Source organism: Halichoerus grypus, chromosome 3 (assembly GCF_964656455.1).
Source record: "Halichoerus grypus chromosome 3, mHalGry1.hap1.1, whole genome shotgun sequence".
Classification (NCBI taxonomy): domain Eukaryota; kingdom Metazoa; phylum Chordata; class Mammalia; order Carnivora; family Phocidae; genus Halichoerus; species Halichoerus grypus.
The window spans coordinates 110,973,374-111,520,298 of NC_135714.1; the positions used below are offsets into that span (position 1 = coordinate 110,973,374).

At 35.4% G+C, this 546,925-nt stretch overlaps 1 long non-coding RNA gene and 1 pseudogene across 2 annotated transcripts; one reads left to right on the top strand and one right to left on the bottom strand.

The window, feature by feature from the left end:
* Positions 1-116,386: 116,386 nt before the first annotated feature.
* On the top strand, positions 116,387-116,482 carry LOC118544281 (U6 spliceosomal RNA; annotated as a pseudogene).
* Positions 116,483-183,870: 67,388 nt separating this feature from the next.
* LOC118544266 (uncharacterized) lies at positions 183,871-467,076 on the bottom strand. 2 transcript variants are annotated; one of them, XR_013446169.1, is made up of 8 exons: positions 466,942-467,076; positions 462,883-463,000; positions 214,185-214,282; positions 210,025-210,218; positions 197,673-197,865; positions 190,080-190,195; positions 184,656-184,825; positions 183,871-184,138 (listed from the first exon to the last, which is right to left on the bottom strand). It is a non-coding gene; the product is annotated as an uncharacterized LOC118544266 (long non-coding RNA). The 2 variants fall into 2 exon arrangements; XR_013446168.1 differs by lacking the exon at positions 190,080-190,195.
* Positions 467,077-546,925: the final 79,849 nt, after the last annotated feature.

Below are 546,925 nucleotides of genomic sequence, written 5' to 3' on the forward strand. Positions count from 1 at the left end.
TATTTATCTTTGCAGGATATAGAAGACAGCAAATAAAATGACTTTTTCACAACTTCTTTATTCTGTTGTTTTTCGGCTCTTCACTCTTTCTTCAAAAGTGTATCATCTGCCTGGTAAAAGTGTATGTGCATTTTGATTCTCACTATTTTTTTCTGAAATAAAATTTTTGTACAATATCCCTGGGTTTTTAAAATCTATATTTCTATTATGGATTTTTGTTGTAATTGTGAAATAGATTAAGAAAGCAAATCATTTATCCAAGGTTTATTTTTCCACTCAAGTTATGACAAAACAAACTGATTGTGCAATGTTTCAAAATTTAGTTATTGATGAGAGTAGAAATAGTCTTTAAATCTGTTGCTGTTTTACCATGTAGAAGGCATTATCCTAAGTACTTTATATCTACTATTTCTTTTTAGCCTCACAGCAAACCCTAGAAGAGGTGTCATTATTATTTTAATTTTACAGAGGAAGAAACTGTTTCAGAGATCTAATTGTTTAATATATAAAGTGACTAATCAATAATAGGTTAACATTCGATTATCACAAAGCAATCCAGAATTTGTGATAATGTTTATGCCTGTTGGGCACCCTTGTGACTCATAAACATTGAAGACTTTTACCTTCCTTCAAAGTCTGCCATATGATAAAAGTCTGATGACTACTTATCCCAAGCCCAGAAAATGAGACAAATTTTAGTACCATAGTAAATACACACTGATCCAGACTTATCTCTGTAACTCTTACATTTTGACCAAAAATGGCTATCTCTTCTGAAGAAATGGCATTATCTTAACCACGTAAAGTTCACGCAACCAAAGGTCTGTTGAAATACTGATGACAGCGGCGCCTGGGTGGTTCAGTCGTTAAGCGTCTGCCTTCGGCTCAGGTCATGATCCCAGAGTCCTGGGATCGAGTCCCACATCGGGCTCCCTGCTCGGCAGGAAGCCTGCTTCTCCTCTCCCACTCCCCCTGCTTGTGTTGCCTCTCTCACTGTGTCTCTCTCTGTCAAAAAAATAAATCTTTAAAAAAAAAGAAATACTGATGACAGGACCAAATAACATACTGTTATTTTCTTCCAACACTTTGTATCCTGTAAACTTTGGAATAGTCACACAAACTAGGAAGAGCACACACATGCACGCATGCATGCACGCACGCCCACACTTTGTATAATATGAGGACACCAAGGCTCTGAGAGAACAGGTCGCTCAATTCTAAAGTCTAAGTCCTTGGCTCATTGTTTTATGTACACATACATTTTCCATTTGGGACCTTATACAGCAACCATAGCCTTTTGTGCTAGATATATCTAAGAAGTTATCTTGCTAACATTTTTCATTTTATAGAGGTACTAATATCCATTAAAATAATGTGACTTGCTCAAAATTTGGATTTTTTTTTTCTTTTATTTTGCTGTCAACTTTCTGTGTGATCTCTTGCAAATCACTTCTGTTCTCCAAGTTGCATTTTATGTTCTGTTCAAAAAGGGGTTGGTTATGAACTTTCTGGTCTCTTTCAATGTCACCGTGTAGAGTACAGTACATTGCAAGGCTGGTCACATCGGAGCCAAAGCCAGAACCCATCGTATGGCTCCATTCTTATTGTTCGTCACTGGTGTTCTTCCTTTGAATTTGTGTACATGCAGCCCTGAGATAGGCTGGCTCATCCCAGTTCTAGGTGAACACAGAATTTATGTGCCATGTCTCCGTATTCACAGAGTGTGGGAGGAGAAGGGACGGTTCTGTAAAATCCCTGCACTTTGAAGTCCAACTTTTTAACACTTCGATGGGGGAGAACCTCAGATTAATATGTTATCCACAAACTGAAATGTTAGCACATTATTTAGTGTGGTTCTTAATGGTAGTATTTAATTAAAACAGAATTGCAGAAGAGTAATCAGCATTTAACTGTTCCTAAAATGCGCGCTTTGCTTTGAATATGAATTGAGTCCCTTTGTCCTCTTTATAAAAACCAATTCATAAAATGAACATTCACCTTCCAATTGGCACTTTGTTATGGTTTATTTGTGGCACACCCACATATAGAAGATCATTCTCTTTTTATGTTCACGTGCCACTCTCACGTGCCACTCTCTTGCTGACTAGCCAACAAAGTACAGGTGTGATGCACAGCGAGAGTTTCTTAGTCAAATGAAGAAGGTTCTAGAGACAAATCTCAATTGAGTAACCTTGAACAAGTCTCTGTTTATCTAATTATGGGGCTCTTCTGAGGTTTATTTTATTTTATTTTTTAAAGATTGTATTTATTTATTTGACAGAGAGAGAGAGAGTGAGTGCGCCCAGTTAGTCAGAGCAGTAGGCAGGCTGAGAGGGAGAAGCAGACTCCCCGCTGAGCAGAGAGCCCAAGGACGAGGATACGATGCTGGACTCCATCCCTGCACCCTGGGATCATGATCTGAGCCGAAGGCAGACGCTTAACGACTGAGCCACCCAGGCGCCCCCCCTCCTGAGGTTTAAATGAAACTACACACACACACACACACACACACACACACACACACACTACCTTGCATATGGAATATAGTAAGCACTCAGTAAATGTTAGCTATGGCTTTCCTTATGAAAGACTAACATAAAGACTAGATTATTTCTGTCAGTGCTTCCATAACTGAGGCGAATATATTAGACCTTGTTACTGATCGGGATATTTTGCAATTAACACAAATCAACATATCCTGCAAATGAAATACAAACCTAAAAATTCTATTTGGGCAATTAAACACATTCAATAAAGGACATAAGCATTAGATAGTAAGCCTATCAGAAATCAGAGTGACAGAGTTCTAGAGTTACTATTTGGTTATTTCACAGATCATTCATATTTTTATGAATGAAGTTAACACTAAAAAATATGCAACAAAAATTCTTTGGCACCACTGTTTTCCAACCATTTCAACACCAAGGTCCACCTTCCTTAGTGGACCTGACCCTCAGTATATTGGTCAAAACGTTTCCTACGTGAGGACCACAAATCCGTATCTTGGATAAGTGTGAGATTTACATTAATTTAGAAGTAGCAAAAAAACTTACTATGTTCAGACACTTCAGTGATTTCTTAGAACTATTTCTTAAAACCTTTGTGCCACTAAAGTTTTATAACTTTTCTTATGTTTGTATATTGCTGTAGAGTGTATAGAAATGTTTACATGAATTATACTTATAATCCTGCAGACAGCACTTTGTTATACTCTTTTAAAATCTGATGTAACAACATTATTTAAGAGACCTGGAGTGATTCAGTCAGATCTTGCTAGTGAATGCTAGAACAAAGCCTAAATACTTTCTGGCTTCAAATTCTTTGCTCGTTTTATCCACATCTTACTGCCTTGTAAAAGGATCTAGAATGTAAATGGGATGCCCGGCAGCCACTTAGGAGTTGAGGATGTTTATAAGACAAAAACAGGGGCTTTGATTTATGACTCAGTTCTTGGATAGTTCTTTATTAGAATTTTAAGTGATCGCTATTCTATTGTCAGATAACATATACCACGAGAACTCTTAGTTCGGTTAGCCAGATGGTACAGCCAGAAGACGGAGGGGAGACCCAAGTAGATTAAGATGGAGCTGGAGGCAGGCATATGATTAGAATGCAAAGCCTCAGTTCTCCATCCATGCTTCTGATGCTGGCTTACTCTCTCCAAATGTTTTACACAGTTGCCAAAAAATCTGCATAAAAATAATATTCATTTGTGCTTGCAGCATTCATTAGTTACCCTGAATTTTCTCTGAATATCAAATACATGCCTAAGTGAGATGAGATATAAAAGCAGCAGGCAATGCTATCCAATTACCCAAGGAATATTGCCAGTTCTCAGCATAGCAGCCGAATGGCTGAACCTCAAGGCCCCTATACATGTGTCTCTAATTGCTTAGATTTTGGAGTTTGGGTTGGTCATCAGCTCTAACGAACCTAAAAAACTGCTTAAAACAACACTTGGCTTTTTAAAATCCTATATGTGTTTCGTGCTTTGAACATAGATCTTATGCATCTTAGTCCGAACGTCTCCATCCTAACAATCCTTCCTTGGCTTGTCCTGTGATCCCCTATGTACGACCTCATATTTAATCACTCACACACATTCCTTCTTCTTATACTTCCATATCCTCTTTCCTTCTCTCTGTAATTCTAGCCAACTTACATTTAATCCTTAATTGACAGCATGCCTCAACATATTTTTCATTGTTTACTGATTCATTTATTCAACTGAGCTACATGGTGTCAGTGAACTGACTACGAGATGACACATATAATGCTGGCAGACAGGCATGGGAAAAATCGAGGGAATATGGGCGGGGATTCTAGATTGTTCAGTTGAGGAGATCTATGTTCCCCAATCAATATTTTTGCCCTTGGATTTATCCATAGTGACACTATCCAGAGCTGTATATTTCCATCTGTGATGATAATTGTGATTTTGAGTTTTTATTTGTATTATAAACCTATCCCAGCTGGGTTTTCTTGTGTGGCTTCATTCTGGTTGGCAAAAACGAGATCTATTTAATATTATAAGCATATCGCAGCTTAAAAAGCACTTTTGCATTCTACCCTAGGGCAGGTGGTTTCATTTACATTTTAAAAATAAGGAATAGGAGGTTATTGATTATAACTTGCCATGCAGTGCAAGCCAATTTCATTTGAGTCTACATACTGCAAATCTCAGCCTTTCCTCAACAGGTAGTCTAATGTTACTAAGAAAATAGCTTTCAAAATTATTGCCATTCAGCTTCACTTCCAGCAATACACTCCTTCACTCAGCCTCTTTTCTGGGCTACTTCCAAGTGCCAGGCTCTGTGCTGGCTACTGAGAGTGTGTAGGCGTTTTAGATGCCCCTGCAGCCAGTAACAACGTAGTTTATAGTCTAATAGTGATTAGTGCCATTTTCCGAGTGGCCTAGTTCTTCTGGGTATGTATCAGAATCTCACTTGCTGTCTCCCTGGCTTTGTCTGGTGCACGTGACCAGTCCTGTCTGAGAAGTTGTAAACACTAGTGTCTTCTCGGGCTGTTTTTGTCTTTGTGAGATTAGTCAGTTTCTTCTTCTTCCCTGCTACTGAAAACAGCAATGCTCCAGGTAGAGGCTATTCCATTAGCTTGGCTCAGAGGGTGAGGACAATGACAACATAAAGAAGAGCCCACAGCTGATACATGACGGGAATCTGGTGTGAGAAGAGATGATTTTGTTTTTTAAGTTATTGAAGTATGGTGGAGTGTTGCTTACTGCTGAATAACTTCAGTTGTCCTGATTGACACAGAAAGAAGCTTTCAAATTGAATTGCAAACTTTATTTGAAAGTTCCTCATTATATATATATTATATATATATATGCATATATATAATACATATATGCACACACACATCCTCCTTCGTATGCTTTTGCACTCATTTGTACCACCTAACACCACTAATAAATTCCAAAGTAAAATCTATATCGTGAAATCACTGACAAAGGTGAGCAAGAATATTTTAATTTGCTCCCCATCCTCTAAAAGTTAGATCCATTCTCCAAATAATTCATAAAATAAATTGCTATAAATAAAATACATATTATTAGTTATTAAGATATCAAACATGTAAAATATACTTCAAATCAATTAGTAGGGAAAAAAAGACAAGGTATGAGGAAATTTTTGGGATAAATGACTAACATGTAATGAAGTAGACTGTGGAAGCTTATTCTCTCTCACCATGTAAGAGGGCAAAAAAAAACCCCATTTTCTTAAAATATTCTTTCTATTTCTTTCTAAATATTTTCTTTCTATTTCTTTTCTTTTTTAAAAAAGATTTTATTTATTTGTGAGAGAGAGAGTGGTTATGAGTGGGGAGAAGGGCAGAGGGAAAGAAAGAATCTGAAGCAGGCTCTGCGCCCAGCGAGGAATCCCACATGGGGCTCCATCTCAGGCCCCTGAGATCATGACCTGAGCCAAAATCAAGAGTCAGATGCTCAACCAACTGAGCCACCCACGTGCCCTGAAAACTGTTTTTCAATGTCTCCCTCTTGCTTCACCTCTCCTGCAATCTTACTGCTAATAAAAATGGACAACTGCTAGAAATTTACACTTCCTCTTCAATGGGGACAAGGCGTGGGTGTGACCAGAAGACTAAAGGAAGGAATTGGGAATATCAATTAGAAAGCAAAGGTAAATAGATGAATCTTTGAACTACATCTAAGATATTGATACTGGTGCTTGAGTCCTACTAAAATTCTGAGTCACAATAGACCTGGACTATAATATCTAGACCCATCTAGACGTTTTAAAGTTGGAGGATCCTTTCATTTTCATTACTGAGAAAATTTGCTAGTTGCAAAAGTAAGTGTATGTTCTTGGAGCTATTGCAAAAAAGGCTAATGCAAATGATGATGAATGGAGAGACTAGTATCTATGTCTGTCAGGTCCCTGCTAGGTACTGGGTATGTACTATTTCGTTTAAGTCTCAAAGTTGTCATGAAAATTGATACTATTCCTTCCGTTGTTTGACATCCCTCAGCTACAAAATAGAAGACCACAATTCCACGTCACTTACGTCTGACTACAAAAGCTATCTTCTTTCCACTAGGAGGGCCCTAATAACAATGATTTGTTATCAAAATAGCATATCTGTCATTTAACTACTGAGAACTGAACTTCTCTTTGAATGCAACATTTCTAGGTTTTTTTTTTTAAGATTTAAGAATATTAGAAATTTACAAAAGTTTTCTGTGTTCACAATATATATATTTTAAAACTAAAGTATATGATAAAATAACTGAGCTAATATCAGCAGTAGTCTTCAGTAGGTGTTTTAAATCACCAAGCGGATGAGTGGTAATGTGCACTTGTCAGCCAAGCTATAAATGATTGTGTGCTCTTTCTAAACTCCATAAATTCAAAAGAGAAACTTGTATAGAGTCCCTTTTTCACAAAACATCCACCCTGCCTTTGCATAAAAGGAAGAGACTCTAGGGAAACTTACACATTAATATCCATATTAGTAAGGGAAATAAAAGTGATTTGGCTAGCAGCATACGAACTTGGGGACATCTGAAAGATTCATAGCTCTGCCCTGTCAACTGAAAAGCATCCAGCTCATTTTCCTTCATGCTGTGAGTGAGAGTAACCACGGTGGAGGCTATTCCTGGAACTGTCACTAAATCACTTGTCCCACGGTGTAACCAAGTGATGGGGCAAGATGTCATACCTCAAAATGAAATTAAAATAAAACAGGATCAAAATATAAATAAAAGAAGGGAACCCTTTTATCTATGGTGAAATTTGAAGTGGTTGAGTTTTATCCCCAGACAGCTTTTAAATCAACTTGGTGAGCTCTAATTTATTAGTACCAGAAATCATATTTGGCTTAAGTTTTCAATACCTTGATTCAATCCGTACCAGAGTTTTCTGTGCTCATGCTGTGGAGTTGTAGGCTGGAACAGTAAGTGACAAGTGAATGAGGCCTCCCTCCCTCTCTTTTTCCTTCCTGAGTTGCATTGCTCTTAACCCAATGAAACGAATTACAATAGTGAAACAAAAAGTACCCAATTTTCCGTTCAACCTATTTTCTTAGTTTCTTTTAAGTCTGTGTTTGATCGTAATAATATTTTTTAAAAGACATGTAGAAATTTATTTAAATAATTAAATCAGGAGCTTTTCCCTTTCCATGAAACACAGCTCCTTGAAACGAGGTATTCTAGTCACTTCTCACAATGTGTTTTCTAATGTCACTAATTCCCCTTCACTGTAATGGGATTTTGTGTCATTGACATTCTCATGAGATTTTTATAATATAAATCCATAGACATGATGTTACAATGTCAAACGAAATAAGCTGGCAAGTCTATGGAGATATATGTCAATGATGCAAATATTTCTAACCCGCAGAGGTAGCAATATGTCAAGATGATGGCAAATAATGCCAGGGGATTTCTGGGGATACTATTTTCTGGAGCAAAAACTGTGCAAAAAAGACTGTCAATGCAGTTTCTGTAGAGACAATGATCTGATTATCAAGGCTATAATAACAGAAATATTGCTAGTGCTTGTGATCATCGGAATTATTTTTTTCTATATTTGGGGAATTGATATTTTTATATGTCCCACTGCAAAGCACTGAAGAGCTTCTTGTATCATAAAAAGAAAACTTCTGGTCTTGTGACACAATAAACCAAGAGGAAGGGAGACTGTCTCGGGATTTTCACCTCAAGAAGGCATACACCTTTTTACTCTGGGCCTACTCTGAATCCTGAATCTGATTATTAACTATTAAAGTAATCATTAGTACCCCTGTCTCCCCTGCTTTTTTTTTTCTTTTTAAGAGTGGTTTAACTTTGGCAAAATCTCAGTCTGACAGAGATGTGTTCATAAAACTTCTAAATATGATTTTTAAAAATGAGGCATGACCTTAATCAGAAAAATGGAGAAAAGGGGGGAAAAAAAGAAAAGAAGTCATCCATTTAATTCTTTAAGTGTATTCAAGATAATGCCACAAGGAGAGTAATTTGACCTTACTGGGTAAAGCAATTTATTATGAATTAAGATATTTTTGGTGCCACTCATTTAAGCTTCTGCACATGGATAGAGTCCAAAATAAAATATTGAAATCCATGATTTTGAATTATGTGAGCTATTCCATCATTACCTCTGAAGCAGCAGACATGAGGAGTAATTTCTGGCGCTGGAGGTATTGGAGTGATAGTAAAGTGGGTGAGAGCGTGTGTCCAGGAACCCCACTTGAAGAAAGACTCAAAATAATATCATAGCCCCTCAGGAGGAAGAGGAGCTTATATACACAAACACATGCATCAAACCTTTCAAAGAGCTCAGAGTACTCTCAAGCATGCCGTTTTATCTTCTTTTATCATAATATTCTAGTGATAGAGATAAGGGCAAGGATTGTTCTATTTTTGCAGGGAATGGACATAAGCTCTAGTCACTAGTTCTTTCTGATAATGCATCTAAGGAGCAGCACGTAGAATATAGTTACTTCTGTCTAAAATATCCCAAGTTTTACTTATTTCAGGGTAGGTCAAAAGTGCATAAAATGAGACTACTTTTCCATAATATCCTATTTCTTTCTTAATACTATATTTCTCCCCATATCAAATCAGATTTGATTCCAATTTTTTAATGACCCTGCTTAGTTTTTCTCTTATAAAATTCTATTCCTAGAGGACTGACATTACTAACATCATGACTTACTAGAAAGTTACCATAATCAACAGTGTGGCATTGGCAAAAGAATGAACAAATTGATCAATGGAACAGAATAAAGAGCCCAGACATAGTGCACATAAATATAGTCAATTGATATTTGACAAAGGAGCAAAGACAATGAAATGGAGTGAAGTTCGTCTTTATAACAAATGGTGCTAGAACAATTAGACATCCACATGCAAAAAAATGAATGTAGACACAGAACTTATACCTTCACAAAAATTAACTCAAAATGGATCACAGACCTAAATGTAAAATGCTAAACTATAAACTCATAGAAGGTATCATAGGAGAAAATCTAGATGACTGGGTATGATAATGGCTTTTTAGATATAATACCAAAGGCACAATTGATAAAATAATTGATAACCTGGATTCATTAAAATAAAAACTTCTGCTCTGTAAGTGAAAATGCCAAGATAATGAGAAAATAAGCCACAGATTGGGAGACAATATTTGTAAAATACACATCTAACAAAGGACTGTTATCTAAAAATAAATAAATTCTTAAAATTCAACAATAAGAACACAACCCGATTAAAAAATGGGCAAACGACCTTAACAGATACCTCACCAAAGATATACAGATGGCAAATAACCACATGGAAAATGTGTCCCACACCATCTGTCATCAAAGAAATGCAAATTAAAATAAGAATGCAATACCGCTGCATGCTTATCAGAAGGGCCCAAACCCAAAACACCGACAACACCAAACGCTGGTGCGATGTGGAGCAACAGGAACTCTCATTCAGTGCTGGAGAGAATACAAAATGGTACTACCACTTTAGAAAGCAGTTTGGTAGTTTCTTATAAAACTAAACATACTGTTATCATCCTATCCAGCTGTCATTCTTTGTATTAATTAGTCAAGATTCTCCAGAGAAACAGAGCCGATAGAAGATAGATAGGTGTAGAAAGATATATATATATATAGATATATAAGAGGAGATTTTGTTGGAGAATTGGCTAACCTGATTATGGAGGCTGTAAAGAGCCAATATCTATAGTCTGCAAGCTAGAGAAACAGGAAAGCTGGTGGTATAATTCAGTCCAAGTCCAAAGGCTTGAGAATGGGGAGGCTGACAGCATAAATCCTGGTCTGAGTCCAAAGGCCTGAGAACCAGAGGCTCTGATATCTGAAGGCAGGAGAAGATGGGTTTTTCAGCTCAAGCATAGAGAATTTGCTTTTCCTCCAACTTTTTGTTCTATTCAGATGCTTGAGGGATGGAATGATGCCCACCCACACTGGTGGAGGAAATCTTTACTCCGTCTACAGATTCAAATGCTAATCTCCTCCAGAAATACCTTCACAGACATACCCAGGAATAATGTTTTACCAGATATCTGAGCATCCCTTAGTCCAGTCAGATTGACACATAAAATTAAACATCATACATTCCTTGGTATTCGCCTAAAGGAGTTGAAAGCCTATGCCCACAGAAAAACCTACACACGGATGCCTATAGCAACCTTATTCCATAATTGCCAAAATTTGGAAGCAACCAAGCTATCCTTCCATTGGGTGAATGGATAAACTGTGGTACATCCAGACAATGGAATATTATTCAGTGCTAAAGAGAAACGAGCTATCAAGCCATGAAAAGACATAGAGGAAATTTAAACACATATTACTAAATGAAAGAATCCAATCTGAGAAGTTTACATACTGTACAATTCCAACTATATGACATTCTGGAAAAGATAACACTAAGGAGACAGTTAAGAGATCAGTGGTTGTCAGGGGTTAGGGGAGAGGGAGCGATGAATAGGTGGAGCACACAAGATTTTTAGGGCAACAAAACTATTCCATATGATACTAAAATGATGCATCCATGTCATTATACATGTGTCCAAACCCATAGAATATACCACAGCTAGAGTGAATGTGAATATAAACTATGAGCTTTGGGTAATACTGATGTATTGATGTAGGTTTATCAGTTGTAACAAATGTACCACTCTAGTGGAGAGTGTTGATATTGGGGGAGGTTATGCATGTTTGGAGGTAAGGGGTAAGTGGGGAATCTGTACCTTCTGCTCAATTTTGCTCTGAACCCAAACGTGCTCTAAAAAGTAGTCTATTATTAAAAAAATTCCACTTTAGGCAATTGGTCTGCTGTAAACAGCTTAGATTTATTTTTTATTCAGTACTAACTGTGTTCTGGTAATTTTATTTATGTCTTTATTTTTTAATTAATTAATTTTTTTAGAGAGGGAGAAAGAGGTGGAGGGAATGGGTGGAGGAACAGGGAGAAAGAGAATCTTAAGCGGGCTCAATGCCCAGCACAGAGCCCGACGCAGGGCTCCATCTCATGACCCTGAGATCATGACCTGAGCTGAAATCAAGAGTTGGACGCTTAACTGACTGAGCTGCCCAGGAACCCCTATAATGTCTTTAAAATGAGGTTATAAACTCTGTTTTATAGATATGAAATATAAGACTTGGAGATGATTAAAAAAATTGCTGAAGTCAAGCAGGCATAATTAAGAATGTTCAAGGTGTAAATCAAGTATATGCTGGGTTCCAAAGCCTGTGCCCTTTGAAGAGGCTCCTTGTTCAATCTATCCATCCATCCATCCATCCATCTAGTAAGCAACCTTTTTAGTGAGGGAAAGTTTGATTCAATCTGCCATTATTAATTACACTTTGTTAAGAGAATGAAAAAAATAATTCCTGGGCAGCTTGTCTTCTTTTTACCCCTCAGGAAACTTTTCCATATATTTTGAGCAGAGATTAAGAACAATAGGAGTGGTGATACCTTCCATAGAATTTTTATATTTAACAGTTAACCCATATATACATGTTAATGAAAGTGGATTGTTAGGCCTAGCATACAATATCATTTCTATTCTACCTCATTTTTTCCTTAAGTTTTTGTTGTCTTGAGTAAGAGGGTTAGCCCGGACATTATGTATTTGAGAATGGAATTTTTTTCTAATAAAAATATATTAAACTCTACTATATCGACAATTCACCTTAATGTAGAATCAGTTGATTCATTGTTTAGAATAAAATTTAACATGTGCTATTACATGACAAAGAGGATTTCTCAAACTAAAGCCATGAGTAATTTTAAGAAAAAAGATCACTCATCAAAATAATTTTGCCCTGTGCTAATCTACTTTTTATTTTCCATAAATCCAAGTTAACAGGGTAGTAGTATTCAAAGTAGATAGACGATTTTAAGATTTACATAGAAATATTTTTGCTAAAATGGTAGATGCTGCAACCACTCTCATTTTATGGGATGATCTTCTATAGGATTTTATGAGAGTTTATCAGAAATAAAAAGCACATATGAATGTAGAGTGTATGTAAGGATTCTGTTTGCAAGGATTTAGTAAAATTTTATAGTCTTGTTTGGTTTACACAAAGTCTAAACAAAGCTAAAGACACTGCTCCACGACTCCATTTGAAATTTTGAAATTGACTTTATCTGTTAGGGGCTTTATTCAAGATTTCAAATGCCAAAAATCTATCAAATAACTACACATGATTTCTTTTATATCTGATAAAACATATTATTTGCTGATTTGAATGGTATGGCTCTATGAGGTAATATTACTTTGTAGCTACTGCAAAGTGTTAGACATGTCATTTCTTGAAGTGCCACTTTTTTATGAATCTGTCTTAAAACTTGGGAGGAAAATCAGTAACCGTCTCCTCACCCATTCATTTCTCATTAACACCAGTAGTTATCTAAAATTATAATCTTTATAACAATCATTGTCAGCAAATCCCCCAGATCAATCCTCCCACTTTGCTTTGGTTCCCTGGTGTCTCAGTAGCTGCCTCTCCTTTCCAGAAAGCTTCCTGCTGTTGTTTCCAGCGCTCTTACAGGGCTGGTCTTCAGACTCACCTTCTCCAACTTGCCTGTTCCCCTTTACAGAGGAAATGAATTTTGCTATAGCCCATTCCAAGAAAGAAGACCAATGCAAAATGAAAATATAGACCACTTAGAAATTACTGATAATTTCACAAAGGTGGCCCAAGTGCTGGGCCCTTCTAAGCATGGGGCCTGTGGAATGACAGGGTCAGGTTCCCGTGAAACTGGCCGCTGGTTTTTAGGCCCCAGAATGTCCCTTCTTGTTCGGCACATCTTTACCCTGAATATATCTTTCGTTGCCACACTCTGATTCTCTTTTTTATTTCCCCATAGCGTAGCCTTAGAGGCTTGAAACTTCAGAGAAACTTACATATAGGAAGATAAAAAGAGCAAATATTGTGGAATTTTTCTTAGAATAATTATTCTAAAAAAAAAGCATCATACAAGACACTATTGGTATTAAATCTTATTTGATAATTAAAGTAGTATAAGAATTCTACTATCAAATATTTTATCATGACTTAGTTTTGTTGCTTCAATGTATCATTAATTACTTAAAGTATGTATCTTTTCAAGGTCAGTTACATGCATGTGAAAACTAATTCATTTGACAACAATGTTTATGAATGCGATGGCAGCAGTTCCAGAAACAATGTTTTAAAAATCAGAATGCTAAAATATTAATCCTTGTTATCACCACTAAAAGGGTAGCTCCCTTGCAGGGATGTGGTACCTTTCTCAGTACTGGTTTTTAGCTGCCCCTCCTCTGTGTGATCTGTACCCTCTGAGAACCGTCCTCTTCACTATCGTCTTTCTATCCTGGTTTTGCTTTTCCTGTTTCGGAGGTAACAATAATTACTCTGAAAACCTATTAGAAGTTCAGAAGGTACCAAATCATCTGCTTTGTTTCCAGCCATGAGATAAATAGCATTTGCTTTTTCCTGCTGACTCTGTGGATGATGCAATGACTTCTAGTTTACTGGCTCTGTCAAAGGGGCACTTCAAATAGTGACAATTACTAATTTCTTTCCAGTCAGAAAGGAAGGTTTGGTGACGAGTATGGTGGATGGAAGGATGTTTCTGAACATTTTCCCCAGAGAAAAGTTGTATACTTAGCTGCTCATTCATTTGTGCTCAGGCCCAATCCTGGGCTTACCAGAGTTGAAGGCTCTGCGTGTAAATAAATCTAGTGATTCTTCACCCCATCTTTTATGCAGGGAGAATGGTAACAGCAACTTATACTAGCACTGACAAAAACAATTTATTCTGTGTTTCCACTTTAAAAGAGTTTTAGATCTCACTTCTCCATTCAGAATTCTCAGTTCTTGCCAATGATTATCTCATCTTTAACAAAAAGGGACCTGATCAAAACAATCTAATGCTTCAGCTAACAGACAAAAGACTAAGAAATATCTAGAAGAGTAAGATATCAGTATTTAGTGTAGAATGATGTGTTTGAGGTCTATAGAAATTTAGTTCTATAATGATTTATTGAATGTTACAATGTACTTAATAAATAGCCATATTGCATTTGACAGATAAATATAGACATAAAATATTAATTTTGGCTCATGATACTTCATCATTCTATCATTAATATCACTTATTCTTGTACTCAGTTTTTGTAATACTAATTTTCTCATAGAATGTCAACTCAATGGGAGATCAGCAGCCTTCTATTTATAACAAGTAATACAGTATATCCTATTATACATTATCAATTATAATTATCCATGGCAAATTGTGCTTATTATGATTTCTATTGGTTATGTTTTCATGAGTGCTGTGGCTATTTTCTTATTTCAGAGTAACTTATATGCCTTCCACACAGAATCAAACAACACATTTGAAAAAATTCATTAAATATATATGAATGCTTTAATATAGTGAAAATCTGTATGTAAAGGATGATAAATTTAAAAGTATGTAAACATCAAAAAAGCTTGTAAATATCAGAGTGAAGAGCAATGGCTACATAGCAAACAACAAAGATTAGTTAATTACTCCATTTGAACCTAATTTTGAACTTTCCAACTAAAATCTATCTAGAACACTTGATTATGGAATAAAGCAAATATTTTTATGGCCGGTTTTTCTTAGTTTATTTTTTATGGGATATGTATAGGATAAGTTTGGAGCCCAACGAATATATACATGTAAAGACAGCTATGAAAAATTTTAAATAAAAATGTTTTATCTACATTTAATTTGATGGATATATTATTATATTTGAGTACCTTACTAGTAACCAAACTTGCATGAGTATATTATTAGTAGCCCAACTAAGCATCAAGATAATTTTATTGGATGATTTTACAACCCCTTATGTCTGATTAAATTGTTGTGGAAAACTAACCTCTGTGCTACTGAGCTGGAGTACAACATGCAGACAGAGTTTGGAGATAAAGAGGAACGATAGTTTTATTACTTTGCCAGGCAAAGGAGGCTCTAGCAGACTAATGCCTTCAAAACTGTAGACCCACTGGGGTAAAAGCTTGAGGGGTTTTATAGGAAAATACAAGATCTGTGTGGTTTCTATAAGAATATGGTACCTGCGGCCAGCCGTATTGGTTAGGTCTTCAAGGTGGTCTCATGACTAATGCGAGCACCAGTCATCCGAGTCTCATTACTAAGTATACATTGAGATCAGGGAGATGTCAACATCAATACCAAGTTCCTGGAACAAAGGATTCTGCAGAAAAACAAGTGAAGAGGAGAGGGGGGCTTCAAGACTGAGGAAGAGAAAAATTTGTTCAGATTAAAGTCAAGCCTTGCTGAAGCATTAGTGTGTCCATCTTAATTTTCATCCATCTTTATATGTCTATAAAGATTTCAAATGACATCGCTGAAAATGTATTTGCTGAAATTTAAATCATCCTGATGAAATAGGTCATCTTAAGAAATACCACTATTTCCCATAGGTTTGAGAAGTTTTATTGTGTTTTATTTTTTGGTGGGAACACCTTAATATTTAAAACCCTTTTATCTTAGTAAAACTTTTTATACATGATATGCTTTATAATTAATTTGAAATGCTTTTGATGATTCAGAGAATTGTGTAACATTCTTAAATGACAATGATTATTCTACTTTAAACAATTTAACAAATCATTGTTCTTATCCTTAAAGGAAACCACATGGTATGAGATGTTGCTAAGAAAAATTAAATTGAAGTTCTCCAATGTACAACTTACATTTAAAAATGGAATAAAGATTGGCTTTATAGTCATAATTTATTGAATAGGCCTATAAATAACATTAGGAAAAATCCAGTTACTTACAAAAATTATTTCTTCACATTAACTGCTCTTATATTTATATTTTGAATGATGCAACTAAGAGGTGCTAAGAAATATACTTATAACAGACCATCAGGATAAAATAGGGACAATGTAGTTTAATCACTTTATTTATTTATTTTTTGAAATGTGTTTAATGGAAAGGATGAATAATGGCCTTGCTTCAAAATTAAATTCTATTGCCTTGAGTGAAAGATTTGAGTATTAGCATAACATTCTATTTATGTGAGTAATGCTGTAGTTTTGTCATTTTTTACATTACAGTGTAGGGAATGTAGTGATTTATTGTTGCATTTTTAAAGGGCAATGCTATACTGAAACCAAAGTCTGAAAGAAGCTAAAAATCATATTTGTCAAAAACTCAAGCCTTGACGTAGTTTATGATCACTGACTATTTGCCCTATTTATAGGGCTGTATTTAAAAGTAAACTAATCTAGCAAGATCAAATATGATTGATGTTTTCTTATTTATTATTTTTCAACGTTTCATTTTTTGGTTTTATGATGGTTATAAGATACAAGATGTATGAAGTTATATGGAAGTTAAAGAATGCATAACACTTTCTACTTTCATTACACTCCTTTTGAAGAGAATTATTTTCTGAATATTCAGCTTGGGTCCTATCAGCATCTACTATAATCAGAGTAATTTTAAAAATATCAAATGAATTATGAATATCCTCTTCAGCTATGCAAGTGAAATATAAAATGGTTGCATGAGGATTTGAGTGCTATGGTCTCGTATATAAGATAATTATATACCAATGTGAAAAACATTCCTGCTTATAAATTCTGAGGGCGTGAGAACTTGAAACTTTTGCAAGATTATAGGAAACAAGATCTAACTGACAACTTCTTATTTAGCCAAGCATCTGGAAACAGGGAGTGAACCTATACATCACTGTTCAAAGCTTAAAGAGTACAAACATATTTATATGTCTACATTAAAACTCATTTCTTAATTCAATCTCCTAGACTCATAGAATGCCAGAATAATAGCTATATTTGCTCTGGTTTTTAAACAACTATTTATCAGTAAATTTTAATCCTGACTGAAAGTTATCATTTTTTATATAACTACAAACAAATTACACTTTGATATTCCATACATCATGATGCAATTATCCAAGTATAGGCAGAGCAAGAAGATACAGTAAGTAACTTGAGTGTTTAAGCCTTAGGTGAGAAGGCAGAAGAACCACCCACTAAAAGGGCCGTAGCATGCAAATGAATCCGAGCATAACCTGTGGGATTAACGTGGATGAGAATGTTTGATTTATCTCATCCACTTGGGCTGATTGGACTGACTATAGTAAGCTGCACTTACTGGAGTTGCCTTTCAGTGGAATCTTTATTCCATCACTTGGATTGAGAATGAGTTAGCCCGGTGATGGGTATTAAGGAGGGCTCGTACTGAATGGAGCACTGGGTGTTATATACAAACAATGAATCATGGAACACTACATCAAAAACTAATGATGTACTGTATGGTGACTAACATAGCATAATAATAATAATAATAATAATAATAATAATAAAAGAATGAAAGCAAGCTGAGAGATACTTCCCAATTTGATAGATATTTTAGATATTATACTCTACCTTGGAAAAAAATGATTTTGTGTATATTGTGGGAAAATTCAAGTGGTTAGTCTTTCTAGACTTCAAGATACAATAGGACTAAGAATGAAAAATATTGAATTAGTGAAGCTCAATCTATAATTACCATTTACACCAGGCAAGGAAAATATTTTATTGCCACTGACCTGAATAACAGGGTGGGATGGAAAGAAGGAAGCCTATTTATTTGAGACACCAAGTGAAAACTATGAAACACAAAGGGAAAAGGCAGTTTCATTGAGAATAAAATATTCATGTTGATAACTTACATAAAACAAAAGATGGAGTGTTTTCTGCAGGGAAATTACTTTCTTTGATGAGCTCTATTTATGCATGATGGAGTTTTAAATTTTTGAAAACCCCCTTGGTTATTTTTTCTCCCTTTCAATTCTTGTGGTTTTAATTTCAGACATAAACAGATGTAAAATTTTCTTGCTAAAAGCTCCTTACTCTGTTTAAAGTCGAATTTATGACAGAGAGAAAAGAACCCAGAATGCTTTCTTACAATGACAGTGATTAGGAAATCAATATTTAAGGCATCAGTCTCATGAATTGCACGGTGAGCAGTGGCTCCATTCATTTTGAAACTACTCTATGATAAAATATATCTTCATTTACTTTGCTCATTTTTAACATTGTTTTGTTTGAAGCATATTCTTGAGGGATGCTGAGTATTATACCTGCTAACTAGCAGCTTGAGTTTGGAAGCAATTTCATTTGAGTGAAATCCACTATATGATAACTTGTTTGAGTGGCTTGCAAGCTACATGTTAAGGTTCAGATATTTACTTCTTGAGGATAGAAAACTATTGGCTTTCCTTGGTAATTTAACGTGGGAGGCATTTTAGAGGTTTCACTGGCAAGTCAGGATTTGAATCTTACGTGTTGCCTTTCACCCTAATCAAAAGAGAAGGGAAAATAGAATATACCTCCTCTAGAGACGTGGGTTCCTGTGGTAGAACATCAGATAGATGGGAAAATAAATGTGTTGGTCTTTGTATGTAACCTTATTTGTGCCTCACAGAGTCACCACTGCAATCTGACACTATTTGAAGACGTAGGCTCGTAGCAGCCTCACAGAGGGCTGGGACAAGAATGGGCAAGAGAATGAATGTTTACAAGTTGATGTACATCAGCAAAGGGTTTATGGTGCCTGCTTGCATGAAATTGCCTGATCCATTAAGAGCAAATCTTTAGGGAAATGTACTTAGTAAAATAACCATAAATAAAGCTCTGTGGAATTACCTAGTGTGGTCAATAGATACCTACACTGGCAGACTGTCTGCTATTAGGATGGAGGGACTTTGAATTTGCTGCCTAAATCGAAAGAGTTTGTAAATCTCTCTGAGTGATTCCGTTCTGCACTCCTGGACAGCAGGAGTCTAGCTCACAGGGTCAGGACTATGTTTTCACACCTTTATGATCCAACAAAATCTAGTGATTGCAACATGTTTTAGAAACTCAGAAAATGCTAAACAACAACAAAAAATGACTACACATATGCTTACAATTATTTAACAACAACAAAAAATGACTACACATATGCTTACAAATAATTGTAAGCATATACATACAACATAAACAGACATACACACTCACATTTTTGAACCCTCATACAGAGTTGGACAGTTGAAAGCATGTGGATTCATAGAAGAATAATGTTTAAGAAATCAGTTTTGGGGATGTCTCTGCCTCTAAATCTGAGAAAATGGTTTTGCCAAACTGGAATACATTTGACAAATATTTATTAGTCCCTGGAGATTCAGAGACAAATGTGACCTGAGAAGTTCACAATTAGCTGATGGAGACATAGAAATCAATCAATATTTTTGTAGCTTAAAATAATAAGTATAAGGTAAGTACAATTTGTTATACAAGTTTACTTGACTCAGTCTAAGAAGCAAGGGGAAGGTTTTAGAGATGGTGATGTGGAGTTTAATTCTGAAGAGTAAGTGAGTGCAAGGCTGTGATGGGGTGTAAGGATACAGGGTGAACAAGACATGGGAATACGTGAAAACCTGAACGTTAAAGAGGGCATACAAACGACGGGGCCATATTCCCGCCAGAAGGCAGCTGGATGGGTGGAGAGAGCACTGATTGGAACCAGAGCTCCACTAACTAACTAGGTCCTGGCTCTGTGATCTTTGCAATCACTTAACTTGGAAGTTTCATTTCTTAATCAGTAAAATGTGTTTAATAATCCATTGCCTTTGAGGGATGTTCTGAAGATATGTTTTGCACACGGTACATACGGAGAGGGATTCAATAAAAAGTATTTAAAGAGGTTACAATTATCAACAATGACTGGAACTAGAGGTTCCCAATCTTGGCTGCATATTGGAATAGCTTAGGGAACTTTATAAAGTGCTGACACTTGCATCTCACCCCCAGAGATTCTGATTTAAGAGGACATGGCATAGTCTGGATGTGGGACTAAAGAAGAATACAGGAAAATCTGAAAAATAATAAGAATCAGTAACCACAGTGGAAATAATTGAGAAAATATGGTCTTTTCCAGAGAAGGCTATGTTAGAGTCTACTAACATGCTAAAGACTAGATGTTTTTCACTCCACAGAACAGAAAGATTGCCACCGTTAGGTGTGGTTAAAGAAGTATTTCTGGGCTTCACATGCTCCAAAGTAGTTGACTAGTGGGGAGTTAACCAGCAAAGACTGAATTTCTGCAATCTGGAAACCTCTTCTAACACAAAGTGCATTGATTCTATGCTTTGTATTATGGTGGAATAAGTTCTAAGTTTTAATGCCTTAGAATAGCATAGAACAAGCACGGAAGGAGTGGTAAGGGAATCTAATAGACAGGAGACAGATTCTTAGAGCTTTTTAAAGTACTACAGTTTAGTCTATCTAATTAATATGCATCTCGAAAGAGACTGAAGCCCCGCTTTGAAGATGTGAAATACAGCAAAAGCAATTCTGCCTAAGACTTTAACCATAGGTTTGATGACTGGCAACAATATTTTTAACTATGTTAGGAGGAAAAGAAATAGGCAGAATTGCAGTGAAAAGAATTTTAAATATGTACTAGAGAAAGCAAGGAGCTTGGTTTGAATCTTAAAAACAATTTACTCCTTTTTTTTCTGGCCTCTCACAAATAAGCCCTGATATACCCTGATTACCAGTGAAGAGATTGCATGGCAGAATCATATTCTCTAATACTGAACATCAAAGAAAAACCAAAAGAAGCAAAATTCCTTTTAATAGACTCAGATTTCTAAGGTCTAGAATTTATTTTTTGCATGAAGAACAACTATACAGATATTTTGATTATGTAAATAAAATACAATATGCTACACTATTGTGATTATTATCTGGGACCTCCAGAAAAATGAATTATTTTACCCATGTATTGTTTTTCCCATAAAAATTCTTCAGGCTAATTGGAAAATAATTAACTACATTTATTTTCTCCCTGTGAAACTCTTTTGATATTGCAGAAATATTTCCTTATGAAATGTATAATTGCTGAAATATTTCCACCTAAAATCATTCTAGTTACTTTGTGCCATTCTTGAGAAAGAAATACTTGAAATCCTATCATTATCAATAGAAATTTTATTAAAGATCTTCTTTAATTCATTGCCATGCTAAGCAACACCTATGAAGTATTTTAGGAATAGAAATTAAGGATCAGACTATAATTAGAGCATTTAAAGATAATCATGGGTGATATGTATCCATTTTTGTGCTTCTTCACACACTCACATACTTGCAAACTTATCTGTGTGTGCTATTTTTAATTTTGTACTCAACACTTACACAAGATTCCATTTACAGTCTGACATTTGCTTCAACCACTCAAATGGACTGTTTTACTATTGTTATTGTTCAACACGCCAACTACCTTCATGTAAATGAATCCAGTGATCACTGTTCAGTCACCATCTTACTTGACTTCTCCTCAGCATTCGCTGCAGTTATTAGTCCTTTCTTGAGATGTGCTCTTTGTCAATGTCCACCCATCAAAGACCACCATAATATGCCTGAGGATGAACAACTTGGGCTTTTGGATACTTGCTGGGAGAAGGGAAATCGCATATCACTGGGAACTGTGGGGCATCTTAATAAGAGCGTGCTAGGAGGTTCTTGTTATAGGTTGTGTTAGGTGATTTTTGGAGAAGAATTCAAGGAAGTGAATCTGTTTTGGACTGGATACGTTTAGGAAGCAATGGGATTCTATGGCTGAATATCGTAATAATTTTTATTTAGCAGATAGAACAGAGTGAGGCTCAAGCTATAATTAGTGAAGAAGCAGAAGTCATTCATGTTAGTTGGGAGCAGGGAAGTTTGGAAATCTTGGTAGTTTTCATAGTGTTCTTAGTTTTGTCTGTGTTCAGACATGGTGACAGAGTGCTCTTGTTTTTGTCTCATTCTATCACAGTTACATAGTAATCTTGTCTCACACTAGAGTTTCATGAAATTGTTCCTGGTCAGCCGGGAACACCATGACTCACCTCTGTACCAGGCCAGTTCCCAGCTGACAGCTGTTAGTGCTGCTTTTTCTTTCTTAGTATCATGGTTCCATATTCTCTTTGTTTTTTTTCTACCTCTGCCTGCTCCCTTTCAGTCTTTCCAACAGTGTCCTCTCCCATTTATGATTTTTAACTCTTGGGATTTCCCAGGCCTTATTTCTGAAGCATCTTTTATATTCTCCTATACTTCTTTTCTTAGGCAATTTCACTTATTTTTATGATTTTAATTACTATCTGATTTTTTTCAATCTGGACTATTCTTTGCTTAAAAGATGAGTTGGAAAGCTACAACTCATAGTCTGTTTTTGCCCAGGATATAAGATGGTTTTTATATGTTTAAATAATTGGAAAAAATCCAAAGAAAATAATATCTCATGACACATGAAGTTTATATAAAACTCAAGTTACCATGTTCATAGAAAAAGTTTTATTGGAATTCAGGCACATTTATTTGTTCAGGTATTTTCTTTTTTTTTTTTTTTTTTTAAGATTTTATTTATTTATTTGACAGAGAGAGACACAGCCAGAGAGGGAATACAAGCAGGGGGAGTGGGAGAGGGAGAAGCAGGCTTCCCGCTGAGCAGGGAGCCCGATGCGGGGCTCGATCCCAGGACCTGGAATCATGACCTGAGCCGAAGGCAGACGCTTAACGACTGAGCCACCCAGGCGCCCCTGTTCAGGTATTTTCTATGGTTACTTTCTTGATGCGAGAGCAGTGCCGAGTAGTTGCAACAAAGACCACATGGCCCCGGAAGCCAAAAGTATTTACTAGCTAGACCTTTATAGAAAGAGTTTGCCAATCTCTGCTCTAAAATCATATATTCAACTAATATTTGACATTTTCACTTGAATGGTTTAGTCATCTTAAAATACTTAAAACATGGGGTGCCTGGGGAGCTCAGTCGGTTAAGCATCTGCCTTCAGCTCAGGTCATGATCCCAGGGTGCTGGGATCGAACCCCATGTCTGGCTCCCTGCTGAGTGGGGAGTCTGCTTCTCCCTCTCCCTCTGCCCCTCCCCCTGCTCATGGTCTCTCTCTCTCTCTCTCAAATAAATAAATAAAATCTTTAAAAATAATTAAAGTATTTAAAACAGAAGTTTTACACATATCCACTCCATACCATAAATTTATCCCTTTCTTATTCCTGTCCATCTTAATATCGGAAGTCACTGCCTACAATGTTACTCAAACCAAAAACCACACTTCATCTTTAATTCTTACCTTTCCTCTATCCCAAATTTCTAATCCTTCTAGAAAACCCATTGTTTTTACTTCCTAGTTGTATCTCAAATAGGTCAGTCAGTCTTCATTTCTTCTGCCACCATTTTATATCATACCACCACCATCTTGTGTCTCATCTACTCAAATAGACGCCTTATTGGTTTCCCACTTATGGGATTCTAAGTCCTGAACCTATGATATTTTCTATCATTAATCTGGTCTGTTTTCTTCATAACAATTACCATAATTTTTATGTGACTATTTGGGTTTAAATTCTATATATTTATTTATCATCTATCTAAGCACTAAGCTCTTACAAGGTAAATTCATGCCTTTTTTGCCCAGCAGTGGATATAAACACTTTGAAGAATGACTAGTATGGAGTAGAAAGTTAATAAGTACTTTTTTTTAAACCAGTGACTGACCTGCTTAAAGACCACAAAGGCAGATGTACAATTAGCTTCCCCCTATACATACATGCATGCAGTCCATTTCTAAAGAAAACATATGTATAAAGTGATGCATATTCAATTGCTAATGCAGGACTTTAAATTGGAACAATATCTACAGGAAAAGCGATTTTCTCTGAGGGAAAAAAAGATGATATTGATTTCATCTTGATTTTAAGAATTAGATCTTGGTCAGCTTTTGTTGTTGCTGGTGGTGGTGGTAGTGGTGGTTTTGATGGTTACCTTTTTTCCTAGCAAACGAAACAAAACCAGCAATTCGCTTACATGTTTCTGGTGACCCAAGAGCTATCTCAAAGTGCACTAGTCATTTACTTGATAATTTGTTGTTAAGTATCAGTGTACTTTTTTTTAAATATATATACAGGAAAGAACTATCTACTTATTTTTATGTGGATTTTAAATAGGAACTTAGAAACTCTTCCGAAATAAACACTGAGATAAGAACATATACGAACTGTATATAAACACTGTTTTTGTGTGTTCAACAATAAGGAGAAACTGCTGAATGGTGGAATTAGGTTTTAGGTAGACCCAACATGGTGAAATCGTCATAGGAAGTGCTGAAGGTCACTTGAGAACAGATTTTGTAAAGTTGTAGGGAAAGAGGCCAGACTGCAGAGCCTTACAGATAAATTACCTGACAAGAAAAGAAAGCAGTGAGTTGGCAGCAAAGGAGAGAACAAAAATGGGGTGGTAGACAGATGGAGAATCAAATACACTAGGAGAGAAGAGGGAAAGTTCTCCGTGTTTGAAGGCAGAAGAAAAGAGTCACTAACATGGAAAAAATTGAATTTGGCAGAGGGAAGAAAATATAAGAACTGTACCACTCAGAAGCTCAAGTGTCTTCCCAAGTTTTGAATAATAATTTGGATTTCAAAAATATTTTACATAATTTATATCATATGACCCTCACAAAAACGGTATAAGTCTAAGTCAAGCGAGACAGGTGGTTCTATTCCCATTTCACAGATTAGGAAACAGAAGCTCAATTCTCAGGGTCATGCGGAGGGTAAGTAACATAAGGAGGAACAGAAGTGTTCTCACTTCTACATTTTTATACTTTCCACTATACCATGTTGACAGTGTTGTGTTAATCTTTAAACAGGAGGAGATCAAAATCTGCTGTGAGGAAAAAAAACATTTAAGGCAATGATCCAAAAGAAGTAGTCTCTTTTCCCACCCACTCACTTAAACTATTATCACATTTAAATGAATTTTAGTAAGCCAGGAGTGTAGGAAGAGATGACTGTCATGAAGGAGCATGGGGAGCATTTATTTATTTTTAAATTACTGGACACCCATCACTTACCGGGTATTGGAGATGTGATGGTGAGTAAAAATAGCCATAGTCCAGCCTTAATGAAGCATATTCTCCAGTGGAAAAGATGGGCTTTTAATCAAGTAACAAAAATAAATATTTGAGCACAAACCCAAATAAGAAGGCAAAGAACAGTGCTCTGAGAGAACTTTACATGGGGCTTCATTGAACCTATAAGGAAGGGAGATGCTTGCTTAATGAGAAGATGACAATTGATCTAAACTCTAAAGGAGGAAGAGGAGTGAAATATCTGAGGGGCAGTGGTAAACGAGCCTTTTAGGAAAGCTCTTACATATGAGGATCCAGTATGACCAGAAAAATTTTAGTTTGCCAATGTTCGTGTGCCCTGAATTATAACCAACATAGTAGAATTCTCTCTTCATTTTAAATGATTGTGTAATGGCACTGAGCCACGTAATTCCAATTCACCATTTTTCTCAAGTGATGACTTAAAAATAGAGGACAAAATGATTGCTATAAAATATTAATTTCAGGGAGCATATATATATATATATATATTCTTGCAAAGGTCTCAAATAGTGTTTTGCACATGATAAGAAGTCATGAAATAATGATTAGCTAATTCTTTCAACATATGTTTATTGAAAACCTATCAAGTATAATGTATACAAACACCTGGCTGGGTGCCATTGTAAGCTTTTTATCTTTTAATATTTGACTAAAGAATGGCCAGGGCATGCTTTAAATGAATTCTTCTTGCCTTGGAAAAAGCCATTGCCATATGTGTTTGATGTACTTATAATCTCTAGGTTTATTCTGTCTTTTCTGCCTTAGCCTCAGGTAGGGCAGGATTCTTGCAGTGTTGTAGTGATAAAAATGTTCTGTATCTGTGCTGTCCCCAATGAAAGTCATTAGCTACCTGTGGCTATTGAGCATTTGGAATGTGGTTGGTACAACTGAAAATTGAATCTTTTATTTTATTTAATTTTAATTAATTTTAATTTAGTTGCAACTGTACTGGATAGTGATACTTAAGAGGGATTTTGACTTTGAGTTTCCACTGTAACACTTCTGATACATATGACATGAACTTAATATTTCTTATTATCTGTGGCCAGGATATAATTGAAAGAGATATTTTCTTGGTATAAGGAAGAACTTAAGATAAAAAAGGACTCAGTTCACTTGGAGAATAACAATTGAACTTGCTTATATCAAAAAATCCTCCAAAGCAGGTAGATAGAATTGCACAGAAAGTGATTTTTTTCAAGGAACCAAAGGGTTAAACAATTTTCTTTATGTTTACCAGTTGAGCAACATCCACTGACAAAGAAACAGAAACCCTGAAAATAAGCAAAATAAAATTACTTTTATAATAAACATTCAGAAAAATCTAGTGGCCAGATAAAGAAGACAGATGGGAGATTAATCTGTGGTCAGCCAACTCATTTTTTTTTCATCATATCCAATTTTTAGAGTTTCAATGAGACATCCTTTCTCTCTAAAATATTTATATTTCAATGTGAATGCATACAATTGAATGTGTTCATTCAAAAGGTAGAAAAAGAGTGTTTAGAGTGAAAAGTATACTTCTCTTCCATGTTTGTACCATAGACATCTAGTGCTACTGCTTAGAGATTGTGCTTACTATCAATTTTCTCTCTCTTTGTTTTTTTGCAAAATTCAGAGATATTTACTCCTTCAACATGTTTACTGAGTGCCTATTATATAGCAGGCATTGTTCTAGGCCTGTTTTATTTCATTGAAAATAAGAAAACACAATAAAAACTTCCTTAAAGAAATTACTTTGGAAGGGAAGAAAATAGGCAATAAACAAAATAAATAAGGAAAACACATGGTATGTTAAATAGTGGTAAAAAGTCCATTTTTTAAAAGGACTTTAAAAGAGGTGAAGGCATTGAAGAAGAAAAGGAAATGAGTGTCTCAGTGGGAGAAGTTTACATTTTAAATAGGGTGAGCAGAGAAGAACTTTCAGAATTTTATTTTCGTCAAAGACTTGGAGAAGATAAAGGAGTAAGACATGTCTAGGCAGAGAACTGCAAGAGCAAAGGCCGTAAGGTAGGAGGTTGTGCAGCATCTTCCATGAAATCATCTTTGCTTTTTGTGGCTGAAACAGGGATCACGAGGCAGAGGCTTTGGATGTCAAGTAATTAATACACCAATCTATTGATGAATCATATTTATAATATCCTATATATTGTGTATTTTTCCCCATCAGATATATTATTAGTCTCTAAGTTAGAAATAGGGCTCTATCTCCCTAGTACCCATTATCTCTATTAACTGCACATTATCTTTAAATAAAATAATTATGTATTAGTTAGGGTCTAATTATTTCTCTTATGGAATATATTATATAATACTTACAAAAAGAGCTATGCTGGTTTCTTCCCAAAGTTCTTCTCAAAGGCCAAGATCATGTTGAAATACAAGAATCCATCCTCTAGGTGAGGATGTAAGACAGACTGTTTTGTACTGAATACAGTTCCATAAAGATTTATCAAAATGTGCATTGACTTGATTATAATGACATTATTGCCAGTTATTATTTTTATAGCAAAAAATAAAAGACTTAAGGAAGAAAACATTACACTAATTTTGTGTATTAATGAGGACATCAAAGTCTAGAGAGAGCTAAAATGATTTTCCCAAAACTCATATGTTACAACTAGCATTATTGCGTTCATAATATGTGATAGCCATTGTGCAAACTACTTTACAGGCCCTGTGTAATTATAATCCACCCACCAACTCTGAGAGGGAGCCATTATTACTCTTCTCCTAATGCGGGAACTTAGAGAAATAAATAACTTCAAAGTCACATGGCTGGCGAGTGGTGCAGCTGGAATCGTCTTGATCTTTGTACCTCAGAAAGAACCCACACTGGTAACTCTTTGCCACACTGCTAGAGATACAGGCAGGAATGCCCTACTGGAAACATGAGAGGCAGAGAAGGACCCTGGGAAGAGAGCATTTTAGTAAGACATTGGATTGAACTTCATCTCCACATAAGAGGTTAATATTTTGGGGCAAGCTATGTAACTTATTAAATCTGTTTCCAGTTCTGAAAATTGAGGAACCAAATCACAGCTCCATATTTGCTTATCATGACCTTGGCTTTATCCATTGTGAGTAATGTAATTTGTGAGTATATTCTCACAGAGCAAATTAAAGAAGCTATTCAGTTGAGATGAAAACCTTTATATGGCTAAAAGAACATATATCATTATAGACGGTCCCTGACTACAATGGTCATACTTAAAATGGTATGACTTACTCACTGTGGGTAGGGAAGCTTTTCAAGTTATTTTTACATTATTAGTAATGAATTTGCAATAAGCATCCAATCTCCCATACCGAGACCCCTAGTGATCAATTGAATACATTTACTGGCTCACCAGCTGAGATTACAGGGTGTAATCTGTGGCTAGGGATCAGAGATTTCTCTGTATAAATTTAATTTACCCTTATGGGGATCAAAAGCTCATTAATACCCCATTCTTTCCAACAGAGCTAAAAGCTTGAAGCAATTAGTATTTGAAAAATATTTTCTTGCATTATTTTTTTTCAATAAGAATTCTCTGGTAGGTATTAATATGCTGTATTTCAAAATTAGAAATGCATGGACTATGTCTTTTGTATTTTGTACTTGTTGTTTTGGATTACTATTCTCTAACAAGTATTTACACAGCTACTTAAACAATAACAACAACCAAAAAGTAGTGTCTAGGTACTCATTTCATTAATATGAATTGACTAATAACTTTAAGAGATCTAGATTATTCCTGCACGGAAGAAGAGAGAAAACATTTTTAATCATTAATACAAAAGAGTTTGCCACTTTTCAGTAGGGAAGACATTGTGTACTAGCTGCTTGAGCCTGAAGGCTGTTGTTTAGTTACACAGATGTATTAGAAATAGAGCTCCTGGCAATGTTTAGCATGACTAGTGAATGAATAAGTGCAGTTTTTTATATACTTCATTTAAGACACTACACTATCCTTATCAATTATTATATGCAAGTAAAATGTAAGTCTGTGTGATTATATAGTTTCTTTTATATCCAACCATTATTCATAAAGAAAATATTCGTGAACAGAAAGAGATGATAAATGTTGGTGGAAAACCATCAAATGTTTTTGTTTTGTTTTAAAATGCTGACATAGTTTGAAACTATGATATATTACTAAGTCTCTGTATTATAATAACATGTTGACAAATGATACTATGAATGGATAATCTGTAATATTACAAATCACAGATTAGGGAGAATTTTGTATAATAAGTTAGCTTCATTCTTTTATCAATATCTTTCCTTGGTAGTACATCTCGTGCTTAGAAGAATGTATTAACTCTTTCAGTCCATTAACGCAACTTTAAAGATTTCGAGTGATATTGAAAAATATAGTAAATAGGATTAGAGTGTCTCTAAGAGAGAATGTCTCTCTAAATGCCTCAGTACATACAAATATTCTTAACACTAGTAAAATGGTTCTGAAGAAGAGATGAATTTGTAATTGAAGCTATTAAGGAGTAAAACTTTTCAGCTGCTTTTGATGCTCCTTTTTCTTTATGGTGGAGATTGTAAAATATGTCTTAGGAAAAAAAAAACATATAAACTTTAGTCATCAGTTTTTTTTTGTGAGAATTTTTCCTAACTTTATTAATATATAATTAACAAGTGAAATTATGTTAAAGTGTATTACATGATGATTTGATATACTTACATATAGTGAAAGGATTCTCCCTCACTATAATGAGTTAATTAACACCATCATCAGCTCACATGTTTACTTTTTTCAAATTTCAGTTGTACAGTGTGTTATTAACTATAGTCACCACGCTATACATTAGATCCTCAGACTTTATTCATTTTATAGCTGAAAGTTTGTACCCTTTTAACAACCTCTCCCTGTTTAATCCACACTCCAGCCCCTGACAACCGCTTTTTCCTTTCTATGCTTATGAGTGTTATTTAAAACAAAAATTCGACATATATGAAGAATTTGTCTTTCTTTGCCTGGATTATATCACTTAGCACAATGCCTTCCAGTTTTGTCTATGTTGCGAATGACAGGATTTCCTTCTTTTTTAAGGCTGAAAATTATGCCAATGTGTGTGTGTGTGTGTGTGTGTGAGTGTATGTGTGTGTGTGTGTGTATATTATAAAGAAATGAATAAAGAAATTATAAAGAAAATGGATAAGGAAAATATTATATATATTTATATATAAAATATATATTCATTCATCCATTGGCAGACACTTAGTTTCCATACCTTGGATATTATGAATAATGCTGTTATGAATATGAGAATACAGAAATCTCTTTGAGGGCACCTGGGTGACTCAATCGTTAGGTCTGCATTAGGCTCAGGTCATGATCCCAGGTCCTAGGATGGATCACCACGTTGGGCTCCCTGCTCGGTGGGGAGCCTGCTTCTCCCTCTCCCTCTGCTGCTCCCTCTCCCTCTGCTGCTCCCCCTCCCTCTGCTGCTCCCCCTGCTTGTGCTTGTTCTCTCTCAATCTGTCCATCTGTCTGTCAAATAAATTAAAAAATCTTAAAAAAAAACCTCTTTGAGGTCATAATTTCATTTCCTTCAGATATACATCCAGAAATGGGATTACTGGATCATATTGTAGTTCTATTTTAATTTCTTGAGGAACCTCCATACTGTTTCCCGTAGTGGCTGCACCAGGGTACCTTCCACCAATAGGGTACAAATCCTCACCAGCATTCGTTATCTCTCATTTTTATGATTACAGACATCCTAACAGGTGTGCAGCGATATCTCATTGTGGTTTTGATTTGCACTTCTCTGATGATTCGTGATGTGGACCACCTTTTCATGTACTTGTTGGTATGTCTTCTTTGGAAAAATGTCTATTTAGGTCTATTGCTCATTTTTAATTGGATCATTTGGGGTTTTTTTCTGTTGAATTGTGTGAGTTCCTTGTATACTTCAGATAATAGCCCTATATCATTATGTGATTTGCAAATATTTTCTCCCATTCCATTTTATTTTGTCTTTCTATTTTGTGGTTATTTCCTTTGCTGTGCAGAAGCTTTTTAGTTTGGTGTAATCCCACTTGTTTATTTTTGCTTTTGTTCTCTTTCCCTATGATGTTGAAAATCCAAAAAATCATTGCCAAGACCAATGTCAAGGAACTTACTCTTTATGTTTTCTCCCAGAGTTTTACAGTTTCAGATCTCAGGATCATGAGTTCAAGCCCTCCATTGGGCTCCACACTGGGGAGCCTACTTTTTTTTTTTTTTTTAAAGATTTTATTTATTTATTTGACAGAGAGAGACACAGCGAGAGAGGGAACACAAGCAGGGGGAGTGGGAGAGGGAGAAGCAGGCTTCCCGCTGAGCAGGTAGCCCGATGCGGGGCTTGATCCCAGGACCCTGGGATCATGACCTGAGCCAAAGGCAGATGCTTAACGACTGAGCCACCCAGGCGCCCCCTGGGGAGCCTACTTAATAATAAAAAAATATAAGGCAGGTATAGCCATACTAATATCAGACAAAAGAGACTTCAAGCCCAAAGGGTAGGTAACAATAGACAAAGAAGATCATTATATAATAAGAAAGGGGTCAGCATATGAAAAGAATATATAACAATCATAAATATATATGCTCCTGATATATGCATACCAAAGTATACTAAGCAAATAACAAATCTTAAGGGAGAAATGGACAAAAATACAATAATTATAAGCTACTTCAGTACCTCACTATCAGCAATGATCATCCAGACAGATAATCAACAAGGAATCATTAGAATTGAGCCACACTTTAGAACAAATGGACTTAACAGACATATACAGAACTCATTCCAACCAAAATCAGCAGAATACATGCTCTTCTATAGTGCACATGCAACATTCTCCAGGATAGATCATGATAGGCCACAAAACAAATCATCACAAATTTAAGAAGATTGAAATCATACCAACTGTCTTCCCCGTTCACATGGTATGAAATTAGAAATCAACAAAAGAAGGGGCTCCTGGGTGGCTCAGTCAGTTAAGCATCTGCCTTTGGCTTAGGTCATGATCCCAGAGTCCCAGGATCGAGCCCCGTATTGGGCTCCCTGATAAGCGGGGAGTCTGCTTCTGCCTCTCCTGTTACCCCAGCTTGTGCCCTTTTCTCTCTCTTTGTCAAATAAATAAATAAAATCTTTTAAAAAATCAACAGAAGGAAAATAAGGATATCTACAAGTATGTGGAAACTAAACAACACACTTCTATACAACCATTGGATCAAAAAAGAAATAGAAAACTATCTCAAAACATGAAAAAATGCAACCTATCAAATATTGCAGGACACAGCAAAAGCAGTTCTGAGTGAAAAGTTTATACACATAAATGCGTATATTAAGAAATTAGAAAGATTACAAATAAACAGCCTAACCTTACACCTCAAACAACTAGAAAGGGTCCAAAGTTAGCAGGAGGAAGGAAATAATAAAGATCAGAATGGAAATAAATGAAATGGAGACCAGACAAAAAATAGAAAGGATCAATGGAACTAAGAGCTGGTTCTTTGAAGAGATAAGCAAAATTGACAAACATTTAGCTAGATTAACTAAAAAAAAGAGAGAGAAGACTCAAATAAATAAAGTTAGAAATGAAAGAGGAGATGATTGATACTATAAAAATACACAGAATCATAAAAGACTACTATGAACAAGTATGGGCCAACAAATTGCATAAGCTAGAAGAAATGGATACATCTCTAGAAGCACACAACCTACCAAGACTGAATCAGAAAGATATAGAAAACTGAACCAATAATGAGTAAAGAGATTGAAACACTAATCAAAAAAATCCCAACACAGAAAATTCCAGGACCAGACAGCTCACTGGAGAATTCTATCAAACATTTAAAGAAGAAATCCTCCTCAAGCTCTTCCAAAATTTTGAGGAGCAGGGAACACTTCCCAACTCATTCTAAGGAGTCAGCATTACTTTGATGCCAAAACCAGGTAAGGGTACCAAAAAAAAAAAAGAAAGAAAGAAAAAAAAAAGAAAGAAAACTATAGCCCAATATATATACAAAAATTCTCAACAAATATTAGCAAATCAATTAAAGGGATTATATAATGTGACCAAGTGTGATTTATCCCTGGGATGCAAGGATAAAATATATGCAAATCAATACATGTAATATGTCACATCAATGAAAGATAAAAATCACATGATCATTTCAATAGATGCAGAAAAAGCATTTGACATATACAACACGTTTTCATGATAAAACTCCTAAACCTATTTGGTGTAAAAAAGCATACCTCAACACAATAAAGGCCATAAATGATAAGCCCACACTAATATGGAGAAAAATGGCAAATGTTTCTGTTAAGATTAGGTATACAACAAGGGTGTCCAGTCTCATCATTCCTATTCAATATAGTTCTAAAAGTCCTAGCTAGAGCAATTAATCAAGATAAAGAAATAAAAGACATCCAAATTGGAAAGGAAGAATTAAATTGTTACTTTTGCTGATGATATGACTTTATATAAAGAGAACCTTAAATAGTCAATCAAAAAACTGTTGGAATTAATCAATGATTTAAGTAAACCGGCAGGATACAATGTCAACATACAGAAATCAATTGCATTCTTTCACACTAATGTTGAAGCATCTGCAAAAGAAATAAAGAAAACCATCCTACTCACAATAGCAACAAAAACAATGATATATTTAGGAATAATTTAAACAAGGAAGTGAAAGATCTATACAATGAAAACTACAAGACTCTGCTGAAAGAAATTAAGAAGACACAAACAAATGGAAAGACATTCCATTTTTATGGATCAGAAGAATTAATAATGTTAAAATGTCCATACTACCCAAAGTCATCAGAGAGTCAGTGCAATCCTCATCAAAATACCAAAGGCATTCCTCATAGAAATAGAAGAAACAATCCTAAAATTGTGTAAAACCGCAAAAAAGACCCTGAATAGCAGAAACAATCCTGAGAAAAAAGAACAAAGCTGGAGGTATCATGAGTCCAAATTTCAAAGTACACTATAAGCCATAGTAAGAAAAATTATTATACTGGCACAGTAATAGACACACTGACCAATAGAACAGAATAAAGAGCCCATAATTAAATCCTGGTATACATAGTAAACTAATATTTATCATTTATTTATTTATTTACTATTATTATTTATTAACAGGGAGTCAAGAATACCCAATGGGAAAGGATAGAGTTCCAACAAATGGTGCTGGAAAACCAGGGAAGCACATGCAGAACAATGGACCAAAGACTTAAACATAAGATCTGATATCATAAAATCCTAAAAGAAAATGTACGGAAGAAGCTCATCAATATCGGTCTTGGCAAAGATTCTTTGAACATGACACCAAAAGCACAAACAAAAGCCCAAATCAACAAATGGGACTACATAAAACTCAAAAGCTTCTGCACAGCAAAAGAAACAATTAACAAAATGAAAAGTCAAAAACAGAATGGGAAAAAATGTTTGCAAATCATATATTGGGTAGGGGATTAATATCCAAAATATATAAATAATTCAGTCAACTTAATACCAACAACAAGAAAAACAATATGATTAAAAAATGGGCAGAAGAATCAAATAGATATTTTTCCAAAAAGGACATCAAAATAGTCAGCAGATACATGAAAAGATGTTCAACATCACTCACTCATCATCAGGTAAATGCAAATCAAAATCACAATGAGTTATCACCTCAGACCTGTTAGAATGACTATCATCAAGAATATAAGAGACAACAGGTGCTGGCAAATTTGTGGTGAAAAAGAAACCCTTATACATTGTTGCTGGAAATGTAAATTAGCCCAATCACTAGGGAAAACAATATGGAGTTTCTTTAAAAAATTAAAAATAGATCCAGCAATTCCACTTTGGGGTATATACCCAAAGGAAATGAAAACAGGATTTTCACAAAATATTTGCACAATTATGTTTAACATAACATTATTCACAACCACAATATATGGAAACAACCCAAATGTTCACCAATGGATATGGAAGGTTAAAAAAGATATGATGCATATACACAATGGACTATTATTTAGTCATGAGAAAGGAAGATATCCTTCCATTTGTGATAACATCGATGGCCCTTGAGCACATTATGCTAAGTAAGATACATTAGACAGAGAAAGGCAAGTACTATGTAATATCACTTACATGTGGAGTCTGAACAAAATAAACCTGTAAAATACTGGGTAATATGGTGGTTACCGGGGGATGGGGCTGATGAGGGGGATAAGAGTGATAGTGTTTAAGGGTATACAAACTCATAACAAGTAGTAAAAAAACCATAGAGATCTAATACATGGTATAATGAATATAGGCAATAATGTACTATAGTTAAGTAAGGTGCTAGATGTCACTACATTGGCAATCATATTACAATATATAAATGTGTCAAAGTAATACTCTATACATCTTAAATTTATACAATGTTACTTGTAAAATTTATTACATAAAAAAGGAAAAAAATGGTGATGTTGAATCCAAAGGAAGAATTTAGAGATCTGCCGACTCTTGAATATCTGAAAGAGAGATAAAGGACAAGTGATTACAAAGCCATATTGACATTTTAGATGAGATTATAATCCGTAAATCTGTACATGTTTTTTCCCCAAGATTTAAGTTAATGGGATAAAAAATAGGGTGTAATGAGAATGTGTAGCTCAAAAAAGATATGAAGCCACAGGAATCTATAAAGCATTTAATATGCCTACCCTTTTTTCCTTAGGGTATTTATTCTAATTCTGTTTTTACAATGATATAATAGTAAGTGCATTTATTATTATTCTCTCAATTATTATGAGGCTTAAAAATAACCATATGAACTCTGCAATTTAAAAAAATTCTCAGCCATTTGGATACATAGTTTTTATGCAAGTTGGTGGGATCTTCTACCTGCAGTTGATAAATAAAATGCTATTATAGTTTCTGGTTAGAGGCTAGGAATTTTTACTGTCTGGAAAATGAAATTAGAAGAAATGAAATACATTTATATAGTATAGAAACAAGGATACCAGTTGATCTGTGAAATGTGAAGTTTCTGATGCAATCATGAAGAAAAGGACATTTAGGAAGGAAAATGTTATCTACCTTTTAGTGCCCTTTTAACTTTGGTCACAGTGTCACTGTGGTCATGACTCCTGAGTAGTAAGATTATTTTTTCCATTTTGATAAAAATGTGGAGCCAGACTTAAATTAGTATGAAACCAGAGGCATCCTAAAATTAATATTTCCTTACTTCATATTTCATAGATAAAAGGATTCTTTGATTTGATCAAAAGGCTACAAAAATGACTGTTTTCCCTAAGTTTTATTCACATATAAAGTTTAATTTCAGTGGGCCCTGCTTTTGTACTAAAGATGGTCTTTCTTACTGACCATAAGTCAATCTAACTTTAACTGTTATAAAATATTAAATCAATTTTAATTAATCTACCTTAAGGATATAACATGAAATATTTCTTTTCACATTGTTAACATATTTATCACAGCAAGCTTCATGTATCTATATATAATGGACTTAGATCTTGTTTCCAATATTGAGTTATGGAGTTCTGAACAGCAAAACATTTCAACATAATATCCCCTCCTCACTAGTGATTTGGGCAGCAGCAGCTTTGGGTTCAGTTAAGGATATTTGGTGATTCTCTTGGAGATTTCACTAATTTTTCCATCAAAGCCTTTTTGATGCCCAAATCACTGGTTATATAATTTTGCTGTCTGCTTCCTTAAGATATTTAAACATGTACTTTACTGATTCAGAGGAAATTGATAGATCCCAATAGAGTGGGCAGTCAATGAAAAGCATCTTCCTTTGGCTCCTTAAAAAAATCTTATAGAGATGTTTTGCTCCTTTTCTGACTCACTTTCTGGTAAGATGATGCACTCCAAACAGTTCTAAGTCTGTCTCTGCCCATTATGGGGAAGATTGGCCACTGGTTAGGTAAATGGTTTCTCTCATCTAGTGTCATAGATTTTTGAACCTATATGAGGTCAGTGGGGAAATAATATAACCTAGTGATTAATACGTATCACTTTGATGTCAAACAGATTTCTTCAAATCCAGGATTTGCCAGAAACTACTCAGGTAAATTTGGGGCAAAATATTATATTTTGTGAACATCAGTTTTGTCATTTGTAAATGGGGATGGTAGTACTTATGCATGTAGTTTTGAGGTTTACGTGACATAGTGGAAATAAAATGCTTAACCTAGGTCACAGAAGGCATTTACTAAGTAATAACTATTTAAATTATTACATAACTAGATATATGTTTTATATAGTATTATAAAAATTATATATTACTACTGATTTATGAAAATATAGGTCTGACAGTTTGATCATGGATAAAGCCTCCTCTATTTCTCACTATGATAATTTTAATCTTCTAAGGCCAATGCATGGTATATCTGAGGACAAAAGTATAGTAAAGGCTATTATGATTAGGTCAGTTGGCTATTTTGATTCTACTTCCATAGCACTTTAATGCTGACCCTGGGAATCTTCGTAGCAGTTTTTTTTAAAAAGGAAAAAGAAAAGGCAGATAATGTGCTGACATCTTCAGGTTCATATTACTGGTTGAGGTCTATAGCTGAGGACTGTCTTTGTGCCAGGAAAGGCTGCAGGCCCTAACATCACACTCAGTGTTTCATGAATGAAGTCAACATTGAAGATAATCACTTGAAATTAAAATCCTTTCAAAAATGTAATAGTAAAGCATGACCTACCATTGTGATATTATTGAGCACTTACAATGTGTATTTTCATATATAATATCTCAATTAATTTAACTACTAAAGACTGCTATGTGATCTTTTACCCAGTATGAGATGAGGTAACAAGAAACCATCAGAAATTAATAAATTTAATCCAAAATTGGACACACAAATGAATAGTACAGCTGGAATTCCTCCAAGTGTAATATTTCAAGTCATATGCATTAAAAATTAACATAACTCAGCTTAAAATATGAATTAGTTATGATTCATTTAATATGAAAAAAAATATTTGTAGTCAGTTCATTACTATTAGAGAGTAGAATCAAATAATTGGACCTTAGCAATAAACGGTATTTTGGGGGAAAGGCATAATCTGTCAAATCTCTTTTCTTTTTTTCCTTCTTGTGATTTATTTTAAAGCAATTAAATCAATAAGATTTTAAGATGTTTATCAGATTTTTAAAAGAAGTCTCAAGTCTTAAGAAATAGCAAGGCCTTAGAAATTATAAAATATATTATTAAATATAAATCCATTGTAATTAGTAGTCTGAGAAAATTATGGCTATCCTAGATGAGTGATTAAATTTTCTTGGCATTAAATAGTTTACTTAGAGGGTTATGGTCCAAGAGACAAAACTTTAATTTCAATTCTTCCACCAACTTCAACTTGGTGACTTTGCAAATTTTTATCACTGCTGTCCCCGCTTCTCTATTGATAAAATGTTAATAATAATGTCCTGTCTCGCCAAGAGAATAAGTTAGTAAAATACAGTACAAATTCTTTTGAAATTTAAGATTATAAAAAGTAAAGTTTGGGTCTTAATATGGTCTAAAGCTGCTGAATTTCAAATTTCATGAAAATTTTTTATTGAAAAACTATTGTGGATAATGGAAAGTATTTCACTGAAGCAGTAACATTTTCAAATTCAGTGATTGTATTAAAAGACTTAGCATTTTGTAACTACAGTTTCTTGTTCAGTAAAAGAATAGCCATTTTTCCTTTATATTTTAGCACTCTGAAAAAGCACTACTTACAAGTTGAATTTTTTTAAGGCTAAAGAAAAAATCCTAATGGAAAAGTAAAGTCTCAACTTCTTGGCCTGAAACCATGCAACACTGTTTTTCAGATGGGAAAAGAGAAAGAGTGAAAAATGTGATGAACCCTTAATACTATAAGCTCTTCTAACTGAGATGTGGTGGTAATTGCTTTTTATTTTTTTTTTTTGTAACATCTCCTGAAAATGGTAATGCTTTCAAGTGAGGATCAAAGAGAATGACCTACATAAGAAATAGATTGCAAGTGTAGTTACATTTTTCATCCTTTGTAATATGCTTCTTGCATCCATACTTCTAATAAGAAACACAGCATAATGCTCATCATTTTTTAAAATGAGTTGTCACTAAGGTCAGATGGGGTACTTGGAAAAAAGAAAAAAATAGGATTTGCACCAAGTTGTTAATGCCAACTGATGGATCAGTAGATGGATCATTCCTCACATACCACCCTTATACATTTGAAGGAAATAAGACCAAAAATTCAGAAATATATATATATATACACATATATATATTTCTGTAATTTGTATATGTATATATTATCTATTTCTGAATTTTGTTTATGTATATATTATATATTTCATATATTATGTATTGTGTATAAATCTTTCTGAGTTTTATATGTATACATATACATGAACATATATAAAATGTATTAAATATATATGTATATGTATACACATAAAATATATTTCTGTGTGTATATATATGCACACACACATATATCATCTATTTCTGGTGCAATGTATCTGCGTGTGTGTGTGTATGAGTGTGTATCATCAGAAATAGGCAATTCATCTTTTTCCTACCCAAAATATTCATTATAAACAAAGGGTTTAATATAAGGAGAGGTAATAAAATGATACTGTTTTTAAGCTTGTAAACTCATTTAATTCACAAAATTTTGTCATTGTTTTTCTAGCCCTAAACTTGGCCAATCAAGGTTACTGGGAATTTCTCACAAGAAAAGATAGCTCTTGTCAACCTATCACAAGGCCAAAGTTATGTCATTAGTTCACTAATATACAAATTCGCCCCAGAGAAGTAGTACCCTAAGTTATTATTAGCTAACCTAATGCATCAGATATTTGAAATGACTAAAGTTGTCAGAGGAGACCAGAGTACTATGGAAAGTTTCAGTACCTAGGTATTGATAGAGAAGCAACCGGTGGAACCAGGAAAAAGGCAAACTAATTCACGAGTGTTCCTCCAAACTGTCCTTTTTAATTCTCCTCTCACCAATAAATTAAAAATAACTGGCACTTTAATAATGTTCCTTAAAAAATGATTGTGGTCATTCTCGGAAACCATTTTTAAGTGTCCCTAACAGCAGAAGAAAGTGAAAGAAAAAATCTATTTAGTAATGGCCCAGGCGAAGTGAGTACATTGAAAATACTCACGTTTGTTTTGATTGAAAATGACTCCTATCCTATAAAGATACCAAAGTGGTATTCCACCGTTACAGCATCAACCTTCCTTCAAAAGGTGAAATTAATTTCTGCATAGAGTCTAGGTGCAGCCTCCCAGAGCCATTTCAGGGAGGCCAGAATGAGCTGGTGGACATCTGCCAACATGCATTTAAACAGTTCTGGGACAAGCATAAGGGGCTATAGGAACCCAAAAGGAAACAGAAATAGGTTAGTCAATATATCCGCAATAAAAGAAAATGCTTCAAAAAAGGGATAGCTGCATTTTATTTTATGTAACAGATTTATCTATTCCGTAGAGAGTTTGATATACATTTCCTGAATATCTGTTTATTGAATCTTATTTGCCTTATAATCATGATAAAATTTGATATGTATTTCTATTAAAAATATTGTTTCCAATAAATCAACCTTGGACAACAAACCACTTAAATAACTTAATGAAATGCCTATCTGACAAAATAGTGTTCAAATAAAACACTTCATGTATAAAATATTGAAAAAAAAATTTTCAATTAAAATTAGTCTTAAATTTTAAAGGGGAACTGCCCACCTCACAGAATAGAATCGAATTCTGAATTGAAACCCTATAGCTTCTGTTAAAACATCTTCCTAAAATTCTACTACCCCAAATTCTGTTCAGGTTTGCATCTTAGTGAAAGTGATTGATTGATTGATTTGTTTGTTTGAAAGTGATACATTTATTTATTTTTTTTAAAGATTTATTTATTTATTTTGGAGAAAGAGGTGGGGAGGAGGGGCAGTGGGAGAGGAAAAAGGAGAGAAGCAGACTCCCCGCTAAGGACAGAGCCTGATATGGGTTGGATCTCACCACCCTGAGACCATGACTTGAGATGAAATCAAGGAGTCCAATGCTCAACCCACTGAGCCACCCAGGCGCCCCCAAAAGTGATACTTATAGAAGTGAATGAATGAATTCAGACTAAATTCACAAATGATAAAAACATACCATATGTCCAAATTGCAAATGCTCAAGCAAATGCGCTTCATGTTTACAAAAAAATAACGTGAAAATTCTGCATTCAGATGATACATAGTGCAAAAGTTCCTTGGTTCATTTATTCAACTTAAAAAAAGAAAAAATTAAAACTAATAGAAAAAAATTACACAAAATAAATGGCTTACAATAAATTAAAATAAACAGGTGCTCAGTAACATGGATTGATTTAGCTATTAATTTTTTAATGCTTTAATATTCATGAATTTTATATTATGAACACTCTAAAGAATTTCTATTTGTACTTCATGGTATTTATTAATATTTACTTTAACTAAAATACTATGAGACGCTTTCTATGATAAAAACTGTCAAATATAATTCAAACAAGTATTAGAATTTCTAAGTATACTTTTTATACACATAGGATATATATTTTTTTAATCTGGAGGTTCTTTTATTTGAAGGATCTTTAGTCTGTATCTGAAATAAATTATAATTTTAAAATTGAGGTAAGTGTACAGGTTTGCTGTTTTGATTTTTGATGCTTCATGTTTTCATTTTAGTAGACAGTGGGAATATTTTCTACGTACCATGTTTGCCAGGAAAAAACACCACATTCTCCATGCAGATACTAAAATTTTGGCTAAGGAGCTAGAAATCTGTAAATTTGTGAGCAAAAGTAGAACAAGAAATATCCATGAAGTTAAATAACTTTCTTCAGAAAAGACTGTACAGATAAAGAAATTACCTTTGAGAACTAGGTTCAGGATCTGGAGAAAGATCATGTGTTTGGTGATTCATACTTTTTCCTTCAGGAGATAGCTCTGAGAAGAGGGATCTCAGTATCTTATTTTGGACATAACAGGTATTTTTACATGCACAGAAATGGAGGTCCTATGTTTTCACAAGCATAGATAACTTATTTGCTTTTTGGATTGTGTGTCTGGATTCTAGACCAGAATGTCAGGGCTACAATAGATCTTAGATATTGTACAGGTTAATCTCTTCATTGTACAGAGATTAAACCTACTCTCAGAGTGATATGGCTACATCCAAATGGCTCTGATTTGTACAGGATACAACCCACAAACAAAGGATGCATTCTAGGGAATCCATATTCAGATAAAACATTTAAAAATGTCTTTACTCCTCTGTTGTTCCTTTGGAAACCTTATCGTGACCCTAAAAATTTAATATGGTTTTAATTCCAAATTTCATCTCTCCTCACCCATTCTTCCACCTAGACAATGTTCACAACTGAAATGGTTGTGAATGATGATTGATATGGAATACTTAGCAAGCTCCTTTAAGTTAGGGGACTATAACAAAGGCTGTTGTAATAAAAGCAAGAGGTTTATGTGGCCAACGGAGCTCTTTATTTAATATAATCTCATAATTCAAAATATGTTTAACTGTTATTTGATGTAACACAAGAGCTCAAGAATAAAAATCTTGTCTATTATTTGTTCTTCAGTTTTAGGCCCATAAAATTCCCTAAATGAAGAAATTCTCCTTCTACCAAGCTCACATGACTGCATGTGATATTAGTGACTTAGAATATTCAAGTTCGCCTTTTTTTAGCACATAGATATCAGCAGTCTCCTTATCAGTGAGAGTTCATAGTTTACTTTACAAAAGTCATGTGTACATATATATTTATCTTAGGCATGTAGGTATATGCTTTATTCTGTGGCCAGACCTGGAGTCTGAGAAAGGCTGCTCTTTCTTCATGACCTCCAAGACCGAATTTAAGGTACTTGTTCATGGGGTGCCAAGTGGCTCTGTCGGTTAAGCGTCTGCCTTCGGCTCAGGTCATGATCCCAGAGTCCTGGGATCGAGCCCCACATCGAGCTCCCTGCTCGGCGGGAGGCCTGCTTCTTCCTCTCCCGCTCCCCCTGCTTGTGTTGTCTCTCTCTCTGTCAAATAAATAAATAAAATCTTTTTTTTTTTTAAAAGGTACTTGTTCATAAACAGGAAATATTTTATCAAATATGTTTCAGCTTACTTCTTTTTTTATTTTTAAGTTTGAGTGGTTATTTATTTGCTTTATTTAAGAAGGCCCAGGATCTAGCGAAAAGAAAATACTCATAACATTTCTAATATTCTCTTCATTTAACTCATTTTTTTATGTCCCAAATCTGAATATCCAGACTCACCACCGTTTAGGATAAGCCAGTTACTCCAACTTGCTCACTGACACCAGGAAATGGTTGAGTAGAAGGAAAGGCCTGGGTGTGCTGCCCGGCAGTCCCTCAGTCAGTCAAGAGCCTTGTAACTCAAGGGTGTGAGGGAGAACATTTCAGCATCCATGCTGACAGATAGAAATAATGCCTAAAAGCTCACATTGTTGTCCAGAACATGGTTACATAGTACATTTTGTAAAATTTTATTTATATTCAATTGCGTATTATATGTGCACATGTAATCTTTTTCATTATTTATATATAAAATATATATTTTATAAATACAATTTCATTATTAATTTATCATTATTAAGTTGTCATATTTATATTTGAGAATACTATATTGGGATTTAAAAAGGGAAACTGTCTAATTTGTTTTCTATTTTTTCCTTTCTTTACATGTGTGTCGTACTATATAAATTAATAATCATTTAGTGTTAATATTAATCTAATGTAGTTAGTAATTTAGGTACATGCATTTAACTTTTGTGTCATGATGATCAAAGCAAGAAGCACTTTAATATGTAATATGAAGATAGGAGACAAAGTAACAGATATTATATTTCTGATCCATCACCATGCATAATAGGAAAGCCCGGGTGAAATATAACAAGCCTTTAGTGTCTGCTCCTTCCTTTGATTTTTAATTTAAAGAAATACAATCTAAAATAAGAATAAGTCACCAAATACCAGAGTCATTCTTTTCCCTGAAAAATTATATAGTCTAGGTAATCATTCATAACCTAGATTCTTAAGGAACATTGACAATCTATAATACATGCATTTTAAATATTTTGGTTTCTTTTATCCCATTGTTTTAAAAAAGATATCAATGTAAGACAACCAATTGTTTTTTTTTCTTATTCTTTTCCATGTTAGCTTTGCTCAGCCTTTCAGATCATTTTTTTCATGATTCAATCCTACTTTAACTTCTGTTATTTTTTAAGATAGCAATATATTAAAGCATACTTCTTTTATTTTCTTTTGAAATATTTTTATAGGCTAATTATAGGGGAGTGTGTATGTACCTGTGTTTGTGTATAAACACACACATCCATGGTTAATAGAAATGGGGAGAACAATAAAGATCATTTTGATTATCTTTCTAATTTGATATATAAAGAAAGTAAACCTCAGAGAGACAGAATGAATTGTACATGTTTTTAAAGCACTGTTAGATGTATAATTAGAATGCCAGTTTCCAAATGTCCCCTTTCCTAGCAAACAATTGTGAAGAATCCAAAGGCACCTAATTGAAATACCTGTCAGTCGACCACAATGAATGGAATTATGCCAGGGACTTTCAAGAACCCTCCTGAGTATTAGAAAATGGTCAGCATACTGGCTCTCCATTGAATTATTCTGATGTTTTTTGTGTTGGGTAGCCTAAAAAAAAAAATCAGAATTTTTTTTAAAGGTTCATCATTAAGCCTCTAATACTGCAGCACCTTGTAAAATGCATCCAAGTGCTAAACCCCCATCCATTAATCTGAGGTCCTGTAGGCACTTAACTCAAAGTTGTAGAGATCATGCCTAATAGCCTACTTGTATGCTCAGCTGATGCACTATAGATTATAGGAGTTCTGTGGGTAGTTCTCTAGGAATGTTATGTCTGGCTGTCTTTTATCTGAATTTATTATGTCTAGCAGTACTGTGCGGAAGTCCATAAAGTAGTAGATAACTATTACACTTCTGAAATATAAATGTCTCATGGGGTATCCACCAGCTGGATTTTTTCCAGATCTTATTTTGACACAAAATGGCTTCAATTGCTTGGTTCTGGCCTCTGAGTTGTGACTGTCTTGGCAGCCTAGAAAGTATTGCAATTTGGTGAACAACCATGTACGTGGGAAGTTTTAAATGGTATTGAATTAAAACAGGATTAATATTAGTATAAAGGCAGTTGAAGGGAGTGGGGCTATAAAGGTCCTTCAGATTTTTCACTTTAACAGCCTATTTTCAAGGATGGCAAGCCAACCTGATAAACTTGTCTCTAAACTAAAACCTGGAGAGTTATTACTGGTGTCAGACTGGAAACGACATTTCCTGGCTGCCTCTGAAAATATCAACCTGATCTCTTTAATGGTAAAAGGGTCTAGTGCAGAGTTGGTAGGTCTTAGAAGTTTAAAAAAAAATTAGTAGATATAGTTTGCTGATAAAATTCTGATGTTTAGAGCAAAAAATAGGAGTGTTTCCTCATTTATTACAAAATAACAATAAATGCATGTACATAAGAGTATTGTAGAATGAGGGGTCACATATTTTTATGTCTTTAATGTGCATAGGTATACTGGTGGGTTTGTATATATGTATATTATGTATTTAATATTAATAGATCTAAATTAAAATAATATTAAAATGATTCCAAGAATCAGTGATATACTTTTTGACAAGTCTCTGACATAAACCTTCTGTTAACCTAAAATTGAGAACATAAATATCCTGAGACAGAATGACTATAAATAGGGGACAGTTCAAGATGGCAGTGTAGGAAGATCTTGTACTCACCTCCTCCCATGAACATGACAAATCTACAGCTACAAATGAAATAAATTCCTTAAAAATGACCTGAAAGCTAACTGAATAGCAACTTCACAACAAAGGATAAAAGGGCCACGCTGCGATGGATAGGAGAAGCAGACACATGTCTCACCAAAAACCCCACACCCTGCACAATGACCCACAACTGGGAGGGATTTTGCAAATACAGAGTTTCTCCCTGATGAACAAGGAGTTTATGCCCCCCATCAGGCACCTCACCCCCTGGGACCTGTACCAGAGGGACGAGCCACCCAGACTTCTGGTTTGGAAAAGCAACAGGGCTTATGTCTAGGAGACCCATACCTTTAGGAAATGGACAGTCTGCTCTTAAAGGCCTGGTGTGCAGATTCCCTTGCATGGGACCCAGCACCAAAAGGAGCAGTTTGAAAAATGCCTAGACCATATGTGAAGAAGATTTATTTGTTAATCTTAAAGCATTTGCTGAAGGGGCAGGACCCTGTTGGGACTCTCTCTGGGAATGAAGGCACCGGCAGGCATCACTGTGTTCTCCCTCTACCTTACCAGTACCATTGCTGAAGGGCTCCATTTTCCACTCTCCCTGTAACCTGCTAGTGCCAGCTCCTGGCTGATTGTTCTGAGCTCTTGTCCAGTCCCAGGAGACAGGCTCTCTCATGCTGACTTTATGTCTAGAAACCATGGCCACTGTGTCTGGTCAATGAACAAAAAGCAACACCCTAGGCAGAGCTTCATGTTGCTACTTCCTGGCTAACTTTCAGGGCGAGTGGCAACATCTGTCCACAACTGGGCTCTGGGGGCTCCCATGGTTGCCCCTCTCTGAGATGCTGTCCACACAAAGGCAGCTCTGGCAAAAGTCTGTTTGTTGCTCATGTTGTGTGGCCCCTCTAAGATGTGACGCCACTTCTCCCCAGACCCACTTCTCCTGAGGCTGCTTTACTAGAAACGTCTCTCCCCCCTCTCACTGCCTCCTGCTTACTACCTCTGTCGGCAGTCTTTCAGTTCTGCCCAACTCCATGTGCATTTTCTGCTGGCTCCTTCTGTCCCTAACTTTATTGCCCACCAATGGAGGATCAACTGGGTCCCTGTGTGGTGAGGGCCATCCTGACTGGGAAGCACTCAAATTACCCTAGAGGCTGCTGGACAGGCTATAGAGCTGTATATTGGTGTCTCTGCATCATGCCTGGTACCCCAGTTCAGTCAGCTAAAACCACCACCACCACCACCACCAAAAAACCCCTGTGCTGCCCTTGTGGCCCCATCAGAGCCGGACAGCCAAGTGCCCCATCCCCAAGCCACCTTCACGACCCCACAAAAGCCACTGGTCATATGGAGCTCACACAAGAGACGCCTCTTGAATGCCTGGCCCTGGTGGCCGGGGAGGATGGCGCTCTGGGACCCATGGGACTGAAACAATTGGAGAGACAATTCTTGGCAGGCTACCACCCCTGGAGCACTGCACAGACAGCAGACTGAAATGTACCCTCAGTACTGTGAAAGAGGCCTATCTATTTATCCTAGAGTTTTAGCCCAAGGGGCACTCTTCAGGATTACCATACATCCAGAGACTGCAGAAGTGATCTCAAGGAATGTAGGCCAGGGGACCCCATCTTTGGGCTTTCCCTTGGCCTTACTATAGCTCAGTGGTATCTCCCATAAAGGAGCACATACACTTGTCTGGGGCTCTGATTTTTACCACTGTCACCAAGGGGACACCTCCAGATCACCTGGACTGAAGACCAGCAGGATTTACAATTATAGTCCCCTAGGACTGTATATATTTGAATAACTTAAAAGCTGGTGCCTAAGGTTCCAGCTTCCAGGCAGCCTGAAACTAGAAGCTGACTAAAATCTCTCCCTTTGGAACATTCACAGGACTTGGCACTCCCTCAAAAACTGATCCCTGTTAATAATAAAGTAGGCTACTTAGAAAATGACATAGGTTCAAGAGACAACCAAGAGCTAGGGCAGGATCAAATGGTAAGTTTTATGTCCTACACAAGGCCACTTGTTCAGGAAGGGGAGAGGTAGCTATTTCACCTCATATACAGAAACAAACACAGGAAGTCAAGCAAAATGAGGAGACAGAGGAATATGTTCCAAACAAAAGAGCAACATAAAACACCAGGAAAAAAATTAATGAAATGGAGATAAGAAATTTACCTGAGAAAGTAATGGTCGTAAAGATGCTCACCAAACTTAGGAGAAGAATGGATGAACACAGCAATAATTTTGATAAAGAGATAAAAATAAAGAAAGTACCAAACAGAAGTCACAGAGCTAAAGAATATAAAATGAACTAAAAAAAAAAAAGAAGAAAAAATGAGGGGCTCAACAGCAGACTGGATGAAGCAGAAGAAAGGATCAGTGATCTCACAGGGCAGTAGAACTCACCTAAATAGCAACAAAAAGAAAAGAAATAATTTAAAAAACTGAAGAAAACAAAAACACTAATTTATAAAGATATATGTACTTTTATGTTTATTGCAGCATTGTTTACAATAGCTAAGATAGGGAAACTTAAGTGTACAATTGATAGATGAATGGATAAAGAAGATGGGCATCTTCTGGATTCTAATGGAATATCACTCAGCCATAAAAAAAAGAATGAAATCTTGCCATTTGTGACAACATGGATGGCCCTCGAAGGCCAAGTGAAACAAAGAGAATGCCAAATACCACATGATTTCACTTATATGAGGGATCTAAAAAACAAAACAAATGAACAAACAAAAGTCATAGTAAACAGATTGGTGGTTGTCAGAGGGGAGGGAGGTGAGGGGGTGGGTAAAACAGAGGAAGGGGTTTAAAAAGGTAGAAACTTCCAGTTATAAAACAAGTCAGACATGGCGTAATGTACAGCTTGGTGACCATAGTCATTAACACTGTATTGCAAATTTGAAAGGAGTTAGAAGAAAGTAAATCTTAAAAGTTCCCATCACATGGGAAAAATTTTTTTTGTAACTGTATGGTGACAGATTGTAACTAGACATATGATCATTTTGCAACATATACAAAGGTCTAATCATTATGTTGTACCCCTGCAACTAATATAATTTTGTCAATTATAGTATGTCAATTATACTTTAATTTTAAAAAAGAAGATAATATATTCAGTGGATTTCACAACGAAGTCTCATGAAACTTAGGCTAAATATATTTTCTGAAGTTGCTTCTTTCACAATCAGGTCCTTGCAATCCTGTGCAGCAATGATTGTTGGAAAATTCTTTATGTTCAGTTGAAATTGTATTCTTAGTCCTGCCTTACCCCAGGAGTAGCACAAAATGGCTTTGATTGTCCCTTACCACCATTTTGTAATTGCTCTTTTTCAAGTTTGATATCTACTGGTTCTTCCAATAAAGGTGAGTAGGAGGGAAAAAATTGAAACTTGAAGTTATCTGAGAGCTAATACCTGACTCAGTGAACATCTAGTTTGGAATTCTGAGTTTAAACTCAGGAGGAAGTCACTAAACTTTAAAATGACCACGTTATCTTAGTAAACAGATCCTATTTAAAACTGCCACTCTGTTGCACATTAACATTGTGTTCTTGCTTGGACTATTTAACTGCAGCCTCTGCTTCCTTATCTGTGAAATGGAATTTCTCATTATTCATGACAGATACTCTGTGAGGTCAAATTAAATAATGAATGTAAATTTTTAGCAGAGAAGCTTACAAAATATAAGCCTGATATAAGTTAACAGTGAACTATGATTTTTATTCTGAAACAATTGTGTAAATTCCTGTGAATACAGTTATGGATAAAATTCCATGAAAAATATAAACTTTGCTACTGGTTAATTCTACTTTTTTTTAGACAAGTTTGATATTTTCCATTGAGATTATACATAAGCCACACTGAAATTACTTTTGTTTATTTTAATTTTAATTTAATTTAATTTTTTTAAAGGTTTATTCATTTATCTTAGAGAGAGAGAGAGAGAGAGCGCGAGTGCATGTGTGAGTGGGGGGAAGGGCAGAAGAAATCTCCAAGCCGACTTCCTGCTGAGCGCAGAGCCTGAGGGGCTCAATCTCATGACACATGAGATCATGACCTGAGAGGAAACCAAGAGCTGGATGCTCAACTGCCTGAGCCACCCATGCGCCCCCAAGTTACTTTCATTTTTTAAAAAATATTTAATTGAAAGAAATTGTATTTAGGTTGTTAGGTGAAAAACCAAGGAAATGCATATAGGAATGCCTTTGTTAATTCAGAGGACCTTCAAATAGACTGAGGAATTTGTTAATCAATACCGATTCATATACTGGTTACAGTCTTGCTGTGTACTCTATCTGGAGCCATAGGAGGTAAGTATTGATTTTACTAAAGCGCAGAGAACTCTGTTACTCATTATTACACACCTATTATGTGTGAAGTGAGATTTCAACTAACTTTAGGACCCATGCATTCCAATTGCTGTGGCTGCGTTAGAAAGCACCCCAAAATGTTAGTAGCTTAAAAAAAACAGTCCCATTTATTTTGCTTATGAGTCTGCAGCTTGGACGTGTCTTGGCAGACATAGCTTGCCTCAGCTCTACATGGAGTCCAGAGTCAGCTGGGGCAGCTTGAAGATTAGGTTAACTCAGAGTCAGCTGGGACAGCTGGAAGCAACTGAAGGCTCCCTTACTTTATATAAAAAGGCAGGGGTGTAAGTCTGTTCCCATTGCCTCCAGGGAGCCAGCTCTGCAATATGGCTTATGTTCCAGAGCTCTCCCTCCGAAAATCAGGCCATGGGTGGACCGCAGTTGAGAATACATCCTTGCTTGTTCCCTTCTCCTTCCCTAGCTGACTTCACTTCCTTACAGGTTTCTGCAAACAAGCACCTCCTCAGTTAGTCACATGCTCCTGAACCCGTGACTTCAGCTCTCCCCTGGTAAACCCAAGCTGAGACATAGGGTGAAAGTGCATGTGAAGAGAGCATGAAAAAAATCTCTTCTTTGAATAAACAAAGCAACAGACAATTTTTCTCATTGGTAGCCTTTTGGAGATACTATATTGACCCTTCTCTAATATTAATTAATTTGGTCTGGAGATATAGTTCTTGGGACTTTCCAAATATCCATTAGAGCCTACTCTTCACAATGTTGGACACTGCTTTTGTTGAAATTTGTGTACAAAAAATCCCAGTACCTGACTATTTCTTGCACAACTCAACTGTGTAAATTAGTTGAGTTTTATTCTAGACTCCCTTTTCATACATGAAGCAGAGGACACGCTTTTTTTTTTTTTTAAGATTCATTTACTTATTTGAGAGAGAGAGAGAGAAAAAGCATGCGAGCAGGGGGAGGGGCAGAGGGAGAGAGAGAAAGAATCCTCAAGCAGACTCCTAGCTGAGTGTAGAGCCCCATGCGGGGCTCGATCCCAGGACCCTGAGATCATGACCTGAGCTGAAATCAGGAGTCAGACGCTTAACCCACTGAACCACCCAGGTGCCCCCAGAGGACACATTTTAAAGAGAAACTCCCTTACCTGGCTCAGCATCATCAACAATTGTAAGAAGATATTCACACTAAGCATAGATTTAGACAGCTTTCTATGGACTCTGTGCCTTCACTTTCAAAGTCAAAGCTAAATATATTATTTGCAAATATCTTCTCCCATTTGGTAGGTTGTGTTTTTGTTTTGTTGATGGTTTCCTTTGCTGTCCAAAAGCCTTTTATTTTGATGGAGTGGAATCTAAACAACAACAACAAATGAATAAACAAACAAAAAACAGAATCAGACCTATAAATACAGGGAACAAACTGATGGTTGTCAGAGGGGAGGAGGTAGGGGTTTGGCAAAGTTGGTGAAGGGGATAAGAAGATACAGGCTTCCAGTTATGGAATAAATAAGTCATGGTGATAAAAGACAGCATAAGGAATACAGTCAATGATACTGTAATAGTATTGGGACAGAGGGTAACTACACTTGTGGTGTACATAACGGAGTGTATAAACTTGTTGAATTACTATGTTGTACACCTGAAACTAATGTAAGATTGTGCGTCAACTATACTCAAATTAAAAAAATATATATATATAGTAGAGGCTAAATTTACATTATTGTACAATATCAAATAATACTGGATGATTCAAATGGACCTTTCAACAAGAAGTTAAGAATTTAAAAAGTTAAGTTTTCTAAATGTGCAAGAGGTACATTCTCTGCATTTATAGAATTTAGAAATTATTTCTCAGAAAGAACAGGCAAGAAGAAAAGTTGAGACCCAGCATAGATGGATATAAAAGCATATAATTCCACTTATGTTTTACTATGGGAAAAATTTTAAGTAGATTAATCCCTTCAAAGGTCTCCTAACCCTTCACTCCTTTTATGCTCTACCTCATTCTCTCACTTACATTTATGAGGGCCAGGAAACCAGTCACTCCTCCAACCCCCAGGTGCTGTTGCACACCCTCACAGGAAAAAAACCCTAAGAAGGCACCGGCCCACTAAATCCCCTGTTTGTAACCCAGCAATATTATTTCAACTATGCCAATTGTTAGGAACAAAAGCATTTTGTGTAAAATGTATTTTAAACCTCACTTTTCTTAAGAGAGTGAGAGTAAAGAAGAAAGCTGATGATTAATGACATCCATAAAAACTGAATGACAGTATTTTAATCTTCCAGGTTATACTCATATCCTGAAGCAATAATTCCTTAACTCACAAAATGAATTTCATCAATGACATTATTTTAAACCTCCCAGTTACATTTGCACTTTGAAAGAATATTTTCTTTTTTTTTAAATTTTTTTATTGTTATGTTAATCCCCATACATTACATCATTAGTTTTAGATGTAGTGTTCCATGATTCATTGTTTGTGCATAACACCCAGTGCTCCATGCAGAACGTGCCCTCCTCAATACCCATCACCAGGCTAACCCATCCTCCCACCCCCCTCCCCTCTAGAACCCTCAGTTTGTTTTTCAGAGTCCATCGTCTCTCATGGTTCTTCTCCCCCTCCAATTTCCCCCCCCTTCATTCTTCCCCTCCTGCTACATTCTTCTTCTTTTTTTTTTCTTTCTTAACATCTATTGCATTATTTGTTTCAGAGGTACAGATCTGAGATTCAACAGTCTTGCACAATTCACAGCGCTTACCAGAACACATACCCTCCCCAGTGTCCATCACCCAGTCACCCCATCCCTCCCACCCCACCCCCCACTCCGGCAACCCTCAGTTTGTTTCCTGAGATTAAGAATTCCTCATATCAGTGAGGTCATATGATACATGTCTTTCTCTGTTTGACTTATTTCGCTCAGCATAATACCCTCCAGTTCCATCCACGTCGTTGCAAATGGCAAGATCTCATTCCTTTTGATGGCTGCATAATATTCCATTGTATATATATACCACATCTTCTTTATCCATTCATCTGTTGATGGACATCTTGGCTTTTTCCACAGTTTGGCTATTGTGGACATTGCTGCTATAAACATCGGGGTACACGTACCCTTTCGGGTCCCTACTTTTGTATCTTTGGGGTAAATACCCAGGAGTGCAATTGCTGGATCATATGGTAGCTCTATTTTCAACTTTTTGAGGAACCTCCATACTGTTTTCCAGAGTGGCTGCACCAGCTTGCATTCCCACCAACAGTGTAGGAGGGTTCCCCTTTCTCCGCATCCCTGCCAACACCTGTCATTTCCTGACTTGTTAATTTTAGCCATTCTGACTGGTGTGAGGTGGTATCTCATTGAGGTTTTGATTTGGATTTCCCTGATGCCGAGCGATATTGAACACTTTTTCATGTGTCTGTTGGCCGTTTGGATGTCTTCTTTGGAAAAATGTCTGTTCATGTCTTCTGCCCATTTCTTGATTGGATTCTTTGTTCTTTTGGTGTTGAGTTTGATGAGTTCTTTATAGATTTTGGATACTAGCCCTTTATCTGATATGTCATTTGCAAATATCTTCTCCCATTCTGTCAGTTGTCTTTTGGTTTTGTTGACTGTTTCCTTTGCTTTGCAAAAGCTTTTTATCTTGATGAAGTCCCAATAGTTCATTTTTGCCCTTGCTTCCCTTGCCTTTGGTGATGTTTCTAGGAAGAAGTTGCTGCGGCTGAGGTCAAAGAGGTTGCTGCCTGTGTTCTCCTTTAGGATTTTGATGGACTCCTGTCTCACATTGAGGTCTTTCAACCATTTGGAGTCTATTTTTGTGTGTGGTGTAAGGAAGTGGTCCAGTTTCATTCTTCTGCATGTGGCTGTCCAATTTTCCCAACACCATTTGTTGAAGAGACTGTCTTTTTTCCATTGGACATTCTTTCCTGCTTTGTCAAAGATTAGTTGACCATAGAGTTGAGGGTCCATTTCTGGGCTCTCTATTCTGTTCCATTGATCTATGTGTCTGTTTTTGTGCCAGTACCATACTGTCTTGATGATGACAGCTTTGTAGTAGAGCTGGAAGTCCGGAATTGTGATGCCGCCAGCTTTGCTTTTCTTTTTTCAACATTCCTCTGGCTATGCGGGGTCTTTTCTTGTTCCATACAAATTTTAGGATTATTTGTTCCATTTCTTTGAAAAAAGTGGATGGTATTTTGATGGGGATTGCATTGAATGTGTAGATTGCTCTAGGTAGCATTGACATCTTCACAATATTTGTTCTTCCAATCCATGAACATGGAACGTTTTTCCATTTCTTTGTGTCTTCCTCAATTTCTTTCATGAGTATTTTATAGTTTTCTGAGTACAGATCCTTTGCCTCTTTGGTTAGATTTATTCCTAGGTATCTTATGGTTTTGGGTGCAATTGTAAATGGGATCGACTCCTTAATTTCTCTTTCTTCTGACTTGTTGTTGGTGTATAGGAATGCCACTGACTTCTGTGCATTGATTTTATATCCTGCCATTTTACTGAATTCCTGTATGAGTTCTAGCAGTTTTGGGGTGGAGTCTTTGGGATTTTCCACATAAAGTATCATATCATCTGCAAAGAGTGAGAGTTTGACTTCTTCTTTGCCGATTTGGATGCCTTTTATTTCTTTTTGTTGTCTGATTGCTGTGGCTAGGACTTCCAATACTATGTTGAATAGCAGTGGTGATAGTGGACATCCCTGCCGCATTCCTGACCTTAGGGGGAAAGCTCTCAGTTTTTCCCCATTGAGAATGATATTCACTGTAGGTTTTTCATAGATGGCTTTTATGATATTGAGGTACGTACCCTCTATCCCTATACTCTGAAGAGTTTTGATCAAGAAAGGATGCTGTACTTTGTCAAATGCTTTTTCTGCATCTATTGAGAGGATCATATGATTCTTGTTCTTTCTTTTGTTAATGTATTGTATCACGTTGATTGATTTGCGGATGTTGAACCAACCTTGCAGCCCAGGGATAAATCCGACTTGGTCGTGGTGAATAATCCTTTTAATGTACTGTTGGATCCTATTGGCTAGTATTTTGGTGAGAATTTTTGCATCCATGTTCATCAGGGATATTGGTCTGTAATTCTCCTTTTTGATGGGGTCTTTGTCTGGTTTTGGGATCAAGGTAATGCTGGCCTCATAAAATGAGTTTGGAAGTTTTCCTTCCATTTCTATTTTTTGGAACAGTTTCAGAAAGATAGGTATTAATTCTTCTTGAAATGTTTGGTAGAATTCCCCTGGGAAGCCATCTGGCCCTGGGCTTTTGTGTTTTGGGAGATTTTGGATGACTGCTTCTATTTCCGTAGTGGTTATAGGTCTGTTCAGGCTTTCTATTTCTTCCTGGTTCAGTTTTGGTAGTTGATACATCTCTAGGAATGCATCCATTCCTTCCAGGTTATCTAATTTGCTGGCATAGAGTTGCTCATAATATGTTCTTATAATTGTTTGTATTTCTTTGGTGTTGGTTGTGATCTCTCCTCTTTCATTCATGATTTTGTTGATTTGGGTCATTTCTCTTTTCTTTTTGATAAGTCTGGCCAGGGGTTTATCAATCTTGTTAATTCTTTCAAAGAACCAGCTCCTAGTTTCGTTGATCTGTTCTACTGTTCTTTTGGTTTCTATTTCATTGATTTCTGCTCTGATCTTTATTATTTCTCTTCTCCTGCTGGGTTTAGGCTTTATTTGCTGTTCTTTCTCCAGCTCCTTTAGGTGTAGGGTTAGGTTGTGTACTTGAGACCTTTCTTGTTTCTTGAGAAAGGCTTGTATTGCTATATACTTTCCTCTTAGGACTGCCTTTGCTGTATCCCAAAGATTTTGAATAGTTGTGTTTTCATTTTCATTGGTTTCCATGAATTTTTTAAATTCTTCTTTAATTTCCTGGTTGACCCATTCATTCTTCAGTAGGATGCTCTTTAGCCTCCATGTATTTGAGTTCTTTCCGACTTTCCTCTTGTGATTGAGTTCTAGTTTCAAAGCATTGTGGTCTGAAAATATGCAGGGAATGATCCCAATCTTTTGGTACTGGTTGAGACCTGATTTATGACCTAGGATGTGATCTATTCTGGAGAATGTTCCATGGGCACTAGAGAAGAATGTGTATTCCGTTGCTTTGGGATGGAATGTTCTGAATATGTCTGTGAAGTCCATTTGGTCCAGTGTGTCATTTAAAGTCTTTATTTCCTTGTTGATCTTTTGCTTAGACGATCTGTCCATTTCAGTGAGGGGGTGTTAAAATCCCCACTATTATTGTATTGTTGTCGATGTGTTTCTTTGCTTTTGTTATGAATTGCCTTATATAATTGGCTGCTCCCATGTTAGGGGCATAGATATTTACAATTGTTAGATCTTCTTGTTGGATAGACCCTTTAAGTAGGATATAGTGTCCTTCCTCATCTCTTATTACAGTCTTTGGTTTAAAATCTAATTTGTCTGATATAAGGATTGCCACCCCAGCTTTCTTTTGGTGTCCATTAGCATGGTAAATGGTTTTCCACCCCCTCACTTTAAATCTGGGGGTGTCTTTGGGTCTAAAATGAGTCTCTTGCAGACAGCATATCGATGGGTCTTGTTTTTTAATCCAATCTGATAGCCTGTGTCTTTTGATTGGGGCATTTAGCCCATTTACATTCAGGGTAACTATTGAAAGATAGGAATTTAGTGCCATTGTATTGCCTGTAAAGTGACTGTTACTGTATATTGTTTGTGTTCCTTTCTGGTCTATGTTGCTTTTAGGCTCTCTCTTTGCTTAGAGGACCCCTTTCAATATTTGTTGTAGGGCTGGTTTCGTGTTTGCAAATTCCTTTAGTTTTTGTTTGTCCTGGAAGCTTTTTATCTCTCTTTCAATTTTCAATGACAGCCTAGCTGGATATAGTATTCTTGGCTGCATATTTTTCTCATTTAGTGCTCTGAATATGTCCTGCCAGTCCTTTCTGGCCTGCCAGGTCTCTGTGGATAAGTCTGTTGCCAATCTAATGTTTCTACCATTGTAGGTTACATATCTCTTCTCCCGAGCTGCTCTCAGGATTTTCTCTTTGTCTCTGAGACTCATAAGTTTTACTATTAGATGTCGGGGTGTTGACCTATTTTTCTTGATTTTGAGAGGGGTTCTCTGTGCTTCCTGGATTTTGATGCCTGTTTCCTTCCCCAAATTAGGGAAGTTCTCTGCTATAATTTGCTCCATTATACCTTCTGCCCCTCTCTCTCTTTCTTCTTCTTCTGGGATCCCAATTATTCTAATGTTGTTTCATCTTATGGTATCGTTTATCTCTTGAATTCTGCCCTCGTGATCCAGTAGTTGTTTATCTCTCTTTTTCTCAGCTTCTTTATTTTCCATCATTTGGTCTTCTATCTCACTGATTCTTTCTTCTGCCTCATTTATCCTAGCAGTTAGCGCCCCCATATTTGATTGCACCTCATTAATAGCCTTTTTGATTTCTACTTGGTTAGATTTTAGTTCTTTTACCTCTCCAGAAAGGGTTTCTCTAATAACTTCCATGCTTTTTTCAAGCCCAGCTAGTATCTTTAAAGTGATGATTCTGAACTCTAGATCTGACATTGTACTAATGTCCGTATTGAGTAGGTCCCTGGCAGTCGGTACTACCTCTTGTTCTTTTTGTTGAGGTGATTTTTTCCTGAAAGAATATTTTCTTAACCTATAAAGTGGACTAAGTCAGGAATTTCAGGGATTTTATGCAATAGTCCCTACTTTAAAAAAAAAAAACAAAGCTAAGTTTTCTGGGAAAATATGGCATGGATGTCACAGAAGTGTGAAACTATTTTACTGCTTAAAATGAGCATAATAAGCAAAAATAAGTGAGCATAGGAAAAATTAAACCTATTAACCTGAGAAATAAAGAGGAGAATCGATTTAATGTTAACACTATAGTTTGGGAACTGAAGTTTTGGCAATTAGTGAAAGGCCTCTTATTCACTGCTTCAAAAAATAATCTAGTGAATGGACAAGATTCCAGTAATTAGAAATAAAAGCACTAGGGGTGGGATAGGGAAACCAGATAAAAAGATACAGCGTGTTTCTCTGGCCCCGCAGAGGGATGGGATTTGCTCCACAGCAAATCTGAAGCAATTTGTCAATTCTGGAGATGATTTTGAGTGTCACAACTAGGAGTGGGGACATCAGTTGCATTTCGTGTGGAGAGACCAGGGATGCTGTTAAACATCCTACAACGCACAGAACAGTCCTCCGCAACTCACTTACCTGGCCCAATATATCAAAAGTGCCAACATTGAGAAACCTGTTCTCAGCTAAGGCCTCTCTCTCCCACCAATGGCAAATTATAACCAAGGAAAATTATTATATTGAGAAAAATGTCATTAATGTTTGCCTTCTGTTTTTGTTTTGTTAATTTAGCCACATACCAAAGTAGATCCTGAACTGTGGGGCATTTGTTTATGGGATCTTTTTTTTTTCTTTTCAAAAACAGACATCAGTTGCATGCTATATTTGGCCCATTTCTGTACCTATTCATCATGGCATTGCTGTGTTCCAGTGGGGGATGGCTGGCCCCATCCTTTCTATTCCAGGGAAAACTTTCCTGGGCAGCCAGTGGTATAGCAATCCTAGCCTCAGGGTGGCTCCTTGGAGTGGCTGTGTGGCTGCACAAGATACTCTCCTCCCAGGTTAGCTTTGCCTCCAGGCTTTTCATTATTGTTTCTATCTCCTATCAGGTAGAGTGTGTACATTTTTTTAGGGATCCCCCTGAAGAGTAATACTGGAGGGCAATTTCCCTTGTTTATTTTCCTAAATTCTTATTAATGGTGGTCTTGGTAGGCCCAGAAAATTTTGAATAGCTATAAGCAATTAGTGGTCAATTTGAGCAGAGAAACTCCCATGCAGAGAGCAGTTAGATTTCCCTATATGATCAGCTATATTTTTTCCTAAGAATTGTCTTTGCTATAACATCCAAGAGCTATGACTGTTGACTGTAGGCGGGCAGTGTTGCAATTGTTGGAAAGCCCGCTCCCACAAAGGATTTATATAAAACTTGCAGTTGGTGTTGTGAGAAGGCTAGGCTAGTGAAGAATTCCTATGATGGTTGTAGTCCCTGTATTTTTTAGACATGCCTTGGCCAGGTGATATTATGTTGTATACATTGTCTTCCTTACATATATTGATAAGTGCCCAGGGAGGAGGACCCTGGTAAGATGCCTTTGGCCCCTTGGTTAATGCAATGTCTTTCCATCCAAATAAATGATGCTTATACTGGAGGGGAAGAGAAATCATTATAATTAGTAGGAAAAGAGGTCAATACTTGTACAGGTGTATATTGTTGCCTGGGTTTATATTTATAATCATCCCAGGGATGAGGAAAAGCTATAATTTTGTCTCTATAATCCTATAGGGTTTGTTGGCATTGACACTGGATTATAGAGTTTTTAATTTGATTGCACCAATCATGAACATCCTAGTTCTAATACTAGGTGCATATTATCTCTGGGCAGTATCTTTTAATGATACTCAATAGGTAGTGGCCCATTGCTCTATTTGTTTGATGACACTAATTAATAGTAGTGGGTTATGTATGATTTGAAGTAAAATATTAACTCGTACAGTTTAGAAAGCGTTTAGGAGTCGTGCATGGCAACTTAAAGTCTGGCTTTTTAGGAATAGCTGTTGCTAGTAGTGGTAGACATAGGAGGAAGAGTACTACTCTTAGTGCTGATGTATGTCATTATGTTGGTAGGATTAATCAACACAACTAGCCAACATCATGGCTCCTGTTATCCCCAGTATGACCCATGTTGTGTATCTCCATGTGGTGTACATGTACTGTGTTGTTTTTAGACATTCCTTGTCAACATTAGGATCCAAATTACCAAGATAAGAGTGATCCACCAATGGACATGTAGTAAACACCAGTGAGGATGAGAACTTCTCAGATAAGGAAGAAGCACAGCAACAGTGTAGAGGTGAACGTCAGAGGTCATCTGTGGCCAGCAGTAGAGAATCTGATTGTCCCCTAGGTATTGCTAAAATACTTTCAGGGGTGATTAGTTCCACTTCTTGGGTGTTGGGAGCAGGTCCAGACTTGTTCCACAATACTTTCGTTGAGCAGAGCACATGGGCAGCAGATGAAGATGCTTCTCTCTCTAGGTAGTGGTGAGTGGCCTGTTTGGTTTATGTTGGATGATGAGGGAATGAAGGCTGGCAATGGTCCCATCATCAGTGGTTCACAACATGTCCTTATTAGGACAAAGGGGAAAGTGGCTAGGCTCTGGATTTTTGGTAAAAGTAAAGGGAAAGATGAAAGTACTAGGTGGTTGTTCCTTTGCTATGGCTACAATGCCAAGGTTCTTGTGTCTATGAAGACTGGTAATTGGATATGACTGGTGAGGGTATAAACACCAAAAGAGGTTGCAGTATCTCCATTGTTAGTCTCTTCTGTTATTGTTATTTAAATATGGTGTAGTTATGCCATGGTATGTGTGTGTGTGTGGGTGTGGGTGCTTAACATAATTAGAATTATGAGCAGTATTTTTGACCATTTGGGAGACCATTGCCTCCCCGGATACCTCAATTGCCCTTGTTTTAAGAGCTCATTGTGTCTTTCTATGACACCTACTACTGCAGTGTGAGGTTGAGTTAGAAGGACAGATTAGAACCAGAAACCAAATATTCCTACTAAATGTTGTAAGAGGTTGGACAACTAGGAGTGTGTCTTTTACTTGATTAGGACTAGTTTGCCCTTCTGAATTAAAAATGTACCCCCATGGGGGTCCCGGGTGGCTCAGTCAGTTGAGAGCCAGACTCTTGATTTTGGCTCAGGTCATGATCTCAGGGTCATGGGATGAAGCCTGGCATGGGGCTCCATGCTGGCCGTGGAGCCTGCTTGAGATTCTCTCTCTCCCCCTCTCTCTTCCCCTCCCCTATTCTCACTCTAAAAAAAATGTATTTTCCAAATTTAACAGACTAAGAGGTTCTTCTATCTTATTCAGGATAGTTGTCCACTTCCTCTTAGTAAGGTGTTTATTCACAATTGTGATGGATGGTGAGACAGACTCTTTTTTTTTTTTTAATTTTTTTATTGTTATGTTAATCCCCATACATTACATCATTAGTTTTAGATATAGTGTTCCATGATTCATTGTTTGTGCATAACACCCAGTGCTCCATGCAGAACGTGCCCTCCTCAACACCCATCACCAGGCTAACCCATCCTCCCACCCCCCTCCCCTCTAGAACCCTCAGTTTGTTTTTCAGAGTCCATCGTCTCTCATGGTTCTTTTCCTCCTCCGATTTCCCCCCCTTCATTCTTCCCCTCCTGCTACATTCTTCTTCTTCTTCTTTTTTTTTTAAACATATAATGTATTATTTGTTTTAGAGGTACAGATCTGTGATTCAACAGTCTTACACAATTCACAGCGCTCACCATAGCACATACCCTCCCCAATGTCCATCACCCAGCCACCCCATCCCTCCCATCCCCCACCACTCTAGCAACCCTCAGTTTGTTTCCTGAGATTAAGAATTCCTCATATCAATGAGGTCATATGACACATGTCTTTCTCTGACTGACTTACTTCACTCAGCATAATACCCTCCAGTTCCATCCACGTCGTTGCAAATGGCAAGATTTCGTTTTTTTTTCATTCTCCCTTAAGGAGAATGTGAAACATTTTAGAAAAGGTCTCTTAAAAAGAAATGTTTTTAGACAAGAGTAGTTTATTGCAAATATTTTGTTCATTACTGCTCAGTTCCTCTTTAGCAGCATTTCCCCCCCCCCCGAGCCTTATGTTAAATACTGTCTATTTCTCTATTTCTATTTTCTATATGTTTTAAGTAAAATTATTCTTTTTGGGCTTTCTGAAATACTTTCAGCAGTAAATCCCAAATCAAATGAATGGATGTCAGAATTAATCATCACGTTTAGAGGCACAAGAGAACAATCAATAAGATTGTATGAAATAGGGGCGCCTGGGTGGCTCAGTCGTTAAGCGTCTGCCTTCGGCTCAGGTCATGATCCCAGGGTCCTGGGATCGAGCCCCGCATCGGGCTCCCTGCTCTGCGGGAAGCCTGTTTCTCCCTCTCCCACTCCCCCTGCTTGTGTTCCTTCTCTCGCTGTGTCTCTCTCTGTCAAATAAATAAATAAAATCTTAAAAAAAAAAAAAAAAAAAGATTGTATGGAATAATCAGAAAATTATATAAAACTTTTGTTTAAAATAATTTAAAGTAATCATTACCTTGCCCAGTAGATCTAGTTGTTTAAGAAGAACAACATAAATAGTGACAGACTCTCTCCTCAACCAAACTTTAATCAGGCTCCTCTGAGCCTCTTCTTGATGAGGGCTCTACCTTGGTTTCCGTTCTCACTGTGGCTGCACAGCCCAAGTTTTAGCAAAAATCCTGTTAAATGAATTTAGCAGGAATCCCCCTACCATTGATTTCTCCTTTTAGTAACGTTCCATACACTAACCCCCTCCCTGCTCCTTGGCTGTAAATCTCTATTTATCCTTGCTGTATTAGGAATGGAGCCCAGTTCTATAATGAAGTCTCTTTTCCCCTATTGCAACAGTTTCCAAATAAAGTCTGGTTTTACCACTAACTACTGTCCAGCTTTAGTTTTCTTTAAAAGTACACTTTAGTAATATACACAAGAATACATTGAAACTTGAGACAAAATGCTAAAAGAATAGGAAATAAAAGTAGAGAATTTTTTTTTTTAATGGAATTAGGTAGCTTCTCTCATGGGGAAAATAAAAACAAAACAAACAAACAAAAAAACAGGACAAAATAGTTATGGAAAAGCCAGAACAGTGGGGTGCAAGCTGCAACATCCTCCAGAAAACCTCGCCTTATTAAGCTAATTGGTTTCTGTTTGCTTCCTCTCTGGCCCCAGGTGCTTTCTGCTCTGCTCTGTAGGCAGTCCCAGTTTCTCCAGGAGGGTGTGAGTGTATTACTGGGCATGCAGTAAATATTCAGTAAAAGCTAACTTCCTAACTGCCTGGAGCTAAATAGACTTGCACAAAGCTATAGAATTGCCAAATAGGGAGTACAGCCAGGTGGACCACCAACTCCTTGTTCCAGCCTTGGAGATCTTTCATTGACTATACCATGTGAGAGTGGACTATCTGAATTAACAAAAGGGAATGAGGAATGTCCTATTTCATATTAAGAGCATTAAAAACAAACATCTTTCCCAGGGCTTTTTGCATATATTTATACCAGGATATGCACTATCTCCATTATGCAAACACAATTTTGATAATTACTATTTTTAATAATAACAAAGAATGGATGAATACATATTTTATTATCATTTATAAACTCGCTATTTTGAAAATTGAGCATTATGTTAAACTTCATGACTTAAAAAATAGTGTTGTTTTAGAGAATTCATTGGTACACTCAAAAAATAATCTCCATAGAATTAGTTTGTGAGCAGGATTATGTAAAATCTAATTTCTGATGTGACAAATAAAAATATGTGAGTATTTGCAATCTTTGTTGTTATACATAGGCTCCAGGGCATAGAATCAACATTATACAAAAGTGTGATTTGTGAGAATGAGAGTTACAAATAAAAATTTTAACTTTATCTGGAGTATCTTCCTATCTATCGATTTTTTCCACCTTCTTAGGAACATGTGTAGCAACTTTAACTGGAGTTATACTATTAAGTGACCAAAAGCTCATTTTATGCGCCTAGGCAATAGTATCTTTACTCTCTGTGAAAACACATTCTTCAATCATGAATGTCTTGCATTCTTACTTTTTATTTTTATTGTGGCTGAGATTAAAAAATAATTTATGATTGAAATTTTTATGCAATGGATTTTTAGGTCGCCTAGATACCTTACTTGATATTCCAAAAATGTTATTCTATATTTTAGTACTGTAAACACCATCTAGATAGAAGTCTTCTTAGAATAGAAACAGATTGTTTGACATTTGGTTGTTCTTTATTTCGATAAAAGTGATGCATAGAAAAAAAGTTTATCTTTAAAAAAAAATTTTGGCAAGTGAGCTTAGAAAAAAAAAAATTGGTTTTGCTCAAGGGTTTGGCCAGGCTTTAGTATTAGACAAAAAAAAAAAAAAAGGACTGGGATTGATAATGGAAATAGCAAGCGGTTACTTTCTTCATTTCACCAGTGCTTATAAAAAGATCAGTTTTCACACCAATACTTACTGAACAAAAATTAATAATTTCACACACTCTTTTTACTACAGGAAGGAATGACAAGATCCCAGTGTTTCTGAAAGTAGGGTCTTAATGGCTCTGTACTATTTAATAATAAGATAGCAAATAGATTTCTGTGCAGGTTCAATTTTTGGGTATGTCAAAGAAACTAGAGCTAACAGCTAAATAAATAAATCATGTTCAATACCTTGGTTGAGTTTAACAAAATTTATTTAGCTGATTGAAAAGATTGCTGGGGACATTGTAGGTAAGGTTTCTAAATGTAATTGGGAGTGTCAAAAAGAATCATAACAAAATGTACAACTGTGCAGATTTCTGCTTTGCACCAGACATTCCTAATGCATGGTATAGTTACACAAAAAAAGGCTTCAGTGTCAGTTATGGAATTGTATGATAGAGAAAAATTCATTTTTCTTTCCTTTATGATAACACATTTTAATGGCTCTAGCTATATGAAAGAATTTTTACTATAAAGGCCATGAATTATATGAACCATGCATGAGAATTGAGTGGAAAAAAGTAATTTTCAGTATGTTAATGTCATGCTGTATTGCTTGGAACAGAGCAGTCCAATAGAAATATAACGTAAGTCCTACATTCAATGGAAAATTTTCTAGCATCCACATATAAAAGAGTAAAGAGAAACAAGTGAAATTAATTAAGATAATATATTTTATCTAACCCCAAATGTCCAAGATGTTACATCTCTTTAGCATGTGGTCAATATAAAAATTATTGAGATATTTTACATTTTTTCTATACTTGCAAATCCGGTGTCGATTTTATATGTATGGCACATTTCAATTTAGACTAGCCACATTTCAAACACATATTGGACAGTACAGGCTTAGACAAAAATACCTACATTACTTCATTTCATTTCAGTACTATAATTGTCCTCATAAATTTATATGCATCTATCATCAGATTAAATAGTGATTAAAAGTAAAAATTTAGTCACGTGGCTGGGATATTTCTTTGTAAAACTTAAATATTGACTCACAAAAATTAACAGTTTTCTAATCAAAATGCTTTATTTGTTTATAATGGTGAGAACGAAAAGTTATAGCCTTCAAATATCATTTTTATATTAATGGATTGTCCTAATATTATAAACGCATATATCAGGTGTCTTAATATTTCTTTAATGTATAAAATGGATATACACTCAAACCATTTCATGGGAGATATGCTTATAATTGAAATTTCATGTATCTTCTCTATTTTCAAAAGATTGAAGGATTCATACTCTCACGAGCACTAAAAAACTAATTTACCTGGCCATCTCTGTCACGGTATCTTATCTTACTGAATGACACTCTAATTCCTCACCTAGTCTGTTACCACTCATCATGAGATAATAAGCTGACCCTTCTCTGAATGGGTAGCCTGAGCCAGAGATAACACTGAATATTTGTTGGTGAGAAAAGTGGATAATAGGTATGTTTAAGAGATGGGCAATACCTGGACAGGGACAAAGTAATTGTGGGTGGCCCATGAGGGCAATACTGCTGGCTCAGACAGGCTATGAAGGGAAGATGGAGAATCAAATCACAAGAACAACTTACTCATATCACCTTAAAAAGCACTAATCAACTGGTCTGGCTTAAAGAAATAGTCCGAAACACTAGTCACTCTTGTTACAAGTAAAGGAAATTTGAGCTGGTTGATAGCAAATATTCCATCTCATAGATAAGGTCCATAGTCAAATTTTTTTTTTTAAGTTTTATTTTATTATTTATTTGAGAGAGAGAGAAAGAGCTCTGTCCAGCAGGAGGGGCAGAGGGAGAGAGAATCTCAAGCAGACTCTGTGCTGAGTGCAGAGCCCGCTGCAGGGCTGGATCTCGTGACTCTGAGATCACCACCTAGGGGGAAACAAAGAGTTGGATGCTTAACCTACTGATCCATCTAGGCACGCCCATAGTCAAATTTATTAAGTTAATTCAACTGATTAGCGATAGTTAAGTTCTTAAATCTAACAGTTCAAAATCACCATAAACCCGTTGTCTTTTTATTTCATATCAACATGTTCATTTTGTCCCAACAGTGTAGATATATCTACTGCTAATCATTTTAATTGCCATTTTAAGTTTTAAATGTCATAATAATGGACCACATTATTTGAAAATTTTAAGCCTTCTATTCTTTCAAGGTTCATTAAACACAAACACTTCAAGTCATAGTCATAATACACAGGTCAAGAATTGGTACCCTCATTTTGAAAGTGGTAATTATTCTTCTCTGTTCTGTATTGCCAGTGCAGAATGGAAGGAGAGCTAGTGTTAGCCCTTGAAAAATAAGTATGATGACTTGAAAAAGTAATAGATAATACTCTATCTAAAGAAGAAAAATTTATGGTAACATTAAAATGTACATTGAAGGAATATAAACACTAACTCATCCATTTTAAGTCAGGAATTACAATTACTTAAATTAAAATATAAAATACAAATTAAATGCAATTCTATTATGAAACAACACTGTGCTTTTTTTCACAAATTTAATAGTATCTTTGATACACATTTTTAACAAGTTGCGTGTACCAAAACTCCCATGTAAATAAATAATAAAAATCAACTAATAGCTATGGTCACTAGATTAATGGTATATGCATAAAAGACTAATTTATCTGCCCCATAATTTAAAAACTGCAGCTTTGCTTCTAAAGCAAACGAACTAAAACCCTTCGAATGGTTGTCTTAACTACATTGTAGTGTTTTAACCTTGTGTTTATATAACGTTCCCAATTTCAGCAGGATCCTTGGACCCCTGTGAGTCTTCCCAGTAAAGGGGCCCAGAGGCTCACAGTATGAAATGACACAGGGACATGCCGAAAACATTGATCTTGAAGAGACACTTGAAATCATCTAATATTGACCCTTTATGTTATGGATAAAGAATATCTGGTGATTGTGTTTGCTAAATAAGTTTACACTCACAGGTTCTACATTCACATTTTTTATTAAAGGAGAATTCTAGATTTCCTTTGCCTCCTCTTATCAAGGTATGTGTTTTTGGTGGCCAAAGTCTACCTCTCCTCTAGGAATAGGAGCTAACTGGCTTAAGTCATCTTCCTGGCCAGAGTGATGGAACCAGGCAGAAGCATGATTTGTGACAGCATGAGCCAGGGTCAGGATTACTGTCGAACTTACTGTTGAGGGGAAAAGCCCTCTCTTTTTCCACTAAGCTTACAATTATGAAGATCTGGGATCTGAAGTTCATGTGGTCATCTTTCAAATATGCAAGGGGACAGCCAGTTTAAGAAGCAAGATAACACCGAGTTGTTGTAACCACTAGTTATCAAGTTATCATTTGTCCAACCACTGCTCCATGAAGAGCTGCTGATCCTGCTGTCCCTGAGGCCAATCCTATATCTGGACTTTTTAATTGGGGAAGAAAATTAATTCTTTTTTTTTTACTAATACAGTTCTGATTTGGTTTTTCATTACTTCCAATTGCAAGAATCTTAGTTGATTAAAGATATTAAAAATGACAAATCTTATCAAGGTCTCAAAATGGCCCACAATAAAAATGTGTAGTGGACATTAGTGCAGGGACCAGAGTCTTGTCTACTGGCTTTCAGTTTATTGTTCTTGTATCCATAAAATGTTGTATTCCTTAATTATCTAAGATGATTCTGGAGAGTGGAACGTTGGCTATGTGAGGAGTCTCATCATGGCATCTGGGTGCCGAGATTTAGTTTGTTTATTGACAGTAACTTCACTGAATGGTAAAAACATCTATGTCACTCCCTAATGATATACAAAGTGTGGTTTTTGGATCTTCTGAAATAAAAATACAGAATATGAGGAAAGCAATAACAAACTAAGCAACAAAGACAAATAATAAGTTCAAAAAGTGTAAGAGATTTTATCAGAATTCAAACTATTCCCTTTCCATCTGTGAGGTACCCTTTCCCTGTAGCTCCTCTCTGCAACAATATTCTACTGCCCTGCTCTGCAAAGCTTAGTGGTGGTCATGTGACCTGAGCTGACCAGTGAGACGTGAGCGGAAGTTACGTAGGCCAATGCGCTCGTAATGTTTATGGACAGCTTGACTAGGCTACGGTACTCGAGAATTCAAACACAGATTTGGTGTTCCTGTGAAGGGATTTTGTAGCTATGATTAACTGCTACAATCAGTTGACTTTCTGGACAGGAGATTATCCTGGATAATCTGAATGGCATAAACCAATCAGATAAAAGGCCTTAAAAACGGAACTGGGGTTTCACTAAAAAAGAAATTTTGCTGGTAGACTGCAGTGCCAGCTCTTGAAAGAAATTCCAGGTTTTCCTGCCTACCCCTCTTGATAGTCTCCCCTCTAACCCCTACAGGTTTCAGATTTGCCAAACCAGTGCAATAAATCTCTGTGCCTCTCTCCTGCTGATTCTGTTTCTCCGGAGAAACCTTGACTGTCGCAGCTTCAGGCAGAAGTTTTAAGGACCAGCAGCAAGTGGTGCTCATCTCTCTTTTCTGTCTCTCACAAGTTTCAACAAGTTTGCAAAATAAAAACAAGAGCCAGCCAACCAACAAAACAGCATGAGGCAGAGACTCAGAGATTCAAGTAACCTGCAACTGATACCTATGGTGTATAGTATTAGAAAAAATATATATTTTAATCTTCGCAAGCTACTGAGATCTTGAGGTTGCTTCTTATAACATCATATTTTAGCTTATGCGGCCTGACTCAGGAAATGAGGTAGAATATGTACAAAACTCAACTCCTTGGGGCGCCTGGGTGGCTCAGATGGTTAAGGGTCTGCCTCAGCTCGGGTCATGATCTCCAGGTCCTGGGATGGAGTCCTGCTGCATGGGGCTCCCTGCTCAGCAACAAGTCTGCTTCTCCCTCTTGCGCTCTCTCTCCTCTCTCAAATGAATAAATAAAATCTTAAAAAACAAAACTGAATTCCTCTATCTTCTCTGAAAAATCTTTTACACTTACAGTCTGTTTTACATCAGTTAGCGTTGATGTGGAGTCTGCCTCCTGGACAAAACCCTATGTGTGATCTTTCAGACCCCATGATAGATAGTTTACAGAGGCTTGACCTGGCCAGACTAATGGGGGAGAAGTGCCCTAGGCAGCCCATTCTTGGGGCATTGCCAGTGCACTGAAGTATCTGAAGGGACTTGCAGTCAAGGGCTCAGCCTCCACCCCCATGCCCCCCAAGCCCCCCACCCGACCATGGCCCATGCTCTTACACATATTCCTAGCTCAGAGGGTCCTCAGTGTGTGTCCCTGCCAACACCTCCTTAGTGGGAGGAGGGGAGAAAACCTTCAAGGTATTTTTCCCCACTCTGACTCAATACTTAGTACTTTTCCACTCCTGGTCCTACCCCCTCTCTTTCCCAGGCCCTGGGTTCCATAGAATGACAAGAGCCTTTTGTTTGGGGCTCCTTTAGCAACAAAATGATCCCCAAGTGTGTGTGGATCGACTTTCCCCTCTCCAGGAGTCATTGTCCCTGAGAGAGTGAAACGTTGAGGAACAGCATCTACTGCCCTTTAACCTCTTGCTTATGTCCGTGCAGTCTTTAAAGGCTTGATGGTTACTTTCATTTTGGCTTCTTGTCTGAAGAGACTACTGGGACACCGGGTAGCTCACTGTCTCCAGCTCAGTACAACTGGTAACAGTCACAACTGCCTACAAAGGCCACGGAGTCATTTTTGACTCCTTTATTTTTCTCATTCTCACATCCAACCCACCAGGGAATAATATTGGAATATAGTCAAATGTGATTGTGATCATTTTCATCACTTCTGCTACTGTGCCCATGTGCCTCGGCAACATTATCTCTCACCTTCATTAGTATTAATACAATTGTAGCTCTAACATTTTCTTGATTCCTACTGTTGTCTAACCGCAGCTTATTCTCAAAACCATAACCATAGTGATCCTGTGAAAACATAAGTCAGATCATGCTACTTCTTAGATCAAACCCTGCAGTCGCTTCTTATGTCTCCAAGAGTAAGAGCTGACATCCTTACAATGATTAACAAAGTCCCCATGCTGTGTCCATCATCTCTCTGACCTTGTCTTTTATTTCGCCTTCCATTTTCCCTGCCAACTTCTCTTCTGCACCCATCTGCCAGATTAAATTCTGGCAGTTCTTTATTCCTTTTCTGGAAAGCCATACCACATTGCAGAATAATTTAATAAACCAATCACAAACAATGGCTTATAAGGCATAATCTATCACCTGTAATAGATCATGTTTAATTTTCACAGATGCTTTCATTGTCTAACTCAAAGGATATCTTGTGCAGCAATTTTAGTCAGTGATACAGGGCCAGATGGGGCATGTTATCAAGAACAAAAGCCTTTCTGGTCATGTATCTAGTCATAAGTCATAAGCAAATTATACATAAAAAGAGCTATGAATAAGCAAATATCATGGATAAGTTTTTTTTTCTTTCCTCAAATTATAGGAACATAGTTGACATTTTGGTTTACTTTGCAGTGAACCAGTTTACATAACCCAGGGGACATATAAATATATGAATGCCAGGGGAATGCGACCATGTATGGAGTCTATTTTGTATTATATTCATAATATATATGTACATATACACACCTATATGCACATATGTAGTAAGTTATAGAAAATAAAAGGAAGTATATACTCTTTTAATTATTAAGTGACAACGATTTGACAAATTTCAGAGAAGTTAATTTGGCCAGATAGAAAGATAGAGGAAACTAAGATGAAATTAACTCAATTTTCTACTTCCAATTTAAAGAGAAAATGTCATTACTTTTAATTTAATCACTCATGGTTTAAATTAGTATATTTTAAATTTTGGCAATTTGAAAAAATTACAATTTGTATTAAAATTGTAAGGAGCTGTACACTGACTTGGACATTCAGATTGGATCTTGTCTGCTCTATTATAATCCATAGTAAATGAAGAGATTAAAAATGCAGCCCAACATCTCTTTCAAGAATAAAGAAAAGAATTTAGTTTACCCAGACTCTTCACTTTGTCCCATATCTAAGTATTTATACAGATGTTAAACATTAGATTTTCCATTATGTTGATTGATTCCAGTCATCTTAAAAATATTCCTCTCCATAGATGTCAGCACAATGGGTTTTTAAAAAGCTCTCGTTCTGAATGATGATCATCAAGGGAAGGAATACGACATTTCTAGGAGAATTTTAGCATTTCTGTAAAATGTAAGATTCGCTCATGGTGGTGGAGAGAAATGTATAATAACATCAAACATATGAAATCCTTATAATGAGGTCTCGAACACTTGATCATAAGAAGAAAAAAAAAAAGCCTAAACAGAAATTCTTTCAGAGTATTTTATGTATTTAAAGAAAAAAAAAATGTTTCTCAGTGCTGTTGTAGTCCTCAAAACACAGTGAAGGTCACTGCTGTAGGAAATGTCTCTGCTGATTTAGATAAATGTGGCCTCATTCCAATATACTCTGTTTTTCTTTTTATCCAATTGAAAACCTACCACAGGTTTTTACTGTAGGCTGTCAGAGAGAACAGAAATATTTTACAAACCATAGTGGGCTTATTAAGTTGGCCCCAATTTTAGCCTTTAGGGCAGTTTACTTCATGATTTAAAATGCTTCCCCCCCCCCCTTCTTTATTATGGAACACACAATACAGATGTTGCTGTTTTGACAACTTAATGTTGATACTACCTCCCAATCCATGTGCTGGTGTTAGTATACCAACCTGAGCTTACAGACCACATTGTAGGAATGAAGGTAAATGTGGAGATGTGCTGTTGATGAGTAATTTACATTTAAAAATACCTAAAATAAATTGGCCTTTTAAAAATTTGATGATTCTAATATTTAATTTATGCCTATGCTGTCTGCTTGTCATAATAAAATAAATAAGGAAAAGTCAGACATGAAAATCATGTCATGAAAATACCTTTGGAACCTAAAAATCCCTTTTTGAGAGTTACACTAAACCAGACACTGTTAGATAAACTTAAAATATACTCAGATCTTTAATTTGTATAAGAATCCTATGTGTGAGGGATTATTATTGTTACCATTTGACAGACAGGAAAATTAGGTACGTTTCCCAAAGCCTTACATCTACTGAATATCAAAGGGGGGATTCAAACCTGGATACAGTGATTCCAGAGGCTAAGCTCTTAACTGCTGTATCATGATCAGTTTGGATAAGATGTAACTAAGGAGGTAAAATAAAATTAGTAATAGATGAAAGAAAGAGGTAAAGGACTAAAGAAGGATGCATTGATCAGTAAAAAGTAGATTAAAAATAAAATGTGCATATAGTAGAGAAAATGCAAAACAAATTTAAGAATAATAAAATAAGACAATTCATAATAAAAGAGTTAACATTTTATTTGAATTAAATCACACATATACAAAAGACTGTTAAGGGAGTGTGCATTCCTTAAATATATCTTGAGTGCTTTGCATGCCATAGGCACTGATACAAGCGCTGGAGACCCAGGGCAAATGGAGCAGCCCCAGGCCCCTCCCCCCATCGAGTTTATGTTTCCATGGTAATGGAGGGAGACAGATCATAAACACATTTGTAAGTGACACGAAGTGTATTAAGTAAGTGCTGTGGGAAGAAGTAAAGTGCAGGACAGGAGTGCTGGGGATCGCAGTGCTGGACAGTGCAGGCAAGTGGTACTTCAGGAAAGAACTGGAGAGGCCATTTGGATATCCGGGAGAAGAATATTCCAATCAGAAAGAACTGAGATGTAACTTTCCTGGGCCTGGAGTGTGTCTAAAGTCCTTCAAAGAAAGCAGAGACCATATGACTAAAGCAGCAGTATTAGTCTCCTGGGTGCTGTAACAAATGACCACCAATGTGGTAGCTTAAAATAACAGAAATTAACTCTCTCGCAGTCTGGAGGCTGGAATTCTGAAATAAAGGTGCTGGACCACACTCTGTCTGGAGACTCCAGGGGAGATTCTCTTCCCTGCTTTTTCCAGATTCCGGTGGCCACAGTTTGTGGCCAGATCTCTCCATTCTCTGTCTCTGTCTTCACATGGCCTTTTCACATTCAGATTTGCATTTATGGCCCTCGCAGATAATCCAGGATAAGCAGATCCTCCCATGACCCTTAATCACCTCTTTTACCCTATAAGATAAAATTCACAAGTTCCGATGATTTAAGGTGCATAACTTTTGGGAGGGGGACATTTTTCAGCCTACCACAAAGGTCAATTTGACTAAAAGCAGAATGAGTGAGGAGAGAGCAGGGGGATGGTGGGGAGGGAACAGAGGTTATAGATGACATGATTACATTGGCTTTTACTCTGAGTGAGACGAAGACACTGGACAACTTCGAGCGGATAATCGACATCATCCGACTTATATTTTTAAAGGAAAACTCTTGGTCCTGTGGTGAGAACAGATTGAGGGAGACAAAAATGGAAGCAGGTGACCAGTTTGAAGTTCTATTGCAATTATCTGGGTGACAGATGTATGCTGGAGTAGAGAGGGCTGGGGAGTGATGGAAGTAGTGAGAATGGTTCCATTCTAGATATGATTTGAAGGAGCTCTGACTTCTCAAGGACTCCAGCAATACTTTGAACCTGGAGCACCATTTTGCAGGAGGTCCCTGAGAGGATTGGTTCCTGGGGAAATATCCTCACCATGGAGAGCTGCAAGACCAGAGAGGCTTTGGTCTTTTCCTAATGGTACCAACAACATCTGACATCTTCCATCTAACAATGTCTGTGAAGCTCTTCAACTCAAACTTGGCAGCTGACTTCTCACTCGAGAATCTCTTAGTATGTACTCTCACATGTCTGGAGACTAAACTAGTAAATGAACATTTAGCATTGATTGAACCTAGGAGATCCAGGGTTCTGAGTCATTTGTGACAATTAAAAAAATAATAAAAAATTTTGTGATCATGAGAAATGATGTTGAAAAGAATTAATAAAATAAAATAAATGAATTAGCAATAAATACGGAGCATCATCCGAGCCTTTCTTTTGGCATAAAACACTGCCAGATCTGGGGGAAAAAAGTTCTGTAGAGCAAAGCTGTAAACTGGTGGCATGTTGGTGGAATTCAGCCCACAGGTTTGTCATGTTTACACAATAAAATGTTTGAATTTGTCAATATTTAAAAATGGGGCTTTTCCACATAAAAAATTAAAGTTCTCATGTATAAATCTGTATTTCCAGCTTGAGAAATGGAAAAATCAAGCCCGTGTTCCTACATAACACTATCCTGTTGGGATCTTGCATTAGTGCCCTCATTTAGAAAATCCCCAGAGTCTCTTCCCTCCCTCCTTCTTTTCCTTAATGAACTTATGGAGCTCTTTGCCCTCCTGTTCCAATCTGGCTGCTTACAAGACTTTCTCTGCACAGCTGCCATCATGGGATATCTCTTCTTTGTCATCCTGAGAATTTCACTCTCCTCTGTTATGAGCCTCATTTCTAGGATCCCAACATGTACTGTTTCCGAATTTATTCCTTCATTTGGTGGAGCATATTTGGAATAGTTAGAGAACCAACTAGAAAATTTAGAGGGAGCATAGGCTACCACCCTCACTTCTCACCCCAATTACAAGTGTGGAAATTTTACAAAACCACCTCAGTTTTGATAATTTGCTAGGAGGACTCACAAAATCACTGAAAGCTCTTTCACTCATGGCGATGATTTATTACAGGGAAAGAAACAGAGATTAGCCAAGGGAGGAAACACATGGGGGAGTCTGGGGAAGTACCAGAACTTCCTATCCTCTCCCTGTGGAGTCAGGACACATCAGTTTCCAGGCATCCACGTGTGACAATACATATGAAATATTGCCAACCAAGGAAGCTGCCCTGAGCTTTGGTGTTCTGCTTGTATTGGAGTTCCATTCCATTGGCATGATTGAGGGATTGACTGCAAACATAGTTGATCGCAGTCTCCAGGTTGATTGATATGTGACCCAAAATCCTCACCCTACACTGCATTATTTGTCTTCCCGGTATGGCCAGCCCTCACCCTCATTCACACTGTTAGACTTTCTGGCATGACCCAAGGTCAGCAGGTAAACACAGACATTCCTGTTAGGCATAAAATTCCAAGGACAAAAGCCAGACTATTCTCTGAGCAAGGCCAAATTCTCTACTATTCTACAGTACCTTCTTAAGAATGGTACTTGGAAGTAAAAAATATGTAGAAAATCATTGAAATGTACAATGATCGCTAATTTGGCAGGATAAAGAATTCTACCCTCTCCCTCCACCCAGTTCAAACCAACATACATTTTTTACTTAGAAGGCATTACTCCAGCTTTTAACTATGTTTTAAGAATTCTGATACTGTTCTGAGTCTTGATCAATTATAAATGACTTGCTTTTGCTCTCTGATGTGTTTAGAATCTCTTCTGTATCCTTAGTATTCTGACATTTCACAGTTATGAGCCTTAGAATGAGTCTTTTTTCATTCTTAAATTAAGATTTAGTTGGCCTTTTTAACTTGGAGCCTCATGTTCTTAAGGTTTGGAATGTTTATTTGTATTATTTCTGTGATACTTCTACCTTGTCATATTCCTTTTCCCCCCCTTTTTTGGGACTCTTATTATTCAGGAAATGAACTCGAGTTGGTTCAGTAATGTCAGCTTTTTTCTTTACGTTTTCATCTCTTTGTCTTTTATGCCCTTTTTAGGGGAAGGTTTTTCATTCAATTCTCCCTTAGAAAGTTTTGTGCTTTTTTTTAATTTAATTCTACTGTCACAGGTTTAATTCAAGAGTGTTTTGTTTTCTGAATGCTCCTTTTATAGCATCCTGGTTTTATTTTACTGGTACACTGTCTTCCCTTTGCATTTAAAGATATTAAATTTAGAATTTTGATGATTTTTTCCCCCTTGCTCTTTACATTATCCTTTAAGCTTTTTATGTTTTTGTTAGTTTGTTTTGGCTCTATGATATCTGTAAGTGGCTTTCCTCAAAGTCAGGATATTTCTTATAGTTTATTCATATTTGCTATCAGAGCATTAATATGGAAGATCTATATGAATATGTGGTGTTTGTTGACTGGCAGATCTCCCTACAAGTGTAATCAGAGGGGAATCTGGTTTTTTCATTAGGAAAACTAGTTTTTTATGGGACTTTGTTTTGGGCAGATGAGCTGCAAAAGGGTGGGAGTCCTTCAAACTCCTACTAGGATTAAAAGCCTGGTTTTTCTCATTTAGTTGGGGGGGGGGTCCCACAATTCACAATTTATTGAAAATAAATTTCAATATTTTCTGGATGAAATTATTTACCACCATTCTTAATGATACTGGGGCTCTCTAAGATTATAAACTGTGTGGTTCGATATTTCTAGGAAGTAAACTGCTAGTCTTTCACCAAAGTGGAAAGAGATTATTGTCTGTTTACTCATACTGGGTGGGGGAGCATCTGAGAATGTAATTGCCTGTCATATAAACTTTCCAACAATCTTTCCTATAACCAGTTCCATACAGACTTCCTACCTTGTGAGGTGTCTGATTTTTCCAAAAGTTGACTCTTTGCATTACTATGCAGGATGAGTCAGCCTGCTTTTGTTGCCCTACCCCATTGCAGGCTAGTTTCAGTTTTTCTCATGTAACTAGTCTAATTCTTTAGCAACTTTTCAGCTTACAAAATACAGTTGGCAGCTTTTATCTGCTATAGTATCCTATCTTGTTCTCTTTTCCCTTGGATTTGATCTAGTTTTTTAACCTCTTTGCTGCCATTTTAATGAGGTTTTAGAAGATTCTGGAGAAACACTTGTGTATTCAGTCTGCCCTGCAAGGCCAGAAGTCAAAATTGACTATTGACCAATGTGAGGAGCAAGCCCTAATTAAAATGTGACCAAAGTATAACTACTTCTGGGTTTATTCCTTCTACTCAAAGAGTTGATTAATAAATTACATTTCAGTTGCATACTGCAGGATCGCGTATGTAATATGGGATAATTCTTAAGTTATGGCAGATTTATTCTGTGTAATCTGGGGGTATTTATTTTAGAGGTACTTATACTCGTATATTTATTTTAGAGCCTTAAACACATATATCTCCTTATACATATCCACTTGCACATATACTCATCCAGTTGCTGTAACAAATCACACTTATTGAGTGTCTCCAAAAACTTGGATCTGGAACTACGGACTGGGAGTGCAGAGCTTAATAAAATATAATTTTACCCTCAAAGAGATCAAAATTTAGCAAAGTTCCTATGTGTGTAGAAATAATTTGGATGCTAGAAACTCAAGTATCAAACAAGCTTTACAGATCACAACACAGCAGACAATCAGCAAGTAAGCAATGAAAAGCTTTTATAAACTAAAATAATCCTCCTGTTCATAAATTAAAGCTTGAATGCTGTATTCATAGGAATATCTGTAACTCTAACATGGATTGTGTTTGTCCATATTATAGATTTAATTCTAACAAGTTAAGTATTTGATTTCCCAGAATGTATAATGTTTAAGGTAGCAAATAACAAATGGAATCTACAGCTCAGAGGGGAGGAAAAGGGCATGAGGCTGAAATGATGCCTGGCTCCTACATCAAGCGGTATCAGTGGAATTTAGAGGCCAGATGTAATCCTGGTTCTGCTGTTGACAAGGTAGCTTTGGACAAGTCACAGTAACTTTCTACATCTGTTTCTTTATTTGTGAACTAGGAAAATGATCCTGCTGACCTTCTACTAGAGTTCTTGAAAGGATTAAATAAAATAATATGTGTAAAATGCATGGAAGTTAATTACAACACAATTAATGTTCCGCATTTATCATCGTCATTATAGTACACCCGACTGGGATGATTCAGGGTAAATGAAAATGGATCAAACACACCCCTGAAGACTCTTTAATTCAACTCTTTAGTGTGGTACAGTATCCAGGAAGCATGGTCAGTCAGGGTTGAATCCACAAAACAAAAACTACTCTGAGTATTTAAAACATAGTACATTGTAGGCAAAGGTTGGTTTGATGCTCAACAGCAAAAGATATGTCCGAGCAACGCAGACAAAAGTCAACCACGGCAGAAAGCCCCATCCCTTCTTGGCGGGAAAGACACAAGGAGGAGACTCTGAGGTGCCGGAAATGGGGAGCTGCCCAGAGAGGTAACCTGAGCAGGACAGATGGACACATAATAGAAGAGAGAGAGAGAGAGACACTCTGGTTTCTCCCTTCTTCCACCATTCGGTCCTCACTGATCTCAGAACCTGGGAAAACCAGTGAACAGTTGTCCCACGCTACAGGGCAGAGCAGGGACTGGTCAGCCATGGAGATGTGGTCAAGGAAGCCCAAATGTTCACAACAGGATCCTGCGACTCACACTGATTAGAGGACCACTGAAGTCAGTGAGACATCAGGCTCAAATGCACCCACAAGATCAGTGCTTTAAACAATGATTTTTAAATTCTGCAGGAGTCCTGCCAACAGAAGTTTTCAGTATTCCCTTAGTTATAGAGAGCTAAGGACGTTTCTGCTGTGTGTGTGTGTGTGTGTGTGTGTACGTGTGTGTGGAGAGAGAGAGAGGGAGAGAGAAAGTGAGTACCCAGTCCCAGGCTGCATTAAGAGTCTCTTCTCCAGCTGCTACAGCTCAGCATACCCTTCTCTTTGCGTCCAAGACCTTGTACGGAACTTACTCTGTGTGTTTCTCTTCCTCTGCTTTCGCCTAGAACCAAGCTAGTATGGGAGAGTTATAATCATTTGTTTTTCATTCTATTACTATAGTGCCTGACGCAGTATCTGCCACATAGCAGACATTAAATAAATATTTGTTGAACTGAATTGAGACACTCAAAACAACCATACTCTCACTTCGACTTTTTGTTCAAAAGTTGTTGGAGAATAAAAAATGATACAGCAGCAGACTGCCAGTTCTTGGGGAGCAGGAAAAGCAACACTGTGTAACTAATTTGCTTCAATATTACTGGGTATTTTATTATTAATCCTAAATGGGAGATTTTGGAATGAGTTCCTACTTTGCCATGAAACCCTAAATGGATTTTTTTTCTTCTATTAAGATTAAATAGATCCATTGTTAGTTTAAATTTTGGTTTTGGGTGCCTTTTCCCTGGTTTTAAAACATATGTTGATTCCTCTATATGACAACACAAGAAAATTAGATTATCAATTAATACAATATCCCCTGTATTTGGAGAAATCATCTTGCAGGGGAAGGCAGCAGAGGTGGGCTCTGGGTGTGAGCATGTTCTGGCTGTCACATGTGTCACCGCACTGACTGCCAGCCTGGAGTCAATTGGTCTGAATGACTTTATTTTTTAAAATCATTTATTTATTTTTAAAATTTTATTTATTTATTTGACACAGAGAGAGAGACAGCAAGAGAGGGAACACAAGCAGGGGGAGTGGGAGTCTCTGCTCTGCTCTCAGTTTCCGATTTTTCTCTTCAAACAACTCACCATCCATAGTCAGCATGAAGGTAGAAGGCACAGTGGGGGCGTTGACTTTCAGGTCCTTTTACCTTTTACAACTATATTGCTGACTGTGCATTTTTAAAAAGGTCTTAAACTGGTAACTGGCAAAGTTATTTATAAAATAGTAAGACTTTGATGTTCTTATTTTCTTCCCTCTGAAGTGTGCAGTGGCAGTGAAAGATCGTGTAGACTGAATGACCTTCCCAAGGGTAACTTTTATTAGGAAGCAAATGAGTCTTGCCTTTCACAGATGTTTTTTCTAGGTTTTATACGTGCAGGTAACTCCAGAGACAAGCTTCCTGTAAGTAGAATTCCTTTGTGGCCACATACTCATAATTCTTGCAAAATGACATCAATGAAAGGTGGTTTAAAAGATCACCACCTCTTTGCTATGGAATAACTTTCTTTATTTAATTATATCAAATAAATATATAACACTCTGATTAGTAATTAATGACTAAAAGTATTTTATACTTACTGGTAACAGTAAAAATGTCTATTATATAGTTCTTCATGGGAAATTCGAGCTTTTAATTACCTTCAATGGAAACCAAACAAAGTTAACTGTATGATAGTGACCATAAAATGAAACAGCCATTTTTGAAATTTGAGAATGAACATTTATCAAAAAAAACAGGTGTTTCTGGAATCTTTGGGGGATATTTCCTTGTCCCTAATTTTTCCTGCATGTTGATTTTTTTTTTCTGGCTTTGGACTTCCAGACATCAGTTACTTTTCTTCCCGGGGGGACTGGCCCTGAAGTTCCTGACCTTCCTTTTCCTGTTTCATCCCTAGTGTAGACAAAAGTCCTCTGCTAATTCCTCTGAGACCAAGCTATAACTTTGACAATAATTTACTGAAGATTTGGAAATGATGGAAGTTTAATGCAATACATAAGAGCTTACATGCCATCTTCAGTGGGTTAACCTAAGAAGAAAGGGAACTCAAATGCAAGATACACCTACCCTGGGTATCAAACTGACATGTTTTTGTTGTTGTTGTTGTTGTCTGTTTGTTGTTGTTGTTTTAAGAAAAACTAACTTGCTAAGGAGATTAATTGAAAAACAGTTTGCCAGCTTGTTGCCTTTATTGGCTGCTTTAGCCTCTTGGAGACACCACCACCGTGGAGCTTTCCATTTCAACTGTAAGATCCGTAAGGCTTCATCCCTGCACTGAACACTTGCATTTCTTTTCTGCACTACTTAAAACAAAACAAACTTTCTCTAGAAACGTACTGATTTTATGTAAGAAACTGATCAAACTCAGGAACAGCAGATACTACTACCTTTACTAATTATTCCCATTGGCTTTTTTGATAGTAAATACTGCTTATATAGTCAAGTTTCTATTTTGCAGTGATTACCAGTTTTTCTGCCATTTGTTAAAATACTTTAAAATAATTTATGTAAACAGTGATTTTTTTCGCTTTGTCTATTTAGTCTAACAACTCAAAAGGAAATATAACAAGCATAATAAATTTACACTTGATTTGCAATTTATTGCTATTCTAGAGTTATAGACTCTTATTCCTAGGAATTCTATTTTTTAAAAAATTGAGCCTTAGTCATAAATATAAGAAGGGAAATTTACAATACAATAAAAAAATCATCATAATCCCTTATTTAAATATATCAAATTAAAAAAACCCAGAATACACATGCACATACATACAAATACGCAGTTTAAAATTTATCTGATATCTACTCAAATATATCTATGCTAATAGTGCTTGCCATTTGAATTTTTAAAAATAGGGTCAGTGTTTCCAGAACCTATACTATATTTATAAAAAATTGCTTTAGTGGTTTTTTATATAATGCATTCAGGGTTATTTCTAATAATTAATATTACTATTATAGGTATTCAAATTTTTAACATGTAAAAATAAAAATATCTACTTTAAAATAAATATAGGAATTTTATTATTGAATTTTAGTTTGGTAGCCATTCAGGAAAGAGTGGAAATTTTAAAAAGGAGTAATTGCAAAAAACATATTAAATAAGTTGGGTATGATTATACAAAATAAATTGAAAAAGAATTTAGCATTCTATCTGGACTACAATGCCAAAGAATACTATGTGAACATTTTATTTCAACTTAACTAAATGCATTTATATGATTACCGTCAAAGGTCATTTTAAGAAAAAAATTCTAGGTTCTCAATTCAGATTTCTAATCCCTTATGTCTTTCAGACAGTGCCATCAAATGACAAGGATCTGAAAGAAGGATATTTTAAAATTACCATTTGAATCCCTGACAATATTAGTTCCTGGGTTAGAAGTGCATCCTTGGGTATTGTTTAATAATAGCTGTGTTCATTTATCCAATATGTACCGAGTACCTACAATGCACACTGCATGCCAAAATCAATCCCACCCACGGTGTACTTGCTGACAAATGGCAAGGGTCATCAAAATGTTCTAAGATCTTGCCAAAATCCTAAGTTCATATTTGAGATGAAAATTAGTAGTGACTAGCTGGCTTCCAATGTGCTCTTGGGAAAGTAATTAAATACACAACTTCCTTTTGCATACATCCTGAGCACTCATCATAAAGTTGTGCATGTGGGTAGTAGCAGAAGTTTCATGTAAATCCAGGTAGAGTTGTCTGATCTTTTTTTTTTCTTTTTTAAGATTTATTTATTTATTTTAGAGAAAGAAGGAGAGGGACAGAAGATCTCAAGCATACTCCACGCTGAGGACAGAGCTCACTGTGGCGCTCGATCTCATCACCATGACATCATGACCTGAGCCAAAACCAAGAGTCGGATGCTTAACCGACTGTGCCACCCTGGCGCCCCTAGTTTTCCACTCTTTGAACTTTTCTCTATCCCTAGATCCCAAGTGAATTTCATATATTTTAGTTGGCCTATTCTTGACTGATTATTTAAGCATACTCTTCAAATTTAATATAGTTTTCATGCGATATGGTAAAAATAGTGATACACATTCAGAAACTTAATTCATTTGTAAATATTATATTATTATGAACCAGTATATTTATTCCAATACCTCTCCTGACTTTATTATATCAAGTTTTAATAGGATATCTTGCACATTTGATGTTTTATTTCATACTCTGACATTGTATGGTATTATAAAATATAATAAATATTAGCATTAAAATTTTATTATTTTTAAATGCACTTAATCAACATGTATATGTTTGTCTATATTTAGAACTATCTTTATCCGTATCTTAAATAATATTCCTTAAAAAATATTCAATTTTGGTATCATCTAACTTTTGTCCAAGATTCAATACCAAAATTGAAAAAATATAAAAATCTGCCTGATTCTTTAATATAGATCCTCATTGAGTGGTTATTAATAAAGTAAGGAGTAGTTACACAATATCAAAATATAAATATAATAACTATAGTGCAGCTCACTGATAGAATTTCAGGTAGCTTTTGTGTTTTCACTTTATAAAGGAGACCTGAAAAATTAACAATGTTATTTTTTAGCAGATGACTAGTTGTACAAACCATAAAAATGCAAAAATGGGGGCTCCTGGGTGGTTCAGTTGGTTAAGCGTCTGCCTTTGGCTTAGGTCATGGTCCCAGGGTCCTGGGATCCAGCCCTGTGTCAGGCTCCCTGCCCAGCAGGGAGTCAGCTTCTCCCTCTCTCTTTGCCCCTACCCCCCCCCCCATGCTCTCTCTCTCTCTCTTTCTCTGCTCCCTCTCTCTTATAAATAAATAAAACCTTTAAAAATGCAAAAATGATGATTATGGAAATGCAACTTTGGAAATACACACCCACTTAAAGTTTTATGCACATACACATATATGTGACTTTGTGCTATTTCACTGTATGAGAATCAAGAAAGAAAATCTAAAATTGTAGAGTGCAAGCATTCCTACCTGGAAAGCAAAGCAATCAGGAAAAAGTATCAAATGCTATGATATTGTCTGTGACACTAATTCTGCATTAACATTTCTTTTGTCCAGCAACTTATTTATTAAATGATAGAGACATCCAGTATATTTTCAAGTGTTCATGTGAGCATCCATGTCCATAGTTAACCTATGTTGTCAACAGTATTTTACAATATTAATTTTTTATTTTCCCAGAAGCCCCTGAGACTCATGGAAATTGAACACATTTTGCCAACAAATTTTCCTCAGATTAGGTTTTGTGTTTATATTCTCACTAAAGACCACAAATTGAACTTCATAGGACTAATGCCAAATAATTGGGCACAAACAGAAGTAGAAGAAAAACACCCTATACTCAGCACAATACTATTTTAGGACAGAGGATTCAGGGAAACTTTGAGTTCAGTTGAGATTGCAGGGAGGATTAAAATGGCAATAAGTGCATATAATTAACCAAGCTGGAATTTGTTCAGGATATCAAGGCCGAGTGCTCTTTTAATTATTCAGTTAATGGGCCTGTTCATGCCAAAATAGCCACCCTACACTGAGTCTGGCAGCCTGTTTCGTAGAAGTATGCCTGCCTTCATTTATGCACTCTGAAACCACACAGAAGTTAATTGCTTATCTAATGCCTCTGTATTCGTGCCAAGATTCCAGTTTCACTCATGAAGTTAGGTACACGAGTAGGTCATCCTTGGTATTTGGAAGATTACGTTACGGTAGATAAAATGGTTCTGCTTCATCGGAATGCTTTGTGTATACAGATTCCAGAACATGGAATCTTCATTTTTATGGACACGACTGACTTTAAACCTCAAATAAAAGCTACATCTTACCTAAAAGAGTCTTGAACAGATGGTGAACATTATTATTATTATTATTTTTAGTAATCCACCCACTGATGATGTCATAATAAAGTTAACTCTTCATAACTTTTCTCCCTCAGAAGATGATTTAGGTTATTTTATTAGTTGGTCATTCAGATGTTTCCACATATGCTTGGCCCCAGTTTCTAGTCAATTTGCTGAATTTTTCACATTTTATTTTTATGCCTTGATATCCTTTAACTAAGTGAAATTCTTCTACTTACCCAGATATCCACTCCTGAAAAAAAGATTTACATGAATTATGAAATGCTTCCACTTCTCTATAAGTCACTAATGCCCCCAAACATTAAAAAGACTCATATAAATTTTACTCAAGCCCTGCAGTACAAACAAATGTGTGTCGAGTATCGAGTCCTCCAGGGAATTATGGGAAGTATAGGGCAGTTTGTTTCAATTTCTCCTTATTATTACACTGGCTCTGAAGTGACTGATGCCGACAAGTGTTCCATTCTTCGCTTGTGTTTCTCCTTCCCTCCAGCACCGCCTCCTCTCTCTTTTCTACAGTCTGTCTCTAACTTCCACTACCGACTCAGGAAAGTATTTCTACATTTATTAAAACAAGTTTGCCTTCCTTAAAACATACCATAACCACAAAGTTATGTAACACAACTGGTAACACAAGTAGCAAAGTGAAAATCCGATTGGTTAATAGATTGCCTTCATAGAGGCTAAGGTATTTAATTCAGTTATGAGAGGTTTCTTTTGAAGATTAAAATACTTACTTCAGACCCCTTTCTTCCTTTAATTGACTTTAAGTGTGTTATAACTTATGGATATTTATACAGATAACAAAAAATAATGGAAATACGCTTTTTCATTTCTGGGTTTAACATTTTAAGAGGGTCGTTGATGAGTTTCAAAGTGTTCAAACTGACATGACAAACTTGGTGAGACTCTAAAAACAAAATTATATTAATAAAGTGCTTTCTTACATCTTTTTTTCTCTGAGATTAAAAAACAACAACAACACTGTTTTTACCTACTTTACCTCTCTTAGTGTTCAGAATGACCCTTTGAATGAGAGAAGGAATTTTAAACAGCTGAGAAAAATGACACTCAGATAATCTCACATGCATTAATAAATGGCAAAACCAGAACTTAATACCAGATTTGTCAAGCTAACAATTTCAAGATACTAACATTTTCAAGATACCATCATAATTCTGTAGGAGAATATACCAGTTTATTTTTATTTGCTTTGGGAAGCTAGCTAGAATCAGTTAGTCCCCAGTGTGAAGACAAATTTTGGGTCCATATACAAAACTATGAATTGAGGAGTTATGGTGACGATAAAATAAGAGAGAGAGTCAGGAATCCTGATTCTTACAAAAGTTTTCATAATAGCCCAAATCCACTGACATCAATACTTACCAAGTGAAATTCCTGAAGCAATTTTCCAGAATACATTAATGAATAGGTAAGGCGTACATAGAGAGGAATGAAACAAAACAACATAAAACATTTGATCAGGTACAATTAGCAGAAGAATTTTAATTCAGAAGCTGCCAAACTAAATTTTAAGAAAACTAATGGTTTTGCAGGTGTTTTGGACTCGCGAGGGAATGCTGCATTCCAACTCGTCCTCCCTCGTTGATTAGTGTTAGTCTCCTCTGAAGACCTGGGATATTAGCATAAATTTTTCTCTTGGCAAAAACATGGCCTTTCAGATGTAAGAAAACTAATACTACCATATTGTCCAAAACAAAATTTATTGCTGTACAAAACCATGAGAATGGGCTGGTAAAGGAAAAACAGTAAACTGTGGATTTTGCTCTAGCGCTTTGAAGCTTGCCACAATTCAACACATTTGTTTTCCAAATCTCCAAGGAAAATTTATTTTCTGGGAGGATCCTGTGTGCTTATTTATGGTTTTATACATACTTGGCACATGGTAGATGCCCAGAGCTGGGCAGACCCACACGTCAGAAGAATAGCTGCAAAATTTAATAAGTAGCTATGGGTTTTATTGGTCCTTATAGCTGACTGTAGTGCTGTATTTTCAGTTCTCTTTATCTTTTTGACTTTTTAATAGAACTAAGGAGACACGTGGCAGAGAACCAGTCTTCCTTCATGGCAAATCTTTGACAATGAAGATACTGATGTTAGAAAGGGGAGAATTAGGAGCATGTTTGGTGGACTATTGTCAATTATTATCAACTGGCCATAAGTAAACCAATCTTTTGAACTATTATACTCAGTAAAAAAGTTTGAGAACTTGGGAGAAAAGATGATAGGATGTCTAAATTCCTCAAATGTTTTTAACGAGGGCCACAAAATTAGTATCTCAAATTGCACTCATAAAGAGAATGGATTCTGTTTCAGTGTTAATCAAAAATCCTTCTCCACAAAAAAATCCTTACCTTCATTATATGAAGAACATACCCATGACAACGATGATGATTGTTTGGCTTATTCCAAAGCTAGTGTGTTGTTAAAACAATCAAGGGGACCAAATTTTAACCAAAGCATTGTTTAAATTAAATAATAAAAAGTAAATGGCAGTGCGGGGTTCAATTTTCAAATATGTACTTAGGAAAAATAAATAAATGATTTTTCCACTCAGAATATTTCTGTACCAGTTTTCTATTTACATTATTCATTTTTTGAGGACAGGGATGATTTCTTATTCATTGTCATATCTCTAGCCTCTACAAAATACTGAGAATGTTTGTTAAAAGCATTTTTTATTTCAGCTACAAAATGTACCATTGCCTTTACAATTTAAAAGTCAGAATTTCCTTATTTGTTAAATTATTGGTTTCAATCTAGTAGTAATTGCAGGAAATTAATTGAACCAACAGAAATTCCTACAAATTTACCAATTGCCATTCTCTAATATTAAAATCTGAATTTTCTTGACGGACATTTAAAAAAATTTGGGTTCAGAATATGAAAAATGAAGCTTTGTAAAAGCTAATTACATAATTTTCTTTTTTAGATACAAGTGCTAGTTACCAACCTGTTAAAAATTAAGTGCGTAAACACAAGCAGAGATATAAAAATATAGGACCTAGGTATCTATAGGGATATAAAAATCTGAAAAGTTTTAAAACTCCTTTAACACAACATCTTCCAACTTCAAATTTCTACCTTCTACATAATAACATAATACCCCACAGAAAGTCCAAACCTACAACCTTAAACAGTTTTTAACTTGGAGATAATGAAGAGGTTGTTGAGGATAGTGGTGTGCAGAAACTGTGAAATTATGAGACTTACCTGCATGATAACAACCTAGCCTGTTGCAGCTTCATGGGGGTCAGCAGAAGACAAGAGTCTAATGGGTCAGAACCAAAAGACATTTTTATTCACAACAGATCGGTTCCTTTTGCCTTACAAATTCCATGGGACAATCCAGAGGGGGGCCCGGTTGCATGTTGCATACACAGAGGGGTTGTGTCATAGCTGAGAAACCCTAAGCTAAAGAAGTCCTAATCTTTTAAATGTGACTACTAAGCAAACTTGCCAAACTTTGCCTGGAGGAAGACTACCTTTATTAAAAAATCTGCACTCTGCCCAGGTGGCCGGTACAGTATGTTCTGAGTCTTGTTCCTATACAGACATCCATGCAAAGGTAGTCTGGAACAGAAGACATGCAGAAATATGACAGCCCCATGGAGAGCTAGCTTCCAATAATGTGGTAGATATACATATCTGGATTTTATTATTTTTCCCAACACCACAAACACCTCCTTATTTGTTGGATCAAACAAGAAAGTGGGACCTTTAACTTGACTTCCATATCTTTTTCTCTGCACTCATCTACTCAACAATCCTGTTTATATGTCGAGTGTTTTTCAAGGCTGTTCACTTTTTTCTATTTCTGTTGTTATTATTTGAATTTAGTTCACCATGATCAGTAACTTGGTTTCTTGCAAGAGTCATTTTACAGGTTTGCCAAGCCCAAGTCCCGTTCAGCACTAATGCTTTCTTCAATAAATGCAGCCAGGATAATCTTTCTAAGATGCAAATCTGATGAGGTCACTCTTTTACAGAAAAGACTTAGAAGTTGCCCTTGCCTTCAGGAAACAATCCGTATTGCTTTAAGTATCTCACAATGTACTTAATTTATTTTTCTCTTCAATGTCTTCTCTGCCCCCGCCCCTCATAGTCAATGTTGCAGCTCTACTGAGGTACTTAACGTTCCAGGGCTACGCACCTCCCATTTTTCCTCCCTGGGATAAGCTACCTAGACCTTCATTCCTTTTGCAGGGCTGATTAATATCTGCTCTTTTCTCAAGATTCACCTTAGATGTTATTTCCTTCCAAAACCTATCTGGGCACTTCCCAGTTCAGATTATGCAACTCCATGCTTCCCCTTTAACATCTCTTATCACACAGTAATTAAATTGCTTATTAAACTTGTTTTTAATGTTTCATCAGGCAATAAATTCTATGGTGATAGATACCCAGGACCCACCCAAAGTGGCATATGGTACTCACTCATAAATGCTTATTGAATATATAAATGAATGAAAGAATGAATAAATGACTGAATGAATATCTAATGAGATGTTTACTTTGATGGGAGGTATTAGAAATAGAAATGTACTCCAGGAATGATGGGAACTTATCTGAATCAGTCCTATCGTTGGCTATTACTTTTAATTTCTTTTTTTTTCCTGTGATCTCCTACACATGACATTGTTTCGACCTTACTGGTATACACAATTATGTCACTTTGTAAAGAGAATTTTAAATGTCAGCCAACCCTGACTTCTTAGAATTTTATTCACTAAAAAGCAGTGGGAAAATACGACAGGTGGATATGTGTTGAGGATTAGAGTACACCGGGGACTGAAATGGAGCTACCAATCTCATTAGCTGTCTTCTGAGCTGCCGAATTCTACCTAGGTCCCAAGGTGAAAGGCTAATAATTAATTCAATTTACTATCTATTCTGTGGAAAGCTCCAAAGGTTAAGATTATGGAGGACCGATGAGGGCAATCTTTTATACTGTTTAAATTGCTATTTAAATTTGAATTAGATTCTAATGGTAACAGTTTGAAACTGACACCGTTTAATTCATTTATCACATTCCAAAACCAGCCTACCTGAACTCACTTTAAAGTATGTCTTAAATAAGCAGTCAGTCAGTGCACTTACTTGTCCATGTGTATTATTTGCTTGGAATTCAAATATGAACAGCAATTACTAGCCTTGTCAACTTTTTGTTCACTTTCTGTTATTTTAGCTTTCTCTGCTCTGGGATCCTCACCAGCCATGATATAAAATTTTCTTTTATTGATAACATAACTCATACTTCCCAGGACACAGCATTCTGGGGGTAGAATTAGATAACATAATACTAAAAAAAAAAAAACCCACTAACATTTATATAGTGTTTATGATTTACATATATATATGCACACATCCATATATGTGTATATACTGATTTAATCCCCTGAACAATCCTGCCAGATAGTTATTATTATCACTCATATTTTAGAGATGAATAAACTGAAGCCAAGAGAGCAATATTTTTCCAAGATTATACAACTAGCAAATGACAGAACTCCCTTTCAAAATCAGTCACAGGAAAATTTGCCTACATTCACCCATATTTACTTCATTGGGATTCTACCACTCCACAAATTCCTCCAAATCATTCTGGAAACTCTGAGGCAATCTGGCATTTGGCCCATGGACTGGAACTTGGATACTGTATGGCAGTTGCCATTTCTCCTCTGTGTTGGCCCTCTGGGGTTGCCTGTTGCTACGCCCCGGCTGTTCCTCAAAACCAGAAGGTGTGAGGGTACCTGTTCATCTATCATATCTGCCATAGCCAGCACCTGCCCAACACTGTCTTAAGTCCGCCATGGGCATCAGTACTACAACAAGGGCACTGGGAACCAAATGCAAGCAGAGTTTCTGCTGCAGCCAAAAGGTGCCCAGATTGATCCTCCTATCCAGGATCAACCACCTCCCATTTTTTGTTTTCACTCAAGATACTCTTGCAGGTCGATATCTGGGTTTAGCAAGAGCCCCCAAATGCAGAGATTAAGTACACGAGAAAAGATATTGGAATCTTGAATCTTTTATTCCTCTGACAAAAGTAAAATCATCTGAAAGAAAATATATTTAATCTCACATCTCATGATTAATATATAAAACGTTAATTTCAGTCGAATGTTCTGGATATAGTCTTAGTAATTGAATTCTCTTTTTTTATAGATAATCACAATGAGATGCTAATGATTAAGCTGAGTATTTTTCAAAACTTTATTTTTGCTCAGAACTAAGAATAGTTGGTAAGAACATTTTTGCTAAATAAATGACCATGTTATTTTTTTAGTTATTTTTTAGTAACATTTAGTTAACATTGAACACTATTTGAAAGAGTACAATGGCCTCATATTCCCCAAAGAGTAAACCAATATTTTCATTAATAAAAGATCTGATATGTCACATTATTATCTCTGGGTTGTTGAATCAAGTGAAGATTAGCCTCACCTGGCATGATCAATCCAAGGAAATAAACTCTATATGTTATTTTAGCTAAAAAGGTAAAATGAAATGTCAGTTATTAGGGAATTTCAGTACTTGGTTGATTTTTAATGCTCTGATACAGTAAATAACACTTGCACTGAACTTTCAGAATGGCAGTATTTTGCAGAACATAAATTAAATCTTTGTAATGGCTCTGAAAAGTTCAGTGATGATATCATTCCCAGGTCCGTGAACATGAGTGATTGTAGTAGTGAGATCATTTTTTTTTTGTTAATCTATTTTTCTCTTTTTAAAAGAAAATAATTCATATTTTGAATATCATATACATTATTATAGCTTACGTTGGATTGAGATTCTGAGAATCCATATAAACATATTTAAATATAATTCTTTTGAATTTTTTGCATCAACATATTTGAAATTCTTACATTATGTTAAAAATAAATATTAATACAAACATTTTAAGTATACATATAAATGTGAAGAACATTGAGTAATAAAGAAAATAATTAAGTGTAATGCACTCCCAACTTAATTTCTGATTCTCATTTCCTTTCATTGTATAAGTGAATGGTTTTAGAGATGTCACAAACTTTCCAAAAATTATTTGGCATACACCAATTTCAATACAAATTCATAAACTGCATTTTATTCTTATTCTTTCTTGAGGTGTAATTATATCTACATATAAAATCACTTTTACCTATTTGACCTTACACCCACAAAACTAAAACCAAAGTTATGAAGAAACTAGTGCAAAGACACTCTAATTTTCTATTCCTCTGGATCCCAGGAGATTTACGTAATGCTTTTGTGGCATGCAGTAAAAGTAGGTTTTTGTATCTGTTCTACTTTTCTTTCTTAACCTATTTATAATAAATTTTAAAAAAAGGTTTTGTTTTGTCACATAATCATTTTCTTTCATTCACTGCAAATATAGTAATCAATTTTCCCCACTTTAAAAAAAAATCACCATTATATATTGTAATCAGTGGTACGATTAGAGAGGCACAAACATTATTAGCAAGCATTCAAATGCTTGGACACTTCCTACAGTGTTAGATAATAGTGTATCATCTGTAAGTTATAAAAAATACAAGAACAAGCTTAAAAATGGATCTGGCTTAATTAATTGGTATTTATTTATTCATCAGTTTAAGAACTGTTTATTTATTTGAAATTTTAAGCAAATAGAAAATTCAAAATTCTACAATGCAGCCATGTGTCTTTTTCCTTCTTCCGGATCCCGTAGTTATCGACGTCTCCTCAGAGCACACTTCAGACAGAAGTACTATCATCCATCTTTTATCTTGGAATCAATGTTTAAAACGCACCTCATTATGACAATAGAAAATAGATATGAATTTCTTTACCTGACTTTGAGTTCTTTGAAAAGTATAATCTTTTGACATCTTAACAAGTCTTTTATGCTTATCACCTAGAATGACTGCTGTATGTACTTTGTTCAGCAGATGCATAAATAAAAGTTATATTGTACACTCATAGATTTCACAAGACACAGAGATCCTAGAGATCATCTAAAAAGAGCTAAGAATTTCCTTATCAAAGATAGGTGCAATCTAAGACTGTGCTATTTGTTGATAAAAGTCTTGATAGAGTCATCCCAGATATTTTAGTTTTGGTCTAGAACTCTCCTATGAAATTATAAGATGAACTTTTAACATACTTTCATCATTGTACATTCAGCTTTATGGAAGCTGAGCGATATTTCGGCATATTTACACACAAAATCATGCAACAATTACAACCTCATCAGTAACTCAACCTTTATTGGTTTTCTATTATTCAGTAAAGCGACAGAGATTCCTTCCCCACACCAAATTCCCTTCAGCGGTTTGCCATTTGCTGTGTTCTTGTGAGTCTTTTCAGAATGTGATATGGAATTGAAGCTCATTGTTTGCTCTGTTTAGTCCTCCTATCAGGGACAGATTTTCTTGACATATGTTTGGCACTTGGTGTATATTTTCTGTATGGTGTCTAATATGTATGGCTCTTCAATTGGAAAACTATCCTCTGTAACCCAGGTGGTATTGTACAGAATGATTTCGCCAGTATTGATTTAAGCATTTGACGGCTGCATTGGAGAGGGAAAGTCATTCAATTGTATCAAAGGGCTTTCAGTAAAAAGCAGTTGGTTAAGCTTGTACTAAATGACATTTTCAAAAGAGGTCTTGAGTAATAACCTTAAATTTAATTCTAAGGTTTCCTCTATTTATTGCATTTTGCCTTCTCATTTAGTTAAAACATTTTTAAAGAAAACAAAAAAAGGTTTTGCTATGGTGCTTGCTAAGCATTAAATTCACTAATATTTTTTTTTTTCTACTAACAAATTTTCTCAGCTGGCATGTGAGTTTGGTGGATATAATAGTAGTCAGTTTTCGCAGAGAAATAGCACAGCAGTCTGTTCTTGGGTTCCTATTTTGGGGACAGTTTAGAATAGTCACTTGCTACAATTTTCTTATGAAAAAAAAAAACTTTATATTCTGGAAGCCTGGCTCAGTTTTTTTTATTTAAAATTATTCACATTAGTTTGAAACCATTGTTTCAGCTATCATTTCTGTGGATTCTAAGGTAACCAAAATCTGGGAAGTTTTATATATTTTAACCAAAATCTGGGAAGTTTTATATATGTCACATTTAGACAGTTATTAAAACATGGCAAAACTTCTTCATTGCCCATTGTTGATTGACATTAATGGCCCTTGAATTGCCCTGGTTTGTCTTTTATTTTTTATTTAACTTACTACATTTTAACCTAATTTTACTTACTCTTTATGATTATTATTTACTGTCTAGCTTTCCCATTGAAGTGTGAGCACCTTGAAAGCAGGAATCCTTGTACATTTAATTCAGTCATATATATCAAATGCTTAGGACAATAGAAAGCACTCAGTAAGTAGTGTTGAACAGATGAATCTGTTCATTCATGCAAGTGTGAATAATCATGGATTCTTCTAAAGAACATCATTTATTAAGCAACAACTATATCAATATCTGTACACTATTTCTGAGGAAGAAACAACAATTAAAGATGCCCTTATTCTAGAAGTTTATTAAGATAAATACTAAATGAAAAAACATAAATAATTATAATATGGTTCAAGAAAAAAGTCAAGAGAGTTTCAATTCTTTCTGACAGAAGTGTCAGGAAAAGTTTTATGGTGAGGAACCCAAGTACAGCCCTGAGGTGAAGGCACAATTGTCAGATGTTTCCTCTAGAGCTTTCTTCATCACCAGTTTCTGTGCGAGGTTTAGTAATCCTCAGAGTCCTGGGGCCTCTTCTTAAGGGTAATGATCTTCCCAGTCTATTTCTGTATGGCCAGCATACAAGAACAATTATCATTTTACAACTTCCTTTCGGTTCACTTTTTATTAAAATAGACATGACATTTTACCTGTACATCATTGGATGTTTTAATATTGTGATGCTTACCAATGTGACTCTTCTCTCTTACTATTCACACTTCTAGATTTCTTGAGCATTTTTGTAAGATTTTGCTTAAAGGACTATATCTATTTCTAATTTATGTGTCTATATACTATATTTATTTATATATACATGTTTACACTTATATTTACATATTACATATGTATATTTACATTTATTAAAGTATATACTGTTTATGAAAATATATTATCTATTTATAAGATATATCACAGATTTATATAAATATGTCATATATATTTATAAAAGGGAGAGAGAAAGAGAAATGGAGAGGGAGAGAGAGAGAAATCAGGAGTCTACAATCTTGTCCTTTAAAAAGCACCTACTTGGGCGCCTGGGTGGCTCAGTTGGTTAAGCGACTGCCTTCGGCTCAGGTCATGATCCTGGAGTCCCGGGATCGAGTCCCACATCAGGCTCCCTGCTCAGCAGGGAGTCTGCTGCTCCCTCTGACCCTCCTCCCTCTCATGCTCTCTGTCTCTCATTGTCTCTCTCGCAAATAAATAAAATCTTAAAAAAAATAAATAAAAAAAAATAAAAAGCACCTACTTCTGGGGGTCGAAGAGCTATTCTCATGAAGAACAGTGTGCCAGGCCAACAAACATGGCACAGCTACGTAGGTAAATTGGGTAAATTGGACTACATGGAGAACTCTTTTTATCGATGTTAGAAATAAGCCAGAGCCCAGAACTGAATGGTTTGATTTAGGTTAGCTATTTCTCTAAGCTCACGACCTAAAATAACATGGGTTGTCTGGCTTCAGTAGGAAAGAAAGACTGTAAAACAAAGCACAAGAGACCCAGAAAGGCAGAGAGAGCCCCTTCATTCCCAGAGCTCTTGCCCAAGCATTCTTGCCTAGGCATCTCCTGAGCAGAAGTGCAGGCCAGCTGTCCCAGACATGGGAGGAAGAATGAGCAGAGGGAGTGAATATATGCCACAAAGACAGATAGATGATTGCGCTTTCATTAAGTAGCAATAGCCCCCGGTCCTGTTTATGTCTCAGAGAAGAGGAAGGTCAAACAGGAACCACCATCCCGTAAGTTTTGGACCCTAGTCTATGTCCTTGAACTTGATCGATAAGGGGCTGTTCTTCTCCTGGAAAATAAAATAAAGGAACCAGCAGAAGAGGATGACGAAGAAGGCTTGTTTCACTGGACCCTGTAACTGACGATACAAACTGAAAAAATATGAATATATAATAGAATTCCAACTTATGAGATAAAATACAGGGAAAAAGTTGATCTTAAATCTTCAAAGGGAAAAGCCTCAAAGGGAACAAATAGAGAATGAAAATTAAGTAGGAAAATGGGCGCCTGGGTGGCTCAGTTGGTTAAGCGACTGCCTTCGGCTCAGGTCATGATCCTGGAGTCCCTGGATCGAGTCCCGCATCGGGCTCCCTGCTCGGCAGGGAGTCTGCTTCTCCCTCTGACCCTCCCCCCTCTCATGTGCTTGCTCTCTCTCATTCTGTCTCTCTCAAATAAATAAATAAAAAATCTTTAAAAAAAAAAAGAAAGAAAGAAAATTAAGTAGCAAAATCCTTTGTTCAGTTTTTAGGCAACAAAAATTCCATTTATATTGTAAACAAACATAAAGATATTCTGTATCTTTTTCATGTTACAGAAATAAATTTTATAATAGGAAATAGTGTATCTTTGCACATTAACAGTGTATATGTTTTAGCTGATGTTGAAGAAAACAATTTCATTACTTCATGAGTCTGCTAATCTATAAACTTCCAGAATGAGTTTGGCTAAGTGCAGAGAAAAGTTAGGGCTTTAAAAATGCAGCAGGAGGAAAATGAGCACTGGAGGACCATTCTCTTTGACTAGCTTTTTCTTTCCTGCTCTTTCACCTGTTTCTTCTTTTTGCATTGGCTTTTTTTTGTTGTTGTTGCTCTAGGAATGACAAGATCTGAACATAGATTGTGACGCTCTATAGAGGAGATTCACAGACAACACATGTTAATGAAATTTCTCCAAATAACTGTGGCTTTAACCTGTATATGCTAACACAAATTAACAAAAACAAATGACTCATTACCTGTTACTTAATATTTTTTGGTCTTACATTTTTTTTTTAACATTGAGTGGGTTTTATCAGCTATTTTGTACAATGGGAAGCTTCATATTTCAAAAGATTTTGTCTACATATAGTTTGCACACATCATCTTCAGTATTTTATTCACTGTTAATAACTCAATTGTAATTGATCCATTTTTGATCTATTGCTTATATAAACTAAAAGATTGAAATATACAATTTGTTTTCTTAGTGAAGTGTACTAATTAATGTTTTATTTACTCGAAAATGTATGCATACTTTTAAAGTTACGTAATTTTATTATCAGAAATTGAATCATGGATATTGGGGATTAAGGTTCAGTTTTCCCTTATCTACTATATTGAGTGAGAAAAAACTTCAGAATATGTGCAGTAAAAATGTGTATTGTTTACCACTATTTAACAGTTTTGGTTACTTGTTCAGAGGCTTATTTTATCTTTGGTGTGCTAAAATAGTTTTTCCTTAAAATATACTTCAATTTCTAATGGAAGAGGAATCATTTTTGCACTGCCTTTCTGGATTTAGCTCTGAGATATGCAGATAAAGAGGTGTTACTTAGGGAAAGTATATTTTTAAGAAAGGAGAAGAAGGTATTGTTTAAAAATTGTATGTTTTATATGGTTATATGGATTCTGATTCATAGAGGAGTGTGATAGGTAGCCTCTAAGATGCCCCTACTAATCTCCACCTTCTGGTATTTATGGCCTTGGGTAATCTCTTCCCTTTGAGGAACTGCTTCTAACCAATAGAATACAGCAACACTAAAAGGATGTCATTTCCATAACTAGGCTACAAAACATTGTGATTTCTGTCTTGTTAGTTGAAATTCTTTATTGCCGTCTTGGTTTGAATGCTTTGAAGTAATGAGCTGCGTTTTGGAGAACCTCAGGTGACAAAAACCTGAGGCCCTCGGTCCAATAATTTGTGAGGAACTGTGTCCTGCCAACAACTATGTGAACTTGGAAGGCGATCTTTCCCTAGTCAAAACTTAAGATGACTATAGTTCAGGAACACTTTGCAGCCCCAGAATAAGAGATTCAAGTAAACCAAGCCTGGATTCCTGATTCACAAAAACTGTTGTTTTAAGCTATGAAGTTTTAGGGTAATTTGCTAGGCAATAATAGATAATACACTGAGATATAAATATGTTTCCTTATTTTGCCTGCAAGGTATATGAGATAACAGAATATTTCATTATGGCTTAGTTAAAATCATTTTTTAGAATCTATAATTAGTGGGAAGATAAACATGGGAGTTTGTGATGCTTAAGTACTACAATTCCATGCTTAGCATGTGTTTTATGCATGTGCTCACATTCTAATATAATTTGCATTATTTTAGATGCATCATTATATATGACAATTGAAGTGTGCATATTATTTTGGAATAATCTTATCTGTAGTTAGTAGAGGTTGTTTAATAGTGCATAATATTTGAAGAAACAGCTATTATAAATCTCATATTTTATAAACATTCTTAATTTCAAATTTCATATCATGTGGTTTAAAAAGGAATTCGCATGGATTAATGGCTAGCTTCCAAAATAAACCAAAGATCAATTTATTTTAAGGTAAAAAATCTTCCTCTCTTTAAGAATGTTTTGCTTAGTTCCAAAATAATTCACTCATATTCTGAAACAAATTTGAAGGCATTAAACCATTGTCATGACATGTGGTGAATCCTAACATGTGCTTATTGCTTTGCTGAAACACAAGAAAGAGCATATACAGCAATAATATTTAAAATGCGCAGCTTATGTTTGACTCTGGGTGACAAGCAAGTGACAATGATAGATCCAAATGCAATCCTGACTTAGAGCATCAATTAGGAAAATGGCAAAGGCCTTTCAGCATTATAAATTACTCTGTGAATGCCAGTAACAAAAGCTCTCACTGCCAGTAATTTTGCATGATTACAGTTTGGACAAAAGATAGCTGATGAGGGTGAAGCCTTATTATTTACGATGCTGAAACATATTTCTTACCAGATATATGACTTGAGCATGATCACAACAATTTCTATGACTCTAAAACACACCTATGTGAAACAAATTGCAGATTGAAGCCACATTTTGTTATGTCTTTAAATTACGTTTTTTTGAGATATTAATATCCAAGTTCTTAGCATTCACATAGCAGGTTCTTTTCTATGAAAAGACATATATGCATATCTTGATTATCAGTTACATCAGTTACTGACTATGACAAATGAATCGTTAGAAGATTAGCTGCCTCTTCAGAATGCCTTAGAATAATAGTACTATACTCTGTCAGCTTTAGATTTTCAGGAAAAAATGCAAAGCTTACATTTTACTTTGTGTGACAAACAAGTGGACGATCTCTTATGATAGAATTTGTAAAGTACTTTATGTTATCCTTAAAACATAGTACATTGCTGGACTCCCTGCTGCTCGTGGTGTGATATATTGTTTGCTGGTGCACGTGCAAATAGTATCAAGCATCTCCCAAATAATAATACTGTAAGTTCATCACTCTGACCTTTCCACCATTGGTTCTTGAGTCTCATCTTTAAAAATAGAAAACTTTAAGGATTAATGAAGATCTAATAGTTCTTTGTTTAGGTTCATAAAATTCAAAGTTAAAAATTACCTTAAAGTCTATGAACTTCAAGCCCTGTATTTTCCATCTAAGGAAACAAGAGCTCAGAAAAGTTAAGTGACTTCTTTGAGGTCAGTAAATTGGAAAATTCAAATAATGTCATGAAAAGTCAAGGTCTATTAGTAGAGCAAAATGTCTTCTTGAAAGACAGTTAACATTATAAATAATTGTTCTGTTCTCTCTACATACTTAGTATCCAGTTTAAAAAAAATGTAGAAACCCCTCTAGATATTTCAAGATATTTCAAACAGAAAGGGGTTTATCTCAGGGTATTGATTACAAAGACGTTAGAAAGTGCTGGAAGGGCCATGATGATGGAAGATACTGCTGAACACAGAAAATAACTGGCTTCTCCTTTCCTTCTGTGCTTCCAAACTCCCATTAATTGTGCATTAGGGAAAATTGAAGAAGACAGAAAGCAAGAGAGTCTCAGAAATGTGTTTTGCAGGCTTCAGCCCAAGAAGTATAAAAGGAATTATAAAATTGATTTTGGAGTGGATAGTCAACAGGAATGACATAGTTGGAAACAGGTACTTCTGATTCCTGTAAAATTAATACATGTTCTGTGTTCTCTGTCCTACGGTATTTCCAAAGAAATATCAACATTTTAATGATTTTTCTCAGTGGTCAAGTTACGAAAGAGAAAAGGAGACAGGTTAATTTTCAGTTCATATCCAAACAGAGAAATTATATTTACAGCCAAATGAAGCACACTTCAATATTCCTTTTACTTATGAATGCCACCAGAGCTCATCCCTTGCATAAACTGTGGACAGATGCTCAGCATCGAGAGAAATGGGGAGTTTTTTCTGTGTTATCAAGATTTGGCTGTGCCCCCATGTAGAGCTTCTCTTTTGTCTGTATACTGACCTTGAAACAGGTCTCAGATCTTTAGATTTCTACCAAATAGAATCTTCTCAACAAGGGATCAATTTAACAATAGTGTTTTAAGCAAAAATAAGAAAGACTAAGGAAAGGTCTCCTTCAAAATTTAAATTAGATATCTCTTTTAAGCTTTTCTTCTTACTGGGAAGCCTGAGTGGCTCAGTCGGTTAAGCAACCAACTCTTGATCTCGTGGGTCATACATGAGATGGATCTCCGTGCTCAGCGGGAAGTCTGCTTGAGATTCTCTCTCTCCTCTCCCTCTGCCGCCCCCCCCCACTTATTCTCTCTCTCCCTCTCTCTCTCTGTCTTTAAAAATAAATAAATAAATCTTAAGTTTTTCTTCTTACTGTTTAAGAAAAGGTCTGCCTCTTTTTGATACAGCCTCTAATATCTCTTTCCTATCTCTTTGGAGTAATTTAGATCTTACTTCAAGTCTTCAGAGTATATTCACTAGCAGACACACAGGCCAGCTTCTTCCAGAGGTATATGTTAGAGTTCAGGTTTCCTAGGAAGAAGAGTTTAAGAAGTAGATTTTTGTGTAGGAAGTTTACTGGAGAATGCGTTTGGGATCAACATTTGCAAGGAGTGAAAAAAGCAGGAGTAGCAAGAGGTAGAAGGTGAGCTCAGATGCATTCACAACAAAGGCTTCAGCCTGTTTCAAAAGGAACTCTGGACCTAGCACAGTCCTTCCTGAATTGGTATAAAGCTGCTGAGCCTTTATACCTCTCACATAGACCAGTCTTGGATGTGGCTGCCCCATGATGGGGGTGTGGCTTTGGATGAAGATTTCTTCAGCCAAGGGCAACCACCCTGAGGAGTTACTAAGCTATGAGCTGCCAGCCATTAACACTATCAGGGTCTGGGGAGAGTTCTAGGCTTGCACCCAGTGTCCACGGCTAGAAGGATGGTAGATTCTCCTATATGCTGTTTTTTTAAATGGGAGTTTTAACCATACTGTTCGGACTTTCATTGAGCAAATATTTTTACCTCTTGCAAAATCTACCTCAGTGTCTCTAAGATGATGCTAATGAGAAGACTCAAAACAACAATTCCTTTTGCCCCTGTCCAGACGTTCTGCCTCCCGGCCCTCTTTCTTCACTCCTTATTTTATGAACTGGGGCATAACTCATCATTGAGCTACCCCTTTGGAGGCCACATTACTTACCTCACTTCCCTTATTTAAATACTGATAAATTCCTTGTTCCTCCTTTTGGAGTGCTTTCTCAATCCCTTCATAGCAGGGTGCAGCTCTTCTGTGTCAGTGAAGGCTTCAAGGTTTTCCTTGGAACTTAAAGAATAACTCTTGATGGCTAGACTCAACAACATTAAAATGCAAAGTTGCCTCGGTGAGCTGGAGAAATTCACAGCCTTGTTTTCTTCCACAGGTCCCTCAAATAAGAAATAGGGTGTGCCCCTATGTGCCTGACTCAAAAAGAGAGATACAACATTGTCTCCAGAGTGCATTGCACCTCTGACTTCTGAAAGGGAGAAAAAGAGCTCATCTGCTGCCCTTCTCTGTGCTCCCTTTTCCACAACTCATGAAGCCAGGGTAATTCAGCATCCAGCACTTCTATTCTTAGTTATTCCCTCACTGGGAAATCAGGACAAAGATCCCCTCACAGTGAAATCTATCATAAGATGCTCATCTCCATGTTGGAAAAAACAGAGTGCTGGATATTTCTTTGACATATATTTTTTTTTGGAATCTCTCAGATGCCCCTGAAGCCTTTTATAGGTTTATTTATCAGTAGGTGTAACTTCCAGACATATTTGGGACAAAGTTTTTCACACCAAAAGTGAATCTGTGATCTTAGGCTTTGCATGACCCCAAGGTTGCTAGCATTCGAATTAGAGGTGGGGAAGCTGACTGCCCTGAGTTGATAGGCTCTTACTTGGGTAGAAAACCACCTCACTAGCTCTCTAATATGAAATGATATATCCAGTCCAAACTTTTCCACTCGGTTTTGCTGAGAGTAGCCAATGTCGCCTTCTACTTTTGAGCCTCCAAAATAGCTCTACTAACACTAAGAATGTGAGGGCTCAGTAGTCCTGACGTGGGAAAATCTAGGTTTCTCCAGAAAGACTTTGTTATGCATCAGTGTCGGAGAGGCTTGTGCAGCCTGCCCTCATTTTCCACATCCTGCCCTCATTTTGCCTATCATCGTTCTCCCTGTAAAAAATCTCCCCGGACTTAGCATATATGTGCAGGTCTTTTCTCCTTGACGCTGACGTCTGGTAGGAAACCTGACATACAACTTCCTACAACGGTCCTCATTACCGAAAACACATTCAAGTGCTGTCAGCCACAGTGACAGACACATTTGTGAATTTGAGAACATAGATAATCCTAATGATGATCCTTGAAAAAATGTGTCAAATGTCATTGCATCCCCCTCTGACACCTGTCACCTTTCTCACGCAGTGGCAAGTTCTCAGCACAACTTGGTCCTTCTCTCTAATCTCTGGCACATTTCCTTTTTTTACTTTTTTGATATAGCACATAGTTTCAATCATTGGCTCCACAATCTTAAAGGCTAACCACACAAGTCTGTTTTAGCAGATAAAGAAAGCATAGGTCTTAGAATCCACCAGTGCATAACTGCCTTTTGAGGAGAATACTCAAAATCTTCAGAAAATTTGAGTCTTTCAAAGCAGAGTCGAAGAGCAGTTTCCAGCCTGTGACTGTCAGAGCTTTGTGGCTATGACCAAGTTAGCTCACGGAATGTTCCGCAAACATCATGTCTTAAACGGTGCGCTCCCTTCAGCCCCCAAAGCAGGAATATGCCAATTCAGTTTCTTCCTTAACTTTCTTATGACATTGAAATCAAATATAATGGACCACTGTTCAAACCACACTCCCAGCTGAGATTTAAATGTATCCTCATCAGCTGTAGTGAGGCTGTTAAGTGCTGCATCTTCACTTGTGGATTTTAGTTGTGACCTTAAGTAGTCACCGAAAGGCAGCTGCTATTTTTGCCCTATTCTAACTCTGAAGCGCAACCACGATGTTCTTGGATTATCCCCAAATGCAAACTTCTTTCCAAGCCAGTTTGTGAGCTACATGGTTTCTACCAAAGTGTATCATAGAGAAAACTTAGGTAGTTTGCATTGAGCAGCACATAAGATTTAATTCCTAAACACACACACGCACACACACACTGGAAATCCGGCTTCTTTCTAAAAATTATATCAAGGGTTTCTAAAAGCAGAGACTTTCTCTACTTTCCATCAAATTGTCAACCACTAAAATCTCTCCTTTCTTATATAGAACAATTGAACTTAATCTCAAATTGACAATACTATGTCCTACTTACCGTTTTCTGCAGCTCTGGCTACACGGCCCCCAAGGAAGCTTATTAAAGTATTAGAGTATTATTAAATACCTATTGATTTACCTATTATTAAAGGAAGCTTATGAAATCTTCACCCAACACGAGTAGATATAATTCCAGGAGGTAGGATAGGAATTATCCTACTGGTAACAAGGAAAAGTAAAATTGTGTTTATAACATTATATCAAAAGTAAACAGCAACAGACTTTGTACAAACAGACATTCTTTGTTGTAAAGAGAGAAAATATCCTTTAGCAATAAAGTTAAGAGCAGTTTTTAAGAACAAACTTTAAGAAATTGCAGATTGAAGATGAAAAACCTTTAATATCTATATGTAGGAAGAACTGAAGGACTAAAATTAGGGAAATCTGGACCAGTCATCATATGTGACTAAAAAGAGACGACAGGAGGAGAAGCAGCAGGAGCAATTCGAAATAGAGACCACTCCCATCACAACATCCAGATAAACATTTTTGCAGTTTATTCCATTCAATTATGCTTTTTAATAACTGCAGAGCAATATAGACCTAGTTCTCATTTTATAAATGAGGATTCTCAACTTTTATTGCAGTTTTATAGATCCATGGATTTTTTTTTTTTTTTAGATTAGAATATAAACTAAATGGATACCACATGACTATTGTAGTCAAGATTTGGAGTCTAAAGTGAAAAAAACAACATATATATATATGTGGAGTAATTCCTGAACATGGCATATTTATATGCATGAGTATACTATGTGTTATACAAACAAAGGAAATGCTTTTCATGCTTAGGACTTTTCCCCCTCACCCCTCCTTTCCTCCTCCATCCTATTCGCTTATTCAAAATAACTTTATGAATTATTCAAGTGTAACTTGTTAACTGATCTCTATGAGCACATCAGGTTTACAAGTAGGAAAGTTTAAGAAAAAGACCACTATATATATATATATAGAGAGAGAGAGAGAGAGAAAGAAATGATGAAACAGCCACGGAAATTAGTAGTAACTTCAGAAAGTTTAGTAAATAATATTATTCAATTATAAGTCATTTGGCTATTGAAATAGGTTTCATACGTTAATTAATACTAAATTTCAGAGATCTTTGCTTTTATTTTATTACTCACTGTAATCCTAATTACTCTTACCTCAAAATGGTATTAAGAGATAAAAGTAATGGGTGTATGTTTAAAGCAGTGTCATGAGCAAAGGAGAAATATAGGGAATAGGTGTTAAAATTCATTTTAAATGCATATACAATTAGATTGAACAACCAGGAAGAATGTTTTGCTCAACTCTGTAAGACTATCAGTCTGTATTTTGTAAGAACTTGAAGTTATTTGCCTTTTTAGGAGGCAGTGAAAAATTGTTTCTTTTTATAAAACGACTTATCAAAATGGGATTTCTCTTTTTTAAAAATATGGACAGTTGGCAGTTTTAGTTTTTCTATTAATAATGAGGCAGTATAGTATATGTGATTCACTATTATAACCCCAATAACTTTAAATTTTATCTTGATTGCATTTCACATCTTTTTGCTTCTCAGTTCACATTTTTTTTTTGAATGCAGTTCTAGTGTGATCAATAGATATCTAAATTATATTCTTTAAAACCACTTTTTGGTACTATTTTATCGCATTGCCCATTGTGTCAGCTCTGTCTTCCATTTTTATCAATCAAAATGTGAAACTTGAAAAGTTGTTCATGATGTCAGATTACTAGGGCTCATAATAATGAAATGGAGTGTGGGTGGGTGTATAATATAGGGGTTATATGTGTATACAACCTGTATGTTTATATCTATCCATCCATTCACCCATTCATATTTATATATTTTATCTCAAGAAATTCATTCCTTAAAGATAACTTCTATGTATTAGGAAATGGATGTCATCTATGAGAATACATTTTCATATACTGTACTTCTATTTTAAGGAAACCTCATTTCTTTCTTTCTTTCTTTGTCCTTGCTTGAGTCTTGACAGTTCACAAACCATTTCTACTATGCTATCACAGATACTTTTCTAAAGCACAAAGTTTCCATGTGTCCCCTTTATGTCTTAAATCCTATGGGATAGAAATCCAAACTTTGTAGTGAATCCACAAAGGAGGGAATCTGCTGTTTTCATAGGATCAACATTAGTCCTCCCCTACTGGGTAACAGTGCTTTGATTTTTCTCTATGATTTGCCCCTTTTGTAAAGCAGTCTGTCTTGTTGGGATGCAAATCCTATGAGATATCAAATCAAATTTTATGTTGTATCCCCAAGGAGGGAATCTGGTGTTTTCACCAGACTAATATCAATCCCCACTTATCTAGTAACCAGTACCTCGATTTTTCTTTTGTAATTGTTTCTCCCACGATGCGTGCAACATCCTGGGGGGGGCGGGGGGGGGCAGACACTACGTTGGACATAAGACTCACACTTGTCAAACTGCTCTTTACTTTCTGGGCATTTACATTTTGAGAGAGAAATGAGTGGAACAGGGTTGGAGTGATTGAATCCAGATCTGGTCACTGCTCACTTCTGGTTAAATCCTCTTATCTTATCTTAAAATTTTCCTGAGGATTAGGTCTTTTATGTTGATTCTAAGAGATGTAGCAGATGGTTCCAATTAGCTTTGTTGTTGTTGCTTTTGCATAAATAAGAGAGTCCTTGCTATTGTTTATAATCAAAGGACCTCATTAATCCAGGGTTCATGATGAGCCCTTTGCCTTCCTCTTCTGCTCTCTTTCTAACCACTCAAGATAAGCTCTTTTTGTAGTTCTTACTCATCTCTGTGCCTTTTTATTGGCAAATCCATTTGCCTGGAATGTCTTTCCTGGCTCCTTTCTTCTTTATGAGCCTACTTATTCTTATCTTTTCCTCTCAGTTGTTTCCCTTGGGAAGCCGTTCTTATAGTTCTTAACTTCTCATATTAGAATAGGTTCTGTACATTCCAATTGCAAGCAACTTGTGCAGACTTTAATCATAACAATGATACTGTGGGTAATTGCTTACTTCTTCATCAGTCTCCTCCATCAGAAATAGTTGCTCCAGGGGAGGTTCTCTGCCTAAATCATTGTGCCTTCAGGACCCACCATATAATCTCCTTATGCAAAACATAAGAAAATGTTTGTTGAATACTTGATCTCTGGCTTATTAAAAAAACACAGAAAGTGCTAGATATTATAATTATTATATATTAGAAAGCTCAGATATGCATTTCCTCTAATCTTGGAGTTGTCCTTCACATGCCCATAAAAGTTTAACATTGACATGCCAATGAAAATCATGGGACGTTGGCCGATGCCCTGTGTTTGAAAATAGTAAATAAGCCTGGATATCTATCATAACTAGAGGGATCGTAGCGTTATTGTCTAATCCGTGACATTTTTTAAAAAGATTTTATTTATTTATTTGTTTATTTATTTATTTGAGAGAGAAAGAGAGAGCGAGAGAGCACAAGCTGGCGGAGGGGCAGAGGAAGAGGGAGAGGGAGAAGCAGATTCCCCACTGAGCAGAGAGCCTGATGTGGGGCTCGATCCCAGGACCCTGAGATCATGACCTGAGCAGAAGGTAGACACTTAACCGATTGAGCCACCCTGGCATCCTGACATTTTTTTTTTTTTTTGAGCATGCGCACAAGCCAGGGACAGGCAGAGGGAGAGGGAGAGAATCTTAAGCAGACTCCATGTTGAGCCCAAGCCTGACATGGGGCTCGATCTCACAACACTGAGATCATGACCTGAGCTGAAATCAAGAGTTAAGCAGATGCTTAACTGAGTTACCCAGGCACCCCCAAACTGTAACACTTTTGAAAGAGAAAGAAGACCTATTGTTCCAGGACAACTGTTATAAACTGGCACTGTTATGGCTAAATTAGAATACATGGTCATATTAGTTACAATTAACTGACTAGACAGTGAGAGATCCAGCAAGGTAAAAATTGCTATGATCACTGTTTTGATGGTTATGTATGCCCTGGAGCAGTATTTTTTTACCCAACATCTTCAGTCTGGTTATGAAATAGATATTTAACAGGCAAATAATAATTGTAATTGTAATTTTGTTTTATTTTGTTTTGTTTTTTTAGGCTAACATCTATATAAATTATCTGAAAGCCAGGAGGCAACCCTCCTTCCCACTACCTTTCCTTCAGGCCCAGTCTGCTAATGACAGATATTTTAATAGTGTTTCTTAGGGAGACTTTTGTTTATTTCGAAGACATTTAGAATATTAGTTTGTAGTATCTCTATGTTCAGGCTATTTTACTTCCTTGGAAATACAGAAAATTCTTGGACTTAGAAAAAGCATCTTTTAGTTTCAGTTGGCTTGCAGCCCCATTTTCAGTGAGCTGAATAAAAATTTTCCTAAAATCCAGCACTGCTCAATCTATTATTGATGTGCAAGTGAGGGGTCCTTCAGGTGAAGAGCCAAGGACTCATACTACCAAGTGCTCATGCAAAAATGCTTTAAGCATCCCTTGCCCCCCAGTCTCTTCTATTTCTTTCCATATTCTACATTCCTGCCCCAGTTTTGAATGAAGTCTGTGAAAAAAGACTTTTGACATTGACTTTACCTTTTGTCCAAATTCAGTGCTTAAAGAAACATGTCTGAGAGTATTCTGGTGAACTTTCCATTGACATTTAAAATCTGCTAGACACTACACTATTCCCAAGAGGAGTTCTGCCATTGGGGCTAAAATCTAATTTGTCTGTCACAAAATGTGGAATAAATTTGGAGATTAAAAAAGGAGAGATCTTTAACTCTCTGGTTAGCAATAATATTGTCTCCAAATAGCAATCATCCTTTCTCAGGCATATGCAATAGGGCCCTGGAGGAAATCCATGTAATCTTTGAAAGAAATAAATGTTACTAGTCCAATATTAGTCTTTCCTCTATTAGGAAAGAAATATAGAGTGCTATGAAGTTGGATAACAGAGTGGGTATATATGTCTTTGGAGGGCCAATGGAGCATAACAACAAGAACGTGAACCCTCTTAAGAATAGTTTCCATTCTTCTGGGGATGTCAGAGAGTCTGAAAAGCCTCAAGTATGTCCTTTGTGGAGAGGAAACTATGTTGACATAATCTTCTGCATGGTATGTGGTTCCTGGATACTGGAAGCAAAAAAACCCAGAACTACCAGAGGGCAGGCCCAGAAATGATACAAAGAAGAAACAGTGGCTTTATGTAGGAAGAGCTGAGAGTGGATATAGATACTCTGAACATTCAGCACATACCATGTTGGCCTGGGAAACCTGGATACTGAAAATCAAGGCACATAACCCCAAAGTTTTATATACAAGGTTGAGAAAAGTAATTTTGCTGCCATGGTTCTTATGCGTGCATAAGTTTTGAATTAACAGAATTTCCCAAGAATTCTGTGACTACCTCCTTCAATTTTAGTAGATGTGATATTGATATTTAAATATTGATCTTATTAAGTTTTTGTAATTTCTTGCCATGATGCCAGATTTTAAAAATAATAAATAAAATATATTTAAATGTTATATGATATCTTTTGTTTTTTCCAACGAAAACTTTCCCATACAGTAGAATGTCTCCAAGAAGTTTAAAATTCTGTGAAATCCTAATTTACTAAAATTTTCAGCATGCCCTCTCTGGCCATAAGAGAAAGTACTAGAAAGGAAGAACCATCTGCACTGCTATCTGCCTTTGCTACAATGAACAAATTAATACACTTTTGAGCATATCAGACACTCTCCATAAGTATTTGGTAAACTGAGCACAATTAAATGGAACGGAATAGGAAGCTGGAACAATATCTCAGTTTAAAAATAAGTTCATTCATATATTTCAACTATGCACAAATCCTAGGCACTTTGGTAAATGCCAAAATATAAGCCAAATATAAGACAGGATTTCCCCTAATAAAATTAGTTTCTCACTATATATTAGGGGAGGTAGCTATAAGAAAGGACGAATAACAACAATTTGCCAAATACAATTAAAAATACATCTAAGAGAAAAAGTTGTATAGAGGAATTCTGTGTTAGGGACAGATGAGGTCCAAAAACTCTTTACAAAGTATGCATTATGAAGAACTAATGATCAAGAATAGGGGAAGGGCATTTGGGATAGAAAGAATAATTTATTCAAAAACGAACGAGCAAAATGCCAATGTAAATTCCTGGAAGTATAATTAAATCATTACTGCAATGAGTCTAAAGATTATCCTCAAGGAGGGAGAAAGAAGCAGATCATGGAGAATCTTTAGAATCTTTTAGGCTGTGATAAGGACGGAGGCCATTCACAACGGAAAGCTATTACAATGTAGACTTCTTGAGGGCTGGCCAGGCTGTTTTCACTTTTTTAATCCCTAGAATCCAAACAGTGTGTGGTACATAGATGAGCTACAGATTTTTGTTTATTCATTTGCGTTATTTGTCCTCAGAAACTGAAGAAATGGACAGGTGGCTAGATCAAGTGCTTTTCCTGGAGTGATACTATTACTAGGTATGTATCTTAATTCAATCTATTTGACTGTAAAGTATAGTATATAGTATGAAGTTTTAAACCTGGGAATCTGGAAAACAGATAAAAAGCTTAAAAAAAGAGTCCTTGTGAGATGTAAGATGTGGATTAAGGTAACACCAATGAAGGGACCCAAAGAGCGTGGGTATGTGACATAGTAAACAAATAAAGAAATGATATTTGGTAATTTTTTCAAAATGAGGTCATAGGGAGAAAGGGAAGCAGAAAGTAATTCATATTTTCTGACCCAAATGACTTAAGAACATCACCATCTGAATTAGGGATTGCCAAAGAAAACTTTGGAGGCTCATGGAGAAAGGAAAGTTCAGTTTAGTTCATGTGTTGACATGAGTCATACATATGCTATATCTGAACTCAAAATCAAGTATTTATTTCATCCGTCTGAATAGAAATCAGAAATGGCAATTTATTCTGTTAGTGCCAGAAAAGCCCAACCTGTGTTTGAATGCACCAATATGCAAGTGGCAACATGGCCACTTTGAGTCCTTCTTACCATTTGTGATTTAACTTAGCAGCTTCATTTCTATTGGACTGGCTGTCTTTTTGCAGAGATAAGCTGGGTTTTCCCAAAATCGGCACATATACCTCATCGGGTCAAGAAATGTAGGCTCTGAACTCTTATAAATAAAATTTAATCAAACAGCCACTTTCCAAAGATGCTAGATTAGGTAAAATTAATTAATGTCTTGCACTAATTTCTGATTTGGGCATTTACTTTTTCATTCTGGACAGTTCCTCTCTGTGTTGCATCTCTGGGCTGAGAGCTGCTTTGTAATTTCAGTGAAGATACAAGCCTATAAACAACTTTAGAGTTCTTCTGCCAAGAGTTTGAAACCATTGTGAGAATTCAAGGACAGGATGAGGAAAGGACACAAAAGATTCAATAAAAGGATTAGAAGACAAAGTCTGGTAAAAAAATGTTAAGTACTCTGAACAGACAGAAGTAACTTCAGATAACTTGGAAATGCATTGCCAGGGAATCAGAAGTGTTATTCAGACAATACGAAAAAGCTCTGGCAGTTATTTTCCTTACTTTCACAAGGATTTGCTGGGATTCCCTTTTTTACTAACATTATAATCTCACATTAAAAACATTAGTCACACTTTACGGAGGCATTTATGGATAAAACATAGAGAAATTATTCTAATTTATGTAGACATTTATAGCTAAAAACAACAACAAAAAAAGCACTCACTTACTAAAGAAGCACAATGCAGAGCTGCATAACTTAAATTTGCATTATAATTTTCAATAAACATGAATTTTTGCATAGGAATAACTTTGAATCAGTAGCAATTATATTTTATTTTTGCATATTTGTATGAAAAATAGCATAATAAACTTAGATCTTAAAATTGCCACGAATAACAACTCAAGTTTGTGTGTTATACCAGAATAGTAATAATCATATCCGGGACAACAAAAAAACAAAATTTGAGATCTAGCAATAAACTTACTACAATGAGCCTGCGATGTTTAGGAGATAATACTTTTGAGATTCAGGGAGTCCCATTGTAGTCAAAGCGCTAAGTATCTGTAAAAATGATACCATTATCCTTCTTACCTCACACAAATCCACAGATCTGTATATATGATCAATAAAATGTACAATCATAAAAGGGAAGAAACTTCATCATAGATTTTGTCTTGCTATAGCATTTCTCTTATTTTTTTTCTTATAGCAATAGGAATTTTGTTTGCTTATTGTTTATCTGCAGTTCAGGCCCATTTGTATATCTGATGGACATTAAGGATACTTCCCCTTTGGAAAATGTTAATATTTGCTATATTTTGCTTAAGATTTAAAGAGATTATACGATCTCCTGAATCCTATCTAGAGAGCTCAGATCAAGAATTTTTTAAATTACAGATTTTCCTTTGTGGATTAGAATCCTCCCTCAGGAGCTTATTTCTCTTTTCTTAATCAGTTTTCAAATATCTCATTTAGAACAGTCTTTTTTACAGTCACATTGTTGATGTGTTTATCGAAGTGGGATTTGGAATTGCTCTATGTCCAATCTTGATGTTTTAGCTCCTATCATGTCATAGAATCTTCTGAAATAGAACTGTGTTTTGAAGATGACATAAGTGAAAATCTTCCACACAGTCAATGTGGACAAGTCTGAGAATTTAAGACTCTGGGAAGTCCTAATTATAGGGTGGTCTCCATAATTTGTGAGATTTACCTCCAGAACCTTGATCTGGTCTTCACAGTAAATAACAGGAAAAAATTCCTTCATGCTTCTAATTGGGGAAGAAAAAAGGAAGAATTCTGAAGTATAGCAGAGCATTCTGTTCCTCTTAACAAAGGCTGCCCTCAGGAGAAACCCCTTTAATCAGAGTCTAACATTCTGGGGTATTACCAGAGCCTAACTATCCTAGGGGAAAAGAAATACCCAAATCCAGCTCTAGACATCCTCTCCCACTTAAGCGGGGAGAAAAAACCTGAGAAAAACTTGTGAAGTTCATATTCCAGAGACATGGGGTCACTGAACCACTGAAACGCAGTCATTGACCTATATATGCTTTTCCTCCCTCCACACCTCACACCATATTTAAAAAGGCCTATTTCATCCAGTCCATCATATCCAGCTATCAAGAGAAAATTACAAGACCTGTCGAAAGGCAAAAACACCATTTGAAGAGACAAAGCTGGCATCAGAATCAGACATGGCAAGGGTGTTAGAATTATAAGACCAGGAATTTAAAATAAACTATGATTAATATGCTAAAGCTCTAACAGAGAAGGTAAAGAACAGGTGAACAATGTAAGAAAAGAGAGGGAAATCTAAAAAAGAACCAAAAAGATACACTAGAGATCAAAAACAGTGTATTTGAAATGAAGAAGGTCCTTGATAAGCTTCTTAGAACCCTTGCCATGGCTGAGGAAAACACATCTGAGCTAGAAGATACATTAGTACAAACCTCCAAAAATGAAAAGCAAAGAGAATAAAGACTGAGAAGAAAAACAGAACTGAATATCCAAGGACTGTGGTAAAACATGGCAAACGGGCCTTGCCTATGTGACTGACTTAAGGATCTTGAGGTGGGGAGATTATCCTGAGTTTATTTGGGAGGGCCCAATAAGAGGGAGGCAGAGGAATGAAAGTAAGAGGAGATGTGAGGATGGAAGCAGAGGTCTTGTGTGTGTGATGAGAGAGAGAGAGACAGAGAGATTGGAAGATGCTACACTATTGGCTTTGAAAGATAGAAGGAGGAAGGAGCCACTAACCTGCTAACCAAAGAATATAAGTAGTTTCTAGAAGCCAAAAAAAGGAGGGAAATGGATTCTTCCCTCAAAGCCTCCAGAAGGTACCATCCCTGCCAACACCTTGACATTAGCCCAGTGAGAATGATTTTGGACTCCAGATTGTAAGAGGAAATATTTGTGGTGTTTCGACTACCAAGTGTGTGGTAATTTGTTACAGCAGCAATAGGCCTCTAACACACTCCCTCAGCTTGTCACAGTGTGACCAGGGGCAGCGTGGTGGGGGGGAGGGGTGGTGGGGACAGGGTATATATATATATATATATATATATATGCGCATTTAGTGCAATTACAAGATGTTGTGAAAACAAAATAAAATAAACTACGAACAATGCTTGTGGCAGTGTGGAGTAGTATGAAACTAATTGCCTGCAAGATTAAGAAAAAGCCCAAAGAGTCAATGACATTGAAATTTATTCCTAAAGAGTGTCTCATAAATATGTGGTAAAGCATTCTGGGCAAATGAGATAGATTAATTAAAGGATGGGCTCATAAAAGCATCCAGAAGACATGAAAAAAAGTAAAAGTTACAAGAAATATTTTTTAAAAGTGTGTGTGTGTGTGTGTGTGTGTGTGTGTGTGTGATAGAAAGCAAAAGGGTGGGAGTGGTTGAATTGAAATCAGAGAGATTTCTAAGGACTTCAAATTATATGTAAGGAGATTGAACATTATTGCTCAGACAACAAAAAAAAAATCAGGTTTCTTAATTTACATTTATTTTTAACAAACTATCCTCTGGCCACAGTTTGAAATGATAATAATGAAAATTAATGTTCCATTGCCTTACTCTTTCCCTTCACTGAGTCCTGCTTCTTGAGGTCACTCACTTCTGCCCTTACGTTTTTCTTCCAATATTTTCCTTAATCATTCTGAATAACATATTTATGCTGCTGACTTATATTTTTCAGTATCAATTTTCATACCTTCAGAAAAAGGAATTTGAAGAGGAAGCTCTCTTTCATATACCCCTCCTCCTGTAATACTTTCACTATAATTAAGTTATAATTTCTTAAAATTAATAGTCACTTGGTGTTTACATTGTATGACTGTACATCTCCCTTCATAGATGAATCACTGCACTTCAATTACATATCCTTTCTTTTTTTTTTTTTTTTTCTGTCTCCATAGGCTCTCTACCTAACATTCAGCTTCATCCCAATTGGACAAAAATCTATAAAACTTCTCTTGTAAGGACAACACATCAGTTTCTCTCTCTCTCTCTCTTTTCTCCTGGGAGATATCCTACCTGAAGGCCTCTAACTTTCTGCTCCAATCTGGACTGGCTGAGCTTTTCATTGTAATACCTTTGTGACTTTATATTTTATCATATAAACTAGGACATCTTTGAGAGTGACAATGTTTTATTAAAGTTATATCAGAACAAGTGCAAACCCAAACTGTCTGGAACTAGCTAGATTCCCTCTGTGTCTTGCCTTTTTATTCTCCTGTTTCCTGTGTTACATCTTTTCCTTTTTGCTGGTATTTTCATTTGTTTTTATTTGGTTGTACTCCAGGGTCCTCTGAGAATAGTGCATGAGAAAGTACTTCATACTTCATATTGTGGTTTGCTTTCATATAAAATATTAGAAGTAGAAAATCATTTTCAATCAGAATTCTGAAGACATTTCTTTATGCTTCCTACATTTCAGTGTTGTTGGGGAGACGTCTGAGCCATACGGATACCCTAGTCTTTGGAGTAATCTATTTCTCTCTTTCAGGAAAATTTATGTATCTTTTGCCTCTGATATTGTCAAATATTATTGCATGTAAACTATATTTCTTCTTTCAGGAAACTTTAAGGGTTTTTTCTACTTATACATGGTACTCATGTATATCATTATGGTAAGGTTTGTTGTGGGTTTTTCTTTCTAAATTAATTATGTGAGGTGGGATCTTACAGTAACAAATACTGTACCGCTTACTGCACCCTTTGTATCATTCTGTTTTTTTCCAGCCATGCAAATTACCACATCCTGTTAGCTTTTGATCTACCAATATTTTGATTTGTTGCCATATATCAACATCTGGTTTTCAACTTTGTGCTATAACCACCATAGAGGTGGTTATACATTTTTTAATCTCACTTGATGTCGTTATAGGAGGTTTTGAGTGAGTAATAGAGCTTAACAATTGTGCTCAAGCCACCATTTTTTAAAAAATTTTTTTAAAGATTTTATTTATTCATTTGAGAGAGATAGAGAGAGCATAAGCAGGAGGAGAGGCAAAGGAGAGGGAGAATCAGACTCCCTGCTGGGCCAGGAGCTGGACATGGGGCTTGATCTCAAGACCTGGAGATCATGACCTGAGCTGAAGGCAGACACTTAACCATCTGAGCCACCCAGGTTCCCCTCAAGCCGCCATTTTAAATGAAAGCTATTATTATTATTATTTTAGAAAATTATCTTTGGGATACCATGAAGACAGATAAATTAGGGAAAGTTTAGACCTGGGAAAATTATTTTACTTGCACAGGAAGAAAGTGATGAGAACCTGTGATGGCAATAGTGATAAAGAATTGATTTAGAAATTGTTCCACTATAGTTGACAGGAAGGAGTTTAAGCTAATCCTAACTCTTCAGTAGAATGAAGGGTGTCAATCCTTGATGAGAAACTGATAATGGCTTTTTGAAGTTTCTACTTTATCTCTCTTCTACCTTTCCTTATTAATTAAGAAGATAATTCTACAGTACCCAAACATAATTGTATTTATATAGTTTGTGAAAATATAGGACAATTGGCATGACTGTCAATTCATTTGTTAATAAGATCCCTATAATATAAGGGATTCTAGAAAAGTTTGTGTATTCCTCAGTCTCAATTCTTCTCCTTTTTCTTAAATTAAAAAAACTTCTTGTGCTCAACATATACTAAAATTGGAACAACACAGAGAAGACTAGCCTGGCCCTGCACAAGGATGACACGCAAATTCCCGAAGTGTTCCATATTTTTGATCTAAGACCAAGGAAACACACAAGCGCTGTGAAGAGCAGCTCCAGGTCAAGAAGGAGGAAATCAAGACTCTGTCCAAGGAGGAAGAAACCAAGAAATAAAACTCCTTCTCTTTGGTCTGTATGTAGTGACCTCAGCAATAACACAGATCAGTTATTCAATAAAACAAATCTTTATCTGCCAAAATAAAATTCTTAAGGATTAACTATTTAAGAGTGCAAAAATTGAGAGATGTCCACTAAGTGATGTCAGTTTGCTTACTTAGAGAGTTTTGAAGAGATCTTGAAGAGATGTTAAATTCCTATTAATGTCCCAGTTGACTTGACTAGAGACCAGAGCTCTATCAGCCACATCCCCCATAGCTCACTCCCTCTCCCTCTTCCTCCATGTCACTTCTCTCTCCCCTTCACTTCTTTGTCTTCTTTGTGGCTTTTCTTTCTAAAACATTATGAACAGGTGGAATCATAAAGAGGTAAAAGAGAGATAAAATACATTTGTGTATGTAGGGAAGTTTTGACTTGACGGAATTTATTATGAAAAAATGGTACCCAAAACTTCAGCCCCTGTTCTGCAACTTCTAGTTATTCCCTGAGTTGGACTCTGGTTTTGACAAGTTGGTTACATTTCCCAGAACTCACTTTCCTTAAAGTCGTGGGTTTAGAGTTTACCTACATTTGAGAGGCAGAAGAGCTACAACAGCCATAAATCTCTAATGGTCTTTTAGGTAGGTTTATAAAAGACAGACAGAGAAATGCCCAGCATGGCAAAGCTTGTTTTGCTTTCCTCTGTTTTGCCTCCTGGTCTTCCTCCTGTCTGCTAGCCTCCCTGACTGACAGCCACCTCCGTGATGCCATCACACCCTTGGCTATGGGTCCATAGAGGGAGGTAGCCACACAGAGGAGACAGTTTTCTACAGACTTCCCTGCCAACTGTCCTTAATGGTCCATGCTTTGCTTCCTAGATTTCCCTTCCAGTTCTCACCTGTCTACATAGACTTTGAGAGGGCTGATTTTAACTTTTGTCATCTAACTCCCCCTCTAGACCTTTCCTTACCCACTTTTTCTCACAATTGTATAGTGCCTTGTTTCTATTATAAATCTTTATTTTGTATGAATCAAAATGGCTTTGCTTCTCTGATATTACACTGAAATACTACCTTCACCCAACTTCAGTTTTTAATTCTTTGAAATTATTAAAGTTTTAGCTGGGCATGTAATTGCCTGCTAAAGACTATATTTCTTCATAGCCTCGCTTACAACTGGACCCTGTAACTAAATTTTGCTATGGGCAAAGATGTATGCAATTTCTCTTTTATTTACTTAAAAAATTGACTTGGTCTCCACATCCTCTTTCTTCTGTCCAGTGAGATGGATTATGACGTATGGTGACCCAACTTTTACCATGTAAATGAGGGCCATTCTTACACCATGGCAGAGCAACAAAAAAAATGGACCCAGATCACTGAATGATCTGTGGGACCAACTTATCCTGCCCCCTGGATCTCTCATCTCTGGTGTGTTATGTGACCATTAATAAAATTGTATCTTATTTAAGCATATTAGGGATTCCCTTGGCAAAAGAAACACAGCCATACACTAAATATTACAGGCAATACCACAAAACCCTAGCGATTTTTTATGGCTTTTCTGTGGAGCTGTTCAAATATCCCCATGCTGTTACTTTTCCTCTACTAGCCCTTCTCCTATGAGTGCACAGGCATGTGGGGACACATGCACAGATACAGACAAACTTACACGTATGCCAGCTATAGAGAGACAGGCGTAAGGTCACAGACCAAGGCAGAGGTTATATTAGAACCAGGTAGGCATGAGCCAGACATTTAACCCTAAGGCTTTGGCTAGTGTTTCCTAATGAAAAAGCTATTTTGACCAAGAACTGTTAAGTTTCTCCAGGAAAGCTCATTCTGCACAGGGCTTCCTTGATCGTGCTGGAGTTAGGCTAGTATTATGATCAAAGTATTTTTTTTAAATAGTGTACTTTCAATAAACATGCATTCATTATTTAGTTTTTATAACCTTGGTTATGCACATCCTCATTGTTCATTTGTATTTGGTTTAAAGTTTCAAAGAGCCACCTATTTTCAAGGAAGAAAGAATGTCAATTCAAGTTTGAGTTAAGGCCAAGTTTCCCAAGTGACAAGCTTGCTGGCAGCAAATTTAGCAGCAGAGAGTACATCCTAGAGCAGGAGAGAGCCGCCACATCTATCTTTAGTATGAACGCCCAGTGGCTGTGCTGTCTCTACATAAAGTAGTAAGGAAACAAAAAATGAAAGATACAATCTTAAAAATAAAGAGCAAGGTAGTGCAGAAAACTGGGGTTTACATCAAACAAATATTTGGTCACATAGATGAGTTGAAGTAATATTCAAAAAGTCTAGGTTATTACAAATTGTGGCAAAAGCTGCAGAAGTCATAAAGCGCACCTGCTTAAACGTGGCGAAGCCACGTGTAATGTAGGATTGATGCTTGTGAAAAGACAAGAGAAAGATAAGATGTTGAAGTGAGTCCACAAAGCACGAGACACATATACTTCACATTAAATAGACTTGAAACGCTAGAATGCACCGAGTGGTTAAGATAATTAAAGGGGAGCAATGGAGATGTAAAGACGAAGGTGAATGCTCTTAATGAAAGCAGTGCAGCATTCATTCTCCCCGTCAAGGATGCAAAACAGTCTCTGTCCTGAGAGAAAAGACGCTTTGTGCCGAGCCTTCGCCCAGGGCTGCCTAGCAACAGGCTCTTCTAGGAGGGCAGTGCATAAGTTAATCTCTTTGGTAAGCATTTGTAGCTATTAATTTAATTAGCAAAGGCAGCGTAGCATGAATGATCCTAGTGCAATAGCAAAATATTAATGAAGATCTTGAAATTCTAACCTTGAATAGGCACTTTGGAGACTGTTCCCCAGTCATACTGGGCCAAAGGAAACTTATTTAAAAATAAAAGTATTGGAGAAAACTTTCTCCCTTGCAGTTAGGTTCTATGGGGTTTCAGGAAGAGACTGCAATTTAAATGTTCTTCTCTCTTTCTCGTTGCACAGAAACTTATTGTCTGGCTTTGAAAGTGAGACTGAATGAGGTTTTTCTAACTCTAAAATTCTATGAATCCCAGGTGCCTGTCCCCCAATATCCTAGTTTTAATTGTACTATTCCTTAGAAGACCCATGATTTTACCAACATAACTGTCTTCAAGGCAGTGTTGGATACCTCTCAAAGGCTGTTAATACTCCTCTCGTTAGCTGGCTAGAAGGGCAACTGTTCAGTGATAATAAGAAATGTTCTAGGGCTTTGACTCTGAGGCTGAGTGTTCTGTCCCCACAAGACTCCTGCCCAGACCTCTTCATTTCAGTTTAATAAAAGACAGTTGTGTTTCAGATGTTTCAGAAAGTCAAGTTCCAGTAAACGCAAATCACCTAGCATTTTATGTACTTTCTAACAACTTTTTCTTCTGGCAAATGCTTTAATGGGATACTGGATCTCGACCTTGCCAAAAAAAACAAAAACAAAAACAAAAACATTGTGTGGTAAAGCTTAAATGTTGTCTCAAGCTTCAACAAAGATACACTGGAAAAAAAAAAATTAAAACCTCCAAAATCCTTCTTTTGCTCCTCTTTTATTTTTTTCTAATTGAAGAGAGGAATTCAATAATATTCTAGTTTCTGCAAAGAAAACCAATAATCTGCTTATTTCTTCTTTGTCTACTACAAAGAATGAGGCCCTTCCATTTTATAAGAAGATCTGAAGTTAAAAAATTAGTTCTTTAGGATACTGGTGAACTGATTATGAACAGGGTCAAGGATGTTAAATGCCTGGAGAAAAATCTTAAGTCAAAAGGAAAGGGGAAAAAACCATTACAGTAGCAGAGATAGTTATTTAAAATCATAAAGTTGATGAATTACCTCTGAAAATAAAACTTTTCCATAGATAGGAAGGAAATAGGTATGTGTGTTTGTGTCTTTGTGTGTGTGTGTTCTAATTCCTAACTCTATGAATATGTTTCAATAGAATATACAGTTATAGGAATAGTTAGTTAATTGGAACTCACCTGGCTTCAATTCTTTACCTACCAACAATATATAAGAAAAGAAACAGAGGCATAGAGGCAAACAATTCAGTGTTTTTCAAGCACTTGGTTGGTCAAAAGAACAATCAAATGAATTGATTTTTTGAAATTGTGGATTCACAAAGTAAAATTCTTATCTAGACATGTATTTGACCACTTGATGTATTGTTTCTCAAAGTGTGTTCTTGGATCAGTAACATCAGTAACATGTGGGAATAGTTGAAATGCAAATTAATGGGCCCCTCTTCCTATCTAAGGAATCAGAAACTCTAGGGTTAGGCTTTAGTAATCTGTATTCTAAGAAGCTATCCTGGCAGTTTGGATGTACAGTGAAGTCGGAAGCACTGCTTTGATCTGTCGTGATATATACCATGAATCTCTCCAATAAGTTTCTTTACCCCAATATCCTGGTAACTATTATAAATATAATAATCTTGTTACTTCAGATAGGTTATACTTAAAACATTTTTAAAATCCTTATTTTATAAAATTATAAAATTCTTTTTTATTTTTCTATTAGTGGAATTTTTTTAAATTTACAAAATTCTCACATATTCATAAGAGAAAAAATATTTTTAAAAATAGCAGAAAAACTGACACTCAGAGATAACCCACAAACAGCATTTTATTAAAGAAATGTTCTAGATGCATCTCTATGTGTGTATAAACTTATTCATGTATAATCATAATCCACCGTGTTTTTGGGCAGAAGCTTTTATTAATTTTTTTTGCCAAAATATGAATTAGAAATTCTTTCAGTGAACTTTTGCTAGGCTATGTGTAAGCTAAAGAAATCTCAAAATCTCTGCAGCATATAATCATGAATACTCCTATATTTTTTCTTGATTTATATGAATGCTACAGGGTCTTTGTAGCTGGCTTGAGCCACATGAACCTTCTTATACCGGGACCCAGGCTGAAGGATCAGACCCTATCCCTAATGTTCTATTTTTATGGTCAGGAGCAGAGATATACACTGAATCCTACAACCCACAAAAAACTTTTGCTCGGAAGTTGTAGATGTCCCATTCAATCCCACTGCACTGACCAAAGCAAGTCCCAAGGCCATGGTGGGCAGTGCAGCCAGGAAGGACTCTGCCCTGTGGACAAGTGTGGAAGGCACAGAGCAAGAGCAGGGCTGTAACACCCTTAGAAGAAGGGGGTGGATTCATAGGGAAAAGAACACAATCTGCCACAGGCACTGGTCTCCTTTCTGATTTTTCCCCCAGAGTTAATGTCACTATTGTCTTTGTTCTCTGTATTTCAGTTATTATACAAATATTATTTCATTTTCTTCACAGCCCGAGTTTCCTTCCTTCAGAACTTTTGCTCAAGCTGGTTCCACTGACCAAATTTCTTTTTCCTCCTCTTCACCATCAAATCACTGCTCTTTTCTCAGAGAACTTCCCTATCCCAAGACCATGTCACATGCTCCAGTTACATGCTTTTATTTATTTTTCTTAAAGATTTTTACTTATTTATTTGACAGAGAGAGACACAAAGAGAGCTGGAACACAAGCAGGGGGAGTGGGAGAGGGAGAAGCAGGCTCTCCACTGAGCAGGGAGCCCGATGCGGGACTCGATCCCAAAACCCTGGGATCATGACCTGAGCTGAAGGCAGATGCTTAATGGACTAAACCACCCAGGCGTCCCCAGTTATAAGCTTTTAGACTTTACTTTCATTATTTAGCTGTTATAAAAGTCAATAGTGATAATAATTTCATAGTGATTATTGGCTTAATGTTTTACTCCAAAAGTGGTTTCAAAATTCCACAAAGACAGGGACATGCTGATTTTTCTCTCCATTGTATCTCTAAACAAGGTGTAAAAATAATAGTAACCCCATAAATATTCACCAGAAGGTTGAATAAATATTTTTATTTTTTATCTTTTGCAATATTTCTATTTCTTTTTTGTTATGATAATTTGGAAGATATACAACCTATTTATTTTATTCATTACTTTGTAACTTTAAATAAAACAGTTGAATCAATATTTATTAATTCATTAGTGTCATACTGAAGCAAACATTCTTATTCTTTATTTGAAAGATAAAAGAAGTTGTACTTTACACTTCCTCTTCCAATTATCTTTCCAGATTTTTGTTAGTCTATTTCATGATGTTTGTCTCAATCCAGTTTATTTTTATTCCATAGTATTTTATTCAGGAACTTTGAAATCTGCATTCTGTATTATATATGTAATTTCTAAAGAGTTTCAGGTTTAGTTTATTGTTTAGAGAAAATTAAAACTTGTTGTTTATCCTTTATAACCCTGTCCCCATCTTTATTTTGGGATATCTCTGGGTTAGTGCTGGGTTTCATTAATAAATAGGGTTTTGTGAGAAGGTTATATGTAGGATAGAACTCCTGAGTCCTCATATTTATGAGAATGTCTTTATGTTGATATTGTAAGTAACCTTTAACATCATTGGTGTGGAATAGAATGGAAGCATATTCTTTTTCACTCAAACTCTCTACACATTTATCCTGTTTTTTTTTTTTAATTTTTAAAAATCTGTCATTATTAGAATGCTTTATATCTTTAGGGCTAATATACAGGTCTTTATTTAAAATCCTAGGCTTCCATTTCTAATGCCTGACAGTTGCTATAGAGTAAATTCCCATGATTCGTATTTGACCCCAAACTTCCTTTCCATGTAATGTGAGTTATCAATTATTTATAATTGCTCTTAGAATAAAGACAAAAATCTTTAAGATGGCCTACTCATCATCTGATCCCAAACTGCTTCTTCTGCTCAAATTTGCCAAGAGCAAACATAAACATTTCCATCCCCAGTTGCTTAAACAAGAGGAGATATATTACTTTTAGCCAAAAAACTTCTCTAATAGAGATACTATTTTCATCAGGCCAAATCTATGGCCTTGGAAGTTCAATAAGGTTGAAATTCCCTGAACTAATAATGCCTCATCTCTCATTGCCACTCTTTCAACATTAGTCTGGGTATGACTGCCAGCGTTCAAGAAAGAAAGGGAATCAAAGTTTGTTGTTCCTGTTTTTGAGATGACATGTGAATCAAACCCTAGCCTCAGTGGCTCCAACCGATCTCTTTCATGCATTCATTTTATACTTTCTGTAAAACCAGAGGCTGACACTCAAAATGGTTCTTCTCTCTTCTTACCTATTGCGCACTCTGGGATACTGTTGAAATTACTTCAGTAACTGGCAAGAAAGCAAAAAACAGTGAAGCCATCTAGAGACCGGACTTCAGACAGCTTCAGGAAGCCTGGGGTTGGCTGCTAATGTTTCAGCATTAGTTAATGTCACCCTTGTCATGGGAACTAGTAGAAGAGCAGGAATTTGAGATGCCATGTATCATCCAAGTAGAGAGAGGCTAGAGACATGGAAATATAGTCTTTCTTCTTAACTTCTGCTAAAATTATATTCATGTCTTTCTATTTTAAAGCATATTTATTAATTTACAAATAATCCTTTACTTATTTTTCTATAGTAATTGACAAAAATCTAGTTTTGTGTTTACCATAGACCAGGAAAGAAGTTAATTTTTTCTATTTTCTTTAATCAGTAGACGTAGACTACCTTAAGCATCCCATTTTAACTTTAAATGTAGAAATAAACACTATTTTTCTGAATACAAAGGCACATAACTAAAGCAAAGGCCCAGGTAGATATGGTGTCTTTGATATTCAATAACATGAATGTCATATGGTGTGCATGTGTGTGTTTGTGTGTATGTGTGGGTGTGCATGTGTGTCATTAATGAAAATAGTTGCGCCAATTAAGTATCAAAAAACTTGACTCAAATGGCTAAAACAAGGCTATTTGTATCTCACATAACCCAAAGTCTGAAAGTAAAATAGTTCTAGGCTCTAGCTCCATTTATTTGCTATTCTCTCAACTCTTCCTTCATTGGTATGCAGATTTTTCTTCCTTTCTTCAGATGGTCTATTCTCATCATCATAAGATGACTATTAGCAGAAAACAAGGCAACGCACTTCCTTGTTCACTTCTAAGACAAGAGAGAGAAGACTCTGTCCCAGAGCCATAGAATATAAATTTTTTTCTGTTCAATATGACTGGTCCAACTTAGGTGAAGTGCTCACTCAGTAATAATCATCAGAAAATAATATGCATTGATTAGTATAAGCCAAGATTCTTTAACCAATGCCTGGCAAAAAAGCTGAGATGCCCATGATCAGCTTAAGCTAATACACACCCACATTCAGAGTTGGATGTGGGATCAGCTTCTCCTGAGAGTGGGTGGCTCCTGAAGAAAATTGGGATTTTAGGGGAGATTGGTCACTGTGAAGACAATACAATGTCTCCTCAAAAGAAAGTGTGTGTCTCATTTGGAGAGACTTCTGAGACCAACCATCTGAGAAGTAAATGTGTTTATTTTTCAATATCTTATAGAATACAGATGATTCCCGACGGAGCAATGGTTGGATGTAGGATTTTTCAACTTTACCATGGTGCAAAAGCAATACATAATCAATAGAAACTGCTTTAAATTTTGAATTTTGATCTTTTCCCGAGCTAGCAATATCCAGTAGGATACTCTCTTGAGATGCTGAGCAGAGGTAGCTAGCCACAGCTCCCGATCAGCCAAGCAACCATAAGGGTAAACAACTGATACACTGGCAATCATCCTATACCCATATAATCATTCTATTTCTCATTTTTAGTACAATAGTCAATAAATTCCATTAGGTATTTAACACTTTATTATAAAACAGGCTTTGTGTTAGGTGATATTGTCCAACTGTAGACTAATGTAAGTGTTCTGAGCACATTTAAGGTAGGCTAAGGTAAGTATGATGTTTGATAGGTTAGGGGCTTTAAATGCATTTTCAACTAATGGTATTTTCAACTTATGATAGGTTTATTGGGATGTAACTTATCATAAATCCAGGAAGGTCTATATAGAATGATGATTACAAACTCAGCCTTTGTAGTGGCATGATCCTGGATCCTACATATAAATCCATTGCTCAATTGAATGAGCTTGGCCAAGTTATTCTTCTGTAAAATAAGGAAGCATTAATACCACATAGAATGTTTTTCTTTCAGTGATTATTTAAAGGAGATAATTCATGGATTAGGCAATAAGTGCTGACTTTATTTTTACTATTAATTTTCCTTAAATTTCAGGAACATCATTTGAATAAATTGTTCCTTTATCACTTTCTATTAAATTTCCTAGAACACTCCTTTCATTTTAGGAAATATATTTTTTTACCTTCTATTTTATATTTAATTTTTTTATTTACTTTAGTCTCTTCTTGAGAGACTTAATAATCATTTTTATGTTATACTCATTCATATCTGCCATTTTGCTTCTAATCATTCATCTCTTTATCACTTTTATTTGCTTTTACTGTGATTTCCTTAACCTTAATCTACACATAACTGATTTAGTTTTGCGTATTATCAGGGTTTCACTCCTTGCTATTTTGAATATGTCTCTTGGTTGAGAAAAGGTAGTTTCTTCATTTCTTTCCTGACAACTTCTTTTAAATTTTCTTTTGTTGTCTTAGCATGTCAGCTTTGAAACTTCAGTTCATTAAATTAATGTTTCATTATTTCTTGACATTGCTAAGTAGCAACTACATTTGTTTTTGTATTTGGGGGGCAAACCTATTCCCAAAATGGGTGCTTCTGCATTTTGCCTAATAAGCCCCTATCCTTATTTATTTGTTTGTTTGTTTACTTATTATTCTATACTCTTGCATTAAATCGGGTTCATTTCTTCCTTGTTGCATATTTATCTTTGACTGGGGGTGGGGTAAGCTAGGTCTGCTGTGGCTCCTTAAAATAATAGAAATTAGTTATCTTTTACCTTGCTTTGCTGTCTGGTTTTTAAACCCTGCTCTTGAGTTGAGGGATTAGGAGCCGGATGCGTGTAGTTGTCATTCTTGTCTTCAGTCTGCACTGGGCACTACCCTACCTACTTTGATGAATATCTAATCTTGCTCAGCTTTTCCTATAATGCACATTTCAAACAGTCATTACAGTGTGAATTCCTCATGGAGAGATTTGTGTTTCAAGTGGTTCTCTTTTTAACTGTTTACTAATTTTTATTTTGTGTTTGTTTGCTGCTGCCATTTCACGGGACACCATTACACTCTGGAGATTGTTCCCTGTTCTGTTCTTCTGCCGAGACAAACTGGGCAAGGGTTGACTTTCAGTAGTTCTTCTCATCTGAGCCTTGGAAGGCTATTTATCGGTAGTAAAAATAAAGGATGGTTTGGGAACATTTAGAGTCTCTCTCCAGAGTGCACTCATTTCATTTATGCCCAATTTATTCAAGGTGTGATATATCAGTTAGGAATGTTCAGCAGGAAATAACAGTAACAAACAGCACCAGCACACTTTCTTTCCCTGATTAGTAGAATAGCGTTTCATGGCCAAACTTAAGAGGCAGTGAGATGGTAAGAGAATTAGTAGCCTTTCATCTTCTGTGCTGGAGCCCGGTGACAGAGAAAAACGTTGGGTCTGCCTGAGCTAAAGTACAGTGTCTACTACAGGGGCCCCTCTGATTTGTAAGTTACTTGAACTCCAAGTTATGAAGTCCGTGACCAAGCAAAAACAGATTGCTTAACATCTCCCGAATCTCTATAAATTTTATTCCAGACCATGTCCTCACTAATTCTGTCTCTTTGCCTAGAATATCCTTCAGAGCTTTTTCTACTTATGGAAATTGTACTCAACCTTGACGGTCCAGCCAACATGTCAACCCCTCCATGAACACTTGCTGATCTTACTCATTACTCTTGGTCAGTTTCTCTCTTCCTGCTTTGAGCTATTACTGCATTTTAAAAACTGTCTTTCAAAATGCTTTATTATCTGATATGTATTAAGATGATTTCTCCATGTTTATTATTATTCCCATGAGATTGTGAAATATGCAAAGTTGGTATTTTCTTTCTGTTTATCTCTCCCAAAACACATTGCGAAGTGCTTAGCACATAGTAAATGCTCATTTTTTGTTTGCTTATTCCAAAAAAAAGCACTCAATTGGATGCATCTTATTCAACCAGAAATATTTAAAACCACTTCTTTGGGGAAAAAAGTAAGGAATATAAGTATATATTATAGTTTGTAATGCTTCTCTGAACACTTAGGTTACATTTATTCATTTAGATACTTCTATTTATTTATTTATTTATTTATTTATTTTCTTTAAAAATATGAGTAAATGTCTATCTTTGCATAATTCAAGCACTTCAGTTACTGAAGAGACTCTTTAGGAGAGTGGATGATTTACAAGAGGAAACACAAATTTGATTCATCTTTTTTTGTTCAGTCTCAGGGTGACTGTGCTTTATCAGGTGGAGGGCCTATTGAACAAGGTTTCTTAGAGTTCTCCACTGACACAGAAGTCAGTGACATTATGTAGGGACTGTGTCTGCAGATGATAAACAATGCCAGCCTCCATGTTACCTTTATATGTCTTTTTGGAGCACAGACTAACCTTTAAAGCTATAAGTTACAATCTCCCACTGTCTACTGCGCTGCTAACAATAGGCTGGGTCCCCTGTGTTCAACTGAGCTACCCAAATTCTAAAGTTCAGAGGAGAGAGATTGGGATTCCTGCTTCATTGCTGCATTCTACCTTCCCTCTTTAAAATCTTGTATTTAGTTACATCTTGAAGTTTACATATTGCTGAACATTCAGCGCCCTGGTTAAGGTAAGCAAAATCCTTTAAAATCCTTTCCCAATCCCTTCTGATTAAATACTGCTCCACGACTCAGTCTAAGTGAGAGCAGTGGGGCCAGTAAAGCTGCTTCAGCTTAATTGTTGTCGGCATTCTTTTCCACTTGGGGCTTTGATGGGATGTTTCTCTTTGACGTTTTTTAGCAGTAAAACTGCTTGGAATTCCCATACACTTTGTAGGAATGTTTGCATTAGTTTGAGACTGGATTTCCTCCTAAATTAATTCCTAAAAAGGAAATAAGAATCAGTCATGAGAATACATGGTGAGGATCAGAGAACACTAGAAGCCATTTTTATATGTTTTAATTTCTAAACGTTACAGGATACTTCTGAGAATATATATATATCTCATATATATAAATCTATATATACATATGAATTTATATATTATAAGGTAATATACAAATATTATAATAAATTATAATATACTCATATTTACATATGTTTAAGTAGTTTAAAGATCTATAGAATGCATTTACATATGCATACTGGATAAGAGAATATTTCAATATTTGTATTGAAATTAGAGCTATAGTATCAAATATATAGGACCTAAGGTTTTAATTTTGTTTTGCTTTGTTTGTTTAAATGATTTGTTGGTTTGTATTCAGTAATATAAATTACTTCTTTATTTGACAGTTTTGTTTTTTTTTTAAAGATTTTATTTATTTATTTGACAGAGAGAGACACAGCGAGAGAGGGAACACAAGCAGGGGGAGTGGGAGAGGGAGAAGCAGGCTTCCTGCGGAGTAGGGAGCCAGATGCGGGGCTCGATCCCAGGACCCTGGGATCATGACCTGAGCCGAAGGCAGACGCTTAACGACTGAGCCACCCAGGCGCCCCTTTATTTGACAGTTTAATAAAAAAACATTTTCAACAAAATGGATAAAAGACTTCAGTCTCATGTGTGTGCACCTCACAAAAATAAGAAAATATTCTGGTAGCATGATCAAAATTAAAGAACATGTCTTTATACCAACTCAAATTTCTGTTCAGTTCAATCAGAAAATGCCAGAGGACCAGAACTTTCTGGATAATAGAGAATGCATCAAGGAGGGGGTCTTTAGTCTACTTAACTATGAATTGTACTCACTATGGAAGTACGTTAGAAAATGTAGCTCTATTTTTTTAACATTTTGCTGGCAATTCTCGTGCACTATACATGTGAATGCTTTTGAAAATTTTAGCACCTGTTCTATTTAAAGGTGTAGTTTAGCTCCTAAAATATCCTATTATCCATTAACAACATCACATCAGTAGCTGTATATAATTTTACTTACAAAAGTAATTCAAAATGTCTATTGAATTAAGGAGCACTTACATTGACAACTTCTAACTAGGAGGTTCTTTTATTTAGAATACTATACAAACTTGTTATTGTCTATTTTATTTTTCCTACAAATCCAATTACTTTAAAAAATACAATATTCACTCACTCTTAGTCCACATTTTCAGGTCTACTTAGAAAAATACCTCTTCAAAAGAGGTCAGTGACTTTCTGAAGTGTATTTTTAAAACAATTATTCATACGAATAAAAAGTATGACTTGTTATACCAGTCTGTGAAAAGACCATCAGGTATATTTCCTTTAAATACCCGTATTACTATGGTTCACTCCCATTCATCCGTCTCTAACTTCTTAAATACTTCTTAGCTATAAAGCACTTAAAAGTCCTCTGCTCACATGTTAACACTGTTACCAGAGCCTTTCCTAGAGTTCTTTCCTAGTACCAAACTCGGTTTTTTGGGGACTCAGCCATGCCCTTTCACCCTACAGCCTGAAGGTCTTCAATGTTTAGCAATAAATTTTTAAATCCTTTTTAGAAAACCTTCTCTGGGGTCCAAAGTCAGTTCCAAGAGCACTGGATGAGAACTACTTTTGGATTTTGCCACCTCAAAGAACCTAAAGTCCCTCTCACTGGGAATTTCCAGTGAGTAGAATTCCCAGGAGCTGGTAATTTTCAATGAAAAATGTGATGTAGTTTTTTGGTTTGGGTTTTTGTTTTTTTTGTTTTGTTTTGTGATAACATGCTGTTTAAGGAGTATCTAAAAATATTCATTTTGCAAAGATATCCTTAAAAATCAAAGGCAACTTATACTTTTTGAAGAAATAAGGTAGACAGATGCTTTTATTAAAGTTTTGACCTTGAGATTTATTCCTTCACAATATCAGACCAATCAGGAGAAGTCAATACTGGAAAATGTCATTAGAGCTACTAGAATGTATTCAAATACTGGTGTAATGTAGGTGCCTTACCTTCACAAAAGAAATGACTTATCCTAACACTTTAAATAATAATCTTTACATCTTTTATCTCTGGGTAATAATCCACAGACTTTAAAATTGCAAGTAATATGTAATGTAAGAAGTCTACATGACAAAGTCAAGGAGCTCAATTTCATTTAGCAGAAAGTAAACAGTCATATTTCTTTCAATGTGGAGAGTTAAACTGATAATACAAGTAAATATGATGGATTCCGTATCTTAAGGTCATTGGTAATCATGTGAAATACAACTATAAAGAAAAAGAGATATCTTGGTATTTTTGGGTTATGTTGATTTTGGAAGTTGTGGTTATATTTGTGCATTTCATATTCAACATATTGATTTAAATCAAAATCACACAGTTTAAAACCTGATTTATTTAGGCAAATTTACTCCATCTATAGAAAAAAAATGCTCTTTGGGGAATGAATTTTATTTTCAGTTAATTTCAAACTAACAGAAAAAATTTTAAGATTAGTTATACAACTCCTGTGTATCTTTCAACCATACATCCCAATTATTGTTTGCCACATTTACTTTAGCATTCTCTCTCCCTGTCTCTCTCTTGTTTTTCCCTCTATCTTTGTCTCCATGTCTCTCCTCCTTTTTTTTTTTTTATATCTCTAAAACTCTCTCTCAGCTATTTAGGGTATTGAGAGAAGAGCAAGACAGAGAGAGATTGTGAGATTTAGGAAGAAGAATAAAAACATTGCAAATACTTTAATGTGTGTTTAGTTAAGAATAAGGATATTTTCTTATATAATTATGGTGTAATTATCAATATTAGGAAATCAACATTCATATAACATTGTTATCTAGTGTATAAACCATATTTAGATTTCACCAATTATATCAGATTTTCATAGCAAATAATAATAATTATTATTATTCTAGTCCAGGAACATGGACTACATCTATTTGTCATGTTTCTGTAGTATCCTTTATTTTGAAACAGGTCAGTTATTAACAGAATGTCTTGAAATTTGGCTGTTTCTAATATTCCTCATGATTATGTTCAGGTTATTTTGTTTGGAAGAGCAATACCACAAAATAATGTCAAATCTTTCTTAGCATATCATATTAGCAAGCATATGGAATTAGTTTGTCCTAGTACTGGATATGATAATTTTGATCACTTAGGTAAGGTGGTTTCTACCAGGTTTGAAAAGCTCTTTCAAGACTGACTCATTTTAGTGCACAAATTTGATGTTTATATGTGCTTTGAAACAAGCTTTTTAATAACTCGTCTTTTAAAATCGCTTCTGGGGTGTCTGGTGGCTCAGTCGGTTAAGAGTCTGACTTGATTTCGGTTCAGGTCATGATCTCAGGGTCATGAGATTGAGCCCCATATCCAACTTGTGCTGGGCATGGAGCTTGCTTAAGATTCTCTCCCTCTCCCTTTGCTCTTCCCACTGTTCATGCTCTCTCACTCTCTCTCAAAAAATAAATAAATAAAATAAAAATAAAATGAAATAGCCTTAGTAATCACGTAAAACCAGATTAAAAATTAAGACTATAAAATCCCATAATTAGAATTTAAATAATAATAATTATAAGAAATATGAGTCTCATTCAACTATTTGTTAGGTAATCCAGCTTTTCAAAGTTGCAAGTTTTATTCTTGCATGTAGTGAGCAAACTAGTTATCTGCCATTCCAGGAACAATCTCATTTTATAGAACATATTGTTCACTGATTTGCCCGATGTCTATCTGGAAACCTTCATATTATAGCCATTATACAAATGACAAAAACTATAATCATGAATGTAACAATAAGCTTAATGTTTGCCTTTCACTTCATTTTAATAGAATTTATTTATTAGAACATTCTTAAGTTCACAGGAAAATTAAGCAGAATTTACAGAGATTTCCCATGGGACCCTTGCCCACACACATGCATAGCCTCCCCCTTATCAATAGCCCCTACCATATTGGTACATTTGTTACAATAGATGAACCTACATCAACAAATTATTATCACCGAGAGTTCATAGTTTAAATTAGTGTTCACTCTTGGTGTTGTATATTGTATGGGTTTGGACAAATATATAATGATATATATCCATCATTTTAGTATTATACGGTTATTTTACTACCCTAAAATCTTTTGTGCACTGTCTATTCATACCTTCCTTCTTCCCCTGGCAACCACTGATCTTTTTATTGTCTCCATAGTTTTGTCTTTTCTGGAATGCCATATAGTTGAAATCATACAGTATATAGCCTTTCTAGAGGGCTTCTTTCACTTGGTCATATGCATGTAAGTTTCCTCCCTGTCTTTTCATGGCTTAATAGCTCATTTCTTTTTCATGCTGAACGGTATTCCATTATATAAAGGTACCACGATTTATCTTTCACTTAACTGAGGGACTTCTTGGTTGCTCTGGAGTTTTGGCAATAATAACTAAAACTGCTATAAACAGCCATGTACAGATTTTGGTGTGGTAATATGTTTTCAAATATGTTAGAAAATACCAAGGAGCACGACTGCTGGATCATATGGTAAGAGTATGTGTATTTATCTAAGAAACTGCCAAACTGTCTTCGACAGTGGCTATACAATTTTGCATCACCATCAGCAATGACTTTGAATTCACATTGTTCCATATCCTCACCAGCATTTGGTGTTGTCACTGTTTCTGATTTTGGCCATTCTAATAGGTGTGCAGTGGTATCTTAATGTTTTAATTTTCATTTCCCTGACGATACATGATGTGGAGCATCATTTTGTGTGCTTATTTGCTTTTTGTATGTTTTCTGTGGTGATATGTTTGTCAAGGTTTTTGCTCCATTTCTTAACTGGGTTATTGATGTTCTTGTTGTTGGGTTTGAAGAGTTCTTTTGTATTTTAGATAACAATCCTTTATCTGATAAGTCTTTTGAAAATATATCCTCCCAGACTGTGGTTTATCTTTTTATTGTTTTGAGAGTGTCTTTCACAGAGCAGAAATTTTTCATTTTATTGAAGTCTATCTTAATTTTTCTTTCATAGGTTGTGCCTTAGGGTTTGAACAGGTTGAGGGGGACAAGCAAAGAAGAAAAGTTCTTGTTCAATGGTATTGTGGTAGTGGTCTAGTACTGGTGCTCCCAGATCTTCAAAAATATTTATAGCTCATTTATCAGTCATGGATATTTTCAATAGTTCTTTAGCTACACCATTCTAAAAATTCCCCATTAATGCCTTTATCATTTTAATCGTGATTATTTAAAAATTTCTATTTCTTCTAATGTCTGTGTCATATTTGAATCTGGTTCTATCTCTTGGCAGTGTTCTGTTTATCTTGATTTTTTATGCCTTTTAAGTTGTTTTGAAGACCAGACATCTAGTGTAAGATAGTATAGATGCAGATCAATAGCTTTAATGCCTAATTTGGAGTTTTCAATGGTTCCTGTTAAAAGTTGCTACAATGCTAGTGCCCCTAGCCCCCTGCCATTCACAAATGTTAACTGTTAATAGAGAAATATAGCATGATCCTAGATCTTGAATTACTTCTATAATTTTTCAAATGCAATATCCCTAGCAATAAAATAATCATCAAGTGAAAAGCAAGATCACATGAATAACCAAAAGAAGAAACAATATCCAATAAGACATCCCAAGAGGGACTCTAAACACTTGAATTACCAGACAGACTTAAACTGTATTTGCTCTGTTTACAGAAATAAAATATAATTGTGACAGATGGTTGGAAAAGAAAACCAGAATAAAAAGGGGAAGGACAAAACTCATTTTAAAAATAAGAAATACAATAATTCCCAAAAATATAGAATAAATAAATAACCCAAATTAAAACTTAATGGAATATACCAGTAGCAATTAGCACACCCAGCACCAAGATTTTGGTTTCTCCAGTAAAAGGCATGAAGGCACCAGGGAGATGTGACTGTTCTAGAACTGGAGCAGACAATATACAAGATGATCCTACAGCATCTTGTAGCGCCAGGAAATAAGGAGATAAAAAATAAGCAAACCCAATGGTGGGTATGTAAAAGGGACATGGGAGCCAACTGAAAGAGATACCAATGACCATTGCTGGAACAATTTGAACAACAAAAAATAAAAAAAGTATTTTATTAAAACCCAATGTGTAAGTAAATATCTGTGACCCCATATTAATATAAATACATGATTTAATGAATAAATAGGGAAGAAGAGATAAGTTTCCCCACGCAGAATTCTAAATAATTCATGGAGATATTGTGCCCTAAAGGAAGAGGAGAATCATTTCTCAGTCCTTCAGAATGGGTTACACATACTTATTCCAAAGAGAATAGTATGGGAAAGGGGTAAAAAGTGGAGAAACCTGACAAACACGAACTACTTCAGTGAGATGTCCAATATCAATAGTCACTGTCATAAATCATATTAACGGTATGTACCCTTGACATAATGTGATGAAAATGGTGCTTTACCCATGTGATATTCCTCACTAAGACCCACAACACCAGTCTAATCATGACGAATCCCAATCATCAGATAAATTGTGTAGGAGCTTGCTACCCTGAACAATAGTCCTAAAAACTGTCAAGATCACCAAAACAAGGAAAATCTGATAAAACTATCATAGTCAAGATTAACCTAAGGATATAAGATGATTAAATGTAACGTGGTTTCCTGCATAGTACCCTGGAACAGAAAAGGCCATTAGATACAACTAAGGAAATCTGTGGAGCGTCTGGGTGGCTCAGTACGGGTCCTGGGATCGAGCCCCATGTCGGGCTCCTGGCTCATTGGGGAGCCTCCTCCCCCTCTTCCCCCTGCTCATGCTCATTCTCTCTTTCTCAAATAAATAAATAAAATCTTAAAAAAAAAACCCTCAGGAAATCTGAGTAAACAGAAGACTTTAGTTATTATTAATGTATCAATATTGGTTTTTTATTATAACAAATGTACCATGTTAATATAAAATATTATTAAAAGGGGGAAGCTCTGTAAATATAAAACTATTCTAATAAATAAAGTCTATTATTTTTTTTCTAAAACTCATTAAATAGAGGAATTAACAAATTTAATGTGTTTGAAAAGAGAATAAATGAACTAGAAGGCAGAATTGAAGAAAACACCAGAGTAAAACATAGAGACAAAAGATTGAAAATACAGAGGAGAACACAGAGATGTCTGAACATAAATGGAATTAGATAACCCAGGAGAAAAGCAAAGAAAGGGAAAGGGAATAAAAGCAGTGAATGATGAGAAATGGTTAATGGGGCTCCTGGGTGGCTCAGTTGGTTGAGCATCTGACTCTTGATTTTGGCTCAGGTCATGATCTCAGGGTTGTGAGATCTAGACTGGTGGGCTCTGTGCTCAGGAAGGCTAGGGGTGTGGGGGTGGAGGGAGTCTGCTTGACATTCTTTCCCTCTGCCCCTCCTCCTGCTCACACACTCTCTCTCTCTAAAATAAATAAATAAATCTTTAAAAAATGGTTAAGAACTTTTTAAGACTGATATACAATATCAAAACACAGATTAAAAAAAAAATTACTGTTAACCCAAAGCAGTTTAAATATTTAAAAAAATTGCCCACAGAAAATCACACTAAAATTGCCGAAAAGCAAAAAGAAAATGAAAATATTAGTAGTACTCGGAAAGACAGAGATTAGGCATACTACTTGGAAAGGAGTGATAGATTAGAAAAGAAAACCAAAAGCAGACCTCTCAACAGAAGTAACAGAAACCATGGATAATGTATTGATATCTTCTATTTAAAAAAAATTAACTGCAAATGTAGAATTTTACATCTAATAAAAAGTATTCTTTTATGAATAAAAGCAAAATACAAGTATTTTTTACAACAAAAACTAAGAAAATTTGTACTAGCAAATCCACCTAAAGCAAATTTGAAGTGTATTTCTCAGGCAGAAGGAATGTGATTCCAGATGAAAAATTTAAGACAAATGAAATGAAAATAGCAAAAATTAAGGTAAGTAAAATGCATATTGACAGGAAGGTTGTCCCCATATTCTGAGCGCATTTTTAGTTATTTAAACTATTTAAATTTATAGCTGCACTTAGATAAGTGGGACATACTGATGTATTATCCTGTGATTTAACAAGAATAGCAATTAAGTGAAAGATAGGGTTCAGGTTATGGCCAAAAATATCAATGAATGTTTGACCTTTGTAAGTAAAGATGTAATAATTCTGCCAAGATTTTTGGTGTTTGATCATTGACAGGATTTAAGCTTTCACTCTTTCCTTCTCTGTAGCCACACAGCTGATATTTTAGATAAGGAAACTCCTGTGCACCTCTTAATCACTCTGAGCTGGCCAGAAGGTTCAGGTCCATAGCCCTAACCTGCATGTGTGGACCCCGCTCTAGCCCCAACTCCCGGACAGGTTCCTGCTCATTCTTTTTTTCAACTATTAATATAAATAATTTTAGTCTTTTAAAAAGATAATTTAATTATTAAAAAAATAATAATCTATTTAGTATAGGATCCTAGCTCCGTATATATGTGCACTGGTGTGCATATGCCGGCTCGATCAGTGTGATTATACCAAACAAAGTAGAGAATTGTTCAAGAATTTTAAACTGCTGGAATCAAACAGGTCAACAGTTACAGTTCTGAACAGTTCTGAAATTTAATGATTAACATAGTATAAATAGTATCATTAACTTTTAAAGTCAGACATTTGGTACCATAAGGAGTAGAAAGGCCAATAAAACAAATATAAGCCATAGAAATAGACCTCGTGTGTGTGTGTGTGTGTGTGTGTGTGTGTGTGTGTGTGTGTGTTCAAATGAGTATTTCAAATACCTTGGAAAAGTTTGAGTAATTGAGGGATGTCATTTCATACTAAAAAACAATACATATTATTAAATACAATTATGGAAACTTGAAAATCTCTTTGTTCTTTAAATATTCTACCAAGAGAAAAGCTGGGTGCCTGTCTCAGTTCCAACAATAGCTATACGGTGCTGGTAACTGCTTCATGTGCACCCATACGTGGGGAACTGTCAAAACCATCAACCCTGGAAAAATTTCACTCCTACTCATCCTATTATTCTGTTTAATCTTTTGTTTTAACTATTTTTCATTCTTATGAGAGTAATAAATGCACATAATTTAAAAAGTCAACTAGTACTACAAGGCTATAATAAAATATTAGAACTCATTCCTCACATATCCATTCTCAGTCTGACTTTCAAATGTTTTCACCTCTTTAAAGAAGTTTTGTTTATTTCCATATTTGAAAATTATATAATTTCCTGCTATTTTTTAAAGTGCCAACTTCAGACATTATGTCGTTTCATAAAATGTATAGAATTATCCTTTTTAATTGTTATTCTTGCTCCCTTCCTCCATCCTTCTAAATTAATGTTGAGAATTTTTATTAAATCAATATTCTGGCATCATGATAAGCTATGTAGAAATTGTGTTTACCATGATTGCATTTCCTTTCTGCTTTTCCTGTAGACGATAATTGCTTGAAAAAAATCACATATTTTTACATGCATCTATCACATAATTTCCTAAACTTAAAGCTGCTGCAGAGCTGTCATGCTGAGAATTCTCTTCACTCTATACTGGGCTTCTCTTTGCCATGACATATGGTGAACACACTATCTACTGGATCTCATGTCTTTTACTTTTTTTGTAATTTTCTTTATCGTACATGGGAAACATACATTCTAGTTGCCTCTTGAGATGAGCTGTAAGGTAGGTAAATTCTTCAAACATTTTCTGTCATTTTGGCAATTCCTCTCTTCTGTCCTCTTGCCTCACATTTTGTCAAGTTTCAGAACTTTTCGGTTGAAATTATTTCTCTCAGATTTTTGCTGGCTTTGTTTTTTTGTCTTCAAATTTCCAGTGTTAGAAAATACTAATGTCATTTACATACAAATTTCTTTTTATGTGACTTGTTTTATTCTTTTTTAACAGCTTTAGAATTTTTCACTATCCTTGGTATTCTAAAATTTTATTAAAATGTGCACTTTGTGGGCCTATTCAAATTCATTTTTTCTAGGTTTTGGTGAGTTACCTCATTCAAGTTCTAAAAATGTTTTTGACTGATTTCTTTGGTAATTTCCTCTTTTTTCATTTATTCTTTTATCTGGATTGTTATTCATTGTATATTGAACTTCTTAGATTAATCCTCTTAACATTTCCTTTTTATTAGACATCTCTTTTTCTTTTGATTCCATTTTCTGGGAGGTTTCCTCACCTTCGCCTTCTAATGTTTTTATCTTTCTTCTATTTGTTTTTATTTTGCTACAGTGTCTATTTTATTTCTGCAAATTCTTCTTCCTTGGCCCCACATTTTTAATGGCATCCTTTTTTATTTCAGAGGATGTAACGTCTACCTTGCGGTGGTAATAAACAAGTTAACTTCTTATTAGAGCCTCTACTTCAGACATTCTTCAATTATTCACCATCCACTTTTTTTTTTTTTAAGATTTTATTTATTTGACAGAGAGAGACACAGCGAGAGAGGGAACACAAGCAGGGGGAGTGGGAGAGGGAGAAAAAGGCCTCCCGCCGAGCAGGGAGCCCGATGCGGGGCTCGATCCCAGGACCCTGGGATCATGACCTGAGCTGAAGGCAGACGCTTAACGACTGAGCCACCCAGGCGCCCCTCACCATCCACTTTAAAAAAAAAAAATTAACAGGGGCACCTGGGTGGCTCAGTTGGTTACACAGTCGACTCTTGATTTTGGCTCAGGTCATGATCTCAGGGTCGTGAGATTAAGTCCGTGTCCGGCTCCTTGCTAGGGTGTGGAGCCTGCTTAAGATTCTTTTTCTCTCTCTGCCTCTGCCCCTCTCCCCCCACTTGCTCTCGCTCTCTCTCAAAAAAATAAAAAATATTAAAAAATTAAAATTTAAAAAAAAATTAAAAAGTTAACAGACTTTCTTCTTAAGAGCAATTTTCAGTTCACAGAAGAGCAGAGTAGAAAGTACAGAGAGTTTTCACATACTTCCTCCACCTCACACATGTTTTTGTATTATTAACATCTTACATTAGTATGGTACATTTGCTATAAATAATGAACCAATATTGACACATCACTACCAAGCAAAACCCATAGTTTAGATAGTATTACAGCAAATATCCATCTTTTTAGTATCATACAGAGTAGTTTCACTGTCCTAAAAATCCCCTGTGGTCCATCTATTCATCTCTTTTTCCCCCTAAAACCCCTGGCAACCACTGGTCTTTTAATTGCTCAATAGTCTTGCCCTTTCCAGAGTATCATATAAGTGGAATCATATGGTATATAGCCCTTTAAGATTAGCTCCTTTTGCTTAGAAATATGCATGTACATTTGCTCTGTGTTTTTTTGTGGCTTAGTCATTTATTTTGGGGGCCCGTTATATGTTACCACAGTTTATTTATCCATTCACCTATGGAAGGACATCTTGGTTGCTTCTAAGTTTTGGCAATTATTAATAAAGCTTCTGTAAACATTTGTATGCAGGTTTTTGTGTGGTCATAAATTTTCAACTAATTTTAGTAAATAATAAGGAATATGACGCTGGACTGTTTAGTAAGAGTCTGTTCAGTTTTCTAAAAAACTGTCAAACTATCTTCCAAAGTTGCAATACCATTTTTCATTCCTGTCAGCAATGAATGAGAGTTTCTGTTGCTTCGCATCCTCACCGGCATCTGATGCTGTCAGTATTCAGTATTTTAGTCATTCTAATAGCTGTATATCACTGCTTTTTAAGTTTGAATTCCCTAATGATACCTGATAGTAAATATCTTTTCACATGCTCAGTTGCCAACTGTATATCTTCTCTGGTAAGTTGTCTGTTCAAATCTTTTGCACACTTTTAGTTGAGTTATTTTTTTTTTTCTTATCATTGAGTTTTAAGAGATTTTTGTAGATTTTGGATAGCAGCCCTTTATCAGATATGTCTTTTGCAAATATTTTTTCTCAATCTATGGCTTGTCTTCTCATTCTCTTGACAGTTTCTTTTCCAGAGTAGCCATATCCACTTTTCATCGTCAAACTGTGTGGACCTCCTCCATTTTCTTTGATACTATGATACATATCTGTATAGCTATAGATATGTAGTATTCATTGCATATTTATGTATAGGTGTGTATATCTATGTGTATATATATATATAATTTTATTTATGCTACCTAATTTATTTATGTTTTATTTTTTATTAAAATATTTTATTTATTTTTTTCTTTAAGCAGGCTCCACAACCAATGTGGGACTCAAACTCACAACCTCAAGATCAAGAGTCACATGCACTACCAACTCAGCCAGCCAGGTGCCCCTATATTACTTTATTTAATCATTAATCCTGATAATCCAATCTAAAATTTTTCACCTTCTCCTCATCATTTCTCACAATATCATACTCTTTGCCCTATTTTCCTTATAACATTTATCACTGACTGACTCACTTTGTCTTTTCACTATTATCAACCCCATGAAAGCCAGAACTTTGCTTCTTTGCACATTTAAGAGTTCCTGCCACATTTTTTCACTCAATATATATTCGTTGGATTAGTAAATGTAGAGACAGAATTTTCCAAATGCACATATTGTATGTAATTTTACTTTTTCACTTTATTTGTTTGTTCTCTGAAATTGTGATGTGCCATTTCATAATCTAATATAAATATAAGGTAAATATTACCAATTATTAAAATGAAATTGGGTACCGATTTTATCACTAAATTGGACAGCCACATGCAGAAGAATGAAACTGGACCATTTTCTTAAACCATACACAAAAATAGACTCAAAATGGATGAAAGGCCTAAATGTGAGACAGGAATCCATCAAAATCCTAGAGAAGAACAGAGACAGCAACCTCTTTGACCTCGCCTGCAGCAACTTCTTCCTAGAAACATCGCCCAAGGCAAGGGAAGCAAGGGCAAAAATGAACTTTTGGGACTTCATCAAGATAAAAAACATCTGCACAGCAAAGGAAACAGTTGACAAAACCAAAACAACTGACAGAATGGGAGAAGCTATTTGCAAATGTCTTATCAGATAAAGGGCTAGTATCCAAAATCTGTAAAGAACTTATCAAACTCAACATCCAAAGAACAAAGAATCCAATCAAAAATGGGTAGAAGACATGAACAGACACTTCTCCAAAGAAGACATACAAATGGCCAACAGACACATGAAAAAATGCTCAACATCACTTGGCATCAGGGAAATACAAACCAAAATCACGATGAGATACCACCACACACCAGTCAGAATGGCTAACATTAACAAGTCAGGAAATGACAGATGTTGGCGAGGAAGGAGAGAAAGGGGAACCCTCTCACACTGTTGGTGGGAATGAAGCTGGTACAGCCATTCTGGAAAACAGTATGGTGATTCCTCAAAAAGTTGAAAGTAGAGCTACCCTAGGACCCAGCAATTGCACTACTGGGTATTTAACCCAAAGATATAAATGTAGTGACTGAAGGGGCACCTGCACCTCAATATCTATAGCAGCAATGTCCACGATAGCCAAACTATGGAAAGAGCCCAGATGTCCATCGACAGATGAATGGATAAAGAAGATGTGGTATATACATATATATATATGTATATATATAATGGAATATCACTCAGCCATCACAAAATGAAATCTTGCCATTTGCAATAACGTGGATGGAACTAGAGGGTATTATGCTAAGAGAAATAAGTCAATCAGAGAAAGACAATTATCATATAATTTCACTCATATGTGAAATTTAAGAAATAAAACCAAGGAGCATAGGGGAAGGAGGGAAAAATAAAACAAGATGAAATCAGAGAGGGAGACAAACCATAAGAGACTCTTAATCATAGGAAACAAACTGAGGGTTGCTGGAGGGGAGTGGGTTGGGGGATGGGATAACTCGGTGATGGACATTAAGGAGGGCATGGGATGTAATGAGCACTGGGTGTTATATAAGACTGATGAATCACTGAACTCTACCTCTGAAACTAATAATACAGTATATGTTAATTAATTGAATTTAAATTAAAAAAAAAGCAATTACTGTGGACATAAAACTGCTATAATGAAAAAAATAAATAAATAAAGATGCTTCTACTCAGAAAAAAATTACAAACACTAAACTTTTATTGAAAAAAATTATTTGCACTTACTCAAAAAACATATATGAAATAAAATACTGGTAAAGGGATTTATAATATAATCAAGCATATTACCTATCATTAAGAAGCTCATGGGTATAGACAAATAATAATGTATGTATATGAATATTGAGACTATAAGGCAAAAATTTGTATCAAAAGGAGTGATATATAAAGTGTAATGGCATTCAGAAGTAAAAGTCTTTATTCCGTATGTGATTTGTGCTTAAATTCCAATAAAATCTGTGCTTGCGAAACAAATATATTGCACTTCATAGTTCTCACTGTTCACTGTTTTAAATTTGAACACAAGGAAAAACACTAAGTGGTTACCTAGATTGACAGAATTAAAGTAACTTGAATTCTGAGTCTTTGCATTTATAATTACTATGCTAATACTTATTCTGAATCTAGTGTTCACCTTCAGGAATATTAACATCACTGTGCAAAAGCAGCCTTAACCATACTGAAGAGTTACAAGAGTGTTCTTGAAAATGAACACATTTAGCTGAGTCCAGAGTATTCTGGCTGTCTACATAACTGGGAATTATTCAAATTAACTTCTTTAATAGAATGTGCTGTTCATTACAGGATAAGTAAAAAGTGCTAATTTGAACTTACGTATATATGATTAAAACTCAACAATAATTTCAGCAACTGTTTAGAACTTAGACCAACAAAAGTTTTGGTTAACATTTTTTATGGAGGAGTATTTTCCTTCAGACATCATTTAGAATTGATTGAGTATAGTGATAATAAATAGCAGACAGGCTTTTTTTTTAGTTTATTACTGCTTAATAATTCCCTATAGATAATACACCCACCAGTCCTCCCCATCCCTTATCTCCCATTGCCTACATCCAAGGTAGACTGTTCCCATTGCCTGCCCTTAACCTGCCATTGCCATTGAATTTAGTGTCAGTAAAGAAGAGAGGAACAGGGCAAATCATGTAAATCTTTTGCAAACATTAAAATCTGGTAGGGAGAGGGCGCCTGGGTGGCTCAGTCGTTAAGCGTCTGCCTTCGGCTCAGGTCATGATCCCAAGGTCCTGGGATCGAGCCCCGCATCGGGCTCCCTGCTCTGCGGGAAGCCTGCTTCTCCCTCTCACACTCCCCTTGCTTGTGTTCCCTCTCTCACTGCCTCTCTCTGTCAAATAAATAAATAAAAATCTTTAAAAAAAAAAAAAAATCTGGTAGGGAGAATGGTCCTATTAAGGCATAAAGCACTGAAATATTTTCAAAAGGCATAGGGAGGTAATGAAAGCTTTTGCGCAGGGCAGTACATAGTTAAGTGGCTTTAAAAGATGTATATCAGAGGAATGTGTGGGCTTTTTACTAGATATGAAGATACTGGAGAAGGAAAGACTTGATGTGGAATCAGAGGCAATCAAAGTATGAGAGATGAATAGATATGAGGATATTAATATTAGGAATGGACAAAAACTAAGATATTGATAAAGAATGAATAGAAGATTATTAATTAAAGGGGGAAGAAGAGAGATATGGATTATACACAAATAAATAATGACATTTTATATAACATCACTTAATTTTTTAAATAGAGTTGCTTGATTAATTGATGGGGCAAATATGTTGAACTCTGAATCTGGACTTGAACGGGCCATTTGGCATTTCTCATGATAGATTTTTGAATAAGATGGAAAACTGAAGTACGGCCACTTCTGTGAACTACCTTTGGATATGAAGAGTAATTACTTACTAAAATAGAAGTGATAGTTTTCAAAAATAGTAGTATAAGAAAAATACTGGTATAATCAGACTCTATCTTGACTTCTAATAAGTTCTAAGAAAAGGTAGGCAGACTTCCATAATATGAAACTTGCAAAAAACCTAATACTTTCTGATGTAAACCCAAATATTGTTGTTGTGGAAAAAAAAGTACAGATACCTAGAGAATCAGGGGGTTCTGTCAATAAATTACCTAATAAGCTCACATAATTAAAATATATGGTATAGGGGCACCTAAGTGGCTCAGTCAATTAAGCGACCAACTCCTGATTTCAGCTCAGGTCATGATCTCAGGGTCGTGAGATCTAGCCCTGAATCAGGTTCCACACTGGCTGTGAAGTCTGCTTGGGATTCTCTCCCTCTCCCTGTGCCCCGACAGCCCCCCCAACACTTGAGCTCTCTCCCTCTCTCTCTAAAAATAAATAAAAAATAAAATATATGGTATTACAAAAATCAAACCTAGATGACTTGTAAGAAGAGTGACATCAATTCTGAAGTCCAAGATGAACTAAGGCTTAACAAAATGATCATATCAAAAATGGATATTTTGGCTTTTTCCCTTAACCTCACTCTGCCTAGTCTATAATCTTTGGGGTATGTGTTTGTTCAGTAACGATCTAATCTCTATGGCTGGGGAAAATTACTCTCTGCCAATGCACAAACACATCAATTAATGCTTATGACAGATTTTAATAACTCCAGGGAAGAGTAAAGTTGCATGTTATTGACATTATCATTAGTCATTCATAAATGGTTCAGCCAAGGGTGTCATTATCTACACCAATAGACCAGTGACCTGTAATCTTGTCCAAATCAAACATCATGTAACTCACTCCTCATAATACCATGCCCTTCTGTTTTTATCCCCATCCTGGCTATATAGTTGGCGTATTTTAGCTACTTCGTTTGTTCAATTACTTTCCATTCAATGTTCACATATGTGGATTTAATGTGTTTGGAAATTCCTTTATTTCTGTCTTTTAGTGTACTCACTTATTTATAATATCATGTGACTGTTAGATTTATTGCACACATATTTGATGCAAAATCTTGGTTCGGTACTTTGGAATATGCAGATGAATAATAATGGACCTCACCCTTAAGAAGATTTAAGTATATTTGAAATTAAAGGTAAGTACAGAGACTACCACAGGCAGACAGTAATAAAATCCATAAGAAAAGTATAGGTAGAATGATAATGGGAGTTCAGATGTAAAAGAGTCAATTTTTGAAATATTTAATATATGAGAATAAAAAGCCTATTTTACATTTTGACTTTCACCTAGAAGATTAAAAACAAATTGATGATTGCCTTTTTATCACTTTTAAGCTTTGACACATATACCTACATTTTAGGAGTTAGTATTTAAAAAGTACTGAGAAATATGTGACTACAATCAATAAACAGATTGTAAAAAATTTGTTTTGATGAAATGGAATCTTGATTTTTTTACCTTTTAGGAAATTATTCATAGTAAAAGAAACTTAATATGATTTATTTTGGAAACATATTTATTTATGATTTATTGATTTATACTTTAGTGATTTAGATCACTTTTATATACATTGGTAATGCATTTTAAAATTTCCAAAATTAGCAATTAACTCCTCATAGTGAACCCAGTGAATACTACTCCTCAATTTTCGTGTGATTTGTCTTTTAAATTTTAAATGTTAATTATTTTCTTCTTCAAATTCTTTCCTATATTGATTTCTATTTTCACACAGTTTTATTTCTCTCCCATTTAACATTTCTTAACTGCTATTTGCTTATAGCTATTGTTCTTATATTGCTATTCCTTATTGCTATATTGTCCTGGAATTTCTGTCTATTTATATTCTAAATATACAAATAGTACTGAGTTTCCCAACCTCAACACCCTATTCTTGCTCTCAACTCTCCTTGGACACTTGCACTGACTTTTGTATTTATAACTACTGATGCTGATGACTCTTAAATCTTATATCCAATATAGACTTTGCTTTTGAACTACAAATCTGTGTATCCAATTGTCTATTCAAATGTACCACAGGAATCTCAAGCTCAGTATGTCCAGAAAGAAAGCCACTTTTTACACTTTACAAATCTACTCCTCCCACAGAATTTCTCTACTAATGGCCCCACAATATTATCAATAGCCTAACCTAGAAAATAGGATTTAATCCAAAACATTATCTCCTGATTATCCACATTTACTTGCTCATCAATTTTGTTGATAATCATCTCCCACCTGTTCTTTAAATCAGTACTAACTTCTTTATCTCCAATGACACTACCTTTGCATTGTGATTCTTTTTCCTCTGGATAGTAACAAGTTCTATCCCTCACTTCTATTATAATCTGTGAACAATCTCAGTCTTTCTTTCATGGTGGTAACAAAATAATCTCCTGAGATTACAAATCTCATTATGTCACACTCATACTCATGCTTAGCCTAAAACCTTCAGGATTAAGACTAATTCTTTTTGCCTGGAATGCAGAGTCTCCCAGGATCTGAACGCAGGCATAATTTATGCTTTCTCATTCTTTATACTTTATGTCACATTTGTACTGAATTACAAGTGGGTAACTTGATGTACTGTTAAGATGCACTGAGCTTCTTCCGATCCATAAGCATGGAATGTTTTTCCAACTTTTTGAGTCTTCTTCAATTTCCTTCATGAGTGTTCTGTAGTTCCTAGAGTATAGAAGCTTTCCCTCTTTGCTTAGGTTTATTCTGAGGTATCTTATGATTTTTGTTGCTATTGTAAATGGAACCAATTCTCTAATTTCTCTTTCTATAGTTACATTGTTAGTGTATAAGAAAGCAACTGATTTCTGTGCATTGATTTTGTATCCTGCCACATTACTGAATTGTTGTATGAGTTCTAGTAATTTGGGGGTGGAGTCTTTTGGATTTTCCACATAAAGTATCACGTCATCTGTGAAGTGAGAGTGTTTGAGTTCTTCTTTGCCAATTTGAATACCTTTTATTTCTTTTTGTTGTCTGATTGCTGTTGCAATGTTGAACAATAGTGGTGAAAGTGGGCACCATTGTTGTGTTCCTAATCTTAAGGGAAAGGCTCTCAGCTTTTCCCCATTGAGGATGATATTTGCTGTGGATTTTTCATAGATGGATTTTATGAACTTGAGGAGTGTTCCCTCTATCCCTATACTCTGAAGAGTGTTAATCAGGAAAGGATGTTGTATTTTGTCAAATGCTTTTTCTGCATCAATTGAGAGGATCATATGAGTCTTCTCTCTCCTCTTATTAATGTGTTCTATCACATTGATTGATTTGCAAATGTTGAACCATGCTTGCATCCCGGGGATAAATCCCATTTGGTCATGGTGGATGATCCTTTTAATGTATTGTTGGATCCTATTAGCTAGGATTTTGTTGAGAATTTTGGAATCCATATTCATCAGGGATATTGGTCTGAAATTCTCCTTTTTGATGGCGTCTTTGCCTGGTTTGGGAATTAAGGTAATGCTGGCCTCATAGAATGAGTCTGGAAGCTTTTCTTCTGTTTCTATTTTTTGAAACAGCTTCAGGAGAAAAAGTATTATTTCTTCTGTGAATGTTTGGTAGAATTCTCCAGGGAATCCATCAGGCCCTGAACTCTTGTTTTTTGGGAGGTTTTGGATCACTGCTTCAATCCCGTTACTGGTTATTGGCCTATTCAGGTTGTCAATTTCTTCCTGTTTCAGTCTTGGGAGTTTATAGGTTTCCAGGAAGGCATCCATTTCATCCGGGTTACTCAATTTAGTAGCATATAGTTGTTGATAATAATTTCTTTTCTTTTTTTTTTTTAAAGATTTTATTTATTTATTTGAGAGAGAGGATGAGAGGAGAGAGAGAGCACATGAGAGGGGGGAGGGTCAGAGGGAGAAGCAGACTCCCTGCTGAACAGGGAGCCCGATGCGGGACTCGATCCCGGGACTCCAGGATCATGACCTGAGCCGAAGGCAGTCGCTTAACCAACTGAGCCACCCAGGCGCCCGATAATAATTTCTAATAATTGTTTCTATTTCCTTGGTGTTAGTCATGATCTCTCCCCTTTCATTCATAATTTTATTAATTTGGGTCCTTTCTCTTTTCTTTTGGATAAGTCTGGCCAGTGGTTTATTGATCTTATTAATTCTTTCAAAGAACCAGCTTCTAGTTTTGTTGATCTGATCAACTGTGTTTCTGGTTTCTAATTCATTGATCTCAGCTCTAATCTTAATTATTTCTCTTCTAATGCGTGGCTTAGGCATTGTTCGTTGCTTTTTCTCTAGTTCTTTAAGATGTAAAGTTAGTTGGTGAATTCGGGATTTTTCTATTTTTTTGAGCTACCCAGAGCAATCTATACCTTCAATGCCATCCCGATCAAAATTCCAATGACATTTTTCAAAGCACTGGAACAAACAATCCTAAAATTTGTATGGAATCACAAAAGACCCCAAATCACCAAGGAAATGTTGAAAAAGAAAAACAAAGCTGGGGGCATCATGTTGTCTGATTTCAAGCTATATTACAAAGCAGTGATCACCAAGACAGCGTGGTTCTGGCACAAAAACAGACATATAGACCAGTGGAACAGAATAGAGAGCCCAGATATGAAACCTCAACTCTATGATCAAATAATCTTCAACAAAGCAGGAAAAAATATGCAATGGAAAAAAGGCAGTCTCTTCAATAAATGGTGCTGGGAAAATTGGACAGCCACATGCAGAAGAACGAAACTCAACCATTCTCTAACACCATACACAAAGATAAACTCAAAATGGATGAAAGACCTCAATTGAGACAGGAATCCAACAAAATCCTAGAAGAGAACATAGGCAGTAACCTCTTCGACATTGGCCACAGCAACTTCTTTAAAGATGCATCTCCAGAGGCTAGTGAAACAAAAGCAAAAATGAACTTTTGGGACTTCATCAAGATAAAAAGCTTCTGCACAGCAAAGGAAACAGTCAAGAAAACAAAGAGGCAACCCACAGAATGGGAGAAGATATTTGCAAATGACACTACAGATAAAGGGCTGGTATCCAAGATCTATAAAGAACTTCTCAAACTCAACACCCAAAACACAAATAATCAAGTCTAAAAATGGGCAGAAGACATGAACAGACACTTCTCTGAAGAAGACATACAAATAGCTAACAGACACATGAAAAAATGTTCATCATCATTAGTCATCAGGGAAATTCAAATTGAAACCACATTGAGATACCACCTTACATGAGTTGGAATGGCAAAAATTGACAAGGCAAGAAATAACAAACGTTGGAGAGGTTGTGGAGAAAGGGGAACCCTCTTACACTGTTGGTGGGAATGCAAGTTGGTACAGCCACTTTGGAAAACAGTGTGGAGGTGGCTCAAAAAATTAAAAATAGAGCTACCCTTTGTCGCAGCATTGCACTACTGGGTATTTACCCCAAAGACTGTGATGTAGTGAAAAGAAAGGCCATATGCACCCCAATGTTCATAGAAGCAATGTCCACAATAGCTAAACTGTGGAAAGAGCCGAGATGCCCTTCAACAGATGAATGGATAAAGAAGATGTGGTCCATATATACAATGGAATATTACTCAGCCATCAGAAAGGATGAATACCCAACTTTTACATCAACATGGTTGGGACTGGAGGAGAATATACTAAGTGAAATAAGTCAAGCAGAGAAAGTCAATTATCATATGGTTTCACTTATTTGTGGAACATAGGAAATAGCATGGAGGACATTAGGAGATGGAAGGGAAAAATGAAGGGGGGGAAATCGGAGAGAGAGATGAACCATGTGAGACTATGTACTCTGAGAAACAAACTGAGGATTTTAGAGGGGAGGGGGGTGGGGGGATGGGTTAGCCCGGTGATGGGTATTAAGGAGGGCACGTACTGCATGGAGCACTGGGCAATATATGAAAACAATGAATCGTGGATCACTACATCCAAAACTAATGTTGTATTGTATGGTGACTAACATAACATAATAAAATTAAATTAAAAAAAAAATACACTGAGCTTCAACTTTTGCATGACACAGTACCATTTCTTCCTTACCAATCTGGCACACTCGTAATCATCATGGGAGAGCCTGTTCCCTGAAGTCATCTCCCTTATCTTTTCAGTCAGATTTCACTTCTTTCATTGCTCCCCTAATGCACAGACTGCATTCTATTTATATAGGGTTTTTACTGTCCTACTGTTAATAGAGGTTTTCCCAGCATTTGTATCCCAGAGCTTAGCGCTGTGTCTGGTGTACAGTAGGATCTCATTTATAGTTTCTTAAATATATGAATGATTAATTCTACTGAATCATTTTTTCTTAATAACATAAACTCATAAAACAATCTTTGAGATATAATCAAAACTAATGCAAATGGCTAAGTTGACAGAAGTAGTTAACTAAATAAAATTAGGATTCTCTCTAGAAAGGGGAAATGTGGGGAAGAGAATGGTGAAAAGGCAATCAACAGTATCTGCCACAATGGCATTGTTTTGGTGGCAATTTCTAAGAGATGTCAAATATTGAATATTTTGACATTGAAATTATGAGAAAAGTGGATCAACATATATTATATATATACATATGTGTGTATATGTGTATATTCATATAAGAAGATACATAATACACACCTATTGGGTGTTCCTATATTGTAATGTTATTATATCATATAAAAATGTTCTTTTTGTTCAAATTTATGCCAGCTGTTTCTCACTACTAGAGAAAATAGACTTCTAAATAAAGAGAATGTGGGGAGGAGGGAGGCAATAATATTCTGGTGGTGATTCAGTGGCTGAGCCAGCTGATGCTCAGCTATTCAGCAAGAGAACAACTCTTGAAGAGAGTTGTGAATTAGGCTGGCTGAAACTCAACAATTCCGGGGCAGTGTGTGTGGAGGAGCGGGGGGGATAAGCCAAGAGGAAGTAAAGGACCCAGCACTGTTAAAGACTTAATGAAACAGATGGCCCATTGTTTTGCAATGGAGCCACTACAATCAAGTCTGTTTTTAACCCATTTTAAAGACTTATGTATAGCTGTTTCAAAAAGTAGACTCTCATCCTAGAAAATCTACCAAGCAGTAACATTTTTGTCCCGAGCAGCTGAGTGATAGTGATGCACTAAACACCACTTAGGAGAATGAATTTGCAAGGGGCTTTGTGTTTGTTTATTTATTTATTTATTTATTTATTTAGTATGAGATACTTTAATTTCTATCTTGGATAAATTTTTTGATAAAAGAATAGAAGAGCAGAGTAGGAAAGTATAACATTAATTATTGCTCATCAATTTTAATGTTGGCAAAATTGAGATAACTACAAATTATGATATCCTTAATAACTGAGAATAAATAAGATTATTCAATGACACGCCATTTGATAACTCATTTATCATACAAAAACTAGCAAGAGTGTTTGGCTATACCAAATTCTGACTTCTACTCCATTCACATAGAAGAGATACAGCCCTCAGTTTGGATAAGAAAATCAGGCTGACATTTGCCTGCTACTATTAGAAATATACTGACATCTCATTATTTCTCTAGAATATTCTTGTTATATGTTTTTAACCTTTCTTATCACCTGCCCTAAGATTTTAATTGTTTTTAAGACAATTTTTATAATACTTAAATTATCTATTGTTGGATTATTGCTATTAAATCTGCTATTTATTTATTCATTCAGCCATTTTTTTTCTTTTCTGAAATGAGTGGTAGAGTCAAGCACTGACCTCTTCCTTTGCCATGAACACACATCACAAATTTTTCTCTGTTAATACAATCACATAAAATAGTTGATTGTCACCTTTAATTAAAAAGCACAGTGTCTTTAGGAAGTGAGGTACTGACATAGTGTTGATGATGGGATTGCTTCCCTATTCACTGTCCTCTATCTCTCTTCTTCCTACCCAGTGTTTTCTTGAAGGGGTCATCTATACTCATTATCTGTACTTTTGCAAGTGCCATTTTTTATTTTGAACTATCTTGATTTGTCTCATCCACTGTTTGAACTTGTCTTACTTAGTTCTTCAATTTATTTAATTGCCAAAAACAAATGTTTCTTTTCAGACCTCATCCTGCTGGAAATTTCTGTATTTCTCTTTATCCCTGGCTTTTTGTGTCTTTTCAATTGGAAAGTGTTGCGGCCCCATTTGAAGGGTCAGCCCCTCATCTTCCCTGAGTCAGCCCACTACCTCCAGTGCAGGGTATTTATCATCAGCTTCAGCTCTCCAGTCTTTGAGCTCCAGCCTTGCTTCTGTAGATCTATTTTTTTGTTTGTTTGGCTTGTTATTTTTTGTTTTGTTTTGTTTTCATTTTCTTTTGTCGTGTTTTATTTTGTTTTGTTTTGTTTCATATGAGGCCTAAGCAGTCATGCACCTACCAAGTTCCAGTTTTTGGAAATATTTTACCTGTCTGAGAGACTCAGATCTCTGCCCAGCTGCCCCTGGTTGGGAGCTGTTGGGATTTGCATCCTAAATTTAACTCTTGCCAGCCTTAACTTTAATCTTCAGAAGAATTCCTTTGGGGTGGTTTTTAAAATTCATGGATCCTTGTAAATTGGGAGTCTGAAAGTGATAAAACTGATAAATCTGCATTTTGACAAGTATCTTCAGGTGCTTGTGATTTGCCTATCTTGGAAGCTACCCAGAAAAGACACAAGTTAGTGATAAGACACTAACTAGGATGCTTTCTGAAACGATGGTGCTTGTGGTTGCTTGATATTGAGCACCACCTACCATCTTTATTTCTTGCTGTTATCCCTCCATTTGAAAGCATGTGCACTCTCATCTCAAAACATGCCTAAATCAAATTTGCTGCCCTTTTGCTACCTTTTTGTCTTGCTTTATTGCATCATGCACAGCATTTTGAGTTGGAGGTTTTCTGACTATATGTAGCTTGAACAATGAGGATATTTAGTAACCCTCATGTCAGAATGTTAAGGTATTAGAGTTAGATTAGTGGCTTAGTAATGTTATCAAGAACCCATGTTCATCCATCATTTTTTGTTATTTCATCATGAGTATGATGATATTCATCTTCAGGCTTGAGCCTTCAGAGGTACAAGATAGGAAGTTACATACAGTTAAAATGGCTGTCACAGCTTCGGGCATCATGTCTTCAAACAATTATGTCCACAGGCAGGAAAGAGAAGAGGAGCCTTTTCATCATATTCCTTTCACGTTTTATCTGGGAAAATTTTTTTCCCAAAACATCACAGTTGACTTCTTGGTATGCCTGCATGCCCAAAAGCATTCTATAAGCTCACCCCAATTTAATCAGTGCAGGGATATCAGGATCATTTTATACCAGAGACTATAGGAAGATCCCAGTCTCTCTGAACAAAATTATCCATGAATAAAAAATAACATTCTACTCATTTGTTTATTTTCCAATATTATCCAAAACCCTGGACTTTATACATTCAAATGTATACAGCAAAATTTTTAAAGGATCTTCTCAAAGGGAAAATGGGATTCACCTTATATTTGATATTGACAAATGATCGAGGTTGTTATATGTGTCATGTGTCATATGTCATGTATATTGGAAGTCTTTTTGAGTTGACATACTGGTCATACCTAAATACTTACTGATAAAACTCTTTACAGGCATATCTTGTTTTATTGAGCTTCACAGTTATTGTGTTTTTTACAAATTGGAAGTTTGTAGAAACCCTGCATCAAACAAGTCTGTTGACTTTATTTTTCCAACACCATTTGCTCCCTGCAAGTCTTTGTGTCACACTTTGGTAATTCTCACAACATTTCAAACTTTTTCATTATAATTGGATTTGTTTTGGTGATCTGTGATCAGTGATTATAACTCTTTGAAAGCTCGATGACGGTTAACATTTTTTAGCAATAAATATTTTTTAACCAAGGTAAGTACATTGTGTTTTTAAATGTCATACTATTGCATACTTAATAGACTACAGTATAATATAAACAAAACTTTTGTATACACTGGGAAACCAAAATATTCATTTGACTTGCTTTATTGTACTATTCGCTTCATTGCAGTGGTCTGGAACCAAACCACAATATCTCTGATATTGTTTGGCTGTACTTGTATGCATAACCAACCTTCTTCTCTAGTTCTTTTCCTACTGAGTCATATCTATTAATAATCTCACACATGTTGCCCATTTTCAAAGTGTTTTTTTAGTCCTCTTTGCCTCCTGGTTATTCATTCTCATCCTAGGAATTTCATTAAATTACAGTATTTAGGTTAAACTATGGGGAGGATTCCAAGATCTGTTACTCTAGCTTTGATCTTTCTTCCATATTTCCACTTACTGACAATACTAAACATATCCCCAGCTCAAATTTATCCAAAGAAGGACTATTGTTCTTTCCTGATGCTCTCACTTTAACTTGCTTCTTGTGCCTCCTCTAACTCCATGACAATGGTTCTTCAATCATTATTATTACCTAAAATAACATTTTTGGCAAACTCACTCTAGTGAGATTATACTTCCCTAGTTAATGTGGGTAAAGAAAAATGAAAAAGACATTATCTGGGCCATCAGTATTTCCAAGTCTCAAAAAGGAGATAAGCTATGCCTGAAATAATTATAATAATAGTTTTTTATTTAACTGAAGTTATGATAGATAGATGATAGATAGATGATAGATAGATAGATAGATAGTTCTTCTCTTTCTGTTGTATCCTGCATACACTGAACTGACAAATACTTTTGGCTTCATGTAAAAAAAAAAAAAATCTAGAAAAAAACATTTCTCAGGACCTCCACCACTACAACTAGGTAGAAACTACCATCACCTGTAACAAGGTGTTGTCACTAGTTCCTAACTAATCTGTTTTCCTCACACACACACACACACACGCACTTCTCCACAGCAACTAGAGTGATCCTTTGCTCAAAATCCAATGATCACCATTCTTTTTCAGGGTAAAAGCTTTACAGTGGCTTGAAGACCTTGCACGAACTTCACCTCTACTCTCTTCTCAAACTCAGCTCCTAAAAACTCAGGCTGATCCCTCTGCTCTAGCCGCACAGGTCATCTGGCATCAAAGCCTTCCCAGGGCTATTTTCCCTGTGTGGAATGCCCTTCCCTCAAGGCTTTCTTCCTCCATTCCTTTAGGTCTTTGTTGAAAAGATACCTTCATAAGACTTCTATAACCTTCATCTTCAAAATAAGGCAACCCATTTCCATTACCTTCTAATTGCTTTAACCACTTGTATTTTGTCCTTTGTACTTATTAACATCAGTGATATCTACCTATCATCTTTTTATCATCTATCTATCTATCATCGATCTATCTATCTATCTATCTATCATCTATCATCTATCTATCATCTATCAATCATCTATCATCTATCATCTATCTATCTAATGTCTCCCCATAAAGCATATAAAGAATGGAAGCTCCATGAGAGCAGGGCCTTTTTTTTTTTTCTATTTCTTTTGCTACCATATTTGCAGTGTGTAGTATAATGCCTAACATGTAAAAAGTGCTCAATAAATATTTATTGAGTAAATAAATGAATAAATAAATATATGGAATATACAAATAATTTTCAAAACTGGGTAAGGTAAATAAAATGGAGTAAAGGGAACTGATATTTTATGAATTCTTCATCAGGTACACATACTGTTTTTACATTGCATTACATGACATTATAAGCATATGCCAATCTTGACCATATGACAATATCAAATGTAAGGTAATTTCTATTTTCCCATTGAAATGACCCATTAAATAGTATTTGGCCAATTTGAATGTATAAATTCCATCATTGTGATAATATAGCATATATATAATATTTAATTTGTTCATTTTGTGTACATAGAGTAACAATGCATTAGTTTTAAATTATTACTTTTCTATTCTCATAATACATGAAATCATTTTATTCAAAAACTCATGCTACTCTTTGACATTAATTTCATCACCTAACACAGCCCCTATTTCTTATTCTTTCTTATTAAATTGTCAAGATGAATTCTGTGTGTGACGCAAACCATTGTAAATCAAAATCATAAGTTCCCATAGTACTGAAATTGGAGCAATGATTTTCCTTTAATATTTCTTTTCTTACAGATATAACTGTGATCTTCACAGTATAGCAACTTATTGTATAGTTTTCAAATAATTTTTTACAAGATTTTTGCCTTCTTTCTGCCTCTCTCTCTTTAATGATTATAATGTACACTTCCAATTATGAGAGCATGTACCCAGTAATGACTGCAAAATTTGTGTTGTCTATTGTTTTTGTTATTGTAGCTTGGCTCTTGTTTTACTAATTTGTCAAGTTACCTCTCTAAGTATCCTGATCTAAGGATGACTGCTTTGCCTAATGTATATGTCCCTTAAAAAAAAAAAAAAAAAGACACCCTGTAAAACAATTCTATAAAAGCCCACAATTAGGTGTTCTCTATTTTATAAGGGTTAAATTCCAGGAAAAAAAAAAAAAAACCCTCACATAATATTCGCACATATATAATAATTTATTTCACTCAATAAGTTCAGCATCTCTGATTGTGGTTCTATCATATGCTTGGTGTTTGCCCATAGATTACATCATATAGAAATAAAATAATGTTCCCAAGTCACAGTGAAGTAGACCAGAAATTCCTTCTCCATTTCAGGTTGTCTTTTGTCTCTGCCTTAACAAGACAACAGCATGCAGAATAGTTTGGAGAGGGAAAAGGCTAAAGAGAAGCAGGGAGACTAGCTGGGAAGATATTGGGACAGCCTAGCTTAGAAGGGACAAGAGTTTTAAGGCAAACCCTAAGGTATGAGCATAAGGGTATTTTATATCTGCAATTACCAGAGATGAACATTTATCTGCTGTCAAATTTGGTTTTGGAGAATATTGGAAAATAATGGTGATGAGATATTTGATGATTTAGTTTTGATCTGATGGGAAATGTGCAAGATTTTTTACTCTAATATTAACCTCATTTAAAATTGTTAAACGTACCTGTTATTTATCTCAGTCACATGAAATAATGTTAGGTAGAATTTTATATTAAAGTGTAATAAAAATGTGTATATCACTGGATTCTTTTTTGTTGTTCACACACTGGAATCATAGAACAAATTTTCATATAAATAATATTCTAAGATGTGTTTTTCTATCATCAGCAATGTAATAATATCTATAATCAGTTTATATCAAAAGCTCCTTTCATCCAAAGAACTCAAAGTTATCATGAACATTAATTACATTTACAAGTCTCTGAGGGTTAGATTCATTTATGTAAGCTTCTCTGATAGAATCACTTACAGATAATGGTGTTAAATAACAATATTCCTGCTAATCAGACCTTTTGAAGCATAAGATTAATAAATCTTAATAAAACAGGATGCTGATAGAGAATTTTATTTTATGTTGACACTTTTTCATTGTCCACACAGTCTTCATAAACATTCTCCAAATTACAATGAAATTCTCAAAAAACACATACCAAGGATCAGAGGCATATTTTCTCTGTAGCCAGTGAAGAGCTGAAGAGCAAGCTTTTGGGATCCTCACTTACACATCCACTTCGGTGGACCTGGGAGGTGTCCTAGAAATCTGTTTTTCTTTTTTTTTTTTTTTTTTTTTTTTTAAAGATTTTATTTATTTATTTGACAGAGAGAGAGACAGTGAGAGAAGGAACACAAGCAGGGGGAGTGGGAGAGGGAGAAGCAGGCTTCCCGCTGAGCAGGGAGCCTGATGTAGGGCTGGATCCCAGGACCCTGGGATCATGACCTGAGCCGAAGGCAGATGCTTAATGACTGAGCCACCCAGGCGCCCCAAGAAATCTGTTTTTCACAAGGTCATAGGCAAATCATACCAATGTCCATAGATGCATGTGAAGGATGAAACTCCTTTGATATAATGTCCTGACTGAATGAGTTTACATCTGTGGCCCTAGTTTGAAAAAAAAAACTTACATTCCTCACTTGTGTCATGAGAAATCATACATCCCAGTGAAAACTACCAAACAACAGTTTGTTCATTAGAGCAATTTCAGAACAGCACATAAGGAGGCAAAACAAGAGAAGAATGGGTTTCCAATATAGGTGGAAAATATTTACCTTCTTATAAAAATAGTTTTAAGCCCTCTATGTGCTATTGTTGACCTCTTTATTTAATTTTGGAGTAAAAGCAATACAAGGAAAATGTTGTGGAACTTTTTCCAACTAAAAATACATATCTGTTAGTTACTGATTTCCAACCTAATACAAACTTAATAAAAATGTTAGCAACAGGATGAACTAAAGAATCAAGGCCTATATGTTCCTTTGTAGGAGAAAAAAAAAATGAACAGTAGTAGATAAGTTATAATCCTGTGCAATATGGATATTGTATCTGTGAAATGGAGAAGAGAGTACTAGACTTTGTTGCCCTACCCACATGCTCTAGAGAGATCTTTCTCTTCCTAGTCAAAGGTGATTAGACCAGGGATGGGCATTTGATTCTAGCAGGAGATCCGGAATTGCATGAAATGTCTCAGATTAATTGAGAATTCAAAAAAGTCGGCATAGAGATTATAAACAACACATGATGGGCAAAGAAGAATTGGAAGAGTACTGTTCAGTAGAAATTTCTGGGATGATGTAAATGTGGCTATTGAAAATTGGAATGTGGTTAATGTGAGAAAGATGACTAAATTTTGTGTTTTATTAAATTTTTTAAAGATTTTATTCATTTATTTGAGGGGGGGAGAACAGAGGAAGAGAGAGAGGAAGAGGGAAAAAATCCCAAGCAGACTCTGTGCGGAGTGCCAAGCCTGACACAGGGCTCAACCTCAGGACACTGAGATTATGACCTGAGCCGAAATCAAGAGCCAGACGTTTAACTGACTGAGCTGCATAGGTGCCCCATGTATTTTATTAAATTCAATTAATATGAATTTAAATGTAGCTAGCTACATTTTTTAGGCAGCAAAGATCTGGAAGGTCATGGTAGCAGTCAGATTGTGTAGTTCTGATGGGCTAGGTGTACATTAAGTAAAGGGGGCCAGTCAAAAGGGAATACCACTGATATGAAAAAAAAAATGTTAGAGAAGAGAGAAATTATGTTGTTCTGGAGAGACAGAGTTTATAATCTTGATTTCTGATTTTTAATTCCAGTTTGCATGGAACCTAGTTCTTCACCCTATCATTTAGTTTGGTAAGAAATCTGTTCTATTTCTTTGTAAATCGCACTTATATTTTGAATTAATTCATGTAAATTACTTTCAAAAAAACTTGAGTTGGAGAAAGAATGGTAAAATGTCTCCAGAATGCCAGGGAAACCACAGAAACAATCCCAGTCCTGCATTCTTCACATGGTTCTGTGGAGTTTCGTGCTTCACTTCCAGTTTGAATTAGCAGGTAGAGCTTGAGTTTATATGTTGTATAGATCTCGGCTGGTAGTTCAGCTCAGTCTTTAAGTTCTGTGAATTTGGAAAAATGTTTCAATGTCTGCAAATATCACTTTATTATCTCTAAAACGGGATGAACAGTTAATGCTAATACCAACTTCACAGATATGTGAGTATTAGATACAATAATACATATGCAGAAATTGTGAAAGTGATTGGCACACAGTAGCTAGTTTTGTTCTTGCTCTCACCTGTTTGCCCATGTGCAGAGCCTGCCAGGCTAATCTGATAAGCCTGGCATGTTCAGATGAGACCACCGGTCACAATTCTTTTAACACGTATCGTCATCTTTGTGAGACAAAAAGGGAGGCAGTTAGGATATGATTTTTATTCAGACTGGAGAGAATAACTTAAAATTTGGAAGTTGTGCATAAAAATCTCCATATGGACTGTGTTTTGTTGCTTAATTAATAGTGAAAGACAAGACCACTGATACATTGAAAGAAGATGTTATAATTAAGTTTAAATTATTTGAAAGTTTCCACAGCAATCTCAAAAATATGTTTGTTTTTGATGCATTGATATCTCCTTACCTAAACTTTGGCGAAACTGAATAAATAAATTCATGAAAAAGAAATATCCATATAAAGAAACATATCTTCCTTGGGCAAGATACAATCTTTCTGAAAATGAAAAGAATCACATTAGAAATTATAATGTGTTACTTGCATTCCAATCTTAAGCATGTTTGAAACAACAACAAAAAATTCCAATTTCTCTAAAAATGTTCTCTAGGCTATCATTTGCATACAATTGCAATGTATATGTAATATGTACAGAAAATAAATGTTTGACTGTCAAGATGGGAAATGGAAATTCTAAAAATATCCCTGTTTATACATTGGTCATATTATCAATTAGATAAATGCAGTTTACATCTTTTAAGAGTTTTAGGTAAGTATCCTACAAAATCACAATCAGTTTTTTAACAACTGTAGCCCAGTGTGGCTGGGGCTGGATCTATCACTTTTCCTCAGGGCACTGTTACCTCATCTGGATATGGAACATTAGGTTAGGTGTTTTAATGTTTGTCTAATTTAATAGAAGCAATTTCTGTACTTATTTGTTAAATGCATTTTAATTTTTTTATATGCCCAGAGGCTAAACAAATCATACTTAAAAAGGCAACTGGACATTATTTTTAATTGATTTGAAAACATCACAGCTTATATTGCATATAGACTTGTGTCTAGGTCTAAAATAACAGAACTAAATGAAAAATACGTATCTATAGTCACCTGCACATCTTCCAGGCACTTCAAAATCCATGTGATCAAATGAGAATTGTTTTTTCTTCTAAAGTTCCCCTCCTCCCATTAGTATGCTTTAGCTAGATAATAAGATGTCATCACTTGTCCCCAGGATAGAAAGTAGGAATCATCAAATTCTTTCTTTACCTGTAACTTCTCTGCCTCTAATCCATAATCAAGTCTAGTATCTTCTCTTTTTAATGTCTGTCAACTTGTTTCTTCTTCTCCATTACCTCTGTTCTTCCTCTAGACTATATTTCACTTTGTATATTATAATTATAGCTTCAATCCATTCTCCACAGGCAGCCTAGAATGATTTTTATAAAACATGAATCCAGTGTTGTTACTGTTCAACCTACAAGCCAATCTAGTTCTGTTTCTACATACCATGGCTTCCCGACTCTTGCAATGGAACAAATGTTACCTTCCATGTCTGATCCAAACCTCTCTTCCACTGAGCTCTGGATCTCTTGCCATCTCTTGCCTCTCCCTTTTGTAAAACTGAATATTTTTTCTTGATTCCATATTCTTCTCTGAATGCTCCTCCATTTGTATTGTTTTCTCTACTGTAGAACATTCTTTTGAAATTTGCATATGACCTCATTGTCTCCACTTCTTCACGCATCACTCAATTTCTCTCTCTCTAACCAAGCAACTGAAATTGCTTTGGGTCAAGATCAAAAATTATTTTTGTGTTGCCCAGTCCAATGACACTTTTCTGATTATGTCCTATTTGACATCTCAGCAGCATTTTTCTTGCCTCACTTTCCAATCTTAGATTTTATTGTGATCAACCAGTCCTGATTTTTGCCTCACTTAACTGTTTCTTAATCTCTTTTCACAAGTTCCTTCCCCTAACATTTTTTTTATTTTTATTTTTTTAAGACTTTATTTATTTATTTGACACAGATAGAGAGACAGCTATAGAGGGAACACAAGCAGGGGGAGCAGGAGAGGGAGAAGCAGTCTCCTGGCTGAGCAGGGAGCTTGATGTGGGGCTCGATCCCAGGACCCTGGGACCATGACCTGAGCCGAAGGCAGATGCTTAACAACTGAGCCACGCAGGTGCCCCCCGCCCCCCAACATTTTAAATGCAGGCATATCCCAGCATAGCTCCTCATCCAGTACCATATTTTTATATATCATGTGGCCAAATTTAAATCTCTAGAACTAGCACTAACATTCCCATGAACATGAGATATATCCAAAATAGACAGATAAGGATCATTTTAAACCTACCATATTTGAAGTAGAATTTTGATTTGTCTCCTGTTTCTACAGTTTTTCCCATTACAGCAGATGATATCACTGATTAAACAACTGCACCCAAAACCCAGATGTTATTGTTGATTTTTCTTTCTCCATCTAGTACATCAACATATACCCCAGAATTATTCCTTTTCCTTCATTTCTACTTCATGACCCTTAAAATGGCAAGGAAAACACTGAAAAACTTGTATTTCATTAAAATTACAAATGCCTGTCCATTAATAAGAAAGAATAAGAACTAATAAGAAAAAGATGAGGCACAGTGTGGGAAATTTTGGCCACACATATAACTGACAAAGCACTCATCCATCAGATGTAAAGAACTACTGTCAAGGACATATAGAGAGTAGTATATAAAGATATCTTTATTGCTTTGTAGCCCAATTATAACAACATAATAGTCTGATAGAAAATAATTTTTACTGCTCACTTACTAGTACAAGACAATTTGCATTACTTCAATATCATTTAATCCTCATGAAGTTTCAGTTGAAGTAGATGTCACTGTTGTTTCATTTTTACAGATGGAAAGACTGAGTTTCAGAGAACATTAACAAATTAACCAAAATTACACAGCTTGGAGCTTGGTTTTGGGTTTGCAGTGGTCTAACCCTAGAACCCAAGGAGTTGGTAGGTCATGATACTGTTTTGTCCACTTTTAACTATTCTTAATTTGTATGATTCACAAAAGTGGGCTATCAGATTTCCTTTTCCTATTATTTTGTTCCTTTGAACTTCCATATTTTGGCAGAGTTATTAATCAACACTCCCAGTGACAAGATAACTAGCTCGATTTTGAAACTGATAACTGAATTTGATTTTAAAATTAATGTCAGCCTCTGGTTTTCTTCTGGATTGTATTTGGGAATATGATTTTTATTACACAGCTGACTCACATTTCCCATTAATGTTTGGATGTTTTCCATATTGGAATCTGGTGGGCTTTTGATTCAAATTTTCAATACATATCTAAATGTCTAGACTATCTGTGAGGACAAACTCAGGAAAATCATGTTATATTTTACATATATTAGAAACAAAATTCCCTAGGGATGATAGTGATTCCAGTTGACCTTCACTGTGAGGGAAATTAGATTAATGGAATAGATAGCCCTACCGTATTGGGAAAGAATAATGCTGAAAAGGAGAAATACTTTGGACAAAACGTAGATAATCTACAAATATATAAATGAAATGAAATGAACATATCCAGAGTGCCACCCATGTTACCTCCATGGCATGAACACACTCACAGAACCTCATAGAGCACTTCTCTCCCTCCCTGTTTCTATCTCAATGAATGGCATCACTCAATTGCCAATAACAAAAATGTGGACATCTCTGTAGATTCACTCCCACACTCAGGTGGTCACTAAGTACTCTACTCTCTACTTTTTTAGCATCTCTCATAAATGTTCTCTTTCACTATCCTACCTGTTATTTCCCCAAGTTCAGGGGAAACTAAACCCTTGCAATATTCCTAATTGATCTCCCTGATTACAGGATTCCTCTCTTTCAATTTCACTCACCAGAATCTAGCCTCACTGATTTATCTAAGATGCTTATCTGGGCAGAAAGAGTCAGAGATGATGAATATCAATAGGAAGGGGCAGGATAAGTTCTACTAAAGAAATGTTTCCTAGAATATAGGGAGGAAATGTACTCACATTTCAGAAATGTAAGACCTAAGCTCAGTTACCAATAATGAAGAAAATGGTCAGAATTTGAGGACTAGTGATTGAGGAGGGGGTTTAAAATTGCTCTTAATTTAAAAAAAAGAAGAGCACCTGGGTGGCTCAGTCGTAAAGTGTCTGCCTTCGGCTCAGGTCATGATCCCAGAGTCCTGGGATCGAGGCCCGCATCAGGCTCCCTGCTCAGCAGGAAGCCTGCTTCTCCCTCTCCCCCTGTTTGTGTTCCCTCTCTCGCTGTGTCTCTCTCTGTCAAATAAATAAATAAAATCTTTAAAAAAAAATTTAAAAAAAAGAAATAATTTTATGATACTACCAGATTAAAATAGAAAAAAATGTTCTCACATTGAGACATTCATAAGTTATATAATAGTTTCAGAATCAATAGCTAAGAATTATTTTGTTAAACTTACATCTTACTTATTAAGTATATTTCTCTTTAAATCTACTGCTGTTGGATTTTGGTCTTGATAACATTGCAAAGATTTTTAATAAAATTTTGCCTACTACATTTAAATACTTTACTTAACTCAGTTACCTCACAGATGATGTAATTTGTTATGGAAATTTGTGGTCATGCAAAACATGACTTTATAAACAACATATATTTCAGAAAATGACTTAGAATGCTTTACTTGGACATTAGTTTAATCTAACAATCTGGTGAATTTTTTTATAAAATCACTTAGAGGGTTTTTTTAATTAATAAAGTGTTACAATTGATAGAATTTTTAAATACAATAGTCTCTCTTTAAAGTTTTCTAACATTTTTAACTTAGAATAGACCCTCTTACCCTCTAACATAGGGTCATCCGTGCCTTGGCAATAACTTCTCCTAATTTTCAGAATGCATATACATGAAACAGACACTAAAGGCCACTTTATAGCATCTCTTCATACCTGAAAAGTAGTTGGCACAGTAAATGGTTTAAAAATTTTCAACAGAATGATTCAGTTCCCTAATATGTTGTTCTAGAATGGCTTTCAGGGTAGCTTGAATTTTTTTCCAGGCTGCCAATTTCATTCTCCCTACAGGCCCTCGGCTTTTCATCTCTGGAAATTTAGTTTTGTGGTTAAAGCATTTTTTCCTTTGAAGTAGATGTGGCTTCCAATGAATGCAATATGCCTCCTTTCACACCATGGTCCCATTCAGAGTATACACATCGGTTCTATCTCAGAAGGAACTTGAGGGACAGACTTGTGCTTTAGGGCATCATGTAAGTGTGTGCTGTATGTAATGTCAAGCACTTCAGCCTTCCATGTGATAAGCATCAGCCCTTTCTTAATTCTGCTGCATAGTCCCCAGTACATGCTGGTCAGAGCAAGGACAGCGTTCACTGGTCTCATTTCAAAGTGCTGCTCTCTTCCATTGACTATTTCCTCCTAAGACACCATCAGTATAATTTTTAAAAATATAGATTTTTAGCTTCAGTTCTTTTTATTTCTTTAACTTTAAAGAAATGGTTAATAAGTCTAATTCTCTCTCTTCCTCTCATACCCTTTCTAACATTTAACATTTCTCTGTCCTTCTGGCCTAATTTCTGGTTACTATTACCTGTGAATCTGGCTCTCTTTGGTTCCAGAGTCCACTGCACTTATGCATATGCGTGTAGCAGGACCAAAGTACTGGGCAAAGGACATCCCTCCCAGGAGAGCTTTCAACCAGTAGCTGGAAGAATTATTGGATAAATACCCTCAAAGAACAAAAATGTTTTCTCTGTCAGGTATAGTTTTCATCTCTACTTTGCTCTGTATATCTCTGAACCCTGTTTCTCTCTGCTGAATAGACTTCTCATTTTCCTAAGACTTCTCTTTCTCCCCATAAATATGTCCTTGATTTTATATAACCACTAAATTCCAGTGCTCTTCACATTCTAACTGGCTAACTGCCTCAGTCAGGGTGTCCCAATTACAGATTTTCAAGAAAATTCAATGTAATCAACTTGGCCTGTGAATTAACATTGGAGGTGCAGTATCTGCCCAGATCCAATCATCCCAAACCTGGCTGTTGTAGCCCTATAATATGATCACAGCAAATGGAATCTCTTTCTTTCAGTAGACTAAGGAAGTGATATTCTTAGAAACTGATTGGATCAAAAAGCAATAATTAGACTATCTAATATGCCCGTAAAAAATAATTTTGCATAAGGTATACTTTTTAAAGAATACCTAGGCTTTCCCCAATTAGCATCTGGATGCCACTGGAGGGCTGAGTCATCGGGTCTAAGCATCTGTATATACATGGTATGAATTTTGGTCCAAGATGTACAAGAAAGAACATTTTTCTTTATTATTCTTGGAGCACCCTCTTCAGCAAAAGCAAAGACACAAACAGTCTGCTGAAATCATAAAAAAGTTTAATCTCATTATTTCTAGTAATCCCCTAACAATTCTATATTCATGTTAACATCTCACCAGGGAGATATTCTTGTTCTCTTCCCATCATCTTTCCCCAGTTTTCTGCTGTTTCCATGCTATCCTTGGGGCACAAGAATCTTCTCCAAGGTTGAGAATCCCAATGGCTAAAATCTCATCTCCTTAGATGTGCAAAAATCCATTTCTTTTTAGGATTTGCTTCCTGTATAGGGAGTGTTGCTGTGCTTAAAACCTGTATCCAAACCACTCAAGAGCACGCAGAGCTGTTTACCTCCCATGGCTCAAGGATTTTCTTCCCGCTCACGTAAGAAATTCTTCCACATCGTCTCTATGCCTTTCTGCAAGCTACATCTTATGCAGTAAGCTTAGACTTTTGTAAAACTCAAGCCAGGAAGTCTTAGAGTCCATTCTGCTAATAGAGATGAGTGAGGTACCCCTCGTGGGCATAAAATTTAAGGGGACACCAAAAATCTCAGGAATGAAGATGAATATTTAATGGCATTTTAAAAATTAAAAAAAAAAAAAAAGGAAAAATTCAGGATAAACAAAGTTCCTAAATTTTAAATACAGACAGGAAGAGTATTACTGATTTTTCCTTTTGCCGCAGGTTCCAATATGGAGCAGAGTAGTCTTGCTGCTGTCCCTAAGTACTGAATATGCTATTTATTTACAGAGAGGAGAAAGGAAAGCAGGAGCTGCATATGTTAACTCTCAAAATATTATACAGCAAAATATGGAGGAGATGCTCTTTGGAGAATAATCTGTCAAGAACAGCAGCCTGAACTCACATATTTGGAACTTAATTTTCTTGAAATTCCATGTTAGGATGAATTACATGCTAAAATATTTGATACCAACTGTTGAAGCCTGGTGAGAAGCTTGAGACCTCACATTCTTTGGAAGAGACTATTCCTAGATGTCTTCATTTACAGTGCCACGAGTGGACTGGGGACACAGTGCCTTAGAGGTAGACTCCGTATACCTTTGGAAGCTAGAAAGATGTCCACTGTTCCCAACTCTGTTTGTGGTAGAAGGTGGGGGGGAACAAGCTGACCCATGGGCTTTTTTGCTGAGTAGTGACAGGTGATTCACCTCATGTACCTTTTGTACATACAGATTTTCTTCACCCATACAGCCCTTATGGTGTGTTACAATGTGAGCTAAAGATAGCCTCCTTCACAAAGGTCCAGAGCACTGAGCTGGCTCCCTCCCTCTCAAGCCTCAACAAAATTGTTCCAGCTTTCCAAAACCTATTTGGAATTGCCTTCTAGAAAAGTCATCAAACAAACTGACAGATAAACAAAGAACCGCTTCCCTGTCTTATACCCCATGAGGATGACTGAGTTTTCAATTTCTAAAAACAATTCAGTGCTGTTTACTTACTCTGCACTTTTTTTTTTTTTTCTGGAGTAAGTTTTTCTTTTCTTATCATTGAAGAACTGAAGGTAGCTAAAATAATCTAGTACCTTGCTATTCAAAATGTGGTTGTGAGACCAGAGGAATCAGTATTTCTATTAGAAATGTGGACTCTCAGGCCCCTACCCACTGCTAGTGAATCAGAATTTGCATTTAACAAGAGACCAAGTTCATTTGTATGCACATCAAAGTCTTAGAAATGCTGATACAATGCAGACTGCTTTTCTTTTTCTCCAGTTTATATTTATCTTGCTGTTTTGGTGCCCAATTCTTGCTTCCAGTTTCTTATTATTTACTCCACAGCTTTTCCTTGATTTTGTTCTAAGTGGAATATTTAAAAACAGATTTTCAGCATTTAAATTCTACAAAATACTATCTGTCCTCTCCACTATACTCTGCAAAATGCTTTGTAGATAATAGGACTAAATCGGAGCCATTTGTGTAACGGGTTACTCCAGAATTTGCAGACGTTGTGGCATCATGGATTTTTCTATGGATGTTGTAGTAGGGAAAGTTTTTTGTTACCCCTAGGGAAAGCTACTCTGCACATGGAGCACAAGCTAAGAATCTCCTACTGCATGGAAAGCGATGTGATGGAGCCAGCTTATAATGGTTTAAGAGAGCCGATTGTATGCATCTTTTTCCAGTGCCAGGTTCATTGACAGCCTTACGGTTGCTTGAAGTTACATTTGATGGAGGTATTTATAATTTATACCACAGAAATTGGCAAATGCTACAAATCAGGGTTTGGTTTTGGTTTTTTGTTCTTTGGGTTTTTTTTTCCTGTATTATATTGCTGGAATATAAACATCCCAAATTCTCCTAAGTAGTAAAAATAAACATTTTTCCTGTAACCGCAGTTTAGTTCACTCTTACTGATTTGTTTCCTTTATAATATTGCCTGGAATTAATCTACAAATGTGAGGGAAGATTACAGAATTATAATCTTAAACAATAGTACGTGGTAGATAAGTAGATGGTTAAAAAAAAAAGAAAAATGAGTCTTAGGCATGATAAGTAGATTGTCCAAAACAATATAATTAACAAATAGTGAAATGAGTAATGGCATATTTATCCTTATCTTTTATTTCTCTAAAACCTTTGCTGTTTTTCATGTAAGTCAGGATATGATTTGAGACAGGACCAGAAGGGCTTGGATGTCTGCTCATGCCAAGGAAAAATACTTGCCAGGACAAGTTTCTCAGCAATGAAAAGAAAATAAGAGCTAATGTTAAAAAGCGAATACCATGAGTCAGGTACTATTTTAAATATGCCATAGGTATTCATTCACTGAAGCCTCAGGAAAACCCAAAAACGTGAATACCTGCATGTTGTAAATGAGGTTGAGAAAACTTGACTAAGATCCAAGAAGCAGGATGTGGTTGATTTGGGATTTGAACCCTGATCATTCCACATCATTGCCTTCAGTAACAGATCCTTGGTTAGGGAGGCCACCAGGCTCAACCTTACATTGTTGTAATCAGTTTGGCCATACATTTTAGGAAAATGAGGTTTCAGATATGCTTCTCTTCATAAAGCTTCAGTAGCTTTTACTTGTAAAATGTGAATTTTCTTAAATTAATCTATTCTATATTAATATCAATCCATTATATATTAGTATTAAATTAATCTGTAATCTATTATATACATATATCTGTTATAATCTATTAGACTTCATCTTTTTTCCTATTTCAAAAACTGAAAGCTCTCCTAATCCATAGCTTGAATATTCTCTTGTCCATTTTTATGTCATACAAAAATGTCTTCTTAAATTTTTCTGAAAATTTTCTATTTGAAATAAAAGCATGCCATTACTCTCATAATTATTATTAATAATTTTAAAAGCTAAATTTTAATTTTATAGAGTCAATCTGCCTCCTTTTTTTTTTTTTTTCCAGTCAAGCCTTTATCCAGTAAAACATTTGTCTTGACAAATATAGAGACATTTCAATATCAGGCCATATGTAGCCAGAAATGTATTCTGATGAAAGAAAGGCAATATACATAAATTATCCCACAAGAAAACATTCCATTAACTATAGACAGCTGACCTTCATTGCATACAAAGTGATTTATAATATAGGCTGTTTTTGCAAAAGACATTCTAAGAGGCAACAGTTGTCTAGATCTTGGCAGTGGTTTGGAGTCATTTTGTAATTGAGCATTAGATTTATGAAGTCAATAACATCAACAATGTATTCTGATTTTATCTTAATTGGATGCAATTAGACCTAGGTGTGCTTTTCATAAAATTAAAGATCTGAAGCACGGCAATAGGAAAGACGCCAGTGTTCTTCACTTTGCTAGATGAAACAAATTGAGCTTTTATATGCTACTGGGATTTCTACATATTTATGGAGATAAATGCTAGGAGGTGGTACATATTCTCCTTGATTTTTCCTTCTCAGGATTTACAAGAAGAAAATATATATAACTTGAGAATTCAGTTTTCATTCATTTATCCAACAAATATATTTTAAGGATCACTAAGTTCCAGGCACTAGTCTATTCTTTAAGGATACCCTGGTGAACACTCATGGACTTTCTTAACATTTGGGGAAGATTGAAAATAAAAACATAGATTAATATATAGATAATATATACAGTATAGAATATTTTACATATAGTTTCTATATGTAGGTACTATATATACGTTATATATGTACGCACACTATATATTCTATCTACAGACCCTGCTTTGAGACCCCATGGTGAAGGCCTTTCGCAATAAAAAGGAAGTTCAACTGAAAAACGCTGGAAGGGGAATAGTCAAATTTCAGTTGAAGTTAGGAGATAGAATTAATGTGTTTGTGAAAAGGTAAATAGAATCGAGAAACTTGCTTATCAAGAAAGTTTCCATAAAGAACAATGAACACATCTGAAGTAAGGTTAACAACGGACTATTGGGTGAGGGACAAACAAGCAGAGAACACTTGGCAATTAAGAGTGCTATAGAGGTTAATGAGCCCTGGGTGATGTATGGAAGTTTTGAATCAGTACACTGTACACCTGAAATAATATTACACTGTGTGTTAATTAACTGGAATTTAAATAAAAACTTAGAACAAAAGAGAGTGCTATATAGGTTAAGAAAAATGACCGGAGAGATGGGGTTTGTAGGTGACTTAATATAATTCTCACAATAGCTCTATCAGACAAGCAATAGAATTTCTGTCTGTACATAACTTTCCTTGGGTAACATAGGGTCTGGGATTTGACCTTTGTTTATGTAATATGGGACACAGTAGAGCATAATTTTTAAGGAGTTGGCTTTAGATTCAGACTAAATTCTGGTTCCACCACTTAGTATAAAAATTTGATCAAGCTTCTTAATCTCTCTGTACCAGAGTTTCATGATCTGCGAAATGGGGCAATAACAACACTTAACTACAGGAAGCTGTTGTGAAGATCAAATTGGCAATTCATTTTATTTGCTGAGAAGAATGTCTGGAATGTCATAAGTGTCCAGTTGAATTTAGCTGCTGATCTTTTCCATTAATTATAATCTCTGCCCTACCTATGTCTTCTAGTCACATAGGAAAAGAATCCATGCCATGGGAAAAAACAAGTCATGCACCGCCATGAGAGAGGGGCTATTACAGCTGGTTCTGCCTGGATTGTTATCAGGCACATGTTCAGGAAGAGAGATTGCTGATACTTTGTGAGAGTCTAATTGGCCAGTTAGTGGTAGTCAGGTTTACTGATGACTGAGAGATGAACACCTTCTCTTGCATTTCCCCCTTCCACATTGTAGGAAGGGCAAGGCCAGGCCTGGACCTTTAGGGTAGAATAGCTATCTTTATCTCGTCTCTCTTTCTATATTCCTCTTGCATACAGCCTGGTGAATGGCTATTAGATCAGGTCATTTTGTTCACCACTCCCTCCCTACCTCTACCTTGTTAAGCTCTGTTTTGTTCACTTTTTTTCCATAGGCACTGAGACAGTGTGTTGAAATCATATGATCTAGATTTGGGCTCAAGCAGAGGTGGATGCCGTGTGGTTGGCTTGGGGCCACTTATTTCAACAGTGGCTAGTGGTGGAAATTTGACTCCCATTTTGATATTCCTGCCTGTGTGTTCAGAACACTCAGAAGCTCCGTGGAGATGGTGAGACACGGGCAGGGTCTTACCTGCCCCTCACAGGCTCCTGCTCACATCTGTATGTGTGACAGGTATCTCCCCACCATTGGCCGACCCTGTCAAATTTTATCTTTCTCTCTTTCAGAGTGCCTCAACTAAATAAGCAAATTACCACTGAGGGAGAAAAGTTTTCAAGAACATTTATGTGTGTGTTGGAACTTCAGTTGAACAGATTTCCAGCAAAATAATAAAGTTTTTAATAAACCACAGTTTTTTATTATTTATAATTCACTTATTTTTTATTTGAATATTATTTATTTACCATACAATATATATATTTTTAAAGTATGTAGCTACAGGTTTTTCTTTCTTTTTTTTTTTTTTTTAAAGCATCAGATTAGGGAAGCGTGGTTTGTCTCTAAGTTTCTCTTGACTTTCTTTTGTCTCCTCAAAGTTTAAAATACCCTTTTAATGCATCGTCGTCAGAAGCAGAACTATTATTATCATTAGCAATTACATTTAAGACAATCTTCAGTTCCCACTCTTTTCATTTGTAACACAAATTCTGCATGTACCCTCCAAATCACCACCCTTGAGAGAATCTTCTGTAGCTCTGTCTGCCTCAAAAATGTGCAGCTCGTTCCTCAGAACCACTTATGCTAACCAAACTATTAGCACCTGCTGAACCTCCTCTCCATCAGTCATCAATCATCAGCAATCAGGCAGCTACTTGATAATTAGTTGAGAGGGGGAAAAACACTTCAAAGAACTAAAAATATTTTCCACAGTGACTTTGTGAATAAAATAATTATTTTCCCTCTATTAATCCACTTACATATCTCTCAGGAAAATTTAAAAACGCTGTGCCCATGCATCAATACAATTCAATGTATCATATGCTTTTTTACTCATAGTTACTAGGAAAGCAATGGATAACAGATGCAGACAATTCCAAGGTATTACATATGTAATTTAATTTTTTTCTTTTTATACATATTGTCTTTATCACCTTTCCTGATAAAAGAAAAGCTTAAAAAACAAAATGAGGCACATAGGCAGAAAATAGCTAAAAGCTATTTGGTGCTCAGTGCCAAGCACTACATTAACATAGTTACATATATTAACTCACAGAATCCTCATGAATATCCTTTGTGGAAGGCACTATTTTTATCTCCACTTTACAGAGGAAATCGGAGACAGAGAGATTAAGTGACTTGCCCAAGATCATACAATTGATAAGAGGCATGGCTGAGATTCTAACCCAGACAACGTGGCTCCAGATCCCATAATCTTGACCACAGGGGACAGGTTAGATATAAAAATACATGAAATGATGGACACACACAGGCAAATCAGTGAGAAACATGATGTGCCTTTTTTTTTTTTTTGGTGAGTATCCACATAATTATAAGACTTATACATATTTTCGCAAAGAATCATATATGGAGATGACCTCTAACAATAAGATAATAATAACAACATGAAGGTAATAATATTAAATGTATTAATAGCTAATAATTATTGAATGTAACTCTGCTCAAGACACTACACAGTTCCTTACGCGTTTCATTTCCTGTGACAGGTTACTGGCCCCAACACAGAATCCAAAGCTACGTTCTTATCAATGCTCATTACTTACAGTAGTGGATAAACTAATTGCCTATAAGTTATCAATTTTCAAAAATTGCCAAAAACCAGATGAACTCTTTCCAGTATGCCTAGTTGAAATATTATTTCACAATCTTTTATTTTTTTGCTGGGACCTATATGTTTCTAATTTGAGAATTTGCCCACACAGAAGTGTATTTACAGAGTACCAAAAATGTGGAGAAGTCTTTGGTGTAAGAATCTTTATGCTTGATTTTTGTCTGCACTTCACTAACAATTTTAATTGCGAAATATATTTATACACATACAGATATATGAGTTTTGCACTTGACAACTGTAGAATCCAGTGCATCTACTGGATGATAATATATAGGTTTGTGTGATGTGTGAATTAGAAAAGATAATAATGAATATATACACTTTGTTGGTTCCTATGACATTAGAAAAGTTGAGCATGTACTTTAGCTCTCTACCCTAAGGTTTTAATAAACTTTACTTGCCCAGCAGCTGTGCAGGCTTGTCTAATGTGGCTATTTATTTCGGCAACCAGTATCTTTTACATAGAGATGCAAATGAAAAGGGAGCAGAAGCTTGAAAAGGGTAGAGATGCATCTCACATGCAAATGGCAGGCATTATTTTCTACTTTCCTGCACTATAGCTTAACTGCGTCATCATTCCATTCCTTGTAAATGAACACAGCCTTTGCTGTATTCATTTGTGACCAGTAATCATTTTTTATTTATAAACAAACACAAAGGTGCTAACACAATAAAGTAAAACATTGCTGTCAGAAAAAGAAAAGAGGAATGTACCGTACTGTAGCATGCTGATACTTTTTATCCTTTGAATCACCACTTATTTTTAGAACAAGAGACTTTAAAAATGAAAGGTCTTTAAATATTTAGGCTTGGAAGTCTTTCTAAGTAGGAACCATTTCCAAAAGTAGAATTTTAAAAGGGAAAATATTGATTATTTTTTGTTTTGTTTTCTGAGATAGGAATCATTTATTTTTTATCCTTAAATATGGGTGTCTGTAATTATACTGACCCATTTATTTTTTATCCTTAAATATGTGTGTCTGTAATTATACTGTAATTATATCTCTTTCTTGATATATTTACATGCAGAGTAGTTGCAAAATAAAATCTTAAGGCAGAGTTTAAGGGGAAAGAAAGGTCAAAAGAGAAAGGAAGAAAAATGCAGAAGGGGAGAAATAGCATGAAGTCTTATAAGTCTAACACTTATAATTCATTCATATATACATTATATGCATATATATATATCAAGTATATATATTTGGTAGCAACAAACATGGGGCGGGGAGTCTCCTTACATGTTGAAAAATGGCAACAGGGTCCACAAAACTTAATTCCGTACTTACTAAAAATGCTACCAGATTTGTTATAAAACTACTCAGATAAAGTAGTTTTATAACCGTGTCTTTGTAACTCAGATAAAGATCCAACAGGGTTAAGAAAGGAAGAAAAAATGAAAAAGTAACAAAAAAAATCAGGGGAAGCACAACCAACAATGTACAGAAAAGGAGAGCAAGAGAAACACCAAGACTGGGGTAGAAATAGAGAAATGGAGGCATTCCAAGAGATAGATCAACCCTGGGGAAACAGGGAGGGATAAAATGCTAGGGTTGAAAGCACATATGCCCTTGTGTCTGAGAAGTTCATCTCTCACTAAATGCATGCTGTTTTGTGATGTATTTATCTGAGCATCATTTTCAAATGTAATAATAATAATCTTGGTATCAATTATTTTAAAGGGTTATTGTGAGAACTAAATCATATAAATATGTGAAAGTGTCCAGTACAGAGAATATTTTAAAGATACATTACGCAGTTATTTCATGCTACTGATTCGTAGAAATGGAAAAATAACACCTAAAGCCGTATCTGGAGCAAAGACTCAGAGAGAGCAAAGAAACATGAAAAATGAAGACAAAAAAAAAAAAAGAAAAAAAAATCTGTGAATTAGACGTAAGTGTAAAGAGAAAAAGACACAAAGTTAATTTTAATTCCAGGGATTCAGTCTGGAAATCACAGAAAATCAGTATTATTTAATTTTATGGACGTCATCTCAGAAAGTGCAAATTATCCTGACAGGATTTTGGATATACACAGTTTTAATGTTTGTTAAAGTACTGACAGGCCAAGACCAAAGTCATTTTCATTTTATTCCCTTTAGTTAAAGGAAGTAAGTTCCTTCAGAATAAAAGAAAAGTCAGTTTGCAGGGATTTGCCAGTAAAAGTTCCTATCCTCACACCTGAGACCAGGAGTAGCTGAATAGTCAGAAAATTTATTTTTCTTCTTGTCGATAGAAAAATACTAACAATCTCTGCTCTGCAAATTAGAATGTATCGTTTGTTTCCCCAGAAAATGAAAATGATAATGTTTTCACAGAGAAGTCTTCAAGCCATTTCCACCAAAGGCCTTTAATTCGCTTTTCATTTGCACATTTATAAATTGACTTCTTCCCATTTTCTAATTTTTGTCTTACAAATTGGACTAACTTAAGCCGAGAGCCGAGTTGAGTTCAACATTCACAAGTTCTCCTCCCTCCATTAAAAAGTTTGAAGTTTAATCTTTTTTGAAATGTTTAATATTTTTTTACATTGATCACTAGTACATAATCTCCAAATTTTAGGTGAGAAACTATATAAATCACTAAACTAAAAATGAAAGAAAATTTTTAGCTAATGTCATGTACTGAATAGATGATGAGTAAACTTTCTTTGATGATATCTATTTAAGTATCATATAAATGTGGAAGCATAGGCATATGATCCACAAAAGATTGCATTTAAGTACATAAGTGAGCCTAGAGAACTTAAGAATTTATTTTATTGAAGAAAGGTGAAAATTTATTGAGAGGCATTTCAATTTAGTTACGAAGTTGTGAGTTAGACTTTTATCAGAATCCTTATTTCAGGTAGTATAAAGTGTTGGATGAAAGGGAGAGGTATTTACCAGAATTATTCTTGCAAATACTGCATGTATTAATTATCCAAACTGAATGACGGGGATAATTTATTTCATTTTTCTATTCAATATGCATGGTTTTCAAAAATGCCTGTTGCACTGGGGTTTCGGCAATAACCTCCAAACATTAATTATTTCCTAAAAGTTTCATTTTATTTACATGCAAGTTGGCCTCATGTAAACATTAAAAATAGTCCAACTCTTGTAACTAGTATCTGCATAATTCTTCCCTGGTTTTAAAATGTTTTCACATACATTTTTCATTTGCATATCTTAGCAAACCTATAAGTATTAATAATCCTTTCTGGGATAAAATGTTGTATCACAGTAACTTTAAGGGACTTTTGCAGAGATTAAGCTGAGGGGCAAGCCTTATTTTCAGTCATAATTTTGTTTTTTTATTTTTTATTTTTTTTCAGTCATGATTTTAAATCCTGTGTTATTTCCACTATACTATGCTGTTTGATATAGTGATTTAGATGATTAGATGATGGAGTCTGACACTTTACCATCTGGCTTCAAATCCTTCCATTATTTATGACCTGTTTAACACTGAGCAAGTTAATTAATCTCCCTGGGTCTTAGTTTCCTCATCTGTAACATAGAAATGATAATAGTAACATATTCCTACAGGGCTAGTTAAATGATAAGCAAGATCCATTGCACAATGAAAATGTGAGGCCCCATGTTCCACAAGCAGGAAAAAAAGTTATTGTTAAAGGTACTAAAGTATAATGCTTTTTTTCTTTTATAATCTATCTCTCTTGACTTGTCTGGATGTTTTTTATAACCTGTTTATTATCATTTTAAGTACAGAAAAATTAAAAATTTAAATTATTAGCACAAATTATATCACTCATCTTTATGGTATGCAAAGCCAGTTTATATACAAATTTGAGAACATTTAACCTGTGTATGGATGGAATCATTGATATTACACAATTTTTATCCCACAGCTTATACATGTATATGTATTTTGCTCTTACCCAAAGACTCCAAATACTGCACAAAACTAACTCACCTGTTTTTATTTTATTTCTTGAGAGGCACACATTCTACCAATACTCTCTAGCTATAGCTTACTGACGAGTAAGGAAGGACAAAAGGAAAAATGGTTTGCCCTATCTTTTTCTTCCTTCCTGTATCACTCTTTTAACATAAATGGTTGATTAATACAGGAAAGTGACATGATCATGTTTCTTGAAGTACCATTACTTTTTTTCTGGATTCAAAGTAAGTTTTGGTTCGAAGAGAATGCTTGGCCTCTCATCGCTATCAGCACCTCTGCTCAGTCCATGATAGATGTAACCTGCTAACCTTGCACTTGGTTTGAATCTCCCTGACTTCCCATGCCAGTGTGGGTCCACTGGAATTGTATACTCTTAGGACATCATGAATGCTATATGCAATAAGGTAGCAAAAAATGGGGCATGCATATTGCATGTACCTCTTCGGTTCTTGTGCATGCTTCAATGTCCCATCAGCCTTTACTAAACAGCACATGTTCATTGATAAAATTATTTAGAATATCAAAATGATGATGGCATATCATTACACCAAGTCCAGGCCCTTCTGAACGTGAACCCCTGTGGAACAGTATTGGTCATATGTCCATGAAGCTGGCCCTCTCTGCCTTGAAGAATTGTGGGAAGGACTTCATGAGTTAATACAGGCAGATTATCTAGAAGAGTTCTTCATTCTTAGTCAACGCTTACCAAATGTTAGCCTATTATATAGTAAGCAGAGGTAAAGTAAACAGAGGTAAGTTATTGCTCTATTATATTAAGGGTACCTAAATTAAGTTAATGAATTCATATTACCTAGAGGACCTCAGATGATATGGGTGACCCCAGATTGCACACAAAATAATGAATAATAAGCCTGTGTAAAACGTACAGGAGTCTCTGAATCAGGAGTCCATTCAGGGTTCAGCCACACACATTGGCAGCCCTTTAAGAGCGGCAGAGCCTCTTTTCAGAAACCATTCCAGATGACAGTGTTAAGAGTCTAGCATGGAGGTTGAAGCACATGCTTAGGAGTTAGACAAACCAATGTTCTTAACCTGTATAAACTTGATTACATCCTGTACAATCTTGGACGTCAGTTTCATGGGCTATAAAATGCTCATAATAATTAATGATGAGATTTGTTTGAGAATTAAGTCAGGTAATGTGTAAACCATTTATTCAGTTACTCATATTGTTGTTACTTTTATCATCATCATTATTATTATATTTAAAACCTGACAATTAGCATCTACACCATAAAATGCATTTTACTGGGAGATTGGAGAGGGCAATTAAAAATAAATACATACACATACAGGAATATAGATTTCTAATTTATTTTTATCTTTGGTTCAAGAAATTTGCTGGCTATAGAAAGACTGGCAATAAATGCGACTTTATTGCTTCCAAAATTCCTAAATCCTACATATTTCCTTTCTGAGCAGGGCTCCGTGTGCCCACAGGGTGCAGCCTTTGTCCCTGGAGCAGAGCCAATTCGGTGCCATTGTAATGGAAAGCTTTGTTCCGCTCTGAAGACTTCAGGAATGAGGGATAAAGGTAATTCATGCACCAGAGATTATATCAAGTTTTAGGAAAAGAACTTAAAAAAAAATAAAAACCGGATGTGTATCTCTTTTGGAATATATATCATCTTATCTAAATTCATTGATAATATTTTAACTATTTCTCCAAATAAGAGAGAAAGCAACATTAAAGTATTCAAATTATTTGATTTGTTTTTTGCTTATTCTCAAAACAACTCTTTGGAGAGTTTTGTGTACAATGCCATGTTCTCCTTTCTTTTTATTCACCAGTGATACATACTGTTTCTTTACTTTAGATCTGTATTTTAGTATTCTACTCAGGAAACTTCCATTTGATCTGATTTCTCTCCACCTTTCACTCAATCAAGTAATGTTCTCATTTTGAAATGCTAATGTTCAGCTTTATATAGCAGTTAGTTGAGAACCTGTGACAATTCCATTTAGCCTATGGTAAATATTTTAGTTTTTTTTTTTTTTTAAAGGTCCCTCACCTTACAGCTTAATAAACAGTCTCAGCTGATACAAAAACAAACACCAGTTTAAAATCCTTCTATTTCTTTTTATTTTGTGTTTTATATTGTTCATCAATATTCAGAGTCTTTTCCCCTAGATCTGAGCAACTCTTACATACAGTCATATTAGTATCCCCAAATAAGTGCCGACTAAATCAGTCAACTCATGAATAATTTTTTAAGCCCAAGATAGAGCTCTTCCTGCCCAGGGATGCCACTTCAGCAAACTAAAACTTACATAACTTTTGTGTCCCTTATAAATGCTCTGCTTGACTGACCATCCCTAAACACCAGGCCAACTCTGGGCTCTAGACTTTTTTTCTTGTTCCTTCTCACCCCAAACAAGTTTGACCATGTGACCCTAGCCCATCAGTTGTCTTCCATTTTCCTCTTCCTTATTCTTTTTTCTTCATCTTATAAAAGCTTTCTGCCTTTCACCCATTTTGCAGTTCTCCAGATGGAGACTGTTTGCTTCATGAAATGTCAAAGTTTGTTTGTAGCCCCTAAATTGTCTTCTGTAATCATTTTTAACAATGTTTATACTTACCAACTGATAAAATGTTTAGTTATAACTTTATGTGTAGTTATGTTTCTTCGGAGAAGTTAGAAATTTAGAGCACCCAAGTCTTGTGCTACACCTTGCTAGAATTTAAGCATTTTAATAGAAATGCAGGATCCATCATTCCGTTGGAACTTACTTCATTTGTTTATTCAAACCTTGTTTCTAGACATCTACTAGGTGTCAAGTAATTTACTAAACATTGTGTTTAGCAGTGAACAAATCTGAAATGTTTCTTTATAATGTTTATTTAGAATTGACTCATTTATTCTTTCTAATCACCCTTGGGTTATTTGAGTTAATTCATTATAAGCCCTTTTATTCAACATTAATCATATAAATCATGTAGAAATGTATACATAGATTTTATTTATTTATTTATTTTTTTGGTAATTCATTTTAACCAAGAATGCATTAAGGTCAAATCTCTGTCCCAAGACTAGTACTAAAACTGTACATTTGTGAAATCAGAGGCAAAAGAAAAAGGAAAAAACAACAACGACAACAACAACAAGAGCAAAGCAGCACAACAGTTCATTTAATTTAAATTTCTTATTCCTAATTGTGTCTATGGTTATTACATATATTGATATGGAAATATCCCTTCTTTTATGGCATGGTAGATTTGTATATGTATAAATTAAACCTATGGCTAGTCCATTAAGAAAAATAATTTTCCTTGAAATTCAAAGCAAATAGGCAGGATAATAGTTATCTCATTAAGAATGAAGTAAATAGCTCTGTAAGGTAGAAATGAGTTTGTAAATTGAATAATTAATCTCTATTTTACAGATATGTTTATGTCATTAGTGCCAAGGACATTGTTTTATTAGTGCCAAAGTTAAGGACAAATAAAGTATCTTAAGGTACTAACTCAAATTAATGTTCAAACCCTAATAGCTTAAGTCAGTTTTACTGATAAATATACTCACGCCAATATTCTCTTAAAATAATGATCATGAGGACACTAGGAGACCAGTCATATTTAATTAGGCATATGGTCTTGATGGCCTATTTGGGAATTTGAATACTGGCAGGTTTGGTTGGCACAAAAGATATGAGATAAAGCCAAGCCCTTTCCATACACATGAAAAGTGCCACATTCATGATTTCTACACCGACTGTCAGATATTACTGAGACGGAAAATAGAGCAAGGTTCAATGTTTTTCTCTCAAATTAAAAGAACATTAAGCCAAACAAAAGGTCTCATTATACCTTGAAACAACGTCATTAGAAAGATTTATGCAAAAGCACAAGATATTCTATTTCAAGTAAAAGGTTGACATATACGTCGTTGTGAAAATTTACCATGATGCATGCTAATATACTATTTTAGAAATTTAAACAACCACCTAAAACTCCTTTTCTCATAGAGATATACTATATTCCTATATTTCCATGATTGTAGGCACATCTTTCTGAAAAGGTTTACAGTGATAAGAATAAAAAGTAAAGAAGAACTTCACTCTAGAACCTGGTCATTACCCATATTATAAATTTCGAATTTACAAAACAAGTCATATGAGACAACTCCTTATACAATTTTTTTAAATTTTCACATTCCTCAAATGTTACTTTTCTATATTTTTCTCTTGCTTCAGTGACTTTGATCATATATATTATTATATCTATATGACCCAAATTTTTATTTTAAACCCATTGGCTCACTTCCCCTTAAAAATATCTTACACACTAGCAAACTGACCTCAGCATTACTCCTGGAAGACAGCCACACATTTGCCATTTGTACACTCCTCCTTAATTTCTGTTTCAGGTTCCATTTTTTTTAATTTTAAAGATTTAATTAATTAATTAATTAATTAATTTAGAGCATGTGCGCAAGCAGCGGGAGGGGCAGGAGGAGAGGGAGAATCTCAAGCCAACTCTGTGCTGAACGGGAAGCCAATGCAGGGCTCGATCTCACAATCCTGAGATCATGACCTGAACCAAAATCAAGAGTCAGAGGCTTAACCAACTGAGCCACCCAGGCGCCCCTCTTTTCGGTTCCATTTCAACAGGGTAGGAGGCATTGGAATATAATGGTCCTAGAGTGAGACTCCCTGAGTTTGAATCCCAGCTCTATTATTTACCAACTGTGTGGTGTGTCAGAATCAGTACCTTTGTCCATAGTTTATAGCGTGAGGTTTACAGCGAATAAGTGAGATAAGTAAATGACACAAAGCAGATCCTGGTGCACAGCAAACATACTAAATAAGTTTAGCAATTATTATTGTCTGTTGAGATCCTACTTACCCTTCAAGCTCTCAGGAACACTGCTTTCCAGCACCACCAACTTTATTGATCTTCCTGTGTCCGAAATAACATTCTACATTCAACCTTGTATCATTGTTATGTCTGTCCTAGTCTTTTCTCCTTAACAGACCATTACCTCCTAGGGGAGAGTTTTTACTTCTGTCTTTATAAAATTCTAAGGTATATTCACGTGAGCAATATATATGGTAACATGAAGAATTGAAAGGCCCATACGTGCAGTGTTAAGATGTTGAAACCTACAGTAGCATATAACCTACTATTATTGGCTATGGCACATGTATGTCATTATTCTCCTTCTTTGGTCCTATGGCAGAGAGGGCAAGTAGCTTGTTAATCGTTCCAAAGTAGTAACAAATTTACACAAGTTTGCAAGGTTTGCAAGGAAAGAAATACTTATAAAATGGAACCAGTGTAACCACTGCTATAGATGTTGCCAACTATTTCATGACCAGGGCTGCTCATGCCCATTACTGGTTCTCCTCCTTCTGGCCACAAGGTTGGATTTTACTTCTCACTATTTTGAATTTAAGCATTAACAGGCAACCTACTGTGGCCTGAAATGTGAGCAGATACAATGTCTCATATCCTGGTGGAAGTTTTAAAAGTCGCTATGTAGGGGCACCTGGGTGGCTCAGTCGGTTAAGCCTCTGACTCTTGATTTCAGCTCAGGTCATTATCTCAGGGTCATGAAATCAAGCCCTGCACGGGGCTCCAAACTCAGTGGCTTCTCTCTCTGCCTCTCCCTCTGCCCCTCCCCCCTCACACACACGCATTCTCCCTCTCTCTCTCTAAAGAAAATAAAAAGTGAAAGCCAATATGTAACTCTTCATGTACCTTCCACCATCTCCTGCCAGCAAGGAGGTATTCATTGAGAGAAGGTCAGCTTTATGCCAATTTACATGGACTTTGCTATTCCTTACAGAAAGTTGCCAATTCCTATCTCTGGTTGCTAAAATCTCAATATCCCTGGATTCAGAATGAAGTTATGGTTCCATTCCACTCACTCATCAGTTACCAGTGTGAGAGAGAGAGCAGATTGTTGCCTAAGGCTCACTGTTCTGAAATGCATACAGTACTCCCAGGGTGCCCACATCTGGCTATAGGGGTCTGGAGCTAAAAGGTTTTTCTGAGAGAATCCCCAAACAATCCTATAGGTCCAGTTGTAGTTTGGGTACCATGAACCTTGGTTATGTGATTGTGACTTGTGTTTATGTTCTTATACCAAATTTTGTCTTTTTGGCCTAAACTGTATTCTCCTGTATTTGTCTTATATCCCCTGGAGGACAAAAGCTATGATTTCCATTTTCTTCATAACTCCCTCAGAGTCAAGTATAAGATTCAGCATAAACTAAGAACTTAACAACTACTAACGATTGCCCAATTGGAATTACTGAATTGAAGGAAAATGATGTTTTTTTTTTTTTTTAAAGATTTTATTTATTTATTTATTTATTTGACAGAGAGAGACACAGTGAGAGAGGGAACACAAGCAGGGGGAGTGGGAGAGGGAGAAACAGGCTTCCCACCGAGCAGGGAGCCCGATGCGGGACTTGATCTCAGAACCCTGGGATCATGACCTGAGCTGAAGGCAGATGCTTAACGACTGAGCCACTCAGGTGTCCCGAAAATGATGGTTTTTAATGATCAATAGAAGGTACCATGTATCTAGTTTTAGGAAACAAAATGTTTATTGAAATGGCATGTAGATAAATTACCACCAGCATAAAACTGTTAGTGGAGTTCCCAACATGGTTTCTTTTTACTCTTAAAATGAAGTGAGGCTTTGCAAGTCCATTGTCTCAAAGGAAAAACTCTGTATTTCTCTGTTCAGATAAAGTCATTTAAAAAAAGCAGATCACTTTTGAAATGGTCTTTTAAATGTCTCCAGCCTATGACCAAAACAAGAATAAAAAGATATAATTCTCTCCATTTAAAAAGAAGAATGAAAGTTGAATGACTCGGGGTCAATAAACATGGAAAAAATACTTAGGCATTTGAAATGCTAGAATTTACTCTGATTTTATGAGTATAAACTAAAACATTTAAGAAATAATACAAACAAATAAATCACCAAGACAAAATGACATGTTATCATTAAAATGCAAAATATGGCAACAGTTTTATTATTATAAATTTAAGAAATAAGTTAAAATGTTATCTTCTTAAATAAACAAATTTTAAACAACTCTGAGTTCAGTAATTTGGAATATAATCCAAAGTGAATTTAGTTTCCATGTAAGGCTCAATACTCTTAATAAAAGACTTAAAATTAATAAATATAATAAGAGAAAATGAAACTTTCAGAAAAATGACTGAAACTTTGTGGACTAACAGAAATTAACAGTTTAATTCTCAGGGTAAAATGACTTAGTTGTATTCTGTTTCAACGTGGTGTTCTGGTCCAACCTGTTTGGCTCCCCCAAGGTGGTGCTGCTGTCCTTCTCCAATGGCTAATCTGTTGAATGGGATTATCTTCATGCTTGTTTTCTTCATGGAGTATCACCGGCAGTGCTGCATGGCCCAAATAATGCCATTATCATAACCATTAGGAGTAGACGTTTTTGAGTAAGTGCCACCTAAAACAAATTGTAGATCTACATATAATTGCTCTTGAATTTCCTTACCTCAGGAAATCTGTAAAGAATGGCCCATTACAAAATAAATTGTCACTTACATCAAATTTAAAGTTACCTACTACCTGAAAAATCCCTAAAGATCCCTAAAATCCTGATTTACAATGGAAATACATTTATTATGAATCAACATCTTATATCTGTATACTTCTTTTTTTAATTTTTTAAATTTTATTTTATTTTATTATGTTATGTTAGTCACCATACAATACATCATTGGTTTTTGATGTAGTGTTCCACGATTCATTGTTTTCTTATAACACCCAGTGCTCCATGCAGTATGTGCCCTCCTTAATACCCATACCAGGCTAACCCATCCACCCACCCCCCCTAGCCTCTAAAACCCTCAGTTTGTTTCTCAGAGTACATAGTCTCTCATCGTTCATCTCCCCCTCCGATTCCCCCCCCTTCATTTTTCCCTTCCTTCTCTTAATGTCCTCCATGCTATTCCTTATGTTACACAAATAAGTGAAACCATATGATAATTGACTTACTCTGCTTGACTTATTTCACTTAGCATAATCTCCTCCAGTCCCAACCATGTTGATGTAAAAGTTGGGTATTCATCCTTTCTGATGGCTGAGTAATATTCCATTGTATATATGGACCACATCTCCTTTAACCATTCATCTGTTGAAGGGCATCTCGGCTCTTTCCACAGTTTGGCTATTGCGGACATTGCTTCTATGAACATTGGGGTGCATATGGCCCTTCTTTTCACTACATCTGTGTCTTTGTGGTAAATACCCAGTAGTGCAATTGCTGCGACAAAGGGTAGCTCTATTTTTAATTATTTGAGGCACCTCCACACTGTTTTCCAAAGTGGCTGTAACAACTTGCATTCCCACCAACAGTGTAAGAGGGTTCCCCTTTCTCCACAACCTCTCCAACATTTGTTGTTTCTTGCTTTGTCAATTTTTGCCATTCTAACTGGGGTGAAGTGGTATCTCAATGTGGTTTTGATTTGGATTTCCCTGATGACTAATGATGATGAACATTTTTTCATGTGTCTGTTAGCCATTTGTATGTTTTCTTCAGAGAAGTGTCTGTTCATGTCTTCTGCCCATTTTTAGACTTGATTTTTTGTTTTTTGGGTGTTGAGTTTGAGAAGTTCTTTATAGATCTTGGATATCAGCCCTTTGTCTGTAGTGTCATTTGCAAATGTCTTCTCCCATTCTGTGGGTTGCCTCTTTGTGTTGTTGAAAGTTTCCTTTGCTGTGCAGAAGCTTTTTATTTTGATGAAGTCTCAAAAGTTCATTTTCACTTTTGTTTCTCTTGCCTTTGGAGATGTGTCTTGAAAGAAGTTGTGGCCTATGTTGAAGAGGTTACTGCCTATGTTCTCCTCTAGGACTTTGATGGATTCCTCTCTCACATTGAGGTCTTTCATCCACTTTGAGTTTATCTTTGTGTATGGTGTTAGAGAATGGTCAAGTTTCATTCTTCTGTATATAGCTGTCCAATTTTCCCAGCACCATTTATTGAAGAGAGTGTCTTTTTTCCATTGCATATTTTTTCCTGCTTTGTTGAAGATTATTTGACCATAGAGTTGAGGGTCCATATCTGGCCTCTCTATTCTGTTCCATTGGTCTATGTTTCTGTTTTTGTGCCAGTACCATGCTGTCTTGGTGATCACTGCTTTGTAATATAGCTTGAAATAGGGCAACGTGATGCCCCCAGCTTTGTTTTTCTTTTTCAACATTTCCTTGGTGATTCGAGGTCATTTATGATTCATACAAATTTTAGGGTTATTTGTTCCAGCACTTTGAAAAATGCCATTGGTATTTTGATAGGGAAGGTGTTAAAGGTATAGGATTGCTCTGGGCAGCATAGACATTTTAACAATGTTTATTATTCTGATCCATGAGTAGAGAATGTTTTTCCATCTTTTTGTGTCTTCTTCAATTTCTTTCATGAGTATTCTGTAGTTCCTGGAGTATTGATCCTTTACCTCTTTGGTTAGGTTTATTCCGAGGTATCTTATGGTTTTTGGTGCTATTGTAAATGGAATTGATTCTCTAATTTCTCTTTCTATAGTTACATTGTTAGTGTATAAGAAAGCAACTGATTTCTGTGCACTGATTTTGTATCCTGCCCCGTTACTGAATTGCTGTATGAGTTCTAGTAATTTGGGGGTGGAGTCTTTTGGGTTTTCCACATAAAGTATCATGTCATCTGCCAAGAAAGAGAGTTTGATTTCTTCTTTGCCAATTTGAATACCTTTTATTTCTTTTTGTTGTCTGATTGCTGTTGCTAGGACTTCTAGTACTATGTTGAACAATAGTGGCAAGAGTGGGCATCCTTGTCTTGTTCCTGATCTTAAGGGAAAGGCTCTCAGCTTTTCCACATTGAGAATGATATTTGCTGTGGGTTTTTCATAGATGGATTTTATGAAATTGAGCAATGTTCCCTCTATCCCTATACTCTAAAATGTGTTAATCAGGAAAGAATGCTGAATTTTGTCAAATGCTTTTTCTGCATCAATTGAGAGGATCATATTTTTCTTCTCTGTCTTCTTATTAATATGTTCTATCACATTGATTTGCAAATGTTGAACCACCCTTGCATCCCAGAGATAAATCCCACTTGGTCATGGTGGATAATCCTTTTAATGTACTGTTGGATCCTATTAGCTAGGATTTTGTTGAGAATTTTGGAATCCATATTCATCAGGGATATTGGTCTGAAATTCTCCTTTTTGATGGGGTCTTTGCCTGGTTTGGGGATTAAGGTAATGCTGGCCTCACAGAATGAGTCTGGAAGCTTATCTTCTGTTTCTATTTTTTGAAACAGCTTCAGGAGAAAAAGTATTATTTCTTCTGTGAATGTTTGGTAGAATTCCCCAGGGAATCCATCAGGCCCTGGACTCTTGTTTTTTGGGAGGTTTTGGATCACTGCTTCAATCTCATTACTGGTTATTGGCCTATTCAGGTTGTCAATTTCTTCCTGTTTCAGTCTCAGGAGATTATAGGTTTCCAGGAAGGCATCCATTTCATCCAGGGTGCTTAATTTATTTGCATATAGTTGTTGATAATAATTTCTAATAATTGTTTCTATTTCCTTGGTGTTAGTCGTGATCTCTCCCCTTCCATTCATAATTTTATTAATTTGGGTCCTTTCTCTTTTCTTTTGGATAAGTCTGGCCAGTGGTTTATTGATCTTATTAATTCTTTCAAAGAACCAGCTTCTAGTTTCGTTGATCTGCTCTACTGTATTTTTGGTTTCTAATTCATTGATCTCAGCTCTAATCTTAATTATTTCTCTTCTAATGCATGGCTTAGGCATCATTTGTGGGTTTTTTTCTCCAGTTCTTTAAGGTGTAAAGTTAGTTGGTGAATTCAGGATATTTCTATTTTTTGAGTGAGGTTTGGATGGCTATGTATTTCCCCCTTAGGGCCACCTTTGCAGTATCCCATAAATTTTGGACCGATGTGTTTTCAGTCTCATTGGTTTCCATGAATTGTTTAAGTTCTTCTTTGATTTCCTGGTTGACCCAAATATTCTTGAGCAGAGTGATCTTTAGCTTCCAAGTGTTTGAATGTCTTCCAAATTTTTTCTTGTGATTGAGTTCCAGTTTTAAAGCATTATGGTCTGAGAATATGCAGGTGATGATCTCAATCTTTTGGTATCGGTTGAGACCTGATTTGTAACCCAGCATGTGGTCAATTCTGGAGAAAGTTCCATGTGTGCTCGAGAAGAATGAGTATTCTGTTGTTTAGGGTGGAATGTTCTGTATATATCTATGAGATAACGTATTGTTATCAATATGACTATTTTGGTTAACAGTTGGCTTATGTAGATGGCTGCTCCCATGTTGGGGGCGTAGATATTTACAGTTGTTAGATCTTCTTGTTGGATAGACCCTTTAAGAATGATATAGTGTCCTTCTGTTGTCTCTAGACTACAGTCTTTAGTTTAAAATCTAATTTGCGTGATATAAGAATTGTTACCCCAGTTTTCTTTTGAGGTCCGTTGGCATGAAAGATGAATCTCCATCCCTTCACTTTCAGTCTGGATGTATCTCTAGGTTCAAAATGAGTCTCTTGTAGACAGCATATGGATGGGTCCTGTCTTTTTATCCAATCTGCAACCCTGTGCCGTTTTATGGGAGCATTTAGGCCATTCACATTGAGAGTGATTATTGAAATATATGATTTTATTTTCATCATGTTGCCTGTGAAGACATTGTTTTTATAGATTGTCCCTGTAAGTTGCTGTTGTATATCACTCTTGGGGTCTTTCTCCTTTTGTAGAACCCCCCTTTATATTTCTTGCAGGGCTGGCTTAGTGGTCACATATTCTTTCAGTTTTTGCCAGTCCTGGAAGCTCTATATCTCTCCATCCATTCTAAATGATAGCCTCGCTGGATAAAGTATTCTTGGCTGCATGTTCTTCTCATTTAATACCCTGAATATGTCTTGCCAGGCCTTTCTGGCTTGCCAGGTCTCTGGATAGGTCTGATGTTATTCTGATATTCCTTCCTCTGTACATAAGGAATCTTTTCTCCCTAACTGCCCTTAAGATGGTTTCCTTGCTTCTAAGATTTGGGAGTTTTACTATTACATGCTGGGGCATTGGTCTGTTCTCCTTGATCTTGGGAGGGATCCTCTTTGCCTCTAGGACATGATTGCTTGTTTCATTCCCCAGATTAGGGAAGTTCTCAGCTACAGATTGCTCAAATATGTCTTCTAGCCCTCTCTCTCTACCCCCTCAGGGATCCCAATAATTCTGACACTGGAACATTTCATGGTATCGCTTATTTCTCTGATTCAGTTTTCATAGATTTTAACCTGTTTGTTCCAGGCCTCCCCGTGTTCCTTCTTTTGTATCAGTTTGTCTTCTAGATCACTAATTCATTCTTCTGCCTTGTTTAACCTAGCTGTTTGAGTATCTAGATTAGATTGGACCTCACTGATAGCATTTTTAAGTTTTGCCAGATCAGCTCTCATTTCTGCCCTTAGAAATTCTATGTTGCCATTAATCGATTTCTCCATTCTAGCTATTGTCTTCATAACTGTTACCCTGAAGTCTGTTCCTGATATCTTGCTTATATCTATATCCATTTGTAAATCTGTGGCAGAAGTCACAGTCTCTGAGTCTTTCCTATTTTGGGGGTTCCTCCTCTTAGTCATTCTGTTGAGAGGTGGTTGAGAGAATGTATAGAGTTCAAATTATTGACCACAACTTAAGCAAGATGTACCTGTTTTATAGGGACCTTAGGGTTGTCAGCCTCTTGTTTTCCCAGCTGTCTTCTGGGGGAGGGGTCTGCTGTACTGTTACTCAGGCAACCCTGTTTGGGCAGAGTTGCTCTGCCCACTGTGGGGGTGGGGGATGGGATAATATGGGAGATGGGGATAATATCAACAAGCCAAAGAAGAAAATCGTATGATCATATCACTTGACACAGAAAAAGCATTTGAAAAATTCCCAACACATATTTTTAATAAACATCTGCAGCCAGTTAGAAGTAAAAGTGAATAATTCAACATGATAAAGATCATCTACAAAAAACTTAAAGTGAACTTCATACTTAATGGTGAAACCAAATATTTACTACCTAAGATTACAAACAAGGCAAGAATTTGCTCTCACTACTCTTATTCAACATAGTACTTGAAGTTCTAGCCACAGCAATACGTCAAGAAAAAAGAAAACAAGACATGCAGATGGATAGGAAGCAATAAAACTTCCTCTGCTTGCAGGTGACATGGATTGTCTACATAGAAAATCCCAAGGAATCTACAAAACATTACAATATAGTAAGTGAACTCACAGTATACAAGACCAACACACAAAACCCAATAACATTACTACATACTAGCAATGAATATACAGAAACCGAAAATAAAAATAAATACCACTTACAATGGCTTCAAAGAAAATGAAATTCTTAGGTATACATTTAACAAAAGATGTACTGACTCTGTATGATGAAAGTTAAAAATTAAAAAAAAAAAAAGAAAAGAAGATGAAAAAGAATACCACACCCAAGGATTAGAAGACTCTACATAGTAAAGATGTCAATTCTCCCCAAGATGATCTATTGGTTTAATGCAATTCTTATCAAAATCCCAGTAAGTATTTTTGTAGATATAAATAAGAACACTCTAAATTTATATGAAAAGGTATAGGTCTTTTTTTTTTCGAGAGAGAGAGTGCGAGTAGGGAGGGGCAGAGGAAGAAGGAGGGAGAGAATCTTAAGCAGGCTCCATGCTCAGCATGGAGCCTGACTCAGGGCTTGACTTAGGACTTGATCTCATGACTCAGAGATCATGACCTGAGCCAAAATTATTAATTAATAATTACTAATAATTTGAATATTAATAATTCAGACACTTAACTGACTGAGCCACCCAGGCACCCCTGAAAAGGTATAGGTCTTTGAATAACTAAAATAATCTTAACAAAGGAGAATAAATTGGAAGAATCTGACTTTAAATCTTACTGTATAGCTACAGTAATTAAAGCAGTGTGGAATGTTATTGGCTTAGTGTTAGAAACATAGATCAGTGAAATAGAACAAAGAACCCAGAAATAGATGAATAAACCCATATAAATATGTTCAACAAATTTTTGACAAAGGTGCAAAAGCAGTTAAAGGAGGAAGAATAGTCTTTTCAACAAATGATGCTGGAGCAATTGGCTCTCCATAGGAAAGAGAGGGGAAGAGAGAGGAAGAGAGAGAGAGAGAGAGAACTTAGACCTAAACCTGCACCTTGTATAAAAATTAACTTGAAATGGATTATAGTCTTAAATTTAAAATGTAGATGATAAAACTCTTTAAAAAGGAGAAAATCTCCTGGAACTATGGTTAGGCAAAGACTTTTTCTTAGACTTGACACCAAAATCACAATGTATAAAAGGAAAAAATGATAAATTTAATTTCATCAAAATTAAAAACTTATGCTCTGCAAAAGCCCATGTGAAGAGAAAGGAAATTCAAGGTATAAATCAGGAGAAAATATTTGCAAACCTCATATCCGACAAAAATCGAGTATCTAGAATATATAAAGAACTGTTAAAACTTAACAGAAAAATATCCAATTAGAAAATGGGTAAAAGAGCCACAGATATTTCACTGAATAGGATATACAGATGACAAGTAAGCACATGGAAAGACATTCAACATCATTAGACATGAGGAAAATGCAAATGAAGACCACAGTGTAATATCACTATATGCCTAGTGAATAGCTAAAATAATAAATATTGAGAATATTGAATGCTGGTGAGGATTTGGAGAAAGTTAATCACTCATGCATTGCTGGTAGGCATGTAAAATAAGAAATTCACTCTAGAAAATAGTTTGACATTTTTGTATAAAGCAAAACAGGCACAGCAGTTGTACTATTGGTCATTAATCCCAGAAAATGAAAACTCATATTCACTCGAAAACCTGTACATGAATGTTAACAACATTATTTGTAATATTTGTTTTATTTGTAATAGCCTAAAATGGGAATCAACCTGAATGTCTTTCAACAGGGAAATTTTTTAAAGATTTTTATTTATTTATTTGATAAAGCACAAGAAGGGGGAGCAGCAGAGGAAGAGGGAGAAGCAGGCTCCCCGAGGAGCAGGGAACCCCAGGGGGGGCTGAGATCAGGACCGTGAGATCATGACTTGAGCCAAAGGCAGATGCTTAACTGACTGAGCCACCCAGGGGCCCTCAACAGGTAAATGTTTAAATAAACTGTGGGACATACTCACCATGGAACATTACACAGCAATAAAAAGGAATCGGCTGCTGATTCATGTGACCACTTGTATGTATATTCAGGGAATTAGCTGAAGTGAAAAAGTTGACCCCGATAACATATACCATATGTTTCCATTTATATAACTGTTTTGAAATGACAAAATTTTATAAATAGAAGAATAGTGGTTATCAGGTATGAGGTAGGTGGGGGCAGAAGGAGACAGGTACAACATGAGGTATCCTGTAGTAATGGAGCTGCTCACTATCTTCACTGTGGTGAGACATGAGCAAGCACATGTGAAAAAACTGTATAGAACTAAATTCACACACACGCACGCACACAAAGTACGAGTAAAATGAGGAAATCTGAATAGAATTGTGGATTGTATCAATGTCAATATAATATTGGTGATATTCCACAATTACTACAAAATTTTACCATTAGATGAAACTGGGTAAATGTACACGGGATGTCTGTATTATTCTTATAACTGCATGTGAGTCTACAATGATCTCAACAAAATTTTTAATTAAAAAAATTAAATGCATATTGGGGAGGTAAAGCACTATATCATAAAAGTGTTTTGGAATTCAAGTATTTATTCTTTTTTTTTAAAGATTTTATTTATTTATTTGACAGAGAGAGAGACAGTGAGAGAGGGAACACAAGCCTCAGGAGTGGGAGAGGGAGAAGCAGGCCTCCCGCCGAGCTGGGAGCCCAATGAGGGGCTTGATCCCAGGACCCTGAGATCATGACCTGAGACAAAGGCAGATGCTTAATGACTGAGCCACCCAGGTGCCCCTCAAGTATTTATTCTTAATACACTCTTCTATAAAGTCTATTCCTAGAAGGTGAGAGAATATTTTATTTTGCTATAATTTACATAATTACATTAGAAATACTTAAAAATTTACTTCATTAAGAGTAATTTCTACAGTAAACTAAAGGTTATTATTTTTAATGATTTTCTGCATTCTATAGGTTCTCTGATACAGAATAACCCAAGATAGTTGTGGAATTTTATTTTTCTATTTTCAACAAGGAACATAGCATGTAAATTAGTGCAAAATGTTTTTATCAATGAAAAGATGTGAAGTAATTGACCTTTCATGAGAGAGAGAGAGAACATGATTTCATTATTTGATTTACCTTAATTCCTAATTTTGCCTCTTGCAAAATGTGGCTTAGGAATATAAGGCTATTTTATATAATCAGTATTTTTGAAATTTGTATCTAAAGCAATTAAGCCATTTACAACTAATAAGTACTGAAGGCTAGAGTATAATAGCCCTCAAAGTTTATCTCAGGAAAAATCCATAAAATGAATTTACTAATAATATATAGCATGAATACAACCACTTTATAAATTTATTCTACTGACAAGAACATACAGTACATCTATATATACCTATATAGATTTACATATTCTTGTTCCTTTGGAAAGTTATTTTGATTTTCAACCTAAATTCCCAGCTTCCAAGTAGAGTGTTTAAAAATAGATTTTGCCATCACTCCTTTACCCACTTCATTTATATGTTCATTTTTACCTGTTTAACCTTTGTACTTAATCAATTTTGTCTTTTTCTACTCATAGCTCCTAGTTTTTTCCCTAAGTGTGGTGACAAAATTTAAGTCTTCTTTTCTCTTTAAAGACTCAATTTCATTCACATAGCATACAGCTGAGTGATCAGAATATACTGAAACAGAAAAAAAAAGCCATTTGTTGCAAAATGCTGTGATTATGTGAGTATTTGTTCTGCCTATAAAGAGCTGCTTTGATAAACTCTTGTGCAAAGCTTTTGAACTTACATATTTTCTTCTGGAGTCCTGAATCAGCTTTGAGGAACTCTAAGCTAAAATGGAGATTTGAACAAAGTAGAATAGCTACATTAAAGCGGAACCAGTCCTGTATCATGAAAAGAAGAGTTGAAGGTACTGAGAATGTTTTACCTAATGGAGAGAAGGCATCACGGAGAGTGACCATACATCCCAGTTTCCCTGGGATAGTCCAGATTTATCTCTGTTATCCTAGCATGATTTTTAACACTACTCCTTTTACTCACAAAAGTGTCTCAGTTTTGGCAACAATTTTATGACAATCTTAACTGTGAGGTACAAAATAACTGCTTTTAGTTGTTTGAAAGATTGTCAGATGGAAAAGGCTTAAATCTAAATTTGCATGAACCAGGGACAGAAATAGTTCAATGATTAGAAGTTTTAAGAACCCACCTTTTTGAATCAGAATAAGAAGGATAGTATAAAATTTGGAAATAGCCTCTCTTCAAAAGAGGAAGAACTATTGTCACTGGAGGTATTTAATATAGAAGAATGACAACTTGGCAGGTTTTGTCAAGGGAATTCAAACATCAGATAAATAATTGGATTAAGGGATCTTTAAGTTTCTTTACAAATTTTATAGTCTCTAAATAATAAATAGAAGAAAAATAGGAAGAACACTATTTCTTGAGTGCTGCTATGTAACTCTTCCTTGTATTTTAATATTTAATTGTCCCCTTAAATTTATGAGAGACAGTATCATTATCCACTCCTTCACCTCATTTTAATGAAGAAACCAAAGTTCAGTGTGGTTAAGTAACTTGCCCAAAGTCACTATCAATTTTGCAGCAGTAATTATATTAAAATCCTGGCATTCTGGTTCCCAGAACTATGCTATTGACCATGTTAATCATCATTAATATGATCAAAATAATAACATAAATATTTATAATGTTAATATTCTGTTGAGTACTCACTGTATCCAGGTACTCTGGTAAACACTTTTCGTATCTTCTTCTTAGAAGAACCCAATGAAATATTGATCAGGACTCTCTTGCATGCAAGTGATGAAATCCAATTCAATCTGGCTTAAAATGCTAGGTGTGTTGATTACAACTGAAAGCCCAAAGATGATGCTGGCCTTGAAACTACTGGAATCAAGTGCTTCAAGAAGATTGGCAGATAACTCTTTCTTTCCTTATCTCTAGGTTCCATTTTACTCTATATTGGCATAATTCTTAGTCAGGCTTCCCCAGGTATGGCAGAAGAGCTCTGACAATTCTAGATTTATGTCATCTTCACAGGTAACAATATCAGGAAAGGACAGACTGCCCTGCTGTGGGTTAGCATTTACTCCTGGATAATCGCTATATACAGGTATGTAGTATAATCTGATTGGCTGGCCTAGTAGCATGAGTACCACTCAATGATGTTGAGGGAACAAAATTGACAAGTCCACCAGAATCCCATGAATGAATTCCTTAAAGGAAATATGTCATTATCAGAAAGGGAAGATATGCTGGATTGGACATCAAAAATATTACATATACATTCGATGAAAAAATAATTATTGTACCTATTGTATTGATCCTAAGTTATCTGCCCAATGCAATGATGAGTTTTGAACTCAGGATTTTGTAGATTTTGTTATTCCTATACCCACCTTTCAACCACTATGCAATGTTTATTAATAGCAAGGTAGAATTGTTGTTTAATATGTGTAAGTTCTACTTAAACTTTTTGCACAGGAATTCCTCTATTTTTCCTATTTTACCTTTACAGAGTTATTATATAAGTGGAAATAAAATACTGTATATTCAAATTGTATAAATTGATAATTCACTTGCCAAAATCTTTAGCTCTAAAAATGAGAGTATAGGGTCAGATTAGTTAGGCAACAAACAAACAAACAAACAAAAACACCCAACCCAAACCAAAACAACAACAACAAAGAACCCCAATGATGTCTGGAATACAAATTGGTTTAATTTTTAAGGATGGCAATGGTTATAATTAATCAAATTTTTGATCATTAATCAATGTTTATATGTCATGCAGATTTTATATGCCATGCAGATAAAAGCATACATTGTTCTCAAATTGCGCTCTTATTTGAGTTCTCTTGTTTGCTAGCATATTGAACAAATATCTTTTATATGATCTGTCTTATTTTGAGTAAACACAACAAATTGTTTTCATTTTTATCAAGCAAACAGTTGCCTTTCTGTTTCTAATCATTTTTGAAAGTCTTTGTAAATGATTCATTCTTCTTTTAATAAAATATAAACTAGAAAATTTGCTTGAAGTGTGGAGAGCTTCTGGAAATGAAATGCAAGTAAATCTCTTTCAAAGGGATTTAATTCCTTCTCTTTTTTAGAAATAAGAAATACTTGTCCTAATTCTAACTTTCTTCTATGAAGTCTAGTGAAGGGAAAATTAAGATTATAAACTTGAAGGCAGAAAGTGTTTCACATATACATATGTATATAATAATGTTGGATAGGGAGTTTTGAAATCAAAATCTCAAGAAAGAGACAATAAACACCATGGTTTAATTTCTAGAATGAACACTTGAGGGTGACAATAATCTTGTCTGATTGTCCTTGCTAGAAAGAAAACAATAAATTAAGTGAAAAACTTGAGCAGTAATAGTAAAAGTAAAACATCGACATAGTAAAATTAGAATTAAGAATTTAGAGGGGTGACTGAGTGGCTCAGTTGGTTAAGCATCTGACTCTTGATTTCGGCTCAGGTCATGAACTCAGGGTCATGAGATGGAGCCCCACAAGGGGCTCCATGCTCAGTGGGGAGTCTGCTTGAGTTTCTCTCCCTCTGCCACCCCCGGCTCAAGTGCACTTTCTCTCTCTCTCAATAAAAAAAAAAAAGAAAAGAATGAAGAATTTAGAGTAAATGTAAAGTTACACACTGTTCAACATACAATACCTATATTTGATTGACTTTCAAGTGACTTTCAGTGAAATTGTTGGGACTAACAGATCTATTGATCTTCTTTACGGATAAAATGTTTAGAGGTAGATATAGTTTGGGTAAATCTTTCTAGACTACTATGCACCTAAAAAAAGCTTCAAATGGAAAATCTTTCAAAACAAATAATTTGATTCAAAGACCACACACTTACAATCAAAGGCAGCCCTTTTTTTCTTAGAAATTAATTTCCTATTGATTTAGTATTTTTATAGACAAATCTCAGTTAAAAGCATGAGAAAAAAAAAAAAAACATTTTTCTGCCCCTCTGGAAATGTGTTCTAGCATTGTAGTATGTTTTTAAATATGCATTTTCTGTTTTTCATGCTTACCTCTATACAATGTGGTTACACCGGCGTGCCTGGGTGGCTCAGTTGGTTAAGCGTCTGCCTTTGGCTCGGGTCATGATTCCAGGGTCCTGGAATTGAGCCCCCGCATTGGACTCCCTGCTTAGCAGGGAGCCTGCTTCTCCTTCTCCAGCTCCCCCTGCTTGTGCTCTCTCTCTGTCTAATAAATAAATAAAATCTTAAAAAACAAAAGAACAATGTGGTTACACAAAATGTGTGGTTTACACAATCACCGCATGACACTCAGATTGCTTCTTCAATCCCCCTGATTTTGGAATTCTAGTTCACTTGTTACTCTAGTTTCAACAAAATGTAGAGGATCGTGGGTGCATTCAAAAACAAAATCTGTAGCAGTGGGGTTCAGTGACAGGCTGAAATCCTAAAAGATAACAGCAATATAAAAAAAATAAAGAAATAAGAAGTCAAGTGGTAAATAAAATTGAAGAGTTTGATGTTGTTTTATCCAGAAAAGTGAGAGTGCATAGTAATTCCCTGCAATATCCCTATTTGGGTTTCTATCAAATTCCTGACAACTTTGGTTCTAAGAGTTTGATTTGATTTATTCACTCCTATCTTCTCTGAAGTGTCTCAGTAAATGCTCTTGCCTTCTGTTTTCTTCTATATGGACATGTAGTTTACCAGAAGAAGCATCACTCTTCTTTGCCAAAGATAAAACCTCTACCTGTGCTCTTAAACCTATCATCAGCTGCTCCCACCTAAATATAGCACTTTATTTTCTATCAAGTGCTATTTTAATCTTGAGGTTTTTTTTTTTGAATGATTGTATCTTATCCAAAGATCTTTATCTTGTGTGATATCCATTAATGCATCCACATGATTTTTCCAAGTTAACAATAACACACTAGTTTTTTTCCTTGCACTTTGCACAAAACTATCAAACTTTCTTTTTCAAAGACAACATACGCAGGGGTATTCATTACTCCACCAAAATAGATCTGATATTTTGGTACCCACAATTCTCCATCTGTATGCCAGATGCTTGAAGCCACGTGGCACTGCACATATTTTAAACAAATAAATGTGAAATATACAAGATGGGTAAAGGGCAGTGTTAATGTTTTACACATGTGCCACCATTATTCACTACTATATTAATCTTCTCTGAGATTTTAAATATCATTTGAAAAAGGAATGCTGCAATCCTGGGGAATAGATACAGAAAATAAATCAACATATTTAACTGCTCAATACTAACCTCATACATAATAACATTGGGAGTCTTTTTAAAGGAAAATAATAAATACTTTAATTATATTGACATGAAACACAAAATGTAACAGGTCATTGAATTGTTGACACATTTTATAAGAAGAATTGACTTCTTGATCTCAATGAGGATATTTTTATTATTATTTTTTGGAATACATTATGTTAGATAAAAGAAAGATTTTGATAAATCAATTTCAAAATTTGTCATGAAAACAAAATCTTAGATCAAATGTATATATGTGTGGGTAGATGCAACTTAAAATCATTGTATCCATATCTCTTTGTATATCTATTTTCTTACTCTTAGTTCCATGTGCATGTTGAGATTTTATGTCCTCTGCTGATCTCTGATAATAAGCACAGTTGTAAGGATAAGTTGTTTATCCTGTTTATTTCTTGTATACCTTTACTGTTTTCTCAACTCATTTTCTCTTTGTTATATCAAAGTTCTACTATTTAAATATCTTCTTAAATGGTTTCCTGCCTATAGATTTCTTCCTTTCAGAGAATCCCCCATGGACACTTTATCATCCTAAAATATTACTATTTTTTCCTGCTCCCTGTTTCAATTAACCTTCAGTGGTTTCCTGTTTTCCAGAGATAAAGCTGAAACATTTTACCTAGCTCCCATATTACACCAGATTATGGACAACAAACTTTCCTAATCCTATTTCTCACCATGTCTTCAAATCACAGGCTACTTAATATGTTTAGAATTTCTCTTGTTCATTTTATTTTCAGCATCCCAAAGCATGGAAGACACACATATCTGTCTTCTCAGACAATACTAACCATCTCTGATGTTTATCAATACCCAATCAATGTTTATCAATATTTAAGTTTAAAATGATAAATTTAAAAATTGGAGATAAGTGTATTGGTTGTTCTTTCATTCTGCATGGAGAAGCTACATACACACACACAAGAAGGTGTTTGCACACACAAGCACATATGTATGAAAGAAATATACAGAAAACCTAGGGGTCTCCAGCTAGTATAGCAATCTATACATGTTACATTTTAAAAAACATTGGAAGTTTTCCTTAATAATTACATAATATCCATTCAGAGAAAAAAAGAGAATGTATGAAAATATAGAGAAACCAAAAAACTTGTGAAAGATTCTTTCCAAAATACCTAACCCTTTACAGCTATAATTCAGTAATTATGTGCTTTACAAGAAAATCTTTCAGTGTTCTTGAAAGTTATTTGTGTTCTTGAACTGATATTTAAATCCTCTCTTGTTCATTTTTCATGTACAAATCTGGTCTCCCCAAATAGATTGTTAGGTCCTTGAGGAAGGTGACTTTTTTTTTTAAGTTATTATGAACACTTAAAAAGTAACTCACAGAGCACCCTATATAGAGTAGGAACTCAATAAATGATTTTTTATTTGATAAAATTTGATATCTTTATTATTTTCTATGAAGGTTCAGTTACTAGTGTATATAGTTTATTGTTCTACCTTTTAATGTACTAGACATAGATGAAAACCTTATCTTACTTCTGCATGTCAGAATAGGAAATCTGTAAATTTATTTCTGTGAGTTTAGAAAATGTCCTGTGGATTACAGATTTATTAAAACCAGAAGCTCACTACACCAACCATCTTTTCTCACTAATATTGTGTATTTAGCTTAATTGTCAGGGCTAATAAAGGAATATTTTAATTTCAGTGAGGAACATAAGTAATATATATTCTCATGATACATAAATTTAAAAGTTTCCTTTTAACATCCTTCTGTCATGGCTGAGATGGAAAGCTCTGTAAGTTCTATAATATTCATTGTTCAATCCTCAGTGTCTGGTAAGGTGGTGCCTGGCTCATGGCAAGCACTCCAGCATTATTTGTTGAATGTATAAAATCAAATGAATCTGGTATCCTATCTACAGGATCCCAGGGCCAGAAAGTAAAGACAGTCTTTCTGCTTGCTCCTGCAGAAAAATATTGAAAAAGGGTAACTACAAGCCTTGCCCTTGTTGTATCTTTACTCCCCGGGGTCACTCGGGGCTATGAGAAAGTTTTATGAGGGAGAGCAGCTGGGAAGTCATGTCAGAAGCCACAGGGAACTATTGTAAGGTACACAGAGCTGTGTCTCTGTCCTTTCAGTGTTTGTTCAATAACAAACTTAAACACAATAGCAAACATAAACACAAAAAGCTCGGTAGGTAGCACAATGTATAGGTAACGAAATTTTTCTTGAGGAAAAGCACGTGCTGCAATCTCTCAGCAGGGGAAAATTAATTCCAATTCATTTGAATGTTGTTCTCCATACTATCTCTCTGAATCCCTACACTTCTCATAAAAGTATTAGAGTCCTCTCCTCCAGTACTAATCATTCCTCAAAGTTTCTAGAACTTTTGGTGAAATCATATAGAAAGTAAGGTTTCAAGTCATGCAGCAGATACCTAATGATAAATCTAAGCCACAGTTTCAACCCTGAAATATGTTATTTGATTTCAAGTGGCTTTACTTGTAATGTATCAAAATATGGATGATCTGTTTAATATTAACACCAGGCTACAGAAATAGGAAGCTAAATTGAAAAGCTAAAAAGCAGTTAGGCTAGCTCTAGGAACAACATAAGCAGAATTCTATCAATTCTATCTCTTAAAAACTATCATTCTAAAATGAAAGTATATGTTTTCCAAATCTTTCTTCCTACTCTTTCTGTACTTTCAACTTCCTAAACTCTAATTACTACTGAAAAAATCTTTTGTTGTTATCTATGGAATGATTTAGAAATGAATGTTATTTTGTTGTTATTACTGAGTCTGTACTTGTTATAAATATGACAAATTCTCATTATTTAATCGAAAAAGTCATAATTTAAATTACTCTTCACACATTTTAATGCTGTTCTACATTGTTCTTAATGAAGGTCGGGCCTGTGAGATAATATGCTATTATTGGCTGAATTCTAGTTATTTTGTATGCATTATACATTTGACAAGAATACAGCTTCAGAAGAAGTAATTCATTTACACAGAAAATGTTTCCTATAAGCAAACCAAAGCATGTCTGCATCCAAATATAGAAATGTGTTGGTGGATTGATAGTTTTATTTTGCAGAGAATAAAAATGTATATATATGAGAATATATATTGTATGTGTGTGTATGTATATTCTCTCAGGCTCAGATGATGAAGATCAAATGTATTTTGTAACTGAGGGTATTTACCTGTCATTCTCACTTGATCTTTCTTTCATTTGTTTTATTTATTTTTTTGGTGTGTTTCATAGCTATTTAATCATTTAGTTGATCAGTACTTAACAAGGACACCGTACTTAGCAATCCATAGGTATTTTCTTACTTAAGCCTAATAAAAAAAATGAAAGATGAGTTTTGCCCTGTTTTACCTATGAAATTAAGGTTTTCAGTCTCTGCAAGTTTTTATGTGACAAAGCTAGGCTAAATTAACATACATCTCTATATGCTGTGCTTCCTACCACAGAATAAAGGGATGAGAAAGATAGGCCACAGTTTTTCTTGCCCTCTTTGAAATTAAGTAATTGAAATTATGTCCATATTTTACAGACTTGTCTTATTAAGCTTTATTTGAATTTCCTACAATTTCTTGGGGCACGTAAAGAAGTATGCCTTAAATAATATACAACTTTTATGGTGAAACTGAGAGCTAGAATAAATTGTTTTATACTTTTAGCTTATGTTTATACATATCAAAGAAATCTGATAGTTGAATAATTTTCTTATTTATCCAATCAATATGAAGCAGATCTGTAAAAGAAACACTAAAATCCTTCAAGTTAAAATTGATATGGATAATTGATTTAATTTTTCATTTTAACCCTTGAAGGCAGCCTAAATCAGGGTGGAATTTATAAATTGAATTCTCTTTGAGTGAGGACAGATACCCAGGGCCATTTCTTATATTTCATTTCATACTGATAGATCTTTCTCACAGCTCCTTAAATTTGTTGTCTTTCTTGATTCATTTTGATTTTCAAAACTGAGCTTGATTTACTTCAATGTGTTCTCAAAGAGCATGGAAAAGAGGAATAGTTTTCTTTAAACTTTTATTCATTATGGCCAATTGAAACTAAAAAATCAGTCTATTGCTACCCGATCCATGACCACCAACATTGATTGGTGTATATTTTTCAGATACAGAGAGAAAAAAAGGAAATTCTAAAAAGTTTAGATGACATGGTTTAGAGAAAAATTATTGGTAATAATAATTCCTATTTCTCTATTCAGCCCAGGCACACATGCCTCTGCTATTCTGGGAGATAGGACAGCCTTCAATACTGCAGTTTGTCCAAGAGTCATGAATGAAAAGATAAAAGTTACTTTAATAAAGAAAATTATAAATACTATTACTGGTTCATTCACTTCAATTTTGTACACTCTTGTCTATCTTTTAATTGGGACATATTAAAGTATGTATAAGAAAGGAGACAAATTGAAAATAATGTATATAAGAGAGAGAAGTCAGGGAAGATGTATCAGGTGCTCTCTGCTCCCACTTTTCGTCTCAGATCTGAGGGGCCACCAGTCCTGACAAATGAGAGTGCGTGACAAAGAAAGGCAAGGAAAGAGAGATGGGGAAAGAGAGGCTTTGGAAAGGGAATGAATAGCTTTAGTGTGGTAAACACATTTTAATCAGCTAAGCTGTGAGTCTTATACATTCAGGATCAGAAATTAAAGGAAACAAAACCAGGATTTAGATTGAGAAATCTGTTTGTAACTTAATTTTGACTGAAACATGAATGAGAAAACTCTGAAGGGGTATTGAGAAGTTTGAGACTATTTCTTACCTTCTGATGCTCAGAATTCCCATTAGACTGAACTCACATTGTATTTATCTACTGTCTTTTTTTCATTAGAAAACTGTACAGACAAATAGACATTCACATCTTATTCCAATTTTATCAAATAGCAGTTTTTAAAAAAAGCATATGCTCTAAATACATTAAAATTCCTCTTATCTTTAGAAATTAATACTAAAAATTATACTTGTAGTTCTCTGGTGTCTGATGAAGAGGATATGTTTCCCTTATTTTTAGTCATCTGTTATTTCACAATTGTCTTGAAATTCTCCTATGTAAGATATACTTCAATACCCATTCATTCCTAATGGAGAGACCATAAATAAATTGAAGTGTGTTGTTGCAAATAGTACACATCTATAGCCAATCCAGGTAGAAATCAGCTCCGAAAGCTTAACAATTTTATTTTTGATCTTGCCAAATTTATCATCTGGACAATGAATTACCAGGTGCACAGAGAGGCCGTTATTGACACGTTCATCTAATTTCTTCTTCTCTTGCAATCCAAACCACACAAAAATATAATTCTGATTGATCTTCTGTTTGCAGCTGTACTGAGGTTGATTACTGGAGCTCTCACTTCAAGTTTCATCCATACTGGCAGGCCTGGAGGTGAGATTGCTCTCCAATTCTTTGAAATGCGCTGACAGAATCTGTCTTCTACTTTTCTGTCCACAACCCACTTTTCATGGTCACTTATGTCATCTTGCTGCTGAATATTTCATTTTAAAAAGAACACAAGTGTGTGTGTGCTTTTAGCCTTATCTAGTCAAGTGTTCTCTGGCTTTTTGTTTTGCAGTAAAGCTTGGCAGTAATGCACTCACTGGCAATAAAGAGGAGTGTTTTCCTTCCTTTTTATGTCATCACTTCTACTTATTTCTGAGAATACTGAATGATCACATTCCCTCGCATTCTGTTTTATTAATGATTTCCTCTTATAAACACATATATGTATAAATGGTGGGTATTAAATATGTATGCACACAAAATAAGGATTATATCTTTAAGAGAAAAATCAGATTTCATTTTACACGCATTAAGTAAGTTTGTATTAGGAAATATTTTGATATTTCCCCATTTCCCATCTCTTTGCAAGAGAAATAAATAGAGGTCACACGCAGTGATTATGAGCACGTGCTGGGACCAGGTTCTCTGGATTTCATTCCAGGCTCTGCCATTTATTTGTCATGTGACCTTGAGCAAGTTATTTCAATTTTCTATCTCTCAATTCCTTCATTTGTAAAAGCAAGAAAACTATCGATCTCCAAAGATTAGGGTGAAGAGTAAATTAAGGAGTTAAAAAACTGAAGGTAGTCCTTGGCACCTATAAAGCATTACATAAATGTTAGACACTATGCCTGTAATATTGATAAGCTTCTAACAAATAAATGCTGATACTGAAGAAGGCCTTTATGGCTCAGTGTTCCTAAAACAAATGTACCAAATGTAAAAATATGTTCTTTCTGTTTACTTTTGCTTTTTCTGGCATCTAGAACTGTGCTTAGACATATAACCAATGCTCAATATATATTTTGTGATTGATTGAATGAAAGAATGAATGAATGATGGATATTATCTGAAAGAGAGTATATATAATTTATTTATATTTAGTACATATAGATCATTTATATATTTTGTGAAAAATAATTTAGCAAAATTATTAACTAATAATTGATTAGCTACTTTACTTTGAAAATTTGAACACAGGGAATTTTGAGCAAAGAAATTTAGGGACAGGCAACTAAGTGTGAGTTAAGAAATCAAACACCTTAAGAGGACTTCAGGATCTGAGATGCAGCACTACAGAAAGGATATTTAAACAAATGCCATAAGGCCTGGCATGCTGCTCCTAATCTGCTCTGAGATCTTAGTTAATGCACTTAACCGCTCTGAAACTTTGTTTTCTATTATATAATCTGATTTCACTGGCTTGCTGAACTAAGTCTACAATTGTAATATTCCTAATAGATTTCTGATGATCTAGAATGAAGCAACTCCTTTTGCGTCCCCACTTACCCTGCTTGCCAACAAATTTTCAGTGCTCCTCCCTATTCTGAGAGTCTCATAAGATTGTGGAAATCATTCATCAGCCGGGCTTATCACTTAAGATCCAGGTTAAGATAGACTTGAATTTTTTTTTCAACGAAAAAAATTTTTAAAGATTTTATTTATCAGAGAGAGAGAGCACAAGCCGGGTGGGGAGCGGGGGGCAGGCAGAGCAGGCAGAGGGAGAAGCAGGCTTCCCACTGAGCAATGAGCCCCATGTGGGACTGGATCCCAGGACTCTGGAATCATGACCTGAGCAGGAGGCAGACGCTTAACGACTGAGCCACCCAGGCGCCCCAAATCAGACTTGAATTTTTTTTTTTTAAGATTTTATTTATTTATTTGACAGAGAAAGACACAGCGAGAGAGGGAACACAAACGGGGAGTGGGAGAGGGAGAAGCAGGCTTCCCGCCGAGCAGGGAGCCTGATGCGGGACTTGATCCAGGGACTCCAGGATCATGACCTGAGCCGAAGGCAGACGCTTAACCAACTGAGCCACCCAGGTGCCCCCAGACTTGAATTTTTATCCTATTCTCTTTTCTATAGAAAAGCCTAAAGTCATTCCTAGGCATTGTACATACTCCTCGAACGGTGGTGTTTTGTGTTTTTTCACTCACTCCTCACTCCTCCTGTGTCCCTGTCTCCACTCTTGCCCCTTAACAACGGTTGCTTTCTCTGCATTTCAGTGTCAACCCAAATATGGTCTTGGCTTCTTTCTCTGAATTCTCACATGAGGCTTTTGTGAGATTGTTCAAAACTTTAAAGAAGTTAGAAGCAATGGATTACAACAGGAACACGAGCTATTTAATGCTGAATATTTGATATTCTTGTGTTAAAAAAATATTTTTATCTTTTATGTGGCTCAATGATTCCCTTTCAGCTTTTCTATTCTCCCCATCCCCAGCCCCCCTTTCATAGGTAATGCCCATTGATGTAATTGCTTCTTTGGAGTCTGTTTTTCCCTACCACTCCAACCTGACAAACCAGTTCCCTTCCATCCCTCCTTATCAAGACATTTTCTGGAAAATGACAATTTTTCTCCCAAAAATATTTTATTACTGACAAGAATTTTGTACCTCCAAAATTTGGCCAAGCAAATTCACTTTTCTATGACAATGAGATATGAGAAAAAGTGATGTGCTCATCCTCTTGTTTTGTCTTAAAATAAAAGGCTATGATTTATCCTCATTTCCTTTTTTCCTTCCTGCACTCATTGATAGCTGTGGTGGTCACCTGTCTTAGATGTCATAAATAAGGAAAGGCATACATAAGATCAAAAGATCTCGAATCTTGATGCTTTTGAAAACTGGAACCACATACCATAAAGCTTGGACTTTCTTATGAAAAAGAAATAGGTTTCTATTTTAGTTGATCTCCTATTAAGTTGGGTCTCTATTGAATATAATGAACTTATATCTTTTTTTAAAAAATATTTTATTTGGGGCACCTGGGTGACTCAGTCGTTAAGCGTCTGCCTTCGGCTCAGGTCATGATCCCAGGGTCCTGGGATCCAGCCCCGCATCAGGCTCCCTGCTCTGCGGGAAGCCTGCTTCTCCCTCTCCCACTCCCCATGCTTGTGTTCCTGCTCTCGCTGTCTCTCTCTCTCTGTCAAAAATAAATAAAATCTTTAAAAAAATTTTTATTTACTTATTTGAGAGAGAGAAAGAGAGGGAAAACACAGAGGGACAGAGATAGGGAGAAGCAAATTCCCGCCGAGCAGAGAGCCTGATGTGGGGCTCGATCCTGGGATCATGACCTGAGTCGAAGGCAGACGCTTAGCCAACTGAGCCAACTGAGGCACCCAGGCGTTCCTGAACTTATATCTTAATTGATAGATTAACCATTTTTCTAAGAGCAAGGCATTTGAAACGCAAAAACCAGAATGATATCTGTGCAGTATTTCCTTTTGCAATTGCTACATTCCTTCTTTAAGGCAATTAGCCAAGAATTACCAGTTGCTTGAGTGAATGAGGTAACTGGGGAATAAGGAAGAGAAAGGTAAGGAAGACAATTTCAAGAAAACAGTTGTATAATATATTTAACAGAGGATACTATTATACTGTCAGGAATGGGGTATCTATATTGAAATCTGAGAGGACTGCCACAGGTTCATCTGTAAGAAGAAAGCAGCACACACACACACACATAAATAAATAAATAAATAAATAGATAGATAAATAAATAAATAAATAATAGAAGAAGAAGAAGAAGGAAGCAGCACAACTTCTCTACCTGGAGATGCTTTTTTCTTTTTCTGTTTCTTTCTTCCTTTCCTTTCTCTCTTCCTTCCTTCCTTCCTTCCTTCCTTCCTTCCTTCCTTCCTTCCTTTCTTTTCTTTCTTGCAATAATGCATGCCATTTAAAAAGATGTTTCAAGACTTAAATTGAGAAAATTAAAAGATGATGAAAATGACAATTGAAAAGCATTCTTCTATTACACCAAAGAAAGGTAGAAACATTTTACTCAACTTAATTGGTTTCAATAGTTGAGTTGCATTTTAAAAAAAAGTAACTAGGGTACCATCTCCTTAGCCAGCTAGAACCAAATTTATACATTAATTTGTTCATTTCCCTCTATAGCAGGCTAACAGTATAATTCTTGCCACCTAAAAAAACAAAAAAGCAAAGATACAGCTGCATCCTTGGATAGTTCCAGGACATTCAAGGATATTCCCAGCAATGAACAGTCTACTAAGAAGTGATAAGTACAGACAAGCATGAGAGGCAGTGAAGAGTGAGCCTGGTGGTCTTTGTGTACAGAAATATTTTTGCATTAAAATTATAAGTAATCTTTCTAGTTTAGCAGGATAACCATATAGTTAAAGCAGAAAATACTGAAGGAGCCCTGAACATCAATCAAATATGATTGGTAACCACCCATCCAAAGTTAAACAATGGGTTACATGTCAAGCTGCTCATCAGAACTAGATCTGAGAGGACAAAGGTGACAACACTAAAGTGGGCTGTGAGAAGGGGTGTTACACTTCAGGCATCATGTCTTGTCAAATGTGTGTCATGGAGAGTGCTCTTGTCATTCAAAAAGAAAAAGAAAAATCATGTCAACAAAGTAAGTACTTCTGAGATGTTTGCTTTTCGTTGGCAGCTAAACATTAAAACATGCTTAGAAAACCAAAGGGTAAATGATAAGGAACAATTTGTAGTAGCAGCTACCAGTTCTGCAGAAACTATAAAACATATTCACACATAAAACTTTGTAGAAGTCATGGGAATTGGGGAATATAGATCTGAATGTCATGAGGAGCCACTACCCTATAATTTCTCTTGATTTGCTTCACTGTGAGAAATAGTTGCTGAAGTGGTGACAGCAGAGCATTGCTCTTGGGGAAAAAAGTCTACCAAGTCATATATAAGACTTAACCCAGCTCTCCCATCTAGTGTCTTTTGAGAAAAATACAAACTGCATATTCATTTCAAATTAAGACTATGTTAATATACTAAAATAATTAAGGAAATTTAAAAAGACAAGTTGAATGTTCAGAAAAATGCAAAATTTTACAACCTCTCTTGGCAAAGACAGGGAAGCCATAAGGAAATAATACATCGAGATGAATTTAGATTTGGAAAAGTAAATGACTGAGGTAAGATGAGATCATAAAGACACTCAAGATTTAAACGTATAATTACAATTTACTTTGAGCACTGTTAAGTAGAATTAACTCTTCCAAATAATCAGTATTTTGAAAAACAAACTTGAAAATTTTTCAAAATGTAAAAGAATGAGAAAAAGATGAAAAGAGAATGATTATAAAAGATGAGGTCAAAGAACAGAAATCCAGAGTCAGAAGGTATGTCTCAAAAGGGGAATTATTGATAGAGACTGGCATAGTTCTGATCCAAATCATAAAGGTATATACTTTAATTCACCTAGGAGGGCCTGCCATATACATTTCTATCTGTCACCAACATTTAGAGTACCATGACTGTAAAACCCAAGTGGCAGATCCACTTTTATGGCATCTAGACTTGTTGAAAACGCTTCTTGTTTTAGGCCCCCTTAAAAATTGCAGTCTTTAGGTTATTCGGTAATTAGATCAAAGTAGCCCACATGAATGGGATATATGCTACCTCCAAATTCTAAAAATGGCTGAGAACTATTATGCTTCATTCTTAGTTCTAAGAGGGGTCAAGTACAGTAACTTTTCCTTTACTTGAGATTATATTGACATGCCCCAGAGAACTGAATCCCTGAAATTTCACTTAATTGGTAAAAACCTGAGTTTTCTACAAGTTGCCTTGCATACATCTTACCAAAGTGTCTGAAGTAGTTGCTGGTCCCTGCTCACCAGACCCAGTTGCATGAAACCATCAAGGTTGTGCACCAGTGTGATGTCTTATAGAAGGGGAAGGTGATCAACTCCTTGCAGACTAGGCTATGATATGGAGGTGGGGAGTTGAGATGGCCTTGAGGTAGGACCATGAAGATGTATTATTAGCCATGCTGGCTAGAAAACAAAACAAAACAAAACAAAATAAAATTTCAGAAGATCTATATTAATAGATACAGAAAAAAATAGCTTGGCCAGATAAAGAGGTGTATATTGGATTATGGACATGCATACAGGCACACATACACACACATATCTAGAATATCCAGAACAATAGCTGCTATCACATTGTTAAGTTTATAATAATCCATTGCCCTTCTCCAAATAATTCTGTCTTCTGTCCAAAGGCCAAATAACCAAGTTGAATGGGCATAAGGGGTAATCAATACTCCTGCATTTGTCAAGCCCTATACAGTGACACAGATCTCTGATATGCCTCTGGGGTTATAATACTGCTTTGGATTTACTATTTTGATAGGTAGAGGCTTTTACTTGGCCTTTCCTACCATCACAGTCCATACTCCAAAGCTAATGCAATCAATGTAGCAATTCTGCCATTTGCTAAATATGTCCTTTTCAAATCTGCATTCTGGAACTAGGGAAATAACCACATACCATCCACGGACAATGATAATTACCCGGAAAATATAGACAATATATATATTTCTCTTCTTTCTGTTCCTCCATTCTTTAAGTTACTTTTGTCTTAACTATCAAAGGAAAGAATTTTGTATCTTGATTGTATTGAAAGTTATATCACCATCAATGAGTGTGTTAAATATGCAAACCAAAACATATTGAATTTTACATAAGTTATTTATAGAGCTACTAACATAAAATTGTTATCTATGTACTGACACAATGTTATAAATGGCATTCTAGGCTTAAAATGACATTTATTAGGCTTAAACATCCTTCTAGCATATGACTTCAATTTATAAAATACTATTTTAATGAATATTTGAGCATCACTCAATATTCAACTATTTTTATTTGAATTAAAGTTCTAAGAAGAGTATGAATATAGACTTTAATTTCTGTTCTAAGATACTATTGTTAGTTAATTTAGAGTCCTTTCCATCATCATTGCTAACTGCTGTAGTCTGACATCCATTCCCCAAATGAAATGTGACTTTGATGGATAAACTCAATTAAAGCTCAAACATTAGATAAGTCAAACAGAGAATTGGACTGATCTTTACCAATCTACCTTTAAAAATACAATAAGTATTTGAAAATGAAGCAGTCATAAATTATACTGAAAATATGTTAGTAAAATTGGATTGAAATTCAAATCAATTACTCTATGTAAATTTCTATTGCTTAGAGAGTAACATTTGTTTTTCCCCTTAGTATTGTTTCTTATACTTTTAATAAACAAAATCAGAGAAATGCCTGTTGTCTTTTACTTTCTTAAAAATTTCTGCCTCTTTTATGATATTTAAGTTTGTTAAATATCTAGTTTTAAAAATAACAATATACATTTCATCATAATCTCAGAAACCTTATAAGTAATTACATTTAATTCTCTTTAATATTAAAAATGACTTAGTGTCTTGTCTATGACAACCTCTAATCTTAACATTGACATCCTACTCATTTATTTATTTAATCATTAAACTAAAATTAATTGACCATTAAGTAAAAATTGTACCTTCTCTATAATATATACAAAAAAATCAGGCTTGGTTGCATAGGTAAATAAAACATGTACAAAGAGATATGTATAGGAATAATTTGACTTGATGTGATAAATCATTTATTAGACACATATATGGGTTGTAAAAGGAACACAGAGACAAAGGCATCTAATATAACCAGGGAAATTGGGAAAATCATTGAACCACATCGTTGTCAATTTAGAAGACCTTTAGAATTTACAAGAATTTAGAAGAAACTTCAGAGTTTAAAGAATCTTTAGTTAAATCACATCCAATTCCATTATTTTGACATAAAAATAATGATGAAAATTTGATTTTTTCCATCATTAATATAGTCAAGTAGACAATATTTGTAGTAATTATGGATTTATATTTGAGAATCTGATAAATCTGAATTCAAATCCCAGAATTCTATCTTGAAACTACTAGACATGTGTGCCTTGGATTCAGTTTTTTCATCTGCCAAATGGGCAATAAAAACTAACTACCCATGGTGTTTTGTTGTGAGCATTACACAAGATATTTAACAGAGGACCCATCCCACTATCTCATTGTCAGGATTAAATGAATTAAAATTGTTAGACACTTATAATACTGTCTGGTCTTATGAGGGTCTATAGAGATTCACAGTATTCCCACTGTTTTTCTTGCTCTTAGTGTTGGGATTATGCTTTGTTGTATAATAGCCTATAGTTCTCTTCCATTGCAATTTCACGTAGAAAGCAAGGCATTCATTGCTTTAGAGAAGAATATTAAGACAGAAAACATTTAAAAAATCCTTTTCATTTTAAAATGTCTGGATTTTCAGAGCTCCTTGAAGAAATAGCTAAATCTAGGGCTGGAGTGAGGAATATAGAAAATGAGCCTGGAAGACATTGTAGTGCCAGAAAGTGAGAAAGTGCTCAAAAAAAAAAAAATGCAACAAAATTGTTCAGAACCCACAATGACGGGTATATGTCAACAGGACACAGGAACCAATTGAAAGAGCTCCTAGTGAGCAAAGCTGGAATAATGTGAGCAACAAAACACATGGAGCAGTATTCTATTATAACCCAAGCTATTACATAGACATCCATGAGTTTCATATAAATAAATAAGTAGCTGAATAAATAAATAAATGGGAGTGAATAGGTAAATCTGTGCAGAAGAAAATTTATAACAGAAGAGGGTTAGCATAGCTCCTCATTCCTTACATGCCCTCCCGTGCATAGTGACTTCTTTTTAAGATTACAGTATGGGGGTGACTGGGTGGCCCAGTTGGTTAAGCATATGATTCTTGATTTTGGCTCAGGTCACAATCTCTGGGTCGTGGGATCGAGCCACACTTCGGGCTCCATGCTCAGTGGGGAGCCCACTTGTGATTCTCTCTCTCTCTCTCTCTGTCCCTCTGCCTCTATCTCCCTGCTCTCTCTCTCTAAAATAAATAAATAAATCTTTTTTTTTTAAAGATAACAGTATGAAAATAAAGAAACAGTGAAGAAATCTAATAAATACTACTCACCCAGGTGATCAAGATTAACATCCATAGTGACATCATGTTGATAGTGTATACACAACAGTAACCCTGGTCTCACGATCAGAACAAATCAGACACATTTCAACTGACAGACTTCCTACAACATACCTTAATATTTCTCCATAAAACTGAAAAGATCATCAAAAACAAGGAGAATCTACAACTTTCACAACCAAGATGAGCCTAAAGAAATACAATGACTAAATAAAATGTACTTTCCTGGACAAGATCTTGGAACAGAAAAATGTATGTGGTAAAAACTAAATAAATCTGGATAAATATATGGTGTTTAGTTGGTTAAAATGTTTCAGTATTGGTTTATTAGTTGTGACAAATTTTAACAACATAAGAAAGTGATTGTGGAGTATATGGGAATTTCTCTATAGTCTGCTCACAATTTTTCTGTAAATCTAGCTATTCTAAAATTTAAAAAATTAAAAGTCAAACATCAAGTTTCCTACTATTTAAACTAGATCCATTTTTCCAAACTAGGTGAGAAGAGAAATCATAGAAGAGAGAGGACACCTTTAAAGTTCCGGGTTACTTAGGTACACCAGAGCCTTTGGCAAATCCACATCTCTGTCTACTGTCTGCATATGATTTTGCAGCTAAATCGTACAATAAACATACGGAAAAAACATACAATAATACTGATAAATTTTATGTTGAATCTGTAACCAACAGCCTCAATTGACTCCTTAATTCTCCATGCAATATTATCTTCCTCAAACCATTAACTTTTCCTCTCCCTATGACTGTATCTCACCTTCTTCTCCCCTCCCCTCAAATCTCTAACACATCTTCCCCTATTCTTATTCTTCACTGATAATCTTTTTCCTTATTTTACTGAAAATTCCAAAGTCATTAGAAGACAACTTCGACAAATTCCACAGAAAATCTACTCACCTAACTGCATCAGCTTTTGAACAATCAGCCTTTTCTTCTTTTGATCGAAATGAAATTTCTGTCCTTCCTTTTTTGTCATATATCCCTTTTTCTTTGACCTACATAGAGATATGGCTCAAATCAAACCAAAGTCTTTCCTGTCTTTCCTCTTTTCCTGCATCATTGATGTTTACTATTACAATTTCTTCATAAATATACCAACATCTATCTTGGGGAAAAAACAGTCTCCCAGTCTTGCTTTCCTCCTTAGATATTGCACAAGTTTCTCTCTTTGCCTTTATAGAAATATCCTTTGAGAGTGTTGCTATACTGCCTCTTTCTATTTTCCCTCCTCCCATTTTCACATGAACCCATATGAGGCAAGCTGTCATAGGCACAATTCCAGGAAAACTACTTGTGTCAAGGTCACCAATGGTTATTTCTCCCTGTTCATTTTATTGACCGAGCAGCCTCACTAAACAGTTGATCATCTTCCTTTTTCTTGAAATGCTTTCTTCACTCCTAGGATACCACAGTTTCTCTGGCAGCTTCCGCTCAGTGCATTGTTCTGTTTCATCCTCATATCCCAGACCTGTCAACTTTTTATCGCCTCAGTGTCTAGCCAGTGTATCTCTGTGATTTCATTTTATAATAAATCTTTTCATGATGTCTTTGGTTCTCATGGCTTCACATCCCATAAGTTCTTTATGTGCTAATAATTCCCAAATGTATATCTGTCTCTGGATATCTTCTCTGGTTTCTGGTCTCATATACCCAATGGCAGACTCAAAATCTTCACTAAGATGATTAATAGAGATCTTAAACTTAACTTGTCCCAAACTGAGCTCTCATTTTTCTACAAAAACTCACTCTTGCAAGTTTTACTGATTTCTGTTATTGGCCACTTTATTCTTCTAGCTCTTTAGGCTTTGGTTCTGAGAATCTTACTTCATTCTACTCTTTTATACACTACATCAAATTCTCTCTGCCTTATGTTCGAAAAAAACCTGGCCTCAGAAAATTTCTTACCATCTCTACCTCTACTACCCTGGTACAAGCCAAAATTCCCTTTCTCCTAAAGTTTTGCAGTATCTTCTTATTTGTTCCCTTACTCTTCTGTTGTCCACACACAACTCAGCATTCTGTACTGATGTAAACTTAATTATGTTACTACTCTACCATAAATGCTCCAGTGGCTTTCAAATCTGGTCTCATTGCAATGATTTTCCCCTAAATATCAACATGGTCTTGCTCACACACCTATCTACCCAGATATTTCCTTTCCTCTGGTGTCAACTTCTCCATAGGACTTCTACGTGGACCCTCTTTAAATTGCCATCCTTCCATCATTTTACTTATCTCCTTGCCATTTTTTTTCCTTTAAGACACCTCACCATTTATTATTCTATATAATTTGCTAACTTATAATTATTTTTTCTCTCCTGCTATCATCCCCCTCCCAAAACTAGAATGTAAAATTTAGGAGGTTAGAGATTTACTTTTATTTGTTTTAGTTCCTTCTAAATACCCAGCTTTACAAATAACATTTGGTTAAAGTAGTCACATGAAAAATATTTATTGAATGTTAAATGACAGGTGTCTTTCTCTTCTTCCTCTTACTTGTGAAAGATCCATCTTAAATTAAGCGTATGCTTATACACATTTCACTCCTTGTTTGTTTACATAAACTTAATCCTCAGCATTAATTTCTCCTTGTTCAGACTCCTCTTTTGGTTTTGGAGTGCTTTTCGACAGATCTGAAATATTTCTGCTTATAATTTCTCAAACTTCGTTTGGTCATAATCATCTTAGAACTTGACAGAGTCACAAACTGTAGGGTGTATCAAACTACAACTTAAGAAATCTTACTGAAAAGTTTCCATTTGCTTAGTACTGCATTTGTAGAAGTTGGGATATTTTAAGACATAAAACTGATGAAATTCTTCTAGATCTCTGAAGGCAACTGCTTTTTAAGGAAAATATAATAAAAGAAGTGCTAAAGTCTTTTGCACAAGGGTGGATTATTAGAATATATTTCAAATCACTCAAAGTTTCTAACCTGAATAAATTATTTTATGTCTGTTGGAAAGCAAAACCAAGTTATGACAATAAACTAATGATGCTCTTAAATTCAAAATCATAGCTCATATGACTTCTAATACTTTTTCATACAGACTATTTACTACAGTATGAAAATAAAAACATTGCTTATTGAATGATTATCAAATGGCTACGAAGTGTTAGCTCTCTCCAGATCTACTCTATCAGCACTGGTGAGTCGTGCATATTTTTATGATAACTATTTACTTATGAATTGTTTATTTATGAAACAACACTATGTTTTTCTTCCTTTGATTGAAAATTAACTAATTTTAAAAGTATAAACAGTTCAGAGGTGAAATGGGTGGAATAATAGTTACATAAGATAGCCTGACAGCAGCCCATTCATGGTGGCACAGAGACCACAGCTGAATACATAGTAATTCCTCCTTTGAAAGAGAACTCTTACTGATCTGTTATTGTGTTATAGGGACTCTATTTTGTCAAATCATCTCATTCTATAGATTACAGAGCTATTGGGAAAAGTGGCTGTTTGGATATCAGTTTTATATTATTGAACATTGCAATATACTTTGGTTTCATGTGCTCATGTTTTTTTTCTAAATTTACATTTAACCTTTTTCTTACTTGTTCATTTACTGTGAAAAAAAATTGAGGGAAACATGTTTTAAAGGGTTCTGATTGGTGTTTTTAAAACATTTTTAGAAATGGTAAGAGTGAAAGAAATACAGGAATACTGCAATATGTATTCATATGGTAATTGAATGTAAACTTCTTAAATTTTTAGAACTTTCTTTAGATTTTAATTTTAAATCAAATTTGAGAAACCATACATTGATCTAGAGTAGTATGTTATTGTTCATGGCTTTCTGGAGCACCTAAATATATAATAATTTTCCTTCTAAATGCCTGATATTTCTTAAAACTTATATTGAACTGTAAACACTTAGAGGCCATGGTCTTCTGTTTAAATTTTTTTCTATGTGTAGAAGTTAGACAGATGCCTGACAAATATTTGAATTCATTAAACAGCTATTGAATGAATAAATAAATGAAAACTAATTTATAGACCTAATTAACAGTGTTTTATCAATGATATCAGTAATTACATTGCCATAATTAATTCTATGTAATAGACACATCTATGTCTTCATCTGTTTAAGAATATATCTATTTAATAAAGAAGTGTTCTATTTTGTAAGGCATTTATGTATGTAGGAATATTTTTACATGTTGGTGCCAATATCAAACTCAACAAGATTTTATCAGGCATCTACAATGTGTCCAGTACAGAGCCTATTAGCCTCAGTGATGTCCGCTTGACAATCCTAAGGAGAGGTGAAGCAGAAAACTCAGTATCTTGATGAGTAGAGCTAGGTATTACCTAAACAAGGATGTTTCTCTACTCTTTGAAAATCTGCTTATTCTTTATTTGGCAACATTTATTGATTGTCTACCATATATTAGGTACTATGTTGAGTGATACTTTATCTATTCTAATTTGTAGTGTTTTTTTTTCCCCAGAAACATATCAAATGCACTAAACAAACAGACAGAAATTGCTGTCTAAATCAACGTTTCCACTTTTTCATTTATTGTATTTTCTTTATTGGACTAATAATTAGTAAATAACCACTACTATATGTCAGACATTATTTTAAGCATCAGGGATACATCAATAAATAAAAGAGACAAAGACTTGCTGTGGAAATATATTTCATCCTAATAGAAAATATAGATATTAAACAATAAACACCATAAAGGGACAAATTGTAATAATCTCAGAAGAGGATAAATATTTTAGAAAAAAGAAAAAGTCAGAACTTCTGCTTCTGCTACTGGCAAGTTGGACAATGCTGAAGCACCCCTTCCACTGAAAACAACCAAAATATTTGGACAACATGTTTGTTTAAAAATAGGCTTGAAGTCATGTGAACACTAAATACAGTAATGAAAAATTATGAGGTTAAAATGCAAGGGGAGAATCCAGAATAGGAACTCAATACTTAGTTCAATGTTTTTTTCTAAAAGTATCTAGAGGAGATAGCCAAGAAGCTGAAACTTGAGAAAATCTTTTGTCAATCTTGCAAGGCAGGTGAACAGAAATTGCAATTCAAGGCCTTCCTAGGAGTGGAACTTGTCTTAAAGTTCCAAAAACTTACAGCTAACATCACCTTTAATGGTAAGAAACTCAAAGCTTTCCCACTAAGATCAGGTAAAAGGCAAGGATGTCCCTGCTCACCACTCCTTTTCAACATTAGAGGATCCCATACTCATGACCTAATCTAAACCTAATTATTTTCCAAAGGCCCCACTTCCAAATACCATTACACTGGGAGTTAGGGCTTTGATATACAAATCTTGATGGGACATAACATTCAGCCCATAACAGAGAGTAAATTGAACTGAAGTTGCATAAAACAATGTCAGATAATATGAACTTTAACCCAGGGAAATTAAAGAAATCTAAATAAGATTTATAATAAAGCTACAATAATTAAGACTGTGTAATATTTGTGTAAGTATAGAGTCTAAAAACAGACTCATTCATATATAAATATACTTCACTGTAGTATGGAAACAACAGTATAGAAAGAAGTCAATTTAATATCCACATAGGAAAATACATTTATGACCCTAGATCACTTCATACATAAAAATTAAGTCCATATGGATTTTAAATATAAATATGAAGGGCATAACAGGAAAAATCCTAGAAAATACTATCTTCAGGACTTTGGGATAGGATGAAATTTCCTAAACAGGGCACAAAAGAACTGAACATGAAAAAGTGGACATCATTAAAATTAAGAATGCTTTTCCATTAAACAAGACACAACTAAGACATTGGAACACAAACCACAGAAAGAAGATATTTGGAAAACTTAAGAATAACAGCAGTTTTAAATCCATAAAAATATCCAAATAAAAATTACAGACAACCCTATACAAAAAAGGGTAATATTTGAAGAACCAATTTACAAAAGATAATGTGCAATGATCAATAAACCTCATTAGCTCCATATTTACTCTCATAATGAGATACTACTTTATAATAACAAGAATGAGTAAATTACAAAAAAAAAAAAAAAAGACTGATTAATTCCAAGTGCCAATGAGTATGTAAAGTAACTAGAATCCCATACTCCAGTAATAGGAATACAATCATTTACACAGGTTGGCCTTATATACTGAAATTGATTATAGAACAATCCCATTATTGAGGAATTCCATTCTTGGTTATATAGTTTTAAATTTTATGTATATTTGAACTCAGAAATGTGTAAACATGTTTACAGCAGTATATTTCTTAGCAGCCCCAAACTGGAAACAATTTAAATGTCCATGAAGTGTAGACTGCATAGCTAGATCCTGGTGTAGTCACTCAATGAAAAACTATGCAGCAATAAAAAAAGGAATGAACTCTGCATGCAAAAAGTGTGGATGAATCATATATTTTTTTTTTTTTAAAGATTTTTTATTTATTTGAGAGAGAGAGCATGAGAGGGAGGAGGGTCAGAGGGAGAAGCAGACTCCCTACTGAGCAGGGAGCCCGATGCGGGACTCGATCCCGGGACTCCAGGATCATGACCTGAGCCGAAGGCAGTTGCTTAACCAACTGAGCCACTCAGGCGCCCTGGATGAATCATATTTTTGAGGAAAAAACAGATCTCCATTCTAAAACCATGCTATAATATTCTATTTATCTAAAAGACATAAACAGAAAATTTGAGCTATGGTTCTAAGTTCAAAATACTGGTACATTTAGGGAAGCTGGATAAATATTTAACAGATATTTACAGAACATTCAATCCAAAAACAACAGAATACACATTTGTCCCAAGTGCACATGAAACATTTTCCAAGATAGACCATATGTTAGGCCACAAAACAAGTCTTAGTAAATTTAAGAACATTGAAATAATATCAAGCATCTTTTCTGTCTACAATGGTATGAAACTAGAGATTAATTACACAAAGAAATTGGAAAATTCACAAATATGTGGATATTAAACAACATGTTATTAAACTATCAATAGGTCAAAGAAGAAATCAAAAGAGAGATCAGAAAATGCCTTGAGACAAACAAAAATGGAAATGTAACATACCTAAATTTATGGGTTGCAGCAAAAGCAGTTCTAAGAAAAATGTTCATAGCAATAAATTCCTACCTCAAAAAACAAGAAAAGTCTCAAATAAACAACTTAACTTTATGCCTCAAGGAACTAGATAAAGAACAAATGAAGCCCAAAGTTAGAAGAAGGAAGGAAATAACAAAGATTAGGGGAGAAATGAAGGAAATAGAGACTAAAATGACAATGAAAAAGACCAATGAAATTAAGAGATGATTCTTTGGAAAGATGAACAAAATCGACAAACCTTCAGTTAAACTCACCAAAAAAAAAAAAAAAAAAAAAAGAGAGAGAGAGAGGAGTTAAATAAATAAAATCAGAAATGAAAGAGATGTTACAACTGATGCCACAGAAATAAAAAGTACCATGATAGACATTTAGGAGCATTATATGCTAACAGATTGGACAAACTAGAAGAAATAGATAAATTTCTAGTAATATACAACCTACCAGGACTAGATCATGATGATATAGAAAACCTGTACAGACCCTATACTAGCAATGAGATTTAATCAGTAATCAAAAACCTCTCAACAAAGTCCCCGTACAGATGGCTTCACTGGTAAATGTACCAAACATTTATAGAAGGATTACTACTAATCCTTCTCAAACTCTTCTAGAAAATAGAAGAGGGGGAAACTCTTCCAAACATATTTTATGAGGCCAGCATTACCCTAACACTAAAGCCAGACAAATATGCCACCAAAAAAAAAAAAAAAATTACAGACCAATATCTCTGATGAACATAAATATAAAAATCCCTAACAAAATATTAGCAAACTGAGTTCAACAATACATTAAGAGGATCATACACTTTAAGTGGGATTTAGTCCATTGTTGCAAGGATGGTTCAACATCCACTAATCAAGGTGATTCCCCTCATTAATAAAATTAAGGATAAAAATAACACGATCATCTCAATAGATGTAGAACAAATTCATTTGCCAAAGTTCAGCATCCATTTATGGTATATGCCTATGTTTTATTCAACACTTTTATTCAACATACTCTTAGAAGTCCTAGCCTGAGCAATTAGGTGACTAAAAGAAATAAAATGCATTTAAATTGGAAAGGAAGAAGTAAAACTGTCATTATTTGCACATGGCATAATACAATACATAAAAAATCCTAAAAACTCTATCAAAAAAACTGTTAAAACTAATAAATGGGGATGCCCCGGTGGCTCAGTCGATTAAGCATCTTACCCTTGATTTCAGCTCAGGTCATGATCTCATGGTGATGGGATCAAGTCCCATGTGGAGCTCCGTGTTCAGTGGGGAGTCTGCTTTTCTCCCTCTCCCTATGCCCCTTCCCCTGCTCGCGCCCTTTCTCTCTCTCAAATAAATAAATAAATAAGTCTTTTAAAAAAACTAATAAATATATTGAATAAAGTTGCAGGATACAAAATCAATATACAATAATCTGTTGCTTTTCTTTACCCTAATAACAGTTAGAAAAAGAAATTAAGAAAACAGTCCCATTTACAACTGCATCAGAAAACACCTAGGGGGTGCCTGGGTGGCTCAGTCGTTAAGCGTCTGCCTTCAACTCAGGTCATGATCCCAGGGTCCTGGGATTGAGCCTCACATCGGGCTCCATGCTCCGCAGGAAGCCTGCTTCTCCCTCTCTCACTCCCACTACTTGTGTTCCCTCTCTCACTGTGTCTGTCTCTGTCAAATAAATAAATAAAATCTTTAAAAAAAAAAAAAAGAAAACACCTAGGAATAAATTTAACCAGGGATGTGAAAGACATGTGTATTAAGAATTACAAGACATTAATGGAAGACATTGAAGAGGACATAAATAAATGGAAAGACATTTCATGTTCATGGATTGGAAGAATTGATATTGGTGATTGTAAGTAGTAGGAGATAGTGGGAGAAATGAGTAAGCTTTTTTTTTAGTTTAAATAAAGAAAAAAGGATTTAAATTTTCCTTGTTAATCTACTTATCTGACTCAAAAGAGACTATCAAAATTCTCATGATTATAACCTCTTTCATGATTAGATTATTTTCAATATAACTATTAACATAAAACATTACATTGTACTAACATTAAAAGTTCTGTATTTGTTGCATAGGGAGGCCTTAAGCGATTGGCTTACTTTTTTTCATTTTGTTAATGTCAAATTTTAAGATTCTTATTTTATGTATGAGAAATAATATCAAAATTAGCTATTGAAACATTGGACTGAGCAAATCAGAGTTCTGGTTATGTTCATGTCTACTGGCCCATTTAAAGAATATACTAGTAACATATAAACAAAAGGTGCCACTTAATCATTCCTGAGGGTACTGAGCCATTGGATATAATTTCAGTGCAACGTTAGATAAATGTACTAACTGAAATAAGGAAGGATAATTTAGAGCACAAAGAATTGTCTTCCACTAGTTTTCTTTTAAAATCTACGTCATAAATTTTAAATACATATGATATATAAACTTAACCTCTACAAAATACTAAAATGTGAACATCTTTCCACTAACAGCCACTTCTCTTAAATTCTTGTCTCTAGAATCACACATTTTTTTAAATTTTTCTGCACTTTAGTTCTGCTTTTTAGGGTTTTTGGCCATAAATTTTTTCCTTTTTTTTTTTTTTTTAAAGATTTTATTTATTTATTTGAGAGAGAGAGACTGAAAGAGAGAGCACATGAGAGGGGGGAGGGTCGGGAGGGTCAGAGGGAGAAGCAGACTCCCTGCCGAGCAGGGAGCCCGATGCGGGACTCGATCCAGGGACTCCAGGATCATGACCTGAACCGAAGGCAGTCGCTTAACCAACTGAGCCACCCAGGCGCCCTCCTTTTTTTAACTTATATGATTTTAAACTATCTTATTCCCTGTTATTAAAGATAAGGAATTTAATTCATTTAAGCTATTTCCTATATACTCACTCCCCATTTCCTGCTTCTCAATTGTTAGATCATTCATTCATTCAACAAATGTGCCAGGTATGATTCTAAATTTTGGGGACTCATTTGTGAACAAAACAAATATTGTGCTCTAATGGAAACTTCTACAGGTGAGAAAAAGATTAACCAAGTAATATGTAATATATGAGACACTGATGAGTGTTATAAAAACAAAGAAGTGTAGGGCGCCTGGGTGGCTCAGTTCATTAAGGGACTGCCTTCAGCTCAGGTCATGATCCTGGAGTCCCTGGATCGAGTCCAGAATCGGGCTCCCTGCTCGGCGGGGAGTCTGCTTCTCCCTCTGACCCTCACCCCTCTCGTGCTCTCTCTCATTCTCTCTCTCTCAAATAAATAAATAAAATCTTTAAAACAAACAAAGAAGTGTAGAGGCATAGAAGGTGGAGGCAGTATCTTATTCTTTTAGTAGGAAGGTAAATGAAGACCTCCATTTGCACGGAAAATTCAAAGAATGAAAGTAGCTCTTTGCAGATGAGCATTCTAAAGAGAGCATAGCTTATGGAAGCTTCTTTGCTGTGTTTGGGGAAAAGCAAGTAAGCCAGTGCGGCTGGGACAGCATGATCAATGAGGAGAGTGGTAGTGTTGAGTTGAGAGAATCAGGCAGAGGCCAAATTATTCAGAATCTTGAAACCATGGCAAGAACTATGGATTTTACTTTGACTGAAATCGAAAACCACTGAAAGATTTTAAATAGAAGTGAGACTTCCACTGTAAAAGGTTCATTCTGGTAGCTTTCTTGAGAATAGATGAGGGCAGGTTGTGTGTGTGTGTGTTTGAATTATTGCCATTTTCCAGAGGCAAAATGATGATGGCTGAGAGTAGAATGGTGGCAATGAAAGTGGCAAGAAATAGTACTTAGGGATCTTTTGTTGTCGTTAATGTTGTTTATTAGTTGTTTTTTTAATTGAAGTATAGCATAAATACAGAAAAGTGTAAAAGTCATCTATGCCATGCAGTGATTTTTAACAAAATGAACATATCTGTGGAAGTAAGGTCCAGATCAAAAACTAGAACATTGCCAACATCCCTTCACCCTTTTTGTTCTCCCTTCCAATTGCTACTCCTCTGAAGGCGAATCAACATCTGACTTTTAACAATACTGAATAAATTGGCCTGTTTTTAAACTTTATGTATGTGGAATGGTATAATGTTTCTATTTTCTTTTTGCTCAGCATTGCTTGTGAGAGTCATACATGCTTTTGTTTGTAGTTGAAAAGTTTTGTGCATTTCATTTTGGTGGCTTTATATTGTCCTTGTGTGAATATGTTACATTTAATTTACCAGTTTTACTGCTAGTGGGCGTTTGGATTGCTTCCTATTGGGGATTATTATTAAGAATTATGCTGTGATTATTGTTGTAAATGCTTTTGGGTGAATGCATGTACACATTTTTGTTGTTTATATCCTAGGAGTAAATTTCTGGATCATAAGGTATGCATATTTTACCTTTAGTAAATATTTACACACTTTCCAAAATATCGGTACAAATTCATTCTTACCTGCAGTACATGGGCATTCTCATTGCTCTATATCCTCACCCATACTTGGTACTGTCTTTTTTGTTAACTTATTCATCTGGGTGTACAGTAATAACATGATGTATTTTAATTTGTATGTCTCTAAGGACTAATGAAGTTTTGTGCTTTTTCAATTTTATTGGTCATTTGTATTTCCTTCTCAGTGAATTGACAGTTCAAGTCTTTTGCTGATTTTTCTATTGGTTCTATTGGGTATGTTTTTATGACCTGTTAAAGCTCACTTCAAGATCATGAATAAATACTGCATAATTTCTTATACTTTTTTAAAAAAGATTTTATTTGTTTATTTATTTATTTACCAGAGAGAGAGAGAGAGCACAAGCAGGAGGAGTGGCAGGCAGAGGGAGAAACAGACTCCCCACTGAGCATGAACCCCCAAAGCAGGCCTCGATCCCAGCACCCTGGGATCATGACCTGAGCTAAAGGCAGATGCTTAACTGACTGAGCCATCCAGGCGTCCCGATACTGCATAATTTCTTATAAAAGTTTTATTTTTATTTTTTTACATTTAGAACTGCAATATATCTGAAAATCATTTTTTTAAGTAGGCTCCAGACCCAGCATGGACCCCAATGAGGGACTTGAACTCATGACCCTGAGACCTGAGCTGAGATCAAGAGTCTGACGCTTAACCAACTGAGCCACCAGGAACCCCTGAAACTGATTGTTGTATATGGTATGATGTAGGGAACTTTTTTTTTCCCTGTATGGACACCCAGTTGATGTGGAACAATTTATTGAAATCACAATTCTTGACCCATTGGACTGCATTGTCACTTTGCCATAAATCACAAAACCATGTAATTTTTGGACTATCCATGGTTTCTGTATTTTGTCTGACCATTCTATTTGTGTATGTTTCCCAAAATACCATACTATCTTGATATTATATAGCTTTAAAATGAGTATATATTGGAGATACATGTGATTGTGTAAGTTCTGTCAATTTTTTAAGAGTGTTTTTTCTATTTTGGCCATTTTCATGTTCAAATACATTTAAGAACCAGACTATCAATTTAAGTTAAATTGCACACACATACACACACACACGAAAGATTCAGATTAAAATTGCATTCAGTTTGATATACGTATATCTCAAAAATAGTTTAAGATTGGAAGATTGTATAGTTCAACACTGGAGATATAGATATAGATATTCAATATTGAGTCTTTCAATAGATGAACAAGTTATAGCCCTCTGTATATACCTTAAATTTATTGCAATACTTTTTAATTTTAAATGCACAAGTCTGGAACATTTTTGTTAGATTTATGCCTAAGTAGTTGATAATGCTTTTGTCTTATTGTATTGTCCATAACTTCCAGTTTAATAATAAAAGGAAGTTGATTGTCATCTCACTATTAAGCATAATGTTTATTGAAACCTGTTTAATACTCTTTATGAGATTGTCAGATTAAGAAATTTCACATTGTCAAAAAAAAAATTTCGTATCTCTGGTTTGGTAGAATTATTTTTTTAAATTATTTTTAATTAATTAATTGATTAGTTAATTTTTATTGTTATGTTAATCACCATACATTACATCATTAGTTTTTGATGTAGTGTTCCATGACTCATTGTTTGCGTATAACACCCAGTGCTCCATTCAGTACGTGCCCTCTTTAATACCCATCACCAGGCTAACCCATCCTCCCACCCCCTCCCCTCTAGAACCCTCAGTTTGTTTCTCAGAGTCCATAGTCTCTCATGGTTTGTCTCCCCCTCCGATTTCCCCCCTTTAAATTATTAATGGGTTATGAATTTTCCTGAAGACATTCCTACATTTAGCCACTAAATCATATTATTCTTCTCTTTTTTTTTCTGTTAGTGTGAGAGATTTGTTCAATTCTACTATGTTAAACCATCTTTGTATTTTCTAAAAATTTATTCATCATGTATCATCCTGTCTATATTTTGCTTTTATTTGCTTATATTATATTTTATTTAAGATTTTGTATGTATGTTTATGAAAAAAAAGTTCTGGAACTTACTTTCATTGTAATGTCTTTGTCAAGTTTTTTTTTAAGCTAATGTAATACTGTTCTTATAAAAGATTTGGAATCAGGGGGCGCCTGGGTGGCTCAGTCGTTAAGCGTCTGCCTTCGGCTCAGGTCATGATCCCAGGGTCCTGGGATCGAGCCCCGCATCGGGCTCCCTGCTCCGCGGGAAGCCTGCTTCCCCCTCCCCCACTCTCCCTGCTTGTGTTCCCTCTCTCGCTGTGTCTTTCTCTGTCAAATAAATAAATAAAATCTTAAAAAAAAATAAAAAATAAAAATCTTTAAAAAAAAATAAATAAAAAAAATAAATAAAAGATTTGGAATCAGGATCTCTTTTGCAGATAGAGCTGACATAATTTACTCATAGATTTAAACTAAGTTATGAGACAGTTTAGAGTCAACAATAAATCCAAAATTTTCAGTGTTTTTAAATGATTCAGATAAACTGGGGTGAGTTTTGTGAAATTCTCTTCTATGTTTTTCTACTCCTTCAGTGAAATAAAGAGCAAGGTTATCAGCTAAGAGTGTCTGTGACAGTGTTACAGATGAAAGTGGAGAAGTATGGCATCCTCACCATGAAGACTGGTGAATTCATTGAGTGAAGAACTATGAGAGAATAATTATAGTGATGAACAATGAAATCCAAAATGTGTGTTGGAGGAGTTGAAGTCTTCAAGGTTAAGAAGTATTCACATGGAATAGCTAAGTTTTATTTAGAGCAAAGAAGTGAAGTGAACATTGAAAATAGTTTTGGAATATAGGGGATTTTGCTGATGATGAGTTGGTTAAATAGGCACAGTGAAAAACTTTGATATTTGGTTAGGAGGACATGGGATTATTCTAAGGAGTGTTGAGAAACATATATCTGGATAATAAGAGATTACTTGAGAGTCTTGGATTCTGTGTTGATAGAGATTATCATAGATGTGAATCAAGGGATTAGTCCTTACGGTCTCTTCAAGGAATAGAAATACTCAGTTTAAATTGCAGCTTCATTTTGGAGACTGATCTCTTTCTTTGTATTGATGAAGGAATCAGTTTTGTCAGAAAACTAGGAAATCTATGCATCTTCTCTTTAACTTTGAGATGGTGTCTTAGTCTATTTGGATTGCTATATAAAAATATTATAGAATAGATGGCTTATGAACAACAGAAATTTATTTCTCTCAGTTCTAGAGACTGAGAAGTCCAAGATCAAGTGCTAGCAGCTTCCGGGTCTGGTAAGGGCCTGCTTTCGGGTTCATTGACTACCACATTTTCAGTGTAACCTCCCCTGGTGGAAGAAAGGAGGAATCTCTCTTGGAGCCTCTTTTGTAAGGGTTTTGACCTTATGAACTAATCACCTCCTTAAAGGTCCCACCTCCAAATTCCAGCACATTGGGGATTAGGTTTCAATATTTCAATTTTGTGGATTCACAAACATTCAGTCTATAACAGATGGAGATGTTGAGGAAATGGGAACACTTGTCTTTGTAAGATAGAGAATTTCTATGGGGTTCATCCTAATATTGCTATGGTTGGTGTTATGAAGGCAGGGAGTAAGTAGCTTAGCTAGGACCTCTCAGCATGCCTAGTTACATAATTTTTATTTATTCAAGTTGTTACATAAATTAACTTCAGGTGACGTATATAAATCTCTCATTCTTAATCCATTAACTTACACATCCACTGATTTCTGTCAATTATACCTTATTTTTGTTTAACCAAGTTTTATTATATTTTGTTTCTGTAAAACACTTTTTTAATGTTATGATAATATCGATCACTATAAGGGCTGAAACTTTCTAAACAGTATTTAAGCTATGACTATGTCAACATTGTTATGATTAAACTCTAAGGTAAAGGAAATGTAATCATATGTTACCAAATCCGTGCTACTTGGAAGTCTGTTTCAAGTATTTAGGGCAAATAAAATCTCATTATTTATATTTTATAAATTGATTGGAATAAAGCCATTCTTCAGATTATTTCATAAGTAGACCAAGACTATATTAAAAAATTCTTTATTTCTGTGTAATATCTAGTCATCTTTCTTTGACAAAAAATAGCATAGAACTCCATATCATTAATATACTTTTATTTTTGATTCTATAATAAGTGAAATGAATTATAACTTATTTTTAATACATTTCTCATAAAATTCTTTGACTTCTTGTTTTAATTATTTCTGATTTAAAAAGGATCATATCACAACTTACAAACTGGAGATTTTTCAATTATATTTCTAGGATCTCCACTGTGGAATCTCTTACTTTTGTTATATTGTATTCCATTTTTATTTTATTGAGAACATTCTAAGGAAATCAAACTATATTTATTTTCTTACTTTCCAAATGTATATAAAAATATTTTTGAATAGTTTCTTTCTCTTGTTATTTATTCTGAAATCATGTTAGATTACAACTTTGTATAGCTATAGAACTCCTAATTCAAAATATTCTTTCCTCAGAAATCTGAGGCATAGTTATTGTCTTTTTGTACTTTGCCAATCCAATGTGATACCAATCTTATTTCTTGTTAGGGAACAACTTCCCTTCTCCCTCTCCTTCCTCCTCCTGCTCTTCATCCTTCTTCTTCTTCTCAATGAATTGACTTCTAAATTTTCACCAGGGTAGATCAAAGTGTTGGCTGCTTTTTTGTTTGTTTATTATGGATACTCCTCTGTAGAAATCCTTTCACTCTGAAGATCTGGCCTTCATTTGGCCCAGGAACATGTTTTATTTCCTTTTCTTTCTTATTTTCTCCTTTCCCTGTTTGTCCCAATGCCTATGGAATATATTTTAGGTAATTGCTAACTTTCTGTATTCACCAGCTGTTTTCTTGACGTTCCAATATTTTCACTGTGTTGTCACAGCTTATTTTGATTCTCCCTACAACCTCTCAGTTTGTATCTCCCTGGAACTCAACCTAGACAATTGGCACCAGCCTTCTTGGCAGTTTTCTCCAGATGTCCTTTTATCTGTTTCCTTTATCTGTCTATATAATCCTACTTACTTTCAGTTTTCCAGAAATCCACTGATATCTCAGGCCCACTAATGGATTGCTCTTTTGTTACTAGCATGGTTAAAGATTTTCTCTTATTTTCAAAGCTGAATAAGAGGATTGATCTGTAATTCATAGGCTGTATTTTTTTTTTTTTTAAGATTTTACTTATTTATTTGAAAGAGAGAATGAAAGAGAGAGAGCACAAGAGCGGGGAGGGTCAGAGGGAGAAGCAGACTCCCTGCTGAGCAGGGAGCCAGATGCGGGACTCGATCCTGGGACTCCAGGATCATGACCTGAACCGAAGGCAGTCGCTTAACCAACTGAGCCACCCAGGTGCCCTAATAGGCTGTATTTTATTTGCATAATTATATCTGTGTAATGATAGGTTGTACCACACACAACAAATAAAAATACCTTTAAAATATGCCCATCAAATCAAAAACAAAATTGCCAATTGAATAAACAAGAAAATATTGAAATAAGATTACTAGGTATTCTTTGGGTCACTTTCATAATAGCGTAATATAACTGAGACGTTAATTTCACAATTCTAGCAAAATAGAAATAATTCAGGGACTAGACAAGGTATTATTTATTGTTCAATTTCTTATATTGTCTGTATATGTGAGAAATAAACCAAAACTGTGGCAGTAGAGTAGAATTTATTAATTATATCAACCAATCTCTCTCTCTCACACACACACAAAATAAAGACTGGCCCAATTAGGATCGATGAATCTTTAAAAATTGCATGAGAATAGATTTAATGTTTTTATTTTTGTTTTTGTTTTTGCTAAAGTGTAAATTTTATATATATATAAATATTTATATATATATATAATATATATGTTATATTTAAATAAAAATATTTATATATATATAAATTTTATATATATATATAAATTGAAACAACATTTTAGAGGTTGGGTGTCTTTAAATGTAGACTTATAAAGTAGTAGCCTGTTCTTACTTAACCTCATGGATACCTATAGGGAAAGTCTTTTTGTTTTCTTGAAGTTTCAGTGGAACAAACAAGTAAAGTTACTTATTAATGATCCCCAAGGGACATATCTTTGATGTGTGCATGTGAGTGAGGGTTTGTGTGTGTATATGTATATAAGTAAGTGTGTGAGCTGAGTTTGAGAGTTTAGAATTTCTTTAATTTAGGGAAAGTAATTTTAATAATTAAGTATTAAAATAACCTCTACTTTCACTTCTTTATCCAAGCAATATGAAATATTTAGTTTAAGCACGTAATTTTTGTATTTTTCATTGGTATGAATTAATTATTTGATGAATGTGACAACTCATCCAGTCATTTTGGTTTTATATCTGTGAGAAAGTGGTGTGAATGACAGGAAACAAAGGCCCATTTTTTCTTTACAGGCACAACTGTATTATATGCTTAATCAATACACTTACTGAAATAACAATGAACTTCAATTCTCTCTTTTGGAAACTAAACCTATCCAAGTTTACATTTCTTTCCTACACTGCATTACAGCCTGGAAAAGCAGCCTAGACATCTTTCCTTACTATAACATTATACAAACAGAGAGGAAAATGTTGTTCAGGAAAATGTTGGGAGCCCCATCTGACAGCCTCCTTCCCTACAGGGAGATTGCCTGCATGCCATGGTGCTATCCACTAACTGAGGAAGGATAAATCTATATCAAGCTGAAAAACAAAACAAATATTAAAATTAATACACTACAATCTCTGTAAGAGATAAATAATCAAAATAAGCCTTCGTCGGCTTATCATGACTATCTGATAAAAATAAAATTTTCATCATAGGTAAAGGGGGTTAAAAAAAAAGGAAAGGAAAAAGTGATGAAAACAAAATGTGCATAGAACAATGTAACAGAAAAAGAAATCCAGGGACTATGTTTTGTTTTGTCATTTGTTTTTTTTTTTTTTTTCCTTTTATAATACCTACTATGTTAGGAAAACTAAACTTCTTTATAAATCAATATTCAATTTAATACTGAAAGTTGTGAAAATAACTTCCAAATATTTTCAAATTAGTAACATAAGCTGATAACCTGATAATACATTTATGTACAAATTTATATATGTTTACATATATACTCATTTTTAACACACATACATGTAGGCACATGCAAAAGCATCTTGTCTTCTTATTTTTGTAGCTCCTACAGTGTATTTGGTACATTAGCGAAATTAATCAAATCAATTATAGTTAATCCTACTAAAATATAATTTTTACTCTATTTACTCCTGTGAATAGTGATTATATAACTTATTTCAATCACAATCAAAAGTAAAAAGCGTGTGTTATAATATGTTCAATTGCCTCATTAATTGGGTCCTTTTATAAAAAGCTGCTTTTGCAATTTACAGGACTAGAGACAATAAATTAGTCTCTAAAAATTATATAAGAAAGTAGATGTAGTAAATGTGGTAGATAAAATTTACACTTTAGCAAAAACAAAAACAAAAGTAAAAACATTAAATCTATTCTCATGCAATTTTTAAAGATTCATCGATCCTAATTGGGCCAGTCTTTATTTTATGTGTGTGTGTGTGAGAGAGAGAGATTGGTTGATACAACTAATAAATTCTACTCTACTGCCATATTAAATGTCTATTTCCTTCTTATAAAAATTCTCTTGTCAGAAAGACAAGTGGAATTGAAAAATCATGAGTAGAGGTATGTATTGTCATTGACTAAATAAATTGCGTAAACTAATATGTGTATATGTAATCTTTATAAAGACAAACTACCATGTGACACAGTATTGGTATGCTATCACAGTAAAAGAAAATTATCAAAAAGTCCTTTTAAATTAACCTTAATTTTGTCAATAGTTTCTTAAAGTGCAGAGGGGATTATATTTCTAGTACTACACAATTTTTTCTAAAATCTTCTTTTCCTTGGTGACTTAGTTAAAAATGTAAACTCTGGAGTCAGATGTCTGGATTAATTTATTGTGGTGATCATTTTGCAATATATACAAATATTGGATTATTATATTGTGCATCTGACACTAATATAATGTTGTATTCCCCATGACGAATTTTTTATTCGACCAAAGTAAGTAGTTGTGAGTTTGTGTACTTTATGTAATTTCTTTGTGCATCCAATTTGTTATATCAAAACTAGGAATAAATATACATATTTTAGGATTGCTCTGAAAAGTAAATGACTTCCAGCATGGAAAGTACTTCAAACCAAGACAAGCCATCCTATAGATATTGGTCACTATTACTTCTCACATGCTGTTGGTCACTATTACTTCTCGCATCAGTCCAAGGTGAACCTGATTTTTTCTCTCTTCCCTTATTCCCATTTTTCCATTTTTGAAAATATGTTTTTTTCTTTTCTGTACATTCTTGCCTTCTCTATATCTATATTCTCTCTCTGTGTCTATGTTCCCCCACCCCCTCTCTGAGCTTTCCTGGTAACTTCCCATCTCTGTAGCTTAAGAGGTTCTGCCAAATAAAGTGTCAGGAATCTATCAGGCAAAGACTGAATTTTTCTTAACTGGTAGCTTGAGAGGCCAAGGCTATGCTTGATTGTAACTAGAGAACTAAAAATTATAGAGAAAGAGAGAACACCAATTTTCATTTAAGTAAATTATCCATATGTTGGAAGTATTACATTTCTTTGAGAATCACATCAGGTTGAAGGACAGCCCTTCTTTTTGCTCACTTTGCTGCATTGTGAATTTTTCCAAAGGTCACATATAAGCTAGATGTACAATTCATTCAATTTAATGTTCTTAGAACATAAACAAATTTAGATACTGTCCATTCTCTTAATTACTTGTACAAGGTGTCCTTATGTCAGGAACTTAAAAGGAAATGAAAGAAGTGTTTTTGAAATATAGGAAAATATAATTTTGAACCATGTAAGTAATTGAAATAGTTTATTAATAACACATCATAGACATCATTTTTTAAAAGATTATGGAGGAATTAAAGATAAACATATTGGGTTAGAGGACTGCATTAAAAATGCGAATGCATTACTATTTGAAGCACACTTATCTTTGCTCCAAATCCTTCCTATAACTATCAGAAGGTCTTAAAAATACATGATAACACTCAAAAATGATTCATAATTTAAATTAACATAATCAGAACTTGAATTGGCAAATATTCAATTTTGCTTTTAAGAAATTTTAATTATTAACTTTAACAGAGTTATAAAACTGTGGGACAATTTTCTATTTCAGGAAAAAATCAGGTAATCAGCTCCCAGTTATCTGACTAAAAAGTAAGTTACAAAGTCTTTTGTTTTCCTAATAAGATATTGCTATTGCAGAAGGATAGTAATTTAGGCGAAAGTATAAAGACCTATAAGCAAAAGAAAATACTCTCTAATATTGACCTCCCAAATTTAAAAGTATAACCTAAGCTAAGTTTTCCTTCTGTTTCTCAATATCATTGGAAAACGAAGGATTGGGTCTGGTGATTCTGAAACTTTCCATTCTCTTGGAAATAAGTAAGTTCTATTATAAGCTCAATTACCTCATTATCTTTGATGGTCCAAAGAAAGTGTGATTAGCAAATATATTAAGGGTTTTGAGTTGATTGTAGATTGAGTCTTTGATTAATTTCTCAACTGAGCATAGTATCTAGAACAAAGCAGAGTATGGTAAGATTTGTGAAGTAGGCATGAGGAATGGGAAAGCTTTGAGTTACGCCTTTAAATGTATTTACAGATTATGTCAAGTGTTGAAGATCCCAGATAAAGAAGAAATAGCTTTTCCTTAGGAATACTTAAAGACAGCCAGCCCATTTAATCAGTCCTGCCTATGGCCACTTCATCATAATGGTTTGAGCCAGGAATATCTGTCATCCAAGAAATCTGTCATCTGTCTTCTGATTAGTCAGGAGGCTGAAATTACTTATTAAAAATAAACCTGAAAACTAGTTTTGGTTATGGTTTGATTTAATCAAAATAGTTTCCTGAAAAGTGTCTGCATCCTTTTTTATTTAGCTTTTTATCTTGAGACAATTTAAAATTTACAGGTGATGATGATATTGTTTTGAAATGTTCATGCATCATATAAAATGTGAAAAAATATAAATAGAAAAGCCCTTTCTGTACTAATACTAAGATTTACATTTTATTTAGGAGAGTAGATTAGTAAAAAATATCCAAGATCTTTCTTTACTTTTATTCACTATTAGCTACCCTGGAGAGATAAAGCACCTACCCATGAAAAAAAATCAGAAATTATTACTAACTCCCTTTTTGGCTGGTGTCAGGGGCCTTGATCAAAGTATAGAGAAGACCCAAGATTTCTCAGATGGATGAGCTGGCCATGTCAATGCAAAATAATCTTCTACTTTGTTATTTTAAGGCAAATTTATTGAAGAGTTCCTGTCCACAACTTGAGTTCTATAATAAGAATAGGTAGGAAAGGCAGGTAGGAAATTTCCATTTGAGATAGAAGAAGCTGCATATCAGAAATTCATAGTTAGATCAAGATCCTGATGCAAATGTAGGTTAAAAACATAGGTTGAACAAAAAAACGTCAGGACTAGAGCTAAGTATTTGACTGAAGATTTAAAAGACACTGAAACAATAATTGATTCAATCAAGGGGTAAGATATAGCATGTAAAAATAGGATATAAATGTTACTTCTTCTGCTACAAAAGGAATTAGAAGATAAGATTTAGAATCCTTTTGAGGTGATAAAGACAAACCTGATCTGACCTAAAGACAGTTAAGAATGAAGTCTTAGTCTGGATTTCCTTCTCGCCTTGACTAAAAAAAAAAAAAAAAAATGTGATAATGAAATAAACATACAAAGATTATGAAGAAAAAAGCATGAAGTTACTTTCCGTGACAAAACCATGTTGTTTAAAAAAAAAGAAAAGTAGAGAAAGGAGAAGAAAGGGGAAAATAGGAAGAGAATAGGACAAGAAAGAGCATTATTAAAATAGTAGTACTTGGAGTTCACAAACACATTTATAGCTTTTAGCACTTGCATTAGTCAGAGTTTTCCAGAGAAACAGAACCAATAGGGTGTGTGTGTGTGTGTGTGTGTGTGTGTGTAGAGAGAGAGAGAGAGGCAGAGAGAGAAACAGAGAGACAGAGAGAGAGACAGAAAGAGATTGAAAGGGAGATTTATTTTAAGCAATTGGCTCACATGATTATGAAGGCTGGCAAGTCCAAAACCTGCAGAGTAGCCCAGCAGCCTAGAAACCTAAAATCCCAAGGAAGAACCAATGTTGTAGCTCAAGTTTGAAGGCTGTCTGGTGGAGAATTCCCTCTTGGAGAAGTTAATCTTTTGTTCTATTCAGGACTCTAACTTATTGGATGAGCCCCACCCACATTATGGAAGACAATCTTCTTTACTCAAAGTCCACCCGTTTAAATATTAGCTTCACTCAAAAAACATCCTCTCAAAACATCCAGAATAATTTTTGATCATATATATGGGCACAATGATCCAGCCAAGTTGAGTCATAAAATTCACCATCACAGGATTGCTTTGAAAGTGGACATATATTGGGGCACCTGGGTGGCTCAGTTGGTTAACCATCAGACCCTTGATTTTGGCTGAGGTCATTTTCTCAGGGTGGTGAAATCAAGTCCCATGTTCAGCTCTTCACTAGGTGGGGAGCCTGCTTAGGATTCTCTTCTCTCCCTCTCCTTTTGCTCTCCCTCCCACTTCTTGCACACGTGCACACACACACACTCTCTCTCTCTCTCAAAAATAAATAATACATAAATAAATAAATAAATAAATAAATAAATAAATATATATTGAAAAAAGCTGAGTCAATGGAATCATACTGTCCTGGCTTTGCCTCTTATAAAAATGAGACCTCAAGTTACTCCACCTCTCTGTTTCTTTTCTGTTGATGGTGGCAATAATCCCTATTTCATGGTGTTCTGAGGACTGAATGGGGTAATCTTTATGTATTCCCAGGCACCCAGTAAGCAGTCAATAGAGGCACCTCTCATTATATTATTAATATGTCTACAGTATTACTATAATTATATTGAAATATGCCATTGTTTGAGTTAGCCTTTCTTGGTTGGACATTGAAAATGAAGCATATATTTGAAAGATGTTCAAAAAGGAGAGATTAATTGATATTTTGAAAAGAAAAATATATTAAAGTTTGATTTTTAGGATCAATTTACCTAAAATAATCAAATTAATCTGAGCAGATTATTTCCTTCTATGAGGAGAGTGATGTGTGACTTCTGAGTAAAATATACTTGCTAGGCTTCTCTATCTTCTGAGGTATCAACATATTTCAAAATGTAGCAGGCAGTTATTATTTTAACCTTTATATACTATCAACTTAATTTCCTGATGAATAAAGACTTTTTTTTCCTAAGTGTTTCATAACATTTAAGTATAGAAATACCTGAAACAGTGGACTATTTTCATGAAATTCTCAAGATTAATTTCCTAAAATTTTCTTTCATGGCATTTGAGATATGGTGAATCAGTGAAAAAAATAAGTTTTGTCAGCTTGGGGAAATATCTAGGTATTAGTTTCAGTTTATAAATATTTATTTTATTCACATTAGGTGATAAAAAATTTTAATACATGAGCATTAATATATGAACATTTTTTGTTTTATTTAAGAAATCCTTTCTCTTTTGCATGTTTTCTCTTTAGCTTCATGGCTTTTTCTTCCACTTTAGGTTTTTTAAAATCCATAAGAAATATTGTATTAAAGATCAAAATACAAATAAAATACGATCTTGAGTAGAGATCCAACTGTATGCAAGATCTAAACTTATACACTATGTGTGTGTATGTGTGCAAGCATCTGTGTTTTGGGGAAGTCTAACTAGGGTGGCCATTCTAGGAAGTCATTTGGCAGTACTTAATAAATTTAGTACCAGAAATATCCCTGGCATATGCTCACAGAAATATAACATTGTTTGCTGTAGTAAAGATGTAGAAACCGTGTAGGTGTTTATCACCAGTTGAATGGGTCAGTGAATGATGATATATGCCTACAATGGAGTACAGTGTAGCAGTCAGAATTTATAAAATTATGTCAATTAGGTCAATGAAAATACAGGTGTATACATTCATAAAACAATGTTGTGTATTTTTCAAGTACCTCAAAAATGTAAATTTTAGAGACATCATACTCAGTTGTGTAAATTAGGATCATACACCTTGGAATAGTTGACTTTTTTGCTTTAATTATGGATATGTGTATATAGAGAATAGAGATTACCCTTGCTAAATCTTGCTTACCTCACATTTCATTATCAATACTACAAGATATGGGAGAGACTTGATATTAACTACACCCTATATTATTAGGAAAAAAAAATCAAGTTCATGTTTGCTCTGTTCTGAAAATTTTGTTCATTTGAAATATAATTTCCAATCTTTTTGTTAATACAAAATCACTTATTGAGAAAAGAAAAAAAGCCTGCAGTCACCTTTTAATTTTTAGCTTAAATATATATATATATTTTTATATATATGTTTTTTACTTTCTATATATGTTTTTTTACTTTCAAAATAAAGATATAGATAACAAAGAGACATATCTTTATTTTGAAAGTAGAAAAAGGAAAATCAAGAGATATTATGGGAGATGGAGAACATTATAAGCCCAACAGATGCAAACTGTCTACTAAAGGACAAGAAGAAAATTAACTAAAACAGAATATTATACAAATTATCAGGAAACAAAAGTTTCTAAATTTCTTATTTAGAAGTAAAGAAAATGAAGTCTCACTAAGGAGAAATTGCCTAGCATGAAAAGTATTTTGGTTTAAAAAAAAAGTTCTAATGGTGATCTGACTGCCCTTTACCTGGCAAAAGCCTAGAATGAAGTGTACCACTTGTCAGAATTAAAGGGGAATTTCAGTGCATTTAATATTCTTAAAATTTGTTATTAAATCCAGAGAATTCGAGGGTGTATGAAGCCGTAAAGAGTCCTTTTAAGGTCCTATAGGAAATAATAGCTTAATTAACTTTGTAGAATGGTAATATTTGGCCAGTTATCAAAGTTCTTTGGAACCTGATATTAAGGAGACCAAGAACATGAGTTCATCCCTCAAGAAACGTGCAACTATGTTCTGTGGGCTAAAGATTTCCTAATCATACTTCAGGGCATCTCTCTGGTTCATGGCCCTCAATTCAGAGGATTGAACAAAGGAATGTGAATGAATCACTGCTATGAGAAATTAAAGATAACGGGCCAGCAGCGCCCTGGTGGCCTTATAAAGGCAATGACTACCGAGAGGAAATGCTCAGTAATTTTTCAAAAGCTAATGTTTCTTTCTTTTTTAGTTTTATTTCGGTTTCAGTTTGGTTTTGTTTCTGTGTGGCAGGTTTTTGTTTGTTCACTTTTAGGCTATTCCACATTTGAATCAGGCATGATCAGTCTATTTTATGTGCCTATATGTTCTAGAGGCAAATAGAATCTGCAGTGACAAAGACAGATAATTCACATCACTTACAATATTTCTTATGTCATGTTATTGTGAGTATTTACAATACAAATTTAGTGGAGAGACATTGTTGCCTGAAATCTCCAGAGAGGCAAGATGAGGGTCACACAATAGTTTTGATTCTTGTTAGCTTGCATTACTTGAATCACAAACCCAGTTCTTTTCTTAATTATATGATTAAAACTACTTTTTTTTTTTTGCCATTTTATCTGAGTTGAAATAACTGTACTTTGAAAGACACAAAATTAATTATTGCAAGTAATAAAAAATCTTATTAATTATCTTTGGGTAAAGAATCTTGATATTAATTTATATTTCAAATTACTGTGATTTCTATAATATTAATAAGAATTTACAGCAAAATATGGAATGTGTGTTGCCTCACCCATAATGTATCTTGTGTGATTCTGTAAGCATTATTATATGATATTAAAGAAAAGTTATTTAAATTATTTGTTAAGATCAAAAAGTCACACACTGGTTATCTAATCTTGTGGAAAAATAATGATATCAAAACTTGCATAACATTGTATCATTAGACAGTGATGCATAATGCGATATAGAATACCAGTAATCAGAGATCTAGCTACATGAATCTGAAGATATCTTTCACCATGTTCCTAAGCTGTCTTTATAATTACAATATTCAAAATATTGAGATAAATAAGAGACATTTTTATTTGTTTACGAATTAGATGTCTTAGATAATCAAAGTTTCATTCAAAGCCATTCCAGACACAGCCCCATCAAACAGCTTCTTAATGTGTTTTTGTATTTATCAAGAAGATTCAAGTCTTGTCATGGTCTGTTGAACTGACTGACTTTAAATCTTGAAGCCTCGTGGGTTTCCCTCTGGAAGGGAAAAAGAATGAATTCAGTACCGTATCTCCCTTGAAATCCAGCCCTTATGTCTAATAGCTTTAAAATTAGCAATGAGCCCAAGGGAGTCATTTAGTGCTGCTTTGAATGTTAAAGCATGAAAAGTCTTTTGATTTGAATCTTAGGAAGCTTAAAAACTTTGTTTTATCTTAATATGAATTCAAGACTTTATTTTTAATTTGACAAATGTGAAAGGCACAATGCCATTTCTTGTCAACTACTTCTTACAGATGGTATACCATAAGAAACAAACTTCCTCTGCCTGAAAAAGTCTGAATGGACAGCTTATTTCTTATATATCTTTTTCTTTCTTTTTTTTTTTTTTTTTTAAATAAGAGCATGTGAAGCTGACGCAAGTCAAATAAGCTATATCCATAAATACTCAAACTTGACCAGCTACATCTTGGATGCTCCAACTTCTATCCTAGTATTATAAACAGATCCTGACTTATTTCTGTGAATGACATGAACCTGAATAATATTTTAAGGAAAATGGAAAGGTTATCACATTATTTAATGATTGTTAGGTTCAAGGCACTGAATGTAATATATCACATATGTATCTTGCTTAAAATTCATAATAGTGAGTTGGTATAGTTTTCCCTATTAGTGAGGAAACTAAAACAAAGAAAGTTTAGGTAACTGTCCAGAAACTTACAACAAATTTGAGCCTGATCCTCTATCTGTAAAATGAAACCATCTATATCTTCATCCCTGAATTGTTATAAGGGTAAAATAAAATACTATATATACATTACTTGGCATGTAGTAGACACTCAAAGTGAAGAGTAGTTGTGTGGTACTGTTATGGTGGCCATAGTAGGTGGGGGTGCAGATATGAATTAGAATCTCTGTAACTTTGAAATCCCTTTTAACTTCATGTAATATTTTTTGAAAAAATCTGAGTTTGGTATCTTATGATTAATATGGAAATTATGTGTGAAGGTTTGATTTAAATTTTTCATAAGGAATAAGAACAGCACTAAAATGGAAATTGGGCTTATTTTAATACAGCTATAATTTATAGTATTGTCTTATTGAAAAGAAACTTCAAAAAAGTTTTACAATTACATTTATCTATCATTAAATATGCTTTTCCTGAATTTCAAAAAACTGAAGATTGACTCCTAAACTACTGAATATGGCCTAATGAATTCTTAGTGAATTATAAACTTTGTAAGTCAAAATGTGCTCTCATTCTTTTTATTTAATATCAACCATAATTAAATGTTCAAATCATGAATATTAAAAACATCTTTAAAAAGAAATGACTTTTCTAAAATAGAATACCACTTGAATCATACTGATGACCCAAAATAGTCTACCTTTTTTTTTTAAGTGCAGGTTGATTGATTTTCACTGACAAATAAAAATTACCACATGCTGATCTGAATAAGTAATGAACACAGGCATTTATTTAAGAAAGATCAACTGCCCTTTTTGTATATTAAGTTTCTATGGGTATGTGTTTTAATTGACATCATGCCACTTGTTACCTGCCTCTACTTCCACACCACCACCAATTGTTACTAAGCTTCATACACACACATGCAATATTGATAAACTAAAGAGAATGTTCTGATTTCTCTCTTTTTTTTCTATGAAAGAGTCAATTAAAAGTGATATACAGAATTCCTTTTCACACCTAAGTTATATACTTGAAATAGTCTCCTAATATTTTTTAGATTAGGGTTCTCTGGAGAAATGGAACCAATATTATATGTGTCTATAATAATGGTAGCTCATGCAATTGTGGAGGCTCAGAAGTTCTAAGACCTGCAGTAAGCCAGCTGGAGACCTAGGAGAATTAATGTGCAGTTCCAGGTCACCAGCAGGCTTGCCACCCAAGGATGTTTCCAACCCACTCCCAATGCCAGAAAAGTTCAGAGTCTCCCCTCATGCAGTCAGGCAGGAGGAATTTCCTCTTACTCAGCCTTTCGGTTCTATTAGGTCTTCAGTTGTTTGGATGAGTCTCATTCACATTAGGGACTGACATCTGCTTTACTCAGGCTATCTATTCAAATGTTAATTTCATCCAGAGACACACAGAGAAATACCCAAATGTCTGAGCACCCCGAAAGATCCAGTCAAGTTTGCACATTAAATTAATCATCACAATTTTTAAAACTGTTTTTGATTAAACTTTTTATTTTGAGATCATTGTAAATTCAAATGCAATAGTAAGAAGTATTACAGAGAAGGAGCACCTGGGTGGGTTAAGCATGTGACTTGATTTCAACTTAGTTCTTGAACTCCAGGTCATGAGTTCAAGCTCCGCATTGGGCTTCATGCTGGGCATGGAGGGCATAAAGCCTACTTAAAATAATAATAATAATAATAATAATACAGAGAAATCCCAGATATTTGCCTTTGCCCAGTTTCCTCTGGTGGTAACATTTTGCAAAACTATAGTGCAACATCACAATCAGGGTACTGACACATACAATGAAGACAAAGAACAATAATCCCTCCTATTATAATTTTAAAGCATACCTACTTCCTTTCCTCCACCATACCTCCCAAATCTCTGTCAATTACTAATTTGTACCTACTTCTAAAATTTTGTCATTTTAAGAATGTTCTATGAATTGAATCATACATTATGTAACCTTTTGCTTTAGTTCTTTCACTAGCATAATTCTGGAAATTCAACTAGGTTTTTGAATGTATCAATAATACATTCTTCATTCTTTTTTTGGGAGGGCAGAGTATTATTCCTTGGTATGGATCTACCACAGTTTATTCATCCATTGAAAGACATCAGAATTGTTTCAAGTTTTGTCTATTTCAAATGAATTTGATATACTTGCATCTAGGTTTTTCTTTGTGAACAAAAATTTTTATTTTTCTGGGGTGAATGCCTAGGAATGCAATTGTTGGGACATATAGTAGTTGCGTGCATAGTGGGATTTTTTGTTGTTGTTGTTGTTTTGTGTTTTTTTAAGAAACTTTCAAATTGTTTTCCAGAGTGGTTGTGCCATTTTATATTCCCATCAACAATGTATGAATGATCCAATTTCTCTATATCTTAGCCAGCAAAACCTTAGTATGGATTGGTTTGGGTTTATCCTATTTAGGATTTGTTCAGTTTCTGGAATCTGTAGATTTATGTTTCTTACCAAACTCAGTTTTCAGCCCTAACTACTTTGACTACATTTTTTCAGCTCTGCTCTCTTTCTCCTCTCTTTTATGAAATCCAATGACATTACTGTTAAATATTTTGTTATAGTCCCACAGGTCACCACAGCTGTGTTTTGTTTCTGTGTTGTTTTTTTTTTATGATAGTCTATTTTCTTTCTGTTATTCAAGTTTGGTAATTTCTCTTATTCTGTCTTTTATCTAACCTATTCTTTCTTGTCCCCTCCATTCTGCCCAATCAATGAACATTTTTATTTTGGTTATTATATTTTTAAAATCTAAAGTTTTCATTTAGTTATTTTTATCTTTTCTACTTCTTGTCTGAGGCTTTGTATTTCTTTGTTGAGACTTTAATTTTTTTCATTTGTTTCAAGTATGTTTATAATTTCTCCTTGAAATTTATGATGGCTGCTTTAAAATTTTTATCAAATAATTATAATATCTCTGTCACGTTGGTGCTGTTATGTATTGATTGTCTTTTTTCGTTCAGTTACATTTAACTAGATTTTCCTGGTTCTCTGTGTCATGAATCATTTACAGTTGAAACCTAGACTTTTGTTGTTGTTGTTACTTGATGAGACTTTGATTCTGATTTAGAACGTACTTTCCATGTCTTCCTTTGGCATTGCATGGGCAAGGAAGTATGTGTACTGACTTATAATGCCAGGTGGAGGTACAAGTCCTGACTCCCCGTGCAGTTTTTTTTTTTTTTTTTTTTCTGACACCTATGTGTAAGAGCTTCTCATTTCAGTTCGGCAGGGTTGATATTTCTAACAACCCATGAGTCCTCCAGTGACAGCATGATAGTAGGTGGCCTCATTACCACTAGACAGTGATGAAACTCCCTACTTTCCACTTGGTATTAGTATCACCATCCCAATAGTGTTGAAGGGGCACCTAGTTTCAGCCTCCAAAGAGTGAAAATCTAGGTTGTTCATTTGTTCTTAGATGGTGTGTATGGGTATAGGTCCATAGTTTTTCTGTGGGGTTTGGCTGGGAAGAACAGTTGTTGTCAGAAAGTTTTCTGTCTTTCTAGGCTGCCCCTTTTCTAGTCATTTGGATAGAGAGAGCAGGCTTTTGTTGGGTCTTATTTTGGTTTATTCCTATTGGTGTTTCTGAGTTTCTGCCTTCTTGTGCTCCAGGTCTGGAATATTTGAGGCAAAAAGAAAACCCAGAGAGTCATAACTATGTTGTTTCATGGATCATGAGGTCTCTAGTAGATCTACATTTTTCTTTTCATCTTGCAGATTTTTAAATTTTTTAAATATTTGTTTTATTTATAACATCCATGGTTTTTAGCTGTTCTTAACAGGAGAAACATGGAAAAAAGATTATATCTACTCCATTTTTCTGGGAGCAGCAGTCTGCCCTAATTGTTTTATTTTTTAAAAATTCTGAGATCAAATGATCAAATTATGAAATGAGATATTTATGTACACAAGAATTAAATATTCTTAAAATCATAGAGTGTGCACTCTCTTCCTCTCCCTCTTTCTCTCTCTCTCTCTCTCTCTATATATATATACATATATATGGCTGTGCTGATATATCATTTACCCTTCTTTATCCATATCGTTTTGTATTCCCAAACTGCCATACTTATGTATACACCCACATCTATATTTATGCTCATACCAATTACCTTCTCATCACTATTTACAGTAAATATCTTTCCTCCTTCTTTACCTATATAGGTCAAAAAAGATATCTAACTTTATTTTATATGTGGCTTCTTTAATATATCTTTGCTTTGTATTTGAAGCCAATGTAAAGCCAGTTCATTTTGGAATATGAAATACATCAAATGTTACATATAAATTTGAATTTCTCAGCTATTATTTACACATTTAACACTATCTATTAGCATCCATTTGAACAAGAAACTATGCTATGAATTGGATATTGGTGGTATATAAGATAATTGTTGTCTTATTGCCATGAGATATATATGCTATTGTATATACATGTATATTTTATATCCTTTACCTACCAATACCTTCCTGCATAAGTGTACACACACAGACACACACACACATTAATACACAGAGTAACACAATTCAGGTGAAAATTAATGTTCTAGTAGTAGAATCTGTTATTTGCCAAGGATGGGAAGTGGCTAAGTTAAAATGACAATTTTCTTTGGTTCACTAAAGGGCTAATTAATACTGTCAACTCCATTACTTGGAATATTTCGTAGTTTCTGGCTCTGGATCTCTCTGGCTTGCCTTTTCTGGTTTCACAACAGAGCATGTTTCAAAATATCTTCATATTTTTCAGTGCAATTTGAGGCTGCATGACATTTTTAATGGAAATGAGATCCCTAACACATTCCCTCTCTCTCTCTCTCTCTCCCTTTCTCTACCCTCTCATTGTCTCTGATCCACTGGTGATATGGAGCTGTAAAATAAAGCATGTTATAGGTAATTTTTTCTTAGTAGGATATAATATTTGTTTAATTGTGTAGGTAATCTTTTATTCTTTCTCAAAGAACAAAATTTTGAGATATATTTGATTGTTTGAACACTTCTCTAACTCAAAAGTCAGTCATATAAATTATAGATTATATGCCTCTCAAGGACAAAGGTTATCCTTCATTCACTATTTTATCACCGGGTCTAATCACCGTGACTCATATTCATTAGATTATGGTTGAGTCAAGAACTGAATGTCAAGGAGTCAGCCAAGAGCTGGTGGCAGAGTGTTCCAACTGCAAAATGTCAAGGAGATAGGAGAGGGGATGATGAGCAAGAGCCAAGTATGTAATATAAGGACAGAGAGGAAGAGATTGTAGGAGAAGAGCCTAGGAATGAGCCCTGGAATGTTTCAGTATTTGCAAAAAATGCATTAAGCACACAATAGTTCTCAAAAAATTTATAAGAATTAACACATTTTCTTAAGAAGTATCTAGAGAAACATGATTTACTTTTAAATCACTTTGTTTACGTGAGTAATAATAAGCTAAAATACAGAAGCAATCAGCCAAACCAAATTATACTGGTATGTATGATATCAAGTTTAAATATTCCATGTTTGTTTTTCAATAACACTTAAGGTCCTCCAATTATATTAATAACTTTTCCAAAAGGAATAATAATAAATGTATACTTTGGGGTTCTTCCTTTCTCATTTCTTGTATCTTTTTATATAAATATAAGTGATGTTCTGAGTCTGTTGGAGATGGAGTGAGAAGGTGTTGAAAACGCCTGGCACTATGGCCTTTATTATATCTCTTAGTGATCTTTTCCTTAGGTTGACTGGTGGGGATGGGGTGCGAGATCGCATTCCTATCTTTCTGCTGTGCCCTACACTTACTCTCCTCAGCAGGGGAGTTGAGAGGAAACGGATTTCTGCCTGAGAGTCTGTCTGACCTGCTGTGTTTTTCCAAGGAACAAAAATAGGTGTTTGGTGTCACAGTGGTCATGAATGGTCATGGAATTCTGAGATGAAGGAGAAAGGGAAGGGCCATTGCTTGTTGGAATTTATCTCTAAAAAATTAGTGATAGAGAACCTTTGTAAAATATTAATATGCTACTAAAATTAAATCTCACATTTGTAGTTTTTAATCTCAGTTGTAACTTGAAACTACCAACTTTTCTCTCTGCCAGGCTCTGAGCTCTGCTGTTTCAGCCTTTGATATGCTCCAGGTGTAGTCTCAATGCCTGGGCAACTTGGAAGTTTTAAAACCTTCTATGATCTTGTGATACATTTTATCAAAAAATGACACTTGTGCCTCTGAATTAGCAACCCACTGGCACTCTTTCAAATTTCTTGAATGGCTGCTGGTAATTCTCACAATTGTAAACTATTTGGTGCAGACTTAGGTTGTTAATAGCTATCCTTTGACTACTTTTTGATTCTTTTTGATTTTTTTAAAGAATTTAGTTTCCTATATAACAACCAGTTGGAACAAATACTACCTAAAGGTGAGAAGTTTAAAACATATTGCATAAAGCTTGAGGGTCTCAGGTCCATAATATTGTTGAAACTGAAAGTATTACAATTCTTTATGAGTGGGTTGGGGTCACTGATTGATGGAAGTTGATTGTTAGAGCTGTGCCCATTCAGTTTCCCAGTTTCTGAGATTTAGCCTGTCACCTATCTAATTTCTTATTTTAGGCTATTTGTGGCCAGTAAAACCCCACTTAGAAAGCAAAAGAGAATAACGGCCCTATTATTTCAGTGCTGGGCTAAATCAGAAATGAAAACATATGCTCTTTGTCTTGTGTCAAAATAACTGGAACTTTAATGTCATTCTCTTCTGCTATGACATGACACTTTATAGGAACTTGTGTAAAGAAATAAATACCAGGTCTCTTCACAATGAGTGCAATGTATAAATAATTAGTTCTGGGCTTAGAAATTAAAACTACAGGTCTCCATATTTTCATCATCAGGAATTTCATCTCCTCAGGCTGTCTTTTTTTCTAATTTGGAAGCACTGTTATTAAATCAGTGATTTTTAAATATGCCAGGCCTTTAAGAGGGATAAGAGAAACAAGATCTCACTTTAGAAGGAAGGGATCTAAATGAGAATGCTCAAGAAAGATAGTATCATTGATATATGTGTCTGTTTTTGTGCCAGTACCATACTGTCTTGATGATTATAGCTTTGTAATAGAGCTTGAAGTCCAGAATTGTGATGCCACCAGCTTTGCCTTTATTTTTCAATATTCCTCTGGCTATTCGGGGTCTTTCCTGGTTCCATACAAATTTTAGGATTATTTTTTCCATTTCTTTGAAAAAAGTTTATGGTATTTTGATAGGGATTGCATTAAATGTGTAGATTGCTCTAGGTAGCATAGACATTTTCATAATATTTGTTCTTTCAATCCATGAGCATGGAACATTTTTCCATTTCTTTGTGTCTTCCTCAATTTCTTTCATAAGTATTCTATGGTTTTCTGAGTACAGGTTCTTTGCCTCTTTGGTTAGATTTATTCCTAGGTATCTAATGGTTTTGGGTGCAATTGTAAATGGGATCAACTCCTTAAGTTCTCTTCCTTCTGCCTTGTTGTTGGTGTATAGGAATGCCACTGATTTCTGTGCATTGATTTTATATCCTGCCACTTTACTGAATTCCTGTATGAGTTCTAGCAGTTTGGAGTGGAGTCTTTTGGGTTTTCCACATAAAGTATTATATCATCTGCAAAGAATAACAGAATAGAGAGCACAGAAATGGACCCTCAACTCTATGGTCAACTAATCTTTGACAAAGCAGGAAAGAATGTCCAATGGAAAAAAGACAGTCTCTTCAACAAATGGTGTTGGGAAAATTGGACAGCCACATGCAGAAGAATGAAACTGGACCATTTTCTTACACCATACACAAAAATAGACTCAAAATGGATGAAATACCTCAATGTGAGACAGGAATCCATCAAAATTCTTGAGGAGAACACAGGCAGCAACCCCTTCGACCTCAGCCACAGCAACTTCTTCCTAGAAACATCGCCAAACGCAAAGGAAGCAAGTAGAAAAATGAACCATTGGGACTTCATCAAGATAAGAAGCTTTTGCACAGTGAAGGAAACAGTCAACAAAACCAAAAGACAACCGACAGAATGGGAGAAGATATTTGCAAATGACATATCAGATAAAGGGCTAGTATCCAAAATCTATAAAGAACTTATCAAACTCAACACCCAGAGAACAAATAATCCAATCAAGAAATGGGCAGAAGACATAAACAGACATTTTTCCAAAGAAGACATCCAAATGGCCAACAGACACATGAAAAAGTGCTCAACATCACTTGGCAGCAGGGAAATCCAAATCAAAACCTCAATGAGATACCACCTCACACCAGTCAGAATGGCTAAAATTAACAAGTCAGGAAATGACAGGTGTTGGTGAGGATGTGGAGAAAGGGGAACCCTCCTACACTGTTGGTAGGAATGCAAGCTGGTACAGCCACTCTGGAAAGCAGTATGGAGGTTCCTCAAAAAGTTGAAAATAGAGCTACCATACGATCCAGCAATTGCACTACTGGGTATTTACCCCAAAGATAAAAATGTAGGGATCCAAAGGGGCACATGCACCCCATTTGTAGCAGCAATGTCCACAATAGCCAAACTATGGAAAGAGCCTAGATGTCCATCAACAGATGAATGGATAAAGAAAATGCGGTATTATATACAATGAAATATTATGCAGCCATCAAAAAAAAAAATGAAATCTTGCCATTTATAACAACGTGCAGGGAACTAGAGGGTATTATGCTAAGTCAATCAGAGAAAGACAATTATCATATGATCTCACTGATATGAGGAATTTGAGAAACAAGACAGAGGATCATAGGGGAAGGGAGGGAAAAATGAAACAAGACAAAACCAGAGAGGGAGACAAATCATAAGAGACTCTTAATCTCAGGAAACAAACTGAGGGTTGCTAGAGTATTGGGGAGGGTATGTTCTATGGTGAGCACTGTGAATTGTGTAAGACTGATGGATCACAGACCTGTACCCTGAAACAAATAATACATTATGTATAAATAAATAAATAAATAAATAAATAAATAAATAAATAAATAAAACCCTGCAGGGAGAGATAAGGTAAGGCCCTGACCTTTTGGTCATATTTACACAGTGTAGCCATATACTGGCTAAGTTTATGATATTTGCAAACCAGAATTAAGTGTTCCATAATGACTACCAAAAAAAAAAAAAAAAAAAGAAAGAAAGAAAAAAGAAAGTATCTATCACTATGTTCTGATGATCTACAATCCAAGCAAATACCATGATCAGATTCTACCATTCCTTTGAATGTGAACTTGGAAATTGTCTTGTAACTCCCCTCTAAAGCATTAGTAATCCGGAACTTTGAAGACACTAGTAAATTGCAGTGTTCAGGCTGATTTTTACTATGAAATATTTCACAGAAATAGGCATCATGAAGAGAGGTTTGGTGGTGATACATACTTGAGGAAGAAAGGAATGCTTCTGATCTCAAAGCCTGATAATGAAGATGAGAGACGGAAATTGAGAAGGTTGACAAGGAGGCTCAAAATTAAGAGATATTACCACTGTCCAACCATAAACAAATTATAATCCCACATATAGTGATAATTCAACTTCTTTACATCAGCAAAGATAAGCAAAAACTTAGAAAAAATTTTTGCAATCCTTGCTCACAACCCTTCATATTTAATTTCTATCAATAGCTATAGAATCCTGCCATTTAAGTTAAAATGTGCATATGTCTCTGGCATAAAAATGGAGGAAACTCTGAGGATTGTTGGTTGCTACCCTCAACTTCTTTTTTCAAACAGAAAAATCAACAGCTTCGGAAAGAGAATTCAGGGCTTTGTTCTTCAATTGAAATAAGGCTACTATACAGTAAAAAAAAAAATAATAATAACCAGAGATTAAAGAGATCAGGATTATTTTTGAATTATTTCAGGAAAATTTCTGCTACTCTTGGTTAAAGCACCTCTAAGGAAAGATAGAAGATTTTTAAGTAACACTATCTTCTAACACTGTCTATGCATCATTATTCTCCACAATTAATGAGAAAATTATTAGTGATAACTCATGTACATTTTACTCAGGGCAACAACATAGAGTTTTAAAATATATGTTTTAGACTTATAATGGTGCTTTCCAATCAATGGCAGTACTTGAAACAAGCATGAGATGTACATTTCAGCAGTCAGTAGAAATATCTCCAGTGTTAGAGAAACATTGCAGAGACAGATTAGAGATGGTTTTGGTCAGAATCATTGTGCCAACTTGCTTCAAGAAGAGTAGAGTTTGCTCTCCAATCCAATGTCATCTCAGGCTTGTGACATTGAGTATTGGGAAACACTTGGATTTTTTTTGTGTGTTTTGCCAGGAATCATTTTTATAAATGGGTTTCTTGAGTAGTTCTGCTACAATTATACTTCAAATCTGAATTTCAGACAGAGAAGCAACACAAAGGGAAGGTTGCATAAAAACGGAGAGAGCTTTTATTTACACCCTCAGTATCACAATGGAAAGATTCAATTTTCATTTCAAACTTTAAGAACATGTAAAATATTGTTGTGATTTGTCCCTTGCCTCCAGTAAATATTACTTTGTAATCAGTTTCTCATCCTAACTTTCTTCACAATAAATGGCAGTTACCTCCTTATCAAAAAAGATTATGGTATGAATTACAACTGAATGGTAATAAAAAATTACTTCATGAAATGTAGGTTGTTCTTTAGAGAAGCAAACACTGTAGTTGTGGATGAGCTTTTAAGCTTATAAATGCAATTTAAATTGCAAATGTAAACTATCAGTAGGAAACACCTGTAAGTTTTCAATCAGGCATCCACTGATTTTTAACCAAATCAATAAACTGTAGCAGGACAATGTATTTGTACCACCCAATCAAAACAAATACGAACTATCTTCTTATTATCATAAAAGCAATAAAAAAGGCTTGCACAGCATTCTTCCCTTAATTTGTCTTTCATTCTGCACCATAAAGATAACAAAGTGCTGCATTTCCAAAGAACATATTGTTTTACTCTGTATGTTTTTCATCACTGAAGTCTAGAGAGTATTGTTTTTTAATTTGCTGATGGAATCCATCAATTAGAATTAGTTTAAATGTTGTGGGAGGATAATGACAATGGGTTTGAAAGAGAAGAGGAATGCATAGTATGAATTAATGGTGCTTTTATGGCACTTTTCATTGGATTCATGAACAGGCTTATCTGATGAGTAAATAACTTATGGTTATGTCAAAGCTGGCAAAGGAGAATGTGGTTACAGTCAACTGATTAGAGACATTCATGTAAGAAAGATGGAATCAATGTCTGTGATTAACTGTTACTAAAGCCTTATATATGAATATCATTTTTTAAATTGCTGACTGTCTTTAGTTCCTTGGCCTCAGTGTCAACTAAGCAAATTTTTTATTCTTGTCTGCCACTAACAAACTATATCATTTAGAAACATTCTTTGTGGTGAAATTTTCATTTTCCCCCAAGAGAAAAAATCTTTACATTTTCTTCCATCTTTAAGGCTCTATGATTCCAGTCATTCTAACGTGTAGTGATCCAGGTGGCCAAAGTTCACTAAGTTCAAGTCCTAACCACAAGTTGACTGCCCTGTGTGGTGTCATGAAGATGCAATATTCATTACAAGGTAGATTGATCTGACTTCAATGTGGCTTTCTAAATTGTAAGCTTAGACAGCTGTCTTTGAGCTGTCTTTGGTGGAGTTTGGAGTGAAGCTTAAAAGTACCAAATTTTAGATATTTTCCCACTGGCTTCTGTTCTGAACCAGAAAAGTTATCAGCAATAATTAATATGATAAAAATAATTCTTTCCTGCCACACATCATTGGCACATAAGTGTGGGTCAGGGTAGGATGTCTTGGATACTTTGTCTCTGAGATATGAATTACTGAAAACTCAATATCATTGGTGGGCAAGATAATGAAACTTGGTTTTGGAAAGGTAAGAAAAGATGAAAATAAAACCTAAAATGCTCAGTCATCCTCTAGAGAGGGGCTAACCTAATATAAAATATGTTTCTGTATAGAGCTTCTCAGCTTGGCCAACAAATAGAACAGAAAGGAACATGAGCAAAACCTTGTCTAAATTAGAAAAATAAAAATTTGATGCAAAACTTCCTATTTTTCATTTATTATGTCTTAGCACAGGCCTTCTGTGAGCCACAAATAGTCTTTAATTCATAACCTGGAGAAAATAGCTTATAGATATAAATGAAATGACTATATGGTGGCATTTAACAAATTAGATCATTATTCTGCATTTTTACATAACATGTCAATAATATTTAAAATCTACTATGAATTGTCACATTATTTCAGGAAAAAATAGCAAAGTTTTGTATATTTTAAATTCATCAAAAGAAAGAAAAAAATATTTCTGTTTCAACCAAGTATGGCAGCATAATTAAGTCAGTCAGATTGAATTAAAACAGCTAAATTAACTTGAAGCCCTTTCTGCCATCCGCTGTAAGTCTGCAATTTTTAATTAATGTTTAAAATGCAGTTTGCTTGTAGTTGATATTTAATTTATAGCTATAAACAAAATATGTAAGTTTATGGTAATTTGAATATTTTCCCCATGAAAGATTCTTTTGGCCTTAAAATGAGAGAAAATGAATACAAATACAATTTAGCTCTTTTGTAATTAAAATAAATGTTTCGCTTTCTTGTTGTTTTACTTTTAAGTAAATTAAAACTTAATATACCATAAACCCAAATAACTGGGGTATTAATTGTCTTTAAAATGTGGCTCCACAACCTGTGGAGTCTGAGCTAAATGGTGGCCAATTTCCCAAGCATTAAATTTGAAATTCTTAGGTAATTCCGTATCATATTCCATAATCAATTATGAATAAAATCATGGGCCCTTAGGGGAATATAAATTCATCAGGGTACATAGAATATACAATCTGGGCCTTGTTTCTTTGAAAAAAGGTCTATAATTACTTAGCTACTTATAAAAACTTCATTGTAAGCAAAATATAAAACTCAGTATTAAAATCTACATTTAGTTTACATATTTTAAAGGAAACGTGACATCTCACTGTATCATAATTTTACACATATATGCTGGATTTTTATATATAGGAATAAAGAGTGATTTTTGAAAGAAATAAATATAATCTGTCTGGAATTTTAATAAAATAATTATAGAAAAAAATTCTCAAAATCAAACTGAAAAGTGAGCTTATGGCTACATTTGATTTATTGTGCTATTGGAATCTGTGAAATGTAAATAAAAATATATGGAATTCTTGTTTGAACTAAACAGTCTTTAGAAAACACCAAGCAACCTCTCTTTCTATATTATAGGAAATATTAAATTTTGCTGAAGCAATTCTGCAGTGAATGAGATAATATGCTTTAGGTACTGTTCTTTTCTTAAAGATTTTTTTTTTTTTTTTTTTTATTTATTTATTTCAGAGAGAGAGAATGAGAGACAGCATGAGAGGGAGGAAGGTCAGAGGGAGAAGCAGACTCCCTGCCGAGCAGGGAGCCCGATGCGGGACTCGATCCCGGGACTCCAGGACCATGACCTGAGCCGAAGGCAGTCGCTTAACCAACTGAGCCACCCAGGCGCCCAGGTACTGTTCTTTTCTTTTTGAGAGAGAACGAGCACATGCAAGAGAGCAAAAGGGGGTGGGTGGGGAGAGACAGAGGGAAAGGGAGAGAGAGAGAATCCCAAGCAGACTCTGCGTAGAGCCCGGCGTGGTCTCTATTTCATGACCCTGAGATCAGGACCTGAGCCCCTGAGCCAAAATCTAGAGTCAGAAGCTTAACCCAGTTGCCCCCCTCCTTTTTTGAGATTTTATTTTTAAGTAATCTCTACACCCAAAGTGGGCTTGAACTTACAACCCTGAGATCACTGAACCAGCCACCCTGTTATTTCTGTTTTTTAAAAGATTTATACAGTTTTCATTCACTCCTGGGCCTGTTGAAATAGCCATTGGGCATATTAACTGATTTAATATGCAATTTGGTTGCAATTTTCAGCTAGTGTTTCCTGGGTCTAAATATTTATCTATAAGTAAATATAAAAATATGTCTATGAGATATAGTTGATAAATACAGTGTTTCCTAAAGTGTACTTATATTAACAAACTATACATTAAGGATACCTGACAAGGTGGGGGATGGGGGTACTTGAAGTATGCTATCAGCTGAAGACTTTCTGAAGAAGTAGCATTTGATCTGAGTTCTTAAGACTGTGAGGGAGCAAACCAAGTGTACATCCAGGAAAAAGCAGAGGGACTAGCCAGTGCATGGGCTCAGAAGCTTGAAAGGCCTTCGAATGATTAAGGAACACAAGAGACCCACTGGAACCTGTGAGCTAAAGACTGAGGAAGAAAGTCAAAGCCCTGATCACAGAGGGCTCTGTAAATCACAGGAGTTTGAATTCTTATTCAAAGTGTAATGGGAAGAAATATGAGATTTTAAACAGTTCTGTGATGGGTGGGTGGGTTGGAGGTGGTGGTCAGTAGTTATTGGAGTTATATTTTCAAAAGAGCTACTGGACAATGGGTTGTAGTGAAGTTACAGATGAAGAGAAAGCTATGAAACTCAGAAATGGTTAGAGAGATATCTTAAGATAGTTAATATTTTACTAAAAAAAATTCTATAATAATAGCATTTTATAGCACTATGTGTGAGATCCCTTTGTCAATACTTTCCATGTATTAACTCAATCAGGTTTTATAATAGTTACATGAAGCATCCCAATTTTAAAAGTTGAGGCATATAAAGCACAGAGAGGTTAAGGAACTTGCCAAGGTTTATACAGCTAAGAGGTGGTGGAATCAGGAACTGAATTTATAATACTTAATTTCAGATTTAATTATATGATATGATTTCTTTTAAACTTATTTTCCTCCTAAGTATGTTAGATTCTAAAATATTGCTAAGCAAAGACTGGTTTTCCCATTCTTTCCATATACAGTTGCTTAGTATACAGTTCATTATTTCAGATACTAGACCACATAACTATACCACATAAAGAATAAGGACCATGAACTTTTTCTTTTCCCATATATACCACCAAGATTTGGGAACCAAAATTAAGAGCTCAATAAATATTGTTAACTGACTGGTTGAATATGCAGTCAACCAATCTACCTTAGAAGTGTCTTAATGACACATAGAGATTTAGATAGCTCAAAATACAATTTTTGATGTTAGTGTTTTGATTGCTTTTTCGTTTGATATTAAATGAGAAAGTTAAATATATTTAATTTTAGTTTATCATTTTAATTATAGATAGTTTTTACAGATACAAATATCCCAATTTTATAGAAGAAAAATTAAAGAGCAGTCTAAATTACCTGAAGGTTTAAGGCACAACACAGTTAAAAACAAAAAGTAGGGGAGTGCCTACTGTCTTTCTCTTAAGTGTCTGCCTTCTGCTCAGGTCATGATCCCAGGGTCCTGGGACTGAGCCCTGCATGGGCTCCCAGTTCAGCAGAGAGCCTGCTTCTCCCTCTCCCTCTGCTGCTCTGCCTGCTTATGCTCTCTCTGTCAAATAAATAAAATCTTTAAAAACAAAAAACAAAAAACAAAAACTTACTTTATGATAAAGTAGCATTTAAGTCATTTGCAAAAAAAAATGTGGAGGGGCGCCTGACTGGCTCAGTCAGTTAAGCCTCTGCCTTCTGCTCAGGTCATGATCTCAGGGTCCTGGGATCCAGCCCTGTATTGGGCTCCCTGCTCAGCAGGAGTCTGCTTCTCCCTTTGCCTTGTCTCTGCCTCTGCTCCCTGCTTGTGCTCTCACGCTCTCATGCTCTCTTGCTCTCCTTCAAATAAATAAATAAAATCTTAAAAACAAAAAGAAAACAAAACCCAAAAAGTAGGAAGTATGAGTGGGAGAGAGTATGAAGGTAAAGAAACTTTTACATATGTGGGCATGTGAATTTGTACAATCACTTTGAAGAAAAGTTAGAAATAACTATAAAGTTGAAAACATGCCTATCCTTTTTTTTTTTTTTTGTCAAGATTTTATTTATTTGACAGAGAGAAAGACAGCCAGAGAGGGAACACAAGCAGGGGGAGTGGGAGAGGGAGAAGCAGGCTTCCCGCCGAGCAGGGAGCCCGATGCGGGGCTCGATCCCAGGACCCTGGGACCATGACCTGAGCTGAAGGCAGACGCTTAACGACTGAGCCACCCAGGTGCCCCAAAAAACATGCCTATCCTTAACAAACAAGTCTACATGTACTAAGTATATTAAGTATATATACTTATGTGTCTGTGTATGTATACATACATATATATAATAAAAATATATATATTCTAGAGAACATTTAGATCATGAAGAAGAGATACTCACTGCAGTATCACTGACAATATATAAAAATTAGAAACAACCTAAATGTCCACAAATATGGGAATGAATACAAAATTGTAATTGAATCATACAATAGAACAATTTACAATAGTTAAAACAGTTGTATCTATATATCTGTCAACATGGATAGAACTGGAAAGAAGAGTGGTGAATTAAATAAAATTATTACAAAAAGATTCATAAATTAAGATAACCTGTATTAAATATTAAAATACCTCCACATAACAATATATATATATATATATATATATATATATATATATATATATATATACACACACTACTACTACTAATATATGCTATTTAAAATAAAGTAAATATAGAAAAAAATGAAAAGAAAGTGTGGATTCAACCCAGGGTAAAGGTGACGTGACCTCTGAGAAGGATGAAGGGAATAAGATAACATTAAACATATTTGCATCATTTTATTCTTTACAAAAAATAAAATATAGTTAAGTATGAGAAAAATATTAACATGTTAAAGGGCGTGGATATATATATATATGTATATATATTTATACAAATTACATTATGAAGTTTTAGCATGTTTACAATTTATTGCAACTGAAAATTCTTCCACTTTTCCCAAATTAACAGAAAATGTCAATTTAATGACTTGATAAATAGATTCAAAGTGTTGTGGACGTGCATAACACTAAAATCTGGTTTTGGTTTTCTTTAATCTAGTTTTCCCTTTTAAAAAAGTAGCATATATTTTCTTTTTTTTATATCACTTTTTAAAATTATTATTATATTATGTTAATCACCATACATTACATCATTAGTTTTTGATGTAGTGTTCCATGATTCATTGTTTACGTATAACACTCAGTGCTCCATGCAGAATGTGCCCTTTTTAATACCCATCACCAGGCTAACCCATCCTCCCAACCCCCTCCCCTCTAGAACCCTCAGTTTGTCTTTCAGAGTCCATCATCTCTCATGGTTCATCTCCCCCTCCGATTTCCCCCCCTTCATTCTTCCCCTCCTGCTATCTTCGTCTTCTGTTTTTTTTTTTAACATATAATGTATTATTTGTTTCAGAGATACAGATCTGTGATTCAACAGTCTTACACAAGTCACAGTGCTCACCATAGCACATACCCTCCCCAATGTCCAGCTGCCCCATCCCTCCCACCCCCCACCACTCCAGCAATCCTCAGTTTGTTTCCTGAGATTAAGAATTCCTCATATCAGTGAGGTCATATGATACATGTCTTTCTCTGATTGACTTATTTCACTCAACATAACACCCTCCAGTTCCATCCATGTCATTGCAAATGACAAGATTTCATTCCTTTCGATGGCTGCATAATATTCCATTGTATATAGGTACCACATATTCTTTATCCATTCATCTGTCAATGGACATCTTGGCTCTTTCCACAGTTTGGCTATTGTGGACATTGCTGCTATAAACATCGGGGTGCACGTACCCCTTCGGATCCATACATTTGTATCTTTGGGGTAAATACCCAGTAGTGCAATTGCTGGGTCATATGGTAGCTCTATTTTCAACTTTTTGAGGAACCTCCATACTCTTTTCTAGAGTGGCTGCACCAGCTTGCATTCAATATCACCTCACACCAGTCAGAATGGCTAAAATTAACAAGTCAGGAAACGACAGATGTTGATGGGGATGTGGAGAAAGGGGAACCCTCCTACACTGTTAGTAGTATATATTTTCTATTTTATATGTATATTTATAGAAGCCCATAATTCAGAAATTCACATTAGGAAACATGTCAGTACTCCATATGTTAGACAATTTGTAAGATCTGTCAGAGACATTTTTTAAGGAGAATATTATATTCATGAAAGGAGTTATATCCAAAGTATTTACCCAGTATTAAAAGTCTATGATGCCATAATTAACCTCCCATGCAAGCACTCCAGACTTGTCATGCCAGCTTCATAACTTCCATATAAAGTAGATATTATTGTTAGCAATACAGGTAGAGAATCCAAGGCTTAAAGAGATTAAATAACTTGACCAAGTTCACAAATATAGGAAGCTCCAGAGTGGTTTCCAAACTATATCCATCTGATTCCAGAGTCATCATCCTTAGCGACCATATCACACTGCCACACAAGCAGAAGCTTGCTGAAATTGTTTGGTTCACTCAGATGTGTGCAATTAATATAACATCAAAGCATATTTCTTGGTCATCTGTGTCCAGTACGACTCAAATCCTGTTCATGTCTACTAACTTGGTAACCCATTCAAAAAAAGTGGCTAAATAAATTTAAACTTTTCTTAAATATCAAATTAATGCCAATGAAAACTTAATTTTGAAAGGAAATGAAAACTAAGTAATACATCTGTACAGTTGGATTTAATTAACCCATTTTAATTTGAGAAATACCCATTTTAAATTGAGAAATCAAATGGAAGAGAATTTCTCAATATAATTAACATTTAAAAATATGCTTTTCTAAATATCTGAATAGTTGCAAGATTTTAAAATGTCGATATTGTTTATAGTACAATCCACTTTTAAATTGCAGCTATTGGGGCACCTGGGTGGCTCAGTCGGTTAAGTGTCTGCCTTTGGCTCAGGTCATAATCCCGGGGTCCTGTGATCAAGTCCCAAATTGGGCTCCTTGCTCAACGGGGAGTCTGCTTCTCCCTCTACCCCTTCCCCACCTTTCTCTCTCAAATAAACTAAAAAAAAGTTAAAAAATAAACAAATAAAATAAAATGCAGCTATTTACATTGTACTATTGTATTAGAGATATTTTAAGGAGGATCAAAGAAAATGAACAGAGATTAAGAGTTTATACAAAAATAAATATAGGGGTGCCTGGGTGGCTCAGTCGGTTAAGCATCTGCCTTTGGCTCAGGTCATGGTCCCAGGGTCCTGGGATCGAGTCCCACATGGGGCTCCCTGCTCAGCGGAAAGCCTGCTTCTCCCTCTCCCACTTCTCCTGCTTGTGTTCTCTCTCTCACTGTCTCTCTCTCTGTTAAATAAATAAATAAAATCTTAAAAAAAATAAAAAATAAATATAAAGGTTATCAGGTGGATAATTTAGAAATATATATGCATATATATGTATTTCAGAAGCTATAACGTCTGTCATTGTTTATTTTCATTATTCCTTAAAAGCCTCATACAATAAGAATAAATCATTATTTGTAATAATTTATTGTACTATTTCATATGTAAATATAAATAATACTGTATTGCAATTAACTTCCCACTTATAGACAATATAATAAATTAAATATTATTAAAATGAAACTAATACATGTATATATGAAGTATGTTATATTTAGATTCTTACAAAATTAATTACATTTTTCAGAAAATGATGCTTTGCTTATAGCTATATAAGATAATAATCTGAAGATAATTTAACATTTATAATATTATTGTTAAAGATACAATATAATAAATTTATACTGCTTCCCTGAAGTTGAGCTGTTCTGTTTGTTTTTCTTTATATTTATTTTTAGACCTTTTTTTTTTTCATCAGAAAGAGATTTGTGGTGAAGCATTATTTATTTCCTCTTGTCTGGCAGTTCAATTTACAGGTAGAACACTTAGATTGGCACATTTCTCTTTCCTTCCCTTGTTCTCATTAGCAGGGAGTCTTAATCTCCTCTTTCCTGTGCCTTTCTGAATAATCACACTATATCACTATCCCAGTGGGATCTAAACAAAGATTGAGTAGAAAATTAGGATCACAACTAAGTAGGTTTAAGAATAAGGTCATAATAATGAAAACTCAATAGAACATACAAGGAGACATTTTAAAATCAGTTTGATGCTTGTTTGTGTGTTGTTCATGTTACAATTTCCATGATTCCACTACTTTTCAGTTGAAATCTATGACAATATAGTCCATTTTCCCTCACTATAAAACATCATAATGGGCTCTATATGCCCTCCAAAATTGATTTCAGTCCTCCTGAACCTGGTCAGTACCATTCTTCATGATCATAAGGAGTCCTACTGTACTTATAAATGAATCTATTTATGTACAAAGAACTGTGGTGACCTAAGTTATGTAATTGCTTTTCATTCTTCTTGCCCTTATTCAGGTAGACATGGGTAAAATAATGTAGGGAAGATGAATTTTCATCATCATAGTTAGGCTGACATTAAAATGCCTTGGAGATTCCACTGCAGCCATGTGGAGTGACAGATGATATACGTGAGTAATGACATCTTGACCCACTTCCAGACTCGGTACTGATATTGTATAGGAGGTGCCCAGCTGGATGTGAGAGAAGGAACAGACGAGCTTAAAGAGAGTAAGTGCAGCACTGTGCAAGCATTTCTGCTTAGTCATCCAGGAAGGCAAGCATTGTTTCATAACACAAGCAGAATAACGCAAACCTTCCATGAAAATCAAAACAAAGTTTTAGTTGATAAAGTGACTGTTTATCTAGCATTTAAGTTTTAAAGACTACAAATATTGTAAGAACATCAAGTAGGGGCAATGGAAACCAGACAGTGAGGAACAAGAGCATTGTGGGTTTGCAGAAGAGGGGTCACAGAATTTGAAGCAAGAAAAATGCAGTTTTGATTATGATCAAGTATTGGCAAGCAATGATTAATGGTTGTTTTCAGTTCTTCAGGATGGACAGTAAAGTCTCAGCAAATTGAACTCTTAACTTGTTAATATTTGAATAAATATTTGGCAATATGGTAAGCAGTGAATTGAGTATTTTACTTGAATTATCTTATTTGATACTCAGAACAATCCTATGGTGGAATATAGAATCTCTAGTTAAAAAAAAAAAAAAAAAAAAAAAAAAAAAAGGAAACATACCAGAGAAACAAACAAACAAAAAACTAGTAAATGGTTGAGTCACAAACCTATTCTCAGAGTTATTAAATCATATTGCCTAAAAATATAGTAGAATCAAATCAAATCCCTCTCAGTTTACTGTGTGTGACTTGAATGGTAAATAATATATAGTCTGAATTGGAGAGTAAGGATACAGTTGTTCTTAGCCATATTTTTGTCATCTAGATGAAATTCTAAGTTTAAAGAAGTCTCGGATTTTGTTTTATATCTATGTATCTATTAATATCTACAACTTGGCTACCTTTACTCTACCTGGAAATAAGAAACAAAATTCTATGGCCCATAGTGGGAAAACCTGGCAAATAGGCCTATCCTCTGATATTTTTATTCATTCGCTCATTCATTTATGAAACAGGCTAATGATATAAAATACTGTGAACTGTAAGAACATGGTTCCTCTTGTCAAGGATATTATAGAATTTTGAATTAATGAAAATTAATTACATCTAGGTGTTCAATCTTACAAGTGCATTACCAGCTTCTTACAGATTGAAAGTACAATTCCTTCAAAACAAATTCCTACTTTATATTTAACAGATCTGTCAATGCTGGTAGGGGAACCAAGTATGCAGAAAGATTGTAGGGCCAGAGATAAACTATCAATATTACTGAAAGGAGAACCCAAAGTTATAACTTACTACCAATGAAATTCACTACAACCATCAAAATTGCATTATTGTACTGTATCAAGTACACATTGGGGAGACACTGAAGGATCTTAGATTGAAGGGCTGAGAACTTTCCACTGTGGCCCTCTTGTGTCTTTATGCCCTGCAGCTGTTCCTCTCTACCCACATTTGCTTCTGACATTTGGTCCCTAACTATCTCTCACCATTTCTCTGGATAAAATCCAGTTTGTCCAAACAATGAATGCTACTTGCAAGATAATATCTCTATTTCCCAAACTGGCTGAATTTTGGCTGAAATTTGAATCTCCTGCTAAAGCCCTATACAATATTCTGCCCCCAGGCCCTAAGTTAGAAATTTCCTTAGGGAACTTCTCATCTCAGCTTAAAAAAAACAACAACAACAAAAAACATTCTGGTTGGTCTTCAGCTATGATACTCATGGAGTTTTGTACATTGCCTGAAAAACAAAAAGAAAATGATCTAAAATATTCATTGCTGACTGTTGTTTATAATTAGGACTTAAGAGTTATTCTCTTGTGATAGCTTGTGCTTTTTGTCCCCCCTCTCTTCTTATTTTGTCTCCCCCCAGCATTTTGAGCAGTGGTTCTCAACCAAGGGGCATTTGTTGATGTCTGGAGACACTTTTTGCTGTCACATCTGGGAAGGGCCAGTGCTACTGGCACCTGGGGATAGAATACAAGGACACTGGTAAACATCCTATAATGCACAGGATGGCCCCCCACAACAAAGAATTATCTAGTCCAAAATGCCAATAATGTTGATTCAATGACATCTGATTTACAGTTCAGTTACTGTATAAGATATGCAGTTATTAACAAATACTGAAAGCCCAAGGAGTTAAAAACTCTATTTAGGATACAAAATTTATATAAAGGTGGTTTGGTGTTCAAACTTCCTTTTACACCATAGTAAAATATAGTTGATCTTTAAAAGCATGCATTTTAAAATAGATTCTTAGCATCTAAAAAAAAATTTAACATTCTCAAAACTTACATATTTCTGTTCCATTTAGCACATCTCTATAATTAACTCCATTTTTTTCCAAATATGCAATGAGATTGACACTAATAGTATGACTTATTTGTACTGATTACATTGTGTCCTAATTATAAAAGGCTAAAAATAGAACTAAAATTCATTTTGCATGAAGATTTTTTAAATAACAAAACTGATTTTCTTGTTCAGTTTAAAAATGATTACTTTTCCTTTTGATTGCATATGTATTTTTAATTGTTCAAAATTGTTTATGTTAATATGTATTAATATTAGACCCTTAAGAAGACAATCTTTTATTTCATATATGTAAGATATTAATCTCCTATTTTTGGCATCAATATTCATGTTTCTGACTACAATAAGCACAATTGACCATTATACTTTTTTTAATTGTCAACTTATGGATATTTAAAAACTATAATTTGGCACAGTTTAAAAATGTGGAAATTATACAGATCTAAAAGTTGCACCAACAAAAAATGGAAATATATTTTAAACTAAAATTTTATGTTTAAATTTGAAAAAACTAACGCTAGTTTAAAACAATATGCATTATACAGAAAATTTGGTCAAAGAATGATAAGGCAAGATGTCTAAAAAATTAGAACTTTTCTGCAGAATATAATCCTAGTTTTAGATTTTAATAAAAACTAAGTTGTCAGTCATTCATTTGTCTCTGTAGTTATGATGTTTTTCACTAAATGCACTAGTGCAACAAACAAAAATTTATCTAATATAAGCAGTTTTTAAACCAGAATGAACCAAAATCCTTCCGACCTAATATCTCAAAAAATTCCTTCAAAAGATTGTATGTATGTGTGTGTGTGTGTATAACTTGATCTGAAAATAGAGCAGACAAATGTATATGTGTGCATATGTCGTCTTAATATCCATCATTGTCATATTGCAGAGTGACCTTATGGCAACCTGAAAAAGGGTGGGATGGTGGAGAAGGAACAGGATAGGACTCTTAGGGAAAAACAGAATATAAGAAATTGAATAGTCTCAATATCCACATTTAAAATTCATTTATAGTTCTTAAACAGAGCCCCTTCAATATGGCAGATGAATGACATGGATCCTGGTATTTCCCTAACTCACATGGTTGAAAGTTCTGTGAAGATATCACTCTATCAGTCACACCTCATGGATAGTGTTTACCAAGGGCAGGACAGTGATAAAGACCAATCCATGCCACAGACAATAAGGGGTATCTCTTACCTATGGAAAATCTTGAGATTTTAAAACAATAATAAAGCCAACCAAAAATTTGGTCTGCTTTTTATTATCACCATTATTTATTATCACCATATTATCTGGCAATTCTGAATAACATGATAAAATATTTCCCCCCTGGAAACAGATTGTTGTCACTGTTAGCCATCCCTCTTGGTTGGTCATTGCTCATGGACAACTTCCCTAATCACCACAGAGTAAGCCAGATACTCTTATCATCCATTTCCTTACAATCCCTATCTTTATGTTAGTGTTTACCACAATTAAAATAAATAATTATTTAATTGATTAATCTTATGACATCTTTTCCCCCTCTAGATTGTGATCCTTGAAAAAGTAAAGCTTTTTTCATATTTTCCAGTGTATCCAACATACCCTGCTATACAGATCATCAGTGAATACTAGGAAACACATGCATGAATGATATTGATGAAGAATGAATAAATGAATGAATGACTAAAACATAATGCCTATTTTAAACATTCCTAAAATTTTTCAAGAATTGTGTCTGATTTTAAAACTCTGAATCATAACTACCATTTATCTATGAATCTCTAATGGATTGGATAATTTATTCTCAGTAAACCTTTAGCTGAGACATTGTCAAATGAATGTGACCATGATACAGTGGTCTTTATGCTTTTTTCCTGTAACAGAAAATGAGTTAACCTGATCACTATCTTTTTAAAAATTTCTTCTATTGAAGATATCAAAGTAAAATCGCTTTAGTAATATTGCTTGATAAACACTTACTGTGTCATATTTTTAAGAATTTTTAAAAGATTTTATTTATTTATTTGAGCAAGAGAGAGTACAAGTGGGTGGAGGGGCAAAAGGGAGAAGTAGACTCCCCACTGAGCAGGGAGCCTGACCTGGGGCTTGATCTCAGGACCCTGGGATCATGACCTGAGCCTAAGGCAGATGCTTAACCAACTGACCCGCCCAGGCACCGGAAGAATTTCTTTTACTCATATCTTATCTTGTTAAGTTTTAAAGGATCCATTGCTAACACATTACTGCTGCATCTTTAACTGCTTCCTTGCTGAATTACAACTAGCTATATTCTCAGCTTATCGGGTATTACATCTTCAATCCCAAGTAACAGATACTAGTGATCTTTATTTTTATTTTTTAAAGATTTTATTTATTTGCTAGAGAGAGAGAGCGCGTGCAAGAGACAATGAGTGAGAGTACAAGCAGGGGGAGCTACAGGCAGAGGGAGAAGCAGGCTCCCTGCTGAGCAAGGAGCCTGATGTAGAACTCAATCCCAGGACCCCAGGATCATGACCTGAGCCAAAGGCAGCTGATTAACTGACCGAGCCACCCAGGCGTCCCACCAGTGATCTTTAATTTATATTTTTCATGTAACTGCAAGTCTTCAAGTATGGGAGGTGGCAAGGTTGATAACATTATATATACTGTCCAGATTCTTAATATTTCTCTGATCAGGTGTCTTTTCTTCATCATTGCTAAATGGCTATAGCACTTCCCAACATCACCTCACAGCAGTCTTCACAAGGAAATTTTCTCAGAAGCCTCAATGCCAACTTCCCTTTCAGTCTTATTGGCCAGAACTAGGTCACATGTCCACCCCTAAGCCAATCCCTGACCAAGAAAAATGTCATCATTGTCACTGTAACTGCCCAGGCTAATCAGGATCTCTTTAGAGTTGGGATTGGCAATCACCTACCCCTAAGTCATGTGGGAAATAAATATATTTCTGAAAAAAATGTATTTTTTTAGCAAGATAGAAAAGTTGAGGCCCCTCATAAGTGGGCATTAAAAGTATCTGCCATCCTAAGTATCTTGGAAATTGTTCTGACTAAACAAATTATATAAAGGAGCTTAGAGACCATTATTTATACATTATAAATCAGTGATAAAAATCTTTATTTGCATTTGATTTTTGAATTTTAGAATAGTAACCTTATTTTCACTGTTTTGTTGATATTGTGAGGTTAATATCATCCAGGTTCATGATAAAAGTTTTTGAAAACATGGAAGGTGATTGAAAAATAGAAATAACTTTTAAAGCCTTTACATATAAAAAAGAAAACTATTTGTCATTTTAAAAATGACCATTGAACCATTTCTTCCCATTTTGGTGGACTTTAATCTCTTTTATTGTGAAATATTTTTTAAAGGATTTCAATGCTCTCTTACAATCAGGTTTTGGAAAGATAATGTTTAGTTTTTTAGAAATGGATTTTTGGAATGAGGTCACTCTTTGATAGTATGATTCACTCTCTGGGCCTTGTTGAGCTGTATAATTCAGTCCCTTCATGGTAATGGTCCTTGTGCTGAATGGTAGGCTTCACTAGTGGAGAATTTATTATGTTTTTCTTAAAAGCGCCACTTCCTCTGATATTTAAAAATCGTCTTACTTAAAAAAATTAAGGGGAAATATATTTTGTATTTACTGGTTATTGAAATGTTGGATGATGTTTAAAATATCCATTAGTGAATAACAATGTACATTCATATCTCTGCAGTGGTACTTCTCAGAGCAGAGAAATATTATCCAAATGAAGCCATTAAACAGGAGGCTTATCACAAATGTAAAAAAGTGCTAAAGAAAACATACTTCTTTTGGAAGCCAGAAGAACCTCAGAGGCTTAAAATACTCTAGGATCAAAAACAGAACACTACAGTTTGTTAGGGGTAGAAGTATACTTATCTTCCTTCTTGATGCTAACCAAAGGGGAATAGATAGGATTCTCAGTGGATTAAAAGATTATCTTTTAATAGTTGTAGACAAAGTTCCAATAATTCTCCAAATTTGCAGATGGCAGATGACAATTTGTTTAATTCATACACCCCATTTAAATATAGTCGAAGACCCAAGCAGGGACCACATACAACCAAAAAGACTGGGTAAAGAGAACCTATTTATTTTATTTTTTTTAAATTTTTTTATTGTTATGTTAATCACCATACATAACATCATTAGTTTTTGATGTAGTGTTCCATGACTCATTGTTTGTGCATAACACCCAGTGCTCCATGCAGAACGTGCCCTCTTTAATACCCATCACCAGGCGAACCCATCCTCCCACCCCCTCCCCTCTAGAACCCTCAGTTTGTTTTTCAGAGTCCATCGAAGAGAACCTGTTTATAAAGACAGGGCCTGCCTGATGTGCTTATTACAAAGGGAACAGATGCGCAGACTGATGACCTATAGGAAACCAGGCCCTAAATCAAATGGAGAGGAGACAGGAGAACACGTCATTCATAAAAGGTGATCTTTAAAATGTTAATTTATTTTAATAACTTAATCATTCCACTTCTAAGAGGAAGAGGGAGTGAGAAAGAAGAGTTCAGGAGGAGCTCTCCCTCAGCACTGCTTGTAAATGTTGGCAGATTTTCCTTTTTTGTGAGCTCAGGCAGGATTATGAAGACTGGAGGCACAATCCCACATACTAGATCATTAGTAAGGGGCATTGTATAGCTTCAAGGTACAAGAGAAATGAAAAACACATTTGAGATTTTAAAATTTAAAATGCAAAGCTAACACTAATTTTATTTCAGAGAATTATGATGTCTTTCTACAAAGTGATTTGGGAGGGAGGCAAGCAGAGATAGTGTTCTGAACTAGTAATTTTATTTAGGAAAATTTAAACATTATTTTAGGTCAATGTAGGGTAAGATTGAATGTAAATTTTATGACAAAAGATATTTATTTTTAATTTAAAAAGTTAAATATATTAAGTAGCAGCTTTTAAAAAACCAAAGTAGTGGAGTACCTGGGTGGCTCAGTCGCTAAGCATCTGCCTTCGGCTCAAGTTATGATCCTGGGGTCCTGGGATCTAGCCCTGCATCGGGCTCCCTGCTCTGCAGGAAGCCTGCTCCTCCCTCTCCCACTCCCCCTGCTTGTGTACTCTCTCTTGCTGTCTCTCTCTCTCTGTCAAATAAATAAATAAAATCTTTAAAAATATAAATAAATAAATAAATAAATAAATAAATAAATAAATAAATAAACCAAAGGAGTTTGGTTGAGACAGACTCTAAATCTGAAGTAGACTAATAGAGCAATAGAAAGGTGAATCTAAAAATGATTAGAAATGAGTACATCTGATTCTCCTATTCAAAAAGGAGACAGATTAATCTCAGGAAGTTTAAATGCCTTGCCTAATGTTCTGACAATGGAACAAATGATAACCAAACTCTGCTCTGGTCTGGTTGGTGCTTCGTCCACTCTGTATTCCTATTTAACTTAGATTTTTACCATCAAAAAAAAAAAAAAAAAGACACTTTAGTTGGAAAAAATGACAGTTTTAAGAGAGAAATCCAATATACTTCTTCATTAAGATTTAGAATATAATGTCTTATAATAATATAAATTTTCAGGTCTTTTGTGGCTTCTATGTTTTATGATAATTGATGTATTGTACTTTTTACAATGCATTCTAAAGTACTATATAACTAGTGTGTTTCATTCTCTGCATTATATTGTATGATGCTTAAAAAAGTTCCTAATATTTTTTCCATGGCACATGATTTTCTCAGTGAGAAATTGCTTATGTTATTTTCTTTGCCAGAAAATAATCTTTGACTTTGATCTGGTGTCAGATGAGCATCTCTTTTTGATGTTATTACATGGAGTGATGTAGCAGTAATGACAAAGATCTGGAAATGGAAATAATCTCTTAACATCTGATTGTAGGTAAAGCTGAATTATAACATTTCAAGAAAACTTATTTAGAGATAAATAAATCCATGTCAAGTGAAGTTAGTTGTGGAGACACTGTTTTAGAGATTCTAAGTATCTGATCACAAAAAGAACTCAAAATATTGAATGAAACTGTACCACATTCTTACACCATACACAAAAAATTCTAAATGGATGAAAGACTAAATTTGAGATGGGTTTTCAAAAAAGATGGTGGAGGAATAGGGGACCCTATTCCAACTGGTCCCCAGAATTGAGCTGGATATCTACCAGACCACTCTGAACACCCACAAAATCAGCCTGAGATGTAAGAAGATAGATTTTGATCTCTACAAACAGAATAGCTCAGGCAGTTGGTTTTGAAGTAGGAAGTGGGGAGCCATGATTCCACAGGCAGATATCAGAGGATAAACGGAAGGGGGAGGGAGCCAGGCCGTGAGGATCCTACAACACCAGTGAGCAATAGCCTCCCACACTGGGGGCAAGGCACAGGCTTGCAGACCGGTAGTGGCGGGAAAGGACCTTAGGGCAGCCCCCCGACAGAAACCCTGAGCAGTGGGGCCATGCAAGGGAACTGGGGGCGGCTGGCAGTTTTGGAAGCACAAAGGGCAGAGATGTGTCCCAACCTGGAGGTGAGGACTGGGAGCACTGCAGAGGGGCGCACAACCCAGGATGCTGCAGTTTATAGCAGCACAGACAGAAATGGAGATAGTGTGGCTTAGAGAGCTCACTGAAGAACAAACTGCGATCTCTCTGCTCTGAGGCAGAGGGTTGGAAATGGTCTCTTAGGCTCTGACTCTTGGAAGAGACAACAGAAAGCTGCCAGAGAAAGCAGCCAGAGAACAAAAGCCCCCAAAACCAGTATTCACTGAGCCCACCCCCTGCCACAGGGGGCAGGGCATCTCTGCCCAAACAGGGTTGCCTGAGTAACAGTGTGGCAGACCCCTCCCCGAGAAGACAGGCTGGGAACACAAGAGGCCAGCAACCCGAAGGTCCCTAGAAAACAGGTGCATCTTGCTTGGGTTATGGTCAATAATTTGGACTCTATACATTCTCTCAACCACCCCTCAACAGAATGACTAGGAGGAGGAACCCCCAAAATAGGAAAGACTCAGAGACTATGACTTATGTCACAGATTTACAAATGGATTCAGATATAATCAAGAAGTCAGAAATGGAATTCAGGATAGCAATTGTGAAGACAATAGCTAGAATGGAGAAATCAATTAATGGCAACATAAAGTCTTTAGGGGCAGAAATGAAAGCTGAATTGGCAGAACTTAAAAATGCTATCAATGAGATCCAATCTAATCTAGATAATCTAACAGCTAGGGTAAACCAGGGAGAAGAACAAATTAGTGATCTAGAAGACCAATTAATAGAAAAAAAGGGTAAAGAGGAGGCCAGGGAAAAACAACTCAGAATCCATGAAAATAGAATCAGAGAAAAAGTGCACCATGAAATGTTCCAATGTCAGAATTATTGGAATCCCTGAGGGGGTGGAGAGAGAGAGGACTAGAAGATATATTTGAGCAAATCGTAGCTGAGAACTTCCCTAATCTGGGGAATGAAACAAACATGCATGTCCTAGAAGCAGAGAGGACCCCTCCCAAGATCAAGGAAAACAGGCCAACACCCTGGCATGTAATAATAAAACTCGCAAATCTTAGAACCAAGGAAACCATCTTAAGGGCAGTTAGGGGGAAGATTCCTTATGTACAGAGGGAGGAACATCAGAATAATGTCAGACTTATCCACAGAGACCTGGCAAACCAGAAAGGCCTGACAAGACATATTCATGGTACTAAACGAGAAGAACATGCAGCCAAGAATACTTTATCTGGCAAGGCTGTCATTTAAAATGGATGGAGAGATACAAGCTTTCAAGACTGGCAGAAACTAAAAGAATATGTGACCACTAATCCGGTCCTGCAAGAAATATTAAGGGGGGTTCTATAAAAGGAGAAAGACCCCAAGAGTGATATACAACAGCAATTTACAGGGACAATCTATAAAAACAACATCTTCACAGGCAACACGAAGACAATTTATTCATATCTTTCAATGATCACTCTCAACGTGAATGGCCTAAATGCTCCCATAAAACAGCACAGGGCCACAGATTGGATAAAAAAAACAGGACCCATCCATATGCTGTCTACAAGAGACTCATTTTGAACCTAAAGATACATCCAGACTGAAAGTAAAGGGATGGAGATCCATCTTCCATGCCAATGGACCTCAAAGGAAAGCTGGGATAGCAATTCTTATATCAGACAAATTAGATTTTAAACTAAAGACTGTAGTTAGAGACACAGAAGGACATTATATCATTCTTAAATGTTCTATTCAATAAGATCTAACAATTGTAAATATCTACACCCCCAACATGGGAGCAGCCATCTACATAGGCCAGTTGTTAACCAAAATAAAGAGTCATATAGAAAACAATATGTTAATTGTAGGAGACCTCAATACTCCACTCTCAGCAATAGACAGACCATCTAAGCAGAAAATCAACAAAGAAACAAGAACTTTGAATGACACACTGGACCAGATGGACCTCATAGATATATACAGAACATTCCACCCTAAAACAACAGAATACTCATTCTTCTTGAGCGCACATGGAACTTTCTCCAGAATAGACCACATACTGCATCACAAAGCAGGTCTCAACTGATACCAAAAGATTGAGATTATCTCCTACATATTCTCAAGCCATAATGCTTTAAAACTGGAACTCAATCACAAGAAAAAATTTGGAAGACATTCAAACACTTGGAAGCTAAAGATCACTCTGCTCAAGAATGTTTGGGTCAACCAGGAAATCAAAGAAGAACTTAAACAATTCATGGAAACCAATGAGACTGAAAACACATCAGTCCAAACCCTATGGGATACTGCAAAGGCAGTCCTAAGAGGGAAATATATAGCCATCCAAGCCTCACTCAAAAAATAGAAAAATCCCAAATTCACCAACTAACTTTACACCTTAAAGAACTAGAGAAAAAGCCACTAACAATGCCTAAGCCACACATTAGAAGAGAAAAAATTAAATTAGAGCAGAGATCAATGAATTAGAAACCAGAAACACAGTAGATCAGATCAATGAAACTAGAAGCTGGTTCTTTAAAAGAATTAATAAGATCAATAAACCACTGGCCAGACTTATCCAAAAGAAAAGAGAAAGGACCCAAATTAATAAAATTATGAATGAAAGGGGAGAGATCACAACTAACACCAAGGAAATAGAAATAATTATTAGAAATTATTATCAACAACTATATGCAAATAAATTGAGTAACCTGGATGAAACGGATGCCTTCCTGGAAACCTATAAACTCCCGAGACTGAAACAGGAAGAAATTGACAACCTGAATAGGCCAATAACCAGTAATGAGATTGAAGCAGTGATCCAAAACCTCCCAAAAAACAAGAGTTCAGGGCCTGATGGATTCCCTGAGGAATTCTACCAAACCTTCAAAGAAGAAATACTACCTATTCTGAAGCTGTTTCAAAAAATAGAAACAGAAGGAAAGCTTCCAGACTTGTTCTATGAGGCCAGCATTACCTTAATCCCCAAACCAGGCAAAGACCTCACCAAAAAGGAGAATTTCAGACCAATATCCCTGACGAATATGGATTCCAAAATTCTCAACAAAATCCTAGCTAATAGGATCCAACAATACATTAAAAGGATCATCCACCACGACCGAGTGGGATTTATCCCCGGGATGCAAGGTGGTTCAACATTCGCAAATCAATCAATGTGATAGAACACATTAATAAGAGGAGGGAGAAGAACCATATGGTCCTCTCAATTGATGCAGAAAAAGCATTTGACAAAATACAACATCCTTTCCTGATTAAAACTCTTCAGAGTATAGGGATAGAGGGAACATTCCTCAAGTTCATAAAATCTATCTATGAAAAACCCACAGCGAATATCATCCTCAATGGGGAAAAGCTGAAAGCCTTTCCCTTAAGATCAGGAACACGTCAAGGGTGCCCACTCTCACCACTGTTGTTCAACATAGTACTAGAAGTCCTAGCAACAGCAATCAGACAACAAAAAGAAATAAAAGGCAAAGAATTGGCAAAGAAGTCAAACTCTCTCTTTTCGCAGACAACATGATACTTTATGTGGAAAACCCAAAAGACTCCACCCCCAAATTACTAGAACTCATCCAGCAATTCAGTAATGTGGCAGGATACAAAATCAATGCACAGAAATCAGTTGCTTTCTTATACACTAACAATGCAACTGTAGAAAGAGAAATTAGAGAAACGATTCCATTTACAATAGCACCAAGAACCGTAAGATACCTCGGAATAAACCTAACCAAAGAGGTAAAGGATCTATGCTCTAGGAACTACAGAATGCTCATGAAAGAAATTGAAGAAGACACAAAAAGATGGAGAAACATTCCATGCTCATGGATCAGAAGAATAAACATTGTTAAAATGTCTATGCTACCCAGAGCAATCTGTACCTTCAATGCCATCCCGATCAAAATTCCAATGACATTTTTCAAAGTGCTGGAACAAACAATCCTAAAATTTGTATGGAATCAGAAAAGACTCCGAATTGCCAAGGAAATGTTGAAAAAGAAAAACAAAGCTGGGGGCATCACGTTGCCCAATTTCAAGCTATATTAAAAGCAGTGATCACCAAGACAGCATGGTACTGGCACAAAAACAGACGTATAGACCAATGGAACAGAATAGAGAGCCCAGATATGGACCCTCAACTCTATGGTCAAATAATCTTTGACAAAGCAGGAAAAAACATGCAATGGAAAAAAGACAGTCTCTTCAATAAATGGTGCTGGGAAAATTGGACAGCCACATGCAGAAGAATGAACCTCAACCATTCTCTAACACCATACACAAAGATAAGCTCAAAATGGTTGAAACCTCAATATGAGACAGGAATCCATCAAAATCCTAGAGGAGAACATAGGCAGTAACCTCTTTGACATCGCCCACAGCAACTTCTTTCAAGATACATCTCCAAAGGCTAGTGAAACAAAACCAAAAATGAACTTTTGGGACTTCATCAAGATAAAAAGCTTCTGCACAACAAAGGAAACAGTCAACAAAACAAAAAGGCAACCCACAGAATGGGAGAAGATGTTTGCAAATGACACTACAGATAAGGGGCTGGTATCCAAGATCTATAAAGTACTTCTTAAACTCAACACCCAAAAAACAAATAAGTCAAAAAATGGGCAGAAGACATGAACAGACACTTCTCCAAAGAAGACATACAAATGGCTAACAGACACATGAAAAAATGCTCATCATCATTAGCCATAAGGGAAATTCAAATCAAAACCACATTGAGATACCACCTCACCCCAGTTAGAATGGCAAAAATTGACAAAGTAAGAAACAACAAATGTTGGAGAGGTTGTGGAGAAAGGGGCACCCTCTTACACTGTTGGTGGGAATGCAAGTTGGTACAGCCACTTTGGAAAACAGTGTGGAGGTGCCTCAAAAAATTGAAAATAGAGCTACCCTATGACCTAGCAATTGCACTACAGGGTATTTACCCCCAAAACACAGATGTAGTGAAAAGAAGGGCCATATGAACCCCGATGTTCATAGCAGCAATGTCTGCAATAGCCAAACTGTGGAAAGAGCTGAGATGCCCTTCAACAGATGAATGGATAAAGAAGATGTGGTCCATATATACAATGGAATATTACTCAGCCATCAGAAAGGATGACTACCCAACTTTACATCACATGAATGGGACTGGAGGAGATTATGCTAAGTGAAATAAGTCAAGCAGAGAAAGTCAATTATCATATGGTTTCACTTATTTGTAGAACATAAGGAATAGCATGGAGGACATTAGGAGAAGGAAGGGAAAAAATGAAGGGGGGAAATCGGAGGGAGAGATGAACCATGAGAAACTATAGACTCTGATAAACAAACTATGAGAAACTATAGACTCTGATAAACAAACTAAGGGTTTTAGAGGGGAGGAGGGTGAGGGATGGGTTAGCCCGGTGATGGGTATTAAGGAGGGAATGTACTGCATGGAGCACTGGGTGTTATACGAAAACAATGAATCATGGATCACTACATCCAAAACTAATGATGTATTGTATGGTGACTAACATAACATAAAAAAAAAAAAAGACTAAATGTGAGACAGGAAACCATCAAAATCCTCGAGGAGAACACAGGCAGCAACCTCTCTGACAGCAGCCACAGCAACTTCTTACTAAATACATCTCCAGAGGCAAGGGAAACAGAAGCAAAAATGAACTACTGGAACTTCATCAAGATACAAAGCTTCTGCACAGTGAAAGAAACAATCAACAAAACTAAAAGGCAGCCTACTCTTTATGTGGGTGACAAAGAAACTGTGCCATACTCTGAGACATAGATTTTTTTTTTAATATCATTGACTTTATTTATTTTTTTACATTTTTTATTATGTTATGTTAATCACCATACATTACATCATTAGATTTTGATGTAGTGTTCCATGATTCATTGTTTGCGTATAACATCCAGTGCGAGACATAGATGTTTATCATTTATAGCTAGCATTACCTTGGCAGGGTTAGCAATGAGTGTCAGTAACAACAGCCTCTTGATCTGATTCCCTAATTTTGGGACCAAGCTTTGGGTGTCCATTCTTCTTGGTTTAGCTGTAATAGCCTGGGCACTGTTAAATCCTGACCTTGGCCTACATGGCTCCACTGGAGAACACAGTGCCAGGACTGAGAGCACTCCTATGGTGAAATTATTGTTGGAATCATTCTCAGTGGCTCCTCACAGTACTTCAGTTTTTCCAACAATGTGTAAGTACTTAATTCTCTCTATTCAATTCCTTTCTACTTAATATAACTAGATTTTCTTTTCAAACTTTCTTCAATGAACAAACCCAATTTTAACATTCACAACAAACTTAAATATACACAGAGAATAAAGAAAATTAGAGTAGCTAATTATGAAAAAAAAAAGTGAAGATAGAGCTAGCAGATTGTAAGGTAGAAAAATATGAGGCATCGATAAATGGGGATATATAACATATTCATAGTATAACTTCTTAAAAACAACCCCTATATTTCAGGACTTTACAAAAGTTTTTTTTTTTTTTTTTTTTTTATCACAGTCCAAGGTGGATTACTAAACAGCTCTCCCTTCCATAGTCATTTAGAGTTTCTGCCTATTTTCTTATTTTTGGCTACACTCTCCTTAACATCCTCCTTGGTAGGGTGACAAATTGTCCTGGTTTGCCCAGGACTGAGAAGGGTTCCTGGGTCATAGAATTTCATTGCTGATTCTGGAGTATTTCCAGGCATACTAAGGAGGTTGTTCACACTAGTCTTAAAAATCCTCTCCCTGAATATGTGGGTGGAGAAAGAGAAACAAAGCCATGCAGGGGATGTTTTCATGGACTAGGTCTGGAAGTGGCACACATCACTTCCATTAACATTTCATTATATACCGTATCGTAAGTAAAGATGAAAAAGTATAGTCTAGTGTTAACTAGTAAGAATAAGGTAATAAAAATATCAGAGAACAGAAGCAGTGTCTGAAAAATCCAGTCTTCTCTTAACTAAAATCGGGATCACATATTTCCATATATCTCCTCCTCAACAGAAAGGACCCAAAGTCCTAACAAATCACTGTATCCAGCAAAAAGCCCAAGATTTCTGGATGATGGACATCAGTCCTAATATAGTCCTTTGGCAACTGTGAACTGAAAAGACAAATTATCGGCTCCACTATAAAATCAGTCAGACAGTGATAGGATAACAATAATAGAAATTGGATGAAGGTGGTCAAAAGGTACAAACTTTCAGTTATAAATTAAATAAGTAGTAAGACTGTAATGTACAGCATGATGACACTAGTCAATGCTGCTGTATGGTATATTTTAAAGTTGTTAAGAGAGCAAATCCTAAGAGTTCTTTCCAGAAGAAAAAAAAAACATGTTTTTTTTTTTCCTTTTTGCTTTAAAAAAAATAGAAATTTGCCTTTAGTAAGGGGAAAGATCAGACGTAAGACAATTATTCATGCATAACAATTTGGTAATTCCTTTGGGTAAAAATTATGAATGCTCTCTACACATGGAAATAACTGGAGATCCTTGATCAAATTTAGATTTATGAGGAATAGAAAGGTTGTTGATTTTTGTTTAGTTTGGTTTAGTTTGGTTTTGAGGGGGGGAGGGTGTTAAAAGGCATTGTGTTAGTTTCATAGGGCTGCCATAACGAAGTACCAAAAATTGAGTGGCTTAAATAACAAACATTTATCTTCTTGCTGTTCTAGAGTCTTGAATTCTTTTTTTGTTTTTTTTAACACTTTTATTTATTTATTTGACAGAGAGAGACACAGCGAGAGAGAGAGCACAAGCAGGGGGAGTGGGAGAGGGAGAAGCAGGCTGCCCGCTGAGCAGGGAGCCCGAGGCAGAGCTCTATCCCAGAACGCTGGAATCATGACCTGAGCTGAAGGCAGACACTTAACGACTGAGCCACCCAGGCGCCCCTGGAGTCTTGAATTCTGAGATATAGGTGTTGTCAGGGTTGATACCAGGTGAAGGAGAATCTGTTCTATTTCTCTCCTCCAGTTTTTTGTGGTTTGCTGGCAGTCCTTGGTGTTCTTTGGCTTGTAAATATCCACCTCATCTTCCCATGGCATTTTCCTGTGTGTGTCTCTGTTTCCAAATTTCCCCTTTTTATAAGAATACCAATCGTATTGGAGTAGGAGCCCATCCTATTCCAGTATGACCTCATCTTAACTAACTCTGTAATGACCTTATTTCCATAAGGTCACATTTTGAGGTACTAGGGGTTAGATATGAATTTTGGAAGGATAAAATTCAACCTATTACAAGCATGACTAGATAACAGATAAAAATTTGTTTTTGTTTTTTATTTTAAGCCTAGGCCTATGGTATCTTTGAAAATGAATTCCTTTGAAAGTAGTACAGTTCCAATCTTTTTTTTTTACTTCCAGTTAGTCCTATGTGCCAGTAACCGCACCCAAAGTGTCTTCTGCACATAATTTTCAGGCCTGATATATGTCTTTGCTTTCTCACCTTGGAGAATCTCTTTTAACTTAATGAAGTCTATCATGAGATCTGGCTCAGGTGGAGAGGCCACTCTCTTCAACTGATCTTTGCAGCAACACTTAGTTTTAATAGTCTCTGTACCTCAAAGGCTTTTTAAACTCTCATTTCATACTTTCCGGGTATAGAAACTGCCAGCTTTTTAAAGTTTCAGAGCCCCAACTCTCTCAATTTTATTTTATTTTTATTTGCAAACCAGCCAATTCTTTTCCTGAGCTTATTTCTTTCTGATGATACATTATTAAAAGTCAGATAGTCATAACCAACATACACTATTATCATGATTCTTTTTAAACATTTCCCCTTGAGCTGGTAGACATGTGATCTACCTTCTTCCAAGTTATTGTGTGCTATAGTTTTCCCAAATATTTGGCTAATAAGGCTCTCTAATGTGCCAGTTTCCTTTGACCCTTTCCTTTCCATCTAGTACCACATGTTTTTGCTTGGTAGTACTGAACTCTGAGTTACAAATCCATATTGGCCAGGCCAGGGTGAGCTAAATGCTGTAACAATACTCAATCTAACATTAAGACTTGCTTTGACCAATGAATGTCATGGAAATTATTATGAGTGCATATCCCAGGCTGTGAGTTCTTGAATTCCTTTTGTCACTTTCTGGAGCTCTGAGATCATCAGACTATGAAGAAACACTGTCAGTTTTGCTCTGGGATGAGAGTCCACATTGAGGAAAGCTGAGGCACCCCAACAGATAGCAAACAGCAAGGCTTTTAGACATCTGAGAGTAATGACATCATGACACTTCCACCACTGCCTGTGAAACAGCTGAGTGAAGCTGCATTAATGAGCCCCAGTGGGACAAGCAGAACTAACCAGTAAATTCGCAAAATTTGAAAAATATAAATGCCATTTTTAAACACTAAGTTTGGGACAGTTTTCTATGCAGTGAACCTGGTAAGTTGAGATTAAATATTGTAAACTCTAGGCAACCCCTAAAGGAGAGGAAGAATATTTAGCTACCAAGTTGAGTAGACAGTCTCAGTACACCAAACTAACATGTAGAATACCTCACAAACTGTTTTTTTTAAGAATGTTTATGTAAATTTAATTTTTATGGTTCTAAATATTATTGACCTGCTACAACAAAAGAACTTTTTAGTAGAATTGTGTTTCTTTTACTACTGTGTAGATTCATTCCAAATTCTAAAGTGAGTCATTATCAGAAAACTCAGGAAGTGGTGAAGTTTGCACAACTACCTACTAGCCTTAATTTTTTTGGAGATATATTGTATTTGATGAGCAACCTATGGGCTTTCAGTTTTTTTTTTTTTTTTTCCCCAACATCTACTTTGTATTAGTTGTAACTATAGAAGATCATAAAAGTGACATGATAAAACTTGGAATCTCATGAAATATAAGAAATATGTGTGAATTGACTTTCAAATTAACATGCTGTACTTTAATGCTAATGGATGATGAGGTAGAATAGAGAAGTTTAAAGACATTTCCTAACCAGACATTTTTATAGAGAAAGGAAAAAATGACAACCCCATTAAGTTGATAGTTGACTATGAAGAACATATGAAAAAAAAAAAAAAAAACTCTAAAATTGATCATCACTCACTCTACTTTCCATTTTCATTGGACTGCCTAAAATTTCATCTCATCTTGTTTAAGGGAAGAGTGGAAAATGTGGTATAATTATGTGTATATTTAAACTTTCTCTACTGGCACCTTCCTGGGCACAATATTAACTTTTTCCCCATTAGTTTTTGTTTTTGACAGCCTTTGAGAGGTAAGAAGACTTTAAAGCTCTCTGAATTTGGTAATTTTTAGGGAGGTGGAGAAGAATCTTGGTGTGATTTTTGAAGAAAGTAGTTACAGAAGAATATTTGAATTTGATGGTTAAGGAAATTACACTAAAAAACCCTGACTTTAGTTGGATTTTTTTTTTCTTTGTATAAACATGGACATATGCTGTATGTCCAAATGCTTTCCATATCCCTCTTCTTTGGTTTATTTACAAGAGGACTGAACATAAAAGTCTTTAAAAATTTTGACTACTAATCAGAATTCTTTGTTTTAGAAAATGCCCCAAAGTAAAGATGAACTTCCTGGTTTCAAAGTATGGATACATAGTAAAGTGAATTGGAAATGTGTGCAACTGCACGTACAAAAATGTCATGCAAGCATTCTTTACAAATGGGACGCCTAGGTGGTTCAGTCACTTGAGCATCTGACTCTTGGTCTCAGCTCAGGTTGTGGTCTCAGGGTCATGGGATCAAGCCTCACGTTGGGCTCAGTGCTCAGCACTCAGCATGGAGTCTGCTTGGAATGCTCTCCTCCCTCCCCCTCCCACTCCCACTCTAGCACACTCTCTCTAAAATAAATAAATAAATCTTTAAAAACAAACCATTCTTTACATATGATTTGGACAAATAGTTTACTTAATTATATTTTGTGTTTAGATTTAATAAAATTTTGGCACTATTGATACATTAAAAGTGGAAAAAATATTTAACAGATTTTCACAACTGCCAAAATAACTGCTAATATCATCAATTCATTTGAATTTCAGTAAATGATATAGTCTTAGATTTGGAAATGTAGTTTAAATCATCTCTTCTGATCCCTATATTTCAAAAGTACACAATCTGAGGCCTTGTTGGAGAGGTTATATGACCTACACTCCAGATCACAAATTCTTTCTTTCATTTCCACCAAACACGTAGTCTCATTCTCAAGAATGGCTGGAGGCAGAAGAAGCAATGTGTTGGAAGTTTGGAAAACAACACATAGATCAAGCTTCCATAGGACAGATTTCCTAACAGCTGTGATGTTTGCTAAGGAAATTCTGCTGGGAGCTCCAGATACTGAATTCAGAGTTAGTTACACATCCCATTCAAAAAACAATCTAAATATGAATAATTTGCTCTGGAGAATAGGGCCTAGAAGAGAAATTCACTCTAGCCTGCAATTCTCAATAATACATTGATGCATATTCTATTCATGAGGGAAATTTGATTTGACTTATGGACCTTGATATTATGTTATTCTTTTAGCAGATAGCACTCATTCCCAAGATAATTCTAAAATAAAAATCATTAAGAACCTGCTAATTAGGGGGCAGAGCAAGATGGCGGAGGAGTAAGAGACCTGGATTTCGTCTGGTCTCAGGAATTCAGCTGGATAGGGATCAAACCATTCTGAACACCTACAAACTCAACAGGAGATCGAAGAAAAGAATAGCAACAACTCTCTGAACAGAAAAGCGACCACTTTCTGGAAGGTAGGACATGCGGAGAAGTGAATCTGAGGTGATATTCGGGAGGATAGATGGCGGGGGAGGGGCCTCCGTCAGCCGCTTCTGGCAAGTGATAGAGCCGCGGAGCAGAAAATCGGAACTTTTAGAAGTCTGCTCCACTGAGGGACGTCACTCCAGTGGCTAAGTGGGGGGTGGAACCCTCGTGGGACAGTGTGGTCTCAGGACCCTCAGGGTCACAGAAAGACCGGGGGTGCCTGAGTGCAGCAGAGCTCCCAGGTATCGGAGCAGGGAAGCCGGCTGCAGAGACGGAGCCCAGGCGCAGGCTCTCAGCTCGGGGTTGCCATAAACTGTGATCCGCGGCACAGTCGGGCCACTGCTCCTCCAGCAGGGACCCAACAAGCGGCAGATCCAGGGAGACTCACCTTCTTCCCCCGGGAGGAGAGGTGCGGGAGCGCACCGCGGGGATCTGCTGGGTTTGGAGACGCCACACGGGGTCAGGTGCCAGAGATAGAAGCACGCGGTCACAGGCCGGGTGAGCACGGAGTGCGGCCAGAGACCGGGGAGACCAAAATGACTGACGGCTTTTCTCTGGGGGCTCACTGAGGAGCAGGACCCCGAGTTCTCGGCTCCTCTGAGGTGGAGATTGGGAAGCCGCCATTTTCACTCTCCGCCTCCAAAGCTGTACGGAAAGCTTGCAGGGAACAAAAGCTCCCAAGAGCAAACCCAAGCCGATTACTTAGCCCGGACCAGGCAAGGGCAGGGCAATGCTGCCTCCGGCAAAGACATTTGGAAACCACGGCAACAGGCCCCTCCCCCAGAAGATCAGCGAGAACAGCCAGCCAAGACCAAGTTTACCGATCAATGAGAACGGCAGAACTCCAGCGCTAGGGGAATACTGCACATAGAATCCATGGCTTTTTTACCATGATTCTTTAGTCTTTCAAAGTTAATTTTTTTTTAACTGTCTTTTTTTCTTTTTTTTTAATTTTTCTTTTTCCCTTTTTCAACCAACTTCTTATCAATCCCTTTTTTAAAAAATATTTTTATTTTTCATTTTTAGAGTCATATTCTATCCCTTCATAGTAGTTACCCGTATATTTGGCATATATACATAAGTTGTTCTCTCTTTAAAATTTTGAGATAGTTTCTTCTAACAGATCAAAATATACCCTAAAACTCTAGTGTATGCTTTTTTTCTACTCCCCTGCCTGATCACATTCTCTCCCTTTTTTTTCTTTTTTTCTTTTAAATCCTCTTCTTTCTTTTTTCAAACAACTTCTTATCAATTCCTTTTATAAAATTTTTTATAATTTCCATCTTTACAGTCATATTCCATCCCTTCATCATATCAACCCTTATTTTTGTACATATATAAGTTTTTCTTTCTTTAAAATTTTGGGAGGCACTTTCTTCTCACAGACCAAAATACACCCAAAATCTAGTGTGTGGCACTGATTTATATACCAGCCTGATCATATTTGATCACATTCTGGTTTTGTTTTGTTCTGTTTTTGTTTGTTTTTATCTTTATCTTTTTCTTTTTCTTTTTTTTTTCTTTTTCTTTTTTCTCTCTTTCCCTTTCTTTTCCCACTGCTTCAGGTCTTTTCTGATTTGTTTAGAGTATATTTTCTGGGGACGTTGTTACCCTGCTAGCATTTTGTTCTCTCATTAATCTATTCTCCTCTGCACAAAATGACAAGACGGAAAAAATCACCTCAACAAAAAGAACAAGAGGTAGTACCGACTGCCAGGGACCTACTCAATATGGACATTAGTACGATGTCAGATCTAGAGTTCAGAATCATCACTTTAAAGATACTAGCTAGGCTTGAAAAAAGCATGGAAGTTATTAGAGAAACCCTTTCTGGAGAAGTAAAAGAACTAAAATCTAACCAAGTAGAAATCAAAAAGGCTATTAATGAGGTGCAATCAAATATGGGGGCACTAACTGCTAGGATAAATGAGGCAGAAGAAAGAATCAGTGAGATAGAAGACCAAATGATGGAAAATAAAGAAGCTGAGAAAAAGAGAGATAAACAACTACTGGATCACGAGGGCAGAATTCGAGAGATAAGCAATACCATAAGATGAAACAACATTAGAATAATTGGGATCCCAGAAGAAGAAAGAGAGAGAGGGGCAGAAGGTATAATGGAGCAAATTATAGCAGAGAACTTCCCTAATTTGGGGAAGGAAACAGGCATCAAAATCCAGGAAGCACAGAGAACCCTTCTCAAAATCAATAAAAATAGGTCAACACCCCGACATCTAATAGTAAAACTTACGAGTCTCAGAGACAAAGAGAAAAATCCTGAAAGCAGCTCGGGAGAAGAGATACATAACCTACAAGGGTAGAAACGTTAGATAGGCAACAGACCTATCCACAGAGACCTGGCAGACCAGAAAGGACTGGCAAGATATATTCAGAGCACTAAATGAGAAAAATATGCAGCCAAGAATACTATATCCAGCTAGGCTGTCATTGAAAATTGAAGGAGAGATAAAAAGCTTCCAGGACAAACAAAAACTAAAGGAATTTGCAAACATGAAACCAGCCCTACAAGAAATCTGGAAAGGGGTCCTCTAAGCAAAGAGAGAGTCTAAAGGCAACACAGACCAGAAAGGAACACAGACAATATACAGTAACAGTCACCTTACAGGCAATACAATGGCACTAAATTCCTATCTTTCAATAGTTACCCTGAATGTAAATGGGCTAAATGCCCCAATCAAAAGACACAGGCTATCAGATAGGATTAAAAAACAAGACCCATCGATATGCTGTCTGCAAGAGACTCATTTTAGACCCAAAGACACCCCCAGATTGAAAGTGAGGGGGTGGAAAACCATTTACCATGCTAATGGACACCAAAAGAAAGCTGGGGTGGCAATCCTTATATCAGACAAATTAGATTTTAAACCAAAGACTGTAATAAGACATGAGGAAGGACACTATATCCTACTTAAAGGGTCTATCCAACAAGAAGATCTAACAATTGTAAATATCTATGCCCCTAACATGGGAGCAGCCAATTATATAAGGCAATTAATAACAAAAGCAAAGAAACACATCGACAACAATACAATAATAGTGGGGGACTTTAACACTCCCCTCACTGAAATGGACAGATCGTCTAAGCAAAAGATCAACAAGGAAATAAAGACTTTAAATGACACACTGGACTAAATGGACTTCACAGACATATTCAGAACGTTCCATCCCGAAGCAACGGAATACACATTCTTCTCTAGTGCCCATGGAACATTCTCCAGAATCGATCACATCCTAGGTCATAAATCAGGTCTCAACCAGTACCAAAAGATAGGGATCATTCCCTGCCTATTTTCAGACCACAATGCTTTGAAACTAGAACTCAGTCACAAGAGGGAAGTCAGAAAGAACTCAAATACATGGAGGCTAAAGAGCATCCTACTGAAGAATGAATGGGTCAACCAGGAAATTAAAGAAGAATTAAAAAAATTCATGGAAACCAATGAAAATGAAAACACAACTATTCAAAATCTTTGGGATGCAGCCAAGGCAGTCCTAAGAGGAAAGTATATAGCAATACAAGCCTTTCTCAAGAAACAAGAAAGGTCTCAAGTACACAACCTAACCCTACACCTAAAGGAGCTGGAGAAAGAACAGCAAATAAAGCCTAAACCCAGCAGGAGAAGAGAAATAATAAAGATCAGAGCAGAAATCAATGAAATAGAAACTAAAAGAACATAGAACAGATCAACGAAACTAGGAGCTGGTTCTTTGAAAGAATTAACAAGATTGATAAACCCCTGGCCAGACTTATCAAAAAGAAAAGAGAAATGACCCAAATCAACAAAATCATGAATGAAAGAGGAGAGATCACAACCAACACCAAAGATATACAAACAATTATAAGAACATATTATGAGCAACTCTATGCCAGCAAATTAGATAACCTGGAAGAAATGGATGCATTCCTAGAGATGTATCAACTACCAAAACTGAACCAGGAAGAAATAGAAAACCTGAACAGACCTATAACCACTAAGGAAATTGAAGCAGTCATCCAAAATCTCCCAAAAAATAAAAGCCCAGGGCCAGATGGCTTCCCAGGGGAATTCTACCAAACATTTAAAGAGGAATTAATACCTATTCTTCTGAAACTGTTCCAAAAAATAGAAATGGAAGGAAAACTTCCAAACTCATTTTATGAGGCCAGCATTACCTTGATCCCAAAACCAGACAAAGACCCCATCAAAAAGGAGAATTACAGACCAATATCCCTGATGAACATGGATGCAAAAATTCTCACCAAAATACTAGCCAATAGGATCCAACAGTACATTAAAAGGATTATTCACCACGACCAAGTGGGATTTATCCCTGGGCCGCAAGGTTGGTTCTACATCCACAAATCAATCAATGTGATACAATACGTTAACAAAAGAAAGAACAAGAATCATATGATCCTCTCAATAGATGCAGAAAAAGCATTTAACAAAGTACAGCATCCTTTCTTGATCAAAACTCTTCAGAGTACAGGGATAGAGGGTACATACCTCAATGTCATAAAAACCATCTATGAAAAACCTACAGCGAATATCATTCTCAATGGGGAAAAACTGAGAGCTTTCCGCCTAAGGTCAGGAACACGGCAGGGATGTCCACTATCACCACTGCTATTCAACATAGTATTGGAAGTCCTAGCCACAGCAATCAGACAACAAAAAGAAATAAAAGGCCTCCAAATCGGCAAAGAAGAAGTCAAACTCTCACTCTTTGCAGATGACATGATACTTTATGTGGAAAACCCCAAGGACTCCACCCCAAAACTGCTAGAACTCATATAGGAATTCAGTAAAGTGGCAGGATATAAAATCAATGCACAGAAGTCAGTGGCATTCCTATACACCAACGACAAGACAGAAGAAAGAGAAATTAAGGAGTTGATCCCATTTACAATTGCACCCAAAACCATAAGATACCTAGGAATAAATCTGACCAAAGAGGCAAAGGATCTGTACTCAGAAAACTATAAAATACTCATGAAAGAAATTGAGGAAGATGCAAAGAAATGGAAAAACGTTCCATGCTCATGGATTGGAAGAATAAATATTGTGAAGATGTCAATGCTACCTAGAGCAATCTACAGATTAAATGCAATCCCTATCAAAATACCATCCACTTTTTTCAAAGAAATGGAACAAATAATCCTAAAGTTTGTATGGAACCAGAAAAGACCCCGCATAGCCAGAGGAATGTTGAAAAAGAAAAGCAAAGCTGGTGGCATCACAATTCTGGACTTCCAGCTCTATTACAAAGCTGTAATCATCAAGACAGTATGGTACTGGCACAAAAACAGATGCATAGATCAATGGAACAGAATAGAGAGCCCAGAAATGGACCCTCAACTCTATGGTCAACTAATCTTTGACAAAACAGGAAAGAATGTCCAATGGAAAAAAGACAGTCTCTTCAACAAATGGTGTTGGGAAAATTGGATAGCCACATGCAGAAGAATGAAACTGGACCATTTCCTTACACCACACACAAAAATAGACTCCAAATGGTTGAAAGACCTAAATGTGAGACAGGAATCCATTAAAATCCTAAAGGAGAACACAGGCAGCAACCTCTTTGACCTCAGCCGCAGCAACTTCTTCCTAGAAACATTGCCAAAGGCAAGGGAAGCAAGGGCAAAAATTGGGACTTCATCAAGATAAAAACTTTTGCACAGTGAAGGAAACAGTCAACAAAACCAAAAGACAACCGATAGAATGGGAGAAGATATTTGCAAATGACATATCAGATAAAGGGCTAGTATCCAAAATCTATAAAGAACTTATCAAACTCAACACCCAAAGAACAAATAATCCAATCAAGAAATGGACAGAAGACATGAACAGACATTTTTCCAAAGAAGACATCCAAATGGCCAACAGACACATGAAAAAGTGCTCAATATCACTCGGCATCAGGGAAATCCAAATCAAAACCTCAATGAGATACCACCTCACACCAGTCAGAATGGCTAAAATTAACAAGTCAGGAAATGACAGATGTTGGCGGGGATGTGGAGAAAGGGGAACCCTCCTACACTGTTGGTGGGAATGCAAGCTGGTGCAGCCACTCTGGAAAATAGTATGGAGGTCCCTCAAAAAGTTGAAAATATAGCTACCATACGATCCAGCAATTGCACTACTGGGTATTTACCCCAAAGATACAAAAGTAGGGATCCGAAAGGGTACGTGCACCCCGATGTTTATAGCAGCAATGTCCACAATATCCAAACTGTGGAAAGAGCCAAGATGTCCATCGACAGATGAATGGATAAAGAAGAGGTGGTATATACATACAATGGAATATTATGCAGCCATCAAAAGGAATGACATCTTGCCATTTGCAACGACGTGGATGGAACTGGAGGGTATTATGCTGAGCGAAATAAGTCAAACAGAAAGACATGTATCATATGACCTCACTGATATGAGGAATTCTTAATCTCAGGAAACAAACTGAGGGTTGCTGGAGTGGGGGGTGGGGTGGGAGGGATGGGATGACTGGGTGATAGACACTGGGGAGGGTATGTGCTCTGGTAAGTGCTGTGAATTGTGCAAGACTGTTGAGTCTCAGATCTGTACCTCCGAAACAAATAATGCAATATATGTTAAGAAAAAAAAAAAAAAGAAGAAGAAGGTAGCAGGAGGGGAAGAATGAAGGGGGGGAAATCGGAGGGGTAGACGAACCATGAGAGATGATGGACTCTGAAAAACAAACTGAGGGTTCTAGAGGGGAGGGGGGTGGGAGGTTGGGTTAGCCTGGTGATGGGTATTGAGGAGGGCAGGTTCTGCATGGAGCACTGGGTGTTATGCACAAACAATGAATTATGGAACACTACATCTAAAACTAATGATGTAATGTATGGGCATTAACATAACAATAAAAAATTTTAAAAAAAAGAACCTGCTAATTAATTACCACTGGAATTAAAGAACTCCATTATCCCTAATTTATGTTCATTTGACCTGAGTTCCCATTTTTTTTTAGAGATGCACTGAAAATTAAAATTAGAGATTTCCAGCTCTTGATTACATTAAATTCAAAGCTCACTTAATTTCTGATGTTTTGTTTAAATGGCAAATCTTTACTTGATTTGAATAAATAACCTTATTTACTATTAGGCCCTATTTTCTTCTCTTCTACCTTTTATTTTGTTGGTTTGATAGGTCCTTCTTTTTATTGTTTATTGAAATGCTAAAGGAATTGTTCAATCTGACATCTACAAAAATCCATAAACATTTTCCCTTTCAAACATCTCCATCTAAAATGTGTGTCTTACCTATCAGGCATGCCAAAGCCTTTCATATTTTCTCTTGGAAGCCTTCTTTTATTTATTTTTTTTAATAGCAGAGAAAGTATATTATTCATTTCTATCAACTTGCTATTATTTAAAATATATTTATTTCTTTATCAAGTGTTTACTGAGCAACGAATGTCTTGCCACAGACATATGTATGAACAGATACATGTTATAATATGTTATAACATGATCTGAACTTTGGTTCTCAAGAATCATTTTTTACCACTCTTTCTCACTTACTTCAGTCACACTGGACTTCTTTCTGATATCTCCAAGCATCAGATTCATCTGTTCAGAGAGACATTCTCTGAGGACTCTTGAATCGCATCCAACTTTGTCATTGTCTGTCCTCTTATCCTGATTTATTTTTCTTCAGTTTGTATCACTGACTTATATTTATGTATGTATTTCTCCCTCCTTTCCACAATGTAAGGTTCACAAAGGAAAATATCTCCCTGTTGTGTCTATTTCTACATAAGCAATAATTAGAATAATGATGGACATGGAAATGAAATCGTTTGATAAGTGATTGTTGAATAACTATAAGAAAGAATGGGGTCAATGGATCAAGAAAACCTTATATTTAAGTTAAAATAAGGAAAACAAGGAGTTAGCCAGATGATGAGGCAAACCAGGAAGATAAATTATACAGAGTAGAGGCAACAAAAGTATTTCTTAACTTTTGCACATAAAATTGATATTAACCAAACATTTCCAGCTTGTAAATATTTGTAAATGACAATCTCAGAGACAGGAAAAGAGCATTGTCTTCCCTAACTACTAACCAATATAACAGTATTTGAATAATTTGAATAATATAAAACCTATTCCTATAAGAATCCTCTCAAATAAGAAGATAATTATCACAACACTTAATGAAACACATATATCTATATTATACATTTTTAAGGTCATCAGTAACATGAGACTATCTCATGCAAAGTATGAATTGAAAATTCATGGAGCAATATAGGTCCATAATTGCTTATCCTCAAATTCAGAAAGTTATGCACATCTAGAGCTTATTGTTTTTGTTTGTTTAGGTGACATCAAAACTCCTTTGGAGACCTGACATGTATATATGTGAGGGTGCTGTAGGAATATTCATATTTTTTACTTCAAAAATGTTAATGTGTTCAATTATATGGTGCCACAGGGGAAGGGATGCTAAAAAGCATTCATTTGTTCCTAAATTTGGATAAAATTCTGAATTTTGGTTTTAGGGATATCAAATAAAGATGTGGATTCATAGAAGTATAAAATTAAATCTCTAAATTTTTACTTTTTTAATACAATTAAAAAGAAAACTATTTTTTTTCTACAGTATGACATATTAATATCATATAAAATAGAGTTCAAAAGCACTACTGCCCAAAAAGGAAATTGAAAGCTAATAGGAAATAAATTTAAATATATGTATTAAGAAGAATGGCTAGTGAATGTATAAAACATTTAGCTCCATCAATTATAAAATCTTTGGAAAGTGCCTATTCATGTCTTCTGCCCATTTCTTAACTGGGTTATTTGTTTTTTGGGTGTTGAGTTTGAAAAGTTCTTTATAGATTTTGGATACTAACCCTTTATCAGATATGTCATTTGCAAATATCTTCTCCCATTCTGAAGGTTGCATTTCATTGTTTCCTTCAGAAGATTTTTATCTTGATGAAGTCCCAATAGTTCATTTTTGCTTTTGTTTCCCTTGCCTCTGGAGCCATATCTAGTAAGAAGTTGCTATGGCCAATGTCAAAGAGGTTGCTGCCTGTGTTCTCTTCTAGGATTTTGATGATTTCCTGTCTCATGTTTAGGTCTTTCTTCCATTTTGAATTTCTTTTTTTGTATGGTGTAAGAAAGTGGTGCAATTTCATTCTTCTACCTGTTGCTGTCCAGTTTTCCCAACACCATTTGTTGAGGAGACTGTCTTTTTTCCATTGGATATTTTTTCCTGCTTTGTCAAAGATTAGTTGACCATATGGTTGTGGGTCCATTTCTGGGTTTTCTATTCTGTTCCATTGATCTATGTGTTTGTTTTTGTGCCAGTACCATACTATCTTGATCACTACAACTTTGTGATATAACTTAAAGTCTGGAATTGTGATGCCTCCAGATTTGCTTGTCTTTTTCAAGATTGCTTTGGCTATTCAGGGTCTTTTGTGGCTCCATACAAATTTTGGGATTGTTTGTTCTAGCTCTGTGAAAAATGCTGGTTGTATTTTGATAGGGGTTGCATTAAATGTGTAGATTGCTTTGGATACTATAGACATTTTAACAATATTTATTCTTCAAATCCATGAGCATGGAATGTTTTTCTATTTCTTTGTGTCGTCTTCAATTTCTTTCATAAATGTTTTATAGCATTCAGAGTACAGATCTTTTACTTATTTGATTAGGTTTATTCCTAGGTATCTTATTATTTTGGGTGCAATTGTAAATGGGATTGATTCCTTGATTTCTCATTCTGCTGCTTCATTATTGGTGATAGAAATGCAATAGATTTCTGCACGTTGACTTTATATCCTGCAATTTTGCTGAATTTATGTATTAGTTCTAGCAATTTTTGGTGGAGTCTTTCAGGTTTTCCACATAAAGTATCATGTTGTCTGCAAATCCTGAAAGTTTGACTTCTTCCTTGCTGATTTGGATGCTTTTTATTTCTTTTTACTGTCTGATTACTGAGGCTAGGACTTTGAGTACTATGTTAAATAATAGTGTGAGAGTGGACATCCTTGTCTTGTTCTTGACCACAGGGAAATTTCTTTCAGTTTTTCCCCATTGAGGATGATATTAGCTATGGGTTTTTCATATATGGCCTTTATGATATTGAGGTATGTTCCCTCAGTCCCTACTTTGTTGAGAGTTTTTATCAAGAATGGATGCTGTACTTTGTCAAATGCTTCTTCTGCATCTATTGAAATGATCATATGGTTCTTAGCCTTTCTTTTATTTTTGTATCCTTTCTTTTATTAACGTGATATATCACATTGACTGGTTTGTGCATATTGAACCACCTGTGCAGCCCAGGAATAAATCCCACCTGATCGCAGTGAATGATTCTTTTAATGTACTTTGGATTTGATTTGCTAGTATCTTGTTGAGAATTTTTGCATCCACGTTCTTCAGGGATATTGGCCTCTAGTTCTCTTCTTTAGTGGGGTCTTTTTCTGGTTTCAGAATCAGGGTAATGCTGGCCAAGTAGAATGATTTTGGAAGTTTTCCTTCCATTTCTATTTTTTATAATAGTTTGAAAAGAATAGATATTAACTAATCTTTAAATATTTTGTAGAATTTCCTTCACAAGCCATCTGGCCATGGACTTTTGTTTTTTCGGAGATTTTTGATTACCGTTTCAATTTCTTTGCTGGCTATCAGTCTGTTCAAGTTTTCTATTTCTTCCTGTTCCAGTTTTGGTAGTTTGTTTCTAGAAAGTTATCCTTTTCTTCCAGATTGCCCAGTTTGTTGGCATATAATTTTTCATAATATTCTCTTATAATTGTTTGTATTTCTATGGTGTTGGTTGTGATTTCTCCTCTCTCATTAGTGATTTTATTTATTTGGGTTCTTTCTCTTTCCTTTTTGATAAGTCTGGCTAGGAGTTTATCAATTTCATTAATTTTTTTTCAAAGAACCAGCTCTTAGTTTCAGTCATCTGTTCTACTGTTTTTTGTTGTTTTTTTTTTTTTTTGGAGGGGGGAAGAGGTGTGTGTGTTTCTATATTATTTATTTCTCCCCTAATCTTTATTATTTTGCTCCTTCTGCTTGACTTTAGGCTTCATTTGTTGTTTGTTTTTCCTACTTCTTTAGGTGTAGGGTTAGGTTTTATATTTGAGATTTTTCTTGCTTTTTGAGGTACACTTGTATTTCTATATAGTTCCCTTAGGACCACTTTTGCTGCATCCCAGAGGTTCTGGACTATCTTGTTTTCATTTTCATTTGTTTCCATGATTTTTTGTTTGTTTGTTTCTTCTTTATTTTCTTGGTTAACTCATTCATTGTTTAGTAAGATGTTCTTTAACTTCCATGTATTTGTGATGTTTCCAAATTTTTTTCTTGTGGTTCACTTCAAGTTTCATAGCATTGTATTTGGAAAATATGCATGGTATGAACTCAATCTTTTTGTACTTGTTGAGGACTGATTTGTGACCCAGTATGTGATCTGTTCTGGAGAATGAGTTATATGTACTTGAAAAGAATGTGTATTCTGCTGCTTTAGGATGAAATGTTCTGAATTTATCTGTTAGGTCCATCTGGTCCAGTGTGTCATTCAAAGCCATTGTTTCCTTGTTGATTTTCTGCTTAGATGATCTGTCCATTGCTGTAACTGGGGTGTTAAAGTCCCATACATAACATAACTCAGAGTGGATAATATCAGAGTAGAATGTCTGATGTTAAGGCTATTATCAATTCATCAATACAAAAGTATAAAAATTCAGGGAGACTATGGACGCTGAGAAATTAACTGAGGGTTCTAGAGGGGAGGGGGGTGGGGGGATGGGTTAGCCTGGTGATGGGTATTAAAGAGGGCATGTACTGACTGGAGCACTGGGTGTTATACACAAACAATGAATCATGGAACACTACATCAAAAACTAATGATGTAATGTATGGTGATTAACGTAACATAATAAAAAAATGTTTAAAAAAATTCAGGGAAAGAAAATTTAACTAATTCTAGTTAATCTCTCTTGTGTGTAAGTAGTGAATTTATGGAGTCTGTGTAGTGTTATTTGTAGTGCAGTTGCTAAGGAGTTTCAGAGTCATGGCTGAAAGAGTTTGATGACTTGTCTGATGAAATGAAAATTCCTTTGGTAATATTAGGGCATTTATTCTATCTTTGAATTTAGGCTACTTTTTATTTTTTGGATTTCAAATAATGTTACCAGGCCCTTAATTTCAGAAATTCTCTGGATATAAAGTTCAAAAGGCTAAACATTTGGTGCCGTTATCTTGAAACTAGAAATGTATGACTTTCATTTGGATTTTCTATAAGCATTTCTTTCTTTCTTTCTTTCTTTCTTTCTTTCTTTCTTTCTTTCTTTCTTTCTTTCCTTCTTTCTTTTCTTTTGGTCTTTCTTTCGTTCTTTCTTTCAACAAGAAAGCAACAAAGAAATTGTGAAAGAAAAGATTATGAAAGGACTATTTCTATTGTCATGTATTTCCCTTTATTGCTCTTCTTTAACAATACCTCTCCCTGTACTCCTTTTGCCTTCTCTTTCTTTAAACCAATTATATTAAAGGCAATTCAATAGGATGACTTTTAGCTAGGCAGGTTAGGTTAAAAAAAAAAAAAAATTCTCTTCCTGTAGTAGCTGTGCACCCTGTATGGTTTGTATTTTCACCATAAAGTCTCAAGGATGATCTTCCATAATGCCCATCATGACCATTAACACACTAGGTGTAGAGTAATTGAGAGAGAAATCAGAAAGTTAACAAAAGATTGGATGAAGTACAAAGGCTTCATTTCATCATATCAGGATATTTGAAGCCATAACACCAAGGCAGAGTTGTCTACATTTGCAGCACACCTCCTTATTTTCTCAGCAGGCAGATCAGTTATTTTAATTTTTTTTCAAAGGAGAGAAGAAATGCAGACTGGAAAATAAGTTTTGGAATATGAATAACAGTACCAAAATAAAGTCATACATATTTAAGATGACTTATATCAGTAATGCTTGCTCATATACATTGTATATAACACTAAAGCAAGAATGATTTGTTTTCCTCATGAGTCCTACGCTCCCAGAGTGGGAATATTGCTTCATTAAATTATTTGAAATTTGTCAAATCCCATATAGAATGGCATCATAACCAAAAGTAGTATCTCTGTGCTGGGAAGAAGTGAAGGGTTGCATTACTATGATTCATTCTTAGAAGTAGGTAATGCACAGAGATGTATCATGCATACATCTGTTAGAGAGGTAAAATTACTCCACACAGAATAAAGAACCTTTTGAAGAGGAGTGTGATGTAATGCACACCGAACTTTATAGCTAGATGGCTAGAGCTAAAACTTGACTGATGTTTCCATTACCAACTTTGTTTTTCTGGGACTTGTAACTTGGCTTTAACCAATAAACACAGCAGGAAAAAAAATCCATATCTAGGAAACTTTAGAAAAGGTAAAAATTTAAATATATTCAGATAAACTGGATTAAAGACAGATTCCCAAGTAGAAATTAATCCGTATTTTAATTGTTTTCTTAGAAGACAGTAGGCCAAACAAAATGATGACTTTGATTCTAAAACTGAACAGATGGATGACTCCAACTCTGTTTATGGTTGCTTTCTAGTTAGTTTACTAGCAGACCCAGAAACAGAGTAAAGGTTGTAACTAGAAAATAACTGACATGATTTGGCACTGCTTCCCAAAACCTCTGCATGGCAATACACTTAAGTTTGGTAGTCAATGCAATGTGAGCAGGTGAAATACCTTCCAGGCCAGAGGCATTGAGGGCTGAGTAGATAGGAAAAAGACTGAAGCCAGGACAGAAACTTCTATCTTCTAACACAGTACCCTTTGATACAGTACACATGTGGTTAATTACATTGAAATAGATTTAAATTAAATTAAATTAAATTAAATTAAAGATTTAGTTTCTCAGTTTCACTAACTGCATTTCAAGTGCTCAATATCTATGATTGGTTAGTGGGCCATTTGGCAATAGGACATTCCCATCATCACAGAAAGTTTTGCTGGGCAGTACTGGCCTAACATAAGGCAATTCTTTCTATGCCACAGTTACTTGCACTTGCTCCTGTGTTCTGCTTCTTATTGGGCCATTTGGTCTTCAGTAGGTCTGAAGATTTGTAAAGATATAATACCAACGAATATATCAAATCTATGCATATTGCTTAAAATTTTTGTGGGAAGCACATGCATTTCTTCTCTTTGTGAATTAGAGGAAAGAGTCATTCTACTAATGATCCATAATAATAGAAACAGTGAAAGACTTAGGAGAATGGCAAGCATTATGAAGAACCAGCATGGAAAGTGAGAGGAAGACAATTCAAAATCATAAGGAAAAAATTTCTGAGTATCACAGGGGCTCAAACAGATATGTATAGACCATTTATTTTATATGAGTTGGTTCAATTTCTAATATAAAAGGCCATATTTTATGGGTATTACACTTTGACATTAGTCTTCTGATTCTAGGGTTTTTGCAGAAATAAATTCTGCCCATTATCTAGAATCTTATATTTGTAAGAACATTCAAATTAAGTTTATGAGACTTAGAAAAAGCATTATGAAGGACATTAAGTATTCAGATTGTGATAAAGCAAATAATAGCTCCTCCAAAAATGTTCATAGCCTAAACCCCGGAACCTGTGAATACGTTGTAATAAATGACAAAAGGGACTTTGCAGATGTAATTGATGTTACAGACCAAAAATTAAGTTTTATTCCAGATTATATGAATGGGTCCAGTCTAATTAATTAAGCCCTTAAAAGCAGAGAAATTTCTGCAGTTGGAGTCAGAAGAGATGCAACAGAAAAGATAAGCAGGAGGATGAAATAGAAGGGAAGGTCAGAGAGAAGAGAAGTGTGAGAAGGACATGATGGAACATTATTAGTTTTGAAGATGGAGAAAAGGGGCCATGAATCAAGAACTGAAGGTGGCATCTAGAGGCTGAGAACAGCCTGTGGCCAACATCTAGCAAGGAAATAAGCATCTGGGTCCTATAAGCATATGGAACTGAATTTCATCAACAACTGGGTGAGTCTGGAAGTGGATTCTCCCATAGAGCTTCCAGAAAGGAGCCCAAGCTGGTCAATATCTTAATTTTAGCTGTGTGGGACCATAAGCAGTGCACCTAGACAAAGCTAGTGGACTTCTGACTTATAGAACTGTGAGATAATAAATGCATGTTGTTTTAGGCTGTTAAGCTTAATTTCTCATAGCAATAAAAGAAAATTAATACAGATTTATGTATGAAAGAATGGAGTCCACCGATCTTGTTTCTCATGAGTCCCCTCAAGCATGGCAACCTTCCCAGTTCATTAAGGACAAAGAATGGAGAAGAGTGTTGAATTCTCCTGTTTCTAGTTGTCCATCTTCTTATTTGTAAATCCTTCACCTTTATAACTACTTTCTATTCTCACCAAACTTGAAGGATTTGATTCTCATATTTCATCTCTTGTTCAAACATAATCATATTCACAACATAGTGAGCAAGTGGAGTTTTCCTAGTATTTTACAGGGGGATGAGACTTTTCTACCATACCCATTTTTAATCATTCCCTCCCTACATGTACCTGCCACCAGTCTGTCTCTAGCCACATCATCAACTTCATTTTCTTTCTTTGACTTTCAGCACACACTATTCACTATCCCTGGATCCAGGATTTCCAACTTTTATATCTGTCCACAGATCTCTCTGCCTTTTCTTTCTAAATTGGAGCTATTCATGTTTTACTTTTTATTTTTAGAATAGCATATTATAAGAGATATTGAAAGACTAGACACCAAAGAACTGAGAATTTTTCTTTGTGGCCTTCATAGGTCCTTGTTCTCCATAGTTTTTTCTCCCCACACTTTCTTAAAAAAAAAAAAAAAAAGATTTATTTATTTAGTCTAGAGAAATAGAGGGGGAAGGGGCAGAAGCAGAGGGAGAGAAATCCTCAAGCAGACTCCCTGCTGAGCATGGAGCCCAATTCAGGGCTTGATCCCAGGACCCCAAGATCACGACCTGAGCCAAAAACAAGAGTCGGACACTCAACTGACTGAGCCACCCAGGTGCCCCTTCCCACCTCCTCTTAAACATGACTTTAATCCCTAACTCTTCTTTTCCACCTTGATAAAATGAGATTGCCTCCAGATTGGCTGTAAATGTAAAACACAGTTCCTCTATTCTTGAATCTTTTTTAAGTCCCCTCCTGGTAAAGCCCTGTTAACATTCTATCCTTCTTCCCCATGTAAGAAACACTCTTTTAGAGCTTTATCATGCCTGGCATTAATTTTATCAGAGTTCATACATGAGTACAAAGCAGGTCCCAAGATCTCTCATGCCTTCTGAATGCCTTAGATAAGTTCTGGGAGTGGAAGTGAAAGGTACAGGGAACAAGCATGAGGCTAGGCATTGTATAATAGTGTCTGCATGAAATTCCTCACCATGGAGACTATGTTGCTTGTGGTGGTTAATATAGAATAAGTGGCCATGGACCTTGAAAACAGTGAGTCCAAGAGAAGTGGACATGATGTTTATATGTTTGCTATAGGTTTATATTGAGGGTAATTTCTTATTAAATTTGCTCTCTATGTATGTTCCAGAGAGTAAGATTTCTATGCTATAACTACTTTCTTTATCTGCCCGCTCATATCTTTTATAATTCTGACTTTTGTTTAGGTTCTTAAAAGAAACCTATGGAAAATAACACCCCTCTTACTTCACATAACAAATTGATTAGAATAAGGCTCAGGTCAGATCTATGCAACATTTCAGTACAGCCATCTGAATAATTTTAATGATGTGGGATGTTTGTTGCATAATCAAATTAGCTATGGCAATTAATATTATGAATCATGGACCAACATGAGAGGGTGTATAATAGTCTCTTCTGATTTAGTGGCCAGATATAGATCTGACACTTATCATAATGATTTTATATTGTGCTCTCTATCTTTCCACTCGGTCCTACTGCATTTGAATTGATAATGCCATTGCCTATTCTAAATTATTTATGTATGAACATACAAGTTATCACTCAAACTGGGACAATTTTTGAGAATAAAAGGAGGCACTCTTCATAATTAGTCTAAGCCAACAGACATAAATCAGGATGATACCAGGCACACTAGAATACATAGACACCTGACTGCTCACACCATTCATTTAAGAATCATGACCAAAACCCTCTGACTGGCTTAATAGGCAGAGATTCTGAGATTAATTTAAAAACTGAAAATGAAGTATTATTAATTTACATTAAAAATAAATTGTTTGTTAACATAGGATAAGTTGCAGAAAGACTGATCAAAGGGCAGGTATGATCATCTTGTAGTCAGAATATTATTGAAGGGTAGGTCTGACAGAGGAAGATGTATATAAATAATAATTAAGCATATCTGATGATCATAAACAGTATAAGCTCACATTTAAATAATGTGAAAAAATGCAATCTTGTCATTAATAAAAGACTAAAGAAAGGTAAGGCAGGTGGCACCCATTCTTTGTCAAATCCAGTGCTGACATTTTTTATGGAAAACACTAATACAGACATTATAGAGGGCTTTTGTTTTCCCCTTAGCCTCCTACTTTTGCCCCATTTTCTTTCTTTATTATTATCTACCTCCCCTGTCCCATTAATTTGACTAGCTGGAAAAACCACAAGTCTTGTGAAAATAGTTATTAAAAAATACTGAGCTGGTGGTTGTTTGGACAGTACATTCACTTCTCTCAGATCTCTTCATGGACTCTCTTCAAAGTCTATGGCCACTGATTCTATATCAACCAACACAGGCAACCCGATCTCTATGGGCCCTGAGGAGCTTCATGCAGACACTACTACCCGGTGCCTAGCCTCATGCCTGTTCCTTAGTCACGTGCTCAACATCACATATCCCATAAAAACCCTGAGCCTACTTCAATTGGGGAGTCATGTGGTTTTTAAGTATTCACTGATGTACATCAGCTGAATAAATCCTTTAATTTTAATCACCTAAATCATTTTCACCTACATCATTTTCTATGCTTTAAAGGGGAAATCTGACAAATTAGTCTGTGCCTAAAGTCAAATAGCTAAGATGGTATAATGAATGACATATTGAAAAATGGCAGGAGAAACTATTGAAAATGTTAATCTTTAGACGAGAAGATTTGTTGAAAAAGAGTAATGATTTGTTCTGTTTCCCTATAGATTAAAAACAAAAAATAAACACTATAAAGATAGGTGCTCAATTTTAAGACTCAGAGTAGATTTAGAAATTCATTTTGCAAAGCACCGAAATGTTCATTTTTGTGAATGTTCAGAAAAAGGTTGGACGACCATCTTTCAAAAATATTTTATCGAATTGCTGGCTTCCACCTGCAATTAGGAGAGTGCCCTTCTCACCACAGTTAGCAGCCTTTAGTTGATTACCATTGACAGCTTAATAGATGAATAAAGCTTTGTCTGGTGAAAGAACCTAGGAGCAATGACATCCTGGTAGTAATAAGCACATCTAGCACCCAAATCCTGGTTTTAAAATTTCAGGCATCAGACTAAGATGGAAACATAGGAGGCTCCTGAATTTCCCTCCTCTATGGACACACCATATACACAGCAACATGGAGCAATTCCCTCTGAGAGAAATCCAGAAACTAGTTTAGTGACTCCTACACATCAGATAACAGAAAATACCCACATCAAGACAGATAGGAAAGGTTATAATGCCCTCTCACCATAAACTCCACCCCCAGCACTGCTCCATACAATCGGGGGGAACCCCCAACTCACAGCTTCTCTTGCAGAGCAAAGACCTGGGACCTCATCTAACACCCCAATTTTTAAAGCTGCCACCTGAACAGTGCACTCTCAAATCACCTAGCTCTGATATCTATCAGGGCTTGTGTTCACAAGTCCCACAGGACTATAAGAAACAAAGAAGCATTTGTGAATGGCCAAGGAAGCACTCACCCCAGCTATCCTCCCAGGTTCAGCACAGTGTGAAGAGTCAAAAACACCCATTTCCCAGCCTTTCCTTGGAAGCGGTTTGACTATCTCCTTTAGTAACTGCTGCCTGAGGGTCCAGCTTCTAATTAGCATGAATTTAGGTGCTCACTGTAACCCTCCTCAGAGCTCAAAAAAGCACGCAGATGTTTCCTCCACCTTTTCCCTCTAGCTCACTCCAACAATAAAACCAAGTTGCCAGTATTTCCCTGTAAGGAGCTTGTTCACACATCTAGTGCCCCAACTTTTATAGCTGCCACCTAAAATTTGTATGGAACCAAAAAGACCTCAAATACACAAAGAAATCTTGAGTAAGAAAACATAGTTAGAGGCATCCTGATTTCAAACTGTATCACAAAGCTGTAATAATCAAAGCAGTATGACATTGGCATAAAGACATCAAGGAGGAGGATCATAGGGGAAGAGAGGAAAAAATGAAACAAGAAGAAACCAGAGAGGGAGACAAACCATAAGAGACTCTTAATCTCAGGAAACAAACTGAGGGTTGCTGGAGTGGAGGTGGTTGGGAGGGATGGAGTGGCTGGGTGATGGACACTGGGGAGAGTATGTGTTGTGGTGAGCACTGTGTATTGTGTAAGACGGATGAATCACAGACCTGTACCCTTGAAATCAAATAATACATTATATGTTAATAATAAAAAAGACATGCAAATAAATCAATGGAACAGAATAGAGAGCCTAAAAATAAAACCATGCATATATGGCCAGTTAATTTTTTAAAAAAATTTATTATGTTATGTTAGTCACCATACAATACATCATTGGTTTTTGATGTGGTGATCCACGATCCATTGTTTTCGTATAACACCCAGTGCTCCATGCAGTACGTGCCCTCCTTAATACCCATCACCAGGCTGACCAATCCCCCCTCCCCCCTCCCCTCTAAAACCCTGTTTGTTTCTCAGAGTCCATAGTCTCTCATGGTTCATCTCTCCCTCTGATTTCCCCCCTTTCATTTTTCCCTTCCTTCTCCTAATGTTCTCCATGCTATTCCTTAATGTTCCACAAATAAGTGAAACCATATGATAATTGACTTTCTCTGCTTGACTTATTTCACTTAGCATAATCTCCTCCAGTCCCATCCATGTTGATGTAAAAGTTGGGTATTCATCTTTTCTGATGGCTGAGTAATATTCCATTGTATATATGGACCACATCTTCTTTATCCATTCATCTGTTGAAGGGCATCTCGGCTCTTTCCACAGTTTGGCTATTGCAGACATTGCTGCTATGAACATTGGGGTGCATATGGCCCTTCTTTTCACTACATCTGTGTCTTTGGGGTAAATACCCAGTAGTGCAATTGCTGGGTCATAGGGTAGCTCTATTTTTAAATTTTTGGGGAACCTCCACACTGTTGTCCAAAGCAGCTATACCATCTTACATTCCCACCAACAGTGTAAGAGGGCTCCCCTTTCTCCACAACCTCTCCAACATTTGTTGTTTCTTTCCCTGTCCATTTTTGCCATTCTAACTGGTGTAAGGTGGTATCTCAATGTGGTTTTTATTTGGATTTCCCTGATGGCTAATGATGATGAGCATTTTTTCATGTGTCTGTTAGCCATTTGTATGTCTTCTTCAGAGAAGTGTCTTTTCATATCTTCTGCCCACTTTTTGACTTGATTATTTGTTTTTTGGGTGTTGAGTTTGAGAAGTTCTTTATAGATCTTGGATACCAGCCCTTTATCTGTAGTGTCATTTGCAAATATCTTCTTCCATTCTGTGTGTTGCCTCTTTGTTTTGTGGACTTTTTCCTTTGCTGTGCAGAAGCTTTTTATCTTGATGAAGTCCCAAAAGTTCATTTTTGCTTTTGTTTCACTAGCTTTTGGAGATGTATCTTGAAAGAAGTTGCTGTGGGCGATGTCAAAGAGGTTACTGCCTATGTTCTCCTCTAGGATTTTGATGAATTCCTGTCTCACATTGAGGTCTTTCATCCACTTTGAGTTTATCTTTATGTATGGTGTTAGAGAATGGTCAAGTTTCATTCTTCTGCATGTGGCTGTCCAGTTTTCCCAGCACCATTTATTGAAGAGACTGTCTTTTTTCCATTGCATGTTTTTTCCTGCTTTGTCAAAGATTATTTGACCATAGAGTTGAGGGTCCATATCTGGGTTCTCTATTCTGTTCCATTGGTCTATATGTCTGTTTTTGTGTATGGCCTATTAATTTTTGACAAAGGAGCCAAGAATATACAATGGGGAATGGATCATCTCTTCAATAAGTGTTGTTGGGAAAACTGGATATATTTTTATAAAAGAATGAAACTAGACCCCTATAGTATACCATACACAAAAATCAACTCATAATGGATTAAATACCCCAAACCATAACACTCTTAGAAGAAACATAGGAGGGGTTTTGGCTTTTCAGATTGACACCAAATGACTTTTTAGATTTGACACCAAAAGTAAAGTCAACAAAAGCAAAGGTAAGTAAGTAGGACTGTAACAAACTAAAAAGCTTCTTCTCAGCAAAGGAAACCATCAAGAGAATGAAAATACAACATACAAAATGGGAGAAAATATTTGTAAACCACATATTCTATAAGGAGTTAATATTCAAAATATAGAAGGAACTCATACAACTCAATAGCAAAAAAAAAAAAAAAAAAAAAAAAACCCAAAAAACAAAAAAACAACAAATAACCCAATCAAAACCAGGCAAAAGACCTTAATAGACATTTTTCTAAAGACAACATCCAAATGGTCAATGGGAACATTAAAAGGTCCACAACATCACTCATCATCAGAAAAATACAAAGCAAAACCACAATGAGGTATCACCTCACACCTGTTAGGATGGCTTTATCAAAATGACAAAAGATCCTGGTGAGGATATGGAGGAAAAGGGACCCTTGTACACTGTTGGTGGGAACATAAGCTGGTATGGCTACTATGGGAAACAGTGTTGGTGGTTTCTCAAAAATTAAAAATTTGAACTACCATGTGATTCAGCAATCACACTTCTGGGTATATATCCCAAAGAAAGAAAAACAGGGGCGCCTGGGTGGCTCAGTTGGTTAAGCGACTGCCTTCGGCTCAGGTCATGATCCTGGAGTCCCTGGATCGAGTCCCGCATCGGGCTCCCTGCTCGGCAGGGGGTCTGCTTCTCCCTCTGACCCTCCCCCCTTCATGTGCTCTCTCTCATTCTCTCTCTCTCAAATAAATAAATAAAAAATCTTTAAAAAAAAAAAAAAAAAAAAAGAAAAACAGAATACCAAAGAGATACATGTATAACAATTTTCACTATAGAATTATTCACAATAGCCAAGGTGTGAAATGGAAACAACCTAATTGTCCATTGAAGATGAATAAAGAAAGTGTGAAAAGAACAATGTAAAAGAAAATACATAAAATATAAAATAATCATTCAGCCTTAAGAAAAGAAAAAGGAAATCTTGCAATTTGCAAAAACATGGATGAAGCTGGAGGGCATGATGCTAAGTGAAAGAAGCCTGACAGAGTAGGACAAATACTGCATGGTATCACTTACATGTAGAATTAAAATTTTAAAAAAGTTGAATAGACATCAAAAACTGATGATGTAATGTATGGTGATTAACATAACATAATAAAATAAAATTAAAAAAAAAGTTGAATAGAAGGTGGTTACAAGGGGCTAAGGGGAATGGGAAATGAGGAGAAGCTGGTAAAAGGTTACGAACTCTTAGTTATAAGATTAATAAAGTCTTAGGATCTAATATATAACATGGTGACTATAGTTGATAACACTGTATTATATAATTTTAATTTGCTAAGAGATCAGAATTTGTGTTCTCATAAAAAAATATAAATATGTGAAGTGATGGTTATATTAATTAACTCAATGGTGGAAAACCATTCCCATAAATCCATAACTTATATTTATATTAAATCATCACATTGTTCACCTTAAATATACTATAATTTTATTTGTCAATTATGCTTTAATAAAGCAGAAGAAATATTCTTGAATTGCTAAGTTAGGTAAGAATCTCAACCATCTATATCCAAATTTCTCAATTTTTCATGTGATGATCTCAGGACATATTTTCAATAACAGCTTCTTATGTATTTTCTTTGAGAATTTTAACACATGTTTTGCATATGTATTAAACATTTACACGTATATAATTTGGGGGAGAATGATTCTCTTCAGGAAGTTGTTCTCATTTGCTACATGCATTTCAAAATGAGACATACTTCCAGGTATATTCATTCTCAGCAAATGATTTATGAATATTCCTTAAGAGGCAAAGATAGGTGACAGTGTAAGACCAGATTCTGTAAAATATTTTTATATCTTCTCGTGTTTTACAAGAAATTAGAAAGAAAAAATCTTTTGGAGCTAGAATGTTAAAAATTATGTTATTTTTCTCAGGGGAAAAGCAGATTAGAGTTCATTTACTCTAATTTTGGGATAAATATTGCCTCTTATTTTCAGGCTAGGTGAGTAAGACAGTGGTTCTTTTGACATGGACATTTTACTTAGTAGAATCAACTACAGTAGATGAAACACATTTGTCAAAAATACATCATCATCCCAGTTGAGATACATACACATGACTTCGATTAATTCTCGGCTCAATAGAAAATATCTTTGGATACTTAATTTCACTGCATCCACTATTATCATTATATTCAAAAACATTTAAAAAACCCAATTATCATTATATTCAAAAATACATAAAAATATGTATAATTTGAGATTATGCTTTGTCTTCTAAATGTACCAATTTAACTCTGAAATTAAAAATTCTATCCCTTCAGGGGTGCCTGGGTGGCTCAGTCAGTAAAGCTGATAAAGCTCAGTTGATTTCGGCTCAGGTCATAATCTCAGGGTCCTAGGATTGAGCCCCGAGTCGGGCTCCACACTCAGAGGGGAGTCTGTTGAGGATTCTCTCTCCATCTCTTTCTCTGCCCCTCCCCCTGCTCATGTGTATGCTCTCTCTCTCAAATAAATAAATCTTAAAAAGAAAAAATTCTATTCCTTGCCTTGTACTGTTTTCCTCACCCAGAATGCCTGTTCTCATGCTCTGTTTCCCTTTTTCTTCCTCAATGCCTTTTTTGCTTCTTGAAGACATTTTAAGCCATGTCCATGGTCTAAAAATCACATAATTTAATCTTTTTTGCCTGTTTAATGGCATTTCTTATGCTTGTAGGTTAACTCTAGGATTTAGTGTTCTCCTTGTTTTTATACATTATTTCCTCTACTTAATTACAGGTCTGTTTTTGTTTGTTTGCCCCTGCCAATAGCTTTTATTTCAATTTATACCCCCATAAGCATAAGTATCTGCCTTGTGCATGTAGATCTCCCATAATTATTTGTTGATTAACTGATTTTCACCATTTTTAAGTAAAAAAAAAAAAAAAAGGCAGGAATTTGAATACAAGCAATTCATCAAGTTCAGAATGTCTATAGGGGGGATTGACTGGGAAATTTGCCACAGTCCAGGTTAAAAATGTCAGCTTGCCTAGGTAGAAACTTAATCTTGTCTGGGCCCCAGATTTGACAGGAATCCAATTCTTGGATTCACTTTGACCAAACTGAGAAGAGGCAGGGATATATAAACCAGAATTCAAATTATTCATTTGTATTGAGAAATAAAGGTTAGATGGACCAGATACTTGACTCTGTTTCTTATGGTGCCTTCATACTGCTGTAGTATTCTCTTCATGTGCTACAATTGCTGAATGATTCTCCATATTACCAACAGAGTCAATCTTCAGCTAAATTAATATTATCTCTCTTCAATTATAAGCTACTAAGATTATCAGCAATCCCAAAGTTTTAGATATATGTTTTTTTGGGGAAAAATAAATTAAAAAAGGAAAGGAAAAGGAAGAGAAACATGAAATACATGTTCTAATTTAAAAGCACATCCAGGGGTGCCTGGGTAGCTCAGTTGATTAAGCATCTGCCTTAGCTCAGGTCATGATCCCAGGGTCCTGGTGTTGATCCCTGCATTGGGCTCCCTGCTCATTGTCAGCTTCTCCCTCTCCCTCTGCCACTCTTTCTCTCTCAATTAAATAAATGAAATCTTTAAAAAAATTTTTTTTTAATTAAAAAAAATAAAAACACATCCAGGTTGTAATAAAATAAAATAAAACTTTGGAGAAAAATGTTTTGTTTCAGTCTAAGGCAAACATTGATCATTAACTGGTTTTCTCTCAATTCTTGTTACCCTGGTAACACACACACTCACACACACACACACACACAAACACACACATATATATAAATATTTAATAACAGAGACAGCATATATCTTGTCTTCTTTGATGTCCCATTGTTTAACTCCTATAAAACAATCATATTTTCTTTTTTTAATTTTATTTTATTATGTTATGTTAATCACCATACATTACATCATTAGTTTTTGATGTAGTGTTCCATGATTCATTGTTTGCATATAACATTTTCACTAAGCTTTTTGGGGCATCTGATTGTTGAGCTCCATTTGTCACCTAATTAGCTGATATCACCACAAATATAATTGCACATAGTTTTAAATGATAAATTATTATTATCTATTGTTACCAGTAGTCCTTCTGCTATATTAGTTTCATAATTTTTAATGAAAACATCTTATATTCTCCAAGTAATAAGGAGATTTCATATTGAAAGTACGCATTTTTAAATCTGCACAGCAGCCCTTCATTTCCAGCCAGTATGTTGTTACAGTTCTGTAATTCTCCATTCATTTAACAAGAGAAGAGTATTACTTTACATCACTATCACTGTCTAGTTGTCCCATTTGAACACTGCCTGGAGAATCTAGTTTACTGTACTTAATAGGTATTTTTTTTGTTAATATTCCTTTACAATTCAGTAGAGGTTTTTGGTTATAACTACTGTAGACTGTGTTCAAGACAGCACTGAGTTTAGAATCAGTTTATTTTAATTTAAATAATCTCTCTCCAATAATGATATTCTTATATATAAAACCAAAGTAAATGGCCCTTTGGTCCTGATTGCAAATACAAGAAATATATTCTACCTTGCATTTCAACAAACCTTGTTAGATAACATTATGAATAGTAATTTTTCATGTTCTATGTAATGGCATCAAGAAGAAAATCATGGTTTTCAACAAAGTTTGAAGAACTAGATCAACTAAAGAGTTTGACTCTATCACTCTATTTCCTCTTGACACTTGTCATTTGTCATTAGATAATGTATTTATTCTCCACATCCTTGCACTTTCAGCACTTACGCTTCTACAAAAGAAGGAAATTTCTATAGTCAGGTTTTTAGTGGGTTTTCAAAATTATATTTAAAAAAAAAAACTTGCTTTCTCAGTATTAAGGGAAAGGAGCAGACTGATCCATTATTTATCCAGTTAGAGTTTTTAGTTTTGTCATTACAAATTATGGTATCTGGTTTCTATTCTTTGCTCTGTAGTTAAGAAGTTTAGTCTGATTTAACATATTACAAATTTACCAGTGCTTCTACTTCTGCTCAACCTTTTTTGCTTTCTTTTAAACATCATAAAATACTGTGAAAAGAATAAATATCTCAAAAATGTTTCAACTGTTACATAATGAAACTATTTTCTCCACTTATACTTAATACTGGTTATGCAAATAAAACTGATTTTTTTAGAAGGAAAAGCCCAAATGTAGATGTTGTTTCTGTGATTTTTCTACCTATGTATATATTGTTAAATCATGTAATCTTCTGGAGAATGTACAAATTTGGGATAATAATTCATATTTACCTTCACAGATAATTGTTGAAGTATTTTGCAAAATCTAAAAGTATATACATATTCAAGGTAAAAGTTTTTGTTCTGGTTTTCTCTTTTCTTGTTCTGATAGGGTTGATTCCATTTCTTGTTCTATTAGGAACTTTTTCAATCTTTATATCTGTTTTTCGTATGTAAGAATTTTGCAATGACATATTGCTAAAGTGTGTTTCCTGACAGTATAAAGAAACTCTGGTGTTTAATCTTTATCAAATACGTTCTGAGGATCAATCTAGATTTAAGGCAGTGCTGCAACAGATAAACAAATGTCCCTTTTATCAATGACTTTACTAACAGAACTGTCCTACAGGTTTTTCTCTAAAACATTTGAATTCCTCTTTGATCAGCAAAACAAAATATCAGTAGTTGAGTCATCTCTCATAGAATTCAATATTGGATTGACTTTGAATCATCACCAAAGGCTTGCTTGACTGAGTCACCTGGTATTTTGCTCTGCCACACATGTTAACTACACATTTCTTTAGGCTCTATACTGACTGAAAACAGTGAGCAATGTGAAGGGACCGTTTTATTTCAGTTCTAAGAGAAACGCTTTTATCATCACCACTTTCTAAAATATATATGCAAGTCAGATTAAAACCTGGGTCACTCCCGGGAAGAAGAAAGTAGTATTTGAACTAGAAAGAATTCAAAGGAACTCTTTGGAGTAGAAGTAGTCTGTGCTTTACAATCATCTGATTAACTTTCAAAACATCCTTTTGAGTAAGATGTTGGTATGCCCATTTTACAAATGAGGGAGTTAAGACTCCAAGATACTAAAAAACTTATATACAGAATGTGGACTATGATAGGCAGAATGGTTCTCAGTGATGCCCATGCCCTAATTCTTGGAACTTATGGATATGCTATGTTACATGATAAAGAGGACTTTCTGGTTGTAATTAAATGATCACCAACCTTAAAACATGGAGATTATCCCGGCATGCACAATCAAATCATATGAGCCTTTAAAAGAAAAAAAATTCTCTGACTAGAGGCAGGAGAGAAGAAAGAGAGGTCAGACGGACTTAAAGCATATATCACAGGGCGCCTGGGTGGCTCTGCCGGTTAAGCGACTGCCTTCAGCTCAGGTCATGATCCCGGGGTCCTGGGATCGAGCCCCGCATCGGGCTCCCCGCTCGGCGGGAGGCCAGCTTCTCCCTCTCCCACTCCCCCTGCTTGTGTTCCCGCTCTATCTCTCTCTCTCTGTCAAATAAATAAATAAAAATCTTTTAAAAAATAAAAATAAAAAAAATAAAGCATATATCACTATATCATGGCACTCATATAGACTGATTAATGGCATTTAGCATATTCTCTACTATACTGCAATTATTAGTTTCCATAATTTTATCTTTCTTCCTAAAATGAAAATGACTAATGTAAAAAAGAAAATCTTATTCAAAACTTTATGATCTGTAGTATTAGTTAAATTTTCAATTCAATAGATGACGTGTGTATAATTAGAGGGTATGTGCTCTGGTAAGCACTGTGAATTGTGCAAGACTGTTGAATCTCAGATCTGTACCTCTGAAACAAATAATGCAATATATGTTAAGAAAAAACAAAAAAGAAGAAGACAGCAGGAGGGGAAGAATGAAGGGGGGGAAATCGGAGGGGGAGACGAACCATGAGAGACGATGGACTCTGAAAAACAAACTGAGGGTTCTAGAGGGGAGGGGGGGAGGATGGGTTAGCCTGGTGATGGGTATTAAAGAGGGCACGTTCTGCATGGAGCACTGGGTGTTATGCACAAACAATGAATCATGGAACACTACATCTAAAACTAATGATGTAATGTATGGGGATTAACATAACAATAAAATTTTTTTTTAAAAAAAGTAATCTACTCTCATGGGTACCTGGGTGGCTCAATCATTAAGCGTCTGCCTTCGGCTCAGGTCATGATCCCAGAGTCCTGGGATCAAGCCCTGCGTCGGGCTCCCTGTTCAGTGGGAAGCTTGCTTCTCCCTCTCTCACTCTCCCTGCTTGTGTTCCCTCTCTCGCTGCGTCTCTGTCAAATAAATAAATAAAATCTCTAAAAAATATATTCTACTCTCACTTTTTCAGAGTCAGTATGACAAATACCCATTTGAACATCCCAACGATGTTTTGGCAATACTTTATTTTAAAATATTATTATCAACTAATAAGAGTTATATAGAGAGAATTTTATATATATATATATATATATATATATACACACATATATACACACACACACACCATACACTCATATATATGTGTGTGTGTATATATATATAGAGAGAGAGAGAGAGAAGAGAAATGAGAAGAGAGAGAGAAATATGATTGAGTGAGTGAGGTCATGAGCATACGGTTTCTGGATCTGAGAAACAGTTTATTCTTCACAGAGTGGTATCTTGTGTCAGGTCCCCATGTTCCAAATCCCCACAGAGTGACATGAATGAGGATCATATTTCACCCACACATGTAATTGGTTTACATTACAGTAGAACAACCCCCAAATTATGAAACTAAGAGCTTATATAGGTGCTGCCGACACATCTGCCCCCCTTCTCCAGGCCCCCACATAAATACTTAATCACTCTGCAATGTAAAAAAAGCTTCTCCAGGGAGGGGCAGGGGGAAAGTCTTTATCCTTATTTATTCTACTGGAATGGAAGCAAATCCTCTGGGTAGACATCTTTAAACTTCTAGCTTCCCAGGCCTTTGCTATTCAGTCATTTTTTCTTGATTAGAAGTCTTCAACCATGCAAATCATGAAATATTCATAGAAAATTCTCTTTCAACACAGTCATTCTGAAAATCCGTAAACATGTCCAATTATTGCTTGCAAAGCTAATCAGATCACCATATCCATTCTACACGCCCCCCCCACCAATTGTTTTTCTAGTTCAAATACTCTTCCAAATCTCCACATCCAAGTTTAATATTTGCTCTTGATTTTCAGCATACTAATTTTATACATCACAACCTCACTATAATGTGATAACTGATATAAAAAAAATAATCACATAAATAGGGGTTTGCTTACTGCTAGGTTTAGGGAAAGATTTCAATACTCAATTGCTGGGAGTTCTGAGGGCTCTTCTGCACTATTCAAAACCACACTAGGTCCAGCTACAGTTTGGTCCTTCCTGGAAGTGGTATCTACTCCAAGTTAAATATTGGCATGGATGGTTGTGGGTCCTATGCCTAGCCAGAAATTCTAGGAAGTGATTCCAAAAATCTCCAGGTGATGGATACCTGTTTTATTGTCATTGTCTGACTCTATAGGATTAGGAGCAAACAGGGTTAATGATAAGCAGAATCATCTCCAGAATTTTTGAGACTGTAAATTTCATTGCCTATGAAAATCTCCCTTCTATTTCCAGAAATTTCATATCTAAAATAAGCTAAGAACTTCAACCTATCTATATCAGTCAAGGTGTCCAGAATTTATACGTGTGTGCATGCACGTGTAGGCATGTGTGTGCATAGATACATATAAATATATTTAGGGACTTTTTACATCTATATATGTATATAATTATATATATAATACACATATATTAGTATACTTAAAAAATATATACATACATATATATGTGTATAAACAGACATGTAGAAGGGGGGAGATTAATTTCAAGGAATTGGATTGCATGATTGTGGGGGCTGGCTAGTCAGGAATCTGTAGGCCAGGTTGGCAAGCTGGAAATTTTTGGGCAGGAACTGGTCTTGAGACAGAATATTTTCTTCCTCATGGAAATCTTGGTTTTGTTTCTTAAGACCTTCAACTGATTGGATGAGGTCCATCCATATTATCAAAGATGATCTTTACTTAGAGTCAACTGATTATAGGTTTTAAACATATCTACAAGATACCTTCACAGCAACACCTGGATTAGTGTTTAATTGAGTAACTGAGTATTATAGCCTAGCAAAATTGACACCTGAATGTTACAATTGCACATTTGTGAATGTACTCTGGGTAGAAGCCTAATTGAAAGTCAATTCATTTTATATCTGAATTCTTTATATTGTGATGTTATATATGTATTTTTGTAGACTTATGGTTGATACTGTTAAAAACAGAGGTAACAATCTGATTCCAAGCAAGGGGCTACATTTGCAATTTATATTGTTGTGGTCCAATATGGCCTGCCCTCTGTATGTGCTTATACACTTAGGTTGATGGAATATCATCAAAAAAAAAAATTCTATCTCTGCCAGATAAGAAACATAAAAGTGTGAGTTTGAACTCCATTAAAAAGTGAATGCTCATTTTTATTTATAAACCATACATTCATAAATGCAATTCAACAACCATGGCAAGTAGTGACAAATGTACACATCTCTAATATTTTTGGAGCACAGCCAAGATGAGTAAAAATTGAAAACCAGTCCTTACAATAACTCTATATTACTTAATTGGACAAAAAATTTATACTTTTTACAAACATTTCTTTCATTAAAAATAACACAGTATTTAAAATGGAAAACTCAGAATTTTTAGTCATTCAAAAGCTTTGAACATGAAAACCTCTTAGAAATGACACAATATTTTTAGTGTAAATTATTTCATATATGTATTTGAAATGCAAGAGAGGGATATTTTATTAGCACATACTTCACTTTTACCTAATATTGTGAATCACAGTATTTGTTCCACAAAAGAGTTGATAAAGCTTAAATTAATGCTCTATTTTATATGTACTTGTAGCTTTCCTTTTCCATGTACTGCTAATTTTAATAATTCAAATATAATCTGCCCATTTATCACAGTCTTTTACTGCCTTAATATTATTAACTCTTAGTCATCTTGCTAAAGATTTAGTAAATTTTTCATTTTACAGTTTTATCTAAAGCTTAATTATTGACCATAAAATTAAGTATATATCATTTCCCAGAAATAATCTATTAGGTTAGGACATATATATCTACATAGTGATGCACTATTATTGCATGAAGTTTGCAGGTTATAATAATTATACAAAAGCCAATAATGCATAAAAACCAATGATATTTTCCTGTATTTTATTAAACAATCAAACGTTAACATAAAATTTGAAAAAAAAAAGATTAGTTTCTACCTTCTGTGAAAATGTACATCTGAGAACAATACAGATGAACGAAATTTTAAATATCAATTACCTTTCGATATAGTCCTTCATTGTAAAAAGCTTTACAACACTTTTCTCTTCCACTCCCAAAATGAGGTTATGTTAAGAATGCTGATATAATATGTTTTTTTTTTCAAAAAATCTGATGGATTCCTGTCATAATCCAAGAGATTTCCCAGTGGCGTTTAACTCAGTAAAATGACTGAACCCCCCTCCCAAACTGCACTGATGATATCTCCACAGTGGGTGCCCTTTAACTCCTCCTTGGGCTCTGAGAATCCTTCTGTCAAGTGACAAAGGGAAGGAACATACACTTGGCTGTTGTGTGTCATGTAAGTGACAGCAAATATCTCACTGCCTGTTTTCTTGATTGTTTTTTTCTGTTGTAGAATACAGCACTTAGGAATACAATAAAAAGGCTATCTATCCTATAATTAGAATGTGTTGTAAATCTTTAAAATTACTAATCCATTGGCAAGTCTCTACACAGGATCTAATCCCCTAATTTGCAATCTACTCATAAATAAAGGTAAAAGGGGGATGGATAATCACATAAAACAGAAGAGGGTAGAATCTAGGTCTGGAAAATCCAGCTGAGCCCCTCATCCTTTGTTCTAAATAACTTCCCTTTTCAAATTTAGAATACCTGGAATATGTGCCTATTTTTGTAATGCAGATATATAAGTTAAATACTGTCTTTTCTTCAGAAAATGTGGTGAGTTAACAAATTATTATTGTTTTGGGTCATGTTTCTCAGAAGAATATCTTGGAACAAAGATTCCTGTGTAAGTGATTTATGAAAGAAGTACTTCTAGAAGAAATCATAAAGGAGTGTAGGACAGGACAGGCTAGTGGAAAAAAGAGTAGTATATCAGTTAACATTTGCTGTAAAAAAAACATGAGAGAGAGAAAGAGTGGGGAGAAAAAAGAATGAAAACACACACAGAGGACAGCACAAGAAAACTCTTCCCCAAAACCACAGACACGGAAAAAAGAAAGGGTGTCAATACCTCAGTCTTTTATAAATGGTGGAGTGCAGAATCTAAAGTTTCGGAGGTTAGCACCATTACCAGGGTCAGGCCTGACAGTGCTCTGACAGGGAAGCAGGGCCCGGTTCTGGGAGCAGGCATCTGAGGATCCCCTGGGTTACAGGGGGAGAAGTAGTTGGTAGAGGTGACGCAGCCTCTCTGAGGTCAAAAGACCCTTCAGTCACCATTGAGCTATCCCATTCACCAGTATAGGAACAAAGATGCCAGCTGAGGGTAGCAAACCCTCCTGCTGCCTGTGTGTTGTGATTACCCTGAGCTCTGAACTGCTGTGCTGCACGGTCACACAACTGTTTTCTAGGACAAGCCAGCACCACCCACAGCACAGTGAGACCCTCCGCCAGAGGATCAGCACTGATCCATGCTGCAGGAGTCTCTGAAGTGTGGGGTTTTTGAAGCACAGGCAGGCCTGAGATAAAACAGTAGTGCACTGCCTGGCAGGAAGACAGCTCAGTCAAGGACAGGGTGAAGGTGGGAATCTAAGGGAAGCCGGGGCCATAGGAGGGGTGATGGTGAGTCTATGAGGGCTTCCTAAGGAGTGGCCCATGGGAGCTTCCTGCTCTGGAGATGAGAGAGAGGGGCAAAGCCATTTTGACCCCTTGCCCACCAGCACTGATCAATCCCAGTAAGGTAAACAGTGCCACCACGTGGAGAATAGGGCCGCTACATCAAGCCCTGCCCACCCTGTGGCCAGCAGGCACACATGCGCTAGGGCAAATCCATCTAAGAATCAGAGCAGCAGGTCCCTGTCCCAGAAGACCAGCACAAACCCCTCATTCGTACCAAGTCTACTGATCATAGAGTGCTTCGAAGTTTCAAAAGCTCTAGGAGAAACAGGATCTAGCTTCCTTTGAGTTTTTTTTGTTTCTTTTTGTTTGTTTGTTTTTGTTTTTGTTGTTTTCTTGGATACAGAAAGAGCAATTTTTAATTTTTTTAATTTTTAATTTTTTATCTTTTTTTCTTTTTTCTATTAAGCTTCTCTTCACAAGGAGACAAAAACACACCTAGGATTAACTTCCTTTATTAATTTTTTTATTTTTTAATTTTAATTAATTTAATTTTGATTATTTTTCCCCTCCAAAATGATAAGACAAAGGAATTCACCACAAAACAAAGAACAGGAAGAAATGATGGTCAGAGATTTAATCAATACAGATATAAGTAAGATGTCTGAACTAGAATTTAAAATGACACTTATAAGGATACCAGCTGGGCTTGTAAAAAGCATAGAAAACATTAGAGAATCTTTTACTGCAGTGATAAAAGAGCTAAAATCTAGTCCGGCTAAAATTAAAAATGCTATAACTGAGATGCAAATCCGAATGGATGTCATAACAATGAAGATGGATGAAGTAGAGGAATGAATCCATGGTATAGAAAAAATTATGGAAAATAATGAAGCTGAGAAGGAGACGGAAACAAAGGTAATGGATCACAAAGATAGACTTTGGGAACTCACCTACATATTAAAACAGAATAACATTCACATCAAAGGAGTTCCAGAAGATGAAGAGAGAGAAAAAAGGGCAGGAGGTTTATCTGAGCAAATCATAGCTGATAACTTCCCTAATCTGGGGAAGGACACAGATATCAAAATCCAAGAAGCACAGAGAACTCCCATTAAATTAAACAAAAGTTGGCCATTGCCAAGGCATATCATAGTCAATTTCACAAAATACACAGACAGGGAGAATCCTGAAAGCAGCAAGGGAAAAAAAAGTCCTTAACCTACAAGGGAAGACAGATTAGGTTCAAAGCAGATCTGTCCACAGAAACTTGGTAAGCCAGAAGAGAATTGTAGGATATATTCAACATGCTAAATGGGAAAAATATGCAGCCAAGAATACTTTATCCAGCAAAGCTATCATTCAGAATAGGAGGAGACATAAAGAGTTTCCTAGAGAAACAAAAACCAAAGGAGTTCATGGCCTCTAAATCAGCTCTGCAAGAAATTTTAAAGGGGAATCTTTGAGTGAAAACAAGGCCAAAAGCAACAAAGAATAGAAGAATAGAAAGGAACAGAGAACATCACCAGAAACACCAATTTTATAGGTAACACAATGACACTAAACTCATATCTTTCAATAACCACTCTGAATGTAAATGGACTAAATGCTCCCATCAAAAGACATTGGATATTAGAATGGATAGAAAAAACAAGACCCATCTATATGCTGCCTACAGCATATAGACCTAAAGACATCAGCAGATTGAAAGGGAGGGGATGGAGAACTATCTATCATGCTAATGGACACCAAAAGAAAACCAGAGTAGCCATACTTGTACCAAACAAAGTAAATTTTAAAATAAAGACTGCAATAAGAGATGAAGAAGGGCATTATAATTAAGAGGTCAAGAAGATCTAACAATTGTAAATATTTATGCCCCCAACTTGAGAGCACCCAAATATATAAATCAGTTAATAATAAAAATAAAGGAACTCATTGATAACAATACAATAATGGTAGGGGACTTTAACACCCCACTTACACAATGGATATATCATTTAAGCAGAAAATCAACAAGGAAACAATGGCTTTGAATGATACAGAGGACTCGATGGACTTAACAGATATATTCAGATCATTGCATTGTAAGCAGCAGAATACACATTCTTTTTGAGTGTAAATGGAACATTCACCATAATGAATCACATACTGGGTCACAAATCAGCCCTCAACAAGTACAAATACTTTGAGTTCATACCATGCATATTTTCGGACCACAGTGCTTTGAAACTTGAGCTGAACCACAAGAAAAAAATTGTAAAAACCACAAATACATGGAGATTAAAGAGCATCCTACTAAAGAATGAATGGGTTAACCAGGAAATTAAAGTGATTTAAAAATACATGGAAGGCAATGAAAATGAAAACATGACAGTCCAAACCTTTGGGATACAGCAAAGGCAGTCTTAAGAAGGAAGAATATTGCAATACAGGTTACTTCAAGAAGCAAGAGAAGTCTCAAATACACAAGCTAACTTTATACCTAAAGGACCGAGAAAAAGGAACAGCAAATAAAGCTTAAAGCCAGCAGAAGAAGGGAAATAATAAAGAAGAGAACAGAAATAAACAATATAGAAACAAACAAAAACAGTAGAACAGATCAATGAAACCAAGAGCTTGTTCTTTGAAAGAATTAATAAAATAGATAAACCCCTAGCCAGACTTATCAAAAAGAAAAGAGAAGGGAACCAAATAAATAAAATCATGAATAAAAGGGGAGCCATCACAACCAACACCATAGAAATACAAACAATTATAAGAAAATATTATGAAAAATTATATGCCAAGAAACTGGGCAATATGGAAGAAAAGGATAACTTCCTAGAGACATACAAACCCCCAAATTTGAAACAAGGTGAAATAGAAAATTTGAACAGAATCATAACCAGAAAAGCAATTGAAACAGTTATCAAAAATCTCCCAAAAACCAAAATTCCAGGGACAAATGGCTTGTCAGGGAAATTCTACCAAACATTTAAAGAGTTAATACCTATTCTTCTCAAACTGTTCCAAAAAATAGAAATGGAACAAAAACTTCCAAAATCATTCTACTTGGCCAGAATTACCTTGATTTGAAAACCAGACAAAGACCCCACTAAAAAGGAGAAGTAAAGGCTAATATCCCTGATGAACATGGATGCAAAAATTCTCAACAAGATATTAGCAAATCGAATTCAACAGTACATTAAAAGAATTATTCACCACAATCAAGTGGGATTTATTCCTGGGCTGCAAGGGTGGGATTTATTCCTGGGCTTCAATATGCACAAACCAATCAATGTGATACATCACGTTAATAAAAGAAAGGATACAAAAGTAAAAGAAAGGATAAGAACCATATGATCATTTCAATAGATGCAGAAAAAGCATTTGACAAAGTACAGCATCCATTCTAGATAAAAATTCTCAACAAAGTAGGGACTGAGGGAACATACTTCAACATCATAAAGGCCATATATGAAAAACCTATAGCTCATATCATCCTTAATGGGGAAAAACTGAAAGACTTTACCCTATGGTCAAGAACAAGACAAGGATGCCCACTTTCATACTCCTATTTAACATAGTACTCGAAGTCCTAGCCTCAGTAATCAGAGAGTAAAAAGAAAGAAAATGCATCCAAATCAGCAATGAAGAAGTCAAACTTCCACTATTTGCAGATGACATCATACTCTATATAGGAAACCTAAAAGACTCCACCAAAAAATTGTTAGAACTAATAAATGAATTCAGCAAAGTTGCAGGATATAAAATCAACATATTAAAAAAAAACCCAGAAATCTGTTGTATTTCTGTCACCAATAATGAAGCAGCAGAATGAGAAATCAAGGAATCAATCCCATTTACAATTGCACCTGCAACAATAAGATACCTAGGAATAAACCTAATCAAATAAGTAAAAGGTCTATATCCTGAAACTATAAAACAATTATGAAAGAAATTGAAGATGACACAAAGAAATGGAAAAACATTCCATGCTCATGGATTAGAAAAACAAATATTGTTAAAATGTCTACAGTACCCGAGGCAATCTACACATTTAAGGCAATCCCTACCAAAATCCCACCAGCATTTTTCACAGAGCTAGAAAAAACAATCCCAAAATTTGTATGGAGCCACAAAAGACCCTGAATAGCCAAAGCAATCTTGAAAAAGACAAGCAAATCTGGAGGCATCACAATTCCAGACTTTAAGTTATATCACAAAGTTGTAGTGATCAAGATAGTATGGTACTGGCACAAAAACAAACACATAGATCAATGGAACAGAATAGAAAACCCAGAAATGGACCCACAACCATATGGTCAATTAATCTTCGACAAAGCAGGAAAGAATATCCAATGGAAAAAAGACAGTCTCTTCAACAAATGGTGTTGGGAAAACTGGACAGCAACAGGTAGAAGAATGAAATTGCACCACTTTCTTACACCATACAAAAAAAGAAATTCAAAATGGAAGAAAGACCTAAACGTGAGACAGGAAACCATCAAAATCCTAGAAGAGAACACAGGCAGCAACCTCTTTGACATTGGCCATAGCAACTTCTTACTAGATATGGCTCCAGAGGCAAGGGAAACAAAAGCAAAAATGAACTATTGGGACTTCATCAAGATAAAAATCTTCTGCACATGAAGGAAACAATGAACAAAAGTAAAATGCAACCTTCAGAATGGGAGAAGATATTTGCAAATGACATATCTGATAAAGGGTTAGTATCCAAAAATCTATAAAGAACTTTTCAAACTCAACACCCAAAAAACAAACAACCCAGTTAAGAAATGAGCAGAAGACATGAATAGGCACTTTTCCAAAGACATCGAGATGCCTAACAGACACATGAAAAGATGCTCAATATCACTCATCATCAGGGAAATACAAAGCCAAACCAGGATGAGATACCACTTCACACTTGTCAGAATGGCAAAAATTAACAACACAAGAAAAAACAGGTGTTGGCAAGGATGCAGAGAAATGGGAACCCTCTTACACTATTGGTGAGAATGTAAACTGGTGCAGCCACTCTGGAAAACAATATGGAGTTTCCTCAAAAAGTTAAAAATAGCACTGCCCTAGAATCCAGCAATTGCACTATTAGGTATTTTCCCAAAAGATTAAAAAATACAAATTTGAAGGGGTACATGCACCCCAATGTTTATAGCAGCATTATCAACCATAGCCAAAGTATGGAGAGAGCCCAAATGTCCATTGATGGATGAATGGATAAAGAAGACACGTGTACACAATGAAATATTACTCAGCCATCAAAAAGAATGACATCTTGCTATTTGCAATGATATGGATGGAGCTAGAGTGCATTATGCTAAGGAACATAAGCCAGTCAGAGAAAGACAAATACCATATGATTTCACTCATATGTGGAATTTAAGAAACAAAACAGATGAATATAGGGGAAGTGGGAAAAAAATTAAAAAGAGAGAGGGAAACAAACCATAAGAGACTTTTAATGATAGAGAAAAAACAGAGTTGATGGAGGAAGGTGGATGGTGAATGGGCTAAATGGGTGTTGGGAATTAAGGAGGGCAGTTGTTATGATGAGCACTGGGTGTTGTATGTAAATGATGAATCACAGAATTCTACTTCTGAAACCAATATAGCACTGTACATTAACTCACTAGAATTTAAATAAAATTTTAAAAAGAAAAAAATGAAAATCGTGTATTGGGTAATGATTCAGGGGGTTAGAAATTTGGGCTGGGCTCCGCTAAGTGGTTGTTTTGTTGGGCTCCATCAGCTGACAGGTTAACTCTGGTCTGATTGGACAAAAATGGTTTTACTCACATGTCTAACTGTTGGTTCTGGCTTTTGGGTGGGGTACTTTGGCCATGTGTCTCCAGCAGCCTAGTCCACCTTTATTCATATGGCAATGTTTGTAAGGTCCTCAGGAAGAGCAAGAGAGTGCAAGCCACAAAGCACAAGCACTTTTCACGCTTCTGTCTGCATCAGATATGCTAATGTCCCATTGGTCAAAGCAAGTTACATAATCAAGCCAAAGTAAATGTATGTAGAGTTTATCCAAGGGCAGATGCAGGGAGTAACAAATCATTGAGGTCATTATTGCAACAATCTCCTACAGGTAAAATCACAAGCAAAGAGCCAAAAGGCTAAATGGAAACCCTGAACTGTAAGGTATAAATTAGAGTTCTCCTGTCTTGACACAAGGGGATTGGGCTTCCAATTTCTTGTACTGGTTAAGCACTGGCCCAGGGGAGTATTTGCAGGTTCTTGCAGCTATCTCCTAGTACTGGCAAAATGGGCCCTCTGGTGCTGGCTCTTGCAGGTGAGAGCATGCATGGGATGCAGAGAGGGCTATTAGAGGGACAAAGGGGACAGGGATCACAGAGAGCAAAAAAGTATTTGTAGGAAGTTTTTCCCCTGGCCATTTTGAACTGGTTACAGATTGTAGTAATTAAATCTATCTTACTTTCGACTTAAATACTGCCATCTGGTTTCTGCATTTCCAGCATCCAGCATCTTTTTTGACACTAAGGAGCCCAGCGGTAGACAGTATCTCTTACTGTCTGCACCAGACTTGAAAAATAACAGCTACTACTGGGCTTCTCCATGATGCATTCTTAAAAATTTAAATTTTTTTTATTATGTTATGTTAATCACCATACATTACATCATTAGTTTTTGATGTAGTGTTCCATGATTCATTGTTTGCGTATAACACCCAGTGCTCCATGCAGTATGTGCCCTCTTTAATACCCATCACCAGGCTAACCCATCCCTCCACCCCCCCTCCCCTCTAGAACCTTCAGTTTGTTTCTCAGAGTCCATAGTCTCTCATGGTTCATCTCCCCCTCCAATTCCCCCCACCCTCATTCTTCCCTTACTGCTATCTTCTTCTTCTCCTCTTCCTCCCCCCCCCTCCTCCTCCTCCTTCTTCTTCTTCTTCTTCTTTTTTTAACATATAATGTACTATTTGTTTCAGAGGTACAGGTCTGTGATTCAACAGTCTTACACAATTCACAGTGCTCACCATAGAACATAACTTCCCCAATATCTATCACCCAGCTACCCCATCCCTCCCAACCCCCACCACTCCAGCAACCCTCAGTTTGTTTCCTGAGATTAAGAATTCCTCATATCAGTGAGGTCATATGATACATGTCTTTCTCTGATTGACTTATTTTGCTCAGCATAATACCTTCCAGTTCCATCCACATTGTTGCAAATGGCAAGATTTCATTCATTTTGATGGCTGCATAATATTCCATTGTATATAAATACCACATCTTCTCTATCCATTCATCTCTCTATGGACATCTTGGTTCTTTCCATAGTTTGGCTATTGTGGACATTGCTGCTATAAACATTGGGGTGCACGTACCCCTTTGGATCCCTACATTTGTATCTTTGGGGTAAATACCTAGTAGTGCAATTGCTGGATCGTAGGGTGGCTCTATTTTCAACTTTTTGAGGAACCTCCATACTGTTTTCCAGAGTGGCTGCACCAAAGTGGCAGCTTGCATTCCTACCAACAGTGTAGGAGGGTTCCCCTTTCTCCGCATCCCCGCCAGCATCTATTGTTTCCTGACTTGTTAATTTTAGCCATTCCAACTGGTGTGAGGTATCTCCTTGAGGTTTTGATTTGGATTTCCCTGATGCCGAGCGATATTGAACACTTTTTCATGTGTCTGTTGGCCATTTGGATGTCTTCTTTGGAAAAATGTGTGTTCATGTCTTCTGCCCATTTCTTGATTGGATCATTTGTTCTTTGGGTGTTGAGTCTGGTAAGTTCTTTATAGATTTTGGATACTAGCCCTTTATCTGATATATCATTTGCAAATATCTTCTCCCATTCTGTCGGTTGTCTTTTGGTTTTGTTGACTGTTTCTTTTGCTGTGCAAAAGCTTTTTATCTTGTTGAAGTCCTAATAGTTCATTTTTGCCCTTGCTTCCCTTGCCTTTGGCGATGTTTCTAGGAAGAGGTTGCCGTGGCTGAGGTCGAAGAGGTTGCTGCCTGTGTTGTCCTTTAGGATTTTGATGGATCCCTGTCTCACATTTAGGTCTTTCAACCATTTCAGTCTATTTTTGTGTGTGGTGTAAGGAAATGGTCCAGTTTCATTCTTCTGCATGTGCCTGTCCAATTTTCCCAACACCATTTGTTGAGGAGACTGTCTTTTTTCCATTGGACATTCTTTCCTGCTTTGTCAAAGATTAGTTGACCATAGAGTTGAGGGTCCATTTCTGGGCTCTCTATTCTGTTCCATTGATCTATGTGTCTGTTTTTGTGCCAGTACCATACTGTCTTGATGATGACAGCTTTGTAATAGAGCTTGAAGTCTGGAATTGTGATGCTGCCAGCTTTGCTTTTCTTTTTCAACATTCCTCTGGCTATTCGGGGTCTTTTCCAGTTCCATACAAATTTTAAGATTATTTGTTCAGTTTCTTTGAAAAAAGTGGATGGTATTTTGATGGGGATTGCATTGAATGTGTAGATTGCTCTAGGTAGCATTGACATCTTCACAATATTTATTCTTCCAATCCATGAGCATGGAATGTTTTTCCATTTCTTTGCATCTTCCTCAATTTCTTTCATGAGTATTTTATAGTTTTCTGAGTACAGATTCCTTGCCTCTTTGGTTAGATTTATTCCTAGGTATCTTATGGTTTTGGGTGCAATTTTAAATGGGATCAACTCCTTAATTTCTCTTTCTTCTGTCTTGGTGGTGGTATATAGGAATGCCACTGATTTCTGTGCATTGATTTTCTATCCTGCCACTTTACTGAATTCCTGTATGAGTTCTAGCAGTTTTGGGGTGGAGTCTTTTGGGATTTCCACATAAAGTATCATGTCATCTGCAAAGAGTGAGAGTTTGACTTCTTCTTTGCTGATTCAGAGGCCTTTTATTTCTTTTTGTTGTCTGATTGCTGTGGCTAGGACTTCCAATACTATGTTGAATAGCAGTGGTGATAGTGGACATCCCTGCTGTGTTCCTGACCTTAGGGGGAAAGCTCTCAGTTTTTCCCCATTGAGAATGATATTCGCTGTGGGTTTTTCATAGATGGCTTTTATGATATTGAGGTATGTACCCTCTATGCCTATACTCTGAAGAGTTTTGATCAAGAAAGGGTGCTGTACTTTGTCAAATGCTTTTTCTGCATCTATTGAGAGGATCATATGGTTCTTGTTCTTTTTTTTATTAATGTATTGTATCACATTGATTGATTTGTGGATGTTGAACCAACCTTGCAGTCCAGGGATAAATCCCACTTGGCCGTGGTGAATAATCCTTTTAATGTACTGTTGGATCCTATCGGCCAGTATTTTGGTGAGAATTTTTGCATCCATCTTCATCGAGGATATTGGCCTGTAATTCTTCTTTCTGATGGGGTCTTTGTCTGGTTTGGGGATCAAGGTAATGCTGGCCTCATAAAATGAGTTTGGAAGTTTTCCTTCCATTTCTATTTTTTGGAACAGTTTCAGAAGAATAGGTATTAATTCTTCTTTAAATGTTTGGTAGAATTCCCTGGGAAGCCATCTGGCCCTGAGCTCTTGTTTGTTGGGAGATTTTGGATGACTGCTTCAATTTCCTTAGTGGTTATAGGTCTGTTCAGGTTTTCTATTTCTTCCTGGTTCAGTTTTGGTAGTTGATACATCTCTAGGAATGCATCCATTTCTTCCAGATTATCTAATTTGCTGGCATAGAGTTGCTCATAATATGTTCTTATAATTGTTTGTATTTCTTTGGTGTTGGTTGTGATCTCTCCTCTTTCATTCATGATTTTGTTGATTTGGGTCATTTCTCTTTTCTTTTTGATAAGTCTGGTCAGGGGTTTGTCAATCTGTTTAATTCTTTCAAAGAACCAGCTCCTAGTTTCGTTGATCTGTTCTTCTGTTCTTTTGGTTTCTATTTCATTGATTTCTGCTCTGATCTTTATTATTTCTCTTCTCCTGCTGGGTTTAGGCTTTATTTGCTGTTCTTTCTCCAGCTCCTTTAGGTGTAGGATTAGGTGTATTTGAGACCTTTCTTGTTTCTTGAGAAAGGCTTGTATTGCTATATACTTTCCTCTTAGGACTGCCTTTGCTGCATCCCAAAGATTTTGAACAGTTGTGTTTTCATTTTTATTTGTTTCCATGAATTTTTTAATTCTTCTTTAATTTCCTGGTTGACCCATTCATTCTTTAGTATTATGCTCTTTAGCCTCCAAGTATTTGAGTTCTTTCTGACTTTCCTCTTGTGATTGAGTTCTAGTTTCAAAGCATTATGGTCCAAAAATATTCAGGGGATAATCCCAATCTTTTGTTACTGGTTGAGACCTGATTTGTGAACTGGGATGTGATATTTCTGGAGAATGTTCCAAGGGCACTAGAGAAGAATGTGTATTCTGTTGCTTTGGGATGGAATGTTCTGAATATATCTGTGAAGTCCATCTGGTCCACTGTGTCATTTAAAGACTTTATTTCCTTGTTGATATTTTGCTTAGATGATCTGTCCATTTCAGTGAGGGGGTGTTAAAGTCCCCTACTATTATTTTATTCTTGTCGATGTGTTTCTTTGCTTTTGTTGTTAATTGGCTTATATAATTGGCTGCTCCCGTGTTAGGGGCATAGATATTTACAATTGTTAGAACTTCTTGTTGGATAGACTCTTAAAGTAGGATATAGTGTCCTTCCTCATCTGTTATTTTAATCTTTGGTTTAAAATCTAATTTGTCTGATATAAGGTTTGCCACCCCAGCTTTCTTTTGTTGTCCATTAACATGGTAAATGGTTTTCCACCCCCTCACTTTCAATCTGGGGGTGTCTTTGGGTCTAAAATGAGTCTCTTGCAGATAGCATATTGATGGGTCTTGTTTTTTTTTCCAATCTGATGGCCTGTGTCTTTTGATTGGGGCATTTAGCCCATTTATATTCAGGGTAACTACTGAAAGATATGAATTTAGTGCCATTGTATTGCCTGTAAGGTGACAGTTACTGTATATTGTCTGCATTCCTTTCTGGTCTGTGACCCCTTTCAATATTTCTTGTAGGGCTGGTTTTGTGTTTGCAAATTCCTTTAGTCTTTGTTTGTCCTAGAAGCTTTTTATCTTTCCTCCTATTTTCAATGACAGCCTAGCTGGGTATAGTATCTTGGCTGCATATTTTTCTCATTTAGTGCTCTGAATATATTATGCCAGTCCTTTCTGGCCTGCCAGGTCTCTGTGAATAGGTCTGTTGCTGATCTAATGTTTCTACCATTGTAGGTTACCGTTCCCTTCTCCCGAGCTGCTTTCAGGATTTTCTCTTTGTCTCTGAGACTTGTAAGTTTTACTATTAGATGTCAGGGTGTTGACCTATTTTTATTGATTTTGAGGGGTGTTCTCTGTGCCTCCTGGATTTTGATGCCTGTTTCCTTCCCCAAATTAGGGATGTTCTCCGCTCTAATTTGCTCCAATATAACTTCTGCCCCTCTCTCTCTTCTTCTGGGATCCCAATTATTCTAATATTGTTTCATCTTATGGTATCACTTATCTCTCGAATTCTGCCCTTGTGATCCAGTAGTTGTTTCTCTCTTTTTCTCCGCTTCTTTATTTTCCATCATTTGGTCTTCTATCTCACTGATTCTCTCTTCTGCCTCATTTATCCTAGCAGTTAGAGCCTCCATTTTTTATTACACCTCATTAATAGCCTTTTGGATTTCGACTTGGTTAGATTATAGTTCTTTTATTTCTCCAGAATTGTTTCTCTAATATCTTCCATGCTTTTTTCAAGCCCAACTAGTATCTTTAAAATCATCATTCTGAACTCTAGTTCTGACATCTTACTAATCTGTTCTTGGGCTGTATGAGATCAGGATCTCTTTCTATGAAGGTGTTCTTTCATACCATGCTGTAAATTGCTACTTGAATAGCCTGAGATTACCATTTTCTTTTTTCAATGCACCAATTGAATTGAGCAAATATCAATTTGTCATAATTACTATTTCTAATTACTATTCTTATAATTACTATTTACCCCCCTGCATATGCTACAGATATGAGACAGAACATCCATTTCTACTCCTATCCCATCCAACAAGTGAAAATCTTAACAGTATTGCCCTGTTGCCATCTAGCCTGTGAGTGACCCCCCCCCCTTTAGAACTCCTCTTTAGGATCTTCTTTCTAGGACCACACTGGTTTTTACACAAGTAAAATTTCCCAGAAGCTCATTCAAAAACAAATATTCATGTGCAAATGATATATTAAGAAATGTTCTCAGACTCTGGAGTGCAAGTATAACTCAGAGATTACCCACACTGAGGGAAGGATGCTGGACTTCACTACTCCAAAATTTACTGCCTGCCAAGGAGGGCAAAAACTACCAGATAGTTCTGGTTCTTCAGTGTGTAAGTAAAGTTATTCTGGTGTCTCAAAGGTAGTCATCACAAAAGAGCTTTCAGCTGGTAGCTGTTGAAAGAAAAAGAGAACCAAGACCTAGATGGGTAGTGGTGGTGAGTTCGGTGGTGGGCTAGGAGTGCACAGTATGATGGCAATGGATTCTCATTCCCCAGTAATATCTTATAGAATGGAAATTCATCTCCTGTATTCCAAGTGGGAATTTATAAGACACTTGTTTATTTTTTAAGTAAATTTGATCTAGTGTTGTAATCAACCATTTACATAACAGTTGTATAATCTCTTCGAAAAATTGTGTAAAGTATTAAGTACTACAGAACTGTAAGTTTTTATTTTTTTATTTTATTTATTTATTTATTTATTTATTTTTAAAGATTTTATTTATTTATTTGACAGAGAGAGACACAGCGAGAGAGGGAACACAAGCAGGGGGAGTGGGAGAGGGAGAAGCAGGCTTCCCGCGGAGCAGGGAGCCTGATGCGGGGCTCGATCCCAGGACCCTGGGATCATGACCTGAGCCGAAGGCAGATGCTTAACGACTGAGCCACCCAGGCGCCCCAGAACTGTAAGTTTTTAAATACCAATTAATATTTTTTTTAATTCACTATAACCTTTTCTGTTGGGTGAGTTACTTCACTATTATTTTTAAAATGGGTTCTAAAGGGAAATGTGTTGCTAATTTGCAACAAATAATTTGCAAAATAATATTAATTCAATCCAAACTGTTACACTGCCAATAGAGAATATGTCCTAGTTAGCTTCAATGGTTCCAGTCAATGGATTTTAAATTGTTTGGACAATAGATTCTGAATCCTTTTCACTAATGAAATCTAATTTGTACTGGACCTTTAAAAGATGTTTCATGTGCTATTTTACAAACATCTTTACAGAATACCTTCAAGAAATTCACAATTTAAAAAGGAAGAAATTCATAACTTAGTTTGAGCACCTTAAAAACACTTGTTAATTTTTCCCACATCTAATATTCACATTATCAAGGCAAATATATTCAATCATATCACTTGATTGTGCTGATATTTCCAATATAAGTCATATGCTTACTTTTTTGAGAGATACATCATCAGTACTACAATGAGACAGTCCATGATTGAGAGATGTTTAAAGTAGCATGGAGAAGGAGCATAGCTTTAAAAATCAAACAGAAAATTGTTCATACCTTTTGACCATATTTACAAAATAAAAAAAATAATATGATGCTACAGAGTTGTTTTAGGGGAATTATTGAGTGTATATAAAGCATATGGCATGGTAATTGATAAATCTGATGCATTCAGCATATGGATACTCTTATTGACTTAAAGCCTATACAACCTACTCACTATCCCAGTGAGTCCATTATCCACAGAAAAGCCCTAGACAGTTCAAAGAATGAATGAAGCATAAGGCCACGTTGGCAAAGCTTTTAATCTTACTGTTGAGAAAGTGACAAGAAATGATAATTTTTTGTTTTCATACATTGAAGTCCTCTTTTTAGCATTTCTCTCAGAAGAAAGAAGAAAATGTGATGATCTGAGGAAATGTGTGATCACGTGTTTCAGCATTATTTAGAATGTGACAATCATAAGCAAAAGATGTCCTGCCATGGATTGCTTGTGACATTTAACAAACTTCTGTCATTCTCTTGTGTATTTTCCTCTTTCCCCACCTCTCTTTCTCCCACACACTCACCAAAATCCATATTATTTTTCTATTGCTATGAAATAAATTACCACACTTAGTGGCTTAATTAGCAATACCTATTTATTAGCACATTTTTTAAAAGATTTTTTATTTATTTATTTGACACAGTGAGAGAGGGAACACAAGCAGGGGGAGTGGGAAAGGAAGAAGCAGCCTTCCCGCTGAGCAGGGAGCCCAATGCGGGGCTTGATCCCTGGGATCATGACCTGAGCCGAAGGCAGATGCCTAACGACTGAGCCACCCAGGTGCCCCTATTTATTAGCTTATTGTCCTTGTAGCTCAGAAATCTAGGTGCGAATCAGCTGGGTTCTCTGAACAGAATCTCGTACTCAGCCTTGCACTCAATGTGTCCTTGCCCAGTCTGCAATTTTATCTAGTAGCTCTGGGGAAGAATCTGCTAACAACTTATTCAGGTTGTTAGCATTCAACAACCTTGATTATTTTATTATTAATTCCTTGAGGCTTTAAAGCTGAAGTTCTCATCTCCTTGCTAGTTTTTGGTGGAAGCTGCTCTCAGTTCCTAGCAGCTGCCTACATTTCTCTCCATGTTCAAAACTAGCATCTGATAATCCCCCTCAGGTTGAATTCCTCTCATGATTTTAACCTCTCTTATTTTGACTCATAACTTGTTTAATGTGATGAGATTCTGTGCTGTGGGCTTGCATCTAAAAGAATTGGGGATATGGTAAGTAGTACATTGTATCACTTAAAAGGAGAGATTTATAGCCATTCAGTCCTGAATTTGATCCTATCTATGTGATAGTGGGTAAGCCTCTGTAGCTCAGGTTCTTCAGTCTTAAATGTGGAAAAATACTATCTTTCATTAGATCTAAGATTACAGATTTATTTTACTACTAGAAATAAAAGTAAAAAAATCAGCAGTTATGATATTCCTTACAATTTAAGAAGCATCCCAAACTGAGATTTTCGAATGTCAAAATCATACTATCAATCAATCAATGAAATAAAGTAATGTCTATTCCATAAGGTTAGCCTAAGGAATAATTTACATATGCCTATAAACTGCTTGATGCTGAGTTTGGGTATGATATTAGACTTAGTCAAATTTTAGCTGTTACTGTTATTGTTATGAGTCTGCTTGCTACTTCCTTGCCCTAAGATCATTTCCTCAAGAAGAGAAGGGGAAAATGCCACTTTCTTTCCAATTCTTCAGCTACTAATGATGTAATGTATGGTGATTAACATAACATAATAAAATTAAAAAAAAAAAAGATTTGAAATGCAAGAGAGCATGGCTAAAATCAACAACACAAGAAACAACGTGTTGGTGAGGATGTGGAAAAAGGGGAACCCACTTACACTGTTGGTGGGAATGTAAACTGGTGTAGCCATTCTGAAAAACAGTATGGAAATTCCTCAAAAAGTTAGAAACAGGACTATCCTACCATCCAGGAATTGCACTACTAGGTATTTACTGAAAGGATACAAAAGTACTGATTCAAAGAGGCACATGCACCCCAGTGTTTATAGCAGCATTATCAACAATAGCGAAACTATGGAGAAAGCCCAAATGTCCATCAACTGATGAATGGATAAAGAAAAGCTGGTAAATATATATATGATGGACTACTACTCAACCATCAAAAAGAATAAAATCTTGCCATTTGCAACGATGTGGATGGAACTAGAGTGTATTATGCTAAGCAAAATAAGTCAGTCAGAGAAAGACAAATACCATATGATTTCACTCCTATGTGGAATTTAAGAAACAAAACAGATGAACACAGGACGGGGAAAAAAAAGAGAGGGAGGCAAATCATAAGAGACTCTTAATTATAGAGAAACTCAGGGTTGCTGGAGGCGAGGTGAATGGGGAGGGGCTAACTGGGTGATGGGGATTAGGAGGGCACTTGTTGTGATGAGCACTTGTGTTATATGTAAGTGATGAGTCACTAAATTCTACTCCTGAAACCAGTATTACACTATATGTTAACCAATTAGAATTTAAATAAAAACTTGAAACAAAAAATATTAAATTTAAATTAAAAAAAAAGGAAAAAGAAATGCAAGGGAACAAGGCTTCTCCTATGATAGAACAGTGACCAGCAGTGAGAGAAAGTCAGTGACCCTGGAATGTTGCATTGTAACTTTCACACTGGCTCTCCAAACATGCTGCCTCTTCCTCAACAGGAAGGCATGTGACTTCTTTATGCAGAGCTATAGATGGATGTACCTTCATAGCTCTGCAGTTGCCTAGCACTCTGCCTCACTAAGGCAGGTATTATTGAGTCAGGGCCATTGCTTTAGAAGATTCATCCCCTTGATGTGATACAAATGGACACAGGAGTTTTATTATCTACTAACCACAGGGCAGGGCATGAATTAGAAGCACAGTTATGTAATTTTTAAGCAATTTTTTTTAAGTACAGTTGAAACACAACGTTATGTATAAATTATGTAATCTGTAGCAATTTCTTAGATGAGCTTGGATTAGTATTTTAAGACTCATTTTTAAAAAAATGCTATCGAACTGGAGGTGTATATGTCACTAAAATCATTTGATGAAGACTTGGAAACATTAGATACATAGCTAGATCAATGGCTAATTCCTCACTAAGTATGTATGAGTGTATGCGTGTGCATAATAGATGTGTTACATGGCAGATAAAAATAAAAATAATCTGGTTTATTTCTTCTGTGACTTTAAATTTAAAAATAAGGACTTTTTAAAAAAAATTATTTATTTGCGAGAGAGAGAGAGCGAGCGAGCATGAGTGGGGAGAGAGACAGAGAGAAGCAGGCTCCCTGCTGAGCTGGGAGCCCAACATGAGGCTGGTCCCAGGACCCTGGATCATGACCCAAGCAGAGGTTGAAGACGGACACTTAACCAACTGAGGCACCCCGGAGCCCCTGAAAATGAAGACTTTTAATTTATACTCCATTCCTATGATTCTCATCACATCAGATAGGGACATTATAAAGGTAGAATAGTATGTGGCATAGAAAAAGAAAACAATTATTTTAGCTTTTCTTTGTATGAGTAAAAACTTCTACAGTATATAATTTTCCTTTCTGCCTAAATATATAAAGTCATGAGTCTCAAAATATATGCCCTGAGATATATATATATGTATATACACACACATATATATAATGTTAATCACCATACATTACATCATTAGTTTTTGATGTAGTGTTCCATGATTCATTGTTTGCGTATAACACCCTGTGCTCCATTCAGTATATTTTAACCTCCTATGAGATATTTAGGATAGTTCTACTCTTGTTCTCATCAAGATGATTTAAATTATTTTTTAGAAGTAGGCTGAAACAGATACAGGCGAATGGAAATGTAAGCCATTATCTGTATCATATTTGGTGTAGAGGTATAAATCTGTGACTCACCTTATTCAATGGAAGATGATTAAACTGGGGTATTATGGCCTTTCCCATTTTATTGAGCACAATCACTGGTTCCAGACCTCACAAAATAGAGAAAAACTAATTTCCTGGGTTTGTGTCTCTTTGCTGGACCAACTGACACTCCTCTGGTAGTATGTGCTTGGGCTCTTTGGGTTTGTGAACAAGACAAACTTTGGTGATGCTTTAAAGATATTTTTTACCGTTCCCCCTCCAACTTCCCCCCACTTCTAAAATATTGCATTTTCTTATTTTTCATCAAGAAGTTTTATGCTGAATCCGACGTTAAAGTGCTCTTTATAATTCTTCACAAATATGGGATAGTATATAATTTTTTTCTACTAGTTATCAACTGAATTCAGAACTACAAAGTAAATCGCACATAACTTTGCATTGAATCAGAGGACAGATTTCATTCTGTTGTTAATTCTGTTTTAATTCTTTTTCCACCAAGAAAGATAGCCCACTAAATTTACTTTTGACAAGCTTGGGAAACAACTTCATAACCAGTCAGGTTGTATCAAAACAAAGAAAGCATTCCACATAAATGTGCTCTTTTAAATTAATTTGATCACAGAAAATAAACCTGACAGGAAAACTTCCCAGCAATTATCTCCAGGTCATCAATTACTATTAGAGACCTTAACTGTACAGCAAGTTCCTTTAGCTCTACTAGAAGTAGTTGCCCACACATAGACCACTGTTGATTGGTTATTTCTTTAGATTATGACTTTTCCTCTTGCTATTAAGATTTTGTAAACAATAAAAATACATCACTCAATAATATGATTTCAAATAATTTAAAAACAATGGGTATACTGAATGTAGTTTACATAACAATATCTTACCTCCTGCACTTTTTGTACTTTGAATGTTATATGTATTTTTGACAGTGAGAGAGTTAACAAAATATATTTTATTTCTTTAAAGCCTCAACATTTATCTGTCTATATTTAGGTGGCTGAAAATAGATAACCCTTATTGAGAAACCATTGCATTTTTTTTTTTTTTTAGATTCATTTGGGCTATCAAACAAGTAACTGGTTTTAGTTGAAAATATTCTATTGTTTCCATAAAACCTGATTTTAGATATGATAAAAAATAAATTATTGATCAACTTGTTTAAGAAAAGCATGTTTTATATCCAAGGGCTTTGAGGAAATCTTGGTAATTACATTTGTTGAAAAAAATTAAAACAGTTATTCTGTCATGTTAAGTTCCCATTTAATGGAACAAAGAAGTTTTGCTTATTTCAAGAAATTTCAATACATTTAAACAATACTGAACATAATATAGATGTATATTTTAATAATCATTCCTGTAAGTAAAAACATACCTACATCAGAGCTGTTGGAATAATCCCCTAAACCTCTACTTTTCTTATTTCTCTAGATAGAAAAAAAATCAGAAATATGTTCCCAAATCATAAATTTTTAAATCATAAATCTTGAAACTTAAATAGAAATTTAGGAATCAAAAGGATGTTATAAAAGAGAAAAAATATGAAGATATTAAATAAATTAACCATTACCTTTAAACAAAAACTATTAAATCACCTAGTCCACACTGGGTGTTATACGCAAACAATGAATCATGGAACACTACCTCAAAAACTAATGATGTAATGTATGGTGATTAACATAACATAATAATAATTTTAAAAAATCTGAAAAAAAAAAAAAAAAGAAAGTGAAAAGTCACTGAAAAAGAAAAAAGAAGTGCCCAGATCCCAGATTTGCGGTGACAAGACCAACGTCAAAATGTTTCTAGCCTTTACACAAATCACTCAGGTTATACGTGTTTTCAGGCAAAGTAGGCTTAATGCCACCCTCTATCTATCATTCCAAAAATGTTAGAATATGAAGTGAGAGTAGGGCCCTTTTAGGGATAGTCATACTTCTATATTAAAATAGTCCAAAAACACAAAAAAACATTATATCATTTAGGAAACTTATGCTTTATGATTAGAAATGAATTACTGACATATGTTACATCATATCATATTGCAAGCTCCATAAAGTAAGTTTTTGTTTTGTTTGGTTTTGGTTCGTTTTTGTTTGTTTGTTTTATGTTTGGTTGACAGCTGCTTCTCCAGCACGTAGAACAGTGCCTGACACTGAGTGATGCTCCGTAAACATCAGATGACACTACGTGTGAAATGTTACATAGCATTCCATTGCAACAAGTTTGAGGGCCATGGTTCCAAACTAGGTCAGAAACTAAGTTATGACCATCTCTTCTGTGAAAATGGGAAACAAGATTTCCTGGCACAACAATTATGAGGATATTGGTGATTGACTCCTCCTTTGCCAAATTATCTTTGAAAAGATCAGGATATTTCCCAATGGGACACTATTGTCAGGAAGTGAGTATTTTAGATGGGGCTTTCAGAACATTTTACTGGGACCTGGGTCAAAGCACAAGCTTTGGATGTTCTGAATAGATAGTGAGAGACTATCTGGAAAAGGTACTTATCCAGAGGTATTTCTTTACATTTCAATCAGGAATGAGACCCAGATCCATAAACAAGTTGTTCTAGGGATTATAAACTCGAGAAGCTCCTTTTATCTTACCTCTAAAGGCATGTATTTACATTCCAAAGGGCAATATAGCAGGGCTTTTTTCCCCTTCTCTTCCAAAGGAAAATTTGTTTATAATAAGCAGAGATTTCTGTCCCCGCTCAGAAGTAGAGGTGAAGTGAGGAGCTATATCCTTATACTCTCTCAGATTCAGTTTCACGGTTCCTTTCCTGTGGTATGACTCACGTGTGTGCAACATTGTCCGTCTGGTTCTCATCACATCACCCAGAGTTGGGAAATTTAAGGCAAGGGAAAATGATATAGTTCTTGCTCTGAGTAATAAATCTTTCCCTGTCCCAGAAATCTTGTGTCTGATTTCAAGATAATATGAATAAATATAGATATTAAAAACATAATCAGCTACTGCATTAGCACTGACAATAGAGCTGTGTTTGACATACACATGCAAAAATCCTTTGTGCACTTTAATAGGTACCTTCACAGTGGACTTGGGCCAGTGGAAAGTTGGGTGGAGGGAACCTGACCCTCAACACTTCTGGCTGATCCATCCTCCCACCCCCCTGTTTTTCCTCCCCTGACACGCATGAGAAGGAGCAGAAGGCCAGGCCAGCAAGTGGAAGAGAGCCATGACACCCATACCTGGCACACACAGATGCCATAGGTTGAGGGCAAGGGGAAGCCCCACATTTGCATCCCCTTCCACCTCAGTCTAGATGAATTTTGGGTATCAGCCAAAAGCTCCAGGGTTTGCAACTTGCACAGGTGTTAGCCCAAGAAGAGATGTGGACTGGGTAGAAATGGTCCTTCCTTTGGTAATTTATTCACACATTCAGCAAATAAACTGTATTCATCGTGTTTTTATTTTCTGTATATTATGAATTTTTGACAGCTTAAAAAAACTTTCTGGCTGGGGAGAGACTGCCCCTCCCAGGACTAGCCAATTCTTAGAGATGGCAAAGGGCCCAGCCAGGAGCATGTCTGACATGCAAACTAGCTAATCCAGAGCATACATCCTCCATCTGGCCATCACCCCAGGCAGTAATATTCCTCACTTTAGTCATCCCAGACCCATGTACCAGACAACTAAGGACCACTTCTATAGCCCAAAGCCCACTGAAATTATTCACACTAGCCAGTCCTCCACTATTCACCCTACTGCCTGTGTCTTTCCTGAGGAAACCCCAGTTAAAGCTACTGGGCTAAGCTCTCCTGCTGCTCCTACTTTTGCTTCCTGAACAAAACCTGGTCTTCCTCCTGGGGCCCTATGAGGCTAACTGTGCCTTTTGTTTCCAGGGGAACCGTGAGTAACACGGACTTTTTCTTTCAATGGCATTGACCTCTATGTGTTATCACTCTGTCACTTTTACAAATTAAGACCCAGGAACAGAGCAGAAATACCTCTATGCTCTGGCTACTATGAGACTACCTCTCCTGTTTGCCAGGGCATGGGATATTATCTAGTTATATATTGTCTTCTTTCCCATCTGTGGTTTTCCTATGATGCTATGATGTGTCTAAGTTGGGACCTATCTTCCTTCCTTCCTTCCTCCCTCCCTTCCTCCCTCCCTCTTTTCCTTCCTTCCTTCCCTCCTTCCTTCCTTCCTCCCTCCCTCCCTCCCCTCCTTCCTTCCTTCCTCCCTCCCTCCCTCTTCTCCTTCCTTCCTTCCTTCCTTCCTTCCTTCCTTCCTTCCTTCCTTCCTCCCCCCTCCCTTTCCTTTCCTTTCCTTTCCTTTCCTTTCCTTTCCTTTCCTTTCCTTTCCTTTCCTTTCCTTTCCTTTCCTTTCCTTCCCTTCCCTTCCCTTCCGTTCCCTTCCCTTCCCCTCCCCTCCCTTCCCCTCCCCTCCCTTCCCCTCCCCTCCTCTCCCCTCCCCCTCCCCTCCCCTCCCCTTCCTTTCCTTTCCTTTCCTTTCTTTCTCAATATTGCTTTGGGTTTACTGGGCCATTTGAATCTGAGGATTGGTGCCTCTTTCAAATTATGGGCATTGTCTGTCTTCTTCCCTCTCTTTTCTCCTTCTGGCACTCAGATTAGATATATGCTATGCAGTCTCCATCTGCCATGTCTTCTAACCAACCTCTCCTTCATATTGCCTATTCTCTTTCTTTGTCTATGCCTACTTGAGCCAGGCTACGTCTAAAAAAGTTACTTTTAGAAAACCTAAGAACGACACACACACACACACACACATTTGTTGAGGTCAGGATGAAAACGTCAGCATCAGAATTCAGTTCTCTTTCTTTGACTTTTTTTTTTTTTTTCTGTGAAAGCACATGATGCAGTTAATCCCTGGATTTACTTCTTACAAATCTTAAACAAAAACATCTCAAGTTTCATCAAAATCCTGGCCAGGCTGTAACTTGTTAATCAATTTGGTCGATCCATTTAGAGGTCCCCAAAATGCCCTGGAAGTGTTGCGAGGGTAGTCACAGTATATTGCCAACAATGGCATTCTGGATTCAAATATGGGCGTGGAGGTGGTTGGAAGGCTGTCTAAGCTCTAAAATGATCTCTACTTTTCCCTGGAAACTTGCTGGTAGGAGATTAGATTTAGGAGCTGGAAACATACTCTGATTTGGTATCTGACCTCTGTCTTCAGATCACATCCTTACTGTGCTTCTTCTCAAATTGTCCTCACCAATAGAAGTCAGGCAACTTAAGGTTTTCCACAACTCTGCCATGAACTCTGCTGCAGTGATTCAGTTCTGGAGTATATGCATCTCTAAAACTGCTCTTTGCCACCCCCTTAGATTGTCATCTGCAAAAAATTTCTCTTCTAGACAGATAGTTTCTCATTTCCCTGTTGACAAATAGTTGTCCAGTTAACATACACACCCTATATTAGTCAGAGTAACTAATAGGAGCAGGCACAATAAATAAACCCTGAAATTTCAGTGGCCTACCCAGCAGATTTATATATTCATAAAGTCTGATGTAGTCCTTCATCAGAAAGTGCAACAACTGGAATATCTGGCTTTTAAATTTTCCATGGAACTGTAGGAAACAGATGGAGCTTGCCTATCAACTCTCACTTCTTTTGCCCAGAAATAATATATATAACTAGTCTCTTAGTCACTCAGAACCAGTCACAGGACTCCTACCTAACTGCAAGGGAGGCTGGAAGAATAAAGCCTATCATGGCAAATTCGCTGAGCATTAAGTATTTCTGCCAAAAATCCCATCAACTATTCACCCTGCTGCATGTATTTTGTTTTGTTTTTTCAATACCTCAACCTTGTCTATGACAACAACAGAAAAGAACATTTCCTATAAATTAGGATCACTTGACAATTCCCAACACTAGACTCTATAGACTCTCTTACAAGCAATGGAATTCTCAGACTTTGGGGACTTCTAACTTTATAATATTTTTATGGCTAAATTTTTCTGTGGTCCTCTCTTGTTTCTCTCTCTCTACCTTGTAGTGTCAAATCTTTCTTTGTAGTGCATTGCACAATAGCAATCTAGTATCTTGAGGCTCTAGTTTGAGTCTTTAGAACAAGGCAAAATCTCCAAAGTTCAATACCCATCACCAAATTTCTTTCAATTCTAAACAAGACTCTTAATTGCAATGAAGGTCCACAGAAAGTTGCAGAAAAATTCATTTCCAGAATATAATTTCCTGAAATGGATTTTGAAGAGTTCTTCAATTTATGAAGTCACATAATGTAAAGCCTAAATTTCTGTTTGATTCATCTATTCCTAAACTATACTTTCCCTCACCTACAGCAATTTTTATCTAATCAATACCTACCATGTCCCTTTGATTTTACAATGACATAATTTAAACTCTGATGAATACTTCTTCTGAATTGTTAGTGATTAAAAAAGAATCTAGCTAGGTAACTTTACTGTACGTGGCTGGATATTCTCTCTGTAATTGTTGTCATGGTCATGTGTTTGCTCATCTCTGGAGTGGCTACTTGGCACATCACAGATTCACTAAAGGGGGCAAGGAAAAAAAAAAGTGTTGCCCATTATTTGTAATAGTGGAGTTCTATGGATGTTCCCATTGGCACTATTCAGTTTGCTTGCTTAGACTCTTTTGTTTCCTTTTTTTTTAACATAATTTTTTATTCAAAATCTCCAAATTTTCATAAATTAATTAGGTTTTGCTATATATTTAATTATTCAGAAATGAGTGAAATTCTTTATGAACCAGAAATACACACAATTCTTACTAAGTAACAATAACTGTGTAGTTTGTGAGAAATCTGTCTTTGTGATCACAAGGTAACAAAATTATCTTAAAAGAATTAGGCAAGACTAAGCATATTTACATGAATGAATCTATGTATCTCTTGGATTGACATCTGTAAATTATATTTTTCACCACCATTAGATGAAATAAGCTTATTCTTACTAGATATCCACCTCAAATATATGTATTACTTTAAAAATGAATGAGCAATACATCTAAATTTAATTATTTTAGTTTGGATAAATTCATGATTTCATATAACAGGGGTAGGCAAACTTCCACCTACAGACCAAATCTGGCCTGCTGCCTATTTTTGAAATAAAGTTTTATTAAAAACATAACAAGTTCATTCATTTGCATATTGGCTATCACTGGTTTTGTACTATAATATCAACAGTGACCACATGGCATGCCCAGTGGAAAATATTTATTATCTACCCTTTTCCTAAAAAAGTTAACTAAACCAGGTTATAGAATATCATATTCATTTTATAGGATAGATTCAGAAACTTCTCTTTGACACATTTTCAAATGCTTAAAATGCTATTTTTTTTATTACTTTTTAAAGATTTATTTATTCATTTTAGAGAGAAAGAGAAGGAGAAAGAGAGAGAAAGAGAGTATGAGCAGGGGGTGGGCAGAAGGAGAGGGAGAGAAAGCTTCAGGCAGACTCCCCACTGAGTGTGGAGCCTGATGCAGGGCTCAATCCCAGGACCCTGAGATCATGACCTGAGCTGAAATCAAGAGTCTGATGCTTAACCCACTGAACCACTGAAGTGCCCCTTTAAAATGTTATTTAAAAAAATAATTTGTTTTTATTGTTAAAAAAAAAATATTGTTTTGATAGTATTCAAGAATGAGAATTACCACAAAAAAAAAAAAAAAAAGAGAGAATTGCCGCTATTTCAAAAGAGCCACTAAGAATTTTACTTTGTATAAGCATATAATATGATATAAACATTGTACAAAAGCATATATTTCAAAGTTAAAATAGAGCTGGGGGGTCATTCTATTTAATATCAGTGTATCTTAAAAAAAATATCAGTGTATCTTAGCAGATACAGATATATTTCAATTCTCCATCATAATTCAGGATTCACTAGCTAATTCATTCATTTATTTAAAGAGATCTTCACAAACTATATATCATACACAAACAGACTGTTAGAGTCTTAAACATGATTTTCATGCTTCTTGTTTTACATTGTAACAAAGCAGTACCTATGTGGGGCCACATGCTGTCATATTATGATGAATAAGAGATATTTAAACAAACATGTTATAGTTTTGGCTCATAAACTCCCCAAATCTTTGGTAATAAACTTAAAATAAATTTAGTTTTCTACAGGTACATTGGCCAAAATGTAATTCTATGAAATAGAAATTATAGATGTACTAATACTTAAAGAAGCATTTAATATTTCTTAATCATATGCTTTTAGCAAATCAATGTGTCACTGAAGGAAATCCTTTGGAAAGTAAATAAGATTCTATTCATCTATGGACCCTGATCAGAACAATTGTTCTGTAGCCTGTTTGAGGAAGAGGCATATCACTTCTAGCTCGACTGGCAGGGGCTTAAATTTGATTGGTCTGGGGGCACCTGGGTGGCTCAGTCAGTTAAGTTTCTGCCTTCAGCTCAGGTCATGATCCCAGGGTCCTGGGATCAGCCCCAAATTAGGCTCCCTGCTCAGCGGGGAGCCTGCTTCTCTCTCTCCCTCTGTCTGCCTCTCCCCCTGCTTGTGCTCTCTCTCTCTCCCTCCCTCCTCAGCCCCTCTCTCTCAAATAAATAAATAAAATCTTAAAAAAAATTTTTGATTGGCCTGATTTTGCTCCCTGCTGGACCCTGTGGAAAATGAGAGGAAAAACTCTACCCCCATGTATTAAAGAAAAGATAGGTTAAACAGAAATGATTAAATACATCAAGAACATAACATATTTAAGCTGTAGAGAGGCAATATTGACAATTCCAAGTGGCTGCTCTGGTCTTCACCAGCACACTCCCCCCTTTACGAACCCTGACATCAGTGACTTACTCTCAGTTAGAGGTCATCGCGCCCTTCTGCTTCCTAAAGCGTTAAATACTTTTGAGTTAAGGGCTTTCCAATCCTAAAGTATTTGCATTTTAATAAGGAACTACTGAAGATTGAAAAACCTTTAGGACTTAAAGGAAAACAATTCTAATATTGCAAGGTGAGGCACTGGCAATTTAATTCACAGTAAAACAAAATTCACGATGTGGTTAGGTGCATAATTTAACCTTGTGCAACGCCAATCCTGTTTGAGTAAAAGGAAAATGAGAGACTTGATAATATTTCAAAGTTGCTTTTATTTCAGTCTCTGTAAATGGCTTTGATCAAGTATCGGGAAAATTTTCTTTCCCAAACCATTTTATTAAAATTTTACTCCAGCCATGTTTTCCATCCTAAATTATATATTCATAAGCACAGGAACTAACAATCATGTATCCACACGGAGTAAATCATGCTCTCATTTTCTCTCTGATGTCTGAGTGCGTAGACTGTTTGGTGCCCTGTCAGTAATCTGTCCAAATACCACAAAAGTAAACTGGCAATATGCACCTTGGTACAGACTTGTCTTTCAAATAGAGATTACTAATTGTCTGGAAGGAGCAATACGTGCTATTATCTTCCCTGAAAAATATTTCAAGCACTAAATAATTCAAATATAAATGCCTTCCTTATGCTTGGTCTAGTCTTTAAAAATGACATGCTTTTATAAGTTCTACTAAAGTTTAGGGGGATGAAACAGATGACAAGTAATAAAGAGGAAATAGAAGAATAAATAGAAGGGGAAACAGAATTCCAAGTGAGTATATTGTAAATTAAAGAACTGTACTTTTAAGAGAACTGTACTTTTAAAAGAAATGAAGATGAATAGCAATAATAAAAAAGGGACATAAGTAGAAAAGGTAAACTGATGTTTTGTAAAGGCTACATATAAACAGAAGAGAAAAATACTGAAGCATAGGGCAATCATATTTGTGTAAGATATAATTTAATTTCATTGCTTAAACAATTAAAAATGATGTTGAATGTGCATTAATGAAGGTGATCCAGTTATTGTTTAGACAATGGATTTCATGAAGGTAATGTGATAGCAATCCCCTTGGGAAAAAAAACAATTGATATTTATATGCTCTAAATCCAGGCTTGCTAAAGATTATGAACAATTAAGAATGATGTCATTTAGAAATGCTTAAATAAAAAAAATCATTTAGGTGAAAAAAAGGTGAAATTTTCCTTAGAAACTAACCAGGACCCACAAGGAAATCGTGGTAGAGCAGCTCTGGTAGGATTGGCCTAATGAAAGCATGAGGTACAAGATGACTTTAGAAAACTCTTGAGATTTGCTCAGTGCCCTTCCAATGAACTAGGATGAGACTCTTTTCATGGAAAACCATAAAAATAATTGTTGAATGACTTTTCATTTTTCTACCTAAGGCAATGTGGCATCAGAAAACATCTGTGTATAAGTTTTAAAACTGATGTAGAGCTAAAAGCACAAAACTAAAAGAGAAATTTGTAGTCATTTCCAAACTTAACCCATTTTACATGCTTACCTACTAAAAGTAGAGGAACTTACTTTTCTTAGCACATTGTATGATTTGTGGTCACCAGTAAAATCAGATGTTTTTAAATATAGCTTATTATTAATAAGAAATTCCAAACAGTGAAGATAAGTTATTTCAATTAATGTTCATCTGAAAAGCTTTTTACTTTTGTTTTGTTTTTTTTTTAAAGATTTTATTTATTTATTTGAGAGAGAGAGAATGAGAGACAGAGAGCATGAGAGGGAGGAGGGTCAGAGGGAGAAGCAGACTCCCTGCCAAGCAAGGAGCCCGATGCGGGACTCGATCCCAGGACTCCAGGATCATGACCTGAGCCGAAGGCAGTTGCTTAACCAACTGAGCCACCCAGGCGCCCAAAGCTTTTTACTTTTGAACATATTTTTGATTATGTAAATGAGCCTACAGTTTCATTTTATAATTTTAAAATTGTAAGGAAAATGACAATGAACAATAAGTGACTACCATTTTTGCCTGGACATTTTTAAGCAAACTTTATCATTTCAACCTTTAAGATTATTTCCTTATGAGAGGAAGCTAAGACTACTTTCATCTATAGTTGACCCTTGAATAATGCAGGAGTTTGGGGCACTGACCTCTCATGCAGTTAAAAATCCACGTGTAACTTCAAACACCCCCCAGAATAACTATTAATACCCTACTGTTGACCATTAGCCTTATGGGTAACATTAACAGTCAATTAACACGTATTTTGTATGTTATATATATTATATACTCTATTCTTACAATAAAGTTAAGCTAGAGAAAAGAAATTGTTATTAAGAAATTCATAAAAAAGGGGGCGCCTGGGTGGCTCAGTCGGTTAAGCGGCTGCCTTCGGCTCAGGTCATGATCCCTGGGTCCTGGGATCGAGCCCCATGTCTGCCTCCCTGCTCAGTGGAGAGCCTGCTTCTCCCTCTCTCTCTGCCTGCCTCTCTGCCTACTTGTGCTTTCTCTCTCTGTGTCAAATAAATAAATAAAATCTTTAAAAAAAAAAAAAAGAAAGAAATTCATAAAAAAGGGAAAATACATTTATAGTACGGTCTTGTATTTATTTTTAAAAAATCCACGCATGAGTGGACCCACACAGTTCAAACTCGTGTTGTTCAAGGGTCAGTTGTATATCTCTTCCAAGTATTTCATTTTTATGAATCTTATAGTCAACGGTATTTGCCAATTTTACTAGAGGAACAGTATTGTGTATTACAGGACATCTATTACTTTACTAAGTGAACTGTGAGAAAAAAGAATTCCTCACAGGACATTTGATTTAAAATCCTGGGTTCAATCACATTACTGACCTGATGACAGTGTCCTGAACCAATCCATTATTTAATTAAGCTTCTATGCTGGCCAGGTCTTCTGTCAGTGTGTGCATTACCCTCAGGTTCTTGAAAATCAGCCAGATTGAGAAAAAGAACTGTGTATTAGTTTAACTATGGCACTTATCTATCTGGATTTTAATTGTTTGGTTGTTTCCCAGAGATCCTTATAAAACTTGTCCGGTGGGCAACCAATTATTTCATCTTGTTGTCCATTAGCTCTATTCTACTTGCTATTGAAACTGACACATAGTAGGTGTCCAATAAATCTTTGTTAAGTAAATGAAGTATTTTTCCCCAACATAGTAAAAGATAAAAAAAGAAAGGTATTCTATCTATGAAAACAGGCATTTTCAACCCCATGCATGCAGATAGGTCAGGAGTAACAGAAAATCACAGAAATGCTAAGTAAATAGGCTAAAAATTATTACATGCATGAATGTCACTCTAATGGCAGCTGTTAAAAAAACAGATTATATTTTCAGAGGGAAATTTTATTTTTATTTTTTTTCAGAGTTAAATTTTAAATTTAGGACAGGAGAGATGCACACAGGCAGCTTCAACGTTGTTGATAATGTTTAATTCTTCATTTGGATGGTGGGTACATGGTTGTTTATTATTATTTTGCATAATTTACATATCTGCAGCTTAAATTATTTTGTAAGTGTATAACAGCACGGATAATTTTTTAAAGACAGATATAAGATATTCTAATCTTTTATGCCTTACAAGGATTAATGATACCAAAAACATATCAGCAATGCATACCTCATTTAGACCAGAAATTTTTCTGGTCAGGGAGAAAGTCATTGTCAGAAGGTGGCAGTGTAGCACTTTCTTTTCTGAATGAAATAGTTTCTAAAATACCAAGCGTAGTCCTTTCCAGATGCAGGCCTTAGAGCCATGTTCAGTCCTGCAACTTACTTCTCATTGCTGGGGATGTCTCATTAAGAGATTAACTGCTTAAAATGCATGCTAATGTGAAAGTTCTAATTGGGAAATCCTATGCATGTTAAATTAATCTTGAGTAGTTTTATCTAGAATTTGTTTCTTTTCTATGGTGTTTGGCATTTCCAAATGTTGCACACTATTTCTATCTGTAGAAAATAAATTTTGTATGGGATAATAATGCACTTTAATATTTTAGATATACGGGTTTCCTTTGCTATCCAAAAGTAGAGCATTCCTATTAAACCTTTGGTTAGCCAAAATGCCGTAAAGCGAAGAAGCAATTACAATTAATTCATATGGAAAAATTTTTGAGCAGTTCATGACCCAAAGAGTAACCTCTCTTAGACTTTTCTGATACATTGGGGCTATCTTGCTAACGGATGAACAAAATAAATCAAGATAAAGCACAGATGCTCACAGACATAGTTCAAAGCTAGGGCCACTTTATGTGAGATGCTGAGTGTAGTTCCCGGGGAAAGAGTGTGGCGGCACCACTCTCACTGGTCTGCTCACTGCAAACCAAGCGCTGAACTCTATTTTCACTTTTTATATATCCCCCACTCCATAAAAGCAAAAACTCTTCGAATTTCTTTCAGTTAGCAAAAACAGATGCTACTGTGGGTCTTTCACAAGAGCAAACTGGCTTAGCATGGACTTTAAAAAAGCGAGAGAAACCTATATATTAAAATGTTGTTCAAGTTTCTTTGTAATCATTTAATGCATAGCTTTAGTATAAACAAAATCTATATCCTTAGCCATTTGTTTTGAAGTAACAATTTTGGCAAACAATAAAGTATAATTGATTATGGAAAATAAATCTACATGGAAGAGAATGAGAAGTAAAATCTGGCCCCCTATAAGGTAAGGAACGCGACCTATCTGGTGGTAACATTTATCAGAAGGAAAACAATCAGAAAAAAGTAAGACTTTAAAATGGAGTAATATCATGCCATAATATTTATTAAAATGATTAGTAGCTTTGTTGAAGAGGTATAAGGGCACAGAGACATGAATAGGAATTGCAATTTCTAATTTTTTGTTAAGTCATCTTTATAATGTATTTGTAGAATGTAGGAAGTATTTAATTTCAAATGTGTACACACGTATGCAAAATTGATCACTCTTCAACCAATAAGCACATTGATTTTTAAAACTGGTAAAAGCAGTTTTGTTTTAAGATAGCTTTAGCCATTCTGGTCTCAAGGATGTATATTTTATGATTATATAAGTATGATTTTGTTGACATTAAGAATATGCATTTCATAAAATAACAATTTAATCACACTCATATTTGTGTTTGTTCAAATCGCAGTCACAGAATATTTTCACTTAAATTGTTCTTAAGGTAAGTCATTAACATTTTTTCAAAACACAAATTTTATAGAGCAAAAAAACTGGACTTGCAAAATATTCATACTGGTCAAATTTTACATGCTCCTGTGTAATAGATGAAAATGGAAGACTACTACTTTATTTCTTATTATAGTTCTATTAACAGGCTATTTTTATGAAGGTGGTCAAGGATAATATGTAGTCCATGCCCTCTAAGAGTAATGTTTATGAAGTAATTAGCAAACAGAACAAAATAGGTAATTATGCACTAGTCTTAGTGCTACCTACACGATCTATGGGAGAAATAGGAACAATAAAAAAATGAATCAGGAGAGGCATATATATGAATTATGGGTCTTCAATTTCAACATTTGTAAAGTCCCTCTTATCAATGCAAAATAATGCAAAATGCTTATGGGTTATAGTTATTCCCCTGGGGGTCAGAGACCAAAAATCATAATATTTATTCCCAGATATATCATTCGAACTGGAAGCAACCAGAACCTCTGCTTTCATCTCTGCTCTGCCAAGGTCTCTTGTCTGATGTTGAGCTCTTCATTTTTTCTAGCATAGCAGGACACGCTGCGTCAACTATGGTGACATCGACATGCAAGGTGTAGCCTGGCACCTAGTGATACATGACAAACAAGACAGCAAAGTCTGTCTTCCAAAAGGTTCTCTAAATTGGCCCATGATATAGCCTTGTCTACTGTAAACAGGAAAGCACGCAAAATCTTCTAACTTCTGTTATAAACTCCACCTGCCGCCTGCTAGGAATCATTCAAGAATCCCATAAATTATTTTTTTTCACTCATATTGATTTGTAAGACCATTTTCCAGAAGCACAGGTTATCTACCTCACAGAACAATGGACAGTTTAAAGGCATATACAATGCTCATTTTCAGCAGTGAGGTATAATCGGCTCTTTTCCCTGACATTTTGGAGTATTGGTCTAAAGAAAATAGGGGAAATATTCTCCTAGCAAACATGAGCAATTCCAGAGCTGGATTTCATCCCTTGGTGATGAAAATATTATATTCATGCCTCATATTCATGCCTATCTGTTCATGGGCTTATTGACTCGGAGTTCTCCAGAGGCAATCATAGATCTATAAAATGTCCCTGAGGGCTAGGTTTTGTCAACTGCTACAGTTGCCAGGTTTGAGGAAAACCAGAGTCAGACCCACCCATCTGACATCACTGCTGCACAGCCCTGAGGAGCATAAATTCATTCAGTGAAGGTCAATATTACTTATGCTCAAAATTCGGAGTATAGCTGTATGTTAAGAGTCATATTGATGATAAATTTTCCTCACACGTTTTGAGGTTTTTCTCCAATACTATGTATAGATATAATGCTGAGAAATCATAAGAAACCTTTTTAGTAACTTTACAACATATCTGTGTTGCAATGTGGCTCATCGCTATGTGGTCATATCCTCTTCCTCACTTTCTTTTCTTCAGATGATTTTGAACCGTGAATCTACCATTCCCCTAGTAAGCATACAGAATTAGGCTAAGAGTGAATTTTTTTAGGAACATTGCTACGTTTCATTTTGGAGGTGGGGTCTGGTTTATAACAACCAGAATAATGATGTTTTTCACCAATTGTATTATTAGAATGACTTGTGTAAAAGGCTTATTGGAATGGCTTCTGTTTAAAAAAAGATTGCGTTTATTAATGGCTGTTTTAAATAACTTCTCTTTAAAAAAATGTGCATCCTTTCTTGTCACTTATTTCATAGACATATGAAGATGAAATTCAAACTTTATTAAGTAAACTTGAATTATGAACTCACACATACTTTTTTTTCTTTTCTATCTCAAGTACTAGGATGTTTTTTTCATGATTACACATATTCTAGATTCTGGCTTCTAAAAGAAGAAAAGAAATGTAAGATCTATATTTCCTTTGAAAATCTTTTGGATATGTGATAACATTTGTGAAAATACTCTTTAACTCCCATGACCTTTCAATATTGATTTGCCATTATGAAATATTTTTACACTATTTTGAAATACATGTAAATTACCTGAGAATTTCCAAACAGTAGCTTTGATGACATTATTTCCTAGATCAATTTATAATCACAGGGTATTTTAATCCAGTTTAAAAATTATGGAATGATTTTGGTTTTGTTTGTATTTGTATAATGTTTCAATCTTATACTATATCAAGAGTAGTGGAATGATTCTCATCTCAAGAAGAGTCATAAGTTCCAAACTAAGGATTAATGATCACTGTGGGAGGCTGAATAATGTTGTCCCAAAGATATCCATGTCCTAATCTCCAGAATCTGTGAATATGTCACATGACATAGCAAAAGGGACTTTGAATATGTAATTCAGTTAAAGACCTGGAATGGGGAGATTAACCTGGATTATTTGGGTAGGTTCAGTGTAATCACAAGGGTCATTATAAGAAGGAAGCAGAAAGGTTAGAGTCAGAGAAGGAGATGTAATGAGGGAAGCAGAATTTTGGAGTGAAGCTGCTAGGAACCAAAGAATGCAGGTGGCCTCTAGAAGTTGGAAAAAATAAGGAAATAAATTCTCCCCTAGAGCTTCCAGAAGAAACATACCCCTTCTGGTACCTTGATTTCAGCATATTGAGTATCATTACCAACTATAGATCTCTAGAACTTTAATATAATAAATTTGTGTTGCTTTAAGCCACTATATTTGTGGTAATTTGTTATAGCAGCAATATGAAACTAATACATGTCATAAAATTCAATTTTATGAATGAAATTTAGCCATATATTACCCTTTCTTTTCTCTTCCTGTAAATATTTAATTTTGATACTACTGTCTGAGAATAAATTATTCTGCAGTTGATATGGCTAACAGAGTCCTAGATATGGAACTATCCTAGCATACTGCTTGTCCATCAGCAACAAAGTGACAGATAAATTGTCAACAGTCACTAATAATTATGTAAATATACTGTGATTTTACCCATTACATTTACAGGTAAAATTCTCTCAGTTGCTCATGGCATTTTAAAGATACTGCATATTAACAGAGGGGGGATGTAGTTAAATTTGTTTTTATTTGTTTGTTTAAGTTTTTATTTAAATTCTAGTTGGTTAACATATAGTGTAATATTGGTTTCAGGAGTAGAATTTAGTGATTCATCACTTACATACAACACCCAGTGCTCATCACAACGAGTGAAATCTGTTTTTAATCTGTGGAAATACATTAAGCCTTCCAAAAGGTAATGGGTGCATAAATATCTCATCTGGTACTCTTACCTTAACTCTGTCTCTAAAAGGAGACATAAAACACACAAATTCAAGCATTAACCCTGTCCATGTAATTCTCCTCAACTTTGACCATTGTAGAAAATCAATTCATTATTAAAACTTTCCCTTCAGTTAGAAGGTTCCTTCCTCTTCCCACACTGTGACTTCAGAGGTTCAGGACTGCTCCTCTTACAAAGACAATCCACCAAAGTAACTTAGAAATTATGTAAAATAGTAAAGATAATCATGCAATTAAGCTTAGCAGAACACATGATAACAAAAGATATGTAAGTGTATCTATTAACAGTGAGATGAAGGAAATAATCTTTAAGGTAAAATATTTATATTATAATTTCCAAGAGGATTCCTCAAAGCTTTGTGGTTTGTTTGTATGTTTTTTGTTTTGTTTTGTTTAGATTTTTGTTTTATTCTCCTATTTTACTATTTATAATATAGACATATAAGTGATTTTAGGAACATTATAATATAAGATTAAACCAGCTTGAATATTACTTCTTCTTGTCCTGTTGGTTATTCCTAGTGCGAACTTTTGTAGTTTTAAATGCTAAACAAAATTATGGGGACTATAGCCTCGGTTATTTAACAATTCACCCTGAGGGTCCTGCTATATCTGTGAGATTGCTCCTCAACTCCCATAACAACAAAAGCAACAAAAATCTAAAACGTACAAATAAAAAGAAAAATTCTACTTTTCACCTCTAGTGGTGTATTCATGCTCTGGAATTTACCCATGCCATGAAGATGAATTCCAAATCTGTAGGTACTCCCCAGATGTTCTATATACAGCCTTCTATTCTTAGTTGCCTTTGAGATAACACTACTATCATGTTTTATTGTTTATTGAAATCAAGAATTAAAAAGAATACATCCACAATCTATCAGTTCACTCCCAAATTCTACCTTTGTCTTCCAAACATTTTAGCACTCTCACATTCTCTAGTTTTGTTAATGGCATCTTATATTTTCACATTTATCTTCACTGTCCCCTCAAATCTATCTCTTCTCTGGATGTGCAACATTCATTATTTTTCTGCCTTTAGCAAAATACTTTTTTTTTTTTTTTTAAAGATTTTATTTATTTATTTGAGAGAGAGAATGAGAGACAGAGAGCATGAGAGGGAGGAGGGTCAGAGGGAGAAGCAGACTCCCTGCCGAGCAGGGAGCCCGATGCGGGACTCGATCCCGGGACTCCAGGATCATGACCTGAGCCGAAGGCAGTCGCTTAACCAACTGAGCCACCCAGGCGCCCAGCAAAATACTTTTAATATCTTCCTTCTCACTTTATTTGTGCCCTAGATAATTTTATCAAGTCTCATATCTTCAGATAAATTCTCTATGCTGATGACACCAACATTTTATCTCAAAACCCTAATGTATGATGAAGTCATGCATCCAACTGCCTACTCGCCATTTCCATTTAGATTTTTAATAAATATATCAAAGTTAACGAGATAAAACAGAACATTTGATTTTCCTTTCAAATCTGTTTCTGTCTCTCTTTACCATCTCACTAAATGTCACCACTATTCACCTGATTGCTCAGGCCAAAATCCTAAGATTTATTATTGATTCATCTTTTTAATCATACTCTACATCCTTTATACCAGTACATCCTCTTGGGTTAACCGAATAGCCTTATTACTTCTCATCATCTCCTCACTGTTCCTCTGGTTCAAGCCACTTGTAGTCTCTCACCTGGACTATAATAATAACCTCACCTCTGGTGCTCCCTCTTCTACACTGCTCCCATACAATGATTTGTCCACATAGCAGTCAGCATATTTTATAAATTTAAATCAAGTCATATCACGCTCCTATTGACAACTCTTAAATGAATTCTGATCACTCAAAATCAAATTCGAATGCCTAACATGGCTAATGGGCCCATGTGATCTGGCTCTCATGTATTTCTCCAACACTTCCTCCCTCACTCCCTTTAATTTAGCTCTACTCTCCCTCAGCCTAGTCCTCATTTCCACTTCAAGGCATTTGCTATTGCTGATTCTCCTGCTAGGAACCCTCTTCTTGCTTATATGTACCTGACATTTCCTACTCCCCCATTTAGTTCTTTGATTAGTGGACATCTTCTCAGAGGAAACCTTCCCTTACCACTCAATCTAAAATATCTACTGCAACTTTACATCACTTAGGGTGCATTTATATATAATCTGGCTTCCCTATAAGAATGTAAACACTGTAAGAGCAAGGATTTTACATATTTCACCTCTGTATTTTAGCACCAGAGACAATGTCTGGAACCTGAAAGACACACAGTTAATTATTTGGCAAAAGATTAGGAAAATTTATATTGAATTAACTAAGTAACTATAAAATTTGTGTGATATTCCTAATAATATTTAAATCTTGTCTATATTTATTCTAAGTTTCTTTCTGACTCAGAAATATGTCCTTTGAGTGGAGTCATACAATAGAAGGGAGGGCTATGAGCAAAAATACTCATTTACCATGCTGGAATTATATCCCATTTTGAATAAATGCATTGATATGAGAGTATGATCATTCATAGGTGGACTGATAAAATTGTGGGTCTGGAATTGCAGAGTTGATGAGTACATGTAATTCACTATTAAGGGTCCAGCCTGAGTAGCAAATTATCTCCCAAATATAATACACTTCAACTGAACTGAAAGAAAATAGATGAAGATAGTTCTTACAGTATGGCTGAACAAAAGATGGATGTTATATAATTCAGTATTGATATATATGTATATATTAATTTATATATATATATATATATATATATATATATATATATATATATATAAAGGCATGCTATCATAAGCTTATGACTATCTTTGGTTGAGTTTAGTCACAATAAGATAATAAGTTTGATCATAGAAAAATATCTACTGGGGGTACCTGGGTGGCTCAGTTGGTTAAGTTCTGCTTTCAGCTCAGATCATGATCCCAGGGTCCTGGGATCAAGCCCGCATCCAGTCTCCCTTCTCAGCAGGGAGTCTGCTTCTCCCTCTCCCGCTTCCCCTGCTGTGCTCTTTCTCTCTCTCCCTGTCAAATAAATAAGTAAGTAAGTAAGTAAGTAAGTAAGTAAGTAAGTAAATAAATAAATAAATCTATCTTTAAAAAAATGTCCACTCTTATTCATCAATTAAAAATATCTGGTAGCTCTGTTTCTAACATAGAAATGAAAAATGACTTTAGAGAAAGAAGTTGGATTAGAGGATTGTATTAGAATTTGCATTTTTTCAATAATTTTTTGGCTTAGGGGCGCCTGGGTGGCTCAGTCGTTAAGCGTCTGCCTTCCGCTCAGATCATGATCCCAGCATCCTGGGATCGAGCCCCGCATCGGGCTCCCTGCTCGGAGGGAAGCCTGCTTCTCCCTCTCCCACTCCCCTGCTTGTGTTCCCTCTCTCTCTGTGTCTCTCTCTGTCAAATAAATAAATAAAATCTTTGAAAAAAAAAAATAATAATAATTTTTTGGCTTAGCTTTAGTTCAACTTCAAATTCTCAACTATTTTATATTGATACTTTTAGTCACTTAATTAAAATAACAAATGTAGAAAATTGCATTTAATGTCTCAAATCAATGAATGTTAAATGCTCCCAAAGTGCAAATATTCATAAATTCAAAATCTATATTTATGAATAATAACAAAGAAGTTGGACACTAAAATTTTCATGATTATTAAAAACAGACTTGGCATATCTATCTTATGAATATCTAATAGCAAACTATTTTTTATTAGTCAGCAGGACTATTATGCATATTAAAAAGATAGAAGTTTAACTCAGAGAAGCACATTTTATCACAAATGATTGATAGGTTATTAGGGCAATTTTTCATTTTATTTCATCCTTCTTCATCAGAAGCATTTTGAAGTTCAGTCCAGAATAAATATCTATTTGATTGTCATAACTTGTTCTTATATGACTCATACTTCCATTCTCTCACTCAGGTACATTCTCTTCCTGGTTTACTTGAAAGTATCCAATTTTAGCATCATTTAACAATTTAGATCAGCAAATACTCTCTGTAACATGATGTATTTTATTGGGCATCAGACTGGGGGCACTTGGAAAAATACGGAGAGACAAAACAAAATATTTTGCAGTAGGGAGGGAAAAAGGAATCTGAGAAGTTTCAAAATATGTCACAGATAGATACAGGAACATAATTGGTTCACAAGACATGTTTTAAATGAAGTCAGCGTCCATATCTTTTGCTGAACTGTATAAAAGGCAGTGTATTATATTGGTTAAGAGGCCAGGGTTTAGGGGCGCCTGGGTGGCTCAGTCGTTAAGCGTCTGCCTTCGGCTCAGGTCAGGGTCTCAGGGTCCTGGGATCAAGCCCCCCATCAGGCTCCCCGCTCAGCGGGAAGCCTGCTTCTTCCTCTCCCACTCCCCCTGCTTGTGTTCCCTCTCTCACTGTGTCTCTTTCTGTCAAATAAATAAATAAAATCTTTAAAAAAAAAAAAAAAAGAGGCCAGGGTTTAAAGCCACTACACTCCAGGTTGAAATCCTGACTATAACAAATAACATGTTGGGCAATCTGATTCTTTGTGCTTCAGTTTCTTTATTAAACGAGGCTAATAACCATAACTACTTCATGCAGTTATTATTGTTTTAATTATGTAAGTTACTATGGAAATGTCTTAGAAAAGTGCTTGGCATGTAGTATGTTCTTAGCAGTTGTCTGCAAACAGTATATATTCCTTTCAGCATATATAGAGTATTTTAATTTTTAAAAATGTTTATAAATTTTGCCATGACCATGCTTTTTTCTTGTCCATCCATATTCTCTATTTTTTATATTCCTAAGAATTATTATGAAACTATAGCTGCAAGAGGAGCCCCAGATTGGATTACCAATGCTAGTACTCACTTGTATACCATTTACAGTGAAATCTTTCTGGAAGGATCTTGGTTGTCTTCATAAGGAAGAGGACCTAATAACAAAACTCACCATGCAGTACTTACTCAGCATTGAACTGGATATGTGACTGTGCAAGTACCTGCTTAGGGTCCTCTCTGAAGACAGCCATACCCAAAGCCTAAGTATGTGCAATCCAAGGAACATTTACGTATACCAGTGCATTGAATCGAGGAAAATATGGGGGAGAAAGACCCTAATTAAAAATATACGTTATTTTTCCCGGCAATATGAAACAAAATACAATATAGCACCTGATTAAATTCAGTTAAGTGCAAAATATATAATCTGAAGTTTATAGTCTAAAGTCAGTTATTATCTGCTTTAATCCTCCTTGAAAAGATGATATTCTAGGTATCAGTTCCTTCCCAGGTCTCAAATCAATTATTTTCTAGTTAGTTTCTGATTATTTATTTTTTCCTCATTATTTACTATATGCATTTTTTCTGAGACAGAAATGTGTACTCTGGATTGTTCTAGACTTTGTATCTCAAAGAGAAAATCCAGATGTCCTTTTACATCTTCCCTTATATATGTAATTATATTAATGTATAAAATTCTCCCGTATTAGTTTTACATGACTCAGCATTGCTGCACTGTTATTTTGTATTGAGTCAAATTAATCATGCTTGAACAACTTTTAAAAACTATGGCTCAAGAGGTGTCAAACTATTAAATATTTTTCTATTATAAGGACAGAGAATTGTTCACTGCAGAGAATAAAGTACCACTTTTGCATATATTACACAAACATTTTATGCTTCATGAAACCACAATAAATTTTCTTGCTGATTACTCGTGTAATCTAAGGATCTCCTGCTGTTTTATAGAGAGTCTTATTAATTTCACTCAAGTAGTAAAATTAGCACCTGTAGAGAACTCTTTAAGATTTTTTTAACTTTTATAATATTAGTAATAACCTATTTCATTTATCATAGAACAGTTGTTTTTACTCTGTCTCCCTATCTTTTTAGCTTTGGTGTTCTTTGCATTTAATTTTTTTTTTTTTTTTTGAAAAAAGAAGACAATTGGATACAGAATAATATGGTAAGGAAATCTCAACCTTCAGTTCAATCAGATTTAAATAAATCAGGCTCTGAAATTAGCTAAGACGTAAAAAAAAAAGGAAATTTACCTGTCCTTTGATGGATAGCAGTCTTGGATACAACTTAACACAATTATGGAATGATTTACTGAATAGTACATTCTTTGCCTGAGCAAGCTAATAACCTTTCTTTTTGCCACCATGTGAAAGAAACAGAGGCACTACAAAATATTATTTACTGTCTCTTTCAGAAGTATTTCATACCTAACACATTTGTATTTGTTGGGCTGCACACATATTTGAAATGAACCAAAATATTCTCTAAAACTTCTTTGCTCCTTACTGGATCCTGCATTCCAACATAAGAAGAACCACAGCAAAGACATAGGTTCAGTGGTGCAGCCTGAGTCATTGGGGGACACTGAAGGAAGGTTCAGGAATAAATGAATTTGGGTAGAGAATGGTTTGCACAGTAGATAAGAAAACATACTCTTCCTGAATTCCTATTGCCAGAGAATATTCTGGATGAATTCCATAAGGTTTCTCATTCATCCTCTTCCTGAATATCATTGGAGTCTAAGGAGCATGGCTTAGTTAGTTCAGCTTGTCTTCTTCAAAGGCAGTATTCACACAAGGTAGTCTGAACAAAAAGTGGCCTAAAGCCTAAACTCAAGGTTTTACTTGTACAACACCATATGGTTTCTGGAGAAGGTGGAAATTGCCTTAGATAAAACTAATAGGAAGTTACATTTTATGTGATCTCCCAAATAAAGAGTTGTATTGTTTACTTTCCTTTCTTCCCTCTTTTCCTCCCTTTTTTCTCTACTCTCCTGTCTTTTTACCTTGCTTTGACTTTTTATTTGATCTCAAACTCCCTCATCTCTTTGTACTGAAGTGAAGTGATATGCACATGGAATATGCCCAAAGTTCTAAAACTATTTTAAATATACAGTTTTAACTTCAAATATAAAGTTTTAAGTATACAATGAAGCATGGAATCTGGAATCAGAATGTCTGGGTTTAAATCCCAGCCTTAGTTTTTATTACTTTCATGAATGTGGGCATGGTATAGTACCTCTTCACCAATACTTTACTATAAGATGAGGACTAGGGCGCCTGGGTGGCTCAGTCGGTTACACATTGATCTCTTGATTTCAGCTCAGGTCATGATCTCAGGGTTGTGAGATCCAGTCTTGCATCAGGCTCCATGCTCAGCACTAGTCTGTTTACGATTCTCTCTCTCTCTCTCCCTCTGCTCCTCCTCCCCCCACACTCACGCATGCTCTCTCTCTAAAATAAATAAACAAAATCTTAAAAAAAAGATGAGGACAATAAGAGCTACTAGTTAATAGAACTGTGTTAGAATTAATGAGTTAATATATTCCAAAGTTTAGTATAGAATCTTCCACTTAATAAGTGTAATATAATACATAACATTTCATAAGACAACCTATTTTTATTGTTTTTCCTAGTCCAGATTATCCCCATATCATTCTTTCAGTTTTTGATAGCACCACATATGTCCTAGATCTACTTCCCTGAGTAATACTTACCGGGAATTGACCTCCATTCTTGTTTTCTATCATCCCCAACTTGTCCCTTGAGGAGCCATATTATATATTATGTTTATTTTCTTTCCTTTATTGGTTTGGCACTGCAGTTCATTCCCATTCAGGGAGCTTCTATCCTAACAGGTCATGTATGTCATTTTAATACTTTTCCTTCTTTTTCTTTGTTTTCTAATCATTTATTTGCTAGTCCTAGAAGCTTCTCTGTCTTCAGCTTTTCACTTGCCAGAAGACATCAAAATGCACACATTCAGTAGACAATTGGTTATGGATTTCTGGTGTTTTGAACAGAGGTGTTTCTGAAGACGTAGCTTCAGGAGACATAGGGATACAATTGGTAACCAAAGCCATGAGGGTGGATAGTGTAAATATGGTGGCAAAGTAAGAGCCTTCAAGTGAACAGAAGTAGCCAAACATGTAAAAGTCTGAAAAGTCAGAGTAATAGTTCAGATACACACTTTCAAAGGCTGATAAGAGGTTAAGCAATATGAGAGGGGAAAAAAGTCCATTACATTTAGTGACATAGTGTCCATAGGTATCTTGGTGTCTGCTGTAGTCTATGACAGTTTCAGCTCCCACTGAGAAGGTGGGATGAGTTGGGATTCAGAGGATAGCTAAAGGAACTGGCCTAAGACAGAAAGAATGACATCTCTTTCATTGCGACTAGAGAAATGAAATAACAGATGAACATGCACTATGGTGGTTATATGGCTTCTGTTTACTCTGAGAAGTAGAAGAAAATTGAAAAGGGAAAACTTGGAGATAGTGGAGGATTTTGAAATTCTGACTGAGAAAGTGAGATTATGACTGGGGTACCAGGGGAACTAAGTAACAACTAAGGATCAGCTCCTATTAATAGTTGTGATGGAGGATCCTGGTAGTTCTGATCTTCTTGGGTAGGCATGTTCTCTATCAGTAACCATCAGTCAATGGCTGACCAAGAGAAGGTGAAGAGTTTCCTTCATTCAGGGATGAATGATGCTAGATTCATGTAGCTAAAGGTTAATGGGGAAAACTATGATGGTATAATGTAAATAAGGTCAATTTAAATTTTTCAGTCTTACTTTTTCTTTTTCTAATTACTTTCATTGAAACAGTATTGTTTCCTAAGTTTTGGATTTATATTTTATTTCAACTAAAGGCTGCATTGGTAATTTTTGCAGCAGAGTTTTCTAGCTACTATTGCTGTTTAATAAAATACCCCTACAACTTAATGGCATAAAATAATTATTTTATAATGTACATGAATTATGTAGGTTAAGAATTCAACAAGGGAACTATAAAAGAAAAAATTGCACTCGACACTTGTTAAAAATGGCAAGGAAGATTTTATTCAAGACTATTACAATAGGAGTCAAGACTATCACAATAGGGGAGAGAGATTAAACCCAACTCCACTGAAACAAAAGGCAGGAAGATTTTTAAATGCTGTGGTGAGCCAATGGGAGAGTACTGGAGGACATCGGAGGAAGGGTGGTCAATGTGATTAGGCCATCCCTGTTTGTTAATTGTAGTTTATTGAAGTTAGGCTCCTACCCTCCCACAAAGAATCAGAGATAGAGGTAGTATCTCTTTCAATAATTGCATTTCAAAGGGATGGCTCCCAGGACCTTGACAGAGATATTCCTGGGTTATAGAAGATCTACTTCTCAAAGAAGCAGAAAAAGAATCCATAATTGCAAATTTTCTAAAGTAAATGCTCCAAGCAAAGGGAGGTCAGGGACCCATAGTTAGAAAGAAGCTTGGCTTAAGTTTAGTCAAGCTGCAGGGAACTTTAAGGCCTTTCTTGGTCAGCAAGGGGGTGAGCTTATTTCCTTTGCAGAAATAATATAGATATATGTATCCAGACATAAGTATGCATTAACAACTGCTCTGGAGAAAGCAGAAAACTAGGTGGAAAACTATGAGCAGTAGTCAATAGACAGAGACCCTACTTGTCTTTGAAATAGGTATAATCCATATCATAATAGAAATCATCTGCCAAAGCCCTGATAATAATAAAGTACCACATATTCTTTTTAGTTGTGCAGATTTTATATATTATTCATCATACTGTAGGAGAATCCAACTCTCAGATCATAATAAGCTTTACTTTATCAGAAGCTATATGTAAAAGTTAACATTTGGTGTGTGCCCCAGATGTATACTAAAATTCAAATTTCATATATTTTGATAAAACTTTTCACATATTTGTGAAATATTCTAAATTTACAAGCAACAATTTTAGATTTGCAGAAACATCAGTTAAACCATTTTTAAAAATCTATGTATGGGATTCTAAATTTATACTACTTAAAAATCAATTTTATGGTCTGCTTTTGAGTCAGGTTAGATTTAGCCACACATTTTCCAATCTCCTATGCAATTATAATGTAAAGAGTGAATTATTGCACAGTATGAATGGGTTGAAAAGCTTGATCCTATTCCCTAGGTTCTGTAGTGTCATGGTGGAATGGATGCTCATAACTGCTTTTGATGAAAGGGGTTTGGCCATGCACAAACCAGAATTTTGATAGAAAGAACTACTAATAGAAACTTAAAATTTCTGTAGATAATTAATATCTTCTCGTCAATTTGTTGCATTTGCAGCTTTGCTTTGGTCTGGATAACCTAATGAGCTGCATGTTTTGCTACACTTGGCAAAAACAGAGTTCAGATATAGTACTTCAAGGGCTCAAAATAAGAAAAAATAAAAACTTTACATCTGATTAAAATATACTTGGGTAGAAGCTTTCTCCAGAAAATCTCAAGCATGTGGAGATGTCATGAAATTGTGACAATGGGGGCGAAAAGTAAATACTGGTAACTTTTTAAGGACATAAATTATCTTTCTTAGTTTGTAAAGTCATCAGTCTTAATTCCAGATTAAGTCTGCACATCAGGTAGTCTGTCTTTATTATTTTGTAAAATGAAAAGCTGCACAGGACTGAAACTATGTCTGTATATGTGAAATAATCTCAGTGAAATGGCATTTCAATTTTTTTGACCCTTATCACAAATGTCAGAATGATCTGACTTTCACATAAATTATAAAAATGTCCAGATATCAATATAATTGTACATATATATATCTTTCCACCTGCATGCAATATATATAAATATAATATTTTATACAGGTGCTACAAAAAATTGATATCATGTTATCTCTCCAGTGACATATAGCATAACTTTATATTTCACTTATGACAAGTGAAGGGAAAAAACTATGAAACTCATTTAAAAATAATACAGTCAAATTGAGGTGTGGGACATAGTGTTGGAGATAAGTTAGCTTAATAATAGACTAGCTTTTCCATTTCCATTGCATACACATTTATAAACTGTGAAGCACTAAGGGCAGAATCTGTGTACACAAGGTGAAGTAAATATTCATTGGTTTAAAAAGAAAACACAAAGTGGAAAATCTCAGATATCAGAACAGTTCATTGAGATGTAAATTCTGAATAATCTTCTACACTAAAAAAAATTATCTAATTATCAGTGTTAACTTAATGTCATGTTGTATAGATTTAGTGTTAAATATACTGATAGCTAAGTGATGGCTTTTAAATCATCTTAATCCTTTATAGCTGTTCTTTCTTTCTCCTCTCCTACTTCCCACTATCCTCTTTAGCCTCGTCCTCCTCCCCTTCACCTTCTTCCTCCTTTGTGATCTTTTTCTTCTCATTACTCAAAAAGTGAACATAACATTATGTCTCTATATGATGAGAAAGGCTGATCAGCTTAACAATGATAAAATCAAGTACAATTAAAATGTTCCATTTTGTTTAAACTTGCCTGAGAAATGATAAACACATTTCATTTTATTATTTCAACACTGAATATATCAATACTTAGGGGTACTAAGCTGTTTTTTTTTTTTTTTAAATTTTATTTATTTATTTGACAGAGAGAGACACAGCGAGAGAGGGAACACAAGCAGGGGGAGCGGCAGGCAGAGGGAGAAGCAGGCTCCCTGCTGAGCAAGGAGCCTGATGTGGGACTCGATCCCAGGACCCTGGGATCATGACCTGAGCTGAAGGCAGTCGCTTAACCGACTGAGCCACCCAGGCTCCCACTAAGCTGGTTTTAAAACAAAATTAAGTTTAACTCAACTTCAAGTAAAGCATGCTTATCCTGACGGTTTCTTGTAATAAATGGTTTAAATAAACTAGCCAATAAACATTCAAAAGATGCTTTTAGAAGCAATTAACATACATTTCTCCTGGCCAGAAATAACTCAAACTTATTCCTATCCCCAGATAGCAATATTGAATGACACATTTTCAGATTTTAATCAAAACTAAAAACACGAAAGTCTCTATACTCCTAAGTACTATAGGGGACATTATATCATAATGTGTCAGCAAAGGTTTGAGCTGACGCCAACTTGTTAATCAACTAGACGAACAAGAGTTCAGAAAGCTGAGGGAGCTCAGTATACTTCTTATCAAGTATACTCAGTAGTAATTTAGTAGCTGCAAAAGCTGAATCTATTTCTCTGTTTTTTTACCACGCAGTAGTAATTTCAGCCTTACATGAAATGTGTCTTTAGGTCCATCTACATATGAGATGTCAAAGTCTATGCAATTAATAAAAGTTTCCCCAACAAAAATAAAAGTAAATCTGTTTAATGGAAAAATGGATGCAAAACATTTTGTTCTTTCCTGCATCTCTTTTTCCATATCAAAAAGTGTTCAGAAACATTGTAGTGATGTCTGAATTACCAGGTATGTTTAAGAAAATAAAAAATATTTTCAGGATACCAAATTACTCAGAATATAAAATAAAATACATACATACAGATAAGTAATAAATTACATAAGAAATAATTAGTAACTTTTTAATCCCATCATTATTTAAATCTTTAAATGTTATTCTTGTGTTTTTTTTCTATTTTAATTACTCTATTACATTTTGGGCTTCATGAATTAAGTAATTTATTTTAAATTTTTAGGCAGAAGTATGGGTTGTCTCAACTTTTAATGTAATAGACCATTTACGCCTCAATGGAAATATGTAAACATAATTTAATAAATTTATGGACCTGAATCTTTCGGTGAGCAAATTTATTCCACAGAGCAAATCACCCCTCTAGTTTATAGAATAATACGGATAGAGAGTGAATTAAAGCCACTATAAAATGGCTTTCTTGTAGTACTCTTTGCTGCTAGGATAAGAGCTCCTCTTTGTACAAGGAGAGATTTAGGTCATCTCTTTTGCACACTAGCTAGCATGTTAGTAATGAACAATCATCCAAGAAGTCAATTTTTACTTGTTAGTGCTCTATAAAGAGAATGGCGGTCTGTTTGGATTATATTATGACGTCGAGTAAGGAAAAACACAAGGTTTCCTCCAATGGTATTTGTTTCCTAAATTTCCTAATTATTATCTTCTTTAGTGGGGAAAATGTCATTAACATATTCAGTTGGGATGTTAAGATAAATGAAGTTACTACAAATAATAATTTATTTGTTGGATTAAACGTACAAAGCAAAGCATTTAAGAATTAAAATTATTAAGCATTTTCTTTTGTACTTCTGGATATCGGCATAAATCAAATACGTTACTCCACAGAAAGAGTTGAAGCAGAAGCTGGAATGACCAACATCACGGCCTTTAAGGTATCACCCTCTTCTAATGAACACATTAATGGATTTTCTTTAAGTTTTTTTTTTTTTTTTTTTTAAGATTTTATTTATTTGCGAGAGAGACAATGAGAGACAGAGAGCGCGAGAGGGAGGAGGGTCAGAGGGAGAAGCAGACTCCCTGCTGAGCAGGGAGCCTGATGTGGGACTCGATCCCAGGACTCCAGGATCATGACCTGAGCTGAAGGCAGTCGCTTAACCAACTGAGCCACCCAGGCGCCCCATTAATGGATTTTCTTAATAACCTTTTAAAGTAGTAAAAAAATGCATAACACTAAAGCATAAACACTAAAACATAACATAAAAAGTAAATCCCATTTGTCACTACACGGATACTCAGTGCTTCCTCTGTTCTTATATAATTAAATAGGACACTGTTTACTTTGTTCAAAGAAGAAATACAGTGATATATTGAAACAAATTCTATTTTCTAAATTAATATTATTTAATAATTAGTTTCTAAATTAATAAGAATCTTAATTGCATCACATTTCCAGACCATTAAATATATATACATATATATATATATTTTTTTTATTTTTTCATGAGTAAAGGGATAGAAGTTTATTAAGTGAAGATACAGAAAAGCTCTCAAGAGTGAGAGGGGTCCCAACAGGGTTGCCAATGAGGGCCTTTAGGGTTTATCTTTTATAGAAAGCTAACCAGGGAACTTAAATCCTTTTTAACATCTCTATTGATAACATCTTCAATGGCATACTTCCTTTTTAGGGTCTGGTTATTCTTTGTTGGTCACAGGTGATTATCATAAAGACACCCACCCCATATGACCCACCCCACATGCCTAGGGCAGGGTAGTCCTCCACCCCTAAGGAGGGCACGTGTTGTGATAAGCACTGGGAGTTCTATGCAACTAATGAATCATTGAATACTACATCTAAAACTAACGATGTAATATACAGTGGCTAACTTAACATAATAAAAAAAAGAAAGAAAGAAAATATATGAACATGCAGGGGCACCTGAGTGGTTCAGTCTGTTAAGTGTTAGACTTAATTTTGGCTCAGGTCATGATCTCAGGGCTGTGAGATCGAGCCCCATGTCAGGCTCTGTGCTGGGAATGGAACCTGCTTGAGAGTCTCTCTCTCCCTCTGCCCCTCCCACCCCTCTCTCTCTCTTAAAAAAAAAAAAAAAAAGTAAAAACAAGAAATATGAATATGTGAACATAAAATATGAACAAATGAACTTATTGGTAAAATGAACTTATTACCCTAATTTATAGTCATGTTAGCAACAATGTTGGAAGGAAATTTTATAAACTTAAAACACATGCCCTTTGGATCTCACTTTTCCTGAGGTGCTTAGTTTCCACTGACACTAACTCTATTTTAAGTCATGGAGAGGAAAACTTCTTTAGACTTTTTCACCCCAATACCATTGTTCTTATTCTCCCATATGTTAGTGGTCACTCACTCTGTTTCACAGAGAAGAGTTGGTAAGCTGACTCTCCCCAAAGTATTCCACAATTTACTTAGATTAATTGGGAAGATTCATTTTCTTGCTTGAAAAAAGGGATGATCAAAAATAAATTCACAATTTACTGAGTTGTTTGAGGATTAAAAGAGTCACTTTTTAAAAAAGCCTCAGATGAATTATAGAGTCTCAACAGTGTCAGGGATTCATATTTCAACCGTTGTTAGAAATTAGACTTGGGTTTTGATTACTAATGGCCTGTGACACAGGAATGTCCACATCTTCTCTGAAAAATACATACTCCTAGTGGGTTTCTTGAAGGAGATATAGCTAAGAAAAAGAAAACAAATGAGAAATGAGATGCTGTTTTATAATCTTTGAGGTGTCATTATTTTTGTAGGAAGAATTCAGTGTGAGGCTTCATAAAGGTGGGTTGGCCATGAGCCTGAGACCAAAGGCTCAGGCATGATCTTTGACACTAAAGCTACAATCCAAAAATGAAGACAAAATAAAGACATTTTCAAACTTTATTAAATTGCCTGCGCAGCATTACTTTTTCTCCCTTTATTGATATTTAAGATTAGTTGCACTGATCTTCCCATTTTTCCAGCAACTCCTCCATTCATGCCCTTTGCACTGTGACTTTGAAGCTCCTCCCATCAAAAGACGAAAAATCTCCAATCTTGAATCTAGGCCTTGGCAATAGAATGCAATATATCTGACAAGTCAATTCTGAACCTAGATCTCAAGAGTCTTGTGTGCTTCCCACTCTCAAACTTTAAACCCCTGCCTCTGCCATGAGAACAAATTCAGACTGTTGGAAGATACGACGTGGAGCAGAACCAAGTCCTAACACCTAAGGCCATTTTACATGACCCAGCTCCACACAGTCCAACTGGTAAGTGCAGACGTAATAAGCCTAGTTAAGATCAGCTGAATCCAGCTGAGACTAGTAGAATCACCTAAATATACATAACCTTATAAGAAATAATAAATATTTGTTTTTTTATGATAATAGGTATTCACATGCTTTATTACACAGAAATAATTAAATGATACAGTTGGATGCTTAATTCCTCATTCATTTGTACTACTTATCACACAGGATATGGCTGAGGCTGCTTTGTATGACCTCTAGTGAAGTGGTGAACATCACATCTAGGCATGGTCAACCACAGTACCCCAACACTCAGTCTAAGTACTTTAGAAATAGACCAAAGCTGGGCCGGCATTTTACCAGAGATCTTTCACCACAGTTTTTAGAAAAGTCTTTCTCTTTTTGATAAGCTGATTAATCAAACTGAGTGTGTCAATCTAGGAAACAAAGAGGCAATGTATCCATGACAGAACTCTTAGAACATCATTGGGACTTTGGACTTGCTGTATCTAAAAGAACTAATTTTGGTTACATAAACCAATAAATTCTTTTTAAAAAAAATTTTTTAACTGAAGCAAGTATTGTTTGGATTTCCATCACAACAAATAATTTCTGAGGACTTTATCACCATCTAGCTAGTCATATGGGAGAAAGAACTTTAAGAGACTGCTGGAGAGGTACTGTGGTCAGCCAGTCCCTCAATAGTAGGTAAGAGAAAGTTGATCCAACAAAGGGCAGGCACATTGTGTCTTTGAATACATAGTGCCTCATCGAAGTGAACATGTCCTAAGTCATTTCTCTGAATTTAAACTATGATATTGTAAATCCCACTTTCCTTTGAAGCAGGAGCTAAGATTCTAAGTAGGAGGATAAGATAAAATCCTATTATGACAAAATTAAACAAAGGCTGAAAGTATTACCCCCCAGTCCCACCCCTATTACTAGGCACTAAGTTGAAATGATCAAGTTGCATAAATCTTTCATTGGCAAACAGTCAAAGGATGTCTTAGGATTCTATTTTCAATTATGGTACATCCTGGAATGGAATGAAAGAAATGTCAGACTGATAATTTTCTAGATTGCTTACAATTATAACTATACTATTCTGCCTTCCCGGGTGCCTTCATTTGTTTGGGTGTGCATGCATTCAGGAAGGTAACATCTTCTATTTAAAGCCACTAGACAAATCAGACAACTTTGTCAATTGTCAAACATCAGGATCACTATAAATGGCGCTCTCTATTTTAATGTTATTTGACAAAATTTGCCTATATAAAGGATCTTTAAAAATACGATGCTAAATTTTTTGGTCATGCAAATGGAATATATTGTGCCTTATTTGAAATTCGGGGCAAAAAGATCAGTTAAAGGTAGACAGGAAATATGAAATACAGGAAATAATTTTCCAGTGTCTTTGGTTAAAATAGCTATTATAAACACAGAAAGGTGACAGTTGAGAAGTTTAGCATGAGTTAAAAAAGTATGTTTTGATGATGATAAACCTTTTATGTTCAGAATGGAAAAGCACAAACAGTAAAATTAGCCCTGGAGAAATAGGATGTGAAGTTTACTCACCACGATCAGCATTTGCTTTAGTGTGAATCTGGAATCTTAGCAATTTACTCAATATAAACAAAAGCCAGAAAGGTTGGCTATGTGTTCAGCAATACTTTTAATAAAACAAAGAGCAAATAGTGCATGCTCTTGAATTTAGCCATGCCAAATGTATTTTTTAAAGAAATAACTTAACGATGAGGATAGTTGGTCTCTATGCCTAGATCACAGATGGAGACGCCTAAATCCGTCTGTACTTGGCATGCACTGCTGCTCATGTTATGCACACAAGAGAGGGAAGACCAAGAACAGGGTTACATTAATTTATGCCTGTTATGAAATAAACAATTAGATTAACATCAAATGGAATCTTCTCAAATAAGGCTAATTTCCTTCCTTAGCACTCTGGATATTTAGTGCCCATCCATATTAGGAATGAATGTAAATAAATAAAATACATGAAGTTGTGTTAAACGGAGATCCACTAATTATATAGTTGTTAGTTTTCCATTCGATACTCTTCTCTGTAAGCTTTTTTTCCAATTTTACATTCATTTTCATGTCTAATTGAAAATATATATCATCAAGGAAAGAAAGAGAGTTATCTTTCTTAAAGCAAGGGGAAGGGCTTTATTTTAAATGGAAATTTAACTGGTATTTAGCACATTTCCATTTTCAGTTCAGTGTTCGTTATTCTGGGATACATAAACTTACCAGATCTCAACAGTGAACAATAGAACACACCGTAGTGTTGGAATTGTAATTGGCAGGAAAAAAGGTGAATGAAAGAAAAAATACAGGAACACCTTGGTGGCTCAGTTGGTAAAGCATTTGCCTTCGGCTCAGGTCATGATCCCAGGGTCCTGGGATCGAGCGCCACATTGGGCTCCTTGCTCAGCACAGAGCCTGCTTCTCGCTCTCCCTCTGCCTGCCGCTCCCCCTGCTCGTGCTCTCTCTCCGAAAAATAAATAAATAAAATCTTAAAAAAAAAGAAAAAGAAAGAAAGAACAAATACAGCAACAGGAAAAAAAGAGAGAGAAGAAAGGAGGAAGGAAAGAAGAGAGAAAATCTGTGTTGATAATCCAGACACTGTTCGGCCATGGACATAAATAATGCGATCCTTATTTACTGGATTACAATTACACTGAAGCAGTACTTGGACTTTCTTCAATATATGCTCTTTTCCATTGTTTCTGAGATGGTACCTGTTTCACATGTCAAATTTAGAAATGTGTGAGTATAATAACATGATAATGTTGCTTAAATTTTTAATATACTTTAATATTTTTAAAATATCTGTTCACAAATTATTATTATGTGTTTTATTATAACATAATAAAAAATTTATGCAATATGCATTTTGATAGATTTTATAGAAACACAATGATGATTCGGAGAAACCTGATGATAGATGCAGAACAGAACTTTCTCATTCCTCACCAGTGCAGCACCTATTATATCTGGTGGCCTTCTTAGCAGTTGTCCAGCTCAAATTCCCACAGAACTTGGTGAAATTTTAAGAAATATGTACAAATGAATGTTTAAAGCAAGTTACATAAAAGTTCTAAAAAAAATTCTTAAATAAATTTTTGAGTCAAAAGCAATGGACTATAATGCCTTCTTAAATAGTTTATGAATTCTATCCAAAATTACCATGGAATTTTGGATAATAAGCATACAAATTAGTATTAAGTTATAGTTAGAGCAGTCTTCATGAAGTTTTTATAAGCTTTAGTGATAAGTAATCAAATCCATCTATGGAAGTGGTTTTACGTGGCATATATAGTCTAGCCTGTGCATGTGCTTTCATTGACACGTGTGTGTGTGTGTGTCTGTGTGTGTGTGTGTGGACATATAGCAAATCACAACTATCGCTGTGAATGAGGGTAACTGTTCGTAAAAATGTATTTGTTTTGCACATCCTTATAATATGAAGACATTGATTACATATTAAAATTGGGTAGTTAGAAGAATCAAAACTAAGATACATAAAATGTTAAGCCAGAAAAATATTTTTTAATAATAATTTAAGCACAATTTGTTAAAACTTTGTAGAAAGTGTTAGCACAGAGGTTTTAAATTTGTCATTATAATTCATTCCTGATATGAATCATTTTCTAAAATTAATTTATTAATTACAGCAGTTAAGTGTAATTATTCTACCTATTCAAGATTTTTATTATTACTTTTTAACTCCAAGATAAATTCAGTGGAGGGTAATTACCATAACAATAATTCAGCACACATTTTCCGATCTGCTTGGTATTACAATATGTTCTCCAGAGTACCAGCTTCCACATTAATCAGTCATTCATGAACTTACCTCCCTGTTCAGTGAGGCCTTCTAGAAGCAATTTAAAGGATAATAATTTTTTTCCAAAAGGAATTGGCAGAGGAGATGTCCTTGTTCTGATTTCTGTTTTGGTTTTAATAAAAGCTTTAAGTAAATTAAGGGAGAAAAACAGAAAAGTGGAAGAAAGAAGTTTATCAAATAATCCTGGGTACCAAACATACACACATAAGATAAAAATCTAACATGTATTACATGAGAAAAGAAAAGGCTCTGAAATCATGTGTCTTCCCGAGCAGAAAGTCTCAAGTCTAAGCAGACACCTTTATTACACACCTTTTCCCAAAAATGTCAATGCACCACTGAGAACATCACATCCAATTAGCACTGCACTGGGCACCCTGTTATCACATTCAGTGATCCATTAAGTGAGAACTAGAAAAGCACAATATGGTTATGCCTGCCTTCTTGAGAGGCTTTAGCTGCTTATAATTACATACCTGAGTTTGTAGAAAGTTTAGCACAACACTTCAGAATCACACTTCTATGTATTCCACCTCTGCCCCAATTGTATTTCTAATACAAATGCATCGCACTAGCTTTGTTTCAGAAGCAGCAAAAGTTAATATATACTCATATTACACAAATGGAATTCTAGAGAGAGATTTTTTTAAACATTTGGGGGTTATAACTATTCCTGAATCTGATGAAACAATGGGCACTAGTCCCATGAAAGTATTAGTATCCAAATATTCTTTTTAAATGCAAGCTATTTCATGGAATCTTATTATGTACTGTAAGTTAAGACTACATGCTCTGTCATTTTTCTAGATCATTTCTTTTACCCCTGTCATATCTTGCAAGCACACTGACTGACAAAGACAAACAAAAATGTTGACTTTTCTACATCTTTAACAACTGACTTAAAAATATTTTAGAAGATTTTATTTATATATTTGAGAGAGAGAGAGTGCACGCACAAGTGGGGGAGCGGCAGGCAGAAGGAGAAGCAGCCCCCAGCTGAGCAGGGAGCCCGATGCAGGACTTGATCCCAGAACCTTGGGATCATGACCTGAGCCGAAGGCAGACGCTTAACTGACTGAGCCACCCAGGCGCCCTTGTGATTTTAGCATTATAAAATTGAAACAAATGCACTTCTGCAGATATAACTGAAAGATCTGATATATTCAATGCCATAGGCAAATGTATAATTAATGTTGTTCAGAATTTTAAAGCATAGTGAAAGTTAAGTTACTATATCATATAGAAATCAGGGATTTATTTGTCAATGACAATTAGTAATTTCTAACCATGATTCAGATAAATTTCTTAATTAGAACATATACATTTTTCAAGATTTTTATTGGTGAATCTGTGTATTTGCTAGCTTTTACACTATCTTCTACATTTCGACATAAGAATACATCTTTGTAAAGTACTAAATAAAAGAAACAAAATAGAATTAAATTATAGTAGTTTACATTCTGCAAGTGTGCATAAACTTTATTTTCATGATAGTCAACCCAAGGATATCTGCTAATTATAATGCACTAATCATTTTACCCAAGGAAATGAAGCTGTTAAAATATTCAAAATGACTAAAAAAAAAGTTTCATTTGCACTGAGTTTTTACCAGGAGAAATTTGACAGAAGAACGTGTTCTGGGCAATCAATCATGGTTGTCTACAATGGTATTAATCACCTCGTGGGCCAGGATGTTTGTCTTCTCATCTTTGAGGCTTAGATACTTAAAAACTTTCTGCCAAGATGCTCTTCATGTAAATGAACCATATGTTGGAAGTTTACAATGTTGCCAAGGTGTTGTTAAGACTTGTTCAAGGTAGAAAGTTTTGCTCATTATGCTTATATTTACTGTAGAAAACTTCCTCTAAGTCCTTAGTAGGACAGTCCAAATGTTCAAAGTTTGGAAAATGAAAATAGCATTTATTACTATAGCTTCTTTCTTACATATGATTTATCAGCACACAGATATAACAAAGTATGATTTTATTGGGATTTTTTCCTGGTTCTCAGAGGGAATAAATACATCAAATGCATGCTATCAGTATTAGGTTTTCCTTCTGGGAAAATCTGACATCTATTCAATAGTTGTAATTACATAACTTGATACTATTTTTACTAATATCAAGTGGTTTTTATCCATAAACTGGTTTTTAAATGTTTTATTATTCATTTAATCATTGAAATATTTTGATTTGATTTCCAAAATAATATTAGGAATTCTTTTCTCAGAATATAGTTTAATACCACCATTCAGTTCCAGTAACATGAGGCTCAAAAAGCAATCGGTGACTAAAAATTAGCAATTATTCATATTTGGAAATGAGAGCCTCTATTAGGTGATACATAGTTCAATTCATGATAAATAAAGTCAGTAGAATTTAGAGCTAATTTCTAAATAAATAATTGTGAGGCAAAATGAATACATAAAATATAATCTCTAAAAAAGGAATCTACAGGGGCGCCTGGGTGGCCGTCAGTTAAGCGACCGACTCTTGTTTTTGGCTCAGGTCGTGATCTCCCTGTTATGGGATCAAGACCCACGGGCTCTGCGCTCAGCGCAGGGTCGGCTTCAGATTCTCTCTCCCTCTCCCTCCCACTCCCACTCTCTCTCTCAAATAAATAAAATCTTTTCAAAAATAATAAAAATTAAAAAATTAAAAAAGTCATATACATATAAATCTTCAGAATGAGGCAGGTAGAATAGGGAAATGCTGGGTAACTGCAGAAGGAAAGACAAGGAACAGGGAACTGGCCTGACACCTGTTGAGTAACAGAATACTTGTTGCTAGGAGAAGCTCCAAGGTTGTGCAACTGCAACACAAATGCGCATCACCATCCCTCCACTGGGGGCGCTACAGGACTTCCAGTAGATCCAGCGAAGAGAAAACTCAGACTGCGCCTGTGCAGTGACTACCCTGAGCAGGCCTAATGATCCGCAAAGTTCTTGGAAGGCTGCCTGTTCCCCAAACCCTACATAAATATTCCACCCCTTAATTATAACTGCCTACAAGAATCAGAATCCTACATTTATCTCAGGCGACTCAGATCCTCTGAGTGTGTCTGCACCCTCGTCCCTAACCTGGAGTGTGTACTTTTGCACTTTTGCTTTTCTTTTTTTTTAAAGATTTTATTTATTCATTTGAGAGAGAGAGAGAGAGAGCACAAGCAGGGGGAGCAGCAGAGGGAGAGGGAGAAGCCGGCTCCCCGCTGAGCAGGGAGCCCTAGGCAGGGCTCAATCCCAGGACCCTGGGATCATGACCTGAGCCAAAGGCAGAGGCCTAAACAATTGAGCCACCCAGGCGTCCTGTGCGCTTTTGCTTTTCAATAAAACTTCTGCTATGCTTTACTCTGACTTGGCCTTGAGTTGTTTCTTGTGGCACGGTCAAGAACCTGGCACCTGCTGGTGGTTGACGTCTTGGGGCCGAGAATTCCCCCAGTCTCCGGTGTCAATAAGAAAGCATTTGGTATAAAAGCAAATGTTCATTACACATTTAAGTTTCATGATCTTTTACAGGGAATGGGGAGATAGCTAGATAGAAATTTCATCTCTATTTGTGTCTGTGTTCAAGAAGTATATTAGTATGTAATTTTTTTTGACCTGTGATGTCCTTATCTAGTTTGGAAATCAAAGTAATACTGGTTTCACAGAATAAGTTGAAAAGTTTTGTTTCCAGAACAGGAAAGGCCTAGCCACAGAGCTGCTCCAAAAGTCACAAGGGGACTTCTAGGAGCTGAGCATGAGCACAAATTGCAGCTTGTGCTTACCTACTTTTAAAGGGTCACAACAAAAGCTCATTAGGCACTCATAAGTATACAATACATAAATAAATACAATTATAACAAAATGCATCATGGGTAGGCACATGCGCAGAAGCCAAAATGTAATATAAACACCAGCTGTCAATCAAAAATGTCAATCAAAGCCAAATTTACATATGCACAAAGCAGGCTAGAGCTTCTCAGTGCCTTTGCCATGCTTGCTCAGGCAGCGGCCCCCTTTCACTCTTGAAAGTGTAGTATACTTATCTATTCAATAAACTCTATCTCCCCTTTCTGGTCTCAGGCCTCCAATTCTTTGGTGCATCTGGGACAAAAACTCAGTGACCAGTAATACTGCATATTCCCATATTGATTTCATAACAGACATGGAATCAGCAGTTATGTTCCTTCTTTCATTTCTAATTTTGATAATTTTTGTTCCCTTTTATCTTCATTAGTCCATCCACATGTTTAGCAATTTTAGATCTTTCTAAAATTTGATGCCACTGATTTTCTCCATTGTTAATTTGCTTTCTACTTCATTTTGTATGACTCTTGATCTTTGTATCATCCTTTTTGGGAGGTCAAATCTTATTAGATTTGATAAAACTTTGTCCATTATTTATTCAAATATTTTATGCTTCTCCCTCTTCTAGGACTTGTTATAAGACATAATGTTTAGAAGTTGGGTGAGCAGGAGGAATTCAAAGAAAAACTTCTAGTTCCCTGACACACATCCTTAACTGAGAGGGGAATGAGTCAAGTTGCTGTTAGAGTAATTTGAGGTCAACAAATAGTTTCTGACCTAAGGGAATTTCTGTGCATGTAGAGAGTTATGGTCCCTGGAAAGTAAGTTAGAAAGCAAACATAATGACAATGAAAGTTTTTGCTTCTACATTTGGTGTTATTGTGTGCTATTATTTTTAGAGAAAAAGTGTGAATTTTGTGTTTTTATGTTTTCTTAGTGAACTTCCCAGGAAGTATAGTATACATGCTCAAACTTAAAAAGTATTTAAAGATGATGATGAAGTGGATCAAACAAAGGATCGCTGAACTGCTGTGTGTTGGGCAGGTTGATGAACTTTAATCACAATTTTCCCTTTATTTCTGGACTATTTAACTCACATTAATCTCAATATTTGCTATAAATCAGTTTGAGTGTCATGCTTATAATTACATGAAAATATCTAAGAATGAATAACATTTTAAGCATATGATATTAGGATAGTAAAATCATAAGATCTGCTTTATGGAAATAAAATCTTTTCTATTATGTAAATACAGTGAAGAAGAGCTAGTTCTAACCTAAAGAAGATAAATACACACATTATAAACCTCATGCTAAAATCTTCCAAAGAACTGAATGTTGGAAACATTATTCTCTTTGTCTCTTTTTCTTTGTTGGTTTTATTTTATGTTATTGTCATACTCTATCTCTTCCTCTTTCTGTTTCCCTTATATACTCAAACACACTTTTTAGGTTGAATAGATTTGTGAAGAATTTGTTTGCTTCCAGTGAGTTTATTGCTTGGAGAAAAGTTGAGATTTTGAAAAGGAAATGTAAACCTTTTCAGTCCAGCTTGACAGGTCTATTATATTTCAGATTTAGAAGAAATGATTCATAAGTTCCTTAGATTGATGGGACTAGCCTACCTGTTTAGCAGAAACTCAGCTTCAGGGCATCAATTTTTAGTGGGATTTTTCTCAGTGCAGGTAACATAGATGTTTCCACTCATAGAGAAATTTTGTTATGAAAACAATAGGCACAACATACTACTCTTCCTTTGGTACTGCCACCTAATAAAATAAGTAACATGTACTGAGAGCTTATTACACACTAAGCAATGTTGTAACCATTTTCATGTGTTAACTCATTTAATTCTCACATAAGCAATATGAAGTAAATAACATACACATACCTATTTTATATGAAAAAAGTGAAGTGCCTGAAGTGTAAACAGCTTGTCCAAAGTTACACAGTAAATGAAGGTATTCAGGTTTCAACTCAGACTTTTGTGCTCTAAAGTTCAGTTGGTAATGAAACATTATGGTTAGTTTTATCCTCCCTGAATATGTGCCACTATTAAAGCTTTAGTGGCTGCCTGAATTAATTGTAGCAGTATTTCTGTGGATAACCTTTGCTCTTTCAGGTTACTGCTATGTAACATATATAAATTTTAAGGCATTTTCAGTAGAAATATTAATTAATATCAGTGATAGTACTTAAAATTTCAGTCCATATTTCTGATTATTGATCTAAATGAAGTGCAATATTAAGCTTCAACTGGACTTTTTTAAGTTTTTATTTAAATTCTACTTAGTTAACATATAGTGTAATATTGGTTTCAGGAGTAGAATTTAGTGATTCATCACTTACATATAACACCCAGTGCCCTCCTAATCCGCATCACCCATTTAGCCTATCCTCTGACCACCTGCCTTCCAGCAACCCTCAGTTTGTTCTCTATAGTTAAGAGTCACTTATGGTTTGCCTCCCCCTCTTTTTTTTTCTCCCCTTCCCCTATATTCATCTGTTTTGTTTCTTACGTTCCACATATGAGTGAAATCATATGGTATTTGTCTTTCTCTGACTGACTTATTTCACTTAACATAATACTCTCTAGCTCCAGCCACGTTGTTGCAAGTGGCAATATTTCATTCTTTTTGATGGCTGAGTAATATTCCATTACTATATATGAAATAGATATATCCATTCATCAGTTGATGCATGTTTGGTCTCTTTCCATAATTTGGCTATTGTTGATAATGCTGCTATAAATATCAGAGTGTATGTATCCCTTCAAATCAGTATTTTTGTATCTGTTGGGTAAATACTTAGTAGTGCAATGGTTGGGTTGTAGGGTAGTTCTATTCTTAACTTTTTGAGGAACCTCCATACTTTTTTCCAGAGTGGCTGCACCAGTTTGCATTCCCACCAACATCATAAGAGGGTTCCCCTTTCTCCACAACCTCACCAATATCTGTTGTTTCCTGTGTTAATTTTAGCCATTCTGACAGGTGTGAGGTGGTATCTCATTGTGGTTTGGACTTGTATTTCCCTGATTGATGAGTGATATTGAGCATCTTTTCATGTGTCTGTTAGCTATCTCTATGTCTTCTTTGGAAAAATGTCTATTCATGTGTTCTGTCCATTCCCTAACTGGGTTATTTGTTTTTTGGGTGTTGAGTTTGATAAGTTCTTTATAGATTTTGGACACTAACCCTTTATCAGATATGTCATTTACAAATATCTTCTCCCATTCTGAAAATTTCCTTTTAGTTTTGTTCATTGTTTCCTTCACTGCACAGAAGCTTTCTATCTTGATGATGTCCCAACAGTTCATTTTTGCTTTTGTTTCCCTTGCTTCCAGCAGCATGTCTAGTAAGAAGTTGCTACAGCTGATGTCAAAAAGGTTACTACCTGTGTTCTCCTCTATGATTTTGATGGTTTCCCACTTCACATTTAGGTCTTTGATCCATTTTGAATTTATTTTTGTATACAGTGTAAGAAAGTGGTCCAGTTTCATTCTTTGGCATGTAGCTGTCCAGTTTTCCCAACACCATTTATTGGAAAGACTGTCTTTTTTCACTGGATATTCTTTCCTGCTTTGTGGAAGATTAGTTGACCATATAGTTGTGGGTCTACTTCTGGGTTTTTTGTTTTGTTCCATTCATCTGTGCGTCTGTTTTTTTGTGCCAGTAGCATACTGTCTTGATGACTACAGCTTTGTAATATAGCTTGAAACCAGGAATTGTAATGCCTCCAGCTTTGCTTTTCTTTTTCAGGATTACTTTGGCTATTCGGGGTCTTTTGTGGTTCCATACACATTTTAGGATTGTTCTAGCTCTATGAAAAATGCTGGTGGTATTTTGATAGGGATTGCATTAAATGTGTAGTTTGCTTTGGTAGTATGGACATTTTAACAATATTTGTTCTTCCAATTCATGAACATGAGATGTTTGTGTCATCTTAAATTTCTTTCATAGATGTTCTATAGTTTTCAGAGTGCAGATCTTTTACCTTTTTGGTCCTAGATATCTTACGGTTTTGGGTGTAATTGTAAATGGGATTGATTCCTTGATTTCTCGTTCTGCTGCTTCATTATTGGTGTATAGAAATGCAATAGATTTCTGTACATTGATTTTGTATCCTGTGACTCTGCCGAATGCATGAATAAATTACAGCATTTTTTTAAGTCTTTTGTGTTTTCTACATAGAGTATCATGTCCTCTGCAAATCATGAAAGTTTGACTTCTTCCTTGCTGATCTGGATGCCTTTTATTTCATTTTGTTGTCTGTTTGCTGAAGCTAGGACTTCTAGTACTGTTGAATAACAATTGCGAGAGTGGACATCCCTGTCTTGTTCCTGACTTTTTAGAGGAAAAGCTCTTAGTTTTTACCTATTGAGGGGATATTAGCTATGAGTCTTTCATATATGGCCTTTATGATGTTGAAATATGTTCTTCCATCCCTACTTGTTGAGGGTTTTTATCAAGAATAGATGTTGTATTTGTCAAATGCTTTTTCTGCATCTATTGAAAGGATCATATCCTTTCTTTTATTAATGTGGTGTATCACACTGATTGGTTTGTTCATATTGAACCAACCTTGCAGCTCAGGAATAAATCCCACTTGATTGTGGTGAATGATTTTTTTAACGTACTTTGGATTTCATTTGCTAGTATCTTGTTGAGAATTTTTGCATCCATGATCCTCAGGGATATTGGCCTATAATTCTCCTTTTTAGTGGCGTCTTTGATTTTGTAATCCAGGTAATGCTGGCTTTGTAGAATGAATTCAGAAGTTTTCCTTCCATCTCTATTTTTTGGAACAGTTTGAGAAGAATAGGTATTAACTCTTCTTTAAATATTTGGTAGAATTGCCCTGGGAAACCATCTGGCCCTGGACTTTTGTTTGTTGGGAGATTTTTTATTAGTGATTCAATTTCTTTGCTGGTTATGGTTCTGATCAAATTTTCTATATCTTCCTATTTCAGTTTTGGTAGTTTATGTGTTTCTAGGAAGTTATCCATTTTCTTCCAGATTGCCTAACTTGTTGGCATATTAATATTCTCTTATAATTGCTTGTATGTCTGCGGTGTTGGTTGTGATCTCTCCTCTTTTATTTGTGATTTTATTTATTTGGGTCCTTTCTCTTTTCTTTTTGATAAGTCTGGCTAGGGGCTTATCAATTTTATTAATTCTTTCAAAGGACCAGCTCCTAGTTTCATTGATCTGTTCTACTGTTTTTGTTTGTTTGTTTTGTTGTTGTTTGTATATCATTTATTTCTGCTCTAAACTTTATTATTTCCCTTCTGCTGGCTTTAGGCTCTATTTGCTGTTCTTTTTCTAGCTCCTTTAGGTATAAGTTTAATTTGTATATTTGAGACTTTTCTTGCTTCTTGAGGTAGGCCTGCATTTCAGTATACTTCCCTCTTAATGACCACTTTTGATGCATCCCAAAGATTTTGGACTATCCTGTTTTCATTTTCATTGGCTTCCATGCATTTTTTTTTATTTTGTCTTTAATTTCCTGGTTAACTCATTCATTCTTTAGTAGGATGTTCTTTAATCTCCATGTATTTGTAGCCTTTCCAAAGTTTTTCTTGTGGCTGACTTCAAGTTTCACAGTATTATGGTCTGAAAATAAGCATGGTATGATCTCAATCTTTTTGTACTTATTGAGGTATGATTTGTGACCCAGTTTGTGATCTATTCTGGAGGATGTTCAGTGTGCAATAGAGAAGAATGTGTATTCTGCTGCTTTAGGATGAGACGCTCTGAATATATCTGTTAAGTACATCTGGTCCAGTATGTCATTCAAAGCCCCAGTTTCCTTGTTGATTTTCTGCTTAGATAATCTGTCTATGGCTGTAAGTTGGGTGTTAAAGTCCCGTACTATTATTGTATTGTTATCAATGAGTTTCTTTATGTTTCTTTATATATGATTTATATATTTGGGTGCTCCCAATTGGGGGTCATAAATATTTGCAATTGTTAGATCTCCTTGTTGGGTAGACCCCTTTATTATGATATAGTGCCCTTCTTCGTCTCTTGTTACAGTCTTTTGTTTAAAATCTACTTTGTCTGATATAAGTATGACTACTCTGGCTTTCTTTTGGTGTCCATTAGCATGATAAATGCTTTTCTATCCCTTCACTTTCAATAAGTAGGTGTCTTTAGGTCTAAAATGAGTCTCTTATAGGCAGCATATAGATGGGTCTTGTTTTTTTTTTTTTTTTAATCCATTCTGATACCTTATGTCTTTTTATTGGAGCATTTAGTCCATTTACATTCAGAGTGATTAATGATAGTTATGAATTTAGTGCCCTTATATTACTTGCGGTCATTATATCCGGTTGTTTTTTTCATCTTGATTATAGCGTTTATTTCAGCCTGACTACTTTTTAGTACTTTTATCTCTGTGGTAAGGGACTCCCTGGTGTCTTCTATGCTTTCTCAAGCCCAGCTAGTCACCTTATGATTGTTATTATAAAATCTGGTTCAGGCAAATTACTTATATCTGTTTTGATTAGAACCCTGGCCAGGACTTGTTGTTGTTCTTTCTTTGGGGGTGAATTCCTCCATCTTGGCATTTTGTCTAGGTCTCTGTCTTCTGTGTGATAGTAAAGCCTATTATGTTTCCTGCTCCTGAGAGTAATGGCTATATTAAGAAGAGGTCCTACACTGTCCAGGGCCTGGCACTTCAGGAAGTGTCTCTGGTGTATGCCATGTGCACTCTGCTGTTGTGTTTTGGATGCTCTTTTCCACAGGTCAGTCTTCTACAGAGTTCCTCCTTGCCTGCAATGGAGAGTGTTTGGATCTTGTCCAGTGTGTGGCGAGTTTTAACTAGGTGTGTTTTGGTCTGCTTATTAAAAGAGAGGCTAGGAAAAAAAAAAGGGATTTGGCTTGTTAACCTGTATTTTGGTAGATTTTTCTAGAAGTAGCACTGAGAAACCCAGAATCACTATCCACAACCCAATCAATTACCACAGTTGCTGTAATAGACTGGAGATGATGATAACCATCTCCTTGGTTGAACTGTAATTTTTAACACCAGGAAAGCGTACAAAAAAAGCACAGAGATGACGAAGAAATAAATGTTACTCAAATTGGATTTATATGAATTAAAAAAAAAAAAAAAAAAGAGAGGCTAGATCCTATTTCCCTTAAAACTTAAGCACTGCAGCATTCTATGGTCACTAGACTTTGTGCATGAGAGGGTTGGGCTGGTCTTTTTGGGGAAGGGCCTGCTGCTGCTCTGACTCTCAGGCACACTTGCCCTAGCTCAGAAGCACCTGCAGAGTTCAGGGAGGCAGGGCTTGGTGTAAGCACTGTGGGGTGCTGTGCTGCTCAGTGAGGGCCATCAGGGCAGATGGGCCAGGGAAAAATGGTGTCAGCTCGCTCTCTCACTGGCGAGGGAAGTTTGCAGTCTCCCTTGTTCTGGAAGCCTTCACAGATGAGTGAACAATTTCTCCTCATTAGTCCCAGGCATCCCTCAGAGCCCTGCTTTCACCCTGTCTGTGTCCGTGCCGTCTGCCTTCCTGCTTGCCGGCACTGTGCTCTAGTGTTTTATCTCAGGCATGCCAGGTGGGTTTCAAAACTCTAAATTTAGGGACCCCGCATGGACCAGGCTGATCCTCTGGGGGAGGGTCTTGCCACTTTGTGGCTGGTTCTGGTTTATCCCAGAAAGCCAGCTGCAGGAATGCACAGGGTCTTGGAGTTTATGGTAACTCACAGCAAAAAGTCAGTGTCCAGGTTAGCTGCCCTCAGCAGGCATCTCTGCTTATATGCTAATGAACGGGGCAGCTCAATGGCACCTGCCGACTCTTTTGTCCCTGGAGAGGTAGGGCCATCTCTCCCACATGCACTCAAAGAAAGGGGAACTATCTCTCTCAGTGCGATCCAGGTGATCCTCACACCACACTGTCTGCTCCCAGCCTCTGCCCTCCTTCTCCAGAGGAGCACCTCTATGCCTGCCAGGCCCCACCCAGTGATAGCATGGACTTCTAAAACTTTAGTCTTTGAGTTCCGTTGCTTGTAAAAACTTGCAATAATCAGCCTTTCTCTTTTTCCCCTCTCCATTGTTTTGGGGAATTGTTTTTCTTGTGCAATGCCCTGTGCTCTGTTCATTCTCTCTCTTTCTCTCCTCTCTCCCTATCAGAACTCCCTCTCCTCTAAGAATCAGTGATTCTTTTTTTCTCCAAATCATGTCTTCACATCTTCCTTCCACGATGTGGTCTCTTCTCCCTCTAGATGTGCAGTTTGTTTTCCCAGTCCTCAGATCAATTTCCTGGATGTTCAGAATGATTTGATATTTATCTAGCTGTGTTCTAGGCACAAGGCAAATATAGGGTTCTCCTACTACTCTGCCATCTTAACTCCTCAGCTTCACAGGGATTATTTGAACCAATGATATCTGACTTCTTGCACAACTGCACATGAATGAGTATATTTAAGATTTAGTTTGTTGATGATATATGTTTTATAGGGAACCACTGTCTTATTTATAATGGCCAAATAACTAATATTCTGTGGTTCATTAGTAAATGATTCATTTTAAACACAATCCATTTGCTTTCCCCATTAAATGGCTGCAATAAGCAAGTTGGGCATATCATTTTATACCATATCTTCATGTATTAACTTTGATATCTCACACAAGGACCATGAAGTATTTGCCTTAAGTGGGGGACATAAAATCAATGGTTTACCTCATTTAAAAATTATTTAGGCACACCCTTATAAATTTTATATATTTAGGAGAATTAGATCCCAAAGTAGCAATAGTCAAATGTCTGTTCTTAAATACTTGAGCTATGATGAGTATGATATTCAAATGGTCTACAGAGACTAAGTGATAAAAAGAATGACTTAACTGGTAAGGATCATCATGATGTCCCAAGTACTGGATTATAATTGAGCTTACTAAGGTCTTAATATATTTTTATAATGATCTTAAAATGAACAAACAAAATGGGAAAGGCAATTTAGATCCGTTAAACATCTTGTCTACTTTATCCTCAATAGAATGTTAGTAGTTCTCTCTGATTTTCTAGACCTAAGCAGCTAACAGACTCAGAGCCTCTTGAGCTCTAAACCATAGCTAAGAAATACGTACTTCAGGTTTTTTCTACTCTCCCTTCCAAAAGGGACTTCTAGTTCGTTATCGTGATGAATGAATGCTGTGGAAAGGGAAATAGCCAGAGTTTTCAGGAATTACTGATACTGTCTCTGAAGTGATATTATCATTTGGATCCCAATTACCACTGTGTTTTGAAAACAAAAAGACTAGAATCACTTTATGCATGCGTGAAGACCCTTTAGGGCCCTTACCTCAGATTGTAACTTTTACTAAAATACTGATTCTCATCGAGATCTACCTATACGCCCTTCATGCTATAAATGGTAGTTTGGATCTTTTGTGTGTGGATCTTTTGGGGAGAAAAAAAAGACCTATAAAATAGTTTATTCAATCAACTTTAAAAGGAAATATGTTCAGATAAAATATGAAAGTATAAGAGAGAAATAGACAACCAGAAAAGATTTAAAAAATAAATACTAAAATATATTATTTTGCTCACTCAGTATAAATAAATTCAAATAACTTGGGCAAATTGGAAAATTTCCTGGGAAACCATGATTTACCAAAAATTTAACAGAAGAAATGGCCTGGGTGAGATTTATGTAAAAAAATTAGAAAAAGTTGTGCAAGAGAGTCCCTAAAAAAATAATAAAATTCATAAACCATAAACCATCTCATAGAAGGATTCTCCTTACTGAGAGCTCATTGAAATGTTATTTAAACTGTTAGAAACAGTGAAAGAAAAATTCACTCAGATTTTTAAAGCAAGTACATTTTTGAAACCAAAACAAATATTACCCAAATAAATACAATTATAATCTTGGTTATGAATATTGTAGTGACCTCTCAAAAGATATTTCTACCCCACAACTGTGAATGTGACCTCATTTAGAAAGAGGGCCTTTGTGGGCACCTGGGTGGTTCAGTTGGTTAAGTGTCTGCCTTCGGTTCAGGTCATGATCCCAGGGTTCTTGGGATCCAGTCCTACGTCAGGCTCCTTGCTTAATGGGGAGCCTGCTTGTTCTTCTCCCTTTACCTCTCCCTGTGCTCCTGCTCTCTCTCTCTCTCTCTCTCTCTCTAAAATAAATAAATAAAACCTTAAAAGAAAAAAAAAGAAAGAGGACCTTTGCAGGTGTAATTCATTAAAGGACAGTGATATGAAATCATCTTGGATTACTTCAGTGATTCCTAAATGCTTATGAGAGAAAGGAAGAGAAATGTTTGAGACACAGAGGAGAAGACCATGGTAAAACAGATATAGAGATTATAGTATGCAGCCAGAAGCCAAGGAATGCCTCCAGCCACCAGAAGAAGAGGCAAGGACTGGAATCTCTTCTAGAATTTCTGGAGGGAGTGTGGCCAAGCCAATATCTTGATTTCAGACTTTTAGCCTCCTGAACAGTGAAAGATTACATTTCTGTTAAGCCATTCAGTTTGTGGTCATATGTTATGAATGTTGACATAAGTATTTTAACTAAAATATTAACAGCAGAACTTATCACTTGATTAAAAAGATAATTCTTCATAGCCAAATAGTATTCGTTATATGAATGCAAAGATGGTAAAATATTAGAAAATGGATTTATATAGTCATTATTTTCATATTTTAAGGAAAACATATAATAAGAATAATACAAAGAAACATGTACATAATACCTAGCTGTATTCAAAGTACTTTACAGTTGATAATCATTGTTATGATTATTATCTTATGAGGTAGGTTTATATTATTTCTATTTTATAATAGGAAACTGAAAAAAATATAAAGTAAAGCAAGGTTTAACTTCACAATGATTGTGTAGCTAGTAGATGGTGAAGTTGAGTTTTGAATCTAACATGGCTGGCTCCAAAGTCCCTGTATTCTAACGCTATGGTATTATCATCTCCAGGGATACTGAAATGGGATTTGACCTAATTCAATAATCAATCTTGCTTAAAACACTTGATTTATCATGATTAAATACATACTTAATTTTTTTAACTGAATGAAATTTTCATTTTAATACTGGTATTCAAATTACAGATATACATTATGATAATTTTATAGCATTTCATTACTTATTATTTTAGAAAGATTTATAAATAATACATTTCATTTTCTTTAAGATTTTTTTCTTTTCAAGTGCTTTTTTAAAATTTTATTATGTTATGTTAATCACCATACATTACATCATTAGTTTTTGATGTAGTGTTCCATGATTCATTGTCTGCATATAATACCCAGTGCTCCATTCAATACATGCCCTCTTTAATACCCATCACCAGGCTAACCCATCCCCCCACCCCCCTCCCCTCTAGAACCCTCAGTTTGTTTCTCAGAGTCCATAGTCTCTCATGGTTCGTCTCCGCCTCCGATTCCCCACCCCTTCATTTTTCCGTTCCTACTATCTTCTTCTTTTTTTAACATATAATGTATTATTTGTTTCAGAGGTACAGGTCTGTGATTCAACAGTCTTACACAATTCACAGTGCTCACCATAGCACATACCCTCCCCAATGTCTATCACCCAGCCACCCCATCCTTCCCACCCAACAAAACCAAAAGACAACCGACAGAATGGGAGAAGATATTTGCAAATGACATATCAGATAAAGGGCTAGTATCCAAAATCTATAAAGAACTTATCAAACTCAACACCCAAAGAACAAATAATCTAATCAAGAAATGGGCAGAAGACATGAACACACATTTTTCCAAAGAAGACATCCAAATGGCCAACAGACACATGAAAAAGTGCTCAACATCGCTCGGCATCAGGGAAATCCAAATCAAAACCTCAATGAGATACCACCTCACACCAGTCGGAATGGCTAAAATTAACAAGTCAGGAAACCACAGATGTTGGTGGGGATGCAGAGAAAGGGGAACCCTCCTACACATAGTTACTTAATTTGAGAAAATATATCAACTTCAATCCCCAAACCAGGATAATCCTGAAAATGGAAGTGCCAAAGTCATTCCTATTATAAGTAGGAGTAAACAAGCATACCCACTATTCCTGATATTAACATATTATTATCATACTGGATGCACACACATAAAAGTAAGGCAAGATAAAGATATGTAAAATATAAAAATTTTCTGTTATCTATATATATCAGAAATATATATAATTATGTTTCTGCTTAATTCCCACTTTTACTCTCGCCCTTACCAAATAAAACCAGTGCAAGAACATTGCTCACTGCAGAATGTCTGCACTGTTGTCATTACAAGAATAAGATGAGCCATGAACAGAGTTTTAGAGCTTAAGTATGACTAAATGGATTATATAATATAAATGAGATTATACTACCCAGGCCCTTGTCCTGGTTGCCATGGAAATGAGACCCTCTCTTCATGTTAATAAAATTATAGTTAAATTAGAAACATGACAATGAGTAAAGAACATGCAGGGATAGAACAATACATGATTTAATTCCAGCTTAGGGAAAAAGAACTGGGGAGGCATGTGGAGTTATTTACGTAGCAGAATAAAGATTAAATCAGAGGAAAATGTTGGATTCTGAATAAATGAGTTAAATAAAAGAAGAAAAATAAATTGTCCAGTCTCCAAAGGGAATGCATTGAGCCAGAATGCTCTAGAGTTCTGTGGGGTCTGTAAGCCTATCACAGAGCCACCGGCTTCGGTTGTGGTGAGTACGCATAAACAAGCACGTGTGGGTACACATTGCCTCATGTGCCGACTGACTCCATTACTAAGTGGAAGGAAACACCAGAGTAAACAAAGCAAATGAGAAAAATGTGTTACCTTCCCACAACCTGAGAGTCCTCCACATATATTCAAACCTCTCATTACTTATTTTCCACTGACACTAGGAAGTGAAGGGACATATCAGCTATTCTCAAGTCTTAAAGTTAGTCATAACCGTAGCTTAGACCATACTGGCAAGATGTGATCACTTGCAGTAGCTCACCCCAGGCTACTAATTTTGCCAGGTTGTTGGGTTGTGTTATTTTGTTTAATTTATCATAATTGAGAGAAGGTAATCATGATTAGATTTGTGCATTCCAAAATAAAGACATAATGTTTTTAAAAAGACTCAGATTATTTCATTTTCTTCATAACCTCAGTGCAATGGTAAAAATATGCTAATGGGAAGATTGACTAAAATGGAGATTTAAAAAATCAAATAACTTTTATTTAGTCTGCAAGATATTTGTGTATTTTATTGCAATGGTGTTTCTTAGGAGCTTATTTCTGTAGACATCAGTCTATATGCCATAGATATTCTCCTAGGTGAGTAAAGAATCGTTGTGTCTGTAATAGAGATTTTTTATTAGAAACAAAAAAAATGGTTTGCCCAATTTCAGTATGAAAGCGGTTCCAGGAGTTTCCCAATGAAACACTGAATTTCAATTGAAATTTTTCTTTCTTTTTTTTTTTTTAAAGATTTTATTTATTTATTTTGACAGAGAGAGACACAGTGAGAGAGGGAACACAAGCGGGGGAGTGGGAGAGGGAGAAGCAGGCTTCCTGCCGAGCAGGGAGCCCGATGCGGGCTCGATCCCAGGACCCCGGGATCATGACCTGAGCTGAAGGCAGACGCTTAACGACTGAGCCACCCAGGCGCCCCTCAATTGAAATTTTTCCTGATATATTTCCAGATAAGCCAATGGCATTCTGTTAGCATCCAACAAAATAGAAAAAACAGAGTAGCTGAACATATAAAATATTTATTGTAGTCCAAGTTATAATAACAGACACTGTTATTTCTTTACTCTTCTGAATATTTAGGCAATAAAAATCAAATATGTTGTTATGATAGCCTATGATATCATAAGTGCATGACGAATGATTAATCCTCATTGTACAACCTGATTATCATAATATGACCCCATGTTGTATAGCACATGGTGCCTTCTCACAAATTCCAATTAGGCAGAAAAGAAAGAATATAGTCGATGATTTGAATTATATGAGCAACATAGAATATGTTAAATATGCAATATACAGAGTTTAGATAAAAGCAGTAAGTAAATGACAATTGTCACTAGCACAATCTTTGGGAAATAAAATTCAAGTTATATACCATTACACGATAAACAAATGGGTGGACAAATTAATTCTACCATAGAAAATCTAATGCTGTTTTATGAAAGACAGTGCAATAGAACAACTGTATTGATTTATTAGTTCATCAAGAAATATTTATTTGTCAGACTGAGGTAGGTGCTGGGGATATAATCTTATATAAACATATGTCCTTATAGAGAAAATGCAAAACTAAGCAATTATAATCAGCTGAATAAATACAATGATAAAATACATTCAGGGTGCTACAGGGGTGACTAGCATTGAAGGAGGATTGTCTTCAATATATGGAGAAAGCAGTTGAGGCATAATTTCTAAAATTATGGAAAATACTGGAATTTCTCATAGCAGTATCAAATCTTATACATGTTTGAAGTAGATGCCTAATAATATATTTTCATTCAGAAAGAACATTGTGTATGAAGTATTCTCCATGGGCTGAAGACGAACAGGGCCTGTGGCAGAGAAACCACTCAGGGAACTCTGCAATAATTCATTTCATTCAAAATATACATAATAGATATTCTTTGTGTTTGATATTGTGCTTAGCACTAAGCATAGAGTTGAAAACAGTACATTCCCTCAGAAGCTTACACTACATCAGTGCAATAAACATTAAGCAAAAATGAAAACACAAACATATATGGCTGGGTTATATCACTAAGTAGTAAGCAAATACTATCTCTGATGTTCCCCCACCTCTCACACTTGTAACACAATGATATTTTCCCTCCATCAGTCCATACTAGGTGATGGAAAGTAAGGTCAAAACTGCAAAGTTTAAGACCAAGAAACTGGCTTTTTTTAAATTGTTTTTGCCTTGGAAAGGACAGATAAATCAAGTTTTAGAAGAAAAAGAAAGAGAAATTAAAACAAAGGGTAAAAGGAGAGGAGGCAGATGATAAAGGTGACCATCTATCAAAGAGAAAACAGAAGCAGAGTAGAGAAGACCAAAGGACAAAGAATGTTCCAATGTGTCTCTGATTCCTCCCCCACCTCTTCATCTACCACATAACCTGTCACCAGTGAACAACCTACTATCAGAGGGTACTGGAAACCTGTAAGCCTCTGTGAAACACAAAGTCTCAACTTAAAAACTATGTGTGTAGTTGCCAGACAATAGTATCCTCAGGCCCCGGTGTTCCAAGAAAAAACCTGTAAGGGATTTTCCTATGAGCAGAACCCTGGAATATCCTCTGTTGCTTTTCTTTAATACATAGGGAAAAAAAGTGAGAAGCACCATAAAGGAAAAAGAATAAAATACTTGAAAAGATAATATCTGGGTAGAGGCAGGTTATTCGCATATATTGGAGAGTCAAGGAATGGCAGACGAGTAAAACAAGAATATTCAGGTGCCATTTAGAATGAAGAGATTTTTGAGACAGAAGACACATATTGAAGAACTTCAGTGATACTGGAAAACAGTAATTTCAAAAAACTGAAATAAGGTTGGTGGGGCTCCATCAGAGGAAGAAACAAATGATTCTAAAATAATAACGGTCAAATCAGGAATTGGAATTTACTCTAAGTGCTGACCAAATTTGTGAAAGGTCTGAGACTACATTCTTCTTTCAAACTAACAAGTGAGCCTGCTGAAGTTCCATGGATGCTGGCAGAAGATACGAAGCTCCTGGATCTGAGACAAAAGATTTGCTTACAGCACAGAAGGCAGCATTCGCTTCATTCTTCCTTGCCTCTTAAGTCCCCAGGGGCAACGAAGAAGCAGGTCAGGTGGACACTGCCCACACAGTGGGTTTCTGTCACAGCTAAGGATCTCCAAGTTTAGGAAACCCCGATTTTGTAAAGGAGGATACTAACAAACCTGACTCATCTTTGCCACAGGTGAGTCAGGACAGAAAATAAATCTTTCCTCTTCTCCCAGAAGAAAACACACCATCATCCAAGGCTGTTTGCTATACACACATCTTTGAAAAGTTCTTTAGGAACAAAAGATAGTAGGAGACCTGCAGAAATATCATCGAGAACTGTTCATGATACATTGCAAGCTATTTTAATTAGGTGAGTTATAAGAGACAATATATCCACATCTATATCTATCTATCATCTATCTATCTTTTTAAGTGAGCACTTCCTGTGTGAAGGGATTAATTAGATTGTTGGAGGACAGAAGTGGTGATGGAGAAATCAGTTTGGAGGCCAATGAGCTCTGTGTGAATAGTGATTGTGACTGCTGCATGGAACCCACAGAGAAGATGATGGTGGTTTATCCAAGTAAGTGGAATAAGGATTTAGCATTATTTTTTTTTTTTTTTTTAAAGATTTTTTATTTATTTATTTGAGAGAGAGAGAATGAGAGAGAGCAAGCACATGAGAGGGGGAGGGTCAGAGGGAGAAGCAGACTCCCTGCCGAGCAGGGAGCCCGATGCGGGACTCGATCCAGGGACTCCAGGATCATGACCTGAGCCGAAGGCAGTCGCTTAACCAACTGAGCCACCCAGGCGCCCAAGGATTTAGCATTATTAAGACCACACATAGGTTCCTATCTGGAGAACTTGGAGAAGGTAGTAGAATTGAAAGTAATAGAAAAAAGTCACAGGAACAAAGGTGGATTTAAAAGAGGGTGGGTGTGAGGAATTAAGACTTACGAATTTAGCTTTAATAATGATATAATTTAAAAGTTTTACATGCATATGCTTTTTCTAAATGTCACTGAGCATATAAAAAATTAAAGTCATCCTGTTACTAAATAGACCAATTTTCATTTAAAAAATCATCCTGTTTGAGAATTACAATCTGATTAAAACTCCCAAATAATCAAATGTTCTTTTTAAACTTTCTTTTTTATGTCCGTTATGTATAATAGATACTCTTTAAAGTTGTGCAGATGACTTAAAATTAGAAATGGGAAAATGGAACCATGTAGAAATAACTCAAATAAAGAGTAATTATTATTTGCAGAAGAATGTTTGTAGAGATTGTGGGAGTTATAATTTCCAAAAATCTGGGTCTTTATCTTATTAAGATATTATTGCATTAGTAGAACTTAGGGTAGATGTTGACTTTTTTCTTTACCTAAAGATATGCCATGAAATATTCTTTAGTGTTTAGCTAGTTAAAGAAAATTTTATCCATAATTCTAATTACCTGATTAAATACTTTAAAGCCAACTTAAGTCCCAATATCCCTAAAAGTGTGGAATTAACCATGTCAAAATCTTTAAGATGATTTTTAGTGCAGAATGGTGAGCATGTCACATCCTATTCATAATGTAACAAGACTAAATTGTATATTATGATCTAATGGGCAAAAAAAGAGGAAAAAAGAAGAAAGTTTAAAATAGAATAGTCTCTTGTTATTCTTGTGTTTCCTTGACTCTTGTTCCTCTAGGACATCTGAAGATATTTAGTTTCATTGTTCTCTCATGAATATTTCAGTTCCAAATGGTTGAATGTTCTCTTTACTAGTCCATTTAAATTGCAGCACAAATATGTTTTTTATGTGTGTTGCTGGGAGACTTGGTGATTTAGGGATTTTACTTTTTTTTTATATGATGAAACAATAGACTATATAGAGACTATAACAGTTGTTTAAGATTGCACTAAAATAGATACATCACATGTTTTCTTTAATGTTTAATAATGAAATAGCTACTTTATTTTAGTACTCATATGGAATAATAGTTTTCAAACATTCAAAGCATTAGTGCACATGAAGAGGTTTAAATTAGATCATTCTTTACTTCCTTCTATAAGAAATTGCCTTTGTGTCTCTACACACAAGTCTTCAAAGGGTTGAAAGGGTATATGAAGTGTTCCCTTATTATTGTAGTTACTTACACTTTTGTGTGAAATATAGCACGAATAAAAATGGCCTTAAAGCCCTGGCTCTATGAATATAAAAAAAATTTGATTTGACTAGAAATAATTTAATAAATATTTATGGCAGGGGCGCCTGGGTGGCTCAGTCGTTAAGCGTCTGCTTTCAGCTCAGGTCATGATCCCGGGGTCCTGGGATCGAGCCCCACATCGGGCTCTCTGCTCCGCGGGAGGCCTGCTTCTCCCTCTCCCACTCCCCCCTGCTTGTGTTCCCTCTCTCGCTGTGTCTCTCTCTGTCAAATAAATAAATAAAATCTAAAATATATATATATATATATTTATGGCACATTTTTGTACACATAAACGCTGATTCTCATATCTCTTTATATAATTAAGATAATCTAGGTGAATAAGAGGAAGCAGATATTATGATGTCATGTTAATATGTCCAGAACATTGTGGAATTAATAAAAATCCTCTAAGGATTTTTCAAAACTACTCATCTTGATGTACATTTTCAAGCCCAAATCCAAAATGCATAGCCAATTGCATATTAGTTCCAACATGATTTATTTTTAAATATGAAGAAGGAAAAATTAAACACTGACAATAATTACATCCAAATTTGAGTTACTAAATAAATGAAACTAGTAAAACATCACAAGAAACACAATAGAAAGAATAGATTAAGATATCTGGAAGCAATAAAAATATACACATTAATATTGGCTGTGCTTCTAACAGATTTTCCTCTGAGCACATGTTTCTATGATTTACCCACATGATCATTCACATGGTATCAACATGCAAGCCTACCAGTTACTTAGAGATCAGAGAAATGGTATTAACGTACTATTTAAAGAAAACTATATGAAACTTTTATCCTCAGGGTATAGGATTAAAAGGAAATAACTTTATAGCAGTTACAAAAGTAGTTTAGAGTTTTAAAACAACCTTTCTTTTATTAACTCTTTTAAGAATTCAAAAAGTGAAAATTGGTTATCTCATCTTTATATAATTTATTATATGAGTCACTTTGCAAGAAGACACTAGGTCTAAAAGAAAAATCTTCCCATGGGGAAAAAAGAAAAAAGAAAAACAAACTTGTTGACTATAGGAGATGCCTCTTTGGACAATGTTCTTAACCTATAGTTTGGTCAAAGGTCATGGACATCATCTTAGTAGAGGCTTATTACTGCTGATGCAATGTATGCATGAGGTTTATTACTATAAGATATGCCTGTAGTATGAACACTAGTTCCTTCTCTCATAGTCTGAGAATATGTATCTCAAATAAACCACTTTGTTCTAGAGCAATGCTTGAAAAATGTTAGAGGGACAAAATTTTAAAATCTTGCATAACTTTTATGCATTCAATATATGAATTTCTTGCATTGGTCCTTTCAGAACCTTTTGTGTATGAATTTTAAATATTTGTTAATTAGCGCTAGAAAAAATACAGCATTGCAAATTTTAATACATAATTAATTCGGGCTACCATTTTTCATAAAACTCAAAACACTACAGAGGATACGAAATAAAAGATATAACTTCAGCTGCCGGGTGCCTGGGTGGCTCAGTTGGCTAAGCGTCTGTCTTTGGCTCGGGTCATGGTCCCAGGGTCCTGGGATCAAGTCCCACATCGGGCTCCCTGCTCAGAGGGGAGTCTGCTTTTCCCTCTGACCCTCCCCCCCCTCATGCTCTCTCTTTCTTTCTCTCTGTAATAAATAAATGAAATCTTTAAAAAAAAAAAAAGATCAGCTGCTAAAAACACAATGAACAGGAGAATATTTTCTCTGGGGTATGGAGAATACACAAGTATACAACTGACAATTTTTTTGAGGCACTCAAAACTCCAAATATTTAAAAGTATTAATGTGAAATATGGTGTTAAAATTGTAATGATGACATGAAGGAATTGCAGTAAAAAAGTTAAGTAAAAGATTTAGAGCCATTTTAGAATTTACTAAAAGCAGTCAAAAGTGAGGATGATGATCTCCTATTTCTATGTGAAAGAAAGAGGAGGGTCCATGTAAAACCTGCATATTATAAATATAGAAGGATGATATAATAGTTTCCCATAGCAAACACTTATTACATGATTGTGTTTGAAAGTTGCTAAGAGGGTAGAACTTTTATGATTCTTAGTTCACAAAAACAACTTGCCTTTCCCCAACTTGGTAACTCCTTTAGTTAAAAATTAGGTTGACTGGTGCAATTCAAGTAAGTCTTATGTTACTAAAACAGTTTTCCCAGATATGATTTCCTAGGTGATGATTTTGTAAGGCTCAGTGACTAGAAATCCATTTTGATATTGAGAAGAATGCATAATTACTAAATTCTCAGTTCCATTTTCAAAGCAGATACACATATATACCCACTTAAAAAGAAATATCTAACCCCACCAAAAACAGTTGGCCTAACAATCATTCAATAATTTACATCATCTCTGTTGAACAGAATAAAGGACCGTGCAGTTTTTAATATATGCATGAATAAGCTGATTCTTTCAGGGAGGATTAAAAAAATGTAAAGGCTTAAGCCATAGATGTGTAAAAGAGCATCAGTACAAGATTATTACTGGCAATTACATCAGATGTCTCTGAAGAGTGTCCAGGCATGTGTGAAGAAAAGAATATTACTCTTTCCTCATTTCCTTTGCTAGCATCAACAGCAGGCTGCTGATTTTCAGATAATTATGGATTGCATGATGAAGGAAACAGGCTTATTTTTTTCATAGAAAATGAGATGGAGGTGCCAACAAAGTCTGGAAGATTCTGTAATGTGATGTGACTGCTGTCAGGAGTACAACTAGCTGAAATTAAATATATTGGCTACCAACAAAACTGGCAAAGTAAAAAAAAAATATAGATGCAAGTCATAGAAGGGCTTTCTAAAGTGTTTGATTTTGTATATGGATATGTTCCTCCAAAGATGTGCTGCATCATGTTAACCTGTGTGTCCCAAGCAAATAACATGCATCTTGTCATAAGAAGACACCCAATATTTTGTTTTACAAGTGATGTCAAAGAACAGAAATATCTGATCTTTATAATAACATCATGTGATATAACTATTATTATTATTAATTATTATTATTATTACTACTACACAGTAGAAGCTAAGATACAGAGTTAAAGTGACAGTAAGGTGACTTTATGGGTAAGATCCAGAGCCAAACCCAGATCATCTTCTACCCAAGTACTTCATTCCTTTTTCCAGCTCAGTTTCGAATATAAATAGAATTTTATTTATTAATGTTCAGAATTATTTACAAAAGTAAATAAAAATTCTCTAGAGTTTATGAAAAAGCAGACTTATGGAAGCTAGTATTTTAATAAGACTTAATAAAAAGTACTATTAAGTGTAAATAGTTAATAGTAAATGTTAAAGAGATTAATATAATTTGAGAAGAGAATAGATATTATAAACAATTATGGGAAGAGGAAGCATGTTAAGGAAAAGTATAAAGAAGGTTGTGTGGTAGGTATAGAAGGGGGAAGGACTGCTCAAGTTTGGTTATTGGAGCGGTGATTTTTTAAAAATTATTATAGCAATCTAACCACAAGATTATAAAAATTGAAGTGCTATGGAAAACTATTGCTTGTAAAGTATGCAAAATTATAAGTAACATTCTGTAGAGGTAATCACTTTGGGCTTTCTTTCTATTTAGCTATTCTAGTCAGTTCTTTGTAACTCTAAACAATGCATTCATACTCAGGGGTAATATTGAATATTCTTAACGACTAGTGCAGCAAAAGCACATCCCTCCTTGTGTGAATGAAGGCTCAACTCTTGAAGTTATGCCAATATTTGTCTCCTGAGAACCAGCTCTGTTTATATCTCTATTGCTTAATTTATCATATGACAGCATTTTCTAGGAACCCCCATGAATAAATATAAGTAACTTAGTTCATAAACGACTTGTTTCCCTCACTTGTTCCCCTTTCCCTTTTATTTATGAGCTTTTCATCAGTTTATTTTTTTGAAGATTTTATTTATTTATTTGACAGAGAGAAAGAGCACAAGCAGGGGGAGCAGCAGGCAGAGGGAGAAGCAGGCTCCCTGCTGAGCAAGGAGCCCAGTGTGAAGCTGGGGTCACGACCTGAGCCAAAGGCATATACTTAACCGACTGAGCCACCCAGTGTCCCCCATCAGTTAACTTTAAATTTTACTGTTTTTCTCTATAGACTAATCTATTGGAAAATCTCTTAAGAATGCCAATAAATGAGTATATTCTCTGATGTCTTTTTCTAGATAGATGGATGATAGATGTATGTATGGATGGATGGATGGATGGATAGATAAACAGATGATTGATAGATAATAGATATTATATATGTAAAACAGTTTCTTATTAATTTCCTTGTTTAGGTTTCCTGAAGTCATCTTTTTTTTTACCTGATCTTTCATGGGCTAATCACCTACCAGTGATGTATTTCTAATCTCTTGTGTTTTCTGAGGATTTCATTTCACAGAGTGTAGAGGCTCTATTATGTGTTATATATTTTCTGACATTATAATTTTTATAAAACAAATATTCTTTGTGAGGTGAATACTTTATTATTATAAAAAAACCCTTCTATGAATGATATTTTTCTCCTGGGTAAAAACTTGTCCGATAATAAAATTTCAATCTTTAAATTATGCCTTCACTCAACATTTGTTTTAACTTTTCTGTATCCATTGTTTAAAATGCATCTTATGACAATAATATTTATCATGCTTGCATTCTCAGTAAACATACTTTCCCCCTTCACTCCCACTCATACAACTAAAAACCCTTTAAATTACATATAAAATAAACATAAGAACAATGTGAAAGTTGGAGAGAAGACTAAATAGCCAAGATCCATGGAACCACATGGTGGTAAGTTATCTTGGTTTTCTTATAAACTCATACATCCCAGACTTGGAGGTAAAGAAGCCAGAAAATTGGAAATTCCAATGGGAGCACATTAGAGAAAAAGCCTCTCCATCCTCCAGACAATAAAATCCAATGTTTTCCTGGAGCTACAGTTATTGTAATATTAGATGTTCTAGCTTCACTTTTAGAAATAGAGAGCAAATCAATTCTCAGTAAAATAAAACAGGCAATTTTTAAAAAGATTTTATTTATTTATTTGAGAGAGAGAGACATAGCAAAAGAGAGGGAATGCAAGCAGGGGGAGTGGGAGAGGGAGAAGCAGGCTTCACGTGGAGCAGGGAGCTTGATGTGGGGCTCGATCCCAGGACCCTGGGATCATGACCTGAGCCAAAGGCAGATGCTTAATGACCGAGCCAGCCAGGCACCCCAAAACAGGCATTTTTAAGTTTTAGGTTCTTGGGGATTTTATTTTAATTTCATAATGGAAAAACATCTTAGAAATAGATTGGATTGATGTTTTCTTAATTTTGATCCATTTGAAAGAGGTATAGATTAGGAATTCTATTATGAATCAGCATCAACCGTGGAGTGGATTATTTATTCTTCTAAATAGACATGCAAACCTCATTGTGCATAAACACATTTTTTTCTGTTAATCCTTCTGCCTGGATATAGTAATCCAAAAGTTGATTGTTGATAATGGTATGACAGTGCTGTTACCAGAAATGCAATCTATTAAATGTCATTTATTGCTGAAGCATGTTCACATTTTGCCTCCAAATTACCATAATCATATATAATATATTTTGACTGTTTATTTTATGCAGAACACAGTCCTACATTTGGTAGGGAACATAAAAGAAAAATAAGATAGCTTTTTTTTCTTTTGTTCTCAGGATACATAAAATATCATTTACATATTATACTAACGGATGTCAAAATAATGGAAAAACACACTGAAAAAGTACACAGTTTGTTTTAGCACCCAATAGTTTCAAATTTTTTGTGCATCCCTATCAAAGAAATACTTAACATGCACATTTATGTATTTGTTTATAAGGTCTATACATACAAAATTTTATTAACTTAAGTTTCATAAAAGGCATACAAATTAGAAATTGAAAAGAAAATATAAAAATACAATAAATTAACTGTAAAAATGTATATACACATTTAAGTTATTATGCACTTCTTGAAGTAGATCCTTATTGCATAATATGATGATTATTTCAAACTTGGGGGCCTATTTCATGTAGGCTTGATAATTTTTTTGTCAGTCTTCTTCACAGATCTCCTATTTTAACCTTTAAGTATAATTAAAGAAAATTATATCAAGTATATCTTCTGGTGGCTTGCTTTTGTATTTTTTTATAGTTTTTATTGTTATTTATTTATTTAAAATTTATTTATTTGTTTCTTTAATTCCAGTATAATTAATGAACAGTGTTATATTAGTTTCAGGTGTACAATATACCTGATACAACTATTCTATACGTTATTCAATACTCATCACAATAAGTATACTCTTAATCCTCTTCACCTATTTCACTTAACCCCTACCACCTCCCCTCTGATAACCACCAGTTTGTTCTCTACAGTTCATTTGGTTCTTTTGTCTTTTATTCTTTGATTGTTTTGTTTTAAATTCCACATGTGAGTGAAATCATGGTATTTGTCTTTCTCTGACTTATTTCATTTAGCATTATACAGTCTAAATCCATCCATGTTGTTGCAAATGGCAAGATTTCATTATTTTTTATGACTGAATAATATTGTGTTGTATATATATACACCACATCTTTATCCATTCATCTATTGAGAGACACTTGGGTTACTTCCACATTTTGGCTATTATAAATAATTCTTCAATAAACATAGGGGTGCATATATCTTTTCAAATTAATGTGTTTGTATTCTTTGGGTAATTACTCAGTAGTGGAATTACTGGATCATATGGTAATTCTATTTTTAGTTTTTTAAGGAGCCTTCATACTGTTTTCCACAGGGGCTGCATCGGTTTGCAATCCCACCAACAATGCATGCACAAAGGTTCCTTTTTCTCCACATCTTCAGCAACACTTGTTTCTTGTGTTTCTGATTTTAGTCATTCTGACATGTGTGAGGTGATAGCTCATTTTGATTTTCATTTCCCTGATGATTAGTGATATTAAGCATCTTTTCATGTGTCGGTTGGCCATCTGTATGTCTTCTTTGGAAAAATGTCTGTTCATGTCTTCTGCCCATTTTTAATTGGATTATTTGTGAGTTTCTTTGATGCTGAGTTATATAAGTTTGTTATATACTTTGGATACTAACCCTTTATTAAATAGGTCATTTACAAATATCTTCTCCCACTCAGTAGGTTGCCTTCTAGTTTTGTTGATGGCTTCCTTTGTTGTGCAGGTTTTTTATTTTGGTGAAGTCCCAACAGTTTATTTTTGGTTTTGTTTTTCTTGCCTGAGGAGACATATCTAGAATATTCTTGCCCCCTATGTTGAGATTAATTGGCCATATAATTGTGGTTTTATTTCTGGGCTCTCTTTTCTGTTCTATTGTTCTATATGGGTTTTGTTGTTGTTGTCATTTGGGGATTGTTTTTGTGCCAGTACCATACTGTTTCAATCACTACAGCTTCATGGTATATCTTGGAACCTGGGACTATAATACCTCCAGTTTTGTTCTTCTTTTTCAAGATTACTTTGGCTATTTGAGGTCTTTTGTGGTTCCATACAAATTTTAGGATAGTTCTAGTTCTGTGAAAAATGCTTCTGGTATTTTGACAAGAATTGCATTAAATGTATAGAATGCTTTGGATAGTATGGGCATTTTAACAATATTTATTCATCTAATCCATGAGCATGGAATATCCTTCCATTTGTTCGTGTTGTCTTCAGTTTCTTTCATCAGTGTTTTATAGTTTTCAGAGTACAGGTCTTTCACTCCTTGGTTAAGTTTATTCCTAGATATTTTATTATTTTGGGGTCAGTTGTAAATGGGATTGTTTTCTTGATTTCTCTTTCTGCTCCTTCATTATTAGTGTATAGAAATGCAATGGATTTCTTTATGTTGATTCTGTATTCTGTGACCTTACTGAATTCATTTATCAGTTTTAGTAGTTTTTTTGGTGGAGTCTTTAGGGTTTTCTATATAGAGTATCATGCCATCTATGAACAGTGAAAGTTTTACTTCTTCCTCACCAATTTGGATGCCATTATTCCTTTTTCTTATCTGATTGCTGTGGCTAGGACTCCAGTACTATATTGAATAAAAGTGGTGAGAGTGGACATCCTTGTCTTGTTCCTGACCTTAGGAGAAAAACTCTCAGTTTATTGCCATTGAGTATGTTTACTGTGGGTTTTTCATATATGGCCTTTATTGTGTTGAGATATGTTCTCTCTAAATCTAATTTGTTGAGGGTTTTTATCATGAATGGATGTTGTACTTTGTCAAATGCTTTTTCTGCATCTATTGAAATGATCATATGGTTTTAACCCTTTCTCTTCTTGATGTAATGCATCACATTGATTGATTTGTAAATATTGAACTATCCTTGCATCCTGGGAATTAATTCCACTTGATCATGGTGAATGATTTTTGTTAATGTATTGTTGGATTTGGTTTGCTTATATTTTGTTGAGGATTTCTGCATCTATATTCACCAGAGATATTGGCCTATAATTCTCCTTTTTTGTAGTTTCTTTGTATGGTTTTGGTATCAGAATAATGCTGGCCTCAGAATGAATTTAGGTTTCCTTCCTCTTCTACTTTCTGGAATAGTTTGAGAATAGGTATTAACTCTTCTTTAACTATTTGGTAGAATTCATCTGTGAAGCTGTCTGTTTCTGGCTTTTTGTTTGTGGGAGTTTTTTGATTATTGATTCAATTTCACTGCTGGTAAACAATGTTCCAATTTTCTATTTCTTCCTGATTCATTTTTGGGAGGTTATATGTTTCTGGGAATTTATCCATTTCTTCTGGGTTGTCCTATATATTGACATAATTTTTCATTATATTTTCTTACCATCCTTTGTATTTCTGTGGTGTTGGTTTTTATTTCTCCTCTTTCATTTCTGATTTTGTTTGAGTCCTCTCTCTCTTATTCCCTCTCTCTTTCTTTTTATCAGTCTGGCTAAAAGTTTATGAATTTAAAAAAATAATAAAAAAACAAAAAACAAAATAATAAATAAAAAAAAGGTTTATCAATTTTGTTGATCTTTCAAACAACCAGTTCCTGGTTTTATTGTACTGTCCTATCGTTTTATTTGTTTGTTTTTTTAGTTTCTATTTCATTATTTCAGCCCTAATCTTTATTATTTTTTTTCCTTCTACTGGTTTGGGGTTTTGTTTGTTCTTTTTCTAACTCCTTTAGGTAAAAGGTTAGGTTGTTTATTTGAGATTTGTCTTGCTTCTTGACGTAGGCCCATATTGTTACAAACTTCCTCCTTAGAATAGTTTTTGCTGCATCCCAAAGAATGTGGACCATTGTGTTTTCATTTTCATTTGTCTCCATGTATTTTTTTATTTCCTCTTTGATTTCTTGGTTCTTCATTCATTGCTCAGTAGCATGTTATTTGATCTCCATGTGTTTCTGTTCTTTGCAGATTTTTTTTGGTGGTTGATTTCTAGTTTCATAGCATTGTGGTCAGAAAAGATGCATGGTATGCTTTCAATCTTTTTAAATTTATTGAGACTTGTTTTGTGGCCTAATATGTGATCTATTCTGGAGAATGCTCCTTGTGTACTTGAAAAGAATGTGTATTCTGCTCTTTTAGGATGGAATGTTTTGCGTATATCTGTTAAATCCATCTAGCCCAAGGTGTCATTCAAAGCCACCACTTCTTTGTTGATTTTCTGTTTAGATGATCTGTCCATTGATGTAAGTGGGGTATTAGAGTTCCTACTATTATTGTATTATTATTGTTTAGCTCCTTTATGTTTGTTATTAACTGGGTGCTCCATGTTGGGTGCATAAATATTTACAATTGTTATATCTTCTTGTTGGATTGTCCCCTTTAAAATTATAATGTTCTTCTTTGTCTCTTGCTACAGTCTTTGCTTTAAAGTTTATTTTGTCCAATATAAGTATTGCTACCCTGGCTTTCTTTTCATATCCATTTGCATGATAAATGCTTCTATATCCCTTCACTTTCAATCTGAAGGTGTCTGAAATGAGTCTCTTGTAGGCAGCATATGGATAGTTTTTTCCTTTTAATCCATTCCATCACCCGAAATGTTTTGATTGGACTGTTTAGTCCATTTATATTCCAAAATTATTGATAGGTATGTATTTACTGCCATTTTGTTTCTTGTTTTATGAGTGTTTTTGTAGTTCTTCTCTGTTTCTTTCCTCCCTTGCTCTCCTCTTTTATGATCGGTTGGCTTTCCTTAGTGATATACTTGGATTCCTTTGTCTTTAATTTTGTATATCTATTACTGGTTTTTGATTTGTGGTTACCTTTGTGTTTGTATATAATATCTTCTGCATAAAGCAGTCTATATTAAGTTGATGGTCACTTAAGTTTGAAACCATTCTTATTGCTATACCCCCATGTTTCGGATACATGGTGTCATACTTTGCATCCTTTTATTTTATGAGTCTCTTTTCTGATTTTTATAGATATACTTATTTTTATTGCTTTTGTTCTTCCTACTTTTCTTACTATTACTTATGGTCTTTCCTTTCCACTAAGAGTCCCCCTTACTATTTCTTGTAGGGCTGGTTTAGTGGTGATAAATTCCTTTAACTTTTGTTTGTCTGGGAAACTCTTTATATCTCCTTCTATTCTGAATGAAGCCTTGCTGGATAGAGTGTTCTTGGCTGCAGATTTTTTTCTTCTTTCAGCACTTTGAATATATCATGCCACTGCTTTCTGGCCTGCACAGTTTCTGCTGAAAAATCAGCTGATAGTCTTATGGGTTTTCTGTTTTATGTAACTGTTCTGCTGCTTTTAAAATTCTCTCCTTATCACTACTTTTTGTCATTTTAATTACCATGTGTTTTGATATGGACCTCCTTAAACAGATTTTGTTGGGGGCTTTCTGTGCCTCCTGGATCTGGATTTGTTTCCTCTCCAGATTAGGGAAGTTTTCAGCTATTATTTCTTCAAATAAAATTTTTGCCCCCTTTTCTCTCTCTTCTGTTGGGATCTCTATAATGCAAATGTTGTTGCATTTGATGGTGTCATTGAGTTCCTTTAATCTATTCTCATTCTTTATCAATCTTTTCTCTTTCTCTGGTTCAGCCTGATTGATTTCCATTACTCTGTTCTCCAGGTTGCTGATCTGTTCTGCTTCTTCTAGTCCACCATGTATTCCCTCTTCTATATTTTTAATTTCAATTATTGAGTTCTTCATCTCTGATTGGTTCTTTTTTGTTTTCTATTTCTTTGTTGAGGGTTTTACTGAGATTCACTCTTTTCTCAAGTCCAGTGAGTATCTTTATGACCATTACTTTAAATTCTCTGTCAGAAATATTATCTTCATTTCATTTAGCTATCTTGCTGTGATTTCGTCCTGTTCTTTCATTTGAGGCATAGTCCTCTCTCTCCTCATTTTGTCTACCTCTCTGTGTCTGTTTCTATGTGTTAGGAAGGACAGCTACGTCTCCTGTTTTTGCAAGTAGTGGCCTTATGAAGAAGAGGTCCAGTAGTGCCCTGAAATACAATATCCCTTGTTCACCAGAACCGGGCACTTCAGGAGTATCTCTTATATGTGTTGTGTGTGCTCTACTATTGTGGCTGAGCCACTTTTGCCTCCAGTCCCATCATCTACCATGGCTCTCTGCCTGTTATGGGTAGGGTGTGGTCTTTGTGTTGTAAATGGGCCAGTATGGGGCCACCTTGATCTTGAGTTGAATCAGATCAGGTGCTTGCCAGAGCTGTGGTAGTGCTGAACTGTAGGACACCCTCCCTGTTTTGTACCCTGGGAGGCTTTCTTTTTTCTTTTTCTTTCTTTTTCTTTTTCTTTCTTTCTTTCTTTCTTTCTTTCTTTCTTTCTTTCAAGATTTTATTTATTTATTTGACAGAGAGAAAGAGTGAGAGAACACAAGCAGGGGGAGCAGCAGAGGGAGAAACAGGCTCTCCACAGAGCAGAGAGCCCAATGCAGGGCTCAATCCGAGGTCCCTGGGATCATGACCCGAGCCGAAGGTAGACGCTCAACTGACTGAGCCACCCATGTGGCTTTCATTATAGGCAGGGCCTGTAGTCAGACCAGAATTCTATCTGCAGCCCATTACTGGGGCTGCAGTGGAACAGGTTTGTGTGGTTACTTTCCCCTCTTCCCCAGACAGGAGTCATCTGGAGTGGTGCTGGCCCCCGTTGGGGCTGTTTGCACAGTGCCATGCTGGTGGTGCCACTTTGGATGTACTATTGCTGAGGTTGGGCTAGAGGGGGTGAGCCCACAGAAACAGGGTATATGGTGTTGGCAAGGTTTGCACAGGTCTTCTGTGGGAGGAGACCTGGTGCTGATGTGGAAAACTGCTGAGAACATGTTGGAGGGGTGGGTCTGAGGGGGATTGCAGGGTAAGGCATACTGTTTGCAAGCTATGTGGAGAGTGTTGGCATTGTGTTGGTTCCTACAGGTGTCAGTGTATCTAGGCTGGGGGAGAGAAAAGAAAATGGTGCCCACCAGCTCTTTTGTTCTTGGAGAAGTCTCTCAAAGATCCGTACCCCTCCAGCACATGCTCTGAGATTAGTAAACAAATCTCCCTCCCATATACGCTAGGCATTTTTCAAACAGCTGCTTGTGTCTTAGCTGTATGTTAGTGGAGCTATTGTGCTATAAGGGCAGGGACTCAGTTCTATCTTGCCCTGTGGTTTCCCAGAGTGGAGCTGCTGATTTTTAAAGTTCTAGGCATTAAGTTTCACTGATTATAAAATCCTGTGATGTTAAACCCCTCTGGTTCTCAAAGCCAAATGTTATTGAGATTTGTCTTCCCAGTTCAGGTCCTGTGCCTGGGATGCCTGGTTTGGAGTCTGCTCCTCTCCCTTCTCTGTGCTTGAGGTGGCCCACTCTCCCCCAGACAGTATTGTAGGTCAGCTTGGTTCTAGACCATGTCTCCTCTCTTCCTTCCATTTTTGTTGTGGCTTCTTCTCTATGTTTAGCTGTGGAGAGTGTTTTGCCAGTCTTTGGGTTGTTTTCTGGGTTATTTACACTGATGTGGGTATTATCTAGTTGTATTCATGGAACGAGGTGAGTTTAGGATCCTCTTACTCTTCTATCTTATCTAGAAGTCCTCTGTTTTTGTAGTTCTTAGTAGTATTATCTTCAACATGATGGACTCAAAATACATTTTAACTCAATATGTTTCATGCACTGAAAGAGAATAAGAGCCGAAAGATCCCACATTCAACTTCTCCACACACAGGACCTCTCATTACTTTCTTAGGATTTTATCATTTACTATGTGAGATGCAGAGCAACTGAGTATCTGGATATAGAACATGTGAAGTCATAAGAAAATGTGTAAAATTTATTTTCTCTTTTCTTATAAAAAACACATATGAATTGAACTCATAATATTTCCTTTCTGTAAGTTACTTTTGCAACCACTAAAACATATAGTCACCATTTTGGAAACCAGTTACATAGGTTATAGAAGGAATAGGAATAGGTAGAAAGGATAGATGAATTCTAGCATAATAGGGAACATCTAAAGAACAGGATGACAGAACTGGGCATAAATGAATTTGGTATAACTTTAATACTGGTGAGAAATGAAACAGTACTTGAAGAACATTTAGCAATAAGCACCAAAAGTATGACTGGAAGACATGAGGTAGAATGGTCTAAGTAAAGAAGGCATTCTTGTTATGAAAATGTATCACTGAAGATAACAAGTGGCCCAGTGGCTTTTGTTTGTTTGTTCATTTTTTTTTTTAAATTAAGATTTTTTTTTTTTTAGAGCAGCTTAGGTTAATAGCATAATTGTGGGAAAGATACAGAGATTTCCTATATACCCTCTGTCTCTATACATGCATAGCCTCTCCATAACCAACATCCTCCACCAGCATGTTACATTTGTTACAAGCGATGAACCCATATTGACATATCATTATCACCCAAAGTCTATTGTTTACATTATGGTTCACTGTTGGTGTTGTACATTCTATGAATTTGGACAAATGCATACCGGCATGTATCCATCATTCTGATACCAGAATATTTTCCATGCCTTAAAAATACTTGTCTATTCTTCCTTCCCTACTTCTATTATTAGTTCTTCCTTCCGTACATCCAATATTAGTTCTTCCCTCTCTAACCATATAACTTTTATTTCCTTTCCTTGTCTTATTGAATTAGCTAGAACTTCCAGTATGATGGTGAAAAGGAGTAGTGAGAGGGAATATCCTTGTTTAGTACCTGATCTTAGTAGCAAAGCATCAAGTTTCTCACTATTAAGTCTGATAGTAGCTGTAGGTTTTTTGTAGTTGTTCTTGATCAAGCTGAGTAAGTCACCTCTATTTCTAGTTTACTTAGAGTTTTTACTATGAATAAGTGCTACTCAATGGCTTTTCAAAACAAAACTTATTTCTTACATAAAATCCATTCCAGGTTCAGGTGTCTCTCCAATGTAGCTGTCCTCTATATAGTGATTCAGCATTTAGTTTAATTCTTGAGTGATCTCAAAATCAACAAATATTATAATTACCACTTTGAGGAAAAAGAGCATGAAGAACATAATTCCCCCTCTTAAGTATCTATTTCTGAAAATTAGGTTTAAATTAGAGGAAGTTATTTGGTCATGCTTATCTTCAAAGGGACAAGGAGTATAAGACTCCGTGTCTCTGAATAAGGAATAGATCCAGATATTTTGGTGAATAATAGTAATGTATGACATTAAATGCATATAATGGTAGATCAGTTTTGGAACTTCATAAAAATAGGATGAGAATGTGTAAAATCAGACAACAAAAAACAACTAACAACAATGGAGCAGACATTTATTATTATCCTCACCAAGACAGGGAAACATTGCAACTGACATCACAATAAAAGGTTTTGAGAACCTTTTAAAGAAATGGAAAAATATGAGATTATATGAACTATTTGCAACTATTAGCTTTCTTAGTTACAAAGATTATTTTGTACTTTTTGAAAAGAGTATTCTTTAGTTAGAATTTAGCTATGGAGACTGTACTAAGTTTAAATTCTGGAGAAAAAACTAAAAAAAAATAATAATAATAATTCGCCATAAGCAAGCCTGTACTTATAGTTAGGGCAGTCTTATTAATTGGGGATTGTTTGCTATTTTTATAATTAATTAACACAATTCTTAAATTCATTATTCATATCAAATTTTATATTTTGATAAAGCAATAACCATGGTAAATTCTATACAAAATAATCCCTACATATTTATTAACAGCAATACTATTTGCAAGCATAAAGGGAACATCCTGAAGGCCATTATGTTAGATTCTATTTGCAGATGTTAGGCTTGAAAATGAACACTGAAGAAAAATCTTTATGAAACAGAGATGACTCTAATCAGATTTTTAAAAGATTTTTAATATCTGCCAATTAAAATGACTAATGATTTAAAGAGATTACAAAATGCAACATAAAAGACATCTTAGCTGACAGCTGAGAACATAACACCAAAAGGAAGTAAAAAGGCTTAACACCTACAGATACATTTAACAGAAGGTATTACAACTTGGAGATTTCTGAGTGCATACTGTGCAACTAGACGGGGCTGTTATTTGCTGTGAGAAGTATTATGCTTCAAGTAAATTGAAGAGCTCATAAGCATCATACAAATATATTACTTAGAAACTATGCCTATTATTTAGTATCAATAGTAAAAGCTGTGAAATCCAACATGCTGATTCCTATTTTCATATTAGAAATCAGCTCAACAGAACTTACATTTTTTTTTGGAACTTTGTAGCTTCAAGTATCTGTTCCTAAATTCAACAAACACTGATGACACATTTTTGAAATGCACATGTATGTTGTGTATTACAACTATGACCACATTAAACAGAACTAAATTAATTTGTTAATTAAAGCTTTATTTTCCCATATTTTGTCTTCTCCTCAAAATTTTTATCTTTTTTAAAGATTTTATTTATTTGAGAGAGAGAGTGAGTGAGAGAGAGAAAACAGGCAGGGGGAGGGGCAGGCAGAGGGAGAAGCAGGTTTCCCTCTGAGCAGGGACCCCGATGTGGGGCTTGATCCCAGGACCCTGGGATCATGACCTGAGCCGAAGGCAGACGCTTAACGACTGAGCCACCCAGGCGCACCTCTCTTCAAAATTTTTAACTAAATATATGTTATATAATGTTATTTTAATGACAAATAACAAAAGAAATATGATGCCAAAAAACTCTTTGTAATGTAATTAATATATATGTCTAATAATTAGATATTCAAGGTAATCAGTCAGGTCAGTTCGTTTGTATTTGAGGTATATTACTATGGAAAATGTTAATACTGGTGGCTAATTACACAGGCTAACCCAGATAATGATTTCTGGTCTAAGCATTTTTATTTCTATATTCCTTTTTTGGCTACTAGTGGATGGATGGTCCTCTTAACTGAGAATTAATTTAAAAAGGTAGGGAATTGATGAATGCAGATGAATAAATGAGAGGAAACAATAGAAAAACGAACATGGAGGATTTTGAAATGAAGCTTGGGAAGAGTTGAAGAATTTAAGAGAAAGATTATTGACCTTAGAACAGATGGATGGTAAAAAGATTCATTTTATTTTATTTTATTTTATTTTAAGATTTTATTTATTTATTTGACAGAGAGAGACATAGTGAGAGCAGGAACACAAGCAGGGGGAGTGGTAGAGGGAGAAGCAGTCTTCCCGCGGAGCAGGGAGCCCGATGTGGGGCTCGATCCCAGGACTCTGGGATCATGACCTGAGCCGAAGGCAGACGCTTAACGACTGAGCCACCCAGGCACCCCAAAAAGATTCATTTTAAATGTGGCTGAAGGCATGCATCATTTTAGACTTATTCTCTGACACTCAGAATCTAGAAGGCAAAATCTAGTTATAAGGTAAACTATATGCTGGATATTTACAAATAATAGAATAATCCACTGGAAGAAATGTTTGACTAACATTATAAGTATCAGCTGAAAGAAAACAAAAAGAATTATAAAATATTTCATGTCCATAGTAGGAGACAGAAAGAAATCTTACCAAATTTCTAGAACCATATGGAAAATTAGATGTCCAGAGAAACCCCAAACACTTAAAAAGATGACTTAATATATATTTTTAAAAAAATAACAACTAAGACATTAACTTCCAGGCATGATACAGTAAGAGGGATTAAATGTACTACCTCCTCAAGTGTACACAACTAGAAAACTAGTAAGATATATGAAACTAATGGCTTTCACTAGAAAGCAGGCTGGACAGAGATCATTGAGAAAAGAAAAACAACCAAGATGAGCCCGACAATTGTTTCATCTAACTGCCTAAATAGATTTTCAGGGCAACCACATAAGGAAGAGAACAAAAATAGAGTTCAAAGCTCTCTCTGAGATGAGATTTAAGAGTTTGAGGAGGTCAAGAGACTAGAAATCAGAACACAGAGGTTCAGGGAACTGTACAAAGAGAGCCACACACATACATTGGGGTCCCTTCAAATCTTCAACTGAGTATTGGTCAACACAAGTATGTGAGGAAACTTCCAAAGCCAGGGAAAAGGCCCTGGGAAAGGAGTAGATGAAACAATCCCCAGGCCTTACACAATACTGGGAAATGTTCTTGCCTTTACTCCTTCACTATGCAGAATGGAAAAACCTCCTAATAAGCTTGGCATTAAATAGAGTCTACAAACTGGTATTGCCTGAAAGGTAGGGCCAGATTAGCCCTAGAATAATAGGATGGGGCTCACCTAACAAAGCTTAAATGTAAGCCTCAAAAAATAAAAACAGTTTATACCTATTTTATCTGGAGCCAAGAAGAAAGCTCAAAAAGCATTAGAAGAATGCAAAAAAAAATAAAAAATAAAAATAAAAAATCTATCACCTAATAAGTTTAAATTTTATAACGTCTGGCATCAGTAAAAAGCAAACAGAAAGAAGTACAAGGGGAAAAAAAAATCAATTAAAATAACCCCCAAATGATATAGATGATTGGATTAGTATTAAAGGACACTAATGTACTCACTATAAATATACTCCATACAATTGAGAAAGAAGAGGAACACATGAGTATGATAAGAAGAGACATGGATGTTATACACACCACCCCCCCTCCCCGAACTCTTAGAGATGAAAAACACAATATCTGAGATGAAAATACACTTGATGGAATTACCATCACTTTACATGCTGCAGGAGAAAAGATTTGTGAATGTGTAGGCATAGCAGTAGAAACTATCCAAAATGAAACAAAAAGAGGAACACAATTGTAAAAAATTAACAGAGGGGCGCCTGGGTGGCTCAGTCGTTAAGCGTCTGCCTTCGGCTCAGATCATGATCTCGGGGTCCTGGGATTGAGCCCCGCATCAGGCTCCCTGCTCCGCGGGAAGCCTGCTTCTCCCTCTCCTGCTCCCCCTGCTTGTGTTCCCTCTCTCGCTGTGTCTCTCTCTCTGTCAAATAAATAAATAAAATCTTTAAAAAAAAAAAAAAATTAACAGAGCACCAGTGAGTCCTGAGACTTTAAGTGGCCTAATATAAATATAATTGGAATCCAAGAAGAAGAAAGAGAATTGTAAGAAAATATTTGTAGAAAAAAATGTGTAAAAATTCTAAATTCAATTAAAAAATAAACCATGGATCTAAGAAGCTTAATGAACCACTTCCAGAAGAAATAAGAAAAAAAAAAAAAAATTACACCAAGGAACATCAAAATCAGACTGCTTAAAATAAAGATAAAGAAAACATCTTAAAAGTGCCTGGGGGAAAAAGAATACACTACAAACAAAATAACAAAGTTAAAAATGAGAGGAAACTTTGTACCCTAACAACAAAGTATATGAAAAAGAAATTAAAACAATCCCATTTACAATAGCAACAAAAACACTAAAATAATTAGGAATAAATTTAACAAAGGAAGTGAAAGATCTGTACACTGAAACCTGTAAAATACTGACCAAAAAAACCTGAAAAAGACATAAATAAATGGAAAAATATCCTCTGTTCATGGATTGGAAGAATTAGCATTGTTAAATGTCCCTTCCACCCAATGAAATCTACAAATTCAATGCTATCCCTGTCAAAATCCCTGTGACATTTTTCACAGAAATAGAAGAACAATCCTAAAATTTGTGTGGAATCACAAAAGATCCCAAATAGCTAAAGGAATCTTGAGCAAAAAGAACAAAGCTGGAGGCATCATATTTTCTGATTTCAAATTATATTAAAGGTTATCTTAACCAAAACAGTATGCTACTGGCATAAAGACAGGCACACAGACTCATGGAACAGAATAGAAAGCCCAAAAATAAAGCTGCGTCATATATGTTTATAACTAATTTTTGACAAAGATGCCAAGAATATACATTGGAGAAAGGATAGCTTCTTCAGTAAATGGTGTTAGGAAAATGGGATATTCTTATCTGAGAGAGAGAGAGAGAAGAAGAAAAGAAAGAAAGAAAGAAAGAAAAAGAAAGAAAGAAAGAAAGAAAGAAAGAAAGAAAGAAAGAAAGAAAGAAAGAAAGAAAGAAAAAAAGAAAGAAAAAAAAAGGAGGAAGGGAGGGAGGGAGGGAGGGAGGAGGAAGTTGGACTCTAATCTTACACCATACATAAAAATAAACTCAGGATTGGTTAAAGATTTAAACTTAAGGCCTGAAATATAAGGATCCTGGAAAAAAAATACAGGTCCCTTGACCTTGATTTTGGCAATATTTTTTTTTGGATTTTATGCCAAAATCATAGGCAAAAAAAGCAAAGTAAGCAAGTGGGATTACATCAAACTAAGAAGCTCTGCACAGCAAACAAAACCATTAACAAAATGAAAAGACAATCTACAGAATGGGAGAAAATACTTACCAGCCATATGTCCAATAAAGGGTTAATATCAAAAATCTATAAAGAACTCATACAATTCAATGACAACAAAGAATCGGATTAAAAAATGAGCAAAGGACCTGAATAAGAAACCTAGATTCATTACTTTGACTTCTCTGTGTTTTGTCAGTGGACACGAACATTTTAGAATTTGAGTGTCTTAAGCCAAAATTTCTAAAAATATTTATCTCAATATATTTTTTAAAGATTTTATTTATTTGACAGAGACAGACACAGCGAGAGAGGGAATACAAGCAGGGGGAGTGTGAGAGGGAGAAGCAGGCTTCCTGAAGAGCAGAGACCCCAATGCGGGGCTCGATCCCAGGACCCTTCAATATATTTTTACCATTAAAATAATTTGTGTCTAATGGCAAAGCAGTCAATATTAATAAGACTCCTTTGATTTCTTTTTTTTAAAAGATTTTATTTATTTATTTGAGAGAGAGAGTGAGAGAGAGAGAGAGCACAAGAGGGGGGAGCGAGAGAGGGAGAAGCAGACTCCCCACTGAGCAGGGAGCCTGATGCGGGACTCGATCCTGGAACTCCAGGATCATGACCTGAGCCGAAGGCAGTTGCCCAACCAACTGAGCCACCCAGGCGCCCAAGACTCCTTTGATTTCTACGTTATGTGATAAAAAGTAGCAATAGAAATTACTAAATAAACCAAAATGTTCTAATTTTACATTTGATTTTTGTATCTTGATTGAATGTCAATTTTTAAAAGTTTAGAAGTTATATAGTTAATTTAAAATGTATAAAGCACCTAGGTGGCTCAGTTGATTAAGCATCCGACTCTTGATTTTGGCTCAGGTCATTATCTTGGGGTCCTAGGATCAAGCCCCGCCTGGGGCTCCGTACTCAGCAAGGAGTCTGCTGGAAGATTCTCTCTCCCTCTCCCTCTACCCCTCCCCCTGCTTTCTCTCTCTCTCTCTCAAAATAAATAAATCTTTAAAATGTTTAAATCCAGGGGCACCAGGGTGGCTCAGTCAGTTGAGCATCCAACTCTTGGTTTCAGCTCAGGTCATGATCTCAGGGTCTTGGGATGGAGCCCCACTTCGGGCTTTGTGCTCATCTAGGAGTCTGTTTAAGATTCTCTCCCTCTGCCCCTCCCCCCACTCATGCTTGTTCTCTCACTCTCATCTCTAAAATAAATAAATCTTAAAAAAAAAAATGTTTAAATCTAGGATGCCTGGGTGGCTCAGTCAGTTGAGCATCCAACTCTTGGTTTCTGCTCAGGTCATGATCTCAGGGATGGAGCCCCTCCTCAGGCTTTGAGCTCAGCCGGGAGTCTGCTTAAGATTCTCTCTCTTCCTCTCCCTCCCCCTCTGCCCTTCTCCCCAACTGCACATGCATGTGTGCTCTCTCTCTCTCTCTCTCCCTAAAATAAATAAATAAATAAAATCTTTTTTAAAAAAATAAAATGTTTAAATCTAATAGCTTCAAAATCTGTGAGGTGTTTAGAGATACTATAATAACACTGTTACTTGGAAATGTGAATGACGTGCAAGCAGGCATCAAATGCATTCTCTTTTGTTGTACAAAGCATTTTAGAGCCCAAGCAGGGCCAAGATCCAGCACACACTGGGGAAAAAAACCACAAGGAATCTAGTTGTGCACATAATGAAAAGTGCTGGCTGATGCCAATTATTGGGTAGGCTTCCTGGGGTCTCAAGTTTAGTCATGCATGAGGAGCACTTCAGAACCGGAGAGGATTCTGTACATATACATCTTCTTTCTCTGCAATTTTCTTTTCAAATATCTATCTCATCTCAGACACTATGATGATTTCTTGATAAGGAGTTGTTAAATGAATCCAAAACAAGCATGACGTAGAAAAAGATACTGAATGAGTGAAAGTCTAAGAGAAACACTAAGATAATCATTGAATATGGATATGTGAAATTTTCTTTTGTTTTCTTAATAAATGTTACCATACATTGGGTGCACTGGGGAAGGATCTAAGTAGTATAAATAAACAACTGTTAATCTTCGTAAGGTCTAGATATAATTAAGAATAATAAGTATACATATATATTTTAGGCTACTGAGAAATCCTTTAAAACTTGAATCCAGAAAAGTCAATTTGACAGTTGTACCTTGAAGTTTTTTTCTTGATTTTCAAGCCATAAATTATGGTCTAGATTATGTTTTTAAAAGATCTGTCTCTTGGTTCTCAGGATTTTCTATACCTCTAGCTACCTTTCTGTCAAAGGACTTTCATATTTGAATCTGTTATTTACCATTATCATCTATTCCATGTATAAATCTGAATTATTTGAATTCTTTTACTTTACTCAGACCTGTATAGTCATGGGCATAACAGATATATATCCAAAGTTAACCCCTGAACAACAGGTTTGGGCTGCTCAGGTCCACTTATGCATAGATTCTTTACACTGCACTACTAAATGTATTTCCTCTTCCTTATGATTTTCTTAATAACATTTATAACATTAATGTATATATATAACTTAATAACATTAATAACATTTTCTTTTTGCTAGCTTACATTATTGTGAGAATATGGTATATAATACATATAACATACAAAGTTATGTTTATGTTAGTGATAACACTTCCAGTCAACAGTAGGCTATTAGTAGTTAAATTTTGGGGGAGTCAAAAGTTATAAATGGATTTTCAACTGTGCAGGGGAGTCAGAGCACCAACCTCTGCATTGTAATATATATATATAAAATTTAGTATTATATATTAATATATAATTATATAATACATAATTTATTATTTATATATATATTTATATCTATCTATATATCTCCTAAACAGGAAACAAGGAAACAAACAAACAAAAAAACCCCCACAATATTTGAGAAAGAGGGGCACCTGGGTGGCTCAGTCATTAGGTGTCTGCCTTCGGCTCAGGTCATGATCCCAGGATCCTGGGATCAAGCCCCGCACCAGGTTTCTGGCTCAGCAGGAAGCCTGCTTCTCTCTCTCCCACTCCCCCTGCTTGTGTTCCCTCTCTCGCTGTGTCTCTCTCTCTCAAATAAATACATAAATTAAAAAAAATATTTGAGAAAGAGAGAAAAAGAATGGGCACCTGGAGAAAGTAAGTACATTCTAGTAAAGAACAAAGTATAGAAGAGTTTTTACTGTCATGCCAGAAGAGATATGTGTGAAAAATAAGCCAATAAATCGCTCAACTGGAAGGGAACTTTGGGTTCATATATTCCATAATTTCATTTTACAGATGATAAGACTAAGATATAAGTCTTTTTTTCTGAGCTATTCATGAAAGTAGTTGGTGGTAGACTTGGGACTCTAGTGCTAAGTTTTTAGTCAGAATATTTGTTTTCTTTGCATGTATCAAGTAGAATCAAGTTGTTTGAGGAAGCAATTGTGATTGAAGCCTAAATTTTTTAATTTTCCTGTGGACATACTGGCATTTAGCTTATAATTTCTCATTTGAGACATCATTATGTAAAAGTATTTTATTCTCGATACTGGCAGTTTTAGACAATAATAATAAGTGATAATATTGATGAAACAAGATGGTTCTTTTTTTGCCCCATTTGATAGAGCAAGGCAAATCTTTTGATTCCATGACTCAAAACTTAGTCATTTCAGAGCTAAAGCCTATTTCTTAAGAAAGGGTTCTAAATTCTCTGAATTCACTAGGTCCAAATTAGGCTAGACCAGCAACAGGATAATATGACTTATTCTCTACACATTCTATTAACATATAATAACACCAGATAACATGAAAGAAAAAAAATCATCAGCAAATGCTGGTGTGTATACACATTATATTTCTATTATAAAGTTCTGTAAACTGTGCATCTCATGCCACAATGGTAAGATCAAGTTTGCATTTCAGAAAAGCACTCAGATTTAAAAAGGGGTAAATTAAAGGACAGATTACTGGTCAATCGGCTTCTGAAATAACATAAGCAAGAAATGGAATGAATCTGAGTCATGACAATAGCAGTGGGAATGAAAAAGTAGAATTAACATAACAATGATGTAGAATTGAGCAGTGATGTAGAAATTGGATCTCAAGAGAGAGTTCCAACTAAGATGTGCAGCAGGCTTGTGAGTGATACCTATGGAAACGTAATGCATGGCGATGGGCAAGATTTCTTAGAATTAAGGATAAGGAATTAATAATACCAGACAAAAATAGGCAGTACCATAAAAGGAAAGAAAAACAATAGAAAAAGATAGAAAGGAGAATCAGAAGGAAGATACCACCAGAGTAAAGAAATATAAGAAGGAAGGAGGCCACTGTGTCAGTTGTTGATACTATGAGATCTGAGACATTATCACTCCCAGCCCTGTCGATTTCTGCTGCCAGACTCTATCAAATATAACATCCTGTTTTAAAACTCCATCATATCTTCTTTCATACAACATCTCTTAAACTCCTTGGGATTCATCTCAGCCATTCTATTGTTGTGTTATCTTCGTCTGATTCTTATAATTTTTCTAATCTCCATCTTCCTTTTTTGTAAAATATGATTATTTTATAGTGGGAAAATAAAAATACTTATCATCAGATTGTTGTCAGGATTACATGAGATAATGGTTGGTAACTATCCCCAAAGAAGAGTCAGGAGCTATTTAACTGCTTTGCTCAATTCACCAATTCAAATGCTAATCTCTTCCACAAACACCCTCACAGACACACCCAGAAATAATGTTTTACCAGCTATCTGGGCATCCCTCAACCCATCATGTTGAGACATAAAAGTAATCATTGTTTCCTTTAGTTTTAAAGCAGGCTTGGTTTAGTTATTTTAACATATTTTTAATTGCTACTTTGAAGGTTTGCCTGTTAAATCCAACAACAGGTTGCTTTCAAAGGCATTTTCCCGTCTGTGGGTCACTTTTTTCCTGATACTTTGCATGTTTTATCTTTTTTTAATTTAAAACTAGACATTTTAGAAAATATATTGTAAGAGCTCTGATGTTGCCATTGACCATCCGGGATTGTTACTACTTTTCACCTGTTTGTTTAGTGACTGACTGGATTATTTTAGTGAAGTCTATTTCCACTATGCTCTGAAGCCTCTGATGTTCATCAGGGTGCACAGTCTTGGACATGGACAGTCACACTGGGATGACAGTGGTTTCAGTAGAGTTCTCTTTGATTGTTCTTACTCTTACCACACTCTGTTGTTAAGCTTCCCTAATTGGTGACTGATTATCAATTACCAGTTTTTTGTTTGTAGATCCAGCTTTTGGTGTTATGTCTGAGAAGTCATCACCAAATCCAAGGTCACCTAGGAATTCTTACTTATATGATTTATAAAGAGTTCTTTATTGTCCTCTAATTGTTCCTCCTCCTGCTTTTAAGGATACAATATCTTTTAATATGCCTCAGAGGATTCTAAGTTCATAGTTTTTTGTTAAGTTTTCTTCTACTTCTTAGTTGTCTCAGATTATACTAGGGTTAGTTTCTATATCTCAGCCTTTGTCTTTTATACTGCTTATGTTCCCAACGAATGTAATAAATCCTGGTTGTTGATTCTGTTTTAGGAATAAATGATTGTTTTGAATTTGATAATGCAGTCAAAGGGAATTTTCTATGCTGCAGTACACATAGAACTGTTTTTCCCCAAACTTCTTCCCCCTGGGGGGGGAAACTGCGTGAAAACAAAACCAGGGTGCAACAGCCCACCTGTTTTATTTGGATGTGTTCAGGCAGGGAACTGGCACCTCTCCCCCAAATGTCAGAATTCCTAGTGTGAGGGAGAGATGAAATAATTTGTGGAGCAGCTGTTGTATAGAGGAATCTTTAATTAATCCTTATTTTCTTTCAGTCCCATACCTAATTCTTCACCTCTATTCCTAAAACGTCAAACTAGGCATCTCATAAGACTTCACCAAAGAGGATTCACTACTGCAACCATTGCTTCCATGCCACATCACCCCTCAGCCCCAGTTGCCACCAAGTCCGGAAGTGTGACTCCCCTGCCATCTGTTACATTTCCTTCACTCTAGTGCTTCCATTCCCCCTTGCACTCTGTAACACACTTACAGTGGAAATTTAGGACAGCATTTGAGTGTGTTGGTGTGCATTCCACTATAGACCTAGAAGCCTAAGAATGACTGTAAAATATTCTTTATATCTTAGAAATTGGAAAGTTCCCACATGAAAATAAAACGAAAGAAAAATAAGTGCCAACAAAATATTGCTGAGTTAGCCTAATCACTGTGGGATTTCATAGACTTGGGTTTATATGTGATATTAAGATATAAACTGTTAAAACAAAGGATGACATAAAGGCTATATTGGGCAGGAGATTTCATTCTCAAAACAAAACTAAAGTCATAAATTATTTAAAATACTGCTGAGAAAACAGAAATGAAAATAGTTTTTTAAATCATATTTTTTTTAATTCATGGTGAAGTAGAGAATATCAGATGAAAATAGTAAAGCCTGTGATAAGAGCATTACTTGACAAAGTGTATTAATCTTCATACATGGGACGCCTGGGCGGCTCAGTCGGTTAAGCGTCTGCCTTCGGCTCAGGTCATGATCCCAGGGTCCTGGGATCGAGTCCCACATCAGGCTCCTTGCTCAGCGGGGAGCCTGCTTCTCCCTCTGCCTGCCGCTCCCCCTGCTTGTGTTCCCTCTCTCTCTGACAAATAAATAAATAAAATATTTTTAAAAAATCTTCATACATAATTGGGTATAACTAAATCATTTAATTACAATTACCTTTTTTAGAAGTAATTTTGGAAACCTCTAAATTGGTCATGGAAGTTTTTATATTGATGCTAAACATATGCACATCTCAAATTACATTGACTAATTAACACTATTACCTATTTGCTCAATGCAACATCAGCATTTTTCCTGATAGCTAGAGAGAAGTTAACAATAGTACTTATTACTTTGTGAATGCTACCTTAGGTCTAGCTCTACTACTTCCATGTACCTCACTTGTTCTTTATCTCAACCTTTGTTCCTGTGTAAAGAAAAGGTAAATATGAGAAAGAAAGAAATAAGAACAACTGTAAGAAAATTTGCTGCAGAACTAGTAGAACTAAGAATATGATTTCTGTAGCCAAAAAGTCTTTAGCTAACATGCCTGCCATTGCAGAAAGTTGCTAATTCAGAATGAAGGAAATCTAGATAATAAGCAGCCTCTCTCTCTCTCTCTCTCTCTCTCTCTGCAAACACGCACCTGCAAGCAAATGCGCACATGCACACACGCACACATACACACAAAACACACACACGTGCGCGTGCACACACACACACACACACACACTGGGTTCAAAATTTGGCACCTTATCTATTTGCTGTTTCTTTGGCAAGTTACTTAAGCTGTCTGAGGTTGTCTGTAAATAAGAATAAGAATACCTACCGTTGAGACTTTTTAGGAGGACTGAATAAACCTGTGAAAACCAGGAACAATACAGAGAATACAGGTGTAACTCTTATTATTATTATTCAAAAGTTTTTTTTTAAAGATTTGCTTATTTTAGGGGCGCCTGGGTGGCTCAGTCGGTTAAGCGACTGCCTTCGGCTCGGGTCATGGTCCTGGAGTCCTGGGATCGAGTCCCACATCGGGCTCCCTGCTCAGCGGGGAGTCTGCTTCTCCCTCTGACCCTCCTCCCTCTCGTGCTCTCTGTCTCTCATTCTCTCTCTCGCAAATAAATAAATAAAAAATCTAAAAAATAAAAAATAAAAAATAAATAAAAAATAAAGATTTGCTTATTTTAGAGAGAGACAGAGAGAGCATGAGTCGGGGCGGGGGGGGGGCAGAGGGAGAGAAACTGAAGCGGGCTCTGTGCTGAGCATGACCCTGAGATCATGATCTGAACCAAAATCAAGAGTTGGACACAACCAACTGAGCCACCCAGGTGCCCCTCATTCAAAAGTATTTATAAGTGCTGGCAAAAATGCCCTAGTCCTATCCAGTATCCTGGATAAGAAACTGGAAGGATAAGAACCTGGATAAGATACCTACTGAGGATGTAGAATACTGTGAGAGGAGCAGTCTGGCATTGAGGGAAATCAAGAATTCAAGATTAGATAGCTGATGATACATAATTTTTAGATACCCTAAAGATGGAGTCAACTAAGCTGTCAGATATTTAAAACTTGGGTTCAAGAAGAAGTATAGATTGAAGATAAAAATATAAGAGTCAGGAATAAGTCCCATAGATAATATTTGAAGTCATGAGTCTGGATGAGATCACCAAAAGAGAGAGAAAAGGGAGAAGTCATAAGTGATGAGGACTCAATAGTAAGGCATTTAAATGATTATTAACTGTATTTTCCATTAAAAGGAACCATCAAAGGAAACAGAAGAAGTGGGCAGAGAGGGAGTGGGAAATGTGTGCTGGCATGTGTGCTGTCCTAAAAGTGGATGAAGAACATGTTGAGACAGCCAGGTGGATAAATGCAGTGATTGAAGTGTGGGGATGTTCTCTTCTAATTGTTCATGTTTTCTCATTAAAATAGGAAGCAATGCCATTAACTGAGAGTGATGATGAGGAAAGGTATGCAGGAGGTTGGAAGGAAAAATCATTGTAAATCACTTCCAGGAATGCCTGGCATATGGTTTAACATTTATTATTGCTATTGCTGTTCTAGTTCTTATTGCTACTACTATTATAACTATATATTTTGAAACTGAGACCTCCTGAAAACAGTGTTTTAGCCAAAAATAATGACTTTAATAAATGAAATTCTGGACAATACGGTAAATATTAGTGGGCAGGTATGTGGGGAACAGTTGGATCATATTGCATCTCTGAAATTGTGCCCACTCCGGACATACTTCTTTTCCTTTCCTTGGTTAGCCAACTAATTACTGTTCTTTTCAGCTGCCCGAAACCTTTTTTGGTCACTATAAATTGTTCTTCAAGTATAAATCCTGCTATATACATTCAAATTGCAGGCAAGTTTCTCATAATCAAAAAAAATATTCAAAATAAGTCCAAATTGCTCTTTCTTAAAAAAAAGATGTATGATATTCTGAAAAAAAGTTGGAAAAGCAATTACTGTAACATAAAATATATTTATGCTTTTTATTAATATCAACTCTATTTACAAAGTGTTATATTTGCTCTAAATAAAAACTTAGAAATGTGTACTTACACATATAAATATAACCACATTTTTATATAATAGCTTAAAATATGACACTTGATTTTCCTGTGCCTGTGTAGAATATCAGTCACACATTTCCCCCTTTTTGCCCAGAACGGATAGAAAACAATTTCCTTTGGTTTCAATAGTTCTTTCTGCAAGTAATTTGTATGTGTATATAGAGAGCACAGACTATAGACAATGGTGTAAGAGTGAACAGAATTGAGTGAATTAGGTGTTTAAAATGTCCCTGGTCCCTGGATCTTAGTAGTTCTGTCACTTTCTCCTACATTTAGGTTGAGGAAGGCAGGGAGTTACTCATGTGTATTTCTGCACCACTCTTATTTTATGGCACATATGATGTGCTGGACCTGATTATCTAAACTCACTATTAAACAACTTACCTTTTGAAAAACACATTGGGATAGGAATAAGTTGTTAACTCATATTTAATAAACATTCTGTAGTTGTTAATATTAGAGTATAAAATTTTATCTACTTCTCTTCATATAAATATTTGTAGATTTCAACATTCTCCAGTCCCATCTAAAGCCCATGCAGGGTGTATGCATTGCCCCTCAGTTTGAAGGAGGTAATTATGAGGGCTCTTACCTGGGGGCTTAACAAATTCTCATTCCCTGTATCCTTTTGCACTGTTATCCATGGACATCACACTCAGGCAGCTGTAAATTGCTCTGTCCCTGAGGTGGGTCTTCAGCATAGGTGATGTGGAATGCTTACTTCCATGGCTACAAAGCTATGTACAGTGCATGCCATAGCTATAGAAAAGGAAAAGTGGCTAAATTTGTGGATTCAAGATGTCATTATTGAGGAAAAATAGCATAGTAAATAACACTGTGCGACATTAAAAGTCAAGGGAATTAGCAGAGGCATTATCCAGGATCAAGAAAATTTCAAATTCTTTTTGGCTAATGCTGGCTGGCTTTCATGTTTCAAAAGATAATACAGTGTGGAAAATGTTGAACTTGCAGGCAACACAAGTTCCACATATTGTGAAAAATGTCCTAGGTAGAGCCATTTTTAAAATAGAGCCCAGAGCAATCATTTTAGAGCAACTTTCTTGCATCATCTATTTTTTGAAAACTTTGAACTGGGCCAAATCACCAACACTCCAAGAAGTTAACAAGAATGAGAAAATCCTGCTTGAAAAGATTGATAAAAGTAAACTTTTGCCTAGCAACCACTCTTCCTGATCAATCAGTTAAATACAAATCTAATCGTGCTTGTCAATACTAATGAACTCTTTAAAACAACTTACCTAATCTTCCCTTTTTTTCCATAAAACCCATGAGTCTACCTCCTATAATCAGGACACTATTTGGATTTCTACCCAAATCGGTGTACCTCAAATTAGAATTCTTTGATCCTAAATAAATGCTTTGTCTCTTGAACAGGTTTCTTGCTTTTAGGTTGACAAGATCAAGAGGCTGCAGAATTTTAAAAATACCTACTAAATGTTATACAGAAAAGAGCTTATTTGGAAAAGTAGATTCTCAACACTGAAGAGACTAGCTTGTTTTATAACAACCCTGCAAATGAACATATATAACATAGATGGCATTTTGATGGATGAAAATGGTGAGACTAGAGGCTCATAGGATCCTAAATTTCTCCTAGGAGCAATAGTTCAGTATTCAATTTTATTCAAGTTGCAATTGTAGTCAACATAATTAACATGAGCAACAATAACCAACTGCATATAGAAGCCAATATGAGTTTGCTGAGAACTGAGTTTTGCAGTCTGCCTAAGGTGGTGTCAAAGATAATTTTTAGAAGTTTTACTCCAGTATCTCCAACATTCATACATTTAGTTTGGTTGTGCTGTGATATGTCAACCTGGCTAGGCTGAACTATAAGCCACAGAATTCCCCTTTCTAGTATGTTTCTGGTTAGAGTGGGAAACCAGGGAGATTCTCTCAAGAGTTGGATAGCTGAAAAAGGCAGCAGCCATTTTGTAGAATACATATACTTTTCCCTAGTTATTCAGTCAAACATTAGTTTGGTGCTGCTGAGAAGGAATTTTGCAGATGTAATTAAAGCCCCAAATCATTTATTATAGTTATTTACCAGGGAGATTATCCTGGGTGGCCTGGCTTAATTAGGGGAAAATCCTTTAAAGAAGGACTAAATCGGAGACTCCATGCAACAGAAGTGTGATATTGTGATCTATATATATTGTTTTTGTCACCTTTTTTGGCACAGAGCTAATAAGACCCTTGAAATTTCCTATGATGAGAAAAATAAAAGTGCATTTGTCGTATTAATGAGGTAACTTTTGGATCCCACCTAGGAATGGGGGCTGGTTACCGGGAGAACCAACCATTAGAAGGTTGGGACTCTTAATCCCACATCCTTAACCTCCAGGAAAAGAAGAAGGGCTAGAGGTTGAATAAGTCACCAAGGGCCAATGATTTAATCAATTGTGCTTATGTGATGAAGCTTCCATAAAAAACGAAAAGGAGGGGGGTTCCAGGTTGGTGAACACATGGATTTGGGGAGAGTGGTACCCTTAGAGAGGGCGTGGAAGTTCTATACCTTTTCCGCACACCTTGCCCTATGCATCTCTTTTTTCTGGCTATTCTGGAGTTATATCCTCTTATAATAAACTGATCGTCTAGTAAGTAAAACATTTCTCTGAGTTCTGTGAGCTGTTCTAGTAAGTAAACAGAACCCAAGGAGGAGGTCACTGGAACCTCTGATCTATAGCCTGGAGGGCAGAAACACAGGTGATACTCTGGACTTTTGACTGACATCTGAAGTTGAGGGGATAGGTGCAGTCTTGTAGGAGTGAGATTTTACCTGTGGGACCTGATGCTATCTTCAAGTAGATGATGTCAGAACTGAGCTGAATTATAAGACAACCAGCTGGCTTGGGAAAATTGTTTGGATGTGTGGGGAAAAATGGAATTGTTGATCAGAATTATAATTGGTGATTAGAATCCTTAAGAAGAAAAGGAGATTGTCAAATATTTCTACATTCTGGTACCTTAACAAATCTGTTCACTTCATTGTTACAAATCTGTTAACTCACTTCATTGAGCTGCATGAAGCAGCAGCTGGACCTCAATTGTTCTCCCTTCCCTTAAATCATTCCTTCCTCACTGCCTATCTGTGAATTTCTGGCTTACTTGGGCAACTACAATTGTATACAGTAATGTCCTGTAATAAATCTCTCCCTCATTTACAACTATATCTATCTATATCTATATCTGTATCTATATATTTAATCTCCTATTAGTTTTACTTTCTCTGGTTGAACATTGACTAAAATAATTTTTACCATATTATTCTTTCCCTATTTTCCCTACATTCTTGACTTCTAATTCCTATGTATGTTCTTCTTCCCTATCCAGCCCGACAGAAAATCTGATATTTTTGCTTTTGTCCTTTTTCCTCCTCCCTTCCTTCTTTTGTTCTTTCTCTTATGTTATACAACTGACTAATTTTTCTTGTCTTCAGCACACCATACCATAAATAAACTTTCAGGTAACAACTCTTAGATTCTGTAGCTATAAGCTTGAGAATGGAAAATTACTTAATCTTAAAAATGTATGAGATTTTTGTAGAAAACAGAGGAGCGAGAGAGTAGTTAAGATGGCATTTCAGGCATTTTCTAAGTAATAAAATCATATAGCATGATGCACTTCAGTGTACTCAGTAATGGCTGGAATAACAACAAAATATTTTAAAATGTTTGAAAATGTCAGAAAAAATGTTTAAAGAATGTTTAAAAAATGGGGAAATATGAAGCTTAAAAACAGGGTAAATCAAAAAAGGTTTTGGGTACCCGATATGAAAAATACAATGCTATGCATTTAACAATCTCATTTCATTGTACTCTTTGTGGGTACTTAAGAAGACTCTATTTCCCAGCCTCTTCTTCTATGAACCTGGGATTAGATTCAATCCAAATAATTTAATGTAGCAATGATATAAAAGTCACATATGTTACATGCATATGTCACATAAAGTTGATCTACAACAATCACTTCTGGTCCTAAGCAGTTAAAGACGAATGTGCTTTTCTCAGGCTCTTTCTTTCACTTGTAGCTACCTTGGAAGACACCAAGAATCCATACTGTAGAGTTATAGATGAAGGCAGTATCTGACCCATGTTAGATTTGTATGAGTGAAAAAATTAATATCTTATTGGTTAATCCCCTGAGATTATTTGGGGATAATTTATAAAACATGACAACCTAGCCTATTTTGACAAATGGATCATGAAAAAATGTTTGCATTTTGTCATATAACAAATTAAAGGCAATTAAAAGATGTTAAGGAGAAATACAGCATGAGCCACTGCATAATCTTTGGGTCATTTTGAATTCCTGTAAAGCAGTAACAGTGATTCTATCCCTTTACCCTGTACTGGTTCAAGGGTATCGTTACACCTTAGTCAAGAGCTGCTGGTGTGGAGGAGACCTTGCAAAGGTATCAGACTGAAATTAGGGAGCTCTGTTAGAAGGCGGTTGCAGTAGTCTGGTTGAGAAATGGCAGTATTGAATTTTTGCTATAGAAGTAAAGATAGATGGATCAATTGGTCAAGAATCTGAATCTTGATCTCAGCTCAGGTATCAAATTCACGGATGAGAGTTCAAGCCCCACGTTGGGCTCTGCACTGGGCATGGAGCCTACTTAAAAAAAAAAAAAAAGGTGAAGATAGATGGTAGGAAACACAATGAGAGATATGTAGGGACAGAATTGGAGAGCCTTTCTTAAAGTGGCTGAGAAATGTAAGGAAAGTTATCTCCCTGGCTTATATAAGGATACTCCACCAATAAGTCAATTTAACATGTTCAAAACTAATGTCCTCATTTTCATAGTTTAACAAAATCCATATGACAACTCTATTTCTGTTCATACACAAATGCAAATCATACATTATGATTTTCCAATAGTGATTCTCCAACCCAAGGATATCTTGGTGGGCTTTCAGGATATGAAAGGGGAGAAGACTAAAACCTTTATTATTTATTTTATATATTGAGTAAGTTAGGAGACTCATTTTCGAATTTATAACATTTGCTTCACTGGTGATAATCTAGAACAAATCTGCTCTGTGTTGGAGGATTTTTGCCTGGTGTACTCACCAATCAACTAGGGTCTTTGGACTGATCATTACTATGTTTGCTTTTACCCCCTCTCTGAGGGCATTTTTCTGTTCTCTTCAAGTACCTTCTACTTCTATTTTACTACTTCTATTTTACTACTTAACTATACAGTCCCAGGACCAGAGTTCATCATATGTTCAAACTGGTAAAGTTACAGATCTCCAGGGACTCATCAGAACTGAGTTCACACAAAGAAGGACCATTAGCATCTAATCCTTACAAAACTGAAACACCAACATTCCTGGGATGAGCAGGCCAACTATGAACCCCATGAAGGTTAAAATGAACAAATATACATGCAAATAAACTGGTTAAAGGCTCAGTTGATAGTACCTAAAACAGCATCTGTCACATGGTAGATCCAAAATAAACACCTCCTAAATCCACATGCATTTGGCCAATATTGATTGGGTATCTTCTCTGTGCCAGGTACTCCTCTGGTAAGTTATGGAGATTCAAAAGTGATACAAGAATCCAGGGGTTCATCATCTTCATAAATAGTAAAGTACAATAACTGTTATAAGAGAATGATAAATGCTATAGAAACTGTCTAGAGATATCCTATAAAATTTCCCAGATAAGAAGATATTTGATCCAAAATGTGAAGGTTGAATAGGAATGGCACTGGAAAAAGGCAATGTAAGCAGAGAGAACATATGTTAAGAATTTGTGGGGTGTTATAAAGGAAATAAAAAGACTCTGGATCCAAAGATTGAGCATATAAATTTTATTGTGCAGCCCAGGAAAGCTGATCCAACACACTCTCTATGATAATGCCCTAGAGAAAATAAGATAGGTTTTTAAAAAGTTTTTAAAGGTTTTAAAACTTAAATTCCTGTCCCACATCAGGAAAATAAAGTCTCTGAATGCTACTGGCTGGCAATATTTGGGCTAATTATTGGGCATTATGGAAGGGTCAGACTGCCTGGAAGTTGCCTTCACTGTGTCCATGAAGACCCCAATCTGGGGTCATGGTGTTTTGTTGCCAGGGTTGCTAATTCAAGTACCCTTTAGGGACTACAATATTCCCAGTTGTCGTTTTAGCAGAAGACTTGCCAGGTGAACATGTCTGGGATTTTAAAGTTTGGGAGGAGTTGCATGGGGAAGATAGGATATCGTATTGCAGCTATACAAGAATGAAGAATGAATGGACTCTGATTAGTAGCATTTATAAAAATAATAGCAAAGGAGCACTCAGAGTGATTTGGATATTATGTAAAAGTATACTAGCTTTTGCATCTAGAACTGCACTATTAGGGGTAATCTGCTCAGATCTGCTCAGTGCTCAAAGGCATTCTGGAATTCTGATTAGGAATGACCAGTTTATAATTTAAATATTGTATTTAATGAGGCAACCATTTTTTATCAAATACATAAATACATCATTTTCATTAAAAATGAAGTAGGACTCTTGGGATATGTATAACAATTTAAACTAATACTATTGATATCACAAATTATCTCAATAGCTCTGTGAGATACATGATTTAATTTAGTATTCACGACAATGTTATCAACTAGATTGTACTCCCATTTGATGTATATTTTAAAAAATTTTAAAAAAACTGATAAAGGTTACTTATCATGAAATGACAAAACCAGAAATACTGTACCCTTTTATTCTCAAGTACAAAGTTTCATTCACTCTTCTATAAAGCCTTATTGACTGTATTGAAATTTAAAATGTGGGCCTTCTTACTTAAGATTTTAAGAAATTATTATATTGAAAAAGAAACATTGCTTAGGCTTATTTAAGATTACTGATGCTAATTCCAATGTTCAACTATCATCATTTTCTTTAACATATTTATTTCTATATTTATTTCTATAACTATGAAAAAAAGGGTTATATGGATTATCATTTCAGAGCCAAAATATATAGTATGTCCAAATTTTCAGATTTAAATATCTAACATGCAATTGATTTTTAACAGCAATAAACAGTCACTTCTAGTAGCAATTTGTGGACTCTGTGCATAGTATTTAATAGACTTACTGCTTGAAAAAGGGCAGATAAGATTTAAGGGGAAAGAGAACTGAAATGGGAGATGTATTTGGCATTGTTAGGAGTCAAGATAATAAAATAAAGTGTAATTTAAATAACAGCTTCAGAGAGTTCAACAAACAAACAAAAAACTCCTCCAAAACCCCAAAAAACACCTTCAAACTGCTAATCATTTATCTCCTGATAGTGAGCCTGACAGAATAATTGCCTTCTTAGTCATGAAGTACATGCTTTAAAATTTAGTCATAGGTCCAGTTGAAAGTAAACATTCTTATGAGCAAATCACTATTAATATCAAGCATTCACAGACTATGTGCACCTGCCGCTGAAAGAGCTATTCATAGATGTTCACACCATGGTCGAGCTCTTCTGGATCTCCTCTCCGCACACTTCCCCTGCCTCTACCCTGACAGAAATGTAATTAGCATATGCCTTCAACTGAAGAACAATTTTAAAGATCCATTAATTATTGTTAAATTTTCATTATGCTTAAAGCCACTGGAATGGAAATATTAAAAACGGAACTGTAATCCTAAGGTTGGAAGCCATGACTGTTTTATTATCTTTCAACTTCATGAGAATAATATGAAAAAGTTGAGCCAATTTTCTACTGAATATGTGTATATCCATAGGAATAGTGATTTCACTCTTTTTTTTTTAATTTCAGCATTTAAAATCTATGTTAACTTCTTCATTTGGTTGTATTTAATTATGATCTTTTTTTATTTTTTGGATACTGATGAAAGCCACAAATTATTGTTATTCATTTTAATTCCCTTCTTATATTTCTAAACCTGAGTGTTATAGATGGAAATCCTTAAATCAAATTTTATAAGAATTTATTGATTTTGAAAGTTCAGTGACATATTAAGAAGACATACACAATCTGGATAGTTAAGACAGTAATAGAACATTATGTGCATTTTCATAATCCCTCATATTATTGACACTGTTGAAATTTACCTAAGCCCTGTGCTCCTTGAAAATTATGATGATTAAGAAGCTCCCACCCTTTTGTGTTTCAGGAAGTGGTTTACTGCAGAGAGCCACCCTTCCCCTGGTGAATTAGATAAGACTTGAGGATGATACCCTTGTTTACATAGGATAAGGCCAAGGACAGATCCTCCAAATTCCTATTCTTAGTTTCCTAAGTGTTTAGCTTAACTATGCGTCACCAGACCAATCTGGACAAAACTCCTTCTCACTGAACTTGACCAAAATTTAGTTAGGCTTTTCTCCTGCCTATAGGCCCCTGAACCTTAACCTTCCCTTGGGATTAAATAAGCACTGAAACAGAAAAACACCTTAGTGGCTCCACCTGAGAATCATCTAACTGCAGAGAAAAACTTCTGTGATCAAAAGTCACACCACCTGCTCATCCCACTCCCCAGCACCTGGTCCTTCTAGCCTTATTTACTCCTCTCTATAAAAGAAAAGCCGAAATAAGTCAAAAAGAGAAAGACATGTATCATATGACCTCACTGATATGAGGAATTCTTAATCTCAGGAAACAAACTGAGGGTTGCTGGAGTGGGGGGTGGGGTGGGAGGGATGGGGTGACTGGGTGATGGACACTGGGGAGGGTATGTGCTCTGGTAAGCGCTGTGAATTGTGCAAGACTGTTGAATCTCAGATCTGTACCTCTGAAACAAATAATGCAATATATGTTAAGAAAAAGAAAAAAAGAAGAAGAAGATAGCAGGAGGGGAAGAATGAAGGGGGGGAATCGGAGGGGGAGATGAACCATGAGGGATGATGGACTCTGAAAAACAAACTGAGGGTTCTAGAGGGGAGGGGGGTGGGAGGATGGGTTAACCTGGTGATGGGTATTAAAGAGGGCATGTACTGCATGGAGCACTGGGTGTTATGCACAAACAATGAATCATGGAACACTACATCTAAAACTAATGATGTAATGTATGGTGATTAACATGACAATAAAAAAAATAAAAAAAAAAAAAGAAAAGCCCATTCTTTCTGATTGTGGATCCTTTTGCAGATCGAGTGGTCCTCTTATTACCATAGTCTTTGGAAAAAACATTTTCTGGTGTCAAGACTTGGATAAAGTGCTGATTGCCCCTGGGACCCCACTGTCTTCTCACGGTGTTTATGTCAGCTTTTTTTGGATCTTTGTCTCTTTTCCTGATTGGGAAAATTGGGATCCACAGTGGTGAGTCACATTTTCTAATACTCTGTAGAAGCTCAGGAGAATTACTTCCTTTCAGGCAAAGAGACTTTTGGCCCATGAGGCTTTTTCTGTTTTTCCTTTGTTCCTTCAATGAAGATTGAGTGAAGATGTTCCCTCAGCTCCTGGATTGAAGATTGTACTCTGGGGTGAGGGCTGAGCTGCTCTGGCTCCTGGGGAGTATTTGAGTGGGACTTTCTACCAGCTCCTTTAAGATTTATTTCTGAGATAATTATCTAATCCCATCAGTAACTTTCAGTCTACTGGTACCCTCTCTCCCCTTCTCCTGTGGACTACATGCTTCGCCATTATGGCACTAATTCAGTTCATTATATTAAAAAATGGCAACCTTTTATTAAAGATCATTTAGGAGTTCTATGACCTCTTAAGAAACTTGGCATCTCTCCAAACTGTCTTCTTTAAGACGTCTTCCTTACCATCATCCCCACTCCCGTTTTCTGTTTTTTACCACCTTTGACCTTCTCTTTACCTCCTTTGAATCCTTGTTCTGTTTTCTTCAACACCCTTACCTCTTTGTCTACCCCTCTATGGACCTTGCTAGACTTCTTTTTCTGGGTTCATCAACTCCTTATAGTTACTCAAGCTTCATGCCCCCACTCCCAGTCAGGAGCTATTGAGGTGCTCAGGGACCCTAAGAGCACTCAATTGAGGATTAAAAAGCCAATTAGAAACATGCTGGATCTTTCATCTACTTACACGGGCTTTGGAAATAGCTAGGTAGCTATTGGTTTCTCCTCAGCCCTCTCCCAAAATTGAGTCCACAGCCTTTATAAGATTACACACTGAGGGAAAAGAAATCTTAAAGATATCCACAGATATTGCTAAGGACACTTTAGCTCTCATATTGACTAAGTAACCTCAACTTGTCCCATCTGCTAAAAATTCAATCTTTGTAAAAATGTACAGGTGGGACAAGGAGGGAAGCCAGAGCCTTTATGTAAAGCAATGAGATTTGTATTTCTTTGTTTATGCCTGACTCATGGCTAAAATTTATTTTTATAGAAACTAACTTTTACCTATATATTTTTGCCTCTTATTTTTCTAGTATACAGGGGAGATTATATAATCTGCTAATGAACATGTTCATTCTTGCCCAAATGAGAAGTTGTACTATAAGAAAGTACATGGCCATAAAAAGTTGAGCGATGTAAATTCATAAACTCTGCTTCTGCAATATTTGTGTACAACAGACCATTCACAATTATCCACCCAATAGTTTTCTTTGTGAAATAAAAGTTATTGTAGCTCAGTTATAACCGTTATTTGTAAATGAGACTCTACCAGGAGAAATAATGGCAAAAAGGAACAGCTTCAGTATGCAAGGTATAGAGGATGTATTTTTGCTAAGGAAACAAATAGTTTTGTCCTAAAGTAGAAGGACTGCGTGGTCCACAATTGATATAGAAAGTTGTATGTTTGCAGAAAAGGGATTTTATTGTGGCTGGCTAAAATTTTATCAATTAAAAAAACTTTAAAAATATCATAATGATGCAAAACTAGAATTTGGTTTTCTCTGTTAAAATGACTCTCTGGGATTATTGGTGTACTCTTAAGAGTTTTTAAAAGTTTATTTGCCTTCTGAAAAATCTGCCTTAGAAGGCAGTGATTTTTTTTTTTTTTTTTGGTCTCATCAGAAAAATATCTTGTGCTTCAAGTTGACTTTATCATGTCTTTTATTATTCAAGAGAACCAAGTCTTTTCACCTTTGAAAGTAATAAGGTTCTTTATGTCATATTACCCTCTATATTTACTTTTGAAAACTTTGTGGGCCCTTTGATCAATAGGTAGCCATGTATTTTCTCACTAATCTATGATCCTATTTAATTAAATGTTCAGATCTCTTTATAACTTTTGACATTTTGCCTTCCCCAAACAAATCCTAAATGATAGCTTTTGCACCATAAACTGTCTTTGAGATTTCCCAGAAGCCCTGGGAGAATCATAAAAGAATTGTTCTTTCATTCTGTGAAATGAGAGGTGGTACAAAAAATTAAGTTGATATGAGTTGAGTGGGAAGTATCAAATTGGAAGAGATGCCTAACACTCTAGTTAAATTTGTTGTGTGGATAAAATGTTGTTAATATACCAGAAATTATATGACCCCTACATAGATCATCAATGCCTTGCTATCTGTGATATATTTCTACTTATCACAGTTTCACTGCTGCTTTGCCTAAGACAACAAATCATACTTTCAGTTATGTTTTTTAAAAAAAATTAACTTAGTCTCAATTTTACTCCTTTAATTTGAATCCAGTATGTTTTAGGCCAGTGGTTTTCAAATGGGGACTCCCATCACCTTTCTACAGAGTTTTATTAATATACGGATATGTAGGACCTACTCCAAACTTAACGAATCCCTTTACTCGATAATACTGACATATTATTTATATATATTCTAGCCATATGCTTGTTATACTTATGGTATATTAACTGTCAGAATTATCATATATTGTCGGGGAGCAAAACTTGCCACCACAAAATGTGTCTCTTTGGCATGTGTATTATTTTAGGCTGATTACTAAGAAACAAGGCTCAGGAAGAACCTTTGACCTTCACAAAGAATTTAGATAACTCTTATTTCAGAACAGGCCCTCTATCATTGTAGATAATTACAGTATAGTATCAAATCGGTGTGGTAGAGAGGGAAGAATTTAGCAAAGTCCAGGTGTTAAAATTCTTCTCTGTCCCATTGTTTCATTATGGCCCAGCAAACATTTGTTTACCAAATATTTACTCCTTTTCATCTTCCTGTGAATTGTCTTCTTTTCTGTTCGAAGTCTTAGACCCCTAAACCCATCTCATTAGCTCTGGATGGCATATAAGCCTCAACTGTCTGACTGCTTATGGGCCTCAAAATGTTATGGAGCCCCCATATGTACATGATTAAGCTTGATTTTTCTCCTGTTAATCTGGTTCATGCCAATTTAATTCTTTATACCAGCCAAAGAGCTTGAAGAGTAGAGGAAAATTTTTCTTCCTCAACAATATTATATCTGAAGATTTTTTTTTTCTCAGTAAGGATTAAATTCCCTCATTTTTATAAATTAAATAGATCTACTTTTCTTGAAAAATAGGGATATGTTTATAAGTATTTGGTCAGAAACCTTTTTTGGATTGTCTTCATTTTGTTTTGAATGCCTCAAAACTTTCCTTGTTAGTTGCATTATTTTTTTGTAATGAACTCTTATCAGAACCACTTCTGGGGCACCTGGGTGGCTCAGTTGGTTAAGCGTCTGCCTTTGGCTCAGGTCATGATCCCAGCATCCTGAGATCAAGCCAAGTATTGCTCTCTGCTCAGTGGGGAGTCTACCTCTCCATCTGCCTCCACCCCAGCTCATGTTCTCCCTCCCTCCCTCCCTCTCTCCCTCCCTCCCTCTCTCCCTCCCTCCCTCCCTCTCTCCCTCCCTCCCTCCCTCTCTCCCTCTCTCCCTCTCTCCCTCTCTCCCTCCCTCCCCCAAATAAATAAATAGAATCTTAAAAAGAAAAAAAACAAAAAAACTTCTGAAAATTATCAATAAGGTAACCACAGCCGTAGATTTATGTCATCTACAGGAAAACTTTTGTTTTACTCTGTTTACTTGAAAGTGCTTACAAATCAGACATGGGACAGAATGTTTCATCTTTAATATAGAATGATTTGTCTTAGAAGACCCATGAGAAAGGGCTATTCTAGGTACTCTTGGGCACAAGGTTCTGATGGCTTTGCTTTACATCAAGATCATACCATTGGACTGAGTTGAGGTTTCCAGAACTGTAGTGGAGAGCAGATTCATGGGATTGTTAACTCAATATTGAGTAGAATAAGAATTAATTATATAGGACTGAATTAACTGATAAAAGAGGATCGTAGGTTTTGTTTGGAATACTGGTAATATTTTAATGTTCTACTTGCTGAAAATAAGAAACACCTTTCTCTTTTCTCAAGTTATTTATATCTGTGACAATTTTTAGACTATGCTATTGTAAACCTTTTTATTCTAGTCTAATCCTCCAGAATTCAGAAACCTATTGCGTATCCTTATTCTTACATCAATAGAGCTATTTATAAAGGTTAAATGAAAATCTATCCTTCTTAATTGGAGATAATTGGAAACATTAATTATACAACTAAGGCTTTGAATGGAATGTCATTTGAGAATGATGCTCATTTAATCACATATGACCAGTTTTAAGAAAATAAGGTTTTTTGTGTTTGTTTTGTTTTGTTTTATTTTATGAAGCCAGTGCTTACAAAGCCCTCTTGGGAAAACTGACCTCATATCTGGCTTACAGGGTTCCCAGTCTTACAGGTGAAATAGAAAAGATCACTTTCTGGAAAGCATAGGAATCTTTGGATATTTCAGTGACCTCAGGAAAGGAGGAATTCACCCAAATTTATGGGCACTGCAGGTGAAATTTGATTGCAAATTACTGACTTAGCCTCCCAACTTCAAGATACTTTTTTTTTTTTTTTTAAGATTTTATTTATTTGAGATGGAGAATGAACAGGGGGTAGGGGCAGAGGGAGAGGGAGAAGCAGACTCCTTGCTGAGCAGGGAGCCTGATGCAGGGCTTGATCCCAGGACCCTGGGATCATGACCTGAGCCAAAGGCAGATGTTCAACAACTGAGCCACCCAGGTGCCACTCAAGAGACTTTTAAAAGTTCAATCTGGTATTTCTTATGAAAAACTCCAACAAAACAAATTTTAAAAGGCTTATATAGAAAATTATCTTTCTTGCTGAATCTAGATAAAAAAAATCAGGCCAAATTTAGTGAGACTGACCTTATTTTGTGATCAAGAATAAAATTTCCTTGATTATCGTTGATCAAGGGAAAGGAAGGATGACTGTAGAAATTTTGTGTTTCAATAGAAAACCTAGCATGTCCTTCTGGGTTATCCTATTGTGGTCCTATTCATTGTCTTGGGCTATTTTTGCTATTCCTTTTAAACTGGAGGTTACTGATAGAGATGCAAAATCTGTCTTTTCTGGTAGAGATTCAAGTGACATTTTCTTTCACTTGGAAAAACTGGCTATATTATCTACCTGTAATTTGGATTGGATCCTGTCACCTTGCACAAATTGGCAACATTTAACGAAACTTCTAATTCTTCCCATGTTTTTTAATATCTGGCTACAGTTTTCCAAACTAATTTCCAATTTTTCTTCCTCCTTCCTGGATTTGTCATCAGACAACCTGAACTTAACTGCTTATATAATTAATGGTCCCTACAAAGCAACTGATAGACAAAAGAAACATTCCCTGATCAACTGCCCAATCATGACACCTGCTCATCTGACTCCCCACCCCTAATTCTTCTCAGTCTTTCTTTACTTCTCCTTATTAAAGAGCCCTTTCTTTCTAATTTTAGAGAGTCTTGCAGATCTTATGGTTCTTCTGATTGCAATAGTATTTTTGAAATAAGTCTCTTCCTTACATGTCTGATTTTTTTTTTTTATTTTGACACTATCTTCTATTATATTCCTTTTACCTGGAATTATCTTTTCCTCTACTCTCCCAGAGTTCAGATCTTCCTCATATTTAAAACTGAAATCAAAAGCCCTCTTATCTCTGGAGCTTTCTCTGATCTCCAAGTTAAAATAAATTTCAAGTTTATTATATTTGAACTTGTATGTATCACTTGTTCATTCTCCCTTTTATAAGATTTATTTACTAAGCTTTTTGCCAAACTAAATTCCTAGTTTCTTAATCAGGAAACCTATATTAATCACTTCCTTTTTTACAGTCCCTTGTAAAGACTCAATATCCTTTTCAAGGAGTATTTTTCCATGTATTAATATAATCAATTACTTTCCCCAGCTTTCCCATGGGTAAGGCAGTGGTTTAGACACATTTTGAGACACACACATATACTCATTTATTACAAACATTCAGAAAATAATTTCTCTACCCCCACAGGGCTTTAGAAATCATGTGATCTTATAACCCTCATATAGGTGCTCTTTCTCTTTACCTGAATGTGTTCAAGTTAGTTTTTCTCTGAACATGTAAACATTAGTTTTAAATTATAAATACAAGTTTGTAATTATTTGATTTCTGTTCAATTTTTGACATATTCTGGTTAGTATATCAACACAAAGTAGTGATTTTTTTAACTATGATATGGTATGTGTCTATAAATGTTTCTTGGTCCCTCCATTTATATTATGTGCCATGAAAATAAAAGTGAAGAAATAACTGGCTTAGGATGAGTTCCTGTCCATAATGATTACATCATTTCCTAAGATATGCTGTGAAAAACTGCTTATTCTCTCCCCTTGTGTTTCTTACATCTGCTGATCAGTTTTTCTTCTATTTGTAATTTCAGCACCACGCCAAATTATGAAAATTATTGTTTCAGACTTAGCTGGTTTGGTACCTTGATACCTGTTATCAGAGCAACAAAATGCCTGCCTTGTTCTATGTGCTTGAGTATCTATTTCTGAAGGAATGTAGTAATAGACAAGAATGAGATTAAAAGGAACAGTTGCAAAGTAATCAAATAGGTCATATCAAGTGTAAGCATAGTTCCAATAGTAAGGATATCTGCCTTAACTTTGAGAATATATTAGTGTTCACACTAGTAACTGTAACAAAGGCACCCAAAATGTAGAAAAACAATAGAGAAATGTATTCATCTTTCATATAAAAGAACAGAAATAGTAGGTCCAGAGTCAGTAGGGATACTACGATCTCTGTGTTCAAGGTATCTATTGCATAGGCAGCTATTTTGCACCATCTCCAGATCACTAGGTATAGAAGAAAAATTAGAAAAGCACACATATGTTTCTCTGAATGCATGACCTAAAAGTGGACATCACTTCTTCTCCTATCCCACTAGTGAGTAAATACAAATGCTCACAATAGGTGGCCCAAGGGGGCTGGGAATTGCAGTCTCTAGCCATGCTCAGTTCTGTTATTATACAGGGGAGGGATAAATATTAGAAGGCAATTATGGATCTCTGCCCCTAAAACCTAAATAATCAGAGACAAAGAACCTGTGGGTGATTTAAATCTGTATGGAGCAGGTATGTCTACAAATCTATGTATTTTCAGCACCAATTCAACCTAGGATCCACAGGAAAGGATACGGCAAGAGAAAAGTAAAATGCACAATGGAGTAAGATGATTATTTGACTATTCAGGAAGGCCTGGGGAAATATTCAAAGTAGACTAAATTACTTAACTTGGAAGTGGATGAGTTAAACACACACATATACACACACTAAAATAGGCTCATGACTTCTGGTTTCATAGTTCCATTTCTGACTAGAGCTACAGGCTTCCCTCAGCCACCAGAGACTTAGCACTTCCAACTGAGACTGGATTATGGGTAATTACTTAATGTTTTAAAAGACAAAACTATAATAAGCTTGAGTAAAGATAGTTCTTTGAAGTTTGTACAGACTCCATCAGACAGATGGAGATAAAAAAAAAAATTGTATCAAAGGTAAAGCAGAGCAATTGTCTTTTAGTGTGCTTGTTTAAAATGAGCATAATTTTCGAAGTTTAAGAATTACACTATTATTAACATTATGGCTATGTTATCCATTGAGGTATGATCTTTCTTTTGGCCTTACTGTCATTCTATCATACAATACTGAACTTAATCCTATCCTCAGGCCTTGAAAACTTCAATATGAAATGCTAAATTTTTCCCCAAATCTGCCATATGTGTCCATACAATACAATGCTATTCAGTGGAATATGTGGAAACGGTGTTTACAACATCTAGATTATATCTTTTTAGAAAGGAGAATTTCCTTTCCTTCCCATGACCCCCTTACTTGCTGGCATAGAAATGAAAACACATAACTTTAACCCAGGGCTACCTTTTATCCTTAGTCTTTCAATGACTTTGTGGTGAAGAAATATCCTCTGCTCTAGATAACTCGCCTTTGGACTATTAAGTGAGAGAGGAATAAAATTCTCTCATATATATCTATTGTAACTTTGGGTCTCCCTGATACAGAAACTTACCCTAGACCCTAAGTAATTCAGGATAAAGAAGAATCCAGGACCAGAAGAGTGGTCAGGTGGAATTTCAAGACATTATATTGACCAAAATGTTGAAGGCTCCTGAGATTCTTGAGCCTGGTGCTTATTCCCTATGTCTCTTAGTTCCCTAGGAAGGACACAACTAAGACCTGCCTTCTGTGATACACTTACCAAAAAGGGTGGATGATACCACCGGAGGGATACAAACTCACAAGACAAAATTATCCTATCTGAGAAGTAAACCTACTATAAAGAAAAATAACAAATGTAACACATGATGTTAAATTTTTTAAACAGATGGTTAAGAACTTAAACTTAACTGATGAACTGTATGGAAGTTTATTATGGAAGAATATTAGCAATTAAAAAAAAACCCAAAGATAACAAAGTAGAAATTTTACTTACAGTGGATAAGATAAAATGCTAGTTAGAAACAGCTAAAGAATGAGTAAATGTCTATAAAATTCTGAATATGATTTTCTAGATCATCAACAGGAAATGATGAGATAAATATTAAATAGGGGAAAAAGTAGAATTGCCAGTGTTTAGACCTAGAATACCAAAGTGAGAGCAAATGTTTGAAGAAATAGTAAAGTTAGAAAACTTATAAAGTTTAAAATCTCATAGTGAAATAATTTATAGGATGCCAAACTCCCTAGTTAAAGGAAATCTATACCTGCATGTTATATTGAAACTTAAGCTAGTCAAAGACAAAAACTAAATTATGTAAACTTCCAAAGTGAGGTTTTTGTATTTTTGAAAGAAAAACAGAAATAGCTAAAGGTAACCATTTATTTTATGAAGTTAGTATAATCTCAAATCAGATAAAGAGAATACAAAAAGGAAAGTTACAGATCTGTTTCTCTTATAATAGATGAAAAAACCCCTAGATAAAATGATAGTGAATCTAACCGTTTACTAAAATTAATGCATCATAATCATATAAGATTTATCCCCCAAAGTCTTTGCTGATTCAACATAAAATAGTTAGCATTATAATTTACATTAACGGACCAAAGAAGAAAGAGTAGATATCATACATGTAAGTAAAGCATTTGATAAAGGTCAACACTTAAAAAAAAATCAATATGAAGGAAATTTTCCTAATATGGCAAAGGTTATGAACCAAATACCTATATAGACACATTTAAGAACAAGAGGAAGACAGGGATTCTCATTAGCACAGCCACTCTTTAACATAGTATTCAACGTCCTGGTTACAGTATAAGAATAATGGAAGGAAGGGAGGGTGGCAGGGAGAGAGACAGACTAATGAATGGTTGAGCACTACATCAAAAACTAGTAATGTACTGTATGCTGGCTAACTGAACATATTAAAAAAAAGATGGAAAGAGAGTGAAGGAAGAAAAGAAGGAAAGAAAGGAATCAGAATTTAAGGATTAAAAGGGTGTAGATTAAAATGTCATTATTTGCAAAGGATATACTCATCTACATAGAAAAACACCACATTAAAAGCTACTAGAACTAATAAGATAGTTGAATAGTAGTTTATACAGAAATCTGAGGTCTGGAATTATGCTCAGCTAAAGAAGCATGATAAAGCAAATTATTTCTGAAAAGAAACTGTTTTATAGTGCAGTAATAGAAAATAATTAACTTAAATTCCTCATCAATATGGTGGGAGTGGGAAAGGGTTGTTGGGTAGCAATGCCTGAGTTGAATAGCAGTTGTTATCTTTAGTAGACTAGGCTAATGGTGTGCTGGGATTTTTTTCTAGCTCTTTTGGTCAGGTTTTATTGTCATCCTGGAGACTGTAATTTATGTAATATCCCACTAAAACTATTTTATAAATAAAGCATAGTCTCTGATGCCTGAAACTGAAGAGTAACTGATCTGATTATTGGTACCAGTATTAGAAAGCAAGGCATTGGTCCATTTTTAAGGATGTGAGAGGGGCGCCTGGGTGGCTCAGTTGGTTAAGTGTCTGCCTTCCACTCAGGTCGTGATCCCAGCATCCTGGGATCGAGCCCCACATTGGGCTCCCTGCTCGGCGGGGATACTGCTTCTCCCTCACCCTTTGCCTGCCGCTCTGCCTGCTTGTGCTCTCTATCTCTCTGTCAAATAAATACATAAAATCTTTAAAAAAAAAAAAAGGATGTGAGAAATACGAGCAAGGTGGCCCGGTGGATGGTAACAATACTGGGGAGCTCAAAGAAAGAAAAGGACAGCTTCAAGGTGTTAAACTCTCAAATAGACTTGAGGTCAGGAAACTAGAACACTTTTTTCTTTTTCTTTTTTTCTTTTAGCCACAGGACTTATGTCCTTGAAAATCTGATTCATAGTTTTACCTTGCATGTTCCTGAAATATAGTATATGCTGAATTCAAAGACCCATCAAGTCTCCTATATAAAAATACACTGATATAGGACACCTGGGTGGCTCAGTCAGTAAGCATCTGCCTTCAGATCAGGTCATGGTCCCAGGGTCCTGGGATCGAGCCCCACATCGGGCTCCCTGTTTGGCGGGAAGCCTGCTTCTCCCTCTCCCACTCCCCCTGCTTGTGTTCCCTCTCTCGCTGTACCTCTATCTGTCAAATAAATAAATAAAATTTAAAAAAATACACTGATATAGAGTGAAGTTTCAAAATTCAAAATGCACTTGGCATAATTGAAGGAAATCTGACTTTTTGTGTCTAGTCGAACTAGTAGCTGTAAAATTAGTATGTTAACACATATTTCAAGTCCACCCTCACTCAGAGCTACTAAATAAAATATAAAAACATTTTTTAAATTGTACCTCTAAGCTTCCTCATTTTATTCATTTGAAGTATTTTTTACATACAATATTAATGGGAACACATCTATAGAATATTTTACTTTGAAACTAATACCTTTAATTGCATAAACTATAGTTTAAGTTTTGAAATTTATTTCAGATGTTAAAATGACATATTAATTCAAGGATATGTAAGTAATAAAGTAAGTATCTAAAATGTCAAGTTAATATAAATGCTTCATTAATTAATCTAAAGAAATGAGAAGATTAGTTCTTAAATCAGAGATTTTTACTTGTATATAGTTACAAGTAAAACAAATGGAAGTAATGAGACTATTTCATAAGTAAACTTTATAATTCAACCAAAATGTTCTTAGTCTAGAGGCAAGAACATTGACTGGGAATCAAGATTTCATAAATTTATCTCAGAAACACAGTTATATTTTGTACTAGGGCAAATACTTCCTGTTTTCCAAGCATTACCCCTTAACCTTTTAATCTGCTTTCCACAGTACCCACCATTGTGTCCTTTTCAAACATTTCTAATTATGTCCCACCCATGTTTAAACTTCTTCAATAACTTTCTGTTGTTTGTTCTTAAAATGACAACTAAACTTCTTCCTATAGCCTACAAAGCCTTGCATGATCTGAATTTTGCTAACCTATCTAGACTCCTCTTTCACTGTTTTCCCTTGCTCTACACCGCCGCTCTACTGATATTTCATTCCTCCCATCCTATAGGTCCCAACCTCCACTGGGACTTTGTACAATGATTTCCTGAAATATTTCAATTCCCTTTCTCAATTTAGATAACCTGTACTTACCCTTCATTTTCTCAGAAAAGTCTTCTCTGAACTTTCAGACTAATTTGTATTTCTCTATGATAGTCTCTTATAGCATGATGTTTGTTGCTTTGTAGCACTTATTTTATATCTGATGTTTGATAAAGTTTTGCTCTACAGTTATACTGAGTTCCATAAATATAGAAACTTGTCTTTCCGTTGTTAATCATTTTAAACTTAATGTTCATAGTTATACCTGTACATATCGGTTTTTATTTGATGTGTTTTTTAAATAGATTTATTAATTTGAGATAGAAAGCACAAGTTGGGGCAGGGGCGGGGGGGCCAGGGTGGGTGGGCTGGTGGGTAGGTGGGGGGGCCAAGGGGGCAGGGGGTTGCCAGGGGCTGGCGGGGAGGGATAGGGGCAGAGGGAGAGCAGAGAGTCTCCCCAGTAGACTCCCCACTGAGTAAGGAGCCCAAGGTGGGCTGGATCCCACTGAGATCATGACCTGAGCCAAAATCAACAGACGCTTACTGACTGAGCCACCCAGGTGCCCTGAATTTATTCTTTTTAAAACTAAATAATAATTAAGGTAAGAGAAGAAAAACTCATTAGTTTGGTAAATGTTTATTGAGCTCTTACTATGCTCTTTGCATCAAAAATACAGCGGGTGAAGAGGACAATTTGTGTCAGATATAGAATTTAACTTGTAAGCTAAATTTGAAATGGAGTCTTAGAGTAGAATTAAAAGTTGTCATATTAAAATATTCAGCAGATTGAAGGAAAAGAAGTTCTAGATGGGATTAAAACTGGATTGCTATTTAGTATGCACAGTACTGTGTAAACAATTATTTAAGAAGTATATTTGTTCATGGAAAGACTAAATAAAATTATAATATAAATGTCAGGACTGCCTTAAAAATTAGGTGGCCAGAATGAAAACAAAGAACTTGGGCAAAAAGCAAAGCAATTACAAGGCAATTTGTATCTACAGATATCTAAGATTGGGCAAAAGAGTTTCAGGTTAATAAAGGCAAGCAGTTCCAGAGAATGGAGGAAGATTGGAAATCTTTTGAAAGGTTAAATTGTAGTTATTTAAAATGTTAAAGATTCCATAAATATATTCTCATAAATCCTCAGGTCTGAATGCCATGGATGCTAAGAATTAGCAAAGAAAGCGTGGTAACTTTCATTAATGAACATAATGATTTGGATTCTTATAATTCTAACACAGAAAGATAGTCAAATTACGTAACTGTACAAAGGTAAACCACATCGAAGAAACTGAGAATTACCCTCATGAAACTGCTTATCAGGAAAAGTAGTTAAGAGTGCTTCTATATCTTTCAACGTTCTTAGTTGCAGATGACAGAATCTTCTCTAGCTAGTTTAAACACAATAGGATTTTATGAGATGATAGTTATCTTACAGAATTTCTGGGAAGCTAAGGATCAAGTTTCTATGCTATTCTGCCAGGAATGAATGGAGCCAGGAGAAATGCTGAACTGCACACACAAACTGCTAAAGATGCCACCTGCTAGAGACCAGACATCCGGACTCTGACCAGCTGCCCCAGAATAAAGAAAATTCTCTCCCACAAGATCTGTTTTCTTTGGGAGCAGATGCCTCTTCACATTTCTCTGCTTTATTGGAATTAGGTAACAGATCTGCATGCTAACTGCAAGTAAATTTGGAAAATTTAGTTTGTAGCTTTCTAGCATTTACAATACAAGCAGACATGCTAGAAAGGGGTAAGAGCCAAACTGTTGTGTTCTCTATAACTGGGTATTGTTTGGTTGTATTCATCAATATCCTAACATTGTAGGAAAGTAATCTAGTAGGAAATGTATTACAAGGGGCATTCCAAAAAATCTCTAGGTTAGGATTCTAAGGGTTGTAGGGTAGCTCTATTTTTAACTTTTTTTTTTTTTTAAGATTTTATTTATTTATTTGAGAGAGAGAGAATGAGAGAGAGTGAGTACATGAGAGGGGGGAGGGTCAGAGGGAGAAGCAGACTCCCTGCTGAGCAGGGAGCCCGATGCGGGACTCGATCCCGGGACTCCAGGATCATGACCTGAGCCGAAGGCAGTCGCTTAACCAACTGAGCCACCCAGGCGCCCTCTATTTTTAACTTTTTGAGGTAGGTTTGTTTGCTTGTTTTTTGTTTTGTTTTAGGCATTTTTTTTTTTTTTTTAAAGACTTATCCATCCATTACAGAGAGAGACAGAGACAGAGAGACAGAGAGAGCATGAGTGGGAGGGAGAGAGGGATAAAGAGTATCTCAAGCAGACTCTATACTAAGCATGGAGCCCGTTGTGGGGTTTGATCCCACAACCCTGAGATCACGACGTGAGCTGAAACCAAGAGTCAGATACTTAACTGACTGTGACCCCAGATGCCCCTGTTTTTTGGGAGTTTTGATTACTGACTCAACTTCCTTGCTGGTGATTGGTCTGTTCAAATTTTGTTTCCTCCTGCTTTAGTTTTGGTAGGTTATGTTTCTAGGAATTTATCAATTTCTTCTAAGCTATCCAATTTATCGACATACAGGTTTTTATAACATTGTTACAATGTTTTTTTCTGTGGTGTTGATTGCTATTTCTCTTTCATTAGTAATTTTGTTTATTTGGGTCCCTCTCTCCTTTTATTTATTTATTTTTATTTTTTTAATGAGTCTTGCTAGAGTCTTATTAATTTTGTTGATCTTTCAAAGAACCAGCTCCTGGTTTCATTGATCTGTTCTATTGTGGTTTTGTTGTTGCTGTTTTATTTCTGTATCATTTATTTCTGCTCCAATATTTACTATTTCCTTTCTTTTGCTAGGTTTGGGTTTTATTTGTTCTTTTTCTAGCTCCTTTAGGTGTAAGGTTAGGTTGTTTATTTGGGATTTTTGTTGCTTCTTCAGGTAGGCCTGTGTTGCTATAAACTTTTCTCTTAGAACCACTTTGCTGCATCCCAAAGATTTTGGAACATTGTGTTTTCATTTTCATTTATTTACACGTAATTTATTTCTTTGATTTCTTGGTTGACCCATTCATTGTCAAGGGGATAGAGATGTGACTGTCTCACACTCAGTAACATATGCTGCGAGTTAGTCCCAGTAGGATTTGAACTTTTTTTGAGGCGTTCTAATAAACTGCAGATAACATGCTATAGTCCAAGAAGTAGTGGTAGATATCAACTTACTGAAGGATGATAAATTGTGTTTCTGTAATTTTCAGATGTTCTAGGAAGGCTAGTTTGCCAACCTAATGTTCCTTATAGTCTTACTACTATTTTTATTGAGTCTAGTGTAAGCTATAAATCCAAATTATTCTGAGTCTTCTCAGCTTGTACAGATATGATAGAGAACCTTGATAAACCTATAATTATCTTAACCGTAGCAAATGGATTCATTCAAGAAATATTTAATGACTGCCACATTCTTGGCACTGTGGTATAATAGCGAGAGAAACAATGTCTCTGCTATCCTGGTGCCTATTATCTATAACTGAAAGATGGACAATAAACAAGTAAACCCATAACTATGTCATACGTCAGATGGCAATATGTGCTGTTAAGAAAAGTAAGACTGGATATGGAGAATAGAGATTAGGGTGAGGTGCAAGAGGACTGGTATAACATACAGGGTTTTCAGGAAAAGCCTTGCTGCTGAAGGGACCCTGGAGTAAAGGCCTGAGAGAGATGACAGCATAAGACACATGGTGTCCAAAGGAACAGAATCTTCAGTAGAAGAATCAAGGCAAAGGACCTGAGACAGAAACATACTTTTCGTGGGCCAGTAAGCAAGTGTCCTTATGTGGCTGGAGTAGAATATAGAAGAAGAGAGAGAAATAAAGTAGAAAATTAACAGAAGGCCAGATCAGAGGCCATGGTAAAGGATAGCAAGGGTCATGGTACTTACTGGTTTAAAACCATTTCTGAAATTGAAACACATAGCATCAATAAGGTGCAAAAAGCCAAATGGAGGTAGTGTCCAAGGTCCTTGGAATTTCATAGCAGTGGTGAAAATATTTTTAATAGAACTTATAATCAATGTTGAAAAATCTAAAAGAACAAATTTATGAAAAGTATAAAGTGAGTCCTTCTGTTTTTCACACTACTATCTTAGTACTTCAGTAGCTTTCCTACTTTAGGAAAGTATCGGTGGGGCTCATTCATTCCTCCATGTGGGGATTTAGTAACTTTTCAGGAGAGATGTGGGAGCTTATCCTGCACTTAAATTGTGTTATTCTTGGGGTGAGGCTTTAAAAAGCAGCTTAATAGACCATGTGTACTTCATAGAATTTAGATTGTGAGCTCCCCAAAATAAAGATGTTTTGCCAGTATGGAATAATCTTATTTTCAGTGGAAAACAGGTGTCCATTGGAAACAGAAGGCTTAAGTATTGTATAGTTTAAGGTTAAATATGAATAAATTTCTGCTTGAAGCCTCCAAAAGCAAGTAAGTGGAAAACTGTATGGAGAAAGGAAACTGGCCAAATGATACAATGTAAGCACAGTGAGTTTCACAGTTCTTTCTGAAAGAGAAACCTGTCAATGTCCTCCAAGAGACAGAACCATGCTTAACCTTCCTGTTTTCATGGTATTCTTGTCCCCTCGAGATTCTCTACATCAGTTACCCTAATGACTCCTTCCATTCCTTTGTTTTTTCCTCTCAAGCTTTTTCTTGTTGCCGTCTGAATGTCCTGCTCCCTTATCAAAATCCATTCCATCTTCAATTTCTTCAATGATTATTTCCTTCTCCTATTCTTAATGTTACAGAGAAAGCTCCATTCTCCTTTTAAGTAGTGATTGCTTTTTTTCTAACATTCTGTGCATTCCACTGTCTCAAAGTGGGATTCGCATGCCTTTCTCACTCTGAGACTTATTGCCAAGTCTCTGCTACCTTATGGACAAGTGTACAAATGAACAACAAATGTGCACATGCTCATATATGTACCTCAAAGGGCTACCCTGAGGTTTGCCTACCAGTTTTCTCATTTTGAATGTTTTATAATTATCCATATTATGTCTCCTCATTTGCAATTTTTTTGGCCCATGTAGTCTTTGATCTCTGTTCACAACCTCATCTCCAGCATCCCCTCTATTCCACTCCAGCAGCCATTTCCCATAGCATAACTGACATTCACCTGAATCTGCTCTGCTTTCCAATGAGTTAGAACTAATACTCTGTATTACTCCCCATTTTGTCCAGCTTACTCCTTAAATACAGTAACTTGCAAACTTCATGGGCACCTCTAATATTCCTAAATTTTTATTTTCAGACTATCCTTAACATTTAGATTCCATGGGCTTTTTTCCCCTATTCTCTTGACATTACTTTAACCCTCTTGATCCCTATTCTCTTTACTGTGTTTGTCCATGAAAATTATACCTAAAGATACATTAAACTTTTTAAATTTCTATCTAATGGAGATAATCATAAAACTGTGATAATTGGGGGTGCCTGGGTGGCTCAGTCATTAAGCATCTGCCTTCGGCTCAGGTCATGATCCCAGGGTCCTGGGATCGAGTCCCACATCGGGCTCCCTGCTCAGCAGGAAGCCCGCTTCTCCCTCTCCCACTCCCCCTGCTTGTGTTCCTGCTCTCGCTATCTCTCTGTCAAATAAATAAATAAAATCTTAAAAAAAAAAACTGTGATAATTGGTTTCGATATAAATTCATGGCTCTCAAACTCATAACTTGTCTTAAACCTGCCAAACACCTTTGTTTAGTTTATTTCCCCATCATCTGAGATGACTATTTTAAACCATCACTCCTCTTAGATCTGATTTCTCCTCACTTCTCACTCCTGCTCCTCAACAAGTCACTTTGCATCTTAACTGGAAGAGAAAAAGAAAAAAGTAAAAATAAATCCCTTAGAGCGTCTTCAATTTCTAACTAAAAAACTTACAAATATGTGTTTCTAAAATCAGAGTTCATTCTCCCATCCTGACACAAAGTAGTTTTCTCCTCTACAGTTGAGTATGTGTATAAATTATTATTTAAAGTTGTTTTCTACAAAATAGTAATACCATTGATTATAGGCAATTAAGAAAATTTCAAGTATGTTATTTATTTTTAACTTATTCTTTCACTTGAGAACCTAGGTAAAATGGGATTCTACAGTGCTAGAGAAGGAAACATAGAGAACTGATAGCTCAACTAATATCTTAAAAAAATAAATAAATAAATGAGGAGTTGGCCAGGTGACAACAACATACATGAAAACCTAGAGGAAAGGGAGAGCTTGACTTTGTTGAGAAATTTAGAAAATCTGTATGAGATTCAAAATGCAAATGTATGTGGAAGATAAGAGAGAAGGGATAGAAATGAGGCTAAAGACACATATACAGATGAAGAGTTTATAATTTATACTAAGAAGTTTTGTTTGGGGTAGAAAACCATTGGAAAGTTTTGAACAAGAAAAGGCTGCTTCATGATTTGGGTATACATTGCTTCGTAAGACAGATATGGTCTTTGATCTAATGAAGTTAATGGTCTAGTGAGACTTAAATAAGCTCATAGTTCCATTTCAAAAGGATTATTTTGGATAATTTATAAGGTATATAAGTATACAGTAGATTTTTCCAGGGGCTGTACGACCTGTGATATTGCAGTTAAGTTTAATATCAAAGTAGACGTGAGAACCTAGGGGATCAAGTAAGGAAGAAATTAAAAAGATTTGCAAAAACGGAAAACACAGCTATTCTTCTCACTAACCTTTTATTTTATAAAATAGTTATTCTCCTAAAAAATATAATTTGGGGTACCTGGGTGGCTCAGTTGGTTGTGTCGGACTCTTGATTTCGGTACAGTTCATGATCTCAGGGTTGTGAGATCGAGCCCTGCATTAGGCTCTGTGCTGGGTGTGGAGCCTGCTTAAGATTCTCTCCCTCTCCTGCTCATTCCCATCCTCCACCCGCCCTTGTGCACACATCTGCACATGCACACTCTCTAAAAATAATTTGTTAACATGAAATTACATTTTAATTAAGACTGAGAATTTTTAAAACATTTAACACCTCATAGGGTAAATATAAATAGATATAACTCACATAAACAAAAGTATCTTGGTATTCTCCATAACTAAGACTTGCAAGCGGTCCTTAAATCAAAACATTTGATATTAACTCTTTTATTGGACAGAGAATTTAAGTTTACAATGTTCCTTTTCTTTCTTTCCTTTTTTTTAAATCCTTATCTTGTACCCATTTTTTTGATGGCCTAGGTAGAAAATGATACCTAATTAAAGATGGGGAAAATATTTTTATGAGTTTCTCTAAAATACAGAAAGAAAATTTTCTTTTCATTTTAGAGTCTGTGCTATCTGCTCAATATATATCATACATTTTTCATGAACCAAAAATAAAACTTTCTAGAACTTAAAAAATGCTTAATGCATTGCTAGCTTTAGAGAACATCTATTGTCTTACTGTTTTACACAAATCTTTTTCTCTGGAAGAAATTGCATAGATATCCAGAAAAGCATACCTTCATTCAAGATTTTCTAACAGTTAATATTATTGAAATAATAACCCTACCCACTATAAAACATAGAGATCTCTGTATGTAGGAAAAATTCATGTCATAAGGAATGCTCAAGACAACAGAGAAAGAACAGAAGAAAAAATCTAAAGAAAAAAATAAAGGGAGAAGAAACAAATTCATGAATGTGAATATGGTTCACTTACAGTGTGGTTCATTTGACTAATTACCTCTCCCATTCCTTTCTCTTACTTCCACCATTTCCTCACCTAGTGATTTATTCATAATTATGGCTGGGGAAACTAAAACAGGATATGTGAAAGTCTTACAGTCGAAGATGCATGATGGTCTCTTTCAACTTGGAGTATGGAGAGACAACCTTAAGTTTGCCTGTCAAAAGCTCCGATTCCAGGATAACTACTATTTGAGAAAGGACATGTGTAGGATATGCAGAGCTTTGGAAGCAGCCTGGATTCAGAGATTGAAGGCAAATGATTGGGATTATTTCCATCATTCACAGTCCATGACCTTCACTTTAGAATTTTAGACCATGAAAATAATTCCCCCAATACTAATATTTCCTATAGTTTGAGAGGCAGCAAAGTATAGTAGGGAAAATCTTGAATTTTTATTCAGACTTGAAAACTGAAATTCTGTCTTTTAGGGGTAGGTGAATATAGGTTACTTATCTACATATGTTAGTCTAATTTCTCATGAAAAAGAGTATAATATTACCTTTCAGAGTTGGTGAGTTTTAATGATAAGCATGTATGGATATGGTAGAACTGTCTATAGCACCTAAGTGTCCAGTAAATACTTTTTCTGATTTTATAATAAAGCCATCTTATATTAAATGCCCATAAACATGAGGGTGCTCACACAATTTGGAAACACTTTAAAATTCAAATTAGAAGTTCATTATAAAAAGTTTGGTGCTAAGGGGCACCTGGGTGGTTCAGTCGGTTATGCATCTAAGTTCAGTTTAGGTCACCATCTCAGCATCAGGGATGGAACCCCTGTCTGTCTCTGTGCTTAGTGGGGAGTCTGCTTCTCCCTTTCTCTCTCCCTCTACCATTCCCCTTGCTCCTGTGTGCACATGCACTCTCTCTCTCTCTCAAAAAAAAAAAAAAAAAAAAAAAAGTTTGGTGCTAGGATTATTAACAGATTATTTTTTAAAAATAAGTCCTCCATCACCCCTTTTCTCTGGCTAAATTTCATTAAGTGATTTAACTTTTTAATCTAAAGTTTTAGTATCTGATGAAAATGTAATAAATATTAAAAATGATGGTTTCCTTTATACATGAGAAGACCTATTTCATGATGGAGTTTTGTTAGAAATAAGATTTCTTTCATAAAAAAAATCCCACTTTAGAAACAATGGTTATTTATATAAACTTCCTTTAATGTTCCTTAATACATATTTTATATATGTATACACATATTTATATATTATATACACATACATACATGTAACTTTGACTAATTTTCTTCACTTTTTGTCTGCCTTGAAATCCTTAGACATTAGTTAATTTGACTTTCATGATTAAGTGCTAATAGTTCCTTTTCTGGGGCGCCTGGGTGGCTCAGTCGTTAAGCGTCTGCCTTCGGCTCAGGTCATGATCCCAGGGTCCTGGGATCGAGTCCCACATCGGGCTCCCTGCTCGGCGGGAGGCCTGCTTCTCCCTCTCCCACTCCCCCTGCTTGTGTTCCTGCTCTCGCTACCTCTCTCTCTGTCAAATAAATAAATAAAATCTTTAAAAAAAAAAAAAAAAAAAATAGTTCCTTTTCTGTTAATGTATCTAGCAATGTTCAGCTTGGGCTCTTTCTTTAAGCTTTGGATTTATAGCCAAACTTAGAAATTTGTTGGTTAAAGCACATTTGCTAAAAATGTGACCCTAAATCAATTTGTGTCTTGTATAATTTGGCTTTGTGCTAATGCAAAGAAAAAACTGGTTGTTTTAAAATTGTGTCTATTTAAATTAAGACAGAGAACATTTGTATAACACTACAAAGAGAACTAGAAGAAGATAATAAGATATATAAAAGTGACTATGAGCCCTTTATTTTACATTTTTCGTTTCATTTTGTAATCAAACACCGGTATATACATATATGTATATATATGTATATATATATATATATATATATATATATATATATATGTGTGTATATATATATGTATATATATACTCACACATTTATACTCACATACACATACAAAGACACAGCCACACATACAGATATATAGATGCACACATATACAAAATTTAGACCCCTATCGCTTAAATAGACCTACCTCCAGAAGTTTGAAATGGGATATGAGGCATGTTTCTAGAAGTTCAATTTACCTCAAAGATTTGGGGTATTTTACTATTTCAAAACTATGGGTATACTCTGATACATACTGGAAGGTCTCATGAATTTTTAAGCTAAACCAAACATTAAAAACAAAAGTTCATTTTCAGAGGGATTCTTTGGACTAAGGCTTAATATTCCTTTGATGTTAGGAGCACATCAGTAGAAGTATGAAAAGCATCATCTTGAACTATTACGACTTTGTGTTCCTCATTATAAAAATTCTATTGTTTCTATTGACACAGTATGCTAATAAATAAATTTTGTTTTACTTAATTTACAGGATTATACATTCACTCAGGCTGGCATGCATGAATCCCCCCCAAACATGGCTCTACAATAATTCCCTGGCCTTAATTTCCATGATGCCACTAAATCTATTCCATTCTTCCACGAAATTTAACTCTCCAATGTGCCTATATAATCATACATAAAAAAACCTGGAATACAAAAAATAAGTCTTATGTCTTATTTTTATTTTTAAAATGTCAAAGATGTTTAAGCTTTGAGAAATAAAGTCTTGGTTCTCAATGACAGAAATCAAGTTGGTGGTTAAGCTAGATGTAGAAGCAGATCTTCTGTTCAGTTTCTTACTTTATGCTCTCTTACCCCACTCATTAAAAAGCCCCTGCTCTCCTTAATCTGGGATGTCCATTTCGCTTTCTGACGGTTATAATCCTACTCATACTTCAAGATAATTATCCTGAAATCTTTTTTTTTAATTCAAGTAGATTCTGATGAATATTGTATTGAATTTAATTGATTTTTTTATTATGCAAAAGGAACAACTACCTTAAACTTCAGCTTTTCAAAGCGTTGCTCATTTGCAAAATGGTATAAATGCATTTACTTTTCTAATTTATTAATATTTTGATTAAAATCATCTAAATGTTCTCAATAGTATGAATGAATATGAGTTAGGCAAATTGATCATTTGGGGGAAAATGCCTTTTCAATCACTGTGATTTTAGATGAATTCTATAAGCTTTTAAAAACTACAGAGTGTTTGAAAAATTAGTGCAGCTTTTAGTTATTACATATAATTCCAATTATTTGTCTTTATACCCTTTCCTGAGGAAACAGAAGCCTTTTCAATAAGAATGTAATGGAAATGAGACAAATCGTACATTTCCTAATAGGTATTTTTCACTTAGATTAGTCATAATCTCAAATTACTTCTAACAAGCTCTCCTGATAAAGATATACCCAATTTAGGTATAGAAGGTGGCATTAAAGGAAGCACAGAATGATTGAAATTGTTTTAGAGACTGCAAATCAAGTAGTTTTACTTTCATTGTCAAGTACAGTTTCTTTACTGTAAATCAAAGAAATTTCTGGGTTACTTTAATTGGTAGAACACATTATTATCAAAAGCTTCTTTTCCAAGGGCATTCTATAATATGATTGAAAAACGACTAATAGGTAATGTGTGAATTTTTAATTAGGTAGTTTCTGCCATCCCTGAAACTCTACAGAAGAAAATTTAAGTAAAATAATTTTAATGAAGAAAACAATGTTTTTCTTAGAGGCCTATGATTTATTCCTCCTCCTCTATCTTTCTATGGCTCCTTTTCACCCCTGCAGTTAATTAGAGGTACTTCAAATTTAATTGCCTTTTCAGAAATTGTGCAACTCATCACTCTGCAATATTTTGGTCCTGAACTCGAACTTCTCTGTACTTATTATCATTGATGACCTCTTTGACCATTCTGTGTGGTTCTCTTTCCATGTGCTGGTTTGATGGCAGCATCATTTGACCTTTCGAGGGGTCTTTCACCCAGCTGAAAAAAAATTTACAACTAGTTGAGAAGCCTCAATCCCTCAAGGCTAATTAGCTTTGCTCTGGGTCTGGGCTGGCATGCCTTGGCATGTCTACAGTACTAATTATGAAATGAAGGGATGCAATGTATAGATGGAGTAATTTTAAAATTCTACTTTACATTAGGTATCCAAATCATTATCCCTGAGACAGAGAAGTCCTGTCCCATTGTCCTTTGTTGTTAATCTCGTATAAATGATTCAGATTTATTTTGTACTTAATGGGATGTAGACTCAGAATGTGATGTTAGTAGATACTACAAAATTGAAATTGTGAATTCTGCTACTTGATAAGTCTGACAAAGTAATTAAGTTGCCTGCATTTTTTGGGAGGAATCCCTGGAAAGAGATGGATTGACAGCATCAAGCTCCAGATCACACTCCTCTCAAAATCTGTAAGGTAGTGCCAATGTGCAACACTAGAGAGGTGAGAGAATTCTGACCTGCCTCTTATGCTGAATATCTGAATCAAATGTGGATATTGTGCATACATTACCATGTGTACTATAATGAATGGATAATTCCAGCAATTGCTTTTTTTTTTTTTTTTTAATACTTCTCTTAGTGGGGCACCTGGGTGGCTCAGTCGGTTAAATGGCTGCCTTCCGCTCAGGTCATAATCCCAGGGTCCTTGGATGGAGCCCTGTGATGGGCTCCCTGCTCAGCGGGGAGTCTGTTTCTCCTTCTGCCCCTCCCCCTACTCCTGTGCTCTTTCTCTCTCAAATGAAATCTTTTAAAAATATTTCTCTCAGATGACTCACGAAAGGTTTTACATTGTAAGGAAATAGCCTATTTATTTGCTTTGATTAACTTCTCCATTGTTTGAGTAGCTTAAAACACTAATACAAGGGAGAAAAATAGAGTTTCATGTTGTGTAAATTTTTTAAGACTTATTTATTTGACAGCAAGAAAGTCGTGCGCACACTAGGCAGGGGGAAGGGGCAGATGGAGAGGGAGAATCCTCAGGCAGACTTCCTGCTGAGCACGGAGCCCAACAGAGGGCTCTATCCCAGGACCCTGAGATCCATGACCTGAGCCAAAATCAAGAGTCAGCCACTTAACTGACTGAGCCACCCAGATGCCCCAGGTTGTATAAATTTTTAATTATAAATATACTAGAGATATAAAATAATAGGACATTAAAGTTGTAAAAGACAACATTTAACACAATGTGAGCAGTATTATAGACCTTCAGAAGATATTTTTTGAAGTGGTTCTTTTTTTTTTTTAAAGATTTTATTTATTTATTTAATTGACACAGAGAGAGAGAGATAGCAAGAAGGAACACAAGCAGGGGGAGTGGGAGAGGGAGAAGCAGGCTTCCCGCAGAGCAGGGATCCCGATGCGGGGCTCGATCCCAGGACCCTGGAACCATGACCTGAGCTGAAGGCAGTTGCCCAACCAACTGAGCCACCCAGGCACCCCTTGAAGTGATCCTATAATCTAGTAAGCTCTTCTGGTATTAAATTTTATTTCAAAATTATGTGCCTAAACTGTCATTATTCTCTAAAAAAGTTTATTCTAAAAATCTTGATATATAATTATTACCACATAAGCTCATTGGGTTATGTTATATGTTATACTACAAATTTTTTCTCAGCATGTAATTATTACGTATGTGTGTGTACTGACAATATATATATATGAATGTGAGATAACTACAGTTAATAGGTTTAGAGCTCTAATGGAAAAAGGACAATACTCAAGAACAGATAGGGGATAAAAGCGAAGAGACGGAAATTCTGAGGATCGGGGAATGCTAGAAATCAAACACACTATAACAAAGGAAGAATGCCTTTGATGGATTCATCAGTAGACTGGACATTGCCAAGGAAAGAATTAGTGAGCTTAAAGACACTAAAACTTGATTCATTTTACTGTGCTTAGAGCCATCGTGCTTTTTCTTTGCTCAATTAATTTGGGGAAATATATTTATTTGGAAAATATTTTAAAATCTTATTTTCCTGAAATATTTCAATATAAACATGCAAGCTCCCCTTTTTTTCAATTTTTTATGGTCCATCAGCTTATTAATTTAACTAGGTCACATTAATAAATGGCAAAGTTGTGATTAAAACTCAGGTCTCACTGACTTTTACAGTTTCATGTGTTAATTACTGGAGCATGTAAAAATAATTCAACATTAAAGATGTATTTTAAATAAAAGATAACTTGTATAAAAACTTAGGAAATTTATTTAAACTTCCTATAATCTAGTTTCCTCATGTCTTAAAATAAGATCATGGTACCTCAGCTCTCACAGAACTGTCTGAATTAACGGAGTTATCGTACAAAAATCACTGAAATATCACTTAGCATGTAGTAAGCCCTCAATACATGCTAGATATTATTAGTCAATGCCAGAGAAAGATGTCACCATTATCTATTGGGTGATTAAGATAGAATGTTAATTTGGGTGTCTCTACAGAATTTGTAAATGGGGAAACTTTGTGTAAGTTGAAGTACACAGAATGATAAACATCCAGACATTTTAGAGCATACTAGATATGTGGACCAATAACCTGACCTGAACCCAAGTAGAACAGTGCTGTGGTTAGAGACAGGATGTCTGGTGCCACCTTTTACTGGTTTTGTGACCTTGGACCAGTTGCCTTCTCTGAAAGGCAATATGGCCTAGTGATGAAAGGAGTAGTTTCAGGAGCCATATTATCTGGTTCAAATCATATTTCTAATACTAGTTCTGAAACCATGTATAAGGTACTTAATTTCTCTGTGACTCAGTTCTTCTATCGTGAAGTAGAGGCTAATATATACTTCACGTTATGTGATTTAAATAATTTCAAGTATTTAAAGCTACAGTACTGGTTTCAGTTCCCATAGGTAAAGATGTTGAAGTGGTCATTCCCATCCTTACAAGAACAACAACAAAACTGAACAAACTGAGGGAGCCTGGGTGGCTCAGTCAGTTAAGCGTCTGTCTTCAGCTCAGGTCATGATCCAAGGATTCTGGGATCAAGTCCCACATTGGGCTCCCTCTCAGCAGGGAGCCTACTTCTCCCTCTGCCTGCTGATCCCCTTGCTTGTGCTCTCCCCCGCCCCTGACAAACAAATAAATAAAATTCTTTTTTTTTTTTTGTAGTTTTAATTTTATTATGTTATGTTAGTCACCATACAAGACATCATTAGTTTTTGATGTAGTGATCCACGATCCATTGTTTTCGTATAACACCCAGTGCTCCATGCAGTACGTACCCTCCTTAATACCCATCACCGGGCTAACCAATCCCCCCTCCCCCCTCCCCTCTAAAACCCTGTTTGTTTCTCAGGTCCATAGTCTCTCATGGTTCATCTCTCCCTCCAATTCCCCCCAATAAATAAAATTCTTAAAAAAAAAAAAAACCTGAACAAACTGACAATCAATGACTTTTCTTGAACCCATCATAAAACTGAGGTTATCAACTCCCACCCCAAACTCTGGAGCATCAAGTGAATCCAAAGTCCCCAACTCCAGCTCCTTCTATCTTTCCTGTCTCAACAAAAACGGTATAGGAAGTGTAAAAATACCTGTGAAGGCCACGGCTTAAGGACACAGGCCCACTATAAGACAGATTTGATCAGAAGATTATAGACTGCTTCACCTGGCCCGCACATTACCACCATGTCAGCAGGGCTCCAGTGTAGTAGCTGCGGCTTACAGCTAGTAGGGTACAGGGCACTCGGGAGGAGTTTTTAACTGGAGCAAACATTAAACATGGTGGAACTAGACAGATTTACTTAAAACCTCACCTTTCGGCCTTTTACCTCAGTCCCTATTCCCTGATATGTAATGTGGGCTTTCAATTAAAATTTACAAGGCATTCTAAGAGGGGGAAAAAAAACAACAACAACAGTCTTAGGACATAACACAGATTTTGGAATTACCAGACAAGGAATTTAAAATAGCTCTGATTAATATGATAAGGGCTCCAAAGGAAAAAGTAGGCAACATAAGGGTTGAGGAATTGGAAATCCTGTGTGATGCCTGCATTACTGTGAATCACTATCGTGTTATTTAGAGGTGGACTTAGATTAGTTGTAAACATGTCTTGCGACTCTGGGGCAAGCATTAAAAAAAATATAGCCTTTAAAACAGTTTCTGGTGAACAGGAAGTACTATATGTTTTGCCATGTTGCTATTATATAATAGAGACAATGATAGTTCTTACCATATTGAGTAGTTTCATAGATTAAGATTATATATATACGTGTGTGTGCGTGTGTGTGTACTATTGGTTCTGTTTTTTGAAGAACTCTAATATACTTTGTCTTGACAGGTAAAGTTTCATACCCACTTCCTTTTCCAACTCCTGGTGGTTTCCTTGGCCTGCAGAAGTTTAAATCTTTGACCTTCCTCCCTTCCATTTACTACAGTAAAATTTTATCTTAATGAAACTGATACATAAGTAGCAATGTATCAATAATAAAATTATAGACTTCCATGGAATTTAAGAAATTTAAAATAATGAAGAATTTTTTATACAGTAAAGATATCGACTGCCCCAATGTTAATTTTTATATTTTAAGGAAATACCCAAGTATTTTAAAAAAATATGGTCATGTTAGCCTTTGCCCCCATTTCCGATTCCTCCTGTATGACTGACCACCACTGCATGAGGTAGAAATGATTAGAAGGCCTATATTTTACATGTTCCATAAGGCATGCAGCTTTATTTTGCTATCTGTAGGTAACATAATACAAAAAAAAAAAAAAAATCCCAATCTTTGGAAAAAATCATGCCTGTCTTTTTGTTAAATGATAAGTGAAACCTGGAGGAAAGATAAATTAGTGCCTCTGTTGGTCTTTCATCTCCAGAGATCTCACGAGTACCCAGGAGGTAGTGATGAGTACAGCTCTCAGTCCTCCAGCCCTCACATCACACTTGTGCTCTCAGCTGTAGGGCTGTGCTCACAAGGGACGTTAATCTTCTTTTGAGTCTTCATCAGTTTCTTCCCTTTTTCATTTGCTCCTCTCCCTGCCCTGTACAACTTTCTTGATAGTGTCTGTTATTTCCACTATCTCCATGGGATTTGCTTGCTGTTCCATAGTGTTAACTCCCTGTGTATTCCAAATCACTCCAATTTGTTTTTGATTTTAAATGAAAATCAAAATAGCTGTTTTTCAGATAAATACCTACGATGGCCCAGGATCTGTGCCTGGATCTACTGAATATTTTGAAAAATATATGTGTTTTCTTCCCACTATTGAATACAAAAGGTAAGAGAAGAGCAACTCCTCTCTCCTCTCTAACTCTAGGGACTTTGCTTGGACCGGAGGGGCTTAAATCCTCAAACTCCCTCTACCCTATTTCGTAGTGATTATAAGGTATTTTGGCAAGATGTTCATCATGCCTCCAGGTTAACTTAAAAATAAAGAAATAAAAAGTTATGAAGATTCTGGTGAATCTTGGTTTAGATGAGGCTGTTCATCCATGGAGAGATGTTTCTTATGTAGAATTTTTCTTTTTTTTTTTTTACATTCTGCTTCATATGTACCTTTTATTCCCTGAGGCACAAAATGAAAGTGAGACCAGAGTCCAGGAAATACCTCCTTTACAGAAATATCAAGGGTTATCTCTGCTGTGGGTCAAGGTAATTTCTGAACATTGTGTCATAAATAGAAGAGAATTTTTCAGCTTCATTAAGAAGTTGTACTGTGATGTTTCTGCAGGTTGATCTTGGTTCACAAGTGTCTTTTCTTGTGTGGCTGTGTGTGCGGGTTTGATCCAGCAGTCACAGAATACTTTGGATACTCACAGAAGCCGAGTAGGGGAATCCTTTTATGAGACAACTAATGATTTCACGTTCTTTTCCCTAGATTATAAGAAGACTTGTAAGAAATAAGCCACTGTAAATGTTTTCATTTTCAGTGCTCTAAGTCCCTCCAGTTAACCAGACCAGTGAGAGGAGAGCTTTGGGAGGGGACAGAGATAGGTATAAAAAGAGTGTCCTGCCTCACAGTCACTGTTGTACGTATACTGGATGTTAAAGACATACTTGTTTTATTTCATATTCTCATGTTTAGTCATTTTTCTAAATCAGAACCATGCACCACAGTGGCTGATTCTGAAAGATAACTTTAATCCCAGCCCACAAATGAGAGTCCATTCTCCCAGTCCAAGTTGGCATTTCACACTTGTTGCTCCCTAGTCCCACAGTATCTTCCCATATTGGAACCTATTTACCCAAGAACCATCAGTCTCCTGTCTGAAGACTACCTTTTATGAGGCCAAGCAAGCTTTTAAGATACTAAAAATGAAAGTTCTTATTACGTGCTTCACCCAGAATAATGAATGCCTTTTTCCAGACATTGGTATAACCAAAAAGACCTTCCAATAGAGCCATTGGAGAACAAAGGGAATCTTTTTTTTTTATTGAAACAACAATAATTTTAATATTCTCTTATTTCTTAGTATAATTAAATAAAAATGCAGGCAAAATTATTTCTTACATGTGCTTTCTGAGTCACTTCTAGTAGTAATTATCAGGAAAAAGATGGAAGTAAAATTTTATAGAAGAAAAGCGAGATGATTTTTCAGAGACTAATAAGCAATAAAATAGCTAAAGTCAGCTAAAAATATATTTTGGACTTCCACATCCAAATATCCTGTTCTGCATGAGAAAGTGTATATGTGTGTATGATGAAGTCATGTCTGAGAGTCCTACATCAGAATGTTATTATATGACTTTTAATAGATGAAGTTGTAATTGTCAAAGGGTTTATGAAAAACACCTATTTACCAGTCCTCATTTTCAGTTCTCCTATATTAAGCTGAATATGTTAAATAAAGTTTAAATGAATTTCCTCCATTTCAAGCATCGATTTTACTTTTCGGATCTGACAGAAATAATAAAATAAAAACGCTTCAATACTTTGGTGAGTTCAATACTGTGGGGTAAAAGGCTCTCAAAATGCATAACATCTGCAAAAAATCTCAGTTAAAGGTGGAGCAGATGTTGAGATTTTTTTCAATAGAGTCAGTAAAGGAAAATTAACTAACGAGGACCTTTTATTATTAGTGTCTATAAAATACCATTTATGCTGCTTTACATTCCCTAAATTTAAGGATGCTTTTTTTAATGTTTATGGAACATAAAACCAAACTTCAAAATTGTGTGCCTATAACATGCTTTTCTTAACATTATCAGCTGTGGTAAATTCTTTGCCAGAAGAGTAACGATCCTTGTAATTTGGGATAGGACTGAATTTAGGGGCTGTATTAAGTCTGAAGTACGTTGGAATCTCCCCTAGACAAACATTGTGTATTATTTAAAAATGGTCTATTAAAACCATTTGCATGTGCATATGAAAACTTTAAAAATAACTTATAAAACTTACGGCTTTAAACTTGGTAGCTAATTCTTTTTTTTTTTTTTTTAAGATTTTATTTATTTGACAGAGAGAGAGAGTGAGAACACGAGAGAGCACAAGCAGGGGGAGCAGCAGAGGGAAAGGGAGAAGCAGGCTCTCCACTGAGCAGGGAGCCCCATGCAGGGCTCCATCCCAGGACCCTGGGATCATGACCTGAGCTGAAGGCAGACGCTTAACTGACTGAGCCACCAAGTCGCCCCTTGGTGGCTAATTCTCAATTAGTATTATTTAAAAATATTTACATATTTCAAACATTTCCAGCCTAGAAACTTCTGCTTCAGACATCAATGGGCTTCCGTGTTTCTGATCAACATTATTTTTTTTAAGAGTTTATTTATTTATTTGAGAGAGAGAGAGAGAGAGAGAGCACAAGCAAGGGGAGTGGCAGGCAGAGGGAGAGGCTATCTCCCTGTTGAGCAAGGAGCCCGATGCAGGACTTGATCCCAGGACCTTGTGATTGACCTGAGCCCAAGCAGACACTTAACCAACTGAGCCACCCAGGCATCACACTGATCAACATTATTGATAAGGCCACCAGGAAAAGCTGGGGAAAAAAAAAAAAAATACTTGTGTGTGTTAAGTCTTCAAAAAGTCTCCAAAGTGAAATGTATGAATTTCACTCTTGAGCACATTCCACTTCAGCTGTGTTTCAAGTGCTTATTAGCCATATGTGAATGGTGGCTATTTTGAGACTGCACAAAGTTAAGGCATTGCCAATTCTAAAATTTCTGTAGAAAAGTCTGAGACCCTGAGCAGGAGGAAGTGGCTACACAGAGGCTAAGAACTGACCAGAGGTTTGTCTTTCAGAAAGGCTTCATGTAGAAATACTTAGGGATAAAAAGAAAAAAAAGTGAGTTCAGGGTTGACCTAGGAGGAAGGCCTAATGAACACTTAGGAGTTTCAGTTGGAACTCCAAAAAGGCTACACTGAGGTATAAAAGTAAACAATAAATAGTCAAATTCTCTAAAAGTCCAGCTGCAAAACAGATCAATTTTTGATTGGATTAAGATAATACATCACTATTCTAAATGCATGCCAGAAATAAAGTAAAACTTTTCAGGCAGCAGGTTACATTAAATGGAGGTTTGATTTTAATTCTAAAATTTTTTAGATAAAATATCTTGCATTCAAGCAAAGATAATTTGGCTTTCAGAAGAGTGCACTAAAACTTCCAGCATACATAGAAAGATACAATAGATAAAGGTCAACTTATATGAAAGAAATATAGGAGTTATTAAAATTTAAATATAATGACTAATATGTTCAAATATTAAGTGAAAAGACTGATAATTTCAGCAGAATGCTTAAATCTACAAAAATAAGATTTTTTTTTATTTTTGTAGAGAAATCTAGAAACTAAAATTACACTATGGGAAAGCTTGTGACCAATAGGAAATTAATGATACATTAGACACTTCTGAAGAGAGAATTATGAATTGGAAAGTAGGTCAAAAAAGAATACCTAAACTGAAGTATATAGAGGAAAAAAATGTTGCAAAATATTTTTAAAAAATAGTACACAAGTTATATGAGAGATGATCACAAGATTTACAACAGGTGTATTTAGAGTCCTATAAAATGAAGAGAAACTGGTTGGGGCAAGTATTATCTATAAAGATAACAGCTGAGAAGTTTCCAATGTTGCTGAAAGGAAACAAAAAACAATTTCAAGAGACTATATGTATTCCAAGCAGCACAAATTTAAAAAAAAAACCTCACCTGGTAATATAAGAGTAAAACTTCTAAAATGTGAAGATAAAGTAGAGAAAAAAAGATCAACCGTAACAAAAATAAAGAAGGAATGCCATAAGATAAAATATAGAGCAACATAAAAGTGAAGGTAGAATTCAATACGCAATAATACACTTTAACAAGTAAAAATATTAAGATATTGGGAAAAAAAACAGAATTCATCACAATGAAACCAGGATTAAGGGAGTTCAGGGCAAAACAAAATTGTCCCAACAGATAAGAGATAAGGAAGTAACAAAAAGTAAGAGGTAGGGTGAATATGTGGATAGAGCCAAACAAATTATACATTTATAAAAAATCATAATAATAATGTGTCATGGAGTTTATAATATACACAGGATTTTTTTTTAAAGATTTTATTTATTTATTTATTTGAGAGAGAGAGAGTGAGAGTGAGAGAGATCACAGAGGGAGAGGGAGAAACAGATTCCCTGCTGAGCAGGAAGCCCGACATGGGGCTTGATCCCAGGACCTTGAGACCATGACATGAGCCAAAGGCAGCCACCTAACAAACTGAGCCACCCAGGCACCACTAAAATGTACCCAGAGGATTAAAAGACAATATGGCAGTAGAACAAAAGGCAGAAAAGGGAAAATATATTTAAAATCTTTTAAAATTCTGGCATATTCTGAAAGTGATTAAAAATCCTAATTTATATGGATTTTAATAAGTGGGACAAATGTTTTAATCTTCAGTGTAATATTAAAAGAAGATTAAAAAATGTGTAGCTAACAACTAATGAGGATAAAAATGGAAAAATAAAATTAATTCATCCAAAGGAAGGCAAGAAATGAGAGCTCAATATAAAATAGGTGAGGAAAATAGAAAACAGATGATAGATTTAACATTAAAATGTTAAATAGAAAACAAAAATGATAGATTTAAATAAAAAATACAGAAATTATATTAAATCAGACTAAATATATCAATTAAATGACTAAGATCATCATTTATAAAATATACAAGCTATGTGTACCCTGATCTTGGACTTACCAGTCTCCAGAACAGTGCAAAATACATTTTGGTTGATTTTAAGCCACCCAATCTATGGTTATTTTGTTATAGCATACCGAATGGACTAAAACAATACCAATGGTTAATACCTGAAATAAAAGGTTCTTTGTCATCTAAAAATCAATCAATACAATCCCACATTGTTTCAGTTATTCAAAATGAGTAAAACACTCATAGCAGTACACCTTGTCTGTCTGATCCTTTTCAACAGTCACCTCTACTTTTGATGTAAATAAAACTACATAAAAAATTAAAGTGTTTGCTAACCCCTTAAAAAAAAAAAAGGAAAACAATATAATTATCACCATGGATCTGGACAGGAAATATATACACCCACTATGTATTCATAATGCAAGATCATAGTAAATAAGAAACAGAAGTTGTCTTAGGTTCCCAAGAAGGACCTAGTATCCCTGAGACAGAGACTCATATGCATATGCTTTTTTGGAAAATCCATTCTTCCAGAAAGTACTATAAAGGAGACAGAAATAAAGGCTAGGGAAAGGACTGAGCAAAAATGAGATATTTGGCTAAAGTTAATTTTAGTGTCATTAACGGGTAATTTCTGGAATATAAATAGCAAAACCAGTTTTCCTACCTTGAAACAAGATGGTTGGGCTTCAATCTTCATATTATTCAGTCATCTATCACCAAAGGGAGCATGACATCTTACATTTCTCTAGGCTAGGCAGCTTCCTTTAGCCAAAGGCAATGCTCTGCAGAAGATCACAATACTTAGTCATTGGCCCCAGTATTCATAGCAACAAAAAGGATATTTTGTCAATGCACTACGTAGTCTAAAAAAGGAACATCCTTAATGTAATAAAGTGTATCTAAAAAAAATAAAAACCTTTAGTAAACAGCATAATTAATGAGCAAATATTTTAAGTTTTTACTTTGGGATCAACGGTGCAACTTATCACCATATCTTTTATACTGTACAAGAATTCTTTAATAGTTAAACAAGGGCAAAAAATAATTTTAATTTTCATCATAGTTGTAGAGCTGTATACAGTTGGGTGTAAGTTTGTTGCAGCTACCATCTAATATTCTTTTTCTAAAGTACATATCGGAGAAATTCTATCCTAAGGTAACACACAAACAGAAAATTTATTGGAAAAATTACTATCAAACTTCTTAATTTAAAATAAACAGATTTAATATGATTATTTTTGGAAATTATAAGAAAATAAAAATAACTAATATATATATAATATATGTATTTATATATATATATACAAACGTGTATACGTATATATATATATAACTAATATATATAATATATTTTATATATATATATATATATATATATATAAACGTGTATGTGTATATGCATTTCTCCAAAGGTTTTAAATGCTAGTGAGAAAGAATATGAACAGAAATCTATTATATCTATTATTTATGATGGACTAATTCAAAGTATCATTTCTTCAATAATTTTATTTTATTTTCAATGCAGTTTTATTACATTTTATGAACTACAGTAAAATTATTTTACTGTGTTAAAAAAAATCTATGGACATTTGAGAATGAATCATTTCCCCATTCAAATTCATACTGAAATATATCAACCTATTTTTACATTTTAGCCTTCTTGTTAAAACATGCTTTGCACATATAATAATAAATTGAACCACCAGATTGAAATGAATATTAGATTAAGCATAGATTTAGGCTCCAAATTTTTTACTAACTAAGCTGAAAGGAATTCTAAAAATACATAGAATTAAATTTCAAGTAATATCTGAGATTTCCCAGATCACTGAAAAAAGATAAACTGGAGATTCTCAAATAAGAGAATCATTGACTAAATGAAATTTCAGGTTTCTTTTTCTAGTTATATGTGTAGCTATACATATGTAGGTGTGCATATATGTACATCCATATACACACATAACTGCATATCAAAAGAGTTATAAGTATATACACACATACATACACACTTATAGAGAGAGTTGGTTGGATTTTGCTTCCAGTTATTTATCACAAAATTTATTAACAACACATGATACAAATACTCCAGTGGGGACAGTTTAAATAGAAGAAAACTGAAGAAGATACAATGAACTCCAATAGGAGTTTCCCATTGGCTGCTGTAACAAATCACCACAAACTTAATGGTTTAAACAACCCACATTTATTAGCTCACATTTCTGCAGATTAGAAGTCAGAAATCTGTTTCAAAGGGCTGAAATCAAGGCTGATGCAAGCTCACTGCTATGGAGGCTTTAGGGTCTAAATTATTTCCTTGCCTTCTCTAGCTTCTAGAGGCTGCCTGCATTCTCTGGCTCATGTCCCCTTCCTCTATCTTCAAATCCAGCAGCATAGCATCTTCTCCTCTCTCTGACCTCTGTTTCATTCTTACATCTCTCTCTCTCTATCCCTCTGCTCTCTGTTTCCATTATCATGTTACTTTCCAAGTCTGTCTGTGATCATCCTGCCTCCCTCTTACAAGGAACCTTGTGATTACATTGATCTCACTTAGATAACATAGGATTATCCCCCTATCTCAAAATTCTTAATCACATTTGCAAAGTCCTTTGGCAATATGTAACTTATTCATAAGTTTGAGGATTAGGACATAAACATTGTTGAAAGGCTGTTATTTAATCAACCCCTGCCATATTATAAATATATCCAAAAAATATAAAATCTGAGAGAGATACAATTAAGCATCAGTCCTACGAGAAAAAGTAACTTTCAAATGATGATGGAAGAAATGAATTCCCTGAGAAATGATGTATTTTCTATGCAAACTCTTAGTTAACTTGATGTCAATTTGCTTTGAATGCTGGAAAACTTTATAGTGGTTTTTCTGCACTCATGATGAATAAATCCAAATAAATTCCAAAATTAAGATATGAAATTCAATTAAACTGGTTAGGGGAATTAAAAATGTGTAACATCTGTAGACTCAGTATAAGTCCAGTCAATATCCCAGCAGATAATTTTGTGGATATCAACAAATTGATGTAAAGATTATATAGAAAGACAAAAGTTCCAGAAGAGCAAATACATTACTGAGGTAGAATAAAGTCTGAGAACTGACACCGCCTGACTTTATGACTTACTATAAAAGCAACAGTAATCAAGACAGTGTGGTACTAGCAAAAGAAGGGACAAAGAGATTAATGGATAAGAGCCCAGAAACAGACCCACACAAATACAATCGACTGATCTTTGGCAAAGATGCAAAGCCAACACAATGAAGAAAGGATAGTCTTCAAAAATAGTGCTGAACAACAGGATATCCACATGCAAAAAAAACAAAAAATGAGGTTTCACAAAAATTAACTTAAAATGAATTATAGACATTAATATAAAATGCAAAACTATAACATTCCTAGCAGACAACATAGGAGAAAATCTAGAGCTTGGCAACAACGTTTTATATGCAACCAAAAGCATCATTCATGAAAGAAAAAATCGATAAGCTGGACTTTATTAAAATTAAAAACTTCTCGGTTGAAGACACCATTAAGAGAATGAAAGACAAGCCACACCCTGAGAGAAAATATTTACAACAAACATATATGATAAAGGACTACTGTCCAAAACAATGTAGAAAACACTTAAAACTCAAAAATAAGAAAACAACTTGGTTAAAAAATGGGCGTAAGATCTGAACAGACACCTCACCAAAAAAGATATACAGATGGCAAATAAACATATGGAAAGATGATCCACATCATAAGTCACCAGGGAAATGAAATTTAAAACCATGAATAGCACTACACACCGATGAGAAGGGCCAAAAGCCAAAACACTGACAGCACCTAACTCAGAGGAGATGTAGCAACAGGAATTCATCGAGTAGAAACAGGAATTCATCGCTGGTGGGAAGGGAAAAATGGTACAGCCACTTTGTAAGACAGTTTGGCAATTTTGTATAAGTCTAAACCTACCTATGGCATTGTCTTTTTGGTTTTCCAGGGCTAATGCCAATGTATGTGATTAAGTCCACCCTGCTTCCTTTGGGACAATGGCTAATTATTTTATCTTCTCTGTTAAATTTTAATTTTCTCTTCAACCACCATTCCCTTCCCTAGTATTCTTCAACACTCGCAGATGTGTGTCCTGGAGTTTCTTCTTCACATTCTACTTACTGGACACTTTCTTGTAAATGCCCACATGTCCCTTCAAATTCAGCATGTATTAAACAAGATAAACACCTTTCTGTCAAAGGGAATGGCTCTATCTCAATTCCCTATTTATATACTATTATATATCCTCAAGTTAGACGTTGCCAAATAAAGTTGAATTTACCCTGGTCTTCTCTACAACTAGCCAATCAGAACATTTAGTTTACTGTTTTTCAGGATGTCTCTCAATCAATTTTTTCCCAATTCTCACTGTCATTGTCTTGCCTATTAACTCATTACTCTGCCTGGATTGCTGAAATGGTTCTCGAAAAACTCTTCTGACTTTCCAACCTTCCCGTTCCAATCTGTATGCCAGAGAGCATTTAGATCAGTCTTTAATAACTGGTTACTGTAACAAGGCTTCTTAAGTTTTATCAACGTCCCATCCTTTACGCGGTCTTAGAGATCAATTGAATCAAATTTTTCCCAAACATGCCAAGTGTATTCCCAAAGCTAATATGCGATTTATGCCATTTTTATTAGGAAATGCCCACCCTACTGTATTCCCCCTTCACCTCGCGCTGTGAGTTCTGGAGGAAGCCCAGGCGCGGCCGGAAGGAGATGGTAGCTGCGCACTCCCAACCGAAGGGAGGAGGGTAGGGAGGAAGAGCCCCCGCGCCGCGGCTGGAGGGGCTTAGCGCACGCGCGGGAGTCCTCTGCCGCCGGTGCCGCCGCCGCCGCCGCCTCCGCCTCCACCGCTGGCGGCTCAGCCTCTCTGGGCTCTGCCCGTCCTGCGTCCGCCCGCGCCGCTTGCACTCCTCCGCGCACTGGCCAAATGCTTACCCTACTTTTAAGGAACTCCAAGTATGAGAAAAATATAAAGTGCTGTTTGGTCGACTCGAACTTCAGATGATCTATTTTTATTGCCCACATTTAACTTTCTTTTTCAATCAACAGGGAGGTTTTTTTCCCTCCCTTAATTCAGTTCTCCAGATTTTGTTATTCCTGTTACCCTTGGTTGCAAACCCTTTCATGAACATGTCTTCATCCTGAATGCGTGTTGACATAACCTAAGCTTAAGATAAATATTTCCTTTAGACGTATTTTTTTATATTCTAATTTTGCAACTTAATCTAAAATATACAGACTAGGCAGTTGATTTCAGTCTTTTTTAAGTCAGACAAATGAAGGAAGATTTTGGCGGAAGAAATCAGTAATTTAACACACTTTTAAAAATATAACAGTTTTAAAAAGCAAAATTATATTTTCAGTCAAGTGAAAATTGTGCATCTAACCTACATGTTAAAAAATGAGAGATGCCTCACATTATAAAGAGCATTTTACTCTGCAGATGTATAAAAATTGCTGTGGACTTTTATGTATTATAGCAGTTCCTTTTTGAAATGATGAGGAACTTCCTTTAGAAGTTAATGTTTAACTGATGTGCATTCTGTTTGAAAAGTTTTTGATTATAGCTAAAGGAGTATGTATTGTAGCTTACGACAAGTGGTATTGCTTCCTAAGACAACATAGCTGCCCAGAAATGTCAATTCTGAAAAGAAGGATAATCTTAGCTAATACTTAGGAATAATGTCTTTCAAGCATGAAATTTCTTTAAGTCTCATGCTTTGTCATAGCAAATAGGGGTAGGGCAAATGCATTTATCTTAATAATATTTAAATGGGCAAATAATTTTGTAAATATTTACCTAAACAACATAAGGATTATTATCATTAAATACTATTTAACATGGGATTAAAATCATCTAAATCAATATTACCCTTACACCCACTCACCTATGTACTAATAAGAGCTGAATTTTCAGCGGGATGGCATAGTCTAGAGATGGCAGAGCTTGGTAGAGCTTATATTTAAGTGGGTAAAACATAGGGATGTGGGAGGGTTGGAAGACAATGTTCCCTTCATGAAATGTGTCAGGAAGGCAAAAGAGATTGAGGCATCAAGATTTCCTTTAAGAGTAGAAGCATGACTAAGCTCTGAGGGAGAAAGTAAGAATATAGGAAGAAACTCAGTAGGAATAAAGGATTTGGAATGAAGCATGAGGACTAACATTTATTTATTGTGCGCTGCATGCTAAATACTGAACTTTGTGTTTTGCAGAAGTTATTTTAGTTATGTTAGTCAGCAATGCAAAGATTTATTTATTCATGTTCATATTTAAATATTAAGCTCCTACAGAAAAATGATAGATTATGGATATTCAACTTAGTACTGTTCAGTTTCAAAGATAACCTTCTTATTTTACTGGCTCCCTAATTTTGACAATTAGGGTATGAAAATTAGGATTTTGTCATGGAAATAGGTAAAGACGTGTCCATGGTGGGTAAGTGTGCTATCAATGAGTAAGATTTTGGAAGAGAACAAGCAGTAAAGCAGGGTTGCTGCTTAAGCCATTCAGTTGCTGTGCTAAAACTCTGTGTCCTCAAACTGAGTTTCAGATAAGACTGGTCTCAGTTTGGGGAGTGACTGATCACTGTATGTGAAACTAATATCAATCCCACCTTTTACCAGCTCTTTCTTGGTAAATTGATGGTCTTTTATTATCCAGTTTTCTGAGTCATTTAAAAAAAAACAACACAAACCTTATTTGAATGTAACATAAAAGAGTACATTTCTTTAATATGTAAGTAGATCCAAATTATATTAACCAATGTAAACTTAAAACCTAATTGTGTCATCTGAGTTAATAGCAATTTTTGTTTGTAATATTTTTCTAGGTTGATTTTTTTTTTTTTTCTCTTTTCTACTAGTAACCTGAGTGTTCTAAGGTGGAAACCGTTACATCCGCAGTGGTGTTTAAAACTATCTAATGACTCCCACGCCCAAAGATATCATAACATTAATTCAGTTACACTTCTTCCTAACTCATATACTTTCTATCCAATTTATGATAATTTTGCTAGTAAGAATTACAATTTTCCCCAACTCATTACAGTAATCTTACTATTTTTATGTTTATTATTTATAGATTTATTTGCATCATTTTATAGCTGTAGTCCCCATTATTATATCACATGTGTTCTAACTTTGAAAGGAATCCAGTATTCACTACCTGCTCATTTATGCTATATGCTGTATTTCCTCATTAACATGTCCTTATTTTGATTTATCTTTTAATTATAATATTTCTTTGTTTGGTCATAATTCTCCAGGTCTTAAAATTTTGACCATGTCATTTTGCTGCTTTCATACTCTAACGACTTATGTCATGCTTTATTTATTTATTAAAAAAAAAAAAAGAATATTGGTCTTGTTACACTAACTTCTGGGGGAAAAAAGATCTTTGCTGGGAGAAGTTTGAGGTCAGTTATTTTAATTATGGATGACTTTTTTGTTTTTGTTTTTAACCAAGATATCTTAAGAATTTTTGTCATTATCATTAATTTTTCCACAGTATGTCTAGTATAATTAGGAATTATAGGAATTATAGTTTTTAATTGAAAATGGCATCCTTATTTTATTTGCAAATGCATTTTTCATTCCATTTCTGGGATTTGTGATTTTATTATTTATATATTTGATTAAAAAAAAAATTCTATGTGTTCAACTTTTACTTTCAGTCCTCTATGTTGATGAGGTTTTCTCTTAGCTATTTCATCTTTTTTTTTTTTTTTTTCCCTCTGTACTCTGCAATATTCTCAAGTTTCATTTTTGCCTTTTTTTAGGTCATATTAAATTTTCAGTTGTGGTTTTGGGTGTGTATGTATGTGTTCTTTGTTTCTAATTTAGGTAAAGATTTTGTGAACCTTTCATTGCATTTATAAGGATCATTATGGTTTAGGTAAAAATTTGTAGCATCTTCTGTTATGTGTCAGGAATAACATCATTTGCATATATTAAAATGATGAAATTTCTTGATTAAATCATTTTCCCTCATAACCTTTCACCTCTTAAACAAGCTTCTTAAACCAAAAGATCTATTGCCAGAAGCAGTAGAGGGTCTCTTTACCAAGGCAATATCTACTCCATGGTAGATAATTCTATTGAGTTTTATATATAGCAGCACTATACAGTAGAACTTTCTTTTTTTTTTTAAGATTTTATTTATTTATGATAGAGAGAGAGAGAGAAAGCACAAGCCAGGGGGAGAGGCAGAAGCAGGCTCTCCGCTGAGCAGGGTGCCTGGGGCTCCATCCCAGGATCCTGGAATCATGGCCTGAGCCAAAGGCAGACACTTAACAGACGGAGCCACCCAGGTGTCCTACAGTAGAACTTTCTACATTGATAGGAATATTCTATATCTGCACCATCCAATATGTTAGTCACATGTGGCTACTGAACACTTAAAATGTTACTAGTGCAACTAAAGAACTAACTTTGATTTTCATTATTTTAAGTAGTCACACATGGCTAGTGATTATTAAACTATATTGGAGAAGACAAAATTGTATACAGAAGGTTTTGCTGTCTATTGTTAAGGCTTTGGCATAAATTGTCGTCACACAGAAGGTTAATAGGACATTAAGAAATAAAAGAAAGGTTTATTAATTCTGAAACCAAGGACTTTTTGAAGGAAGAAGAAGAAAATATAGATAAAAGCCACTTGAATATTTCATAAATTTCCCTCTCTAGATTTGACCTGGAGAGAGATGTGTATTACCTAAGTATGGGGAACATTGGTAGAACAATTTTCTGTACTGAATCTAGTAAGTATAATCCTTTGATCTCATCATCTGCAGATCATCCAGTGATAAAATCATAACAAAATAATCTTGTCATATTCCATCTGTGATTGTCCAAAATCTCTTAATAATGGCTTTTGGAAAGCAGGTAACTTGAAAGTTTCAGACATGACCTGGGCTCAAAGTAAAAGGTGATGTGAACTTTGAGTTGAGACTGGAGGTGATCCGCCTCAGTGAAGGATTCTGTTTAGGAAACTGATAGCACTTCTACTTACCGCTACTGATACTTTATTTATTTATTTATATTATTTTATTTTATTTTTTCCAGCATGGTAAGTGTATGCTTTAATCCCCATCACCTATTTCACCCATCCCGCCACCCACCTCCCCTCTGGTAATCATCAGTTTATTCTCTATGGTTAGGAGTCTGTTTCTTGGTTCTTTCTCTTTCTTTCCATTGCTTGTTTGTTTCTTAAATTCCATATGAGTGAGATCATATGGATCATATGGTATTTTCTCTAACTGACTTATTTCACTTAGAATTATACTCTCTAGGGCACCTGGGTGGCTCAGATGATTAAGCGTCTGCCTTCGGCTCAGGTCATGATCCCAGGGTCCTGGGATCGAGTCCCACATCGGGCTCCCTGCTCCTTGGGAGCCTGCTTCTCCCTCTGCCTCTCTCTCTCTGTCTCTCATGAATAAATAAATAAAATCTTTGAAAAAAAAAAAAAGAATTATACTCTCTAGCTCCATCCACATCATTGCACATAGAAAAATTTCATTCTTATTGTGGCTGAATAATATTCCACTGCAGATATATATACGGCATCTTCTTTTCTTTTATTATGTTATGCTAGTCACCATACATTACATCATTAATTTTTGATGTAGTATTCCATGATTCATTCCTTTGTGTATAACACCCAGTGCTCCATGCAGTACATGCCCTCCTTAATACCCATCACCAGGTTAACCCATCCCCCCACCCCCCTCCTCTCTAGAACCCTCAGTTTGTTTCTCAGAGTCCATAGTCTCTCATGGTTCATCTCCCCCTCTGATTCCCCCCTTCATTTTTCCCTTCCTACTATCTTCTTCTCCTTCTTCTTCTCCTTCTTCTCCTTCTTCTTCTTCTTCTTCTTCTTCTTTTTTTTTTTTGTTTTTTTTGTTTTTTTAAAGATTTTATTTATTTATTTGAGAGAGAGAATGAGAGACAGAGAGCATGAGAGGGAGGAGGGTCAGAGGGAGAAGCAGACTCCCTGCCGAGCAGGGAGCCCGATGCGGGACTCGATCCCGGGACTCCAGGATCATGACCTGAGCCGAAGGCAGTCGCTTAACCAACTGAGCCACCCAGGCGCCCTCTTCTTCTTCTTCTTCTTCTTCTTCTTCTTCTTCTTTTTCTTTCTTTCTTTCTTTCTTTCTTTCTTTCTTTCTTTCTTTCTAACATATAATGTATTATTTCTTTCAGAGGTACAGGTCTGTGATTCATCAGTCTTACACAATTCATAGCGCTCACCATAGCACATACCCTCCCCAATGTCCATCACGCAGCCCCCCCCATCCCTCCCACCCCCACCACTCCAGCAACCCTCAGGTTGTTTCCTGAGATTAAGAGTCTTCTATGGTTTGTCTCCCTCTCTGTTTTCATCTTGATTCATTTTTTTCCTCCCTTCTCCTATGATCCTCTGTGTTGGTTTCTCAAATTCCTCATATCAATGAAATCATATGATACATGTCTTTCCCTGATTGACTTATTTTGCTTAGCATAATACCCTCTAGTTCTATCCATGTCATTGCAAATGACAAGATTTTGGGGGTTTTTTTGATGGCTGCATAATATTCCATTGTCTATATATACCACATCTTCTTTATCCATTCATCTGTTGATGGACATCTTGGCTCTTTCCATAGTTTGGCTATTGTGGGCGTTGTTGCTATAAACATTGGGGTGCACGTACCGCTTCAGATCACTACATTTGTATCTTTGGATTAAATACCCAATAGCACAATTGCTGGGTCATAGGGTAGCTCTATTTTCAACTTTTGGAGGAACCTCCATACTGTTTTCCAGACTGTCTACACCAGCTTGCATTCCTACCAACAGTGTGGGAGGGTTCCCCTTTCTCCACATCCTCACCGACACCTGTCATTTCCTGACTTGTTAATTTTAGCCATTCTGACTGGTGTGAGGTGGTATCTCACTGAGGTTTTGAATAGGATTTTCCTGATGCCGAGTGATGTTGAGCACTTTTTCATGTGTCTGTTGGCCATTTGGATGACTTCTTTGCAGAAATGTCTGTTCATGTCTTCTGCCGATTTCTTGATTGGATTATTTGTTCTTTGGGTGTTGAGTTTGATAAGTTCTTTGTGTATTTTGGATACTAGCCCTTTATGATATGTCACTTACAAATATCTTCTCCCATTCTGTTGGTTTTCTTTTGGTTTTGTTGACTGTTTCCTTTGCTGTGCAAAAGCTTTATATCTTGATGAAGTCCCAATAGTTCATTTTAGCCCTTGCTTCCCTTGCCTTTGGTGATGTTTCTAGGAAGATGTTGCTGTGGTTGAGGTCGAAGAGGTTGCTGCCTGTGTTCTCCCCTAGGATTTTGATGGATTCCTGTCTCACATTTAGGTATTTCATCCATTTTGAGTCTATTTTTGTGTGTGGTGTAAAGAAATGGTCCAGTTTCATTCTTCTGCATGTGGCTGTCCAATTTTCCCAACACCATCTGTTGAAGAGACTGTCCTTTTTTCCATTGGACATTCTTTCCTGCTTTGTCAAAGACTAGTTGACCATAGACTTGAGGGTCCATTTCTGGGCTCTCTGTTCTATTCCATTGATCTATTTGTCTGTTTTTGTGCCAGTACCATACTCTGTTGATAATTACAGATTTGTAATAGAGCTTGAAGTCTGGAATTTGATGCCACCAGCTTTGCTTTTCTTTTTCAACATTCCTCTAGCTCTTCAGAGTCTTTTCTGGTTCCATACAAATTTTAGGATTATTTGTTCCATTTCTTTGAAAAAAGTAGATGGTATTTTGATAGGGATTGCATTAAATGTGTAGATTGCTCTAGGTAACATTGACATCTTCACAATATTTGTTCTTCCAATCCATGAGCATGGAATGTTTTTCCATTTCTTTGTGTCTTTCTCAATTTCTTTCATGAGTATTTTATAGTTTTCTGAGTCCAGATTCTTTGCCTCTTTGGTTAGATTTATTCCTAGGTATCTTATGGTTTTGGGTGCAGTTGTAAATGGGATCGACTCCTTAATTTCTCTTTCTTCTGTCTTCTTGTTGGTGTGTAGAAATGCCACTGATTTCTGTGCATTGATTTTCTATCCTGCCACTTTACTGAATTCCTGTATGAGTTCTAGCAGTTTTGGGGTGGAGTCTTTGGGGTTTTCCACATAAAGTATCATGTCATCTGCAAAGAGTGAGAGCTTGAGTTCTTCTTTGCCAATTCAGATGCCTTTTATTTCTTTTTGTTGTCTGATTGCTGTGGCTAGGACTTCTAATAGTGTGTTGAATAGCAGTGGTGATAGTGGACATCCCTGCCGTGTTCCTGACCTTAGGGGGAAAGCTCTCAGTTTTTCCCCATTGAGAATGATATTCGCTGGGGGTTTTTCATAGATGGCTTTTATGATATCAAGGTATGTACCCTCTATCCCTATACTCTGAAGAGTTTTGATCAAGAAAGGATGCTGTAATATGCCAAATGCTTTTTCTGCATCTACTGAGAGGATCATATGGTTCTTGTTCTTTCTTTTATTAATGTATTGTATCACATTGATTGATTTGCGGATGTTGAACCAACCTTGCAGCCCAGGGATAAATCCCACTTGGTCATGGTGAATAATCCTTTTAATGTACTGTTGGATCCTATTGGCTAGTATTTTGGTGAGAATTTTTGCATCCATTTTCATCAGGGATATTGCTCTGTAATTCTCCTTCTTGATGGGGTCTTTGTCTGGTTTTGGGATCAAGGTAATACTTGTCTCGTAAAATGAGTTTGGAAGTTTTCCTTCCATTTCTATTTTTCAGAACAGTTTCAGAAGAATAGTATTAATTCTTCTTTAAATGTTTGGTAGAATTTCCCTGGGAAGCCATCTGGCCCTGAGCTCCTGTTTGTTGGGAGATTTTTGATTACTGCTTCAATTTCCTTAGTGGTTATAGGTCTGTTCAGGTTTTCTATTTCTTTCTGGTTCAGTTTTGGTAGTTTATAGGTCTCTAGGAATGCATCCATTTCTTCCAGATTGTCTAATTTGATGGCATATAGTCGCTCATAAAATGTTCTTATAATTGTAGTTCTTTGGTGTTGTGATCTCTCCTCTTTCATTCATGATTTTATTTATTTGGGTCCTTTCTCTTTTCTTTTTGATAAGTCTGGCCAGGGGGTTATCAATCTTCTTAATTCTTTCAAAGAACCAGCTCCTAGTTTCGTTGATCTGTTCTATGTTCTTTTGGTTTCTATTTCATTGATTTCTTCTCTGATCTTTATTATTTGTCTTCTTCTGCTGGGTTTAGGCTTTATTTGCTGTTCTTTCTCCAGCTTCTTTAGGTGTAGGGTTAGGTTGTGTATTTGAGACCTTTTTATTTCTTGAGAAAGGCTTGTATTGCTATATACTTCCTCTTAGTACTGCCTTTGCTGCATCCCAAAGATTTTGAACAGTTGTGTTTTCATTTTTATTTGTTTTCATGAATTTTTTTAATTCTTTAATTTCTGGGTTGACCTGTTCATTCTTTAGTAGGATGTTCTTTAGCCTCCATGTATTTGAGTTCTTTCCAACATTCCTCTTGTGATTGAGTTCTAGTTTCAAAGCATTGTGGTCCAAAAATATGCAGGGAATGATCCGAATCTTTTGGTACCAGTTGAGACCTGATTTGTGACCTAGGATGTGATCTATTCTGGAGAATGTTCCATGGGCACTAGAGAAGAATGTGTATTCTGTTGCTTTGGGATGGAATGTTCTGAATATGTCTGTGAAGTCCATTTGGTCCAGTGTGTCATTTAAAGTTTTTATTTCCTTGTTGATCTTTTGCTTAGATGATTTGTCCATTTCAGTGAGGGGGGTGTTGAAGTCCCCTACTATTATTGTATTGTTGTTGATGTGTTTCTTTGATTTTGTTATTAATTGGCTTATATAATTGGCTGCTCCCATGTTAGGGGCATAGATCTTTACAATTGTTAGATCTTCTTGTTGGATAGATCCTTTAAGTAGGATATAGTGTCCTTCCTCATCTCTTATTATAGTCTTTGCTTTAAAAGCTAATTTGTCTGATATAAGGATTGCTACCTCAGTTTTCTTTGGTGTCCATTAGCATGGTAAATGGTTTTCCACCCCCTCACTTTCAATCTGGAGGTGTCTTTGGGTCTAAAATGAGTCTCTTTCAGGCAGCATATCTATGGGTCTTTTTTTTTTCTTTCTCCAATCTGATAGCCTGTGTCTTTTGATTGTGTCATTTAGTCCATTTACATTCAGGGTAACTATGAAAGATATGAATTTAGTGCCATTGTATTGCCTGTAAGGTGACTGTTACTGTGTATTATCTCTATTCCTTTCTGGTCTATGTTACTTTTAGGCTCTCTCTTTGCTTAGAGGACCCCTTTCAATATTTCTTGTAGGGCTGGTTTGGTTTTTGCAAACTCTTAGTTTTTGTTTGTCCTAGAAGCTTTTTCAATTTCAGTGACAACCTAGCTCGGTATAGTATTCTTGGCTGCATATTTTTCTCATTTAGTGCTCTGAATATATCATGCCAGTCCTTTCATGCCAGGTCTCTGTGGATAGGTCTCCTTCCAATCTAATGTTTCTAACATTGTAGGTTACAGACCTCTTGTCCTGAGCTGCTTTCAGGATTTTCTCTTTGTCTCTGAGACTCATAAGTTTTATTATTAGATGTCGGGGTGTTGACCTATTTTTATTGATTTTGAGGGGTTTTCTCTGTGCCTCCTGGATTTTGATGCCTGTTTCCTTGCCAAATTAGGGAAGTTCTCTGCTATAATTTGCTCCAATATACCTTCTGCCCCTCTCTCTCTTTCTTCTTCTTCTGGGATCCCAATTATTCTAATATTGTTTCGTCTTATGGTATCACTTATCTCTCAAATTCTGCCCTCGTGATCCAGTAGTTGTTTATCTTTTTCTCAGCTTCTTTATTCTCCATCATTTGGTCTTCTATGTCACTAATTCTTTCTTTTGCCTCATTTATCCTAGCAGTTAGAGCCTCCATTTTTGATTGCACCTCATTAATAGCCTTTTTGATTTTGATTTGGTTAGATTTTAGTTCTTTCATTTCTCCAGAAAGGGTTTCTCTAGTATCTTCCATGCTTTTCTCAAGCCCAGCTAGTATCTTAAAAATCATCATTCTGAACTGTAGTTCAGACATCTTACTAATGTCCATATTGATTAGGTCCCTGGCAGTCGGTACTGCCTCTTGTTCTTTTTTTTGAGGTGATTTTTTCTGTCTTGTCATTTTGTCCAGAGGAGAATAGATGAATGAGAGAACAAAAATGCTAACATGGTAATAACCACCCCAGAAAAATATATACCAAACAAATCAGAAGAGAGCTAAAACTGGGGTGCAAAGAAAGGGAAAAAAAAAAAAAAAAATATATATATATATATATATATATATATGATCAGGCTGGTGAATAGATCAGAGCCACACACTAGATTTTGGATGTATTTTGGTCTGTTAGAAGAAACTGCCTCCCAAAATTTTAAAGAAAGGAAAACTTATATATGTACAAAAATAAGGGTAAATATGATGGAGGGATGGAATATGACTGTGAAGATGAAAATTATAAAGGATTTATAAAAGGAATTGGTAAGAAGTTGTTTGAAAAAAGAAAGAAGGAAAATTAAAAAAAAAAAAAAAGGGAGAGAATGTGATCAGGCAGAGACTAGAACAAAGCCATACACTAGAGATTTAGGTATATTTTGGTCTGTTGGAAGAAACTGTATCCCAAACTTTTAAAGAGAGAAAAACTTATATATATCCAAGACTACAATGAAGGGATAGAATATGACTACAATGAAGGGATAGAATATGACTCTAAAAATGAAAATTAAAAAGGATTTAAAAAAAAAGAATTGATAAGATGTTGGTTGAAAAAGGGAAAAAGAAAAATTCAAAAAAAAAGAAAAAAGAAAGAAAATTTAAAAAATTTACCTTGAAAGACTAAAGAATCATGGGGAAAAAAAGCCATGAATTCTATGTGCTCTAGTCCCCTATTGCTGGCGTTCTGCCGTCTCATTGATCAGTAAACTTGGTCTTGGCTGGCTGTTCTTGCTGATGTTTTGGGGGAGGGGCCTGTTGCCATGGTTCTGAAATGTCTTTGCTGGAGGCAGAATTGCCACGCCCTTGCCAGTGCCGGGCTAAGTAATCTGCTCAGGTTTGCTGTCCGGAGCTTTTGTTCTTTACAAGCTTTGCGTACAGCTTTGGGGGATAAGAGTGAAAATGGCAGCCTCCCAATCTCTGCCCTGGAGGAGCTGAGGGCTCGGGGCCCCACTCCTCAGTGAGCCCCCAGAGAAAAGCAGTCAATCACTCCTGTCTCCCCGGTCTCCAGCCGCACTCCGTGCTCACCCAGCCTGTGACCGAGCATTTCTATCTCTGGCACACAACCCCGGTGGAGTCTCCAAACCCAGCAGATCCTGCAGTGTGCTCCCACACCATTCCTCTCAGGGGAAGAAGGGGAGTCTCCCCGGATCTGCTGCTTGTTGGGTCCCTGCTGGATGAGCAGTGGCCCTACTGTGCCACCGATCATGGTTTATGGCAACCCCGACCTGAGAGCCCAGTCCTTGGCTCCGTCTCTGTAGCTGGCTTCCCTGCTCTGATACCTGGGAGCTCTGCGGCACTCAGGCACCCCAGGGTTTCTCTGACCCCGAGGGTCCTGTCTCAGCGAGGTTCCACCCCCTGCTTAGCCACTGGAGAACCGTCGCTCAGCAGAGCAGATGGGTGGGCAGACTTCTAAAAGTTCCAATTTTGTACTCTGCTGCTCTGTCTCTTGCTGGTAGCCAGCTGACGGAGATTCCCTTCCCCCATGGCCTGTCTTCCTAAATATGGTTTCAAATTCACTTCGCACATCCTACCTTCCAGAAAGTGGTCGCTTTTTTGTTCAGAGAGTTGCTGCTATTCTTTTCTTCTATCTCCTTTTGAGTTTGTAGGTGTTCAGAATGGTTTGATCCCTATGTAGCTGAATTCCTGGGACCAGTTGAAATTTAGGTCTCCTACTCCTCCACCTCTTGCACTCCCCTATACCACATCTTCTTTATCCATTAATCTATCAATGAACTACTTCCATAGAGCATTTTTTTTTTTAAAGATTTTATTTATTTATTTGAGAGAGAGAGAATGAGAGACAGAGAGCATGAGAGGGAGGAGGGTCAGAGGGAGAAGCAGACTCCCTGCCAAGCAGGGAGCCCAATGCGGGACTCGATCCCGGGACTCCAGGATCATGACCTGAGCCGAAGGCAGTCGCTTAACCAACTGAGCCACCCAGGCGCCCCTCCATAGAGCATTTTAAACTTTGAACCATATAGAACCAAGCCTTACATTTCTGCTATCCAGCAAGTACGATTTCATGATTAAGATGTTACTTTATTATCTACATAGTCTAGATCAGATGTCAGGAACCTATATCCTGGGGCCATATCTGGCCCATTGCTTGTTTATGTAAATAAAGTTTTATTGAAAAGCAGCTCCACTCATTTGTTTATGTATTGTGTATTTTATTTATGTATTGCTTTTGTGCTACAAAGAAAGGGTTGAGTAGTTGAGAAAGCAACTGAATAGCCCACAAAGAGTAAAATACTTATCATCCTGTCTTTTGCAAAAAAACTAGATTTTACTGTATAACAAGCAACCCACAAAAATCAGTGGTTTAATACAACAAAATTTTCCACCTTGCTAATGCTTTGTGTGTATCTCAGTTCATCAAGAACCCAAATTGATAGAAGCTCAAGCTTCACTATATGTGATCCATAATGATCTTGAATTACCCAACAGAGAACGAAAGAGCTGAAGGAAAGGGGTGTTACATAATGACTTTTACATGCTTCTGCTTAGAAATGTTATAATGTTCTCTCATTCACAACCCATTTCCCAGAACTAGACCCAGATATTGCCTAACAATGAAGAGAATGGGAAATGTTGGAGAGCTCGTGGATATGCAGTGAGTAGTAAATGATTGTGTAAAAATTAAATATGAAATGATGAAGCTATATTTTTCTGTTCCTCTAGTTGATATGTGAATGAATTGCAACCCATCTGTATGTCATACTTTCTCTGAAAGAGATGTTGCAAGTTTCCCCTATCAGTTTCTTACTTCTTTCTTAATTTTAGGGTTGCTTGTATGTTTCATGTGTTGATGTATACACACACACACACACACACACGCACGCATACATTTATACATATATATGGATTTTATTAAATTTTAGATGAGGATATGTTTTGCTCTAACTTTTAATTTGTTATCTTTACCTAAAAATTCAGTTTCTTACATTTTAAGGATACATTTTATTATCACATTGAGATATATGATTGTTGCCTTGGTTTGTACTTTCTGTTATTTTATGCTTTGTTTTTTTTCATCTATCTGCTATTTACTTATAAAGACCAGTTTTACTTTGGTTTTACTTTCTGGTGTGGCATAGATGGTATTTATTTAATGTATTTGTTTAATGGGAGTGTTTAGTATTAAGTTTAAAAATATACATTTAATCTAATTTAATATTAGATTAAAATATACATTAAATATATATTAATGTATACATTAATGTATAAAATGTATATTAAGAATATACATTGTAATCTAAATTTTCAAATTCCTCAAATTATCAAGAAGTGAAGCCATATTATTTCAGGTTTCCCATCTTAAGTAACATAATTTTAAAGTCCTCTGGTTGTATATTAATCATTTTTACAATACCGTTTATATTACCTTTTTAAGTCTTTCTGTGGATAGTACCTTCTGAGTCTGCTGAACTCACCCAACAGGATTCCTGCTGAAGGCAGACCAGGGATGATCCGATACTAAGGCTGGGGAATGAGAAATTTTAATCACAAATCAAGAGTGATCTGTCTCAAGGGAAGGGGGATTCTTGCTTAACTGACTTATCAGGATGCTTGTTAAAACAGTATTTTAGAAGAAATTGTACAGATGGACCTAGGAGAAGGTTCAGGAGCCTGACTAAAATTTGATCAAGCAAAGAATATTTGTCGGTGCCTTCTCATTACACAAGACAGAACTTGGGTAACATTTCAATGAAATTTTCCATGTCCATTCTTCCATAAGGGCTGGTGCATATTTCTATTAAAGCATGTATTACACTACATTACAAAATAGTCTTGTAAACATTTCTGTAATCTTTTTCTATAACTAAACTATCAATTCTTTAGGGCATTAATTTTTCTGAGTTCTCAATGCCAGGCATGCCATCCCATACATAATAGATTTTCTATACATTTTTTTTTTTTTTTGGTTAAAAAAGAAATAAATATTTAAATTTCTATGAATGATAGCATATGTTTTTCACTAAGTAATTTTTAATAGAAATATGATGAAGGTAAGAATTAAAGAAAAATCAGAAAGGGAAAAATAGTATTTACTGAAAGCAAATCTCTTCTAAATTACAATTTTAAAAACAGCTCTGCTGCCTGAATAACTTAAATATATGAGCAATGATTTATCTTGTATTCATAGTATAGTTTTGTGAATTTGTATATTATCATGACACAGGTCATGTTTTAGTATTTTGTGATACAAATCCAATAATTAGTAGCCACAATGGTAATGAAACATATTAATATCAGATATTTAAAATTGGTGGTTAAATATTTACTACTTAGAAGATTTTCTTACCTGCATCTTACAAATATGCTGGTGATTGCTGTGATAGGAAAGATCTCTACATATCTTTACACAGGGAGCCAGATGGCCTTCCATCATGACCTTTGCCCCATGCTATTAGCATCCAAGGGTGCTGAGAAGCTCTGGCTCATTATCCACAACCAGATGTTTTCTACTTCTCTATCACTATTGCTAAGTGGCAGTTAATGTCTAGCACAATGGGTATTTGCTTGAACCTATGATCCATGAAATGCTGTCTCTTAAAATACAAATACCACCCGCCAGCAGAGACTTCTCCCCATGCATTTGTAATTCAATCATTCTTCTTCATTAGAAATCCTGCTGTAATCTTAAGAGATATTTCATTTAATATTTTTCCAACTTTCCCAGCTAGCAGCAAGTAAGGATATTCTAGTTTAAGAAAGAATAAAGTTATAAATTTGAATAATCCAGGGATTACTTCTGAATACTTATTGTTGCAGATAAATTATCACAGTGTGTTAACTCTATAAACAGCACATAAACTTCCAATTACCCTATCACCTCCAGAAAGCCTGTTACTAAGAAAAGGAGTGGAAACTATTCCTGTTACTAGAAAGCTCTACGTCCCGACAAATTCAATTGTCAGTTTTCTCTAAGTTTGGCTGATGAAAGTCAGTCTTTCAGAGTCTGAGCTATTCTGGATGAACTGATATAACTGAATTTATAGATAGCCTTAAATTTGGAAGAACAAAGTATGCTAATCTAATTAGGACACGGGGTAGAGTGCATATTTATCTTACTTTGTGCCAAGCTAGGCAGTATGTGAAATATTATGTCTGGTGTGATTTTTCCAGGATTGTCTTTTAATTGCCTTTCACAGTGTCTACTGGTCTATAATGCTAGGAACAGTACAAAGAATGCTGAGTGTCTCTTACAATAGATAAAGTGAATTCATATATCAGGATCCACAAAATGGAGGCCACCCTTGTGGCCTGGCCCACATCACATATCTAAACCTAAGTCAACCTGCACTTTCTGGAAACACCTGTCAAGGAAACCTAATATACACCAATCACAGTCCTCCCACTCAGCTTTAGCTAGCTTACCCTAGAAAGTAGGACCTGTTAGTCTTATAAGGAAATCCCTGACCTCCTAGCCAATCATGCCCTGTTTCTGCATTGTCTCCTCTCACATTCTGTAAAACTCGCTCTCCCCCAAAATCCTTCTGGAAGAGTGCTTCACTGCTTGTGAGGCACCTTACTCCCCCAATTCATGGATTGTTTTCCTTTGAGTAAAAGACATCAAACTTGTTATTAAGTTGTTTTAGTTTTGTCATTTGACACTATTAGAAACTTCATCAAAGATTGTTGCAATTTTTGAAATTGGTAAGATATGCCACAAAACTAGTTCTTTTTTGTAAAAATATTGCATTTAGTGGACTATAGACTGTTGATCTGTCAAAATTTATTCATCCAATTAAGTATCTGTTCTATATCAGACATTTTGTGATCAACGGTTTGTGTATTGGTAAGCATTGGAGGTGGATGTCCTTTTTTTTTTTTTTTAATTTACTTATTTGAGAAAACAGCCTCCCTCCCCGCCTCCCCCCCCCCCCCCCAGCTAAGCAGGGAGCCCAGTGGACCCTGGACCCAGGGATCCCAGGACTCTGGGATCATGACCTGAGCCGAAGGCAGACGCTTAACCAACTGAGCCACCCAGGTGCCCTGGTAGATGTCTTATTATGGAGAACTGAGAAACCATGTTTTGATGAAAAGATCTTTCTTTCATTCTTCTTTTTTACTAAAGTATGGGGCTATAGTCTTCAATAACCAAAGTTATTTCCATTTCTTTGACTATCTTATAAATATATTAAATCAAATTTTAACAACATGATGAGATTACAAGACTTTTTTCCCTTTGGAATTATTTGTCATAGTAATTTTAAATTTAGTTTTTCACATAACAATATAGGTGGATAAAAGGAGAGCCTGTAGATAGGGCTGTCAGTATCCCATATCAAGTGCACATAATAAAATTTATGTGAGAAGATGTAGCTCCAAATCAGGGCTAATGGCTTATTGGGCAAATATGATTGAGGCTAGATTTTATACTGTACTTAATTCATAAACTTGGAGACTGTGAAATACAACCTTATAACTATATGCAGAGATACTGCCCTCAATGTCCCATAATTGAGCCCTACTAGATATGCTGTTTGACTATGGCTCACTTTGATTTTATAAGAATGGGACGCTTCTTTGGATTAAAAATGATGCCAATATTACAACACTTTTTTTTTTTTATCTGACTTTTAGGCAAAATACAGTTTGCTTCTTATATCGTAAAACCATGATCATTCTTAAGCAAAGTTAACCATGTGTATTGTCCCAGATATTCTAGAAACGGAGCCAGAGGCAAAGTTTAAAGTGTCAATAGTTTGGGAGGTACAATGCTAGGGTGGTAAAGATGAGGAGAAAAAAAGGCAAAGAAATGCAGCAGTATGGTGCTATATAACCTTACCTTCCGGTGTCTGCTTCCGTATGAACTGCAGAAAGGCAAGGAAACTGGTCTGCAGCAGCTCAGCATGTTTGCTCAGCATGTGAGCTTATCTGGCAAGTTTGTTAGTCAAAGTAGGACATAGAAAGCTCACACTGCAGATTGCATCATCTTGCCTCTCAGAGGTTGGATGAAAAGTCAAATTGCATACTCTGCAGTAGAACATTTCACCTCAACAAATCTAGAGGTGAATGGGTGACTTCTTTCATGTAGGCAGTGAGGAAGAAAAAGGAAAAAGTAGTTGATAGAGGGAGTCTGAGAATGTGCACAATGTGTGTGTGCAATAACCATTCTTCCTGAGCGTTTCCATAGTACTTAATTCTAGTGGCTAAAGGCTGCAATCGATAGGTCTTAGCTTTTGGGGGTCCTTGAAAAGCTATATTGTTCCTCATTCATGTTTAGCATATTGCCTAATACATAATAGGTACAAAGTAAATAATTGTTGGAATAATGGTGAGTTATATGAAATAAAAAGCAAACAGAGAGAGTAATTCTCACACAAGGAGTGGTTTAAGTAGCAATAGATCTAGCTATTGTGTTTAAGAACAGAAAAGGAGAGGACATTAATTCTTCATTCCTTAGGGCAGAACTTTGGTGCCAGTTTGTCTCTACTCAGGGATTTTCACTTCCCAGAATATTTCCCCTCTTCTATGAAAACACTAAATAGAATACAGGGAATAAAATTGTCAAAAGCCTGTTTATCACCACTTGTGGAATTTGGGTAGGGTTGTGGAGTGCCCTTGAAAGCAGGAGAAGGAGTCAGACTATTCAGGATCTTAGTGAGCTAGGCTAATATCAGCGTCCTCTAATTAGAATTGTATAAATCATCTATTTCTGAAAAGGCTGCCAAACAACAAACGTGAAATCGTATAGTAGGTTCACAGGAACATAAAAAAAATAGTATATAGTGTTCCTGTATTCCTTAATAACTTTTCCTTCTATTTGTGAATTATCTATACAAATTTAAAGTGTCCAAGAGCCAGTGAGGATGGGCCCATTTTAGAGTAGAGGTTGGACAAAAAAGACTGACTAGGAGCAAGGAGTGATTTTTAGAAGCATAAGATTTATGACTAAACCCTGTTTCCATCCATGTTTTGAGAGCTCCACTTACAGATCTAATAAATATTGAAACTTAACATGTGGGTTACTAGCAGCCTCAACCTAGTCCTAAATTATATAAACCTCAATATACTGTGGAAGATAGAATTTAACAATCAGACAAGTTCTTTAAATTTAACATATTTAATTTCATAGAAATAAAGCCACATTTTTCTTACCTTTCTAACTTTGTCATGGGTAGATTAAAAACTTTATCAGAGCCCATACCACCCTTTAGCTTTGGAAATTACTAAATTCATCCAACCTTAATATTTACTCCTGAAGAGACAGTAACTAAATTGTGTGTGCGATGTGTTAAAAGACAACGTGGCTAGTGAGCAATAAAATTGGAACGGAAACCTGGCCTTCTAATATTCATTTTAGCATTTTCATGCAAACCAAAGCAAACTGGTTATAATTTCAGGTAAACTATGGATCAGTACATGCTTTCTTGTTAGTGTGTTGTTGTTACTGTGTTTATTATAAATATGCTCTATATCCTCTATATTATATTCCTTCCTTCTTTTACTTGTTCTTTTTCTTCTTTTTCCTAAAACCCATCTCTAATTGTTCCTGTCCTCTCTTGCAACAGACCTTAAGGCTCTTAGCTGATAGCAAACATTCTTTGAGGTAGTAAAGAAATCATATTTGAATGGTTTAATATACAGCTTCAGTGTTGGTAAGCATAATGCAGACTCTATTTGTATACTGAAGTAAATTCTGAGAAAATACTGATAGGAAATGAGTCAAAATGATGAAACTCTTCCATGCAAACCAGGTGAAAATCTATAACAATCACTTCCATAGCAGACTAACCTTTAGTACATGGATCTAAGATTCATCATTTTGATATTTCTCCATGGCTGTGAAATTTTGGGAGTTGGAAAGACTCTTCAGATGCCTGAGATTGAAAAAAGTATCCAATAACTTACCTTATTGCTTACCTTGTATTTAGCAGAAAAGGAAATTGCTATTAATAGACATCAATAGACTGACAATGGTTAGTTGTATTTCCCTGTGAAAGACATTCTGTATTAGAAAAAGAAACAGTTCCCAATGGAGATACGAGTGTGATGTAAGTGGAAGAGATTCCTTTTCCTTCCTATCTTTTTGCTGCTCACCACTAGTCCTCAAGCATGTCTTTATCTTTTTCTATCCACTTTGGTCACAATTGTTCTTTTCTTCACAGTTGTTACATGTGGTAGAGCTATTATGAATTCTCACTACATTGCATTTATCTGTTTTGTATGACTATAGGCTATTAGAGTTCCTTTCTATTTATTCAACTATCTATTTTTAATTTTCAGGGAATCAATAAATAAAACTCAGGGGATCAAATGCTGCCAATTACTGGAACATACTCTGTTCCGTTGTCTGCATGTTTGTATCAGTCTAATAAGCCCTGACACAAGCATTCATACTTTGTTTCCCATCCTTGCTTTTGTACAGGAATTTCATACATAAGATGATCCTTTAAATGCATTTAAAGAAATAAGACTTTTATATATTCAGAAACTGTTCTGATCCATTTGGAATGGTCATAAAAGATGTCGAAAAATATTTTTTTTTAAAAAAGGTGAAGTCATGGCTTGGATACAGTATAGTAATGAACACATATGATCTAGTTTACTCATACACTGTGAGGGAAAAAGCAGGTATTATGACTAACTTAAAAAGTGAAAACAGCACAAATTTACATGAAGTAAAAAAAGAATGTTGAGGTAAATTGCAGATGGGGACAAAATTCATTTTTACATCAGGGAGAGAAATTCAATTAAAATCGCTCCCCAAAGAACAGGATTGAATTTACATAACTATCAGAAAGAAATCGATTTAAGTGACTAAAAATAGAGGTTAAAAGGTTTGCTCAGCTGATGTGCATCTGGGAGCACCTGAAGACCCAGAGATGCCCCATTGAAGCAGGCTTAGGGTTTTCACAGCATCGGAGAAGTACCTAGCTTTATGGTTTTGGTTTAGGTACCAGTTTTCAACTTTAGCGAAGACTTACAGTTGGAAATTGATTCTATTTTCATGTCCTTTGCTTAAGATTTCTGGTACATTGCTGAAAACCATCAAATCCATATTTTCTGGAAACTATTTTTGTCAGCCTATGAGGATTATCAGCTAGTAAAAGTTCACAGGGCAGGAGAAGTAAATTGCAAAAAAAGAGAAGGTGGCAATAGTGGAAATCCGGGGGGAACCCTGGGGATCATCTAGCATGTCTATTTTCATCCTTCTACAAATCCTGTATTTCCCTGAATAGGTTGATATTGTTACCCTCTTTTATGCAAGAAAGTAAAAGAAATGGACTATTAATGACTTTAATACAGTGTGTCTTCAGAGCTAGACACAATGCAATACTGTCCCTAGAGAAGAATGCTTAAAAATAAAAGACACCTGTGTGAAAATCTGCCTACCATCATAGTCACCCCCCATAAAGACCATTATGACTATGACACTTTGAACACACACACAGGAAAGCACCCAGTGACCTCTGCCATTCCTGGAAATAGCCAGCTACAGAAAACCCTCCACCCCAAACACTGAACAATTCTTCCTCTTTTGAAGTATGCCCAGACTGCTCACTTGACCCCTTGCAGCTAACCAGGGAGTCCCAAATATAACTGAAGAAAGTTCCTAACATTTCCCAAACTCCCATCTAAATAGGATACTTGCCAATCAGGAACTGTCTCAGTGTTTCATCTTTTAACTTTATAAAACATAACTCTCCTTTCCCTGATGAAACTTAGGTGGTAACAGATAGGTTCCCATATTTCAATTTTATGAGTAAAGAGCCTTTTAAAATTTTGTTTCAAACTTAGTTTTATTCTTACAGAACATAAAGAGACCTCTTATTGCCTGGCTGATGTGGGAATATTTTATGAGGAGGGTTTTCTTTCTTTCTTTCTTTTTCTTTCTTTCTTTCTTTCTTTCTTTCTTTCTTTCTTTCTTTCTTTCTTTCTTTCTTTCTTTCTTTCTTCTTTCTTTCTTTTTCTTTCTTTCTTTCTTTCTTTCTCTCTCTCTCTTTCTTTCTTTCTTTCTTTCTTTCTTTCTTTCTTTCTTTCTTTCTTTTTGGTGGTGGAGGAGGGGAGTCTTTATGGAATGGCCATTTTCTACCTGGTTCATTGTAAAAAAACAAATAAAAAGGTATTTTGTGGAATGTTTGCTAGAAAACATTTCTCCTTAATCTCCTTCTACTTAAACTAATAGCTTCATAAGGAAGCCCAATGATCAGTGAGTGGGTGAGGCAGAGACATTGAAGATATGACAAGATCGGCATTCAGTCAAGGACTGATGCATCCCACAAGTTACATGGATATAATTGTTATACCAAAGAGAGGAAATATCTTGGGTTAACCTATAACCCAAACTAGAAATGTCAAGATCTATTACTGGAAATTGGAAGTGCTGTTATAGACTTCAATGAGGAAAAATTCTAATCTCTTTGGTATCTTTTAATGGAAAGAAACACACAAAAACAAAAACTTCTTGCACATTATTAAAAAAATGCAAAAACCCTAGAAAATAAAACTTTTTAGGAATCAGAAGGATGAACAATTATTGAGACAAAAACTCTAAGTTTATGGGGCACCTGGGTAGCTCAGTCGGTTAAGTGTCTGCCTTTGGCTCAGGTCATGATCCCAAGGTCTTGGGATCGAGCCCCATATTGGGCTCCCTCCTCAGCATGGAGCCTGCTTCTCCCTCTCCTCTGCTCCTCCCCCCTGCTCTTTCTCTCTCCTGCTCTTTCTCTCTCAAATAAATAAAATCTTAAAAAAAACACAAAAAGCCTCTAAGTTTAAAAATAGGATAAAATGGCTTGATTGAACAATTCACATTTCATAAATCATGTTCAATCAATTCTAAGACATTTTTTCTTTTGAAATTTCTTCACATTTATTTTTCACATAATTTTAAATATAAATAATAGCTTCAATTTTAAAATAAACATCCTTTTTTTTGTTTTATAGGATTGTTTATGGTAACTATCCATTTGGTTATTTCAGATCTTCACAATTCCTCTCATACAAAAGAGCTTCTGAATCATTTCAATTCCAGCAATACATAAGTTGTAGAAAACTTTGTGGCAACTGAAATTGCATGATTTTTTTTTTTTATTGGTCATTAGTTTATGGGCAGTTTAACTTAATCCTTTAAAGAGAACTATGATTTGTCTGCTAATAACAGCAAGCTATGAATTCTGAATTAGCATAAAATGCTTAATTACAAATAAATGTGACAGTAATGTGATAATTTAGAAGTTAAATTCTGATCATTTCTAATAGATGAAATAGGAACTAATTATCTGCTTTCTACTTAACAATTCTTAAATAGTGGTGTTGGCAATAGCAGAAGTCACAGGGTGGAGGGCAAGACTATCTACTGAATTTTACAGAATAAAATAATAAATTAATTACTCTTTATAAAACACTGAGGATTTTTGCTTTTATACTTCTCTAAAAGAAGTCTAAAGGAAAAGATTCCTTTCAGATGAATAGATCTGAACTTGATAAATGATTAAATTAAATGTCCAATTCAATTGATTTAAAGTTGAAGTTTATAGCATAAAAACAATCTTTTTCATTTAATTCAGTTTTCAAAAGGTAAGAAAAATATAAAATATACTGATTCTGAGACCAGAGTAGAGGATACAAGGTGACAGATAATTGTCAGTAAAGTTTGAAATTACATTTCTCTACAATAATCATAAAAGTAAACAAGATAACTAAATCATTTTTACTACGACTTAGGAAAAATAAAGTATTTGCATATTCATACATATGCTTTAACTGTTATTTGACCTATTTACAAAAGAGAAAATTGCCTGCAAATTCCTATTAGAATAAAATGCATTCAATTCCAGTAATTCAGAGTTTGAGCCAATTCAGCCAATATTTGGCTGAAATTTATATTTTCAGATTGTCGACGTGGTTATTTACCCTAAAATAGTGAAATTTCTTTAAAGATTGCAGTTTTGCAAAAATCCATAAAACCTATTTTATGTATCTAAACAGTTCTTATTAAATCATTAAAACAAATCTAACAATTTTCTTCAGTTTTCTCCAGTTATAATGACTGTGTAATCATAAAAATAAATCATATGGAAGCATTTAATATTGCATATCTGCAGTAATGCATTCATACTTTTTGCTAGAGCATTCCTCACGGGTAGTAGTGATCATTACATGCCACATTTCTATTACAATTTAAAAAGGAAAAAAAACTTTATGAAGGATAAATGTAAATACTAAGTAATTATGTGTTCATGGAAATAATGTGAACAATTGGTAAAGGGGATATTTGATGCTATTTTTATTTCTGACTTTTGCTATCATATTTTATTGGTTTAGTTTACAAATCATTGTTTAAATGGGTTTCTGATGATACCCTGATTCTTGGCTATTTCCCAGAAGAAGATGTTATAAATCATAATAATATAGACATTAAAAAACATAATAGATATTGATATTATGTTTTATTTTTTAAATCTATTTCTAATTGTTTGTATTCTTCAGCAAGCTACCCATTTCTTATACACAGTGGACCTGTATAATTCACATGTGTCTTTCTAACCAATATTTGAATGAAAATTCCATGTCGAATAGCAGGTCATCCCTCATAATACTATCCATGTTAAAGAACACAGTCAGCAATGGTAAATGTGGAGATTATTCTTTGAAAAAGATAAAAGATATTGTGGGGGAGGTAAATTTACCTCTACCCTTCAAAGGTTCTTCTGGCAAGTCTTCTGGCAAGATTTAAATTGACATAGACAGATTAAGAGGAAAAATTCTAATATGATGCAGTATGCATGGGAATTTCACATACATGACAGGTTCAAACACAGAAAGTTAAAATGAGGTATATATGCCATCTTAAGTTAAGGATTGGGATAGGGACTCTCAGAGGGAAGGAGGGCAATTCATAGGGCAATAGGAAGAAGAACAGATGTTTGGTAATTAAATGTTTGCTCTGCCATACAGATGGGTGACTCAGATAAAATTTATCTCTGGTAATAACACTTATTATGGGAAAGATCACAGTTTAGATTCTTCTAGGGAGTTAAGGGAGGGGCAAAATTTCTCTGGAGCCTGAAGAATCTTGATTGCCTTCAGCTCAAAATCACCCACATACCAAACTGACACATTTGGGAGAGACTTGTACTGAATCCCTTCATTGTGCTAATTCTACCAGGAATGGCAGGCTTGTAAATATAAATTACTGTCTTAAGTTTTTATTTTCCTACACTGAAATTTATTCTGTTTTTCACTGGAAAAAACTTTTATACATATATTAAAGAATTTTATCTCTAGAAATATTTGTTTAGCAAACATACTGCTTACAAAAAGCTTCTAAAAAATAGTTCAGCTGATCCCTTTTTCTTTCATTTTTTATACATTTAACAAATATATTTTTACCAATAAGCAATGAGCAGGACACAGTTCTAGGATTTGAATTGATAAAAATATGTATTTTTTTTTAATCAATACCATTTATGCAGAAATTTCTTTATCAAAATGTTCTTGTCTTAAGTATGTAATTTTTTAAATATTGTATTCAGATATGTATAATAATTTTTTTCACTAAAAAACTGTCTTTTCAGGTAGGGCAAGGGTCAGTTTTGACTTAGCTATACATACCATAAATTTCATATAATTTGTCTCAATTAATTTCATAATTACAGCCTATTGAGAAATTACCTACTTATATTTTTTCATTATAACCCACGTTTGTCACCTTTATCTAAGAATGTACTGACAAGGATTATTGCACTTTACTAAGTGTGTCATTGGGAATGAGCATATTCAATTAATTGCTCATTCAGTCATTCAATAATTTATTTTTATTATTTTTGAAAGATTTTATTTATTTATTTGACAGAGAGAGAGAGAGAGAGAGAGAGAGCACACACAAGTAGGCAGAGCAGCAGGCAGAGGGAGAGGGAGAAGCAGGCTTCCGCTGAGCAGGGAGCCCGATGCAGGGCCTCGATCCCAGGACCCTGAGATCATGACCTGAGCAGAAGGCAGATGCTTAACTGACTGAGCCACCCATGCACCCCAATAATATTTTTTATTTAAAGCATGTTTTGAAATTGGGTATTGGGTACTTTGCTTTGCTCTGGAAGACAAAGAAATGGAACAGGCATGACCATTTTCATGAAGTGATTTATAATCTAACAGCAAGTTAAGCAGATGAAAAAAAAAGTTTGTCAGTATTAACAAAATTTAGAGAAGACTGGGAACACAAAAGAGACAATTGTCAATTCAAATGGAAGGGGCCATAGACTTTGTTTCTTAAAAAAGAAAAATGTGTTAAGGAATTAGGAGATCAAGGTTGTGGGAAGACATTTATACTGGCAATGAAGGAAGGAGCACAAGATAAAGCCTGAAATAGGCTAGGATGTTCAAACTACAAGTATATTGTTACTATTGAACATAGACTATTATGTGTGCAAAGGACAACAAAAAAATAAAATACCAGGTTGGAGAAATATGAAGATGCCAGATAATGGTAGCCAGAAATGGTCAGTACCAGCTAGAAAATTGACAATATATTTGAGATAGCTAGGCTTTGAGGAACTTGAAATCATAGAATAGATCTTAAATCATAAATATTATAACTTTGATAGCTCCTTCTAGTTGATCGTAGAAAGGGGCTAGATAAAAACAGTCAATACATGAAGAAGGCATAAACAGAGATTCCCTGTTTCCAGCTAAGATGGAGTAAAATGACCAGATTCAACCTTCTGCTTCCAGCAAATAAATACTGGATAAAAAAATATAAAGCAATTTTCTTTTCAAATATACAGTAACAGCCAACAGAGGACAATGATCAATGATAAAAAGTAAACCAAATGAAGGGATCCCTGGAATTGGGCTAGGATTCTGCCTATGGAGTTACCAGGTTGTAACACTTGTAGGGGGAAGGAACCCAGGTGAAGCTGAGAAGCTCACTTAAGTTAAAATGATAAAGTTGAGATTTCAGGAAGGACAAGAAATTTAGCACTAGAGCTATACTAATAAAGGCAATGGAGTTCTACAGTAGTTGGAAAAGTTAAGAATTATAAATAGGATTATAAGTGTAGGATTATAAATCCCTTAATGCCTCCAGAAAGGAATGCAGCTCTGCTGATGCTTTGATTTTTGGCCAGTGATACTCACTTCAGACTTCGGACTCATAGAACTTTAAGATAATAAATTTGTATTGTTTTAAGAGACTAAGTCTATGGTAATGTGTTACAGCAGTGATAAGAAACTAATACAAGAGGCTAACATCTGATTTCAAGACACATGATAAATCAACATAGAGTGGTATTGGCATCAGACCCCCCAAAAAATGATTAATGAAACAGAAGGGATTCACGAAATAGACCATAAGTAACTGATTTTTAATAGAAGTTCTAAGACAATTCATTGGGGGACAAATAGTATTTTCAACAAATTATGCTGAAACATTTGGATATCCTGATGGAAAGGAAGTGAAATACATATGTCAACATTTATCAAATTGTATACTTTAAATATATGTAGTTCACTGTATGTCAATTATATCTCAATGAAGCTGTAAAAAATTATAAAACAATCTTGTCCTCGGTCACTGTCTAATTTTCCATAATCTCCTGTGTTTACTCTACTGTTAGTGGTATTAACTCGAGGTTATATATTTCCTCTTTCTTCTGCCTGGAATGTTTTTCCTCTAAGACAGTTGCATGTCTTAACTCTGTCACTTTATGTAGGTCTTCTAGTCAAATGGCATCTACAAAAAGAGCCTGTCCCTGCTCAACAGGCCACTGTGCCTGGAGCAGAATGCCAAAAGTGGAATAAGACAAAATATATTAGAGAAATAGCAGGTACTGGATTTTGCAGGTTCTTGTTATCACTTCACTATCTTTTGTTTTTCCTTGTAGTGAAATGAGCCTTTGGAGGATTTAACCAATGGCTTCTTATCTCACTCCAAGGTAAAAGAAAACAAAACAAAACATATTACTGGCATAAATTTTATTTTTTTTTATTTTTTTTTATTTATTTATTTTTTTTTTTAAGATTATTTATTTATTTATTTGAGAGAGAGAGAATGAGAGAGAGCAAGCACATGAGAGGGGGGAGGGTCAGAGGGAGAAGCAGACTCCCTGCCGAGCAGGGAGCCCGATGCGGGACTCGATCCCAGGACTCCAGGATCATGACCTGAGCCGAAGGCAGTCGCTTAACCAACTGAGCCACCCAGGCGCCCCTACTGGCATAAATTTTAATAGGATTATTCTAGCTGCCATGTTGTGTAGGCTTATATGTGGGAAAGGTTGGAAGCAGGAGACCAGATAGAGATGATGGTGATTAGAACAAGCTGTTAGCTTTATCTCTATTAATTTTCTAGTGGTATGAATAATTCACTACCAGAAATATTAACTACTTAATAATAACATGCAGAAATGCTAATTGGTGCTGACTAAACCTTAGAGAATGTTTTCCTCAAAACAATAAATTATAGACTCTTATTTGTCAGGAATCTTCACCAGTCTTTTATTTGAAATAGCTTAAATAAAAATAAAATCAACGTAAAGAATTATACACTTATTTAATTTTATTTATTTATTTTAAAGAGAGAGAGAAGGAGAGAGCACACACAGTGGGGAGGGGCAGAGGGAGAGGGAGAAAGAGCATCTCAGGCAGACTCCCTGCTGAGCATGAAGGCTGACGTGGGGCTCAATATCAGGACCCTGGGATCATGACCTGGGCTGAAATTAAGACTCGGACTCTTAACCAACTGAGCCACCCAGGCACCCCAGGAATTATACATTTTTTAGTTTATAAGCATGTGTTGCTTTTGTTTCCATTGTTTTTAGACTATAATGTGTTTGCCTACATTAACTTTGGCTAGTAATAGTGATGTCTGATATATAAACAGATAAGAGTAGATGCATATGTTAATCTGATGGGTGTGTTTGACAGTGAATTGTGGATGGTGTCTATGTTTATTCATGATATTTCTGTCACTGATTTTTGTTACATACAAATTGAGCTAGGTGGACACAGGGTCTCCTCTAAGCTCTGGGGACCCCATGTCCAGAATTCAAGGCAACTGCAGTTTGAAGAACATCTTTTGTGATAACCTGCAAGGTTGAGTTTCTTTCATAAATGATCTTAGAGAACACCTCAATATGAATGACTTCCTATAAGTGAATTAGGCTCTTTACAAATTCAGCTTCAGAGTTTTATGTTCATAACATTAGAGAAAATCAAGTTTGAAATTTTTTTTTGAAAATTAAGAATTTAATAGTTATTTTTAATCCAGTCACTTTTATCTAATAATACACAAATATTTTTCCCTGTCTTAAATTCAGAGTTCCACTAGAAATCAATCTAAGGTAACCAAACCATTACAGTAGGCTCGACGATGGCCCCATGATTCCCAGTGCTTGATATTCATGCCCTTGCATGTGGACAGGAAATAGTGGCTTACTTCTCACAAATAGAATACTGCAAAACTGATGGAATATCACTCTACAGTGAGGTTACAAAGAGAATGCGTGGCTACCCTCTTGTGCTCCTTTGCCAGTTTATTCTGAGGGAAGCAAGCTGACGTGTTGTAAGCTGGCTAAAGTAGAGGCTCATGCGCCAGGGAAATGAAGGTGGCCTTCAGCCACTAGCCAGCAAAAAATTGAGGTCCACAGGTTGACAGCCCACAAGGATCTGAATTCTACTAGCGATCATGTGAAATACTGTAAGCTGAGCCTCCTCTAGTTGAGCTTTGAGAGGACTATGGTCCCAGCCAACACATTGATTCCAGCCTTGTGAAAGACTCTAAGCCAGAGGACCCACGTAAGCTCTGCCTAGATTCCTGACCTGTAGAAATAGTACGATAATAAAAGTTTGTTGTTTTAAACTGTTAGATTTTGAGGTAACTTTTTTGCACAGTGACTTATCACTAATATACTCTCTAATTTGCCATGTAATTTGGCACATTTAAAATTCCTTCTTCAACTGAGATACACCTGCTTATAGCATAATACAGCATTGCTCCAGTGATTGTCTAAACATTTCTTTCTTAAATTACCACTGAAAAAAACTTAGGTGCTTGGGGCGCCTGGGTGGCTCAGTCGTTAAGTGTCTGCCTTCGGCTCAGGTCATGATCCCAGGGTCCTGGGATTGAGCCCCGCATTGGGCTCCCTGCTCAGAGGGAAGCCTGCTTCTCCCTCTCCCACTCCCCCTGCTTGTGTTCCCTCTCTTGCTGTGTCTCTCTCTATCAAATAAAAATAAAAAAATAAAAAAATCTTAAAAAAAAAAAAACTTTGGTGCTTTGAATACTCTCTAGTTTCACCTAAGCATAAAAAGGTAAATGAACATGGATGTAAAATTCTCCTGAACATTATTGATTATTATAGTGCCAGTTTTAGGCAGGTCAGTGTGGTTATAATAAATAAATGCAACACCAGAGAACATAGTAACATGTAGGGGTCATAGGGGTCACAGGTATGATTATTTTATGAGAGCTGGAGTGCATGGTAGCCGGAGATTATTTTTGTAATTATACCATTATCTGGATGCTAATATCTTGTCCACTTTGTCCAAATGCTTCTCTATCTACTAAACATAATTGTTAATTTAAAATGACACTAATTTCCATACCAAAAGCTCTATTTCAACGATGTTCCCCTCTCTATTTGTATGCTTTAATCTGACAAACACTTTCCCAAACTTGTGCCCCACAGAACATTAAAACTCCTTCTTAGCTGCCTGGTTGTGCAGTACCAGCATCTCTGAATTTGGTATTTGGCTAATAGCTCTATTACCTTCATGCTGAGTCCAAAGCTTTACCTCCCTCAATCTTTACTTCTGCCAACTGGAAAATTTTCCATCATGTCAAGAAAACCTACTGTGCAGTGTGCTTAGGGAATGGGCCCTCTCTTGCTGACTGACAGCTATTCAACAGAGAAAAGAGCCGCAGAGAGATGCCGATACGTATTAAGCTCACTGAAGAGAATAAGCTTTGTATTTCAAAATGTCACTTTTCTTAGACTTCAGTGGGAGTGAGTAGCTATAATAAGGTAATTTCTAGAGGGAACCATACTGTAGTTCATTGTATAAATAATTGATTTGATCAGCTGAAATTATTGTGCCTAGTCCTGAATGACCTTTCAGATGAATTGCTGGGTTTTCACTACAAAAGCAACCAGAGCTTATAGTAAGATGTCAAAAAAAAAAAAAAAAATCCATATACAGTAGTTTGCTATAAAAAGAAAGGGTATTTACATGGCATTATTTCCTTAGAATAGCTAAAATATGATCAGTTGTTTTCCTGTGTACAAGTATAGACAGCATATCCTGGGTTTTACTCTCATGTTCAAGGTCAAACACTAACAGTGAATTATTTCAATCATGTCTTATATATGAATGTTTTAGAGAATATTTGACAAAATAAAACCAAAACAAATGCATAAATATGATTACACCACAGGGAGAGGTTTTCTCTTTATAAGATGAAAATTTATTGTTATAATATCTTAAGAGAATAGTTTCTTTTAGAAAATTAACAAACACACTTGAAATTCAACACAATAATAGAGTTTTATTTCTATCACCATGGTCTCATCTCTTCTTTATGTCCCAATCCTTACTATAATGTATCACTGATGTCTGTTCAAATAAACTGTATATTCTTTTTTTTTTTTTTTTTTAAGATTTTATTTATTTGCGAGAGAGAGAATGAGAGACAGAGAGCATGAGAGGGAGGAGGGTCAGAGGGAGAAGCAGACTCCCTGCCGAGCAGGGAGCCCGATGTGGGACTCGATCCCGGGACTCCAGGATCATGACCTGAGCCGAAGGCAGTCGCTTAACCAACTGAGCCACCCAGGCGCCCCTAAACTGTATATTCTATTTCTACTCGGAAATCTTACATAATTAATCATATTATGCCTTTTATGCTCATTTAACACAATTGCTTATTTTAAATTATAGAACATTATTGATCATTGTTAAATATTATCCAAATAATAGAGATTTAAATTTTTTTTTTTAAAGATTTTATTTTTATTTATTTATTTGACAGAGAGATAGACAGAAGAGCACAAGCAGAGGGAGTGGCAGAGGGAGAGGGAGAAGCAGGCTCTGCACTGAGCAGGGAACCCGATGCGGGACTCGATCCCAGGACCCTGAGATCATGACCTGAGCCGAAGGCAGACGCTTAACCATCTGAGCCACCCAGGCGCCCGAGATTTAAAAATTTAAAAATTATTCATTCCCAGCTCCTTTATTCCCTATTTCATACTTCAACTCTCCATGTGTAACCATGATCCAGTTGGTTGTGCATTTTCCCAGACCTTTTTGAATGCACACTTAAGCATATATCTGTATCTATTTATTCATATATATATATTCAAATATAGTCATATGAATATATCTATGCACAGCTACCTTTCTACATGTTTACATATATATCCATTTTAACACAAAACTGGTCATTCTGTGTATGCTGTTCAGAATTAGCATATATCACTTAAGTACCTTTCAAACATGATATTTTTCTCTTTTTAAAATATAGTTTTAATTATGAAAGTTATATACATACAAAGTAAAACTTTTGACAATATAGAGTGAAAATATGACTTGACTACCTATAGACCTCTGTGCCATATACCAGAAATTCCGGTTTCATAATTTTTAAATATTTCTACCTAATTCTTGTTAGTAGTTGCCTGTTATTTCATTGGTGGTTGTAGAGACTTCGGTTATGTTGTTTTTTCTGTTTCCTTATTTTTTTCCTATTTCCTATCTGTGAGTTTTTCATTAATTTTTTTAAAAGTATTCTACCCACATCCTGAAGTACTACATTCATAGTTAAAATCAGGCTGTAAAAGGCACACTTCCAGAATTGAAGTGGCCTGACTAGTAGACGGAATGTAGATATAGCTGTTGAATGATCAAAACTTCTTACCGCATGATTATAGTTCCATATAAGCCTAATTCCCTACACTGCTCATGTAAAAGTGTGAGTCTACTTTATTCAATAATGTAGTGTTTGCTTACCCTTTTGGGTTCCAGCAGCTCCAAGCGTTGACTATGATTGAGGGCGCTAGTATTTTGGTGTAATATGGGTAAAATCAAGAATAGAATTATCCAGTGTTGGAATTCCAGGAAGGTTCCATAGATAAAAATTGGACATTACCTGTGGAAAAATATATATTTTTTTTGTCAATTCTTAAATTTCTGGTCCACGTTTTCAACTTTATCTGAAAATGACTCTGCCATTTGAATTTGAGAAAGGGTATGTAACCTGCACAATTTACCATTACTTATTATTCCTTACTGCAGGGGAATGCCAGTTACCTAGGCAGAATCTGAATGTGAGCCCTTTTTAAAGATATGCTTCGGTTTTAAATAGTTAGTTCTTTAAATTCTCCACAAATATGACCTGACCCTACTTAAGACCCTCATTTTAAGCCACCACACTCTACCTATACCAGGGATCTAACATTGACTCCAAGGAGCAAAATAGTTTTCTAATTGCAGACCTTCAAATAGGCTGCTCTCTGTTCAGAGGGCTTCCCATGGGGCCAGTTCCTTTCCCTTGGCTAAATGTGTTGTATCTCTAGCCTCCAGTTATGAGGTCAAATCTGAGTCTGTCCTGCTAACACTCATGTCCTCCCCCCATGTCTGGCTGGTAAAAAAATTGCACACTATTTATGTGAACTATAAGCCCTATGAAATGAGGGCTGTCGTTAAATAGCCACTGCCTGACACAGTGCTCTGTAAATATTTGTTGGTTGAAAGAAGGGAATGAATGTTGGAAGGGGGAGATAAGAAAGGAAGAAAGGCGACCAGATATTAGAGCATGTAATTACGACAGTGAAAGACTGAATATGCAAATAAACAATAGCCAGGCAATCTATGACAATAGAATTCTGACCCAGAAGCCCAGGAAGCCAAATCACAACCTCTGTCACGATGTACTCAGAGCGATCAGGACTTGGTCAACAGCTGTCAAATTTCATATTTTTGCCCCCATTTTCAACTCAGAAAAACAAAAACCAAAAAACCCCAGAAAGTTAAGTGTGGGCTTTCTCCCATGTCAGTGACATCCGATCAGAACATACTCAGAGCCTTCCAGTTTTTTCCCTATAGAGCTTTCCCACTCCTTGCCTGCCTTTGCATCTTTGCCAAACTTGGTGATGGTAGCAGACTCCCCTGCTATAGTAATCACTGAAGAAATAGCTTCTATTTGTTCTCACGTGGTTGGCCTTTTAAAATTTCCATAATAGATATGAGTGTAACATGTAATTCTTTAAGAATATAAATATGGGAACATGACCTACTTTGATATACCACATAAGAGTCATCTATGTTGTGACCAGGAGGATAAGTTAGCAGAAATTTGTTCTTAAATTCCACACTGAAGAATCCATGGTGATTGGTTGGTAGTATGCAGATATTTGAGAATTATTATTTTTAATGTTTTAAAATAATTTTATTAAACATTAAAAATGATTTCTTTCATTAGTAGCTTTCGAGATTATTGGTTTAGTTGTGATGGTCATGATCTAGATAATAAGTAGCTCCTGTTGTTTTAAAAGCTCAGCTCAAAGTATTTTGTATACTCAAAAATATTATTCACTCACATGTGTCATAACCTGTTTAACTTTATAAATGTTGAACTTCTATAAATGTGTTCATGTAATAAAGCAAATAAAGTTAATGCATCCTCAAGATAACTGGTTGCTAATAATTTTTATAAATTCATTCAACAAACTTACATTCATAGATGCTTTTTAAGACATTTAGATGCTTTTTAAGAAATTTACTCTCTAATAAGGAAGATAAGATCTGCATGAGAAATGCATGTATGATAAATTATATTAATGGAGATATAAACAATCTATACAACTTGAGGTAATATAATATTTTCTCTTAGGATAATTAAATAAATCATGGATGAAGTTTTAACCTGTTGTCTTAAAAGTAAGGTTTTTTTTTTTTAAGATTTTATTTATTTGACAGAGACCCAGAGAGAGAGGGAACACAAGCAGGGGGAGTGGGAGAGGGAGAAGAAGGCTTCCCGCCGAGCAGGGAGCCCAATGTGGGGCTCAATCCCAGAACCCTGGGATCATGACCTGAGCCGAGGCAGACGCTTAACAGCTGAGCCACCCAGGTGCCCCAAAAGTAAGTATTTTTAAGTTGGTTAGTACAGTCTGAGTGGAAGGAAGTAATAGAAAAGCGTAAAACCAAGAACAAAATCACAAAGATAGGAAATAGGTAGTCTGGAGAACTCTGAGTGAATATGTGCAGAGTAGTTAAAAGGCAGTTTCATTCGAATATAGGTCTCATAAAGGGAAAAGTGCAGATAAAAGCCTGGAAACATAGGTTAGATTCAGATTGTAAAAGTAAGCATTTATTATAAATTATTGTAATAGATTGAACAGCCAGATATTGTAGAATGGGTTATTCATCTCTATTCTACCTGCCTGCTTCTCCCTCTCTCACTGCCCCCCTGCTTGGATTCCCTCTTTCGCTGTGTCTCTCTCTGTCAAATAAATAAAAACTTAAATAAATAAATAAATAAATAAATAAAAATACATAGGACATACTGTTACTGTATGAACCAAATCACTGTATTTCAAGGGCAATCTGGCCTCCTTGGCAATACGCCAGCCCACTTAGGCACTACAATGGCCTCTCTTCCTGTTCACCAAATCTGCTGTGTCTACTGAAGTTGCTAGGGCTTGTACCTGAGTTAGGGCATCAGCTTCCTCATTGCCAGAGGATATCAGTACCTTATAAGCTGGGATGTGGAAGACAGTGAGGACTGCTGCAGGTAAACCCAAGTCTCTCCACATTCCTGACCCCACAAGGGGCTTATTCATGATAATCTATCCCTTGGCTTCCCATTGTCAAGCCATGGGGTTGATCCCTTCAGGACAGCCTAACTATCAGTGCAAAGGTTAATGGCCAGGGCCTTATGAGTGATCGGCAGCCAAACAGCTCTGAGTTTAGTCCCCTGGCTGCTGTGGTTTGTTCCTGTTTCCATCTAGATTGTGCTAGCATTGGGCTGAATAGCAACTACAGTCCATGCGGCTGGATCACTCCAACGAGACCCATCAGTATCCCAGGCATCAGCAGGAATTCCCCCCATTCCCCTTCTACAGGCTCTGGGGGCCACCACAAGAATAGCAGAAGGGGCATTTGGAGAATCTACATATTCTACAAAGCCCAATAGTGCTTGCATTTCTAGAGACGTGGGCTGGCAGACACGGTGCTGCTACTGTGTTGCGAATAGGCAAGCCACCTTGTCAAAGTGGGAGTTTGAGCCATGGTGAAGTGGGTCTTTTCTTAACCAACCCCTTGATAAGGAAGAGAAGTTCTTAATATCATATATTGTTTCTTTGTGACAGGTTCTTCCTGGAGGAGCGTGGTGTACATTGCTAGGAACCATTGCTCTATGTGGGTATATGGGGTTTCTGCTTCCTTCCAAAGCTGAGACCAAAATCCTAGGGGTACTCTCTCCCTCTGTTGTCTGCCACAGTGCCCGACCTATACCTTCTGGAGTCACAGGTATTTCTAACTCAAATGGTAGCCCTGCTTGGGAGATGCCCAGAACTTTAATCTACTTCACTGGTATTTTTGCCTTTCAAAGGGATTCCATCTCTTAGTGTACCAATCAGGCTTTGTCACAAGCACTGGGACCTTATTCTACAGCAGCTTGCACCCTCCTAGCTTTGCAAAATGGCATGATAAGGTCTCTAACTTATTATCTTTTTCTCCCACCTTCTGGCCTCGAAGCTAGCAGAATAAAACTGCATGTCCTTCTCTAATCTCAGCTTTTCTTCTAACTTTCTGACTGGAGTTTCAGTCTCTAGTTGGACATCAGTGGCCTGCTGAACTGGCCATAGCCCACTGCAGTAACCATTTGTTTCCTTTTGCCATGGTGCACAAATGCAGTTCCTCAAACAAGTGCATTAGACCAGCTGGTAGTTTTGGGATGTCCCTGTACTTAGGTAGTGGTCCATAAGCATCTAACATATGGGTCATCTCTTCTTACATAGAGGTTGATGGCAAACCCAGGATTTCCCCATGGATGCCTCTTTTCCAAGACCCATTTATTCGTCTCCCAAGTAAAATTTGAAACCAGCCCCCATACATGGGGGACAAAGAGAGACCAAAGAAAGAGGCAGACCACTCCAGATTGGTAGGTGGCAATTTTAACAAGCAAGGGAACTTAGAGATAAGATTTGTCTTGGCCACAAGACAAGTAGATCTCCACAACTACCCACCAGAATCTCAAAAGTTTATATAGAGACCTTACTGGGGTTCAGTCACGTATACAGTCCAGATTGTCTCAATAACACATCCTTCAAGTAGCTCCTAGTCCAGGAACAGTGAGTGGAACATACATTCCAAGGACAGGGAGTCTGCAATTGCCTAGGTCTAGCTTGTGGGTCAACTGGCGGTCATGTCCTCTTGATGACCTCTTCCAACAAGGGTAGAAATGGAATAGAATCAGATACCTTCTCTTTCTGCTGGTAAACTCATCTGTGGAGACATCTGATTTTTTTTGCCTCAGTGATACAAGAGATCCTAATGTATTCTGGTATTGTGGCTGTGAGAGGCATAGAACAGATTATCTACCTAGCTACCATTGATCCAGGCTGAAATAGTATGACCTGAACTAGCAGCTGAGGTGGTGGTTTTGATTTTTCCCAATTTTTAGATAATGACAGAGACACCAGATTCCTAGTGGACAAGTTTTACCGTGTTGTTTTAAGACTATTTTCTGGGATCCTGATCCACCATTCCAGCATTAAATACATTTCTGTTCAAATTAGCTAGAACAGTTTCTGTTATAGGCAACAGCATGCTGTGTGACATACATAAAAAAAAAAAAAAAATGGATGTTTTAACTTTTCTGCTAATTCTAGATCAGTGGCTCTTAGTTGTGGGTGGTTTTCCCTCCCCAGAGGACATTTGGCAATGGCTGGAGACATATTTGAGTTGTTAAACTGGGAAGCCTGCTAGTGGTGGTACAGGTCAGGATGCTGCTAAATATTGTATAATGCAGAAGAAAGACTCCCTTCCTCCCACCTGCATGTAAATTATCTGTCCCAAAATGTCAATAGTACCAACAGTGATAAATGACCTAGATAATGTTCTAGGATTTTGACAATAAGAGTGGAAAGAAGAGTAGCATACAAGAAATATATTAAAACTAAAATTGATGATGCAATTAACATGAAATATGGATGCCAAGCAAGACAGGTTTTGAAAAAGGATGGACTCAATGTTTTATGTTTAATTTATAAAACAAATGCATATACCAGAGCTTTGCACATATCACACATTCATCTAAGCATGTTATAATTATTAACTTATTTAATTTTCACAATAACTCTGTGGGATAAGTGAGGTCATTATCCACAAATAAACTAACTGCTATTTTAAACCACACCCAAATATCAGTGGTTTACACAATTAAGATTTGTTTTTCACTTATGTCCACATCCAATGTGAATTAACATAAGCTAGGTTCTCTTCATCATATGGCTTCTCCATCCTTTTTAGAGAAAAGATCATCCCCACAGTGACCTGTTTTGATTCCTTAGACTCAAGAGAATCATATGCATGTTAAATCGTTACTTTATTCCACTTAGTTTGTGTGGTTTACTATTCAGTAATAGACTACTAGAGCATTTATTCCAGGAATACAGAATTGGCTTAGCATTCAAAATCAATCACTATAACTGACCATATTAACAGATTGGGAAAAAAATATATTCATCTTAATTCACGAGAATACATTTAGCAAAAAAAAAAAAAAAGTAAATTTTTAAGTTGCCTATAAATAGTAGAAAATTTCATAAACACTTTGTGAAAAATCCATAGTTATCATCATACTCAAAGGTGAAATGCTGAATACTTATCTACATAAAATCAAGAACAAGGATGTGTGCTTCTACCATTTCTCTCCAATTCTTTACTGGAGGTGCTAGCTGGCAATAAGGCAAGAAAAGTAACAAAGATTGACAAGAGAGAAATAAAACCTATTTTACTTGCAGATGTTGTGGTTGTACACATATAACCATATGTAAAATACAGAAGACCCAGAAGATCTTTAAGTTAGTATAGGAAGGACATAAGACATAAAGCCAGATTTAAAAAAAAATACTGAATTTCTCTGTACTTGTATTTCTACATATTTTTGTATTTAAAAAGCAATTTAGGGCAGCTGGGTGGCTCAGTCATTAAGTGTCTGCCTTTGGCTCAGGTCATGATCCCAGGGTCCTGGGATCGAGCCCCGCATCGGGCTCCCTGCTCCACGGGAAGCCTGCTTCTCCCTCTCCCACTCCCCCTGCTTGTGTTCCCTCTCTTACTGTGTCTCTCTCTGTCAAATAAATAAAATCTTTAAAAATAAAATAAAATAAAAAAACAATTTAAAATATTGAATATCTTTCCATTTCTTTGTGCCATGTTGAATTTCTTTCTTCGGTGTTTTATAATTTTCAGAGTACAAGTCTTTCACCTCTTTGGTTAACTTTATTCCTAGTTACTTTATTATTTTGGGTGCAATTATAAGTGGGATTAATTTACCTTCTGCTGCTTCATTATTAGTGTATAGGAATGCAACAGATTTCTATACATTGATTTTATATCTTGTGATTTTGCTGAATTCATTTATCAGTTCTAATAATATTTTGGTGGAGACTTTAGGGTTTTTTATATATAATATCATGTAATTGCTGTGGCTAGGACTTCTAGTACTATGTTGAATAAAAGTGTTGAGAGTGGACATCCTTGTCTTGTTCCTGACCTTAAAAGAAAAGCTCTCAGTTTTTTACCATTGAGTATAATGTTGGCTGTGGGTTTTTCATATAAGGCCTTTTTTAAACCTTCTAGACCTACTTTGCAGGGTTTTTTTTATTATGAATGGATGTTATACCTTGTCAAATGCTTTTTCTGCATCTATTGAAATAATCATGTGGTTTTTATTCTTTCTTTTATTGCTGTGACATACCATGTTGATTGTTCTGCAAATACCAAACCACCCTTACATCCTGGTAGTAAATCCCACTTGATCATGGTATATGATTTTTTTTCATGTATTGTTGGATTCGGTTTGCTAATATTTTGTTGAGGATTTTTGCATCTATATTGCAAAAGAGATATTGACCTGTAGTTCTTTTTTGTTGTGTCTTTCTCTGATTTTGGTATCAGGGTGATACTGGCCTCATAGAATGAATTTAGAAGTTTTCCTTCCTCTTCTACTTTTTGGAATAGTTTGAGAAGAATGGGTATTAACTCTTCTTCAAATGTTTGGTAGAATCCGCCTGTGAAGCCATCTGGCCCTGGACTTTTGTTTTTGGGAGTTCTTTGATTACTGATTCAATTTCATTGCTGGTAATTGGTCTGTTCAAATGTTCTATTTCTTTCTGCTTTAGTTTTGGGAGGTTATATGTTTCTAGGAATTTATCCATTTCTTCTAAATTGCCCAATTTGGGGGTGCCTGACTGGCTCAGTAGGTAGTTTGAGCCCCACATTGGGCATGGAGCCTACTTAAGAAAATGAAGAAATAAAAACAAATAAGTTGTCCAATTTGTTGGCATATAAGTTTTTGTAATGTTCTGTTACAATTGTTTGTATTTCTGTGGTGTTGATTATTATTTCTTCTCTTTCATTAATGATTTTGTTTATTTGGGTCTTCTTTCTCTCTCCGTCTCTCTCTCTCTCTTTTTTTTTTTTTTTTTTAATGAGTCTGACTAGAGGTTTATCAGTTTTGTTAATCTTTCTGAAGAACCAGCTCCTGGTTTCATTGATCTGTTCTATTGTTTTTTTTTAGTCTCTATTTCATTTATTTCTACTATAATCTGTATTATTTCCTTCCTTTTACTGGTTTTGGGTTTTGTTTTTCTTCTAACTCCTTTAGGAGTAAGGTTAGGTAATTTAGTTGAGATTTTTCTTGCTTCTTGAGGTAGGCCTGCATTGCCATAAACTTTTCTCTTAAAACCACTTTTGCTGCATCCCAAAGATTTTGGACCATTGTGTTTTCATTTTTGTTTTTTTCCATGTAATTTTTTATTTCTTCTTTGATTTCTTGGTTGACCCATTCATTGTTCAGTAGCATGTTATTTAACCTCCATGTATTTGTGCTCTTTCCAGATTTTTTCTTGTGATTGATTTTTGTTTCATAGCATTATGGTCAGAAAAGATGCAGACTTCAGTGTTTTGGAATTCATTGAGACGTATTTTGTGGCCTAGTATGTGATCTGTAATATGTAGAGATCATACTAATGTGATGTGTAATATGTAAGATATTTATACTGTTTCTAATAACATAAAACCATGTGAGACTTTTACACTGAAAGTACACTTTGGGGAAAAAAATTAAAGGAGATATAAGAAATGAAAAAGCTATACCGTGTTCATATCAGAAGATTCAAGTGTGTTACATTAATTTTGCCCAAATTAATTTATGTAATCAAATAATTTCTATAAAAATATCTTCAGTATATTAAAAAGCTGATTCTAAAATTAATATGGAAATGCAAAAAAAACCCTACTAAAATAGTTTAAATAATTTGAAAAAAGAATAAGTATGAGGATTTATATTATCAGAGTTCAAGATTTAATATGAAGTTACCATAATTAGCGCAATGTAGTATTGATGTAAAGATAGAAATAAATTTCATTGAAACAGAATAGATAGTCCACAAATAGATCCACATATATATGGTCTCTGAAAAATGTATCAATTTAATTCAGTGGGGAAATAAAGATTTTTAAACCCAGAGTTCCCAGTCTTTAATTCTAAGAAATCATACCTAGAAAACCCAATCCCTGGCTATATTTTTATTTAATTACTGCTTTCATCTTGTTATTCAATAAAGAAGCTTTCTGGTTTCCCACTCTCACCTTCACATGTCAAAGTACAGATCTAAGTAGAAAATAATATAATCTAAATTTAATTCTTTGGCTCTCCATTTAATTATTTAAATTCTTGAATTCTAAAGTTCTAAGTCTTTGATTTATACAATGTCTTTTCTCAAATATCTTTGAAATGTCTTTTTTTTTTTTAGGGGGATTTTATTATTTATTTGACAGAGAGAGATAGCAAGAGCAGGAACACAAGCAGGGGGAGTGGGAGAGGGAGAAGCAGGCTCCCCACTGAGCAGGGAGCCAAATGCAGGGCTTGATTCCAGGACCCTGGGATCATGACCAGAGCTGAAGGCAGACGCTTAATGACTGAGCCACACAGTCGCCCCCATATTTTGTTTTTGGCAGATGGACTAGGTTAAGGTCACCTGAATTATTTAAGGATTCTTTTAGAGAAGCTATTTTTGGAGTCATTTTGTCTTTAGGTAGCTTCTGCAACCCAATCCAAGTATGTATTCCGATAGTCTCCCAAAGGTTTGTGATTCTCTCTTTTCAAGGATTCCCCTTAAGGTGGATTATCTTGCCTTAAGTTTAAGGTTCCCCAACGTGGCCACCACAATTTTAAATTATCCAAATTTCACCCATTTTCCAAAAAGGCAGAAGATCTTGGTCCACAGTGAGCACATATACAGGAAGCAGTTTTTGAGGAAAGTGAAGAAAAAACTGTGGAGCGAGTGGAACCCATCTTTGCCTTTACGTTCCCTAAGACATCTTGACTATGAGGGACCCTGTTTCTTTTTTTTTTCTCAAATTCAAAAGCATTTTATTTTTTTAATTAATTTATCCTTTTTTAACTCAAGCATAATTAACATACAGTGTTATATTAGTTTTAGGTGTGCAATATAATGATTCAACAATTCTATACATTACTCAGTGCTCATCATAAATATACTTTTAATCTTCTTCACCTATTTCTTTTTTAGAGAACACCAAAAATGTCCTCTCATCTTTGTCTAGCTATATATAATTTATCAGTCAGACAAGCAACATCTACTAAATGATGCAAATATTGTATCAAATGGAATTTTTTAGAGAAATTTATTCTCCATAGGTTTTTAATGATTAGTCTAGATAAGTTATATAAATTTTGAAACCCTCCTTATCTTTGAAATATTATTTTCTTTTTTATTTTTGATCTACTGATATATTACTTTTTTTTTTAAGATTGTATTTATTTCTTTATTTGAGAGAGAGAGAGAAAGAGCAGAAGCAGGGGGAGCGGCAGAAAGAGAGAGAGAAGCAGGCTCCCTGCTGAACAGGGAGCCAGATGCAGGGCTCGATCCCAGGACCCTGGGATCATGACCTGAGCTAAGGCAGACTGTCCACAGACCGAACCACCCAGGTGCCCCAATATATTAGTATCTTAAGTGTGCTTGGTCTACCTATTTTGTGATTTAGCTTTATTAAACCTAAAGGCAAACTAAACTCAATAGGTAACACCAATTCTCTCTGTGAAGCAAGTCCCCTAAAAATATCATTACCATTTGATATTTTAACTTAGCAATGGATTCTACTCAGAACAAAAATGATAGAATTATAATCATTTGTTTTGGGATAAATAGGGTAATTTTTCAAGTGATGAAAAGTTAGAAAACTGTGTTTTTGAGAGATATATATATACTATGTAATTTTAGGAATAATAAGAATAATAAGTGAGCTTTCTGATTGGCCAAGATTATTGTTTTGTTATATAATTAAGACACTGCTAACGTAATTGAACATTTTCAAAAACCAGTAGTCTCTGCTTGCAAGATCACTGCCAATGTGATACAAAAGCACTTATTGAAGTAAGTATCATGCTAAAACCAAGATGATTTTCAAAACATGGGATAATGTTCTCATATACAGACTTCATTTTTATAATAAAAGGATGTTATATCACAAGATAATATGATCCTGTGTGAAGCAGGTGGTTAAGAAGCAAATAAATTACTAGCAGATTTCTAATTATAATACACTTTTAGTCTTTCATGATAAACAACAGATGTGTGTTTACGAAAATACATTATAGTAGAATCAGGTCAATAGAGTCTAAATGAAAAAGGCTTAATTCATCTGTACTCCCATTTGAATTCAAGGGGATGGCCTATTTAAAAGAGCCACCATTTAATGTAACATAAGTTCAAAAGAGATTTATTTAAATGGACCAATGAATACCTTTTTCATTAATTGTCCAAATAGAAAGGAAAATAATTTCATAGTGCAAATAGACATGAGAGAAAATAACAAATCAAAACAAAACATATTAGAACAGATGCAAAAAGAGAATATTCCAAAGTAACTGAGATCCAAATCAAATCATCCTATTTCCTAAATATTGATGGTATATTGAAATCTTTTACTATTTAACTTTCTAACATTTAGTGATATTAAAATTTATTTTGTGTCATTAATTCAATTTCAATATCTTTGGTTAAGAATGAAAATAACATTATTTTTAAGTACAAATAAAGTGACCAAAATAATTTAAACATTGGAATATTTTCTATATATAAGTTGGCAAAATTGAAAGGATGAATTTGGAGTTCAAAGATGGATTACAGATCCATTTCTGCCATTTATGAGCTATGAAGCACAGTAATATTTTAAATAGCTGTGTTTTCAAAAACTAAGTACATATAATTTCAAACCCTATAATGTGCCATAAAAAGGAAGCAATGTTGAAAATCATCTCAGACTTTAATTCATTCTTCTCTTATTTACATATTATTAATATGTATTTTAAAGAACTGCATTGATGCTATCAAATACATAAGATTATTTAATGCATTGAATTATTGAGTTACTAAAGGTTAACTTAGGTTATGTTTTTATACACACTTTTAATTTTTCTATCTCCTTTTTTCCACATAGTATTTTCTATTCATTATCTAGTCTTTTCCTTTTATTTGAATGAACCTATAATACTGTTACAATTTAGTATTGGTACAGTTCAATGTAACTATTTGATATAGTCTTCCCTTTGAAAATATATAATGTAAATAGAGATATTTGGCATTTGCACATGTAAAACAGCAAGTATAATAGTGGAAAATGGCTGTTGAAACCACACTTAGGTGCTTCAGAAGTTTAAAAACCATTAAAAACACATTTGAAGGGAATTCTTATGCAAAGTTTCATGAAAGACATTGAATTTAATCTACATCCTTTTTCTCTAGTTGTCTATCGATATATAACATGCTACCTCAAGGTTGGTGGATTAAAAACAACCGTTTTATGATATGCAAAAGTGTTCTCTGAAGCAAGTGTTCTGACATGTACCATGGAGATACCTTGTCTGCCCCTCATGACATGATTTATGAGGCGACAGCTTGCAACAGTCAAATGGCCAAGGGGTAGATCATCCGTTTTGGCTGAATATACTAATATACCTCAAAATCAGGACTCAGTTGGAACTGCCATCCAGATAATCTACATAAGGCTTTTCCACTTGGCTTGAGCTTCTTCCAGTGTAGTGACTGGTTCTGAGAAGGAGATCCTGAGTGGGAGTGTCAGCAGAGCAAGTTTTCCAGGAGACCAAGGGAGAAGGTACATGGCTTTTTAGAAGCCCCATAGCATCCCCTTTGCTGTTTTCTGTTGGCCAAAGCAGACCCAGGTTTAAGTTAAGGGTACGTTAAGTCAGAAACTGGGGGGCGGGGGGTCTGAGACATTACCTACCTGTTACATAAATGAGTCAAAGATGATCCCTGTATATTAGCCTTAATATCTATTTCACAGAAGGCTGGACCCATTAGTTCAAAAGCCTTCCAGTGCCAAACTCAAAATGTTATACACCTAGTTGTTTTAAATATAGCCCAAGTAAGCAGATATTTTAGCCATGTTGAAACTGCCTACTTTGTATATCCCATGACACTGTGCCTAAGATCTGCTAGCCTTACAAATGACAAACTCTGGGACTATAAATGACCTCAAGCTACTGTTGCCCTTTAGAATTCTCTGACCTAGAGACTCCCCATCATGCTGCTAAGAGGTATCATGTAGACAGGGTAGTTCCCTCTGATTTCCTTTGCTCCTGGGAGTTCCTTGCCTTCTTCCCTTTCTGGGTAGTGACCCCCATGCTATTGCCTCTGGAGGCCTGATGCTGAGAGCACCCCCCTACCCCATGCAAACCCTTCAAAGCATCATTTAAGCAAAGCTTGTTGTGTGCTACTGCCACCTCGTGGCCATATATTTCTCATCACTCAGCTCCCACATCCCTCAAGTTCACTGTTTATTCGCAAAAAGTCTGCCACAGGTCGTGTGTGTATGTGTGTGTGTGTGTGTGTGTGTGTGTGTGTGTGTGTGTGTGTGTTGACAAGAGACCCAAGGCTTTTTGGATCAAAGGCAGCCTCATAGCAAAATGCAGCAGCCAGTGGCCCAATATCCACAAAGTAATATGATGAGAGCCAAATGTTATTTGCATACGAAGTAGATTTGTGTTACAAGGAAGAAACCCCAGAATTTTGCTTCAGTGACTGTATAAGAGTTGCTCCTACCCATCTGCCGTCCAGAAAGAAAGAAATTATTTACTAAGTGAATCTCTTTGCAAGGAGAATGGGAAGGGGAGTTCATTACCCTGGAATATAATCAAATGTCTCTAGGGAGGAGAAAAAAAGGGCATAATGCCTCCAAATCTCTCAGGAAGTTTCTCTTTTTAGATTGTCTACAACTTCTAAGGCTTTTATGCAAACATCTTTGCAGTGTCCTTTGCTCACAAGACCTGGACCATGAAAAAACATGAAAATATTTCGGGAGAATTGTCCTCCAAGATAGTAGGAGTCCACCTCTTAAGAAGGAGACACAACAGAAGGATAGCTGTCTAAGGTCTTGGCTAGGAAGACAGAATGAGCTTGGGATGAATCCTCTGTCTTGGACTGAAATCACTTGAAGACTTCACTTACATGTCTGGAGCATGGAATGTTATGGCTTGAAAGTTATGCTCTCCTTGGATTGTCGACTGGAGCTCCTACACATGGCTTCTCTATCTGTATTGGACATACAGGCTCATAGGTCTAAGAGGGAGCATCTCAGTAGAAAGCTTTTAAAAGGATTTAATAATAAAGAATTTCTATTTTGGAATATTTGGGTCAGAGAAGGAAGGTTAATTTAGAGAGAGAAATTCACATAAGCATGAAGTTGCAAACAGAAATAAGAATAGCCATAACTAAATTGTTTAAATAACAATGTCAGTAAGATCCAGTGTCACCAGCATGCAATTAAATTTAAGATATTCCTTATTGTAATTTTTAGAGTCAGCTTTCCAGCTCTTTTTCTTCTTCTTTCCCCTATTCCTATGGTAAAGAAACCAAAGCCTATGAATGCCCAGTGAAGCTGTTAAAAAAATGTCCTCTTTTACTTCTTGACCATAAAATAGAAAGTATAATATATGCATGTAAATAAATAGACTCACATCTGATTTCCTTATTCATGAAGTTGATGCAGTCCCATGGCAGGATATATTTTGCTTTATTATAAAAGACATTTTTTTCCTGTGATCGCAGAATGATCCATTAGGGCTTGTGCACTCTTGCATTACTTGGAGTCCATTGATGTTGTAGTGTGACTTGGTATCATTCAGCCTAAGTGCAGACTCATGGAAAGAACGTATCTGATGGTTCAGTGAAAAAGAAAGATGAAAAGAGAATGCTCTCTGTAATCCTAGGGAAAATGTAACAATAGGATTAACAAATATAAAATAGTAAGAGAAATTAAATTTGTCAGGATCTCAGCAAAACCTGGTTTTTAAGGGATGTACCAGGAAAGAAAATGCATCTGCAAATGACTTGGAGATTTGATGACTTGATGACTTGACCTTACCCTCAGGACCCATTTTCTACTTGAAAGAGGAAACCACTTGAGAGAACTGTTTTCTCTTCTACTCCCACTATTGTACCTATAGAAAGGTTAGATAAGTAAGTGTATACACAATGGAATAGGAGAGATGAAAGAAAGTGTACACTTTGAGATATGTTAATAGAACACTGATTTAGAAACCAGAGTTTGATTTGGTATATTGATAAATACAGTTTTTTAGATTTTAGAAACAAAATGACTTATCATGTCTCTCTTCTCTCTTTCCAGAAAAATAAGAGACATTTTTCATTTTTTTTCTTCATGGTGCTAAAATAAAACCACTTAAGAAAGCAAAATCTATGAAGAAAGAAGTATATGGAGAAAGATGAAACACAGTATATTAGTTTATGTTTTAAGGTTTCAAAGTTTTTCATTTTGCCCTGTGACTCATTTTACTTTAATATAGATCAATGATATAAGCAGTGGCCATTTTGTCTGAAGCAGAGATTTCTAACTTCTCTAAGTAAGGCTGAGGAGGCTTTCTCAATTGGTAACAAATACATGCACATTAACAGAAAATAACAGTTTCTACCATAATTATATTGGTATTTATGTATAACAAATAAAGTTTTTGAGATTATTTATCTTTTAGTAACTGAAAGATTGGCTAATTGTAATCTCAAAGCTCTTTCAACAGGTAAAAAATATAAAAATAATTTTTGCTTTGTCTTCATATATGAAAAATAATAAAACTAAAATTAGTTAAACTATATATATCCATATGTTTCACTTCCTATGAATATTTTAATAATCTACTTGTTAAGGAATATTTGAGTATTACAAATCTAGTAATTATGTGCATTTAATAGTTTTAAATAAATGTACATCTCTTCATCCCCACTGTTACTTGCCTAGTCCAGGCCATCATCATCTCTGACCTGGAATATTGCAATACTTTCTAGTAATGAACCTTTTGATCTATTTACCATACCACAGAGTACATTTTCTAAAATCGAGGAGCAGTTACTTCAGTCTCTTGCCGCTTGCTTAAAACATTTACTGGCTTCCTATTGGCTCCTGGATTAAGTGTATAAAATCCTTTTAGCATGGATTGCAAGGTTCTGTTCTTCATTGTCCAATACCTGGTTGCTGCCTAAGGGTCTTTCTTTCCTCTGCTTTTCCCACTGGACAGTCCTGTTCACCAGCACACTTGCTACTGTTAGTATGTTCAATATGCCAGTGATACCTGCTACTTTGGAATCTTTATTTAGCTAAATTCTCATTTTTGAAACTTTAATTTAGATATCATTTTTCTGTGAAGCCTCCATGAACCGTCTCATCCATTCTAGATTGGGATCCTTCCTCTGGGTTGCCATGGCACATTAGTTTCTTATAGACTTGTCCATATTTTTTACTGAATTATGTCCCCTAGGAAGATTGGGATTGTGTCTGTCATGTACCCCACATGCATAACAGATGACTAGCATAACATAATGAGACTACCTCTCATGCTGTAGATGCTTAGTGAATATTTATGGGACTAGAGACAGTTACTGAAGTCATGTATACAAAAATATAAACATTAGTTTTTCTTTTCAACTTAGATTAAATTCTAGAATGCTTAATTTATCTGCATCTTAAAATGACTTTTTTTTCCTAAAAAATTTAGATCTTAAGTTTCTTGCACACAAAAGTCATTTAAAAAATTCTCTGGTGCTCTAAATAATGCTAATTCCAACCCTGAATAGGAATGGGTACCCAGCTTTTGACCATATTAAATACATATATTTAACATTTAATATTTAAATATATATGTATATATTTAATATGTAAATTTTATCTGTCCTCACCCATTGAAAGTAATTCATTCTGTTTTGCATAGTTTTTGCTGTTGATTTCACATCTTTATCTTTTTCGGTATACTTTTTTTGTACACCAAAATATTTTGAATTGTTTTGCTATTTTTTTAAAAACAGTTTTATATAGAGCAAAAATGTTTCTTCGTCTATTGTCATTTTAATTAATTCCCTCAAATGAATTTATTCTTAGGCATATTGGATTAATGATTCTCTGTTTGTATATATGTTTGCTAAGATACAGAAATGGTTTTAAAAAAAGATACAGAAATGGTTTATGGAGTTTATAGATTTTTCAAAATGATAACTGAGAATTAATAACAAAATTAACTCCAAACAATTCTATAGCAATAAAAAATGGGGGATGCTTATAAAATACATGAAATAATAAATAGCATAAATTTCAATTTTGGTAGAGTGGGATCCATGTTTTTGTATAGTGTGATTGGTAAGATGAAGAGTATGAAATTTAAGGACAATTTAATACATTAGTAGGAACTTTCTGATGGAGCTTCTTATCCTTTTTGATTATAAATATCATCAATCAAAATAATGTTGTTTTGCTGTAATATTCTTACAAATTCACCAAAATAATATTATTTTGCTATAATATTCCTACAAATTCACCAAGTGACTTCATCAAATAATTTCTGATCTAAACATTTGTACACCTATGATAAAAGGGAATAAATTATATTTTCAAGATTATTAAGATGAAACATTATTTTGCCTGAATAGCTCAAGCATATAGAATAACTGTGGTCACTTTGCAATGATTCCTGACTTTAAACATAAATGGAATGAATTATAGAGCATTTCCCTTGGAGGGTTCAAAATAGCTCAAATTGGTACCTGGCTCATCTAGATAATTACTTATATTCCCTGTTTAATTGTATCTGGAAGAGGCATCCTAGCAGAGTTTAAGGTATAGACATTAGCATGTCTTGGCATACAAGGGAATATGAAAACATATTCTGAGTTTTGCGCACAATCTTAACCAGGATTTACCCAGTGAAAAATAGTCCCAAATGAAAAATAAGTGTAAATACATCGTAAATATTAGAAATAACAGCAGTGTATTTCTGTGATGTCAGATAGTAAAGCAAAGTTTTCAGAAGGAAATAAACAAAAAGTAACATGTACGTAGAAATACAAGTATAAAAATGAAGAGTGGGGGCACCTGGGTGGCTCAGTTGGTTAAGCGACTGCCTTCAGCTCAGGTCATGATCCTGGAGTCCCTGGATCGAGTCCCGCATCCGGCTCCCTGCTCGTCAGGGAGTCTGCTTCTCCCTCTGACCCTAACCCCTCTCATGTGCTCTCTCTCATTCTCTCTCTCTCAAATAAATAAATAAAATCTTAAAAAAAAAACAAAAGAAGAGTGGAGGGGCGCCTGAGTAGCTCAGTGGGTTAAGCGTCTGCCTTAGGCTCAGGTCGTGATCCCACATCCTGGAATTGAGCCCCATGTTGGACTCCCTACTCGGGGGGGGGGGGTTGCACTCTCTCTCTCTCTCTCTATCTCTATCTCTAATAAATAAATAAAATCTCAAAGAAAAATGAAGCGTAGAAGTATATGGCTCTTAGAGTAGTATACTAAAATAAGCCCAATAAGTAAAAATTTTAATTAAAACTAAAGTATGTTCTTTTATGCCTCAGTTACGTATCCCACTGATATTTATTATTGCTGGTGAATTCTTGCTTGGGTGTTGCTAGATATGAAAAGGGACTTTGGTAGGTAGCCTTCTGTGTAAATCAAAACATCTTCCTGTATCTGTGTGGTCTAATTTAGGAGTCATTTGGAGGTGTCTCTTAAATTAATTTTCAGTTGTCTGATGAATGTGATATATGTTACATATTTATGACTTTAAAACCTAAAAGTTTCATCACACATCATATATTGATCATTGGATTCTTAATATCACCTTATTAGATAACTCCTATTAATATAACTCCTATTAAGAACAGGTTCTTATTACCTGTACAAGTGAATTCTTTGCATAGGTGGGTATCCGTAGTGAAGACTCTTTTCCTATTGTGTGTGTAAATATATATAAATATAAAAGTATGCATATAAATACATAGGTACATATGTATGCATGTATATATGTATATATGTGTGTGTATTTATGGTGCATATATATGCATGTATATATGTATATATATGTATGAATTCCAGTATGTCAAGGGAAAAACCAAAATTAAATTTTAGTATTTTTCCTACAAAAAGTTACCTGTTGCTATTGTTTGCAGTTTTGGAAGCAACATGTTGGAGGTTATGACATAATGTTTGCATATTTGTGAGAATAAAACATTAAAAAATGGAATTGTGATTTTTGCTTTTATAAAGAAATTATATATATCTATTCGTTTCTTGGAGGAGGTTTGCCTCTTTTTACACAGAATAGTTTATTTTTATTTATTTTTTTTTTAAAGATTTTATTTATTTATTTGAGAGAGAGAGAGAATGAGAGAGAGCGAGTACATGAGAGGGGGGAGGGTCAGAGGGAGAAGCAGACTCCCTGCTGAGCAGGGAGCCCGATGCGGGACTTGATCCAGGGACTCCAGGATCATGACCTGAGCCGAAGGCAGTCGCTTAACCAACTGAGCCACCCAGGCGCCCACAGAATAGTTTATTGTAAGCAGTAGTAATTGTACATATAATGATCAATTATATTTCACTATCCCTCTTTGTTTATATTCTCATGAAAATTGAAATATGCAATCGTGAGAATTATGTATGTATGGCATATGGTATTCAATACAGAGAGAACAAATACCTTTTTAAATTACTCACCCATGACTTTTGCAGCTCGGCTTTATGCATACATTTATAAATCAATGGTCCTATTTCTTAAGATGATGAATAGCAAATGTTTAGTTAAACCCTGGGCTATTTACCAACACATACATCAAAAGTTCAGTATTAAATAATTATAGAAGATGACTTGCATAACTGCACAAACCAGAGAACCATTTCTTTACTAGTGATATGCGAATTACAAGGGAAAGATAAAAAAAAATAATGAATTTCAAAAATAGTAATCACTTTTAGTTTATTTTGAATCTTTGAAAACATGCTTTTAAAACTCTTATAAATTTATATGTACTTGTTCAAGCCAAAATACAGTTAGTTTTATTTTACACTTGCATATTAATAACATTCTTGAAGGCTCCAATTTTTTTGTCTATGGACAGTTTTATTTCTTGATTAAATTAACCTGTGTTCCTCCAGTCTTATTCACTCAGTTAACTTGCTTCACACGCTTATTTTAATTGATTATGCAGAGATATAACTTCAGTTTAGTTCGCGGCTGTCTGCAAGATCTTAAAGTCTGTATATGTGGATTTTATTGTGTAGATAACACATTACATAAATTGTAGGATTATGTGGTACTTAGATGTGAGACTGAACCATCATAACTCTAAAAATTGAACAATAATTTCAATGCCAATGCATTAAATTAATTTTATACATTAAAAAATTTAACAAATATTCATTAAGTATCTTTTAGGTAATGATATTTTTCTAGGACAATCATGAATAAAAGTTATTTTGCTCCAAAGTCATTGGAGCTCACATTCTAGTAAAATTGAAATGTGAGAAGTAAATATAGTGAATTAAATTTTCTTGCAAATTCTCTGTCACTCCTGCCCATAGAGAAACAAAGCCTATTTCTTGTCCTTGAATCTGGATAAGCCCTGTGACTTGTTTTGCCCAAGAGATTGCAGTTCCAGTCAATACCTCATAGAACAGAACAACCTCTTGTCGACACCTAGAAACATAAGAAATAATGAGCAGTTAGTGCTATGTTAAACCACAACATTCTGGGGTGCAAAGGAAAACTGAAACAGAAGGCATGTTTAAAGTTTTCAATTATGTTTGTTAGAAGATGAAAAATAAGTGCTAATTGTAAAAAAAAATAATAGTGTCTTTTTATCCTAATGAAGTGTGAAAAGTAGCTAAAATAAATTATGTTCAGAGTTACATGATTTTCACAAGAAAACCAAAAAGAGCTGCTCAAGATAATTTTGCACTGGTAAACATTCACTTAGATTATTGTTAATTTACATTAATGGAAATATCAGAGAATTGGCACTTACCTAACGTTGGGACAAGCACACAGGTGACAAATGCGCTAGTGAGAAAATAATTAGGTGACTAGCTATTATGCCCATTAAAAGTAAAGCCTGTCTAGGGGTGCCTGGATGACTTAGTCGGTTAAGTGTCTCACTCCTGATTTTGGCTCAGATCATGATCTCAGGGTTGTGAGATAGAGCCCTTATGTCCGGTCTTCCTGCTCAATGGAGAGTCTGCTTGAGATTCTCTCCCTCTGCCCCACCCCCACTCACACTCATGTGCTCTCTCTCTCTCAAATAAATAAATAAATCTTTAAAAAAACATAAAGCCTGTATAATTGACATAGAAATTTTTAAAGTGAAATCTAAAAAATTGATATCTTGGTCAGTATATATGTTTCTTGTGAGTTTAGCTCATAAAAACCACTTCCAGTGAATTCAGAATGTATTCATAAAAACAAATTTACATTCTTGTAAATCTCAGCTAGCTGTAGTCTAGGAATTCCCAATTCTGCTTGCCTAATAAAGGCATTTGGTGAATAATCAACAAGTTCGCCTAAATCCTACTCAGACAAATCAATTCAGAATTTCTGGGCATAGATCTTAAGCATTGTTTTGTTTTGTTTTGTTTTTAAAGCACTCTAGTTAATTTTACTATGTAGTCATAGTTTACTATGTAGTATGTAATAGTAAACTACATAGTTTACTATGTAATCATAGTTATTGCCCTAGTTAACTCTGATTCTGCTAAGACACTGTTGCCCAGTGAATTTCACTAAAGCATCTGGCCAGACTCTCTACGAAACATCTCTCTTGTCATAGTCTCAATTTATAAAATCATACTTGTATAAAAAGGATTTTCTATGATAAGTCTGCATAATTAACAACCCCAAATGTTCAACTTTTAGCGCATAGCTTTTTGCTTTCTTGCTTACTAGTCTGTATCTCATCTGTGGCTTTAAGATGCCCTGTGGGGTCAGCTTGGATTTTTATTCAGACTGCCAACCACAGGTTATGCCTGGGACTTCTCCACATATCTCTTATTCTGTGACCCATGCTGCAGGGTCAATGGTTTTTTATGGCATAGATTTCTTATGATAGATGGAAGAAGAGAAAAAGAGCTGGTAGAACTTGCCATGTGTTTTAAGACTTATGCTCATAAATGGTGCTCTGTCACTTCGGTCTGCATTCCACTGGACAAATAAGTCTCATGAACAAACCCAATGGTCTGTGAGGCAAGGGCATATACTCCATCTGCCGGGAAGACATGGCCAGGGCAGGGAGTAGAGGAGGGGTCTGGAATAAATACTACTATTTACCATAGTGCTCATGGATATGCCAATAACACAGTGTACTTACAGTGTCTAGAAAAAGCAATACAGAAATAATTTTATTTTGCAAGTAGCTATCTACATGTCTATCGAGGCTACTGATGGCTTCTTTGTATTTTATTTATATTTGACTAAAGTTAACTTACTATTTCATGTTCATTTAATGGGAGAATATTTTGATTCATTTTTTTAATTGAATATGTGATTTTGAATAAGCTTTTATTTTTCATGCTTTATGTTGGCACTTAAATTGCAATGTAAAAGTATTTGTTTTATATACTTTTTGGTGTGGTATTGAAGATTTTGAAAATGCAAATATCCCTGAGACATAAATGCAATAATAATTCATGGAATATGTATTTATAAGCATATATTTTATAGTTTCTGTAGAAAAGCTGATTATATTTTAGTTTTCTATATATTATTCTACATAATTGTCAAAATTTTGAACAATCCCATGATATCCTGATGTAGAAAAGTGTATATAAAAAATATTGCTGCCATATTTTTACTAGAGTGAGAAATGGCAGGTATATTTCTGTATTAAATATTGAAAACAGGGAAATTATAATTAAAGTCTTTGGGAACAGATTTTTAAAATTATATGTCAGAACTTAATCAGCTTATTTGTTCTATTGCCTAGATGTATCCATTCCCTCTTTCAGTGTACTGTGAAGTTACTGTGCTAAATCCTCTATTGATATTATTTTAAAGGATCACCATCAAAGCAATTTATTAAACCAATTTTGCAGAAAAGAAAGAGACTAAGAGCTTAATTATGAAATAAAATAGAGAATTATAAAATTCTAAAAAGATCATTCAATGGGATGTTCTCTTTGAATTTAAAAAGCATATCACTCAAAGAAGAGTTCCATCAATTTCAACTTGATTCAGTTTATCTATTTAGACCTACTGAAGATAACATGAAACTAATTATATTCTAATTCCCAATTCCCCTGAGAAGTTTATAATTCATATATAAACAAAAGATAAAATAATTTCAAGTGACCAGCAAAGCACTTATTACCAATTATTTCTAATGATCTACAACTAACTTTCAAGAAATCACATCACATACATGAACAGAAAGGACTAGCTTAGGTGAATGGATTACCAGAGCACTGAAGGAAACTAAAGTTTTGTGTTGTGTTTTAGTGACCAAATTTTTCAATCTTGATACTGATTTGGCAGTTACTACTAAATTGAAATAGGAATAAATTAAGTAAACATTTATTCAATAAAGAATGTTAGCAGGTACAAAGAGTTCATTTTTATAAAATGACAGATTTGGAATAACCCAAAAACCCATGACTAAACTATTGTTTGAGTTAAAACTTATGTTGAAAAGTAAAGTAGGCTCATAGCCAAAAAAGATAACAGGACATAATAGGCTCATGTACATAGATGAGATGATGCTTTATTATGTGCAATTAGATAGCACATTACAGTGAATAAAGTATATTCATATGCATTATTTTGAGGGTCATTTGCTAAGACCTCAAAATATCAAGGGGTGACATAGATTTGGTAGGGTTATCCAATTTGGAAAAATTTGATAAATCACCCACTTGGGTTAGGAAAGTTAAATAAATTATTCAAATTAGACTATAATTAAGTGTGAGAGCCATGAATCTAAGGCAGACTTTATGATGTAGGTCCAGCATTCTTTTTACTATTTTAAAGATGCTAGACATTTACTGGGTATCTACAGTACACTGGTTTTGGTTCAGTATTTTTTATCAATAGCAATCCTATGGGAAATTTATCTTTAACAAATCAGAAAATGGAATTTCAGAATTTAAATAACTTGTCAATATTTGGTGAAAGCCATTTTAATTTGAAGATATCTTGCTCTTTTCACTGAATCTTTGTGCCTAACAAGATCTGGATTTTAAAAATTATGGTAGGAACATAAAATATGGAAGCAGCAAGGCAAGGTATAATGCAAACTTTTATTTCTTTCCTTTCATCTTCTTTCTTTTCTCGTTTTTCTTCAATTTACTTTGATTTTTATTTTCTTTCTTTCCTTTCCTTTCTTTTATGTTCCATTTTTCTTTTATTGGTAAAACCATTTTAAAAATTAAATCTCCTGTAGAACAGAATTACTATGTTAAATAGGAACAGTCAGCCAGTATAGTTGACAAACCTCCCTTTGTTCCCTGAAGCCATCTCTGAAGTTTTCTTATAAACCACTGAAAATAAAAAATGTCTAAGAGACCTGTTATATTATAATTACTCCTCTATATAGCATAGCTGAGAAATACAGAAAATAAGCAAAGGTCATAGACAGTAATTTGGCATACCATGAATAGTAGATTTAGGGGCAAAATGGGAACAATTTATTAAGAAAAAGCATTAAAATATAATTCCTAATAATTTCAAAAAGGACGTTAATGTTGTATGGTCTAATTACAACAATTTAACAGATCAGAATAAATGGTCAGAGAAGGTACTTGCCTTGGCTAAAATCATATATTAGAAGGGGCTCATAATAACCACCTTGGTCTCAGCCTCAAGCACAGATTTTAGATAGATGTAATTTTTAAAAAGTTTCCTTATGGCAAATTATGATATCAAAAGTATTACATATGGATGCCACTGCAAACTTAAAATATCTATATTTGGATATTTTATTATATTGAGACTAAATACCATTTCTAGGATCTTGAAATCAAGATCAACTCTGCCAGATCCTTTGTTCTAACCATCCAACTATCTCAGAGAAACTATGTAGGAATAATATTTTAAGAATATTTTAAAAACTGGCCCAGAAGTTGCACCCATTACTTTTATCCATGTTTCATGTGTTAGAACAAGTCACATGGATCCATCTGATTGCAAGGGGACTGGGGAGTTTATGCTTCCTGACTGCTCATAGGGAAACAAATTGATTAGTGAATATGTAGAAATAGTAAGCAAATAAAAATAAATGCCTGGCCTTGATTGAGTGCTTTGATTAGGCACTCAACAAATAATTTTTGAATAGTTAAACAGGTTAAAAATAATGGGATGAAAAAAATATGTACCATGCAAACAAAAGAAAGCTGGAATAGCTATATTAGTTTAAGACAAGACACATTTCAGAACAATGAAGATTATCAGGGATAAGGAAGGGCAAAACCTAATAATAAAGTGGTCAATTTTCTAAGAAGATATAACAATCCTAAATAGGTATGCATCTAACAACACAGCACCAAATACATAAAGAAAAAAAAACTAATAAAACTGATGGGAGAAATAGATAAACCCACTTTATAGTTGGAGATTTCAAAATGATTATGTCAGTAGTGTATATATCAAGTAAGTAGACAATTAGTAAGGCTATAGATGCCCTGAAGAGCACTATCAATCAATTTGTTTTAATTGACATTTTTAAAATACTCCTGGGGAAAAAAGAGAAGAATGCACATTTTTCTCAAGGTCACATGGAACAGTCACCAAGATACATCACATTCAGAATGATGAAACACACACACACAAAAATTTTAAAGTAATAGAAATAATGCAAAGTATTCTTTCAGACTGTAATAGAATTAAACATAGATTAATAATAAAGAGAAAAAAAATTATCAAATACCTGAAAATTAAACTTCAAATGTTTAACACATGAACCAAAGATGTCTCAAGATATATTAAAAAATAAATTTGAGCCAAATAAAAATGAAAATGGAACTTACCCCAATTTTTTAATGTAACTAAAGCAATGCTTAGAGAAAAACTTACTGCATTAAATGCATATATTATAAAGAAAGATCTAAAATCAATAACATAAGCATCTACTTTAGGAAACTAGAAAAATAACAAATTAAACTTGAAGCAAACAGAAGAAATAAAATGAAGTAAGCAGAAGGAAAATAAATTAAAACTAGAGCAGCAAGCAATGAAATTGAAGGATGCCTGGGTGGCTCAGTCGGTTAAGCATCTGCCTTCAGCTCAGGTCATGATCCCGGGGACCTGGGATCGAGTCCCATATCGGGCTCCCTGCTCAGTGGGGAGCCTGCTTCTCCCCTGCCTGCTGCTCCCCCTGCTTGTGCTCTCTCTCTCTCTCTCCAACAAATAGATAAATAAAGAAAATCTTAAAAAAAAAAAAAAAAAGAAATCAATGAAATTGAAAACAGGAAAGAAAAAAAAAAGATAAAATCAATGAAACCAAAAATTGATTCTTTGAAAGAAATGGATATTGACAAACCTCCAGATGGGCTAATCAAAAGAAAAAGGGAGAGGAGACACAAATTACCAATTTTAGAAATGCTGCAAGGTTATTCACTACTGGCACCATGGATATTGAAAGGATAATAAAGGAATACTACGAACAGTTCCTACAAACTTCATGACTTAGATGAAATGTACCAATTCCTTGAAAGAGACAAACTACCAAAAATGACTCAAAGAGAAATAGATAACCTGAATAACTTTATATCTACTAAAATAATGGAATCAATAATTTCAAAATTACTAAAAAGCAAATATAGTAAGGTTGTGGGATTCAAGGTTTATTTATACAATTTAAGTGGATTCCTATATAGCAGCAGCAATTAATGATTTGAATTTGAAATTAAAAACTGCAAAAAAAAAAAAATTGCAGTAGCTCCAAAGTAAAATATATATATATAAATCTAACAAGGTATGTCCAATATCTATTCATGGAAAGCAAGAAAACATTGATGAAAGATGCCAAAGTTCTGAGTAAATGGATAGATATATTCTGTGCTCATGGATTGGAAGACCAGATATTGTTAAGATTTCAGTTCTTCCCAAATAGATCTATAGATCAGCACATTTTCAAGTTTCTGGCAAGCTCTTTTATAGATATCACCAAACTATTCTAAAATTTATATGACAAGGCAAAGTACCTAGAACACCCAATATAATATTTGAAAAGCAGCAGCAAGTGAGAGGATTTATTCCTGATTTCAAGACTTACTATAAAGCTACAAAAGACAGTGTGCTTTTGGAGAAAGAATAGTCATATAGATCATTAGTACAGAAAAGAACCCAGATAATAGACCCACACAAATATAGTCAAATGATTTTTGACAAATGTGCAAAGGCAGCTCAATGGAAAAGGGACGGTCATTTCAATAAATGGTGCTGGAATAATTGGACATATATATAAAAAAAAAATGAACCTAGGCAGTACATCTTACACAAAATCTAAATCAAAATGCATAGACCGAAATGTAAAATTGTTACATTTTGCAAAATTATATCATTTCTAGAAGAAAATATAGGAGAAATCTATGTGATTTTTGGTGATGAGTTTTTAACTTCAATACCAAAAGCACATTCCATGAATAAAAAATAAGTTGGATTTTATTAAAATCAAATTATTTTATTAAATTATTTAAATTTATTAAAATTTAAAACTTTTGCTCTGCAAAAACACTCGCAAGAGAATGAAAAGGCAAGTTTTTCTCTGGGAGAAAGTATTTGTAAACCACAACATATATCCAAAATATATAAAGAACTCTTAAAATTCAACAATAAAGTGAAAACTGTGACAAAATCTGTCCTACAAATATATTAAATAGCTCACTGAAGGTATGGGAGAAAAGAAGCTGACCTAAGTAAGTTTGGAAATGAAGGGAAATTAAGTCTAACGGCAAAAAAAAAAAAATCTATACATAAGCACTAAGTCAATGGATGCTAGATGGTAGGGCCTATGTCTCACCTGGAGTGGGAAGTTATAGAAAAGCATGGAAGATTACAATGATTTATATAGTACTGGAGTAGAGTTGGAGACAATAGGAACTCGTAAAATGCTTAATTAAGTTACAGATGGATATATAGAGAAATATTTATAGATATGTGTATATACATCAGTAATATCAACCTCTATTTCCTTGTTCAGATAGCTGAGAAGCCTAAAATAGACACCCCAGTAGCAACCATCAATTATAAAATCTAATACCATTCTTCAATAAACACACTAGGTCTTTTGAAGAAATGGCTGATTTCAGGTCAGAAAAAGGGATATACAAGATGAATCTGTGGCATCCTGTAGTGCTATGAAGTAGGAAGTCACACACACACACACACACAGAGTGAGCCAAAAGACGCAGAAGCCAACTGAAAGAGTTTCCAAAGACCAAAGATCAATTTGAGTGATGAGATAATAACATTAATTAATTAATTAAGTAAGTAGTAGTAAATTATAACCCAATGTATAAGTAAATACCCATGAGTTCATATTGATACAAATCAATGATTGAATATGTAAATGAATGGGGAGAATAAATAAATGCCCCCTACAGAAAAATTCCAAATACTTTATATAAATGCTGCTCCTCAAGAAAGTGGCACACAACACCCCAATCTTTAATGCAAACTTCATATAGTTGTTTCTTTAAAAGAGTATGAATTGGGAAGGTCTAAAAATAACCCAACAGTGAAAAAGCCCTGACAAACCTTACCTTTGCCAAGTGATCATGGTTAACATTGACATTGATAATATCAATAGTTGATAGTATGTATCTTTGTGATGATGTGATATGAATATCATTTTATCTGTGTAGTTTTCCTCCTGAAAACATGTAATTTCCATCTAATCATGAGAAAAAATATCAGACAAAACCGAATTGAGAAAAAGTCTACAAAGTGCCTAATATTCCTCAAAATTGTCAAGGTGTCAAAAGCAACGTATGAGAAACTGTCCCAGTCTAAAATAGTCTAAGAGACTAAAATTCTAAGAGTTTATAATTTTAGGAGTCTCAAAAATTTTGCCAAAATTCAAAAAGTGTGTTAAATAATGAATCCACATGTCTGTTCTTATCTAAATGTAAAATCACATTTTGATTTTCTGCTAATATAGTAGCCATTCCAAGAATTGCAACCTGTTTAGTTAACTGCTGTCTTTCCAAGGAACTGTTCTGTGTCCTTGACTAAAAGCCATTGGCTGTGTTCTTATTTGACACTTGACAGACTATTCTAGAATTGTGATTTTACCTGTTAAATTACTGACCTATTGTTACTGTCCCTGAGGGGTTCTGCTATGCTTGTCTATGACATTGAACATTTTGTTTAATGATATTGATATGAATGGAATCTAAAGTCATTATATTCCCTTGTGTATAATGGCCATTATTGCTGGCCAAACCAGCCCAATGAATTTCTGGGGTACTTTCTATTCTTACACTCTGCCTTCTCTTACTGCTGTTCTTCAGTAAAATCACCCAGATTATATCTCTATCTCTATACATATATATGTGTGTGTATATATGTATTTATTTTATTTCTTTAATTTCAAAGATATTTTTGAGATTTTACTTCATGTATTGTATTAGAATTATTAATGTAATGTTACTTATTTCAACACTTTCCACATTGTATTCATTGAGGGGTATTCTTTAAGTTAAATTTTTATTTTTATTAATTTGCCCAAATCGTCTATATTTCTTTACCTAAACAGCTTATAAGAGAGTTTTGACGGGTAAAATTTATCTTTATTGGCTTCCAGCTGTCTCTCTATACTGTCACTCAACAGATTTTCAAACCTAAAGATACAAAAACAAACTTGTGATTGTCATGAAACTCTGCCAAAGAGAACTTTGTTAAATAAAAGAAAAAAATGATGCTGGAATGTCATTCTCATATTGAAGACTGTCTTTTTCTTACAGTCTTTGAAAAGAGTTCTACAGTTGAAACAAAGAATCTGTCACTTTTCCAAGGTAAGGATAAAGCCGAGAAGAATAAAATAAGTTGTATAACCATCACTTCTGCTATACAACAGATAGAAAACCTAGACAATTTTCTTAGTCCTCTAGTTAAGAAACACTTGATAATCTCATATATAGTATATTGACTAGAATAATAAATATACATGAATTAAATTCTAATGTAGTTCTTTTGGAGACATATGTTTAGCTATTTACTAACAGTAATATAAAAGAAATAATTTTCTTCCAGAAAGATGACAACTGTATGTTACCTGATTAGCTGAAAGAACAATATATGAAAACTGTTCTATAAAAGTTGATATGTCTCTTATACCATCAGAATTTAACAAATGAGGATATGGTCTGTGTAATGATTTTGGATGTATTTGGATTTGAACAAATGTTGTGTGAATATGAATGCTTATTAGAGATCCTATTTTTAATTTGCATCGAACTCTGTTTATATATTAATCATTCCCCTTAAGATTGCTTCATAACCCTGTGTGTGTGTGTGTGTGTGTGCACACACACTTGAATTTGGTATAAAAAGTAGAGACTACTGCTTACACGGATTCATGTACTTACAAAGTCATTGCAGACTCACAGTCTGGGAGGAAAATATAATTAAAGAAGGAATTTGAAGAAAAGTACTTAGTGTTGGGATGAAATGAGAACCATTGCTAATCTATTATGGATATACATTTTACAAATAAAGAAAATAGTAATCAATGCTAGCATATAGAAATTGAACAGAATGCTTTATTACATATAGTTTTCTCAAAAAAATTAGCATGAGAAATAAATTTGGGTAGAAAAAGGAAAGAAAGACTCACTGATTAATATATGCTGTGTGTGATGAAGCTGTTATACATGAAATGCATTCATATGTAATTAAAATGGAGATAAAACAATCTTATCAGTAGATTTCAATGGATAGTAGAATGAGCTGCTTTTTGAAACAAATAATGATAACATAAATTTCTTTATTTCAAATCCTTTCAGGATTTTCTCTCTTAAATGGAGTAGAGAAAAGGGGGAACACAGAAAAATTATATTAACTGATGTCTTTATGGTAGTCTTCAAATAAATTATAAATAGTACAACAAACTAAAAGATGATGCATATTTTATTATCAGAGTTAAAGGAAAGAAAGGATTGTTATAGAGAAAGAGAAAGTAAATTATGGGATAAGAAAGATGCTGTTAGAGAAGGGGAATTTATGTACAAAATAAGATAAGTCACATACAAGTAATGAATTTTAGGGAAAAATGATTAGTGACTCATGTGTTATACATTTTGCGTGACTGAAAATGCATAGTGGTAACTGGTGACTTTGTTTTGTAATTATTTGGAAACAGAGGTCCTTTCTACTGATTTAAGTATTTTCTACTGACTCTGTATATTTATAATGCTAGAAGTTGTTCTTAACATTTGCTTCACTGTGTTCACTTAGCTCATCTTTTTGTACTCATCCGTTCATTCATCAAGTATTATTGATTGCTTATTATGTGTCCGATACTTTATTAGGCTTTATGGACTGCTATGTGAACAAGACAGATATGGCCTCTGCCCTTAAGTATACCATAGCATATGCATTTATATGCAGTAAATATATTAAGACTAAGAAAGGAAACAAAATCTATAAATGAGATAGAATGCTGAGATAGAGAAAAATCAAGATAGATAGGCTTTCTAGTTGAGGAAATTAGAGAAAGTCCATACTATATGAAGAGTATTAAGGATGGGAATAAGATAACCATGAACAACAATAATAATAAAAGATCATTATAGATTTATTAGCTTGACTGAAAGTCCCAACCACATGTTTGTTCATCCCTACTTAGTAGCTTCTAGGATGACCAAGCTTGAGGAAGTATTGTTCTTGAAATTCTGATTGTTCCTGGCACAGATTAATTCTATTTCTTGGGGTATATTGGTCAAAATTATGGCAGACTTTGTAGTTGTCATGAAAATATTATTTTTATTAAAAATTTTCTACAGAGTTTATTTGTCCTGTCAGAAGCACACAGTAGAAGGGATTATTTTCTTACAAATCCTCAAATACTAGGATACTTATCACAGGTATCTGATTTTACACTTGTAATTTTGCTGCCATTGCTCAGAGGAAAATGGCTTGGGTAAAATAACCTACCATCAGACATCAACTAAAGTTTGGTTGCTTGATCATTGTATTTTAGTTTTACTTAGTTGTTAGTTTTACAACCATTTTCTTTTTGATGGGATAAGTTTAATTCTTTGAATCCAAAAATAGAGCCATAGTGCCAATTAGAAAAACATCTCGTCTTCCTGTATTTTGACTGTTGCCTGTTAATTCCACAGATAATCTAGAGCTGTATAAAATCTGACTCCCAAAAAGAATAATTAGGATAACTTCTCTCCAAAAAAAAAATAACAATGATTGCCTGTGCTGTGTGGTGTCTCTCTTCTGATGATTAAAGTATAGGAAAAGAGTTTTCACTGTCTCTCAGTAGAATCACAGTTGACTGAGGAACACATTGAAGATTTTATCAGAAAAAATTACAAGAAGCTGTAACAGTCTAACTTGATGTGGACAGTCAATGAGTGACAAAGTAGTAACTGAGTAGTGGTCTCCTAGGTCACATCACACAGGGCCTGAATATTATTTTAATATTCTTCATAAGCGTCAAATTCCTTTTTACTTGTTTGAAACTTGAGGAAGATGTAAAGTTTTAAAGAATGTTAGAGTTAGTCATTTGAGTATTTTTTTAAAAAAATCTTTAATTTTAATGAGAATTGTTTAACTCATTATGCACATATAGCTAGCTGTTTCCTTTTTTTTAAGATTTTATTTATTTGACAGAGAGAGAGCACAAGCAGGGGGAACAGCAGGCAAAGGGAGAAGCAGACTCCCCGCTGAGCAGGGAGCCTGATGGGGGACTCGATTCCAGGACCCTGAGATCATGACCTGAGCTGAAGGCAGATGCTTAACTGACTGAGCCACCAAGGCACTCCTATAGCTGTTTCTTAGCTTTAAAGCTGTCTTGTTTTCTGTATAATTCTCCATTTGAATTTTCACTCTAAACTTTAAAGGCAAACAATTTATTGAGATTGTCAAAGGTGCAATTTAAGAAATCGTTAATATCATATGCACTGAATTCTGACATTTCACTAAATCTTATCAATTTTCAAGATTCTAGACTATTACTACCTTGTTTCCATTCACATGATAGAAATCAAATGCATTCAAATATTTATCTTCTTTCTGAACTACACTTTTTGATGGTTAAAGGCTGATCCTGGTATAAATTTTAACAGCTTAAGCAACTCTGTTCCAAAGTGTAGTTTCTTATGTTGTATACTTTTTGGAATAGCAAAATTTTCCAAATGAGTGTGTGTGCACACATGTGTGTGTGTGTATGTTGGGGGGTAGGCAGAGAGAGAGAGAGAATGAGAAACAGATTGAGAGGGAACCCTGTTCACATTCTTTTCCTGATTTGTAAAATTCTCTGCAGTGGGTTAAAGTTTCGTAAGTTTTTCACCTAGAGAATCTGCTGAGTTTGGGGATTTTTTTATTATTATTATTATTATTTTATTATGTTATGTTAATCACCATACATTACATCATTAATTTTTGATAAGGTGTTCCATGATTCACTGTTTGTGTATAACATCCAGTGCTCCATGCAGTACGTGCCCTCTTTAATACCCATCACCAGGCTAACCCATCCCCCCACCCCCTCCCCTCTAGCACCCTCAGTTTGTTTCTCAGAGTCCATAGTCTCTCATGGTTCATCTCCGCCTCCGATTTTCCTCCCTTCATTCTTCCCTTCCTGCTATCTTCTTTTTTTTTTTTTTTTTAACATATAATGTATTATTGGTTTCAGAGGTACAGGTCTGTGATTCAACAGTCTTACACAATTCACAGCGCTCACCATAGCACATACCCTCCCCAATGTCTATCACCAAGCCACCACATCCCTCCCCCCAACCACTCCAGCAACCCTCAGTTTGTTTCCTGAGAGTAAGAATTCCTCATATCAGTGAGATCATATGACACATCTCTTTCTCTGATTGAGTATCTCGCTCAGCATAATACCCTCCAGTTCCATCCACGTCATTGCAAATGACAAGATTTCATTCTTTTTGATGGCTATATATATATATATATACACCACATCTTCTTTATCCATTCATCTGTCGAAGGACATCTTGGCTCTTTCCATAGTTTGGCTATTGTGGACATTGCTGCTATAAACATCGGGGTGCACATACCCCTTCGGATCCCTACATTTGTATCTTTGGGGTAAATACCCAGTAGTGCAATTGCTGGATCATATGGTAGCTCTATTTTCAACTTTTTGAGGAAACTCCATACAGTTTTCCAGAGTGGCTGCACCAGCCTGCATTCCCACCAACAGTGTAGGAGGGTTCCCCTTTCTCCACATCCCTGCCAATATCTGTCGTTTCCTGACTTGTTAATGTTAGCCATTCTGACTGGTGTGAGGTGGTATCTCAGTGAGGTTTTGATTTGGATTTCCCTGATGCCGAGCGATGTTGAGCACTTTTTCATGTGTCTGTTGGCCATTTCGATGTCTTCTTTGGAAAAATGTCTGTTTATGTCTTCTGCCCATTTCTTGATTGGATCATTTGTTCTTTGGGTGTTGAGTCTGGTAAGTTCTTTATAGATTTTGGATACTAGCCCTTTATCTGATATGTCATTTGCAAATATCTTCTCCCATTCTGTATGTTGTCTTTTGGTTTTGTGGACTGTTTCTTTTGCTGTGCAAAAGCTTTTTATCCTGATGACTTCCCAATAGTTCATTTTTGCCCTTGCTTCCCTTGCCTTTGGCGATGTGTCTAGGAAGAAGTTGCTGCGGCTGAGGTCGAAGAGGTTGCTGCCTGTGTTCTCCTTTAGGATTTTGATGGACTCCTGTCTCACATTGAGGTCTTTCAACCATTTTCAGTCTATTTTTGTGTGTGGTGTAAGGAAATGGTCCAGTTTCATTCTTCTGCAGGTGGCAGTCCAATTTTCCCAACACCATTTGTTGAAGAGACTGTCTTTTTTCCATTGGACATTCTTTCCTGCTTTGTCAAAAATGAGTTGACCATAGGGTTGAGGGTCCATTTCTGGGCTCTCTATTCTGTTCCATTGATCTATGTGTTTGTTTTTGTGCCAGTACCACACTGTCTTGATGATGACAGCTTTGTAATAGAGCTTGAAGTCCGGAATTTGTGATACCGCCAGCTTTGCTTTTCTTTTTCAACATTGCTCTGGCTATTTGGGGTCTTTTCTGGTTCCATACAAATTTTAGGATTATTTGTTCCATTTCTTTGAAAAAAGTGGATGGTATTTTGATAGGGATTGCATTTAATCTGTAGATTGCTCTAGGTAGCATTGACATCTTCACAATATTTGTTCTTCAAATCCATGAGCATGGAACGTTTTTCCATTTCTTTGTGTCTTCCTCAATTTCATTCAGGAGTATTTTATAGTTTTCTGAGTACAGATTCTTTGCCTCTTTGGTTAGATTTGTTCCTAGGTATCTTATGGTTTTGGGTGCAGTTGTAAATGGGATCGACTCCTTAATTTCTCTTTCTTCTGTCTTGTTGGTGGTATATAGGAATGCCATTGATTTCTGTGCATTGATTTTCTATCCTGCCACTTTACTGAATTCCTGTATGAGTTCTAGCAGTTTTAGGGTGGAGTCTTTGGGGTTTTCCACATAAAGTATCATGTCATCTGCAAAGAGTGAGAGTTTGACTTTTTCTTTGCCGATTTGGATGCCTTTTATTTCTTTTTGTTGTCTGATTGCTGTGGCTAGGACTTCTAATAGTATGTTGAATAGCAGTGGTGATAGTGGACATCCCTGCCGTGTTCCTGACCTTAGGGGGAAAGCTCTCAGTTTTTTCCCATTGAGAATGATATTTGCTGTGGGTTTTTCATAGATGGCTTTTATGATATTGAGGTAAGTCCCCTCTATGCCTAAACTCTGAAGAGTTTTGATCAAGAAAGGATGCTGTACTTTGTCAAATGCTTTTTCTGCATCTATTGAGAGGATCGTATGGTTCTTGTTCTTTCTTTTATTAATGTGTTGTATCACATTTATTGATTTGCGGATGTTGAACCAACCTTGCAGCCCAGGGATAAATCCCACTTGGTCGTGGTGAATAATCCTTTTAATGTACTGTTGGATCCTATTGGCTAGTATTTTGGTGAGAATTTTTGCATCCATATTCATCAAGGATATTGGTCTGTAATTCTTTTTGATGGGGTCTTTGTCTGGTTTGGGGATCAAGGTAATGGTGGCCTCATAAAACGAGTTTGGAAGTTTTCCTTCCATTTCTATTTTTTGGAACAGTTTCAGAAGAATAGTATTAATTCTTCTTTAAATGTTTGGTAGAATTCCCCTGGGAAGCCATCTGGCCCTGGGCTTTTGTTTGTTGGGAGATTTTTGATGACTGCTTCAATTTCCTTAGTGGTTATAGGTCTGTTCAGGTTTTCTATTTCTTCCTGGTTCAGGTTTGGTAGTTGATACATCTCTAGGAATGCATCCATTTCTTCCAGGTTGTCTAATTTGCTGGCATAGAGTTGCTCATAATATGTTCTTATAATTGTTTGTATTTCTTTGATGTTGGTTGTGATCGCTCCTCTTTCATTCATGATTTTATTTATTTGGGTCATTTCTCTTTTCTTTTTGATAAGTCTGGCCAGGGGTTTATCAATCTTCTTAATTCTTTCAAAGAACCAGCTCCTAGTTTCGTTGATCTGTTCTACTGTTCTTTTGGTTTCTATTTCATTGATTTCTGCTCTGATCTTTAATATTTCTCTTCTCCTGCTGGGTTTAGGCTTTATTTGCTGTTCTTTCTCCAGCTCCTTTAGGTGTAGGGTTAGGTTGTTTATTTGAGACTTTCTTGTTTCTTGAGAAAGGCTTGTATTGCTATATACTTTCCTCTTAGGACTGCCTTTGTTGCATCCCAAAGATTTTGAACAGTTGTGTTTTCATTTTCATTGGTTTCCATGAATTTTTTCAATTCTTCTTTAATTTCTGGGTTGACCCGTTCATTCTTTAGTAGGATGTTCATTAGCCTCCATGTATTTGAGTTCTTTCCGACTTTGCACTTGTGAATGAATTCAAGTTTCAAAGCACTGTGGTCTGAAAATATGCAGGCAATGATCCCAATCTTTTGGTACCTGTTGAGACCTGATTTGTGACCTAGGATGTGATCTATTCTGGAGAATGATTCATGGGCACTAGAGAAGAATGTGTATTCTGTTGCTTTGGGATGGGAAAAAAGCCTTTGGGTTCTCAATATATCTGTGAAGTCCATTTGGTCCAGTGTGTCATTAAAGTCTTTATTTTCTTGTTGATCTTTTGCTTAGATGATCTGTCCATTTCAGTGAGGGGGGTTGAAGTCCCCTACTATTATCATATTGTTGTCAATGTGTTTCTTTTCTTTTGTTATTAATTGGCTTATATAATTGGCTGCTCCCATGTTAAGGGCATAGATATTTACAATTGTTAGATCTTCTTGTTGGATAGACCCTTTAAGTAGAATATAGTGTCCTTCCTCATCTCTTATTATAGTCTTTGGTTTAAAATCTAATTTGTCTGATATAAAGATTGCCACCCAGCTTTCTTTTGGTATCCATTAGCATGGTAAATGGTTTTCCACCCCCTCACTTTCAATCTGGGGGTGTCTTTGGGTCTAGAATGAGTCTCTTGCAGACAGCATATCAGTGGGTCTTGTTTTTTTATCCAATCTGATAGCCTGTGTCTTTTGATTGGGGCATTTAGCCCATTTACATTCAGGGTAACTATTGAAAGATAGGAATTTAGTGCCATTGTATTGCCTGTAAGGTGACTGTTACTGTTTATTGTCTGTGTTCCTTTCTGGTCTGTGTTACTGTTAGGCTCTCTCTTTGCTTAGAGGACCCCTTTCAATATTTCTTGTAGGGCTGGTTTCGTGTTTGCAAATTCCTTTAGTTTTTGTTTGTCCTGGAAGCTTTTTATCTCTCCTTCTACTTTCAATGACAGCCTAGCTGAATATAGTATTTTTGGCTGCATATTTTCCTCATTTAGTGCTCTGAATGTATCATGCCAGTCCTTTCTGGCCTGCCAGGTCTCTGTGGATAGGTCTGTTGCCAATCTAATGTTTCTACCATTGTAGGTTACAGATCTCTTCTCCCGAGCTTCTTTCAGGATTTTTTCTTTGTCTCTGAGACTTGTAAGTTTTATTATTAAATGTTGGGGTGTTGACGTATTTTTATTGATTTTGAGGACGGTTTTCTGTGTCTCCTGGATTTTGATGCCTGTTTCCTTCCCCAAATTAGGGAAGTTCTCTGCTATAATTTGCTCCAATATTCCTTTCTGCCCCTCTCTCTCTTTCTTCTTCTTCTGGGATCCCAATTATTCTAATATTGTTTCATCTTATGGTATCACTTATCTCTCAAAATCTGCCCTCGTTATCCAGTAGTTGTTTCTCTCTCTTTTTCTCAGCTTCTTTATTTTCCATCATTTGTTCTTCTATATCACTAATTCTCTCTTCTGCCTCATTTATCCTAACAGTTGAGCCTCCATTTTTGATCGCACCTCATTAATAGCCTTTTTGATTTTGACTTGGTTAGATTTTCGTTCTTTTATTTCTCCAGAAGGGTTTCTCTAATATCTTCCATGCTTTTTTCAAGCCCAGCTAGTATCTTTAAAATCATCATTCTGAACTCTAGTTTCGACATCTTACTAATGTCCTTATTGATTAGGTCCCTGGCAGTCAGTACTGCCTCTTGTTCTTTTTTTTGTGGTGATTTTTTCTGTCTTGTTATTTTGTGCAGAGAAGAATAGATGAATGAGAGAACAAAATGCTAACAGGGTAACAACGTCCCCAGAAAAATATACACTAAACAAATCAGAAGAGACCTGAAATAGGGAGAAAAGAAAGGAAATGAAAGAAAAAAGAAAAAAAAAAAAAAAGAGAGAAAGATAAAAACAAACAAACAAACAAAACCCAGAATATGATCAAATATGATCAGGCTGGTGCATAGATCAGTGCCACACACTAGATTTTGGGCATATTTTGGTCTGTTAGAAGAAAGTGCCTCTGAAAATTTTAAAGAAAGAAAAACTTATATATGTACAAAAATAAGGGTTAATGCGATGAATGGATGCAATATGACTGTAAAGGTGAAAATTATACAAGATTTTATAAAGGGAATTGATAAGATAAGAAGTTGGTTGAAAAAAGATATGAGGGTTTAAAAAAAAAAAAGGAGAGAATGTGATCAGGCAGGAGAGTAGAACAAAGCCATACACTAGAGATTTAGGGTATATTTTGGTCTGTTAGGAGAAACTGTATCCCAAAATTTTAAAGAGAGAACAACTTATATATATACCAAAAATAAGGTAAACTACTATGAAGGGATAGAATATGACTCTAAAAATTAAAAATAAAAACGATTTTTTAAAAAAGGGATTGATAAGATGTTGGTTGAAAAAGGGAAAAAGAAAAATTCAAGAAAAAGAAAGAAAGAAAAAGAAAGTTAAAAAAAAATTAACTTTGAAATACTAAAGAATCATGGGAAAAAAGCCATGAATTCTATGGGCAGTATTCCTGTAGCGCTGGGATTCTGCCATTCTCATTGATCGGTAAACTTGGTCTTGGCTGGCTGTTGTTGCTGATCTTCTGGGGGAGGGGCCTGTTGCTGTGGTTCCCAAATGTCTTTGCTGGAGTTGGAATTGCCCCACCCTGCTGGTCCAGGCTAAGTAATCTGCTCGGGTTTGCTCTCAGGAGCTTTTGTTCCCTGCAAGCTTTACGTACAGCTTTGGAGGAGGAGAGTGAAATGGCGTCCTCCCAATCTCTGCCCCAGAGGAGCCAAGAACTCGGGGCCCCTCTCCTCAGTGAGCGCCCAGAGAAAAGCAGTCAATCACTCCCATCTTCCCAGTCTCTGGCCGCACTCCGTGCTCACCTGGCCAGTGACTGAGCATTTCTGTCTCCAGCACAGGACCCCGTTTGGAGTCTCCAAACCCAGCAGATCCCTGTCGTGCGCTCCCATGCCGCTCCTCCTGGGAGAGGAAGGGGAGTCTCCCCCGATCTGCCACTTGTTGGGTCCCGGCTGGGGGAGCAGTGGCCCGACTGTGCTGTGGATCACGGTTTATGGCAACCCCGAGCTGAGAGCCCACTCTTCTGCTCTATCTCTGCAGCCAGCTTCCCCGCTCCAATACCTGGGAGCACTCCCACACTCAGGCAACCCCAGTCTTTCTGTGACCCCTGGGGTCCTGCGACCACACTGTCCCAGTGAGGGTTCCACCCCCCGCTTAGCCACTGGAGTGATGTCCCTCAGTGGAGCAGACTTCTAAAAGTTCCGATTTTATGCTCCGCTGCTCTATCACTTTCCAGTAGCAGCTGACAGAGGCCCCCTCCCCCACCGTCTATCTTCCCGAAAATTGCCTCAGATTCACTTCTCCGCATGTCCTACCTTCTAGAAAGTGGTTGCTTTTCTGTTCAGAGTTGCTGCTATTCTTTTCTTCGATCTCCTGTTGAGTTCGTAGGTATTCAGAATGGTTTGATCCCTATCTAGCTGAATTCCTGGGACCAGACGAAATTTAGGTCTCCTACTCCTCTGCCATCTTGCTCCTCCCCCTGGATTTGGGGATTAATTGGACAATAGAGTTATTCTAAGTGTTCCAGAGAGATTGGGCTTTCAGATACAACATTATTTAAGCCAGACTACAATATTTAATTTTCCATCTAGGTTTTCTGAAGAGGCTATAGTTCTAGTTGAAAATGTTTTGGGAAGTTGCTAGTTACAATTTCCTGTACTTGACAATAGAGTCTTCAAATACTTCAACTAAGTGCTTCCTCCTGGATCGGCATCATTACACATGCCACTGCTTTGATTGGCAAACTACAGTTATTTGAAGGTTAGATTATCCAAAGTCCTACACAATTATATCATATCTAATGCTGGCAAGTAGATGCTCTGTTCAAAAAAGTCATTCAGGGAACCCATGCTTCTTCTATTATGAGCTCTGCCAACTTCTATGACATGATCCTCTCCTACATTTAACCTAAGATGGTGAAAAATAGAGTCTGTGAGTCTCTGAGAGCTTTCTATTACCTAAGCCTAGAAGTGGTATAGATCATTCTGCTGATATTTGATTTGCACAGTTTGGTCCTATGATGTCACCAAACTGCAAGAATGATTGGGAAATGCACTTTAGCTGTGTGTCTAAATACAGAAGGAAACGGTGTATGGTAAATATATAGTAATCTCTGGCTCAGCACTGACTCAAAAATCTCATCAACTTTACCATTTCTGAGTAACTCTAAGGCCCTAACAAATTCTGCATATAATTAGATTCAGTCACAGAGAGATTGATTAATAAGAGACTACATCTCCTACGTGCTGTATCTGGAAGAGATTAATTGTAACTGCTTTTAAAGAAAGATCACACTGAAAAATAATATCCTGTATTTGTATTAAATTTCATTTTTGGCATTTTCTAGCATTTTTATCTTCCATCAACATTTGTCATATAAAGTTCATGGTGTTCATTTGCTTCTTCCATTTTCTGTAAAGCCTCCTCTTCCTGGTTTCACTTCATCTCTGTCCTGTGTATCATAGTCTAGCCCTTCTTTAGCCCTTCACTTATGCTCTGGTGCCTCTTTTTGGCAGGAAATGGGCAAAATTTTGCATCTTTTCACATTGACATCTGATGCACAGTCATTTTGTTTTTCTAAGAGCAGTTTCTGTCTCTTGCGTTTTCTTTTACTTCTCCTGCCAATAATTAATTCTTTACATTTGAGTATCCATTTCATTCATTGGTTTTGAAGCTATGAGTTTTATTTAAAAAACTGACTACCCTCATATCATCATGAAGAGTGCATACACACACTACACACACATATATAATTAACCCACACATGCACAATTGAATGACATAAAAATTCTGGGGTCCAGTATTAAATATTTTGTCTCTGAAGTTGTTACACCTTCAAAACACTAACTCAACATTTAGATTTTTCTCAGCCTTGAAACTTTTGGTATATTTTGCTTTATTTTGACCATTTTTTGGCATATAAAATGTCAGTGAAAACATTCTTTAAGAACATATTAGTTATTTCTTTAGGTAAAAGATATACTCAGGTTTTATCTTTCTTATGGGATATAAACCTAATAACTTCTTTTTTAAATTATTTATTTATTTTTATTTATTTTTTTATTATGTTCAATTAGCCAGCATTTAGTACATCATTAGTTTATGATGTAGTGTTCAACGATTCATTAGTTATGTATAACACCCAGTGCTCATCACCACATGTTCCCTCCTTAATACCCATTACCTGCTATGTATTAGGTTAAACCTAATAACTTCTAAGAAATATTTCCAAATGACTATCTTTTCTAAGACAAATGTAGAGTCACTGCCAAATATTCCATAAAGACATTTGGGTCAGTGTTGCCAAATATATTTATTTATAGATATTTCAAAGAAAGAAATGACTTCTCCCAAAAGAAAGAAATGACTTCTCTCAAAAAATCTTTGATGTCCACAGCATTCACTTTCACAGTGATTAATCCTGGAGGAGTGAAAAAGTCAACTGATATTTAGACATCACAGAGTTTAAAACACATCAAGTTCCCCTTAGATATATATGAACCACATCATTTAGTCTCCAGCTTTTGAAAGAAACCATCCTTTCAAAAACAGCAAACACAGGAGGTGTGAACCTCCTGACATCATCCATCAACTGCTTGGGGTATTCTAATAAATAATGTGAGTGTTGTCCCACTTAGGGTATGAAATTGTTACTGTTCAAATAGTTGCTTTTAGAAATGGTGGTGTGCATCAGTTGCCAGAAGTTAAAACACTGAAGAAAAAGAGTTGTTCACTTCTCTTCCTGAAAAATTGTTCCAGCTGATAGAGTATCTAGAAACTCCTTGTAGTTGACAGTCTACATCACTTTCTACTTAATGGTCAACTGATAATAGGATATATATATATATTTTTTTAAGATTTTATTTATCTATTTGACAGAGAGAGAGACAGCGAGAGAGGGAACACAAGCAGGGGGAGTAGAGGAGGGAGAAGCAGGCTTCCTGCAGAGCAGGGAGCCCAATGCGGGGCTCGATCCCAGGACCCGGGGATCATGACCTGAGCCAAAGGCAGACGCTTAACCGACTGAGCTACCCAGGCGCCCCTGATAATAGGATATTGAAACATATAACCCTCTACTTTTAATCTGAAATATATCCTTACAAAATATGACATTGGAAACATCTCTGTAACAAATAACTCTTAGAACTCCAAAAGGCCTTTTCAGGGAGAATCCAAGATGTGTTCATAGCTGGAGGCCCCTCGTAGGAAGAAGGAAAAGGAAATGGGGCAGTGAGGGCCCTGACTGTTTCAGCAGTGTATCACTGATTTGTTTGAATATAGGGAAATCATGCACATGAAGTTTACTAATACTGAGAGCTGGAAAACTAGATAGCACTACTGATAAATGAGGTTACTGAGGTTCATAGAGTTTAACTATTTTGCCCAACGTCTTACTCATAATCAGTTATAGAGAAGGAATTCACGTCTCCTCGGGCTGCCTGGATGGCTCAGTCAGTTAAACATCCAACTCTTGGTTTCAGCTCAGGTCATATCTCAATGTCCTGAGATCAAAGCTTACCTCAGATTCTGCACTGAGTGTGGAGTCTGCTTGAGATTCTTTCCCTGTCCCTCTGCCCCTCCCCCTGCTTGTGCTCTCTTTCTCTCTCCTCTCTCTCTCAAATAAATAAAGAATATCTTTAAAAAAAAAGAATTCAGGTCTCCTTATGTATACTTCATTATCCTTTCCATGATATCATATTATGGGTTATGAAGTTTAATTGTGTATGGGATAACATATTTCAATAAATAACACTTAAAATTGATTTCAATTCTAAGACTTTTATAATAGCATTTGATGTAATTATAATTTAATACTGTCATTGACAAATGATTGCCTGTGGTACAACGTATAAAATAAAGCTAAGTAAATTTTACTTTTTATGATTCTACATGGGTTATACAGTATGGTTATTATACTAATTATATAGCTAATAAAATTACATGTTTTTCCATTAAAAAAGTACATCAAGAAAATTTTTATAAGCCCAGCTTCCAGAAATCCTGTATATATTGACTTGAATGATAAGCATCATACTGTCAACAGAACAGAGTTATAAAAGAGACAGTGTGACATCCTGTAAACAACTTCTGTCACACAACTCTGTTTGAATTTTGAAACATTTTAACTGATGATATTTATTCACCATGGTGGGTTATTATCCGGATGCAATCTGGCACAATTACTAGCAGGAGATAATCCAAGAATCAAAACTTTAGCATTTCGCTTAATGTGAAAATACAGTGTTATGAGTTGTACTGATTATTTTAATCCCATGTCACACTAGAAATATTGTTAAAGGCTGTGATTCCTCTTTGATTGCCATTTGCCTTGCAGCAGAAGAAAACTGCAGTTGATCTATTAGTAACTGAATAGACTTAGAAATACATTGTACTATCAAATTTAATAAATGGAATAATGATTTTAAAAACATTGATGATCATATTTCATGGTATCATTTCCTTAGCAATGATTTAGTTACATGTCAAGTTAGATTGTGTTATATATTCACATTGAAAAATTACTAGTCCTGAGATCAGCAAACAGAGCATTAACTTATAATTTGCAATTTGGAAAAAAAAAAACCTTAAACTTTTAAAAATTGTTCAAGCTGCACTATGAAAAGACACATTGAACATAATACATAATAGTCAATGACTACATTTAGGTGGTTGAAGCTTATTATATGCTCAAATGTTAACAACAACTCACCAAACAAAACAACAGTAATAAAATCCACATTTGAAATTCTTACAAAGCACCTGTTGAGAAGATGAAGGGAACTCCATATTGTTTTGGATGAAATTGTGTTCCCCCAAAATTCATAGGTTGCAACTCTAACCTCCAATGTGATTGTATTGGAGATGGGGCCTTTATGGAGGTAATTAAGGTTAAATGAGGTGGTAAGATTGAGGCCTTAATCTGATAGGACTGATGTCCTTATAAAAAAAGGATGAGACACCACAGTTCACTGGCTTCATGAATGCCAGAGGAAAGATCATGTGAGGACACAGCAGGAGATAGCCATTTGCAAGCCATGAAGAGAGATCTCACCAGAAACTTTCCAGCATCTTGATCATGAACTTCTAGCTTCCAGAACTGTGAGCATATAAATTTCCATTGTCTTAACTAGTCTGAGTAGTTTGTTATGGCTGCCCAAGCAGACAAATACATATATGTATGACAAAAATGATGTTTTCAATGCTCATGTTACTTATGTAATAAATAAAAAATCATTAAACACGAATTATAGTAATCAGTCAAAAGCTTTGGTATACTGCAAAATATCATGTTGTATCACTCAACTATACCACACAGATATACTATAATCTTATATAAAAATATTAGAAAGCACTGTAGAAATTGATGAAGAAATTACCATACATGCAGGTAGAAAAGTAGAAAATTTGTATTTATTATTTATAACTTAGGTCAAAATGAACTCATAAAAACATGTGACTATGTAAATTATATCCATATAGGTTACCAAAAACACATATTTATAAGCTACATCACTATGTAGATGTTGGATCCAATGAGAAGACACAACAACTTTTTGATTACTAAAGAACAGTTACAGTTCAAAAGCCATCCATGACAAGTATGATTATAGGACAATTTTATTAATTTTTTTTTTTTTAAAGATTTTATTTATTTATTTGAGAGAGAGAGCACATGAGAGGGGGGAGGGTCAGAGGGAGGAGCAGACTCCTTGCAGAGCAGGGAGCCCGATGCGGGACTCGATCCCGGGACTCCAGGATCATGACCTGAGCCGAAGGCAGTCGCTTAACCAACTGAGCCACCCAGGCGCCCAACAATTTTATTAATTTTTTTGTTTTGATGTCCATCTAGATTGCAAATCTTGTCCACATACCATGTTTTAAGCTTTATCAAATGTGTTGAGAAATTAAAGACTTGAAATAAAATTATTTTTCTTGTTCTTTGTTATCAAAATGTATTTTGTAGTTTTACAAGAGATAGGCAATTGTAAAACAAAAAATCTCAGGGGTAAAAAAAAAAATACTGTTATAGATTACTATCAGTTAATATTACAGAAAGGACCATAAAGCCAGAGAATTATTATTTCAAATTATATTTGAAATTAGAAAAGTTAGAATAGAATTTGAAGATTAAAATGGAATTGGGGAACTTAGGCCCAGAACTGTCCAGATCAAATGATCTATCATCTATTTCTCTTTCTCTCTAATCTTTCTATATGTATATATTTCTTCAAATTGTGTACCATCAGAATATTCTTAAGCATAATACTGAGCATAAAATTATGCATAATATTTTTCATTAAACTCATGTGGTCATCTTTTATTACAGATTTTCTTTGTTTGTCAGATTGGGAGAGAAAGAGAGAGAGAGAGCGCACACAAGCAGGGGGAGCTGCAGACAGAGGGAGAAACAGGTTCCCTGCTGAGCAAGGATCCGGATGCGGAACTTGATCCCAGGACCCTGAGATCATGAACTGAGCCGAAGGCAGACGCTTAACCGACTGAGCCACCCAGGTGTCCCTCATGTGGTCTTTTGGTATGTTTTTTATTTGTTTCTATTGGTCCAGTTTCTGGTCACCTACAAACCATTTAATGAGAGTCAGTTTTTCAGGTAATATTATCCATTTATTTTTAACTTATTCGGAAATATATTAATCTAATTCCATGTGCCAGGCAAAGTGCATAATTTGGGAGATGGAGAATAAAACAGACATGCTTTCATCTCTCATGTAGCTTTCTCTTTAATGAGACAGACTGACATTAATCAAGTGATCACACAGGTAAATATATTATTTAAAATTGAAATAAATGTTAGGAAGGAAAATTACAACTACTGAAATCTAGCCATGCAAAGTGAAATATATAGCCAATTTATTTTTCTGAAAATGTACAAAATGTTATATTTTGATTTATTTCAAGTTCAATTTGTCTTGATGATTAATAGAATTTTACTCTTTACTAGCTTTACTATTCAAAACAATACTTAAGGACTTTTCTTTATTTTTAGTAAAATACTCCTTAGAATATTATCAGCCTGAAAGAGCTCATATAATTTCCAATTATGCCTAAGTTACCAGTAAGATGATTTACCTTAGTAAATTAATACCATTGGGTGATTTCTAATAAATATCTTAAAATAACTGAGTTGCAAGCATATATATGAAGCCATACAATATTGGTCTTTAATATTAATATAAAAATACACTTACACTCTACTGAGAACTTTTTATTCCATTTTAGTCTCTCTCAAATTTTCATGTGGCTTCATTTTTTTCTGTGTGTGTCAAGAAAGAAAAATATTTAAGATTAATGCACCAGAAAATATGATTCGCTGTTGACAACAACAGTTACTGATAAACCAATTACACAGTGAAGAAAGCATAAATTGTACTACATAATCATTTTATAAGCAGAAATTGAAGATGATATTTATATTAAAAACTCACATATAAACTCAACTATATATAACTATTTTCTAGATAAGTTAATCTAACATTTTTTTGATTAATTAATATAATTTAAATAAAATAAATTTACTGTTAATCTCAGTTTTTATATTAAGAACAATCTACAGATCTACTTAAAATAGAACAGTAATAGCCCTTGCAATCTTAATGAAAATTTCATGTCATTTTCAAAAAGCTTTGATAAATATGCTCACTATTGACTAAAATTTTCTGGTTAATAGGAATGTGAGTTAACTGA